The sequence below is a fragment of the Melanerpes formicivorus genome, unplaced genomic scaffold (assembly GCF_026170545.1).
Source record: "Melanerpes formicivorus ecotype bairdi unplaced genomic scaffold, bMelFor1.0.p_v2 SCAF_11, whole genome shotgun sequence".
In the NCBI taxonomy this organism is placed as follows: Eukaryota; Metazoa; Chordata; class Aves; order Piciformes; family Picidae; genus Melanerpes; species Melanerpes formicivorus.
The window spans coordinates 10,771,964-11,322,090 of record NW_027142363.1 but is presented as its reverse complement, the minus strand read 5'-3'; the positions used below and the strand labels follow the sequence as shown (position 1 = coordinate 11,322,090).

The 550,127-nt window shown below is 45.3% G+C and overlaps 4 protein-coding genes and 2 long non-coding RNA genes across 20 annotated transcripts; 2 read left to right on the top strand and 4 right to left on the bottom strand.

Annotated features, from left to right (window-relative positions):
* Positions 1 to 57,666: 57,666 nt before the first annotated feature.
* On the bottom strand, positions 57,667 to 129,533 carry HUNK (hormonally up-regulated Neu-associated kinase). Of its 2 annotated transcripts, none has more exons than XM_068144492.1 (10): positions 129,055 to 129,533; positions 103,519 to 103,811; positions 94,795 to 94,850; positions 89,000 to 89,135; positions 87,053 to 87,180; positions 77,909 to 78,044; positions 71,344 to 71,512; positions 69,542 to 69,625; positions 64,226 to 64,406; positions 57,667 to 61,326 (listed from the first exon to the last, which is right to left on the bottom strand). In XM_068144492.1, exons 1-10 carry the CDS (start codon positions 129,316 to 129,318, stop codon positions 60,680 to 60,682), a joined length of 2,094 nt encoding a protein of 697 aa, XP_068000593.1. In that variant the 5' UTR covers positions 129,319 to 129,533; the 3' UTR covers positions 57,667 to 60,679. The 2 variants fall into 2 exon arrangements, with proteins under 2 accessions (XP_068000593.1, XP_068000594.1); XM_068144493.1 differs by having other exon boundaries at positions 64,226 to 64,289; positions 129,055 to 129,532.
* Positions 129,534 to 135,594: 6,061 nt separating this feature from the next.
* On the bottom strand, positions 135,595 to 149,558 carry LOC137444297 (uncharacterized). 5 transcript variants are annotated; one of them, XR_010988119.1, is made up of 5 exons: positions 145,849 to 148,534; positions 143,657 to 143,753; positions 140,996 to 141,057; positions 139,285 to 139,673; positions 135,595 to 135,777 (listed from the first exon to the last, which is right to left on the bottom strand). It is a non-coding gene; the product is annotated as an uncharacterized lncRNA (long non-coding RNA). The 5 variants fall into 5 exon arrangements; XR_010988118.1 differs by lacking the exon at positions 135,595 to 135,777 and adding an exon at positions 148,563 to 149,558 and having other exon boundaries at positions 139,205 to 139,673; positions 145,849 to 147,071; XR_010988117.1 differs by lacking the exon at positions 135,595 to 135,777 and having other exon boundaries at positions 139,205 to 139,673.
* Positions 149,559 to 153,869: 4,311 nt separating this feature from the next.
* On the bottom strand, positions 153,870 to 160,420 carry LOC137444296 (uncharacterized). The gene is made up of 3 exons (XR_010988116.1): positions 160,339 to 160,420; positions 154,746 to 154,842; positions 153,870 to 154,020 (listed from the first exon to the last, which is right to left on the bottom strand). It is a non-coding gene; the product is annotated as an uncharacterized lncRNA (long non-coding RNA).
* A 156-nt stretch (positions 160,421 to 160,576) lies between these two features.
* SCAF4 (SR-related CTD associated factor 4) lies at positions 160,577 to 211,164 on the top strand. Of its 3 annotated transcripts, none has more exons than XM_068144508.1 (21): positions 160,577 to 160,879; positions 172,970 to 173,053; positions 173,615 to 173,659; positions 174,741 to 174,902; positions 177,151 to 177,286; positions 180,939 to 181,078; positions 181,589 to 181,765; positions 182,128 to 182,228; positions 182,748 to 182,795; positions 183,906 to 184,014; positions 184,353 to 184,520; positions 185,978 to 186,051; positions 187,396 to 187,586; positions 188,808 to 188,908; positions 189,986 to 190,099; positions 191,121 to 191,277; positions 192,774 to 192,925; positions 198,762 to 198,924; positions 199,058 to 199,138; positions 199,249 to 199,437; positions 209,114 to 211,164. In XM_068144508.1, the coding sequence occupies exons 1-21, from the start codon at positions 160,850 to 160,852 to the stop codon at positions 209,953 to 209,955; spliced, it is 3,264 nt and encodes a 1,087-aa protein (XP_068000609.1). In that variant the 5' UTR covers positions 160,577 to 160,849; the 3' UTR covers positions 209,956 to 211,164. The 3 variants fall into 3 exon arrangements, with proteins under 3 accessions (XP_068000609.1, XP_068000608.1, XP_068000610.1); XM_068144507.1 differs by having other exon boundaries at positions 160,578 to 160,879; positions 185,978 to 186,063; XM_068144509.1 differs by lacking the exon at positions 182,748 to 182,795 and having other exon boundaries at positions 160,582 to 160,879; positions 185,978 to 186,063.
* Positions 211,165 to 213,549: 2,385 nt separating this feature from the next.
* On the bottom strand, positions 213,550 to 218,962 carry SOD1 (superoxide dismutase 1). The gene is made up of 5 exons (XM_068144512.1): positions 218,817 to 218,962; positions 217,908 to 218,001; positions 217,190 to 217,259; positions 214,995 to 215,109; positions 213,550 to 214,132 (listed from the first exon to the last, which is right to left on the bottom strand). The coding sequence occupies exons 1-5, from the start codon at positions 218,889 to 218,891 to the stop codon at positions 214,022 to 214,024; spliced, it is 465 nt and encodes a 154-aa protein (XP_068000613.1). The 5' UTR covers positions 218,892 to 218,962; the 3' UTR covers positions 213,550 to 214,021.
* A 35,181-nt stretch (positions 218,963 to 254,143) lies between these two features.
* On the top strand, positions 254,144 to 493,108 carry TIAM1 (TIAM Rac1 associated GEF 1). Of its 8 annotated transcripts, XM_068144501.1 has the most exons (28): positions 254,144 to 254,243; positions 305,517 to 305,739; positions 386,978 to 387,156; positions 392,724 to 393,703; positions 410,807 to 411,254; positions 413,822 to 413,994; positions 417,830 to 418,054; positions 419,473 to 419,658; positions 423,291 to 423,437; positions 425,401 to 425,475; positions 426,490 to 426,660; positions 432,739 to 432,843; positions 438,589 to 438,670; positions 445,388 to 445,474; positions 448,858 to 449,082; positions 465,859 to 465,965; positions 474,328 to 474,507; positions 474,949 to 475,017; positions 475,729 to 475,854; positions 478,446 to 478,554; positions 481,638 to 481,817; positions 481,945 to 482,063; positions 483,479 to 483,587; positions 485,111 to 485,169; positions 486,118 to 486,220; positions 487,487 to 487,574; positions 488,447 to 488,619; positions 490,605 to 493,108. In XM_068144501.1, exons 4-28 carry the CDS (start codon positions 392,735 to 392,737, stop codon positions 491,087 to 491,089), a joined length of 4,800 nt encoding a protein of 1,599 aa, XP_068000602.1. In that variant the 5' UTR covers positions 254,144 to 254,243; positions 305,517 to 305,739; positions 386,978 to 387,156; positions 392,724 to 392,734; the 3' UTR covers positions 491,090 to 493,108. The 8 variants fall into 8 exon arrangements, with proteins under 8 accessions (XP_068000602.1, XP_068000601.1, XP_068000605.1 ...); XM_068144500.1 differs by lacking the exons at positions 254,144 to 254,243; positions 305,517 to 305,739 and adding an exon at positions 356,150 to 356,289; XM_068144504.1 differs by lacking the exons at positions 254,144 to 254,243; positions 305,517 to 305,739; positions 386,978 to 387,156 and adding an exon at positions 356,150 to 356,289 and having other exon boundaries at positions 465,862 to 465,965; positions 474,403 to 474,507.
* Positions 493,109 to 550,127: the final 57,019 nt, after the last annotated feature.

The following is a 550,127-nucleotide window of genomic DNA, read 5'->3' as shown; positions in this document are numbered from 1 at the left end:
GGGGGGTAATTTTACCACAAACGGTTTTCACCATCAGCCTTTCTTGGTATACAAGTTGATCAGTAATGTGGGGGCAAAGGTTTCACTTGTGCAGACAGTCATGCTTGCACTGAGGTGAAGGAGAATTCATAACCCAGGTTCCTCATTCATTTTTGTGTGAACAAGAAATAAAAACTATCCAGAAAGCACCCTGTGTACTCAATATCACAGTTTGATTGTGATCAGGGCAAGAACTGGGGAGTTGAGTGCAAAAGAGAAATTGTTGTTCTAAACTCAAATTGAACTTAAATAGTTCAACAAATGAAAATTACTAAAGCATCCTGGGAATTAAAGTATGGAAGGATTTATCTGTGAAGCAAGCAGTTAGAGCAAACTTTAAAGAAAGGACCCTTGACTTCTTAAAATTTGTGATTTAAAGTGTCTCTTATTGCCTCTAACTCTCTTATCTCTGGAAGCAGAGGTGGTTGCTGGGAAGGAATACATTTTACCAACCCTGTTCTGTGTATGCCTTCCCTAAACCCCTGTGAGCATCCACTCCTGGCAAGGTGAGCTAGCAGAGAGCATGTAGATATGGATGTACAGCTGCCCTTTTGCCCCTTCCCAGAAATATGGATGTGGTGAGTATCAGGACAGTTCTTTGATCACATTGCTTTCTTAGAATAGAATCAACCAGGTTGGAAAAGACCTTTGAGACCATCAAGTCCAACCAATCATCCAACACCATCCAATCCACTAAACCATGGCACTAAGTGCCCCATCTATACACTCACCCTGATAGCTTTTCTCTTGTTCGTTTAATGATCAATTATTCAATGCCTAAGTGCTGATTAGAGTGAAAAACTTCCTCAACTCTTGAAGTATTTAGAGGACACAGTCTCAGGCTGCACCAGGGGAGGTTTAGGCTGGATGTTAGGAAGAAGTTCTATACAGAGAGAGTGATTGCCCATTGGAATGGGCTGCCTGGGGAGGTGGTGGAGTCGCCATCATTGAAGGTGTTCAGAAGGAGACTTGATGGGGTGCTTGGTGCCATGGGTTAGCTGTTTAGGTGGGTTGAATTGGTTGATGGGTTGGACGCAATGATCTTGAAGGTCTCTTCCAACCTGGTCTATCCTATCCTATCCTATCCTATCCTATCCTATCCTATCCTATCCTATCCTATCCTATCCTATCCTATCCTATCCTATCCTATCCTATCCTATCCTATCCTATTTCCCTGTGGTTAGAAATAAAAGAAAGATAGACACCAGTGGTCCATGAAGTCTTTGGAATCAGGTTCCTGTTGATGCATTTGTAACCATCTGTAGAGCATACTGTTCATGTCAGCAACTTCTCATAATACCTACTAATCATTTTAATCCTTTGTAAAATATGCAAGGGAGTATCATGTGCATAATGTATGACCTAGATTGTTTAAGTGTTAGGAACTGTGTTTCCATAGCTTTAAGATCTTAGGAAATCCATTTCCTACAAGCAGAATAAAATAAATCTTTACCCTGACTAATTCCATCTTCCATCATGTCTCTGCCTGTCATGGAAACACTCCTCGCACTGCCTTGGCCTGAGAATTGGAGGTGGTAAATTTCTCACAGCACCCTTCAGTATCTTGTTTAAAGTTCTTCAGCAGTATAGAAACATTCCTTATTGATTTATGCAAGGTAAACATTCTAGGTTGTTTCAGAATAATTCAGAGAATTATTCCACTTTAAAAAAAAACACAAACATTTCTTTTTGAAGTTGAAAAGTTTAATTGTAGCCCCAAGCACAGCAGTTGTGGGAAAGCCTGAGGCTGAAACTGTACTGCCTTTGGATCTTGGATAGCCAATTTTGTGCACATGATGTTTTCCTTTTGCCAAGCTGGGGAGCTAAGGTTATGCAGGTCTATTTTGAAATGAAATAAAATATTGTGCTTCCACATCTTAGCAGTTTATGGACATTTAGGTAAATGCATAGGCAGTGCTTCAGATTAATACCTTGGTTATAAATCTGGGTATTTTAACTTTGAAAAATAGCCTATCTGGAAAAAAAAAATCTCTTTTGGTGAGATGGTCATTGACTAGCCAGTATTTAAAGATGTTGTGGTTCATTTTTCAGTGAGGACAGCATAATCTTACCTGTCTGACCTCCATAACAATCAACCCTGATGTTAAGGGCCCTGAACACTGCTAAGGACTTAATGGTTGCTCTGTTTGCCTACAAAGTCACCGCCCTCAGCACTTTATAAAGTGCCGCAGCCCAGTGAGTCATAAAACTCAGTTTTAGTGGAATTTGGGGTGGGAGGGGGGTTAAGCCTCAAGCACCATCAAGCTGTTGCACTTGGGCTGTACACTGGGGTTCATTGCAGGGAAGGGGCTTCCTTGCAGGGCCAAGGACATCCAGTGGACATTGAGTGCTGGGGAGCTGGCAGCACTCCAGGCTGCAGTGGAAGCCTAGGTATCTACACAGTCACTTGTCTTGCCAGCTGTTTGTAGTCAATGATTTCTCCACTAGGGTGCTTTCTGGAGAGCATTGGATTTGGCCCTTTCTGCTGGTTGTGTACTGCTCGCATGCAGATTTTCTACCTCCTGGAGTCAAGGTATAGCCAGTCAGAGTGAGGCAGCTCCGTGGCACCCAGGACCATGCATCTTCCTGGCCCTCACAGTGGTGACAAACTCATTTCTACCCAGACAGGATCACACAACTTGCACAGTAACTACAAAATTGTGTGCCCAGTGAGCTGGAGGCATTGTTACAGCATTGGGTCCCTGAAGGACACAGTAACAGCAACCTGAAATTACTTACTTTCCTTGGGGACATTTGACATTAAATGTTAGCTACATTCATAATTGATTTAATTTTTGTTTGTTTGTTTGAGGAAGCATTTGTGTCTCCCCTGTTTGTTCGAGACCAAACCCCTGTGTCAGGCTTCCACTCCCTGATAAAGATCCTTCCCAGCTGCCCACAGGGATGCAGTGGCAGGCAGGCTGCCACAGCTCCTTGCCATGCACAACTGGCCTCAGAAAGGTCACAGTTCCCTGCCATGCACAACTGCCCTCACTGGGCAGGCAGAAAAGGTCAGGCAGATTGTGACAGTTCTCGGAAATGCTGTTCCTGAAGCTATCACTGTTTTCCAGGCACTGAACTCATGGACAAAAGGCCAGGAACAGATCATTGCCATGCCTGTGCCACAGTCAAAGGCAGCCTGTGTCTAACATGTTACAAAAAATGAATCCAGAACCAATTTTACACTAACCTGACAGTTAGCTGGCCTTTTGATTTCACAGGAAACCCTGCAATTTGAAAACGAATTTTCATTCCAGATGAATAATCCACTTCAGGTTTCATAACTGCCAGGGAATTTAAATCCTTTAAAGATATTTTTCAAGATTAATTTTGAGACTGTCTGTATAGCACAGTCAATGTTGATTCCTATCATTTATTACCAGGAGGAATCTTGGATGTATTCATTTAATGCTGGACTGTTTGTTTAAAAAGTCACCATCTGACTTTTTTTTTCAGACTTCCATCACATTTCCTCTTCATGCAAAGCTAATGGCATAACATTCTAAAACCCAGGTGTGTAACTCTCTGCAAATGAGAGTTCCTATGTTTCAACGCATAGGTAGCATTTTTGTGTATGGAAAATCAATTGAATCCCTTACAGAAAGTTTCCAGATTTCACATCTACACTTAGGGTCTGTGAAGATAATTCTTTGGGAACCTAGTACTTTGTAATACATTACAGGAATGCAGCCTTAAGTCCTTGCTCAGACAGAACTGCTGCTGATTGCAGAGTCTGGCTCTAGGCAAGCAAAGAGCATAGCACACAGAAACCACATGCTTTAAAATGTGCAAGCAGTTCTACAGGAATTATCAGGATTTACTACACATATTTGCCCATGCTGATAAAGGGCTACATTTTCAAACCCGACTTTCAGTGCCAATATCTTTTGTGTCTATTAATTCACTTTGTGTGTACACACCAACATTTTATAGTGCTGTAGTTTCTCCTGCCTGCTATAAATCTCTCTGGAAGGGATCAGGTTATGCACACTGAGAATACATAAAGCTCATTGAAGTCCTGGCCCTGAAAAAATGAGAGGGAGAGACTTGCCTTTGGCTTCTGGAAGTCCAAGATTTTACCCACAAAGTTTAAAGATCAAAAATATCAGGCATGGTTTTCCTCTCCTTACTGGTATTTAGAGTTACAGTGTACAGTTTTTTTAATTACTGTTTTTAAATAATATTATAGCACATTGCCTCAAGAGAAAGAAAAGACAGTGCTCTGAAGTGAAACAGGATTCCTAGTCTAATGGCTAACTGTAATTATCCTTTTCTTCAACAGAAGTTGCACTTTGCTCTGAGCTTAACGGTTTGCTGATTCTGGGAAGCAGCAGGTTCTGGGCAAATCTTATACATTAGCGGATGTAGAGTGATACCTGTAATGTACACACTAACACACACACACAAAATTACTTTCTAATACCTTTCAGCTAATTCATCTGGCTTTTAGAGCAGTAGAACAAAACTAAAACAAAAGTTGTGGCCATTCAGCATTCCCACAAATGCCTTTCAGTCTACCCATGGAGTATTTTTGTCCAGTTGCCCCTCTTTTCCATGCAGAAGACCAGACATGAATTTTATGGGGTTTTTTTTTGTCAGTCCTCACCTTGGGAAGATGCTAAGATAAGTCCTCAGTCACAAGATCAGACATCTTTATCACCTGTGTACAGCTAAAAAACCTCCAGGCAGATCACTTAACTAACTTCGATGTTATACCCATCCTGGATTCCTGTTATATGTCTAAATTACTGTATTTACTCTAGGAATGCATCTTCAACAGAAAATCAATTGAATTATCACATAATTATGCTGTCTATCTGGGTACAAAAGCCTCTGACTCAAGTTAGCCAGACTTGCAGATTGAAAGAGCTAGCTTATTTTAGATGAGAGGCTGAAACAAGGTCAGATCTTAATTCTGTCAACTTAGAAATCCCTTGGCTTGGCTGTGGTAGTAGAAGCAAGCTCACAAAGTTCTCTTTGGTCTCCATTTCCCTATTATGGGCCAAGTTTTCCCAATGGGCTTGAGGGAAGCACAACTTATTCCCAAGACACTAGACAGCAGCGTAGAGCCACCCAGATCAATGTAGGACCTCATAGCTATGCTCCTGGGGTCTGGTAATACCCAGCAGGGACTCGAGCTCATATTGCATTAGAGATGTATAGCCACACATGAGAGGAAGACATGGGTTCATTTGGGATTGCTAAGACCTATGCTGCTTACTCCAGAGTTGCCTCTGGTCTTTCCTGTTTCAGATGTTTGCATGCCCCTAAATCCCTTCTTCTCTCAGTAGAAATCCCTGGCTGCCCATCCCGACAGGCACACTGCAGCCATAGTTATATTCATTTTGCTGCTAGTCCATCTGTACCTATTGTACTAGACAAAAGGGAATATTTCTGAGACCATAAGCAGCCTCAGAAGCAATTTTCTTGGAGACAGTGGCACTATTGGCTCATTTCAATGACATCTCTATAGTCTTCATTCCTCATAAAAGTGTCTGAAAACATTACTGGGCTGGGATGATCTGCACAGATTTTGAAAGGTTTTGTCTACTTCTGACTATTTGTTAGAGTGGGATGAGAAAGGCCTTGCTGAGCCGGTGAAGATCAGCCCTTTTACCTCCTGGTGGGTGAGTGCTTTCTGTAACAGATACACCACCCATCCACAAAGTAGTGTCCTTCCTATTTTATTCCCTTTGTCCTTGAATTAACTCTCACAGAGAGGCTGCATCTACTTCAAAGACAAGACACTGCAGGACTGTGACTTCCAAGGATGTGTGCTCTGAAACGGAAAGAATTATTCATTTACTTGTTATCAGCCCAGCCTAAATGGGAACTTGATTACTTACTGAGCTCTTAAAATAACCTTCTTTATTTGCATTCCCTTTGCCTGTAGAGATCATTTGGGCCCATGTGTAGCACTGATTGGGTTTAAAATTTCCATTTTGTTTTTAAGAACAAGAGCTCTCGCATGCTTGGAGCTACCTCTCTCCTCTCTCTTTTCCATTAAACCAGCTGACAATTGACATGTTTAACTTTGTCAATATTTTTTAAAATACCATGAAGTTCACAGCAGGTTTATGTGTGGAAAAAAACTTTGCTTTTCTCAGAGAGCCAGCTGAACCGAAGCCACGTCAAAAAACCTCCTGTAAGGAAGACACAATGAGAAAGGAGAGAATAATTTTTCAATGACCTTTGCTGCATTAGAAGCAGCTTCACAGTGCTGCTGGCTCTGGCAGCTTGCTGAGCTGGGCTCTGCAAGGTCAAAGCTGTTAACAGGCTTGAAACAACTTCCACGAGGGTATATCTGTAGGTGTATAGTGCTGGATGCAGCCGTTTTGTGGATAGTGAGCAGGGGCCATTCAGGAGTTACACAGACACTACCGCACCACACATCTGGGTGCATGCGTGTGGTAGTGGATGTGGCTAATGGATAAGATAGTCAGGCTCTCCTATTGGGTGCATTTCTCCCTGATTCACTTCATACACACTCTTTCTCTCCTGTCAGCATGTGTATCAATGATCCACTGAACTGAGGATATGAGCCTGGATTTCATCCCTGCTCCAAACATTGTCTGCTGTGCAGCTGCATCCTACCATGAGGCACTTATGCTGCATGCGGGTTTGCTCCAGAGACTATCACAGCCAATGGGAGACTTTCCAGCAATGTTTATGGACTTTTAATCATCCACAGGGTGAAAAGCAGAACTCATGATCTGAGCTGTTGTATCTTCTGTCCATGGCCATGTCATCACAGGAGAATATACCTTCTTACCTTACTCCAGTGGGTAACTTGCTGAAGGACAATGAAAGATGAGGCCACCGCTTTGTGCAGGACACCTAAACAGTACATTTTGTGCTTTGGCTGGGTCTTACAGCACAGCCACATCTGAAGCACAACACTGGTTTCCAGCTAGCTAAGCAAAAAAGCATATCCTTCCTCTGAATGACCTCCTTGGACTGGTATTTGAATCACACTGGGGGAAAAAGTGCTAGTTAAAACTTGCAGGGAAAAATGAAAATAAAAGTGTGATGTAATGCATGTGCTGACTGGACTTATTCCTCCTTGGGTTTTCCTCACAGGAATCAGCAGCTCAGTGCAGCACACAGCCTAGCAGGGCCTGGAGAGCCTGTATGCTGTGTGTACTATAGGAGCTACCTTTGCAAAAGCAGCAGTACATGGAGACTATGAGTTTCTTGGCTGCCTCCCCACCGTTTTCATCTCTACCCTTGATTATGGTTGTTCCAGCTTTAGTGTGTTACTGTTTCACAGCGCTCCCTGTCACAGACCGTTTTGGACCTCCATGTGTAGATTTTCTATGTAGCATCTGTGCTCCTTCAGCAGAGAGCACATGCTTAGTCTCCCCTGACTCACTTTCCAGGCTTCATTGCTTGTGAGCTGCAAATGAGGTGGAATCCCAGATTTCTTGGAGGGTTTAAATGGGTGATGACCTGCTGGGAAGCAGAATCTTATCAACTTTGGGATGAAGAGACACAAAGCAGGATACACAGTGTGCTCTTATCTGTGTCATGTGGGCACAGCTGATATCACCTTCCTTGGGATGGGATTTAGTCAACCACACTGGGTACCAAGCATTTGGAGAAACCCACTGCAAACCACTACTGAGGTTCAAAGATAATGAGCTAATGGAGATTTATAACTTGAATAAGGGTATGTCCTTGTCTTTCCATTGGTATAAAAGGAAAGGGCAGAGAGTCAGCTAGCCAGCTGGCTTTTCTTCAAGGTACAGGACTGTGGCAACCAGGGACACCCAGAGATGTTAAAGGGCAGCTATACTGCCTGTGCTGCCAGATAAAAATGAGTCATGTGGTGATCAAGAACAGCATGGTGCTGAAAGCTCTGATTTTCAGGAAGGCCAAGGTGACCACAGGACTTAAAGGTTTCATCTGCTTCAAATTGCATCAGGCTGGAATTTAGCAAACAAATATGACAGAACAAAGCATGCACATTTGCAAAGTATTAAGTAGTATCTTCAGAGCAGGTCTTGGCTTTGCTTTTACTCGCCATCACAGCTTTGTTTTATAGGACTCTGAAGCATGAGCGTGGGTTGCTTTTGAGGGTCTAACTTCCCTGGTGTTTGAAATGTCAAAAATTTTCCAGTCTGCAGGCAGCAGTCCCATTCCTCCAGTTCATGATGCATTTGTTTTTAATTCCTCATTGTTGTGTAGCTGCACATCTGGCTGAGCAGAGGGTAAATTTCCACATCAAGACCACACAAAAGCCTGTCATTATATGGCTGTGGAGATGGCACAAGTGCATCATTGCTATCCCAGCACAGTGTCAGTGCAAATACGCAGGGACAGTACTCTGGGCAGGGGGACTTCTTAAAAGACACAGAAAGTTTTTTCAGGGACACAGCAGATAAGGGCATTTCAACTCTGAAATTCAGGCATTGTTGCACTAAAAACAGCATGGGAAGAGATAGAGACTGAAGCAGAAATTCCAGTTACTATTAATTCTGGTCATAGATGAGTGAGAGAAATGGGTTTGCCTTGATTTTAAAGAGATATACTCTGATCCAGAGCAGATGAAGGGACTTTGAGATCCCTCAAGAAAGAGGCAGTGTGGGAGATGCATCAAAGGAGATTTCTCTTGCAGGTCTATGGTTAAGGCCTGCTTAAGCTAATACACAGCTTTTTGTCCTGGACTTTGTTGGGAGTTTCAGTCACTGCACCATAGAAAACAGTGAAGTCTGGTTTAGCCTCAAGTAGTCGGCTTTCAACTCACTGACAGTTTGTGGTGATACCATTTCTTCTCCAGATCAGCTTCCAGGATTGCATTGCTGTTGCTGTTGAAAATGTTATTTTCCCCCAAACCAACAGCAGAGGTCAGAACAGATTTCTTAACATCCAAACCGAGATCCTCAAGTAAATCAAAACTCTGCTGTTTAAAAATCCCAGTTAATCTCACCAAAGGATTTCAGACCAAACTAGTCATCATGGGAGTGAACCTGTTTGTTCATATTAGCTAGAGACAATACTGAGGAAATCTATTTTCTCTCATAAGTAGAAACTAAATCAAAACCACCCAAAACCACCCAAAAGTTTGCACTCCACCTGAATGATAACCTGTTTAGATGTCTGAACAGTGCTTCCCCTGCAATTTCCTTTGCTCTGACAGAAGAACAATTCCAATTCAGACTGGAAATTCCTTGTATGAAGAGGGAAGCATTTTACAGGCTTATTTTGAAGCTCACAGCTTCTCTGTATTTCCCACTTCAGCTTATGACCAATTTACAACTGGAAGGGCTGAGAGCTAAAACCCAGGTAATTCAGCAGGCAATTAAAAACAGCTCAATTCTATGTGCTAAATGACTTGCAAAAGTGGGTTACTGTATCTCCACCGAGTAGTGGATGTAGATTTTTATGCCCAGGGGAACATCACTGAGATAATTGCCTTTCCATTTGCAGTAAGTGTGTTTTATTCTTTGCTGCTTAACTTGGTGGTTTTTAACAAAACCATCCCCGTTAATGTGTGAAAAGAGACACTGCTCTTCAGGCACAAATGCCTGGAAGTACTCCTTAAGCAGGAAGAGAGCATCTGCCACTCATGTTCACTGTTTTGCAGCTGACATTCTGGGGTCTTTTCCACTCTAAGCAGAGTTCACCTGCATAATTTTGAGACTGTGTGCATTGCAGACCAGATATGTGTGTGGCGGGGGGAGTGTTTGTGGGGTTTAGTGTGTTTGTTCTTTGGTTGGTTGGTTTTGTGTGTTGTTGGTGGGGTTTTTTTTTCCCCATTCAGCTAGCTCTGTTAAGCTTCTTTTCAGAATTTTCCACCTAAATCATCATTCACAATCGTGACTGCCACAGCTCATTTTTGTCTCCTGCATATGTTGCCATTTTACGGTGTGCGGGGAGTTTTTAGTCATTCATAATATTGTTTTGATTTGAATTCAATCTTTCTGAGTGTGCATGTTTCTTCTCTTCCAATTACTGAAAGAACAGATTGAGAGAAATACCTCTGTGTTACTAGGCAAGCCTTCCCAGAATGAAAACGTTCTATACAAAGGGATGATGTGGTGCAAGGAGTTAAAAAGGAAGGGGAAGACTTGGGTGTCTCTAGAAGGGCAATAGCAGAGCGATGGAAAGAATTCGAAGAGAAGGCAGTAAAAAACACCAGATGCAGCTTGACTTATCACTGGAGATACACTATCTAGAAACTCCTCTGGGAATATTTTTGGTTTGAGAGTTTGCTGAAAGGAGCCTGAAAAGTGTAAGCAAAGAGGTTGGCTTCTGCTGTAAGATTATCTGCTGGGTCCGGTGCAATGGAGTTTTGTCCATTTTTTGTAAACAAACAGGGTTCTGTCACAGATCTCAAATTACACCATCAGTTTCTCCTCCTAATAGAAAGAGTCAAAGGGGTCCTGCTTGTGGCTGATGGCTCAGATCAGAAGGGCTAACCATATATTGGGGCAAATTCTCAGCTTACTGTGGAAATTATATAGGCTCAACGAGGGCAGGGCTGGAAGGTACCTCAAGAGTTCAATCTCACAGCTTAAATGCAAGATCAGTTGTACTTAACCCCTCCTGCCAGATGTTACTTCAGCTTGTTCTGAAAAACTTTCCCTGATAGAGCTTCTTAAGTTTCCTAAGGCAAGCTGCTCTAGAGCTTTGTCCAAAGCTCGCAAGAAAGCTTTCCTCAGAACAAATCTAAATGTTCCCTTGAGGCCATTAATTCTTTATCTGTGCCTAAGCACATGAAAGAGCAGTTTATTCTTTCCACTGTGCAGCTACCTTCTATGTATTTGAAGATTGCTGGCATCTTTCCCTTCACTTTTCTTTAGTCTAAACATTTTTATTTCCTTCAACATTTCCTCACAGGTCTTGTTTCTTAGATCTGGTTCTCATTGCTTACCTCTGAAATATTCTCCACACCCTTCTTGGAGAATAGTCCATAAAACTAGACAGAGCAGGCCAACCAACATCTTCACAACTAGATCAAACAGAGTGAAACAATTATTTTTGTTCATGCTATGCATGGCATTCCTGTCGATACCTCTCATAACTGAGTGCTTTCTTCTCAGCAGTTTGTCATTACTGATACAAGTTCATCCTCTAATCACTAAATCACTCCACCTTTTTATGCAAACCCACTTCACAGCTGATTGTTCTGTCCTGTATTTGAGTGGATTGTCCCTGTAGAAACATAGAGCAGTGTGGTTGTCTCTGGTGGATCACAACCAGTGTTTTTCCAGACCGAGTCCCCAGATGCACAAGATTAATCTAAATTCCATGGCAGTCCTTGAGATGGTTTACAGTCCTACACAGCTTGATAGGTATCTGCATAGCTGTGAAGTGTTTTATCTGTTTCATTAGCCATTAATGAGATTAGTGTGTAGCACTGGCTCCAGGAGACATCCCTGGGGAACCCAGCTCAGTACAATCTCACAGGCTGATACGGATTGACTGAGAAATATTATCTCACTATCTTCCACTTCCTTTCTCTTTTTTCCAGAGTTGTGAGTAGATGGCAAGGACACTGGCTGAGCCCTGGCCTCAGGTTAAGCTAACTGGACGGGATGTGGGAAACTGCTGGATGGGACATGAGATATTGCTGGACCTGAGAAATAACAATGTGGGAGAAGTCAACAGAAGTTACAGAGAGTATTGTAAGGCATGCATGGATTTTGCAGGTGGTTAAGGAGTTAAGTGAACAGTGGCCAGAAGTCACAGATAACTGGAGGGAAATACTGGGAAACCTTTAGGGGAGTAGGACCATGCAAGACCAACAGTGCATAGATTACCATATCCAGGAACACCATATAAAGACAAAATCACCTAGGTACCAGTATCAGAAATAACAAATTTGATAGAGATGTAGAAAAACTGGGCCAAATTAAGTAGAAGTAATTAGGAGTGGAGTGAAGAAATGGAGCAAAAAGCAGGAAGATTAAGAGATGGGAAAAGGGGTAATAACATACATGAATCATGCAATCAGAACTGCATGCCAGGCAGTCCTGAGCTTGATTACAGCTCATTAAGGGCAACGTAGCAGACGTGTTACCCAGCCCAGCTGTGTGGTCAGAAGGATGGGGAGGAGGAGGAGGGCTTCTTACCCTGGCAAATCCAGGAAATATCCAAAGACAGATCAAGCATCCTGGTGTCACTGGGTCTATGCCTATGCTAGCCTGATGGCATCACTGCCTTTCCAACAGCTCCTTCAGAGCTTTTATTCTTGAACTTTTTTGAGTTACTTAAACCTGTTTACAGCATGAATCCCCAAACAGTTGTATCAATGTAGTAAAGGCATACTGTGGTATAACTCAGGAATGTAAATGAGTGGCCAGGAAAGGCACCTATTTAAGACAGTATTGTCACTAAAGCCTCCATTCCATCAAACTTTGGCCCGACAGCAAAAGAAAATTGTTGCACACTATAACCTTCTCCCAGCCAAAATTCAGCCCCTTCTGAGTTGAAAAGTTCTGTGTTCCTGCCTCTCATTTCCTCTGTCTCCTTTTATTCAGACATTTATTTATCATCAAAACCCAGTACCCTGGGAGTTAACTTATTCTTTACACAGTGTGTTTTCCTCTTCCAGATCTGCTGTACAACTAGGAGAGACTATTTCTCAGCTATTAATTTGTCCCCATTCAATTTCTATTTGCTTGCTTTCTTTGTGTGATAGTTACTTCACTTCACCCTCTGACATTTTATTAGTCCAAAATGGGAAACTCTGGCCCCACTAATGTTGGGAGGAATTCAGCTATTGGTTTCACTGAAAAGGCAGTTTCAAAGAGTGGCCTGACAGACTGCAATAAGCTGTGCCCAGGCTCTCTGCATGCAGGGGGCTGTCATGCTCATCACACATCACTTTCATTTTCCTCTTATCCATCTCAGAAATAGTCATAAGAATCAGTAACAGACTGGAAAGATGTGAGCCTTGATATTAACTATCTGCTTATATAGTTTCTCTGATGTTGGCTTCGGTTACCAATAACTGTGGGTCATGCTTTCCTGCCAAGTCACTGAGCAACTTCCTCTGTTTAAATAGAATACATAAGCCTTACTCTTTTCCAGAGTTCATGACTGGTTTGTAAAGTGTTTTATGATACAGTTGTTAAAGAATCCACCATCACAGTAACAGCTACAGACAAGGCTTCACTGTGGCCCTGGCTTCAAGCCCATTTAATTGAATGGAAGTTTTTCCATTGCTATCAGTGGATACATACATCAGGCTGCACCAAACACGTCGCTGCAATAACCACGCCGCAGCGCTTTGAAGGATATGTCTAGTTAATGTTTTTCTAGGGAAAAAGCAGAGATCATGAACTAACTCTGTGCACAGGATCCACAAAAGGCTTGTGCACCTCTGAGGCCCTTAAAATGCGTGTTGAATGGATTTCCAGTCTTTGCACAGGTACTCAGCACAGGAGCCCTGTTTAATCATTACACACAAATTCACACAAAAGGACCAAACTTCTTCTCTTTCCCTTTCATTCATTGTTTTCAGAGACTCTGTGCATGTGACATTTAACATCAACCATTCACTATTGAAAAGTAAAACAACATGTGTGGTGTCTGCTACATTCTTTTACCACAGTGTTAGGTCAGGTCAGCTAACTAAGTCACGGCTCTGCAGTAATAAAGTAAAGCTGGGCAATACAATCCAATTAGCTGAGGACTGTAGGCACTTCTGCACTTTGGGTTTAGCATGGGGACATGTCCCCATTATCACAGTATCACAGTACATTAGAGGTTGGAAGGGACCTCAAGAGATCATTGAGTCCAACCCCCCTGCCAAAGCAGGATCACCCAGGGTAGTCTGCACAGGAATGCATCCAGGTGGGTTTGGAAAGTCTCCAGAGAAGGAGATTCCACAACCCTTCTGGGCAGTGTTCCATCACCCTCACTGTAAAGAAGTTTTTCCCTCATGTTGCGGTGAAATCTTCTATGTTGAAGTTTCAACCCCTTGTTTCTTGTCTTGTTACTTCACACCACTGAAAAGAGCTTGTCCCCCTCCACTTGCCACCCACCCCTCAGATATTTATACACATTGATGAGACCCCCTTTCAGTCTTCTCAAAGCTAAACAGCCGCAGGGATCTCAGTCTCTCTTCATAGGGGAGATGCTCAAGTCCCATAATCATCCTCATGACTCTCTGTTGGATTCTCTCCAGCAGGTCTCTGTCTCTCTTGAACTGGGGAGCCCAAAACTGGATGCAGTATTCCAGGTGTGGTCTCACTAGAATGGAGTAGAGGGGGAGAAGAACCTCCCTATACCTGCTGGACACACTTTTCTTGATGCACCCCAGAATACCATTGGCTCTCTTGGCCGCAAGGGCACTTTGTTATCCCATGGAGAACTTCCTGTCCACTAGGACTCCAAGGTCTTTCTCCATGGAGCTGCTTTCCAGCAGACGTCTGTATCCTAAGTGCAGCCACACCACAGCTTTAGCAGCTGCCTTAGCAGAGAAAACATTTCACTGTAGTTCATGATGAAAGAAATACCATATTTTTGCCTGTCATTGGTTTGCAGATGTGCTCCATTTCCTTTGAGATTATACTGGGTGGCATTTAACTCAGCAAGTGAAGCACTTACTGTGTAAAAGAGTATTGGAGGCAATTAAGGAAAAGGTTAGATCAGCACATTGTATCATACTGAATAGTGTCACATTAAAATCACAGTACCTTGTGAGGGATGTTAGAATTCAGAGCAGCTTTTTGATGTCATAATTTTAAGTCTCACAGAATGCATTTATTGTTAGGGGAAAGCATAATCTTTGTCTTAGATCCTTGACGTGACTCAGCTGTTGTGTGACTGGATGAATTGAAGTACATTCATGGTGTTCTTGTCCATGCAGTAGAAGCTGAACATCTAGAGGCACTCAGATGAGATTCATATTGCAGTGTGGTGATTGCATGTTTATAGAAACGATGTCACCAAGTCCTCATACAAGCAAAGCTTTTCCCCCCATTCCTTTAGGTTCAAATTTATCCTTTGTAGCCTGACTCCAAGAAGTGACTCCTGCTGGCTGCTGCAGAATAAGGCCTGGACAATTTTAGAGCAGGCTGGAGAAGAGGGAAGCTTTTTCTCAGTACTAGTTTGAAACACCAATTGGCCTAACTTCTGAAACATGTGGAGAAACAAAAGGGGAGAGGCTGCACTTCCATAAATTCCCCTTCATGTAGACCCGACACGATTCTTGTTTCCCATATGAATGCAGAGTTATTTTATCTCCTCTTAAAATTTATCATTAAAAAAATACTTGTAAACCAAAGATTTTAGGTCATTCAAAGGGCAGAAAAATGTCTCTAGAGACTGCTAGGGAGCTGCAGCTAATGCTGAGCAATCAGTGCCCTGCTACCCTGGTCATCTGTTTTCCTAGAGCTTCTCTGGGTGCTCTTTCTAAGGGAGTATCTGGTTTTTCTGTGGTAACTGCTACTGCCAGGGCCCGAGGGAGCTCACTAAATTAATTAAACTGCTCTATTTTATTTGCTGTGTTTCTGTTTTTAAAGCCAAACAGCCTGTATTTCAAAATCCCTTTGTAATGGCTAAAAAAAAATAAAGAGAGTGCCTCAAAGTCCCTATTAGCGTGCCAGTTCAGTTACAGGGTAATTAGCCAGAACTGTTCCTCGTTGAAATCCTGTCAACAAAACTAATGTGCCATTCCCTTTCAGATTACTCCAGCACCTCCATCTACTTGACAAGGATGTTCAAAGACAGATACCATCTTCCCCTCATGCCTTTCAAACTGAAGCCAGGGAATAAAAGAGGGAGATGTTATACTGTTATGAACCCAGGAATGGTGGAAAATAGTGGGAGGGAAAAAAAAGCACAAAGCTGTCCCAAACAACCTACATTTGTTCTCCCAGGGTAGAACAGGACCCTGGAGCAGATTCTGCTTTCTCTGCTGTAACATTGCAGACTGCCACTATCTTCCCTCATTTATGCCAGCCCAGACAGAAGGAGCCCCACTCCAGGGAAGCTTTATCTGCAATTCATTTAGGAAAGAGGCAGGTCCTCTCCTCTGCCCTAATTGAAAACAGGCAACCTCCCTCTAATTGTGTGCTCTGACTGGTTTGCGTGCACTAACAGAGGAAATTGGAGAGGAACAGGGTTCTGAATTGTCACTAATTTCCCATACTTGGGGGTCCATACATTGGGAATGGAGGCTGTTTGTATATATTATTTTTAATGTTCTGTTCCTCTATATAGAAAATGGACCTCAGGCAAAATGCAAGCACTGGGAATTTTTTTCCTGCTCTAATTCTAGGCAGGTATGTAGAAATATACTGGGTTGTTTGGTTGGAGGTTTGTTTGGTTGTTTGTTTAGTTCTGTTTTGTTTGTCTGAAAGGCACATCATAACCTAGTGGGGGTTTTGGGGTTGTTGCTGCTTTTGGTTGGTTTGGGGGTTTTGTTTTTGTTTTTGGTTTTGTTTTGTTGTTATTGTTTTGTTTTATTTTGTTTTAATTAGAATCACAGAATCACCAAATGTTAGGGACTGGAAGAGACCTCAAGAGATCATCCAGTCCAACCCCCCTGCTGGAGCAGGATCACCTATACCAGGTCACACAGGAACTCATCCAGGCAGGTCTTGAATATCTCCAGAGAGGGAGACTCCACAATCCACCTGGGCAGCCTGTTACAGTGTTCTGTCACCCTCACAGTGAAATAATTCTTCCTCCTGTTTCCATGAAACTTCCTATGCCTCAACTTCCACCCACTGCCCCTTGTCCTGTCATTGGGCATCACTGAGAAGAGCCTGGCTCCATCCTCTTGGCACTCACCCTTTACACATTTATAAACATGAATGAGGTGACCCCTTAGCCTCCTCTTCTCCAAGCTGAAAAGCCCCAGCTCCCTCAGTCTCTCCTCTTAAGGGAGATGTTCTACTCCCTTAATCATTTTTGTGTCTCTGTGCTGGACTCTCTCAAGCAGCTCCCTGTCCTTCTTGAATTGAGGGGCCCAGAACTGGACACAATATTTCAGATGTGGCCTCACCAGGGCAGAGTAGGGAGGGAGGAGAACCTCTACTGACCATACCCCTTCTAATACACCCCAGAATGGTATTGGCCTTCTGGGCCACAAGAGCACGCTGCTGGCTCATGGTAAACCTAATGACTGCAAAGTTAATATTGCTCATAATTTTGCTCCTTTTCCTCAAAATACCCTTTTCATGTTTGGTTCTGTCCACCTGCAAGGAATCCTATTTTGATTAAAATGTTTCAAAGAGGTTGCTTGAGAGCACCACTTTCTGTTGGTAGGTGTGGCCAAGAGCACCCAGATACCCAGCAAAGTGTTGTAAGAAAGCCCTGCAGACATGGCTGCTCTCTTGCTGCAGAGGTCTTGCAGTCTCAGAGGGGAGCAGAGTGTCTCACAGAGCCTGGAGAGCATTTAGCAAGTTATAAAAGTCAGATGGTGGGAGCAGCAGAGGGTCTAACTCCTCCAGTCACCAACCCTTGTCTGGGAAAGGTGTCAGGCACTGGCAACTGTCCCTAAACCCCGGTAAGCAGATGGTCTCAGTGTCTCACCATATCCCAGCAAGTAAATGTTTTAGTGTTGCTTCTGCCTTTGTATCTGTTGGTGGGACCACCATTCACATGTCTTCTGCCCTCCACCAAGGTGTTCCTCAGGCAGGAGCTGCTCTGGCCCCATGGCAGCTCTCTTGGAAAAAACCCTGTTGTTTCTGTAGATGGTTCACTTCAAAGCACCTTTAGGAAGTTGACGGATTTATTGTCCCTGCACTGTGAAGATACCATCACAACTTCTTTGTTTTTTTCTCCTTTCTTCCTCCTTCCTCTTCTCCTGTTACTCTTCTCCATTTTTTTCAAATATGGGCATCTCTGCCCGCTTGAATAGGTGTGTAAAATGCTGCTCTTCTTAATTTGTCCTATAGCTCCTTTAAAACCACCCCCCTCTCAGTTTAAGCCTGCAAGGGGTCTTGAACATTGATAAGTTTGAACTTGAACCCTACAGCGTTGGTCAGCTGGCTCCATTCAACCCAAAGCCATCAGAAATTTCAGTGTACAGCCAGTCTGGATAGGCCCGGGGGGAGCTGAGCCCCCGCAGCTCCTGTGCACAGCCTCGCGTCACAGAGTCTGCTGTATGGGGTCCATATGTGGTCTGCCATTGTCCCTCCCAGCAGCCTGTGGGCCCCTCTGTTACATTTCCCAGTTTTCCACCATGGAAGGCACAGGAGGTGGGTGCAGCATATGGACCTAAGCTGTGTTTGTTTATATACCTACGCAATAAAAACTGTGATTTGGAGCCCAGCTGCCTTTATGATTTCCTCATGCCACTAATGAGAAAGGCTTCCTTAACAGTGTGCTATTAATTATTATCAAGCCTGAGTGAAAAATAAATTCACAGCTCGTAGATAGGTGTTACATGCACTTGATTTAGAGGGTTGACAACATGTCCTGTCCTTTGGACCCAAACTCACATCTGGATAAAGAGACAGGGCTTTACCAAATTCCTCCTAGCCGCTGTTGTGCAGGAAAACAAGGAGGTTGAAGGAGAAGAGGCTGGACTGGCAAGGAAAGCTTTCTGCAGTAACTCTAGCCTGAACTTGTATATGCTTATTTCTGGAAATGAATATGCAGTAGAAAAGCTGATTTCCCCTCCAAACTATTTTTAAATACCTTTGGTCCAAATCTCTTCCATCTCCAGCTCAAAACCTTCAACAAATGAGCAGCAGCATGATGATGAGAAATCCCCTCTCCTGTCAGCAGCTTCAGGAGGTTTAGATCCTACAAAGTCCTAAGTGTTCTGAATACAAATTACACTGAAACAGTACAAAACAGCAACAAAACTTCTGCTTGGCATTTGTAACTCCAGTGTTTCTGTATCTAGACAGTTCCCTGTCCTGGGAGCTTTCACACAGTCAGATAACTTAGAGCTATTTGAAAGTCACCCTAGGACTTGGAATCTTGATTCAATATATTGAATGTGCTTAAGCAGAAATAGAAATGGCTTTTAATTGCAATCAGGCAATTGTACATACTAAAGTCAGCGCAGTATGCTAAGGAATATGCTAATGTCCCCCTGCATGTGCTGATGCAGTGACACCAAGATGGAGAGAAAGACAGAGAGAGATTTTTGGGGCAGGAGGTAAAACACAAAAGAAGAGATTCTGAACTTCACTGAAGGTAGCAGAAGTTTGCTTCAGCCTGTAGTAGTCAGGCCTCAGGAACTGTGGCTCCACTGAGGCTTTCTTCTGGCTCTCTGCCGTAAGTGGTGCAGGGGCTCCCATCTACACAAAAGCTCTGCTGCAACGATAGAAGGCATTTCACAGCTCCTCTCACAGCCTTTGGTGTAGTGTCTCTTCTAGGATTCTATTCACCAAATAGAGTGGTTTTGCAATGCACATAACCAAGGTAGAATCTTGTGGAAAACTGCTGCTTACCAGCTGGCGTTTCTGGAAGCCAGTGAAACTGGGACCCTCCTTTCAGGGTTGCCATGGACCACCGAAATGGATGACGCTTGAATTACTACCTGTGCTGTTTCCAGGTCTGTGAAAGCACGTGGAAAAGAAACGTGCCTTCTCTGTTATGGTTAACTGCAGAGTTATTGATGGGAATTTGAGAGCAATTTGTCAGGTGGGGATTTGGGGAACCAAAAGAGGCAAAAGATTTAAAGCAAGTCTGCTGGATGCTGGCCAGTCATGTAGACCAAGAGTTCAAAGTGGGTGGTCTTGGTAAATAGCCAGGGGAAACAGGGCCAGGAGATGGTGTCATCCTTGATTCCAACAAACTGGTATCTTGGCTTTCTAGTAAGGGTTATTTTTTTTTCTCTTTATTATTCTCTTTATTCTCTTTTTATTCTGCAATTCAGCACAAATCTCTCTCTCATGTTCTAAAATCCTTGAGATGATCTGTTCCACCCACCAGGTGCAACACAATTGACCAGAAAAAGAAGAGCAAATTACTAGAAATGGTAGACAAAAACCAGGTAAAAAAAAATAAAGCATTGCACTTGCCCAGTTGTGCAACTAGGAGAACTCTCAGAAAGGTGTGTAAGACATTCTTGAAAATCACAAAATAAAACAGCTTCACCTCAGTGGGACCTGCCCTCACACTGAGCCTCTAAAACATACCTTAAAACATTTGCAGGACTGGGGTAAGGTGGGTGTCACCTAAGTTTTAAGCCAAGCAGCTTGACATTTCCCTAGCAGTAAGAGGGATTCTTCCAAGTTTAAAATGTCATTTATTATTCTTGTTTTCAGTAGGGGTTGGGTTAAGTGCACACCAATTTCGTAGCAGTTTTGAAGAATTGCCACAATCTGGTTCCAGTTGAGTTGAGCTGTGCTCTTCATTGTGGTGTTGGAACTGCAGGGCTCTTCCCAACCACAGAGTCCAAGGTGTGCCTCCCACTAGAATAGAATATTAGAATAGGATAAACCAGGTTGGAAGAGACCTTCAAGATCATTGTGTCCAACCTATCATCCAACACCACCCAACCAACTAAACCATGCAAGCAAGCACCCTGTCAAGTCTCCTCCTGAACACCTCCAGCGATGGTGACTCCACCACCTCCTCAGGCAGCCCATTCCAATGGGCAATCACTCTCTCTGTGTAAAACTTCCTCCTGACCTCCAGCCTGAACTTCCCCTGGCACAGCCTGAGACTGTGTCCTCTTGTTCTGGTACTGGCTGCCTGAGAGAAGAGACCAACCTCTGCCTGTCTACAGCCTCCCTTCAGGTAGTTGTAGACAGCAATAAGGTCACCCCTGAGTATCCTCCTCTCCAGGCTAAGCAACCCCAGCTCCCTCAGCCTCTCCTCATAGGGCTTGTGTTCCAAACCCCTCACCAACTTTGTTGCCCTTCTCTGGACACGCTCCAGCAAGTCAACCTCCTTCCTAAACTGAGGGGCCCAGAACTGGACACAGGACTCGAGGTGTGGCCTAACCAGTGCAGTGTACAGGGGCAGAACGACCTCCCTGCTCCTGCTGGCCACACTGTTCCTGATGCACTATTCAATTTTGACCTAGGTTACAAAGGCATTTTAAAGATATTCAATTATAAAGCCAGGCTAGGCAACATTGTGGTCCTCATAAGCATGGTCACTTGCTCTGCCTTGCTTGACTTCACTTGCAACTCAGTGTTTCCCATGTCTGGATTATGATTAACTGACCAAAGGGGCAAGAATTTGGGTCTGAACTTGCATTTATTTCATAAATAGTTTCATTCTTAACATATGTCACCTTGAAAGCCTCAGGGTTTCACATATGTTTGAGCACATTGGAAGTTTGTGTTTGTTCCTGTAACTGATGGTACTCTGTTTTCTTGTCAGTTTACTACTATGACATCATGAGGATTTTGGGGGTAGACACGTAGGTGAATTGTAGTGGTAATTTGGGTTCCATATTATCTTCTTCAGGAAAAACATTGCACAGTATATTCAATGTTCTCCTAATACTTTCCAGATGGGTGCAGCTACAGCTGTAGCAGCTACAAATAGGCAGAGCTGTCGAAGGCAGAAGATTTGCAATTAAAGTGTAAATACAATTGGAAAAGAAAAATGTTCTTTTTCACGCAGTCACAGGCTGCATCAGGTTGGAAGGCACCATCAAATGTCATTTTGTCCAACCCCTCTGAAGTCAGCAGGGACACCTTCAACTACATCAGGCTGCCCAAGGCTACAACAAGTCTGATCATGAATGTCTCCACGGGGCCTCAGCCACATCCCTGGGCAAGTTCTTCCAATATTTTACCACTCTCATTGTAAAGAACTTTCTCCTTACATCTAACCTAAATCTACCCTGCTTCAGTTTAACACCATTGCCCCTCACCCTATTGCCACAAGCCCTTCTAAACAGTCCTTCCCCAGCCTTCCAGTAGGTCCCCTTCAGACACTGAAATGTATGTATAGTGTCTCTCTGGAGCCTTCTCTTCTCCAGGCTGAACAGCCCAAATTTTTCAGCCTGTCTTCATAGGAGAGGTGCTCAGCCCTCTGATCATGTTCGTGGTCCTTCTCTGGAAGCTCTCCACCAAATTCATGTCTCCTTTTTGTTAGGGGACACAGTGATGTATGTGAGGTCTCACCAGAGCAGAGGAGAGTGGAAGAAACACTTCTCTTGACTTGCTGGTCACACTTCACAGAATCACAGAATCACCAAGGTTGGAAGAGAACTCAAAGACCATCAAGACCAACCTGTCACCACAGACCTCATGACTAAACCATGGCACCGAGTGCCACATTCAGTTCCCTCTTGAACTCCTCCAGGGAAGGTGACTCTACCACCTTCCTGGGCAGCACATTCCAATGACAAATGACTCTCTCAGTGAAGAACTTTCTCCTCACCTCGAACCTAAACTTCCCCTGGTGCAGCTTGAGACTCCTCTGTTGAGTTCCCATTCTCCTTGAATGTAAAACCACTCTAGATTTCAGAGGCTGAAAGTGTGTGGCTTTGCCAGAGGAAACTGAAATACCTGTAGCCTGTGTTGCAGAGTAAACATCCAAAAGCAAAGTCAAGTCACTTTGTGGAACTTCTTTTTACAGAATAGAATTTGAAATCCTCAAGAAAATTTAACCACTGATATCTGTCCATCCACCCAACCATCCATCCATCCATCCATCCATCCATCCATCCATCCATCCATCCATCCATCCATCCATCCACATGTGATCCATTACAGCTTCCAGGAGAATCTGTTCTGTGATCTTCCCAGGCACAGAGGTGAGGCTGAGAGGTTGGTAATTTCTAGGGTCATCTTTTTTACCCTTTTTAAAAATGGGCTTAATGTTTCTCTTCTTCCACTCTCCAAGGACTTCACCTGACTGCCAGGACTTTTCAAATATCATGGAGAGTGGCTATGCAACTACATCAGCCAATTCCTTTGGAACTCTGGGATGCATCTCATCAGGTCCCATAGACGTATGTATGTGGAGGTTCCCCAGGTGGTCCTGAACTTGATCTCCCCTTACGGCGGGAGGGGCTTTACCCCACTGGTCCACACCTAGTGGTCCACTTTAGTTCTGCACATTCACCCTTAAATTTCAAGACTAGAAACACAGCATTTCAGATAAGATTACTGGGTGCTGCTTAGGGCTAAGAAAATAGAAGTGAATTTTCACTGCATCAGCCGAACAAAGAAAATCAGCTCAAAATCCCTTGGGAGTGAGCGAAGTGATGAAAGATTTCAACTTCATTTCTTCTGAGAGGGAAGGAAAAAAAAGCCAAACCCCAAAAGAAGACATTCTTTTCTGCACAAAAATAACCCCTCCAACCTGAAAAAACCACTGATTTCTGCACTTGTGGAAGAAAAACCAAATAAGAAGGAAATCTAAGGCATTATAAACTGTGAGAAGAAATGTCTCCATTTTCTAGCTATTTCAGGGCTGAAAGAACTCACTGGCATGTGGGTAAATTTGGTTCTTTTCTTTCCCCTGCTTGAGGAGAGTAGACTCCCACCTCTAGGTGGTTTTATCAGTCTCTTCCCCAAATAAATGTATTTCCAGCTCAGACAATTCTAAAGCCACTAGATGAATCCAGAAAGACCAAGAACACTTTTTTTTTCTGATGCATTTACTATTTACCAAAATACATACACAACTCTGCCCCAGTCTAGCACAGAGCCTTATAAATATCACTCATCCAATGTGCTAAATGTCTATTTTTATGCTACTTTCCCATATTCCAAACAATGAAAGCAAGTCCCACTGAACTGCTGTTTGTGAAGGTGGGTTTAAAATGTCTCTTTAACCATGGAGGCTTTCAATGGGACTGGATTGGTCACAGAATCACAGAATCACTAAGGTTGGAAGAGACCTCAAAGATCATCGAGTCCAACCTGTCACCACAGACCTCATGACTAGACCATGGCACCAAGTGCCACATCCAATTTGCTCTCGAACACCTCCAGGGACGGTGACTCCACCACTTCCCTGGGCAGCCAATTCCAATAGCAAATGACTCTCTCAGTGAAGAACTTTCTCCTCACCTCGAGCCTAAACTTCCCCTGGTGCAGCTTGAGACTGTGTCCTCTTGTTCTGGTGCTGGTTGCCTGGGAGAAGAGACCAACCCCCACCTGGCTACAACCTCCCTTCAGGTAGTTGTAGACAGCAATAAGGTCTCCCCTGAGCCTCCTCTTCTCCAGGCTAAACAATCCCAGCTCCTGGTCAGATGAAGGTAGGAAACCTGGCTGCCTCATGAATTCATCCAAAAGGGGATCAGACGTCCTGAGACCACAAAGCATGGAGTCTTCCTCACTGCAGTGTGTTGGGGGAAGGGGAAAAGCTCTCCCATTTCCTTTGTTGTTTTTTTTTGCTTGAGGTTTTCATTACTTTTGTACAGAATGGAAAGCAAGAGAGAGGGCATTTGGTAGTCATTCTGCTTTAAACACCAAGATGTCTTCCTGTGCCACTGAATTTCCAGAAAAGAAACCCCACAAACTTCTTGATACCACTGCTGACAAGGTGGAGCTGTTGCTGCCTACGCCTGAGCCCAGCAAGCTGGTGCATCTGGGCATGTGGAGCTGGGGCTGAGCAGCACCCCGGGCACTGGAACCAAACCAAACACACTCTGCAACATCATCAGGGGATAACATTCCAAGGCAGCTGAATCCTAGATGTTGAGCAAGGCAGTGAATCCTAGATGGTCTGCAATCTCTTTGAAAATCTTTTCCAACGTAGCAGTGACTATTTTGCGCATCTGACCATTTGGATACTCATGGCAAAACTTTCACCTCAGTCATAGTCATGTCACAGTGTATATTAATGGGAAAGTATTTCCTTTTGTTAGCTTTAAAGCTGTGAGATCTTTGTCCTGTGGTCTCTTGTTCTTCTGTCACTGAGAACAACCCTCTCAGGAAGGTGTGTTGTCTTGTGTTGTGCTACACCCTCATTTCGTGTATGTCACTGCACATCAAATGGAAGAGCTGAGGGACTGAAGCCAGGAGCTGACCTCAATGAGGAGAACAGAGCCAAGTACATGTGAAGGAACATAGGCTGGATGGGGGAAATCTTTGATCTCCATCTTCATTTACCTTGGAGGATGCCACCTTGGAAGAGCATGGCTAGGTCTACAAATAAAAATATTCAGCCTCTGGTGACACCCAGCAAATGCCAGCCAAAGAGGTCCAACATTTATGGGCTTCTAGATGCAAAACACAGACATAAAGAGAATCTCCTTTAGCAGAAGACAAAGCAAAGGCCAGTCTGTGTGAAAAGCTAATTTTAGCTATCAGCAGCTAAACTGTTCCTTTGATGTTGCTGAGGTACTTACAGAGGTTCTGGAAAGGGATTTGAAAATATGCTATAATTAAACATTTGAACTGGAATATTGTTATGATAAATGATCATATGGAGGTCCCAAACACGTTAAATAGTCACTCTGTGCTCCTAAAGCAGAATGTTATTGGCTCTGATCTTGATTTAATGTCCTCAAAAGGGGCTTTAAAAGCAAACACAGGACAGAGAAGTCAAGCATCAAGTTTTTACTGTAGAATTCAAAAGCCTAATGAGGTAAAGGAAGCTACCAAGAGAATTATAAAAAGGAAGGCAAAGGGTTGAAGAGTCAACAAAGTTAAATAGGAGGTGGCTGCAGATGTTCATGATATACAACACACGGCAGCAGCTAAATTTTGAGTTGAATGTTAATCAAATCCTTCCAAAATAGAGGCAAGAAAATAAAGGATAATTCCTTTTCCTGTACTTCAGTTTGCAGTTCAAGAGCCCATCAGCTATAAAGAGACAGATAGCTGAGTGGTGCTTGCCTTCTGTTTTGGTAATAAGGTTTTGATGAAGGGTGTGCTTTCTGGCACAGTAATTATATTACTATGGTCTCTGACACTGATGTAGCTGAATGGGCATACAGGTATCTTTCACCACTGATACATAGAATCATAGAATGGTTTGGGTTGGAAAGGATGTTCTAACTTCCCCACCATGAGCAGGGAGATTTTCCACTAGGCCAAGTTGCTCAAAGCCCTCTCCAACCTGTCCTTGAACACTTTCAAGCAGGGGGCATCCACAACTTCTCCGGGCAACCTGTTCCAGTGTCATACCACCCTCAGTACAGAATGTCTTCCTAATATCTCAACTCTTCCTACCTTATTTCAGTTTAAAACCATTACTCCTTGTCCTATCACTGCACTCCCTGACATAGTCCTTCCTCATCTGTCCTGTAAACCCCTTTAAGTACTGGAAGTCTGCTGTAAAGCCTCCCCAGACTTTCTCTTCTCCAGGGAGAGCAATCCCAACTCTCACAGCCCATCCTCATAGGGCAAATGCTCCAGCCCTATGATCATCCCTGGACCCACTTGAGCAGGTCCATATCTTTCTTACACTGGGGCCCCCAGAGCTGAATATCAGTCCTTAATGATAATTATTTAGTAGCTGTAAAGTATTCTAAAGAGACCATGCCAGTATCCAGCCATCTCAGACCTTAGTTAAACTGAAAGGGCTTTATTAGTACAAAGAACCCTTGCAAGATACAGCAAAGATCACTCTCCAAAAGCACAGGATGAGAACGGTTTTATGGAGGTTTCTCCAAACTCCATTTGGATCCGATGGCAGAACAGCAGAAATTTCTGGCATGTGTCATGCCCTTGAAAATTTCAAAATGCAGAGAGTAGAGGCAGTCATGCTTTTTCATCTCCAATAATACAACAGTGGTAAGGGGAAACAGAACCCTCAACATGAGCTGGCAATGTGCACTTGCAGCCCAGAAGGCCAACTGTGTCCTGGGCTACATCAAAAGAAGTGTGACTAGCAGGATGCTGGTGAGATGCCCCTGGAGTACTGCATCCATTTCTGGTGCCCCCAGAATAAGAGGGACATTGAACTGCCAAAATGGGTGCAGAGGAGGGTCCTGAAGATGATCAGAGGGCTGAAGCACCTTCCCTATGAGGACAGGCTATGAGAGTTGGTGCTGCTCAGCCTGGAGAAGCCTCCAGGGACAGACCTTAGAGAAGCCTCCAGTACCTGAAAGGGGCCTACAAGAAGGTTGGCAATGGACTTTTTACAAGGGCTTGTAGCAATAAGATGAGAGGGAATTGATTGAAGCTTGAGGAGCATAGATTTAGGCTAGGTATTAGGAAGGAATGCTTTACAGTGAGGGTGGTGAGGCACTGAAACAGGATGCCCAAGGAGGTCATGAATGCCCCCTCCCTGGAGGTGTTCAAAGCCAGGTTGGAGAAGGCCTTGAGCAACTTAGTCTAGTGGAAGGTGTCCCTGCCCAGTGTGGGAGAGGGATGAAACTTAGGTTTTAAGGTCTTCTCCAACCCAAAGCATTCTATGAATCTACGAATTACTGGGCAAACTTTGGAAGAGCAAAGAACCCCAACTGCAAGTGGCAATGGGCATACAAATCTTTAACATTTTGGTACATTCTCACTTGATGTAGCTGTTCATCAATGCTGAAGGAACTATAACAACTTATATCTCCAGAGAGACTTCACAGATATTCCTTCATTACTGTACAAATATAAATAACACAACATCTTGACTTAAACTGGTGCTTTTTTGTGGGGGATAGCTGCGGGACTTCTGGAATCAAATACAATAGTGGCAATGAATGCCGTGGTGAAAATAGCAGTGAATTTTCCATGGACAGTCTTGTCTCTCATCTTGTCTGTTGGCTTTTCTGACAAATTCAGGACACTATTCTTTAAATGTCTATATAATTGCCACTTGCCTCTCTCTGTAATGAAGGCTGGAGCTCAGGCAGGTTTCCTTGTCTTCCAAAGAGCCACTCAGCAAAAGAATTGGGGAATCCAAACCATTCTAATAGCAAGGTATGAGCAATCTGTCTTCCTTCAATACACATGCCAAACAAATGCCCTGACATCATTCCCATTCACCACACAGAATCTATATTGAGTGTAAATACCCTTTTCCTTCCTTTCAGTTCAGCTTTAACTAGGCAAAAACTAACCCTCACTCACCATAGCAGAGATGGTCTGTGTATGTTTTCCTTGTCCTGTTCTTCTATTAATAAGATGAGTTTTGCATCATTGTCTGCTCTACCAACACTGTTTTCCTTAATCCCTTTGCTAGATAAACTGGATGCAGTGTAGCATATGATCATGAGATGAGTCTGTGCTGCTGTTATTTACAGTAACTCTGCAAGCAAAGTTTTGTTGACTTCAGAGAGCTCAATCCTGGCATGAAGCCTTGGGTGGAGCAAATGAGGATATCAAAGTGTGGATCCTAAGGAGATGCAGACCTCAAGAATACTGAGTGTTGTGAAAGTATTAAATCAGTATTCCCCTGACTTCTGTGTATAGAGATAATCTTTACATTCATGGTGTTTTTATGCTGTCATTAAGGTGCATAAACCAAACATACCAGCACTCACACACAAATGCTAAGAGCATTTTAAGTTCCTCTAACATTTTGTAAGCATGGGGGATAAAGCTAAATGGAACAACTATTCTAGCCTAGTATTATATACAGTTACATCCTGAATAATTCCAGATGTGTGGTGTCTCAAAGAAGTGAAATCAATCAGTCAAAAGCAATTGGTCCAGTGAAATTATGAACATGTGTGTGGAAATAATAAGACATGAGGGCCTTTGACCGCTTCTGTGATTTTTTAAGAGCTGCTGCTAGAGGTTCTTTGTTTGGGGTGGGTTGTTCAGTCAGCATCCTGGCTTTGCTTAGACAGAAGTATTTCACATGTGAACTAACATCTTTCTGCAAGCAGCTAACACAGCATATTTTCATTTCCCCTTACTATGTCTCTGTGTGTGTGTGTATATATATATATGTACATGTATGCATGTGTGTGTGTATATATATGTGTATCAAACATATGCATGTCAAAATGAATCTCACTGTAAAATGCCTTCTTGTACAGAGTCCTGACTAGGTGTCAAAGCCTAGCAGGGCCTTAATCCTACCTCCAGCACAGCAATAACAGGATATGCCCTGATCTGTGGCTGAACACAGCTCTGCAGCTCTTCCCCCTGGTACAGAGGGAGAAAAATTAATGACCTGTGTTTCTTAATGGAGTCAGTTAAAAGAGAGTTATGTCCAGCTGAGGCCCTCGCCTCGTCTCTCTGATGGATGGAAAAGCTGTGAGCTCAGGTCTGGCTTGGATGTAGCTGTTGCTTTACTGTTTCTTTTCTTCTCTCTCCTCAAGGCAAAGCAGACTACAGCTCCACTGGAGGACTACTCTTTCCTCCACCCCGATAGCTGCTTCACAAATGGCAGTTCAACTCTGCCCACCTGCATATGATCTCCGTGCAGCACTTCAGGGGACACAAGTGCCTCCTTCCCTCCCTTGCCTTCTTATGCCTCCACATGCATGGGGCCTTTATCCCAGTCCTTTATCTCTGCAAGGGACACCAGCCCACTTGATGATGCAGCCAAATGCCAGCAATTGCTCATCCCTTGATTTTCTGCCTTGGCAGCATGTCGCCCCAGGAAGAAGCTTACAGCCCCCTGACAATTGCTTCTCAGAGTTTGAAGTGTCTTTTTTTGTGGATCTGAGTTCACACCCTCATCCTGAACAGGAAAGTGTATGAGGAGAGCTTGAGCACAGACTCAAAATGTATGTCTTGTTCTTGCTTATGTACAGCAAAGGCAAGAGCATGATTGCATCTGTGCATACGAATACACTCAGACTCCAGGGAAATTTGGGGTTCAGACGTGATGCTGGCCCCTTGCTCCTGCTGTGAACTGAAGGAAAAACCACACAGCTCACAGAGCAGCGTTGGGGCTGGATCTGGATCTCGCAGCTGGCTGCATTTATAACACTCTTAGGAGTAACAAAACCCAGTTCTACAACTAAGATGATCGTGACGACAACAGGAACGTGCTTCACGTTTCCTGGGCAGTCCATGGATCTATGTGTCAAGAAGCAGTTCCATGGGAGAAAATACAGTTTATGGGCTGGATGTTTTTTGTCTACAAGGGTAAGGCTTCATAAATAATTTTAATAATTTAAATCAACAGAATCATGACTTTTCCTTTCTAGAGTGAGTTGCTACTTCTTCCGATGGCAATAAACACCCCCTGCACAGTAGATATTAGTAATTAGATGAAGGAGACCCTCAGAGAGTGTCACCAGCACTGGGAAAATCCTCTTGGGTTTAACTACCAAGGTCTCCATTTTATGGATAATCCTAATGTCAGCCACTAAAAATTAGCTGGTGAATGAAAACCTTAGCCATCATGAGTGTAATAAGGAAAATAATAAAAGTAATAACACATTTTTAAAAGTAATGAGGAACTGAATTAATCAGGACCGTGTTCAGCTTCCTACTCCTCTTGCTGGCTTCCCACGAGACCTGTTTCATGTCCTTGCCCTGCACTGGACATGGAACAACCAGAGGGCAGTGAGGCAGCCACTGAAATCAGCAGAAGCTTTCTTTTGGCCTTTGGCAGAGCAAGGCACTTGGGAATTCACCTGGACTTGGCAATAAAAAATATCATAGAGCTACAGACCAGACCTTGGTATAAAATATTGAAGTGGCTTTGTTAAACAAGGGAGCAAAGAGCCACGTTGCAAATTCACCAGGTTTGCTCAGGGCATTTCTAGGGCTGACATGATCTCTTTAAAGCTGTGCAGTAGCCACAGGCAAATCTGAACTATCAGCTTGCTGTAGGAAAGCTGGGGCAGCACCTCCCCAGCACTCACCCTCACTCCCTCACTTCTCCACTTCTCATATGAGAGCTGCCTCGCCAAGCTGGTCAGCCCTCCACAAAACACAGCGTGGCTCCAGGCCCCCATGCTGTATCTTGGCTATGTTTTGTGCTGCCAAAAGGCACTGGAGAGGATCCAGCTGCCTCACAAGCTCTCTTCCCTGCAAATTGCCACAGCGCAGAGTTTGCAGTGATGCAGCTGGGTGGACAGTATGTTGCTTCTCATTTTTGGAAGACGAGCAAAGGACTTGACTGACTTCCAGCTAGCACTGCAATACATAAATTATGTTAGTGTGTGGAGTATTTGGCAGAAGGAATACCCCATAGCAAGAGTACAAATGCACTGGCCCAAAGCCCCAGTGTTAATCAGAACCAGAGGAGCTGTTCAGCACAGGCAGGAGCGCCTGCAAGGCCATACTTGCTGGAGGAAGCTCAGCCTCCAGCCTTGGTGGAAGGGCAGCCCTGAGTGGGGCTAGGGGGAAGCTTATCCTGCCTGACAGTTTCTAGAAAGACTTGTACAGTTTCAGTAGCCTTCAGTCACAGGCGTTACAGGAACAGGAGGGGAATGCTGCTTCAGCTGATTAAGGAGATTCTACTGCACTTATAAAACTATCAGGAGTATGTTTGTCTCTAGCTTTTGTAACATTCTGGGGGGGAGCTGGGCTTCTGGGTGAGGAAACAGACACTTTGTGGAATTGCACTCACATCTACAGCACTTGGGATGCTGTTGAGCAAGAGTCATGTTCTGCCAGAAGGAATGGTGATGATGGGGTGAAGGCCAGTGGCAATTTTGGCAGTTGCTGTACCATTCATCATAGAGATAAGTGAATTTGAAACACACTGAAAGTTTCCTCTGTATTCATCAAGGGTTATGGCTGAGCTGGCCACTAGATGAGTGACAGACACTCTCCATTAACCCCACTTCCTTCCCAAATGAGAAAAGAATGGGAATAATGGAGAGAGACTTATGGATTGGAAAAGAACACTAAACCAGCTTTAATGCAAGTAATAACAATGACATTAAATATTCACAAATCTATTAAAAACCAATATTGAATCCAACTCCCCACCCATGGCAATTACATCACTGCCACCACTGATGCTGTGGGCAAGCACTGGGGAAGTCCCAGACCAGACACAGTGGCAGGTGGAAACCTGCTTCACGTGCTGGATTTTGGAACTGGATTCAGGAACAAATGGACAGGGATTGAAGGCAGAATGGACAGATACCTACCTCAGATGCTGGCTGTTGAAGAAGAGAGCTTAACCTTCATGATCATTCAGCTTTATATAGAATATGCCATATATGGAACAGAATTCCTCGTTGGTCAGTTCAGGGTCATCTGTCCTTCCCATAGATACACCCCAATGTGGTACACAAGTTTCAGCAGTGACCTTGATTTCTGTAGCAGTAAGTACAAGCAAGAGCTTTTCTGCCTACCAGTACTTAAGCAGTGACTATAAACACCAGAAGTTATCACCTCTAGAAGCAGAGACTGTCTGTGAAAATAAATTAACTTCAGAAAGTGCCATGATGAAAAGTAAAACTACTGAACAAAAATCCTTCTGTTCTACCTCAAACCAGGAGAGTCCTACCCATCCTGTTACACAGCATCCTCTACCAGTAACAGTGAGATGATAAAGAGCAACTTTGCTTATTCACTAGGTTAGATATTCTAACCTGGGAGTAACTTTTCTATCCTCTTCAGTGACAGATTTGGGAAAGCAAAAGCACTTTTGTAAGGGAATGAACAGAAGGAAAGAAAAACTGAAAAGATGAAAGCCACCTCTCCCAACAAGATTTTCAGTATCATACTAAATGGGATAAAATATGAAATAATTCTCTTTTTGTCCATTCAGGTTGATCAGTCAGGATGGGAAGAACAGGACTGGGCACAAGTGACCTGCAAGGCAGCATGAGACAGGACTTGGGGTAGGCCAGAGAAGGGTAACGAAGCTGGTGAGGGGTTTGGAGCACAAGCCCTATGAGGAGAGGCTAAGAGAGTTGGGGTTGCTTAGCCTGGAGAAGAGGATGCTCAAGGGAGACCTCATTGCCCTCTACAACTACCTGAAGGGAGGTTGTAGCCAGGTGGGGGTTGGTCTCTTCTCCCAGGCACCCAGCACCACAACAAGAGGACACAGTCTCAAGCTGCGCCAGGGGAGGTTTAGGCTGGATGTTAGGAAGAAGTTCTTCACAGAAAGAGTGATTTGCCATTGGAATGTGCTGCCCAGGGAGGTGGTGGATTCACCATCACTGGAGGTGTTTAGGAAGAGACTGGATGGGGTGCTTGGTGCCATGCTTTAGTTGATTAGATAGTGTTGGGTGATAGGTTGGACTCGATGATCTCAAAGGTCTTTTCCAACCTGATTAATTCTATTCTATTCTATTCTATTCTATTCTATTCTATTCTATTCTATTCTATTCTATTCTATTCTATTCTATTCTATTCTATTCTATCTCTCAGCAACAGGGGTGTCCATGGGAGTCCTGAGCAAGACTGCTTAGGGCCATCCAGGACTGCATACTCAGGGCCCCAGTTATGGCTGAGTTGGCTTTTGTAACAAGGAGAGTCAAAGGCTAGGAGACCATGGAAGACATTGCAAACATGCAGCCTGAGCCTCCAAAGGGATATGTGTATCCCTGGGGAGCCTAAGACACTTGGGCTGGACCTGGAGGTGAGAAAAAAACATCTTTTAGTTCAAACATATGCTTCAGGAGTCAAAAGGCAGAGACTTTTCTGCCTTGTGCTTAGTCTCTAGTGGCATTGGGCATGCCTTCGTGAAGGCTTCAGCAGCTGCCTCTTTGCCAGCAGCCCAGGAAGCAGCAGGGGCAGCTCATGAGGTTAGCTGGGTGGCTGTGATGGCCACAGAAAGGCAGCTCACCTTTCTATATGGTGTGGTGGCCAGGGAAAGGCAGCTCACCTTTCTAGATGGCAAGATCTCTTACAGTGACACGTGAGGACCGACATCCGTGTGGGCATGCTGTACAGCTGAGTATTTTTGTGTGCCTGTCTTCATGACCAGATCAAGCTGAGTTTAAGGCATTTTCAAAGCAGTAACCACGGGGTATTTTTAACTGACTTGTGTTTGCAGGAAAAATATAGTCACTTTTATTTAGATACAACCTGAGATTACTCAGCCCACATTCACAGGGCATGTCAAGTGGGATGTTTAATGCCAATATGTCCTACAATCACCGTGACATAGCTATATATGGTATAAAAATCTCTGTGCTAAGCACCGAGTGAACGGCTTTTCCACACCTGACGCTTAGAAGGGGAACGCCGTAAGATCAGCTGCTAAGGAAGCTTCTATCCATTTTGCTGCCATATTGTGCTGCCTAAAATAACATTCTCCCTCTTCAAGCAGCAGTTTAACGTCTCCTTGTCGTGAAGGTCACACCTTGCAGAACACAGAGGGTCTTCTGCACAGAGGCTTTGGGAAAGAAACCTTTATCAGCATTAACTCTCGTTAGACAGGGCTGCCTCTGGCCAGGCCCTAGTGATTTGCACTGAAGCTATCTAAAAGTTTATTGCTCTTGGTCTGGCTCTTGCTGGAAGTTGTTGCTCCCTTTGCAGGGTAACTGAAGAGGTCATGTGCCATTGGGTCTGATGGCACACCACCCAGCTCACCACCTTTGCTCTGAGAGGTTTGGTAGGCAAACAAGCCTGCAAGATGAGGCAGTAAATTAATTTAGCCTGGCTCATGGGAGATCTGCCAGACACATCTCTGCAGCCAGACCCCCTCATGGTTATACATACATTTGCTTGCAGAGAGAAACCTGCTCTCATGGGCCAAATGGGAAGTATGGAACACCCACAGGCTCAACAGATAAGCATCTTGCAGACTGAGAGTCTTCCTAGGGCCACCTGGCACTTGAGACATGTTCTTACTTGATGTCAACCACATTGACTCTGCTGAGGAGGTTTCTATCTGTCTTGGGTCTGGTTCTCAGTCTTTGCACAAGCCTCATAGTGATTTTAATCTGACCATGGCACATTGCAGGTTTCTCCATCAAGATTTCCCATTATCCACTGTTGCCAGATCAGGAAAGCTTCAGTGAGTTTAAACATGTCATTAGTGTGAGGCTGCTCCACAGGCAAAACTGCAAATTATTAGGAACTTGGCCTCTGAAAGTAGGATGGTATAGTATCAGAACAACCACACACCCCACCCCACCCCACCCCCTTCATTTATGGCTTCTAAAAAAGCAAACAACAAGAATGATAGCAAGTCATTGGAACTGCCCCCCTTCTTTTTCCAAGGAAAGAGTTACCATCACAAAACAAACAAACAAACCCAACACAGAGTAATGTTGCAAGTTCTTGTCAAGTGCTGAATTCACAGAAGATACAATTATGCCTCTATTATACCTGTCAAACTCCAGGAAAACATGAGGACCTGAAGCAGAAATAATAAACAGATAGGAGAAATCACCCAGAGGCACATACAGACGTGATGCACCATGGAGGGATTTTTCAGGCTCTGGTGACAGAAGGCATTTGGATTCAGAAACATTTGCTGGGGGCTATCGCTGGGCTGGAAAAGCTGAGGCCATGAAGCCTTTCAGTTTGCTTTCAAGGCAGCCTGGTGCGTGTGGCTGTGCATGGCAAGCTAATGAAACAAGTGGCAGCAGTTTATAGTCATGGCAAACACTAAAATGATTTTCCTAGCAGATCCTTTGTTGCTATATTATTGTTGCAGACTCTTTTGCACTAGGATGGATCTGGACCTACTGCATCATCATCTACAAACCCAGTACATTCATCTGATCTCAGGAATTTTTTAGTGTATGGATTACTGTTTCATAAATGAACATTTGTTGATAAAGAACAAAAACTAAGGAGATGAGGAGGAAGAATGGCTCAGCCTTTCATCTGCTGTGAAGGTTATTGTGGGACAGCCGAGGAGCCAAGGGTGCCAAACCATGTGATGCGACAGCCTGCAGAGACTCTGACAAATGGACTTTGACAAGAGCAGTAGACAAAAGCAAGAGCCAGTGCCTGAATTTTAAGGAGACTCTGCTTTTTTCCCCCCCCTTGCTTTCAGGAAGGCAGTTGTCAGACAGCTGTTTGATGCAAAGCAGACTGATATATTACACAGTCCCTGTGGGGATCTAAGAGAGATGAAAACACTGTCTAGCCCACCCTCTGGCTGCCCATCTTCACCATGTCACATGCAAGGTGCCCAGCAGCCCTTACCTAGTGTCCCACCTCACTTCAGCGATGGTAGGTCATCTCCCACCTCTGAGGGGCCTCTGATGAAAGCTATATGAACTGCATTAGCAAATAGGGCCTGTGTGATTTCCCCACGGTACCTAAGGTGAAACTCCCTTTAAGCATCTGTAAAACTAATTTAGACTTTTCCTCTTACCCCCCACAGGAATGATCCTCTTTGTGGGCCTTCAAATTATAGACACAACTACAGAAGACAGTTTATGACACTAACCAAAATTAACTCCTTGTTACCCTATCCTTTTCCATTTGCCTGCTGCAGGCTGCAGTATCCTTGGAAGGACCCATATCCATCATGGGTATTTGTATAGTACTTAGCATAAATTCACAGAATTGTCAGGGTTGGAAGGGACCCCAAGGATCATCCAGTTCCAACCCCCCTGCCGTTGGCAGTGACACCCTCCACTAGATCAGGTTGCCCAGAACTGCATCTAGCCTGGCTTTAAAAACCTCCAGGGATGGGGCTTCCATACCTCCCTGGGCAACCTGTCCCAGTGTCTCACCACCCTTATAGTGAAGAATTTCCTCCTAATGTCTAATCAAAATCTACCCTCCTCTAGCTTGGATTCATTCCTCCCAGTCCTATCACTACACAACACCCTAAAAAGTCCCTCACCAGCTCTCTTGTAGGCCCCCAGCTCTCTTGGAAGGCCACAGTAAGGTTTCCTTGGAGCCTTCTCTTCTCCAAACTGAACAATCTCAACTTTCTCAGCCTGCCCTCACAGGAGAGGTGCTCCAGCCCTTACTGGTCTTGACAAAGTCTTTCAGGCAATCCAGTTACCCACATACGGGACGCATCCACGAGTGCTGAGAGAGCTGGCTGACACTGCTGCTGAACCTCTCTCCATCGTTTTTGAAAGGTCATGGAGAACAGGAGAGGTGCCTGATGACTGGAAGAAAGTAAATATCATTCCAGTCTTCAAAAAAGGCAAGAAGGAGGACCCAGACAACTACAGACCAGTCAGCCTCACCTCCATCCCTGGAAAGATAATGGAGCAGCTCATCGCGGTGGTCATCTCTAACCATATGGAAGACAAGAAGGTTATCGGGAGTAGCCAACACGCATTTACCAAGGGGACATCCTGTCTGACTAATCTGATAACCTTCTATGAAATTTTGACCAAATAGGTAGATAAGGGAAGAGCAGTGGATGTCACATATCTTGACTTCGGTAAGGCTTTTGATACTGTCTCCCATAACATCATCATAGAAAAGCTTAGGAGATGTGGTATAGATGGCTGGTCCGTGAGGTGGATTGAAAACTGGCTCAACAACAGAGTTCAGAGCGTCATCATCAGTGGCACAGAGTCACCTTGGAGGCCTGTGTCCAGTGGTGTTCCCCAGGGATCAGTATTGGGTCCAGTTTTGTTCAACATCTTTATCAACGACCTGGACGAGGGGATTGAGAGTACCCTCAGCAAGTTTGCCAATGAAACAAAACTGGGGGGGTTGGCTGACACCCCATCAGGCTATGCAGCCATCCAATGTGACCTGGACAGTTTGGAGAGCTGGGTTCAGGCAAGCTTCATGAACTTTAATAAGGACAAGTGCAGAGTCCTGCATCTGGGGAGGAATAACAACATACACCAGTACAGGTTAGGGGCTGCCCTGCTCAAAAGCAGCTCCACGGTGAAAGACTTTGGAGTGCTGGTGGTCAAGTTCTCCATGGAACAACAATGTGCCCTTGCAGCCAAGAAAGCCAATGGTATCCTGGGATGCATCAAGAAGGGTGTGTTCAGCAGGTCTGGGGAAGTTCTTCTACCTCTCTACTCTGCCCTGCTGAGACCACACCTGGAATACTGCATCCAGTTTTGGGCTCCCCAGTTCAAGAAAGACAGAAAACTGCCAGAGAGAATCCAACAGGGATCCATGAGGATGATTAGGGGACTTGAGCATCTCCCCTATGAAGAGAAACTGAGATCCCTGAGATCCTTTCAGTTCAGCAATTTCACCTTACAATTTATATCTTTGCCTTGGAAAATTATAGCACAAAACTTCATGGGCACCTGGTGGTTGATACACGTTTCAGACAAAAGAATGGAAACACAGGATGGGAAAGGATGGGCTGGGCCAAGGTGTCCAGATCCTCAGTGGTATAGAACACCAAACTCTACCTGAGGGTTCAGAAGGGCAAGCAGAGGGTTTAATCTTCCTGTGAGACAGTGCTCAATATCTAAAAAATGAATGTGAGGAGTAAAAGTTCCCAAAGCCATCACTGCAGTATGCTGTACAGAGAAAGCAAGAGGGGTCAGGGAGTAAATCAAGCATACTAAAGGTGGAGAGACAAAGAAAGCCTGGAAGTGCAGTTGGTGAGAAAGGAAGGGAAACCTGGGCTGCAAAGAGAGCTTGGGCTATGTGTGCAGTCCCTTGCACAAAGGCTGTCTGCCAATTAGCACTAGAGTTAGGGTAGGGTTTTGGGTTTAGAGAGGCTGACAAAGACTGGAGGTACAGTTAGGACATGGATGGAAAGGAAAGTGTGGGTTGACCGAAGGAGTTGACTGTGAGATACATTTCATTCGGGGCAAACCCCTTGTCTAGAGTTTGTCAGTTGGGACTACATTGAGAGAGGAAGAAATCTAAGACTTGCAGTTGGAATTAGAATGGAAAGAGGCTGGCCTGTGTTCAAAGGCCTCAAGCAAAAGTTTAGGGGTAGAGCTAAGGTTGAAGAAGGCAGCCTGGAGTTGCAGCTGACTTGGGGATGGAAAGGGACTGCCCAGGAAGGAGTGTGCCAAGAGAGCTTGGCTGTGAGGCTTTTTTCAGTTTGGGCAATGTCTATAACACCTTGTCCAAACATTGATCCTTGGTTAGTGCTAGGTTTGGCATTTGGGTTTGGGTTAAGAAAGGGAGATGGCTGGAGTTGCTATTGTCTTGGGGTAGGGAAGGTATCCATGAAAGAGAAGTGTGGTCTGTCAAGAAAGCTTGAATGCAAGGTACAATGCCTGGATCTCTGTGCCCATAAGGCAATTGTCAGTCAGCATTAGTGCTAGGGCTGGGTTTGACATAAGGATGGAAAAGGAAGTGCTGGTTGCTGAGACAGTTTGGCAGTGAGTCATATTTTGTCTGGCTGCCCCCTCCAAAGGTCTGCCATCCACTGTTGTATAGGTGAGGTTAGCATTAGGCTTAGGGTTCAGAGAGCTTGGGGTTGCTGCTTAAGAGAGACTCTAAGAGAAATGTCAAAGGGAAGGGTGGGTTGTGGAGTGAACTTGTCTGTGAAATAGATTTACCTGGGATCTATCTGCAGGAACTTGTGTAGCAGCCTGCCTTCCACCAGGGCTGTAGCTGAGAGAAAGCCTAGTGCTGCGTTTTGAGAAGAAGACATATGAGGAAAGTCTTGGCTGCAAGTCAAAGGTGCATATTTCAGGTCCTCCTATTCAGGTGCACCTTTCTTGTCTGCAGCATAGTCCAGACCCACACTGAGCAACTGAGGTAAACCTGAAGCAGTTTTGGGCCAATTTGAGTCTACTGTCATTTGTCCATATGTGGAGAAAATGGTAGTGCAATCTTGAGGTTATTTTTCCTGCTTGACCTCCCCCTAGTGCCCCAAATATAAATTTGTTTCTGTGCATTGCACAGAGCCCTTATCTGGATTGCTGGGCTGGCTTGACATAAACATTCTTTCTCTTGGCTATGATTTGGGAGTGAAGTTGTGGGAGTTTTATTAACACAGAATGGCCCAGCTGCCAAGGTTTAAACAACTCTGTCTAAGATCAGATCATTCTGCCTCCCTCCTGCTATTCCCTGTCCCTGCATCCAGCTCCTTTGCAGGGCTATTTGGCCCTGTGCCTTCTGAGAGCTCACGGGAGTGCTCAGGGTCTGGGCATGGCCCATGAAACATGGTCATGGGGTCCCAGCACAGCACTGCTGCTGGGAGCACAAGCCTTTCTGGAGACAGTGCTAGAGGAACCTTACAAGAAGTTGTTTTTTCTCCCAGCTTGGTTTGAGAAGTGACTTCTTTCTCACCGCACTCTCTGGGCCCGAGTGGATTTTGAGATGCAGTGGTGTGCAACAGAAATGGAAACTCAAGAGTCAAGAGAGCTGCTGGGAGAAATTGCCAAATTCATTGATTACAGCACTGCCTACTTATGCCTTACTGTCAGCATCCTGTCCATGGGCACAAGTGCCTGAAGCTTAGAGGAGAAAGAGAGAATGCAGCTCACCACAGCTGTTTGCAGCTGCTCTCTGCAGAATGTTGCTGTCTCCTGCAGAAAAACAGCACAGGGGACATTCCAGAGTACTACCTTAACCAATCCACCCAGCATCTCCACTTTTTGGAAGGAGTTAACCATGTGCAGAGCTTCCTGCAAGCCATCATGACATGAAGTTTAAGAGCAGTGCTTACAGTGTAAGTGCTGTGAGGCTGCCAGCAGGGTTTTCCTTGGCTGGCTTTACCTCACTCCACTGCTCCTAGCAGCCTTGCTTGCCCAGGGTGTGCATTTACCTAAAAAGGTGCCAGCTCACATTTTTTGGGTTTTGGGCTTGCTTACTTTTTTATTCCCCATGGAAAGGGAAAACAGTCTGAATGCAGCAAAACACTTGCTAACCTTAAATTCGTGTCTCTAACACATGTTTTGAAGGATCAGGGCTAAACCAGACATTTTCTTAGTAAGAAGCAGCCTTACTTCAGTTAGGAGGATGTAGCAGTCCATAGATTCACCTTGTTCAACCTCCCTGCAGTCAGCAGGGACATGTCCAACTACATCAGGCTGCCCAGGGCAACATCAAGTCTGATCTTGAAAATCTCAAGGAATGGGGCCTCAACCACATCCCTCAGCAACCTGTTCTGGTATTTTACCACTCTCATTGTAAAGAACTTCCTTCTTATGTCCAGCCTAAATCTAACCTGCTCCAGTTTAAAGCCTTGCCCCTCATCGAATAGAGTAGAGTAGAGTAGAGTAGAGTAGAGTAGAGTAGAGTAGAGTAGAATAGAATAGAATAGAATAGAATAGAATAGAATAGAATAGAATAGAATAGAATAGAATAGAATAGAATAGAATAGAATAGACAGTCTTTCCTCAGCTTTCTTGTAGGTCCCCTTCAGATATTGAAATGCAGGTGTATGGTCTCTTTGGATCCGTCTCTTCTCCAGGCTGAACAGCCCCAATTCTTTCAGCCTGTCTTTGTAGAATGGATGCTCCAGCCCTCCTCTTTGTGGCCTTCCTCTGGACCTGCTCTATCAGTCTATGTATCTCTTCTACTGGGGATCCCATAGCAGGACACAATACTCCAAGTGAGGTCTCATCAGAGCAGAATAGAGTGATAGATGTAGGATCCAATTTGCAGACTTGTACATAATTTTAACAAAATCAACGAAGCTGCTGTATGGCTTCTGAACCTAAGTTATTTTGGGGATGTGTGCCCTGCACTGAAAACATGAGGCTGAGGAAACTTGCCAAGACTGAGAGGTAGGAAAAACAGGAGAGAAGAGTCATTAAAACACTTAGCACCCACCACAAATGTAATTTTCCTCTCTGCTGCGTTATAGAAAAACTAGCTCCATTTTCACAGTAACCCTCAGGTATAACTGACACATGTCCCCTTTTTACACATAAAAACCAGGAAATAAAGATTGTAAAAGCCCAGTTTTCATACCTATGAGGGGCCCTGCACTCCCCTTAGAGATAGCAGGAGCTGCAGGGTTTCTGCCTTTGGAAGCTCCATAGGAAACACCTGGTGGGATATACATCCAGCCCAGACCCCTGAGGGAACAGTGACTCAGAGCAAAACCTCTCACATAGGCATTCCCGCTGTGTTCCCATCCTGCTGTCCTCGCTAGACTACATCAGCTCATCAAGAAATTGCAGGCTGCTCCTCGTCATCATGGAAACTGTTCTTCCAGCGGAAATCAGAAGTGCTATTTTCCGACAAGCTAGAATTTAGGCTCGCTTTTGTTTCCCTCACGATCTCCAACGGGAAACAATGACAGCAAAAATTACGCCTGACTCATGCCTTTACTGATTCATGCCCGAGGAACTCCAGGATTGGGAAGAGCCATGCAGATAGTCAGGGAGGGCTGTTATGCAGTGGGTTGAAAAGTATTTACATTTCTTTTCATGCAGCTGCTCGGTGTTTCATGGGTTGTGTTTAACATGAAGCGATAGGTGATAACCAAGAAACTTCTCACCATGAAGCCACACAGCTGCTGACAGTGAGGAGGCCCTTGGATTTTCCTTGTCAGAGTATCTGGGATTAATAAGTGCTTAGCACAGTGTTTTTTGTCATAGGTCAAGCAATCAAGGACCAAAAAGCTGGCATCATCTTACATGAATCTTTCAGGCCTATCACGTTCCTGCTTCCAAGTGCAAGTTGGCAGGAAAGTGCCAGGTGCAAAGGACTCCTCACCCTATATCCCAAGCAAAAGCAATCACGTTCTTGAGGCAGCTCAACATCTTGGCAAATACCAGACCTACAACCAGCAGATGCCAATTCATGCATTACAAGGAAAGATCATAACAGACTAGGGACTTAGGTAGCCTATTAGCCCACAAAGCCAATCAGATCCTGGGCTGCATCAGGAGAAGTGTGGCCAGCAGGTCAAGAGAGGTGATCCTCCCCCTCTACTCAGCTCTGGTGAGACCCCACCTGGAGTACTGCCTCCAGTTCTGGAGCCCCTATTACAAGAGGGATATGGAGGTGCTGGAACGTGTCCAGAGAAGGGCCAGGAGGATAATCAGAGGGCTGGAGCACCTCTCCTATGAGGACAGACTGAAGGAGTTGGGGCTGTTCAGTCTGCAGAAGAGAAGGCTCCAAGGTGACCTCATTGTGGCCTTCCAGTATGTGAAGGGGGCCTACAGGAAGGCTGGGGAGGGACTTCTCAGGATCTCAGGTAGTGATAGGACTAGGGGGAATGGAATGAAGCTGGAGGTGGGGAGATTCAGGCTGGAGGTGAGGAGGAAGTTCTTCACCATGAGAGTGGTGAAGCCCTGGAATGGGTTGTCCAGGGAGGTGGTTGAGGCCCCGTCCCTGGAGATGTTTAAGCCCAGGCTGGACGAGGCTCTGGCCAGCCTGATCTAGTGTGGGGTGTCCCTGCCCATGGCAGGGGGGTTGGAACTAGATGATCCTGGTGGTCCCTTCCAACCCTGACTGACTGATACTATGATACTATGCCCCAGGCTTCTGCTGAAGGAGCCACAGCCCACTTACAGCCACACTGGGGTTCATAATGATACCCCATCCTATACTGCACACCTGTTTGTTGTGTCCAGCTGAGCATTGTACCTTCCTCTTGTTCATGCAGTCCCAAAACAGCACAGCTTGGTCCACGTATTTGTTCTGCCCTTCACAATCCCTTGTAAACTACATTCTGAGGGCAGAAGATCTTGTAATCTAAACAGGATAAGAAAAAAAACATGAAGACAGGAATATGTCCTCTCAGGAGCGAGGGACAGGGGGGTGATTTATGGGGTGGGTAGGGTCTTATTGCAAAGAAATGTTTTATGGCAATCATTGGCCTAATAGAACAAAAATAGGACAATTACTTATTCTGAAATCTGTCAGTGCTGCTTTAAGTGACCTTTGGTGAAGCAATTCATCCCTGTCTGTGCCTCTGGTAAATGGGAATAATACAGTCTTGATGTCTGGAGAACGCTTGGTAATTCTCGGATGAAAGATGCTTTATTGGTACCAATATCATCCTTCATTGTCATTAGCACGATAACAGATCTATCACCTAGCAACAGAGCAGCAGCTCTCCCTGCTCTGGTTGCACATGTATTTTCGTTGAATTTTGGCTTTCTAGCAGCCTGCTTTTCATTTGGAGAGACCTTACAACCTGTGGCTGTTCTTCCCTTAAGAAGAAGGGAGTTGCCTGCTACAGACAAACACAGCTGCTATGTCCCAGGTTGGCTCCTGCCACCTTTCACAGCCCACTGTTACCTCTTCCTGAACCCTGCTGTACATGTGAGTGGTGAAAAGCATCACCATCAGCTACACAACAACCATTTTTCTCCTCTTAGCTAATGCACCCCAGCAGAAGTTTTGAGCTTTAAAATGTAAGTATAAATATAAACTTTATGTAACCTTTACCATACAAGTATTTATCAGGTTTGCACAAATTTCAGGGGGAAAAGTGGTGATCAGGAAAGCTAAAATTTTGCAGAAGCCTCACAGACATTCCAGGCATCAGTTTCAAGGATAATGACACATGTACATAAATAACACCACTCACTGAAGATCAGGAGTCCTGCCAAGTCCTGTGATGCCTTTAGATGTGTGACAGGAGCAGTCCTTCCACTCTCAAGTGATATGTAGACCAGCCTAAACCACTAAAACCATTAGCAGCAAATTGGAGAGAGGATCAAAGGGAGAAAGAAGAATAGAAAAAGTCCTTCTTTATCCAGAAAAGCCATTCCTAGTACTTACTATTTGTGTAAGCTAGCTTTTGTGTCATCACCTAAGGGAAGTAGGGTTTAAAAGAAAACCCACAACCAAGACCTCCAGTGCTTGAGTCTGGGGCAGAACCTGAAGCCAAGACCAGGTCTGTTGGTTCGTTACTGTGAAGGGTTAAGTTACCTCCGCTGAATTAAATGAAGCATCAATGACATCCTTCAACTGGGGATGTTGGCTAAAATGATTTTTGGCTATCTTGCAGCTCTCACTTTTAAAAAATGTCCATCTCTCTGATTTGAGAGCCAAAAACTTGAAGAGGCACCAGTTCTGCTTTTACTGCAAGATACTTCAAGGACTGGTACCCCACTGACCTTTGAGGGTGAGAGATCTGGTAGATTTGGCTTCTCCCCTTGGGAATGACTGCTATAAACCCAGTCTGACACTTCACAGGAGGACAATGTGCCAGCAGGACGTTTATTACCCAGTAATCCCCATGCTGTTCCCTTAGGTTGTTTCTTTAAGGAAGAGTGATTGTGGGCATTCAGTGCATATGCAGTTCCTTTCTAGGGCTAGGGACAGGACAGAACAGAGTCTGAGTTTCAGATGTTTCTGGGCACCAGTGTGTGGGAGAAACCCACCCTTTCTGCCTGAGAAAATGTCTATCAGGAGGAACACAGATGTTCACTCATGGGGCTGACACATCCATCATCATTAGGTTTCCTTTTAAAGAGAACTCATTAGGACCATTGCTTTTTCCATAGTGTTTGTGCATCCGAGTGAGTTTTTTTGTGTGTGTTTCTTTCTTAAAGGTACTCTGGTTTCAAACACATGAAAAGAAATAGTGAGTTTGGTGTCTCAGTTGGCTTTCTCCAAACTCTGCAAGTTGCTTCTCACAGCAGCTTTTCCAAGCCCTGGAAACTTTCTCCCCTTTCTCAGTTCCAAAAGAAGTGAGGGAAAAAAATACAACACAGGAAGAAAAGTAAATGTGAAATAAACAACTTCTTCCTTCCACTCCTTCCCATTGCCCTTTGTTCTAGCATGCCAGCTTTGGACAGGCTCCTCATTGGAAGACGAGCTATTTTCATACTGCTTATGCAGCAGAACACTCAGAAATAAAGGAGGACTAGAACCACAGGAGATCAGGCCTTTTGAATGGAAGCCTGAGAGCACAGATTTCACTAGAAGCTGCAACTTCTCCGAAGGTATAGATACAGAGCTAATCAGACACTGCCCTCAGGCAGCAGAGGCAGAGTGGCTCCTTCTCGGGGCAAACACAGATCATTCAGTTGCTCTCCGCTGGCTGACTCAGAGCAGCAGCCTGGCTCTCCCCATTGTCTGGGAAGGAAGCTTCCCTGCCTAATTGTAGGAGGGCCTCAGTTGCAGGAGTTATGAATGTCTCCCACAGCCTGTGCTGGTCAACATCAGCATATGCATTTCAGTTACAGACCGATGAGCAATAGAGGAGGCATTAGTTAGATTTGTCCTTATCTCCCTTTCCTTGGCTGTCAGAAGCACGGCTCTCCCTCACTGGAAAAAACACCTCCCTAGTATGTATTTTATAGCCTCACAGCTTATAAAATTAATGTAGAGTAGGAAGAAATATGGGGAAGTTGTACACAAGGGGTTTTAGAGCCTAAATTAAAAACAAAACAAACCAAACAAATCAACCAACCAAAAAACCCAAACACACCCAAACAAAACCAACTCAACCAGACACCACCACCAAAAAAAAAAGGCAACCCAAAACCCAAACAACCCTCCCCCCCCCAAAAAAAAACAGGCCCAAAAAAAAAAACAAAAACACCACTCCTTTGTGCTTGCTGGGGATTTGAGAAGGTTTGAGGTGACAAACTTTAGGCTCGAGGTGAGGAGAAAGTTCTTCACAGAGAGAGTAATTCGTCATTAGAATGGGCTGCCCAGGGAGGTGGTGGAGTCACTGTCCCTGAAGGTATCATAGTATCAGTCAGGGTTGGAAGGGACCACAAGGATCATCTAGTTCCAACCCCCCTGCCATGGGCAGGGACACCCCACACTAGATCAGGCTGGACAGAGCCTCGTCCAGCCTGGTCTTAAACACCTCCAGGGACGGGACCCCAACCACCTCCCTGGACAACCCATTCCAGGGTTTCACCCCTCTCATGGTGAAGAACCTCCTCCTCACATCTTCTGTCCCCTGAGTGGTAGAGGGGTGACAGGGAACTGGGGGGGTTGCAGTCAGTATATAGCAGCTCCTCCCTGACACTCCTTCCTCCACATATTTTTGCCCTGATCCAGTATGGGTCCTCTCCATGAGCTGCAGTTTTCCAGGACAAATCTGCTCCAGCATGGGCTCTGCAGGGGCCACAGCTCCTTCGGGGCATGTCCACCTGCTCCAGTGTGAGATAGTCTCTCCAGCTGCAGTGTGGGTATGTGCTCCACCATATCTCTTCTGGGGCTGGAGGAGACTCCTACTCAGGCACCTGGAACACCTTCTCCCCTCATCTTAGTGCTCACAGGGCTGTTTCTCATACTTTTCTCCTCACCCCTCACTGCCAGGCAGTGTTTTGTACTTGTTTCTGGGAGCAGTTTCATTAAGTCATAAGCATCATTGCTGAAGTATTTGGGTTTTTTCCTGCAGTGTTCAAGAGGGGATTGGATGTGGCACTTGGTGCCATGGTCTAGTCATGAGGTCTGTGGTGACAGGTTGGACTCGATGATCTTTGAGGTCTCTTCCAACCTTGGTGATACTGTGATACTGTAACTCAATAGCCAGTTGGAAATAGCAGGTACCATTTTAACAGAGGAGGGAGTCAGGCACCACTGCATGACGAAAAAGAGGAGTTGCATTAAGCAGAGGGAGTAATTAAGCTAAACATCACACGGATCATTCCCATGTCTGAGGTTCGTGGAGGACACAGACTTTGACTGAAACTTTTTCATGGCTGTGGTGGTCACAGCAGCTACATCCTGTGCAGGTACCCTGGCTTTTGTTTGAGCTCAGCGTAATCTGCAACCCATCTTCTGCGAGGAAACGTGCAATGGTTTCTTTCTCTGCTTCCCCATGTATTTTCATGAAGCTCAGAGAAACAATGAGATTTCTGACAGGGTTGCATCCCTGTGAACTGCAGCTGAGCTTGGCCAACAGTGCAGAAATGACCAGGGAAGACAGATACACAGAGAGACAGAAAACAACTGATAATGTCGCAAGCCTGCCTGCTCCTATTTACTTTGTGTGTGAATCTGGGAACACTCCCTTGTGAGTTACATGTTCATATACAATAACATTCATGGATAGTAAAAATGCATGAATACGTGACTGTAACCTCAGATCATACTATTAGCTATTAAAAATATTGTATAGTCAGTATCTCTTTAAAACTCTGAAGGCACAGCAGCAACTCTAATGCTGTGATCACTTTTTCTTTCAAAGATGAAAAAGCTCTGTCATGTTTCCAGGTCAGTACCTGGGCCTAAGCAGAGCCATCACCTTGGTGCTGCTTGGCACTTGAGACTGGGACTGACAAGGGTAATTGCCAGCAGTTTGCCTTTCTTGTCCCTAACCACCTGAGTACAAAATACAAATCACAATGGTTTTAAGAAACTGGCTTTTAGGATTTCATTTAACATGCCTGAAAGGATTTTTAAGTAAGGATACTCAGTGTAAAAAAATGTTTCCAAGATGTCAGCATCCCTTTAGATAGGCTGAGTCTGATCTTCTGCAATTGCCACATAATTCTATCCTTCTAACATGGGATGCCCAGGTAGCTAATCAGTTTTCTAATTTGGCTGTGAGATAGGGATTTGGTGTCTTTATTAAAAGAGGATTGAAGGTAACTGAATAAAGATGAGACAGGACTCCCTGAAGATGACACTGTCCATGCAAACTGCTCTCTTGGCAACCACAATTTGAGAGGCAGAAAATATTCAGAGAAAAGGGTGGGCTGGAAAGAGGAGCAGTTGCCTGAGTACACAGATGCTAGGTTCTCTAGAGGCAGAAAACGTGGAAGTTATTTGTTTTATAACATCCTTTCTTCCGTGTAAGGTTTGGCCATCCTTAAATCATTCTCATCAGAATTCCACCCAAGTATCCCACAGAACAGGCAATGAATGGGCTCAGGTGGATGCCACATCCCCATGTCCTGGAAGAATTGTTCAGCACATGCATCAGTGAGCACCACCAGAATTTTCATCCTCCAGTGCTGTCAGCCTGCTCCTTCTCATCTCTTATGGTGCAGTAGGCAAGGAAATGCCTTCTTCCATGAAATCACTCGTTTGGGTTACAGAAAGAATTCTTCATCTCCATCTCAGCTCCTTGCTGCCACCTGAGCACCTTCCACAGACCCAGAGAGGCTGAGGAGCAGCAGCAGTAACACAGAGTAGGTCCACTGAATCAAGCATGTCGCTCTTCAGCTTATTACAAACAAGGGGAGGCCTTCTGCTTCTGCATCCGATTTCCCCTGCCAAGTCACGATACCCTATCTGTGAAGGTACAATTAATCACTATGGAGACTGTTGCAAAGTCACCAGTTTGAGCTTAGTGTTTCAGCTGAGCACTAGACAAGAGGTGCTGGGCAGCTTTTTAGAAGGATCTTTTTTTCATGCTGGTGTGCAGTGCCTGAAGGCAAAGGGAGGTTTTTCCTTCCCAGCTAACATAAGTGCACAGGCAGGCGCGTAGGAGGGATTTCCCGAAGCATAGGAGTCTATGTGACATGGATCAAGCCCCTGTCACTGATGGAGGTGGTTAGAGTCAGGGCTCATTCATCAAAGGAATGGTTGGATTTGGAATTGTTTGGAGGATCCCCCATTTTTCATGCTATAGAGGATTTTAACCCCACAGAAAACTCTGCACTGTATGCCAATCCTCACAATGGCTTGTTCAGGGAGTGAGTACACAGAGTTCCGAGGTAGGTCTGTGGGGGTAGGTGCTGGCAGATCTCAAGTTTCCATGTCAGGGCTGCCAGTCAGGCCTGGACCAGAGGCTGGACAGCTGTAATAGCCCAGAAAGACAAACCCTGCTGAATGAAACACTGTGTCTTTCAGCAGCTACAGCATGTCTGGGTGTGCAGCCCCTAGGAAGCAGCGAGTCCTCCGTGGTGCCAGCGCACAATCTGAAATGCAAGACCATGATTGAAGAAAAAACTGGGGTGGGAGCATTTAGTTGTCACTTACAGACACAGTAAGCGAGTTACACGCTCTAATCACAGCCCCAGGGCATGTGCCAGGCCAGCTCCTCACTCAGAGGCTGGAGCACCAGCATCTCTCATCCCTCTACATATCACTGTGGGTGGGAGCAGTATGACAGTCAGACATCACTCTGCTAAGCCCTGCATGAACACATCTTGAAGCTGGGGCTACCACATACCTTAGACACGTGAGTCCTTTGCTGGTGCCTCAGTACACTGAGAGACTGCACTCAGCTGTAGGTAAAGTGTCCTTCTGGAGGGCAGACCTAAATATGTCATCCTGTCCATTTGGAAAAGAGAGCACAGCTCTGTGTAAAAAGAAAAAATCAAAAGGAAATTTGCAGCATCCATGAGATTTGCCAGAACAGAAACAAACTGCACCAAAGCACTGGCAGCTCCTTGCTGAACTCAACAGACGACTCTGCCCCATTCCTGCCCCCTCAGCAAGTCAGCAGAGAAGGGGAGTGACAATTGTGGTTATCAACTGCACAGATTTGTGCATGGAATGCTCTGTGCATTTCAGCAGGCTTGGTGGGGCTGAGTCTAGAACCTGACAGGCACACTGTGGAATGGCAGTGCTGAGTATCTGCATCCAGAGGCATTCCAGGAGGGCAAAGCAAGAATTTTTTAACCAGGTGCTGCTGATGCAAAGTCAGCAGTGCAGCTCCATGTGAATCTCCCAGCACAGCTGAAGCTTCACATCCTCACCCAGTCACTGGGAAAGGACAGAGGGGTCACATCCAGATGCATCCATGGATGAAATTTTTAAATGAAATGCAGTGAAAGGGGCCCTTGGGGCATGATCATACACAGGTTTTGTAACACACAATACAATCCACCCTATTCTAGGGCTGTACTTTGTCCCTGTTCTATTACTGTAGATGTAAAGACACCTGATGTAGACCCTGAATAATTGCCTCCCTTCCATTGGTCACCTCCATTCCACTGGTTTCCTGATAGGACAGAGATGCTGAAATAGCTGTCCACAATGCCACAGTGCAGTTTTGGCTATGAAATGTACCATATTTGAAGAATATCTCCCAGAGGAGATGCTGCAGAGCCCACCCTCTCCTTGTATCCAGAGGCACATAAGCTCTTAAGGACACACATGTCTACATGTGATTTAAAGCAGCTCTGCAGCTGCACTGCCTGGGCTAGGCCTGAGCCAGTCTCTAGGCAGTCCTACTTGGCAAGGACCTTCCACTTCTGCTCACTGTCTACCCTTCAGATGTTGCATCACCTCCTGAAACTGCAACGGGGATATTCCAGCTGAACTGAGCGTGGTGAAGCAGCCTCTCAAAGTTTTGCTGGTTCAGCAGAGAAACTCAAAACACAGCTGCTGGGAAGGATATGGCATGCTCTTAAAAGCATCAGTTCTAGCTATTTTCCAAGCTCCGGAAGAGGCGAGGTTATAAGTAGCTTCAGCTTTAGGAAAAGTACCAGGCATATTCTCATATTATCTAAACCCATGCTCTCAGACTTGGGCCATCTGTCACCAGTGTTGTGGTTGTCCCAGAAGACCATGGTGGTTTTGCCTTGTTACATGTCCCTTGAAAATAAAAGAGTTATGCACCTATCAAAACTGGCCTAACAGAGGTCTGGGACAGCACGAGCCACTGGGGAAGCAGGAATCGTCTGTCTTTAATGCTGCAATCAGGAAATCCCCTCTGATTTTCTTATTTCTGAGCAGTTTCTAATCATTAAAAAAATAATAAAATATTTTTTAGGTTGCACTGCTTATTAGGAGATAAAAATAAACTCAAATTATTTAGTCCTGGTTTTGCACGTGATGTTCTCCAGAGAAGGGCAACAAAGTTGGTGAGGGGTTTGGAACACAAGCCCTATGAAGAGAGGCTGAGGGAGCTGGGGTTGCTTAGTCTGGAGAAGAGGAGGGTCAGGGGAGACCTTATTGCTCTCTACAGCTACATGAAGGGAGGTTGTAGACAGGCAGATGATGGTCTCTTCTCCCAGGCAGCCAGCACCAGAACAAGAGGACACAGTCTCAAGCTGCACCAGGGGAAGTTCAGGCTGGATGTTAGGAAGAAGTTCTTCATAGAAAGAGTGGTTGGCCATTGGAATGTGCCACCTGGGGAGGTGGTGGAGTCACCATCACTGGAGGTGTTTAGGAGGAGACTTGATAGGGTGCTTGGTTCAGTTGATTAGGTGGTGTTGGATGACGGGTTGGACACAATGATCTTGAAGGTCTCTTCCAACCTGGTTGTATTCTATTCTAGAAGGCATCATGCTGGACACATTGTTTAGGCAGCTTTAAACACTTTCTCTGCTTCAGCATCAGTCTTTTCACCCGAGGCTTTGCACCCAGCTGTCTAGCCTAGGTGCCGCACAGCCTCTGGCAGAGTCTCCAGGCCACAGAAATGTAAACAGCAGATTAAATTCGTCCAGATTAATTTGTGGGAGGTTCGTTGTCTTGTCACACTTCTGATCATGTGCTGAGGGAGCATGGCCCCATTCCTGACAACTGTAATGACACCTTAGCACAAACTTGCCGTGTCCTCCTTCTCTCACACAGAAGAAACAGAGATTTTCCTGCCTCTGAAGTCGTGGATGTGAAAAGTTGTGTATGTATTACTGTGACGGTGGAGGCAGGCCCTTTGTGGAAGCCAGCACATGCAGCTTGGTGCTCTTTCACATCTGAAATCTGCCTTCACATTTAAAGAATGAAACAGGCCTTTGATTTCTGCTTATGAGCTGTCAGAAATGGTCCCACCTGGGAGCAGAGCACCTGAACATGCAGTTCTGTAGGGTCTTGGACTGGTCACAGGAGCTGCTCTGGCTTGCTGCATGACAGAAACCCTCAACCCTATGCATGTGCTCCTGCCCCCTCTCTGATGAACGAAAGTATGTGGGCTCAGGGGACCTGAAAATTACCCCAGTAAATAAGTTAATTATTTTTCAGTTGAGTCACCTTCTGAAGTCACTCCTTGGGAAGGGTCAATAAACAAGCCCCATGGTGCAAAAGGGCAGAAAGAGGTCAGCAGAGCTGGAGGAGGGTGGTTGTGAGAAGAAAGGGATAGATGGCCCAGCCACAGCCTTGGTTTTGCAAGGTTTGAGATGTGGGAGAGCTGACTCTCATCTACTCCTTTGTCTGCCCTCTGTCTGCTCTCTGGTTTTGCTTTTCTGAGTTAATAATTAGTGTGTTGACTCCTGGAGAAAGCAAAACATGGCCATCTCTTGCTGAGATGGTTTCCGCCATGCTGTTGCCGCACACGACCGCAAGCAGAAGCATAGGGTTTACCCATGAATGTACATAGCAGAGTACAGGGTAAAGTTGTATTTCCCAATCCAACATAAAAAACAAGCCCAAATGAAGGAAGCATCCAGCAGTACATTCAGAGCCATAGATTTTATCCTGAGATGTTTTATGCTCAGCAATCTTTCCTCCTTCCCACTTAAGACACCCATCTCACTTAGCAACTTTTCCCTCAGCATTACCTGGGCTCCGTTTACCTCCAGTTACCCCAGGGGCAGCCCAAAGTAGCTCCACACCTCAGTTAAGCCCAGCTAAACATTTCACACACCCTGTGCACAGCCCAGCTAGCCACCATGCACCACCCATCACCCTCAACATCAGCTGGCAGCAGCAGCTCCTTCCCACCAAGGGGATACCCTCCTTTGCATATCCCAAGTCATACCAACCTCAATGGTCTAAGCAGCTGCTGTGTTTTATTCCCATTGAACCTGCAAATTACATTTGCTGAAGCATATCTGATGTGTCCTCTTGCTTGTGGGCTCACACCAGTAACTGGGAGAAGGAAAACCTCTATAGGTAAGGCATGAGGGAAGGGGAAGCTTCATGGAGCTCACATTAACTTCTCCACAAGAACAATGTGGTTTGGTGTCCTGTGGCAATGACAAGCTGCCAATGGTGGGGGGAAATGGTAAATATTGCCCCATGGAAGTTGCAGAAAAACGTGCCAGAAACCTGCTTGCTCCAACTATTTCAGCTGTGGCAAAGAGCAGGAGAGTCCCATTGAAGAACTGCCCTCCTAGGCTTGTGCTGTCAGTCTGCTCCTCAACGTCCCCCAACCCCTGCCAGTCAAGTCTCCTCCACCTTCCCTCTCATACTCAGCCAGTTCCCAGAGCTGACACCTGAAAGATCCATCCCAAAAGCCACCTTTCCCTGCAGCAACTGCCTGATGTGGCAGGACAGAGGCTTGCTCTCTTTCCTTTCTCTCCTCTTCAAAGATGTTTGTCAAAACAGCTGTGCACATTAAAATGTTGGTTGCAACACCCACTTCACTGCTGTTTTCATACATAAAAGCTGGTTTTATAACTTGTGATTTTGCCATGTGCTTAAGTAACTAAATAAGAAGGTTTGCATTGTGCATGGGTGTTAAGAAGGTAAGCCTTAAACCCATAAGTAAAAGCCTGATTTTTTTCACTAATAGTCCTTGGATTCAAAGCAGAATGTAATTAATCCATAAACCATCACAAATTGGTGGCCTCCACAGAGACTGGAGAGTTAAGCACTGATTTAAGACATTTTTCTCTTGGGATAGCTAACTCCTCCATTTAGAAGGCATGCTGTGAAAATGGACTTTTACACCCCTCTGAAATTGTTTTGCACTAACATTTTACTTTTTTGCTCTTTGGAAAGTCATAATCAGTAAATGTGTGAGAGACATTTTTACTGGGGGAGTCACAGCCAATGCCCCAACTGAAATATTAGGGCAAGAGATCCTCCCAGTTTTACAAACAAACACCTTTGGGGGAGAGGAGGACACAACACAACTTCTGCTCTGTATTACCGTTGAGGATAGCTTCCAATTTCCTCCCAAACTGCAGTGGTGGCTTCAGTGCTTGCAGGTGCTGCTTGGAGGACTTCCCACTGCTGGGTGATGATTACATGCAGACAGATAATGTCAAAAACTTATCTTACCCTTCAAAACCTTTAGCAGGTCCAAACGCCACCCTCAGCTTTTGCTAAGCCATTTTGGGAGGGGTGTCTCTGCCACTTGTCAAACAGAATTCCTTGTTTCTGCAGCACCAGAGCCCTCAGGGCAGAGTCTTAGGGGAACTGAGCTATTAAAACAACCCAGCCTCCTCTTAAAAATCTGCCTGCTGCAGTTTTTCAAAGACTTATGGTCTGGTCCAATGTGGGTGGCTCCCACCAGGATGAACAGACCACTTTCCAGCACAAAGACCACCTGCAGGTGCTTTGAAGACTTTCTGGGGGTTTGTACTCAAGAGAGCTGCTCAAAGGCAGAAGCTGTAAGAACTTGTGAACCTGTCAATTACAAATCAGTACTACACCCTCAAGCCCTGTCCACATAAGTGACAGAAACCTTTGAGCTGCATTAAAACACTGCATTAGAAGTGGAGCTTGGCAACAGGCACCAAACCCCAGCCCATAATTTCCAGCGGCTAGCACGCCTGTGTGGTTGACTGAGCAATCTCAGTGTCAGGCCTGCCCAGAAGCTTGGCACGTGGAAGGGAGCTTTGCTGCACAAGCAACCATGTAATTTCTGGGCTCTATGCCCTACATATATACTGCCCTGCAATAACATACATGTGGGGTGAGAAAGATCTTTCTGCTGTGGATCCAAGGTCAATCTGCCCATCCATCTGCCAGTCTCATGAACAATGTGTGAGCCCTTCTGGCTGCTTTCAACCAAAGAGGTCTCTGAAATCTGAAATCTTCACAGATTTTCTGATGATCAGTGACCAGGCAGAAGAAACTCAGATGACTTCAGGAAACACAGGTCCAAGTCCACATGTGGGCAAGTCAGAAATTAATTGATTAGGGGAAGGTAGAGATGAGAGGAAACCCTCCCATTTTATCTAACAGCCTTCCCTATCCTATAAGCACTGGATAATCCTTCTGTTTCCTTCTGTGAAACAGAAAGAGGAAAGCTGTTTTGATATAAAGCCTCTGGTGGCCTTTCCTTTGTTGTAGATTGAGTGTGTGGGTTGTAGGAGATACAAGGAATTGGGGAATTTTTACCTTTCTAGGTAGAAGACTGCTATTCATACACACACTAATAAATACATTACTTTAGTTCTGTATCTCAGCAATGCAGGAGTTTTCATTTTGGATATTAACCATCTCATCCTTAATCTGTAAACCTCTTCTTACTTTTTCTCTCTCAAGCCCTGGTATCATCAAGCAGATGCCAGTGCATGTGGCTTAGGAATCCAATGGTAAAGCAGCTTCCTTGGCAGAAAACCTGCTGCATATAAGACACTCGCTCACTTCTGCACATTTCTCTCAGTGAAAAGGGATGTCTTGAAGTTGAACCCAGTTCTGGTATTCCCCATGCTATTCCTGCTTGAGACCACCTCTGATGCAAACAAGTCACATAAGCAGGAGGCATGGAGCTTGCTGAAAGGCTGTAGGAGTCACACTTAATAATGAATTTTCCACAGGGCTGCGTTTCTGCACCTGAGTGATTTGTAGCGCTCAGTTCACAGAGCTATGATAACTTTTTAATAGGAAAACCAGGCCCCAATGCTGTATCCAGCAGTTTTCTTATGCTCCAGGGAAGCTATGTGAAGGGAGAAGCAAAAAAAGAAACCTGACCACCAAACATTAAAAAAAAACCAGGGGAAAGGCAGGCAAACTTAAAACTACTGCACACAGCAGTACTGTCCCTCCATTTTCTGCTTGCTTCTTGATAAGCAAGGCTGTTATGAGCTCGGGGTGCTTCAGACAGTAAAGTTTAATTACAAATGAGCAAATAATGGGTCACTTTTCTCTTGGATTGGAGCTGTTCCTCACACCAGTTGTGGAGGGGGTGTTTCTGTACCACCCTAAAACTCTCTTACTACAAGAAGCAGCCCTAGACCCAACAATGCACTGAAAGTTTACCCACCAACATCACACTCTGCCATTGACACAGTCTACTTGGCAGATGTACAGCAAAGCTATAATGACCACTGAGTCGTCCATCCTCGTCTTTCCTTTCTTCCATACATTAACCACAGCCATATTGCTGGCCTGGGCAGATTTGTGCTGGGCTGTCTCCAGGGAGTGGTCGATAAACCATCTTACTGGTACACTGTGGACTCGAAAGCCTCCTGCAAATGTGACCCAACCTTCTTGTAGCTACACACCAAAGGATTTTGCTGCAAAGATCAACTGATGTTAAGCATGAAATCAACTACTACTTTTAGGATTTGTAAACCTGGATATTTAGTATTTATCAGCATATTTACAAGACAAGTAAAACAACCAACACCTTTAACAACAGAAGCTGGTATGTGGTCCTTGTCTTGCTAAATAAATTTGGCACCTATTCTTTTACACTTTTACTTTATCACTGTGGATCCAGAACTGAGGTCCAGTGACCACTTCATTTGCTAAACCCTCTTTAAGTGCTTCACAGTTCCGCCGCTGACTGCACTCCTCCAGGCTCTGGGATGTGCTGCCCAGGGAGGTGGTGGAGTCACCATCCCTGGAGGTGTTCAAGAGGGGATTGGATGTGGCATTTGGTGCCATGGTCTAGTCATGAGGCCTGTGGTGACAGGTTGGACTCTTTGAAGTCTCTTCCAACCTTGGTGATACTGTGATAAACAGTAGCTCAGAAAGGCCCCATAGAGCCATGGTGCTTCCCTCCTGCACCCAAAGCACAGCAGTACTTTTTCTTCAGTACCCAATCCGAAGCATAAGGTCTATTTTCAAATCAAAGAGGTTCATTATAGGCTTAATGCCAAGACTACTGCAAACTCCAGAAAAAGGCATCAGCTGATTTTAGAGGCCTCTGGATCAGCTGCTCTAGGAAACACCTTTAGACAAAGGCAAGAGGAAGAAGGAACTGTACTTACAAGACTGGGATCACCAAGAATGGTCCGACTGAAGCTGCAAGGCTGATTAGGAGTTTGCATGGCAGTGCTAAGCTTAGCAAAGGTAAGATTAGTCCCTGCAAGTCCCTGCAACTTGAAGACATTAACTCCAGAGATGCAGAAAGCTGATCAGCAAACGCTTTTGTTTGTATCAGGCTGACTTCCTATGGCTGCCTGAAAGCTGGGTTCTCATCTAAACCAGCCAACCCTATTCCCTCCCTTGTATCTGGATACAGCTATGCCTTGCTGAGGAGCAATTATTATCCTCATTTTGGACCTCTCTTTTAAGGAGGGATAAACTGGAGATCCCTATCAGCCTTCACAGGTGCCAAACAGAGGTTGGATAACAACCAGAGACTAGAGGCACAACTTGCAGGCTAATATTAAGCAAGGGAAATCCCACCTTCTGCTTTTTAGCTCACTCAGAGTTTATAGGCAAAGTCAGCAGCCAGATTCAAAGGGATAATCTTTAATGGGTACAGGTGAAGGTGCTGGTAATTCTCTTGTCACCTCACCATTTTGCTGGTTGCTTTTGTACTTAGATAATCCTTGCTACACAGAGACCTGGCAAAGTCAGCAATTCACGGCAATCTTGTTCAAAAAGTACATGTATTTAATAATTATAACAAACACAACCTTTTTCACCCCAGAATTGTTGCCACTGTGTTTCAGAAAGTCCCTTTTATGGTCATTGCAGTTTGTACATAGCTACTGTCTAAGCTGGGCACATGTTTATGTTTTAGCATTGCTGTACTGATATATCCTCTATAACTATAATAAGATTTAACCAACATTTCTGTTTCCATTCTGATCCTTACACATATTTATTGGGTTTTCACAAAAAAAAAAAACCCAAAACATGTCTCTTTCCTGCCTCCTCCAACTTTTTATTGGGTTCCAAGTAAACCTGGGTTTGTAATTCAAGTCGGTATCTGCCATCTGTTCAGGTACACAAGTCCTGTGCACGCAAAGATGAGATTTCAGCGGTCCCCGTTCCCTACCGTTGCAGTGCAGACATGTTCTTAGCATGAAGAAAGAGAAAAGGCTTCACTGTTTCTAAACAAAAGGAAGAGCTAAAATGGGCCCCTGGGATGCACAGCTGCTCTATACAGACAAGAGATGATGTTTTTCAATCCACAAATGAGTACAACTATTCCAAGGCTATCTTTCTTATAATATTGGGATTTTTATGTATATTATTTTACAGGTAGCTTAACTACCCCAGAGGGAGGGGTCCTCAATAAACTGAAGAGATGCATTAAGAACTCCTCTGTACTTGAATGTGTCCAGAGAAGGGCAACAAGGCTGGGGAGAGGCCTTGAGCACAAGCCCTATGAGGAGAGGCTGAGGGAGCTGGGATTGTTTATCCTGGAGAAGAGGAGGCTCAGGGGAGACCTCATTGCTCTCTACAACTACCTGAAGGGTGGTCGTAGCCAGGAAGGAGTCAGTCTCTTCTCCCAGGCAACCAGCACCAGAACAAGGGGACACAGTCTCAAGCTGCACCAGAGGAAGTTTAGGCTTGAGGTGAGGAGAAGGTTCTTCACCAAGAGAGTCATTGGAATGGGCTGCCCAGGGATGTGGTGGAATCACCATCCCTGGAGGTGTTCAAGAGGAGATTGGACGTGGCACTTGGTGCCATGGTCTAGTCATGAGGTCTGTGGTGACAGGTTGGACTCAATGATCCTCGAGGTCTCTTCCAACCTTAGCGATACTGTGACACTGAACTGATGGGCAGCTTCAGTGCTGAGGTGAAGGTCCTGTCTTCAAGGATGAGAAGGGCACTCTGGGCATTCACACTCTGTTGGTTTTGCCTGCAAATATTCAAAATACTGGACAGCCCAGTTACCTGTTCTGTCAGTATTTGGATTAATGTTCAATTTCTGATGTAAGGTCTGTGCCGTGCTGAGAATCAGCAACATGCATCCAGCTAAGGGCTCTGATGGAGGCCTTCTCTCCTGCCTCTGCTGGCTCACCTCCCCACATCCCTGTGTACATCTCTCAAGAAAGTGGAAGGAAAGCTTCTAAAACAGGGGTAACTCTCAACATCTCCACAGACACCAAATCAATGGGGCCACAAAACTGTTTGCAAAAACATTGACGAGAATAGGGCTCAGATTCTTACTGATGGTTTTGAGGCACAATACCCATCTTGTGACAAGAAGAAGATGACAGTGTTTCTGCTGCCTGGATTTTGAAATGACATGAAGTAGCAGTGAGGCACACAGGGGTCAGGGCTGCCTGCTTTGGAGCCAGACTGGAAGAAGCTTTGTTGAGATGCCCCATACACACAAACACGCACGCAAGCGCCATCCAGACAAAAAGGAAAAGAGAGGCCTTTAGATAAACATTCTAATTTATAGGAAATAGTTTGAACTCAAAAACAGAACCAAAAAGATGTTGCCAACACCTCTCAGATGTGTCATTTACATAGAAAAACAAAACAGGTATGCTGAACATGGTGCCTTTTAAGAAAGTTAATCTTTACCCCTCATACCAATACTGAGTTTTTGGTAACCCCTGCATTACCAATCTTGCAGTATAAAACGGCACTGGTACAGGTTCATGTGTCCTTTAGTGTTTTCTTTTAATTCACTGCAGTCTTTTAAATTCACTGTAGTCTCTCAGAAAAGCCTTCAGGTGCATCCAGTGCTGCCTAGCTGTAACAGGTGAACGCCATCCTGCCCGTAGGTGCGCCACGAAACTGGTATGGCTGCAAACATCACCGGCAACTGGATTGTTTAAACATGGCATGTTGCAGTCTGGATCAGTGTTTGAAGCATCTGCTTGCAGATCTATCATATGAAAGGAACAGGCCTCGAGTGCAGTGAATTTCCACGTGATGAAACTTGCTTTTAAATAATCGTGTTTCTTCTGAGTGACATCATTAAATCATAATTTTCTTTAGGAAAGAAAAAATTCCATTATTAGCTACTTTATGTAATTAACTGTAAAATCTGCTTTGACTTCCAATCCTCCCACTTTTTCTGAATGTTTAGAACCCTCATGTCTTTGTTCAAGCTTCTGCCAGCTTCATCTCCTTGGCAGTACTTCTTAGCAAGTAGACTTTGGAGGCAGTATCTTGAATTTTTCCACTTGTCTAGCCACGTGAACAATGCCTGCAGCACCACCACAGAGCCGTGTGGCAGAGGCAGATGGAGCACAGGCAGTCTTACCACAGATCCTGGATGAGATTGGCATCCACGGCACCACACAGGTTACCTTGATGAATCAAGCCATTAATGCCCACTGCTCTCCCAATCAACCTTACTGCAATACTAGATGAGAACAGTGAAAATACATATTCACATAGCTCTGCCAAGACATGTTTTAGTGTACAGTTAAGATGCCGGATGCTAGTGTTTCTTAAAAGCACAAGTAGAGCCCTTCCCTTTCTACTGTAGTATGTAGGACAATGCCTTCCTTACAAGCAGACCTCTGACTTTCTATGTTGGACGATTGTAGCATATTACATTGTGACAGTAACATGCCTGTGGCTTTCCCTTTTTGTTAGAAGTAAAAAGGTCAGGTTCGAGAGTACAGCACTGCAAATCCCAGGACATCAGACTAACACTGGCCGCTGACAGCATCTGCTGCATTGAAGGAAATCTGCGTGGGGCTCATCTGCTGCAGCTGAGGCATCCTGGCTTCCAGCGGCTTGTCACTCGCCGACTGCATTGTCTGGTTCCTCTTCCGCAGCATCTGTCCGATCCCCATCATGGGGAATCTGCCTCTGCTTTTAACACAGTTAGGGCTGCCCAAGGGGTTGTTGGAAACCAGCTGAGTAGGGGACACTGCTTCCTCTTTTGCCGGATATGCTTTCTCTTCGTATGTGAAAGAGACTTGGTTGGGGTGGACGGGGGACGCACTTCCTGGCTGAAAAAGTGGGGACAGTGTCCTTTCACTTGAGCTTTTGTAAGGGAAATTCATTGGTGAGCCTAAAATTCTGTACTGATGAGAGGGGGAAACCTGGTCTATCTGGTCCTCTCTGTCAACCGACTCGAAGGAGTGCACAATATTCAGGATGAGAGGAGAGTCCTTTCCCCGGCCCCCAATCCGGGCTGGCTCCTGCTGCGGAGACTCCTGCCTCTTGAGGAGCCGAGGGGTTCTAGGGGGCGGCTGTTGGACTTCAAGGTACTCCAGGGAGCTGGAAGTGACGCAACCCGTCTTGGTCGCCAGGGGTTCATGGAAAGGGCTTACCCCACCGCTGGAGTCTGCAAAGCAATCAGAAAAGGAACCAGAAGAGCAGACTGCAGTTAATAGCACCGTAAGCCCTCTCTGGCTTACAGCAGACAACCTCCAACATCACCTTTAAAAATTTTAGAAGACCATAATAAATGCACTAAGTAAAGCAAATGGCTTTGGAGGTACACTCAGAACCTAATTCCCTGACACTCATTTGATACTTACATTGCTGTTTCATGGGTAATTCATCTGCCACTTTCACCAAAGGCAGGAAGAGTCCTTAAAGTGAGTTAGACAGTACATGAAATGGAAAACCATAGATGTCTTCAGCTGTTTGTATTAATTATATCCTCTAAGGCCATATCTGAGAATCTCACATCCCTCCTTTCCTAGCACAACTTTGCATGGTTTTACCTGGGTTTGTGTACTGTATACACTGACATACCTAGAGATGCAGGGGACAACAGTGAGCTAGTCCCTAATAGCTTTACTTGCATTTTGGAACAAAACCCATTCTTGGTTTCACACAAGTAAATAAGGAGTAGCTGCACCAGCCAGATTCAGGCTGTTACAGTTGGACTGACTTTGGTGAGCATCTTCCCTCCCCACCAGAACCAAATATAAATGGAACAATCTTTGAAGGATTTGTCCCAGTAACCAAAACAGCTTGTTCCTTTGATTTCTGCAGGATGCTGGCACTTGCTTATACCAAGCTAGTCTCAGGAAAACATGCTTTGCTGCCTTTATGGAAAGCCTTCTTTGCTAGGTTCTCCTTAATTGAAAGCGTAGCAGACCAGCAGTTAATCACCGTCCCCGAGTCCCCTCAGCCTCAAACCATCTGAAAGGGATGTAAAATAATTTAGGTCTGCCAGCTTTCGGGTCACAGCTACAAATCTCACACGGGCTTCTTTTGAAAGGGGTGGTCTCAGCAGGGGTTGAAAGCTGAAAGGATATACAAGATAAACTCACTTGCATTCAGAGTGAAAAGGGAAAAGGAGACCAGGTTTAATCTGAGTAGTATCTTTCTAACACTGGTCAAAATCACGTGAGCACTTCCTTTAAGAAGTGTCCAAACATGGTTTCCATCAGCAGAGAAATGCTTTCGCTGAGACGTGAATTACTTTCAGATTTCTGCTCAAAAAAGCAGGGAGAAACCTAAACAGGAAAAAAAAAACCTAACTAGGTTTCATCCCCCTTGTGCCTCCCTCCCCAAAGGAACAACAAATCTGAACAAAATGAGCATTTAAAAATATTTTTTGCCAAAAACTATGTCCCATTTCTGACCAGCTTTGTAGACTACTGCTACGTTGCAGCAGAGGTGCCTGTGCTGCCACTTGACATCTTTGGACACCATTTTGACATTTGTTTTAAAGTAGAAAACATCAAATGATAAATTATCAAGTCACAAGAAAGAGCACAGAACCACATTCTGAACAACTCCCTCACATCTGTCAGAAAACAGCAAACATTTGACATTACCACATTTCCTCCCCCCTGCTCCGTAATCATCTCCTCTCATTTACTTCCTGCATTTAACAGCTGGTTGCATCGTCTTCCTGCTCCTCAGTATATTCTGTCTTCTTGTGCACCACTGATGCCCTATTTTCCCCACTGACTCCCCTTTTCCTCCACTCCTTTCCTCTGCCTCCTTTTGAGAGCACCTCTCTCCCATTCCTCCCAGGCTGCCTCCTGCTCTGCTCTCCTCTAGCTGTTCTGTCTTTTCCTTTCCCTGTTAATGCTCTTCCTCCTCCTTTTGCTGCCTGTAATTTATTGAGGTTGGTAGTCCTACCTGCATTTCCCTCTTGGTTGCCTACTTCCCCTTACTCCCTGTGGCAGTTTTAGGCTGATGCCTAGGAAATTGTCCATAGATCTTGAGTAGAAAGTGGTAGAATGTAAATAAACTACCACTGGATGCAAAAGAAAAATAACTGTAAGATCTACATAATCACATCAGGCTGATAACTAACATAAAGTTAGTTGTATGAACTATTTCTGTCTGCTTTTCAGCTCTTTGCTCTAGCTGATACTAGCTGGTGCCTTCTGCTTGGCTGTTGCCGACCTTGGCTGCATTCTTCTTGTGGCTAAGATCTAACAAGTAACTCTCTTCTCTTTGTCTTTTCCCTTGTATGGGGCAGATGTCAGGGGGAGGAGGAAGTTGTTGGCAAACCCCTGGTTTTGTGCAGGGGGGTTCTTGTGTTGTTTATAAAATGTAAAGATTGTGTATTTTGTACATATTCATTGCATTTCATATTTCTAGATTGTAGTTTTGCTTGCAAATATAGCTTCGTTTGCTTCCACCCCACCGAGCCAGTCTGGCAATTTTATTTTGGGGGGTAATTCTTTCAAATCAGTTGGGGGGTAATTACAACCCACCACACTCCCTCATCAGTTGCTGCCCACTGCTCCTCCCAGGGATGCCACCATTACCAGCACTCTCCTCAGGGTCAGGGATTTCTTCCCGTGCTGCCCCTTAGTCCCCTCCTAGGAAAACACATTCATTCGCAGATCACAGAGCTGTTGGTAGGAAGAAGCTTGTCTACTACCAGCTTTGGTTTGTCAGTGATCTGGGGTGGGTGTTGATGCTTTCAAAGCACCAGTGTGAAGTGCAGATGATTTTGTATAAGTACATATAAATAGGGAAAGAAAGCTTTTTTTAAAACAGTGGGGATTCTGTCAAATAGAAAGCGAAGTAGAAGTGAGGCTTCATGACTGCTGAACATCATCATGGTTTCCTCACAACGTTTCATTCAGTGTTTGACTACATTACCCAGTCCTCTTTCACACGCCCCCTCCAGAGCAGACACTGAATGCAAGCCCACGACTATTTACCAACACACACAAAACACAGCAGACGTTCTCATTAACACTGCACATGCCCAAGCATGCACATGCACACAGGACACACCACTGGTAATTTCTCCCACTGACCTTTCTCTGGACCTCCAGCCTTGGTGACTTTCCGGTCTTTCAGCAGAGCCTTGGTGTTCTGTATCTGTGAGATAAGACAGGAAGAAGGCTGTCTATATGAAACTGGACTTTTCTCAGTTTTCTTTGGGAGCTGACGGTGAAGAATCTCCCCTTTCTTTTCTTGCTCTTTGAGTTTTTTGTCCTTTAAGTTGTAAAACAAACAAGAACAATTTGGTTTACTTAAGGGAGGTTTAAATGACCCCCAGACTTAAAAGCACACCACTTACCGGAGCCAAATTAAAAGCTATACATTTACAAGGAATAAAAAGTAACTAAATCTTCCATGTCTCATTTTCCCCTGCTCTGTCTGACATGATTTCATGGCTCCCATCTGCTTTGACACTCAGGCAGTGTGAAAGTTGGTTCTGGAAAATTTAGGAAAAAGGAAAGCTCCCTCCTCTGAGGCCATTTGCGCTGGGAGACCTCGCTGGAGCAAGTAGATGCAGGTTCATGTTACTTCATATCTGAAACTTGCCTCCCCATTTAGACATTGAAAAAAGGTCTTTGATTTCCTTTTATTACAATTCCTCTGGCATTTGGGAAAGAAAGAAAAAAAAGGATTTAAAGAAGTTTAAGCTCTTTGAGTCATTCCTGCTCTGTCCAAACAAGATCTGGAGGAATATGCCTCTCACTTTTATGGCATCTCTGCAACGGCACAAGTTGTGGAGGGTGAGAACTCAATCCTTCACTGAACCCAAATTCCTTTCTGTGACAGGGAAGGCAGCTGAAGGTGGGATTGCAAGTACATACATCCTAAGAGACAGGCTGGATCTCCAGTGAGGACAGAGGTAAAACAGAACCTGGGAGTGGTATCTAAGAGAGGATACCCAATTTTCAAAGCACCATTTCACACTGGAAATTCATGGTGTCTTTTTTCTACATGAATCACTAGATTCTTCAAGCTTCCTAACACTCTTCACCTGCCACAGATTTCAGGGGCAGCCAAAAGTCTTATTTTTTCCAGGTCTCAGACTTGTGACCCATGTTTTGCTATCCCTCAGAGACTTCAAGAATCTCTCACCTTTCTGGAACTAACCTGCATTGCCTAGTTTTAGATGTCAGTCTCAAAGAAGAGAGTCTTCTGTTTTGGTTGCTTTAGGGCAGTTTCTTGAGAGGGGCATATATGTGACATTCTGTGTGTGGTTTTAATTCTCATTTAAGCAACATGTTTCACTGTGTCTCACGCTGCAAGTCTTTTAAATGCAGGGAGGTTTCTTTCATCCAGTTATGTGCTGAGGCCCCTATTTTGTCTGATTATGCATTGCCAAAGGGCAATGTCAAAGGACACAATTTTGATGATTTTCTATTAATAGTTAATTGACATGAAGTCTAGCAAATCCCTAGAGGGCAAAGTAACATGCATATATATGAGAAGGGGAGAGAAAGACGGGAGATAACTTGGGTTCTCTTGGGCCACTACACAGCTCTGGAAACATAAGACACCTGAGAGGAAAATAACTGGATCACACTTGCTATGATCACTCCCAGCTCAGACAGAATCCAGCCCCCCACACAGAGGGTGTGTGGGCAGTGCTAGGCTCATTAAACTTTTGACTTTTCAGAAGTTATGGAGTTGGAAGGAAGAGCTCCAGTGAGTTGTGAACTAGGATTTTTAGTTCTATTACAGAAGTGATTAGGTGACGTGGAAGAGTGAGAAGCAAAGACCCTCTCTGAGCTTTTCACCTCATGTTCACCTCAGTCTCCCTTTGGCCTTGTCTCCATCCATACCTTAGCCCCTCCAGTCCCCTCCTTCAGCTGGCTTTAGCTAGCTTCCATAGAAACAAACTAATGCATTAAGAAGCCCTCATCACTTTGCTTGGGTGATACCTCTTTGTCCACCTGATGTCTTTGGCTTTAGAGGCTGTAAATACCACAGGAACTGAGCATTTATTCCTCCCTGCCCTGCTGTACTTGGAACAACAGAACATCTGATCAGTACCAGGCACTGTCTTGGTGAGCAGTCACTACCGATAATGAGGAAGAAGAGTAACAGCAACAATAGCAGTGGTGATGCTGCTGATGATGATAATAATGCTGTGTGAATAACATCCTGTGACAAGAGTCATTGGAGCTGCAGTTAATTTTGGTCCTACCACACTACATTTCTTCTCAAGGCTCTGAAACTCTGCTGCCAAGTTCAGCAGAGATTGGGCTCTACCGAGTATCTTATTTTAAAGGTACTTGTGAGGATGAGACTCAGTGGTGACTATATTAAGCCTAAAGGAGCTGATCAAGATTGTTAGCAGCTTTCTGCTATTTTGGATAGGTGAGGAAAGACTTTGCATGTCGGCTGCTGCAGCATCTGTCAGAATGCAGGACGTTCCAACACTGCAATATTTTTAGCCTAATGGTCAAGCCAGAGCTCCTCACCTGTCAGGTGCCCCTGACTTTGCCTTCATACTGCTGTTATGTTTTCTAAGAAACAGTAACACAGTCATTCTATATAATTAAAGCACCCATGAAAAAGAAAGATTACATATCCAGTGTTAGCAATTAATTAGTTTACCCTGGATCAACATTGCAAATAGTCTCCTAAGTACTTTTAAAACCTATTAACATTGTGTCTCGTTGGCTATGGCTATGGCTGCAAGGGGGGAAATGACTAAAATCCTAACTCCCAACAGGGAGTTTTAAAAGTTTGCTCTTCAGTGTACCATGTACAGCCATGTAATGGCATGCTGTCACACAATGCTGGACTTGTACCAGTACGTTACACTTGAATAGGTTTGGCATTACATCATCATCTGCTATTTCCTGTCCTGACCTCAACTCTAAAACCTACTCTGAGTCCCAGACGTGGATCTGAAAGGAAGATAAAGGATATTTGCCTTGGCCATGTCTGAAATGGTGGTAGGACAACGACACAAGTTCCTAAAAATTGCAAATTCCCTGAGTTTCAGCTCACTAGCTGCCCTGTGGGAGGAACATATCACCAGTGCTGGCTCTCTGCATTAGCTGGAGACACAGCTATTCATCACCTGAGGCCTCTTCACAAAAACAGAGGGATGGAGAGAGAGATAGACTGTTGCCTCTGTCCCTCCTCCCTGCACTGCCAATCCACCCCGAGCTCTAAAATGAAATCAGTCTGCAAAACAGCCTGCAAACAGCAGCCCCTGGCACCCTCAGCCTTGGCACACTGATCCCACCATCTCAGATTAGGAAACTTAATGAAGAAGGGCTGGGCATGACCACTGCTCATGTGCCCCACTGCCAGTCCCAGCAGCAGGCAGTGCTGCAGGCAAGCAGCCCCAGCATGAGGCAGTCCTTATTTCACATAGCTGTAGTGAGGTGGAAGAAATTCATCTGGCTGCTGTAGCTGAAGCTGACCAGCTCTCTCCTTGCTATTCCCATGGCAACACACAGCTACATTCTCCATGTAGTGTCCGCCTAGGAATCAGTGCTGCCCAGTTTCCCCTTGGAAATGGGATGTGAAAAAGGGACTCTATCCACAGTTCATGAATCTGCCTGAGATTATGAAGCCTGCATTCCTGAGTCCTGGTGGTACTCCATGACTCCAGCAGCACAAGCTATATACTACCAGGGCTGTGTTTCTGTCCACACAAAGGCATTTTAGGAGAGATGTCTATCACAGTTACAAACAGCAGCATCCATGGGGCTGTATTCACCCATGTGTGCTGCTGTAACTGTCCTGGTACACTGAGGGCAATGCAATCCCATTGTGTAAATGCAGATAAAGTGATATAAAACATGCTTTATACTCAGCTATGCCTGTGCAGCAAGAGAACATACTGTATCATAGTTGCAGTGTCTGAACTGTGACTGCAGCAAGGTAACTATTTCGAGAAAAAAATGACACCCCCTCATCCTCTAAATAGCTACACTGGGCCTGACTCTGAGTGCAAGAAAGGCTTTGGAGGGAGCCTTTATCCCTAAGCATGTGTACAAATTGAAGTTGGGTCACCTAGTGGACCTACTACTAGTTTTCAATTATCTTTAGGGAAGTCAAACACTGGTTTCCCTCTAGGGGTGCAGAAACTTCAGGACCCACAACCAAACCAGACCAGGCATTTCTCTCTCAACTACCTGCCCTGTACGGGGCAGGTACACAGAAGCTGTAAGATAATGCTTTGATGGCAGGCAAAGCTATCTGTGGCTTTCTGTATCTGCACAGAGAAGTGACACCAGCAGCTGGTGTAAGCTGGCCCAGAGAGCATGAGGATGCACCATACAACATCTGCAGCATTCAGCTCCAAGTACTTGCCTGTGGTTCCAGGGGAAGGGTGCCCTGCAACAGCTTGAAGTAAGCTGTCAAAGAGCATTTTGAAATATTATATTAATTTAGTCTACCCACTTCTGATGCAGTTTAAGGAAGGTGCTGCTTCTTGACTTATGTCAGTAAAGAATGGTGAGTACTTTGCCCTGATATTTGCATCTGTCTTACAGTTCAACTTGTCTTGCAGACAGCCTTTAAAATAAACAAACCCAGCCATGATATAAATTGGTTCTGCAATTAGATCACCAATCCAGTGCTGAAGAATAGCATTTGAAATAGGTAGACTCATCCAGAATATTGTCTTTTGTGTTGGTAGGTAAGACTTAGCTTGTATTATTACTCTTCTAATTCAAGAGCTTGCAAAGAATCAGCCAGGGAAGAAAAATCCACCTGTGAGAAGGCTCTTAGTACCCTACGGATATTCTTTTAATACAAACTACCCTCTCTGTTTGCAGACAAAAAGACTGGAGACCAACAGATCAAAAGGTAACCTGGTTATATCTTTCCTCTGACCAAGGAAAGTCCAGTGGGTTAGCTCTGCACCATTTCTGCTAAGAAGCACAAAAATCCCAACCTGGACAGAGTTTTGTGCTAATACAGTTTCACTGTTTCTGGTAGTCAAGCCAGGGTTAGGCCAGCACACCAGCAGTGCCAGGTGACTGGAGAGGGTCACACTGAGCAGAGAGCTGTCTTGTACCACCAAGGTCTTGAGAGTTAAGGCAACACAGTCATGGTCATTTTACACCACCAGCAACTCACACCCCAGAATGAAACTACGGAGTCCATGGAAGAAGTTTGCATTCTTTTGGCAAATAGAACATTTAAACCTTTCGTTTTCTTCATGAAAACTGAAAGTCACTTTTACACTTCCACTGTAGGGACCTGCTGTTTGCTCTTTCAAAAGGAAATTGAAAGTATTACTTGTCCTGCACAGGCAAGACCACAGCTCTTTTTTTGACTCCGCAGGTCCAGCAACCCACTGCCAAAGATCCTCAAATGCAGTCTGCTTTCAAAGCACCTTAATGAGCTTTAATGAGCTTTACCTCATAGGAGTCTTTATTTGCCTTGTATTTTTCTATCTGGTATATCTGGTTCTTGTGGCAAATACTGTCCTGGCCTTCAGACTTCTGTGAAGAGATAAGCACAGCAAAATAATGCAAGATAGTTAGAGAAAACTATTTTTCAGTTACTGTTTACTGGACCATATCCACTTGGCATTCAGTGCAGCAGCATCACCTCACAGAGATGGTGGATTTTATTGACGGCATCATCACTAACACAAGATTGCTAAAAGAACCCAGAAAAGAACAAAACCTAAGCAGTTGTTGTCAGGTTGGAAGGCTGTTTGGGGTAATTTCTTTAAGAAGCAAACACCTTAAGAAGAAAACTCCACACAACCCACCCTCCTGCCTGTGCAGTCACATAGAGGCCTGCACATCCCATCCTCGCCAGACCACACACAGCTGTGCGGAGAGGCCAAGGGCAGAGAGAATAGAATAGAATAGAATAGAATAGAATAGAATAGAATAGAATAGAATAGAATAGAATAGAATAGAATAGAATAGAATAGAATAGAATAGAATAGAATAGAATAGAATAGAATAGAATAGAATAGACCAGACCAGACCAGACCAGACCAGACCAGACCAGACCAGACCAGACCAGACCGGAAGAGACCTGCAAGATCATCGTGTCCAACCCATCAACCAATCCAACCCACCTAAACAACTAACCCATGGCACCAAGTACCCCATCAAGTCTCCTCCTGAACACCTCCAATGATGGTGACTCCACCACCTCCCCAGGCAGCCCATTCCAATGGGCAATCACTCTCTCTGTATAGAACTTCCTCCTAACATCCAACCTAAACCTCCCCTGGTGCAGCCTGAGACTGTGTCCTCTTGTTCTGGTGCTGGCTGCCTGGAAGACACCATCATCCGCCTGTCTACAACCTCCCTTCAGGTAGTTGTAGAGAGAAATAAGGTCACCCCTGAGTCTCCTCTTCTCCACAGCTGAACCCAAAATGAACTGAAGAACAGCCAGCAGTGTCTCTTCACTTTTCCTCAACATTAGTTTAAAAAGTAACAAAGGTTAATGTTGAAATATTGTGATCTACAATTCTCTAGTTTTTGAGCACATGAACCACAGACTACAGCACCACCACAGTCAGCTTGTAGCTTGTCTCTGTGTGCCCCACCCAGACTAGCAGTTCAGCAAATAACACACAAAATGTGACCTGAGAGCTCAGCTCCCCAGGATGTAGGGTGATGTGTAGCAGCAGCAAACTGCTGTGCAAAACCCAGCAGCAGTTTGACCCCCAAGCCATAGTCCGGAGCCAGGAAGGTTGGCAGGAGGAGACTTTATATTCATGTTCTCTCTCAGGTAAAACCTTCAGCTATGTTTTCACTTAAAAACTAAATACAATCTTAATAGCTGTTAAGATTCCCTGAATCAAATTACACTGTCTTATTCATATCTGAAGTGGCAGAATTATCTCAACATACGGACACAGTACACCACAAGTCACAATTAAGGTTCTGCATAGCAACAGTTTGCTGTCTACAGGATAACTGCCTAGCTGGAGGGGATCTCCATTGGGAAAAGGGACTCATGAGACATAAAGCCTACCAGCAACTATTTCTGCAACCTAGGGAATTCTTAACTGAAATGATATTAGTTTGCAAGGAATACTTGCCCTTCATGGTTACTGCTTACACATTTAGAAAGAGAAAACCCCCTCAGGTAAAGCCTTGAGATCAAACACCAGCAATCAGGGAAACTTTGAGCACTTTTTTCACCCTCCTCACCCACTTGTCCAAAGAATCAGCATCAAAGCAGTACTTACCCTAAGGCTTGCCAAGTAGCGCTCCAGCTTCTTATTAAGTAGAAAGTAGATTGCAAGTGTGTGACTTGCCCTGTTGGAGAGCACGGTGTTGATGACATCGCTGTTCTTGTAGCCAAGCTTCTCAGTCATATGGAGCAGCACGCTTTGGCTGAGGTCCTCAAGGTGAATCCTGTACAAAGGGAGAGGCAGAGCATGCCATTTGCACTGTCCTCCCAGCAGCAGAGCCTTGCCAGCCACAAGGGACATGGCAGAGTGTAAAGAGGAGACCTGAAAGGCTCAGTAGGATGGGAGTGATTATCTCATTCCCCCCAGGAGGAGGCATGAAAGGGGTAGGCTATTCAGAAACCAGGAATGGGAAGTTGTGATAGCTAAACAAATAGCACTTGTCCCACCATGTCCTACCCTGACATGAAATGGAACCATGATGCTCAGGATACTGCTGTTTGTTACCCTACTTCTGACCAGTGCAGACTGTCAAGATCATCCTGCTGGTTTTGAAGGAAAAGAGGCAAAATCCAACTCAGGTAGCTACACCTGACTTTCTAAAATGTCCCTTGTAATCACACACCACTGCATCCAGTTTCAGCCCTTACCTGTCACACAATACACATGCACTAAGTAGCTAGGGCATTTACATGCTGCAGAAAGGGGACATACAGGGATGCTTATCACAGCAGCTCTCAAAATGGTAACACTGCTGCTACACTCATGTCAGTTAGGAGCCGAAACACAATGAGTAATAGACTCATCCAAAGCAAGAAAGGGAGTACAGCAGCCCTTGTGGAAATGGCAAAGCATCTTCTCAGGCTAAGTCAAAAACAGATTTTCAAAGAACTCTGCTCCTGTTTAGACCTCTGAATGTGCTGGCCAGCTTCCCAGATGTACCCATCAGCTCCTATCCATCTCCAAAGAAATGCTGGGTTTCATTTGGTCTCTAAATGATATTCCTTGCTCCTTGTCTTTAGCTGTAAAAGAGAACAGGAAATGCTTCTACAAATATATTAGCAATAAAAGGAGGACTGAGCAGAACCTCTCTCTTTTGTTGGATTCAACAGGGAACATAGTGGTCAAGAATGAAGAAAAGGCTGAGATACTCAATACCTTCTATGACTCAGTCTTCAGTATTAAGACCAGTTGTTCACTGGATACCCAGTCCTCTGAGCTGGAAAATAGGGATGGGGAGCAAAATGAAACCCCCACAATTCAAGAGGAGATGGTTAGTGCCCCGCTGCACCACTAAGACATATGTGAGTCTATGGGGCCAGATGGCATACACCTGAGGATACTGAGGGAGCTGATGGAAGTGCTCACCAAGCCACTTTCCATTGTTTACCATCAGTCCTGACAATTTGGGGAAGTCCCAGCTGGTTGGAGACTGACAAATGTGACACCCATCTAGGAGAACGGCCAGAAGGAGGACCTGGAGAATTACAGACCTGTCAGTCTGATCTCTGTGCTGGGGAAAGTCATGGAGCAGAACATCTTAAGTGCCATTATGCAGCATGTGCAAGACAACCTGGTGATCAGGCCCAGTCAGCATGGGTTCATGAAGGGCAGGTCCTGCTTGACAAACCTGATCTCTTTCTACGACAAGGCTACCTGCTTAGTGGATGAGGGAAAGGCCCAAGGAGTGGTGGTGAAAGGAGTTAAATTAGTATTTGGGCCAGTTTTCTTTAATATCTGTATCAATGATCTGGATGAGAGAATTGAGTGCACCCTCAGTAAGTTTGTAGATTACACTAAAGTGGGTGGGAGTCTTGATCTGCTTGAAGGTAGAAAGGCTCTGCAGAGGTATCTGGACAGAGTGGATCAATGAGCAGAGGTCAGTTGTATGAGGTTTAACAAGGCCAAATGCTAGGTCATGCACTTGGGTCACAACAACCCCATGCAGTGCTACAGGTTTGGGGAAGAATGGCTGAGGGAACTGGGGTGGTTTAGTCTCAAAAAGAGGAGACTGAAGGGAGACATTACTGCTCTCTACAACTGCCTCAAAGGAGGTTGTAGTGAGGCAGGGGTTGGTCTCTTCTCCCTAGTATCAAGTGATAAAATTAGATGAAACAGACTGAAATTGTGCCAAAGGAGGTTTAGATTGGACATTAGGAAAGATTTCTTTAGTGAAAGAGGGGTCAGACATCGTAATGGGCTGCCCAGGGAGATGGTGGAGTCATCATCCGTGGGGATGCTCAAAGAACACGTGGACATGACACTTTGGGACATGGCTTAATGGCAATGGTGGTGTTGGGTTGATGGTAGGACTTCAAGATCTTGGAGCTTTTCTCCAACCAGAACAATTCTACGATTCTATAATATCAAGCCTAATATCTGGCTAAGGCAACTTGAGGGAGCTTAGGTTATGAGCTTTGTTATAACCTGCTTTTCTCCTTCAGAAAGACCATTCTCCACCTGCTGTACCACTCCTGCCCTGCTGGCCCTCTGTGCTGTGCACCTATGATGCGAGAAATGCCCAGACCGCAGGTTGGGTCTGACGTAAAGGACTTAGACAAGATACAAAACATAGTCTGGAAAATCTCAGATAACTCTTCTCCTTTCTTCAGCATGCTTATTAACATTCATCTGCAGCTAAGGAATCCTTGGGGTTGGAGGGTTTTTTTAAGTTCAAAAGCAAAACTCATCTTGGCCGTTGCACATGAAAGCATCTGGACAGCAAAAGAAATTCAGGCAATTTCCACCTGAAGTGCTCAACAAAATGGGAAAATTGTGCTTGCCTTTGGGGAATTTATTTAATAAAATCAAGTATATAAAAAGCCTGGGAGAATATGTTCCTGGAAATGCAGTTTTTGCTATTCCTCCAACTTATCTCTGTGCTCTCCCTTTTCCTAACATGATCCTATTTTGGGAACAACGTGTGTTCCCCTCAAAATGGTGGAAGAGCACTGCAAGAACACAGCACAGCTGCTTGCCTGAGTTGATTAAGAGAGGAAATGATTCCCTGAAAATTCAGCAGCAGACTTTTCAGAACTATTTCAATACACCTTACCCACATCTGCACACTAACAAAAACTTGGAAGAAACTCTGTCAAAGCTAACTCCATTGGCACTTTCTGAGGCAAGCTCAAAATGAGTCAGGCCACGTCTGCAAATATTTCAAATTTTATGGAGTACTTTCCCTACAAGGCTCCAGGATGACAGAGCCTAGGTCAGTCATGCTTGGAGTACCAACTAATTAAACTAAAGAAATATTATACAAACACTGATGTGAATGAGAGAATCTGTATGGCTTTAATCTTTTACAGCTTCACATAAAATCTGGGTTCAGATAGAAGGACTATCTACATTGGTTTTGATCTCTGATGGAGTGACGCAAAGAGCAGAACAATGAGGAAGGAAGGAGGGAAAGGAAGGGAAGGGAGGGGAGCAGGGAGGAAGAATAGAATAGAATAGAATAGAATAGAATAGAATAGAATAGAATAGAATAGAATAGAATAGACCAGACCAGACCAGACCAGACCAAACCAAACCAGGTTGGAAGAGACCTTCAAGATCATCGTGTCCAACCTATCATCCAACACCACCTAATCAACTAAACCATGTAACCAAGCACCCTGTCAAGTCTCCTCATAAACACCTCCAGTTATGGCGATTCCACCACCTCCCCAGGCAGCCCATTCCAATGGGCAATCACTCTCTCTGTGTAAAACTTCCTCCTGACCTCCAGCCTGAACCTCCCCTGGCGCAACCTGAGACTGTGTCCTCTTGTTCTGGTGCTGGCTGCCTGGGAGAAGACACCAACCTCTGCCTGTCTACAACCCCCCTTCAGGTAGTTGTAGAGAGCGATAATAAGGAAGGAATTGCAAGGGAATTCAGAAGGAAGGAAGGAATTCATAAAGGAGGAAGGAATTCAAAGAAAGGAATTCAGAAGGGAGGAAGGGAGGGAGGGAGGAAGCAAACTAACTTGTTTTTTTCAGTAGCAAAGCATAGCATTCTACATTGACGTTCCCTTGAAAAGTGCTTATAATAGGAAAAGATTATTCTCATCACCATATACACAATCAAACACATGCCCTCCCTATAGTTCAGCACTGCATTTTTTTCTGTTCTTCCATTTGATTTGTTTGCCTTTAGAAGGGAATGATTAATGGGCATTCCATAAATAAAACCCATTGCATAGCTATTTTATCTAATAGAGGCTGGCCTCTTCTGTAAGTCACCTACCTAACTGCAGCTAATGGGCAAACCCTAGAAGGGATGCTTCCACCAAACCCTGAGTAAAGCCTGACAACTGCAAGCTAGAAATTGAAAAATAGAGGCATGAAAATGTACCTACAAATGCAAAAGAATTGTGAAAGCACATTCAAGCCCTATTTCTGTCTTTTTTTCCTCCACTTTTCTGTAGATAAAATCACACACAGAAGAGAATTAAATTATCCATATAGCTCTCAGTTATACTTACATTCCCTTAACAGATGTCATATTCTGTAGATTCATTAGGCTCATTATGCCAGTAATTTCGTTAGCTTAACGGCTCATTCAGTTTGCACTTTGTCTTCCCTTTCTTTACCACACAGTCTGCCTATGTGCCATGCTTCAGTACAGTCCAATGCACCACACTGAGATTCCCTTTTGCTGGACAGCAACTCAACTGCCCTTAAATTTGAGGCAGTAATGTTGAGATACTGAGTCTGCCTGTTCTCATTCTTATTCCTTGTGAAACAATTGTTCATAGGGACCATCTTCATACTCTGTCCACCGTCTGGGGATTGCAGGCAGCCAGCCTCACATTTGTCCCCCTTGTTTCAATAGATGGCTCCAGGCATCCAAGCTGCATCACATCTATCCAACAATATTTTGAATGCAGGAGACCTGTTTTCCTCCTCAGATCAATGAATGACATAGCCACAGTGATTCTTCGTGATGCAGTACTTGAAAGTTAAGACACTACCCCTAGAAGGGAAATGCTTGCTGCTAAATCAGGGCACCTCCGTTCCCCTATCGATTCAGAGGTAAAAGGCAAGTGACTCAGGTAGGAGCTTGCACTGTGCAGGCTGCAATTTGTTAGTCAACAGCAATGTTAAAGGGAAAAGTCTCCAAAAATTCCTAAAGGCCGTCCTGAGATTCAGGGCTCAAACAGATATTCTGTGCCCAGGTCTCAGCATGATCAGTGGCAGCACTTGTTACCTGCTTCAGCAGTAAGAGAGGGCTGTGCAGGCGCCTCTTAGCCCCACAGGGGTTGGACCCATGGCTCTGAAAACATGCCCTGTTCACCTGGATGAACAGAAGGTGGAGCAGAGGTAAAAATGGGTGGGAGGCACTCTTACCAGCAAAGCTGGGCTGAATGCTGAAGGCTGACTATGCATGGCTTGAGCACGCCTACTGGACCGAGTCCATCAGGGCACTGACACAGAGAGATGTCTTGGTTGGTGAAAAAAAATTAGTTTTGGGGTGGAGGACAGTTGCTCAGATGCTCAGACAAAACCAAGCTGCCATGCCCTTAGGCATATATTGTATCTGGTACCAGGCAACCGCATAAACTGCAGGGGGAGAAGCTACAATTTTCACTTAGGGACTCTCCTCTTGGCAAGTCAGGACAGAAATTTTGGGGCACCATCAAATTTTAAGCACTAAAATTAGGCTTGAAGCTGCTGTCTATCTCAGTGTTACTTAGTATCCTGGCCTGCAAGGTAGCAACTCCTGCAGTGAATCCTCTGCAGATACCAGATTTTGTAAGAGACACAGCTGGAGGGCTTTGACACAGGAAGGAGGTTTTACACGAATAAAGATAGATGTGTACTTGTAAGTGAGTTGCCTGTAGTCACTGGAGAGGAACTTGGATCTCCTGGGCACAAAGTCATCCTACTGCAGAATCAAGAATCCAAACAGATCATTCTGTGAAAAGTGCCCTTACTTCTCTCCACTGACTGCAACAAAGCTAGTTGGCCCACGTGTCAACTCTACACCTCAGACATTTAAAGTCAAGTAAGACTATTTGGAACCAAAGTGGACCCCAAGTTATCTTTCTTACTTTTTCTTTTTTCCCCTGGATGGATGTATGACTGGCCACAACATTTGCTCTCTGTTTGTATTTAGTTCCATATTCAGCACTAGACAGGCAGTCACAAGATCAACAGCAACAGAACAGTATCATTTACCTCTGGTCTTTCTCACCAGTTTCCATATTTACCTAATCCACAGAGCCTCACAGAGGCATCACAAATCAGCATAGCCTCTACTGAAAAAAGTACCTTGACTTGAATAGCCTCTACTGGAAAAGTAGCTTGGTTTTCACTGACAAGCAAGAAGATCAGAACTACCTGTCTCACTTATCCATTCCAAGGCCAGGAGTCATAAGCCCTTCACCTCAGACCATCCTGCAAATTATGCATTGTATGCCAGCTTCTGATTTCAGATGTGGGTTTTGAGCATTTCAAGCAATGCCTGTTCAACAGCCAATCCTAACAGCTTTCAGGATGGAGTCACAACAGCACTCCCAGATAATGCACTGGGATCATGTCACAGGAGAGGAGCTGGAACACCAGAGTTGATGACATTTTAACATATATAATGTACATACACCCTGCCAGGCTTTCTTTACGCTTTCACACAGTACCTGTTGGGGTATGTGACATTAGGTGGGGCTCGTCCAGGGTAATTCTCGTTAAGCCATCGGTTTGCAAGTGCCTGCTGGATGTTTGGTCTCTTTGCGGGATCTGGCTCCAGTAGAGACCGCAGAAAGTTCACAGCCGCTGTGAAGAAAGCAAGAATGAGAAAGAAAAAAGCTCTATCATCAGCTTTATGACTTAATACAGAAGTTAACTACAGGTGTGTAGCCCGACCCAAGAGTATACCACAAAAGACTGTTTCCCGTACGGTATGCTCTAATGGCCTTGAGAAAGAGGGAAAACTGATAAGGGATTAGTAAGTGAAATAAACAATGACTTCCAGTACCAATGATTTATAGAGTCATAAAGGAGTGGAGAAAAAGCACCTTTTGTTTCAGGGCTTGTTTGAAGTTTCCAAGCAGGCTAGCCAAAACTTAATTTTTGTATGAGGACAAGAGGCTGGAGGCAGGTCAGAGGCAAATTACTCAGTTTTGTTTAAAGCAGAAGGAGATGGACTGGGAGTGAGTGGAGGGGAGGGATGCAGAGCTAGGAGGGAAGACAAGGAGAGTCTGGGTTCCACTGACATTATAAGGACAAATTCTCTCCCGGCTTCCATCCAACCTACAATCAGTTGCAGGAGGTTTTAGCCAAATTGGAAGACTACAGTCAAATTAACAAGCTTCATTCTGTTCTCAGATACTGAACCTGCAAATTTCAGTGACATTCAACCATCCCTCGGGAGTTTCTTGCAAAAACCCTCAAAAGTTCTTTGCTGATATTTTTAAGTCATGCACCTCTTATATGGTTAGAAGCAACAGAATCAAGTGATCTGCTTGAAGACTCACAAGATGTGCCTGAGCTGAAAATAAATCCTGTTTTAATTAGATGTGGTCTTTCCTCCACAAGTTATCACGGCTAGATTCAGTTTGTCGGCTACAAGATAGTGAAGAGTTAACTACATTCTCTACAATTCCTTGCACAGAAGATAGAAGAAATCTATTTCTGGGAAAACCATGATTGGAATGACTTTGTAGAGGTGATACAGTCCAGCAAGATGATGCCAAATGAGTCCTAAATGAAGTAAATGGCCATCAAGAGGCAAAAGTGATAGCTGTGGCACAATTTTCCCTGGGTCAGATGGCTAGGAGGACCCTGGGGGCTTTTTTTCTACCTTCCTCTACAGCAGGTCTGCAGATTCCCTCCTATGCTCACCTCAGTGTGTTGTGTCTACTCAGCTCCTTACTAGTGCAGGCACCCTTAGCAGTGACAGCAGAGGACCACTGTGGCATGGGATGATGTCCTCTGTGATGTGCCTTGTGTGTAAGTCTTGCCCACATAGCACAGGCAAACCAAACCCCATAAAAGCCTTGTGCTAGAAAGTAGATCAAAATAGATATACTAATACCTCATTGCTAGAAAACTGCAACCTTTTGAGTCAGTCTTCCATTTGGCTTTACAGGTGTTTGGTCTCACTGCCACAGCATGCTCACTTGGCACCACACTACCCCCTACTCTGAAGCAGAGCATTCATGATGTGTCTTTTCCATCAGCAATACACAGAAACTGTGTCATGGGTTGAGCTGAATATGCTGAGGTATATACTCAATGCCATGCTCCCATCATGCCATGAAAGTGCTGGCTAAGGATGAGGATGAATCAAGGTCATCATGGAAACAAGAGGAACAGCCAGGGATAGAATAGAATAGAATAAACCAGGTTGGAAGAGACCTTCAAGATCATCGCGTCCAACCTATCATCCAACACCACCCAATCAACTAACCCATGTAACCAAGCACCCTGTCAAGTCTCCTCCTGAACACCTCCAGTGACGGCGACTCCACCACCTCCCCAGGCAGCTCATTCCAATGGGCAATCACTCTCTCTGTGTAAAACTTCCTCCTGACCTCCAGCCTGAACCTCCCCTGGCGCAGCCTGAGACTGTGTCCTCTTGTTCTGGTGCTGGCTGCCTGGGAGAAGAGACCAACCTCTGCCTGTTTACAACCTCCCTTCAGGTAGTTGTAGAGAGCAATAAGGTCACCCCTGAGTCTCCTCCTCTCCAGGCTAAGCAACCCCAGCTCCCTCAGCCTCTCCTCATAGGGCTTGTGTTCCAAGTCCCTCACTAACTTCGTTGCCCTTCTCTGGACTCGTTCCAGCAAGTCAACCTCCTTCCTAAACTGAGGGGCCCAGAACTGGACACAGTACTCGAGGTGTGGCCTAACCAGTGCAGTGTACAGGGGCAGAATGACCTCCCTGCTCCTGCTGGCCACACTGTTCTTAATGCAGGCCAGGATGCCATCGGCCCTCTTGGCTGCCTGGGCACACTGCAGGCTCATGTTCAGCCTACCATCAACCAGCACCCCCAGGTCCCTCTCTGCCTGGCTGCTCTCCAGCCACTCTGACCCCAGCCTGTAGCACTGCATGGGGTTGTTGTGGCCAATGTGCAGAACCCGGCACTTGGATGTGTTCAATCTCATGCCGTTGGACTCTGCCCATCTGTCCAGCCTGTCGAGGTCTCTCTGCAAAGCCTCTCTACCCTCTAGCAGATCAACTCCTGTCCCCAGCTTGGTGTCATCAGCAAATTTACTGATGATAGACTCAATGCCCTCATCCAGATCATCAATAAAGATGTTAAAGAGCATGGGGCCCAGCACTGATCCCTGGGGGACTCCGCTACTGACTGGCTGCCAGCTGGATGTGGCACCATTCACCACCACTCTCTGGGTTCGGCCATCCAGCCAGTTCCTAACCCAGCTCAGAGTGCTGCTGTCCAAGCCATGGGCTGACAGCTTGGCCAGGAGTTTGCTATGGGGGACGGTGTCAAAGGCCTTGCTAATGGTTGGTCATACAGGCTTTATCTCTGGCCAAGGACAAGCTCTGGCAATACGAGGGAAGTCTCTCTCCCTCTGTACAGACCTGTGTTTCATCTGTGAAGGATTTGTCCCAGAAGATCAAGAGAATCCAAGGGAACATGTTCCATTCCCCACCTGTATGGTCCTGTGTTTCAGCCATAAGGAGCAGGCACTTCCCTCTCCATGGAACCCCAAGTTTTTTCTTACATGACCATGGGGAGGATGCAAGAAAGTGGGACGGAAAACTCACTTCAGTCTTAGCTGCAAGAGTCTGAGAGTTACAAGGGAATTTTCCCCTGAAGAATGCTGCCACAGTTTCCAGTGGAAAAGCACCCAAAAAGAGCAGACTGATACGGCTTCTGACTCTTCTGAAGAGGCTCTCGAAGCATCTTCACAAGTGATTCCAGTCAGAATCTGAGTGGCCCTGCCTCCAACCAGATGGAGGAGAGGGACAGCTGGGTTTATTGGACTGTATAGATCTAATGGCTTGTCAAGTTAAACCCACAGGAGTATAAAACTTTAGTAGATGCAGGTGCACAGTGTGCTCTGATGTCATCAAAACTATGAGGGGTGGAACCCCTCTGTATTTCTGGTGTGACAGAGGGATCTCAACAGCTGGATGTGTTGGAAGCAGAGCATCAAATGCAAGCCACAATTTGCTTCCACTTGGAGGGGCAGAAGGACTCATTTGAATTGACTGCCCCAGGGGTGGAAACACAGCCCCACCATTTGGACTGATAGTGGACTGATCCAGACTGCACTGGATGAGGGTGGAGCTCCAGAGCATCAACAGTGAGAAGTCTTCTGCATACTGCAAGGCAATCTCATTTTGAGTGAGAAAGGACAGTGGATGAGGTATAATATTGTATGATGTGAATTGCTGCTGGGCACAATGTAGGTGGCATAGAATAAGGGGTGGATAATGTCTGCTGATGAATATATACAATACCATGCTGCTGTCAAGCCATCTTCAAAATGAAAGTACCAGCTGGAGCAAAGTATCATGGGACTTGAAGTTCAGATTGTAACATGAGAGGCTTCCTGTTCTAGTTCTTCCTTCTGGTTTTGGGGTGTTGATCTTTTCCACTGGGCTGGCTGCTGTATGCTTGAGTGGGAGGAACAGTTTTATCACTGGCTTCTGCTGCTGCTTTTGCTAAGGTAATTGTATAGTGTACGCTCTCATTAAACTCCTCATGTCAACCCACAGGGTTTTCTTGGTTACTTTCCCTCCTGTCTGTCTGGGGAAGGGAGCATGTGAGATCTGGCTGTGTTAACCCAGGACACCCTCATGAATCCCTGTTCCCATAGGCAATTTAAGGAGAATTATATGCCTGCTGGTAAGGCCACAATGACCTCATCTGAAAAATACATAAACATTATTCAAGGCACACTGCTGCTGCCCTTCACAAGTTGTCCTCTGTAAGACTGCTGCTCTCCTCCATGCTTGTCTAGCTGTCCTCACAAGGAGCATGCTTACCTCTCTGAGCCCACCCATGCCATCCCTCCATCCACAGTATAGGACAGGATGTCTGGGCTGACACACCAGGGCAAGGCAGATGAAGGGAGGATTTTTCCTCAAACAAATCAGGGATGGACCAGATAGGTGCCAACTCCTAACAGCTTGGGTAATCTCAATTTTCAACATCCTGCAAACATTAAGTAGCAGCTGGAGAGGGTCCTGGGAAGCTATCCATTTCAACACAGACCTAAGGGCTGTATGTGGAAGAGAAAGGGTTACAATTTACTAGTTCAGCTGGGCATTGTCTGGGCTTTTTCTAAGCTTTCTCTTCACCAGCTGTTTATGTGAGATACTTTACTTATTTTTCTCCCACTATCTTTGTTATTTTTCTGCAACAGCAATATTGCAGAAGCAGCAGGAAAAGGCTACATAAAAGTTCATAAACCTGGTGGAAGGTGATGCTGTGGTTACTCTCCATGTGCCCTGAGTGCCCCCCATTATGGCAAACAACAAACCCCTTCTTCTATTTCACCTCATCTTTATCCAGAACTTCCCCCATCTCTGTTCTAGAAACCACATGCATCCCATGGGTACAAGGAAAAATAAATAAGCCCTCCCCAAACTGGCACCCTCCTGGCTCCATCACCAAATCAGCTAATGTCTCCCTAAAAATCTTACTAATTTTTCCCCCTTGTCAAAAGGCAGACTTGTTAAATGAAGCTTATGAAGCACCAAAGAGATCAACAGAGTCAGACCAAGAGAAACTAATCCTAGAGAGAAGATCCACCCTAGGGGCCTCCGTGGCTAGCCAGACCTGGGTGACACAGAGGAGATGAGTAACAACAGCTTGGTTGAAGCCTTTTCCAGTTAGCCATGTGGCTGTGGAACAGGAAAATTAGTCCCCCAGGGAACAAATATGATGCTGCCCAATCTATTTTTGGACCCATTTTTTCTGCTGCAACAAGTAGGCTGATGAACAAAGCACGCTGTGAACAACTCCACCAGGGCCTAATTACGTGAGATGTTTACAGTTCAGGTGGGGACTGGAAGACCTCTCCTGTCTTCATGTGCCCTGCCATGAATGAAATCAGCACAGTGCCTTGTTCACACTGTGAGGGTGTGCCTGGCTGTAATTAGGCGTACAGGTATCACTTATGAAACTGGCCAGAGAAAATGCAGCGAGGTCATTTTGCAAGCCACAAGCCAATTACACGTAATAAAATCCTTCCTTCAAACTACAGGCATGGATATTATGATGGCTTTTCTACTCATCTCCACTTCATTTCTGTTCCAGAAGAAAGACCATCAGCTTGCAGAAGTGGAGAATGGAACAAAATAAGAAGAAAAAAGAATGTGTGCAAAGTGAATACCAACTTCCTGTACAACTGAACTCTGCTCACCTAAAATCAATAACCAGCTGTGTTGCTGAAGAAGCTTAATGAAAAACAGTTTCCTAAATGGGAAAACCAAACACTAACTCCACATTTCCCCTGTTGCTACAGAGTTGCTCTGGGATCTCATAACCAGCCAATATTTTAACTAACACAAATAAAACATACTCTTGTTTAGTGATAAGAATGGCTACTTTTACAATGGGACTGTGTGTTCAGTAGCTATGAAACTAAATATTGAAAAACAACATGCTGAACAAGCAGAACAGACTCCTCCAAAAAGTCTCAATATGGGAATTTACAGAAAAGGAAAATCCAACTAAAGAAAAAAGATCCATAAACCTAACAGGTTAAAGTGGACCTAAGCAGGTTAATCAGCCTTTTCCCTACAACACCAAAGTGAGGGGAAAGTAACAGACACAAAAATTCTGGGTTGAGATAAAGAGTTGAGATAAGGTAAGAGTTTACTGAATAAATGAGACTATAATAAATAATAATAATAATAATAATAATAATAATAATAATAATAATAATAATAATAATAATAATAATAATAATAATCACAATTACCTTAGCTTATTTGCAGAAAAAGCACAGCAGAAAGGAGCAGCAAGCAGAAGCAAATGAGCTAAAAGCCCAAGCCCAGAACTACAGGGCAACAAGGCTGGTGAGAGGCCTTGAACACAAGCCTTATGAGGAGAGGCTGAGGGAGCTGGGATTGTTTAGCCTGGAGAAGAGGAGGCTCAGGGGTGACCTCATTGCCCTCTACAACTACCTGAAAGGTGGTTGTAGCCAGGAAGGGGTTGGCCTCTTCTGCCAGGCAACCAGCACCAGAACAAGGGGACACAGTCTCAAGCTGCGCCAGGGGAGGTTTAGACTCGAGGTGAGGAGGAAGTTCTCCACCGAGCGAGTCATTCGTCATTGGAACTGGTTGCCCAGGGAGGTGGTTGAGTCATAGACCCTGGAGGCATTCAAAGTGAGATTGGACGTGGCACTTGGTGCCATGGTCTAGTCATGGGGTCTGTGTTGATAGGTTGGACTTGATGATCCTCGAGGTCCTTTCCAACCTAAGTGATACTGTGATACTGTGATACTCCCTCATCCCTCTTTGTCCCACTGTCATCTCAGTGGAACAGAGCCAACACCCAAAACCCCAGAACCCAAAAGCAGCAACCCCTCATGTTGCCATCTGAACTTCAAGCCCGCTAATACTTTGCTCCATCCAGCACTTTCATTTTGAAGCTGGCATGATGGCAGCATGGTATGAATAACAGCAGCAAATATTCAACCTGACCCATGACACCTAAGAAGTTAACAAGCATGGTAATTTCCAGACCAGAGGTGCAAAGTCTCTACCTACTGACCCAAAGCCTAACTGTGGCAAGAACAAATGTCATCTTAAATCAGTTTGCCATGTCAGTGAATGTGCAAGGCTGCTAGCAAAGATGAAGAACCAATACATTTCTTTGCTTGCACTGAGTAAAGGTTAATACATTTAAATCTAGTCCATTAATTTGCCATCATCTCTGAAAGTTCAAGTTGCTGTTGTTCTCACAGGATAAACAAAACACTATTTACAGTGGAGATCATAGTGTCAGTAAGCTGCAAATGCCAGAGAGATGCACTTGCAAGAAAATTTGATCTCCACGATAAAATGGTACAGTGAATGAAATAGTAAAATGAAACCTGTCAAAAGAAATGTTCTTTGTTACCCAAGGTCTGGTCCTTTTGCAGATGATTCAGCCTTTTAACATACAAGCTGTCCCAGTGAAGTTGGTGAAATATTCCACTTAAAGAAAACAATGATCAGGCAAACAGTCCTTTGGTTTGGAAACACTGCACAGCCATCATAAAGCTGCTCACTACTGGGAAAAGCCTCGCTATGGGAGGTCAGTTTGGTACATGTTTTTGCCAAACCTGGAAAATGTTTACCACAACATGCAAGTCCCTCAATTCAAGAACAATTTTGCAGCTGATGAAGGCTTTGGCATCTAGCTCAGTACAGCAAGAAGCAGCCAGTTTAATCTTTCTTTTAATTTACTCAGTGGGGCTTTAGAGCGTGTGCTAGAGCATTAAAATAGCCATTTCATGCAACTGAATCCTAATGGGAAGTCTCCAGAATGGAAATACCAAACACACCAATACGGTCAAATAGACAGCAAGGCTTGCAGCATCCCAACTCACTCATCAACCTACCACTTTACCACATGCCAGCAACATGAACTGCTGGCAGGAAAAGCATACTTCAAACACATGCTGAGTGAAAAAGGAACAATACACTCCACTTGGTTCATGCATAATCTGTGTGAGAAAACCTTAACTGCCTGTCTCTTCCCTCTGCAGGTAAATCTGTACTTGGAGAATTCACCCTGTGACACAACTTCCAAGGGCTTTTTCTTACACCCTGTACCAATGGTTGCCATCCTCAGTGTACTGTGTGAAAATGTCTGCTCTGCTACTTTTTTTCTACTTGCCATCTTCTGATTTTATTGAATGTCCCTTGCAAACTGGCTGCCAAATCAGGAGAACAGAAGTTGTCCGTGAACAACAAATTTAGCATACAGAAATAAAACTACAAAACAGAGTTTGCTCCAAACATTGACTGACTCTGTTGCCTAGTGACATGGCTTTGAAGCAGGAATTAATATTTCTAGCATTAATACACCAACAATTTTGCATTTAGTGAACACGGAAAGGTTATCACAAGTCGCTGTCCCAAAACAACCTTCTGTGCGCATGTCATTATTCCATAATTAATGTGAGGTCATTCAAGGTAGCTTATCACTCAATCCTGGCCATGATAATGCCCAGGAATCTGCTGTTCTAAACAAATGTGTTCACTGGGATGAAAGGAAGTGGCCTCAAGTTGCACAGGGGAAGGTTTAGATTGGATATTAGAAGAAACCTTTTCATTGAAGGGGTTATCAAAGACTGGAACAGGCTCCCCAGGGAGGTGGTTAAGTCACCATGCTTGGAGGTGTCTAAAGAGGCACAGATGTGGTGCTAAGTGACATGGTTTAGCATCAGACTTGGTACAGCTAGATAATGTGTGAACTTGATGATCTTGAAGGCCTTTCCCCACCAAAACAATTCTGTGTATCCCTACCCTAAGCTAAAGTTCTATGAATGTGCAAAACTGACCAACTACTCTATAAAAGCAATGTCACAGAATTTCACAGGTTCGTTCCCCTCACCTATTCAGCACCACAACCTGGCATTTCTCCAGCTTGCACAGGAAAGTTAAAGCAAAAGGAATTATAATGCAGAAACTCCTGCAGATCTTTTGCAGGCTAAAATGGAAAGAAATAAAAAAGAAAGAAAGGAAGAAAAAAGAAATAGAGTATTTCTCACAATCAGCTTGCCATGTCGGTAGCATGACTCACAATCCAGAATCCAGTACAGCGGTTCTGACTGACTGGATCTGAACAGGTCTCACCACACCCCCTTGATTACCTGTAGAGAGCTGGGTGGGAAAAGGGTTCATTTCTTTGTCCACCATTTTCTGGTATAAAGCTCTCAAGCTGAATGGCTCCACAGTAAAAGGTAATGTTCCAGTCAACATTGCATACATGTTCACCCCACTAAAATAAAACAGAAAAAGAAACCAAAATTATTGGGAAGAAGGAGAAACTTAGGCTTAGGGTTTTGTGACTATACTTCATTTTTAGTATCTGACAGCTATTTGAAAAGACCCCCCCAAAAAAAAAGCTCCCCTGTTGCACAGAATGATTCAAGCAAGAATTCCCATGGAGGGTCACACAATGTGTAGGACACAAGCTGAGAGCCACAGAACTGAACCTAGCTCTTAGGCAGCTCCTTAGCTAAACGGCACACCACAATTAAGTCTCTCCTCAGGTTGCATAAAGATGCTGGGTTTGGAGGTCTTGTCCTGGTGCTGCCCTAAGTATGGAACGATTGTCTGCACCAAAGGGGCCATTGCAGGTCTTGGTTTAGCACCCAAAAGTGACCTCCATGGTCTCTGGTGCTGCCCTTAAGATCAGGTGTGAACAATTACATTTTTCAGGACAGAAAACTTACTGCTTGCTTATGCCCAGCAAAAGTCAGCAATAAAAAAACCAGGCTGGGCACTCTTGTTCTTCTTCCTCTTAAAAGGACTTCAAACTCAAGTGGAATTCCTCCCTTTTGGGAATTTGTTTTCCAGTCTGTCAAATACATATATGGGAGCAGAAAGAAACTAAACTGGTGTGATATCACCAGCTGTGATGACAGACACCATTTGTTCTGCTGTGAGGAAGGGTAGGAGTTAACCATGTCATTTTGTTGTATTAAAAAGAGCAGGACATTGTTACTGGAGAATTTTAAATAGCTTACAAGAATGACTGTGCTCTGTGTGCCTGCATTCCTCAGGGCTGGTAATCTCAACCATGATGTGGACAGATGGCCCACTGCTGGAGTGAGAAATTCAGTAGTCATACAATCACTTACCTGTGGATCTCCTTGGAGGACAGAGTGCAAATTAAGTTTCAGCAGGGGAAGTTCTAAAGAGCCTTGAGGAGCAAGAGTGTACATGCTGGATCAAACTGAGAGATGAATTTGACCTAGGTCCTAGTCTCATGTATGAACTATGCCAATCTTTCTTAGCAGCAGAAGCACTTACATTGTACTTTACATTTTCCAAGCATTCCAAATATTTCAGCTTGGAAATTGTCCTAATTCTGTTATTTCATTTTAATGTATTCAAATGTTATTATGACAGCTCAGTGAGGGAAAATCCATTGATGCTAAAGAAAAAGCTAAAACTCAACTGACTTCAACTAATTTCTCTCCAGGACTGACACGGAGAGCCAACACCATATCCATGGCCAGCACGAGGGTAGTGGGCGCTGTACAGTTTAAAACAGTACTGCAGACTAATTTGCTGACTCCAAAGCATTCTTCTGGCTTCCTCTAGCACCAGGGGCTTCTTTCTGCTCTTTTGTCTGAACACTAATAGTAAGCTCATGAAGGCTCTCAAGATTTTTGGACGTTTTTAAAGCTTTTTTAACAACCGTCCTTTCAAAGCAGTGATCTGACCCTATTTCATAGTTCTTGTCAGACTTGACCATGGATAATGCATGAATGCTGGAGGATCCTTTGGGGAAAAGAAGAAAAGCTGTTGGTCCTCTTGTGCCATAAACATGTCTTCTACTAGGTCTGAACATCCAAAAAAACCCAGTTGTGCTTTACCACACAACTCTCCATGCTGTGCATTCCAGCGATCTATATACAAGTACACAAAGATCTATTCTGAAACAAGACAACTGTTCAATTTAGTTCACAGAGTCACACTCATTAAACAGATCTTCTTGCTCAGAGTAGCCAAATATATGCATAATGTTTCTCATTTGAGCAATGGGTAGCGATGACAGTAAGAACAATTATAAACCAGAAGTAACTCACATGGACCAAACATCTATTTTGGGGCCGTATTTTTTCCTTGCCAGAAGTTCAGGGGCTGCATATGCTGGGCTCCCACACTGGGTGCTGAATGGATCAGAATAACCCAAGATGCCTGCGCAGTTGCTCAATCCAAAGTCTGTGAAAGGCACAGAGACAGTTATGAAAGAGACAGATACAGTAAAACCACACTAGAACACAAGGAGGAAAAAAAAACCCACTTTCTCCCAAAAGCTAAGAAATGAACTGCCTAAGTATCACCCACATGCAAACATTTTATATATTCTTTTTCTCTGAGGTGTTCAATAAACAGAGATTCCTACAAACAATAAAAAAATCATGGAATGTGCACAATTATCAGTTTTATACACACAGCAACTACATTTCACTGGGAACTGGATGACGGCAACCAGAACTGAGCTTGTCCCAGGCACCACGGGATGAGCATGAGGCAGAAAGCCACTCAGGGCTGTCATGGATTCCATACTGCTGCAGTATGTTATGTGAGGTCAAGTTTAAGAGGGACTTCTTCAACATTTCCCTCTAAATTGTGTAAATGAGCCATCAGATGCAAGGCAGCAGGGGTTGCTGCCTGGGACTGCTGTCAGGATGCACAAATGCACAGAGTTGCAGAGTCAGCATTTCAGCTTGGAAATAGCACAGGGAGATCTTGGAGCAAGAAGAAGAATGTGTTGATTTGGCTTCTCTCTCCCAGACTTCTGCCTGGAATTACTGTACTTCTAGTCCCTGAGTGTAGCTTGATGCTCTTTTGCTGGCAGTAATAACATGGGACCAGCAAAGGCTGGCACCATGAGCTGACTGGAGACAAGAGGCAGCCTCTCCTCACCAAAAGGAAGCTGCAGTTTCCCAAGGGCTCTCAGTCATCACAAGCCCAGGCTGGTGCTGATGAGTGTTCCTGCAGTCTCCCTTGTGTGCTCCAGGTGTGCTGGGTTTAAGAAAGGGTCTTAAAAATTAAACCACTAAGCAAGGAAAGAAAAGCAGAGTTGCACCAGGAGCTGAGGGTAACATGAAAACCCATCCTGCCCAGTGAGAGTCCGTTGCCTGGCTTAGGAGAAAGTGATTATGAAATCACAGCCTAATAGACAACACGAGAATGCAAGAAGTTGCAGAGTCTTGGAAGTGAAGTCAAAGAATTTGATGTGATAGGGGGAGGAAGACAAGATTGCAAGGAGGTGAATGATGTGGGCAAAGCTGACAGGCTGGGAGTACAGCCTTTGCTGCAGGGCAACATATCAAGGAGCAGAGGATCTAGAGAGGTCACGATCAAAGAAAGAGGTTCACATTTATTAATAACTTGTTACCGATGACAGCTGCAACCACAAAAATACTGCTGTTAAGGAGGCTGGCATGTGTTTTGTTCCTTTGGGTTTCTTTCATCCAGTCTTCTTAAAAATTCCCAGAATGCATCTGTGTTCTAAATGAAAACTGCCTTATAGATAAAACGAGGCCACCAGGAGAAGCAGACTGCTGAATCCTCTTCCTATAAATTTGTGTCTTGCATCCACATCTTGTAAGCCAGCAGCTTTCTAGGTGTGCCACCCACCTCTCTGTCTGAGCTAAAAGCATTATCTTATCTTTTCCAGGCCAGGGGCAGTGGCATGCACTCTGGCCAAGAAAAGGAAGAGACAGAATGACACTGGAGAAAGGAATGTGAGGGATATATTGCTATGGTAGTCTCACATCTGACCAATGACATTCTGGACACCGTCCTGCACATCCATATCTTTCTTGCAACAAGGGCTCCAGAACTGGACACAGTACTCCAGGTGGAGTCTCAGCAGAGCAGAGCAGAGGGGTTATGCCAGCTATAAAGGACTTTTTAAAGTTCTGAGAGTGGAGAGATACTATTAAATCTCTAACAGTATTACCTGTGGTCTCTCACAGACTGCGTCACACCAGCTCAAAATTACCTCACTGTAATACAATGTTTTACAACTCTGGGGTGCATCAAGAAAAGTATGTCCAGCAGGTCTAGGGAGGTTCTTCTACTTCTCCACTCTGCCCCATCAAGACCACACCTGGAATACTGTGTCCAGTTTTGGGCTCCCCAGTTTGAAAGAGAGAGACCTGCTGAAGAGATCCCCGGGGCTGCTTCGTCTTGAGAAAAGAAGACTGAGAGGGAATCTCATCAATGTGTATAAATATCTGAGGGGTGGGTGGCAAGTGGAGGGGGCCAAGCTTTTTTCGGTAGTGTGCAGTAACAAGACCAGAAACAGTGGGTTGAAACTTGAACATCAAAGATTTCACCTCAACATGAGGAGAAACTTCTTTATGGTGAGGGTGACGGAGCACTGCAACAGGCTGCCCAGAAGGGTTATGGAGTCTCCTTCTCTGGAGACTTTCCAAACCCACCTGGATGCATTCCTGTGTGGACTACCCTAAATGATCCTGCTTTGGCAGTGAGGTTGGATCTGATGATTTCTTGAGGTCCCTTCCAACCTCTAATGTACTGTGATACTGTAACTCAAACATATTAGGGCTATATGCTGATAGTGCCAATCAGCACCCCTTTATCATTATCAATGTAGGTACACTTCACTGGATGCTTTCATTATCTTATTGGCTTAAAACATAACCACCTTAGGTACTTTGTTCAGCTCACTCATTAATCAAGGGTGGTATACTCCTTTTTCTAGGGCCTGTTGAAATTCAGAATGCAGGCTAACATAGTGAGGGCAGGGATTTCATCACAGAAGAAACAGGAATATTGTTATTAACACTGTGACAGCACAATGTGATTGCAGTGTGATTTTTATTAAGGATGCACTGCTGATCTTGATAATAAGAGTATTACCACCAGCACTGATAAGTTCACTGTCATTCCTGACTCTTTCTTGGGCTTCCTTTCAACAAGCTGAGCTTGTTACAGCATTCAGATCAAAGGCCATGTGGGTTTTTTTAAAGTAAATATTATGACATGGGAGCTCCACCACCTCTGCTGTTTGTACTATCAAAGTATCGCATTGCACTACCAGTCTTTAACACCTTCAGGAAATCAACATTAAGCTATGGATATATAGCTATCTCTGAAGCTGTGACAGTTGGAATAGGAGTTACTAAATGCCAGAAGCCTTAGCACCAAGCTGGTGGACAAGTTTGACCAGCAGAGCTCCACAGAGCTCAGCAAAAATACATAGTGGCAGGGTCTGTTTGCTGCCATAGGTCCTTGAGCAGGACATCAAGGACTTCATAGGGCCTGTGAGCGGCTTTTCATGGCATCTTGGTCAGACATCTACCATCATGGACTGATGGATGAAGAGAAGTGAATTATTTTCTGTGTGTTCAATCTCAATGATTCCAGATTTGAGGCTTAAGAGACAGCTAAAACTAAGTCCACTTAACAGAGCCAAGGAATTTTTTCTAATAATGGTATAAGAACATATGACAAGTCTCCTTGTCATGGAACTAAGAAAAGCAAGGTGGCATGAAGCAGCTAGGTGAAGAGAGGGGCTCAAGGGATTCAGTTCTCACTGAAATGCAGGAACAAGCAGGGACAGTCAATGTAGCTTCCTGGTACATTTTTAACCTTATTTTCACCTTTTCTGTCTCCTTTATGGTGAGTTTTCTTCATTTCACAGTTATTACAAGAGCAACACTTTTATTAGGTACTAGTGTGTTTGCTGCTGCACAAGACACGATGACCAAGCTCCCACCTCAAAGCAGTTAATGTGAGCTGGTTGTGTAAAGTCTCTTCAATCAAGCATGAAAAGCACCACATGATACCTCAAAACACATTCTTCACTCCTGACAAACCTTCCTGATGACTTCTTGGGCAGAACTATAGAATAACACAACGGATCCAGACACAGTCCTAGAAAGGCAGACTACACAAAACACTGTACTACGCACCAAATGAGGTAAGTGAGGGAACAGGCATGGAGGAGGAAGAGTAGTAAATTATTTGGTCTATAAATTATCTGTTTATTTTGTCAGCCACAGATGGGCGCTGGAAATTTTTCCTTGTCCTGGAAAAACCTGGTGGCAATGGAAAGCTGTGCAGCAGCTCAAGCACTACTTCTGCTACCACCTGGAAGAGGGGTGTTGGTAAGGAGAGGTTGCCCAGGGACACAAAGCTAGTTTCTGCAACTTCCACTCCAGCTTTCCCCACAAGCACAGAAGACAGAGCATGAAGAACAGAGGCACTGCTTCTTCAAGGTCAACAATAGAGAGCACCAGCATAGTGATCAAGATACAGCATGACCTTAACTGTGGTATTAAATCTCGTTTTACTTACAGCAAAATGAGTACTAATAAAACAACTTGCTTTTTTCTGCAACACACCCAGCTGGACAGTGGGACTTAATTGTTTTGTTTTAAAGTTCATACTGTGTACAATCTGCTTTGCTTAAAACATCAGGCTGCAGACCTGAGGACAATTCATTTCAATGCTAGTGAGGCTACAAAGATCGAACTCTTCTCTATTCTTCCCCCCACCACCCACTGTGAGGAGGCCTTTCTATGTAACCAAAACAAATGCAACTGCAGAACAGTTCTGAAGTAATTTTTGGCATGTAAGTATTAATTGAACATGTATCATCTGATTAGGTCTAGGATTGAATGTCAAGTTCATGTACTATTGTGTAATCAAACACCCCAAACCAGGGATGTCATAGAAATTCTTTCAATCTATCACATGTTCATGCAGCACTGTTGCAAACCATCTGGTCTTACTTATCTACTAAATCAAGATAATGGGTGGTTTCTATCATTACTGATGAATGATTCATGGTAACGTATCACTATCCTCTTGACCTGTAGGCTGAGGTAATGCAGAGCTCTCTTTTGCTATTATTTTCCCAGAGTCAGTTGATTCACTACAGAGTAAGGACTAGAAGCCTTGGTTGTGTTTCCAAAGACTAAACTCCCTAAGTAAATTTCTAGTATTTCAGATTGCAGCAACCATCTTTCTCTTGTTTGTTTGGAGATGACGTGCTTTGTACGTTACAGTGAACATCGCTCTGACCTGAGTGCTAAGTGTTTTGCATCACTGTTCAGATCATGAAAGCTTTTGAAGAAAGAAAGTCAGTCAAATTTTTAAGCCTGAGACCACAGACATTGCTGTTGGCAAAAGGGTAGGCGTGGAGATAAATACAAACAGATGTTTGGGGCTTATTTTATGAAGGGATTTTTTTTTCCCCCCTCTCCAGTGCCCACGTTAATATTAATGGGAGTTATGCAAAGGCAGTGAGGGACTATACCCATTAATCTAAAATGTCTGCACAACTTGAATGAATCAAGTGCTGCATACAACTAATAACTGAATATAATCAAGGCTCTATCATTGATCTTTTTTTTTTGTTCTATTTTTAAACAGCCCTCCAAACCAAACTCACATTGGGTGCTGGAAGCAAATTTAACATACATAAATATAGGATCGAATTTTGCCAGCTGCTAAAAATGTGTGGAACTCCCACTGACTTCAAAGGAAGCATATGCATATGGGGGCAGAACCCAGTCCTCAGTAAATAGAAAATGATAAAGATAATAAAATAAATTACTTCTGTGGTGTCGATTCTTTAATTCTTTACCAAAATCCCGATTTGAGTATGAAAGCTGTTGGTTAAAAGATGTAGGATTATTCCCATACCCAGTTAAAGCTGAATTATTTGGAACATTTTTTTCACAAGACATAGTCAGGAACAGCTTGATTGCTATCTATACTCTCCCAGCTCCTCTCTTGCAGCCACATAAGTAGTTGCCACATGGAGGATTATGAAGTCTCAAAAACTCTCGTTATAAAACTATCAATTACTGGAATTGCCAAACTGGTTTCATACCAATAAGCTTGATATTGTTGTCTTCATCTAGCAACAGATTTTCTATCTTCAAGTCCCTGAAAGAAATAAAACATTTTGAGTGAGCATCCAAAATAATGAAGCAGCTTCCCATTTCTCTCATCAAGTGATTCATATACAAGAAGTGTACAGTTGCATCAGTGCACACAGTTCCACCTTTAAAGCAGAAAACTCCATCCATTGTCTCCTTTCTAAAATTACCAGCGCTTTCACACACAGTTTAACACCTTTCCTACAGGTAAAAGGTTACTTTGTCATTTATAACCATCCGTAATGAATCAGGTTCTTCACATTTCTCACCTACTTAAGAGTTTGCATCAATCTTACACACGGGGAATGCTTCACATACATGTTTCGGGAGCTGGAAGTCACTTTCCCATTACTCTTCACAACCAAAGGCTTTTCATTAGTCACAGCTGAAGAGTCAACCTTCTGCAGAGATTTGAGGAGTCAAACACCTGTCCTATGCTACTGTCCACAGGGGAGATCAATCAACCTTCCCTGGGCTCGAAGCCATCAAAACTCATTACAGAGGTGGTCAGCACTGGTACTCCCGTATGCTAGAGATGAAAACTGAGACAGAGATTGAAATGACTTGCCCAATGCCATACAGAAAACCAGTAACAAAACAAAGAGAAGAAGCCACACAGGGTTTCTGAGTGCCACATTAGTGCTTTCTTCACCATGCCACCTTGCACAGGTCAGGGCCTAGAGCAGTTTTGGGAGAGAGGATGAAATGAAAGTGGTCTCCTTCTGTTCTTTTCATACACGTCAGCACACTGCTGATTTTATGTGCCCTTCCATCATTTAAGAATGTGGTTGCACTTTCCTAAGCCATATGCAACTTAGGAAAAAAGTATTCCCAAAAGCATCCCAAACCCCCAAACTGTACAGACTAAGCATTAAATAGAACATGAAAAAAGTACTGAGGTTGCTAGATAATTTGTCCACAACTTCTAATAGGTGGTTGTGTTTTCATCCAAAAAAAAAAATTCCCCCCACTGAGACATAAAATACTAAATCCTTCTAACATTCAGCATGCCAGGATGCATAGATGGGCAGTGATGCTTCTCCCAGCATGCTTCAGAAAAATCTGGATAATAAAGCCATCAGCTGTAATTATGGGAAGTCAGTGACATGCATGGTATTTTGCCTTTGTAAGGCAAAGGGAGTAATGAAGGAAGGATGCCTCTATTACAGATGAAGATACAAGGCTTAATAACAGAAGACAAGTAAACCAACCAAACCAAACAAAGCACTTCCACAAGAAAGGATGTGGAAAAGAAAGAGAATTAGCTGTGACCAACTCCAAGCCTTTTAAAAAATGCACCCCTCCATTTCATGTTAGGCCCATGTGGTGTTTCAAATAAACCTGAGGGAGAAAAGTACTTGCAAGTAGGATGCCACTCACTTCATCAATACAACCACGAGGGCTTTCTCCAAACAGATGTTTCTACATCCCAGTGAGCACTTCTTGCAGATTTTCCTTGCTTCACGTGTGAAAAGCAAGAGACATACTAGATGAATTGACAGGAGGAGAGTATTTCAGGTGTTCAGGGGCAACATCCAGGCTTTTCTAGTGTGTACAGATGAACACTTTGTAAGGAGTGGACTGCCCTCTGCATCAGTCCTTCTCTTGGAGAAGCAACGTAACAACTGAGTCAATAAAGCACCAGTCTGACAGAGGCCAAGAGGATCATGTTCCCTCCTCTGGCAGTTACCCAGCATGTTAACTTCAGGAAACCAGCTATGTCAAAAGTGACAGGTCATTTCAAACACTGTCACAGAGATGCAGCCACACTTGTTTTAAGCAAGATCCAGCCCTGCTCCCACTCCAAGAGTGAGCACCAGCTCCAAGCTATATACCACATAATCCCAGATGGCATCCACAGCATCCCTCTCCTCATCCTCGGGAGACTCCACGTGCTGTGACAGTGCTGCAGAACCACTGCCCTGCGTCCTCCAAGTAGGGCAGCTGCTGTTGCTGAGAAATTACTTGATACAAGGGGAACATGCCCTGCCAGATGGATATGGAACAACCCAGTTCTGCTTTCCTCTACTGCCAAAAAGGGGCTTATTTCTTCAAGTCTCACATCTTTATTGCTTGCAGGTGCAGGTTTCCATAGACTGTGTGATTAACCTCTAGAAAGATATCAGGGCTGGGAATTTAACAGGAAAGACTGAAAAAAAGGGGAAAAAAAACCCCAAACAGTATTGGAAAGAGGAAAAAAGGAAACCCAAACCCAAACCAAAAAACCCCAAAGCAAACAAAAAAACCCAAAGCAAGGAAAAAAACTACACTGAAATCAACAGAAGCACACAGAGCTTTGGGTCATACACTGCAATGCTCAAAGCAAGCAGAAAGACCATTTGGCAACTCTTGAGTGTATGAAAGCTTAGCTAAGAAGAGGCAAAGCTTTAAGAATAATGGTTAAGTGAACAGAAAGATGAAAGCTGTAAGTTGAGAAGAAAAGGCACACAGGCAATTAGAATAACAAACGAGCGACAGGAAGACTATAAACAAACACAAGAAAATGTATTTTAAATTATTAAAAGCTAAAAAACTAAAGGTAACTGTTACAGGGCATTTTAATGCTATCAGAGGAAAAAAAAAATTAATTAAATACAGCCTCAATATAGAGTGCCATCAGATGTGGCTAATTAAAGATGTTTACCCATATGTCTGTTCTCAGATTTGCTGGTAAGTGGTGACTGATGTAACAGTCCATATGCAACACACTTTTGTCAACTCTTGTCAATATGAAAGCACATTTTTTTTGGTGTGACACTGAGAGCTAGTACAACAGGTTTTTACTCCTTGATACAAGGGCCACGAGGATGATCAGAGGGCTGGAGCACCTCTCCTATGAGGACAGACTGAAGGAGTTGGGGCTGTTCAGTCTGCAGAAGAGAAGGCTCCCAGGTGACCTCATTGTGGCCTTCCAGTATCTGAAGGGGGTCTACAGGAAGGCTGGGGAGGGACTTCTCAGGATGTCAGGTAGTGATAGGACTAGGGGGAATGGAATGAAGCTGGAGGTGGGGAGATTCAGGCTGGATGTAAGGAGGAGGTTCTTCCCCATGAGAGTGGTGAAGCCCTGGAATGGGTTGTCCAGGGAGGTGGTCGAGGCCCCGTCCCTGGAGGTGTTTAAGCCCAGGCTGGATGAGGCTCTGGCCAGCCTGATCTAGTGTGGGGTGTCCCTGCCCATGGCAGGGGGATTGGAACTAGATGATCCTTGTGGTCCCTTCCAACCCTGACTGATACTATGATACAACCCAATGAGAAGATCCAGTGCAAAGCAGCCTGAGAAACATGAAGCAAAAGCTGTACAAAACCAAACTAAAAATCCCCAGACTAAGCAATCTAGAGGAGAAGGCAAACATATCACCTTATTTATTTCAGTCAGCAGAGTTTCAAAACCAGGCAGCATGTTTTTAATAGCTGCACACTGCAAGGGAGAACGTGAGCTACCACCTATGACACACACAGCAATTGCAGTCCTCACTGAAGTCAGTGGGAACACCCAGAACACTGATCATCAGGAACACATGCTAGTTTCTGCAGACTCAAAGGTCCTCAACAGTTTTGCATGGGGCTTGCACTTCTTGGTGGGTTCCTAGAGCTGGACACACCTGCTTTGCTATAGGAAGGGCCAGGCAAGCACTTTCTTATGCCAGCAGCAAGTGCCATGCTGTGCAGGGTTGAAGTGGGGAGGAGAAATGCTGCTGCTGAAGACCTTCAGTTTCCTTCCCTGAAGTAAATTCAGTATTGTTTCTTACTGTTACAGCTGCTCAAAAAATACAACTAAGGCATTTATTTCCCCCTCAACAAATTTGCAGCATTCACTGCTGAAAAACTTCAAAATACCCTCAGTGATTAAATACTAAAGGATCAAAAATGTTTACTTTTTTTCCTGAGATGTTAGCTCTATCACGTGTCTAACTATGGTGCAAGTTAGCCAAACCCATGAAGACTGAAGACACTCAGGAAAGACCAAGCTGCACTACAACAGTGTGGATAATCAGCATATATTTATGTGCTCCTTGTATTTGAAAATATGCCTTCTTCACGGAATGGTTTGTTTGGGAGTTTGTTCTGCTGTTGATTTATCTCCGGAGTTGCTCAGAGCTTCAGCTGTCAGCTCAGCCTGCTTTTGAAAGAAGCTTATTCAGTGCTATTGCAGGCATCAGACAAGAAAATTAAAGTTTTTTGCATTTCACACTTTATTTCTTGTCTGGGGGATGAGAAGGAAGGTTTTACCAGCAAGCAGCTGCAAAGCAAGCAGTGGTTGGCTGCTGTCTCCTGCATCTTATTTTTAACCAGAACAGCACCATGAAAAATCTGTCCTTAACTACCACACCACAAAACCACTTTCTAGCCCCATGCAAGGGCTGGAGATGAGCTGGAAAAGTTGCAGCCAGTTTGATTCATCATCATGTCAATATACATTTCAAAGGCTCTGTAATCAAAATCTTCTATCAGTCACAATGCCAGGGAATTCAATGCGTTCACCTCTGCAAAAGAGGAATTCAGTCTCTTGTCTTCACTAAAACAATATTGAGTTTGTTTACAGCAGAGTATTTCAAGAAAGCAAGCCCAGAGGTAATTTTGAATCTGACAGAAAATAGACAAACCAGCTTTGCATTTCAAAATGAGACTTTGGTCTGTAGTGCAGGATTCATCATAAATATTGCATCAGCAACCAGACTACTGGCACTTAAAATTAACAGCATGGAAGTTATCAAAGCCAAACCGTCAAATTAATGGGCGCCAAGGCAGGAATCCCGTAGCACCCTGAGCAACTGGATCACGCAGCACCACCTTACTCTAAGGAAAGAGATACAGAAACAATCTCTGCTCAAGAACACAGGGGCTTTTTTGCATGTGCCATTCAAAATGCTGCTTTTAATTACAGAATGGCAGCGGAAGGTACAAATACGCTGCTTTGAAGACAGAAAAAGGGAGAATACAGAAAGCTATCTGCCACCAATACATTAATACATTTTTTTTTTGACATCCTGACAGTAATTGCACTGAATGGGCTTGAATTTTGTTAAAATTACTTTAAAAGGGTTGCTGAGAATTTCCTGTGGGATGCAGTGGCAAGCAGCAAAGCTTTCACTTCATTTTTCTGTTGTCCTTACACTCCCAAGAGATGTAAGTATTCATCTTGCTTTTTGACAGCATGAAGGCCTATGTAAACACCCTCTGAAAAAAGAAAGCTTCACCAGATACTGCCAGTTGGGTTTGTTTTCCAATGTCAGAGGGAAAGATAAATATGCCTACCTGATTCACAGCTGAGCTTGCTGCTAGCTTATTTTTAGCAACCAACCACCTCTTCTGATAGAAGGAACGAAACACAGATGACTGCATGAAATTATATTTAGAACAGCATCATTTCTTTTTCAGCCAACAACTTTGAACCTTGGATACCCCTCGCTGAAGACACAGCTCCTGCACTCAGGGCCTTGAAGTCTTCATCCATCATAGTAGATGAAATAGTCAAAATTTAATACACATCTATACAATCAGGAGGTTTTGCTTGGGTTTTTTGTAACCTCTCTAAATAAAATTATGTTTCTTGAAGGTTTTCAGGTTCAGGCAGTTTGCACATCAGTGCCTCTTAACAGAAGTATTTCCATTGAGTTCTGGGTGCCAGCTCTTGTCCAAAGACCAGAGTGGTTTTCTGCCAGGCCAAGTCTTGATTCTAAGTCATGAAGCTTACTGAATACCATTCCTCAAACAGCGCAAGCGCATTTCATGCAAATCGAAACATTTCCTGCGGCTTTTTCTTATCCTGAGTTATAGAACAGTGTAAATCATCTATAATAGTCTCTGAATAATGCAGACAAAACCAATTATTTGTCATAATAAAATAGTCAATGAACACTTTTCAATGTCATGCCCCTTTCAGTGTGAAGGATGAAAGCATTTGGAGAGAGCGGACCGCTTTCTGGCCTAGGATGCCATGTTTTGTTTCACATGCAGTGAATGAGAACGCCCACAGTTCACCACGCAGATGAAAGTGCTGTTATTTTTACCTGCTTTAAAAATAACAACAACAGAACACTGCCATTGCATCCAGGGTGAGCATGAATCAGCCTTCTGCACTATTTTTTCCCCCTCTTCAGTTACCAATTGAGTAGTCTGTTTTTAGTGTTGTCACGGTCAAAGTCCCAGGATGCTGAAGGACAACTATTGTTCTTTCTCCTTCTCTTGCTTGAAGACAGCCAGGAGAATAAAACTGGATCATGTCACTAGTGTTTTTCTTGCATCTCCACACTGCTCTACATACTCTGTTTGCAGAAGAGGTCAAGACAATGGTTAAGCTACAGACAACACTTGCTAATACACTGCCTGTGATTCTGTCAGAATTTATCAGTTTAAGCAGAGTTGGACCTGCTCATTACCCAGGAGGCAGACTCCCTAGAACAAGCTCTGTGCCATGCTATGATTTGAGAAATAGAGTGGCTGGAGTATGATGCCTTTGGGGTAAGGATTAATCCAATGTTACAGGGATGGACAGACAGAGCTCAGCTGCCAGATGCAGCAGAGCATGTCAGTATTTCCAGGACTGCTTCTGCCTTCCACTCACAAAGGTCCCTCACACTCCTGTCTTAATGGGCTATGCTTACTTATGTGGAGAAAGCAGAGACAAAGAAGGGGTGAGGGAAAAAAATTATGCTAGCAAGCAGCATCCAAATGGGAACTTGGGATCCTTGGCTTCTGTCCCCTCTGGACCCCAGAGCCTTGTCTTCGTCCCACCACAGTAGCCTGTTGATCCTAGGTTGTACCTAGTGAATAAGCTTTTTTTAAACAAAATCTGGGTTTGAATCCTCTCTGAAAAACACACCAGCCAAAGCCAAGCCTACTAAGTCCTCCTAAGTGCTCTGGCCATTATGCAGAAGGTAAATTTTTCAGGCAGAGGAACTGCTGCTGCTGGACTCAATACTGCTGTTGAAAGCTAAACATATTCATCTGTTCCTGCTGGGTTTTCTTCTGCTCATCTCAGATAACTTTGACCTTTTTCATTCCCCTCTCTCTGTACATACCACATATTAATTAATCCCTTAAAGCAATAAGCAGACTTCTTTTTCCATGCCCCAAATTGTGGGGTTAATAATTTAAAGAGGTTAGCAGTACAGCTGCTAATACAGAACCTGCAGAATAGACCTAGTGGCTCCTCAAGTATTTATGTTAGCAAATTTAGCTCATGCTAAGACCTCAGTACACCCTAGGTTTAATGTGCACATAGCACCTATCACTTATGAATCACAGGGAACACAAAGATTCAAGACAAAAATAAAAGCAGTTTTCAGAGCACATGGAGTTCCACCAAGCCAAATGCACCCAACAGCACTGCACAGCGGTAGGCATCTCAGCATATAGCTGAGCTGTGGGCTGCCCTCAGGCAGTTTGCTAGCTGCCTGCACAGCAACCCAGTGGACAACAGCTCTCTATCCTCTACAGAGTCAGTTCAGCCAAGGAAGTTGAGCCTCAGATCCTCAAAAGTACTCAGGTGTCTAGCTTTAATGACAGGCACACATAACCTATGAGGATGAAGCCTACACAACTTGCTCAGTATCACAGGGGAAGTACGTGGGAGTCTGGACTTAACACCAGTTATCCCAAAGTTAGAAAGCAGAGCCTCCTTCTTAGACAATACCCTATAAATACACACACCTAAGAACAGAAGAGGAAACATACTGCCTCAGACCAAAAGTCCACCCAGCCCACCATCCCCCTGTCTCCATAGCAGCCAAGATTACACAAGCAGAGAAAGGTACAGGCACAGGCAATCACATGTATTACCTCCACCTGCAATCTCCCAGCCTCTACCATTTGCTGCTCAGGGACTTCAGGCAGAGGCAGCTACTCCTTAAACAGCAAACCTAGACAGACTTCACTCTGATGAACTTAACCTGAAGCCCAGGTAAACTTTTAATGCCACAGCATACTCCTGCAAGCATATCCACGTCCTGCTTATGCACTGATTGAATAAAGGTCCTACAGAAATAACATCATGTATTGCAACAGCTCTGGATCTTTTCTAAGACACGTGAGACAAACTGAATGGATGCATACTCTGCATTACACTTCACATGTTCAAACTTTTGAGGTTCTGTTGAGGCAATATTACAAATGGAAAGAGCAGAAATGAGAAGCAAGCAAATTTTATGGTCCCATTCAGGTTTGGTCCCAGCTGTGTCACTGTGAGGCTTTGGGCAAATCAGTTCATCTCCCAGTACTACTGTATTGCTACTAGTAAAATAACAAACACAACCACCTCTTCAAAGAAATAATGAAAAGATTCATTAAGTGATGTTGGTACAGAGCTTTGAAAAGGCAAAGTAGTGCCCCTTGCATCCAGCACCAGAACGAGAGGACACAGTCTCAAGCTGCACCAGGGGAGGTTTAGGCTGGATATTAGGAAGTTCTTCCCAGAACGAGTGATTGGGCATTGGAATGTGCTGCCCAGGGAGATGGTGGAATCACCATCATTGGAGGTGTTTAGGAAGAGACTGGATGGGGTGCTTGGTGCCACGGTTTAGTTGATTAGATGGTGTTGGATGATAGGTTGGCCTCGATGACCTCAAAGGTCTTTTCCAACCTGGTTAATTCAATTCTATTCTATTCTACAAATAAATACCAAAATACCACTTAGAGGGTCTGAGGTAAATTTTACCAGAGAGGGTTTTTAAGCTTACCTGTGAACTACTCCTGCCCGGTGAAGGTGTTCAACTGCCAGGATAAGCTGACGGATATATTTGCGCGCTTCATGCTCCTCCAGTCTTTTTTTCTCATAGATCTTGTGCATCAAGTTGCCACCAGGGCACAGCTCCATGACAAGGTAGTAGCTGTTTTCAGTTTCTAGTATATCCAGCAGCTGAGCAATGTTTGGGTGGCGAATCATTTGCTGGATCTGCCCTTCCCGTCGCAGATTCTTGGTGACGTAGGTGTCCTTTTTGGCTCTTTTCTTGTCAATTACTTTCACTGCCACCTAAAGAAAAAAACAAGAGGTTGTTAGCAGTCACACCAATTATTCACTATCTTATATTAAAGAAAAAGAAAGTGTTTACAAAATGAGAAAAGAAAAAGCATGTCAGCCTCAGCTGATGCACAACCACCCAGGTCAGAGAGAGAGCTGTTTTTCCAACCCCACTGACAATTTCTGTGTTTCCTTGTACGATGACAGACAAAAGGTATTGCAAGGAACAAGGCAGCAAAGGAGAGGAGACAATCTCATTAACCACATCCAAACACTCAGCACACTTAATGATGGGCATTTATGTTCTCTTTTCCCACAGTCTTCAGGCTGGTGTTGACAAGCTTTAAGTGTCATTTTTGGCTTTCCCTGGCTTTGGATATAGGACTTCAGATGACATGTTCCCATCACAAGTTATTAAACTATAACCAAGTGGTAGTTTTGCATGATTAAACAGAATAAAAACATGCTATGAAAACCAAAATAATTTGGGACCTGCTCTCTTGGCACTTTCCTTTTTTTCCTCTTTTAAAGTATGTATGAAAGATGGTTGTCTTGTGACTCCTGGAAACAAGCAACCCTGCAAAATCCAAGAGGGCAAACTGTGACTTTTCAGTGACACACCTGCTCACAGATGTCCAAGTCCATCATGAAAGCACATAATAAAACCACAGAGACTCTATACCACAATCTATGGCATGGAAACTTACAGCACCTATCCAAGTGCTCTCCTTCTCATTGCTGGTTCAGAACACCACATGAGAACAAAAGGATGAGACTGGCTAGGATATCTAGGATATTGCTCTGTTCTACACAGGGAGAATTTGCTTCCTTTTGTTGTCATAATGGAGTCACTAAATAGCTGCAATAAAAGTATCTGCCTTTTTTCTGCCTGAAATTTAGAGACACTTATTTATTGACATTTCTTATTTAGATTGGGTGCTGCAGACTTCCAGGTCATCTGCACCAGACAAAGATTTAACAGCTTGTGCCAAGCTGAGCAACAAAAGGCACCACAAAATCCTCCTCCTGGGCATTTTCTCAGAGCTCAGCAACAAAGGAAGCTCTTCACCACACGCCCCCGGGCCCTGCACTTTGCCCATCATTACCCAAGTGACAGCTGCTTGTTTGTGAGGATGAGAACGGAGAAACACAGTACTTGGTATTCCTGTGTGACAACAAATTTTACAGGATGTTAAAGAGCCTTGTTTGCATGGGTACAGGTCCAACAAAACACAGAAAATGCCACATCTGCCCTGCCAGATGGAAGCACAAAGGTGCTGCATCCGCATCTTCACTGTCTGCCCTGATTTGTCCTTATAGGATCTCCTGCATAACCTTGCTTCCACAATGAGAAGGAACAACAAATGTGGGGAAAACCTTAGAGTTTTATTTATCCTAGCCTTGACACCCAGACACAAGCCCAAACAGCTTCCCTCCATCTCCAGTTTGTACAAAACATCCCTCATCAGGGCTGACAAAACTACTCACTGCAAACTCACTCTCAACTACGGCAAACTACATTGTGACAATCCACAGTGCCGAGGGGTAGCGCGCTTCAGCACCAGTGCCCTCCTGGCTTGAGAAAGTGCCAAGCACACAAGCACATGACAGCTCTCAGTCTGACCAACTTTACCTTTAGTTTTGCTGCAAGTGAAGGAAAGGATAAATTAGCTAACATTTTGGTTTTCCTTGCAAGAACAAAAGCTGCAAAACAATATGGTCTGGCAACATGACAACAAAAACAGATCCAAACCTTTTGACATCAACACCTAGAACCTAAGTCAAGTTTTATCAGAAGAGGAATAGAAGAATAAATCTACAGGAATGGGGGCTTTATAGTCTGTCCTAAGAGCCAGAAGTCAGTATCATTCAGTATGTTATTGTCTGATAACTTTATCCAGAGGCACAAAGAGGGGAAAAAACTTGAAATGGAATTCTGCATGTCTGATTTTTAGTGGCATGAATTCACCACAGCCTGAATTTGTTATAAGCAATAGTAATTATTAGTAGAAGAAGTCTGCATACCTTTCTACTGCTAAAAGATCATTCTGATGAAATGCCATTGATAAAGAGGTAAGGCTGAATGCCACACAAGACAGCTGCCTGGGTGAAGCCCAGAGCAGCATCAGGACCATAAACAACTGGAAGCTACATTCCTGACCAGCCACATTAAAGTTCATTTAGTTGCAAGATAAAACAACAGTAAATCAGAGCTTAACTTCACCATTTTTTAAAGCCTTAGGTGATTCACCAAGGAAACAGTCTTAAATTAGTACATTCTCCCATATAATGAGATAGAGCACAGAAAGACTTGCATGGATTATGTAGACAGCAAACCACAGAAATTATTCTGGTAAGGACAAACAAATCCACGGGTTATAGAAACACGAAATGCCAGATTGTTGGCTGGCAGCACAACACAATCTCTGCATACATGTTTAAAAAAAGAAAAAAAAAAGGTGGTATTTTCCACAGCTGCAGGACACAAACCATGGAGTATGAATAGTATACAGCAGTGATCTGTTACTTGCATTGGTAAGTTATCCCCATTTCACTGACTCAAAAAAGCACATTACTCCACGTGTGCACATCTGCTGTCCAGGCTGAGCATGGCTGTGGAGACAGGGACAACCACCAGAACCCAGGAGGCAGAGCCAGATCTGTGACTACTTGATGACTATTTCGCTGTCACAAAGAATCAGCTTTCTGGGCCTTAAGGGTAAATTTTGTCTTCGGTTTTGACAGATACTTGCTCAGCTACTCTACCTATCCCAGCAGGCAAGCAAAGCTGCTTTCAGATCCACCCTCGATTCCAAGATGCCTTTCTCCCTTCAAGGTTTCTTGCACCATGAACAGAGCAGATGGAGCTGACAAAGGTGGAAACAACAGTTTTGCTTTGGCAAAGCCTTGCAGAGGGGAAAGAGAAAAGTAAAATACCAGGAAAGGCTATGGCTGACTTGCATCTCCCACAGCAGGCAGAAAACCAGCTGTGGTGCGATACTGCTTGCTCTTAGGATAGACATGAGACCTTGCATCCTCTCCTAGGTCTGTCTTGCAGCACAGGATGCCCCAAAAATACATCAGATTCACCCCCTCTTAGTCTCAGGGACTATTCAAAAGCCAGGGTCTTTAAAGAAACCTCTATATATCTGAATTAAAAACTATGTAGTTGACTCAAACACACAAGCAGTCTGTTAACTTTCATCTGGATGTTCTGCACAATAGCTTCTAGCTTTTGTGCCTCTCTGTTACACCTGGGTCTTCTTCCTTGCTACCCCTTTCACTCGTTTTTCTGTCCTCCTAAGTCAATGCTCTTTCCCTTGCACTGCAGTTCTATTTCCTTTGGTCTCTTGTAGTACCACTTTGCTATGCTAAATGAAATGCATTCCATTGCACAAGGCTTGTGCAAAGGGGTCAGCAGTGTCAGGCAGAGCTCCTATGGATTTTTTTCTTGTTTGGGTTTCTTGGATTTTTGTCTGATTTACGATTAACTTTGAAGCATGCAGAGGAATTCTAGGGATCAAACTCTGTACTCAGTTACTCCAGGGCTGACTTAGCTAAGCATCCCCAATTCTGAGTTCATTCAGAGTTAATTCAAGATAAAGTTAAGGTTAAGTTAATCTTAAAAGTTAAGCTTAACCAAAGTTAAAGTTAAGACCAAATGTGCCATGGCACATTTAATTTTCACACTCTCCTGGTACAGTGTAGATTGCATGCATGTATACCTGAAAATATCAATTCATGCAGGAGGAAAACAGCATTCAGTAAAGAGAATACTGTAGATGTTAGATAACCATAATAAATACATTCAAGTTTTCCCAGCCCACCCAAGACATGCCAATTACTCAGTTTTCCTCTCCCAAGTTTCAAGTAAGAGCTCTTTGTTCCCTGCCTCATGCCTATCTCCTGACTTGAATTCTTGACTGGGATTTGCACAGAAATAATAACAATAAAATTCATTATAAAGCAAGTAGTTAGTCTGAATATGTAGCAACAGTGGCTCTTGCCATTCAGTACTTTGCTTTTGGTTAAACCTTTGTGGTGTAAATACAGAAATGGTTTATGTTATGGTAACAGGCTGTAGTTTTGGTTCCTAGGTCCTGAAATTGCACTGTTGGAATGAATTAATTCCCTGAAGCTTATGGTGTGACACATCATATGAGCAATTGCTGCTTATCTCAGTCTTCTCACTAAAATAGTTCAGGTTGGGCTAAAGCATTCTGAAGCGGAGGTGAGGGGGAAGTGCAAGCACTTCCACAGCTCCTCGGAGGAGTCGGTGATACTGCTTACAGAGCCAAGCAGCTAAAGCACCATCAGCAAATACAGGCACGTGTCATCACCCAAACAAAGGCACATGTTCGACACACATGGGCGGAAGATTTTTGCCAGCTAGTGTTTTAGGACAGTTTGGGAATCTGCAAGAGTGCGGAGGTGGGGTGGAGCTGACTGGCACTAAACTGCACAAAAACAGTCACAGCAAGGCCCTGAAAAAAAGCAAGAGGCAGTTTAAAGGACCAAATGTTGCCTAGAGAAATCTGGGAGCCAGAGTATCCGTACACCCACGCAAGAGGCACATTTCGCATTGAGCAGCACCCCATTATTTGTGGCCTGACAGCACTCTGAGCCTGCAGAGTCAGTGATGGACCTGCTTTGCCAGGCAGGAGAAGCATCCAGGTGCTCAGTGGGCAGAAGTTAAAGCCATCTTTCCCTGTTCCCTTCTGCCAGCTATTTCTAACCCCCATGCAACACCTGGAAAAATCACAGGTCAGGAAGCAGTACTTCTGTTGGTGAGGGAACAATGTCTGCTTACTCAGTGGACGTGCAAAGGTTTATTTAGATCAGTGCCTGACTGCTCTGCAGCAGTGTTTGTTTTGTCAAACTGCAGCACAGTCTTACTGAGACATTTTTTTCCCCTTCAGACTAGCTCTTCACTAATACTTCATGGGAGGTGAAGCCTGCTTTGAAAGCTTCCTATTTTTCAACTTCTGGGGTGCTTCAATAAGAATTTCAAGGCATAGGATGCCAGCAATCTACCGCTGATGGGAAACCAAATGCTGTATAACGAGAGGAAGTTGAACACAAAACCAATAATACTGGGGATGAAGGTGCATCCAAGTCTGCCATACAATCTATTTTCAACTACACATAAAATTGAGGTGGTTGGTTGTTCCCCACCACTTCATGCTGCAAAGCCACAGTTTTACAGTAAAGACATCTATCCCTCTACCTAGCTTCCCCTGGTGAATCTGAGCTTGGATCAGCTAGGATGTATTCCACCTGAACAAAAAGCAAGTAACCATATGGCTGGCAGTGACTTCAGTCACACAGTACATTAGCACTCGGGGAACCCAGGTCTGAGTTCAGCCTTGGGTTTCTTGCTTGCCAGATCAGATGTGTTTGCACAGGCTGCCTCTTGGCAGAAGGATGTGCCTCATGAGCAGCAAGCCTTCCTCTCTGCTGGAAAATGGGTTTTCTCAATGGCCTGTTGACTGAGTTTAAAGTCAAGCGGCCCTGAACAATACTCACGTCAGATGCTTTCAATAACAACTAGAAGAACAGTTTCATAATAATGGCCTCAGCTTAGCAAACAATGTTATAACATGTTTAACTTTACAGAGAACAGAAAATGCCATGTGACCTTGCAAATTCAGGGTATGGCATTATGAGGACCTTTTTGCTGCACTTACCCAACTATTTGAATTGTTTACTTCTGCAAATTCTGTTCTAACTTTAAATGAGAGGAAGGCAGCTCCTGCAGACCTCTGCCAAAGGGAGATCCAGGCTGAATTGAGAGGAAACTGGTTTGAATAAGAATCCAGCAAGCACTGTGGGATTTGGCCAGGAGACCAACACAGCACAAGAGAAGCAACTTCAACTATCAGAGAGACTATTCAACTACTGGAACAACCCCGTTGCCTTTTTTCATTCCCCCCTCCTCTTTTTTTGGAGTCTGCTCTGGCAGATCTGATGGAGACGATGCCAAGCCAGGCTGCAGTCCTGACTCTCAGCACAGCTCTGGGCCATGGGAGGTCTGGTGCACCCTGACCATTCAGATGAAGTTCAGAGCTGCAGAATACAGGGTGGAGGGAATTCTGAAGAGACAGTCAAAATGAAAACCTGAGATTTTGACTTCCACGCCTAAACCTGGGCTCCCTCCAGATCTGTGTCAGTGTAGCTGAAGTCTGTTTTATGGACTGGATGTGAATCCCATCAAACTGTCTAATGACTACCTGAATGTCAGTGAAGCTGACAAAACTTCTGTTGGAAACCCCCTGTGGGCTCTGAAATGGGCTTGGCATGAACTATTTGTCACAGCTAACAGAACACTAATCCCCTCCTACCATAATGCAGGTTTAGGAGAGGACAGCTCCCTGAAGGGAGGTTGTAGACAGGTGGGGGTTGGTCTCTTCTCCCAAGCAACCAGCACCAGAACAAGAGGACACAGTCTCAAGCTGTGCCAGGGGAAGTTTAGGCTGGAGATGAGGAGAAAGTTCTTCACACAAAGAGTAATTAGCCATTGGAATGAGCTGCCCAGGGAGGTGGTGGAGTCAGTGTCCCTGGAGGTGTTCAAAAAAGGATTGGATGCAGCACTTGAAGCCATGGTTTAGTTGTCAGGAGGTGTTAGAGGTAATAGGTTGGACTTGATGATCTCTGAGGTCTCTTCCAACCCGGTTGATTCTATGATTCTATAGCCCATAAACCTTTTACTGTCTGGTTAAGCTTAGTCTGGATAATGAGACAAATAGCCAGACCCTGTACGTGTTTAACATGATTGTTAGTGCAAGCCCATCTCCAGCTCTATTTTTGAAGTGCCCAAGAAGGCTTATGCAATTAATTAATTTTGTTTTCTTCCTTCCTTTCAGTGATAGATGTCTGGGCATCACTTGCAGCTTGCCTTGTATTTACCACTGTTCTCATCCCAAAAAAGTTTAGCTTTGTTTTCAAAACCAGCTAGTGATTTTGGGTGGTCAATTCAAATCATATTAAAGAGACCTAACTTTGAAGCCTGCACAGTTGTCAACACAGTCCTGAAGACAATCTCTTCAAGGAGATCTCAGTTAGGGCTTTATACAACTGAATCCAAGGATTAGAAAATGCCAGCTTCATTCACTGGACAGTATTTATTCTTTCCTTTAGCTGTTACAGCTTAGCTAGTTTTGCAGTACAGCAAAGCAATTTTTTTGTTTGTTTGGGTTTTTTTACAGAGTAAGTTCCAATATCTTAAGAAGTAAAGCACTGAAGAAAAGGATCATCCAGGCAAGTGTGTACCAGAAATCAATGAACTGTAAACCTTCAGAAAGAGTCACACATCTCTTTCATGACAGACAGAAAGCACAGCTCTTCTCTTAGGACTGTCAGACACATCTAAGTCCAGACACCACCACAAAACTACAAACTTAACTTTCACCTTGGGACTAAACACAATAAAACTACAAAAGATAACATACTTGACGTCAAGCTTTTGCCAAACTACCCTACAGCCTGTACCTCCCAATTCAGAGAAACTGCATGAGGAGGTGTCCAGGGCGGCACTTTTGGTGATGGGACTCTCTTTGGCTATCCTGCTTGACTTTCCAATTCCTTAACAAACATTAGCATCCTACTGAACTCCTAAGAACTGCTTTCAAGGAAAACCACAGAGCATTCCTGCAAGTGTCACATGAAGGTAACCACCTGCTAACCATTCAGCTTACATCTTAGCCATTCACTTCAAAGAAGCCAGGAATTGTCCAAATCCACAGCAATGTGTAAAGGCAGACTCTTCAGTAATAGTAAGAGCTCAATGACCTCTGAAGTTCCCTTCAGCCTCTAACACTCTGTGAAGCTTGCAACCAAGAGTTGCTCTCACAAATGCTTGAAAAGCACTTTCTTAGGCTTTAAAATGTGAGTTTTCAGGAAAGGCTTTAACAGTCAAAACCACCAAGTTCAGGTCTTCAACATTAGGTTTACATTTGAATAGCCACAGTCTTGACCCATACTGGGAAGGGAAGCTGTCCCTGGTTATAAATCTTCTCTCACCCTTGGTTGAGCAGAACAGAAACACTGCTAAGTGAGGTGGGGGTCTGTGCTCAGCCACTAACCAAGGTTTAATGCATTTAAAACCTTATATATCTGGAACGGTATTGGCCAAAGCCTCCTTTTTTCAGAGCTGATTATTGTTCCTCATGTGATATTCTGGGTACTTTGAGAAAGCATTGTGGGTTCATGTGGGGTGGGGGGCTTTTCATGCTTGTAAACTATTGGCAGATGTCTCCTTTCCCTGAGACATCAAGAAACTGGCAGCTTTGGTAGTGAAGAAAACAAAAACAAAACAAAAAGCAAGCAAGCATTCTGTGTTGTTAGGGTAGCTCCCTGTTAAACTCATGGTTTTGTAGTATGTGGGGTTTTAGCTTTGCCTGTCAGGAATCTGCCCTGTTGATGTCAAGCTCTAGTTTGAAAGCAAAGATTAGAAAAGCCATCTCTGTCTAATCCAGGGTTTGAAACCCTGACCTATCCTCACAGCAGGCTTCACTAGCCTAGTGCCCACCCCTACAGAAATCCTTGCTCATTATCAGAGCTGTTCTCTAATTGCCACCAGCAATCCCTCAGCCCTGTAGATGCAGCCAGCCACTGCCTTTTTACCAGCTGAAAAGAGGCCTGAAGGTGATGTTTCTTGTTCCAGATTTCATTCCTGGTCTCCTCTCCCCCCCCTTTAACCACATTAACCACAGCTGGCTGGAAGAGGTGACAGTGATAAGCCAGACCTTTGTAGCTCTGTTAGAGCTACATTTTGCTCATTTTAATTTGCTCTGTTTCATGTTTTTATTCCATCTGGACACAGGTGTAACCCTTCAGAAATAAACTGATGTAGCATCATGTTCTAACTTGCACAGAGCCAGCCTGAAATACCAACTTGCTGCTCTTGTTTGCACCAAACAGGCAGCTGTCACTGAGCCACAGAGAACACCAAACCGTTGTTAGATGATTTGCCTTGGAGCAGTTCAGCCCAGCCATAGAACAAAACTGGTCCAGCATCCACACACTCAATGCTTCTTTCAAGCTGGTACATTCTGTGCTTCCTTCAAGAACATCCCCTGCAGTGTCCATTGGTTGTGCTGGAAGCAGGGGCTTTGGGATGTGGCACAAACTTGCAGTCATCTCCTTGGGGCTGTCTTGCTGGAGGAGGAAGGTTGTATTTGCAAGCCTGCATCAGAAACCTAGGCAAAAAGATCCATGCTAGAGAAAACACAGCTTCAAGCAAAATGAACTCCCTGGTGTCAGAATCTCTGTCAGTTGCCTGACAACATTGTTTGTACTCTTTTCTGGGAAGCCGAGAGTTTTAACCAATTATTTAGTGCTTCCTGCCTCTTCACCAGGGCTGCTCAAATCAGCTCATCAGGGCTACCTGTTCTTCTGCTCTGTTAGACAAAATCCTATTTAGAGTCACCAAAATAAAGGGAAGCAGAAACAAACAAAAATGAACAATCTGTTACAAATTGATTGCCTCCCCCACCCTTTTTGCAGCCATCCCAGAGCCAGGGGCAAGGCTCTCAACCAGCCAAGATACCACACAGAGAAGCTCAGCCTCAGTAAGGACAGCCAACACCCATGGATGATATTGGAGTAGTAATCAATCATAGCCCTACCTAACCGGGGGGCCACCAGGCCCCCCGGCCTTTGTTGTCACCACCACCATCACCCAGTGTGCACCATGGGCACTCACCAGCGATGAGAGGAGGATCCTCCAGCCCCGAGGGGCTCAGCTTGAGGCTTCTGCCTTTCTTGGTGGGGATTAAATAGGAGAGTGGGTGGGGAGGGCCAAGTGGCCACACCTGGGGTGGGAGGAGACTCCAACAGAGCCCAGGTGCTCTGAGATTTGAGGGGAAAAGGGGGGGGGGGGGGGGGGGGGGGCGGTGAAAAAGGGACAGATATGGTGGGAAAGGAGAGGTGGTGGTGAAAGAAGGGGATTTTAAAATCACTTTATTTTCCATAAATCTTCCATGATGCACAACTGCAGTTCCTGGTTGGCTTTGCCTCCATGCAAAAAACCCAAACCCATCAGTACTTCATAAAACAAAGCACCGTGGTGGCTATGACAATGAAACCTTTCCATATTTATCATTTTGCTTGGTGGGAAAATCTGTGCTTTACAGACCAAAATAACAAAGTTTAACAACAACAACAAAAAGTTCTCCAAGAGCGAATTTTGTCCCTGGATACCAGCAGACACCACCAGGATTATGAAGGGACTGGAGCACTGCCCTATGAGGAGAGGCAGAGCCCTGGGGCTTTTTGGTCTGGAGAGGAGAGGACTGAGAGGGGATTGAGTGAATGTCTGTAAATACTTGAGGGCTGGGTGTCAAGAGGGAGGGGACAGGCTCTGCTTTGTTGCACCTTGTGATGGAACAAGGGGTGATGGATGTAGACTACAGCACAGGAGGTTCCACCTCAGCATGGGGGAGAACTTCTTCACTGTGAGGGTCACAGAGCACTGGAACAGGCTTCCCAGAGAAGTTGTGGAGGCTCCTTCTCTGGAGACTTTCAAGGCCCATCTGGATGTGTTCCTGTGTGACCTGTGCTGGATTCTTTGCTCTGGCAAGGGGGGTGGACTTGATGATCTTCAAAGGTCCCTTCCAACCCCTAACATCCTGTGAGCCTGTGAACCTACCTGATGAAGGGTAAAAAATTATAGTCATGCCATGATAGTCATCTGATACCTCTTATGTTTGCCTTGTACACTTGCTACAAATGGAATATGGAGAATAGAGGCTGAGTTAATCATGTGTATGATGTGCACATATATGCACTGTGAAAAGACTGCTTAGTATCTACACAGTTGAGAGATGCATTCAGGTTTTACATTAAACAAGCAATATCATCTCTGCTTCACACTTGAGTGACAACATTCAGTCTTTGACAGATGAGTATATAGCTTTTCTTTTGTATTTGCCCTGATATTAGTAAAATCAGCAACCAAAAAAGGTAGAGTCACTTCTGTTTAAGTATTCTGTTTTCTTCTGAGTCTCTGACAGCATAAGCCAAGAGTTTTGAGCTTAGCAATACATAAAACCAGCTGCTATAGAGACAAGTATAGGCTAAATGTACTATTCTAGGCAGGAGGCTACTCTCTGTGTTGGCAGACTAGATACAGTCAGGAAAGCCTGAAATCGGCCCCTGAAGAAATATAAACTCTTCCAAATAAGAAAGTGGTTCTGAGTGTGCTCACTCATACACTTTGGATTCAAGGTGGCTCTAACAGAAAGGATCAAATTGCTGGAGAATAAAAAGAAAACTCCCTACAACTCAGAGACAACAGTATCCAGCAATGCAGAAAAGGATTCAGGATACTTTAGATAAGCAAATGAACATAAGCCCTCTTGATGCCACAGCCAACTTAAGCATAATCCCTAAAAGCATAAGCAGGATATGCTTATTAAAGTAAGAAAAGGTATTAATTACACCTGTTCAAGGCACTGAAGACTCTCAGATTACTGTATCCAGTTCTGGTGCCAGTCATTTTAAAATGGTAAAAATTTGGACAGAGTTCTGAAAAAGAGCTTCAGGAACAGTCTGAGGTCCAAGAGCTGTTTGCCACAGCAAGTAAGTGAAGCTCAAAGTATTTAATTAGGAGAGTGTTAAACACCGACTTGATGATTTTCCTTCAAGTACCTACATGAGGAAAAGATTTCTGATAACAGAAAGCTCTTTAATAAAATAAGAATTAACTTCCTAAAAGGTAAATTGGACAAACTTGGGCTATAAACATGATCCCTTTTTTTTTTTAAGACACAGTGAAGTAATGACAGAAACATCTTATCTTACAGACATTAACATAGATCTTAATTGCCCTCCTTCCCCCTCCCCTTAAAAGTATGCAACAGCTCAACAAAACATTGATACAGATACTCCTGAAGAGAATACTAAGGCTTGTCTTCTACAGGAAGTCAGGCTGTATAACTGCTGTGATCCCAGAGGGCTTCAGTGCCTGTGAAGTCTCTGGTCAGTGCAGAGAGTGTCAGGGACAAGGCATGACACAGAAGGATGAGGGCTGACTCAGGCAAGACAGTCTGGGAGCCGTCAGCAGACACATCAAGCGATGCACATTTTGCAAGCTCTCTCTGACATCCTTGCTGGAGCTCCCCAGAGCAGAAGACATGAAGTGTCGTGAGGAGTCATGCAAATATTGATGCTGCTGCAGACAGCCCAATTCACCCACAGCTCTGCTGCTGATTGAATCAGCACAGTCAGATGAATATTTCCACAGGTAGATGGAGTCTTGCTGTGTTGAGGCACTGCTGTTTGTAAGGATCTACCACACAGTTGCTCCTGCTATGCTAAGAGCAAGGACAGACTACATGAAGGCTTTAGGACTGTCAATATGCCAAGGCTGCGTGCATGAACTCCTCAGGGTTTCCTCATGCTCTACCTTAGTGCCCTTCCACACAGGACAGCAACCCCTGTACTTCTGCAGCTCTTCCTTGCTTTTCCTCTTGCTTCAGTCAGTCAAGAAGGAAACAGAGCAGAGGCAACTGCTGATTTAACACATGACTACTGCCATGTCTGATACCATCCATTTCCACAGAGCAGCTCAACTTCAACATGCAGAGCCATTCTAAGCCACATTTCTCTTCAATGTGCTTTTTACTTCATGTCATACTTGTGCCATACTTCATGGACAGCTATTCCTATCCTCTCCTGGACCTGTTTCTGCACCACTGCTTCCATATAGCCAGCAGTCCCCTTCCCTCTCATCTTCTGCTTCACTCCCTTTTCAAACAAGTGAAAGAAAGACATATTTGTAGCATTTCTGTCACCTTAAGTGGCCAGACCTTCAGCGCACAGCAGCCTGCAGGAGGTGGTCTCAAGGCAAGGAGGATGCCATAAGTCTGCCCCTAGCCAGCTGCTCTGAGCAGAAACTTCCATGAATTACGTTTTTATTTGGTGCTGCCAAGTCCAAAGAAGCAGAATTTATACAGCACACAAATGCAACCAGGTCAGCACAGTTCAGGAGCCTGGGAAGCAGGAATCTGTGGCTACAGCACAGAAGGAACACATGACTTCACAGGAAGGAACACATGACTTGTCTTGAGTGGGTCATGGAGGGGTTCTATCTCGCCTCTGGCAGACAGAAACCAATTCCAGTGACCTTTCACCGCTCTCCTGCTCAACTAATTAATGGGGTAGCCATAACTGCATCCCCTGAGGGAAAGCAGCACATTTTTACCTCCCTGGCCTCTAAAGCTATCTAGACAAGTCAAGAGAGATTACACAGAGACTGACAGAAGTACTGGTGGCAGAATGCCAGACCCAGAGATACATAAGGATGCACTAAAGAGGTTCCAAAAAAAATCCTTGGGAGCTTGTCAAAACCAGCCTCGAGGACAGAGACATCCCCTACAAGGAGAAAGCACATCTCTGCTTTGCCTGGGACAGCTAATTTTGCCATGCCATTGACAAGTAAAGTATTCATCAAGTATCACTTTCCAAATATTAGCTGCTTTTCAGAAAGTTTTTTTGACCTTCATTCATAAGGTAAGACTGACATGCTGAAACACCACCCAGCACTTCATGTGAAAACTCTTTGAGCCCAAAGTATGATCAGCTAATGGGAAAGACATTCTTCAGGGCCCGCCGCACAAACGCAAAGGGAGCCTAACATGCAGTCACTGCAGCAGATGGAAAACATGTTCAGACCAGCAAGGTCCTTATTTCATATCAACAGAAGCTGATGGCTACTCACAGAGGAGGCCAGCATGACAACTGCTGAAAAAGAGAGGTCCTGTCAAGACAGGTGTGGCTGTCAGGACAAGAAGCAGCCTCCAGAGCTGAGGCACAGCAAAGCACAGTTGATGCCTTGATCACAAGCAAACTGTATCCCATGCAGCTGTTTCTGATAAACCGTAACTTGCCTTTCTAAGGCTGAAAACTTCTTTCACAGTGAGATGGATGGTGATCTCAAGTTACATGTGGGGAAACAAAAGCAGAGGAGTGAAAGAGTGATACCAAACTGCATTCCTCCAACACAGATCCTTACAGAAGAAACCTTGCTGCTCATGCCATTTCCCATTCTCCTGATCATGGAGTCATAATGTATGCCACAGTAAATAGTTCCTGTTTCACATTTTAGTGATCAAATGCATAACTGGACTAATGGAAGACTAAGTGTCGCTGATTTCAAGCACTTTAAAAGCAATATAGCTTTTAGGAGAGAAAAAAACAGCCAACAAATAACAACCCAAGAGCCACAGCTTTTGAGGTCCAGGTAACAACTTCCTTTGTAGTGATTTCAACCACAGCAGATAAAACATTTACAACTGCTGGGTGCCAAGAAAAAGGTGTCTTCAATAAAGTTTTTACACATGAATAATGTGTGCTCATGCTTAACTCTGCGGACATTATTCACAGAAAACAAATTTATTCTCTATAAAAAAAAATGTTTCCATGACAATCTTCCACAACAGGCAGAGAGCAAAGGAATTTTATTATATATAACTTATCTTTTTTTAGTTCTCTTTGTGGCAATGATTCTTCTCATAGCACTAGCAGCACTGATCTAGCACTGCAAATGAGAAGAGCCTTGCTGGGCCTAGTGTTAAAGGTGTTGGACTCAGCTCAGCAGTGCAATAGTAGAGCAAATCACTGACAGAAAACTGTTCAGGGTAGCACCAGCTTTCTGTTCGCTTTTTGTAGGTGGTCTCCCAGGGGGACCATGGTAACTCCTCCCAAACTCTTTCCATAAAGATGAGGTTTGATCCTGCTCATCAATCCAGATCAACACACTGTAGGGAGTCACCATATCAGTTTAGAAATAGGTACCTCTGCCCTAGTGTGGGCCCCACAGCCAAGCTCTTGATGGTGACTTCTCTCTTACTTCAGTAAAGCTTACTGGAAAAACCTACCCAGTTCTCTTCATTAGCATGACATCCATCAGTCCACCACAATCACTGGCACCACCAAGTTCACCACCAAACTGAGAAGATCAGCCACCAGACAACACACTGGGAAAGCACAGCACAAGCCACAGAATCAAGAGGCTGGGGTTCTTCGCTCTTCAGCTTATCCGAAAATAACAGCTGAGATAATCTGGAGCTGAAGTAATTAAATGTGTGGCCTTATAGTAAGCAGAAGAGTACTCAAGATGATCTGAATTTAGCCAGTACAGGCTTGCTCTGGTTCGGTTGTATCCTATCCTGCTAGATGAGCACCAACGTAACAATCCCTGCAGTTCTTCTTCTGGGTGATACCTCCCCAGCTTTGGACAGTTTTAGATGCTTCTCCAATAAACTTGAAGAATAGCAAAGTCAGCAAGTAAACTCTCAGCTCATTTTATATCATTGTTCATACAACACAACAGCCTGGGTTTCAGACAGGCTATTACAATTCAGTCGCCAGAAAGTCTGCTGCACCATCTCACAACTGCTTTCCTTCTAGGGTTATATCCTTGTGAAAAATGCTGCTCCTTAATGACCTCCATTTTCCCAACTGCAGGCAGACAACTCAGGAGGGCAGAGGAGCAAAGATGCCTAGTGTGTTATATGCACTGAATTGCATGAAGCTACAGTAGCATGCTCCACTTCATTGCTGTAAAAGGAGAAACAGCAAACTGCAAGCTGTAGAAAGCAAGATGCAGCTACCAAGACATTTACAGGTAACACAGGCCTACAGAAACAGGCACACAACTTTACACATTATTACATATGTTAAAAATACAAGACTTGCAAGAACAAATAGAAGGATCCAGACATGTCCAGCGCAAGTAGGGAGGTGACTGTCCCCTCGTACTCAGGGCTCGTGAAGCCACACCTCGAGTATTGTGTCATTTTGGGCACATCAATATAGGAGAGATGTGGAGGTGCTGGAGCAAGTGCAGAGGAGGGCAACTAAGATGGTGAAGGGCCTGGAGAATAAATCTTATGAGGAATGACTGAGGGAGCTGGGGCTGTTTAGTCTGGAGAAGAGGAGGCTAGGGGGAGACCTCATTGCTCTCTACAACTACCTGAAAGGATATTGTGGAGAGGCTGGTGCTGGTGTCTTTGCGTAAGTGATTAGTGATAGAACAAGAGGGAATGGCCTCAAGCTACGACTGGGTAGGTTTAGACTGGACATTAGGAAGAAGTTTTTCACAGCAAGAGTGGTCAGACATTGGAATGTGCTGCCCAGGGAGGTGGTTGAGTCACCAACCCTGGATGTGTTTAAAGCTTGTTTGGATGCGGTGCTTGGGGCTATGGTTTAGGGGTGAGCTTTGTAGAGTAGGGTTATCAGTTGGACTTGTTGATCCTGAGGGTCTTTTCCAACCTGACTGTTTCTGTGATTCTGTAAGCATCACATAAGAACTACACCTTGTGTCAATTCATCCTAAACACTTGGCTTCCCAATACTGCATACATTACTAAAATCATAACAGTATACACAAAAAGCAGCACATTGCTGACATGCACTGCTAGTGACATCCTTAAAACTGCTGAATATAAACTTGAAAGCAGATTACCTCAAGAGGATAAGCAATTGCCACATATGCATCAGTTCAGTTCACTGCAGTGCAAGTCGCAAGCTACTGCTGACAAATATTAAAGCAATCTTCCTGGAAGACAGACTGCACTAATGAACAGGCTCTCTAGCCTATTAAAGCCTATTCCTGCTTATGTCAAGTATACAACATAGAGAAGCATTAGAGGGAAGAGTGTGGCTTTGTAACAAGTGCCTGACGCATCTAGCTGTCCTCCAGGTGAATAAACTCTTAGCAGATGATCATATAACAAACTGAGCAGGTAGATGCACATCAGCTGTTTGGGTTTATTCTGTTATAGTCCATTGCTGACACAGCAACCAACTGTCTGGTCCTGCTTCCAGCCAAGTTCATACTGATGTGAGTCCTCAGCTGGGCCTGCCCTTGGCCAGCAGCTCCAGTGTCCTCCTCTTCTCCTGACTGAAGGGCAGCTCAAGAGATCTCCTGCAGAGAGGAGAGGGAGAGCTATAGTGGAAACCTGCCCCGCCCCGGTTGGTGGTCAGGCGCATCAGCACCGCGTGTTGGTGCCACGTGCCATGAGCAGCCAGGCTGAAAGGGACCTAGGGGGACAGAACATGAGCCAGCAGTGTGCCCAGGTGGCCAAGGAGGCCAGTGGCATCCTGGCCTGGATCAGGAATAGTGTGGCCAGCAGGAGCAGGGAGGTGATTCTGCTCTGTGCTCAGCACTGGTTAGGCCACACCTTGAGTCCTGTGTCCAGTTCTGGGCTCCTCAGTTTGAGAAGGTCATTAAGAGACTTGAAGATGTCCACAGAAGGGCAACGAGGCTGGGGAGAGGCCTTGAGCACAGCCCTGTGAGGAGAGGCTGAGGGAGCTGGGGTTGCTTAGCCTGGAGAAGAGGAGGCTCAGGGGAGACCTTCTTGCTCTCTACAACTCCCTGCAGGGAGGTTGTAGCCAGGTGGGGGTTGGTCTCTTCTCCCAGGCAACCAGCACCAGAACAAGAGGACACAGTCTCAAGCTGTGCCAGGGGAGGTTCAGGCTGGATGTTAGGAAGAAGTTCTTCCCAGCAAGAAAGATTGGCCATTGGGATGTGCTGCCCGGGGAGGTGGTGGAGTCCCCATCTCTGGAGGTGTTTAAGAGGAGCCTGGATGAGGCCCTTGGTGCCATGGTCTAGTTGATCAGATGGTGCTGGATGAGAGGTTGGACTTGATGATCTCTGAGGTCTTTTCCAACCTTATTGATTCTATGATTCTATGATGCCACTGCAACCATGGCACTGCCCTTCACATAATTTTCTGAAGTATCATATGTTAACAAAAGAAAATGTTTAGGAGTTTCAACACAAATTATGCATCTGCACACAAACACATACACCCTCTGAGAAGAATAGTGTCAAAGCTGTGACAGCAAACACTTAGATGCAAGCAAATGGCAAAATCCAGGCTGCAGAAACAACTTCATTTCATTCCCTGAAGTGCATATAATTAAGAGCAGCCTATCATCCAGGCGCAACAGTTGGCAGCTGTTAATAAAAGTGAACAGCATCCTGGGAGAAAGCTACTGTGGAGATTCTCACTAAGCAATTTCCAAAAGAAACTTTTTTGGATAGACATAAATTTTAAAAATATGTAGAGAAGCCAGCAAGAAGAGAACTACTAATTACTTTGAGAGAACAAATGCATCCAGGAAACTGCTATCAAAGCCTCTTTCAAGGAAGAATGTAAAATAACAGATCAAATTTCAAATTAAGATCCTGTGGCTTTGCCCTCTGAAAGCAATGAAGCCATCCTAAGTTTCACAGCTTTACCTACAGCTTCACAATATTTGGAGGAGAGAGAAAAAGGAAAGGCTTGAACTGAATGATGAGTGATCACCTCAGAAACTCGTGCTCGCAATGAATTAACTTCCTGGCTTACTTGGTTGGCAAGATGGTTTGAAAGTGCCCACACACACGCAGAGCTCCCAAAACTCTGAAATCAGACAAAAGCAAAGATCCTAGAACTATATTGAGTGCATAACAAATTTTCCACATTTTAAGACAGTACTACTACTTGGGCAACCCTGGATTGTGAGATACAGACATGGCTGACAATGACAGGTCCTAGAGCAGAAGCCCTCCATCAGTGCTGGTGTCCCTGATGAAGAGTGTCAACGCTGCAGGGGGAGACACAGTTATGAAGGGCATTAACAGGGCAAAATGTCACTTTCCAACACACCCAAAAGCCATTGGCCACCAAGTCAAGTCTCCATTCCCTGAAGTCTGTGGTGGAAGACACAAGAAAGCTAAGGGCAAATTAAACACCATGACATGTGAATCTGCACATGGTATCATGACAACTGCTGCTGTCTACTGGCACCATTTTTGTCCATTCTTCTCTGCATCCACCTGCCTATATACTCTTAAATGCTTGCTAGATGACAGAACTGTGTGAAAATAGTCATTCCAGCCTTTGCCTCAGGTTAAGAGCTCCTGACCAACTCAGATGAGAGCTGCCTTCTCTGTCCCAACTAAGAAGAGGACAAAGAGGTCTTCAGAAGGAAGGGGTTGCAGTGGGAAAGGTGAGGTGCAGGGTCAGGGACAGATATCACCATACAGAGACTTCTCTATACTCTCATTTATGTAAATGCTGCTTGTGCCTAGTCATGGGGAGCATTTTAGAAGACGGCTACTTGGCTGATACAGAGCAGTCATGTAACCTGCATGGTTTGCTTCTCAGAAGGACTCCCTGGCAGGCAGCCCCACTCTACACCTACCAAAAAGGCCAGGAGCTGCACTGCTCTCACTGCGCCCATCGAATAGCACTTTGGACAGTGAAGGCAGAGCGCAAGATGCACACAAATGAGCCTGCTAAAACAGCATATAATTTTGGTTAACACACATGGCATAACATGCTGCTAGCAAGGGAGAGCTGTGCAGGTGCCCTTTGGAAACACCTCTCTCTTTTGAGGAGGGCCAGCTGGAGTGAAAGAGGCATTTCCAGCTCTCTGCAGGGAGGCTGTTCAGCCCACCCACCCCAGCACCTCCAGGGTGCCCAAACACACTTTTGTATTTTTACCCTTTTCATACAGAAAAGCATTCTGAACATGAACCCTCATGTGAAAAGGCTGGGTTTAATATTAATTGCTTTGCCCTCACAGAAGAAGCTGGTAAACTGTATTTTTAGCAGCTGCTTCCCACTAAATAACATTGTTGCTGAAAGCCACTTGACTAACTGCAACTAAAAATGTACCTTTTTTGAGATTAATAATAGCACTGAGGAAAACAACAAACAGCTTTTTTGGTGGATGAGAAATCAACTGATTCTTTTTTGTAGTGCCAAAGACTACACCTAAAAGCAGTTCAATGTTATCTCAGTTCAAGTTTGTTTGTAGGAACTTTGGCTCGACATATTGTCACTCTGCAACAGTATATGGAGTTATTTGAGCACTTCCTTGGAGTCCACAGCAGACAGCACAACCTATTTGGTCTACTAACAGGGCCTCATACCACCCCCACTGCAGTGATGGCAATGCATTCTCAGCTGTCTGAAAAGGTAAAAAGTCATTATCATGAGATATCTGCCTTTGCCTAACTTCTGTTAGCCAGGGATTGACCCTTCTGAGCCCCAAGCAGAAGACTTGAAACAATCGGCAAGTATATTGGGCACAGGCTCCCAAAGTTAGCTGAATACAGCTAACTCAGTGGGGTTTCAGAGCCACAATTTAAAGCTAGATTGGCTTGCTCTTCATAGAGGGACTATGTTTTCTGAACATTAGCAATAAAGACTGCCTGAGCTGATCTGACAAACCAGCCTTTTACCAAAAAAATGCCAGATTATAGACTGCGATAATTTTACTCAAAAGCAATGGAAAGAATAATCTGTTCAACATTCTCCTGCACTCAGCTAAAATACATGTAATTGCATCAAGCACTACCAAACATTTTTCAAGCCCAGAAAATACTAAAATGCCTGACATTATGGCAACATAAACCACAAGAAGTACCATAAGGAGACTTGACTTCGAGTCCAATGCTAAAGACATTCATAGCGAAGGTTTTAAAGTCTCACCTTAGCTCACCCCCTCATGCATAGCTGCTCATGGGAGCTGCTGATTCCCATGTCCCACAAAGGTCACTCAAAAGGCATCATCCATCAAGCTGCCCCCAAACCAGCTGGTAAAGTAACTAGCATTTGGCCCAAAGCATATAACATCTCATGCTCTCTTGAAGACCTCTTTAGCTTCTAGCAATTTCAGGGTGAGGTAATGGCAGATTTTTGGCACACGCTTCGCATTGCCTTGATGCTGTACAATGCATTGTGTCAGCACGATGGATCCAAGCCTAGCTGGGGACTCATTAATCCACAGATTTCATTTCTAAACACACCATTTTCTGAAACAACAATGCACATTAACTCCTCTCCAGTTGCTAAAGCCCGCTGCAAATCAAAACCTGTTCGGGCCCCCGTTACTGAAGTCAGGTATCTCAGTGGCCATAAGGACCCGGGCTCAACCAAAAGAGCTCCCAGATGTTAGCAACGCCCTTACTTTACACTCTCATGGCAATGTTATTGAAAATTAGGCAATGCCTTTGCTCAACAGCAGGTTTACAAGACCAAAATCAGCTGTCTTTTCATTGTTGTTGTTTGTTTTATTCAAAATACATGGAGGCACTAATCCTGGAATAATAGGCTCATAAAACATCATCTTGGAAAAATGCAGTAATTGCACCGATCCAGCGAGCTGTCCACAGGAGATGGCTTTGTTTCCACAGTTTGCTTTCCTGAACTCCACTTGCGAGCAGATTAAGTGCACACTCCTGCAGATTAACTTTTCCTCTGCAAGTAAGCAGACTGGAAGACGATACACAGCCAATTTCTGCGTCACCCCGTGGATGGAGAAACAGCATCGGGCCCTAACAGAGAACTATCTTCTCTTCCAGCCTCTAGAAGAGCATTTTGGGGGGATTTTCCCACAAGAGAAGTAAAGTTTAAGGAGGGAGGTTGTGGTGGTTTTAGGCTATGCCTTTAAAATTTAGTTACGGATTTTGAGCAGAAAAGTAGAAAAAAATGTAAATAAATCACTATTGGGTGTCAAAAGGAAAACTAAAGATTATTCTAAACAAATTCATTGGAGGACTATCTGCCATAAACCAGGCTATACCAAAGCAATTCTTTCTCTTTTCTGATCTCTCTCCGCTTGCTTCACCTGGGAAAGATTAATCTGCTTCTGGCTGACCTTGGCTTGGCTGTGTTGTTTAGTTAAGTCTAACCCATTGCTTTCTCTCTGCTCCTTTCTCTCTTGGGATAGGGGGTTGGTGGGGGGGGGCAGTGGAAGGGCTTCCCTGGTCTCTGGCCAGGGGGATTTTCATGTTGTTTGCTAATTGTAAGTATCTGTATAATGTTGTAAATATTGTATATTTTGTACATGTTCATTGCATTCCATTGTGGAGTGCAGTTTTTGCTTGTAAATACAGCTTTCATTTGCTTCTAACTTAGTTGGTCTCACAAAGCTAATGCTGGGGGGGAAATTTCAACCCACCACAGAGGTAGGCAGAGCTAGATGAGAAAAGGTAACTGTGACATGCAGCTACTGATGCCATGTTTTAGACAACTCCATTAACTCCAGCCAGACTTTGGCCATCCGATGTCTGGAGGGGGAAGTCTGTGCTAAGCATTTAGTGTCAACGGGACTCAGACACTGGCACTGTCATACCTAACCCTCCAGCACCTGATCTGCTGTTTACCAAGATTTGGGGGCATGTGTTGATCTGCTGAGAGTAGAAGGGCTTTGCAGAGGGACACTGACAGGCTGGACAGATGGGCAGAATCCAACAGCATAAGATTGAACACATCCAAGTGCCGGGTTCTGCACATTGGCCACAACAACCCCATGCAGTGCTACAGGCTGGGGTCAGAGTGGCTGGAGAGCGGCCAGGCAGAGAGGGACCTGGGGGTGCTGGTGGACGGTAGGATGAACATGAGCCTGCAGTGTGCCCAGGTGGCCACGAGGGCCAATGGCATCCTGACCTGCATCAGGAACAGTGTGGCCAGCAGGAGCAGGGAGGTCATTCTGCCCCTGTACACTGCACTGGTTAGGCCTCACCTCGAGTACTGTGTCCAGTTCTGGGCCCCTCAGTTTAGGAAGGATGTTGACTTGCTGGAACGAGTCCAGAGAAGGGCAACAAAGTTGGTGAGGGGCTTGGAACACAAGCCCTATGAGGAGAGGCTGAGGGAGCTGGGGTTGCTTATCCTGGAGAAGGCTCGGGGGAGACCTTATTGCTCTCTACAACTACCTGAAGGGAGGTTGTAGCCAGGTGGGGGTTGGTCTCTTCTCCCAGGCAGCCAGTACCAGAACAAGAGGACACAGTCTCAAGCTGCACGAGGGGAGGTTTAGGCTGGAGGTTAGGAAGAAATTCTACACAGAAAGAGTGATTGCCCATTGGAATGGGCTGCCCGGGGAGGTGGTGGAGTCACCATCATTGGAGGTGTTTAGGAGACTTGATAGGGTGCTTGGTTTAGTTGATTAGGTGGGTTGAATGATGGGTTGGACATGATGATCTTGAAGGTCTCTTCCAACCTGGTTTATTCTATTCTATTCTATTCTAAAAAACCAATTCTATTCTCAGAGGGTACACATATAGCTTAATCAACAAAATCTGGTCCTTCATGTGCCAGGATGCTCTTCTGGAGGTATTCTGCTATGGAGATAAACTATTTCTTATGTAAAATGTCATCTTCTCACACAACCTCCTTCCATGAGCTGCTGCCACTGGTCCCCACTCTCACATTGCCTTTGCTTTTGCTCTCAATTCCATTCCCACCCTTGCCAGCCTAAGCCTCCTCTCCAACACAGCCTTACACTCCAGAAGAAAGGAGCCTGGGTAAGCAGATGTTTTTCTTCTCTTCTTATCACAGGCAGAGCTCAGTCACCCATGGTGGGCTCCATGTAGGCAGAGCTAGCAGCAGCTGTGAGGCAGAGCCAGTTTGGGCACATTTCAGCTGCCTTTGGCTGCAGGCCACACAAAAGCTCAGCAGAGGAATATGCCCAGAATATGCTGAGTGTCCATCAGCTTTCTACTCGAGGTGAAATTCTGATGTGGGGTCATGTATAGGGTAGAAAGCATTCACCCTCTGGTTAGAGGGAAGAACCTCACTGAGATAGGACATAACCTGAAGCAAATCATTAATTATTCTTATCTCGTAACTAAAATTGCTTATCCATAAATACCCAGAATTAAATAGATGGATTTTCTGGGAAGATGTACCTTTGATTAGTCAATTTCAAACGACATAACTGATCTTTCACCTACTGAAGTAGACAACAAGAGGTTCCTTTAATCTCATGGTGCAAGATCAGGTCAGAAGGAGCTCAGAGATCATCATGCCTGTCCACAAAGATGGACACGGTGGGTCAGCTGGAAGGCAGTGTGATTCTCCAAGAGTTTCCACTTGCCACTTGGTCTCAGTATGTGTTATTCAAGACAATAAGGGAGAAGACAGGAAAAAAAAAGAGGAGGAAAAAAAAGGCAGACCTGGCATCTGAGAAGAAGTCCGTGTGGTGGGTCTTTTTTTTTTTTCCACCCCTCTTAACAGACTGAGATAAATGTAGCAATCCAAAAATCTGGAGGTGGGAAGGACGTGTGTGTGCATGTGCATGTGCTTTTTATCAACTGGAGAATCATTGGATGTATCTGTTACCAAGGAGAAGCACATGCTTGGTAACAGAAGAGAGCAACATTTATTTATTTATTTATTTTGCATTCCTGTATGCTAATAATCACTAACCTTATCCATTTTTCTCATGATGAAATTCAGAGCCCCTACGTTAAATTTTATTCCATGACATATTTACTGGAATAAAAAAAAAAAAAGAAAAAAAGGGGAAAAAAAATCAAAGCCTGCAGGAATGCAAGCTACCAAGATGCAACTGTAACAGCAGCACACATCCAGCGCCGCTGGAGCTGGAGGAAATCACAGCGCACTTGGCTCCACCGGTCCAAGGAGCTTTCAGGAACAAGGTTTCCTGCTTTGGGGTAGCCCTCTGTCAAGCTCCTGATAAAAACAGAGGCAGAAGTCAGACAGCTCAAATAACTCTTCATCAGGGAGCTCTAGGTGAGTTATCCTTGCTCTGTTTACCACCCAGTCAAACCCCTACCACTCTTCATAACGTTGTGACAAGTCCTGATTGATGAGTAAAAGCCGCCACTGAGGGGTTCTGGACAATAAATAATAAGCTGAGACCCTCCGCGGACTTTTATCAGCACCCTGGGGAAAGAAACCAAACATCCAGGCTACAGCTCGTGTCTCTTGCCGCGCAGCGACATCAACAACTACCCGCCGAAATGTATCCCGTCCCCAGACACGCACAGTATCTCCCATCGCTTTGATGAACGGGAAGTACCTGTATGTACCTACACTCCGAACTGTCGCGACTAGGCTGCAACACCGTGATCCGTGGTCAGCAATACAATTCTCACCATTAAAGATACATTCCAGACCAAGAAAATATGCAACAAGGGAAATAACAAAAGAGCCAGATCAAGGCAACCTAAGTATTTCAAAGCATGTAGCTTTGCAGCCACAGAACGCCCCGTACGAAGAGGGAAACCGCTTTCAAGCCTGAGGCGTGCAGCGGTATCGCGGATGAGCTGGGGGCCCCGCACCGCCCCCTCCAGAGGGTCTCCTTCAGGGAGTCTTATTCCCCTGGCCGGCAGGGACCCACCAAGCTCATCTCACACCCCGCCAACCCACACCTCCCTCGGCCCCAGCAACTCCCCCGGGTACCGGCAGCCACTCGAGGGGTGCCCGGCACCCCCGGTCCCGTGCGGTACCTTCTCTCCGGTGAGCACATGCAGCCCTTCCCGGACCTTGGCGAAAGACCCCTCTCCCAGCTTCCTGCCGATCAGATAGTTGCCGACCCGTTTGGTGTGCTGGAAGTCGCGGAGTCGCTCCCGCGGCGCCGCCGCCGCCGCGCTTAACCAGGCGGCCAGGAAACTGCACTCCGCGCCCGCCGCCGCCCTCCGCGCCTCCCCGCTGCCGCTTCCCGCCACCGCCGGTGGCTCGCTCAGCAGCCCGTCGCCCGCCGCCGCCGGCATGACTAGTCCTGGCTCTGCCGCTGCCCCTGCCGCGCCGTCTGCCCCCGGCCCGCGGGGCGGTCACCGGGCGTGCGAGAAAGTTGCTGCAGGGAGAGCGCCGCCGGCCAGGCTGGAGCGGAGGGGCCGGGGGGCGGAGCGGGAATGGAAGGGGGCCGGGGCTGGGGCGAGCCGGCGGCGCGGTGCCCCGGGCTGCCGCCCCTCATTGGATCCGGCGCCTCCCCTCCTCCCTCCTGCCCGCCCGTCGCGGCTCTGCCCCGCGCCGGCAGAGGCTCCAGGCGTGAGGCTGCCGCGCCGAGCGGGGAGGAGGGGACCGGGGAAGGGAGGGACCGGCGGAGGGAGGGAGAGAGGACTCATTCAGTTTGAATTTGCGGTAATTTAAGCCGCTCGCACGCGGCGGGAGCAGATGCGAGCCGAACTCCGCAGCCTGAGTGTTTTCAAATCCGACTGGCCCCTCCTCCTCCCCGCAATCCCGGCACCCTAAACCGGGGGTGGCAGCTCATCCTTCTCTGGAATTGAAACAAGGGACCTGGCAGGGCCGTGACTGTCTGCGTGTGACTGTTTTATTGTTGCCCGGGAATATCTTTTGTGCTGCTTTTCCCCACCTTCCTTCCCAAGCACGCCCCGAGTCCTCCTCATCCCCGTGTCGGGAAAACGTGCTACCGGTGACACGGTCGTGACAGCCCCGCCCGTCGCTCCCGAGGCGCCGGCGGGCTCCGCTTCTGCCACACACACTGCCACCAACCCCCCCACACACAACCCTTCCACCCCACCCCCCGCCTCTCCCCGTTCACCACCCGCTTCTCCATTTTATGCCTCCCGGCCCTCTGCTCTCCTCTGCCGGCGGCGTCCTCCTCCTTCTGTTTGGTATCGAGCACAGCCCTCCCCGCCACGCGTCCCCCCCAAACGCCCTCCGATGTCTGGTGGACCAGGAGAAAGGGGGTGACTTAGGCACTCATCTGCCGCCGGCTGCGTTCAGGGGACTGTCATTTTCTTACTGAGCCTCCCCACCTCGTGGGAAGGAGGAAGAAACGGGTTTATTGCCATTTTCACTGCCCAGCCCCCTTCCACCTAGCTGGAGGTTGCAGTGGCCAAAGGGAGGCTCACGGAGAGGGAGAGCAGCAATAGGAGATGAGAAAGAGCTGGCACATCTGCCCTGCTTTGGGCTTCCGATGGTCAGTGATGCCAGCAACCTTCAGCTCATGCTGTGAATGATGTCATAAAACAGTTAATTCTTAGAAATGCCTCACGACATGAAAGACTTCTAACTTAAAACCTATCATTAGCGTGGTATCAGCAAGAAAGTATTCAAGGAGCCCTGATTTATCTTTAAGCTTAATCTATGCTTTCAAGTTTTTCCCGTGTAGTTGTGTGAGCTAATACTTGGGGGAAAAAAGAACTCACAGGCACCCTAGCAGATGCAAGCTATGTCAGCGAAACCTCCTGGAAAGATGCAGCTGTACCTGATAAAAATCGGCTTAGAGCTTTGCTGCAAACACACTCCCACCCCATGTGAAACTGCTGTTCCCACTAGAGGGCTGGCTGGCACAACTCTACCTTCACACACTCCGATGCCATTTTTTGAGCCCTTTTACTCCTTAAAAATGTCAGGCCAATTTTACACCATGCTGCTGTCCATCAGCTTTTGCTTTTGTTTTGGCTCTGTTTCCATCCATTCACTGTGAGACCCATACTCCTCTCTGGTCCCTTCTGCTGGAGTAAGTCTGGCTGCATCACTAATCGGATTTTGGCTGGCATGTGCTGCTTCCACACCACCTTTCCTTGACATCACTGCTTTTGTAAAACTTGCCTATTTAAGCCAGAGCTGAGCAATGTCATCATTTTACCACATTAGTCATAATGGATAGCAGTTTGTAGTCTCCTCCTGTATCAGTCCAGGCTTCCCAAGCTGCGTTTGATCAGATTAAAACATACTCTGGTCTGGCTTTAGGGCTGGTCAGGATGCAGTTGGGGTATGAGCCCTCTCCACCCAGCACACAGCAGCAAGCCAAACACTCTTTGTCAGCCATTTTGGCCCAGCCATGTCAGGAGTCATGCCAATCTTGTCTCACACTTAGGAGTATTCCTTACCCAGATCCCTTCTCTTTCCTTGTAGGGGTAAGTGTCTAATCTGTTGGGAAGAGAGAAGTGGCAATAGAGGGAGCAGGTGCCCACACTGCATGGAGGTGGTGGCTGACAGCTGTGCGGGCTGAAGGCCCTTACTGCAAGGCAGAATGTGGGGAAGGAGAACTAGAGAAGCAGATTTGCACTACAGATTTCTGGAGCCCAGCTGGCCATCTTCCATTATCCCTCTCTGGGTTCCCTGAAACTTTTAGTGACCCCTCCAAAATGTGTTCCCCAAGGCTAAATACTGCATGTTTCCATTGCTGAGAACAAAAGAGAAATCCAGCACTGCTCCAGTAGGCAGAAACTGGAGAAGCAAAAGCTCCAAAGACAATAAATAATATTTTGGTTTTAAAATACACACTCATCCTGTGCTCTGGATACATTTATAACTATTATACTACACAGTCACTTAAGCAAAAAATCTGCACATTTTCTGACCTAACACTATCCTGGGAGAAGTTTGGTGCCCTGTGGGAAGGTGCAGGGACACAGGACCATGACACTCTGGCTGAACTGTGCTGAAGTTGTGCTCCTTGTAGCCAGGGTGCCCTTTGATGTGACACACGCCTAACGGCAACTGGTCTGCCCCAGCTCTCCCCCATGGTGCAAGGCTGTGGCAGCATGCTTGTGCTGCTGTGCAATAAAACAGGGTTGATGAGACAATTCAGGCTTTGTAAAAGTGCCAAAAAGTTTAAGACAACTCCTCTACTGACCTGGCCACCAGAGAAATGTAAGTTGAAGTGCACAATGAGGCACTGCGGGGAGCCTTGTACCACACTGTGCCATGACAATGTCATCCTCAGACAAATTACCCCTGTTATCAGACCTCCCTCACATTCCTGAATCAACTGGGATTGATAAATCTGGCTCCCAACAAATGTGAGTGGCCCAGGAGAGAACTTAAGCTGGAAGTGGGAAGCTGCCAGTCACATACCTTACCAGTCTGTAAGGTAGATGACTCAATCCTTGCACAGGTTAGGACAGTGGCAGGGCAGGATAGTTCAGTGGTGAGCCTGAGTGTACGTCACAGGTTTCTCTGGTCAGCATGACATGGGAAGGGAAGGGAAGGGAAGGGAAGGGAAGGGAAGGGAAGGGAAGGGAAGGGAAGGGAAGGGAAGGGAAGGGAAGGGAAGGGAAGGGAAGGGAAGGGAAGGGAAGGGAAGGGAAGGGAAGGGAAGGGAAGGGAAGGGAAGGGAAGGGAAGGGAAGGGAAGGGAAGGGAAGGGAAGGGAAGGGAAGGGAAGGGAAGGGAAGGGAAGGGAAGGGAAGGGAAGGGAAGGGAAGGGAAGGGAAGGGAAGGGAAGGGAAGGGAAGGGAAGGGAAGGGAAGGGAAGGGAAGGGAAGGGAAGGGAAGGCCATACTGCAGCTACATTGGAAGAATAAAAAGTATGTATTACTTTCTAGTTGTGGAGAAGTTATAGTCTATATTATTTAAAGATATAATTATGCTAACAAGAGTTTGCAACTGTATTTATTGTGTAGCTGTTCTTGTAATGGACAAACTACATGTTTCAGAGAGACAATGCAAGAATTCCCATGTGTGTCTTATGCAGGGAACTGAAACAAGGAAATAGGAAACATGGCTGCCCAATAGAATGCTGTAAGACACGCCTGGATGCAGCTTCTGGCTAATCCTTATATGCAGCGCTGGAGCGCAGAGGAAAGGCGTAGCCCTTCTCAACAGTGACAGCGTGCACTTGGGCAGGAAGAGATGTAAGGTAAAGCACATGTTCATTGACAACAGGAGGCCAGCTCATAGCTTAAATGGCAAGATGTGCTGCACAGCAAGCAATGCTTAGTGTACACAGACCCACATCCTCCACTCCCTGTCTATAGAAGTCACCTCAGCCACCCCATGCTGGCCTCAGTGTCTGTAAGTATGGCTGCCTGAAAAGGGGTGCACTTCAGTGTCAGTAAATCCTTACTGGCATAGGAGAGGTGAGCTAAGACCATGTGCCTTGTTTGCTTCCCTGGTAGTGCCACCTGAGGAAGGGAGGAACCTCACCCACTGCTAAACAAACTGGACCCTTCCTTCCCTTCCCCAAAGGAATACACTTTCAGACAGACAGAGGTATGTGCCTTTGTTTAGGCTCACAGCTCCCACTCAGCTAACAGAAACATGGTTTTGGCCACTGTGATGGTTAAACAGATGTTAATGGTATGTTTTTCAGTCAAACACCTGAAAATCAACATCTTGTAAAAATAAAACTGGCAAGAAATGGCCATTGCAGCAAACATTAGGAGAGCTCTGAAAGAACCCAGTGAAGATTTTGTTTTTAATTGACTCAACTTTAGGACTTAATGAGTTGACAGTATCCTTTTAAACAGGCGAGACTGCTGCCTTCTCACAATTTCTATCCTGTCCAGCTGTGCCCATCAGGGTGCAGTCTGGATGGAAAGGGGATCAAAGGCTGCATTCATTTCTGTCCATGCTTTAATTTAAATTTAACTCCAGTGTGCTTTATTTTGAGCTGCAGTCTTTTTAGGTAATGACATTTTCTGATTAACTGTTGAAATTACTAATGAATTAAAGGCAGTGGTCTGTCTTCAGGTTGCAAAAGCTGTAATAACAAGCTACTAAAAATAATTTAGAGCTTGATTTAAACCCATGAAAGCAAAGAAATTCAGAGTTACCCTGACAGTATTGTCCTTTGATGTCTTCAGCATTTTAAAATATTGTAGTAAAACCTATTATCAGCTTTCAGACTGGGAGCTTTACAGCCACATAGAAAGAACACTGAGCCTTCTGAGCCCAGCTCCCAGTGTCTACCTTGGCTGAATCTTTCAAGGGGTCAAATGCTACAGCCAAGTCTCCTGGCTACAGTACTATGTCCGAGGAGGATGTGGCTGGTGACAGAACTGGAAAATGCTGGTCCGGTGGCAGAACACGGCACTGCAAAGGAAACGATTGTAAGCCTGAGAGCCCATCAGACAAGTGCTTCACCTTGCCATGATATTGCCTCTTCTGGCACAGCTGGTTGGTGGCAGCTTTGCAAGCACTTTTGGAGGAAGGATAGGGCTGTTACCTAGAATGCTCAAATCCTCCTTACAGCTCACTTGCATATGCAATTCATGTTAATTGCTTTCACTCATCCTTCTGAAAAGATCAGAGGTCCTTGAACGAAAGAACAATGAAATCACAGATCAACAGATTGCACTGGGTTGGAAGGGACCCTCAAAGGTCATCTTGTCCAACCCCCCTGCAGTGAGCAGGGACACCTCCAACTAGATCAGGCTACCCAAGGTCACACTGAGTCTGATCTTGAATGCAGTATTTGGATTTCAGATATTACAGGGATATTAATTTAAACCACTTGGATTTTTTTAAAAGCAAGAATGTATTTGTATTTGTTCTTAAAGAATTTATAAGACATGTTTTCATACAGTGTTTAAATCTCTGTCTGAGTTCAGACCGGTAAGAACCTAAGTTCACTTGCACTTCCACAATAACATACTATGCACCTGGCTCAGAAAAAGTGCCCTTTCTCCCTTATGCTCAACATGAGTAGTAGCGAAGAAAACACTTTCAGCAGGGCTGGTGAGAGGCCTTGAGCACAAGCTCTATGAGGAGAGGCTGAGGGAGCTGGCATTGTTTAGCCTGGAGAAGAGGAGGCTCAGGGGTGACCTCATTGCCCTCTACAACTACCTGAAAGGTGGTTGTAGCCAGGAAAGGGTTGGTCTCTTCTCCCAGGCAACCAGCACCTGAACAAGGGGACACAGTCTTGAGCTGTGCCAGGAGAAGTTTAAGCTCGAGGTAAGGAGAAAGTTATTCACCAAGAGAGTCATTCATCATTGGAATGGGCTGCCTGGGGAGGTGATGGAGTCACCATCCCTGGAGGTGTTCAAGAGGGGATTGGACATGGTCTAGTCATGATGTCTGTGGTGACAGGTTGGACTCCATGATCTTTGAGGTCTCTTCCAGCCTTAGTGATACTGTGATACTGTGACAATGATGTGCAGCAACAAGTGATATTGTTATGACCTGTGTGCCTACGTATGGCTAGTGCAGATATCGTTCAGCCGACAGTGACAGTGGCATAGAGAATGAATGCAGTTCACTTGTCAATGGCTGCAGAAAGAAGACATCTACAGTTAAGCTTTCCTAAGCTTAAAACTTACATTTGAAAAATGTTGCACAAATATTGTCCTGAAAAATCTCCAGAATATACACACATGGAAAAGTATGTAAGTAAGCATTAAAAAGAGTTGCTGACTCACAGAAATCCATTGGCAATGGTGGGGTGTCACTGTTGAGTATCAAAAGCTCCACTTCTCCTGGGCTTCCATCAAAATCTTCAGATTGCTCTCTGTCTTGGGGCTTCTGTAACATAGTTCTCTACAGCCAATATAAAAACTGAGTGTGTGTGATGACTCAGAGTTACCATAAACCAAGGTGAATTTAATATCAAAGTAAACAGCAGGGAGATGCTGTATCGATGTTGTTCTCTTTTTCACATTTCATTAACTAAGAAGTTAAAAATCTGAACTGAAATTGAACTGCTGTGAAACCTTCCTCACAGTGCATGCTGTCATAAAATTTAGGACCTTGAATTTCACTTTTATTTACATAAAAGAGAACACAAGAGTATTGTATAACTATGCCTGTGAAATACTTTGTGTCTTCAAAGGCTTTTAGATATCAGTGACGGATGACGTGAAGGAGGAGGAAACCAGACTTCTATGCACCTCTGGGATTGGTGTACCATGCAGAAAAGCATGTGAGGTATTACAAATGCTGACAAAATCCCTTTAGTGGACTTCCTGGTTGACTCTATGGCATTACACTGGCACACTGTTTTTCTGCTCCAAGACTGATTTAAATGCATAATGGGAGTGAAAATAAGTACGTATCAGAAAGCAAGCCTTACATTTGAGATGGGACTGGTGCAAGTCTAAACATTTTGCCAACGTCATGCCAGACAACATTCAGGCAAGTAACATCCCACAATGGAAATTCAGAATGTCCTCAAGCCCTAAGATTATACCTCTTCTCCTTTTACTTGGCAGTAAATCAGCATCCCAGTACCACAGAGTAAACCACAGGACTGATGAGTTTCCCTTTGTTGCTGCAGTCTGAGCACCATCCGCTCTTGTTTGGGGTGTACTTGCACCTAAAGTAATCGCTGTTTTTTCAGTTGAAGAAAGTCAGATGTTCAAATGCTTTCTTGCAAGAAAGGTTTCATACACCTTGTTTACATCCATTCTAAAATGTGAACAAACCAGTGATTCACTCCTGAACTAAGATTTCTGTGTTTTGTTTAAGCCTGAAATGTTTTTTCTTCAATGACTGAATGAATTGTTGGAAAACAGTTTGACAGCAGTAAAAGTATACATTACACCAGCACAAAACTGTCATGGATACATATGGGCTAGGGAAGGCTGCCTACTTAAGGACAGAATCTGAAGTGCTTGGGTCAAACCATTCATGGCCTTTGCTAGCTCTGCTGTAGCCCTGCTGCAGACTTCCTCTCCAAGGACAAGAGCAGCAAGATCTCTGTGCTCACCAGCCAGATAGGTGCAGGGACTAAGTCAGTTGTGTTCTTTCCTGCCTGACAAGCTGAGTTCCTTTAAGGTATGTAAGAACTACTGTGCAGAGGTGTGGAAACACAGGTCACAGCCAGTGACACGTGGTTGAATACCTGCTTACAGTTCAAGCCCAGGCTGGCTTTAGCTTGAGATACTTGGCCGTTACATACAGCAGGTCCACACATCTCAGCTTGGGCCTAGACTTCCTTGGTGCTTAACAGATGCAGAGTAACAAGTGCACTTCAGACTGTCTATAAACAGGTTCCCATAGGCTCATAATATAGTAGCTGTTAACTTGGGGAACATTTCACCCATGAAAAGAATGAAAGGAGTGATTCACCTTCCCAGTTGCAAGGTGTGGCAGAGAAAAACAATAAAAAAGTTGAGCCAGCTGTCATTCTGACTGTGGCATGCAAATCCTGTTACAGAACTGCTAAATACAAGTTTTGTTAGGATAATTAGCATTAATTAGAATTTTGGAACCCTCATACATTTAATCAGATTAAAAATTTGGAAATTAGTGCAGTCCTCTACCAAGCTACAAAAGAAAAAAAATCAGCTTGGCACTTTGCAGCTGACAGCATTAATTTTTCCAAGTGTCTTATTTTGTATATGGATAGAGTTGCTACATGATAATTGCAAATCTCATTTACAAATCATGCTTAACTTGCTGCAGTCATGTCTCTGTACACAACTTCCCTAACTTGGGAAACCACATCAAAAAATCAGAGCTGGGAAAGCCAAATATGAAGTGCACATTTTTTTTTTACAGGTGAATGGCACACATTCAGGACCTGGCCTAGCCCTGAAACATTTCCCAAGTGATATTAGCTTAATGATAAGCTAGTTCACAGAATCACCAAGGTTGGAAAAGACCCCAAAGATGATCAAGTCCAACCTGTCACCACAGACCTCATGACTAAACCATGGCACCAAGTGCCACATCCCCTCTTGAACACCTCCAGGGATGGTGACTCCACCACCTCCCTGGGCAGCACATTCCAGTGGCTAGCAACTCTCTCGGTGAAGAACTTTCTCCTCACCTCCAGCCTAAACTTCCCCTGGTGCAGCTTGAGACTGTGTCCTCTCGTTCTGGTGCTGGTTGCTTGGGAGAAGAGACCAACCCCCACCTGGCTACAACCTCCCTTCAGGGAGTTACATACATATATACATAGTTATATACATTCTGCTCATATGATCTTACCTAAATGGGACTCAGTGTCTGAAATCTCTAAACATTCACAATTATCATAAAAATCTGTATGGGATTATTCTTAACTTGCAAAAAGAAGGGGGTAGCACAGCAGTCTGCAAGTGTGGGAATGAGTCTGCAACCAGTTCCCAGTTTGTTTATTTATGAGATCCATGTTCTAATAGAAGCGCATGTGCAAGTAAGCAGGCAGCGATGTGACTTCTGATCTTTGCTTCTAGAGCTTTGCAAACACTGAAAAGCTGAAGCAGGTGCAGAGGATGAGTAGTGGAAGCAGAAACAACATAAGGAAGGATGTGATGCTGCTGTGGAGGAAGCAGGCAGCCGTGCTGAGTGTAGGTATACAGAGGCATGACTTAGAGGAATGCATCCAATTTCAAATGGAAACAGATGATTATGCAGAGTCAGAACTTTTTGGTTAAGACACAGTATGATGCCTTTGTGATCTAGGTACCTTCTAACAGGTTTTTTGACATCTTCTGATTCCCACCAGACTTTACCTCTATGGCAAAAGCCTCCAAGAGTTAATTAGTACCTGTTTACTTTACAGCCCTTCCCTTAGTCTATAGATATTTCAGTCAACAGGTATCTCAGCCTGATGCCAGCCTTGCATTTTCTTCCTTTGCATACTTTAAAGGAAGACTAACTGGACTGAGTTTGAAAAAAACAAAAACAAGAGAGAAGTGTTCCTTCATTACTTTGAAATTCTTTTGCTATTAATAAGGACTGTTAAATGGGCTTTTTCTATTCAATGATTCAGTGTTGGTTTAATCCTGAACTCTAGTCATGAGGTCAGTGGTGACAGGTTGGACTCGGTGATCTGAGGTCTCTTCCAACCTTAGTGATACTGATATAGTATGTGCCAGCCTGTTGTCATGGGGGTAGTTGTGATGCACCTTCTTTGCAGGATCAAGAACAGCTGGCCTGGGAGAGAAAACTTTCTCAGTGAAGCATTAAAAACCTTCATAGCACAGTTAAAATCTGAGATGTTTATTCATTTCAATAAATGTATTGTAAAATGCTTGTAAGGTGAAATGATTGTTTAATTTCCTTTTAAAAGTCTGCACACATAGACATTGGTTAAAAACCAAAAGAACAGATACACACCAGGCTGGTCACTGTTCATCTTGCACACGCTCCCACAGGACAAGTTAACCATAACTCTCCTTGCCAGACCCTTAGGCAAAAACCCTGAAAAAACAGATGGGCCTTACATTGTGCCCTGAAGGTCAATGGACATGGGCTCTACTAGGCCACTGGGAGAAGTAAATTCCTGAGCTGAGGATGTTTCATAAGGAAAGCAAAGCTTACGCTCTCCAGATGTTCATATTCAGGGTGTGTCAGTGAAAGCTCTCTGGCTGGTCTCAGCTGTCAAGATAGCACTTAGAGAAGAAGAGGAAATTCCTCAGGCATCTGCAGTCCAAGCTATGCTGTTTCACTGGTCCAAACTGGTGGTCTCTAATTCACAGCATCAGAATCATTGCAGGAACCAATGCCTGGAAACAAATACAGTATGCAGGGACTGTGTTATTTCATCAGGAACCTCTACCTCAACAGCATAACTCACACATGATATTCTTCTGTAATCATTTCATATATTACCTCAAAGTCTCCTGCAGCATGAGTTTATTTCTTTTGTTCTATCATCCTGTTTTGGTTTCCCTTTCACTCACTGTGCAAAGCCTCCCTTCCAAAGTTCATTTGCCACCTACCTTTGTTTTAGTCCACATCTGAATCTCTCCATGTTGTATGGTTCCCTGTCTGCACAGCTACACATCACCCTCAAAGCCATGGCAGCAAGCAGCAACTCCTCCAGAAGACACCCCCAACTCTCTCTCAGTGAACCTGGCCAAAGCCTGCTTATCTGAACCATGCTTGCTCCCATGTATTATCTGGTTCCCCCCAGGTTGTTATTTTGTTGCTTATTTTTCAGTCTTAGAAGTATTATCAACAACCCCAAGTGTGCTGTGGCATTTGTTCAAAGGGCACAAACCAGTATGAGCTCTGGGAAGACTCCTGGGTTAGACCATTTACCCATATCTCCAGTTATCAAACAGAATCACAAAATGGCAGGGGTTGGAAGGGACCTCTCAAGATCTAGTCTAAAACCCTAGCTAAAGCAGGTTCACCTAGAGAAGGTTGCACAGCAGCATGGTTGGGCAGATTTTGGGTATCTCCAGAGAAGGAGACTCTGCAACCTCTCTAGGCAGCCTGTCCCAGTGCTCTGTCACCCTCAAAGTAAGTTACTTTTTCCTCATGTTGAGAAGGAACTTACTGTGTTCCAGTTTGTGCTCACTGATCCCTGCCCCATCACTGAAATAAGACTGTACCCATCCTCTTGTCACCTCACCCAATAAGCATTGAGAAGATCCCCTGTCTTCTCCTCTTCAGGACTAAATAGAACTGGCCCTTCTTTATAATAGAGATGCTCCCATCACCTAATCATGGAATCATAGCTCTCTCCACTATTTTGTTGAATCTCTTGAAACAGGGAGCCCAGATCAGGGCACAATACTACAGATGTGGCCTCACTAGAGCAGAGCAGAGGGGGAAGAGAACCTCCCTTGACCTGCTGACCACACTTTTCTTAAGGCACCTGACGATACCATTGGCTTTCTTGGCCACAAGGGCACATTGTTGGCTTGTGGTTAACTTGTCCACAAGGACTCCCATGTCCTCCCCTTCAACAGGGATGGGGTAGGAGAGGCAAAGAAAGAATTGTTGGTGAATTTATCTTTCTCACAAGATCTTCTTGCCCTTTCTCTCACTGATGTCCTCAGTGCAAAGACAGGTTTCTTGCCCCCCGGTCTCAACTTGCCTGCTGCTGTGGCACACAGTCTCTTGGTCCTGCTGATGCTAGGGAAGTATCTGCATCAAATTCTTAGGGAGAGAGAAGATAGGAGTCAGCCAGCGTTAGCAGAAGGAAAGTCATGCAGACTGTTAAAGTGGCTGGCAGGCTACTAAGCCTCAGAGAAACCAGCAGCTTCTTCAACAGTGCCCTTCCTGGCAGCCATAACCACAGGCAGGTTACCACAGTTCAGCAGGACACAGTGCTCAGCAGCTGGCACTGCACTTCCTTGCTGCAACTCGGTGAGCTGGATGAAGTGTCCAGACATCCTAGATCTGGCACTACCACCAGATGCACCTTTTCAAACCTCAGACAACAGGCAGCTGACTTCACCACCAGACAAGTGATGTCCAAACCATCTTCATAATCCTGGGCACTCCTGCTGTAGTCCTGAACTCCTGAACCTCAAGTACACTGAGAGAATATTTTTGGAGTGAGTTTTGTTTGGCTTCAGCCATGACTCCACATGAATATCCTGAAGCTGCAGACTCAAACCCACCTCCTAACCCCACCGGCAGGGGGGCAGCTGGCTTTTTGCACTCCTGTCTGATTCCTGGGCCAGCTCACCTGCAGAGCCAGCACTAAGGAGGCCCCCATTCAGTAACACTCATCTGAGCACCTAAAAATCATTACTCATGCCTCCAAAAATCAGGAAGCTGGCTTGAAAATAACTCTTAGCTTTTTTTTGGTCTTTCCCTTCTGGTTTCTGACTTCTTTTGATTAGTGCTGTAGGGGTCATTTAGTCTAGCCCTAAAGCATATGTGAGCTCTGAAACATTTGTTTACATAGGTAATCCGTGCTCAAATGAACACTCCTGTTCAACAAACTCAGACTAGTCCTAGTGAGGATGTTTTACAAGTTTGGCCCTAAATTCATATGGAATAATCAAATCCATTTTGGGTGTAGAAAGTGCTATTTACAAATTTGCCTTCAGAGAGGCTCCAGTGAATATATCCTTGCAAGTCCTCCAAGGGAAAAGTGGAAAGCAGCTCCTGCTAGGCCCAAATAAAGCTTTTATGTTTTTTTACTGGTAGACTGTTAGAAAAATGGAGAGAAAAATTACAGATTAAGAAAAAAACAAACAACCAAAGAGCCCCCAAACCCCAACCCCCCCCAAAAAGCCCTCCCAAAACACAAAATACCCCAGAGATGGTTCTGGGTTTGTATATTTGCATGATTACAGCATACTCAGAGATGTGGTTGAATATGTCAGGATATCAGGTTGATTATTACAAAACCCAGTAGGCTATTAATTTCTGCACCTGTTTATATAGCAAGCATACTTTCTCCCTTGATTCAGCACTGATTTATTCACCTTGCTGATGAATGAATGGGAGAGATTGGGCCAGGAAGGGGAATTAATCATGAAAACTTTGGCTTTGGTATCAGTTTCAGACCCTGCTACTTCCTGTCTGGTCTTAAATGACCAGAAGAAATAACATGACTGAGGCATTGGGTGGGTATTCTGCCTATCAAAAGTAACAGCTTACTCCACCTTAGAAACAGCCCAACAGTACATGCACAAAGGAAAAACTAGGACTAAACAACTAAACTACTAAATGATCAGTGTTCTGTGGTCCTGCAAACCCATCTGGAAAACTGCATCTGTTTCTGCTCTCCACAATTCAAGGAGTAAACAAGAAAATTTAGAAAAGAGCTATGAGACTGAAGAAAGACCTAAATAAAACAGTTTACAGTGGAAGAACTTGGTCCTTGTAAGATTAGCAAAGGGAGGGTGTGAAGGCTCCGAGTCTGTATGCCTAAGTATGAACACAGGCTCACAGACAACACTGTAATGAGATCCAGCAGTTGGGAGCTGAATCTAGACAAATTCAAGCTATAAAATAAGACACATTTTTAACAGTAAGGGTAATTAACCACCACAGCAACCAACCCAGCAAGGCATTACAGCAAAGTCCCCCTCTTTGGAATCCTTTAAATCGAAATCAGATGTTTTCTTCTAAAAGACATTGTATTTCAAACAGGAAGAAGCCTGATGATGTGTGTCAAACAGGAAGGCAGGCTAGAGCATCACAGTAGCCCATCTGGCATTACAAACTATAAACTAGAATTATATTTTTGTAATGAATCAGATTCTCCACGGGAGAGTCAAGAGAAAGTTTTGCCATCGGAATTGGAAGTGAATGCTGTTGGAATCTTTTATTCGATCAGTAGATAGAGTTCGATCAGCTTTTGCTAGCTTGTCTGGAGTTTTTTTCCAGCTACACCCATTCATCTAATAAAATATTTCTATCTTCTGACAAACCTAGCTTCACTTGTCATCAAAGATCACAAGTCTGTTGTTAGGAAAAGAAAGGGAGAGAGAAGCAGACTTACAGCGAAGATGATCCGCTGCAAAATGTGGAAGGGTGAAGGACAAATGGGACAAAGGTGTGCTTGTGTGATGAACCTAGAGATGTATTTAAATATCTAGTGATTAGGCAGGCAGTCAAAATGCAGAAACTTCCTGTTTACTCATTACAAGGGTGCATGGAATTTGGCACAAAACATTGGAAAAGTGACAAGGGCTCAATTGCTTCAGCTGCCTTTCAGTTAGGGACATCCATCTCATCTATGGAAAATAAGACGTCTAACTTCTGACGACCTTGTGCTGCTCTTCTCATTACTTACATATGTTTTGTATGGCATCAGGAGGAGCCTGGCAATCAGCTGCTTACCCTCTTAATCAAGTAATTGAAATTTCACAAATCCTTGGGTGCAGTGACTTCTGTAAAACAAACCATCAGAGCATGGAAAGACATTAGCTGAATATGCAGCAGAGAGATAAATGATTTACAAAGACAAAACTACGGATAGCTTCATACAACATAAGGCACATCCTATTTTTCCTGAGGCAGACCTTTCCTGTACCCTTGTTATATTATGTGCAATTCCTGACCCTTCAGAATGGAGATGATCACAGCTTAAAATTGCTGCTCTGGTATGAGCCATCAGTAACAAGCTTGATTTTGCAGGAGCATTCAATTGCAGGACCCAGGGCACTTTCGGCTGCTTGTTGGCCCCTGAAGGGCCAGAGATGGATCAGAAATAACAAGTGTGATTGACTGTCCAATCATTCTTCTCATCAGCTTGCTTCTGATGCCAATAATCCTGCAAGCCCCTCACATAAATAGCAGTTTTACTGTGCCAGCCAGTCAAAGTGGATATGAAAAAACCCAATCAAGTGACTGACAGAGAAGATTACGTAGCAAGATGAGAATGAAGCACGTAGTTAAGGGCACTGCAGCATTCTGAATCACTTATGGTTATGACATAATTACTCCTTTAGTCTGTCCCCTAAAATATGGTAATATAGGATAAGGAAAAAAAGATGGATTTAAAAGCTAGATCTTTATCTTTGAACAAATAGAATGAGTAGTTTTAAGAGGATTGAAGCCATACATAAATATATTTAAAGCACAATATAGAATAGAATAAACCAGGTTGGAAGAGACCTTCAAGATCATCGTGTCCAACCTATCATCCAACACCACCTAATCAACTAAACCATGCAACCAAGCACCCTATCAAGTCTCCTCCTGAACACCTCCAGGGATGGTGACTCCACTACCTCCCCAGGCAGCCCATTCCAATGGGCAATCACTCTCCCTGTGTAAAACTTCCTCCTAACCTCCAGCCAAAACCTCCCCTGGTGCAGCCTGAGACTGTGTCCTCTTGTTCTGGTGCTGGCTGCCTGGGAGAAGAGACCAACCTCTGCTTGTCTACAACCCCCCCTTAAGGTAGTTGTAGAGAGCAATAAGGTCACCCCTGAGTCTCCTTTTCTCCAGGCTAAGCAACCCCAGCTCCCTCAGCCTCTCCTCATAGGGCTTGTGTTCCAAGCCCCTCACCAACTTTGTTGCCCTTCTCTGGACACGCTCCAGCAAGTCAACATCCCTCACAAAACTCCTTTCTTACAAAAGGGTCTTTTCAGAAGTAACGTTATTGATGTAACAGGATGATTTTTGTATATAAGGCTTTCTTCTTGAGCAAGTTAAAGGTTTTGACTTCCAATAGCTGAGGTTTTACCCAGTTGGTTAAGCAGTAACAACAAATATAAATGTCATCCTGTGCCAGATTACAGCCAGGCTTCTCAGAGATGCAAAAATGGGCACAAAAAGCAAAATCACACAAGCTTCACTTTCCTAGTATTCTAAATAAAATGTTAACAAACCTCAAGGCCATTAAAAGCAGAATGTGCACATCCTCATCATACCTGCCAAACGTATCTCATTTCTAGCTGGCTGATCTCCAAACAATGAAGTATCAAAAATACAGAACAGTTCTAAGACCCTTTCCAAAATATCAGACAATGAATTCTGAAGTATGCCTCACTCACTACCTTGGTGTCAAATATCTAAATTAAAATCTTATTTGGAACTACATGTATTCAACATTAATGCACATTTCCAACTATACTTATGATAAGATTTTTTTCCCCCCTAGAACCCACTAAAACTTAATTATATTTTAAAAACATATTTCATATTTGTGGGTATAATTACAGGAAAACAGAATAAAGTCATGAATATATCCAAAAGCATCTTTGCAATGTGTGCTTCTCATCACACACAAATCCCCAGGCATGTAACACATACACACATGCAGGACAAGGTACATGAAGGTACTGTGGCTGCAGGTAACTTATTAGTAAAGACCTTGAAAATACATTAAAAGACAGAGTCCTCAATTCATCCTGTTTTATCTTCAGGATAGCATAGTTTATATAGTATGTTTTATTTCTATTCTCATTCACATGGTATGTCAACAGAAAACAATGCACTGATACAATATATTAAGAATGCTGCTTACCAAAACCCCCTTACCTCAAGGGAGGTTGTAGCCAGGTCTCAAGCTCAGTCTCAGGCTGTGCCAGGGGAGGTTTAGGTTGGATGTTTGGAAGAAGTTCTATACAGAGAGAGTGATTGCCCATTGGAATGGGCTGCCTGGGGAGGTGGTGGAGTTGCCATCATTGGAGGTTTTCAGGAGGAGACTTGATGGGGTGCTTGGTGCCATGGGTTAGTTGTTTAGGTGGGTTGGATTGGTTGATGGGTTGGACGCGATGTTCTTGAAGGTCTCTTCCAATCTGGTCTATTCTATTCTATGTAACAGGTGGGGGTTGGTCTCTTCTCCCAGGCAATCAGCACCAGAACAAGAGGACACAGTCTCAAGCTGCACCAGGGGAGATTTAGGCTGGAGGTTAGGAAGAAGTTCTTCCCAGAAAGAGTGATTGGCCATTGGAATGGGCTGCCCAGGGAGGTAGTGGAGTCACCATCACTGGAGGTGTTTAAGAAGAGACTGAATGGGGTGCTTGGTGCCATGGTTTAGTTGATTAGACAGTGCTGGGTGATAGGTTGGACTTGGTGATCACGAAGGTCTTTGTCAAACTGGTTAGTTCTATTCTATTCTATTGATCCTCCAGAATACAAATCACACCTCTGGAAGTGTAAAGGATATTGAGGATGTGTAATAAAATGTCATTTTTTATATATTTTGTATTGAATATTTCCTGGTGCCAAGCACTGCCATAACTTATTTACAAAGTATATTTACAGGTGCTGTTATTTGGCTGGGGTTATTACGTTTCACATATGGAGACAGTTAAACAATTTAAGCACAGATCTAAGAATTTCCAAAACAGCAATTCAAATTGGAAATAAAGGTGCCACAATCTGTGGCTTCTCACAAATGGGATTCTGTAGCAAATTAGCTGGGGACTCACAGCTTGCTCCTCTGTCCAGTATCCTCCCAGATGCTGTAGCTATAATTCGGGCGGCCCTTGGCTCGGAGGGGTCTAGAGGGCCTCTCTCCTCTTGTGTCCAGTTCACGATCTGGAGCTTTTCCTTGGCTCAGAGAGTGCTAGGGGTCCTCTCTCTCTTTTGTGCTCTGTTGCTGGGCTGTAGTCTTTTTGGGGCTCTTCTGGGAATCAGTTCTCTTGGAGCTTTTCCCCTTTCTGCCTTGGTCCCGGTGCAAGGCCCAGGTGTAGTTGTTGCCTGTTAGGACAAGCTCTTCAGCTGCTACTCTGGCAGCATTCAGCTCTTGTTGCTGTCTGGGTGAGAACAAAGCAACTTGCCTACCTTTTTATCTGCTTTAAATACCGTCCCAAGACAATTAATGCCCTTTAGGAGTAGAGAAACCTGATAACTGAACCTATAGGATGGGGCATATCCAACCATGGCCAGGGGCACACACAGTTCACAGGTGTGTTACAAAGTCAATTACACATGCTACATTTTTATCTGGACCCCAGGAAGTGTCCAGGTTTGCACACTCACAGGTGCTTAACCCATTGTCTGGGTTAGGGCATGTTTTGGGGTTTGACCTTTCAGGACAGGATGGCCTGAAGAAAGATGACCCAGGCCAGAGGCCACAAGGAAATGGCATCCCAGACACTTTGCTGAAGGAGACGTGTGGCAGCGCTGGGGAAGGGAGAGCGCACTACAATTCCAACCAGTGCTTTCCAATGACACTGCTCCAATTCAGAAAAACATACACACAGGAAAAGCAGCTCCTCTGCTGTGAAAGAGACTTTTCAAGGGCACCTACTGCCATCAGGTACTAAATTGCCATTGACAGACAACAGAAATCAAATACCTAAGTGCTACTTCTACCTCTGAAAATCCACCTTGAGGACTGTGCTATTACCCAAAGGATGATCAGAGTTTAACCTTTCCATAGAAAGGCTTCCTTACAAGCCACAAAACCACAGTTAGATTTCACAAGCATCTGAACTGCCCATCCAGCTTCCTGAAGATTGGGTTTTTTTGGATTTGTTTGTTTTGTGGTGGTTGTTTTAATGTGGCCTTCTAACTTTCAGTTGTGTATAAGGGCTTGTCACAGAGACCTTTGGCAAACTGTTATTTTCTGACCATGTTTTCATAGTTTCAGATGACCTCATGGCACTTAGGCTCTGTTTCTGTCAGTATTCAATCCTTACCTGCTGCCCAACAGGAAACAAGATACAATAATTCACTTCAAGCAATACCAGAGGAAAGAGGCAGGCAAGGGGGAGAAGACTGGTTGTAAATGGCCACATCACCAACTACAGCTGGCACCAATTCCTCCTTATTAATACCATCCAATAAAGGGTCATGCAAATGGCTGGTGGTGGCTGGTCACATAGCAACAGCAGAGCAAGTGCAGAAACCCAAATATTGTCCAACTATAGAGCCACAGCAAACTCTCAGAAGGTAAGACAGTACAAATGTATAATGAGTCTGCAGAGGACTAGGACAAGGAACAAGGCAAAACAGAGGAACACTGCTTTTTTTTAAACAAGAAATTAAAATACTGAAAAACCCAAATGACTTCTCTGCTTCCATGAGAAGTGGGAAGGTCTGGGGCTAAACACTACATGCACCCACGACCATGGGATGGGTCAGCCTGCAATGGGTGCACTGGCCACGAGGGTGATGGAGGGACCTGCAGCTGCTCTCCCACTTCCCTGCTGCACATGGAGCTGCTGGTGGAATTTGCAGGTGGCTGTATTCTGACAGAAGTCCCTCCCCTGGACACTCATCTTGCCTCCCCATATACAAACCTGGGCACAGACACAAGGGCATAACTTGTGCCTTTGGACTTCTGTGGGACAGTCTTCTGAGTGCTTTCACAGCTCTGGGAAATTACTTTTTCATTTCCAACCCCGTGTTGTTTTTCGATGAGAACTTTAGAACTGCCACAAAAGTGAAGCTTCCCATATCTGTGAACAGCAAGCAGAGCTGAAGGACATTCTCCAGTTTCCTGCACCCTGCAGGGCATTATCATGTTTGAGAGCTTAATGTGCTACTACTCAGGCCTGGGCCAGCTGCCTGCAGTACCTTCACTAACTAACCAAGGATAACTCTACATTCACAGTAGGATTTTAAGAGCTTCAGCAACAATGACAACAACAAAAAAGGCAAAACCAACAGCACCTCCCTAGCTAGAACATTCTGGTTGTCCCAGTAAAGTACACAGGCAGCACTTCCTCCTCAGCCATGGTGACAGGACACTTAGGTGTGCTATGTGACACACAGGAAAGAATTTATGCTGACACCCAACAGTCTACAGCTTTTCTGCAGAAAAACACAGGGCTTCCACCTCCAGACCTGACTGATGAGCACGCAGCATGAGTGAATGCTACCTTCAAATGCACACACCAGGATTTTTTGTGTGAGTTAAAACAACCCACATATGCTTTGTAGGCAGCTAAGCAATTAGCTGGAAATTTCACCTCAAGAGTATATTGCTATTTTGATAGACTCAATTTCAGTTAATGGGTTCAAAAGCTGTTTTTCTCTACCCAATGAAATGTAAACATATCTCATGATCTATTAAGCAGTCAAATACAAACTGATATGCATTGAGGTTTCATGTCCTCTTATTTTGCAACAGACTGTGTCAAGTCCTTTACTTGCTTCATAAAAGCTAATCTGCCTGGGACTTCAAAGTGAGCAATGACTTCTTCTGTCAGATGTGGGTGATGGCCCCTCTCAGAAAAGGTGCCACAGCCAAGTGGCTGAGAAGCAGCAGAAGGATGCTGTAGGACAAACAAACAGAAGCCAGGTCTCCCAACTCTCACAGTACCTTACATTCACATCTCAGTTATATGTAACTCAGGCTCTCACAACACCCCTCCCGTCTTAGTAATGATGTTTTAAGAGCAGCATATGCAACAATGTAGCCATCACATAACTTGTTTTCTCTAAGCAATGGAAGATTCACAAATGCAGAATAACATTTATCTTGGCAGAGTGTGTTTTGATAATTATTTATATTAGAAGTGACTGTATTTCTGCTTTGCCAAAACACCAAGTGAGTTCTGCAGATGAAGCCTGCAATAGTTCAGCTAATGGTCCATGGTCAAAGAAGGCACAGCTAGATGTGTTTAGTAGCAGGTATGCTCACGCTGCCAAGAGCTGCTTGAAGCCTATGGCCCAAGCAGTCAAACATTACACAGCAGCAGAAGGCTCACACCCAACGGCCAAGCACCTGCAGCTATCCAATCAATGAACTGCTGAGACCTGGGGAAAAAAAAAAGCAAGCATGCAGTGTGGATAACAACTCTGTCTTCCTGTAGCCAACACCCTGCTCTGGACCTGGCAAGGCAGGACTCCAGCACATACACTGCAGCCTGCCTAAGGCCAGTTTGGATGCAGCTAGCCAGGCCACCCCGGGTGCTCCTTGCAGTCCTTCCTTTCACAGCTCATAGTCTTTTATCTCCTGCTAGTGGTGAGCTATTTGACACTGGCATACAATTGACACCAGAGGTATTGTCCAACTGGTTTTGCTTCCCAGACTGTTGATTGCAGTCACAAAGCCCAGGAGTCCTTTTGATTGTTTAGCAACTTAGCACTTGGATATGGATCTTAAAAGACTGGGTTTGATATGGCTTAATTTTGCCTTGAATCTCAAAAACTACCACCAGAGCCAGGGGATGAACCATCCTCTGCAAGAATCCTTCTGCATGCAATGTAGAAAATCTGGTTGTTAGTGGCCATTGTGCAGTATGAATGTGTGTATATATAAATATAATGATTTTCTTACCAAAAGACATCTAGATACTGTGATACTGTAATGAAAATACAAATGAAACAGGTTTTCAAGTTGTTTTCACACTTATTTTTCTGACTGAAACAACTCATGAGCTGGGAAAGTTTGTATGCAAGCTTGCACTCTCCACTACAATGCTTATGGCTTTTAGAGAGTGCAAAGTAAAAGGTCTACAAGTAAATCCCCCAAAATAAATCAGTGATAAAAAGTGGTAGTGGGAAGAAGGCGATGGGGAACAGCAGGTTAAAGGGGGAGGTCGTGGGAGGTCAGTCTCTGTGGCTGTTAGTGTGATGAACAGACAACTGGTGTCATCAAAACTCTTGTCAGTCCCTGGATCCTGACCTTTGTGAGAACACCAGAGGCAACACTACCCCATGCACACCAGGCCAGACAAACCACTCTTGTTTCTGCTCCGATTTAGATGGGCCCCATGATCTGCAAGAAAACATGCTGACAGCCTTGGGAAACTGCTTAGATGAATTGCAGCCACTTTATATTCTCCTTCCCTGCATCCTCTTATGTGCAAATTCAGAACTCCATCCCTTCAAACTTGGGTGCACAGAAGAGCTGTGTTGGTTTATTTGTTGTACTGTTTAACAAGCCTAGTTTAGAGCAATGCTCCTGACGTTTGACAATGTTATACTGACATAAAACAGTTCAGGTTGGGATGGTTTATGACAAATGGGTATGGAAGTTAGTTATGATGGAGAAAACTACAACTTGGTATCCATGCAGGATATAAGTAACATAGGTTTGGGAAGGAAGGCAAGTAGAAGTACAAAAAACCATAGGTGATAAAGCTGTATCAGTGGAAAATCATCTTTAGACCAGGCCTTAATGTGTAGCACAAAATCTCATCTGGAATGGAAGAAGGGGAAAAAAAGGTGCTAGAAACTGCTTTTACATTATTCTCCTTACAAAAAAAACCCACAAACAAAGACACAATAAAAAACCCAAACAGACAGGATTTTTGTTTGATTGTTGTCTTCTGAACTCAGGGGCATATCAGATCTTTATTACTGAATAAGGAATATTAAAGGAGTTTCTATGTGGAGTAACAAGTTCCTGGACTTTGTTCTTGAATCTGTGCCCTTCACGTGCTACAAGATCAAAGTGATCTTTTATGCTGTGAGTTATCATTTACCCAGGATATTTACTGCCATTCTACACAGTATCAGCAGGGATAAAACTAGCTTCATTGACTCTTTCTTAGTGCATACATAAGTGCCATCTTCTGGCTACGGCAGGAACTGTAAAGCAGTAAAACAAAACAAAACACCCCCCAACTAAAGCACGTTTTAAAACCTAAAGAGTAAAAACTGTGCAGACTTATTCGCTCTAGAGACAGTAGCAAACAAAATCCAAGTGCCTATGCATTTAATGTGAAGAAATTTCATCTGGAAGGTGAAACCTGCTTCCTAAACTTCAGAGCCATCACAACTGTTAACACCCTTTTAATGCTGGCAAAGTGGGGAAGGACAGACACAAAGCTATACTTCAAGACGCATTTTAACCAGATAAAGTCATTCACCTCAGTTGGAAGCAGCTGCAGCCAGTGGTCCAGGAAGTCCTCCTTATCCTGTGTTCCCAAGCTCAGCATGATGAAATCTGGAAAGCTAAATACATGCCACAAAGGAGGATTGTGCCACTGGTACTTACCTAACAATATCAAAGAAAATGTTCAAACCTTTCTTAGTGCACTTCAATAGAATCACAGAGAATCTGACATGTGTACTGTTGGGCTGATGCAGCAACACAGAAACCTATTGAAAACACGCTCCTGAATCAAGTGAACCTCAGCAATCTGTTCACACACCTACACAGACAGACAGACAGCGACCTATTGCCACATAAACTTAGCTCTAGGAATCGTTGTTGCTTGCACAGAATTTCTTTGTCCCCCCTCAAGTGTAATCTGACTAGAAATTTTTACCACTACATTGCAAATCAAAAAATGCTTAAACTTTTATTAGTTAGATTCCCTCTGGGTTTTAAATACTCTGTGGTCACACCCCATGGTAAATCAAGTATCCCTGCTAGTACACAGGATTTTATTGCACCCCATGACTTTCAGTTGCCTTAAAGTCCCATCTTCTGAAGTAGTGCCCACATGACCACACAAATACCTTGATGTTAAAAATATTCTAACTTTCTCATCAGCATGAGGAAGAAATAACAATAACAACAAAGGGCAACTTCCAAAAGCTAAAAAGCAAATAATTACAAAACAAGTCTACTGTTCTGGCTGGTTAAACCTCTCTCTCATTACAGAGGAAGAAAAAAAGACTGAACACATTTTTGAATGCTTGACAGAGAAAATATAAAATAAGGCACTTGAGCACAGGTTCAAGGACAGTAGCACAGAATGAGTTACAGTAAACACAGACTATACTATATACTGCAAATAGATTATCCTCACACAGAAATCACTTTAAAATCCAAAACCCCTTTTACCCTAGAAAACATGGAAGAGGGATTCTAACAACAGTAGGCAGCTATTTGTTGGTTCCCTGCAAGATGTTTGGCACAAACTCTTTTAAGACCTAAAGTGACCTTGATGGGTCTAATGATAATCACAAAGGATAAAGCCCCTGGTTCTTTGGAATTAGAATTAACCAGGATGGAAAAGACCTTTGAGATCATCGAGTCCAACCTATCATCCAACACCATCTAATCGACTAACCCATGGCACCAAGCACCCCATCAAGTCTCTTCCTAAACACCTCCAGCGATGGTGACTCCACCACCTCCCTGGCAGCCCATTCCAATGGCCAATCACTCTTTCTGTGAAGAACTTCTTCCTAACATCCAGCCTGAACCTCCCCTGGCACAGCTTCAGACTGTGTCCTCTTGATTCTTTCAGTAGGAGGCTAAGACAGAGTAAAGGAACAGAGTACAAACGAACTGTGATAATGTATGCATCACCAAAACCCACTGGAACCTGCCAGAGCTTTATCTCAGTGAAATTCAGAAGCACAGAACTGAAATAAGGACATCAGGGTTTGATCTTATTTAGAACTGATTTAGCAAGATGGATACTAGCACTGGAAAACGTGAATATTCCAGGCTTTACTCCCAACAAACAGTAAGCAGAAGGCTGGTTTCATAAACACAGTATTTTCTGCTTCTATTGACTGTGTAATTTGATTTTTCTTCTAACTAAGCAAACAAGACAAGAAGCAGAATCCCTATGCAGCTCATCAGGAGCAGTGTTTTGCTTCATACTCCATTATGGAGGGGTTGGGAAAAAACCCACTGGAAGTAAAGCTTCATTGAATTCAGCATTAAATACCGTTGTTATGAAGTGCCTAACATGAAAGGGGATAAAGAACAAAGTTCCACAAAGTGATCAGAACGAGACAGAGGTTATACAAGATGCTGCTATTGGCTTACATGTGTAGAAATTGAGTCAAACTCAGAATGGGCACTGCCTTGGCACTGTAGGGTTTTTTCAAATACATGACTCACTGAAAAAAAATAAAAGGAAGAACAAAAGAGTACTTTGTGATTCCTTATTATAAAAACTAACAACTTCCTTCCTATTGTGCACCGAGTTGTCAAGTGAGAATGAGAACGCATGTGTTGCAGTTGTTCTTATACGCTACATAATGTCCTAGACAATTAGCCATCACATACAACATCTTTTCTCTATCAGTTTCCTTGCTCTGTGTCCTAAATTCCACATGTTCACAGACTCCCTTAGGTCACAGCTGAATACTGAATATTTTTTAAAAGCTATTTTTCACTCCTGCTTGTTCCTGTTAGCAGGAACAGCGGTGCTATAGTATTGCCAGAGAAGGAAGCAATTGCTAACATACTTTGATCTCAGTCTTGCATTTAGAAGAAAAGCCTTAACTAGTCTTGTAATCTTGCCAGCCTCACATCAGACCAGAAGAGGCTGGTGAAATAACTATGGAGGAGCAAAGTGGGAAGAGTGCTCTCATGCAAAAGCAAATCTAGACTGCACAGAAAACCTAAATAGCAGTTTGTCTTCTACCAAGTTAATATTCTATCCCATAAACTTTCAAGTCTAAAACCTTCATTCACTTAATAAGAAGATGTAGAGAAATCTTGCAAATTGATCTCTTTTTTTATTATCTTGCAAATTGATCTCTTTTTTTTAATCATCTTGCAAATTGATCTTTTTTTTTTATTATCTTGCTATAGCATGCTTTGGAATCTCTGTAAATACCAGGGTAATAGTCAAGATCCACTGGAGGCAGGGGATTAGTGCACAATCCCATTTCCATATAGCTGTCCAAGTATTAAAGGCAGAGGATTCCTCCTGTCTGGAAAATATCAAAATAAGTGGTTACACTAAGCATCAGACATAGACAAGCCACACATTCAGTGGTTAGATAACAATCAATCAACAACAGCTTTTGATATTGTTTCACCAGTATCAGAAAAAAAAAGTTTGTGTTTTGGGGTTTTTTGTTTCTTTCTTTCCAACACCAAGGCCAAGTCTACAGTAGTGACATTATGGCAGAGCATAAAAATCTAAATGCTTGCAACAGACAAAATCCACGAATTCCCCCTGCTCCAACTTGCCTCAGTAAGTAGTTCAAAACCCTCTGGCCAGAAAAAGAGTACTTTACAGCAGGCTAAAATCTTGGCATTCATTAATAACACAAAAGGCAGCCGCACAACTTGAACATCTGATAGCAAACATCAGATCCAGCTGTCTGCATCAGAAGGCTGCCTGCAGATTCACCTTGCTTTACTTTGGTCACATCTAATACAATAGAATAGAATTTAATAGAATAAACCAGGTTGGAAGAGACCTTCAAGATCATCGCATCCAACCCATCAACCAATCCAACCCACCTAAACAACTAACATCTATCACATGAGAGACAGGAAGAGAGACAACCTTTATGGTGACCTGCCATTAAACTTTACAAAGCTTTTAAGATTAGAACCTAGAACCTACAACTATGCCTGCATACTTGCAGTGGATGTAAAAATCAAACTGAAAGCCAGCTCTGCCCAAAGCTTCTGTACACTGACTGACTCCACTAAGCAGGCAGGTAAAACACTCCCCATCTTACGAAGGTTCCAAAAGACTTTCCAGGCACAGTTTCACTATGGCCTGCCTGTAATTACTGAGTATACAAAAAGTAGAAGAACAAATCAGAATCCCTAAGCAGCAATTTAACTCTCAAGTACAGAACACGGTGTGAGGCATACAAGTTTAATCCTGCTACAGTACAAACAGTGAATGAAAGGCAAACTTCCTTCAAAGATCTGTTGATGTCAGGGGTCTGATTTTGGTGTCCCTTCAGAGAACAATAAGTAAATCCCTCCTCTTGATGTGAGGAAGAGCTACCCAGAGTGCCAATTACAATCCAAATAATCCTGGTAAACATATGCAGTATTATTTTACCAAAGAACATAAAGTCACAGCCACATACTGTACTTCAGTATTACTAAGGTTGGAAGAGACCTCAAAGATCATCGAGTCCAACCTGTCACCACAGACCTCATGACTAGAGTAGGGAGGACACTACTGCCCACTGCAGGCTTGAACTCACGACCTTCCCATTAAGGGTCTTATGCACTACCAACTGACATTGCAGGAAAACCAGTTTTGCTTTCCATAGACACAGGATTCCAGGAAATTCTAGTTAAAGAAAGTCACCCCATAAGTTAAATTACACCAGTAAATTAGAGAGTCATAATGTGCAAGTGATAACTAATCCTTACTGAATGAGTCAGAGAAACATGATAGGCTGTCACAGATAATCAAAGAACAGGGACTATGACATTGTTATGGATCATTGTTAGAAATCACAATGCACTGTGCTAATAATAACCTAGGAGAGTGACTGAAATTTAGGATTTTTAACAAAGATCAAGACTTACTACAAGAAAAAAATGACAGATAAACCATTATGTAAAACTTCTTGAAGTTGCTTAAGCTCACATAACATTCAGTTAAACTCATATTTCATTATGTATAAAGTGACAACGACTGTCCTGAATTAAAAAGCATTTCAGATTTCAACAAACTTGAGTAAGACTTGCACATGTATTTCATCAGCAGCTACAAAGACAAAAGAAATCATTACATCAAGTAACCATCATTTGAGGCTGTTCAGTCTGGAGAATAGAAGGCTCTGAGGTGACCTCATTGTGGCCTTCCAGTATCTGAAGGGGGCCTACAGGAAGGCTGGGGAAGGACTTCTCAGGATCTCAGGTAGTGATAGGACTAGGGGGAATGGAATGAAGCTGGAGGTGGGGAGATTCAGGCTGGATGTGAGGAGGAAGTTCTTCACCATGAGAGTGGTGAAGCCCTGGAATGGGTTGTCCAGGGAGGTAGTTGAGGCCCCGTCCCTGGAGGTGTTTAAGACCAGGCTGGATGAGGCTCTGGCCAGCCTGATCTAGTGTGGGGTGTCCCTGCCCATGGCAGGGGGGTTGGAACTAGATGATCCTTGTGGTCCTTTCCAACCCTGACTGATACTATGATACTCAACAGCAATTTCCATTCACTGGTGTGCCCAAGCATTGCCCCTCTGTCAGAAACAAAAGCAAGCAAGCTGAAAGACTAAAGTCACGTAGCAACTGAAGTCAGAACTGTTAAACATAAGACATATGAAATAATATGAAACTGTATTTTAAAATACATATTGCATGAACAATAAGAATGGTATTAAATGCTCCATGAGCCACACTGAAGGGCATGGTCTTTGAGACAAGGACCATCCTTGATACAAATATGTAAGAATGCTGGACATTGTACACCATAGATTTATCAAAGAATAGCTTGAATTGGAAAGGAGTTTAAGGATCATCTAGTTTCAACCCCTTTACCATGGGTAGAGGCATCTCCTACTAGACCAGGTTGCTCAAAGCTTCATCTAGCCTGCTCTTAAACACTTCCAGGGATGAGGCATCCACAATTTCTCTTGGCAACCTGTTCCAGAGCCTCACCACCCCCATAGTGAAGAGCTTCTTCCTTATGTCTAAATCTACATCTACTTTGCTTTAGTTTAAAACCATTGCTCCTTGCCCTATTCCTACCTACCTTTGTAAACAGTTCCTCTCCAGCTTTCTTATAGCCCCCCTTGATACTCGAAGGCCATTGTAAGGTCTTCCTGAAGCCTTCTCTTCTCCAGGCTAAACAATACTTGTAAGGAGAGTTGCTCCAAACCTCTGATCATCTCCAAAGCAGCTTTAATAATAAACCAGCTGCAAGCTCAAGTACATTCTTATCATTAAATGAGGGAACAGGCTGCCCAGGGGGTTGTGGAGTTTCCTTCTCTGGAGACTCTCAAAGCCCACCTGGATCCATTCCTGTGCTAGACTACCCTAGGTGATCCTGCTTTTCACAGGAGAGTTGGACTTGATCTCTGGAGGTCACTTCCAATCTCTATCATTCTGTGATTCTATGGTTAAGAAGCTATATGACTGCCTCTTCTCTCTATAGGTTGTCACCACGCAATACAAGTGGTGGCGAACTTTACTTCACAGTAACTGAGCATACTGTCTTGATAAAGCAGGCTGGCTTTGAATAGCAAAGCCATAGCCTAGTAAAAAATAGACTTAGGTCTAAAGCTGCAATAATTAATCTACTTCACCCTTTCCCACCCCCAAATCCTAAGATTCAGTCCATGAGGAATCTGAATTTAGTTCTTAATGAACAAATGTTTGCAGGGATGTTTCTACAGACCCTAATGACATCTACACTGCAGGTAAACCCAGGACCATATTATAACAGAGACAACCACACCAGGCTTTAGTTTGGTAGGTCAGTGGGCAAGGGGCTTCATACAGCAAAGGAAGCTCTAATACAGAATTTCCAAGGCACTGCAGCTACCAGCACTTGTACTAGACAAAGCACAGTGGGATACACCTACAGGTCACATAAAATCCGGTTCTTCACAATGCCTCATCACAAGTATGCTACAAAGTCTAATAAAGCAGTATTGAATATATAAACAGCAAAGAGGAAAACTGAGAGCATTTAACACTCAATTTGCAGATGAGTCATCTCCAGAATCTGTAGTGACATGCTAGAAAGGTAAATATATAGTACAAATAAAAGTTTTCATAGGCAACAACACCCAAGTTTAACAACAATTTCCACAATTACTGGCAGCCTTCCCTGCCCTGGGAAGGCATTTTTGTGCACTCTGTATAGATTATGAACGGTTCCCTGAGAGGTGCATTTGTATTATCAAGTATATACCAAAAGGATCATGTCAGGTATTCAACATCCATAGAAACAGCTGTCACGATTTCACACCTAGGTTTCAAACACGAAAATTAAATCACCAATGCAGGAAGTCCATGCTAACTCACATTACCACACTAAGCCAAGAGCCCTCAAAGACATAATTTTTGCTTCTCAGGAGGCTTCATAGCTGATGCAAGAAGCAGATAATTTGCATTTTTTCACCACTCATCCTCTTTTTGCTATTAATATTTTTCAGATGGCTGAACAAACTACCCTTTTGCTAATGTTTTTGACAGTTGCATGAAAAAGAACAGTAGTAAAAGCTATAAATTAAGTCCTTCACCGTCTTGAAACTGGGGGGTGGGGTGGGGGTGGAAGCCAAAACACTGGCACTAGATAGAGACATATTCTCTCTTTCCCTTCTCTAGCTTAACAGCTTTCTTTAAAGCAAATTGTGAAAGGTAGACGTTTGGGGGTTCTGTGTGTATGGTTTTCTTAGGGGTTTTTTTTTGGTGGGTGTGATTTTTGTTGGGTTTTCAGTTTTGTTCTGTTTCTGATCAAACATTAACCTATAGGAAAGAAGGCTATCTGGAAAATTTCCTTTTGCCACCAGAACTTATTTTAACAATGCCTTTAAAACCCAGCCATATAACTGCACACAAACTCATCCTTCCATGTTTCCTAAGAGTGGCACAAGAGTTCTTGTTACTCTTTAAACATTCTTTTAACGCAGGTCTATCACTGGACAGCCATATATTGATGGCAGGGAGAAGAGACTCCTGAAGTAATCCGTACTTAGTTTACTCAAACACGAGGAACATTTTAATAGCTAAACATGAAATAAAACCAAATACACTTTCCGGGAGATTTCTTTAACATTGAGACTTCTGATTTTTCACCCTTGCTGCTGCACCGGGCTAAAAAATGTCACATCGTGCAATAGCCTGCGAACCTCTAACCGCCACAATCTAACACCAATGCCAACACATTATTACAGCACTTAACAGCGTACTCGACAAATGTGCCCTTAAACAGTCGCCAAGAGCTAGCTAGTATCTTTGAAATGACACTTTGCATGCCGTTTTCTCATGACCATTAGCCCCTATTGTTAGCACGAATGCAGTCACTGATTAACTATCTTCTTCACGGGTGGAAAACTCTTGACTTTGAGAAGAGTTTTGCAGCTTTAAGGAAACAGTGGGGGTGCATCCCCCATGAATGTATTGGTCACTGTTAGGGATCAAACGCGCCCGACTGCCAGTCTTTTGCTCTACTGAGCTGGGCTCAGCGTGTGCCCTGTGCCACCCGCGACACGATTAGGGGGTACCGAAAAAAGAAAGGCGATTTTTAAGTGTGAAGATGGAAGCGGGCATGGCTTTCACCCCAGTCCGCGGCAACTCCCGGGCTCAGGCACCTTTCCTCGCCCGCTGCCTCCAGGTAGCCCACTCAGGCCCACACAACCCCAGCCACCACAGTACTAGAAAAACTCCAGCCTCCTGTGAGGGGACAAACCGCGGACTTCCCGGCCCTGGCCCTATCCAAACGGCCGCAGCAGCGGCGCCGCCACCACCACCGCCCGGCGGATGAGGGAAGACCCTTCCAACACCTCAACGCCGGCGACTCCAGCACCAAATGGCAGCTGCGCGGGCGGGCAAGGAGGAAGGCTGCTTCCTCCCCGCCATTTCCCCACCCCGGGGGCGGGGCCGGCGCTGACATGGCGGGGCGCGGGGAGTAGCCAAGCCACAGGTCACGTGGTGCATGGCGCGCGCACTCCCCCCCGCCCCCCTCCCCCCCCTTCTCCTCCCCCTGTTCTCTTTCCCCCTCCTCTCCCTTCTCTCTCCTGTGGGTGGCGCGGGGCCGGGAGGCCTGCGCGATCCCAGGGTGCTGTGCGCGGCGTGGGCTCCGCCATCCCACTGGGAGAGACCGTCTGTACCGGGGCCCTGCCAGAGAGACTCCGCACCGAGCACGCTAGTGAGGGCGAGGGGAGAACGCGGGGCCCGCCGCCGCCAAACGGCCATGTCCGTGCGTAGCCCCTGAGCGGGACCGAGCTGCTCCTCCTCGCCCTCCCCTCTTACCCTCCCCCGCGCGGGCGCCCGCCCGCATCAGCCGCCGCCAACATGGAGGCCGTGAACGCCTTTAACCAGGAGGTGGGAGCCAGGGAAGGTGGGGGTTGGGGGGAGAGAGGATGGGAGAGCGGGTCTGGGAACAGCGGTGGTGCAGGGAGGGTCACGGTAGCCGCCATCGCTCTCCCTAAACCGCACTCGGCTTCCGGCTCTGGGCCGCGCGGGCCCGGTGCGGCGCCTCCAGAGGCCTGTGCTGGAGAGGGCCTGGGCAGCACTCGTCCTGGCTTGGTCCAGGGCCTCCCGCCAGCCTGAGGGGCAAAGGGTAGGGGAGATCGGTCTCCTGAGAAAAATGGAGGCGAGCGTTAGGCCCGCCGCGACAGTTGCAACGGCCTGGAGCGTTCCCTCAGCAACGCCGCAGACCGGATTCCCGCACGGGCCCGGGCGCAGGAGGGGTATCTGAGGAAATCTTCGGGCCTCCCTCTGTGCTTTTCTCCCCGTCAGTGTCCTCCTCACCCCACTGTAGAGCGTCTGAGCAGAGATCCTTGCTACAAGGCGTTCCCACCGCATGCACGTTGTTGAGGGGGAAGAAGCCGCGTTTGGGGGCGCGAAGCAGTTCTATTTCCTCGCAGTGGTTTGGTGAGAGACCTGCCATGTGAACAGGCAGCAAGCAGGACAGGCTGGAGGTTGAAGCGAGAAAGGGAAAAACTGCGAGGGAGCTTATCTTTGTATAGAAACAACTCTTTGGGGATGTGACTAAGATATACCCCAGCGTTAAGGAGATGATAGTTAGGTTAGAAAGGCTAAGGCTTTCAGTCGCCTTTCATACTACACAGAAGGTCCCTTTCGTCTTCTCTTTCTTGTTTTGTTTTAATTCTTTAATAAACCGATAGGAATCGGAACCAAAATGGATCGTGATTGTTTTTTGCGTAATACACAAGATACGTTAGCCTCTACTTAACAAAGTTTTCCACCCATGACTTAAAATGATTCTTGCATTAGGTAACACTTTTGCCTCAGTTCGACTTTTGCAGATCCTGCATGAACTATAGAACATGCATATTCTTGTTGCAGATGATCTGCTGAAGCTAAACCAGAACCTGTTCCAGAACGTTTAATACTTTCTGAAGGTTAGGTTGCTGTGCATGTTTGCTGAACAGAAACAGGAAAAATGGCAGACTTACTCTCATGTGATGAAGTCATGCTGTGTAAAGTTCACTCTGCCACTGCTTGTCTTACATACACGCACACCTGAAAACCGATTCAATAGAATTCTGGAAGAGCAAAGGGGAAAAGTAGGTAGCATGCACCTCTCGTTAATGGTTTTACTGGGTTTATTTACTTGCTTATGTTTTGGGTGTGTTTTGCTGGTTTGAACCAGTGATATGGAAGGATACAGAGCAACGTTCTCCCATGTGTTAAAATAGAATGGCACACATGCAGCATTTTCAGTTTTCCTGTAAACAGAGAACGGAATTATTCTTGCATGCTGAAATATCAACAGAAGTTCTAGTAGATGATTGCTTTCACTTCATTCATTCCATCATGTTGCTACCTGATAAAACCTGTACAGACAGTGCTTAGTGTTTCTCAAACAATAAAACTCACTTCTTTTGCTGATCTGGTGGTAAAAGTATGTGAGACTTTAGAGTGAAAACAGTGGTTTTAGGTATTTAGTGACTAAACAGTTTTAGAGGTGTGGATGTTTTGTTTCATATGTCTTCATCTAAGATACAGAAGTGTGGTACTGTTGTTTGGTGCAATGAGAAATACTGACTGAAATTCTAATGGCCAGCTGTTCAAAGATTGTGAAACACTGGGTTTCATTGGAACATCAGTAATGGGGAAGAAGACTATACTTGCTAAAATCCTTATTCTGCATCAGTTCCTATGTATGACTGTTTCTATACTTAGTATAAAGCTTGCATGATAATAAATGCAAAGGTTATGTAATTTACTGTCCTGTTCTCAGGAGGCATTTATGATACTGGCTAAGAATGTAAGCTCAGTTCTTAAACTGTTCTCCTAACTTACCAGCACATGTTGTCTGAAGCTGTGCATGGAAAATAATACATATTAAAGTATAAAACATTTCAAACTTTCTTGAGGACAGTAAGATTTACAGTCAGATGTTGTTCCATTTCTGGGCTTTCTCAATGAATGTGGAGAAAGTGAAAGAGCTGTTTTACAAAAGATCTCAACGTTGTGCACAGAATGGTGGGAATAGAGGAGGGTAGTGAGTGTGAGAGCTCACTTTGTAAAACTTGGAGTGGATAGGTGTTGTGGGAACTACAGCAGTACCTGTCTCTGTTCACCGAATAATTACTGAGCATGGAATAGCTTCAGCGGTGAAGATCAAGGTATCTACAGAATACTCTGTAGGTCAAGAATTCCTCAACTTGCTGGCTGCAACTACTACTGTAGGCAGAATTTGTAACTGCAGCTGCCTTGAATTTTTTTGCTGGACTGCCCATATATGCTAGAGGTGATGTGCTTCAGGCTTACTGTCTCTTCTGTGGAGGTTGTAGCTGTCAGCTCCTTTGTCAGCCTACGTGAAGGAGGAGATGCCACTTACTCCTTCAGGTGATGTGATCATTAGGGATTTTTTTGGGGTGGGTTTGGCAGTTATAGCAGTTTCTTGAATGGTGGGAGGTCCAAGTTTGAATCATGGCTGTAAGTAAGGCATCCTTGAATCTGTTAGGTTGGTATCCTCTTCTTGGTCAAAAGATCTTGGCGAGGATGAGAAAAGCACTAGTAACACTTATGCAGTTTAAACTGTTTTGTTTTGGCTGGAGCTATTCCTCCAGCCCTGTAGAAATGATTAGTAGTTTTTGTTGACTTAGATTCCAGTTCTACTTGTAAGGTCATTTTCTGCCCTTTGGGTTATAGGCTTCTGACAGTGTATATGGTTATGTTGCTGTGAAGTAACCTGTTTCTGCCTGCCAACTAATTGTGATGAGGGTGTGATCGTAACTGCCCATTGGAATTGTAAGGTAAAACTTAAATATAGAGGTTTGAGCTGGCATATTGCACTTAGCAATTGTGGCAGGCTAGGAAAGGATGCTTAAGAGTCAATTAGTTTGACTTTGTCAGTGGGTGGTAACTTACACAGGTTATGTAATTTGATCATGTTTGATTGTTTTGCCCATTCCCTGGGTCCTGTTCTTTGCACCTATACTTTGAATGCAATTCTTTCCATAAAGGTGCCTCTTTAAAATTCTCACTTTTCTGCAGGAGCAAACGCATCTTTTGTGTTGACTTGACATGTTTGTCAGTCTATCCAACTGCATTCTGAGCAGGTATTTCCAGCTGAATAGGTGGGATTTGACAGTTATGTAGCATATTGTATTTTGCCTGTGGTAACTAGTTCAAAGTGTATCCTGGAAGAATGAGTTAGAATTTGTGTACTATTAGGTGCGTATGTTGTGTTAAATTAACAGTGCAGTGTAAGTAAATCACAAAAGGTAACTTCATGATGATACAAAACTTTGGTTTTAAGAAAACAGGAAGGAGTTTTCATAAACCCAACCCAAACCCATACATCTGCCACGGTTTATAAAAGTTTTAGTCCTTGTCATATTGTGACTTAAAAGATACATGTTTCCTTTTCTTTAATCTGGAAAATTTGGGGATAGTTTACTGGTTAGAAAAGTTAGAGATTTCTTCACAGTTTTGTTTCTGGAAGGAGAACAAAGTCAAGTTTCCTATTTTACAATCTTGTGTTTGTATTGAGTAATGCAATATATTCAATTAATTGTATGTCTCAGGTTGGTAATTGTTAATCTGTACCACTGAAACAACTGGTATCATGCTGAAGTGTGCCTGAATCACTAGCAGGATAGGTATTTCGTGGGATGTTTCTTTATAGTTGCAGTTTTACTATTTATCCATATTCAGTAAACCAGAGAGTTGTCATTTGGATCTAGTGCAGCTATCTTACGCTACTGGCAAGACTTCATTTTGCATGTTCTATTACAATCTGTTGCTCCCTGTTCTTCCTCTCCCCCCATCCTATAAATAGAGGTTAGCAGGATATCCTTTGCAGTGGTTCTTCAGCAGTTCCTGGAACTCATGAACCCCAGTTAGATTCCCTCTGCTGTATGACAAGGACACAGTTGCCAGTACCTGTGGTTGGAGGAAAGACTAACATAGTATATTTGTGGATTTTGGCACTCTTTTATCCTTGAGGAAAACAGTGAAAGCTGCTACCTGTTGTAGCTGCCTAAAATTCCAGTAGGTACAGTAGGCTGTATTTTTAAGTCAGTGCTGGCTTCTGTATGCTCTGTGAGAGTGCTTAAGCAGCAGTTCAAATGCATTTGGATGGGATAGAGGGAGAGAATATAGGCAAATGCTACTAGTGTTTCAGATAGAATTTAGTACTTTTTTTAGGTTGCCAGGCCCAGACAAGTTATAGAAGTAGTGTGCAGCTCTTTGGGGATGAAAGCTTGTTTGTTTTTTTATGACTGTATCATGGTAACTGAAGTGTGATTATCACTGTGATCCTGAAAGAGCTGTGTCTGTTGCTTCTTAAGTGAACTGTTTCCGGGAATACCGAAAGCTGTGGCATTAGGTTTAGGGTAGTAGTAGGGTTAGTAGAGAATCTTGATGGAGAAGAAATGAGATGAACAGCTTTTCAGGAGACATGCTGGACTGCATCAGGAGAATTGTGGCCAGCAGGTCGAGGAAGGTGATTCTCCCCCTCTACTCAGCTCTGGTGAGATCCTACCTGGAGTACTGTGTCCAGTTCTGGAGCCCCTATTACGAGAGGGATCTGGAGGTGCTGGAACATGTCCAGAGAAGGGCCACAAGGATGATCAGAAGGCTGGAGCACCTCTCCTATGAGGACAGACTGAAGGAGTTGGGGCTGTTCAGTCTGGAGAAGAGAAGGCTCCCAGGTGACCTAATTGTGGCCTTCCAGTATCTGAAGGGGGCCTACAAGAAGGCTGGGGAGGGACTTCTCAGGATCTCAGGTAGTGATAGGACTAGGGGGAATGGAATGAAGCTGGAGGTGGGGAGATTCAGGCTGGATGTGAGGAGGAGGTTCTTCACCATGGGAGTGGTGAAGCCCTGGAATGGGTTGTCCAGGGAGGTGGTTGAGGCCCCATCCCTGGAGGTGTTTAAGACCAGGCTGGATGAGGCTCTGGCCAGCCTGCTCTAGTGTGGGGTGTCCCTGCCCATGGCAGGGAGGTTGGAACTAGATGATGCTTGTGGTCCCTTCCAACCCCGAATGATACTATGATACTATGAGCTCAGCACTGTTCCAGAGAGGCAGTTAAGTTTCAAAACTCTGTGTAGAAAACAATCTGTTCTGTGTACATAATGATGTCATTTGCATATGAGTGTCCTTTGTAAAGGTGTTTCTTCCCAGTGATTCAGAATTTGTGAATGTTCTTCCTAGGCCACAGAAATAGCTTAGTTGATAAAGTACTATTTAACTTCATTGCCTGAGGTTCATATCGGGTCAAATTTAAATCTCACTTTATTTTCCAAAGAATGTAGCTTGACAGCAAGGAAATTTCTGGTCTTCTCTTGCCTTTAGCAGCACCTAAATCTTGGTTTGCTTCACAGCTGACGGTCAAGAATTTAAAACTTACATTGATCCTGTGAGACATAGCTTAATGACAGTTTTAGTAGACATCGTTGTCTTTCTCCTTAGTTACTCAAGGCAGAATAGGAACCTCAAAGGGGAAGGGAATCAGTTTTATAGGGGAAGGAAAATGTATGTTGCTAACAAATTTTCTGAGGACCTGTGTGTACTTTTTAAAACATTTGGCCTTTTAAAGATATGATCACACATTGGTGCTTTGTTAACAGAATAGTGTGCTATCTGTGCTTCTTGGTCATGTCTTCCAGCATGGTTTTATTCTGTAGACACATGAACAAATACGCAAAAGAATGCTTAGAGTACTGACTGTGGGGGGTGTGTGTAGCCTGCTTAGAAGAATGTTCTTGGACCTGTAAGACTTGATAAAATTGTTGGGGGCGTGTTAGATTGCTCTGTGAAAATTAGAGAAGGGAGGATTGAAGGAGAATAGTGTAACAATGACCCGAGTGGCTGATAACCACTAATGACTAAACACTCTGTTTCATTCAGGAGATCATGTTGCTATCTGTGGTGCTGCTTTTCTGTGGGTCTTATTTACTAAGTATGTAAAATGGAGCACTCACTACCTCTTTATTTTGTAAATAAAGAGACCTTCTTATGTCAAACAAACTTCAGCCAGTGAGCAAAGCCAGGGGAGTTAGTTCAAGCCTTAAAAGATATTTTTTACCAACCTGCTAGCTCATGCTTAAAACAGATAAATAGATTTAAGATTGTACATCGAGCTCAAGACACCCCAAAGGATATAAGCCTGGAATTTTTCTTCTGTGTGAACGGGATAAGTCTCACTGGGTGACATCACTTCTTTCCTAGTAGTTTCAGGTTTGCAATGTGTATAGGCTGCCTTTTTTCTCTGACTGTGTTTTATGTTTTTCTCTTGGCACCCCTGTTCCTTCTCTACTGATGTGCATGCATCACTTTCTGGGTTTGCTTCTCTTGCAATGGATTCAGTAAAGTAGAGAAGCTCATAGCATTCCTGCATTTCAATTTGCTCTTGTTCTGAAGACATACTGTGCCCAAACATAATGTCTTTATAGGAGTCTAAGACCAGGTTTTGCATAAATTTGAAGTGATTTTTCCCTTTTGAATAAATAAACCATTAGAATAAACCTTTATTAGAATAAACCAAACCAGGTTGGAAGAGACCTTCAAGATCATCATGTCCAACCCATCAACCAATCCAACCCACCCAAACAGCTAACCCATGGCACCAAGCACCCCATCGAGTCTCCTTCTGAACACCTTCAATGACGGCGACTCCACCACCTCCCCAGGCAGCCCATTCCATAGCGCAATCACTCTTTCTGTATAGAACTTCTTCCTAACATCCAACCTGAACCTCCCCTGGCACAGCCTGAGACTGTGTCCTCTTGTTCTGGTACTGGGTGCCTGGGAGAAGATACCATCATCCACCTGTCTACAACCTCCCTTCAGGTAGTTGTAGAGAGTGATAAGGTCACCCCTGAGTCTCCTCTTCTCCAGGCTAAGCAACCCCAGCTCCCTCAGCCTCTCCTCATAGGGCTTGTGTTCCAAACCCCTCACCAGCTTTGTTGCTCTTCTCTGGACTCGTTCCAGCAAGTCAACATCCTTCCTAAACTGAGGGGCCCAGAACTGGACACAGTACTCGAGGTTCAAAAAAGCACAGTTCTTGGGTTTCTGTGTAAGATGGCCCCTCAACAGGCGTTTGCTGCTTGAAAGACGGGAAACTGAAGGCCATCATCCTATTCACTCTCCTGTTGCCCACCCCTCCTTGTACACTTCACCCAGGGCTTATGAACTGGAGCAAGTTCTAGTTTGAATTGGAAGGCCTTCTTAGTTGACTTCTGCCATGTGTTTTCTGTAGTACTTTTGTAATTTACATTAAATTTAAATTGAGGTGGTTACTAGCTTCCTCTTAAATGCAGACAATAACATCAATATCCCTTTTCCCATCTACTATGGTTCAATGAACGGCTCATCGTTGTTATTTACTTGCATTTATCAGCCTGAAAACACACAGGTGACTTTTCTGCCTTTTAGATTCTTGACTTTATAGATACTTTATTCTGTACTTCCATACTGCCGTGAAAAGTATGCAAAACTCTTGATATTTTGTATTATGTCTTGATTTTAGTTGGCTCTTTAATGGTTTTGGAGCATGCGGGTTGATATGGACCAACAAAGAAATGACTCCTTTTAAAAACATGATGCTTGTAAAAATATGTGCAGCTAGAGTGCACAGATTTCTGAAACCTCTTTCCCTATGTTTGAAAGTATTTAGACATTGTATCCTAAGATGCAGTTTGTGTAAAACAGAAGTGTGTTCTTTTTTAATACTGCTTTGAGCAGGCGAGACTATTATAACGGGAATAAGAAAGTGTTTTTTCTCGTGTTTAAAAGAATCCACACCAGACAGCAGGAAATAATTCTTCTTAAAGTCTTGAAATTATCAAAACTCCATTAAGATACAAGCCTTGAATGGTCCTTGAATTAATTAGATCTTATATAAAAATAAAGCTTCATTTAATTTCTTTTACCCTGCTGTCTCTTGCCCTGTGGTGCTCTCCCCCAACCCATTGCAGCCAACTGGATACTCTGGTTGGTTTTCTTTGCCAGATTAATGGGTTTGGGACAGTGATACTAGAAGTAGAGATAAAGCTAACTCCTGCTGCCTCTTTAGCCACTGGTGTCACTGCATGGGGAAGGAAGGTAGGGAAAAAACCCAGGAGCAGGGATTTTTTTCTCCAAACATCCAGTTGTGGTCAGTAAAATCAGAAAGCAATTTCTCGCAAGTCAAGCTTTGCAGGACAGAGCATTCCAATGACAGGATCCTTTATAAAGCATCTGAGGTTTTTTTTTTTAGCTGATCATGGTGTCTTTGAGAAATTAGATGTATTATTGGAAGCATGGTCCTCTGAATGTAGAGGGTTTTTTTCTCATACATTGTTTTGGTAAATGTGTGTGAAAGATGTTCCAAGTCTAATTAAACTTACAGAAATGTACACACATGCCTTAATGAACAGCTTCCTCTTCTAACACAATCCACAAGGAACTAGTAAGGTAGTTAAATTTTAGATTTACCCATCTTTAAAACATGCTTTTGACACCTGTAGCTATGATACTGCAAATTAAATAAAAGTCAGATTTAAAATAGTTGTTTGGGTATTCTGAAATTGAAAAAGGCAACAAAATCTTGATGTGCTATTCCAAGAGATAGCGTGTGTGTGTGTGTCTGAGGAGAAGGCAGAATACACATGCATAAATAGGCACAGACATGTGTATGCATATACATATATGTGTGTGTGTGCAGGTATATTTATATACACACGTGTGTTTGCATCTCAGTTTGATGCATGTGTCAGCTGTAGTTCATCCTGAGCTGGAAGTATCTGTGTGTACTGACTTCATTGCTTTTACTGCATTTTTGTTGCTGTTGCCCAGAGTGCTGTCTATAACAGCAAAGGAACAATTTGCAGTGCTGTGCTCAATATTATTCTTCCAAAGATCTTTTTTATTCCAACCTTATTAGCCTAAGTTTTCAGTTTCTCATAGTTTTTAGTGACTTCTTCAAGCTGCCATATTCTTTATTGTGTTCTCCCTGGCTGCTTCCATGCATCCAGCTGATTTCTCATTTTCCTGCCCTCTGGCAGTTTTTCTCCTTGGATTTTTATTCTTCTTTTTCCCCTGGTTGCAACGTCATCTTTTTGGATTTCTTTTAAGATACTTAAGTTTATCTGTCTCTGTGTTTCTGAAGTACAAATGCTGAAGTGCTGCTTTCACACTGGCTTCTTGGTTATTGTCGTATGGGACTGGCTAGTTTTTCTGCAGGAGCAGTTGCTGCCACGTGTGAAGGAAACGATATGGAGTGCCTGTCTTAATGTTGGCTCCTCTAACTAATTTTTTTGAACTTCTGCTGGTGGTTTGTGGATGTTTTAGAGTTTTTTTTTGTGTGTTTTGTTTTCTTTTGTTACCTCTTGAAACACATTTTCCTGAGGTTTAATAATGTCGCTGACTTGTTCCTCAGAAGTCATCTTTGCACTTAACGCTGAAGAAATATAATTCAAAACCTAACAAGCCTTTTTAAAAAAAAGAAAGAAAAATAGAAAAAAAGTAACCAAGCCAACACACAGATTTTCCTCTTCTATTTTCTGACAGCTTTTGTTCATACTGTGACTTCTCAGCAGTCAGGGATGTTAGCTGAAGTATCTCTTACAGCTTGAATGGCTTTAAAAATCAAACATCCTGGCAGTAGAACTTGCCTTTTATGAAGATTAATAATGAAAAGTCATAGTCCTGCCTTGGTGTTGGAAAAGGTATCTGCCTGCCACTGTCCTGAAGGGTAATTTTTCTTCTTTCATACCTTCTGGAATAGGAATTGAATTAAGCAAGAGAATGCCTTCTTGCCTACTCTTCATGTTTTATTGATGTAAGGCTTTCATTTTGTATTACTATGTCTTGTTATTACTTGCTTTTAAATATTTGGACAGACTTTTTTTACCTTCTCCATTGTTATATTCCATAACTGACACAGTGGATAAATCTGTGTTAGTAGGTAACTTCACAAGAATCTTGGACCTTTACATTAATAGAAAAATAAGAGATAAGTTTTTAAATGGCATCTTACTTTCCATTATGCTATCAAATAAAGATACTTTATTCTCTTATTTTGCTTTGTGCTAAATAATTGGTCACATTTTTGGCTAATGTTCATGGGCTCTATTTTTTCTTTATTGTGAAGGGCAAAAGGAAATTATGTAATGCAATACCATTTTATTTGTGATTCGTGGGGAATACGTTAGAGGTAAAAAAACCCATGACAATATAATGATTCTACCTTTAGTAAGCCACAGCTCAACTAGGAAGTTAAGTTTATGGTAAGAATAAAAAATATTTAATGAAGCAGAACCACCTAACCATGAGCTGTGATGTAACAGGAGAAATTAATAGTAGTACTGGAATACCCTTGCAAGATGAGAGAAGAGTGGTTCTGACAAGTCGATTATGCTTCCGGGTCTAATGACCAGTAGAACAAAAGTGTGCAAGGTAGGCCATAAAAAACATAGTGTAGCATACTGTGTAGATTTTGCAACTGGTTATTTTATGATGTGGAATTACAGCAACAGCTTATGGAGCATATAGAATTCACTGTAGATCCAGAGTAGGCAAAGTGGTCTGGAAAGTGGTGAGATGTGCATTGGGTTTTGGTGTCTTCTAAGTGTGTGCCTGCATGCTTACGAGTGTAAGATTGTTGTATTAGAAAACAACACAAAACCCCAAAACAGTAAAAAACAAAACAAAAACAAAACCAACTCCCCATATCCTTCATTTCCCTATCCTCTTAAAATGCTCTACAGGAAGCAGAATACAGTAAGAATGTCATGCTGTTCATGTGGTATTGGTGTCTTGAGGAAAATGTATCACTGTCCCCTCAGCTTTCTATAGTCCACCCTTCACTGATGTTTCATCAGCTCTGATAGTCCTGTGGGCAAGTTTTAGTTTCTCAGTTTCTGCAGTGTGAAACTAATTCTTCTTCTCAGAATTATGGTCAATACTAGAAGACAGCAGTGTCTTCTCTGAATGCATAGGCTCAAGACATTTTGAAAATGTTTTGTAATCAATTTCCTCAGGCATGAGATGTAAGTCATGGTGATGCTGTTTGTGCAAAGAAGGGATTTTTTGCTTGGAGTCACACTTTCAGATTTGAAGAGCTGAACTAGAGTATGTGTTCTGTGAATTCAGACTTGAAAAGCAAAAAAAAGTGTTTAGTAATGCAGAATCCCTTTTTGTGCTTATTGCTTGTAACAGAATAGCATTCTTCTTAATGTCTGATTACAGCTCTTTGAAATAATATGCCTGGACTATGTTTATAGGAATAAGATAAGAATTATTCTGTAATTTGGGTTCACAGAATGAATGCCTCAAAACATCACATATAAAAAATTATATTTTCCACTGGGTGGTATTCATATGGAGAATAATGCAGAGGAGTCTCCAAAACAGTCAGTGCAGTTCATTTTGGTAATAATACAGCATGGTCATAGCAAGTGAAACGGTAAACATCTCCATAAAAGATATTTGCAATGCCTGTGTATAACAGGATCATTTGAAAAGTTAGTATTGATTTGATCAGCTCAATAGATGAAAGTTGTCATACTTTTGGATTATGTTAGCCTAGCTGTCTGTAGTGCCACCCTCAATATTTCTATTTGGTAAGCAGACCCTCCAGACTAACGTAAATGAAGCTGCAGTTATGTCTGGTGTCTATTGGTTTTGTAAAGTCTCAGGGTCCCATGCCATAAATTAGCAGCACCTGTACCATAAGGTAACCGATACTGATTGTTAGACACAAACAGGACTTTGAGAGCAGCCTCATCAGAATCTGGTAATTTGGTGAATATGGGTTAGTTCACAAGCAAGACAACTTTGAACATTGCCTAGAAAGATCTGCTCCTTAGTCTTTTTGTTTCCTGGGACAGCCAGCATTGTGAGGATACCTAGAGTGGAATGTCAATAGTTAGTCAATTGTCTGAAATGTCTTTTTTGTTAACTGCTTAAACTTCAGAATGTATTTTTAAATACTTGTTTTCTCTCCTTAGCTCTTTTCATTGATGGAGATGAAACCTCCTATTTCCCGAGCAAAAATGATTCTCATCACAAAAGCTGCCATTAAAGCTATTAAGGTAAGGCACAGCAGAACAAACACAGAACTGTAACAGTAGCAATGTTTTGTTATTTTACTTCAAAGTAAATTCATCTCTGGATTTCCTGGTGTTGGTTTCATGGATGTTTCACTCTAGCTGGTGTTAAGAATGTTATCCACAAACAAGTGGGTGGTGAATATCATCTCTTGGTTTTAGACTAATTAGTAGTATACTGCCAGCTGGATTTTTTGAGTAATTGCTTTTTAATGCTAAACTCACTAGGGTGTTATTATTTCAATGTAATGAAATTTTCAGTGTTTCAGGATGCAACTAGCACATAGGTGTCTTGCTTTGAAGCAATAATTACTTTAGAAAGTAAATCCAGAAAGCTCTCACTAGTAACTGTAGTAGCAGTATGTCTTTTTGTGTGTATACTGGCACACTTTGGACAGAAAGGATGACTTAATTAGCTCAAGTGCAGTGAGTGTAGTGTTTTGTAGTTTCTCCTAAATGGTAGTAAGCACAAAGAGTTAAAATACTTGTGAAATGATGTGCCGCTGTTGAGTAGATGATACATTAATTTCTAAATTTATCTTCCAGCTCTACAAGCATGTTGTCCAGATTGTAGAGAAGTTTATTAAAAAGGTAAGAATAAAAAAGAATCTACTGATACTGCCTGCATCTGTTGCTAGATGTTATTAATAACGCTCGTAAACAGCCAAAAAGCCTCGTGTTATTCAGGGACCAAGAAAAGAAATTCTCTTTTGTTAGGACTTTATACATTTTAATACCTCTTTTTGTATGTAATCTCCCAATTTGAGTTTTCAATAGTGCATTAAGAAGCAGAGGAAAAAATTGTCAATTTCCTCCTTTCTTCTCTACCTAGCAGCTGGGGAGGAAGCTGGAGGAATTGAACTTCAAATGAATTTTCACGGGCTAAGATAATTCATAGTTTGAGAAAATAGTTTTCATGCTTGCCTAGGCATGTAGAACAACAGACTAGAATGTAATGCTTGCTAGAACCAAACTGTGAGTGAACAGGAAAAATACTCTTTTTTGTTCAGAGTCCTTCAGAGACCTCCAAAGAGAAGGGCTTGCCATTAAATTCTGGAGAACAGAGTTGGTTGGATGCATTTCGGTCCGTTGAGTGTTGCATAATTCAATAGCAGAATTGTGACAGGCTGTACTGTAATCTAGTAGACCTGTTGTTGAGATTACAAATTGTGAACCCAAAGGTACTTCACAAGCAGTGATTGAGAAGGTAACAGCTTCTTCAGGGCTGTGCCAGGGGAGGTTTAGGCTGGATGTTAGGAAGAAATTCTTCACAGAAAGAGTGATTGGCCACTGGAATGGGCTGCCCAGGGAGGTGGTGGAGTCACCATCACTGGACATGTTGAAGAGGAGACTGGATGAAGCACTTGGTGCCATGGTTTAGTTGATAAGATGGTATTGGGTGATGGGTTGGACTTGATGATCTTAGAGGTCTTTTCCAACCTCGTTAATTCTGTTCTCTTCTACTCTGTCCCAAATGTGAAAGCACACTTTTTCTACTTTATTTTCCATTGCTGTAAAGAAAGCCAAAGCACGAAGAGTATTCTACATAAAACAAATGAACATTTTTTTCTACCCACACATACCAAGTATAAGTTTCTTGTAAAGGTATAAGGGAATGTGTACTGCCTTGTTAGCATCATTGTTTAATGGAAAACTATTTTTATGTTTCTAGTGCAAACCGGAATATAAAGTCCCTGGATTGTACGTTATTGACTCCATTGTTCGTCAGTCTCGTCACCAGTTTGGAACAGACAAAGATGTTTTTGGGCCAAGATTCTCTAAGAATATTACTGCCACATTCCAGTATTTGTATCTCTGTCCATCTGAAGACAAGGTACAAGTATAATTTTTCAAGTGTTGTTGTGAATTGCTACCAGTGCTACCTTCCGCTTACAGGAAAGCTGAGTTAGTGATTCTCGTGACCATGGTAGTGAATGTTACTATATTAAGTGGTAAAATATGCTGAGAAAGATTGTACAAGGTGAAAGTTAAATGAAAGTTCTAGTTAAGATATTTATTTTGCCTAACTTAATCACTTCTGGTTTGCCTATGCAAGCATTTCACCAGTGTGACTATGCTAAACCTTGTTTTTCTTGATGCTCCTTCAGGACAACTTACAATTGAAGGTGTAAAGTGTTACAGAAGCAGCTGTGGTATTGTAGGCAGTGAAGGTTCTTCTCTCACACAGTTAAAAAAAAATCAATTTAAAAATCACCATACTGATTTCTTCAGTCTTTAAAAATTCCACACTTGAATTTCATTTGCCAGACTGGTTTAAAGCCTCATTTTTCTTACTTTTGGTGTACTTCCTGATAGAACAGAGGTTCTGAAAGTATTGTGAATTCATGATGGCCCAGGCTGCCATCAACAGAAGGTAGCTTGCGTGTCCTCTATGAGAACACTTTCAAAAGGCTTCCCAGATAAGTGTGTTTGAGAAGTTGCCAGTTGGTTTCCATGAAATCACCTAGTTGCTCTTTTCCTGAATTGTACTCTGTGAGAGTAACATACTGTTTTTTACCTAATCTGACTTTATACCTAATCTTCTGACTAAGCTTTTTGAAAAGCTTTAATGCTCTTTGGTTTTCCAGTGTGGAACATTGAGACCTTTAGGCTCTGAATCTGATACTCTGGAGCTTCCAGGTTAATACACTGGTGAAATAATGCAGCCCCTTCCTTCTGAATTTGTAGTTAACATTTTGTTTATCTACATTAATTAGACTATCCATCTCATTCATGGAACTACCTGATTACCTCACTGCTAAAATAGTTAAGATTTCTGCTAGGGAGGGTAACACTGTTTGTAATCTGCTTGCTTTATGAATTTTCAGTGTGCAAACATGCCTGATCTGCAGTACCTAGCAGCTAGGGTTGATACCCAAAGAGAATGATACCATTTTTTTCTAATAGCCTTTCTGTAAGATTAATAATGTGACTGAAAACAAAAGTATTACTTTTGTTCATTTTTCTGACTTCCATATTATTTTCAGGTTTTCTGGAGAGATAGTGTACCCAATGCCAAATAATGCTGCTGGTTTTAAGTTGTTGCTCAGACTAAAATCTTGTTTTAAAAATAGCCATTTTGGCTTTCTCTCTAATTTATCTTACTGTAGAAAGTACTCTTGGAAATTTTTAATCACTTAGTGTGTGGAAGTCTAGGTGGATTTGCATGGGTATATATAACATGGTTTGGTTTGATTAGGTGGTGTTGGATGATAGGTTGGACACGATGATCTTGAAGGTCTCTTCCAACCTGGTTTATTCTATTCTATTCTAACTGAGTCACAGTAAGGCATTTTATTGTTAAAACAAGAAAGAACAGAAGCAGTTCATTCTTAGCCAGCTACAGTAGAAGTACTTAAAATGTATGGGTATGCAAGTCAGGTGAATTAAGTATGCAGAAAAGAGAGGTATGTCTGTATTGCCATGTACTCTGACTTTTACTTCCTTACATCGTTTTCCAACTGAAACAGCACATCTGATTGGATATTATTGTTCAATACTAGGCTATGAAGGAAAGACTGATTTCCAGCTTGTTCCTGAAAGCTTCATTGTTCTTAATGTTAAAAAAAGAAGTGAGCTTAAAATAACAGCTGACAATCAGAGGGTTTGATTTAATCTTTCTGTAGTGATCAGTTGGAATGTTTTTCACTTGCTTTGCTGATCTTTTGATTCATCATTGAGATGAGTTTTCCAGCTCCCTTTCATTTTCTCTCTCTCGTTTGTCACATTTGTTGTACGTTTCACACCTTTATGACCATCTGTGAATCAATGATGGGGTTGATGTGACTTCCTCTATTGTCTGTCAAATCTGCATTTTCTGACTGGCCAGAACAGTTTTAGAAGAGTGGCACAAGTCTGTTTTTACAAGAGTGGGTAGTAAAATAAGTCATCAGTTTCTATCATGCCATGTAAAAGATCTTTCTGACCTATGTGACAGCATAGGGTGTTGTTAAATAGGTATGCCAAATTATGTTGGAGTCCTGCTCTGTTCAAACCTTCCTTCTCAACATATGGAAGATAAATATGGAGTTTGTGGACTTGGAAAGCTATATTTGGTGTTAATGTTTGCCTTGTTTTAACAGAGTAAAATAGTCCGTGTCCTGAACCTGTGGCAGAAAAACGGAGTTTTTAAAATAGAAATAATTCAGCCTCTTTTGGATATGGCAGCAGGAACTACTGCCACTGCACCAGTGACAGAAAATGCTACTAATAATGAAGGTATGACTTACATTATAGCTTCTTTTAAAAGGATGAGCTCTAAGAGCTTGTTTGCTTTAACTTTAAAGTGCCTACTACTAGTGTCAGCATTGATAAATTTGCTAAAAGCATACTGCAGATTGAATACTGTGTTTGGTTTTCAACCCTTCACTACAAGAAAGATTTGGGTTACTGGGGTATGTCCAGAGAAGGGCAGTGAGGCTGGTGAAGGGCCTAGAGAACAAGTCTTACAAGGAGTCGCTGAGTGAACTGGCATTGTTTAATCTGGAGAAGAGTAGGCTGAGGGGAGACAACTACCTGAACGGAGGTTGTAGTGAGGTGGGGGTTGGTCTCTTCTCCTGAGGAGCTAGGGATAGAGCAAGAGTAAGTGGCCTCAGGTTTCAGTAGGGGAAGTTCAGTTTAGGTATCAAGGGGAAATTACTAAGAGTGGTCAGGCATTGGAATGGGCTGGCCAGAGGGAGTCACCGTTCCCTGGAGGTGTTCAAAAAACATGTGGAGTTGGCAGTATTGGGTCGATGGTTGTACTAGGTCTTAGAGGCTTTTTCCAACTTTAATGATTGTGTGGTTCTATGCAGCTGAACTTCATTGTCACAATTGTGTGCCGTGGCTGAACTCAGAATTCCAAATAAATCCTGGTTCTATACTTCAGTTACCAGGATGTGAACACTTGTATGGAAAACATCTGAAATGACATGATGTATGCATATATGTTCATTCAATTTTTGGTGTGAAGTATTTTTTTATTCTCAATGTTATAATTCTAATCTTTTTAATGTTAACTTCTGGATAAGTGTGATCTTGCATATTAAGAGCTACATCTATTCTTTGAATCAGCTTTTCTCTGAAAGCAGCAGCTGTCAGTCTCTTTCAGGATGCAGCTCTGAAACATTGTAACTGGTGTTCAAAATGCAAATTCTTGAACAGTAAATGTATGCCTGGCAGTAGGCTTTTACATGGGCTACTGGTTGAAAACTGCTGACCTAAAGACTAAAATAATGACATCCTGCCCACGGTATTTTCACTGACCCATTTTATGCCACATAAAAAAGCTGGTAATGAGGTTACCAAATTGTGGATGAGAATATGCATACCACAATTCTCTTTTCTTGAGAGGGCTGCCTTTCTGAGTTTGTACTCTGTATTTCAGACTTAGCTTTGGTAACCTCCTTACATAGAGCACTCAAATATGTTGGGAGTAGGATTGGTAAAAAAATTAAATGGAGTGGGTGCAGTGTGGTGGCAGACAACAAAATAATGATGCACAGTAGCATAAGTGAAATAATTTCCAGTGGTGTTAGGGAAAGCCTATTCTATTGAGATCCTTTATAAACATGGCAGGGCAGAGGGAGAGAATGTCTTAGCATTTGAGGAGACTGGTGGCTATACTATTTCATTCTGACATGACAGATGAGCAGCACTATTTTGTCCATCTTTGTCTCATCACTAGTAGCTAGAAGGTTGGATACCTTCTGCCTAGATTTTCATCTACAGAAATACTGATTTCAAGGAAATTATTTGGATGCACCAGAGGGGATAATTTGTCTCTGAAATAAATATGGTAATGAATAATAATAAATACATTAATGTATTATGTGAAGTAGAATCTATCTAGCTCTAATGCTACAGAGTCTGCTTAGCCAAAAGAAAAGAAAAGAGAGAGAAATGCAAATTTTCCCCCTTGAGTAAGCAAATATCCTTGTGAATGTATACAGGGAATAATCTGGGGATTCATTTATATTTAAAGGCAGTCATGTATGCTTTTGCAGGATTTTTACATAGCATCTGACTTTTGGGAAAATACTGTGTTTGGTTTCGCTTGCTGCATGTCAACAGTGCAGTTACTGAAACTGCAGACAGGTGAATACCTTTAAAGCAATTGGCATTGTGAGGCAAACAGTGTCTCAAACTCAAAACAATGGTTCTGTTAATGGCTTTATTTTTTAGCTTTCAGTTTTCTGGTAGTCCATTACAATATGTCCATCTAGATAAAGCTAATAGCACGTCTTCAAATGTGATCATCGTTTTACTAAAGCTCAGTGGAAATGCGAGTCTTTCCCTGAAAGAACAGCAAACATTATTTTTGTGGTAGGAAGATTTCATAGTATCATAGTATCATTCAGGGTTGGAAGGGACCACAAGGATCATGTAGCTCCAACCCCCCTGCCATGGGCAGGGACACCCCACACTAGATCAGGCTGGCCAGAGCCTCATCCAGCCTGCTCTTAAACACCTCCAGGGATGGGGCCTCAACCACCTCCCTGGACAACCCATTCCAGGGTTTCACCACTCTCATGGTGAAGAACCTCCTCCTCACATCTAGCCTGAATCTCCCCACCTCCAGCTTCATTCCATTCCCCCTAGTCCTATCACTACCTGAGATCCTGAGAAGTCCTTCCCCAGCCTTCCTGTAGGCCCCCTTCAGATACTGGAAGGCCACAATTAGGTCACCTCGGAGCCTTCTCTTCTGCAGACTGAACAGCCCCAACTCCTTCAGTCTGTCCTCATAGGAGAGGTGCTCCAGCCCTCTGATCATCCTTGTGGCCCTTCTCTGGACATGTTCCAGCACCTCCACATCCCTCTTGTAATAGGGGCTCCAGAACTGGACACAGTACTCCAGGTGGGGTCTCACCAGAGCTGAGTAGAGGGGGAGGATCACCTCCCTCTACCTGCTAGCCACACTTCTCCTGATGCAGCCCAGGTTCTGATTGGCTTTGTGGGCTGCAAGTGCACACTGAGAGCTCATGTTGAGCTTTTTGTCCACCAGCACCCCCAGGTCTCTCTCCTCAGGGCTGCTTTCCAGCCAGTTACTGCCCAGCCTGTATTTGTGCCTGGGATTGCCTCGACCCAGATGCAGGACCCTGCACTTGCTCTTATTTATCCATCAGATCCAGGTTTGGCATGGGAATATGCAAAGTGGCATGTGAACAATGATGTTAAGGTGATAAGATGTTGTTAACAAAGAAAGAGAATTGTTTATGAGAGCTGATTACAAATTACTAAAAAAATCCTGTGTTACCAGATAGGTCAGAAAAAAATCTAGCAGAAAGTGTTTAGACTGGACATGAGGAAAAAATTTTTCACAGAAAGAGTGGTCAGGATGTGTTTAAAGGTCATTTAGACATGGTGCTTGGGAATATGGCTTAGGGGTGAGCTTTGTAGAGTAGGGTTATCGGTTGGACTTGGTGATCCTGAGGGTCTTTTCCAACCTGAATGCTTCTGTGATTAAGAGAAACTCAGTTGCTCTTAAAACATTAGATGATCTGAAATGTGCATCTGAAAGAATGAGCCCAGAACTTCGTAACCAGAACTAATATCTTAAGTAGATTGATGCTTGTTGTTTTTCTCCTTTCTAAAATTGTACAATTATAAATATAGACTTGTGATCTAAAGCACCATGCTGGGCTGCTTTTAGATAGGCCATTTATCTCTGTGTTCTTTCTTAATGTATATGATGTGCAGATGTGAGCAGTAAATGGAGCAGATGAAGGGAAAATGAATAGAATATGCAATTGGGGTAGCTTAAATAAGACTTGTTGGGTTAACCAGAGTTTAGTAGGTTGACACTTGTTTTGAGGAGGTAGACGTGCACTGAAGAGCAAGATGAATGTTTTGGAGTAACGTAGCTCGTTCTTAATTCTTCTGAAACTCTCAGGTTCGCCACCCCCTCCAGCAAAAGTTCCTTCGGAGCCCCCTCAGGTTACTGCTAACTCAGTACCTACTGTGCCACAGTTGCCCAGTTCTGATGCCTTTGCAGCAGTAGCTCAGTTGTTTCAAACAACGCAAGGACAACAGGTACCCTCTTTTTATTTGGTTCCTTTTGAACTCCAGGTTTTATGTTGAATGAGGGGGAGGAGCAAAAAAAAAGTCTCCTTAACATTTTCAGTGGCAAACCTGTAAGGGTTAAAGGCAGTGTTTGAATGATCTGTGACCCTTCTATCCATCAATTAATGGTGCTTGTGAAAAAATCAGTTAACATAATTCCTAAGTAGTTTGTTCTGGATGTAGTTACAAAGTTTGAAGCGCAGGCAGAATATATCAAGTGAAATGTTGAGGTCTGTTGTTCAGTCCACTGAACCATTTGCAGTGGTGACAGGCCTGAATACTGAAATCTTGGGATATGCTGAATTTTGCCACTGAAATACTTAAAAAGTGACTTTTGGTTTTGCTGCAAGTTCTTTGATAGTTCAGTCAGGTTTTCGATGGAGTCCATCCTGTGCCATAGTCCGGTTTGATGTTGTATCCTACCACTGTTTCAATACTATGTGCTTAAGGATGTACCTAATACTGTATATGTTTTTGAAGCTTCAGCAAATTCTTCAGACTTTTCAACAGCCTCAAAAACCCCAGTCACCAGTCATAGATAACACTGTGATGGCTCAGGTTCAAGCTATTACTGCTCAGTTGAAAACTACAGCAGCACAACCACCAGAACAAAAAGCTACTTTCCCAGCACCTGAGCAAAAAACATCATTTGACAAAGTAAGTCTTCATTTGCTCTTTGTGTTTAACTTTTTAAGGTCAGCACAAGACTGACGGATGCTGCAGCGTCCTTCATTTGTTAGGAGAAAAATGCTTCAAGTTTTGTTTCTTCTCTTTCAGTTTGGAGGTCAGCTTTGCTGGTTTTGTAGCCTTTGCATTTTCTAAAGCTGACTAAACTAGTTTTGGACAGTTTCTGATTCTGTATTAGAATATGGAGTTTATTACTTGTATTTCTGATTTAGTCCTTGTCTTCAATTCCTGAGCTGTTTGGTGTGTAGAAAAGCTTCATTAATGAAGCTATTTTGGCTGCCAATTATGTGTAAGATACAGAAAAATAGTTGGCTCGATCTAATTTCTTACAGAAGCTGCTAGATCGGTTTGACTATGATGATGAACCAGAAGCAGCAGAAGATTCAAAGAAAGAAGATTCAGCTCCTTCTCCCTCAGTTTCTCAGCCAGCTTTGTAAGTTTTGTGTCATAATTAAGTTGACAAATCTTTGTTCCAAAAAAAAATGTAATCTTTACTTTAGAATGGTAATTAAACTTCCAAGTTAATTCCATGCTTAACTGTTCTAGTCCAAGGTTAGAATGGTGCTAACAACTTCTGGTGGGTTGGCTTTTTTAGTCTTTTTACTTCAGTCATCCCATGTAGGCATGTTGCATCATTGACTGAGGAATGTGTTCTGTAGAGGAAAACTCAGTTTTGGTTTCAAGGTGAATTCTGTGTTATTTATTGCACAACCAAGTGTGTCAGGGCACTGTTAATGATCAGCTGGATTGTTTTGCTGGCTGGGGAAAGGGTGCTGTTCCAAACATTTTAACTTGGTAGTTTTAGCTACTAAAAAAACTAAAATTGGCTTTGCAGCTGTACATTCTCAAACACTAAGTACCCATGCAAACTAACACAGACTCCTGTTTCCCTTTTGATATGCATTATGATAAAGTCTTAAATTACATGATCACATACTAGTTTTTTCCACAGGACCTCTCTCTCATTCAGTGCACAGGCTGGATGGTGCTCAATACCTGGGTTAGTCAATATTTCTTTTTTCCCTGCTTCAGTATGTGGCCCCATGTCTTACTTGCTGTATATGCCATCTGACCCCTGCTCTCAGAAGCAAACTCACTAACTCTGTCATTAGCTTTCTTACTGTGTTTGTTGCCTTGAGGACTTCAGTGTTCCACAAACATTAGTTAATTAGAATGCCTTTTAAGTAAATTGGTAGTATTTTCCCTGTAATACAGATGGAACTGTAGAGTGCAGAAAGGTGAGGTAGGTCAAACATAAGCACTGCTTGTTTATGCCCAACTAGAGATCATTGGAATAAGCTTTTCAGCATGTTTATGTTCTGTTTGCAGCACTTCAAAGCCTCTGTCCTTATTGCCATATAGTTGTGTAAGATGCCTCTGAAGATTAGATTCCAATAGTCTCATTTTGAGCACACAGAATCAGTAATACTCTATATGAGAAACTGATCTGTACAGAATCATGTAAGAATTGCATGGAACCTGTGTTTTAAAATACTACAAAATTCCATTTCCCCTCTCCATGAAATTATTTTACCCTCCTAAAGTCCTGTTCAGGTTCTTGCCCAAACTGCATCTTGCATACAGGTTGTATTAGCTGCACAGACCTCATTACTTGCCTGAGCACTGTCCATTCTGTGTGTTGAATCGGGAAGTGAATGGCATTACCATAATCCTTGTCTGATATATCCCTTTCTCTTCTGGCCTGTGTTCCTCCCAATCTAAAGCATTTTTTGCCAGAAAATATGGCCAGTTTATTTTTCTTGAGGAAAAGGCTCCCAAAAGAAGGAGCTGGAAAGGAAGAAAATTGTCCTAAGCCAGACAACCTTCACGAAAAATTTCCACAGAATGAGATCATATACATACAGGGGGAAGAGAGGCTTAAACCTTTATGTAGCATTTCTTTAAAAGGTAATCTCTTAGAGTGGAGAAAAGATAAGCAAGGTGTCTTTTCTGGTTTTGTTTGAACTTTTTAGGGAAGAAACAGGACCGTAATAAAGATAACTTTCTGTCTAAATTTGAAGCAAGAGTGTGTAAATATACATAGAAGTTTGTAAAATAAAGGCAGACAATTTATGTATGTACTGACTTAGCCAAATATTCTTGGTTTTAGTGGATTTCCAGGAGAAGGTGTCCAACAGCCAGTATTTCCTCAAATCCCAAATATGGATCCCTTCCAGCAGCGCATGATGGGAATACAACAGGATCCAATGCGCCACCAGGTAACTTCAGGGGTTTCCCTTGTCCCTCTGTTGTGTTACTTGCATTTTCTATGTTTTGTTGTTGTCTTTGGTGCAGAAGTAAGTGGTGTTCCTGTTAGTGCAGAGTGAACATGGCTTAGCCCTCCAGCTTTCTCAGGAAACATGTTTTTGTGCTCTGTTCTGGTGAAGCTTTGAAGAACAAGATTTGTATTTTTCTGTACTTGCAATACTTGACCTACTTGATGTTTTTTGGGCTTCTGATCTTTGTGACTGGAGCAGAAGTACTTTTTACTTTGGGAAAGCTAAGGTAATTTTTTATCTCCTTAACTGAAAGTTTTTTATTGTGTTCTTCCCCAAAGGTTCCACTTCCTCCTAATGGGCAAATGCCAGGTTTTGGTCTCCTGCCTACCCCGCAGTTTCCCCCCATGGCTCAGCCTGTGATTCCACCAGCAGCACCTGTGCAGCAAACTTTTCAGTCTCCTTTTCCAGTACAGAGTGAATCACACATGCAAAAACCACATCAGCAGGTGAGGACTTGTTGCCGTAAACAGGCGAAATTAAATGATTTAATACTTGTCTTTTTCCAATGTGCATAGTTTGTTCAGGAGAGGAAATTTCATGATAACCAGGGACAGAAATGATTGGGAGGGTAGCTCATGTGAGAGAAAGTTGGACAGCTACAATACTACATGAAGAGTCTGGTATTTCAGAAGTTGAGCAAAACCAGCATATATGTGCTTCGTGCCTCCTTGTTTGAAAGACATTGGATTGCATTTTACCCTTCTCACTTTAACTCCTCTTCCCTTACCCGTCCCCATCATGCTTCAGGAATATGCATGGAATTCTAACAGTACACTTGCACTCTGGAGAGAATTTATTTGGAGAAGTCATAAATAGCTATTAGAGTGGAAATGAACTCTGAAGTCTGTAAAAGTTATAAAAAATAATCTTGTTCCTTAGATTTTGGAGGATATTATTGGTTCAGTAAATGGCCGCTACTAAGAAGAAATCAAAGAGCAAGTCTGTTTATGAGGCCATATTTTAGGGGAACAAACACACACTTGAATACATTTTTCCTCTTTTGTTCCAAGAAAAGGAAATCCTCAAAAGAGGACTAGAGATTATACCAAGCTGTCCTTGTGTGGTGACCTGTGATGTTAAAGAATCCAGAAAAACGTTCTTGCTTTTCACTTGGAAGAAAGGGTCAATTCTCAAGTGTATCTTTCTAGTTAGTTCTTTAGGTTTGAATTCTGGTGAATCAGTACATTCTGAGGGAATGCTTGTTTGGGTGTTCCCTGCCAGGGGTGCATCATGGAGACTATGTAAGTTTTGTGCAGTACACAGTGTGTTCTAGAGTGGGAAGCCATAGAAGACCTTTAAAGGTCCCTTCCAATCCACTACATTCTATGGTTGATTCTATGATTTGTAGTGGGAAGGTAGAGCTGTGTTGAACTTACTTGGTTGTGGGTTTTTAAAGCAGATTCTTGGCAGTTTATGTGTCGTTTCGATGACTTACTGGCTTGCTCTTCCAATTTATTGCATTAATTGGCTTAAACTAGTTTTTTATAATGTCTTGGAGAGAAGTTTTATAGCAGACCTTCCTACTCTTCCTACTTTTGCCTGTGATTTTCATGGCAGAGCCAGATCCACTGTCTTTGAGGAATATCATTACTCTGTGGGGATTGAAATGGTCCTGAGATTGACTAAGATAGGGAAAACCAGTCATTTGCAAACTGCAAAAGAGAATTTTGTGTAAATTATGATATTATTGCAGTGTTTTTTTAAAGTTCATGCAGTACTGAACTAACTCCTTATTAGTGACTACAAAGTAATGGTGAAGCTTCTGAGGAGAGTTTTGTTACATTCTATATTACATATGTGAATATCTGATACCATTTTAGTGTTATGCAGTTTAGTCAAAGCATACAATGAAGTAAAATGCCTGTGCTACTCACCTGTAACATCAGTCAACTTAATATTTTAGGATATGGAAGTGGAGCAGCCACCTGTTCAAGAGGGAAAACGGCATGCTTCTGACAGCAGAAAGTCACGATCCAGGTCTGCATCAAGGTAAATTAATGAAAGTTCATATAGTGAGGGGGTAAGTATTGAGTTTTAATGTGAGGAAATTTAGTGTTACTTAAGGAATTAAAGACCTGAAAACACTTTACTAATTCTGCATGGGTACTGAGGAGAGTTATGCTGATTATCTGGAGCTCAGAGAATCTGATGTGTGTGGCTAAGCTACTGTGGGGCTGGTAACTTCTGAGAAGTGAGCCAAGTTCTTGAACTATTGGTGATGCTCATTTTTGCCATCTTAGGACATAGATAATGCTACCTGTACTTTGTGCCCTGCCCAGTAATCCTTGGAGGTTGTTTCTTGTAAGTGCTCATTTGTGCTGTGCAATTTGGATTCTATGACTAAATTCCGGAAGACACATTTAGCAAAACAAAATCCATTTCAATTGAACCGAATGATTAGTTACAATAAATCACTGTTGGCTTACCTTCTTCCTAGGAACAGCACTAGTGAAATTTATTGGTATAGTCAAAACTGTCAAAGTTTTTATTTCAGTTCCTTTTATGGAAGAGAGATAGAAAGAGACCCATATGATTTCTTACCTCTGAGGGCAGTTGTGTATAAACATAGATAAATGTTGGATGTGCTTCAGTGCAGTGGCAATGAGAAAGATTAGTGACTCCTAAGACATGCAAACCTCTTGAAAGTCATCTGCCTTCTAAGGAGAATTGGGTATCTATACAATTCTCTTTTACTGGTAGCAACTAACTTCCATGTCTACCAAAACTGAGTACATTTTAGGGAAGCAGAGTATTTTGTCTGTGTTCTGATGAAGAAATCTGTGATCTGGTGTACTATATGACTTTGCCTGTCACAAATCTAGCTCCAGCATTAAAGCTGGTTACTTGGGATACTTCGTCTCTGCCAAGCATTATGTGACTTCTTTGAAGGTTTTCTTTGCCTTCCAGACCTTGAATGGTTTAAAACTTGAACATGATGTAAAGTGCAATTTCACTGGCAGGATTTTTAGGTGTTTTTTTTTTTTTTTTGGCTATTCTTTTGTAAAAGCAATAAACATTTTCCTCATTGAATGAGATATAATTCTTTCCTATGTTAATGTGGACATAGTTTGAAAGTCAAATTTGATATAAAATTAATGGAAGACAAATTGAAAAATAATCATCTTCATCTGGAGTGAATTAATAACCTCCTGTAATAATTTATTCTCGTTCAAAATGCATGTTAATGAACGTGGATTTTCTTTTTTGCGTGCTACTGACTGAACTCTTGATGATCATTTAAATAGGTATCTGGAATAGTTGTCTGCCTTTCATTGTCTGGGTCAGGAGGATTGCTCATAAATGTTTGTTGGCTTAAACTAGGTCACCTAAAAGGAGACGTTCGAGATCAGGCTCCCGATCTCGAAGGTCACGTCATCGCCGGTCTCGATCTCGGTCCAGGGATAGACGCCGACACTCTCCTAAGTCTCGGTCACAAGAAAGACGTGAACGTGAGAGGGAGAGAGAGCGCAGGTCAAAAGGCCTTCCTCAGATCAAGTCAGAAACTGTTAGTGGTAAGTTTGCTCTTTCTTGTTGATGTAACTCTGCAAATTCTTTTCAGATGCACAGCATCTTCCCGCTTTGATATATGGTTTCTTTTCCTTCCTTCAAGACATGTAAGGTAAAACAAAGTGAACAACAGGAAGTTGAATGCATCATTATGAGTTTTTTTTCTAATGGTTCAGTGTTGGGTGTTTCTCCAATTTGTAGGGAAGCTTTGCCCTGGAAAACACACAAGCTAATGTTAGGATAGAATAGGATAGAATAGGATAAATAGAATAGTTTGGAAGAGACCTTCAAGATCATGTCCAACCTATCATCCAACACCACCTAATCAACTAACCCATGCAACCAAGCACCCTGTCAAGTCTCCTTCTGAACACCTCCAGTGATGGTGACTCCACCACCTCCTCGGGCAGCCCATTCCAATAGGCAATCACTCTCTCTGTGTAAAACTTCCTCCTAATGTTCACATTTCTGAAACAATCCTGGCTTTTTTAGACAAAATTTTATAGACAAAATTTAGTAGTTGTTTTCTGAATGTTCCTGGGGAGTGCAGAACGTTCTCTGGAGTCATGGAATAAAATTAGAGCATTCTTTTTTATGTAAGGCGGACAAAAATTAGAGTTTTAATTAGGCAAAACCTTTGAAATGACAATGCCATTCATTTAAAAGGATGCAAAGACTTACTAGCTCACTAGCAGTGGTTTTAAGATGTACTTTTGCCAACATCTCTCCTAGATTCTGTCACATAATGCTTTTTTAGGTTTGAAGTTTTATATCCCTTAGTGGGGAAAACAAAGATGAGGTGCAAATGTTGCCATAGTAGTCTTCAGCAAATGTGGTACTTTGATCTCATCTGATGTTTTATTAAAGCATGAAGGGAGATGAGCATGTTGTTTGCTCTTTCCTGAAAGAATAAGCTTGTATCAATCATTTTGCACTTGACTGTAGAAAGAAATGGCATTGAATAGGTCACTGAAGAGGTTAAAAGTTTGGTTGCTCTTAGTAGTTGAATTATCACCTTGTTCTGGTGAAAAGTCTTGCTAGTAGTGGGTGTATCACCATAAACTTTGTAGTTACCATCTTGCCAGATTAAAATATATATTTTAATATTAGTTGGTTTTGTTTTCAGTTTTGAATAACTGATTATTGTAAAAGTGCTGTTTTAGTGTTCTGTCGTGTGAAATGGGTATTTTCACCTGCTCTTACAATCTGTGTGTAACTCTTCATAGTGTGTAGTACTACGCTATGGGTAGGACAGCTTGACAAAAGGACAACTCAGCAGGATGTTGGAAGTCTTTTGGAGGAGTTTGGCCCAATTGAATCAATAAATGTAAGTATAAATGGTGCAGTCTGAACTCTTTTTTTCTATGCTTTGGTTACAGAAAGGCTTTTCAGACTTTTTAGAGTCAGCTTGACTTGGGATGCATTTAAAAAAGTCAAGAGCTCTAATTTCCTGGGGTTGTGGGTTTTATGTAAAGTAAAAGTTGGGCTGCTCTGTAGAAAGCTGAGAGGCCAGTTGCTTTGGATTCTTGCAATTTCAAATTACTCTTCAGCTTATGGAGAAGATCCCATTTTCATAAAAAGCATGCTTTTTCTGGGGAGAAGTCATTGAAAAAGGGCTGTTGAAGAGATGGGTACTTGTCTGCTCCATTTTGTTTGATTGCAGAACTCTGGACAGCCAGCTGGTTTTCTTGTTTTTTACTTGTTTCTCTTCTGTCATTTTAACTCACAAGCACAGGGAATGATAGAGTGGCTTAGGTTGGAAGTGACCTCCAACCCCCCTACCACAGGCAGGGACATCTCTCAACTAGACTTGGTTGCCCAGGGCCTCACTGTATTTAAGGATGTTTTTGTGTTTAAACGGCAGTTGTTCTGGTAGCTGTAAAAATGTCTCTTAAACAAACAAAGAAAAAGAAATTGCTGTAATTTTCTGTTCTCAAGTTTTGTGAAGTAGCATGAAAGTGGTGGGTTTGGTTTGGTTTTGGTTTTTAATGCAGTGAAAATAATGAAAATAATTACAAAACTGGAGATACAAAAGAATGTGGAGGTGCAGCTGGCAGCTTGTGGTAGACAGAACGCAGTGGGGTATTCGAGTGTCTTCTTTCTTCTCACAAAGTAACTAATTGCCACACCACAGCATTTACATGAATGCTCCTGTTTAACAGTTTTAAAGGATTAAATATGCAACAGGCATCCTTATTCTCACATGGAGCAGAGTTGAGCACTTTCCCCAGATGTTGTTTTTAATTTGCTAGAGATTTGTATTTCCAGAATATTAGGCTGGTTATCTGCCTCCTAAGCTACCATTTCCTTTCTTAAATCCATAATCCTTTTTTAAACACCTGCTGATGTTCCAGTTTACTTCAATGTGCCAACAAACCCTTTTTTGCCCTTAAAACCCAAACAGATGATACCGCCTAGAGGATGTGCCTATATTGTCATGGTCCACAGACAAGATGCTTACCGTGCCCTGCAAAAGCTGAGCCGAGGAAACTTCAAAGTCAATCAGAAATCTATAAAGGTACTTCTTGGAAAATATTAAGCTGCCCTAAAGTTACTGTAATTATTGCAATCCTTTTTCATCTGTTATAGACTTTGGGCTATTTTAGCCTTTTATGTATTCTGATGCAGCATTCTGTAGATTTCTGTGAATGGACCACTTTCTTCAGTAATTTTGTTCTGTGACTGCTGGAGCTTGAAAGACTGCCAGTAACTGTCCATTTAAACCAACAAAAACTACGTTCTTTTAGTCATGACTGTGGACTGTAACTACATTTTTCTTATTGCTGGTTGGTTGTCTTACAACTGAGTGTGATTATATATGATAATCCTACAAAGAGTACTAATAAACAGTTCCTTTTGTGGTGCTTTCTATTAGAAAGTGACACTGCCTTTTGACTGGAAATAGAATTAACCTTTGTGACTGGGGAACAGTAGTATTTTTGCTTTTTAGCTGCAAATGATAATGCTATTCTGTGAAAACTACATTTTAAATCCTCAAGTGAGCTTAAGTGAGGAGGAGAATCTCGGGATGCTTGAACGTGTCCAGAGAAGGGCAGCGAGGCTAGTGGGAGGCCTTGAGCACAAGCCCTATGAGGAGAGGCTGAGGGAGCTGGGATTCTTTAGCCTGGAGAGGAGGCGGCTCAGGGGAGACCTCATTGCTCTCTACAACTACCTGAAGGGTGATTGTAGCCAAGAAGGGGTTGGTCTCTTCTCTCAAGCAGCCAGCACCAGAACAAGAGGACACAGTCTCAAGCTGCACCAGGGGAAGTTTAAGCTTGAGGTGAGGAGAAAGTTCTTCACAGAAAGAGTTACTGGCCATTGGAATGTGCTGCCCAGGGAGGTGGTGGAGTCACTGTCCTTGGAGGTGTTCAAAAAGGGATCAGATGTGGCACTTGAAGCCATGGTTTAGTTAGTCATGAGGTGCTGGGTGACAGGTTGGACTTGATGATCTTTGAGGTCTTTTCCAACCTTATTGATTCTATGATTCTATGAAAATGGAAACATCTCACTGAGTGCATGTATTTTTTTCCCTCCCCAAGATTGCCTGGGCTTTGAATAAAGGAATAAAGCCGGATTACAAGCAGTATTGGGATGTAGAATTAGGTGTTACTTACATACCGTGGGACAAAGTGAAACCGGAAGATCTCGAAAGCTTCTGTGAAGGAGGAATGTTGGACAACGAAACTCTTAGTCCAGGTAAAGTAACTCTACATTCAAATGCTGTTTGTAAAATGTCCTTTGTGCTGATGTACTGAAGTTGGTGTGAGGTGCGGATGAAATCCTTAAAATGGCTAAGAAGTGTGGCACACACAACCCCTATGTTGGAGAGTTTGTAAAGCAGTTAATGACAGCCTGACAGTTGCTCCTCGGGAGCTGTGCAGCTGTGTTAAGAGAGCTAAGAATGCACGTGGATGCCAGATGACCTGTCAGCTGTGCTGGTGTTTGCCCTTCACTGTAGTGCACCATTCAAGAGTGCTGTACTTAGTCTCGCAGCCAGCTTGGTGTCCTCCCACAGAGTTTCTGTGAGACACCCTTTGGCAAAGGAGCTTGCAAGCCTTTGTAGCTCCTGAGGTGACAGCAACTTTGTGATTTCTAAAGTGCCTATAGTTTTCACAGTTGACCTTCAGTTCCCTTAGCAAGCCTCATATTAATAGGAACCTAATAGATTGCTTGTTATGCTGTATGCAAGCAGTGAAAATATCAGGTGTCTATGGTTGTACTGAGAAAACAACATCTTTATCAGCAGCTGCTTCAAAGCAATTGCAGACTCCAAACTACTAGTGTCACTAGTGTGCTGTCTGGTGCAACTGAATCAGGAGTATTAAGTGGATGCAGTACTTAAAAACTGAAACTGCATTAAGTTCTTTGAGTTGGTACTCAGGTGGCTGTCGATCAGCACCCCCAGGTCCTTATCTGTTTGGGAGCTCTCCAGCCATTCCGACCCCAGCCTGTAGCTCTGCATGGGATTGCCGTAGCCAAAGTGCAGCACTCAGCACTTGGACTTGTTAAATGACATCCCATAACATAACTCAGTATGTTCCAGTCTTCTCAATACTGTTCTCTTTCCCATAATGCTTCTTCAGTGATCCCATTTTTCTGCTTAGCTGTTTTTCCCAGAATGTTCTGACAGACAGCAGAAGCCACATTTCTTCTGCAAAAAGAGTTGAAGCTTTATGTACTGTTTCCATTTTGCTACAACTCTTTACTGTTGTATTCTCCCTTTCCTTGTTCAGAACTAGAAAAGGCTGGGTTTTTTTTTCAGAAATGGCTTCTCAAATTAATGAAAAAGCTGCTGCCTGCTTGCTTGAGAGCAACAGAATGAATCTGTTGAAAGCTTGTCCCAAAATAGCCTTGCTGGTTTTGTTACAGATAATGTGGTTCAGAGTCCTAGGCATGTATAAATGCTGTCAGTGCAAAGAATTGTTGAGTGACTGAAGGGAAGAATAAAATTACTTGCTGTCTTCCAGTGATTTGCTGTGGTGTGTTTAAAGTCATTTGGAATTCTTCCTGTCAGAAATGCATTGAAATGCATCTTGGTTCTGTGCTTCTTACTACCTGAATATTTTCAATTATGTCATTTTTGTAAACCTCACAAGTGTGATAGTTTTACATGCCAGTTCTTAACTGCCTGTCAACTTCTTACTAAGCTGTTTTGTTTGGGGTTTTTGGTTTTGGTTGTGTTTTTAATGTAGAATGGAAGGGGATTCCCAAGAAATCTGAAAATGAAGTCGCTCAAAACGGAGCAGAAGCTGCACATAATGAGCCAGTGTCACCTATACCTAAAGCTTTACCTGTTCCAATTCCCGTTCCCATGCCTGCACCGATAACAGTACCTCCTCCACAGGTGAGAGTTGCTTCCCATGTGCTCTGGATATCTAAAAACCTTATTTTAAATAATAGTTCAGTATGACAGTAGTTAAGTTAAAGACAGGGAAGAAATACAATGAACAGTAACTAGATGATTTTGTGTGCGTGTTTGTTACTGTTGTCCCTGGTTAAAAATGCTCTTGTTGGCAGACTGCTGTGCTTTCCATTGACGAAGGTAACTTTTCTGTGCCATGAATCCTAAAATCCATTATTCATCCAAACAGCAATACAGCCTCATAGAATCATAGCCCTTTCCTTTTAAGTCACAGTGGCAGTGAAAGATGTGGGGAAAAAAGCCCCGAACCTCTTAGGGTTCAGATCATGTTTTGTGCCCAGCCAGAGCTGAGCATCTGGTTTGATTTCACAGAAAAGTGATAAAGTTTGTATGTACCAGAACAGCCCTGGGAACTGAGTCACTATGTGGTTACTGAGAGTAATGGAGGATTTGCTCCAAAACCTTGTTGCTGCTCTGCTGCTGATGTAGACAGAGTGTATGTGTGCCTGCCAAATCTTTATTTGTTAGGACTGTGCTTCTAGTATCTGTTCTCTCAGATCTCTTTTTATTAATGGGCTGACTTACATCATTTTGGTTTTATGATTGCATATTTATTTCCTGTTTTCCCAGTTCATTTTCTTCACTGTTAGCTTAAGCTGTAGACTTTTTAAAGTATGCACATTGCTTTCATGTTTGTTGGTACTGTGTATGCTGTCTTTCAACAGCCCATGGGCATTGAATGTGAACATTTTCATACTCTGTTATAATGGTTCTTCAGTCAAAACTGACAGTGTCTGTTCATTCATTGAAAGCCCACTTTGAACATGTACCATTAGTTTAATATCATGTAATAATGATTACTCCCTCCAGTGTTTTATAATCCATTTCTTCTAGCTCAACTTACTTGTCACTGTTAAAGTAGAAGCATGCTTTCTCCCAGATGCGAGAAAGCGTGAGTAAAACCCCTTTGCACCTTGTGAAAATATGATTTAGAGACTACAACATGGTAGACACTCAGAAAAGGTCAAGAAGTCAACTTATTTGAAAACATACATAATTTAACCAATTATGTGATCTGAGAACATAGTATATTGAATTTTGTGTTGTTTTGGCACAGAATTCCTTAAATGCTCTAAGTTATTATTAATAAGTCAGAGTTCTAAATTCAGAGTTTTGGTAGTCATTAGCTGTGTTAGATAGTAGTGCTTTTGTTTATTTTCTGTAAACCCGTACTCAAAAGGAAGTGTAAAGACAAAAACCCAAGCAGTTACAGGATATATTGAGTGTGCTGGTGGCTTGTCTCAGCCTCATCAGCTTCAGTTTTTTACTATGTCAGAGAAACTTTTGTTGTGACAGATTCAGGCTAGGATCAGAGAATTGTATTTAGTCTTCATCCTTGGTTTTGCTATGAACTTTTGAGTGTTGTCTTACTTCACCAATTCAGTTGTCTTCTCTGGCCATAAACTTAAAATTGTTTAATTTGTCAGTACTTTAGCTCTGATGATGCAGTGGTTTAAGTAGTGAAAGTAACATGTTCTGTAATTTGCAAATATGACCTAATACCTGAGGGAAAAAGCTCATTACATTCTGCTTTCTTTTGTTTCACTTTGTGAGGTACTGTTGCATTTTAATTAGCTGATGTGTTTTTTTGTCCTCTGATACTAGCAGAACTGCTTTCGTTTGTATTTGGCTTCAGTGTTTGTGACTGTAAGAGGTGGAGAGGTTGTTAGGAGCGCAGTATAGGCTGGACAGCATCAGCAGCTGGAATGTGCATCAGTACAGTGATATCAGATTTGTCAGTCTTTTCTCTTGACCTTCCCACTCTGGTCCCTCTGACTGGAGAAGCAGATGGGATGTGTGTGGTATGTCAGAACAGGCTTTGTCCTGATTCAAGCTGCAATGAACAGGCATAAGGCTGCCTGACAGATGACCTTAGACAGATTTGACTGCATGATTCCCATTACTCTCTGTTTTCTGACTTTTTGACCTTGGGTTTTGTTGTGCGTTCTCCTCTTTTCCACGCCAGTCTCCTCACAAGTTAACAACTCTCTCTTCATTATTTTTTTCCCTGCTGGTCCCTACCAAGCCCCTGCCAAGATTTACTGTTTATTACAGCATTACCTAATTAGTACTTGTATGGTATTCCTGGAATATGGTGCTGTATACACACTGTTGAACTCACAAGGAAGATCCTTTTCCCCATAAGATCCCCAGTCTGCCTTTCTGGTTATCTGTGAAGTTTGGCTGTTGATCATGAAAGCATACTGTTAACTACCTGCAAAATCCAGCCATCCCTTATGCCACTATCTAACTTGTCAACTTCTCACATTGTTCTCTCTTGACTGGCAGTTTCTCATGTTGTGCCTAGTAGCTTTTCGTGCCCTTAATGTCCTTTATCATGAAGCTTAACTTCAGGCCAGGACGTATTCAGACACTTTGTGATCTGCCTACAGTCCTAAAGTTCCACACTTAAAGGTATGATGGGAAGGAGCTGCACCACTGCTTTCTGCAAGAGAGCCTTAATGGGCCTTCTGTGCTACCCTGCTGTATGGGCTGGACACGTAGGGGTGGAGCCCTGCTCTGCTGGACATTACCTGTGAGTTAGTTACCTGTAACTAACTGTGGACTGAGCTCCTGTTACTGCCAGTATCACCTTGGCCCATGAATGCAACCTCTGTGTAATAAAGCACTTACTAATATCCTTGTAAGAGTGGTAGACTGTGTAGGTAAGTGATTCTTCGGCCTCAATGGTGCACACAGCATCTCCTCAGCCACAGGGTTCGGGGTTGTTGGTAAGATAGGTGAAGTACCTCTGTTGTGTCGTGCTGCTGGAGTGAGCCCTTTTCTTGCCTATAGATTCAGATCTCTGAGCTGTTGCTGAATCTGGTCCTACTCCTGCAGGTCTGAGTAATCCATCTCTGTGGTCCTCTCTGAGGGTAGGTCTGTGTTTAAGTTACATTGCAGTGTCAAAGATCAACTTCAGTCTATTACTTGGTTATTGAGAGTCAGTTTCAGTTAGTAGCACTTGTGATACCACTTGTGTTGTGCGTTCATTGACAAAGTTTTGGGCAATTGGTGTTATTCTACCAAAACTGCCATTCTTTTACAGTGAACCATGGCTCAGGCTTTGCCAGGGTTATACATTGAAGTCCAAGGGGTTTGCTGTGGCCACCCTTTCCGTAAGTTTTCCCCATCCAACCCAATGTTCCTTTTCTTCATTTAATGAGTTTTCAGCCAGAAAACCAAGGTTCCAGTTGAGTGTATGCCTCTCAAATTTCCTGATGTATTTTTCAATCCTATGTGCTCCTTCTCCCTGTAAATAGATGTGGGAGTGGTGCATTGGTATGATACCCATCCCATCCCCTTCTTATGGAAACTAGCAGACTCCTGCTTTCCAGTCTTCCCGCTGGAGACTCCAGGTGCACTTAAATACGTATTTACTTGTCTTGGAGCACCATAGGTAAACTGTGCTCCTTTAGTTCACAGGGCCAGTGATTCTCCTTCGAGTCTCAGTCTGAGGTGTGCAGTAAGAAATAGTTGTACCTGGACAGAGGCCAGACCTCAAGACATGTTCATTGAGATGCACCTGGCAGTTTGCATTACAGTTATTGAGAGGTTAGTTATTCCAATTTCCAATATTACTAGTAAAATAACCAGGTGGTTTGCCCAGTATTTGTCTCCCTATTAAAAAAGGGTATCTCCTGTAGCTTTTTTGTTACTTTGTTTTATCCAGTTCATTAGCTGTTTTTCTGAAACTGTTCACCAGTCCTCTGTGTTTGTTATCTGTCAATGTTTATTAGCCATTGGTTCCATCTCTTTAACAGAGAAACTTCACACTTCAAATTGTATTTGAAATTAGATACTGTGAGACAGTATCTTTGTACACAGATTTTTATGGCCTTCCTTTTTTCTTTCTGCTTAATGGAAAGGATTTAACATGTTACATATTAGTGGGTTCACTTTTTAGAGAAAAAACAGCAGGTTCTTAGGAAAAAAAGGTACAGCAGTTAAACTTGGATAATTAGGCAATGAATATCCTCTAATACCGTTCTAAACTAGCTTCCCTTGAGGTTACTTGTATGCTGGTTCCGTCATGATACTTCACTGTTCATTGTAACTTCCCAAGACCTTGCATACACATGCTTCATGCAGTTTTCTCAGCTTTTAACTACCTGGGGACTGACAGCACTTAGCAAGTTTTCACTCTTCCTTTTGTTAAAAAAACCCTTTTACCTTCTTCATAGCCCTCCTCAATTCCTTCTGCTGCATACATACTCAGTACCTGAGTGCTTGCTTCACAGCACGTTACTGTGACCACAGATCTGTCAGTATGTCTAGCTGCTGGTTTTTGAATGAGTGACCTGTAAAACAAAAAAAACCCTCCCAAGACCATTAGTTTGCTGTGGTTTTGGAGCACTTTTTCTAAAGCTTTAACTACACTTAACAGCAACACCACTGGGGCTACTGAAAGTTAATGTTGATCCAGGTAGTCTTGGCTTTAAATGGTACTCCTAGATGCGCTTACCGGTGCATTGCTGGCTTTGCAAGGGCCCTGATCCCCACAGGGTCCACAGTGTGCCTTTCTACTCCTGTCTGAAGTTTGGCTGTTGTTCACCTAACACCTCCCTAACCACCTGCAGAATCCAGCTATCCCCCATGGTGCCTTCTGTAACTTTTTTCCCTTTCTCACATTGATACCTGTCCTATCTGGCAGTTTCTTGTGCCACATCCATTAGTTTCTCACGTCCTGCTCAGTTAGCTTCAGTTTAACCAGGGCCTAATCAGCAGATTATTGGAAACCAAAAAAGCAATCAATTTTTAAAAGTCAAAATGAAAAGTGTTGGTCTACACTAAAGTCTAATGAATTAAAGTCTGTTGTAATGAATTGCTTTTAAAATTCAAATAGTGTGAGCTTTCATGTGCCTCATCTCCCTAGCCATTAGTGGAGAACTTTGAAGGGGTGTTAGGTGCTTGGCAGCTTTCATGTCTTCTCCAGCTTTAAGGAGGCTATTTTTCTGACTTTGGTTTACTGCCAGTTCTTTCAGTTTTGAGAATAAAATAAATAGTAAAAGCTTTTCCTTTACTCTAGAAACAAAAATTTGGTTATGAAATAGCATAGTAGTTCTGAAATGTAACAGCCAGGGATGCGAGTTAGTCATGATCGCTTGAGTACGCAGCTCTCCTTTGCTATAACAGATCAATTTTTAATGTAGAACATACTCTGATTAAACTTTTCCTTTTGACTCCCACACATTCAATGCAGTTTTGGTAGTAAGCTCATAAATGTGAGGCTAAGGACCAGCTTAATGTAAATAAGTTTTCATTCAAAGCCTAATATAAATAAGAATTAAAAGAAGAAGAGCAGCAAAGAAGCAAACAAAAAAGGCAAGGAAACAGTAGTCACTGTAACATAATCTACAAACTCAAGTAGTGAAAAAGGAAAATAGGAACAGTTTGTAATTGCTCTAAACTTGTGTGCATTACAGTGCATCATGCTGGATGCTAAAATGAATTCCAGCTACTGTGTGAAGGGTGTATTTAGGTGAGTTACCAGCATAAGTTAATATTGATTTACCCCAGAGAAGGATTTTTTTGCTTTAAGAACAGCAGTGAACAAGATCAGTGTTGATAGATTTTAAGTTGTAGGAGTTTTTTGACTGTTGATTAGATGAGTTATGTAAGCCATTTTGTTGCAGAGTAATTTAAGGGAGCTTCTTGTTTTGGTGGACAAAGCGCAGAAGACAGCAGTCCACTACCAAACAACAAATAATCCATTCAGTCTTCAAGTAACAGTTCTTTCCCCTTCTTTTTCTCTTAGGTTCCACCACATCCCTCAGGTCCTCCTGTGGTTGGCGCACTCCAACCACCTGCTTTCACAGCACCTTTAGGAATCCCACCTCCTGGATTTGCTCCTGGAGTGCCGCCACCACCACCACCTCCATTTTTACGCCCTGGTTTCAACCCAATGCATTTACCACCAGGTATAATTATATATATCTTAGGACTATTAATTCCTTTCTCTGACTCTGTAGCAAATAAAAGCATCTGCCATATAAGCTGTACAAATGCATTTTGGTGAAGTGATAATGACTGTTAATATGTACTCCTTTATAGGCTTTCTTCCTCCTGGACCACCGCCACCTATAACTCCTCCAGTATCTGTTCCTCACACTCCAGCAGTAAACATCCCAAATTGTAAGTGTTTAGCTCTCGGGCAGGCAGCAGCAGGAGGAAAGTCTCATGCCAGCTAAAACACTGACTTACTTTTTGTTTTCCTTTTAATATGTCAATGCATTGTTTCTTAGCTACAGCAACTGGTGTGAATGAAGACACTACAAAAGATTCATCTGTAGGCAATCCCATCCCAACAGTGGTTTCTGGAGCCAGAGGGACTGGTGAAACTACCGATAGTTCCAAAATCTATGGGACTGTTCCACCTCCTGTAGCACCTGCTAACGTACCTGCTCCTGTCACCCAAGCTATCCCACTTCTCGGTAAGTTCATGTCTGTATATATTCTTCAGTTTGTTGTTCCCTGAAGTGAAAACACAATTTTGAGTTTGCTACTGGCTTAGGAATTTGTGGGAAAGTAAAGCAGATTTTTCTTAACATAGTGAAATTTCTGCTCTTTCAGGGGGGCTTAAATAATTTTAAAGAGGTTTGATTTCTGCACAGAAGCAGCAGTAATATTTTTTCTTTCAATCACTGAAGATTTGTTCTCTCAGGCACAAAAACCCCGTAACAACTTAAGTCACAAAATTAAGACAGAACAAAATGCTGTCTTATGAAAATTGTAGATTGTGTCCTATAGAAAACTTAACTTGCAACAAAACACCTACATGGCACACAAACTATGTGTTAGGCTCAACTGTCACGTGTATAAAATTAACTTCCAGAAATCCCACGTTTTTTAGTGTATTTTTTAAACCAGTGAAAATACAGTATACTACTTACACTGAGTGTAATGAGTGCATTTTAAGCAATTCTGCTGACACCAAGCTGTGTGGTGTGGCTGACGTGCTGGACAGAAGGGATGCCATCCAGAGGGACCTTGACAGGCTGGAGAGGTGGGCCCAGGACAACCTCATGAAGTTTAACATTACCAAGTGCAAGGTCCCTGCATCTGCACTGGGGCAATCCCAGGCACTGATAGGGGCTGGGCAGTGACTGGATTGAGAGCAGCCCTCAAGAAAAGGACTTGGGGGGTGCCGGTGGATGAGAAGCTCAACATGAGCCACCAGTGTGCACTTGCAGCCCAGAAAGCCAATCACATCCTGGGCTGCATCATGAGAAGTGTGGCCAGCAGGTCGAGGGAAGTGATTCTTCCCTTCTACTCCACTCTGGTGAGACCCCACCTGGAGTATTGTGTCCAGTTCTGGAGCCCTTACTGCAAAAAAAATATGGATGTGCAGGAAGGTGTCCACAGAAGGGTCATGAGGATGATCAGAGGGCTGGAGCACCTCTCCTGTGGAGACTGTCTATTCACTCTGGAGAGGAGAAGGCTCTGAGGATATCTTATTACGGCCTTCCGGTATCCCAAGGGGCCTACAAGAAAGCTGGTGAGGGACTTTCTAGTGTGTTGGGTGGTGATAGGACTAGGGGGAATGGAGCAAAACTGGAAGTGGGTAGATTTAGATTGGATGTTAGGAAGAAAATCTTTACCATGAGGGTGGTGAGACACTGGAACAGGTTGCCCAAGGAGGTGGTAGAAGCCTCATCCCTGGAAGTTTTCAAGGCCAGGCTGGATGTGGCTCTGAGCAACCTGATCAAGTGTGAGGTGTCTCTGTCCATGGCAGTGGGGTTGGAACTAGGTGGTAGTTGTGGTCCCTTTCACCCCTGACAATTCTATGATTATCTATGACACACATTATTTTAATAAAATGAAAACAAATACTTCCATTTATCCATGCAGTATTACAGGGTTTTAATCCTTTTCCACAATGTGTTTATTTCAATATTACAAATGGATATTTTGATTAGCAAAACCAGGCAAACTTCAGCTATTTACATAAATTATCTTTCACAATATGATGTGAACTTGGTTAGACTTGTAAGGAGAGTGTATGCTGTTTAATATTGCAGAGGTCAGCTAAATACATATTTATCACAGTATAACTAAGGTTGGAAGAGACCTCGGGGATCAAGTCCAACCTATCAACACAGACCCCATGACTAGACCATGGCACCAAGTGCCACGTCCAATCCCCTCTTGAACTCCTCCAGGGATGGTGACTCCACCACCTCCCTGGGCAGCACATTCCAATGATGAACGACTCGCTCGGTGAAGAACTTTCTCCTCACCTCAAGTCTAAACCTCCCCTGGTGCAGCTTGAGACTGTGTCCCCTTGTTCTGGTGCTGGTTGCCTGGCCTGTTAGAGGTCAGTGTCATGAATATACTCAAGAGAATTGTTTCATACACATCCCACAAAAATTATGCCAATTTTAATGAGATTATTACGTTTGTGGATTTCAGACCTCTGAATGAGTGTCTAATAAGTGAATGAAAAAGATAATTTTGCTTTAGCGTGATTCTGCCCAGAACTTCAGAGCACACACTAAATAAACCCCAACAATTTGTCTCTGTGAGAGCTCAGTGCTTTGTGGGATTTGGTGGCTAAATTTTTCAGCCATGATGAGTGGTTTTTGGATCCTTCATGTTGGAAACTTATCATAGAATCAATAAGGTTGGGAAAGGTCCAACCTGTCACCCAACACCTCATGACTACTAAACCATGGCTTCAAGTGCCACATCCAGTCCCCTTTTGAACACCTCCAGGGATGGTAACTCTACCACCTCCCTGGGCAGCCCATTCCAATGGCTAACAACTCTCTCTGTGAGGAGCTTTGTCCTCGCCTTGAGCCTGAACTTCCCCTGGTGCAGCTTGAGACTGTGTCCTCTTGTTCTGGTGCTGGTTGCCTGGGAGAAGAGACCAGCCCCCACCTGGCTACAACCTCCCTTCAGGTAGTTGTAGAGAGCAATGAGGTCTCCCCTGAGCCTCCTCTTCTCCAGGCTAAACAATCCCAGCTCCCTCAGCCTCTCCTCACAGGGCTTGTGCTCAAGACCTCTCCCCAGCCTCATGGTAAGGCACGTTTCAAAATGTGAAGAGCTGCTTGTCTCCAAAAGTCAGGCTGCTTTGTTAAAATCTATCAAAGAGAGTATGCCAAACCAGTAACTAATTGTTTTAGAGAATCATGGACACCTGGCAAAGACAGAAAAGCTTAAAAACTAGATCCACAGTGACACCATGGATTGAGAGACTTCTGTAGTGATAAGAATTACTGGACTACACATTTAAGACATTCACATCTTAATTAATAACTTCCTGTAACACAGTATTACCAGGTTTTTCTTGAAGTTTCATGACACTGCATCTTGTGAGGCATTCCAAGACACTGGACTGTATTGTGTTGCTCTGCAGTTGGCTATATCACTCTCACATCAGAAAAATGGTTTCCAAAATGAAGACTGGGGTGAAGTCCATTATCTGCCCATATTAGTTACTTGCACAGTAGCTTTTTTCAAGTCTTCCAAATTCAAGGAAGCTGACTTCGATAAATTTGAAGATCAGGAACTTGCCTTTGTTTTATTAACTTGTTTACAAAGTAGTTGAGGCAGATGTGTGGTCAGAGTGACTTCTCTCAACCTTCAGTCTCATCCACAAGGGCATAGAAGGGATTTTTCTTTCCATGAAATTGCATGTGTGAGCTTACACAGCAGTCCTTAGAGATCTCTGTGTTTACCTAAGTAATAAATTCTTAGTTTGAGCTTCTTATTTCAAGGAGTAATGTATAATCAAGGAGTTAGGTAAAACCCTTCCAATCCTGACTTTTGGAGTTAAAGGGGGGCTGTTTACAAACTCTCTTACCAGGTACAAGAAAACTAGAGGAAGGTTGGAATATTTTACATGCTTAAAGATAAAAGGCTAGTCTCTATTAGCTTTGCTTTTAAAATGTGTGGTAAGTTAACACAAATGAAACTGTCTTCTTAAAACTACTTGGATTCACTTATCAAGTGAGCTTAGCCCTGCATGTGAGAGTTGAGACCTGCGCTCTCTTTGAGCTGGAAGAAAACCATGAAAGCAGTGATGTTTTCCACCACTCAGATCTAGATAGCAGAGAAGTGATATGCTGATCTAGGTAGCAGAGAAGTGTCCCTTGATGTCTTGCCCTTCCCATCCTCTGAGTTCAAGAGCTGGCCAGGGTTGCATCATCATTCAGTCCTTTCATTGTGTGTGTCAGGTTTCACTGCTAGGGAAATCAAAGCATGGGAAATGGAGTGTGTCAGAGTTTCAGCACGTGTACGGACATGAGATGTGATCTGCTTGTGCATCCCAGACCTGGAGCCCCGAAGCGCTTGCTGGTTGGACAATGTAAATGTAGCCTTAGTGTCTGATCTACAGTCTTGAACAGGTCAGAGGCAAATCAACTGGACTAAGCAAATGAGTAGGCACAGCATCACCCTCAGTTAGCCATGGGGAAGTGCAGACAAGGGACATCAAAGGCTTCAGACTAAAGGACCTGATGTTCACGAGTATATGATTTAGCAATGTGAATAGATGACTGATTGTGTGACTGATTTCTCACAAAGTCTTCCAACTGCTTGCTAAACATTCCCATGATGTGGCGCTCCAAGCTGAGATACGAAGGTGGAAGAAAGATGTGCTTAACAGCATCGTGAGGACTCTGCTTGGGGAAATAGGGATGAAGGGGCTTGAGCAGTGTAACATGAAGAAGGAAGAAATGTTATTTGGATATTTGGGCAGGATAGAAGAACTTCAGCAGGCTGAAGTCAAGGAATGAAGATTGCTCTGAAGAGACTGTTTAGAAATCTAAACTTAACCTTGCTTGAACCTTATGTAACCTGTATAAACACAGGAACTCTCTTCTAATTTTTGTAACTTCAAAATGAAGCTTATCTATCTGTCCAGTTTTTATATGGAAGATACATTACAAAGTAATTCACAATGGATTATTGTAAGAGTTCACATGCATTCTTGGTAATGTAACTTACCTTGTTCCACCACCACTAGTTTCATTGGATCCTCCAATGTAATTCTTTCATCACTACCAACAGAGACATGTTTGTGCTTCAGAGGAGTGATCCCTTGTGGACATGGTGTCTGAATTTTCTTGTGCTTATTTCTGAAAACCACCCTTGGGTTGTTTTGATTTAGCTATAGTCTTGATCATACTCATTGCTGTTGCAGCTTGTTCTTAGTTTGAACAAGATTATCCAGACTGTAACAGGTTTCGTGAGTGTGTGCTCATATGTGATTTTTAAGTGATCTGCAAAGCAGATATTTTCAGACTCCTTTTACATGTGCATACTGCAGAAAGTGAGAGGCTTTTAAATCATTTTTTTATTTGCCTACTTGTTCTTAGTGTTGAGCAAATGCCGTGATTTGGACCAGTAATAAACTGCTGTTGTGAGTCTTGTGTCTTGAATATTCAGATTCTGTGATCTGTTACCTTGATTAAATGCACTATTGCAGTTTGGAGGTCCTGGTCTAGTGCTCTTTTTACCAGACATCTTAAAATGACCATTACATATTCTCAAAGCTGAATTATGCTGTAGTTCTCATTGAACTTGGTGTTCATTTCCTGTTACTGCACCCTGAATTATTCTTTCCTTACTGCTTTGTTTTTAAGTAACTATGTGGTCTAACTGCATTGAATTATAAAAAGACACACAATTTTCTCTGAGCTCATCAGACTATGACTGTGTCATAGGGTGGATGCTTCCTCCTTCTCAGGGAGGATGAGCTTTTTTATTCATGCTGGAATAAAACAAAAATCTCCTTGTGATAGCCCTCTTTAAAAGCATAACAAGACTGTGTGTTTGCTAATCATATACGTGACTGTTGCTGTCATAATGCTACTGCGTGAGAATTCAGAGGGAAGGGAGTATGAACTCCGAAGCACCATTCGTGGAATCCAGTTTTGGCTTGATGGTTCCCTTGACCAGGATCAGTTCAGTATTTGTTTTATAAAGCAGGATCTTTAGAACTCTTAGTGTGGGTAACTAACACTGCACACATAATGTGTTTTGACTTTCATGTCCTGTGTAAGCATCTTATCCTAATTAGGAGCAAGCTCCTACTGGCTTCAGTGATGGACATTAACTACTCTGAAAAAAGATAGTGGTATTCATGGCAAGTTACTGTGCTTAGGTGGCTTTCTTTACAATCTTGGCCTTGCCTAAAGGATTCTGTGCCAAATTGCAGGAAAACACACAAGACTTGCAACATTGTCTCACAATCAAGAATTTCCAGATAGCATTTAAAAATGTTCTCATTTTAAGATGCCATATTCCCCACTGGAGAGCAACAGGAGACTTAATGTGACGTGCTCCTTCTTGCAGAACAGCAGCATCAAACTCCAAGTGTAAACCCTTAGCCTATTCTGTTGGAATCGTAAAGCTCTTGTTCTGGTATTTCCATCAGATTTGAAAAGGAGGTTTGCTGTGTCAGGTGCAGAAAACACCATTCCTCTGGTTGCTGTAACAGCACAGCTGGGACATAATTTAACAGAGGGTAAGAGACACTGAGCAGAGGTCAGTTACAAAAAGAATAAATTAAAAACTCAGATGCTGCATTTCTCTGTTGTTGTCAGCATTTGTAACACTGAGAGTTGTCACAAGGGAGCATGGGCTTTGTCCAGCCAGGAGAGAAGAGAATCAGAAATGGGATTACAGTGACTCAGCAATCTGGCTTTTTACCTTACTTGTCAAAACAGTAAGGATGACGCTCCTGTGACCTCTGTGGATAGAAGACTTCCTCGGGACAGCTGTAACATTTGGGACTATGCCTTATGAGTAAAGTGAAATGATGAAACTTTTGGCATAGGGTGGTTGTACTTGCACCTCTGAAACCACACTTGTGCTTGGCAGTGTTTTTGCCTAGTACACTTGCACCTGTGTTCCTCATCCTAAACACTCTTTGCAAGTTCTGAGGACCTTTCACTGTTCATCACCGGTAAAGGCTGCAAATAAAAATAAGTTGTGAAAGTGGTCTGTGTTTACACATTTGAACAGAATAATGTATTGTGTGCAAGGCCTGAGGGGTGTCTCTCCAGCACTAAAAGCCATGTCAGAGCCAAGTTATGCAGAATAAGCAGCTGGTGCAAGGGATGGTTGTATTTCATATCCATAAGCAAGAAGGCAAGGTTAGTTACTACAAAAAGGCTTAGAGTTATGAAAACAAGAGGAATACAGGCTGGGGCATACGATTTCCCTCACTTGTCTGAGAGAGTCATTAAATCCCTTTCTAGTTTGAGGAAACTCTCCAAGTTTTATATGCTGTCTTCCTCTGTCATCAGACAACAAAGGGCTCTTAATTTTCCTAGCTGTTGCAGTCTGTACCACACATTTTACTGAGTGTTTTCAGTAAACTGGGATGTGGCTTTGGATGGCTCTTTGAGAGTAAACTGTGATTGGGTGCCTGATGTGTCAGCACGAGGAAATGAATCGTTCTTTCTACAGCCTGCTTCAGCCTCACAGTTTGAGTGGCCTGACAAAGTAAAATGCATTCAACTACCCCGCTGAAAGAGGAGCTTCAGCTACTGTTTACACTGCTGCTGCACTGCATGTTGCGTAGAAATCAGGTTAAGAAACTAAATTGCTTCTGCTTGTTAAACTTAACCAAACTTATGCATGCTTCCCGCTTGCTGGTGTTGCTGTGATGTACATCTGCTGCTATGGAGCAGAAGCATGAACATGCTTACTCTCTTCAGCTCGTTAATTTCAGTTACTCTTTTCTGCCTTATTTTGAACTTTCCATGGAAGAATTCACTCATCAGTGAAAATATCCAAAACTTTGGAATTGAGCAAAATGATAATCTTGAAAGCTGTCGATAGCCGTCTGTCTGTCTTGTTAGATCTGTATTGCGAAGTCAGGAGAGGAGTTTAGGTGACATACAACCCTTGCTATGGAAAAAAGGAGAGGGGAGGGCTGTGCATTTCAAAATCAAAAGGGAAACAAACAAATCCAAACAAAAATGCACTGTTAATGCTGGAACATTGCTTTCAAGGAGTGTGGCCTGTCCAGCCATGTCTTAAAAGTGACCACTTGGAGGGGAAGGTAAGGTGACACCATGGACTGGAAGAATATTCACATCGTTCTTGCCCAAGTTAGAATAGAATGGAATTAGCCAGGTTGGAAAAGACCTTCAAGATCATCAAGTTCTCCTGATCAGCATAATGTAATTCCCATCTAATATGAATATAATGAGCACTCCAGTAAAAGGGGCTTCTGTTAGAGATGTTCTTAAGCATAAGAAGTGTCATGGTGAAAGGATGATGTGTGTCCTTCAGAAGGCTCAGCCATATTTGGGAGGGAAATGCTAAACAAATCCTGTGGAGGGAGAGGGAAGCTACACTAGCTGAGGGGAAGGTTATTGGGGTGCTGGCTCCATTGTGCTCATTAATCTCAAAGTGCAGTGTAGTTTGCACCAGTGACAGTGCCAAGTATTTAGTTCTGTACTCACAGGATCACAGCTCACCCAGGATCACAGGATGTTAGGGGAAGGTGGCACCTCAAGTACTGATTTTGGAATCGGAGCCCCTCGCTGTAGGAAGGATATTGAGGTGATGGAGCATGTCCAGTGGAGGACAACAAAGCTAGTGAGGGGTCATGAACACAAGTCCTGTGAAGAGTGGGTAGGGGAGCTGGGGGGAAGAGCTGGAGAAGAGGAGGCTGAGGGAAGACCTTATTGCTCTCTACAGCTATGTGAAAGGTGGTTGTAGTATGGTTGGGGCTGGTCACTCAATAACAAGTGACTGGAGGAGAGGAAGTGGCCTGAAGTTGTACCCGGGGAGGTTGAGACTGGATATTAGGAAAAACACATTTACTGAAAGGGTCATTGGGCACTGGAACTTGCTGCCTGGGGAACTGGTACAATCACCATCCCTGGAGGTATTTTAAGAGACATTAGGACAAAGTGTTTAGGGACATGACCTAACAGTTGTGTACAGGGAGATGTTAGGTTATGGTTGGACTTGATAGGTTACTCTATGATTCTAGTTATTTCACATTCCAGTTCACCCAGAGAAACTTCCATTCTTTGTGGAAATAAAACATTATAGTCTCACCAGAGATAAAGGAATGCAGGATGGGTTAGGAGAGATTTGTGCTTGACCTGCTGGCAAATTTTGATTCCTTTAAATTTCAAATGGGGAGTTTAAAAACACCATGTGCTTCCACAGGGAATCAGCTTGTTTGCAGGTAAATAGCTGCTAGTGAGCAGAAAGAGCAGCAGAAAGACTACAGAGAGCATGAGACAACACTTAATAGCCCAGTCAAAAGGAGGCACAGGAGATAAGCTGCCACATGCTTATCAGAAGTCTTTGTCTGGAGCTCAGTAGTCCTTGTTCATGTTGATACCAACTGTCTTTGGGATGAGTTTTCTCAAACAGTATGTTTTGAGAGTTCAATTTTTTTTCCCCCTCCTGTGACAACCACGCTAAAAACAAAGTCCAGGAATAAAACTGCCAAATAGTTGGGTGTTGGGTTAGGTGCTATAGAGGATGGAAAATGGTATATTCAAAAATAAAACCAAACAAACCCACAAGTTACTTTGGTGCACCTCCTTTTAGTTTACATTGCAAGGTTTATTCTGCTGAAATTAAACTTTGTTGTATCCCTTTTCTCTGGAACAGCGAATTGATCTTCTCTGTGATTTCAGGGCTCCTACCTCAGCCTTGTTCTGGCCTTACCCCTCCCTTTGCAGCTTGCTGTACCTATCACCTCTTCTGTGTGTTGAAAATCTTGTTGATGACCAGTTCAAGTATTTTAACTAGAGATGATTTTGCTGGTTTGTGAGAGAAGAGAACGGTTTAAAAGCTAACTGAAGGAGCAGATCTGTCTCTAATTAGAAGCCTGGGAAGCATAACCTATTAGGAAGGTGTTTTGTTAGCAGTCAGTTGAGGAGGCAAGACACAGAGCTGCTGGAGATGAGGAAGAGCTCTGACCTGCAAAACAGCGATGGCTTCTAGCGTGACACACTTTTGTTTCAAGACTATGCTCTACAGTATGTAAGCTGTCACAGGAAGGTTTGCTCTCCTGCCCCACCCTCAGTTCATCAAATAATTTCAGAATGGTTTTGTAATTAAGCAAATTCTTTATGCTCTTACCAGCCTCTGATTTTACTTTGTGTGTGTTCTTGTTTCTTTCAGGCACTCAAGGAGTTGCGCCACCCCCACCAGCCCCTGTTGTTGGCTTGCAGACTCCATCCACTGGCCTCTTGGGTGCCCGGCCTGGTTTGATACCTCTCCAGCGTCCGCCAGGAATGCCACCACCTCCTCTGCAGCGGTTTCCCTTGATGCCCCCTCGACACATGCCTCCCCACATGATGCACAGAGGGCCCCCGCCGGGGCCAGGGGGCTTTGGCATGCCTCCCCCCCATGGAATGAAAACCCCCTTCCCACCACCAGGTCACTTTGTGAGACCTGGGGGAATGCCAGGAAGTGGGGGGCCGGGCGGACCCGAGGAGAACAGAGACGGGAGGCAGTTTAGGAATGACAGGCAGACGTTCACGCCTAACAGAGACCAGGAAAGGTTTGGAAGGAGATCTTTTGGGAATCGGGTAGAAAATGATCGTGACCGCTACGGTAACCGCAACGATGACAGAGATCACGAGCGACTCAGTAATCGTGACAGGCGAGACTGGGGACGGAGGAGCCCTGATCGGGAGAGACACAGAGACTTGGAGGACAGAAACAGGCGGTCCAGCAGCCACCGAGACAGGGAGAGAGATTCGAGAGACAGGGAGTCTCGCAGAGACAAGGAAGAGAACCGAGGCAAGGAAAAACCAGAGGTGACAGACAGGGCAGACGGTGACAAAAACCACGAATCTCATAGCAGCAAAACAGAAGACGCAGACATTGTTTCAGAACTTGCTGCGGGAGAGTCTGAACCTGCAAGCGTAAAACCTGTTGAAGAGTTAACACCCGAGGCTACCTCATCTGCGGAACAGGCAGACAAGGATACGGGCTCCGTGGCGGAGGCTCCTCGTTAGCGACTGGAACGTGCTGAAAGCTGACAGTGACATTTGTGGGGAGTGTAGAGCTTTAGAGTTGTACAGTCTGCTGTATTATATTTGCTTCTGCTTATATCGCAGCCCCTCGGTAGCTGGTGGGGGAACTGTAAGCAATCTGATTGCTTTATCCCTTCTCTATTTAAAATAGCCACAACCATAACGTGACCTATTGCAGAGATGATTTGAAACTATTCCCCGTTTTTGCTGTAACGTTTTTAAAGTTTTGACTTTAAAAAAGTTGACAAAAAAAAAAAAATCAGAGGTAGAAGTGCTTTCTATTTTTTTTTTTCCCCCCCTTCTTTTAAGTTTAATTTTTCCCCCCCCCCCCTTTTTTTTTTTTAAATCTTTTTTTTTTTGTTTTGTTTTTTGGTTTTAATTTAAGAAAAGGTTAAAGGGTGAAAGCTCCTCGAAACAATAGGGATGTGTTTTTAATAAACTCTATTTTCGTAACAAAAACCTTTTAACGTGTGCTATTCTTCCTACCCTGCGCTGAAGGAGAGAAGAGCGTTCCGACGTCTTCACGGAGCTCGAGCTGCGGAGGCGACGCCGTACCCCGGCGGTCTGAGGCAGACCGCTCTCTGCGGAGCCGCGGGAAGGAATACGCCTTTTGTCTTTGTCTGTAGCTGTTCACAAGAAGCAGCTTTTTATTTGTGATAGTCATCTTGATTTATTATTATTTCATTTAAGGTTGCTGCGTTTTAAATGGATCTACTTGACCATACTAGGTAAAAGCTTAGTGGTTTTAAACTGTTCACTGAAGAGTTAACTGTTTAGTGTTTGCGATGCAATGGGTTGGTTTTCCTTTTTTTTCTTCATTTTTTATTTTCCCCTCTCCTGTTTTTATTTGTTTTGCCTCCCTCCCAACTGGGTCTGTGGTAGATGTTGCCCTGATTTGCCTTTTTAAAGAAGCGGACACTTTTCGGGGCACGCTTTTAAGTCTGCTCTGCTTGTGACGTTACACAAGCGCTGCGCACGGCGGGCTCGGAAGCGCACCCGGTGCAGCATCTTTTATACCCGGTATCGATGCTTTTTGGAAAGAGGAATCAAAGACACCAAAACACAGCTATAAAATGCTAACCTATTTTTTTTAACCAGGGCTGGGGAAAGGGAGGGAGGCGGGAGGGTGTGCGAGGAGTCTGAAACGCTGCCTCTTGCTCCTCCACGTGAATCTGGGGTTGCTGCCCTTGTCTGTGTGTTAACGATGCGATGTCTACCTCCTGTAACCCTGCAAGAGGTAGGTTTGAAATGTTTACCCACCGAGTGTTGTACCTAATCAGACTGATGGACAAAGGGTGCATACTCTTGCATTTGTGTTAAGTTTTACCATCTCCTCTCCATCTCAGTCAAGTAATGCTGTCAGGTTTGAAGAGGGCAGATGCTCTTATCTTGGTGGGCTCTTCAGGCTCAGTTGTGACACAGTCAGAGCCCGGGCAGTTCTGCCCTCGCACGTAGCGGCCCCGTTGCTCAGCCAGCACCAGGCCTTCCCTCAAAGCTTGTTTTAACTCTGGAAGTGTAGAGGAAAAATTGTACAAATCCTGTGCATATTTAATTTTTTTTTCTCCTTGATCCAGGTGTGTTCTACTTTTAAAGTTGGGGTTTTTAGCCCTTAAGCGAAGGGCAGCTGTTTTCTTACACCAGTACTTTTTGACAGCTGCTCTGTGGCCGAGGAATTTTTTCTGGGGGGGGAGGGGAGTGGGAAAGCAAATGTGGAGTTATGGACTGGGGAGAGGACATATATTTTTATGTTCTTGCAATAGCAGAATAAAGAGAGAAAAAAAAACCTGTTTACATACTTGTAGTGAACTCAACTTCCATGTGTTAACATTTTGTGTCCTTAATGTTTGTTTCATGCTGGGCCAGTGGAACTAACTTTTTCTCACGCAAAGCCAGACACTTGTCTTATGTTTAAGACTTGTCTTAGTAAAAGTTGCCCTCATTCTGTAAGGAGGTAGATTTTTTTTACAAACAAATACACTTTATTAAAAGATTTGAAGAATGAGAGAGACAGAAGGCTTTATCTGTTCACACAAATGCAACCTTGCTCTTTCCCTGACTAGGAACTTGAAAACAAAGCCCACTAAAAGCATGGCTCTCCTTTGTGGAACAATTTCTTGCTGCCTTCTGAAGCAGTGACTCTGTAATAAACCTACTAGCAATACATCATCTTTACAGCATCACCAGTGTAACTGCCCCACCCCTTCTACAGCTACCACAGTGCTGGCTTTAAAGTAAGACACACCAGGAATCTATAGGTAAAGGTTAATTATCTCAGTGCAAGCATCCAGCGCTGATAAACACTGTTAGCAATTTAACACCTTGGTTATTAGGCCTATGGGAGCCAGTTACAGTGACCTGTACATGAACCAAGCATTACTCCTGTGCCCTTCAATACAGCCTTGACATCTAGGCTAACATGCCATCAGGCATCTAACAGGTTTGGGAGGAAAGATCTGCATATACCAGGCTTTCAGAGCAGCAGGGGTCAGCACTGAGACTTGCAAGGGAGAAGCAGCAAGCAAGAGTGCCCAGAGCTCTCGTTGCACTATAGGTCAACCTACCATTGTCACATCACTTGTTTCCCACCCTCAGGGGAAAGTGAAGACCGTGTAACCATCCTCTGAACTTCTGAAACGCAAAGAGGTGAAGGTGGTATCTGTGGGTGTTTAGTATTTGGCATGCCCAGACTTAAGGAGCTGGAAGGTGCAGCTGCTATCTTTATTTTGCTGCAGGAGAAGCAGCAGAGCATAGACTAATGCATGGGAAGAGGTACAGGTGGGTAGAGAGTGCACACCCCATTGTTTGCCACCCGCAATGAATGTAAGTTTGAAGTGGTTTTCTACAGTATTCTTGCTCTACTACCAAAAGCCATTTGTAACATGCTACACTGGAATCTTGAGTGTCTAGATCAACCACCAACTACTTCCATGAGTATCTTTTCTGTACAAGATAAAGGAATGTTGATACAAGTCTTCATTAAAATTAATAATACCTATTAAAAGACCTGGAGATCTGTGTTTAAGAGGTACACACAAGGAACTAATGAAAGCTGGCACCAGCATGCAGTGATTACACTGCTGGAAAGCTTTATGAAATTCAGTATGGAACTTCTGGCTCTCCTTTATCAAGGAAAGACCCACTGCACGTCCAGGCTTTCACTGCACAACCCTGCAGCCAGAGGTGCAGATGAGGCACAAGGACACACATTAGCCAGACCATTTTGTGTTCAATGCTTCCCCAGCTGCAATCACACCTCTCACACACTCCCATTACCTTTCACAGCAAGAAAGCATTTCTGCAAAGCACCAAGTGCCCTTATGTAGAGAAAGCCACTGGCTGTAACATGCAGAGGATGTCAGGTTGGTGCCTCAGGAGATGGTGTTCTAGCACAAGCAAACATGACTAGGCAAATAGCCTGACTGAGCTCAGGTCTTAAGTATTCCAGGATGACTGTCTGGAAGCAGCTTGGATGCCACTGGTGTCCAGCAAGTTAGCTATTGACATAAGTACATGCCTACTTCATTCAACCAAGTCAGCAGGTAGGTTTATTCTGATATAGACAGCAAGTCCAAGACATTTGCCCAGCAAGTTTATTACACAAGTTTGAAACCTACAAGTGCTGCAACTTTGCCAGGAGGAAGCCCTGATACATACAGTGCCTACTGCTCTTTGGTGAGTAGTCTTGCCAAAGCTTCTAAGGCTAAACCTCCAAATCACAGGGTGTACTAGAAGTTCTGCTGCTCAGGTGGTGATCTACTACACATCTTCCATTACACAGAACAGGAGTCCAGTCAGTGAATTTATACTTAATGGTTACAACAGATGCTTTAGCAGAAGGCTACAGAGACATTCCATCAGGGTCACTTTAATTGCAACATACATCATACAAAATTAAGTCAGTCTTCACCAGTTTAAGTGATACCCAGAATGCAGAGTAGTAATGAGATTAAGTGATAAATCTTGTTTGCACAAGGAAGGGCAAGTGCAACATCTGCAATGAAATACAGACCACTCTTCACTGTCATTTTAAGCATTTCAGGTGCAATACTTAGCTCTTTGCTATCCCAATCACACCACAAGCTAAACGAGGACCAGCATTTCCAGTTAACTTGCTCTCATTATCTCCCCCTCTACCCAGGTCATCAGATTTTTCATGGACCTAGAAGAGAAGTGAAGATTTCTTAAGTCATGTTATTGCATAGCTACTTCATTTTTCACTACTCACCTTACTAGCAGCAGTGGCAAGCAGTACTGCCAGGTATCAGCAGGGTGTTACACAACAGCACCTCTCGTAACTGTACTCAGTTTGGCTGAATGCCAAACTGACACTGGCTGAAGTGCTTAGAACTAGGCTTGTCCAAAAAGACATTCAGCTGAAAGCAACTTGTTTGAACTGGAGTCATTACACTCCCATATCTCAAGTTCCTACTAGTCCAAAAGCAAGCCTGGACTTAAGGTCACCCATAACACAAGGTTAACTGCTCTACTGCAGGCACAGTGCCTTGGCTGCACCAAAGCACTCCACTACACATCTTCCTGCTCCCTGTTTCATGCACAAGCACAGTGGCCTCAGCACAGAGTCCTGAGGAAAACAAGACTGACAACTCTCACATGGCTGAATCCACTCCAGCTTCTCTTCCCTCCTTCCCACAGCAGCCATGGCAAGTTATGCCACCAGCTACCAGCCCAGCACTAGCTAACAGTGTCCTGAAGAGCCCATTACCATGCCTTTTTAGTGACAACTTTTGAGCCAGACTGCCAGTTCCCTCCTCAAATCAGACTGCTTTAGTCACTCAGCTGGAAGCAAAGTTAAATGGAGAGGAACATCTTTGAAGGCAGACAGAAGAGTAAAAGATCCCATGACACTGAAGTGCCACACTATTACAGAGGACTTCCAATCTTGCACTGTAAGTTCTACAACACACATCAGGGACTGGCCTCCAGGATCAAAAAGTCTCCATGCACAGTCAAAACTGCTCTAGAGTTCTTTAAAGCATCCAAGCAGGCACCAAGACACTTACCACCATGGTACGTCCGATGATGCAGTGCGGCCCGCTCAGAGAAATGACCGAATCTTCTATTGCCACTTCTGCCACTCCTCCTTTAGCAGTCACATTGCCAAGGTCTCCCACATGCCTACACAGAGATGCAGAGAAACTCACAGAAAACTTGTTTGAATTGAAAGCTCCAAGTGATGGCCTGCACAGCACCACAGTCAAGTCCTCTACCACCTTAAACAGCACATATGTTTTACCACCCCTAGTTAACCTTGAACCCTTTCACTATTTTAACTCCTTAATTCAAGGGATGGTTGAAATTCAGGCCTAGTCAGAACTTGAAACTACAAGGCCAATCAGCTCTGGGGAAAGGCAGGCCACTCCAACAAGTCAAACCAACATTGTACAACTCTCACAGTCAAGAATTCCCTCACACTCAGGGAGTCTCCCTCTGAGCAAAGAGCATCTCTCAGATTAGGCAAAACTGCTTTCCTGCACATACAAGGTTTGGTGTAACCACCATTGCTGTTCTTAAGAGCATTTAATGTCTATCACAAATCAGATATTCTGCAAGCAGCTGCAGGCTTTAGGTTTAAACAGGATTAGTAAAAGCAGTCTATCAAGTGACAGGTCAAAAGTGGCTGCATCAAGTGCTAGCTAAGTTCTCTTCTGTACCAGGGGTGACTACTCAAGGTTGTATGGCTTTTTCCCCACCCTACCACAGTGCTTCAGAACTAATCTTTATTAGGATCATTATAGTATACTGTCCCTACACATCCAGCCCAAAGAAACTGTTCAAACAAGTCCATGATCTGCAAGACTTCTATGCATACTCAGAATCTGGAATACCAGCTAGTTTCTAGAGCTATCCATGCATGCAGGGTGACCAGCTCAGCTCACTGAATGCTGACTACCAGCTTCTTTGACAGCTATTTCCTATTTCTAACAAAGTTCCACATGGTCTGGTCAAGGGCAGTCTTCCCTTCAGAAGTTTCTTGATTTAAGCTTTCAGGAAGTTTTAGTCTAATTGTTTCAACCCTACACCAATAGTTCTTATATCCTCCCTAAGGGTACAGCAGCCTAGAGCTGCCTGAGCAGGCAGGCTGCATCAGGAGCAGGATTTGGTAGAGCAGAAGAGACAAAAGCCATGATGGTTCATGCAATTTCAACCTTTAGCACAGGAGCAGTTTGCTGCCAGTGAAGCCTGTCAGCACACCATTTCATGTTGCTGTCATCCAGACAGGTGGCTAAAGCCAGCTTGCTTGGTCCAGCATGCAACTGATCCCTCAGGTATGAATTTGTCAGTCACAGAAGGTATAGTTATGAACACCAATGTGATCATCTGAAGGCTAATCACAATGCAAAGTTGGTTCCAATGCTAGTCCAGACCCTACCCATGTGAGACCAGCCTGTCTTCTGCACTTGCTCCTAGCTCCACTCACTACCATACTGGCAGCATTCAGTGCTTGCACAGCCCCCTCCCACTCTCCAAACCAAGTCAGCATACTCTTTAAACCAGTTGCTCAGACCTCAGGTCTCAAAAGATGCAAGGGTTCCTTGAAGGTAATGGGACAATGCAAACTGCTTCCAGGGGAAGAGCTAGCTCTCAGCTCCCACAGAAGCAGGCAATCAGCATAAGCACCAGACCCTGTGCTGACATAGCACACAGTCCCCAAGGAGCACACACTACACTGGCTATCACAGTACCTATGCAAACAGGCTAAGAACATCCAAGCACACACAACAAAGAGCCACCATGCCCAGGCACACAGTCTCCCATGAAGCCTCAGCAACTTCCACTTGATCCTGACTTGTGGAGTGACAAGTATGCATACAGCTCAAAAATTGACACTCTAGGGTCCCAGTTGTCAGAAATAGGTCCTGAAACAGCTGCTTATCAACAATGACCAAATAAAGCTTTAACACATGAATCCCACACACATCCTGAAGAACCTTCACTCAGTAGGAGCCTTGCCTTCTCTCCAAGCTATGATAATCAAGAATATGACCCAAACCCTGTATTCCACCCATATGCCTGGAGTCAAGATGTCCAACAAGTCATCTAAGCTGCTAAGTAACCCTTGAAGTCCTGCAGGAATTACCAGTTTTCTTTTGATGTTGTCCTGGCACTGTTCATGACCTTCCAAGCATAAAGTAGCACTGAGATGGCTGCTCCTTTGAGTAGCTAGCCAGTAAAAGGCCAGGCACATTAAACTCACCTTTCAGCATCACTTGGTCCACCATGCTGCTTGCCTTCAGGATTGAAGTGAGGACCTGCACTGGTACACCCTGAAACACAACACAGCCATAGGAAGTTTGGGTTTGGAGTTGTTTTGGGGTTTGGGGGGGGTCTTTTTTTTCAGTAGCCAGTTTAAATTTGTTGCTTATGCAGTACACCAAGGTAACCCTCCTATAAAGTCACTAATGATGAAGCAGCTACTCTCCTGTTAGATGTTCTACTAATCCTCTGGAGGCCTTGAGGTGGCTCAGTTGGTAGTGCATGAGACCCTTAATGGGTAGGTTGTGAGTTCAAGCCTGCAGTGGGCAGTAGTGGCCTCCCTGCTCTAGTCATGAGGTCTGTGGTGACAGGTTGGACTCGATGGTCTTTGAGGTCTCTTCCAACCTTAGTGATACTGAGTAAGGAATCTACAAATTCAATAAAATCAGGAGTACTCACCCTAGAACACTGTGCTCAGTTGAAAGCTTTCTGGGTTTTATTAAACACATTTTCCTAGTATTTAGGTTGGTGCTTAATATATCAGACCTTGAACCAATCAAAACATGTTTCAAGTATAAAAGGGGAAGACATTCCTCACACAAGGTTTGTTGCCATGAGACCCAAAGTACACTTAAAGCAGTTGCTGCTGCAACACTAAAAGATCTTTAAAACTGAGCAATCACACAGCTGTAACTTGAAAAGGTGGATAGCCATCTTACCATTTGTGTTGTCACCAAATTCATGGACATGGAAGCCGTGCTGTCCATCAGCCAAGCCACTGATTTTCCCAGTAATTTTTACTGGTCCATTACCCTTTAACAGAAATAATTTATCATCAAAATGACCACAGCATTAAGTGGTGGTGTCAAATCAAGCTCCCTAGCCGACGGGAAGCACAGACGTTTCACTACATGAACGATTAACTCACATTAGCTTAGTTCTATATGCCAATAGAATGCAGAACGCTTGCAGTTATTTGGCCACCATCTAAAATACACTAACTGTCACGCGGCAAGAAACAAATGGAATGCCTTTTATCAGAACGCTTGCTTTTGGGATGATCATGTACCTCCATCTGGAAGCACAAGTAACCCTGAAGTCATCCCTCTTCCACAGACACAACGTTGCCTGTACACAGCTCCTTCTTTACGGAGTAAAAATGAGTATGAAGGGGGCTCTGGCCATTTCGCAATGCAAGCTCAGCTAAGTGCTGCTTGTTTACCGCTGTAAACAAGCTCCGCAGGAACACTAAGGCCGCCTCCAGCACTGAGTTCGGCGGGACGCCCCCAGGCAGGGCAAAAGCTGCCAGCCCCGCTCCGCGCTGCCAAGGCTCCCAGGCCGCCACACAGTGTCCTGGGCGCCCCGACGCTCCCAGCGCCAGGCGTGCCCAGCCTCAGGGCCCCGGCAGCACCTAGATGTGCATCCCCACCCCCTCCCGCCAGCGCTGCGCGGGGCCGCGGCCAAGGGAAAGCCCGCCCAGCGCTGCTCCCGCTGCCCTCCGCAGCCGCCAGGCAGGAGGGGAAAGGTGAATCGCGCCGCCCGCCCCGCGTAATGACTCAGCACCGCGGCTAGGCAAGCCCCCGGGGGAAGAGCAGAGCCATAGCGCTGCGCCCGCCGCCGGCCCTTGCCTGCTGCTGGAAGTGGATGACGCCCTGCACGGGGCCATCCCCCTTCATCACGCATACGGCCTTCAGCGTCGCCATGTTCCCGCAATGGCCGGAGAGCTGCACTCGGCACAAGCCCCAAACACCAGCTCCCGAAGACTAAGGGTCCGCCCCTCCCGCAGCCCATATATAGGAGTGCTGCCAGCGCCGCGGCCAATCGCTGAGCGCTCGCGGGTTACGGTGCAATTATTACACGGGGTTCGGCCAATCGAGGGGAAGGAGTCGCGGCAGCGAGCGGACGTGCGCCAATCGGCGGCACCCGCTTCTGAGCCAATGGGTTCTCTCGGCGGCGGCGCGGGTTGTGTAACGCCGGCGGCTGAAGCCGCCACGAGCGGTGCTATCGCCGCGGGCGACACGGCCGGGGCGGGACCCACGGCGTGACGGTAAAGGGGGAGCAGGGCCTGCGCCTCATCTGGTGGCCCGGTGGTGCCCGTCATTGGCAAGCTGAGGAGTGGGGCAGAAGTAGTTAGACCTCCGTACTTTGGTCTGCTCTGCGTTGTCTTCCGAGAGCTTGAGGAAATTCGTGCCCGTGTTTCACATGGTGGGCCGAAGGAGATGGTGTGCTTTAAAGCAGGCTCAGGCTTCCAACGTCATGGGTTTCACCCAGACACACGCGTTTTCATTCAGGCATGCCCTCAAGTAGAGACATGGGGAGAAGCAGCTGCCATGTTGTTTTCTGCATGTGTTTCTTACAGTATCTTTGCATCTTTCTCTTGTTTCCCAGTATTACTGTGACTGAGGTGTGTCACATCCCATCAGGAGCTCCCATCTCAAATGGGAGTGGGCTTTGGAAGCTGCCTTCCCTTTGCAGAGGAGGTTTTGTACAGAAACCATCAAAGTTACCATCTGAAGCCTGCATTGCTCAGCTGCTGACCTTTTTTACACCTTTGCATATAGGCTGCCCTCGGGGTACATGTATGCATGATATGCCTGGGTACGTAGTATGCAGCTTAGGGCTCTGTTTAAAGTGGAAAACATCTTAAGTGGGGTTGACAAAATAGGGAAGGGATGACAAAATAGATTCCCTCTATGGTGGTAGCAGTGACAAATGTTAGTATCCCAGGGGAAGCTAGCACCTGAACTGAGGAGCATATGCCTCTCCAGTTCTCTTTGATGATCTGCAACCTTCAAGCATTTTGAGAATGACAGATTACATTTAATTAATTCCTTTGGCAAACTCCTGTTGCTTGTTTTTCTGCTGTGTTATTGATAGATGTGTTAAATCAGAGGCACAAAATGATTTCACAGTTGCTGGGACTTCAGGTAGCTTGTGTATGTGACTGAGGTATAAATGACTTGTAGCTCAGGTGGTTTACGTGTTGGAAACAGAGGGTTTGTTTCAGACATCAGACTCAGCCATGACACCTGGGTAATGGCTCAGGTGATATGACTGAAACAAACAGGAATATGTCTGCTTGCATGGCATATTTTTCTGCTTGACAAAGAAGCAGCAGGGGAAAAATAAAAACCATGTTAAAGATCTGAAGGCTATTTGTCTGAGAAATAGATAGAAATCTGTAGTTTAATCCTGGAAAGAATCTGAGAGAATGAAAGCTGGACAGCTTCCTATCTCAGAAGCATCTTGGCACCGTGAGTTAGACTCCCTAGAATTTCATTCCTGGTGTGCCTGGAGAGAAGAGACTCTCTGAGTTACTTGTGAGCAAACAGGTTTGTGCTCATGGCACAACACACACACAGCATCCTGAGTGCTTATTAGATCAAGAGCAAAGATTCCAGTGCCCTTGAGGCAAATCTTAACTTGATTTTAAATAGTTTGTAGACTTCAAGGGATAGCAGTGACTCATTCTGCTTTCAGTCACCTTCGGCTTCCCATAGCACTGTCTTGACTTGTCTGTGCCCTTTCATAAAGAGGGGCATCTTGGAGTGCTGAGCTGCAGTGCTTTCTCTTACTTTTATCCCTGTCTTCAAATCTGCCTGTGTTTTCATTGGGCAGGTTTATTCCTTCCTTCCTGGAAGTAAGTTTTCGACATCTGCCCTTCTTCATTCCTCTAGATGAATGTAGGATAAGCAGCTGGACAAGAGACAGACATGTCAGCTTCTTGAGAGGTGACATGAAATTATCTGAAGTAATGATGTCAGAGATCTATCACATTAGGCATCTAAGCCAGGTTACCTGTGAAGGTGCCCAGTGCCTAGATCAGGCAGAATGCAGCTAACAAAGCTGATCCTGCTAAGAGACACAATGTTGAAGAGACCAGCAGTAGGAGGCCAAAGGAGACATGAATTTCAAGGCCTTAACATGCAAGAGTTTGAGTGGTGCATGCAGAAGGAGATCAGTAATTTTAGTAGGTTATGGCCTTACAATTTAGAATGGTTCCCATTATTCTTTTCTTTTGTACTATTTAATACAAAAGTATTAATTTACATGTGTACCCTTTGACATAACGCTCACACAAGAAGCCAGGGAAAGGCTTTGGTTTTGTTTTCTCCCACGTACTTCCTTTTGACTAGCTTTCTTAAATTTCACCAGTAGATGAAAAACTCCACCCTGAAAAAACTGAACAGGGTGTTTGGTAGCAATACATTATTGTGCTCTTTGATGTATCCCCCTATTACAAGAGGCATATCCCCCTATTTGAGGTATCCCTCTATTACAAGAGGGATATGGACAGGCTGGAAGGTGTCCAGAGAAGGGCCACGAGGATGATCAGAGGGCTGGAGCTCCTCTCCTATGAGGACAGACTGAAGGAGTTGGGGCTGTTCAGTCTGGAGAAGAGAAGGCTCAGAAGTGACCTAATTGTGGCCTTCCAGTATCTGAAGGGGGCCTACAGGAAGGCTGGGGAGGGACTTCTCAGGATGTCAGGCAGTGATAGGACTATGTGGTGGGTGGAAGGGCAAGGCCAAGAAGCCTCCTCCCTTCCCCCTTTGTAAAGTAAAAGGGAAAAAAAATTGAAGGGAAAGGAAAAAAAACTCGCAAGCTGAATTAGCAAAGCAGTGGAGCTATATTTACAAAGCGATGTAGGGTTTGCAGGGGATTATTTACAAATTTACAATATCTACAATATATACAAAGATATACAACAGAGTAACACAGAAATGAGAGTGCCCCCCCTCGGCAGAGAGGGGTCCCCCACCTCCGCTCTCCCCTCTCTTCCCCCCCTTTCCCCAGAATGGGATAGAAAGAGAAAGAGAAGAGAGGAAAAAAAAGTTAGAAGCAGTTCGTGTTAATTGGAAGGGAGTTAGTATACAGGCCTGTTATCTAGTTTTCAAGGCCGAGGCGTTGGCAGAAAGCCCAGCACAGGCAAAGCTGCTGCACGAAGCAAAGACGGAAGCAAGACTGACTGAGAAGTGCTGGAAATGTCCACTTCACTCCCACTCGTCCAATGAAATTAGTTTAGACTATTCCTTCCGTTTACCAACTTCCGTCCACCATATCCCCTTTCTTAAGGGGGCAACGTCAACCGGCCACAGTCCACCCCTTCTAAACAATTTCATTGGCTGTTCATACTGTCCATCCAATCCAAAACGATATTTACAGTTCGTGAGTAAAGTTCATAGTCTGTTCCGGCTATGCTCAGATGTAGATGATTCAAAAGTCCAAGAAAATCAGAAAATGAGAAAAAAGGAAAACAGTTCATTTCTTCACCGATGAAGCGAAGAAAAGGGAAACAGGGAAATCTCAGGGTCTCTTAGTTGACTCAGGGCTCTCAGGGATCTCAGGGTTCGTGCACCGTAGACTCCTCGTTGATTCTTCCTTTGGACGCGATGTAGCTATACAATAGTTTGAAATTGACCTCTTTCAGCTAAAGTTAAATTTCTTTGTGGAATACACTGAATTTCACCATTCTCTTGCATTACCCAGTAAGTGTGACCCGGACCTTCAGCTGAAACCACCCCTCGGACAGGTTTAGCCTCTCCTGAGGGTGAAAATACCCAAACAGTTTTACCTAACAGATTCTTTTCTCTAACAACAGGAACTCTATCACCTTCTACTTTCCGTAGCAAATCTGAATGTGCAGGTCCAGCTCGGTTCACTGAACCTCTACTATTTACCAGCCAGGTTGCTTGTGCTAAATGTTTTTCCCAGTTTTTCAAAGATCCACCCCCCATGGCTTTGAGAGTGGTCTTCAACAAACCATTGTAGCGTTCAATCTTCCCTGAAGCTGGTGCATAGTAGGGAATATGGAATATCCACTCAATACCGTGCTCTTTTGCCCAGCTCTTTACAAGGTTGTTCTTGAAATGAGTTCCGTTGTCTGACTCAATCCTCTCTGGAGTTCCGTGTCTCCACAGGATCTGTCTCTCCAGACCGAGAATGGTGTTGCGTGCAGTTGCATGCGGAACTGGATAAGTTTCCAACCATCCAGTGTTTGCCTCTACCATAGTAAGCACGTATTGCTTACCAGAACGAGAACGTGGTAGAGTGATGTAGTCAATCTGCCAAGCTTCACCATACTTGTACTTGGACCATCTGTCACCATACCACAAGGGCTTAAGTCGTTTTGCCTGCTTAATAGCAGCACAAATGTCACAGTCATGGATGACTTGCGTGATAGCATCCATGGAAATGTCTATGGATCTGTCACGAGCCCATTGGTATGTTGCATCTCTGCCTTGATGTCCTGACGAATCGTGAGCCCACCGAGCTAAGAATATCTCACCTCGGTGTTTCCAGTCGAGATCAAGATTAGAGTCCATGTCTACTTGAGAAACTCTTGCAGCTAGATCTGCCTGATGGTTGTGTTGCTGTTCCTCAGTAGCTTTGCTCTTAGGAATGTGAGCATCGATGTGTCTCACTTTCACTGGAATTCTCTCGATTCGATCAGCAATGTCCTGCCACAGGTCGGCTGCCCAAATGGGTTTTCCTTTTCTCTGCCAACCACTCTTCTTCCAGTTCTTTAGCCAACCCCATAGAGCATTGGCTACCATCCATGAGTCGGTGTAGAGATAAAGCTTTGGCCATCTCTCACGTTCAGCTACGTCGAGAGCTAGCTGGACAGCTTTTACCTCTGCGAACTGACTGGATTCTCCTTCTCCATCTTTCGCCTCTGCAACTCGGCGTGTTGGACTCCACACTGCAGACTTCCACCTTCGCTTGTTCCCAACAAGATGACAGGAACCGTCTGTGAACAAAGCATATTTCTTTTCATCATCAGAAAGGTCATTGTAAGGAGGAGCTTCCTCAGCACGAGTCACTTTCTCCTCTGGAGGTTTGGCACAGTTGGTACCTTCAGGCCAACTTGAGATCACCTCCACTAGACCAGGTCTTTCAAGATTTCCCATTCGAGCTCTCTGTGTTATCAGAGCCATCCACTTGGACCATGTTGAGTCTGTGGCATGATGTGGTGTGGATCCTTTGCCTTTGAACATCCAATTCAAAACTGGTAATCTGGGAGCTAAGAGAAGTTGTGATTCAGTTCCAATCACTTCAGAAGATGCTTTTACTCCTTCATAGGCAGCTAAAATTTCTTTCTCTGTTGGAGTATAGTTAGCCTCTGAACCTCTGTAACCTCGACTCCAGAAACCAAGAGGTCGTCCACGTGTCTCACCTGGAGCTTTTTGCCACAAGCACCAGGTTGGACCATTGTCACTTGCAGCCGTGTACAAAATGTTCTTAATGTCTGGACCATCTCGGACAGGTCCCAGACCCATTGCTTGAATCACCTCTTGCTTTATCTGGTCAAAGGCTGCTTGCTGTTCAGGTCCCCAGTGGAAATGGTTTCTCTTTCGAGTCACATCATACAGAGGTTTCACAATCTGACTGTATCCAGGAATGTGTAGTCTCCAAAATCCCACTATCCCCAAGAAACGTAGGGTCTCTTGCTTGTTTGTGGGACTTGCCATGGTGGAGACTCTGTTTACTACATCCACTGGAATGTGTCGGCGTCCATCCTGCCACCGCACTCCCAGAAACTGAATCTCTGTGGTAGGTCCTTTCACCTTGTCTCGCTTGATGGCAAAACCTGCATTCAGAAGAATGTCAATGATTTTGTTACCTTTCTTGAAGACTTCCTCAGCAGTTTTACCCCAGACGATGATATCATCGATGAACTGGATGTGTTCTGGAGCACCGCCTTTCTCCAGAGCATCGTGGATCACTGCATGACAGATGCTTGAGCTGTGGATCCAGCCCATTGGCAATCTGTTGAAAGTGTACTGGATTCCTCTCCAGGTGAAAGCAAACTGAGGCCTACATTCCTCTGCTATGGGAATAGAGAAAAATGCATTAGCAATGTCTATGGTAGCATACCATTTGGCCTCTTTGGATTCCAGCTCATACTGTAGTTCCATCATGTCTGGTACTGCTGCACTCATAGGTGGTGTCACTTCATTTAGGGCTCGGTAGTCTACCGTCAGACGCCAGTCTCCATTCTGCTTTCGCACAGGCCACACTGGACTGTTGAAAGGCAAATGAGTTTTGCTGACGACTTTCTGACTTTCCAACTGACGAATCAGATTCTGAATGGGCAACAAAGAGTCACGGTTGGTTCTGTATTGTCTGTGATGCACAGTCTGAGAAGCAACCGGCAATTTAATGTCCTGTATCTTATGTTGTCCCACAACTGCAGATTCATCAGAAAGTTCAGGTCTGGCAGATAGCTTCAATTTTTGTCCATCAATTTCTATAGAAGCTACTCCGAAAGCCCATTTGTAACCTCTAGGGTCTTTGAAACGCCCTTCTCTCAGAAAATCAATTCCCAAAATACAAGGTGCGTCAGGTCCGGTCACAACTGTATGCTTCCTCCATTGTTTACCAGTTAGACTTATATTAACCTCTACCTTACTTAACTCTTGAGATCCACCAGTGACTCCCAGAATAGTTATAGACTCTGATCCCTGATAATTTGATGGTATTATGGTGCACTGAGCTCCTGTGTCAACCAAGGCCCTGTACTTCTGAAATTGTGAAGTGCCAGGCCACTGGATGTACACATCCCAATAGATTCTGTTATCTCTGTTATCCCTCTCCTCCCCCTGGCGGGAGGCAGGGCACCCCTAGTTATGGGGAACATGCGCACATGTGCATTGCACATATTGTGCAGGGTTATAACTTTGCATGTTATAACTGGAGCCACTGTTGGAGCCATAAGAGTCGTTCTGGGGAACTGTGGAAGTAACAGCTACCCTTCTGGTATTGCTACCTCGGGTTCTGCCACTTTGCAATTCCCTCAGTCTCCTGAAAAGATTAGAAGTTGGTTGGCCATCCCAGCGGTTCATGTTCTCACCAAACTGATCACGCAGAGTTATCCAAATAGTTCTACGTGATTGCCTTGGTGGTCTGTTTTGGAATGACCTGTTTTGGAATGTCCTGTTTTGGAATGACCTCCTTGGAGGACGTGTATTCCTCACAGATGAAACTTGTACCCACCTGGAGGAAGAATTGAAATTATCCTTCTGTGCCAATTGGTATATGGAATCTTTTAGATCCTTCATGCAATTTTCAATTTTTCCAGACAGAGTTTCAATGGCTGAAACCAAAGAACCACGTGTCATGCTATCCTCCAATTGTCTCATTTGATCACTGAATTGGCCAACCGTGGGAGAAGCTCCACCATAACTTCTTGACACAATTCTGCTTGCCAGAATGTTTGCATAATTGGAAGGAGCAAGTTTGATGATCTTTTTAGCAAGACCAATACCTACAGGAATGTCATCAGGATTCAGAGTTTCATGTTCACCATAGAGTAGCTCTCTAACAGCAAATTCTCTCAAGCGCTTAATTCCCTCATCTATGGTAGTCCAGGGTTTAGGATTCCAGGGAAGATCATCTCGGGAAGGGTATCTCAGGGCAACCGCTATTAAAAGGCGTATCCACAGATTAACCTTACCGAGAGCTTCGCCTAGATGTCTATCTATTCCATTGTCCCTTGAGAGAGTTCCTAACTGAGCTGCTGACTTGTCTCCAACTGTTAGAGCTGAAGCACCTGTATCATAACACCTACTAAGCCAAGCTAGAACTGGCTCCTTATCTGCCCTGGTGAAATCTTTACGGACATTTCGCAATTCTTCCCGTGGTGACGAACAGTCCGTAATATCATCTTCATCTTCATCTCCCTGAATTCTTTGCCCGTAAAATCCTGCTGTCATTCTCCTAAGGATCTCTTTAAGCTGAGAACCACCTTTGCCAGCTGCTTTCCTAGCTTCATCTCTATCCTGCTTTGATCTCACTAGGTTAGCTAGATCTTTAAAACAAACCTTCTCTTCCTCCTGAGCAGGATCTTTTAGAGTAGAGGGCCCCTCACCAGGATCAGTCTCCTCCTCTTCTTCTCCATCTTTGCCCTTTCCAGCTCTAGTCTTTAAAGGAGCCACCTTAACTGGAGCTGTGTTTGAATTTACAGCCACCTTAATGGAAGCTGACAGGTCCTGAGATAAATCAGCTGCTGGGGCAATGACTTCCGGTCCCACCGAGGGAGTGGGTGGAAGTGACGTTGCTCCGTTAATGGCCGATGGAGAAGAAGAAGGAGGAGAAGGAGTGGGAGAAGGAGTAGGTGCCATGTTGATACCAGCCGATGCCCTTGGCTGCTTGCCAGAGTCAGCAAAGTCATTTAGAGCTGCCTTACCAATTAACTTTTTAGCCTTCTTTTTAACTGACACAGGTTCTCCACAGTCCTCATCACTAGATGACTCTGGGACTGATCGAGAGCCACGGCGTTTTCTTTTTGATCTAGTTTTAATAACAAAACAAGCTCTGGACACCTTTCTCTCTCGCCGCAAAGAAATCAGGAGATACACGATAATTATCACCAGCAGCAGAATTATAGACACCAAATAAATCACCTTTGGATCCCAGGCATCACCTAAAGTTACTGTCTCCTCAGGTGGAATCTTAAAACCCTTTATCTCAATTGGGAGAGTGGTGGAGGTAACATTCCTGTATCTCACTGGCCATAATAAATTAATACATTTTCCATACCATAATTTAACTTTATACATAACCCACATATAAATTGTCCGCACCAAATATTTACCCAGGTAATCCAAAATCAAACCCAAACAATACCTGTAAACCAGAGCTCCAAAAATTGAAAAGAATAATCGCTCCACAAACCACAATACCTTCATGTTTGCTAATTCAGCTGGAAAACACTAAATCAATCAAGTAATAAATTAAACTAATTATCTGCCCCACGTTGGGCGCCAATAAAAAAAATGTGGTGGGTGGAAGGGCAAGGCCAAGAAGCCTCCTCCCTTCCCCCTTTGTAAAGTAAAAGGGAAAAAAAATTGAAGGGAAAGGAAAAAAAACTCGCAAGCTGAATTAGCAAAGCAGTGGAGCTATATTTACAAAGCGATGTAGGGTTTGCAGGGGATTATTTACAAATTTACAATATCTACAATATATACAAAGATATACAACAGAGTAACACAGAAATGAGAGTGCCCCCCCTCGGCAGAGAGGGGTCCCCCACCTCCGCTCTCCCCTCTCTTCCCCCCCTTTCCCCAGAATGGGATAGAAAGAGAAAGAGAAGAGAGGAAAAAAAAGTTAGAAGCAGTTCGTGTTAATTGGAAGGGAGTTAGTATACAGGCCTGTTATCTAGTTTTCAAGGCCGAGGCGTTGGCAGAAAGCCCAGCACAGGCAAAGCTGCTGCACGAAGCAAAGACGGAAGCAAGACTGACTGAGAAGTGCTGGAAATGTCCACTTCACTCCCACTCGTCCAATGAAATTAGTTTAGACTATTCCTTCCGTTTACCAACTTCCGTCCACCATATCCCCTTTCTTAAGGGGGCAACGTCAACCGGCCACAGACTAGGGGGAATGGAATGAAGCTGGAGGTGGGGAGATTCAGACTGGACATGAGGAAGACCCCCCTGCCATGGGCAGGGACACCCCACACTAGAGCAGGCTGGCCAGAGCCTCATCCAGCCTGGTCTTAAACACCTCCAGGGACAGGGCTTCAACCACCTCCCTGGACAACCCATTCCAGTGCTTCACCACTCTCATGGTGAAGAGCTTCCTCCTCACATCCAGCCTGAATCTCCCCACCTCCAGCTTCATTCCATTCCCCCTAGTCCTAGCACTACCTGACATCCTGAGAAGTCCCTCCCCAGCCTTCCTGTAGGCCCTTTTCAGATACTGAATGAAGTATGAATCTGAAGCATGTGTTTCTCTGCTGATGTCACCTGAGGGATGCATAGGAGGGAGATCCTTGTGGTCCCTTCCAACCCTGACTGATACTATGGTACTATGGTATCGGTGTCAAAGCAGAGAGGAAAGAAGAAAAAAAAAAGCAAGATGGGGTTACAAACTTTGGTAGTAGGACAGAGAATCTCCCAGGCATGAGAAAGAGTGGCATCTCTTGCAACTCTGGCACCTCTTTCTTTGCCATCACCCTCTCTTTGCCCCATAACCTGGTTCTGCCCTCTGAGCTTGGAAGAAGCCCAAGTCTTGGGCGTAGCCACACTTTTGTAGGCAAACTGCTGATAAAGTGACCTGATCTGGAGCCCAGAGGCTTGAAGTGAATACAGGAGGGAGAGATGTAGGGCTGGGAGGACAGACAGCTTTGTCTATTCACCCTGCAATACATACCCATTGTAGCCTGGGAGCAAAGGTTTGAGGTCCCTTCCAACCTTAGGAATACTGAATACAAAGCAGGTTTTAGTGACTATCAAAACTGTTGCTGTCACCGTGTAAGGGTAGGCACATATGGATCTCTGAACAGCTAGGATTCAAGACAGTCTTTGTTGTTTTCCTAATTTGCCAGTTTAAAGGGCAAATAAAATAATTACTGTGTGATGTAGGTTAACAGAAGTCTCATCTGTGTAGATAGAAGCTAATAAACCTTCTAAGCAAAATCTGCAAAAGTAATGGAAAATCCCAAATCCTGATGTGCTGCAGAAGTATGGCACAGTGACATGATTTCTGACTGAGATTTTATAGGGATTAAACAATTAGTGGGAATTTTGAGGCTTGCAGTTCCTATGGCAACCATATCCCTGGTGCCATGTTTTCCACTCCTGATTACTCTTCTGGAATAACTGCGAGTGAAACTAAGATTGCAGTGCTAAACATCACTGCAAATTGCCTGAGCTTATGTTCATAGGGGCTTACTCAGGAAAATCACTCTCCACACATTGCTTTTCTGTCATTTCTAATGCTTATTCTCACACTAGTAAAGACAAACAGGTAAAAAAAGAAACCCCCTGTGCATTTTGGGCACTAATCCTTCCTGTAGGCCCATTACATCCTTGGGTGTCTGTCTCTGGAGGGGAGACTGCTGGTGAGATAAGAATAGGTGTGCTAATTCCAGCAAGCAGGAAAGCAGACAACTGTCTCTTCTCCACAACCTTGTGCTCTAGCAGCTGGGCATCCCAGTGGGGCTGGATTCTCCTGCTCCTGGAGCTGATCTTTGGCTATTCTTAACTCATTTTTTCTAGCTCAGCAGGTGAATAACTCCTCATACGTGAAGGTGATGAGCGGTAGCTCCCCAGTGCAGTAATGGACAGGTGCACAGTCTTGTCATCTAGAATTTCTCTGTGGAAAGATGGATGCTACATTTCCAATGTTACTGTGACCTTGTGCTGTGGCACCATGGAAGACTTGCTGCATTTGAGAGCCACCTAATGCACAGAGGACACAACAGGTGTGTTTATACAGGCTTGCTCAGTAAGGAGAGTGCTGCATCACATGTGGATCATTATTCTGTATTCTGAATGGGCTAGAAGAGGCTTGTAGGTTTGTTTGGGTTTTGTTTGTTTCTTTCTTCTCTTTGGTACCCCACAGTCTAGATGCTGGAATCTCCTCCTAGCCAAAGCTTTGTCTCTGGACTCAGCTGTCTACACATCAGTGTCTAGCACCATCTGGGATACTCCAGGCTTTCTCCTCTGGCCTCTGTCTGCTACCAAAGGGGTCCTGGAGCTGCTGTTCTCTATCTGCCAGCCCTGAAGACACTCTGCAGTGTCACAAAGAGCACTAGATGCTTATGCTGAGAAACCTAAACAAGCCCCAAGGCTTTGTGTTGTCCTGGAGAAGACATCATGTGTCACTGAAGCCTTTCCCTTTGATTACACGTGGGTAACGGCACTTCCCTGCCGCTAAGGGATGCTGGGAGAGGTAATTAACTGAGTGTATGCTTGTAGAGCGTTTTGAAGATGAAATGTGCTGTGGAAATTACTTAAGTGTTATTTACCTAGAAAATTTGTGATGGTGGCTCCCTAGTGGAAAGCCTGCTGTTCCAATTAAGGGGCAGTGGTGCTGATAACCAAAGCATTATTCATGCAATTAAAGCAGTGTCAGCTGGAAAGCCTTTACATGGAACATGCAACATTAAAAGTAACATTCACTTTTAACAGCTGAACTGTGCTAATCTGTCTGCTGCAAGGCCCTCATCTTCCACTGCTTGACAAACTGAGTTAACCTGAAACATGAGACTCAAAGGAGAGGTTGTGTAAATGTTGATGGAGACCTTTGTACCCAGCTCAGGGCTTGCAGCCTCAGATTACTACAACCCTCCTAGGGCACTGGTGCTATTCAAGATCTATCCACTGATTTGTAATTTCTTTTTTTTCCCTGCTTGTTAATATTCACCAAGGGTTGGACTTGAACTATTTCATGCACCACTGAAGCCTGTGCATGTTTTTCCAGTCTGTATTTCCAGTGGATCCAATGGATCGTACCAGTCCCCTGCTGAACGATATATGGAGGTCGGCAGCAGATGCTCTGTGAGAGCAGTGCAAAAACGATGCTCAGCATCCCCTCGTGAGGGCGTGCTCTGGACGAACTGGGTGATAGGTGCCTGAGCAGAGCAGGAGCAAACACAGGAGAGGGTACACCACTACACTCTGTGCTGGGTTAGGAACTGGCTGGAGGGCCGAGCCCAGAGAGTGGTGGTGAATGGTGCCACATGCAGCTGGCGGCCAGGCACTAGTGGAACCCCCCAGGGATCAGTGCTGGGCCCCATCCTCTTTTACTTCTTTATTGATGATCTGGATGAGGGCATTGAGTCGATCATCAGTAAATTTGCTGATGACACCAAGCTGGGGACAGGCTGGACAGATGGGCAGAGTCCAAGGGCATGAGACTTAACACATCCAAGTGCCAGGTTCTGCACATTGGCCACAACAACCCCATGCAGTGCTACAGGCTGGGGTCAGAGTGGCTGGAGAGCAGCCAGGCAGAGAGGGACCTGGGGGTGCTGGTTGATGGTAAGCTGAACATGAGCCTGCAGTGTGCCCAGGCGGCCAGGAGGGCCAATGGCATCCTGGCCTGTATCAGGAACAGTGTGGCCAGCAGGAGCAGGGAGGTCATTCTGCCCCTGTACACTGCACTGGTTAGGCCACACCTCGAGTCCTGTGTCCAGTTCTGGGCCCCTCAGTTTAGGAAGGAGGTTGACTTGCTGGAGCGTGTCCAGAGAAGGGCAACAACGTTGGTGAGGGGCTTGGAACACAAGCCCTATGAGGAGAGACTGAGGGAGCTGGGGTTGCTTAGCCTGGAGGAGACTCAGGGCTGACCTTATTGCTCTCTACAACTACCTGAAGGGGAATTGTAGACAGGCAGAGGTTGGTCTCTTCTCCCAGGCAGCCAGCACCAGAACAAGAGGACACAGTCTCAGGCTGTGCCAGGGGAGGTTCAGGCTGGAGGTCAGGAGGAAGTTTTACCCAGAGAGAGTGATTGCCCATTGGAATGGGCTGCCCAGGGAGGTGGTGGAGTCACCATCACTGGAGGTGTTCAGGAGGAGACTTGACAGGGTGCTTGGTGCCATGGGTTAGTTGATTATGTGGTGTTGGATGATAGGTTGGACGTGATGATCTTGAAGGTCTCTTCCAACCTGGTCTGGTCTGGTCTGGTCTATTCTATTCTATTCTATAACATGTCTTAAAGAGAGGCAAAAAAAAAATGGAACCTATATTTCTCTTTCTTCATTGAGCAAGAGTTAGGCACAAAGATTTGTGGCCAGGCAAATAAATTGGTGTTTATCCTTCACTTTTCAGCAAGTCCAACCACTGCAGCCCAGATGAGCCTGTCAAATGCAGCCACGCTGCGGACTCACCGCCTGTCCAGCGCAGTGGTCCCTATGACCCCTACAGCCACACAGGCTTCAGGAGCAGCTCCATGGCCCTGGATGAGAAGGGCAGGACCGTGAGCCGCTCCGGCTCCTTCCACGATGGCTTCGAGGGAGGTCAGTGAAATCCCTGCTGGTGCTGGAATCCATCAGGGGAAGGCCTTCTCAGGTAAACCAGCACCAGAACAAGAGGATGCAGCCTCAAACTGCGCCAGGGGAAGCCTAGGCTGGAGGTGAGGAGAAAGTTCCTCACAGAAAGAGGAGTTGGCCATTGGGATGTACTGCCCAGGGAGGTGGTGGAGTCGCTGTCCCTGGAGATGTTCAAAAAGGGATTGGACGTGGCACTTGAAGCCATGATTTAGTAGTCATGAGGTGTTGGGTGGCAGGTTGGACTTGATGATCTCTGAGGTCTTTTCCAACCTTATTGATTCTAGGATTCTAATAAAGATTCCATTCACAGCATAGGGGGAAAAAAAAAGCCAACAACAACAAAACCCAAACCCACCTTATCCTTGGATTTTTTTACCTAGGATATTATCTGTAAAATCCTTATAAGTGTCACTAAACTCTTAATGTCACTTGATATATCAGCAGCTTTGCAAATCCCAGCCCACACAAGCATATGCCAGAGGTAACCTCCCCATGCAGTTTCTTTTGGACATGTTTTTTCAGCACTCCCTGACACAAACTGTTCCCTGCTCACCCTTCAGCATTTACTACATTTACACTTTAGTAGTACAGCAGGTGTCAGGACACCAAAGGATGAGGTAGTTTGGGTTTGTTTGGGTTTTTTTTGTTTGTTTGGGTTTTTTTCGTTTGTTCATTTCTTTTTGTGTTTGGTGTTTTTTAGAGACACTTGAACATGTCCAGAGAAGGACAACGAGGCTGGGGAGAGGCCTTGAGCACAAGCCCTATGAGGAGAGGCTGAGGGAGCTGGGGTTGTTTAGCCTGGAGAAGAGGAGGCTCAGGGGTGACCTCATTGCCCTCTACAACTACCTGAAAGGTGGTTGTAGCCAGGAAGGGGTTGGTCTCTTCTCTCTGGCAACCGGCACCAGAACAAGAGAACACAGTCTCAAGCTGCACCAGGGGAAGTTTAGACTGGAGGTGAGGAGAAAGTTCTTCACCAAGAGAGTTGTTAGCCATTGGAATGTGCTGTCCAGGGAGGTGGTGGAGTCACTATCCCTGGAGGCGTTCAAGAGGGGATTGGACGTGGCACTTGGTGCCATGGTCTCGTCATGAGGTCTGTGGTGACAGGTTGGACTCCATGATCTTTGAGATCTCTTCCAACCTTGGTGATTCTGTGATACTGTGATACTGTGTTGGGTGATCCTGGAGATGCAATCATTTGATTCAATACAAACCCACAGTGAAAATGCTAATTAGTAAGCAATTAGGAAATACCTAAGTGGTACAAGAGGGTAAAATGTCCCCTTTCTGCACTGAGAAATGAAGACTGCCACACAAAATACATCTAGGCAGGCCTGCAGAATAAGTAGGGTGTGTTTCTATGTGCATTTTAAAACATGTGATATCTTCTCTGGGGACCCTGGCTGGCTGGGGAGGGGCTGGGTTCTTGCATGACCTCAGCTTGGCCTTGTGCACCTGTCAGTGAAATGAGGCTTCTGGGTGCTGTTTTAATACAAGCCATTAATAAATGGCTATGCAGCTGCACAATGCATTAGCCAGGTATTGTAATGCAATGTTCACAGTACTGTGTTGTGACCACTTGGCATCTGTTGGGAATCTTCCCGCCACAGAGCAGCAGATATCTGCAGCCTTGCCAAAAGGGCAAAGGGCACCAGAGGAGAAAGCCTGCAGACTTTGCACCCCGTGTGCATGCCAGCAACCCTTGTCCCCTCAGGGTTTATGTGATCTTGAATGCCTTCATAAAGTGTGTCCAGAGCAGATGTGGAAGTTCTCAGTGGGGACTTGGGCACTGTGACTGTTTGTTTTGGTGGACAGAAGAGAAAAATCTCTTTCGATGTTCACTTGTAAGCATTGAGAGACTCTTAAAAGCCTTCCTGTATGTCTCTGCTAGGGCCAAGCTTTGTTGCTGTCCTGGAGCAGGCTGCAGCATCCACTGAAACTTGTGTCTGCATTGAATGGTCTCCAGCCCTGCTGGCACACTCACGAGTGTGCTGGCACCAGGGACTGTGAATGGACATGTGCACCTGGCGGGACAGTCCTCGTGCCCTTCCAGAACAGGAGTAATTTAAACCTCCTAACGTCCTCTGGCAGGCAGCCACATCACATGCCTGCACACGGTTTGGCTATACCTTCCTGTCCATGGCTGTGGAGGAAGACAGGTTATTGCACCCAGCTACTAGAGAGCAGCACCACTTCCTTGCTTCATGCATAGTTACTCCTTAATCTGGTCCTGTCACTACAACTCAGGCTGATTTGCACACTTCACAGCAAGGATTTTCTGGCTGGGATCACTCTGACATAACATGGTTATGAAGCAGTTCCATGTGCAGTTATGACAGGAGATCTGAGGGACGATGGCAACCTTTGCTCAGAGCAGACTGATGGAGCTGTTCAGCACAGGTGGATGCAGTGCATCCCTTTCTGCATAGTGTCAGACAACTCTCCAGACCCAGTCCTCACCATGAATGTTCACTGCAGCCTCAGCTGGCACCCCACTGCTGAACAACTGGTCCAGGCAGTTTCCACAAAGTAGTTCTTGTGTCTTGCAGGAACAGGCTATCCTGAGAAGTGTAATGACCAAGAACAGTCCATTTGCTTCAGGATATGGAGTGCTGCTTCTCTGGCACTACCTCTGGATGTTCAATTTTCATTCTCTCTGGGCCCCTCTCTCTTTCAGCAATGGGTAGGCATTGACCTCAGCAGCCCTGCTTTCTGACACTGCCTGACACCCACTGACTGGGGTTACTGCAGCTCAGAGCTGGAGAGCAGCTTGAAGCAGCTGCTGTTGGGAGGCATGCAAAGCCATCTGCTGCCTAGTTTCCCCTGGAGCTGCTGCGGGTTTTGTGACATCATGAGCATCATGACTGTATTCTGGAGAAACAGCAATTGCAGCAGCCATTCCTGGGTCACTGTGGGGACACTTGTCTTCAGCCTGCCACCTGAGGGAGGAGCAATCATTGCCGCTGTGGTAAGTTTCCTCTACTACATTGTGGGAACTTGTAGAGAGGCAGTTCTGTGCAGCCGTGTCAGCGGCATCATCTATGTGCACCACGCTGTCCCATTGCTGATCAACGTCTCTGTTGTGGGCTTGGTTATGACTTATCTCTGTGATGGAGGCAGCACTTGGGTAGTTTTCAAGTCCTCTGAGGGCCCCTAGGTGGTACCTCTGAGCTGGTTTGTTGCTAGCACGAAAGATTTGGATGTCCAGGCTGTGTTGTATGCCTGGAAATAGCAAAGGAGCCATTAGCCTACCTGTTCAGATCCATATGTAGACCTCAGCCTTAGCCCACAAGAGCTCCTGTCACAGAGTGATTACCTCTGTGCCAGTCAGTGAGTCATGCCCCCTTTTTCTCCAGACACTATCCCTGGTTTGGTTTGACTGTGGGACTTTCGGCTCCTCTTTCTTTGAAGCCACTACTTTGCTTCTTTGCAGTTTTCTCATTGATTTCACTTCAGCAACCTCTGCACATCAAACTCCTCTGTGCCTAGGAGAGCAGGCAGCATCCTGCATGTCCAGGCAGCCTAGGCTGGGACTCCTCATAAAAACAAGAAAAGAAAGAAATGTTTTCTGTCTGAAAACAGAAGAGTTCCCCACAGGGGACTACCTTTCTGCTTTCTTCCCTCTCTGTGGAAGCAGAGGACTCCTCTAGGGCTCTGCTAGGAGTGCACTGCACAAATGCTTGAGCAGGAACTTGTTCTATTCATGTTTTGTCAACCTGCAGCTCTGCCTGCTCTCACTCAGCAGACATGGGAGAGGAGCAGAACAGAACAGGATGCAGATGACTCTGTTGGTTGTTGGCTGTGGTGGTTGTTGGCTCATTTTTTTTGAGGATGTAGCAGTAGGTGCTGGGCTACTCTCTCTAGTACTTGCCATTGTAACTTTGGCTCCTGCCAGCTGAAGGTTCCTGTTGCACCTAGCTGTTTTACAGGGGCTTGGTGAACTATGTAGGGGCACCACTATGTGACTGTGTAACATCCTGTCACACAAACAAAGTCACTTGTGCTCTGTACCCCACATTTACTTTACACAGAATACATAGAATAAACCAGGTTGGAAGAGACCTTCAAGATCATCGTGTCCAACCCATCAACCAATCCAACCTACCTAAACAGCTAACCCATGGCACCAAGCACCCCATCAAGTCTCCTCCTGAACACCTCCAGCAATGGCGACTCCACCACCTCCCCAGGCAGCCCATTCCAATGGGCAATCACTCTCTCTGTATAGAACTTCTTCCTAACATCCAACCTAAACCTCCCCTGGTACAGCCTGAGGCTGTGTCCTGTTGTTCTGGGCCTGGCTGCCTGGGAGAAGAGACCAACCTCTGCCTGTCTACAACCTCCCTTCAGGTAGTTGTAGAGAGTGATAAGGTCACCCCTGAGTCTCTTCCAGGCTAAGCAGCCCCAGCTCCCTCAGTCTCTCCTCATAGGGCTTGTGTTCCAAACCCCTCACCAACTTTGTTGCCCTTCTCTGGACTCGTTCCAGCAGCTCAACCTCCTTCCTAAACTGAGGGGCCCAGAACTGGACACAGGACTCGAGGTGTGGCCTAACCAGTGCAGTGTACAGGGGCAGAATGACCTCCCTGCTCCTGCTGGCCACACTGTTCCTGATGCAGGCCAGGATGCCATTGGCCCTCTTGGCTGCCTGGGCACACTTTAATGCATCCTTGGCTGAAGGTGCTCACTCCAAAAGGGCAGGGCAGCTTACTGCATCAGGTACATCAAGAAAGATCAGCTACAAACTCAGCAGCATGTAGAGCATTTGTGGGGATTGCTTCCCAGAGACTAAGCTCTGGATGATACTTTGTGAAGAAAACAGCAGTGTGAAAGGAAGAATTACTTAACACAAGCATGTGTGGTTTCTGACACTTTTTTCAGTATAAGCCTAGGCTCTGATGGGACCAAATGCAAAAAGCCTGTGTGAATGATTGTAAGCAGTGTAGGGGGAAGAGGTTGGAGTTTGCTTCAGTCAGTTCAGGGCTTATTAGCAACGGCAAATGTGTTATTGCGTGCCAGCCACTGGGTGGCATTAGTGGTCCAGGTTTTGTTTGACAGACTCTACCTTCCACACTACTACTCTTCATTGGCTAAAATACTGCAGAATTTGTAGTAGCTAGAAAAAGAAGTAAGCTAAGCAGGGCATGTTGGTTATTTTATACACGTGCATGCCTGTCCCTGCCTTTTCCTTTCACCATTCTTTAGGAAACCCGGAGCAGAGGATAGGTGATGGTTTTCTGGATGTGAGAAACTGTAGCATGAGGGTTGAAAACATCTAGTCTGAACAGACAGCAGGAAGCCTTCACATTTGTACAAATGACTGCTCTAATTCTGCTGTGGACACAGAGGAGATCTTTATATGGCATCTCACACCAGCCTGAATAAAAACCAGGTGCAAAGGCTCCCATCCCCTGCAGAACACGGAACCGTTCTGTCGTGTTCAGCTGATCTGTCTGAGGAAAAAGGGTGAATAGCACAGAGGTATTTTGTGTGTGTCTAATACTGCAGTAAGCACTTAACATCAAGAGCTTCAGCAGAAATGGCAGGATGTGATCTCTTGGCCTTTGGCAACATGTAGGACCTTGCCAGGACAGAGAGAAGAGAGGAATGTAGCAACCTGGGGTAACAGAACCCCCTTTGTGTGCATGAGATGGCAATACCAATTTAGGCAACACCTGGCTCCTCCAATCTACCATTTCTTGATTATACAGACCACTAAACAATCCACTCTGCCTCAAAATGAAAGCAAAATGCCTAGGACACAGATGAGCTAATCCCATAAAAGGATTTAGTGAGGCCAGTACTGCTCCTGCAGCCACTTAACATTGCAGCAGCTGCATTCCATGAGAAGTCTCTAAGGGTTTTTCCTCTCCCCTTGCTCAGTCAAACCCTGCAAAAGCAGTGCCTATGGCTGGTCGTACATACTGTGCTTGGAACAGAGCCATTTTACTCCCCCTGCTTCCAGCACAGACACAGACTGTAGTTTGACTGTAGGCAGCAAACAGATGCCCACCATGGAGAGACCATTTGCTGGAATCAGAAGGTAGAGTGACTTATTACCTGCATCAGCCTGACAGGGCTGAGTTGTGGGAGGACAGCAAAAGCGTTTGTGTAAATAGATGTAATGGAACTAGTAAACACAACTCAATAGGCACAAGCATTCAACAACACCTAACGCCCTCTGGTCCCCTCTGGGCTTGAGGATCTAACATCCATCACAGCAGGTGAGGGCAAGATGGATGGGTATGCTCTCAGCCCAGCCAGTTCTGAACTCTTGGGCTAGCCAAGACTGCCTTGGCAAATTGCCTGCAGCAAAGCTTCTCAGAGCTTTGGAGTCCAAACAGAAAACTTCATAAAAGCCTGGATTCACAAAAGCTGTGTGGTTATTTAAAATGTCCTGGGGGACACCTCTCCAGAGAAGCTAACCTGGGGCCTGGTTTTGCCTGTTTTCTGCCTTTCCCCCCCATATCTTACAGCACATATTCCGGCTTGCAGGGTAGCACTTCCCTCCCTAGTCCCTCAAGAAGGTGGAAGGTATGGCTACACTTGCTGATTATGGGAGGAGCAGGGAGTAAATTCAAATGCCTAATTATCTGCACTAAGTAATTATTAGGTTAATGCTTTCAAAGATTCACAGATTGTATTGGGTTGGAAGGGACCCTCAAAGGTCATCTTGTTCAGTGCCCCCTGCAGTGAGCAGGGACACCTCCAAACAGATCAGGCTACTCAGGCTGCCTGGGGAGGTGGTGGAGTCACCATCATTGGAGGTGTTCAGGAGGAGAGAGGATGGGGTGCTTGGTTGCAGGGTTTAGTTGATTAGGTGGTGTTGGACGATAGGTTGGACGTGATGATCTTGGAGGTCTCTTCCAACCTGGTTTGTTCCATATTCTATATCCATCCACTGCTCAGGCTGTAAGGGAAAATTCAGTTCTGTAGCACAATCCAACATTAATTTCTCTGTTCTCCAACATTCAGCTGTGTCTGCTGCTCACATAGTAAGAGTGTGAATACTACTTTCACTGAGGACTGTGAAATCTGTGATCTGCATAAATCCACACAACTCCCCAGAGCGGTTCAGTGATATGTTTGGCCCCTGCTAAGCCTCTGCCAAGGCACAAGTTTCACACAATATCAGCTGTGGGACCAGCAGTCTTTCAGAGTTGCCTGAACCAACTACTCTAGGGGGAATAACTTATTTAGAGGAGAAGAAGGAGTGGTAAGGAGAAGAAAAAGAGGCAGGGAGGTCATGAGGCACTACATTAATGGAGGATACAGAAATGAGAGGTACTGGAGGAGTTATTTTTCCCTGCTGCTACCACCAGATGATGCTGCAAAGCAAGCCATCAGATGCATTGAAGGTTCCACCTGTAGGAGCCCACAGGCTTACAAACTGAGTAACACCATTTTCAAGATAAAACTACTTTAAAACATGCATTCCTGTTACTCATACAGATACTTCTTAGACATCATCTCTGCAGAACATCAGTGCCTCTTCTGAATTACTCAGCTGAGCTCTTTCCTAGGTCTCCCTGTAACGGGTATCACTGCCCAGCACCAGATGCAAAGCTTACCATCAACAAAGGCAGGGATGCAGCATGCATGTGCACACACCAGGATGTCCACACCACTCACTGCACTGCTGCCCTTGAAGAGATAACATAGGAAGATTCTCCTTTCATTTTTGCTTGTACCAGCAGCCACCTGTCTGTCCTTTCAGCCTGTTCAGCCTACTCAGGGCGATAGACCAAGACAAAGTTGATGCCTAGGTTTTGGAAAGTTAATTTTTAGGGTGACTGAGTTTGCTCATAGCAGGGGCAAATTGTGCAATTGAGTGGAACTAAACTGTCCCTTTGCATTGTCATTTGCTGTCAAGGGTGGCTTGGATTTAATGTCAAGCTGCATTCCAAGAGAAGTGAGACTGGTTAACCACTGTCTTTTCAGCCTGTAGGTCCTGGTGGCAGAGCCCGCTGTATCTGGTGGGCTCTCTCTTGTTCTGCTATTTATAAGGGGTGTCTTTCATGTAGGCACTCCCCTTGCCTCTACCTTTCAAAATGTTTGTTATTTCTATCCTCTAAATGTCCACCCTGGGCATTTCAGACAGCACTGGTGCTCCTTATGAAATTGTCACTCATGCACTCAACACACTGGTCTCTTGCTGGCTTTCCCCCACACCTCTGTGTTAGTGTATGTGCAGACAGAAGGGTAGAAGAGGAAATTGCTGCCACAAAGTGTGCCATCCGTCTCCTCTCCTCTGTCAACCTTTTTGAGTTCCCTGTAGTTCCTTTCACAAAGGCAAAAGCCAGACCAAAGCCTGCTGGGTTCATAGTGAGGTGGTTGCAAGGGCAAATGTCCCCTTTGGGATTTAGTTAAGGACAGTAAGTTATTTTCTGTCTGTGACTTACCTTAGGGCTGAGGCCAGGTTTACAGCAGTAAAAGGTTAATGCAGTAATAGGTTTGGCTTAAGTTTATATGCTTGGGTTGACCTAATCCAACAAGAGACAAATATTTTCAACTATGGTCCCTGCTCATAGAGCCTTTTCAGTAATGCATTCATTATGTGTAAATTGACATCACTGATCAGCAGAATCCTGGTCTACTGAGGGCTGATGGGGTCCATCTGTCAGAGAAGAGGGATAGCATCTTTGATCATAGGCTTGCCAAAGTGGTGAAGAGGGCTCCAGCCACACCAACCAAGTCACAGAAGGCAAAAAGGAGAGACTGGGAGCATGAACCTGCCTGCTGCAGGAGAAGATCAGCTTTGAGACTATCTAAGGAACCTGAAGGTGCCTAAGTCCATGGGACCTGAGGAGATGCATCCACAGATCCTGAGAGAGTTGTAGAATTAAGTGGCTAAGACATTATCCATCATGTTTGAGAAGCTGCATCAGTCTAGTGAAGTTCTCACTGACTGGACAAGGGGAAACATAACTCCCACTTTTAAAAGGGGAAGAAAGGAAGGGTGAGGTACTGCAGACCAGTCAATCTCATCTGTGTGTTTGGCAAGATCATGGAAGCTGTGTTAATGCACACAGAAAATAAGGAGGTGATTGGTGGCAATCAGTGTGGTTCCACTAAAGGTAAGTCATGGGTGGTGGTTGGTGAGACACTGGAACAGGTTGTCCAGAGAAGTCATTACTGAGGGAAAGCTCAGTTTTAGTCTTTATCCAAGGTACTCTGGTTTTAAATATTACTTCACTTGCAATCAGCAGTGAACACAGATAACAGTGTTCTTCAAAAGAGAGGCTAGGGTGGACAATAATTCATCAAATGCATCTTCTCCTTTACATAATCCTAGAAGGGTGAGGATGTGATCCTACTGTAAGCCTTGCTGCAGCCTAAAGATCATTCCAATACCATCTGAAAGGAACAGAAATGTTGTTGTTATAGTTTTTGAAGCATGTAAAGGCCTGGGAGAACTTCTCCAAGGTACTATAAGGGGTAGTTAAGACTTTTGCACTCATGGAAGCAGACCATTCTTGCTAAAGAGGTTAGTAAGCAGAGGTAGTAACGTTCTGTGTATGGAGAGGCTGAGGGAGCTGGGATTGTTTAGCCTGCAGAAGAGAAGGCTCAGGGGAGACCTCGTTGCTCTCTACAACTACCTGAAAGGTGGTTGTAGCTGGGAGGGGGTTGGTCTCTTCTCCCAGGCAACCAGCACCAGAACAAGGGGACACAGTCTCAAGCTGTGCCAGGGGAGGTTTAGACTCGAGGTGAGGAGAAAGTTCTTCACCGAGCGAGTCGTTCGTCATTGGAATGTGCTGCCCAGGGAGGTGGTGGAGTCACCGTCCCTGGAGGCGTTCAAGAGGGGATTGGACGTGGCACTTGGTGCCATGGTCTAGTCATGGGGTCTGTGTTGATAGGTTGGACTTGATGATCCTCGAGGTCTCTTCCAACCTTAGTTAGTTATACTGTGATACTGAGTTCAAGGTCTTGGAACCAGACTGAGTTACTTAAAAGCCAGAAAGCAACTCCCATTATTGCCTTGCTGTTCACGTTTCCAGAGATAAAAAGAAGACAACAGCTTCTAGGTTGTGGTGAACATTTTTTCTAAGCTACAGGCAAAACTGACAGGAAAATAAGTGGAAGGCATGATGTTCAGCAGAGTCCTAATTCAGTCCAGTTTTGATGGCCTGGTTAGGACTTTGGCAGGAAGCAATCCTTCTATGAACTGCGTGCAGGACATAAAATGTCAGCTCACGCCCGTGCAGCAGCACGTCCTTGAAAGGGTTTACTGATAAAAGTCAACAACTATTTTTCAAAGAACAATTTCACTGATTTTTTTTTTTTGTTGGTTTGTTTTTTTTTTTTACCCCCCTTTCCCAGTTTTTCAACTTGAAATGTCCTCTGCCATTCCTGTTGCTCAGGTACCCGAGTGCACTGCTCGGGAATACAAACGCTCGTCTGCGGAGCGGAGCAATAACAGAGCACGCATCACAAAGAGAAAGAAAATGCTTTATGTACAGATAATGAATTGTACAAATGGACAGGGAGTGTCTGGAGCAGAGACACAGCTTTGCTTTGGAGCTTTGCTTTGGAGCTTTGCTTATCCCTCTTTTTTTGTGTTTTTTGTTTTCTCCTTAAATAAGGAAATGGTGTTTTGTGTTTTCAGGCACGGAATAACTGCCCTTGCAAGAAGTTATCCTCTGTTCATTCTGCATTGCCAAATATCACACACAGTATCACAGTATAACTAAGGTTGGAAAGGACCTCGAGGGTCATCGAGTCCAACCTGTCAACACAGACCCCATGACTAGACCATGGCACCAAGTGCCACGTCCAATCCCCTCTTGAACACCTCCAGGGATGGTGACTCCACCACCTCCCTGGGCAGCACATTCCAATGACGAATGACTCGCTCGGTGAAGAACTTTCTCCTCACCTCAAGTCTAAACCTCCCCTGGCACAGCTTGAGACTGTGTCCCCTTGTTCTGGTGCTGGTTGCCTGGCAGAAGAGGCCAACCCCTTCCTGGCTACAACCACCTTTCAGGTAGTTGTAGAAGGCAATGAGGTCACCCCTGAGCCTCCTCTTCTCCAGGCTAAACAATCCCAGCTCTCTCAGCCTCTCCTCATAGGGCTTGTGTTCAAGGCCTCTCCCCAGCCTCGTTGCCCTTCTCTGGACACCTTCAAGTGTTTCAATGTCCTTCTTAAACTGAGGGGCCCAGAACTGGACACAGGACTCAAGGTGCGGCCTAACCAGAGCAGAGTACAGGGGCACAATGACTTCTCTGCTCCTGCTGGCCACACTATTCCTAATGCAGGCCAGGATGCCATTGGCCTTCTTGGCCACCTGGGCACACTGCTGGCTCAAGTAGCTAATCCTTTGTGCCCTTGTCAAAACCGACAGCTCTTGGCAACTCAATCATTCATAAAATCAGACAGAATCTTCCGTAGGAAGCTGCTTTACTTCTGCTTTATTACCTGAAAGCAAGGTTTGCTGGTGCTGGCCAAGGGGAATTTTCTGCTCAGCTCCATGTTCTGCTTCCTTTTAAAATCTTTTGGAGGAAACCAAACTTTTTATGCACACAATCAGTGCCAGCCAAAAATAACAACCCTTAAATTAGCACTGAGTAGGTGGAGGGGCACAACGAGCACACCAGCCTGCCGTAACAGTCTGGGTGTATAAATGAAGAGATAGGACTTGACATGCAGAATAACTAGAACTGTCAGATGACTAATGGATTTCACTCATTATATGCTGGGGCTCTAGAAAAGTAGCTAATAAAGTGGGATTACTTAAAAATATGCCTACATTAGCTGGAATAAGCCTCAGCTGCACAGTCAGGTCTGTCCAGATGCAGTTGCCTGCCCACAGCGCATGACCATAGGAGCCACGTCCTGTGTGTGTGGGGCCACAGCAGGGAAGGGGTACAGCAGCATAGAGGGAGCTGGAGGCTTCTTTTGTGTTACTGTTTGATGTGTGCCCAAGCCTGCACTGTGGCAAAGAAAAGCAGTACCTGCAGGGGTTTCAGCCTCTGGACCCTTTCTGCCCCACTGGTGCTGAGCATCTGTAGAGTGGCGAGGTGAACAGGATGCAGGGGCTGGTCAGGGCAGGGGCCAGTTCCTTGCTTCCTCAGACACCTGGAGCTTTCTATGGAAACAAAAATATTCCCTGATTCTGTTTGATGGTTCACCCCTGTTCTGGGGCAGCTGCTGGAAACTGCACCAGTGTTTAAGCAGGACCATGCCAGTGTTGGCACTGTGTTAGCAGGAGGCAGCAGCACCTCTCTAGCATCTGACGCTTGTACATCACAGGATGTGTCTTGCTACTATTTTGCTTTACAAGCTGCTGGAAAATGTCCTGGCCTTTCTTCACCATTGTGGCTTCCTCACCACTCTTCTCCACATACCACAGAGGATCTGTAGGACAGGGTTAGTTCTGGGTGTGAGAGGAGCCTGAAGGACTACATGGTACTGTGTTGTACAATGCTCTGTAGGAGACGTAGACTGAGAAATGGAGGAGACAGGTTGTAACAGGACCTGCCAGATGATTGCCTGATTTATTGCCTTGTGTTTGTCTCAAACCATGCTGACAGCTGTGGGATTTCTCCTTTGGACAGGTTTGAAATCCCCCATACCACAGACTGGCAGACTGGAGTGTATCCAGTGGAAGGACACTGAGGAAGGGGCTGGAACTCATGGTATGCAAGGAACATAGGCTGCCCAGAAGCTGTGAAACCTCCAGCCTTGAGATATTCAAGCCCTGATGAGGCAAGTCAGTGCACAGCCTCCCTGATTGAAATTAGCCTTGCTTTCAGTGAGAGATTTGTCTAGAGTCTCACAGACATCCCTTCTGGCTTCACTTTCCTGTGGTTTAGTCCCATTGGTGCTCCATGTAGAACTTCTGCACCACATTGCCTTCCTCAGTGCTCCTTAAAATACCTCAGCTCTCCTCTCTGCTTTTCTTCCTTCCCCATGACTCATTTCAGTAAAACTCTCTGAATTGCTTTACTTGCCATGTGGGGTGGTAGCAGCTTGGTAGTCACATCTATAATGCATGGACAATGGAGTGTGCTCAGTTTAATCCAGAACCACATGAAGTGGGAGCATGGGGCTCCTTGTCCTGATTTTGCTCTTTGAGGACAGCTCATCATCAAAGCAGTCCACTGCTGGATAGTACTGGGCAAACTTAGGAAGTGATGCAGCATTCCTCAGCAACTGCTTGGGCAAAGGAGCTGTGCTATGTGGAGGATCTTCTGCTGATTTTGGTAGCTTCATCTTGCTTGAGAGTTGCAATGATGTACTTTTTTTTTCATGCCTTTTCCCTTCATTTTAACTAGAGGTTTTCCAAAATGGCAAATCAAATCAGAGTTATAAGCTCATTAACCATATGACTAATAGCCAGGCTGTGAGACCTCGACAGGCTGGACAGATGGGCAGAGTCTAAGGGCATGAGATTTAACACATCCAAGTGCCGGGTTCTGCACATTGGCCACAACAACCCCATGCAGTGCTACAGGCTGGGGTCAGAGTGGCTGGAGAGCAGCCAGGCAGAGAGGGACCTAGGGGTGCTGGTTGATGGTAGGCTGAACATGAGCCTGCAGTGTGCCCAGGCAGCCAAGAGGGCCAATGGCATCCTGGCCTGTATCAGGAACAGTGTGGCCAGCAGGAACAGGGAGGTCATTCTGCCCCTGTACACTGCACTGGTTAGGCCACACCTTGAGTCCTGTGTCCAGTTCTGGGCCCCTCAGTTTAGGAAGGAGGTTGACTTGCTGGAACGAGTCCAGAGAAGGGCAATGAAGCTGGTGAGGGGTTTGGAACACAAGCCCTATGAGGAAAGGCTGAGGGAGCTGGGGTTGCTTAGCCTGGAGAAGAGGAGACTCAGGGGTGACCTTATCACTCTCTACAACTCTCTACAACCAGAACTCCCAGGGCTATCAAAGATGACTTCAGGGCCCTGGGAGACCTGGTTGAGGGGTCAGGGGCACAAATAATTTTTTCATCAATACCTTTAACTGCAGGAGGGAATACAGTAAGGAACAGGTCAGCAGCTATAGTTAACAAGTGGCTTAGAGGCTGGTGCAGTCAAAAGAATTTTGGGTTTTTTGATATTGGGAAACTTTCCACTGCACCAGGCCAGCTGGCAACAGATAGAGTACATCTGTCCCAGAGAAGGGGAAAGATCACTGTATATGAGAACGGACTGTCCCCCAAAGATAAAAAAATCCTGGGTAGGGAATTGGCGGGTCTCATAGACAGGGCTTTAAACTAGTTTCGAAGGGGGAAGGGGCTGAAGAGAGTCCTCTCAGACAAGAGTCTGGGGGCGACAAGCTAGAGTTGGAGGTGAAACCAGCAGCCCAGCTGAAGTGCATGTACACTAATGCACGAAGCATGGGTAACAAACAGGAGGAGCTGGAAGCCTTGATGCAGCAGGAAAATTATGATATAGTTGCCATCACAGAGACGTGGTGGGACGACTCACACGACTGGAGCGCTGCAATTGACGGTTACAAGCTCTTCAGGAGAGACAGGCGAGGAAGAAGGGGTGGAGGGGTGGCCCTGTACATCAGAAAGACACTAGATGCCATTGAGATGGAGATTAGGGATGATCGGGTTGAATGCTTGTGGATAAGAATTAGAGGGAAGACCAGCAGGGCAGACACCCTGGTTGGAGTCTGTTATAGACCACCCAACCAGGAGGAAGATGTTGACGAAGCATTCTATAGGCAGCTTAGGGCTGTCTCAAGATCTCCAGACCTTGTTCTCATGGGTGACTTCAACCTGCCTGACATCTGCTGGGAACTCAACACGGCAGAGAGGAGACAGTCTAGAAGGTTTTTAGAATGCATGGAGGACAGCTTCTTATCCCAGGTGCTGCGAGAGCCTACCAGGGGCAAGGCTATGCTTGACCTCCTCTTCACCAACAGGGAAGGACTGGTGGGTGATGTGGTGGTTGGAGGGTGTTTGGGGTCCAGTGACCACGAGATAATTGAATTCTCGGTTTTTGGTCAAGCCAAGAGGGGCGGCAAGAAGACCTCCACTCTGGACTTCCGGAGGGCAGACTTTGGGTTACTCAAGGAACTAATTCAGAGGGTTCCTTGGGATAAAGTCCTTAAAAACAAAGGGGTCCAGGAGAGCTGGACCTACTTCAATGAAGAATTGTTGAAGGCTCAGGGACAGGCTGTGCCAATGTGCCAGAAGATGAGCCGCCGGGGCAGACGGCCAGCCTGGATGGTTCATGAACTTTTAATGGAACTGAGGGAAAAAAAGAGGGTGTATCACCTTTGGAAGCGAGGGGAGGCAACCCACAGAATGTTTAAGGATGTTGCTAGGTCTTGTAGGAAGAGAATTAGGGAGGCAAAAGCACACTTGGAACTTAAACTGGCCTCTACTGTGAAGGACAACAAAAAGTCCTTCTATAAATACATTAATAGTAAGAGGAAGGGGAAGGAAAACCTCCACTCCTTGGTGGATACGGAGGGGAACATTGTAACCAAGGATAAGGAAAAGGCAGAGATACTTAACACCTTCTTTGCCTCAATTTTTACTAGAAGGGCAGAACGTCTTCCTGACAGCTGGTCTGCAGAGCTAGCAGAAGGAGCCAGGGAGCTGCACAGTTTCCCTATGTTCCATGAGGCGGTAGTTGGAACTCTCCTTAGCAGCTTGGATCCCCACAAGTCCATGGGACCAGATGGGATTCATCCTAGGGTGCTGAGAGAGCTGGCAGATGAGCTGGCCAAGCCACTCTCCATAATTTTCCAGCAGTCCTGGCTCACTGGCGAGGTCCCAGAGGACTGGAAGCTGGCCAACATGGTGCCCATCCACAAGAAGGGCCGGTTGGATGAGCCAGGGAATTACAGGCCTGTCAGCCTGACCTCAGTGCCAGGCAAGATCATGGAACAGGTCATCCTGAGTTCAATAACACAACACTTACAGGATGGCCAAGGGATCAGGCCTAGCCAGCATGGATTTAGGAAGGGCAGGTCCTGCCTGACCAACCTGATCTCCTTCTATGATCAGGTGACCCGCCTGGTGGATGTGGGGAGGCCTGTTGATGTAGTTTACCTGGACCTCAGCAAGGCCTTTGACACCGTCCCCCGTAGCAAACTGCTGGCCAAGCTGTCAGCCCATGGCTTGGACGGGAGCACACTGCGATGGGTTAGGAACTGGCTGGAGGGCCGAGCCCAGAGAGTGGTGGTGAATGGTGCCACATCCAGCTGGCAACCAGTCACTAGTGGTGTGCCCCAAGGATCAGTGCTGGGCCCTGTGCTCTTTAACATCTTTATTGATGATCTGGATGAGGGCATTGAGTCCATCATCAGTAAATTTGCTGACGACACCAAGCTGGGGGCAAGAGTTGATCTGCTGGAGGGTAGAGAGGCTCTGCAGAGAGACCTGGACAGGCTGGACAGATGGGCAGAATCCAACGGCATGAGATTTAACACATCCAAATGCCGGGTTCTGCACATTGGCCACAACAACCCCATGCAGTGCTACAGGCTGGGGTCAGAGTGGCTAGAGAGCAGCCAGGCAGAGAGGGATCTGGGGGTGCTGGTTGATGGTAGGCTTAACATGAGCCTGCAGTGTGCCCAGGCAGCCAAGAGGGCCAATGGCATCCTGGCCTGCATCAAGAACAGTGTGGCCAGCAGGAGCAGGGAGGTCATTCTGCCCCTGTACACTGCACTGGTTAGGCCACACCTCGAGTACTGTGTCCAGTTCTGGGCCCCTCAGTTTAGGAAGGAGGTTGACTTGCTGGAACGAGTCCAGAGAAGAGCAACAAAGTTGGTGAGGGGTTTGGAACACAAGCCCTATGAGGAGAGGCTGAGGGAGCTGGGGCTGCTTAGCCTGGAGAAGAGGAGACTTAGGGGTGACCTTATCACTCTCTACAACTACCTGAAGGGAGGTTGTAGACAGGCTGATGATGGTCTCTTCTCCCAGGCACCCAGTACCAGAACAAGAGGACACAGTCTCAAGCTGCGCCAGGGGAGGTTCAGGTTGGATGTTAGGAAGAAGTTCTATACAGAAAGAGTGATTGCGCTATGGAATGGGTTGCCCGGGGAGGTGGTGGAGTCGCCGTCATTGAAGGTGTTCAGAAGGAGACTTGACGGGGTGCTTGGTGCCATGGGTTAGCTGTTTGGGTGGGTTGGATTGGTTGATGGGTTGGACACGATGATCTTGAAGGTCTCTTCCAACCTGGTTTGGTTTATTCTAATAAAGGTTTATTCTAATAAAGGTTATTCTAACTACCTGAAGGGGAGTTGTAGACAGGTGGGGATTGGTCTCTTCTCCCAGGCAGCCAGCGCCAGAACAAGAGGACACAGTCTCAGGCTGCACCAGGAGAGGTTTAGGTTGGATGTTAGGAAGAAGTTCTATACAGAGAGAGTGATTGCCCATTGGAATGGGCTGCCTGGGGAGGTGGTGGAGTCACCATCATTGGAGGTGTTCAGGAGGAGACTTGATGGGGTGCTTGGTGCCATGGGTTAGTTGTTTAGGTGGGTTGGATTGGTTGATGGGTTGGACATGATGATCTTGAAGGTCTCTTCCAACCTGGTTTGGTTTATTCCAAAATAAAGTTATTCAAAAGTAAAGACTCACAAGTTGTTGTTATAAAAGAATGTGTTTATCAAGTGTGCCCTGATGTTGGCTGAGCAGCCAAGTGTAGCATGCTAACAAAGGGGACAGATTTTCACTGGCTCGTGGAGGTGCCTGCAACATGGAAAAAAGCTGATTCTGGGTTGTAGGATATAGAGACATAAATCAGTGTGGTGCTAGGCACACCTGCCTGGTGGAACAGCATACTGCCAGGCTCAGCTGACACATGATGACAAAGTAACGTTGCCTGGCTCCACTTGGCCAAGCCAGTGACTTGCGCCTGCTCAGTGGCCAGGTTGCACTTGTGACTAAAGGTGCTGGTGATGCTAATGAGGCATATGTCACATAAAAAGAGCCCAAAGTGGAAGAAGTGCATGTAAGTGCAGGAGGGGAGGGAGGCCAGGGTACATAGGATTTGCAACAGAATCACAGAATGGGAGGAAGGGAGCTCTGGAGGGCATCTGGTCCAATCCCCCTGCTCAAGCAGGGCCACCTAGAGCTGGTTTCTCAGACAGATTCTGAACATGTCCCATATGGGGCACTCCATAGCCTCTCTGGGCAAGCTGTCCCTGTTAGTCTCCCTCACAGACAAAAAGTGTTTCCTAATGTTCAGAGGGAAGCTCCTTTGTTTCACTGTGCTCATTGCCTCTAATCTTGTCACTGGGCATCACTGAGCAGAGCCTGGCTCCATCCTCCTTGCACAGCCCCTTCAAGTATTTATGTCCACTGGTAAGGTCCCCCTGATCCTTCTACTCTACAGGCTGAACAGTCTCAGTTCTCTTAGCCTTTCCTCATAGGAAGGATGCCTCAGTCCCTTCATCACCTTCATGGCCCTTCACTGGACTCTCTGTAGAGTGCCCACATCTCTCTTTTATTGAAGAGTCCAGAACTGGATACAGTGCTCCAGGAGTGGCCTCACCAGCACTGAATAAAGGGGAAGGATTTTCAGCCTTCACCTGCTGGCAGTGCTTTGCCTAATTCAGCCCAGGGTACCATATGCTGCTTTTGCTGCAAGGGCACAAGGTCCTTTACTGCCAAGCCACTTCCCAGTTGGGTGGCCCCCTGCATTTACTGGTGCATAGGATTGTTCTTCCCTAGGTGGGGGAGTTTACACTTCCCCTTGCTGAACTTCATTAAGTTCTTGTCAGGTCATTTCTCCAGTCTGTTTAGGTCTCTCTGGATGGTACCACAGCTCTCCATTTTATGTCACTCTGCAGTTTTGTGTCACCTTCAGAGTTGCAGGCTATGCCCTTCCCCATCATCCAGATCAGTAATGAAGATGTTGAACAGGAATGAACCCAGTATTAAGTTCTGGAGAAGGGAAGGCTCTGAGGAGACCTTATTTGAAGGGGGCCCACAAGAAAGCTGGTGAGGGACTTTTTAGGGTGTCAGGTACTGATAGGAATAGGGGGAATGGAACAAAAAGAGAAATGGTTAGATTCAGATTGTATGTTAGGAAGAAGTTCTTCCCCATGAGGGTGGTGAGATGCTGGAACAGGTTGTCCAGGGAGATGGTGGAAGCCTCATCCCTGGAGGTTTTTAAGGCCAGGCTGGATGTGGCTCTGAGCAATCTGATCTAGTGTGAGGTGTCCCTACCCATGGCAGTGGGGTTGGAACTGGATGATCCTTGAGGTCCCTTCCAACCCTAACAATTCTATGATTCTATGATTGTATGACTGTGGAAGGTTATCAGGTCAGTCAAGAGTGACTTTTCATTGTGATTGAAGGGCTAAGGTGGCTGAAGGCCAGGGCTGTCCTTTTGGTCTGAGGCATTGCAGGAGGTGCAGCAGCCCTACATGGGGCTAGGGCGGCTCTTGGGTACATGGAGACTTAGACATGCAGCCCATAGCCTGATGAGCTGATGTTTGTAAGCTGATGGACACCTTGAAGATCTGGTTTTAAGTTATGCTACAGATAGCATCTATAAAACAAACTGCACATCTGGGGTAGTTGTTATTTGCTTGGGTTTTTATAATTGCTGTGAGTGGCTACTTGACCAGCTGATCTTTCCTAAGCCAGGGCCATAGCACACTATCAAACTTCCTAAGGCCTTTTGGCTGAAGCAGTGGGGAATTTTGCCTAATAATCAATGTCAAGAAAGGACCTGCATTTTATCTTGCTTATTGTTAAATGCTTTGATGAAAATGCTTGGTGTGATAATGCCACTTAAAACCTGCCATTAATGATCAAGGGCTTGATGAGATAAACAGATGTTTTATATCTGGATTTGATTTGCAAGCAACGTGGTGATTAAGTAGATAGTTGAGATTTTGTACTTGATTTTTACAGGTAGAGCCAATATGCAGTATTTGAAAAGAAATATTCTTTATTTGATACACAGCCAAGCATTAAGATTAAAAAAGGACAACTGATTTGAATTTCTCCATCTTGACCTTCAAAAGTTGATGGGGAAGCGCGTTCACCCTTTTGTCTTTAAAAACCAACTTGTGTAGTTTGGCAGGTTGTGTAAAACACTTTCAGTTAAGACATAATTCATGTTTATTTATTAATGCTTTATAGAATGTACTTTTCCGGATTTGAGCTGAGTCATTACCTCAAAAAACCACCAAGCACCACTTTGGCAGCCTGAGCGCTGCTTGTGACAAGATGCTCTCCCTGGCTTCCCTACATCCTGTTGAACTGAGCCTGTGCGTGTGATGCACAGCTAAATCACTGGCTTAAATCCCCGCAAAATCTTCAGATGCAGAAATAGCTCAAGAGCCACCGGCACGGGGAAAAGCTTTTGCGGCTTGTTTGCCTCTCTGAGCCATGCAGGCAGCTGTTGGTGCTTTGGGAGAAAAAGGGTAATGTGCCTGCAGTGAGTGAAGCAAGTGTGGGACAAGGCTTGGGCGAAAGATCTGGGGTCACCAACGTGTGCTGGGCAACGGCTTCTTGTGCCTGCTGGTGAATGTGAAGGAGAGACAGGGAATAGCTCAGCACTGCTCCAGCGGACTTTGAGGTGGCTGGCAGCCATAACCCTCGCTTTCACAGCTCCTGAGCCCCTGGAAGTAAAGCCCACCTCTGAGGCGGTCAGGTCCCCTCCTTTCGCGGCTCCTGACCCCCTCAACACCTCTCACGGCTCCCAAACCCTCGCAACGGTTAGGAACCTTCTACCCCAGCAGGGGCGGTGCAGCCGAGGATGGAGCGGCGAAAGCGCAGCTGCCGAGGGGCTCAGGAGCCGGCCTGGCTTCGAAGCCAAGCTCTCCCCGCACGCAGCCAATCATGTTCGCCGGCGCAGTGCGCGCGCCAACTTCGCCCTTCGCCCCCCGCTCCCCGCAGTCTTCCCCCCCCCCCCCCGCCCCGAATTGGCCGCGCTAGCCGACGCGGCGGGCGGCCCGCGCGCCCTGCTGCGCGCTTTCATTGCGGGCTCCGCGATGCGGAGGGGCGCGGGGAGCGGCTCGCACGTGGCACCGCCCACCCCCGCTGCCCCGGGGAGCTGCCCCTCCCCTCCCGCCTGGGCGCCGCGTGGGCCATTGTCACACAACATTCCAACTCCGAACGCCCCGCTGTTCGCCGCCGCTGCTGCCCATTGGCTCGTCCGGCCCGGAGTGACTCATCGGGCAGCCAATGGCCACCGGTTTCCAAGGCGGCCGCCGGCGCCGCCCCTCGCAGCGCCGGCAGTAACAATATGGCAGCGGCGCCTATTGGTGGCGGTGCGCTCTGAGCGGCGGCGGCCGCGGGCGCCCGGCGGCGGCGACGGGGAGCAGCTCCCTGGGCGGGCGACAGTGGTGGCGACCCCCGGTGCCGAGCCCAGCCGCGGCAGGTCAGTGGATCGCGTCCCCGTCCCCCGCGCACGGTATCCCCTCTCATGCCGATGCGCTCTGGCGGAGCGCCCCGCGCCGCGGGCGTTGTGCGGCGCCGCGGCCCGGCTCGCAGCCCCTCTGCCGCCGCCCGCACCGGTGGGGCCGGGCAGGATGTGTGTGGAGGTGCGGCCGCTCCGCTCCGCTGAGGGTGGGTGGGCTCCCGGCACGCCGGGGCCCGCTTTATTGTTCGCGGTGTCGGCTGTCGGCAGCCGGCCCCGCTACCCCCGCCGGTGCAGCGGCGCGGGAGGGGGCTCGCCGGGATGCCGGGGTCTTTGCCGCGGTCTGACCCCATAAGTGCACGTCTCCGGAGCCGGCCCTGCGGCAGACGGCCTCCGAGAGCGCGCCTAAAATGTCACCGTAGCCCCCCAGCGAGGCTGCGCGGGGTGTGTGCGTGGGCTGTCGGGCCCCCTCGGAGACTCCCCGCAGCCGGCGCTGCCCGTTGCGGGCCCCGTGCAGAGGGCGTCCGCCGGGTCCCTTCTTCGCCGGGTGATGCTGCTGCTGTTGGGGAGCCGCGCCGGCCACGGTGCGGGGCCGCAGACGGAGTGTCACTTGGGGAGCGCACACCGCTTAATGAGCGTGTAGCAGGTACAGCTGGTGTGGTTAGGACGGCGGGTCACTGAGGGCAAGGCATAGCCTGCCCTTGCTGCCCTGGCTGGAGCTGGGGACACTTGGGGGCTGATCTTCGCTGTCCTAGGCTCGAGGGGCAGCGCTGCCACAAATGTGGTCTTAGAGTTGCGGGAGCGAGTGTGTAACTCCAGCGCGCAGCTCTCTCCTACCACGTTGGATTGGGAAGCGCTGGGAGAAATTGGGTTTCCGTTCCTCGTTGGTCCTTCATTCCCACTTTCTCCTCTTCGGGGCAGCCAGAAAGGGAGTCTGGGGTGGTGAAAGCTAGCTAGAATTAGGAAATGGGTAGTATTTGTGACTTGTTAATCATTATTCTGTGTATGAAATTCTGATTAAAACCGGTATTGGAATAAATTAGGGAAGGCTGAGATGTTTGGAGTGATTACTTGGGTGCCTAATTTGTGATTAGAGCGTCTTTCCCCCTTCTTGTATTATTGAAATCCTTGTGTCAATTTCAATGACGCTTCAGTGTTGTGATATAAATTGTTGAACAAGGGCAAACAAGACCTCCTTCACCTTAGCTGTGAGGGCATCGTTCCACAAAGAGAAGCATCCTTCCATCTCTCCTGGTTTGGCAGCTGTGGGATACACTCTTCTGAGTCCTTGCTCCTGTCCTGCAAACCTGGGCTGCCCTTCCCCTGGTGAAAGCTGCCTTGTGTTGCATATTGGATTGCATGTAAAGGTTGTTCTTGCTGCTTTCTGATGAGTCCACAGGGATGGGGCAGTCCTGTGGGATTTTGAATGTGTGACTGACCTTGGAAAGTGCTTTGGTTTTCTCTCTTGGCTTTTGCTTTAATTGCCTTTGTGTGCCACAAGCACTCTGATTTGGGGATTGATGCGTGCACAGGTCCTGAGAAGTGTCTTAAAATCTGATCATCATCCCTGGTAGTGGCAATGAACATGTTATTGTAGCACTTCCAGAGGTAAAACGTGATTTAGGAGCGGGTGGGGAATGGGACTGTTCCTTCCCGCCTGGGCTCTGGAATGGTGGAGGTGGAAGAGGAATGTGCCGTACCCGTGGGGACTTGGCTCACCTTCGCTTCGGTTACAGGCAGATTTATCCTACTCCTGCTTAGGCTGCAGGAACATTTACCATTCCAGAATCATGTTTCCCGTGGAGGAAAAAGCTTTTTCTTTCTTGAACAGCAGAACAACTTGAAAATGAAATGTTTTTAAAGGGCTTCTCCTAAGAGGAGTTTAATCTATAGCCTTTTGGTTGTTGTTATTCTTGTATTAATGATCCACTTGTGCTTTCCGCATAATCTTTAGGCATAATCTTTAATGATTACTGACTTTGGGATCTGACTCTCCATAACCTCAAGCAATGCTGAATAATTTGCCTGGAGGGAAACAAGATACACTGCTGTATTAAATGCCCTTTTCTGGCTTCTCTGGTTGCTCTTGACAGAAGTAGAATTCAGTGAATCCTGTCCAGTGTTTGTCTAGTGATTCACCTGGTGTTGCTTGGAAGAGGAAAGATGTGGTTGTTTTGGTTTGTGTTTTTTGTATCAGGAGTGATTATGCTGTGTAGTCATTCAGTGGCTGGGGACATAGACAAAAAACAAACCCTATGAGTCATCATTTGAAAGGATCACTGCATGTCACAGGGGAACAAAACTACGTTTGGCTGGTACTAGAGCTCTCTGTTCCTCAGATGAAGTTCTAGTACGGTAGCGAGGAGCATGGTATAAATAGCAGTGCTAGGGTTTAGCCACTGAATTCAAAGTTATGGTTTCCACAGCAACCAGCACTCAGGCTGTGGTTTATATATGTACTACTTCCCCCTTTTTTAAAACTAAAAGATGTATCTAGCTTTTGGTGTGGTGTTGTGTCCAGTCCTCCTCAGCGAACATCTTCTGCTTATTCCTCCTGCTCTGGTTTTGAGCGTCCCCCTCTGCTTTCCTTGGTCCTATGGCTGTAATCTTGCTCCATTCCCAGCTCCAGGCTTCCTGCTGCCTTCTTCTGGGCCAGTGGCTGGGGGCTCTGTGTACCAGATCCCAGCCTGTCTGCTGTCTTCGTCTTCTAAATCTTCCTTTTGTTACCAGCATTTGCTTCTAGCTGTGCCTGTGGTGTGATAGGTAGCACAGCTGTGGGAAGAAACAGCCCTGCTTTGGATCCACGGCATATCCCTCAAATAGTATCATAGTATCAGTCAGGTTTGGAAGGGACCACAAGGATCATCTAGTTCCAACCCCCCTGCCATGGGCAGGGACACCCCACACTAGATCAGGCTGGACAGAGCCTCATCCAGCCTGGGCTTAAACACCTCCAGGGATGGGGCCTCAACCACCTCCCTGGACAACCCATTCCAGGGCTCCACCACTCTCACGATGAAGAACCTCCTCCTCACGTCCAGCCTGAATCTCCCCACCTCCAGCTTCATTCCATTCCCCCTAGTCCTATCACTCCCTGACATCCTGAGAAGTCCCTCCCCAGCCTTCTTGTAGGCCTCCAGATACTGGAAGGCCACAATTGGGTCACATAGCTGCCTATGTTTCCTATCTTTCCCTTGTCTGGAAGGCTGGTGTCTTGATGGTAGGTCCGCATGCTTTCCTGGCTCAGGCTCAGTCATTTCTCTGTGGATTGAAGGAAATGCAAACAGAGAGCTGTGCCCCGTGCGGAGGGCTGCAGGATGTGCCCTTCCTATATGAAGATCAGGATGCAATGCTTGTTTAAAAAAACCATTTGTCACACGAGAGTGCAGTGCTGCTAAAGTGTTTTGATATATAGCCAGGGGGTTGATGAATCTCCATGGTTGTGTCCAAGTTACAGTTTCCAGAGCAACTGGAGCTTTGTATCTTGGAAGACTGTTAACTAAAGCATGAAATATCACATCAAATTTTCCTTCTTAAATTCTGTAATTTTAGCTGCTATTAAAAATGCAGCTGTGCTTATCTGAGAACTTAAATGACCACATAGGTCTTGAAAACTTAAATGACCACATAGGTCTTCTTCAGATACGTACCTGTGTAATAAGAACAAGCGTGGGAAATTGCAGCCCCCAACGTAATTATCCTTAGAATGGCAACAAAAAGCACTTTAGAAAGAACAAACCAAACCAAAAAACCAAGAATGAAATGGAAGTGTCATCTCATCTGTATCTCTAACCAGAAGTAATGATGAAAGTGTAGTCTGACAAAATTGAGTAAAAGGAGTGATAGAATATAACAGAATAGACCAGGGTGGAAGAGACCTTCAAGATCACCGTGTCCAACCTATTATCCAACACCACCTAATCAACTAACCCATGCAACCAAGCACCCTATTAAGTCTCCTCCTGAACACCTCCAGTGATGGTGATTCCACCACCTCCCCGGGCAGCCCATTCCAATGGGCAATCACTCTCTCTGTGTAGAGCTTCCTCCTCTCCTCCAGCCTAAACCTCTCCTGGCACAGCCTGAGACTGTGTCCTCTTGTTCTGGTGCTGGTTGTCTGGGGGAAGAGACCAACCTCTGTCTGTCTACAACCTCCCTTAAGGTAGTTGTAGAGATGTTGGTAGAAAGCAAGTATCAAATGAAGCATTCTCATGTCTGGGGAACTGATCCTAACATGGGAAGGGACTCAGGATCCCTGCCCATGGCAGAGGGGTTGGAACTAGATGATCCTTGTGGTCCCTTCCAACCCTGACTGATACTATGATACTACTTGGAAGCAGTTGGGCAGGCCAGGGTGACAGAGACCAATCTGATATTAAATGTTTTCTTTTTCTTTCTTTCTCTTCCCCCTTGGCTGCTGGTCCTTGTGAAATTTGGTCCCTTTTGCAGTGTCTCCCAGACACTGAGCACTACGGACAAGGACCTTTGGTCTCTTTCCCATTATGATTATATTTGAGCCAGTGTTACTTTCAGTGTATCTGCACTGTAGGTTTTCTCCTTGCTCTGTGAAGAACTCTGTCAATAACAGGCATGTCATTTGCTTATAAGCTGCCCTTCTGGATACTCAGATTGGTGTGCACACTGATCTTGTAAAATGGTTTGTAGGTTACCTGGGGAATCTCAGCCAGTTGATAGCATTGGCTGTAAGCATGGGCTTATGTGAAAAGAAACTGCAAGGACAACGTCTCAGGGGTCTGCCTTTCTATTTTTGTTAGTAACCTTCCAGCTCAATGTTTTTATTTTTGATATGTTATATAGTGTTTCACTGATGTTGCTGCCTACAGTAGCATTACCAGCAGCCTATGGTTTTTGCTTAATAAAATGGAGGAATGATTCCACTCCTATGAGATGGTTTCTAAATGCAACTTAAACCCAAACCTTGTGATCTTTGGTGTGCTGCCCAGGTTACAGAAACAAAATGATTGAAACAGCAGCTGCCAGTGGCTTGAAGTGAATTGAAATACCTTGAGCTTCTCTCTGGGTCTCTGAGCAAAGGTAGGAATTTTGTTTTCTCTGTAGTCAGCCCAAACTTGATGATATGGCACAGACCAAAAGAATGATTTTAGCTTGTTCACACAGGAGCAGGCTGTTGCTCAGTAGTCATAGCCCACTACCAGTAGTCATAGCCCACCACTGTGGTAGGCAATGTTGAATGCTTGGTGGTAATACCAAGGCAAAGAAAGCTGGTAACAAGCTGGGAGAAGGGCCAGATTGTTTGCTGGAATAAGGACTGCCTGTTGACTTTCCTGCATGATCAGAAAGTGCCAGTGTCTTCTGTGCTATCAGCTTAATTAGCTAAGTCTGTCTAAGTGAAGGTAGTGATGCTACCTTCACCATCATATAGATGCATCTCTCTTGGCAGCAGGATGCCTAGTTTTGCTTTTCTTCAGTGCATGGTATAAATACTCCACTTTCTTGACCTTCTGTTTTAATTTCAGCAGATAAAGCCAAGTCATTTGAGAGCTGGAACAAAATACCCAATCCATTAACATTAAAGCAGACTTAAAAGAATTTCTTCCCTTGGAAGAGCAGGTAGTAGGGGCGGTGGGAAGGTCTTGTACTCTTAGCCAAGTGTCCCGATGTGTCACCACAGCTATTCAGTCCAGTGGGGGACCTATGGTTTTAGTGCCTGGGGAAGTGCTCTAACAAGGCTGCAGTGGGCTGGAGTGTTGTTCCCAACCTGTATACCTTCCAGCTGGGAGGCTTCCTCTGCAGCTTGGGTACATCCTTGGGTTTGAAAAGTAAGATAGAAGAGGAGAAGAGTGAGATAAAGAAGAAAGGCAGGAGGTTAATTGCTTTGTGTAAGTGATGAGTAATCCTAGAGTCGTTCAGGTTGGAAAAGACCTTTAACATTATTGAGTCCAACTGCTCACTTAGCACTGCCACTAAATCACGTCCTGAAGCACCACATGGACGTGTCTTTTCACACACAGAATCAACCAGGTTGGAAGAGACCTCCAAGATCACCAAGTCCAACTGATCACCCAACCCTATCAACTAGACCATGGCACTAAGTGCCTCATCCAGGCTCTTCTTAAACACCTCCAGGGATGCTGACCCCATCCCCTCCCTGGGCAGCACATCCCAGTCTCTCTTGCTGTGAAGAACTTCTTCCTAACATCCAGCCTAAACTTCCCCTGGTGCAGCTTGAGACTGTGTCCTCTTGTTCTGGTGCTGCTTGCCTGGGAGAAGACCAATCCCCACCTGGCTACAACCTCCCTTCAGGTAGTTGTAGAGAGCAAGAAGGTCTCCCCTGAGCCTCCTCTTCTCCAGGCTAAGCAACCCCAGCTCCCTCAGCCTCTCCTCACAGGGCTGTGCTCCAGGCCCCTAATATCCAACTTAAAGCTCACGCCACTCACAGCCCATGGAGCTTCCAATCACAGGAATATCCCATGAGGACCCCCAGAAGCTGCCCTGGGGGTGTCTGGGGTGGGAATTAGGAGCTGCCAGGGGAAAGCAAGGCATTCAGGGATGGCAACTCAACCATTTACCTAGGTAGCCTGTTCCAATGCCCCACAACCCTTTTGGTGAGGAACATTTTCCTACTATCCAATCAAAACCTCTTGTGATGCAACTTGATGCTGTTTCTTCTTGTCCCATTGCTTTTTACCTTGGAGAAGATAATGGAACCCACCTAGTTTCAACCTCCTTTTGAGAAGTTGTAGAGTGAGATAAGGTCTCCCTTTCCTTTTCTTCAAACTAAACATCTCCAGTTCACTCAGCTGCTCCACATAGGACGTGCCCTAGAGCCTTCAGCAGTTCTGTTGCCCTTCTTTGGGCACACTGCAGCACTTGCATGTCCTTCTTGTGAGGGGCCCAAAAGTGTACATGGTATTCCAGCTGCAGCCTCACCAGTGCTGAGTAGAGTGGGGCAGTCTCTTCCCTGGTCTTGCTGGTCATGCTGTTTCTGATATGGGCCAGGATGCTGCTGGCCTTCTTGACCACCTGGGCACACCACTGGCTGTTGACCAGCACCCCCAGGTCCTTTTCCACTGGACAGCTTTCCAGCCATTTTTCCCCAGGCCTGTAGTGATGTACAGGGTTGCTATGACACAAGTGCAGAACCCTACAGTTGGCCTTGTTGAACCTCACAGCACTGGTCTTGTCCCATTGATCCAGCTTGTCCTGATCTCTCTGCAGAGCCTGCCTGCCCTCCAGGAGATCAACACTCCAACCCAGCTTGGTGTTGCTCGCAATGTTGCTGAAGATGCACTTGATCTCCTTGTGCAGATCATTTATTGTCTTTGATAGAGATGTTACAGAGAACAGGCCCCACTACTGAGCCCTGGGGAGCACAACTTGTGACCAGCTGCCAACTGAATTTAGTTATTCCCCACTACTCTTTGGGCCCAGGCATCCAGCCAGTTTTTTATCCAGTGAAGTGTTCTTCCATCCAAGCCACAAGCAGCCAGTTTCTCCAGGAGGATGCTGTGGGAAGCTCTCAAAATAGCTTTACTAAAGTCCAGGTGGACACATCCACAACCTTTCCCTTGCTCAGGGAGGGGGTCACCTTGTTATAGGAGGAGATCAGGTTAGTCAAGCAAGACCTGCCTTTCATGAACCTATGCTGACTAGGCCTGATCCTCTGGTTTTCCTGTACATGCTGTGTGATGTCACTCAAGATTATCTGCTCCATCATCTTTCCTGGCACCCAGGTCAGACTGACAGGCCTGCAGTTCCTTGTATGCTCCTTCTGGCCCATCTTGTAGATGCACATCTCGTTTGCTGACCTCTGATCAACTGGGATGGCCCCAGTTAGTCAAAACTGCTGATACATGATGGAAAGTGCCTTGGCAAACACTTCCACCAGCTCCTTTAGTATCCTTGGGTGGGTTCCAATCTGGCCCATAGACCTGTGTGTGTCTAAGTCGTGCAGCAGGTCACTAACCATCACCTCTTGGATTCTGAGAGCTTCATTTTGCTCCCTCTCCATGTTTCCCAGCTCAGGGGGCTGGGCACTGCAAAGAAAGCCTTTAGTACCTCAGTCTTTTCCTCACTGTGTTTCCCCCTTGCATTCAATAAAGGATGGAGTTTCTCCTTAGTCCTCTTTTTGTTGCTAATGTATTCACAGAAACATTTGCTGTTGTCTTAGAATAAAATAGAATCAACCAGGTTGGAAGAGACCTTCAAGATCATCGTGTCCAACCCACCTAAACAACTAACCCATGGCACCAAGCACCCCATCAAGTCTCCTCCTGAACACCTCCAATGACGGTGACTCCACCACCTCCTTGGGCAGCCCATTCCAATGGGCAATCACTCTCTCTGTATAGAACTTCCTCCTAACATCCAGCCTGCTGTCTTTCATGACAGTAGCCAGCTTAAGTTCTAATTGGGCTTTGGACCTTCTAATTTTCTCCTTGTATAAGCTCATGATGTCCTTGCAGTCCTCCCGAGCTGCCTGATGCCTTCTTGCAAAGGTAATAAACTCTTCTTCAGCCGCTCTGTTCCCATCGAAGCTCCTCCTTCCGGCAGGCTGCTCTGCCTCCCCTCCTGCTCCCCTTTTTGCCAGGTGGGAATAGCCTGCTCTTCTACCTTTAAGATTTTCCTTTTTTGAAGACTATCCAGCCTTTCTGGACTCCTTTGCCCTTCAGGAGAGACTGTCTGGTCCTGCCCACTGGGAGTCACACTTCCAGAAGAGCAGTTTATGAATTATTCTGTTTTTTCCTCGTTACTGCTTTTGGTTTTGAAGAAATACTTTAAAAGGTCTGATCTTGCAGGCTAGGGAGAGTGACAGCCTTTGGCTGGGGCTTTGTCCTGGCTGAAAACAATCATTTTGCCTTGTGGTTGGGAAACAGCAACTCTCTGTGTTTTGAGTTTTGCAGCCTGAATTGCAGTAACATTAAATACTTGGAACCCTTGGTCACAGGCATCTGGTTCATGAGAGAGTTCTCTACTGCTTCACATTATTTAGCATGTCTTTATGTCTTAATTGTTTTTTTTTTTTCCTTCATATGCCATGTTCCTAAGATTAGTGCAGCTCTCCTCTTCATGGCTAAATAATTCAAACACCTGGTCTGATGCTTCTGAGCTCAGAACAACCGTGACTACTTTTGTTTGGTTTTAATTGCCTGGCTTTTCTGAGGGGGATTCAAAGCAACTGAAAATAGCTGCATCACAGAAACATCAAGCATAACTTGAACATTATTGCTATCATCTCATGGGTTCTGGCAGTGTACATTTGCCTTCCCATTAGTTATGTCTCATTGAACAATCAAGGGTTTATTGACAACTCGTTTACTTTGCCTAATTGTACGACTTACTGGAGGGCAGGCCTGTCCTTCCTTTGGCAGGGTGCTGGCAAAGACGTCGATGCAAAGTGGGTCTGTCTTGCACAGTAACTTGATTGCTCTGTTGGAGGCTGTTTCCTGAGGACAAAACTGACTGCAGATGTTTGGAAGCAACCCCCAATGTTGGTTTTGGCCATGCATTGCACCTCTTGCCTGGCGTGGTGTGGGAGGATATTAGTGTCCTTTGGGCCAGATGTGATGCTCTGGTGAAGTGGCAGAGCTCATGGTGGGTGGGTGGCTGCTTCACAAGGTCTGGCATTGGCTTGGTGGTGCTAGGAGCCGCTGCTCAGGGCTGGCAACGGTGGGTGAAGGTAGGAAGAGAGTTGTTGGACAGATTTAGGAGCCAAGACCTGTCAAATTCCCCCTCTGTTGTTGCCGTTCCCACTGGTGTGGGCTCATCTAAGGGTTCATACAGAACCCTTGTGCTGGTGGGGGCAGATGTACATCTTGCCAAGGAGGGTGGAGGGGCTGCAGCAGTGCCTCCCTATCTGGAAAGAATGTCCTGCTAACTTCCTTTCCCAAATGTCTTTTCAAAGAGGAGCAGCTCTCCTGTTTTCCCCATGTAAAGCCACATGTGCTCCACAGCCTGCTGTGGAGGACTGCAGCCCAAACCAAGTACCTAAGGGAAGACATAGTTTTTTCCTGATGTGAGAGAGCCATCTCATCCTGCATCACTATCAGTCAGTGCTCTGCTGTTTCATCTCAGTCTGGCTGACAGTAGCACTATCAGATGACTGGAGTTTCCTCTCCCTTTGTTGTAAGAAATACTCTGAGGAACTACCTCTGTAGAGCAACTGTGTGTCTATAGGCTAAAGTTAAACCACAGCTGGAAAACATCTCTCATCTCTCACTCAAAACATCTTACCTCTAGGGATTTAAAACCTCCTGCCGGAGAGCTGTGCCCTAATACTTTGCCCACAGTTTCCTGCTTATACTAGTGCTCCTCTACAAGATCATGAATACCTTGGTTGCCTGCATCTTGTCTGCCTTACTCGCAGAGAAGGGCATGGAGAGCAGTAGTGAGGTTGTGAAAATGTCACTTTGCATTTTGATTCTTCCCCTGACTCCTCCCCTTTTTCATTTATTTTTTCAGTAATCCAACTGATTCATCATCACATTAACCCTCTGTCCATCTGACTTTCTACCCTCTCTGAAAAGCACTGTTCAGTCAGCCACTAGGTTTTCATCAAGCCAGGGCAGTTCCTGCTTGGATCCAGTTACTGCTTGTCTGACAGACCTATCCATTATCACAGCAGCAGGCATTTTCTGTTGTTTCAAATGATCTCTTACCCTAGTCCTTCACAGGTAAGTTCCCTTTGCTTCTTCTGAAGCAAATTCTATGCTTGCTTTTCTCTCTTGGCACGGTCTGGGGGGAGATGTGGGTCTCCTCATTAACCCCAGGCAGGCTTTCTGACTGTTTCCCATCTGACTTCAGCTCTTGCCATCCACATCTCTAAACAAGCCCCTCTCTTGACTGTATGCCACCTCCTCCCACTCCAGCACTGTTTTGATCTTCCAGGCCATGAAAATCCCGAGTTCTGACAGCTTACTGACCTGCTGCCAGCCATTCCTTCACAATGACTGGCCCTGAGAATGGCACTGTTTGTGCTCTATCCCACCACTCTCTGCTCTGCTTTCCCTAGGACTTGCTGCCCTCAGTCACCAGTGAAGCCTTGGGCAAAAAGCATCTTCCTCCCTGTGCCAGCAAATGGCATCTCCCTCTGTGTCTCAGCCTCAGCAGGGCTCTGTTCAGTTGCATCAGCTCCTCAGCTCAGTTTGCTTATTAAAAGCATGTCTTAAAACTTTAAGAGTCCTGCTTCCTAGCCACCTTACTAGCTCCTGCAGAGACCTGGTGCTGTCTGAAACTTTTATGAACACTGTAATTCATGCCCCATCTGCATTTCTGTCCACAGCTGCATAACTTGCAGGAGGCCTCCTCCTGGAGCTTGTTCCTTCATCATGGACCTTCCCTAGAGTTTGGGTAGCTGCCTGTGTCACACATGATTGCAGAGGCGCTTTAAAAGCTGCTCTCCACTGGCTGTGTGACAGGTGATCTGAAGAGCCACAGTAAAGAAAAACATGCAGAGAGGGCTGGTTAAATCAAATTTTTCTGCTTCCTATCACATTCTGTTGTCATCATGCTTCTTTGAGACAACAGTGAGTTTTGATCCAGAGGGTTTGATATAGAATAGAATAAACCAGGTTGGAAGAGACCTTCGAGATCACTGTGTCCAACCTGTCATCCAACACCACCTAATCAACTAACCCATGGCACCAAGCACCCCATCAAGTCTCCTTCTAAACACCTCCAGTGATGGTGACTCCACCACCTCCCAGGGCAGCACATTCCAATGGGCAATCACTCTCTCTATGAAGAATTTCTTCCTAACCTCCAGCCTAAACCTCCCCTGGCACAGCTTGAGACTGTGTCCTCTTGTTCTGGTGCTGGTTGCCTGAGAGAAGAGACCAGCTTCTGCCTAGCTACAGCCTCCCTTCAGGTAGTTGTAGAGAGCAATGAGGTCACCCCTGACTCTCCTCTTCTCCAGGCTAAGCAACCCCAGCTCCCTCAGCCTCTCCTCACAGGGCTGTGCTCCAAACCCCTCACCAACTTCGTTGCCCTTCTCTGCTGTGCTGGGAGACCAAGAGCTGTTGCAGTGACAAAGTAGCATGACAGTTAGCAATACTTGTTCCAACTTGGGAGTGGAAAAAAGTTGAACATCTTCCCTGGAGAGACTTGGCTTCCCTGCAGTATTAGCCAAGACCAAGTGAGGGAGGAAAAATGCAAAACAATGCAGAAAGTGCAGAATTAGATGTGAAAAACACTCAGCTGAGGATGTAGGTGTCCCCGCTTGGTTAGTTGTTTTGTGTAAGTCACTTCTTGGCTGCTCAGTTACAGCTGAAGCATAAGAGCCTCAAAAGGATCTCTGCCACCATTGCTGCCTCTCATACCTGAGCTGTCTCTTTCAGATGAAACAAAGGTTTTCAGCCTGGCAGTGTCCTACATTGTGTATCTCCTGTGTCTGTGATTTCAGAGGCAGGAAGAAAGCAGAGGAGCTTGGCAGCTGTGCTTGTTTAGCTCCTGGGAAGGTGTCCCTAGAGTTGTACTGGTACTGATGCCTGCTCGTACGTGGGGTGAGGGGTGCAGGATGCTCAAAGGACTGCTTGATTTGGGCCATGCAGGTCCAAGTTGCTTATCATTTTTGAGAGCTGTTTTGTCAGGATTTTTGTCCTAAAGCTAAGCAGGAAGAAAGACTGTCATCATGAAGTGACTTTTGGGCTTTCCCCCCTCCCCCCAGCACATACCTGTCATGTTTTGCTTGTAGACATTAATGGACTTGTGTAAAAAAACATTCAAGACTTGTTAATGGGGTGGTGGTTGATGAGGTACAGTGTGGTGATAGGGAGTGCAGTGCTGGGTTCTGCACATTGGCCACAACAACCCCATGCAGAGCTACAGGCTGGGGTCAGAGTGGCTGGAGAGCAGTCAAGCGGAGAGGGACCTGGGGGTACTGGTCGATGGTAGGCTGAAGATGAGCCTGCAGTGTGCCCAGGCAGCCAGGAGGGCCAATGGTATCCTGGCCTGTATCAGGAACAGTGTGGCCAGCAGGAGCAGGGAGGTCATTCTGCCCCTGTACACTGCACTGGTTAGGCCACACCTCGAGTCCTGTGTCCAGTTCTGGGCCCCTCAGTTTAGGAAGGAGGTTGACTTGCTGGAACGAGTCCAGAGAAGGGCAACGAAGTTAGTGAGGGGCTTGGAACACAGGCCCTATGAGGAGAGGCTGAGGGAGCTGGGGTTGCTTAGCCCGGAGAAGAGGAGACTCAGGGGTGACCTTATTGCCCTCTACAACTACCTGAAGGGAGGTTATAGACAGGCGGATGTTGGTCTCTTCTCTCAGGCAGCCAGTACCAGAACAAGAGGACACAGTCTCAGGCTGCACCAGGGGAGGTTTAGGTTGGATGTTAGGAAGAAGTTCTATACAGAGAGAGTGATTGCCCATTGGAATGGGCTGCCCGGGGAGGTGGTGGAGTCGCTGTCATTGGAGGTGTTCAGGAGGAGACTTGATGGGGTGCTTGGTGCCATGGGTTAGCTGTTTGGGTGGGTTGGATTGGTTGATGGGTTGGACACGATGATCTTGAAGGTCTCTTCCAACCTGGTTTGGTTTATTCTAAATAAAGGTTTATTCTAAATAAATGGATCTTCCACTGACTCTGGGCTATCTGTGTGACTATCTTGTGTTTAAGGAAAACTGAACATAAACTGTGCTACGTTTGTTTGCTGCTAGTAAAATAGATTTCCTCACTCAGTCCCCATTGTCTCCTGGGAAAGCCACGCCAGTTGTACCAGCTTGCTGGCAGATCTGCTTCATGCAGCCAGTGGGTTTGGGATTTCACCCCCCGACACAGAAGGCTGTTTATTCTGTTGCTATAGGCTGTGGGGTTATAAAATTGTGATTGCTTCGTGCTGTCAGCTTGCAAAAGGATAGTTGTGAAGAAGGAAACTTGAGCTGACAGAATTACCTGCCAAAATAATTAAGTGCATAGTTAAATGGCTATAAAAAGACCAGACAAGTAAATTGCTTTTGTACAAATAGCCTTTTTGCTTCATTCCTTCTTTCTGGTTTTTTTTTAACCTTCTTTTTCCTGTTGAAGCTTGCTGTAGTGCAAAGACCCCCCTGTGAAAATAAGGTGAGCAGTTAGTATTAATGGATTTGGTTTTTCATATTGGTTGGAATGAACTTGGTGCCGATTAGTGTGCAAATGTAGGCAATTGCGGGAGAAATTGATTGCGTTTCGTCTCTCCCATTTGTAGCTTTCCCTTAAACTGCTGATGGAAGTTCAATAACTAAAGAACAGAATGTTTCATTAAATGTGCTCAGCTCAGAATGGTTACCAAGTGGCTTTTGGGGATCCCTTTTCCTTTCTAGGCCCTTTGTTTGCTGGAGCGTGTCCAGAGAAGGGCAGCAAAGTTGGTGAGGGGTTTGGAGCACAGCCTGGTGAGGAGAGGCTGAGGGAGCTGGGGTTGCTTAGCCTGGAGAAGAGGAGGCTCAGGGGTGACCTCATTGCTCTCTACAACTACCTGAAGGCAGGTTGTAGACAGGCAGAGGTTGGTCTCTTCTCCCAGGCAACCAGCACCGGAACAAGAGGACACAGTCTCAAGCTGCGCCAGGGGAGGTTTAGGTTGGATGTTAGGAAGAAGTTCTATGCAGAGAGAGTGATTGCCCATTGGAATGGGCTGCCTGGGGAGGTGGTGGAGTCACCATCATTGGGGGTGTTCAGGAGGAGACTTGATGGGGTGCTTGGTTGCATGGGTTAGTTGATTAGGTGGTGTTGGATGATAGGTTGGATGCAATGATCTCGAAGGTCTCTTCCAACCTGGTCTATTCTATTCTGTCCTATTCTATTCTTATAGAGCCTTTTGATATATTTTTCTTTTCTTTGCCTTTTAAAGATCTAAGTGGAGACAGTAAGACTTTGTGTCCATTCCTACATTTTGGATAAAAAGGCTGTTTGTTTTTTTTTTGTATGTTTTGCCTGTGGTAGCAATTACTGCTGCTTGCAATTGTGGCTTCCAGTCCAGAGCAAAGCTCTTTTGTGAGCCTGGGCAGTAATCATTGTTGACAGTTGATAAGGTCGAAGACCTCTCATTGTGGTTAGGATCTGAATGATACCAACTTCTACTGAACCCCAATCACAGGTTTTTAATTCTGACTTCAATATTCCCATACTGGAATATTCTCTTTCCTCTGGTAATAAACAAATCAACACCAGTGTTGGTGTTAGTGGTGTTTTCTAAGCTGTCCAGTGCTGGGCCCCATCCTCTTTAACATCTTTATTGATGATCTGGATGAGGGCATTGAGTTGATCATCAGTAAATTTGCTAATGACACCAAGGTGGGGACAGGAGTTGATCTGCTGGAGGGTAGAGAGGCTCTGCAGAGGGACCTCAACAGGCTGGACAGATGGGCAGAGTCCAACAGCATGAGATTGAACACAGCCAAGTGCCGGGTTCTGCACATCGGCCACAACAACCCCATGCAGTGCTACAGGCTGGGGTCAGAGTGTCTGGAGAGCAGCCAGGCAGAGAGGGACCTGGGGGTGCTGGTTGATGGTAGGATGAACATGAGCCTGCAGTGTGCCCAGGAGGCCAGGAGGGCCAATGGCATCCTGGCCTGCATCAGGAACAGTGTGGCCAGCAGGAGCAGGGAGGTCATTCTGCCCCTGTACACTGCACTGGTTAGGCCACACCTCGAGTCCTGTGTCCAGTTCTGGGCCCCTCAGTTTAGAAAGGAGGTTGACTTGCTGGAGCGTGTCCAGAGAAGGGCAACAATGTTGGTGAGGGGTTTGGAACACAAGCCCTATGAAGAGAGGCTGAGGGAGCTGGGGTTGCTTAGCCTGGAGAAGAGGAGACTCAGGGGTGACCTCATTGCTCTCTACAACTACCTGAAGGGAGGTTGTAGACAGGCAGAGGTTGGTCTCTTCTCCCAGGTAGCCAGTACCAGAACAAGAGGACACAGTCTCAGGCTGCACCAGGGGAGGTTCAGGCTGGAGGTCAGGAGGGGGTTTTACACAGAGAGAGTGATTGCCCATTGGAATGGGCTGCCCGGGGAGGTAGTGGAGTCACCATCACTGGAGGTGTTCAGGAGGAGACTTGACAGGGTGCTTGGTGCCATGGGTTAGTTGATTAGGTGGTGTTGGATGATAGGTTGGACGTGATGATCTTGAAGGTCTCTTCCAACCTGGTCTGGTCTGGTCTGGTCTGGTCTATTCTATTCTATTGGTGAGACACAGAACTGAAGTGTTGCAAAGACTGCCTATGTTCCTATTCTTACCCTTGTCTGCTCTGTCAGACTTTCCTGCTAACATCTAGTTGTTGCATCTCATGGCTTGGTTAAACTTGTTCCCTCTGTGTTTCAATCTGCAATATGTATGTGAGGTGCAATATGTATGTGAGGTGCAATATGTATGTGAGGTGCAATATGTATGTGAGGTGCAATATATTGAGCAAGAGAGGAATTGCTGTGGGATTTCACATATCCAGTTCCTAATGCAGCGTACGGACCACAAGCCACTTAAAAGCCAGCCAGAGCAGCTGAAGAGCAGGGTATCCACTGCAGTGCTCAAGGGTGGCTTGACCACGAGAACCCTGGAGCGGGGGAGCTCTTGGTGCCTGCACCAGCCACAGTGAGTTGCTACTGTAGATGAGGCCTTGGTTGTGAATCTTTCCTGCTTCTAGCTTTGAATGAGATAGCTGGCATTTTCCAATTGATTGTTTTAGCTACATCTTCGAGGGTCGAGGCAATCCCAGGCACAAATCCAGGCTGGGCAGTGACTGGCTGGAAAGCAGACCTGAGGAGAGAGACTTGGGGGTGCTGGTGGACAAAAAGCTCAACAGAAGCTCCCAGTGTGCACTTGCAGCCTGCAAAGCCAATCAGGTCCTGGGCTGCATCAGCAGAAGTGTGGCCAGCAGGTCGAGGGAGGTGATCCTCCCCCTCTGCTCAGCTCTGCTGAGACCCCACCTGGAGTACTGCCTCCAGTTCTGGAGCCCCTATTACAAGAGTGATATGGAGGTGCTGGAAGGTGCCCAGAGAAGGGTCAGGAGGATGATCAGAGGGCTGGAGCACCTCTCCTATGAGGGCAGACTGAAGGAGTTGGGGCTGTTCAGTCTGGAGAAGAGAAGGCTCCGAGGTGACCTAACTGTGGCCTTCCAGTATCTGAAGGGGGCCTACAGGAAGGCTGGGGAGGGACTGCTCAGGATATCAGGCAGTGATAGGACTAGGGGGAATGGAATGAAGCTGGAGGTGGGGAGATTCAGGCTGGATGTGAGGAGGAGGTTCTTCACCATGAGAGTGGTGAAGCACTGGAATGGGTTGTCCAGGGAGGTGGTTGGGGTGCCATCCCCGGAGGTGTTTAAGCCCAGGCTGGATGAGGCTCTGTCCAGCCTGCTCTAGTGTGGGGTGTCCCTGCCCATGGCAGGGGGGGTTGGAACTAGATGATCCTGGTGGTCCCTTCCAACCCTGACTGATACTATGATACTAAGTAGGATGGCATGAAAATGAATGTGTCCTTACCAAATGTCCAGGAATGCTGTTTGCTCAGAAGTGATTAGGAGATTAAGTAATGGATTAACTGTAATTATTCTGCCAGGACCCTCCTAATGTGCATAGACACAAGGCATGTGTCCTCTCTGAAGGAAGGGGCTGTGTCTGGAGCTTGCTCATGTGGGGATGTGAGAGGGGGTTGTGTTACTTTGGGGAATTCTTTATTGACAATGTCCATTTTCATCCTTGTTTCCCAAATTAAAATGGTTTAGCTTTCACCTTAGAATTGGTCTGAAATGTTTACTTTCTGATGCATGTAGAAATGGATTGTTGGCAAGGCAAAATGTGACTCCAGGAAAATGTTCTTTTTGCATTGTGGGAAGGCTTAAGAGGCTTCTGAGAATAAAACAGTTTTTCTTTAGTCACTTGTGAGTTTCCTGAGCTACCTTCTTGGTCATGATATGAAGGACTCAATGCTCATTCCTCAAACTCTGACATCATGTTTGACTTTTTCTTTCCCCCCCTTCTCCTCTGTAAAATATGCCTGTGGAAGGCTACTAAGTAGTGCCAGACTCTTCTGTCACAGGCATAAGACCAGGGCAGGTACAACTGACACTTCTCTGAAGTGCTTTCCCAGCGCTGTGCAATTGGAGGATTTCACAGGCCAGCAGCAACCTTTGTGTTGAAGAGCATTTTTCCCAAGTGAGCCAAGCAGTGTGATGTTTTGCCCTTCCTGTGAGTGGCAGTGGCCATGACACCTTTGATGGGTGTGAGTCCCTAAGGTGCCCTGACTGGCATGACTGTGGAGCTCACCTAGGTGCACCATCGGTCAGGTTGATCCATCTCCAGTCCAGCCACAGTGCAAGAATGGGTAAAAAATTATGCTTTAGACATGAATGAAAGTTTACTTGTCAACCACCTTGGATTTTTATGTTTCAACTAGCTGTGTGAGCAGTGATGCTTGGGTTAAGCATCTGCATATCAGCTTAGAATCAGAGTCGTTTTGGTTGGAGGAGACCTTTAAGATCCCAAAGTCCACTCATTAACCTAGCACTGCCAAGTCCCCCCATAACCCATCTCTACGTGTCTTTCAAGCACCTCCAGGAACTGTGACTCAGTCACTTCCAGTTTTACACAACCTTTTGGTGGTGCTGTCATCATGTGTGCCATCCATATCAGGTAAAGGTTATGTGCACGTCATATAATGGGCCAAGGAAGGGCCTGGATGGCCCTGGCCATCAGTCATCAGTTTATTTGATGACCAAATCCATGGTGTGGGTGGGGTTATTGTTGTGCCTCAGGTCAAGGATGGATTAATTTCAATGTTAAAAGCTCAAGCATAGCTGTGGTGGGCCATTCACGGCCTTCTGAGGGCAGTCACTGAAGCATGTGACTGTGGAGATACTTAGTGGTTCACTAATTGCATTACTCACTTCAGCTTGCTTGGGCCATCTGTGGTTGGTGCACTGCTGGCTCTATAGCACAGTGTTAAATGGCATAGATGCTGCTTATGCAGTTCTCCCGTGGCAGTGCTCAGAAGAAGAGCTGGGTTTCAACTGTCTCCTGCTCCCCACAAACTGACATCCTTTGACAGGGAGGTGTGGGACAAGTCTGAACAGAAGATACTCCAACCTTCTAGGAAGAAACAAAGTATGAAAGAAATCTGCTAAATGCTTCTGAAATATGAATACTTTAAACAAAGGCTGTTGGTTTACTGGGGAAACTCTGTATCTTTCCTGTGTTTATTTGTCTGCCCACAAACAATCCCTCTGTCTCCTATGCAAGTGTGCCTGGATGGGGCCAGCTGTGAAAAAGGGGAGGGACTGAATCATAGTATCATAGTATCATTCAGGGTTGGAAGGGACCACAAGGATCATCTAGTTCCACCCCCCCCTGCCATGGGCAGGGACACCCCACACTAGATCAGGCTGGACAGAGCCTCATCCAGCCTGGGCTTAAACACCTCCAGGGACGGGGCCTCAACCACCTCCCTGGACAACCCATTCCAGGGCTTCACCACTCTCATGGTGAAGAACCTCCTCCTCACATCCAGCCTGAATCTCCCCACCTCCAGCTTCATTCCATTCCCTCTAGTCCTGTCACTGCCTGAGATCCTGAGCAGTCCCTCCCCAGCCTTCTTGAAGGTCCCCTTCAGATACTGGAAGGCCACAATTAGGTCACCTCGGAGCCTTCTCTTCTCCAGACTGAACAGCCCCAACTCCTTCAGTCTCTCCTCACAGGAGAGGTGCTCCAGCCCTCTGATCGTCCTCCTGGCCCTTCTCTGGACACCTTCCAGTACCTCCACATCCCTCTTGTAATAGGGGCTCCAGAACTGGAGGCAGTACTCCAGGTGGGGTCTCACCAGAGCTGAGTAGAGGGGGAGGATCACCTCCCTTGCCCTGCTGGCCACACTTCTGCTGATGCAGCCCAGGATCTGATTGGTTTTCTGGGCTGCAAGTGCACACTGGGAGCTCATGTTGAGCTTCTCCTCCACCACCACCCCTAAGCCTCTGAAGGACAGTCCCTTCACAGGGGACAGGTGAAAAGAGCCCCAAGCAAGTGCAATTAGTGGCAGTTGGGGCATGTGTGTCTGGTAGGTGAATTGGGAGTCATGGATGTATATTATATAAATAAGGTATTCTGTCAGGGTTCAATTAGAAAGTACACTTTTTAACAAAGCAGATCTTGTTGGAAGTGCTGAGTATGGGCAGCCTTGAGTTAATACAGAAAGAAAAAGTTACCTGTTGGGTGGTGTTTGGATACAGCTGTGAAGCCAAGTGCTTGACTTAACTGAGGGATCTCCCACACCGCCCCTTTCCCTCGCCTTTTCTTCCCATTGCAGGGTGTAATCACCCCTGATGTCCTTCACCTCAGTCCTTGACTGGAGGATGAAAGAGCCTGGGGGACAGGGAGGAGGCATCTAGAGAATGTGATGAATCAAGGCTGTGCGGAAAAAAGCACTTCTGGGTTTGGCCAACAGTGAGTAGGGCTCGGCGTTTATGTATGTATTTATTTGACTAAGAGTGGCAAAAAGACCTTCCACCTTCCTTTCCCTTCCTGGGAAGCAAGGAAAAAACAGCCTTCAGAAGGTAACTCTCCCAGGTACGATAAATGAGCTGTCTGCATTTTTGTGGTAGGGAGAGATCACCTTCCTTGAGCCCCTACCTCGTGTAGGCCCTTATCTGTCCCCCATCTGAGTCCGTGTGCTCTCTGGTTTTACTGTCGTTTTTAAGGAGAACTAGGCTGTTGGCCAAGCCCCACAAAGCCCTCTCATGCAGATGGATGTGACTGTGGCAGCTGCCATTGGGGTCCCAAAATGCTTGAAGGCCTCTCCTGTCTTCTCTGGTTTTGTGTAGAACTGTGTTGGGCAGGTGTGTGACGAATACAGACTGCTACTGGAATGAAAAGCAAGTCCTTTGCAACTGTTTTCCTCCTTGCTGGACATCTGAAACACCAGATAGGTGAGCTTGTGCTCTTGATTACTTGTGGCTGACCTTTGGTGGCTGTTTCTGGCTCTGGCCCTTCTAGTTTGTTTTCTTGATCTGGCCTTCTTTTTCTGTGGAGCTCAGACATTGAATACAGGCTTGCCAGGGGAGTATCTACTCTCTTTGCCTAGGATTGTTCCGTTCAAATGGAAGAGTCTTACAAGTTTAATGACTTTTTTTTCTCCAGCACTTGGCCTGTTGTTCCTTTTGTCCTGCAGTGGGAGCAGCAGCACCAACAAAGATGTTTTTAACCTTATAGTTAAAAACAGTCTTTCAGCTTGGTGTGGCTGTAGAAGTAGATTCATACTTTTCCTGCAGTGTAATTAAATCATCTTGAAATATGAGAGGAAAGGAAGAGAAATTGTGCTTCAGGTTGCTCCTTGGGTTGAAAGTGTGGGAGGACATTGTAGAATCATCATAGAGTGGCTTGAGTTAGAAGGGACTTTAAAGATCATTTAGTTCCATCCCTTTGCCATGGGAAGGCACACCTCCCACTAGACCAGGTTGCTCAAAGCCTCATTGAGCCTGGTCTTAACCACTTCCAGGGATGAGGTGTCCACAGCTGCTCTGGGCAACCCATTCCAGTGTCTCACCACCCCTAAAGAACTTCCTCCAAATGTCTGATCTGAATCTACCCTACTCTAATTTAAAACCATTGCCCCTTGTCTTATCACCATATGCCCTTATAAAGAGTCCCTCTCTAGCTTTCCTGTAGGCCCCCTTCGAGTCCTGGAAGGCTGCTATTAGGTCTCCCTGGAGCCTTTTCTTCTCCACACTGAATAGACCTAACTCGCTCAGCCTGTCGGTGTGGGAGATGTGCTCCAGCCCTATGATCATCTTGGTGGCCCTCCTCTGGACCCTCTCCCACAGATCCAACATGCCCTTAGGCCTGGATCTTGCCTGACCTGTTTGTGCCATCCTGGGTTGAGGATGCAAAAAACCCCAAAGGCATTAAGAGAGTTCTAAGCCAGAAACAAAACAAGACTGTTTTTCTAGAGTGGTTTGAGCTGTGCCCTGTTGGCGTGCCGTAAGGATCAGTAGCAGTGGTGGAAGCGGGCTCTCAGGATCCATGCCAGCTTAAATCCTAGTTGAGGTTTGTGGAGGAGGTGGAGGCACCCTGTTGGGAATCATCATGTGGCAGAATTGGGAATGGCAGCACATGAAATGCCTTGGGAGATTTGCCAGCTGCAGATGCCTGAGGTCTCTGGAATCAGCGAACAACCCAGTCTCAATCCACTGAGAGGTAATTTATTCCTGCTTTTGATGGACAGGAGGGGGAAGAGCTTATGCATGGTCCCTGCTGGCAAGCGCAAGAGGGAGTGAGCAGCAGTGTCTTGTGCTGTGGATCCTGCTCAGCAACTTGCACAGCCCAAGGGCTGTGCTCTGCCACAGCTAGCAAAAGCAGCAGCCCTGAGGGGAGCTCCCAGGGCTCAGATTGACGCTGGGAGCCGTGGCCGGCAATGCGCAGCAGGCATGCCCATGTAAGCCCAGGTGAGGGAACAGCACTGGCCCAGGTGGATTGTGGGGTGTGGGTGAGAGGGAAGGAGGCTGCTTTGGGAAGTGTACAGACCTGCTCTAGGGTGAGATGTCCTGAGCTTGTCAACTGGACAGGTAAAAAGGACTGACAGCAAAGTGAGGCTGCTGGTACAGACAGAGCTGGGTGAGGGGTGGAAGATCAGAGGGATGCCTGGTCTCTGAGCTATGCAGCCCTTAGGCCAAGGGCAGGCTTGTTTATGTCAGCAGAGTCCAACACATCTTCAGGGGCTTTCACTCATGACCGATAGTAGTAAATGTTTCTCTTGGATCTCCCCAATCCTTGTTGACAGAAGGAATGTGCTGGATTCTTGCCTCATGCTGCTTCTGTTCCAGTACACCCTGTATGCACACACAGATGAGGACCTGTTTATCCACCTTTCCTCTGGGCCACCAATAACCTTTAGGTTTTGGGGCTGGGAAGCCTCCTGCTGCTCTCTTGAACAGGAAAGGCTCATTTGAAGAGGTATCACAGAATGTTAGGGGTTGGAAGAGGCCTCTAAAGATAATCTAGTCCAAGCCCGCTTGCCAGAGCAGGATCACCTAGAATTGCTTACACAGGAACGCATCCAGGCAGGCTTTGGATATCTCCAGAGTAGGAGACTGCACAACCCCCCTGGGCAGCCTGTTCCAGTGTTCCATCACCCTCCCAGTGAAAAATTTTTGCCTCATATTTACATAGAACTTCCTGTGCCTCAACTTCCACCCATTGCCCCTTGTCCTGTCATTGGGCATCACCAAGGAGAGCCTGGCTCCATCCTCTTGGCACTCACACTTTGCATATTTATAAACATGAATGAGGTCACCCCCTCAGTCTCCTCTAAGCTAAAGAGCTCCAGGTCCCTCAGTCTCTCCTCATAAGAAAGATGTTCTACTCCCTTAATCATCTTTGTGGCTCAGTGCTGGACTCTTTCAAGCAGTTCCCTGTCGTTCTTGAACTGAGGTGACCAGAACTGGATACAATATTCCAGATGTGGCCTTACCAGGGCAGAGTAGAGGGGGAGGAGAACCTTGCTCAATCTACTAACCACACCCCTTCCAATCTACCCCAGAACAGCATTGATCTTCTTGGCCACAAGAGCACTAGGTCTACTAGGTCCCCCAGGTCCTTTTCCTCTTCACTGCTCTCCAATAGCATAGAGCTGCAAACATGGGGAGTCTTGCAGTGTTGTTGCTGAGCAAGGGTCTTTTGAAGATACCTGTGCTATGTAGCTTCAGATATTTGTACACAGATATGTTTTTTGCCTGCAAGGATGCTGTGTATTGAAGCTGCTGAGAGCACACCCTGTGTTGGAAGGGGGGAAAAAATGATGGGACAGATGAGGATTCAACATGTCTGTGATGGACAGAAGTCTCTCTTAAAGGCTGGTGACTATCCTTAAAAGGATGCATACTTTCTCTCAAGCTGAAGCTAGAAATTGCTTTTTATACTTCTGAAAGGCTTCCAAGGAAGCAACAGGAGTTGTCAAGCATGTTGAAAATTACCTGAGAGTGTTGCCCTGCCTAAAATCTACATACGACTTTTCCAGCACCAATTAGCTGATCTGCTAAGCTAGGCATCTCTCTATGCCACTTGATTAGTTTTTTGGTCTTGGCTGTCAGTTATATCTCAGTGGTAAAATTGCTTCCTTTAGAGATGTGCTCAGGATTGCTTGGAGCTGAATCTGCTGTAAGAGAGGACTAGCCATAGTCCGTAGGAGTTAGTGAAAGAACACCAGTGCCTTAACTGGGCAGTTACAGCAGGTGACAAACAACAGGCCAAGAGTAAGATTGGTAACCCCAAACTGCATGAAAGAAGTCAGCCAAGGCCAGCAGGCTGCAATGTGGACAAATGTGGAGGCCTTCAAGGATCACTACTGAGACCAGTCTTGTTCAGCATTTTTGTTGGTGACATGGACAGTGGCATTGAGTGCACCCTCAGCAGGTTTGCTGATGACACCAAGCTGTGTGGTGCAGCTGACACACTGGAGGGAAGGGACCTTGACAGGCTGGAGAAGTGGGCCCAAGACAACCTCATGAAGTTCAAGGTGACCAAGTGCAAAGTCCTGCATCTGGGTCAGGGCAATCCCAAGCACTGATATAGGCTGGGCAGGGACTGGCTTGAGAACAGCCCTGAAGAAAAGGGCTTTGGGGTGCTGGTGGATGAGAAGTTCAATATGAGCCACCAGTGCGCACTTACAGCCCAGAAAGCCAATCAGATCCTGGGCTGGATCAAGAGAAGTGTGGCCAGAAGGTTGAGGGAGGTGATTTTCCCCCTCTATTCTACTCTGGTAAGACTCTACCTGGAGTACTGTGTCCAGTTCTGGAGCCCCTCTTACAAGAAAGGTATGGACATGCTGGAGTGTGTCCAGAGAGGGGCCACGAGGATATCAGAGGGCTGGAGCTCCTCTCCTGTGGAGACAGACTGAGGGAGTTGGGGCTATTCAGTCTGGAGAGCAGGTGCTCCAAGGAGACCTTATTGTGGCCTTCCAGTGTCTTAAGGGGCCTACAAGAAAGCTGGGGAGGAACTTTTTGGGGTGTCAGGTAGTGATGGGACTAGGGGGAATGGAAAAAAAAATAGAAATGAGTAGATTCAGATTGGATGTTAGGAAGAAGTTCTTCACCATGAGGGTGGTGAGACACTGGAAGAGGTTGCCTAGGGAGGTGGTATAAGCCCCATCCCTGGAGGTTTTTAAGGCCAGGCTGGATGTGGCTCTGAGCAACCTGATCTGGTGTGAGAGGGCCCTGCCTATGGCTGTGGGGCTGGAACTAGATGATCCTTGAGGTCCCTTCCAACCCTGACAATTCTATGATTCTATGTGTGTTTCTGAGATGGGGAGAAAATCTATTCTTGATTTTCTTTGTTTCTAGGCTTGCCTTAGTCTTTGTGAAAAGGAATAATTTAATTACCATGACCTTCCTGTTAGCTTTAAATGTATTGTTAGTGTAGTTCTCAGGTGTCAAGATGGCCTTTGTTTCTGAAGTGACTGAAAAATGCATAAGCTCTTGGGGAGACAAGATGTTTGAAGTGCCTTTACCCAGCTGGGCCTGGAAGCTCTGGATTTCTCCTCGTTGTGGATAGAATGAACAGGTTGTGCCAAGGTGATGGCTGAGTCTCAGGTTTTGCAGAAAAGAAAACACTTGTAACCATTTTTTCTTCTGTGCACTTAAACTTCAATAAATACCTTGGTAACATGAAGTGTGTAATATCAGAGAGGGGTGTTTCACTATGTTTCTGTATGCCAGCTTCCCTTTTGTCTTTCTCTTCCTGCCCCTGCATTTGCCATGGTCAACACCTACCATCGTTGCTACATATGTGATGCTGTAAAAGACCTTGCCTTACCCAGGAGCTCCAGCATCCTGAGTTGTTCTCCACTGTTCATATTGCATGCTGTGTTTAGTGAGGCCTGTGGTCTGTTTTCCCTCATGCATGGCAGCCATAGTCATCTCTTTAATAAATGTGGATATATAGAAGTGTTTATATCATCAAAGTGTTTGGGCAAATATGCAGTCTTCTCCTGGCACATCCTTCCTTCCCCCGAGTGCTTTAAAGCCTCCTGGAGATGGTGGGAGGAGCTGAATGTGAAATGCTCTATATCTTTCTAAGAGATGATGTCTGAACCTGTTTGTACTTCAGGGGCAGGTACTATACCTCCTTCTTTTATCCTCGTGAAAGACCAGCTTTTCTTCTTTTGCCTGCAGGATGGTTTGGGCTTTCCCTTTGCTTGGTGGTGTCACAAGCCACACAAGATAGGGCAATGCCATAAATGCAGGAAAGGAGAGGCAATTGTGTGTTGGGGGTGGTTGTTTTCTTCTTCCTTGCATCTGATTGTGGCAGGTAAATTGATCTCTGATCTGTAGCTATATCTGGCCACTAAATGCTTGCCTGATGGATTTAAACCAGCCAGAAATTTGAAGATAACAGGTGTTGAGAAACATCACTTGCGTCTTACCCTGCTATCTGGTGGGGTAAGGGTGGGGGTTACCTTAGGGTGTCCCTGGAGCATGGGTGAAGCACTATGCACTCAGCTTTGGCAAAGGTTGTGGAGCACCCTGACCTACTGCTTGCCTGTTGTGCAAGCTGACACTTTAAGAAGAAAGCACCAAGACAGGGCAGATTTTGTTGAGAAAGGGGGATGTGTTTGCTGAAATTCACCTCTATGCCATTTCCAGCCTTGTATTTGGGGGAAGCACTCTATTTATTTAGAATAACCTTTATTTGGAATAAACCAAACCAGGTTGGAAGAGACCTTCAAGATCATCGTATCCAACCCACCTAAACAACTAACCCATGGCACCAAGCACCCCATCAAGTCTCCTCCTGAACACCTCCAGTGATAGCGACTCCACCACCTCCCTGGGCAGCCCATTCCAATGGGCAATCACTCTCTCTGTGTAAAATTCCCTCCTGACCTCCAGCCTGAACCTCCCCTGGTACAGCCTGAGACTGTGTCCTCTTGTTCTGGTGCTGGCTGCCTGGGAGAAGAGACCAACCTCTGCCTGTCTACAACCTCCCTTCAGGTAGTTGTAGAGAGCAATGAGGTCACCCCTGAGTCTCCTCTTCTCCAGGCTAAGCAACCCCAGCTCCCTCAGTCTCTCCTCATAGGGCTTGTGTTCCAAACCCCTCACCAACTTTGTTGCCCTTCTCTGGACTCGTTCCAGCAAGTCAACCTCCTTCCTAAACTGAGGGGCCCAGAGCTGGACACAGGACTCGATGTGTGGCCTAACCAGTGCAGTGTACAGGGGCAGAATGACCTCCCTGCTCCTGCTGGCCACACTGTTCCTTATGCAGGCCAGGATGCCATTGGCCCTCTGCACTGTGCCCTGTTTGCTAATTGCTTGCTTTCCAGGGATTCTTGGTGCATGTTCCCTTCCCTCCCAATGTTTAGATACCTGTTGAAGAAAATACTTCTTTTTCTTCTGTCTTACCAAGTGCTGGCAGCTGGATGCAGCTGGAATGGCCTCTTTTCTGAGGCATTTAAAGTGTCTGCCTTTCTGAAGGAATTAAATGCCAGGTTCTGACTTGTCTCTCAGATCAAGTTGATCATATTTCGTTCATGTGCATATTTCAAGGCTAGGATGATAATTGTTGCTGGTTTGCCTTGGTGGCATATTGAGATGGAAGATTTGGCTGAGTCCATAGGCTGTAGTGCTTCAGTGGGACACACTGTTCCTACCTAACGCAAGCTCAAAACTCAGCTCACTTTGTGCAGTGCCGTAAAACTGGCCCTGGCTTTGTGTGAGTGAGTAGACAGTTGATATTGATGGAGTTCCTCCAGCTTGGCAACAAAACTTAATCTAGCCTTAAATCTTGTCTTTGAATTTAGGCATAGCAGTGTCACTTGCCAGTGGCTGCTTTCCTTTAAAATTGCTTGGTGGAAGAAGAGAATTTCTGCTCTAAGCTTTTGAAGAGATTGAATCAATTTATCTTTCATTAACCCATGCCAATGTTTTCTGTATTTGGAACACTATTTCTCCTAGCTGATGTTAAAATCATAGAATCAATAAGGTTGGAAAAGACCTCAAAGATCATAAAGTCCAACCTGTCACCCAACACCTCATGACTACTAAACCATGGCACCGAGTGCCACATCCAATCCCCTCTTGAACACCTCCAGGGACGGTGACTCCACCACCTCCCTAGGCAGCCCATTCCAATGGCTAACAACTCTCTCTGTGAAGAAGTTTCTCCTCACCTTGAGCCTAAACTTCCCCTGGTGCAGCTTGAGACTGTGTCCTCTGTTGAATTCCCATTCTCCTTGAATGTAAAACCACTCTAGATTTCAGAGGCTGAAAGTGTGTGGCTTTGCCAGAGGAGACTGAAATACCTGTAGCCTTTGCTGCAGAGTAAACATCCAAAAGCAAAGTCAAGTCACTTTGTGGAACTTCTTTTTACAGAATAAAATTTGAAATCCTCAAGAGAATTTAACCACTGATATCTGTCCATCCATCCACCCACAGCTACAGTGATGTCAAAGTGATTGTCAGAGCTTGTGTTTCCCCTTTTAGATTCCTCAAAGGTTTGTACTAATAGATGAGTCTCTTTTAATCTCCCTGTCTCATTATCAAGAGTCCTGTTGCCACTTAAGACTCTGTACTTGGGTTGTAATACCTGCTCCCACTTCAGATGCCTGAAGTAAACCCTCTCCTTTTGCTCAAGTAGTCTCTTTAGATGTTGTTTTGGAGATGAATATAACCTGACATACTCTCAGTACTTATTTGTACTGAAGCGGTGTCAGGCTGGCGACCCAAAGGCCCAGCGTGCTTAAACATTTCACATAAGGCAGCTAAAGAAAACACTAATAAATAAAACACATCAAAACCTAGCCCTGAGGTTGTGTGGATCACAATATGCTGCTGCCCCATGGTTCAGTTTCACTGCTTGTGTACTAGGTAACAAGCCTGACAGGGGTTGCAAGGTCACAGTTCTGTACAAGGAGAATAAGGGAGTCAGGAGAATATGGGAGTTGAGTACTGTGTCCAGTTCTGGGCCCCTCAGTTTAGGAAGGATGTTGACTTGCTGGAACGAGTCCAGAGAAGGGCAACGAAGTTGGTGAGGGGTTTGGAACACAAGCCCTATGGGGAAAGACTGAGGGAGCTGGGATTGCTTAGCCTGGAGAAGAGGAGACTCAGGGGTGACCTTATCACTCTCTACAACTACCTGAAGGGAGGTTGTAGACAGGCAGGGGCTGGTCTCTTCTCCCAGGCAGCCAGTGCCAGAACAAGAGGACACAGTCTCAGGCTGCGCCAGGGGAGGTTCAGGTTGGATGTTAGGAAGAAGTTCTATACAGAGAGAGTGATTGCCCATTGGAATGGGCTGCCTGGGGAGGTGGTGGAGTTGCTGTCATTGGAGGTGTTCAGGAGGAGACTTGATGGGGTGCTTGGTGCCATGGGTTAGTTGTTTAGGTGGGTTGGATTGGTTGATGGGTTGGACACGATGATCTTGAAGGTCTCTTCCAACCTGGTTTGGTTTGTACTAAATAAAGAATGTCATTATTTATTCTAAATAAAGCTGCTCATGCTGGGTACTTTTGTTATCTGCCACGGTGAGTGAAACTTCTCATAGTGCCTGGAATGTGGCTGCTGCTCCAGGTGTTACAGCCAGCCCCAGCAAGGGTACAGGAGAGAGTTGCCGTGCCTGCAGCTGGTGTGGGTTTACATGACCCCGTGGCTGTCATGGGAGTTTGGTGTAGATGAGAGTCTATGTGCCCTGCAGTGTCGGTAGGGCCTCATCTACAAAAGGAAATGCGATTTGTTTTCCCCACTTTCTCACTGTCTTTTGAAAATGCAACTGGTGGTTCCTTCAGTTCTGGAAAGCTGGTCTGAGAAAGAGACTGCTGAACTTTCTTAAAATAGCTAATTAAGTATGAATTTAAGCTTGTCTGTGTAAGAAACTACCCAGCATAGCTGTAATAGGATTGTTCTGGCTCATTTTAATTGGGGTGATCTAACTTGCGTGGATGTTTTAATACAGGGTAACATTAGGCAGCAGACTTCTCTCTGAAACCTGCAGTCAAACCATCCTACCTTGACAGTTTGAACCCTTCTTGGATGCCTGGTAGCTTTGAGACCTACCAGCAGCTCTGAGTGATCCAGGTAGCATAAAATAACTTCTGACATTCGTTCTTGCTAGTTGAGCTGGGGATCTGAGTGTCTTTGCCCTGCAGATGACCGGAGTCAGGGGTAATGATAATAGTCTTCCATAAATGTTTAAAGTCAGGAGTTACTCATGCATACACTATTCACTTTTATTCATTTATTGTATTCTGTGTGAAGAGCAGAAGGGTTGAACACCCAGAAGTTCAGAGGAAACCCTGCCTGAAGACTGCTTGTGTGTATTCCTCACAGTGGCCTTAGACAGGTGATATGCAGTTGTGTAATGAAGTTATTGATTTCTTCTTGCTGGGACTTTCATTCAGGATGTTTCCTTTTAGCAAAGAAGTATTATTATTACTTTTTTAATTAAAAGCCATACAAACTCCTTATATAACCTCCACAGAGTATTTTAAGCAGTAGTGTTTTGTGGTGTGTTTGTTTGTTTCCTCCCCCCACCCCCTCCTTTTTATTTCTAAGAGTAGTTTGTCCAGAAATAGCAAGATGCATCCTGAAGGGAGGTTGTAGCCAGGTGGGAGTTGGTCTCATCTCCCAGGCAACCAGCACCAGAACAAGAGGACACAGTCTCAAGCTGTGCCAGGGGAGGTTTAGGCTGGATGTTAGGAAGAAGTTCTTCACAGGAAGAGTGATTTGCTATTGGAATGTGCTGCCCAGGGAGGTGGTGGAGTCACCATCACTGGAGATGCTTGGGAAGAGACTGGCTGGGGTGCTTGATGCCATGGTTTAGTTGATTAGATAGTGTTGGATGAGAGGTTGGACTTGATGATCTCAAAGGTCTTTTCCAACCTATCCTATCCTATCCTATCCTATCCTATCCTATCCTATCCTATCCTATCCTATCCTATCCTATCCTATCCTATCCTATCTTTGCTGAATTGTGGTTGCTCTCTTTTGGATCTCCTTCATGCCTTATGGAATTGCTGTTGCTCTCCCTTACTCAGCTTTAAGAGTTCCATTTAGAAATGATTTAGATCATGTGAGAGTTTGGGCTGTACTTCATGTCAGAGTTTGGGCTGTACTTCATGTCAGGTCTTTGCTGGCCTAGAGGGAAGGCTGTCTGTCTATCTGTTAAATTCCTGCAAGGAGATCAGTACTAACTCCTAGGCCTTAAAGCAAGGAGGACATCTCGCTGAAAGAAGTTTTCAGCTTCTTCCCTGGGGAAAGAGCCTGGCTCTGTGGCTGGGACTGCTGCGTGATGGAGGGGTCAAAATTATTCTTCTGGAGCTTAAACAGGACCTCTGTTGGTATTTTTCCCTTTGGGATTTAGATCAAGCTTTTGATAAAACACTGTCACCAACCGGAGAGAATTAAAACAAACGAAAGAGTAAAAGCCTCAGAACACTACCTCTTAACACTTCACTGCAGAAGTATTTTACTTTAATGTCTTGTTTTAAAACTTGGCTTCTGAGCTCCTTTCAGTTCAGATGTAATGCTGAAACCAGTTTGCAATATTTATAGAGCTTTGCCACCGAGTTTGCTGCGTGTGAGAGGGAGTACCTTTATTATTCTGCTGTGAATGAATTGCTAGCAAGTCAGTTCTCTTTCTTCATGGAAGAAGGTTTGCTTCACAAGACTAAAAATACAAATTCTCTCTCTCTTACTTGACTTGAGTGGGTAGAACTGCTAAAAAATTAATGGACTGTAATAGCCTGGATGATGATTTCTCTTCTGATGTGAAGAAGTTTTATATCCTTCTCTTTCTAATTGCTCAGTGAGGTTTCTTCTTAACTATCCATATATCTAGTTTTTCCTTTGCATCCAACTTCCTTTGATTCTTGTGCTTGTAGTGTGGTTAGCAAGTTAGTCTGCCAGCACTGGCATTGCTTCCAGAGATCTGACTGGGCCAGCTGCTGATGTGTTTAATATGGCTCTGTACGTTTGATGTTTGTATTGATAACCCCAGGCAGTTTGGGATGCTTCAACTGTATAGAAATGGAGCTGAAATAAAAGTTTTTATACTTGAAGACAATTTTCTGCACTGGATGTAATAGTGATTTCCAGTCTTTGTTTTTTCCCCTGCTATATTGGCTGCCCCTTGGTTACCCACTGTCACACCATGAGCAGCTGTGTTGGCTTTGTTGTTGTTCCTGTGGGGATGTCTGAAAGCCATCCAAGGTGGCCCTAGGGGTACCTCTGTGACAGGTGGCGTGAGCTAGACTGGCCACAGCATTGCTTCTGCCTCCAGCCACACCCCTGGGTGCCCTGGCATGAAGGATGGCAGGCTCCCATAGGGAGCAAAAGGCAGTGTGGCCCCTCGTGTCTGCATTGGGTAGGCTGCAACTTGAGTACTGTGTCCAGTTCTGGGCCCCTCAGTTTAAGAAGGACATCGAGACACTGGAAGGTGTCCAGAGAAGGGCAACAAGGCTGGGGAGAGGCCTTGAGCACAAGCCCTATGAGGAGAGGCTGAGGGAGCTGGAATTGTTTAGCCTGGAGAAGAGGAGGCTCAGGGGTGACCTCATTGCTCTCTACAACTACCTGAAGGGTGGTTGTAGCCAGGAAGGGGTTGGTCTCTTCTCCCAGGCAACCAGCACCAGAACAAGGGGACACAATCTCAAGCAGTGCCAGGGAAAGTTTAGGCTCGAGGTGAGGAGAAAGTTCTTCACTGAGAGAATAATTTACCATTGGAATGTGCTGCCCAGGGAGGTGGTGGAGTCACCATCCCTGGAGGTGTTTGAGAGGGGATTGGACGTGGCACTTGGTGCCATGGTCTAGTCATGAGGTCTGTGCTGACAGGTTGGACTTGGTGATCTTTGAGGTCTCTTCCAACCTTAGTGATACTGTGATACTGTATTCTGGAGAAAGGTGGTACTTGGCCTGGGAAAAGGAGATGGGTCATCATCTCTGCCTGTGTGAGGTTACCCACTGTTCATGTGCACATAGATTTTACAGTCTTTTTCCAGGGAGTAAGCAGGACAGGGCAGAGACAGATTTTACACTGAAACAAGTGTTTTATGTCGCTTTGCAACATCTGTTTCTCATGCATAACTACCTGGTAGATTGCAAAGAAATGTTAATTTCTGTGATAGATGACTCCAGGTAAAAGTTTAGTGCACTCTGAATTTTTATACTTTCAACACAAATCACCAGTATCTTCACCACAATTTCTGTAACATATTTGTCTCTGGCCCAACTCTTGCCATTTTAAAAGCCTTGAAATGGCATTTTCCATAGCGTGGATTTCTTTGTTTGTGAAGCCAGAGTTATGCAATTAAACCAAACACATTTTCCCCTTAAATAAGTACTGTGCATAGCTGGGTAAAAATAAGTAATCTCCATTGAAGTTATTTTTCTTCTTTGAAGTTTTTTTTGGTTTATATATTGTCCCCAATTAGCCATTTTCAATCCTGCTCTTTGCAGTTGTTTTGTGGCCATTGTCTGCTCTGGTCTGAAAAGGCTTATTAAGAAGAAAAGCACTTGGTCCCCAGCTGAAGAGTGGTATTTATGATGTGTTATGTGCTCTTAACTTGGTGAGGGTAGTTTGCAGAAGGTATTTTTGCTGCTTTGGGTCCCATCACTAACAAAAGCAGTACTGATGAGGAAATTGGGTTTTTTCCTCTCTGCTGTGCTGCTTCGAAATGGCAAACTGTCCTGGGTCTGGGCTTCCTGACTTGGAAGGCAAGCAGTTCTGCTGCATGCAGTCCCTTGCTTCTGGAGGACCTGACCAGGGTGGCAGTGCTATTGGTGCATTCAGGCTGAACAGGGAGCTCAGTGGGCTGCTGAGCAAATGGGAGTTCACATGGTTGGGATTATTGTCAGGTATTAAATGAAACAGCAACCATGCCAATGACATCTGAGTGTTTGGCATTCTTGCACATCTCAAAGGCTTATGCTGTGCCATGGCAGGCCTGAGGTCTGTATGGCGTGTCCATGTGAGGCTTGTAAGTAGCCTCATTAGGTGGTTATGTTTGTGCACCAGGAATGGGAGTTGAGGATGTGTCTTGCAGGAGCAGGACCTGTTTTAAACCAGGCTTCACAAAACAGTGTTTTGCAGAAAAGGCTATGTTGGCAGGGGAGTGTGGAAACATCTTTCTTTCCTGTTGCTTCCTAGGAGGATACAGATACACCAGCAAGCAGACTGGTTTGGTGTCCCTGGCTGAGGGAGTACCTGTGGAAGGAATAGAATAGAATAGAATAGAATAGAATAGAATTAACCAGGTTGGAAAAGAGCTTTGAGATGATCAAGTCCAACCTTGATGCTGGTATCCATCTGAGCCACCTCTTGTATGAAATTTTGTCATTCATTCCAGCTGGAAGCCGAGAGCTTCATTCACCTCCACTGTGGTAACCAAGCTCACTAGAACCATACTGTATTTGAGATAAAGAGATAAGCTCCTTTGGATGTGGTATTAAAATACCAACTGCTGTCCTGCTAAGATTTAGGCATCTGCTTAACTCTGAAGCTTATGGTATGTAAACACAGACCAGGCATAACCATGTAAAGCCAAACACATCTTGGCCTCTACAGGACTTAAACCATCAAATGCAGTAGGTCAGCCTGAACTGAAATGGAAAAAGGAGCTATGCTTGCATTACATCTAATGGATATGCATCAAGAAACAAACTGCAGGTCTTAAAATCTGACTGTTCCACAGTGGTTGCATTTCTGTTGGTGCAGTTATACACCTCTGCATGTGTGTCTGCAGGCGTTACGGAAGTGCTAGCCTCTGAATTGTGTTTATGGAGCAGCAACCCATCAGGAAGTGACCTGGGGTCCTACAGAGCTGAAGGCATGAATTACGACAGCCTGTGAGATATGGATCCTTAATTGAGGATTTGCATCCTTTGTGCTCCAGCAGCAGAAGGGGACTTAGCAGTTGGCTGGATTCACAAAGACAGCGAGTTCATGGAGATAGGCACAGGAGGAAGAGAGACCAGACGGAGCAGTTCTTCTTGTTCCTGCTATCCACATTCTCCATCTTTTCAGAGCCTGCATTTTCAGCAACAAACATGCCTGTGCTGTTACTTGGCTGGGTGGTTTATGTCTTGTCAAGTGAAGAACTGATCCTGAAAGGCTTCTGTAGGGTACTGTGAGGAGTGTTCCCCTGCTCCTTCTGTAAGGAAAAGTTCTGCAGAGTGTTAGCACAGGCATCAACTGAGACTCTGCTGTCATCAGTGAGACATGAGGGTGTTCAGGGTGGGGCAGGGAGGAGGGCTGAAATCTAGCCCTAAAACTTTCCTCTGGTTTGTGCATTGTTATTTTTGGCTGTGCAGAATCAGAAAGGTGTATTAACCTTTTCTTCTTTGCCTCAGTTCAACATGGCTGTTACACTTTTGGCTGTCTGGCTGAGTATGCTAACATCTTGGGACGCATCTGTTTCCTGATCTCTTTGAGTAAACATATACAGACCATCTTCCTACTATCATCTCAGCCTAAATAGCTATTTGCAGCTGGACAAACTGGTAGCTGAATGTAAGGGTAAAAGATACTTTTGCTCTCTTATTTTATTGATTGCCCATTGGAATGGGCTGCCCGAGGAGGTGGTGGAGTCACCATCACTGGAGGTGTTCAGGAGGAGACTTGACAGGGTGCTTGGTTGCATGGTTTAGTTGATTAGGTGGTGTTAGATGATAGGTTGGACATGATGGTCTTGAAGGTCTCTTCCGGTCTGGTCTGGTCTGGTCTGGTCTGGTCTGGTCTGGTCTATTCTATTCTATTCTATTCTATTCTATTCTATTCTATTCTATTCTATTCTATTCTTCCAGTACTAACTGCATCAGAGGGCTGTCGGGGATGGAGGACTTTGCCTTTGAAACTGTCATCATCATCATCCCAATCACTGATTTCAGATGCTTTTTGCCATTGAAACAGGAAGCAAAAGAGCCACTTTCCAGAATCTTTCCCTTCTGAGTTGAGAAAACGTTCCTAGCTGTAGTATGTGTCCCAGTGTTGTTGTTCTTTTTACAGCAGAGCTGTGCCGTAGATGCGAGTCTGAATTCCATGGTAGCGCTGATCTGCTGCTCGCTCATCCCATCTCCCTCCCTGACGCTCAGGCCCTCGAGTGAAATGTGCCTTGTGTTCAGTGCAGGGCCATCTGTTTCCCTGTATGTTCTCCCTTTTGCTGTAGCCTGATTTGAATCGAAAGGTGAGTTTAAATGCACATGATGAGGAGCAGCTCTGTTGTGCCTCAGACAGCTTGTTTTCCAGCAGAGGAGGCAAGCAATGAAAGAAACGTTGTGTTTTCAGCTGTCCTGCAAATGCACTCCTAATGCAAGAGCCCAGGCAACTACTGGGAGTAGACCTTAGGGGCACCTGAATGTGGGCATTGATTTGGCACCTCAGAAATAAATGTCTCTCGTGGTTGAAAACCTGCTCAGGCCCAAAGATGCTGAAATCTGTAGGATGACCTAAAGCTACTGCCAGATAGCCCCCACCCCCACATGTCCTACTAATTCATGCAGATGAGAGAGTTGTTGCTGCTTTTTAGGGTTTTCTTTGCTCTCTGCTTTTGCACTGTGAATGATAATTTAATTTCCACATTTAGACACCTTAATTAATTGTGAGCAAAATAATTGGTATGAATTTTAGAGCTGAAAGGTGATAGATGAACTGCTTCCTGGAAACATGAAGGCACTTTACCAGAAGGGATTCAGCACAGGAATAGCTGCACCAGCTTTGCCCTGTTCTGCCCAATGGGACATGGAGTGGGGGGAGAAGGAGGAGGATTGCTATCCCCTGACATCCTGGAGAGGCTGGAGCAAGGGGGAAGACAAGAAAAATGTTAGTGACCATAGGGTAAGGTGTTCAGGGAGCCAATTCCTTGAAACCATACTTGGTAGAGTTAATTTTCATCAAGGGCTCATTTCCACCTGCACACCCTGAGCTATGTGGGTGTTGCATCCAGGACTGCAGAAGGCAGAGTCCAGCACATGAGGTACAGATGGGAGGACTTGTCATCTCTGGCAGGAGTGTGGGCTTTGAGCAGCCCAAGACACCTAGAGTAGCAAGCATCTCCGTCTCTGCTGTGCTATGGAAGTGGTCTTGTGCACTCATCATTTTCTACTTTCTCCTGTGGATGCCCCTGCCTGTCTACTCCGATGTACCATGCAGTCTGATAGACTCCATGGCCCAGTGCTTGCTTGTTTTTAGTAGGTTGAGGCTTCCCTTGATGGTTGGTTTTAATAGGTGTGATGAAGTAGGCATTTGGCTCCAAATGCATATCGTATTTTATGCATGGTTGGATTTGCTTCCTGCACTTTTCAGCACCGTGTAGATCAGCTCTAGTTGTCTCTTTCTGTGCCTCTCCTTTTTTTCTTTCTTTCTTTCTTCTTTCTTTAGGGATCATGGAGTTCATTGAAACTTTTAGGCTTGGTCCTGAGGTCTTGGTACAGGCAAAACTTCCAATGACCTCAGCAGTCACCTCTGATTTTGATGCGAGGCTGGTTGCTTGCTTGATGCCTGCAGGCATCAATCATTTCACAGCTGCAGTATTTATCATGTGCTGCTTGAATACCTCTCTTCCTCCAAGAAGTGTTTTGTATTGTGGAGATCTTTACAGTTCCCTTTTTCTTTTGTTACTGTTCTGTAGAAGCCAGTGGGCCTAAAATTACTTCTGCCGTCTGTCTGCTGGCTTCTGAGCATCAGTGCCTGTTTGATGCCTGTGTGCACACACATATTGCGCTGTCCTTCTGCCCTCCCTTCCTGGTCCTTTTGTTCTCAGGGACAGGCAGGGTACAGAGCTTAGTCCAGGTTTTGTAGTCCAGGCACTTCTAGGACCAAAAAGGGTTTGTTTTCTTTTCCTAGAAGCTTTGCTTGCAAAAGTGATCAGTGAGCCATCCAGCTCCCAGCAGTTTTACTTGGCAAAGTTTCCTTCTCTGGGTTGTCTTCAGCTCTTCCTCTGCAGAACCGGTAGAAATGTTATTGTTTAATCTCAGCAGCCTTCCCAAAGTCAGTGTTTTGTGTTCCTGGCTCATCACCTTCCCATGTGCTGCGAGTGTTTATCTCCAGTTAGCTGTCCTGCTGGGCGATGCCTTGGCTTTGGCTGTGGGTCAGGTGTTGTGCAAGGTCTGTCTTGTCTGGAGGGCAGATTGCCATCAACAGGCTGCAGTATTTTTTCATGAAACAATACTTAATTTCCAGGGGTCAGCCGGAGGCGAAGCTATTGTGTTGCTTGGAGTGACTGACAAGGCAGTGACAAAGCCTTATGCTGCACAACTTGTTTTAGCATCACCAAGTGTGACAAACGGCTCATTTGGACCCAGTGTCGACAAGCTGCGTTAAGATTTTCAGCTTTTTGTTGTAAACCATCAAAAAAATAGTCTGAAGAGCAACATCCAAATTACTCATGGGGCCCCCTGGTTCTATATTACAGCTTCATACTTCTTCATTTCTTTTCCAAGGTAATAATTTCTTTCACAAGATTTTGAAGCAGTGGCTAAGTGAAACAAACGCCAAGTGTTTGCCGAGATCTTAGATGAATGCAGGGGCATAGGTGCTGCACGTCTGTGCCTGAAGTCTTCAGCTGGTGCTCAGGGGACTGAAAATTCACCTTTGGTGAAGTTGAGGCCAACTCTTAGGGGTTCTCCATCAGTTTTGTCATTGCCCTGGCTTACCCATCAGGGAACACTGGTCAGGGAGAAGTCTCAGCAATGAGGAGCCTGTTGTGTGTCTGGCTGGAGCCCCTTGTCCTGTTCTGTGTCTGGCTGGAGCCCCACCAGGTGATGGCCACCAGCTCCATTAAGTGTTATACTCTTTTGACCTCTTGATCCTCATACTTCAGTGCTTTTTTTGCACTTTGTCCCTGGATATCACCTGACTGCCCAAATCTTTTTCACCCTCTTTACAAAACCAGCTTACATTGTTCTTTAACACATCTCACTCCCAGACCGTTGGAATTGTCACCCAGGCTACTTTGGGTGAAAGAAGATTCCTGACAATGAAGGTGAGGCACAAAGTGGAAGGCTTTACTGGGTTTGTGTGTATTCACCCCAGTTATTGTTGGGCTAGGCTGTTCTTAAAGTTCTCTTGAAGGTTTAAAGGCAAAACAATCAAACAAACAAACAAAACCCCTTCAAAACCCCAGGACATGCTTGCATGAGAGTATTGAACTGATAAGCAGCCTGTTCTGAAAAGAAGAAAACAAGACATGTTCAGCTACTGGAGTATCTACTCTGACATACAGCCATGGCCTCTCTTACTGAATTATTTAGCTGCTTTGTGAACCTGATGCTAAAGGTCTAATTTACACTAGTTACACTAGTAACTGTAACTACTGCTATAACCTACACTAGCAGGTTATACTAGCAACAATGACAAAGTCAGAAAAAGCTGAGCCTTGAAGCTTTCCTGTTCCTCTCAAATCCTGCAGCTTTTCCAGTTACTTCTTGACAATTAGGGTGGTTGCTCAGTCTTGTTTCTATTTAAATCTGTAACATTTTAACCACTGGTTTCCACAGGACGAACCCCAAGTTTCTGTGACTAACAATAACTTGCCATCATGGTTAATGAGACAGTGATACATGAGTAAAATCCCAAGATGAGAATCACAGAATCGTCAGGGTTCAAAGGGACCTCAAGCATCGCCTAGTTCCAACCCCCCTGCCATGGACAGGGTCACCTCACACTAGATCAGGTTGCTCAGAGCCACGTTCAGCCTGCCCTTAGAAACTTCCAGGGATGGGGCTTCTACTCCCTCCCTGGGCAACCTGTTCCAGTGTCTCACCACCCTCATGGTGAAGAACTTCTTCCTAGCATCCAGTCTGAATCTACCCATCTGTATTTTTTTTCCATTCCCCCTAGTCCTGTCATTACCTGACACCCCAAAAAGTCCCTCCCCAGCTTCCTTGTAGGCCCCTTAAGATACTGGAAGGCCATAATAAAGTCATCTCAGAGCCTTCTCTCCAGACTGAATAGCCCCAACTCTCTCAGTCTGTCTCCCCAGGAGAGATGCTCCAGCCCTCTGATTATCCTCGTGTCCCTTCTCTAGACACATTCCAGCACATCCGTGTCCTTCTTGTAATAGGGGCTCCAGAGCTGGATGCAGTACTCCAGGTGAGGTCTCACCAGAATGGACAGAGAAGGACATGCTTCTCTGAGGTGATACAGCACAGGAAGTATGGCTCCTCTTTTTTCAGGGTATTTTTTCAAAACAGACAAAAAGAAGAAGAAATGGAGGCAGTGTTCACGGCCCTCTCTAGCTATCTCTTGTGCACATGATGTAGTTCCCTAGAAGACTGAAAATCCCAGAGTTTTGAGGTCACTCCCTGCAGGCCCTGAGGAGCACAGCAAACTCATGAGTATTCAGGCTCCAGCCTGTTGAAGGGAGCAGCAAAAATAGTTTGGCTGCATAGTGGGCCACTTGTTTGGCCCCGAGTTGGGTGCTGGCAGGACGTGCTTGCCAGCATAGCTGCTGACAGGGTTGCTGGGAAGGGAGGGCCGTGGGCTGACATGGAGGCAGAAGCACAGGCCAGACCATTTATACCCTCTACTTGATTGACTCCACCTGATGATTTCTAATCATTGGTCTGTAGAAAGTGCCTGCACTCCTGGCTGGAAGAGTAGTTATATTCCCATTAGCTTTCAAGGAACAGTGTGGCTTTCCCTAATAAACCCCTGTGCGTGTTTCTGAAGGCTCTTCTTGTTTGGTGTGGTCCTTTGTGTGCTCACGAGCATTGGTCTGGAGGACATCTCCTGTCACCTATGGGCTCTGTTTTAGCTGAAGGTGTTTGGGCTCATCACCCATGTGGGTGCAGAGGGGTATCTGCCTCCTTAAACCTGCTAGACATGGGTGTGACTCCCTGGTAGGGTGACCACCAAGGTCTGGTTCCTCATCTGAAAGGTGGTTGTAGCCGGGAAGGGGTTGGTCTCTTCTCCCAGGCAGCCAGCACCAGAACAAGGGGGCGCAGTCTCAAGCTGCGCCAGGGGAAGTTTAGGCTCAAGGTGAGGAGAAAGTTCTTCACTGAGAGAGTCATTTGTCATTGGAATGTGCTGCCCAGCGAGGTGGTGGAGTCACCATCCCTGGAGGTGCTCAAGAGGGGATTGGACGTGGCACTTGGTGCCATGGTCTAGCGTGAGGTCTGTGGTGACAGGTTGGACTCGGTGATCTTTGGGGTCTCTTCCAACCTTAGTGATACTGTGATCTCTTATCTTGTGTCGGCAGTTCCGCAGGAGTTAGCTCAGAAGCAGGAGGCAATTAATTTTGCAGTTCAGGAGATGTGTGAGCTGTGTTGAGGCTGCAGCAAGACTTCTTTAAACAGTGTTCATATGTAGCAAAGTGGCACTGAATATTACTACTCTTCTCATAAAAGTGTGGATTAGTCTCACATGCTTCCTCTCCTTGCACTTCCACCTCAGATCTGTCTGCAATAGTCTCAGTATTCACTTTCTTGACTTAAAAACTGACTTTAAAAAGTATCTGGAGCAAACCCAGGTTGCTTAGCAACCTGCTGTGGCCAAGGGCTGCTGGAGAATGGGTCAGTGACTAACAATTATGTACAGTCGAGGTTAAAAATGCAGGACGGTCTGCAACATTGCTGCTGTGAGGGCTGGAGGTTTTCAGCATTACAATGCTGGGATTTATGGTGGTGGTAAGAAAATTTATACCAGTTGCAGTTCTGACCTCATGAACAGGATGATTCGAGACTTTGGTGTTATGAAATTGGGCTGAAGTCTTTTCTTCACCAGCATATTACAAAAGAGAAGTGTTAAATAACCCTTGTGTGAGTAACAGGCATGGTCTATGGTTTACATACATGTTCTTTTCTTCCCCCAAGGCTCTGGGCTTTCCCCATGCTGTGTGACTTCTCACATAAACAGAAATGGGTCTGCATGAGAGAGTGAAAAAGGCAGAGTCTATAGAGCAGAAATGTGGAGGGGAGGTGGGTTTCTGGTTTTGGTCACCCACCTGAAGGTTGATGCATTCTTCCTCCCAAGCAAGGAGACAATAAATGCCACGTAAGCTTGATGAATACATTTTGATGAGCCTTATTTTGGCAACCTGCTAATTTTCTTAAGTCCTTTGCTGGTGCTTTTGGTTTTGGGTGAAGAGATCCTTTGCAGTTTTTCCTCCTTTCACAGAGAGAAAAAGAGGTTGGCTCGGTTGTGATTTCATTTACCCCAATAAATGTCCCAGTACTTAACCTTTCTATGGGAACATACAGTGAGAGTATCAATCACTAAAATGACACTCCATCTCTTAGATGTTGTTATAACTCTGGCAGTGGAATCAAGATTGTTTTGCCAAGTCCTTCACTTTGTCTAATCAATTTCTAAAGGCTGTTGCCCGTGTCTTTGTTTAATTAACCCTTCTTTTCAGCCTTACACCCTGCCAGTCCTCATCTCAAAGTTGAGAAATAAGGATCAGCTGACAGTGCCTCTTAAGCAGTCATGGGAAGTGCTGAATTCCAGCACTCCTGACTGGAGGTGATTTATATTCCTAAGGACTAATCTTCCATCAGTGTCTGAAGCTGACAATGTCACGAGCAAGTGGGCAGCTCTTTCCTTTCACTCCCTTGATCTTTCTTTTTATTTCCTTTCTTTTTTTCCCCTCTTTCTTCTTCTCCCACTGAATAGGTTTGTTCCCTGCCAACTTAAAAGAGACATAGTTATTTCTAAATGGTTCCTTTCAGGGTAATATTATTAATACCTTACTTGCTTGCCATCAAATCACAGCAATGCCCCTTTCCCCAGGAGTGAGAGGATGTCTTAATGAATGCTTTCCTTTATTCATTTTGGTCATTGAACATCTTTACCATTATTGGCTCCTTGTGGCTTTGGACTAAGTGGTAAAATCCATACTTGAAACTTTGCAGATGCTTTTAGGTGTCATTAAGGATCATTAATATGCAGAACAATGCCACACCACAGAGGCTGCTGGGGTAGGGAATGAGATCCATTGTCTACTGTTAGAACTGCAGGAGGACTTGAGGTCAGCAGAAATCAGTTACTTGGACTAGATTTGGGCAAGGATTCCTCATTAGTATACTAAGAGAGGATGGGGATGGAAGTAGGCAAACCTGAGGAGCTTTGGGGTTCTTTTTATCCTTCGTACAGCAATGCTGATCCTAAGCATATTTTGAATCTCATAGCTCTTGCAGTCACTCCAGTGTCTCCTGACTACAGAAAGACTGTGCCTAAACTTGATGGCTTGGACTACATTTGTATAAATTGAATTAATATCCAGTTCCAGGCTGTCTGCTGCCTGCTTCCACAGGCCAAAGACTTTTTTTTTCCCTTCCTGGCTTCTTGATTAATGTCTTAATTTCAGTCTTCTGAGGCTTTTCCTGGTTTTGCTTGTTTGTTTGCCACCAGAGATTGATTTCTACACCCACTTACCCAAGGCAGATGGTTGCATGGGGAGGGCTTGCACATGTTTGTGGTGGTGCTGAGCTATTTGTGTAATTTCACTGTCAGATCAAGTTGGCAGCGACCACTGCTCACTTCCCCATGCCTGCCAGCCAGTTGTTTGCTCACCTTCCTGGGATGAAACAGAAGTTTCAACCCAAAAAACTCTTTCTTTATTGAAAAGAAATCGATGCTGCTGCTGCCTGCTGTGTTTCCAGCTTGCTTTCAGTAGTGCATCATAGTTCATTGAGGCTTTCCATCTCCTGCAGCACAGGCCTAGTTTTCTGTTGGGCAAGCACGCTGTGGCTTGTAAGCGTAGTGTGGAGCGGGTGCTCAGGATGAAGAGTCTGCTGCCTGTTAACCTGTGGCTTGCTCAGTAGTTGATGTGAGCTTTAAGTCTTTCTTCCCTTGCTCTGAAAGGACTGGGAGTACTGGGGCTGGAGGTGGGAGGGAGCAGAAGCATTTCCTGCAGTCTCTCATGGGTCAGCAAGGAGGGGAGAGTGGCTGAGCAATGAATGATTTATCTCCTCTTTATTTACTTTGTGAGCACTTCTCTACCTTGCAAAGTTCAAAAGATTTTTCTGTGTGCTGGTTTCTGATACTGAACAAGCTGGAAATGTTAGTGGTTATGTTAATGCTGCTTCTTGGTGCTTGGCATGGGAGCTTTGCTTTGAAATGAATACTGTCAGCCATTATTAAAAAGAAGATAAATTACACTGAAAATCATAGAATCATAGAATTGTTGGGGTTGGAAGGGACCTCAAGGATCATCTAGTTCCAACCCTCCTGCCATGGGCAGGGACACCTCACACTAGATAAGGCTGCTCAGAGCCACATCCAGCCTGGCCTTCAAAACCTCCAAGGATGGGGCTTATACCACCTCCCTGGGCAACCTGTTCCAGTGTCTCACCACCCTCACAGGGAAGAACTTCTTCCTAACATCCAATCTGAATCTACTCATTTCTATTTTTTTTTTCCATTCCCCCTAGTCCCATCACTACCTGACACCCCAAAAAGTTCCTCCCCAGCTTTCTTGTAGGCCACTTAAGATACTGGAAGGCCACAGTAAGGTCTCCTTGGAGCACCTGCTCTCCAGACTGAATAGCCCCAACTCCCTCAGTCTGTCTCCACAGGAGAGGAGCTCCAGCCCTCTGATATCCTCGTGGCCCCTCTCTGGACACACTCCAGCATGTCCATATCTTTCTTGTAATAGGGGCTCCAGAAGTGGACACAGTACTCCAGGTAGAGTCTTACCAGAGTGGAGTAGAGGGGGAGAATCACCTCCCTCAACCTTCTGGCCACACTTCTCTTGATGCAGCCCAGGATGTGATTGGCTTTCTGGGCTGTAAGTGCACACTGGTGACTCGTCTTGAACTTCCCATCCACCAGCACCCCCAGGGCCTTTTCTTGAGGGCTGCTCTCAATCCAGTCCCTGCCCAGCCTATATTGGTGCTTGGGGTTGCCCTGACCCAGATGCAGGACTTTGCACTTGGTCACCTTGAACTTCATGAGGTTGTCTTGGGCCCACCTCTCCAGCCTGTCAAGGTCCCTCTGGATGGGACCTTGTGCTCATTTGTAGAAGCAGCACATGTAGAATAAAAGAAGAATCATTTAAAATGCAGGTGTTGGCTCTTACCATGCTGTGCTGCACTGTGTTGTCCCATGGTTGCTTTTTGCTGGTGGCAAAGCCACCACCCTGTGTGATGTCTCCTAGTCATGTGGGGCACTGGGCATGGCTGGCAGCAGGGGTTGCCATGTTATCCCTTGTGGCCTTTCCCCAGGCTTCCTTCTCTCTTCTGTGCTGTGAGGGTTTCTGCAGGCACCCTCAGCATGTGAGCTCCCTTGGTGTTGTCATGTTGGATTTGGCTTTGCACTGTCATGGGTTGAGTTGAATCTTCTCATTATCTCAACTCTCTTGTTTCCTGCCAAAATAGACTGTCTTGGTTAAGCCAGCCTGCTTTTCAAGCCCCATATTGGGTGCCAGATGGACTGTCCTGGGTTAACACAGCCTGCTCTAAAAAGCCAGAACCCCTCCCCCACACAGGCAGGAGGGAAATTACCACAAAAAAGCCCTCTGGCTTGAGATAAGGAATTTAATGAGATCACACACTGTACAATTACCTTAGCCAGTGATAAAACAGTTCCCCCCACCCAAGCACACAGAAGCCAGCCCAGTGGAAAAGACCAGCTCCCCAAACTGGAAACTGGAAGCAGCAAGCAGAACAGGAAGCCTTTCCTGTTACAGTCTGAACTGCAAGCCCCATGGTGCTTTGCTTTAGCCAGCACTTTCATTTTGAGGCTGGCATGTTGGCAGCATGGTGTTGAGTATACATAAGCAGATTTAACTTCACCCATAACATACTGGTGGTGGCAAAAGCTCTGTCACCAGACAGAGAGATGCCTATGACAGGGCTGCACCTGGGCTGCACCTGGGCTGCTCCCCTGGAGTCCTGCTCTTTGGGCTGTTTCTGCCTGTTGCTGGTTGCTTTATGTGCTCATTGAAAGCAGTGGGAATTCATAGGTGAAAGGGAAGATAGCAAATGTAACCCAAAGTAAGCTGTAATGGACTTGTTGAGGAAATCCAACTTGAGATATTTCTGTGTTTGAGATTTATAATCTAATCATTCCTTCAGCTGCACAGCAGGGACTGAAACAGCATGTAGTTATTTACATATAGGGAACATTAAACAGCCATGTCTTTAGACCATATGTGAGCATAAAATCCAGCAGCCACTGCTGAGTAATGAGTATCTGCAAAAATGGGAACAAAAATAAAGCAGAAGAGCATAATGGAAAGGTGTTATTGCAAGAACTAGCTGTGACAGCAGCATTATTGTATCCCAGTGCTGCAGTGAAAATATGACTGTGTAAATCTGTATCCACTTGCCTCTCGCATTAACACACCAAACACATGCAGGTGATTGGCTTTGTATTCCTTTCCAACTGTAGGGAGCTGGTGGGGGTTTTGTGATGGATGGCATGCCACATTGGTCCAGACTGCTCCAGTCTTCTTGTCATTGCTCCTTTGGGGCAGTTGTGACCCCTCAGGAACCTGAAACCTTTTTTTAAACCTAGCATCAGCTAACCTCGGGGCTGGGCAGAGGTTGGTCTCTTCTCCCAGGCAGCCAGCACCAGAACAAGAGGACACAGTCTCAGGCTGCGCCAGGGGAGATTTAGGCTGGATGTTAGGAAGAAGTTCTTCACAGCAAGAGAGATTGGGATGTGCTGCCCAGGGAGGGGATGGGGTCAGCATCCCTGGAGGTGTTTAAGAAGAGCCTGGATGAGGCACTTAGTGCCATGGTCTAGTTGATAGGGTTGGGTGATCAGTTGGACTTGGTGATCTTGGAGGTCTCTTCTCCCAGGCAGCCAGCACCAGAACAAGAGGACACAGTCTCAGGCTGCGCCAGGGGAGGTTCAGGCTGGAGGTCAGGAGGAAGTTTTACACAGAGAGAGTGATTGCCCATTGGAATGGGCTGCCTGGGGAGGTGGTGGGGTCGCCATCCCTGGAGGTGTTCAGGAGGAGACTTGATGGGGTGCTTGGTGCCATGGGTTAGTTGGTTGGGTGGTGTTGGATGATAGGTTGGACATGATGATTTTGAAGGTCTCTTTCAACCTGGTCTGGTCTATTCTATTCTATTCTATTCTATTCTATTCTATTCTATTCTATTCTATTCTATTCTATTCTATTCTAACCTCCCAACCAGTTTAATGTCTGCCTGTCCTTAGAGATACAGTACGAGGTAGCTGGCTCCTGAAGCAGCTCTGGACCTTCAGGGATTAGGATTAATTTGTCCAGGTGCTGAGACACACTCCTGTGAGTGTGATGCTGCCCACAGTGCTGGCATGGACACCTTGGCTTTGCCATAGTTACTGTGGATACTTGATGACTGCCATGGCTATCACCAGGCTGCTCCAATATAAGGGTACATGCTTCAGATGCTTTAGTTTTGAGATTGGACTGAGGGTTGTTAGTGATTCTTCCTTCCTCTTTCAGGAGAGAAACATACAGAGGGGCACTCTTGGAGAAATCACTACTCTCTCTCTGTCATATTAAGTAAATACATGTAGGGGCTTTCCTTAAAATATTATGGTTTAGGTGTTCTTCACATTTGCTGCTTAGTCTCTTGAAACCTGCGCTCTAGTTTCTTGAAACCTATTCTCCTGTCCTTTCCCATTTCTAACACTAATTATGAACAGGAACTTGGGAATAATTCCCTCATAAAGGGTAGGCATCCCTAGAGGAATGCAACTGCATCCTCTGGAAATGGTGCTTATCCCGTGGGCATGTTTTGATGGTAGGTCTGGATACTGGGGTCCGAGCATGAAGGTTAGATTAGAAAGCCATTGTGGGGAATGCATTCTCTCCTAATCAATGCACATCTGAATCTCCTCATTGCTGGAGTCCTCTATGGCACTGGTAATGGTGAGCCTGAGAGGAGTTACCTTTTGTTGGGTTTTAGGATAAAAGCAGAAGCTAATTTCTGTGCTACAGGGGGATCAGACGGTGAGTTTCTGTCACAGAACTAGCTCCCTGCTTTCTCCTGCTAAAACACTGCTGCTGCTGCAATTCATCAACATACTGCCCTCTGTACTTCTCTCATCTTTTAACCCTCTGCCTTCCTATGCCCTGAAGGGAGAGTGACTGAGAATGTGGATGAGGGTAGGCTTAGGGAATTTCTTGTTCTTAAGTCCCCACTGCTTTTAAGTAGGGTTTTGGAAATCTCACCGGGGTTTGAATTTGGTTTGTCAAAGTATAATTACCGTGACTGAGGTAAGAGACTAATTTAAACACAGCAAGTGTGGTGAGGAATCCAATTTTCAGAAATCAGTGGAAATATAATTGGAGTCATTAAGTGCTGACTTCAGTAATTAAGAGTCAAGTTTTGACGTTTCAGGCTTGCGCTGCTAATCATCAACAGAGAAGGTGGAAAACTGTTTTGTTCCCTGTGAACCTGGACTTTCCCTAGACCTGTGTAGCTGACAGCCTGGACACTGCCTCGAGGCCTGGGTGAACCTGCAGCATTCAGTATTTGCCTGCTCGTATTCTAAGCAACTTGTCCCTCCCTGCCTGCCGCTGGCTACAGCAGGGAACACCTGGGAGCACTTTTTGGGGCTTCCCCGTGTGCCAGAGCCTGTGTTCCCTATGGTATGGGAGGCTAATGCTGCCTCTGCTCCTGCTGGGCAACAGGAGGGCAGAGAGGAGTTGCTGCACCCAATGTTGGGGCATCTTTGGGGTGGAAAAACCTGTCTGTGGCTGGGCAGGCATGGGCTTCAGCTGCCTTATGTCTGATCTCGGCCGGTGAAGGCAATTTGTCTATGCCATGGGTCTTCTCTGGTGCAGAGTAGCCTCTGGCATGGGACCTGGACAAGTTGCAGGAGCTAATCTGTCTCAAAACTCCCAGGCAGCCAGTACCAGAACAAGAGGACACAGTCTCAGGCTGCACCAGGGGAGGTTTAGGCTGGATGTTAGGAAGAAGTTCTATACAGAGAGAGTGATTGCCCATTGGAATGGGCTGCCTGGGGAGGTGGTGGAGTCACCATCACTGGAGGTGTTCAGGAGGAGACTTGATGGGGTGCTTGGTGCCATGGGTTAGTTGTTTAGGTGGGTTGGATTGGTTGATGGGTTGGACACGATGATCTTGAAGGTCTCTTCCAACCTGTTCTGTTCTGTTCTATTCTGTTCTGTTCTGTTCTGTTCTATTCTATTCTATTCTATTCTATAAAACAGGGCCTGGCCACACTCAGCTGAAGTTCTAGAATAGAATAGAATAGACCAGACCAGGTTGGAAGAGAGCTTCAAGATCATTGTGTCCAACCTATCATCCAACACCACCCAGCCAACTAAACTATGCAACCAAGCACCCTGTCAAGTCTCCTCCTGAACACCTCCAGCGATGGCAAACAGCTACTAAGAGGTGGCTTCGTTGATAGATGGCACCATGCAGTGCCATGTCACACAGACTATAGAGCAAAAGTGAATCCTTTATGACAATACTCAGGAGAAGGATGTTTCTAAGCCAGGGATGGATGCCCAGCTCCTTAAGCTAGCTTGCTTTCAAACTTTGATTTTGGATTGCAGTCCCAACTCAAAGTACTATCAAAGTTATTAATTTCAGAACTCAGTGGTGGAAGGGCATTCTTGTTGCTCTTTGTTTGCAAAATGATCTCCAAGAAGTCTGGGTGCCATGCATGTTTAACTCCTGCTGTTCAACCGAGATGCTCAGCAGGCTTTTGTTATGATAATGGAGAAACCATAAAGAAACCCAACCCTGACATGCTGATAGTTATCAGCACATAAAACAAGCCTTATGTTTACTTTCCTATTAAAAATGCTAATTTTCCAAAGCAATGGCATTTATAAGGCTTTTCCCCCCCCCCCCTTTCTTTTCATTCCCTCCCCCCCAAACCCTCAGATAATGCTGCTGTTTGGGCCTCCAGCATGGAAGCTGAGCCAATAGGCTTTTTTGTGCTTTTGAGCTTTCACACCCACAAACAAATTCATTGGCAGCTGAGATCTCTTGCTCTGTGTCTCAGTTTGTAATTACTTTAGGGCCCAGAGGAAGTCGAAGCTCAGATAGGAAGATGCTTAAAACGTGTTTTAAAAAGCTTTGGCTGTGTTCATGTCTTGGGTGTGTGAAAACTGCTGGCAATGTAAACATTTGTTTTAACCAGAAACCCTCTTTTTGCAGTTGTAGTGTTTTCCCAGTGCCTTAAAATGTTGTGTTTCCTTTTTTTTTCCCCAGGGGTTCTGACCTTTGAAACTGAATGGGTGGTTTCACATGCACTCATTCACGGTTTTGCTAGGTATGGGGCATCCTCCCAGCAGCACTGGAATCCTTTCTGAGGTTGGGCAGTTGGGTTGGGCACCCTGAGGAAATGCTCATGGGAGCAGCCTCTGCCACCCTTCTATGTTTAAAAGAAGTAGTCTTGGTGTCACTCCTCTGTCCCTTTGCAACCACATGATTTTCTGGGTAACACACCTGGCAGTGGCTCAACATGATACAATAAAAGCCAGGGATGCACTTTGAACAGCTAGGTTGGAGAAATCAGGACATGTTTTACTGACCAGGCTGGCTGGAAAGGACTGATTTCACTGCCTGCTCTTCCATACACACAATGAGCAGCAGTTGTGTTTGGTGACTGGGGTTTCCAGGCTGGAGGTCAGGCTGTGCTTTCTTTAGCACGTTGTCTCCCTCTCCCAGGGACTGGGTACCCAGCTAAGCTCCTCCTTGCAGCTGCAGATTAGAGGAGTAATGAGGATATGCTTTGCTTTAGGCATAATTTCTTTCTTGTTACTTTTCCCTTTCCTGTTTCCTTTTGTTTTATTTCTTTAGCAGGCTGTGTTGCTGCCTAATTGGATTACTAGGTCACTTACCAACTGACTGTGGGCTCTACAGGACCAGGACCGGTCCCTGAGGCTTAGCAGTTTGGGGGACTGATGTAGGCTGGCAGCCTGCTGAGCCTGCTAGAATCCTGTGGGGCCTCAGTGGGAAATGGCATTTCCTGCTGAACCCTCCCATGGCCCCATGTAGGAGCTGATCGATTCTCTTTCACCTGGCTGTTTATCGTTAAGGAGGCCAAACTGGAAAGTTCTTTGTTTTAAAGTGCACCACACAGTGCACAGCCTCCAAGTAGGGCTGGCTGTCTTCTGGGAGACAGATCTAAATGTAAAACCTTGAATGCAGTTCAAATGTTTGCCCATTAGAGATGAACAGCTCTTACTTAAAAAGCATGTAGTGTATCTTAAACAAAATACCTCCTTGCAGTTTCCATGGAAAGCTCTCCTTCATAATTGAATAACAGTCATGAATGGTTACATAAAACAGGAGCAAAATGTCTCACTGCAGCTGAAAGCTGCACTTGTCTCAGCAATGTGTTTGCTGTTTGTGCAGGGGAGTGTGGTGGTACCTGAAGGCTAGGCTTGACTCAGAGTGCAGCCATTTGGTGCATCAGTCCTGCACCCCTGATTGCCAGAGCCCAGCTCCACTGAGAGGTCTCTTGTGTTTATCTCACAGCTGCCCCACAACTTGTCTCCAGATCCTTCTGCCAAGAAGCAGCCAACTGGAGGACCTGTGAAGGCCAAAATCTGTTAATGGGACTACACAGAGGAAAAACTCAGAGCCTCTTCTTTCAAGATCTCTCTCTCTGCAGATAGCACTATCAAACTCTCCCTTCCTGGAGCTGCTACATTCATCTAGAAGCTGTCAGACCTTTGAAAAATAAGAGAGTCTTGTCAAGGTGAGTAAAAATGTGTCAGACTGTGTTTTTGAAGCTGTTTTTTTGTGGGGTTTTATAAGTGACTGAGGTGTTTTCAAGAAAGGGAAAAATAAAGCTTTGCTGCTTCTAGGAGATGAACTTGTGTGCTATTCTGCCTCTTAGAGTTTTACAGTTTAAGTGTGTGGGTGCCTGACATGTCATGGTGTGTTCCCTGTGTTTCCTTGCCACTTTAGTTATGAGGATTGGAGTTTTGCATACCTCAAATTTGCCACAAGACCCAGCAGCTGTTAACCCCCCCCAACAAACATCCCCCCAAAACCCCTGGGAAAACCTTTGGAAAAGTAGACCTCAAGGTTGTGGTACCTGAGGCTTGGCAGTGCTGCATTCCCACTGATGAATCTCATAGAATCATTTTGGTTGGAAGAGACACTTAAGATCTTCGAGTTCAACCCTTAACCCAGCACTGCCAGGGCACCACCAAACCCTGGCCCTCAGCACCACGTCTCCATGGCTTTGAAATCCTTCCAGGGATGGAGACTCCACCACTGCCCTGGGCAGCCTGGGACAAGCCTTGACAACCCTTTAGGGAAGAAATTGTTCCTTATTTCCAACTCCCCTGGTGCAACCTGATGCTGTTTCCTCTTGTCCTTAGGAGTAGAGACCAACCTCACCTGGGTCCCCTTTCAGGGTGTTGTAGAGATCCAAAAGGTCTCCCCTCAGCCTCCTCTTCTCCAAGCTGAACATCCCCAGCTCCTTCAACTTCTCTTCCCTAGTCCTGTTCTCCAGACCCTCCCCCAGATTCGTTGCCCTTCTCTGGAGCTGCTCCATCAGGGAGGAGCAGGACAAGTAAAGCCAGGTGCTTCAGAAAGCTCATCACAGCTACAGAGACAGACAGAAAAACTCCCTCCTCTCCCAGGGTTTTTAGAAGTCAAGGAAGAAGGGAACCCAAAGACTGAACAGGAGCAGTTTGCTGTGGCCATTTAACCATCCCCAACCAAACCTGCAGCTGTGGGAACTGCTTAGCCTAGTGAAAGATGAAGTGAAATTACCATCCCCAGAGGCAACAGAGGGACAGCCCAGAGCCACACCAGCTACAGAGTGCAAATGATCAAGGGGATGATATAAACCAGACCAATACTGACTGCTTTAGCCCCAAAGCATTCCTTTAAAACCTGCTCCAGTCCCATTCCTAGGACACCTTCTGGAAAAACAGGACTGGAAACTAGGAGAGAAGCTTTGCTCTAGTGTAGTGTCTCCAGTAGGTTGATGTGGCCACAGCACCTTCTCTGATTGCATAAGCAAGCCCTGGCAGGGGAAACACTTCACAGGTGGGCCCCTGCCAAAAATGACCATGGTCCCACTTTGGTACAGAGAGTGCAGCCCAGGCAGAGGGAGATGTAGCAGCAAGGGCAGGAGAGTGGTAAGATGAGCCATGGTAAAGCAGAGTTCAAACCAAGCACTGACAGAGAAAAGGACCTTGGGGGTATCACCCTGTCTGATGAACAGGGTTAAGAGTTCCCTTTATGCAAGGCAGGCTCCTTCCTTCCAGTGCTGGGAGTTGAAAGAGTTGAAGCTGTGGAGAGGAGCTCCACTGGCACATGGGTGACGGCAGCCTTCACAAACCTCAACCATGACCCCTTAATGATTTTTCAGGTAGTAATGTCTACCCTGGAGGGCTTGACTTGGTTTACAGGTCTTGTAGTGATGCTCTGGCTCCACCAGGGAGTCAGGGCTGGGGGAAGAAGCCTGACTGCCTGGTGCATCAAGACACTGTAGGGCTCTTCCAGCCCAGCTGACTCCTCTTGGATCTTCCCAACACACCCACATGGGCTTCTCCCCACTTCCCTTTGGTCCTAGGGGAAACCTGCCCCCCCCCCTTCCCAGCATCACCATCAGTCCAGTCTGGAAGAGGGGAGGAGTCGTCAAGCTGTGAGGTCCACAAAGATGGCATTGGCAGTGGTCTGTCCAAAACTGAAGGCTCCAAGGGTAACCACAAACACCCTGTAGCTGATGTAGGCCCACCAGCTGGTGCCCTTAAAAGGGAGAGATTTCTTGTCCTAGGCTAGAGGATGCTCAATGCACTTCCTGTGTGCATTGCTGACTGCTGCTGAGAGCTTCTTCTGCTGGCACCCTGCTCTCCTGCCTGGAGCAGGTCCCTGTCAGCAGCAATCCTGGAAACGTGCCAGTGCGTTTCCCAGACAGAGGTCCTGGTGGTATCGCTGTAGGCTGGGGGGACAGAGCCACTGTGCTCAGCTGGGCATGGGATACAACCATCAATGTGTACAGTGCCCTTGGGTCTGCTGGCCAGACCTTGCCTGTCGCCGTGTGGGCTGCTGGACCCTGTGGGCTGCGTGGTGGTGGATGCTGTGTTCTAGGTTTATCACTGCCAGTAGTGCAGCAGGTACAAGTGGGTGATGCTAATATGTGCCCTTTGTCCATGTGCCTTTCATACTGGGCTGGGACCACGTCTGGGGCTGTTCTGTTACCTTGGAAAGACTGTGTGTGCCAGGTTTCTTGTGGAGGATGTTTTGCTGCTTCTCCTTCCCCGTAGCAGCACTGATCTGCAGGCAGAGGCTGCCGCTCTAGCCCCGCGCTCTTGGCGCTTGCCGGTTGTCGCGCATATGGCGTGTGAAATTACCCAGCGCTCGGCGGCCCGCGCGGCACCCGCCACCGCCACGCCGACCAGCAGCAGAGTGGCAGACTGAGCTCTGAGAGGTGAGAGGTTTTGTTCTTTTGTTCATCTGAGTTTGTATCACAAAGCGTGTGGGAAATAAGCCTACTGCCTGTGTGTGGAGGGGAGAGGAAGGGATGCAGGGAGGGTGGCAACAAAGGCGTTGTCCCGCTTTGCTCCGTCCAGGGAGCAAGATGTGGTAGGATTTCCTAGTTTCCACTTCAGCAGTGGGTGCAAATTGCTCTGTGCTGATGGGCTGGGTGACATCGGTAACATCTCTGTGCAGTGAGTCCCAGTGTTTGGGGCCAGTGGTGGGCTTGCCCTCTGACCTAGGACTTGGGATTTTCCCATGGCTGTCACTAGCACTCAAGTAAGGTGAAGATGGCTCTTGACAGTCCCCACTTTTTAAGGTCCCTACTTGTGGCACCAGGGGCTGGGTGAGGTGTGGGATTCAAAGCAGGAGTGCTGCAGCTTGGAAGTTTTTGTGTAACCCTTACTTCTCCTTTTTTTGGAGGGCATTAAGAGGAGGGAAGCGAGGAAGGAGGATGGATGGTGTTGCCTCCATCCATCTTGTGGGCGTTGTGTTCCCTCCACAGTGCTGCATGCCTCCAGGACACCAGCCTTGCTCGGGGGGACTTCCCTCTGTCAGCTCCCACCCCTGACATGTTCTGCACAGCCTGAAAGTGTGGAAAGCTGAAGCCCTGCTGGAAAGGGAGCATTCTCTGAGAACGCTTCCTGGCCTCGGACGTATCTGAGAGGGGCTGCTGACCCCTCCTTGCCCCCGTCCTTCTTTTTTTTTCCCCTCGGGTTTTTGCTAACTGCAAAGCTGCTAATTTAAAATGAAGGCATGGAAATTTCATATTGTAGCAATTAATCAGCCCTCCCTAATACTTTCCAGTTGTAAATTGCCAGCACTAACAGATGCGTGCTGTTGCAGCCGAGCGGCTGATCCTGCCAGGAGCCCATGGTGGGTTGTGTTTGCTTGGTTACGGTGTCCTAGGAAGCCCCTACCCAGGTATAGTGCTCTGATTAGTTTAACAGAAAGTTTCCAGTTATTGGTTATATACATTTTTACTGATTTATTGATTTTTTCCCTCCTGTGCTGAAGTGAAGCTAAAAGATAAAAGGTGTTATATTGTCACAGGACAGCCGCTCTAAGTTTCTAGGCTTTGGGTCCCTGCAGCGCACGAGAGCTGCTCAGGAAATTCCTGTTTGATTTTGGTAGGTGTAGGATTATTTCTGCTGTGGACTGTACACACACAGATCTCCTTGTCAAGGATTTAGAGGAAAGAAAAAAAACCTGAGGAATTTTCCCTTTAACAATGTCTTGTTGCACAGAAGCAGGATTCCTTGCCCTCTGGCATCCTCAAGTCAGAGACCTCTGAGTAGCAGAGGTCAGGATTTGGGGAAGAAGGGGGTTGTCGGTTGAGGCTGCACCCCGCTGATGTGACTTGTCCAGTGCAATCTGTGCCAAGTGGTGCTGCTCCCATCTGCCCCTCTGTCTGCTGGATGTGGCTGGCTGGTTTGTTTTGATTAAAACGTTGCAGGGAGGGGAAAATGAAGCATCTAAGCGCATTTCCTACCTTAGGTTTTAAGGAGACGCTTAAGGGAGTACACTTGGGTGAATAAGGGCAGAGGCAAATTGCAGAAAGCACTTACTAAACTTGTCTGGGGATTTCAGCCCTGTAGTTTGCAGTGTGAAAGCTGGGCTTTTCTTTAAGAAATGGCAATAAAAGCTGACAAGCCTGAAGACCCAGATTAATTTAGAAACTCTGCAGCGGAGGGAGAAGGGGTGGAACCAGAAGTGCAGAGAGACAGACTGACCTTTCCATCACCTCCACTACTCTTCTAAAAGCTCATGCGGCATCCAAGCTGTGCTTGAACTGCAGGGTCCCCTGGGCAGCACAGGGCAGGCTGTAGCTTGGACACTGGGGTACCTCCTTGCTCCCCACATGGTATTGAGCCTCCATATGCAAGGCACTGTGGCTAGTGTGGCTGAGGCTGGCTGTCAGTCTGAATGGTACAGCGCTGCTGAAGCTGTTTTGCAGTACCTAGCAGCTCTTTTGTACAACTTGGAGCAGTTGGCTGGCAGTTGTACGTGCTGGCTGATGTGGATTGGTGGTTGTGATAAAGGATGTAATGATCCTGCTGACCCAAAAGCAACAGGCCTCTTCACATCAAGATGTGATGCTGAGTGTGGTTACTTTACTTCCCTCTTTCCCTCTCCCTCCTCTCCAACATAAAGTTACCAGGTGAAAGATGATACCAGTATTGCTCTTTCCTGGGCTGCTCTATACAACTGTTTCTGTGCTCTTTGTTGACATAGATTTAAGGTAGACTAAAGCACTGTTGAAAATCAGAGTGCTTGTCAAGACCCTGGGTATGCCTGTGTATGTATCTCACTGAAAATACCTCAGACCTTCTGGTACCTTCCATCCTCCTTCCCTAATCTTACATTTGTGCAGCTGTGCATTTTGTGTCCTCCTCACAAGCTTCCTGCTGCTCTAGGAAAATTTTAATCAGTTATGCAATCCATTAAAACTGCAGGCAGATTGCCTCTCAATATTTATTAAGCCATATTCCCTTCAGTGGGGAGGAGAGAAGCCAGCTTATCTGTCTGTGGGGCCCTTTGGAGGGAGAAGAGAACCTTAGTGCAGGTAAAGCTTATACCCCTGGCAAAGATGAGCCCTTTCCATAAATAAGCTGCCAGCCTGCCTGTAAGGATGACTGCAGGACTGGCAGAGGCTTGGGGGGCTGTAGAGGGGTTGCCCAGAAGGCAGAATCACAGAAATGTTCAGGTTGGAAAAGACCCTTGGGGTCACCAAGTCCAACTGATAACCTTACTCTACAAGGTTCAGTGCTGCAGGAAATAAAAAGTGAAACTCCTCATTTCCTGTCTGATCTTTATCAATAGGTTAGGTCTCCTGTCTGTGATAGATTTCCCTTGGACTGGAGGTTGTCTTCCCCTTCAGTTTTTTCTGTGCAGGTACATAGAATACATAGAATAAACCAGGTTGGAAGAGACCTTCAAGATCATCGCGTCCAACCCATCAACCAATCCAACCCACCTAAACAGCTAACCCATGGCACCAAGCACCCCATCAAGTCTCCTCCTGAACACCTCCAATGATGGTGACTCCACCACCTCCCCAGGCAACCCATTCCAATGGACAATCACTACCTCTGTAGAGAGTGTAGAGAGAGTGTAGGTAGATCATCCTGGGGCCAAACTCTCTGCTGGAGGTGTTTAAGAAAAGCTATACATTGTGCTGCATGCATATGTTCATATGGAAATGTCACTTGGGCATATATAATGTAATCTATAATGGCATTTTTTCATCATTTAATCCTCTTTTATCATCCTATTGTTCTTTTTGAGCCAGTGTTTGAACAGTAAACCAGGAGTTTTTACTGACAGATTGCTTGAAGTCTTCTGCTCTTCAGTTGATGATTTGAATAAAAGAAAGCTTTCTTTAGGAGCATGCCAGAGAAATCCTGTTTTGAAAAGCTTCTTGGTTTCTTAGGAGCATGTGCACATGTGTTTTTTCTCTTTGTGATCTTAGGTTTTAATGGTATTTAGGTCCTGTTTAAAGAAAATAGTTATTTAGAAGCATTTAGCCTCTTTAATAGTGCCTAAGGTGCAAAAGACCACTTTTTAAACTGCTACATGCGTGTGCCCATGTGCACAGTATGGTCCTTACAGGGCCTGAGTAGCTCTGGTGAGACCCCACCTGGAGTACTGCCTCCAGTTCTGGAGCCCCTATTACAAGAGGGATATGGAGGTGCTGGAAGGTGTCCAGAGAAGGGCCAGGAGGATGATCAGAGGGCTGGAGCACCTCTTCTATGAGGACAGACTGAAGGAGTTGGGGCTGTTCAGTCTGCAGAAGAGAAGGCTCTGAGGTGACCTAATTGTGGCCTTCCAGTTCCTGAAGGGGGCCTACAGGAAGGCTGGGGAAGGACTTCTCAGGATGTCAGGTAGTGATAGGACTAGGGGGAATGGAATGAAGCTGGAGGTGGGGAGATTCAGGCTGGATGTGAGGAGGAAGTTCTTCACTATGAGAGTGGTGAAGCCCTGGAATGGGTTGTCCAGGGAGGTGGTTGAGGCCCCGTCCCTGGGGGTGTTTAAGCCAAGGCTGGATGAGGCTCTGGCCAGCCTGATCTAGCGTGAGGTGTCCCTGCCCATGGCAGGGGGGTTGGAACTAGATGATCCTTGTGGTCCCTTCCAACCCTGACTGATACTATGACACTATAATCTTTACATATCTACAGAGACTCAGCAGCACCTTATTCTTGCTTGTGCTTTGCCTTCAAGTAGTGCAGGTGACTGACTGGAGCTCACACAGCAGAATGCGGTCTGGGTATGGAGGATTGCCAGGGTTTTGTGACTGGCTAGGGAAATTCCACATATAAAGCAGTCCCATTTGAAGAGGTTTTTGGGAGGCAGCTGGAAGAGCACAAAACCTTGTGATGGTATTACACTTGGTAAGGGTTTGAAGGCAGCTGCAGTTTGAGCTCTGAATAGTAAGAGGTGATTTGTTTTCTGAGCAGAGGGGCAAAAGGAGGGCTGCTGCTCCAGCTTTGAGTGGCATTGAAGCTCTGCATATTCCAGGCAGCCAGCACCAGAACAAGAGGACACAGTCTCAGGCTGTGCCAGGGGAGGTTCAGGCTGGAGATCAGGAGGAAATTTTACAGGGAGAGAGTGATTGCCCATTGGAATGGGCTGCCCGGGGAGGTGGTGGAGTCACCATCACTGGAGGTGTTCAGGAGGAGACTTGACAGGGTGCTTGGTTGCATGGTTTAGTTGGTTGGGTGGTGTTGGATGATAGGTTAGACATGATGATCTTGAAGGTCTCTTCCAACCTGGTTTCTTCTCCCCCCTCTTCCCCCTCGAAATACTTGCTGCTTGATTTTGGTGTGCTGATCTGTCCCTTGGAGACCTGTATCTGTACCTTCTGGCAGGGCTGTGCCACTCTGGGCAGGGATGAGCCTTGCAGGTGGTCTCTGTCACACGTGTGCAAGGAATGTGCAGCCCAAAGGTAAATGAGTCAGATGGACCTTCATCTGCAAACTGCTCTTTCATAAAAGCAGGCAGCTGCAGGTATGCTGTGTTGGCACAGGAGAATGAATTGGTGTCTCTTATGTTGCTGTTTCATGGTTATTCCTGTGAAGAGGGTTGCAAACCCTGTTGACCAGAGGCATGTGAAATGTGCCCAGGACTGCTGCAGAGGTGTTTGTCCTGCTGGATGTCTCTATGCATCGACTGTGGCTGAGGTTTCTGCTTCAGACTTGGTGGTCATTCTGCTCTCAGCACCATTCCTCCAGATTACAGCAGTAACCTTTTAAGTCTGGTGGCTCTATGAATTCCACTTAGTTCATGGTCTCTGCAGTGTTTAAATGTCTCATCAGTTTGAATTTTTTGTTGTTTCAGAAGTTAAAATGGAGGGAAAGAGCACAATAATTCAGTGCTAATGCTATGTTGTGTTGGGAGTACTATCTGTTACCACTGAGGCATGCTTAAATTTGATTCACTCTTGGTAGACACTGTTCATTTGACTGTGAGGTCTAAGTGACATTATTATACAAGTCTCTCCTCAGCAGCTTATAGCCTAATTAAATATTCTCTATTCTCAATTGTAAGGGAGATACTAATTTAATTACAGAGCCTTTATTCTGACACAGAAAGTGCTCAGCTACCAAGCAGAGTACTGGAGTACTGCGTCCAGTGCTGGAGCCCCTATTACAAGAGGGATATGGAGGTGCTGGAAGGTGTCCAGAGAAGGGCCACAAGGATGATCAGAGTCTCCTATGAGAACAGACTGAAGGAGTTGGGGCTGTTCAGTCTGGAGAAGAGAGGGCTCCGAGGTGACCTCATTGTGGCCTTCCAGTATCTGAAGGGGGCCTACAGGAAGGCTGGGGAGGGACTTCTCAGGATCTCAGGGAGTGATAGGACTAGGGGGAATGGAATGAAGCTGGAGGTGGGGAGATTCAGGCTGGATGTGAAGAGGAGGTTCTTCCCCATGAGAGTGGTGAAGCCCTGGAATGGGTTGTCCAGGGAGGTGGTTGAGGCCCCGTCCCTGGAGGTGTTTAAGCCCAGGCTGGATGAGGCTCTGGCCAGGCTGATGTAGTGTGGGGTGTCCCTGCCCATGGCAGGGGGCTTGGAACTAGCTGATCCTTATGGTCCCTTCCAACCCTGGCTGATACTATGATAAGAGTGTGGTGTTTCCTAAAGCTGATCTGACGCTTTCTAATCACCTCAGCTAATTTCAGTGTGAAGCATCCCAGAGGATTGGCCAGGAAGGTATAAACTATACAACTTTTTTGACTTTGCATGGTCCAAAGCTGCTGTTCTTTAGCATTAGCATGTAAATTTCCACTCTTCACTGTTCATGGAGAACATGGAAAATAGTTTATAATCCCCTCCCTCCTCCATTTGTAGTTTTTTTACCATCTTTGCCCTGCTGACATTCAAAAGAGACTTTTTGAGCTGGAAGTTTGGAATTTAGATAGAAAAGCTGCCATGGTCTCTTACAAAATCCATGAGACTATCCAGGTGTGGAGCAGGTTGGTGTGAACTGAGGCCCCAATGAGTTTGGAAATGAGAAGATATCCATGCATATGGCTCCTACAAAAGTGATCCATCCTTTACTTGTGGCTTTTTGAGCATCCCAAATGATGTCCTAATTTTGCAGGAGACTTACTGTGCAACTGAGGCCTAACTGCTTCACTTCTGTCTGCCTCGTTTGCTCCTTTGTGTCCAAGACAAATCATATTGATACAAGGGAGCTGTATGAACAAATGCTTGTGATTCAGTAGGGGTATGCCCTGCATAAGGTACTGCTTAGACATAGTTAATCCTGCCTTGGGGGCAGCAGGATGCCTTGTACAACCTTTTGAAATGTCTTTCAAGCCTGTGATCCAGGCTCTGGGTTTTCTTGGCTCAAAACAACCAGGCGTGTTTCACGTAGGAGTTGAGCTCAGTCTCGATGGGAGCTGTAGCCACGTTTCTGTACAGCATGGCATTTCTTCTGGTTTCTCTTGTTACCATGGATAGCCATCTCTCATCTTAATTTTTCTTCCTCTCCTGACTTGCTAACCAGATTCTGCTTGGTGGATGGTGTCTTGTATTGTTGGAAGAATTTGCCCTAGCAACCAGTCAGATTTCCAAAAATAGCTCATTCCATCCTTGCAGAGCCTCTCTGAACCTCAGGATGTTGTAGTGCAGTCTCTGAGTGGTTAGAGGCTGTTGTTTTGTTTGTGATGGTCAAACAAAACTGAACCATGCCATGAGTGGGCTTGACTTTGGGCACAGAGAAATGCTATTTGAGATGGGAGAGAAATTCCTGCAGTGTTTATGTGTTGAGGAGAAATGCTTTTGAAGCCAAAGTATTTCTTCTGTGTATCCATGTCTGTGATTTTGTTTACAGCTTATCTGAACAGTCATATGCTCAGTGAGCACCTGATCTTGAAAGATGTGTGGTGCCTTGGCTGCCATGCCAGGTTTGAAGTTACCTGCTTAAGTGGCTGCTCTTGGAACGTTTGCCTGTGGAGCAGCCATGCAGGGCACTTCTTAGACTGAGGAGTGGGATGGCAAATTAATGAGGGTCTCCCTTTATGAGAACATGGGCCATCCAGAGGGACCTTGACAGGCTGGAGGGGTGGGCACAGGCCAACCTCATGAAGTTCAACAACAGCAAGTGCAGGGTCCTGCATCTGGGTCGAGGCAATCTCAGGCACAAATCCAGGCTGGGCAGTGACTGGCTGGAAAGCAGCACTGAGGAGAGAGACTTGGGGGTGCTGGTGGACAAGAAGCTCAACATGAGCTCTCAGTGTGCACTTGCAGCCTGCAAAGCCAATCAGATCCTGGGCTGCATCAGGAGAAGTGTGGCCAGCAGGGCAAGGGAGGTGATCCTCCCCCTCTACTCAGCTCTGGTGAGACCTCACCAGGAATACTGCATGCAGTTCTGGAGCCCCTATTACAAGAGGGATATGGAGGTGCTGGAAGGTGCCCAGAGAAGGGCCACAAGGATGATCAGAGGGCTGGAGCACCTCTCCTATGAGGACAGACTGAAGGAGTTGGGGCTGTTCAGTCTGGAGAAGAGAAGGCTCCGAGGTGACCTCATTGTGGCCTTCCAGTTCCTGAAGGGGGCCTACAGGAAGGCTGGGGAGGGACTTCTCAGGATGTCAGGTAGTGATAGGACTAGAGGGAATGGAAAGAAGCTGGAGGTGGGGAGATTCAGGCTGGATGTGAGGAGGAGGTTCTTCCCCATGAGAGTGGTGAAGCCCTGGAATGGGTTGTCCAGGGAGGTGGTCGAGGCCCCGTCCCTGGAGGTGTTTAAGCTGGATGAGGCTCTGGCCAGCCTGCTGTAGTGTGGGGTGTCCCTGCCCATGGCAGGGGGGGTTGGAACTAGATGATCCTTCCAACCCTGACTGATACTATGATACTATGATGTAGGTCTCTACTCCTGTTTGGTTTTTTTCTGCTAGTTAACACAGGAAGTATTTCACAGTGTGGCCATTTTCCTTGGCTCTCCAGCCTAAGCAAGCTCCATTATCTGGGATATCATTGCATCTCCATAGCACTGCAGGAGCACAAGAATTTATGGAGATGTGTTTAACTGCTGATAATCTTCAGCTGTGGCAATGCTTTTTGCAATGATTATCTTTTCATTGCTTTTGGAGGACATTCTGCAGTCTGGCATGTTGTTATGTTCCCCTTTCCTGATTACCAGCTTCACTTCTCATCCAAATCCTTTCCTCTAGCCATCTCCTTTCTCGCTATATTTAAAACTATCCCTTACAGCTCATACATTTTAAAACCCCTCTTTCCCTAGATGTTTTCCCTTTTAATGCAAACTCAAAATGAGGAATTTTAAATAACTTGACATTATCCCTGTGTTTTATGCATAACTTTTAAGTGCAGTTGCATTGACAATGTAAATGGTCTCCTATAAAACTTGAAGAAATCAGAAATGTTCTCACTGTGCTTGGATTTCAAACTGGGTTTGAAGCACAGAGGGAGTAAAAAAGCTGCTCTGGACTTAATAATAATAAACCAGGTTGGAAGAGACCTTCAAGATCATTGTGTCCAACCCATCAACCAATCCAACACCACCGAAACAACTAACCCATGGCACCAAGCACCCTATCAAGTCTCCTCTTGAACACTTCCAATGATGGTGACTCCACCACCTCCTTGGGTAGCCCATTCCAATGGGCAATCACTCTCTCTGTGTAAAACTTCCTCCTAAAGTCCAGCCTAAACCTCCCCTGGTGCAGCCTGAGACTGTGTCTTCTTGTTCTGGTGTTGGTTGCCTGGAAGAAGAGACCAACCTCTGCCTGTCTACAACCTCCCTTCAGGTAGTTGTAGAGAGCAATAAGGTCACCCCTGAGTCTTCTCCTCTCCAGGCTAAGCAGCCCCAGCTCCCTCAGCCTCTCCTCACAGGGCTGTGTTCCAGGCCCCTCACCAACTTCGTTGCCCTTCTCTGGACTCGTTCCAGCAAGTCAACCTCCTTCCTAAACTGAGGGGCCCAGATCTGGACACAGTACTCGAGGTGAGGCCTAACCAGTGCAGTGTACAGGGGCAGAATGACTTGAATGATGAGCATTGTCTTGGCTGGAAAGTGGGAGCCTTGGATCTAGGTTCCTGCTCTAGTTCCCGAGGCATGTCTGATCCCAAGTGAATGAGCACAGGGTGGATAGATCTCTTGAGATTTCTCTTCTTTAAGAAGAAACTTTCATCCCTCAGCTGAAAGACTTTTCATATTAAAAAAGTGAAAATAAAAAATGTAGCTCTTGTTTTCTGGTGTTGTTTTTGAGAGTCTCTTTCTTCTGATGCCAGCTAGTTTGCCTGGAGGGGTGGAGGAGTGCAGAAACTTCAGCCTTCAGGTGCAACTCAGTCTGTAAGCAAAAAAAGCCAAATTGATGAGGGTTTGATGGTAGAACCTATTGTGACATGCATTTCAGAGAGGGTGGAGGAGAAAGGCAGTCATGGAATATACTGTGCTGAAATGCCAAGTGGGAGGCCCTTTGTGCAATCACAAAGCATATTTACTCTACACATTATGCCCTGCAGTTTCTAGGTAGAAGCCATATTTTGAAGGGATGGTTTCTCTTGTCTGGGCTTGCTTATATGCTAAGGGAAGTAGCTTGCCAAGTAACTTGACTGTTTAAACAGCTTGAATGAGAAGTGCATTCAATGAGCCCTATGAGGAGAGGCTGAGGGAGCTGGGATTGTTCAGCCTGGAGAAGAGGAGGCTCAGGGGTGACCTCATTGCTCTCTACAACTACCTGAAAGGTGGTTGTAGCCAGGAAGGGGTTGGTCTCTTCTCCCAGGCAACCAGTGCTAGAACAAGGGGACACAGTCTCAAGCTGCACCAGGGGAGGTTTAGACTCGAGGTGAGGAGAAAGTTCTTCACCGAGCGAGTCATTCGTCATTGGAATGTGCTGCCCAGGGAGGTGGTGGAGTCACCATCCCTGGAGGTGTTCAAGAGGGGACTGGATGTGGCACTTGGTGCCATGGTCTAGTCGTGAGGTCTGTGGTGACAGGTTGGACTTGATGATCTTTGAGGTCTCTTCCAACATTAGTGATACTGTGAGAAAATAAAGACAAGATGTGCTAGGTACCAGCTTTTATTTAGTATCATATGAACCAGTATTGCACTACCATTTTTGATCATGCCCTTATGTTTTGGGTTTTTTTATGGTAGACTTTGGTGAAGACTGAAGATGGTTCTCTGGACATTTTGCTGAGATCCCTCCTGTGCTTTATCTGATCAGTTGTGAGTTTGAATCTCATGATGCAAAAGGATGTCAGTGAAAAATGACACTGTGGACCCGGGCCAGAGCTCTGTGATGCCCATGGAAAATTCTTAAACTTGTGTTGGTGGGCTCTGTATTTTGTCCCAAATGGCTTAATTTGTTTCACATTGACTACTATAAATAGCTTTTAGACAATACAAAGATTGAAGGATTGAAGGAGACAGGTTGAAGGACTTGACAGACTGAAGGAGCTGGGGCTGTTCAGTCTGGAGAAGAGAAGGCTCCAAGGTGACCTCATTGTGGCCTTCCAGTATCTGAAGGGGGCCTACAGGAAGGCTGGGGAGGGACTTCTCAGGATGTCAGGTAGTGATAGGACTAGGGGGAATGGAATGAAGCTGAAGGTGGGGAGATTCAAGCTGGACGTGAGGAGGAAGTTCTTCCCCATGAGAGTGGTGAAGCCCTGGAATGGGTTGTCCAGGGAGGTGGTTGAGGCCCTGTCCCTGGAGGTGTTTAAGCCCAGGCTGGATGAGGCTCTGTCCAGCCTGATCTAGTGTGAGGTGTCCCTGCCCATGGCAGGGGGGTTGGAACTGGATGATCCTTGTCCCTTCCAACCCTAGCTGATACTATGATACTAAGAATAATGAGTTTGTGCTTGATGTTTTTTCTTCAGTGTGGTAAGTGTGGGTCAGAAGATCATCTGCTGTTAGGAACCAGGGAAGGGAAACAAATGCATAGTACCCGAGGGCTTTGCTTCTGATTTGATCAAGCTGTACCACACAAGCTTTTCTTACTCCTCTCTTTGGAAAATGAAAATGTTCCTTTAATGCCACCTGTATATTTAATTATCTGTCTTCCTTTATTATACAACTGTGATCTGTAACCAAACCAAACCACCCCACACACAAACAAACAAAAACAAATGAACAAAAAAAAATCCCACAACAAAAACCAGCAACAAAACAACCCAGAAGTGATTTGAAAACAGTGGCAAGTAATTCATGTGTGATGACATGCACAGGGTAGGTTCTCAGGGGCTAGAAGTTCTGTAGATTGTTAGTAGAGAATCACACAATATAAGGGGTTGGAAAGAACCTTGAAAGATCATCCAGTCCAACTCCACTGCCAGAGCAGGATCACCTAGAGTAGGTCATGCAGGAATGCATCCAGGGGACTTTTGAATGTCTCCAGAGAAGGAGACCTCTCTGGGTAGCCAATTCTAGTGCTTTGTCACCCTCACAGTGAAAAGTTTTTCCTTATGTTCATGTGAAACAGCCTGTGCTCCAGCTTGCACCCATTGCCCTTTGTCCTATCATTGGACATCACTGAGAGGAGCCTGGCTCTGTCCTCCTGTCACTCATATTTATAAACATGGATGAGGTCACCCCTCAGTCTCCTCTTCTCCAAGCTAGAGAGAGACAGCTCCCTCAGCCTTTCCTCATAAGGGAAATGTTCCACTCCTTTAATCATAGAAGATGGAGGACTGCTCAGATTAAAGTGGGATGCCAAACACTGATGTACTTGTATGCATGTAGGAGAGAAAAGACAATGAGATGTAAAGTCTACACTGAATGACACAGAGAACCCTTCCATTCTGTGCATCCTCTATAGAGTTTTCTATATTCTCTAGCATATTCTTGCCATGTGTGTTTAGTTTCCAGAAGTTTATATACATTATCTGCTTTTTGTTCCAAACAATATAACATTTATTACTAGTTTCATGAGTTGTTATTTCAAAGGGGGGAAAAATCTGTACTGAGTTCTGCTCTGGCACCATACCGTACACAGCTACACCATCTGTGTCGAAGAGGATGATTAGAGAAATGCAGATCAACCAAGTCGCTGTGTGCTTGTCTTAGAGTCATTCAGGGCCATGCAAGTCTCTCTGAGGAGTGTTCCTGATGCTTTGCTATTGGGTGGTAAGGTGGCTTTTAACCCTTAACCCCTCCATGCACTGTAGAGAGAAAATAAAGCTTGTGTTTTCAAAGTGGTTATGCACACATCCCTGCTTTGCAAGTTGAATGGGTGACAGGCAGCCCAGGTCCTGCTTTGGGGATTTGTCCCTCCCTGCCCCCTCTGGGAGGTCCCTGTGCTCAGCTACTCAACAGTCAGTGCCAGAGAGGGGGTTCAGGCCTGGAGAGAATCTACAGAACAAAGGCGGGGTTGTCCCCTAAAGGGCCTGCAGAGCTGCACCATCCCCTCCCTTAGCTCTGTGGCAATGGGTCCCAGGTGAGGAGTGGTGGAGATGGTAGCACTGCCCAGGTCATTTGTCTGCAGAAACAGGGACAGGGGCATGTGTATGTGAAGCACCTCAAGAGTTGCTGGGAGAAGCTGGGGTGTGAGGAGATGGGGGCGAGAATATTGTGTACTGCAGCTTTTATAGGGTCCCTTTTCCAGTCTCCTTCTCTAACATAAGGAGAGAGGACCAAAAGTGAAATGACAAGATGTTCTGGAGCATCAATGCAGATGACACCAAGCTGGGGGCGAGTGTTGATCTGTTAGAGGGTAGAGAGGCTCTGCAGAGGGACCTTGACAGGCTGGACAGATGGGCAGAATCCAAGGGTATGAGATTGAACACATCCAAGTGCCGGGTTCTACACATTGGCCACAACAACCCCATGCAGTGCTACAGGCTGGGGTCAGAGTGGCTGGAGAGCAGCCAGGCAGAGAGGCACCTGGGGGTGCTGGTTGATGGTAGGCTGAACATGAGCCTGCAGTGTGCCCAGGAGGCCTAGAAGGCCAATGGCATCATGGCCTGCATCAGGAACAGTGCGGCCAGCAGGAGCAGGGAGGTGATTTTGCCCCTGTTCCCAGTACTGGTTAGGCTGCACCTCGAGTCCTGTGTCCAGCTCTGGGCCCCTCAGTTTAGGAAGGAGGTTGATTTGCTGGAACGAGTCCAGAGAAGTGCAACAAAGCTGGGGAGGGGTTTGGAGCACAGCCCTATGAGGAGAGACTGAGGGAGCTGGGGTTGCTTAGCCTGGAGAAGAGGAGGCCCAGAGGAGACCTTATTGCTGTCTACAACTACCTGAAGGAAGGTTGTAGCCATGTGGGGGTTGGTCTCTTTTCCCAGGCAACCAGCACCAGAACAAGAGGACACACTCTCAAGCTGTGCCAGGGGAGGTTTAGGCTGGATGCTAGGAAGAAGTTCTTCATAGAAAGAGTGATTTGCCATTGGAATGGGCTGCCCAGGGAGGTGGTGGAGTCACCAACACTGGAGGAGTTCAGGAGGAGACTTAATGGGGTGCTTGGTGCCATGGTTTAGTTGATTAGATAGTGTTGGATGGTGGGTTGGCCTCGATGATCTTAAAGGTCTCTTCCAACCTGGATAATTCTATTGTATTCTACGCTACGCTACACTAGTCTATTCTATCAAAAGGAAGCTTCTTGTTAAGGAATTACGTAGTTTACAGGTTGTGTGCTTGCAGCCTTGTGAGTGATGGATAGAAAGAGTGAAGTGGACATAACTGTAAATAAATAGAGGCAGCACTGCAGGGCTGTAACATTGTTTTTCATGCTCACCTTTTTTTTTCCCTTCTGAATTACTTACGCTTGATTGTTGCAATTGATGCAATTGTGAGAGCTAATTTTAGTGCATAAATTTTCTAGTGGAAGCCTGCCAAGTGTTTGTGTGATGGAGGATAACAACAGCCCAGGCTTTGGTACAGGGTAGGCTTGTCTTCCTTTCTCTACCAACTGTTGGCAACCGTTTCGTGGGCTGATACGTTTGTACAGAGTGAGTTTTCTCAAAGGGGAAGATTCAACCAGCTCCTGCCTGTGAAAACACAAGAACTGACTGGAGAACTGTGATGGGTTTTAAGAACAAGCTGAATCTAGTGCTGACAATAGTGAGCATTGGTTCAGTTTTAGAACAAATAGCACAACCTATTGAGCTCCCTTTTAAACTTTGCCTGGTGGAGCAGAGGGTAAATAATGTTGTTCCAACCTTAAGAATCAAGTCCAGTATGTTTAGCTGATGAAGTTAAAGACCACCATATGGGTATATAGAAAATGTCATGACAGTTTTCTTAGCAGCCTGGTCCAATTTCCATGAAATTCAGTGTCAGGGCTTGCAGCAAGAGGAGATTTAATTAACACACGATAAAAATCAAGGCTTTATTTCCAAGCGAACCGTTAACTTGGGAATACATTTTCTTTCCACATCCACATCTTCCTTTAGGTGCATTTGTCCAAAGAGGAGGAAGGAATTTGAAGAGGTGAAAAAGATGCAATAAATGCAGATGGGTTTGTGGATTTTTTGCTGATTGACAGCTGCCTAAACATGAGCCAGCAGTGTGCCCAGGTGGCCAAGAAGGCCAATGGCATCCTGGCCTGCATTAGGAATAGTGTGGCCAGCAGGAGCAGGGAAGTCATTGTGCCCCTGTACCCTACATTGGGTAGGCCACACCTTGAGTACTGTGTCCAGTTCTGGGCCCCTCAGTTTAAGAAGGACATCGAGGCACTTGAACGTGTCCAGAGAAAGGCAACAAGACTGGGGAGAGGCCTTGAGCACAAGCCCTGTGAGGAGGGGCTGAGGGAGCTGGGGTTGTTTAACCTGGAGAAGAGGAGGCTCAGGGGTGACCTCATTGCTCTCTACAACTACCTGAAGGGTGGTTGTAGCCAGGAAGGGGTTGGTCTCTTCTCTCTAGCAGCCATCACCAGAACAAGGGGACACAGTCTCAAGCTGCGCCAAGGGAAGTTTAGGCTTGAGGTGAGGAGAAAGTTCTTCACTGAGAGTCATTGGTCATTGGAATGTGCTGCCCAGGGAGGTGGTGGAGTCACCGTCCCTGGAGGTGTTCAAGAGGGGATTGGACGTGGCACTTGGTGCCATGGTCTAGTCATGAGGTCTGTGTTGACAGGTTGGACTTGATGATCTTTGAGGTCTCTTCCAACCTTGGTGATACTGTGTTTAAGGGGCAGTTTTTATATGGATTGAAAATGGATACTAAGAAAGAACAGCAGCTCATGTAATAGATTAGCTTTGATACTCAAATTAGGAGGTGAGCTCACTTGTAAGATAAGGTACCCAAAGTAATTGGCACTCATATCCTCTTTCTCCTACAGATTGCTGGTGTCTTCTCTATTTTGTTTTTTCACCCTGTCATTCCAGTTGTGGTTTGTCTTGCATGCTTGTTTATAAACAAGTTACCTTCATTATGCAAACATTTGTCTTGGTCATCCTTCTGTCGTTGTTGATGTGTGTATGTTTTGGCAAAGTCAGGGCCAAGAAAGATGACAGGTGGAGAATCCATGTTCCTGAAATGTTGCTCCCTCTTTTGTGTTGGTTTTGGGAATTTTTAGTTCAGCTCCCTGCCATGTGTGTTTTACTTAAGGAAGTAGTTTGTCCCTGCAAAAAGCAGCTTTAGAAAGGATAGAACAGTTTAAATGTGTTCAGTATAATGGGAATGGGAGCTTGTGGTGGTGGTGTGGTTTTTTCCAGCCCCCCCAAAATAAAGCTCCAGTCTTGTGAAACATTTTGCATCAGTTACAAAGGAGACTTCAGTACATTTTTCTAAAATGAGGGATGAGCCAACTGCATCTGCTGGGTGTGGGAGTGACATTTCAAAATCCCACTGACAGTCACATTATCAAACTAGACTCTCTCTTACTGGTGCTAACCGAAGAACTCCCTATGCTCTGGGGCAAAATTGTCCCTTCACAGAATGCTGGTGGAAGGCATGGGCACCTTCAGGCCTGAAACAGGACAGAGCCTGAAAATCCTACCATGGTTAAATTTTGCTTTCTACAGGAAAGCAAACTTCAGAGCACCTTGAATAGAATAGAATAGAATAGAATAGAATAGAATAGAATAGAATAGACCAGACCAGGTTGGAAGAGACCTTCAAGATCATCGTGTCCAACCTATCATCCAACACCACCTAACCAAATAACCCATGGCACCAAGCACCCCATCAAGTCTCCTCCTGAACACCTCTAGTGTTGGTGACTCCACCACCTCCCCAGGCAGCCCATTCCAATGGGCAATCACTCTCTCTGTGTAAAACTTCCTCCTGACCTCCAGCCTGAACCTCCCCTGGCACAGCCTGAGACTGTGTCCTCTTGTTCTGGTGCTGGCTGCCTGGGAGAAGAGACCAACCTCTGCCTGTCTACAACCCCCCTTCAGGTAGTTGTAGAGAGTAATAAGGTCACCCCTGAGTCTCCTCTTCTCCAGGCTAAGCAACCCCAGCTCCCTCAGTCTCTCCTCACAGGGCTTGTGTTCCAAACCCCTCACCAACTTCATTGCCCTTCTCTGGACACGTTCCAGCAAGTCAACCTCCTTCCTAAACTGAGGGGCCCAGAGCTGGACATAGTACTCGAGGTGTGGCCTAACCAGTGCAGTGTACAGGGGCAGAATGACCTCCCTGCTCCTGCTGGCCATTAACAACACCCCAGCTGGGGCCAAGAGAGTTTTCCGAACTTAGTTTGCTCAGCCTGGTTGGTAACAGCACCTTTGTCTTCCTGGCACCAAAGAGGCAGCTGTGATGCTTGGTACTGCAGTGATGATGGTGGACCTGGTAGCAGGGGAGGTTCAGGCTGGAGGTCAGGAGGAAGTTTTACACAGAGAGAGTGATTGCCCATTGGAATGGGCTGCCTGGGGTGGTGGAGTCACCATCACTGGAGGTGTTCAGGAGGAGACTTGACAGGGTGCTTGGTGCCATGGGTTAGTTGGTTGGGTGGTGTTGGATGATAGGTTGGACACGATGATCTTGAAGGTCTCTTCCAACCTGGTCTGGTCTATCCTATCCTATCCTATCCTATCCTATCCTATCCTATCCTATCCTATCCTATCCTATCCTATCCTATCCTATCCTATCCTATCCTATCCTATCCTATCCTATCCTATCCTATCCTATCCTATCCTATCCTATCCTATCCTATCCTATCCTATCCTATCCTGCTCATGTGACTGGTGGGGTGGGACCAAGGGGCTGAGCCTTCAGCCCACAAGCTCTTCCCCAGTTTGTACGTGTCATGGCCAGCTCCAGTCTCTTCAGGAGAGTATCAAAATGGTTGTCAAACCCACCTCATTTAAATAGCACGTTTATGTAAGTCAGCTCTCCTTGTCCCATCAAGGAGAACCGAAGAAAGGGAAAAGTCTGACATGTTTTTGAGCAGTGAGGAGTTTAACTGTTGGGTTATAGTGTTTTTTTCAGGTGATACAACACTGTCATGTTATACACTAATGATGTTCCCCTGCATAGTTGCAATTATCTGCTTATTTACATCCCGGGTTTAATTGGTAAATTACTAGGTGCATTGCGAAAGAAGATCTTTGATGTCAGGTGTGCATTCATGGGAACGAACTCTGATTTGTTGAGAAGTGAAATGCCACAGCAAAGGTCACGCTGTGGTGGTACAGCAGAGCTGTAAGAAGAAGACCTCTGCTGTATGCTGTCAAGTGAGCAGTGCTGTTTCCATTTCGTCTTTGTTATTTTGCTTGCAAGAAGATGACAGGATTGTAGAATTGTGTAGGTTAGAAGAGCTCTCTCATCCCACCTCCTTCTCAAGAAAACATTTACAAGCATTTCAGTGTGTGCCTGTGTGCATAAATAGTGAACATCATGCATCCTGCCAACGTGTTCGATGCTGTTGCACGTGTTCTGAGAGGATTTATTTGCTACATTGGTCTGCAAGGGATGTACTTAGGCTTGTAAAAACCTCACATCTCACAGCCCTATCATAAAGCAAGCAGGAACATGAACTGGAAGAAGGTGTCTTTGGAGACACTGACACAAAGAGTGAGTTTGAAGGAAGAGAAAAGCTGGGTGGGCACAGAGAAGATAATACTGGCGGTTTCGCAAACAGTGTAATAGAAGGTCAGGGCTGTGGACAGGACCAGGAGACAAAAAGAGCAGTAATGAAAGAGGAGCAGTAACATCAGGGAGGCTGATTTGAAGCAAACCCTGGAAAGGCAAGGAGAGGGTACGTTGTCCTTTGATCTATCAGATGCATAGGTTCATAGAAATTTGAGACCAGAGCAGTGGCAGTGATCATCTGCACCTGTGGCTTTTTGCCCATGAATCTTGTTTGAAGTGGGGCTCTTCCAGAGGTACTTGTGAAAGCAAGCTTATGCTGCTATAAGCATAGATGAGTTCCTCAGCCAGGAGGCGTTTTTGCAAGGTCTGCTCTTGCTCTGGAGAATTCTTGCAGAATAGAAGCCAAAGGTGAAGACCCTGATCCAATCTGGTCTTCTAAGTGGTGTCAATCAGAGTCATCAAATTGTTTCATCTGGCAAAGACCTCCAAGATTGTTGAGTCCAGCTGTCAACCCAACACCATCATGGCCATTAAACCGTGTCCCAGACTGCCCTGTCCACATGTTCCTTGAACATCTCCAGGGACAGTGACTCCACCACCTCCCTGGGCAACCTATTCCAATGCCTGATCACTCTTTCCATGAAGAAAGTTTTGCTGATACCCAATCTAAACCTCCCCTGGCACAATTTCAGGCCATTTCCTTTTCTTCTATCACCTGGTTCTAGGATCTACCCCCACATCACTACAACCTCCTTTCAGATAGTTGTAGAGAGCAGTGAGGTCTCCCCTCAGCCTTCTCTTCTCCAGACTAAACTATCCCAGTTCCCTCAGCAGCTCCTCATAAGTCTTGTTCTCTGGACCCTTCACCAGCTTTGCCCTTCTCTGGACACACTCCAGCAACTCAGTGTCTTTCATGCAGTGAGAGGCCCAAACCTGAGCACAGTATTTGAGGTGCAGCCTCACCAGTGCCGATACAGGGGCACGATCGCTTCTCTGGTCCTGCTGGCCACACTATTCCTGATACAGGCCAGGATACTCTTGGACTTCTTGACCACCTGAGCACACTGCTGGCTCATGTTCAGACAGCTGTAAACCAGCACCCCGAGGTCCTTTTCTGCTGGGCAGCTTTCCAGCCACTCTGTCCCAGTCCTGTAGTGTTGTGACTGAAGTGCAGGATCTGGCATTTGGCTTTGTTAAACCTCCTACAACTGACCTCTGTCTATCAATTTAGAATGTCCAGATCTCTCTGCAAGGCTTTCCTACCCTCCAGCAGATCAACACCCTCTTCCAGTTTAGTCATCTGCAAACTTACTGTGGGTGCACTCAGTTCCCTCATCCAGGTCATTGATAAAGATATTAAACAGAACTGGCCCCAGTGCTGAGCCCTGGAGAACACCACTGGTGACTGGCTGCCAATTGGATTTAATTCCATTCACCACCACTCTTTGGGCCTGGCCATCTTTCCAGTTCTTAACCCAGTGAATTGTCCACCTATCCAAGCCATAAGCAGACAGTTTCTCCAAGAGGATGCTGTGGGAGATGGTCTCAAAGGCCTTACTAAAGTGCAGATGAACAAAATCCACAGCCTTTCCCTCATCCACTAAGCAGGTCACCTTGTTGTAGAAGAAGATCAGGTTTGTCAGGCAGGACCTGCCCTTCATGAACCCGTGCTGACTGTTCCTGATCACCAGGTTGTCCTGCACATGCTGCATGATGGCACTCAGGATAATCTGCTCCATGACCTTCCCCAGCACCGAGCTCAGACTGACAGGTCTGTCATTCCCTGGGTACTCCTTCCAGCCCTGCTTATAGATGGGCATCACATTTGCCAACCTCCAGTCCTCTCCACTTAGCGAGGACAGCTGGTAAATGATGGAAAGTAGCTTGGTGAGCGCTTCCACCAGTTAGTTCCCTCAGTAACTTTGGGTGTATGCCATCCGGCCCCATAGACTTGTGTATATGTAAGTGGTGCAGCAGGGCACTAACCTCATGGACTATGGGGGCTTCATTTTGCTCCCCATCTCTATTTTCCAGCTCAGAGGGCTGGGTATCCAGTGAACAACTGGTCTTACTAATAAAGACTGAGTCAAAGAAGGTATTGAGTAGCTCAGCCATTTCCTCATCCTTGACCACTATGTTCCCTCCCTGAATCCAACAAAAGACAGAGATTCTCCTTAGTCCTCCTTTTGTTGCTGGTATATTTGTAGAAGTATTTCCTGTTCTCTTTAACAGCTGAAGACTAATTGATTTCCTGTTGGGCTTTGGCCCTTCAAATTTTCTCCTTCCACAGTCTCCTGAAAATCTTGTGGTCCTCCTGAGTGGCCTGGCCCTTCTTCCAATGACCACTAGCTCTCCTTTTCTCCATAAGCAGCAACCAAACCTCTCTGTTTAGCCAGGCCAGTCTTCTTCCCTGCCTACTCGTCTTTTGACACTCGGAGGTGGCCTTTAAGAGTTCCCTCTTGAAGGGTGTGCAGCCTTCCTTGCCTCCTTTGCCTCTCAGGATTGCCTCCCAGGGGACTCTGCCCACCAGTCTCCAAAACAGGCCAAAGTCTGTCCGCAGGAAGTCCTGGATGCCAGTTCTGACACCTACTCTTCACTTCTCCAACAACTGAGAACTCTGTCATTTCATGATCATTGTACCCAAGATGGCCCTCAGCTGTTAGATAGCACAAGTCCTTCTCTATTCACAAACAGCAGGTCCAGCAGGGCTCCTTCCCTAGTTGGCTCCATCACCAGCTGTGTCAGGAAGTTATCCTCTGCACACTCTAGGAATCTCTGAGACTCCCAGATATTCCCAGGGGCTCCCTCTCTGCTGTTTTGCATTTCCAGCAGACATCAGAGAAGTGGAAGACCCCAACAAGAACAAGGGCCAGTGATCACAGGACTTATACCAGATGCCTCTTCATTGTGGTTTGGGGTGGTCTATAACAGACTCCCATTGGGATATCCAACATGTTGGCCTGAGTCCTGATTCTTACCCATAAACACTCTTGGCACATCATGGTACATCATGTACTTTCTCCCTCAGGCCAGCAGTGCTGCAGTTCAAGTGGTGGCATATCTCTTAAAATGTTCAGTTATTTTGCCATGGCCTTGTTTGACAACTATCAGCCAGGCTCCTGGGTGAGCCCCTCTGGCACCACGTTGCTGCTTCTGTGCAGGGAACTCTTGCTCAGTTTGGCATGCATGGAGTGGCTGCAATAATGCCAGAGCTGGCCAGAGGAGCTGCCTTTTCAATATGGTAAAAGGCAGGAATGTGTTGAAAGGGTTTATGGCTGCTGCAGTGGCTGTCTTGTTGCCCCGTGCCTGTGCTGTGACCCTCTCACAGCTGGGGCCACGCAGGCGTGTGGCAGCTGCTTGAGGAGTGAAGTCAGAAAGAGTGATGGCTGGTGGGAGCTATGAGGAAGGCAGGCAGCGTGGGGTAAGCCAGGTGATAGGGCAAGCAAATGGTGAACAGCTGGCACCTTGGTGGGGTGTAGAGGAGGGCATGAGTAAAGCAGACATAATAGTCGAGTGTGGCCAGCAGCCAGGTGAGGGGAGAAGAGCTGTATCTGCAATTGCTGGTGTCTGGATTCAGCTGTAAGCTGTGCTTTAGGTAAAACTGCTTGGCACACATTCAACAGCTATTTTCATAGTATCAGTCAGGGTTGGAAGGGACCACAAGGATCATCTAGTTCCAACCCCCCTGCCATGGGCAGGGACACCCCACACTAGAGCAGGCTGGCCAGAGCCTCATCCAGCCTGGGCTTAAACACCTCCAGGAATGAGGCCCCAGTCACCTCCCTGGACAACCCATTCCAGGGCTTCACCACTCTCATGGTGAAGAACTTCCTGCTCACATCCAGCCATTTTACTGTGTATTTTATTTTCTTTTTTAATTGATTTAATGTAATTCTATTTTGTTTTATTCTCTTTTATTTTATTGTATTCCATTTTAGTTTATTCAGTTTTGGTTTATTTCGGTTTGGTTTGTTTTACTTAATTCAGGTTTGGTTTGGTTTGGTTTATTTCATTTAGTTTTATTTTATTTTGTTTTGTTTTATTTTTTCCCCTCCTGAGCCTTTTCTATGTTCCTAAACACTGCAAAGTTTGAATTAACCACAGTGCAGTTAATAGACCTGGGTGACTAAGGGGAGCAGGAGTGAGGAGGGGGCCCAGGGATCAGCGCTGCTCAGAGGAGAAGACAGCGTCTGGGTTTGTAGGCTTGTGGGAATGTACTAAACGAAAGGCAGAGGGACAGGAAGAGGAAGAGGATGACAAATGGGTGTTGGAAGTGGTGGGTCAGGGGTGAGGTGCTGCAAAAGGCGTACCTTGGGGTCCAGCTGCAGGGGCAAAGTGAAACAGCGCAGTCCAAGGAGTTGCTGCTGCTGCAGAAGGGAAACAGGCTGGGATTACAGGCAATGCTATTAGTGAAACTCTGTTTGATTAATGGAAATGGCTCATTGTGGGGTGGGATACTCTGCTCACAGGACAGGATGGGATGTTTGCCACGGGTGCCGAAGCCAAACCAGCAATCTGCCTTAGAGGCTGGTTGAGAGGAACAGAGAAGAAACTGTTCTGAGCAGCATGGGTTGTGTTAAGGGAGCGTGGCTGAGGCCAAGTGCAGCCTGCTCCCTGTTTCTCTTGGCTTTCTTTCCAGGAATAATAAATTATTTTCTTGAGCATTTAGGTGTTAGGGTTTTGTTTGGTTCCCTCCTCACGGTTTTGGATTGAGTTGTTGTTGAAGAGGTTGGTATTATCCCATCTCTTCCTTTGCTGGGCCCTGTTCCTGCTGCCTTGCCTGTGTCAGTACAAGCCATGTGGTTGTAAAATGACCTGGTTGTGGTAGTTTCAGGCCATGCCTTTACAATTTTTCACAGATCTTGAACATTGGCCACAACAACCCCAGGCAGTGCTACAGGCTGGGGTCAGAGTGGCTGGAGAGTGGCCAGGTAGAGAGGGACCTGGGGGTACTGGTTGATGGCAGGGTGAACATGAGCCTGCAGTGTGCCCAGGCAGCCAAGAGGGCCAATGGCATCCTGGCCTGCATCAGGAACAGTGTGGCCAGCAGGAGCAGGGAGGTCATTCTGCCCCTGTACAGTGCACTGGTTAGGCCACACCTCGAGTACTGTGTCCAGTTCTGGGCCCCTCAGTTTAGGAAGGAGGTTGACTTGCTGGAGCGTGTCCAGAGAAGGGCAACAAAGTTGGTGAGGGGTTTGGAACACAAGCCCTATGAGGAGAGACTGAGGGAGCTGGGGTTGCTCAGCCTGGAGAAGAGGAGACTCAGGGGTGACCTTATTGCTGTCTACAACTACCTGAAGGGAGGTTGTAGACAGGCAGATGTTGGCCTCTTCTCCCAGGCAGCCAGCACCAGAACAAGAGGACACAGTCTCAGGCTGCGCCAGGGGAGGTTTAGGTTGGATGTTAGGAAGAAGTTCTATACAGAGAGAGTGATTGCCCATTGGAATGGGCTGCCTGGGGAGGTGGTGGAGTCGCCATCATTGGAGGTATTCAGGAGGAGACTTGATGGGGTGCTTGGTGCCATGGGTTAGTTGCTTCGGTGGGTTGGATTGGTTGATGGGTTGGACACGATAATCTTGAAGGTCTCTTCCAACCTGGTTTGGTTTATTCTAAGTAAATGGTTTATTCTAAAATATGTAAATAAATCACTTTTGGGTGTAAAAAGGAAAATAATCATAGTTCTAAACTCTTCCATTGGAAAAGATAATGGACTTAAACTAGTTGTACCAAAACAATCTCTCTTCTTGCTTCCTTGGGCTGGGAGATACTAACTTGCTTCTGTTTGATTTTGGCTGCATTGTTTTGGCTAAGTCTAATGTCTCTGCTCCTTTCTCTTATTCCTTTTTTTGTGTGTACAGAGGCATAAGGGGGGGCAGGGAAGGGAGAAGCTATTAGCAGCTCCCCTGGTCCTTGGCCAGGGGGGTTCTTATGCTGCTTATTAATTGTAAATATCTGTAAGTATAGTAAGTACTGTATATTTGTACATACTAATTGCATTTCATTGTGGATTGTAGTTTTGCTTGTAAATACAGCTTTCATTTGCTTCCAGCTGAGCTGGTCTTGCAAATGTAGTGTTGGGGGGGATATTTTCAACTCACCACACTAGCTTTATTAGATGCACTTTCAGGCAGCTTGATTTGACTGACACACGACTGCAGCTGTGCTCAGGTGCCAGTGGGAATGTGAAGCTCAGGTTGTGCTGTCCCTGTCATGGTCTTGGTCTGAACTAACAGTGAAAACGTGCTCTGAGTGACATGTCCCGCCCTTCAGTTTCAGTGTTGCTGTAAGTATTAAGCTGATGGGTGATCAGTGCAGACAAACCCACCTTACAGATCCCATTTTTCTTGATCCTTCCTTTCCTCAGTGTATGTTGCAGTTAGTGTTCCTTGAGTGGAGCTGCTGCAATATGAATCAAAAGCATTTCTAAGTACCCCTGTTACTTTAATACTTGTACATAGAGGGCAAGTCTCCTGAGAGTTCTGCCAGCTCCATGGGCTGTTCCTGGGCTGCAGTGTCAGATGTGCTGAGAGCTGCATCTTTAGAAAGCCAGGCTGATGTTCTCACGGAGATAGAGCTGTCTTCCTGGCAACTGTTTCATATAGGAGGTTTAGACTTGCTAATGGTGACTAAACTATGAGTTGTCAAGAATGTGTTGGAAGGATGATATGAGGAAAAAATGAGGTGAGGTAAGAGACAGATCTTGGGCAAGAGGACAGAAACAGGTATTGCAGTGAAAGACAGAGGATATCCCTGGCAGGGGAATGACAAAACAGCATTAAAGCTGAGTTTCAGTAATAGAAGTAGGAAATGATGATTCAAGAAATGTATACATGCATCGTGGGGGATAGGGCTGTAGGGAGAGTGCACTTGGAATGAATGAAGCAGAAGTCTTCTAGCTCTAAAGTATTTTTATGCAAGAGGTGGGTGTGTTGCTGAGACGTGGAGGCAGCTCAGTGGTGGCTCAGTTTGCTAACAAAAGCAGTGAGTTGGCATGAATATGTTGGGCATGGGAAGGGCCACGGGCAGCTGGCAGTGCCCATGATCTAAGAATGTGCATGCAGTTTGGAGGGATCAGAGGCAGAAGGGAGCAGGATGGGATGATTTCCTCCTGCCAGTATCATAGTATGTTGGTGTGGTTTTATCCCACCACCCCAGCCCAAAGTTTTAGGGAAAGTCACTGGAATATGGAAGATGATTTATTTCTATCCATGCATGGGTTTGTGTTTGTTGTTTTCCCTTCATTTTATTGCTTTGCCATCTCTGCTCTTGGGAGCTTCCCTTATGACTATGCTGTCCTAGACAGGCTCTTGTGCCTTCAGCTTGTTAGGCAGGTTCATACTGCCATCACTCCTGAAGCAACCTCAGGCCTTGTGAGCATGGCACAACTTCCCTCTGCCCTGCACTCCTTGGGAGGGGATTGAGCAGACTCCTTGATTAGGCAAGTTGTCTTTCTGATAGCATCACTTAGAGATGGGACTGAAGGGAGAGAGCATAACTGGCTCTTCCCACTGCACTTTGGAGGGGTGGCTGTTGAAAGCTACAGTATGAAGCTTGACAGAGCAGTTCAAGCTACGTGACGGTTGCTTTTTTTCCCCCAGATTTGCAAAGAGACAGCAGAAGCGTTTGGACATGACCTGCCTATAGCCTGGGATAATTTCTGCACTGACAGACATGAAAAGAGATAAAGCAATGGAGAGCTGAGAGCTAAATCTCTTCTGTACAAACACTGGAAGCATATGTAATAGGATTGTTGAATTGGAGTTACATGTTTCCAAGGATAAGTACTGTATGATGATCCCATCCTGCTGCAGCCATTCTGAAACCAGGAAGAAAAAGGACTGGGCATTTACAGGAGTTGCTGGGGATGCCTGGGTTTCACTAAGAGCTTCTAGAATAGTGAAAGAGAAAAGGCCTTTGCAGGCTGGAGCTCTGATTGAGGGGAGTCCTTTGGGGGAGATGACTGGAGCACTCTGACCTCAGTGTAGTCAGGTGTCACAGATTGTCCATAGCCAAAATACAAAGGTGAAGACACCGTCTGGGGAACTGCTAGCCAAGCTGTAGTTAATTTATATGGAAACATTTAACACTTAAAAAGATATTGTCATTTGTTTTTCTGTGGACCTTTCAAAACACACATTAAAAACTGCACATCCTAACCTTTGTGTTAAATACATAGTATTGAAACGGCAGGTTTAGGCAAGTTAAACTTAGGAGACCCCAGAACGGAGGTTTTCTGCCTAATGTTAACTTATCCTTTTACATGTGGGTGTTTCAATGCAGTATTTAACTGCAGGACACCTGATGCCTTGCAGGCAGGTTTGCTTTATGACAGGGCTGGTGGCAGCAGGCACAAAGTGAGGGCTGCCTCCAGCCCCTGGTTTTGTTGCAAGAGGGACAGGAGAATGGGTAAGGAGAGCAGGCTGTTTGTTGCTGTTGCTCTCTAGTTTGGGAAACCCGAGTTCTGCTTCTCCCAGAGACTTGTTGGCCTGGATGGATGAAGATCTGGTCTGGGCACAGTCTGGCCTGGTCAGTGTGTCTGTCACTTGTGCACTTCAGCCCCTAGCCAGTTGAGGGATGGAAATGCCTCATATAAGAGGGAGATTCTTGCGGGGCAGATGTCTGTGGTAAGGCAGGGGCTGGCTTATCTGGGATGGAATAAGGATGCTGGCATACATGTGCCGTGAAGGCTGCCACTGTTTGGTGTGTGTGTGGCCAAGGAGCTGGACTGCACTGAGCACATGGCAGTTGACACTCTCCAAATCCAACACTGACTTGAGTGTTGGAGCAAGACCAGTGCAGCCTCTGGAGGTGGTGGGAAATGGGGGCCTGACCTGGGCATCAATGCAGACTTTTATTGTAGCAGAGTGACTGTTCTGCCTGTCATTAGCATTGACACCAGCATGTTTTAAGACTTCCAAACTGATATCCTCTGTGCATGTGGAGTAACATAGATAAATTTCTCAGAAGGGTTCCTGATCTGCTACTGGTCCTGCCTGAACTCCTTACAGACACAGTTCCTTTTCTGCCGAGTCCTCCTTGCTCTGCTGGGTGTGTGTGGTGAAACAAGGTAAACGAGACTTCTTAGTAAATGGCTGAATGACTTTGTCTTGGCCCAGCAACCAGTGGGAGTGTCTCAGCCAATGTGAAGATGGATCAGGACCTGGGTTAATACTTGAAGCTGCTGCCTCATGCAGGATGAGGGTCCAGCTCCAGCCTCTGCTCCAGCCCCTCTGCCTTTCACCCTGGGTGGCATGGTGACAAGCAGTCTGTGATAAGAAGCCTGCCTGCTTTATTTCTAGTTCAGCTAAGGGGATTGCTATGTTTTTTTGCCTTTTGTTGTTGCAGTTGCTAATTATTCAGCAAGCTGATCATTCTGGTGTGTTCTTGGCTTTTATTTTTGTTTACTTTTTGATGAAAATCTCACACACATGCCCCCTCTTTATGTTCTTGTTGTTTTGGTTTTTTCCTTCCCCACCCCTGCCAGTGCTGGTGTGAATAAATGGGAAGATGCCTTATTTTATCTGCAGCATACTGGAGCATCCCTTTACCTGCTGTATAGTGAAAGGAGACACTTTTGTTTCCATGAGAGGCTTGCAGAGAGAGGGGAGGTGTAGCTGGGCATCTGAGACTTAGATCCAGGCTCCACTCCAAAGCTAACTCTGGGCTGAAGTGGTGTCCCTTCGGGGTTGTTGGTGGAGCTTGTGTGGAGTTTGGTGGATCCTTGCAGAGCAGCCCCAACTCAGAAGTTTTCATCTGAGAGCTGCTGCACGGGCCAGTGCTGCAGTATTTGGGCCATTTGCCCTTGGCAGCTCCCTCCTCTCTTTTTCAGCTGTGTTGCTCTTTGACCGCAGCTGATACATTGTCGGCTAGCAGCACAACTTCCACGTTGAATTTATGGATGCATGAAACAGCGGTGGGCTTTTCACTGGCGGCTATTCAGAAAGCAGGTGCTTCCTCTCAGGGCTTAAGTTACCAAACTCATCAGGGTATTTCAACTTCTTGCATTTTAAATTCTCTGATCCTAAAGAACAAAGTAATTTTCTCAGCTTTGGAGGCTGACATCTGCTTGCATGGATTAAGCATGTTCCCGTAGCAGCGGGCACAGATTTTTCTTTGTGGAAGGGGGTACATGGAAAAGAGTGTTAAACCCTGGTGCAAGTTCCCATGCTGGATGGAAATTGCCGTGCAGGTTTGGAGGGAGGCATGTTGGAGCTTGCTTATTTATTTGGCAGGTGTCTGATGGTGTTACATCATCTGCAGCGCTCGGAGCCTGCAAGGGTTTTGAAAGGGCTCCGCGCATTGTAGTGGGTTGAATGGGAATGGTGAGCTCTTCTCTTCCCCTTTTCTTATTGTAGGAAGACAACCATTTTAAATAATGAGCCATCAGCAAGCTCTCCCTCCCTCAAACGTGTGTTTTAAGGTGATATGAAGACAATAGTTCAGGAAAAAGTGCCATAGAAAATCTCAGTGGGATAATGTTCAGAGCATTGTCAGTCAAGCTCTGTTTCCAATCTTTCTACAGCATGTGGGGATGATACTTGCTGGGCAGAAGTGACCTTTTACCACTTGGACAGGTATTCTAGAGATGCACTTGTAAAAAGCACTCTTGTTTCACTACCTTAAACCTCTGTCAGGTCTTCCTGTTTATTGCTTTGTGAGAACTGGGCTAAACCAAATTTGGCCCCCAAGCGTGATTTTGCTGACAGCATGCAGTCAGGAGCCAGGCTTTTTGTAAACTCAAGGTCGATAGAAATGGTACAATTAGCTAAACCCCAGTCCAGTGGAAAGAGTTGCTTTTAAGCAAATAACTGTCCCCTCCAGGACTGGAAGCCCCAGATACCACAGCCCTGAGCGTCTGGAGCGGACTGCCTGCGGGCAAAATGGAAACCAACTTAGTGTGTTTTGTGGCTCTGGTAAAATATAAACAACAACAAGGAGTGAGAAGCAGTTTGGATTTGAATTACTTCCCCCCTGCACTAATAGGCTGAGGTGATGTTAGTAATAAAAGTCTGGGCAGCACTTTGGCTCTCATAGTTTGGCAGAGGTCTGTTGCAGGCACTGAGCGCCGTGCAGATTAACACCAGCTGTATGCATCTGGCTTGATGTTTGAAGCTGACCTGTTAATCTTTGGCCACAGCAACTCCATGCAGAGCTACAGGCTGGGGTCAGAGTGGCTGGAGAGCTGCCAAACAGAGAGGGACCTGGGGGTACTGATCAACAGCCACCTAAATATGAGCCATCAGTGTGCCCAGGTGGCCAAGGAGGCCAATGGCATCCTGGCCTCTATCAGGAATAGTGTGGCCAGCAGGAGCAGGGAAGTCATTGTGCCCCTGTACTCTGCATTGGTTAGGCCACACCTTGAGTCCTGTGTCCAGTTCTGGGCCCCTCAGTTTAAGAAGGACACTGAGACACTTGAACGTGTCCAGAGAAGGGCAACAAAGCTGGGGAGAGGCCTCGAGCCCAAGCCCTATGAGGAGAGGCTGAGGGAGCTGGGGTTGTTTAACCTGGAGAAGAGGAGGCTCAGGGGAGACCTCATTGCCCTCTACAACTACCAGAAAGGTGGTTGTAGCTGGGAAGGGGTTGGTCTCTTCTCCCAGGCAACCATCACCAGAACAAGAGGACACAGTCTCAAGCTGCACCAGGGGAGGTTTAGACTCGATGTGAGGAGAAAGTTCTTCACCGAGCGAGTCATTCGTCATCGGAATGTGCTGCCCAGGGAGGTGGTGGAGTCACCGTCCCCGGAGGTGTTCAAGAGGAGATTGGACATGGCACTTGGTGCCATGGTCTAGTCATGGGGTCTGTGTTGATAGGTTGGACTCGATGATCCTCGAGGTATCTTCCAACCTTAGTTATACTGTGATACTGTGACCTTTCTCTTCCATTCCAGAAGCTACACAGGACAACAAATGTTTCCTTACCTTCCTGCTTACTTCAGTAACACCTTCATGTGAGTAAGCACCACAGTGGCTTTGGTAAAGACTTTTAGTGTCATATGTGCAGCCCCTGCCCACTCTCCTGCTTTGCTTCTGTGTCCCTTTGTTTCTCTGTCCTAGGGCAATGCTTCACAGCTTGCAGAGGAGAATGAGCAGTCCCTTAGAAATACAAATGTTAAGGCTTCCTTGAGATAAGCAGTGTAATACAGAGCGAAATGTTTATGTGAAGAATCATGTCAGCAGCTGCAAGTTTTATCAGAGACAGTATATTCAGAAATGTTTGTAGAAACATGACAGTACTAAATATGGGTAGTTGGTCACTAATCTTTGCAAAGATAGAAAACTGATTAAATAAAAATATTCCCCTGAGGCACCCTGCAACATACAATGTATGTATGACCCAGGCTTTTAGAGGGCTCCTTTCCTGCCCTTGTTCTTCTCCACACTTCCTCCATGTGGTCACTCCAAATTGCTGCCAGCTGGCGTATTTGTCATGTGTGTTTGTTTGTGCTGCTTCTAATTTTTGACCTTTCAAAGAGACAGACAAAATCAGTGGCTTATGCAAATCGTTGAATTTGCAGCTAGCCTAATAGTGGGAAGGAAAAATACAGGGAGTTTAAACCATAGAAGGGAACAGATTCCGTTCTTTAGTGCCTCACTGTCGACCCTGGACCTAGTGTGTCTATAAATCACAGTATCATAGTAGTATCAGTCAGGGTTGGAAGGGACCACAAGGATCATCTAGTTCCAACCCCCCTGCCATGGGCAGGGGCACCCCACACTAGATCAGACTGGCCAGAGCCTCATCCAGCCTGGTCTTAAACACCTCCAGGGGTGGGGCCCCAATCACCTCCCTGGACAACCCATTCCAGGGCTTCACCACTCCCGTGGTGAAGAACCTCCTCCTCACATCCAGCCTGAATCTCCCCAATTCCAGTTTCATTCCATTCCCCCTGGTCCTTTCACTACCTGATATCCTGAGAAGTCCCTCCCCAGCCTTCCTGTAGGCCCCCTTCAGATACTGGAAGGCCACAATGAGGTCACCTCGGAGCCTTCTCTTCTCCAGGCTGAACAGCCCCCAAATGAGACAGCGCCTTGTCTGTTGTGTCTGAGGTTTTCTTACCTCTGTGTTGCCTTCCACCCTTACTTCAGCTGTCAGGATAGGTTCCTTCTGGTTTGTTTTCAGCTTGACAAATATAATCTCTTTGGTTTGTTCCAGGGTAACTTTTTCTTTTCCAACTGGGTAGTTTCATAGTGTGGTACCTTCACAGAGGCTAAAGCAGAACAAAAATTGGGTTTAAAAATATGTCAGCATTGCAGAGACAGAGGAATGAAACTCAAAGGCTGATCCATCATCAACCCCAACGTGCCAGCCTGTCAATATTTAGAATCTTTATTTAGAATAAACCAAACCAGGTTGGAAGAGACCTTCAAGATCATGGCGTCCAACCCATCAACCAATCCAGCCCACCTAAACAACTAACCCATGGCACCAAGCACCCCATCAAGTCTCCTCCTGAACAGTCAGTTAATAGAAAATGATAGTGAAATTGGGTGACATTACCACTTTCCCTAGAGGGAAAGCACATGCAGCTTACAATGGGTAATGTAATGTTGTGGGTTTTATGTCTAATATGTTAATTCTGCCAGTGCAGTAATCCCCTGCAAGGCTGACATTTATGTTAGAGAGCTGCACAGGCATTTGTTGAGGGTGCAGACTGACAGTGCAGCTGAAAAAAAAGAAAGAAGAGAAAAATGTGAAAGGTCTCCTTCTCATAGGTCTCCTTTTCATTCTCTCTTCCCTTCTCTCCCAGTCCATCATATCAAATATTGACTAATGCCAAAGGGGCTGCTGCTCTGGAGGCTGCATTTCCTTTCCAGGCAAATTGAAATGTTAATTCCTTGTTCTTTCTGTGTGTCAAGGGAATATCATGTGTGAAGTTTTCATGCTTGTGTATAGCTTGGGTTTTGTAAGAGCAAATCTTAAGTGCTTCCAGCGTGGGCTATCCTGCCCTGTGCACTGTTTGAGTGGTGGTAAGTCAGACCAAGGTTCTGATGCAGTATATTGACCAGGTGTTGTTTGCCCAGTTATCTGTAAACTGGCCCCATTTCCCTCCTGTGCATCACTGCTGAGTGGTGGAGATATGGCTCTGAGCTTGAGCTGTGCTTTTAATCAAGGCTGTGTGTTCCTGCTCCCCCCTTGCAGTGGCAACAGTTCTTTCCTTGTTGCACAATAAGCAAGTTCTTGGAGCCAAAATGGCCAGAAAATAAAACTCTTCTTTTTTGACCAACTGTGTTTTGTAAGCCAGGGTGCTAGAAGAGGCAGGACTTGGCGGCCCTGATGTGTGTAAGTTTAATTGGGGCAAAGAAGGGCAGGGATGGGGGTGCAGGTGGCTGCCTAGGAGTGTTGTCCCTTCCATCCCTTCCATCTCTTGGTGGCTGTTCAAGCAAGAATGTGTCTTTACCAGTTATTCCTAGACAGCAAACCTGTAAGCATGATGATCAGCTTTAAGCAGGTACCAGAACTCTGATTAGAATCAAGGGTATTTTTTTAACATGTCCCATGGCTAGGTCTTTTCCTGCGGAGTGATGGGCAGTTCCCAAGGTTGCCTGAAAGGTTTTGCTGTCTTGCTTAACAAGAGTAAAAAGGAGAAGTGGAGATCATGGGCAGCCTATGGAGCACAACTTCAATAGGATTGAAGACCCACTATTTCCTTACTTCACCAGCAGTGTCCCTTGGATGCTTTGACACAGAGGAGGAAACTTTTCTTGCAGCCTGGTGTTTCCTACCACTGTCTGCAATCTCTCTTTGCCAGTGCATTGGAATGGCTTATCCCAGTGCTGAGAACCCAGCCACTTCCCACTGCTATTGGACTCCCCTGAAGGCTGTGAGGGAAGCAGTTCAATGAAACATTATGCAAAACTTGGACCTCAGTGTGCTTTGAACCAACCCTAGCTGCTGCTTCTGGTATGGCCTGGAGGTCTTGGGTGCTGAGCTGCTGTGGGGAAGGCTTCTGCTTGCAAGGAGCCACTACTTGTTTTGCAGCACTTGCATCCTCTTCTCAGAGCACCCTGCTTCTGACACGGGTGTATCTCTGAGTGCTTCAGTGCATCCTGCTTTTGAGCTGTGCATCTGTCTGCTGCCTGCAATGAATAATTTCTCAAGTGTTGTTACTGCATAAATATGTAACCACTTGGAGATCTGCCCCTGCTTTCCTTTGTTCTAGGGCACGTACAGCTGGGGCTTTCTGCTCTTTGCCCTTCTGCATCATCTGGCTTTGTCATTTTTGAGGAGATTTGAGGGGGAAAAGGGTGTGTTGGAACCTGTCTAGCTGTCTCATGGCCTCAGCATGGATCATTCACTCCAAAGCCCAGTGACAGATGGACATCCTTGATTAACCCTTCTTTGCCACCTATGGGGTTCTGCTTTTTTTGCTGTAGATTTTAGAGCTTCTTCCCTTGTGCCTGCAAGACGATGCCCCAGGAGATAGCTGCTTTAAGGACCCTCCAGAGATCCTTGCTAAGAGCGGTGAAGAATGAAAAAGAGGAGGCACCTTCCTGGAGAGGCTCTGGATTACTCATGTTCAGGATCACCTAACGGGAAGTGTGCAGGAGTCCTGAGGCTTTATGTGCTTTTTATTCTGCTTTTGCAGGAGTCTATCCAGGACTTTCATCCATGATGTAGGAGGCTCCCTTTCCTGTAGCTGAGTCAATGAAACGGGTGAGAAGATCAGTGCTCACACCCTGGGTGCTGGCCCAGCTTCAGCTATCCTGACCTTGGCTGGCTTCCAGATATTTCAGGGTTTTGTGAAAAGTAGCTGAGCTGTGGAACGTGGTCATTTAAGTTTGAAGAGTTCCCTTATCTGCTGAGTGCAGCTACAGTGGAGGAAGTGGGCACAGTTATAAAAGTAATTTCTTCAAGTTTCTGAGTGCAACATTCTTGACATAGTTAAGCATACAATCTCTGATGACTGCTTTTGTGCAATTGATGCATCTGGTGGAACATTGCTCTGCAGATGTTTTTCTGTGTTCCCCTTGCAGTTGCCCTATTTGTTGCCCCCTTAGTACATACTCACTGCTATTCATACCGTGCAGCCATCCCACTGCATGTTAATCATGGGGTTTTTTTGGGGATGGGAGGATAGAATAGGGGAGAAATAACTTTGGTCACATGCTGGAAGGTGTCCAGAGAAGGGCCACGAGGATGGGCAGAGGGCTGGAGCACCTCTCCTATGAGAACAGACTGAAGGAGTTGGGGCTGTTCAGTCTGGAGAAGAGAAGGCTCCGAGGTGACCTAATTGTGGCCTTCCAGTATCTGAAGGGGGCCTACAGGAAGGCTGGGGAAGGACTTCTCAGGATCTCAGGTAGTGATAGGACTAGGGGGAATGGAATGAAGCTGGAGGTGGGGAGATTCAGGGTGAATGTGAGGAGGAGGTTCTTCCCCATGAGAGTGGTGAAGCCCTGGAATGGGTTGTCCAGGGAGGTGATTTGGGCCCCATCCCTGGAGGTGTTTAAGCCCAGGCTGGATGAGGCTCTGTCCAGCCTGCTGTAGTGTGGGGTGTCCCTGCCCATGGCAGGGGGGTTGGAACTAGATGATCCTCGTGGTCCTTTCCAACCCTGACTGACACTATGATACTGTTATACAGAGAAGGCTCTACCCTGATACACTGGTACCTCCCAGAGCTTCTTACAGTTGGAATAGTGACAGCAGGCAGCATTGGAGTCTGCCTCCCAAATGTTGTGTTTAATCACAAATCAGGCTTTAAAGTTCAAGTAGCAGACAAATACAGAAAATCCTCCCAAGAAGTAAAGGGAGCAGGCAGGACTTTAAAAGGGTAAAAAGCCCTACAAGTGAGGAAAATTAATCAGCAGTTCTAGGACAGTTGCGACTTTGAGTGTGGGACTTTTGTTAGTAAAAGAGACCAGGTCTTTGCCCTTGAGCTTGCTTAAGCAGTTAATCTGCACATGAACTCGTAGTCTTTAGGGATCATTCAGAGAAATGATGCATCTCTGAGCATTCAAAACCACATTTGTGCAAGTATAAAGACAAAATTCAGTGTTGGTGGCATTAGAAAGCTGCAGGGTCATGTCAGACCTTAAGGCAGGTCTTCCAAAGGTGAATGTGTGCACCACAAATGTGTACTGATGTCTGTGTTGTCTGTAAGTGTTAACACCAGTTTGCAAACACTCAGGAGTAGGCTCAGAGGAGCAGAGCCATTGTTTTGAGTATCACAAACCATGTATTGTTTGTCTGTAAGAAGCTGTGGCCTTCTTCCAAAGAGTAGTTTGAGACAAGATTTGGAGACTGTTTTCTTTTGAATGTGTTGGTATCACAGAAACCAAGGACTTCAGACTGCACTTCAGAGAAGACATTGCTTGTTGCTCCATGCTTTTCTTCTGCTCTTGTTCTGTACCTTCTTTCCTTGCCTGCTAACCATGAAAAAGCCAGCTGAAATGTTGATGCTTTTCAAAGCAAGTTGCACCAGTGGCCTTTCTCAGTAGTATTCTACCTTAGCGTACCTCTGCCACTCTTTGCTCTTGGCCTCCAAGTAATACACAGAAATCACAGAATCCCAGAATGCTAGGGGTTGGAAGGGACCTCAGGAGACCATCTAGTCCAGCCCCGCTGCCAGAGCAGCATCACCTAGAGTAGATGCCAAAGGAATGCATCCAGGAGTTTTCTGAATGTTTCCAGAGAGGAGCCTGGCTCCGTCCTCCCAACACTCCTGCCTCACGTAGCTGGAAACAGGAATGAGCTCACCCCTCAGTCTTCTCTTCTCCAAGCTAGGGACCCAGCCTCCTCAGTCTCTCTGGAGGTTGTAGTCAAGTGGGGGTTGGTCTCTTCTCCCAGTCAACCAGAACAAGAGGACACAGTCTCAAACTGAGCCAGGGGAAGTTTAGGCTGGATGTTAGGAGAAAGTTCTTCACGGAGAGAGTAATTGGCCATTGGAATGTGCTGCCCAGGGAGGTGGTGGAGTCCCCGTCCTTGGAGGTGTTCAAGAAAGGGATTGGATGTGGCACTTGAAGCTATGGATTAGTTAATCATGAGGTGTTGGATGACAGGTTGGACTTGATGATCTTTGAGGTCTTTTCCAACCTTATTGATTCTATGATTCTGTGTTCCACTCCCTTAATCCTTTGTGGCTCTGTGCTGGACTCTTTCAAGCTGTTCCCTGTTCTTCAACAGAGGGGCTCAGAACTGGATACAATGTCATAGAATCATAGAATCAGTCAGGGTTGGAAGGGACCACAAGCATCATCTAGTTCCAACCCCCCTGCCATGGGCAGGGACACCCCACACTAGATCAGGCTGCCCAGAGCCTCATCCAGCCTGTCTTAAACACCTCCAGGGACAGGGCCTCAACCACCTCCCTGGACAACCCATTCCAGGGCTTCACCACTCTCATGGTGAAGAACTTCCTCCTCACATCCAGCCTGAATCTCCCCACCTCCAGCTTCATTCCATTCCCCCTAATCCTATCACTACCTGATATGTCTCCCAGATTTTTTCAGTTGTGGGTTATGCATGAGTGTCTAGATGCAAGTGTGCTCTGCAGAATGTCATGGACTCAGAGAGGTTACTGTTTTCCTGCCACTGGCTAGTACTATAAATCTCTGTTGGAAACCAGTGGCTTTCAGGTTTGCTGGTGGAACCACGTTTGTGAATGCCCCTGGAATTTGATACTTGCTGTTGTCCAGTTTATCAGAGACCTGTTTGTTTCTGTGTGACCTCATCCATGGGTTGCAGGTGCTGTGGCTGTCCCTAGACCTATGTTGGTAGGCATGTTTGATAGCCAGTGTGGAAGGTGGCAGGATGCAGGCTTCATGGTCATAGGTATGGTTTGATTGTATCAAAGCCTTCCACAAAGTGTGAGGAGGCTTCAAAGCAGTGTGACAGAGTAGACCCAACAGTAATGAAAGGCTCATCTCCTCTTAATGTGGAGTTTTGCCCTCTCTGCCAGGCATAGTCTGAGCATTTGACTTATAAGTGTTTGATTAACACCTTCAGGGTGTCCCACAGCCTGAGGTCAGTGCATCAGAGTCACTCAGCTGGGAAGGGACTTGCTGGAGCAGTCTTCAGTCCAATCCCTGCCCAAAGCAGGGCCAGCTCTGGGACCAGGTCTGACTCCTCAGGGCTTTTCTCCAGGCCAGTCTTGGAAAACCTCTAAGAATGAAGCCTGTACAGCCTCTCTGAAAAACATAACCCTACTTTGCTTTTCCCCTTGAGTATCTCTGTGGTGAAGATCTCTCTCTGTCATAACAGAGCTGCCAGTGATTCACTTTGTGTCCAATGTTACACAGTGTACCTAGACTTGGCGTGGGCTCCGCCAGTATTTCAGAGGCTGTAGATGGATACAAAGTATGCCTTGAAATTAAAGGTTTGATGTTTGTGTGGAGTGCAGCATTGGCAAACAAGCAGGCAGAAAGAAAGTTACATGAGATGTGTCACAGCAGTGAACGAGGGTAGTATAAGGAGAAAATGTAGAAAAACAGCCTGTACTTGCTGATAAAACGGTGTTTGTCTTGCAGTTAAGTCACTCAGTGTGGATTTTCAGAAGGGAAGAGGACCTGAAGTAGCTAGAACAAGTTAATGGAAAAGGAGAAAAGTGGAAGGTATTAAGACATAAACCAGAGACCTGTACCCCCATCAGCCTTTGAGACCTCTGATGGTTGGCAAGTCCAGTTGTGCCAGCCATGGCTGCTAGCTGTAGTGTTTATAACCTTGAGTCATCCTGTGAAAGTCAGTGGTGGTAGCCCTTCAGGTAGAACCTGAAGTCAAGATCTTTGCTCACATTGGAGGGCTTGAAGAACATTGAGACACTTGAACGTGTCCAGAGAAGGGCAACGAGGCTGGGGAGAGGCCTTGAGCACAGCCCTATGAGGAGAGGCTGAGGGAGCTGGGATTGTTTAGCCTGGAGAAGAGGAGGCTCAGGGGAGACCTTATTGCTCTCTACAACTACCTGAAGGGAGGTTGTAGCCAGGAGGGGGTTGGTCTCTTCTCCCAGGCAACCAGCACCAGAACAAGGGGACACAGTCTCAAGCTGTGCCAGGGGAAGTTTAGGCTCGAGGTGAGGAGAAAGTTCTTCACCGAGTGAGTTGTTAGGCTTTGGAATGTGCTGCCCAGGGAGGTGGTGGAGTCACCATCCCTGGAGGTATTCAAGAGGGGATTGGACATGGCACTTGGTGCCATGGTCTAGTAGTCATTAAGTGTTTGGTGACAGGTTGGACTTGATGATCTTTGAGGTCTTTTGCAACCTTATTGATTCTATGATGCTATGGCTTTGGATCAGACTGTGAGTGAAGCGTGTCTGGTCAGGGGCCCTTAGAAATATTATTTGAGCAGTGTGCTCTGGTCTGGTTGGGCTGAAACCAGGTTGTGGCTCCTTTTCATTATGCTGACACTGAGGGGAATTTGTTTGCCAGCTGGCAAGAAATTTGAGCTTGTTTTCTGAAAGGAAAAAGACAGAGCCAACCGGCATCTTTTATTTTTATGCAGCACATCTAAAATAGACTCAGGCCTGCCTACTGTCTTAACATGGATCCAGCCTAAAGCAGTAGTAGCAGTGTATGTTTCTTTACTAGCTCTTTCAGTGAGGGTCTCAGAGTACTTCACAGGGAGGACCAGCTGATGGCAAACCATACTTTTAGCCTGGGTCTGCCCAGTCATACAGTCTGCAGCATGCATACCGGTGGAAAGGCAGTGTGAGGGCTTGCAGCAGGAGCTTTCTGGGACAGCCTCATTCCCATAGCCCAGTTTGGGCTGTGCAGACACCTGTGCAAGAGCATCCTTGATGTTGCTGCATAGTTGTGCAGTTTGGAGAAGCAGAGTACATGCATTTTGCCTCCATGGCTCAATTCTCCTGCCTGTTATGTTGGCTAGATTGCTCCCTTCCCTGACTTGCCTGTTCCCAGCACTTGCTGGGGAGCCGTTGAGAAAGTAACATGGCTTAAGATGTGTCAATCACCTTGCACCTTGAGGATGGGGTGGCAGTGCAGTGACATGAGGTGGTGTGTGAATGGCATTGATGTTGCTATAACCTTCTCTTTTGATATAAAGTGTGAGAGCAAGGGAGCAAGGATGCTGGTGGTAGCCTTCCATGAAAGGTGAGATTTGGATGCACAAAGAACTGCTGCCAGAACAGAATTACTAGAAGTGTGCTTTCTGTTGTGCCTGGAGCTGGAATGATAACCAAGGAACACCTGCTTAGTGGCTCAAGTAGAGGTCTAAGGGAGAGGAACACTGTGACTCATGGTCTGATGGGATGGTAGACGTAATGAGCAGGCTCCCAGATCCCTCCTCCTCTTTGATGCCCTATTCCAGTGCTTGAGCAGGCCAAGGCAGGGAACCATTTGCCCAAACTTGGCCTTTTTTTAAAAATTTAATCCATCAGCAGCAGTTTTCACCTCAGGTTGTTCCCTGAACCAGCAAGGCACTGGCCTGCCACAGGCTGCAGTACTAGAGCAGGAAGGAAGATGTTCTTTATAGTGAGAGTGGAAAAAGCTGGAACAGGCTGCCCGGGGATGTGGTTGAGGCCCCATGCCTGGAGACATTCAAGATCAAACTGTCTGTGGCCCTAGGCAGCCTGGTCTAGTTGGATGTGTCCCTGTTCACTGCAAGGGCATTGGACAAAACCTTTGGGGTCCCTTCCAACCCAATGCAATGTGTGGGAGAGGGTATGTGGCTGCAGGGTGAAGTCTCTCCTTAAGGCAGTGGCATGGACTTTGGCAGGTTTAAGCCAGCTGTGCCACCACTGGGCTGTATGCTGAGACAGGTATCTTCTGTCCTCCCATTGTTGTCATCAAAACATAGATGGCAGGTCAGGTTCTCTGGCTAACTTAATATGAGCATGCTTACAAGTCAAGGGACCAGGGTGTCTGCTGACCTCCCTCTGCTCAAGGACTGTGGCTGTGAGCACTCACTCTGTGCTTGGCTGTGCAAGAAGATGGGCATAACGCTTGCCTGGCAGGGGTGTTGTGAAAGTTAATTTGCTAACTATTTATAAAGCACACTGGAGTGCTGCTTCAGTTCTACATGGTGTTAGGATAACATCTAATTAGTTATTCCTTGTGATGCTTCATTTTCTTTCTGCTGTAAACACTGGCTTAACACAGGGACAGCTCTGCCTCCGCTAGTCATCTCAGTGACTCAGAGGGAATAAACAAGGTGAATTTGGTTTGTAAATGGTCTTTTCCCCCACCCTTCTCCCCATCTCCCCCATGCCATCTTACTCATAAAAACAATGTTCCCTTTGGCAACCTGCTTCCTGGCTGGTGTCTCTTGGTGAGTTGCTGCTTGGGGAGAAGTCATCCTTGGAATGGAAATGTCAGCCCTCCAGAAACCTGCTTGTTTTTTCTGGGCTTTTGCATTTCCCTCCAGCATCTTAGCTCTGGGCCCTTCCTTGTTGGGCTGAGACAGGCAAGGAATGGCAGGAGGGAAAGGAGAACCTCCTATGGGAAGATCTTGTCCCTTACAGTGTGATCTGGGCCAAGAGCTGGGATAATAGGATGCAGGATTTTGTCTCTTCTCTCTTTATTTTCTGTCATCCTTTGGATGTGTTTGCATGCCATCCTGGGCTCTTCTATTTCATGTTGTGTGCAATGTCTTGCCTTTGCTTTGGCCAGCGCTGTTAGAAGGTTTCCTGTGGCAGCATGTTATTTTTCCTTCTCAAAGTTAATAATGCTCAGAGACCTTTTGCTGAGCATCATGCATTGCTGGTTTCGCCTGGCTTTGGGCTCTTCTGAAGGTGTAAATATCCTGTGTGTTCAATACTTCAATGTGGTGAATGCAAAAGCTTGTGATAATCTATCTTTGGTGTTGAAAACTGTTGACAGCTAACATAAACTCAGGTTACTCATCGTTTGACAGCATCCTCACCCGCGTGCAGCTTGTCACCCTCCTTTTGAGCTGATTTTTCCAATGAAATTCAAACTGTTGGCAGGGCTGTGGTGGAAGCGTGTCAGAGCACAGCAGGAAAGTGATAGCATCTACCACCTTTCAGAGAAATGGGAAGAGGTATTTAGATTAGAAGTCTTGAATAAGATGTTCCTCCTTGAGCTTTCGCTTAGAAAGAGGAAACAGTCCCTGTTCTGCTCTCTGTTTATCATTGCATCACACAGCAGCTGTGGTAAGGACCAAACAGGCTTGCAGATCACAGGATGTCAGGGCTTGGAAGGCACCCAATGAGATCATCGAGTCCAACCCCCCTGCCAGAGCAGGACCATACAATCTAGCTCAGGTCACAGAGGAGCACATCCAGACAGACCTTGAAAGTCTCCAGAGAAGGAGACTCCACAACCTCTCTGGGGAGCCTGTTCCAGTGCTCTGTGACCCTTACAGTAAAGAAGTTCCCCTTTGTGTTGAGGTGGAATCTCCTGTGCTGCAGCTTACATCCATTGCTCCTTGTCCTATCACAGGGAGCAAGTGAGAAGATCCTGTCCCCTTCCTCCTGACCCCCAGCCCTCAGATATTTATAAACATTTATTAAATCTCCTCTAAGTCTTCTCTTTTCCAGACTAAGAAGCCCCAGGTCACTCAGCCTCTCCTCATAAGGCAGTGCTCCAGTCCCCTGATCATCCTCGTAGCCCTCCACTGGACCCTCTTCAGCAGATCCCTGTCTGTCTTAAACTGGGGAGCCCAAATCTGAACACAGTACTCAACATGAGGTCTCACCAGGGCAGAGTAGAGGGGGAGGAGAACCTCCCTAGATCTGCTGGACACACTTTTCTTAATACACCCCAGGACTCCATTGGCCTTCTTGGCCACCAGGGCACATTGCTTTCCCATGGGTAACTTTTTATCTACCAGGTCTGCCAGATCCCTCTCCATGGGGCTGCTCTCCAGCAGATCACCTCCCAGCCTGTGCTGGTGCAGTTTATTTTTCCTCCCCAGATGCAGGACTCTGCATTTGTCCTTGTTGAACCTCATTTAGTTCCTCTTTGCCCAGCTCATCAGTCTGTCCAAGTCTCACTGGATGGCCACACAGCCTTCAGCTGTATCAGCCAAGCCTCCCAGTTTGGTGTCATTGGCAAACTTGCTGAGCAGACACTCTGTTCCCTCATCAATGTCATTGATGAAAATGTTGAACAGCACCAGACCCAGCACTGATCCCTGGGGGGCTCTACTAGTTACAGCTCTCCAGCTGTGAAGCTTGCTCAGTGCAGGGTGTCACAGTGGTACCCAATTGCATGGCTGGGGGAGCTGGGTTGGAGCCACTGTGTGCAGCCAAACAGCATCAGGCACTTGATAAATTCATCCCAGCGCTGGGGAGGTGCAGGAGCTTGTGGTGACTTTGTCTGTGTGTGTGCTTGTGCATGTCCAGAAGAGCTTCACCATTGCAGGTTATTTCCTTGAGGCTGGGTGACTAGAAGTAAGCTTGTTCTATAGCGATTAATCCTGCATACACAGAGGTGTGTGTTTTCCCAGCGCACACCTGGGCAGTGCCAGTAAAAAGAGAAGGAGCTCTGCCTTTGCCTGTGAAGTTGCCTGTGCTGAGTGTCTGCGAGCAGGGTGCCCACATGCCAACTGCGAAGTCGGTGTGAGAATTGCCAGCCACAAAGCAGCACAACGAAATGCAAACCTTGAATTTCAGCTTGTGCTTGTTCCAGAGGAGCTTCGTGTCTCTTGCCGTTTGTCTTGGTTTCACAGGCAAGGGTGCTGGCTCATCGCCAGCATCCACTCCCTGCAGCTCATTAGAAACCTTTTTTCAACTACCCTTGCAATGCAACAAGGAGGATCAGTTTTCCCATGAGCTGATGTATCTGCTGACCTCTCCAAGGGGGAAAAAAAAGGACCTTGTAGTTCATTACTTTACTTTTGTACAGGCTGAAAGAAAACTATTTGTGCCTGAACAATACCCGCCTTTCACAGCTCCCTTCCAAGTTCCAAATAGAAACATGAAGCTGAGAAAATCTTTCTGATAACAGTGAGCATGGATACATTCAATCTGGTATAATTTTTCATGGTGCTAATGTTCTTTAATTGTTTAGGATTGGTTTGCAGATCTTTGTTGGGCAAAGTGAAGGCAGTCAGCTTTAAATGTCGCTTTGAAGGGATAGAATCGATTCTGATGGCGATGTGGTGGTTTTCCAGCAGTACCTTCTCGTGAGGGCAGAGATCCAGTTTGAAACCCAAGGCTTTAAGAAAATAAAAAGCATGCAAAGTTCACTTTCTTCCTAAATTTATCACTGAATATAAAGTAGCTTGATCCAAACTGTGTCCCCATCTACAGGCACAAGTAGGGTGGGCAATCACAGTATCACAGTATAACTAAGGTTGGAAATGACCTTGAGGATCATCGAGTCCAACCTATCAACACAGACCCCATGACTAGACCATGGCACCAAGTGCCACATCCAATCTCCTCTTGATGCTCCCAGGGGAAGGGGTTAACAGGGTAAAAGCCAGTGCATGACTTGCCCACATCATCCACATCGTTGTGAAAGAACTGACTTGAACTTTGAAGCCCAGGCCATGTTTGTAGGACTGCAGTTTACAGAGTTATGTGAAAAAGGGACCTAATGTTGTAGCAACATGTGCCAGGGTGCTTGCCTGTGCCACCAGATTAGTCTGTGGTTGTGGGATGTTTGGAGTAGTACCAAAGCTGTCATTAGGCTTTAGCACATTGGTGTTCCCTTGGCATCATTCCAGAGCAGATGATAAGTGCCTGGTGGGCACTGGATCATGTCCTGAAATATGCTTGACCAAAGCAGTCAATACTCATGGTAATTGAACCCATTAGAAACTCCACCATGGCTTTAACATCTTGAAGAAGGACCTGTGTGGCTCCAGTTGTCTGGGGGATGGAGACAGGATGCTGCTCCAGAGCCATCTGTTTGTGCAGGTGGAAAATAAGCCAGATGCAATCATGAATTTTTGAAGCACCTTGGCTTTGTAAAGTAAGCTGTAGTTAAAGAGATAAGGTCTGTGCAGCCCTGTGCAAGCAGAACCGATGATCTTCCTATCTTACCTTGCTGCTGTGCTCAGGGTGAGTCACTGTTCTGAAGTGACTCACACTTTTCTACCCAAAGTGATAATCCATTGTTAAAATTATATTAACTGATGTGTGCTAATTAGCAGGTGTGCCAGGGTGTGAGAAGCCTGGGATGTTAATTAGGCTTGATAAATACACCTTTATGCAGGATACAGACTTGGCTTGTGTCTGATGGGAGTCCCTCTCCCTACTTTTTGTCACTGAGAAGGTGCTATCCTGCAGTAGGCTGTGCTACACTGGGAGTACCTTTCTCCTCTGGGCTCTCTGGTGGGGTCTCCATACCTCAGCTGGACAGTTCAGAGAACTTGTGGACTCCTTGGAGGGGTTGCTGGGATTCTTCCTGCTGATGCTGGGAGGCTTTTCCCAGTGGTAATGTCTTTACTTAGCTAAAGGGAGGGTAATGTGTGCCCTTGTTCAGCTGCAGGGGTTAGCTGATAGCCTCTTCTTCGAGTTCCTGGAGGTGATGACCATCTTGTCTTCCAGCTCCGTGGCTGGCCTGATTTGGGCAGAATTGTGCTAGGTTGTCTGAAAACAGGTTTTGGTAGGTCTTTGGTAATTGCTTAGCACAGGAGAGCACTAAGATTCATGTAAGTTGGCTCAGGCACCTTCAGAGGAAGCCTGCATCAAAAGGTGTGTATCCAAATGCATCAGCTGAGCCAGGGTGACGGGCTGGGGCCTGGAAATGCCTGTTCTCCCACAGCGAGCAGGCGTGAACTGACAAGCTGTGGCGCTGCCCGGGAGGACTTTTGGGGAGGCTGTTGTCAGCTGGCCACTCCATGACTTCCTTGAGCAGCCAGGGCCACCTGCTCTCTGCAGCCCTGGCCCTGAAGGCTCATTTGCCCCGGCCAGGCTTGCCTGAAGGCCTGTCATCATGTTTCTCTGCAAAGCTTTGGAATAGGGTGGGTTAGTTGGTTACACGTCTGGAGAAGAGGCTTCCCTTACCTCTCCCTCCAGCCCCTCTTGAGGACTGCAGCCACGAGCAGATCAAGTGCTGTATATACAGAAAATCCAGATCTTGGCTACCTGATGGCTCCTGTAATTCTTCTGTGCATTTCTCTCCATACATCAGCCTTGCTATTTATTATTTGCTGTTTCTTATTCTGGTGCTGTTGGTCACAACTGGAAGGGGAATTCACTGCTTTGCTTTTATGGGTCTGCACTGATTGAAAATCCACTGGTGGCCAGACTGACTTGGGACTTAGGACTTGCTTGGCTGAAACTTTCTGAAAGCAGCTCTTACAGGGAGGGTGGCACACACAGTTCACGTTTTCCTGGGCCCCCTGGCCATGCTGAGGAGGATTTGCTACAGGTAGCAGCGAGTCAGCAGGGAAAGATGTCCCAGACTGCAAATGAAGCCGATGGCGGCGGCAGGAGGGTGTTGCCTCCTTCAGTCCTGAAAAACGCTTCAGACAAAAGCTTGCAATCTGTTGGAGTAAGCATATATGTTCCTCTTTTAGGACTAGAGCATAATTGCTTTGTATCTATGGGAGATGGTGTGCATGCACACCTGTGTGTACGTACACACCGGCTTCTGCGTAATGGTGAAGCCATTTTGATGGGAGCGATTAGGGGTGGGTGGTGGTGGAGCTCTGAACGTGGCTTTGCCTGCCAGGCTGCTGCGATGGGCTGAAGATGGTGAGTGCTGGCCGTGCCCGAGTGAACTTGAAGGCAGGTAGCAGCAGCCCCCATTGCCTTCTGAGTCACTCACTGCTTGCCAAACCTGCTTGCCTGCTTGGGGTTTGCTGGTTACTGGGGCTGAAAACTTCTGGAGGGGATGGTATGCCCCCCTGGGCTTCCTCCTGTTTGTCTGTCCTGCCTGGCTCACAAAGAGGAGCTGTTTGCTTTGCTCATTCTGTGTTTAAATTAACCGTGAGGCTGAGGATTGATCATTTCAGTGCTTTCTAGTCCAAGTGGTCCATCTGATCCGACCCATCCATCAGCCCTTTTATGCTGTCAAGGTGAAGGACTCCAGTGCTTATCAGGAGCGCCTGCGGTCATGGGGGGGACCTGGTGCTTTCTAAGCGTGGGCAGATCTATCAGAAACATTTGATGCTGCAAGTAGTCAGATGTCAAACCTGCTGTTTGAAGTGGGCTAAAACTAACTGCTGTACCAGGAAGCTCAGTCTGCATGCCTGTTTCTGATAACGTGCAAGGGTGCATCAAATCACTTGTGCAACTGCCTCATCTCTAGCTGACCCAAAATAGAGTCGTCTCCTCCCATCCCATTCCTCTAGCATCCGTAGCACCTGGGCGTGTGGAGCCCCACAGTCTCTCTGCAGCTATTTTAGTCACTGCAGTCACACAACAGTCTGTATAGCCCTGGAGAGAACTGGGCTCCTGTACATACCTCTTGCCATTTTATTTTAGTACTGTATTGTATTTTATTCTGAGTGTTCTGTCCTTTCCCCTGTTTGTGGTCACTGCTGGGTTGCAGAGGGCAGAACTGCAGGAATATGATCATTGCTTGATAGTCTGTATTTCTGAAGTATCACACAGAGTTTTAAATGTTAGAACTTAATTAATTTGACTTCTGTTGGTAAAAAAAAAAGTATTTACTGTGTTGTCTGCTTCATTCTGAGAATAGTTTGATTTGTTTTTCTTATGGTGCGGAGTCAAGGTGGGGGAGGTTGGAGGATAAACACAGATGGTTTAGGTTTTGTACTGGTATTTCTTATTTATATCAACAATTAACCAACCCTGATCTTAAGGAGGATGCTGCTCAAATCATAATCCAGAGACAGTTACATGGAAGTAGTGAATTAAGCACAACCAGATCCATGAGTAATTCTTAATTTCCTACAGTTTCCAACTCTGCAAACACTTTTGCACCTGTGGACAGTTTAGAGGCAGGCAACTGCCTTTGCATTTTTGAATGTGTGTCCTCTACTGAAGCACCATCCAGATATGTACCCAGGGAGAAATCCACTGGGATGTAAGGGAGTCGAGGGCAGGGGCAAAAGGCGTGGAGTAGTGCTGGTGAATTGCTCCCTGAAAATGCACTGGAATGCTGGGAATGCTGGAGTTGAGGAGCAGTGTGAGGAAGGGGACCACATGACTGCTTCATGTATAGCTGATGTGTAAGTTGCCTCTGTGGGTTGACAGGGAGTTCTTGGCTCCTCTCACAGCACACCAGGCTGGTGAGTTAAAAGTCACCCCAGAGGAGTGTCCTTAGGAATTCAGATTTCAGGAGCCAGCGGGGCTGAGTGGCAGCTCCTCTGAAGCCTGTGATGGGAGGAATTAATCAGGAGAGGGAGGGAGGAAGGGAGGGAGGGAGGGAATGATGGCAAAACCCCAAACCTTCAAACACACCCAATTGACCCATCTCATGTTAGTATGAAACTTGACGAGTTACACCCACTCTGAAGCAGAAGGGGAATGAAATGCTGGCGCTTCCTCCTTTCTTTTACAGGCAGCTGGGTCTTGGGAAATACAACAGGCAAAGATGTTTGTGCTGTTGATGATGAGTGGTAAGCTACTTCACAACATTAACTTCTGCTTGTGCTGTGTGTGCTGGGCTGGGGGAATGAGAGCATCTGGCGCTTGGGGAAAGTGTGTTCACGGGCTGTAGCATTGTCACGCTGTCTAAGACACAGTGTGCCCAGAAAGCCCTGTAAGGCTTTCCTCTCCTAGCTTCTCTTTTTCCCCAGCGTGGATGGATGTGTTGCTTTCAGGTGGTCAAGTGGTGTTTGCTTTTCTGGAGTTTTACACTGCTCACAGGTAGGAGAAGCACACTGGGTTTCTTGCAGACACTGAGAGCTCGGAGTGATAGCATGGGAGCTGGGGACTTAATAGCTAAATTCCTTAAGAAAGAAAATGTAGTATCATGTTACTTATTAAAGATGCTTCCTTTCTCCAGCTGTCTGGCTTTATTTTCAGTAATTACAGGTTGCCATGCTCTTTAATTGGTGAAAATGAGCCTGTGAAAGGTTTCAACTTGAATTGAGCTCTGTTAGGTGTTTCTGTGAGGTGCAGGAGGCTGAAACACTGTAAAGGGCAATGTTGTCTTGCTTTTCAATGAGCATGGGAAAGCTGGGTTTGGTGGGGTCTCCCTTGCTGAAGATCTGATAATGTTGCAGAACCAGGGGCTGGGGAAAGCTTTTCTCTATCAGGTTGCTCATTTTTCTCCTAGTTACTTGTGATCACTTACAAAGTTATTTCATATACTGGTTACTATCTTTAAATCTAAATTGCCTAATTCTTTGGTTGGTGACAGGAAATGTGAGTACAGAGCCCTGGCCCTGCAATTACTGTGACTAGGCATTAGGGCTAATAACCAAGTGGGCAGCATTGTCTCCTGGCCCTGCTATTTCCCCAGCAGCTAGCTGATGTTGAGGGCCTGACTTGCCATCCTTTTCTGACTTTCTGTCTTCAGGGCTCACGCAGAAATGTCAGAGGAGGCTTCTGCTTCCTGAGGAGCACAGGCTCGCTTTCCAACGGGCAGGGTTCCGACCTGATTCAGAGCTGTGCTGCAACCCATCAGCCATGAGTAATCCTCCTATGCAGAGGCAAAGCAGAACGTGTACCTTTTTGGGGGAATGAAGTCACGCCGTTGCTGTTGGAAATGTGCTTTAATGGTTTCATGTAATACAGCAGGAGCCCATTGTCGAGGCAGCTATTCATGCCTTTGACGGTGCTTTCGTGTTGCGGGAGCGATTTGAGTCTTCACATGGGATCGGTGCAGGGGAACGAAGCGAGCAAGCAGGTTCTGTGGGTGTTGGTGGGTTGCTTGTTTTTCCCCAAATCCTTTTGGAGTTAAAAGTGATCTGTGCCTTACCAAAAACGTGTGGAGAATCGCTGCGTTAATCACAGCAAACACGGCTCAGGAGCCCAGGGCCCAAGTGTGGTGTGCCTGGGGGTGCTTCCTAGGGGAACTTGCTCTTTTAAGAGTGCACGTCTGGTTTTAAGAGGATTCCAACTTGTTTTGATGCAGAAACACTTCGTTTTTCCAGAATGCCTGTTGGAAAAAAATCTACCAAACCGCAGATTTGCATCATTTGAGCGTTTGTGTGAGCTGTGTGCTTTTGCGCTGGGAAATCAGGGATAGGATTCCTGCTGGCTTCCACAGCGTGGAGAGCCACTGATTTTTGCACCATTGCAGCAGTGGAAGCAAGCCTACTAGGTATCAGTCTTTGGAGCAGACTCATTTATCTTTAAACAAAGATAAACATTATAACTTCAGTTGTAGGTAATGGCTGTTTGGAAAGGAATCCAGAGGAAAATACAGAGAGATTCCTGCAGGATCAGTGACCTGCGCTGGCCCAGGGTCCACTGAATGCCCAGGCATCCTGCTGCCAGAAGTTGGGAGCAAGAGGATGGAGGGGCAGAAATGAGAGGGAGCTCCCTGCTTGGAGCAACATACTAGCTCTAGTCTAAATCATGGACTTCACTCTCTGTGTCAAAGCCCCGTGGTGTATAGCAACAGCAAGCCCTCTCTCACTCCCCCTTTCCTTTGGCTCTGATTTAGTTATCTAGTGTTGGTCTTTTGCCATGCTGTGAGGATTAGTAGCACACACACACACAAAAAGAAAAAGTCTTTGATGAGGGAGAAGGGAGGTCACTGGAATAGTATATCAGCTCTTAACTTATTAAAAAAGTCCAATGCAAAAGTAAAGTGGTGGTGTCAGATCTTTAAATGAACTCAGCCAAAGAGAGAACAACTCTACTGATATGTCTTTCTCGGTGCTAGTTTGTGAAATTGGTGATTGTGTGGTGGTTTTGAGTGAGTTTTGTGGCCCAGTAATCCATTGCTGGATGAGAGGAATACATTATTTATAGATTAGAGTGTTTTAACATCCTAGCATGGAGCTGTTTAAGGAGGTCAGCATACAGAGCAGTGGAAATGGGATTAGCCCAGCTGTGCTGCAAACAGTCCAGAAGCAGGGGGGAAAAAGGGAAGTTACCCTTTTTTTGTTGGTGCCTCACAAAGCATGGATCACATCAGATTTAGGAGTTTCTAGAACCAGAATGGTGGGTTTTTTTTGGTCCTCATTGATTGGGACATCTCCAATTTGAATTGAATTGTAAACATCCTTTTTCCCTGGCTCAGCAGTCTTGCTCTCTACTGCTTGTTTGCCTTCTCAGTGGGATGGTGTTGGAGGACTTGAGGAAGGGGGAGCATTTATGGTGACTAACAAACCCGTCTTCCTTCCAGAGGGAAGCTGTTGTTTTTGTACCCATACATGAAGTCTCCCTCTGTGCTCAGCAGCCTGTGCAGGTCGTGGAAGTACATCCCCACGGGCTGCTGCTGTGGCTGGTGCAAGAGGCTTGCAGGCAAAAGGGTAGTTAGTTGATTCACTGCAGAGTGTTTTAAATGTAATTGCTTTTTGAGACTTCCAGTTATGCTTTCAACAAGAGTGTTCTCAGGTAACTTGGAAGGCCCTTGTAAAGCAAAGAGAATAAATGATCCCAGCAGTGGTCAGTGGTGTGCCATCAGGCTGTGCATGTACGTGGGCACACGGCTGGCTGAGGGGTCCCATGTAGCTACCAGCCCGTGAAGGGTCTCTGTGCCCAGCCCTTGTCTGGCCTCAAATGCAGCCTGCTCCCGAGGCTCAGTGCTCTTGCTGCTGCTGACAGGCACAGCAGATTCCACACTCCCTTGCTGCCTGTGGTGGTCTTCCCAGTAGCAAGGTTGGGGATGACAGGTTGGAGGTTAGCTCATAGGACATTAGCATGGGCTTAACTTTCCAGTTTTCTAGCATTGTCTGGCATTGGTCTAAACAATTAAGAGCTCACACTCATGGTGATGTTAATAGAGTTTAACAAATTGCCAAGCACTAGCTGGGCTGCAGGAACCATGTGCATACTGTTAGGAGGAGCAAAGCAAATGTGCTGTGGTGCAACTTCACCAAGAGTGATACAAGATAAATTGCATTACTGTACATTGCTGTAGGTGCACCCGAGCTACAGCTAATGAGCAGTACCTCCATAAGCTGACGTGAGCCTAATCACTCACTGCTGTAGTGGCATGAGTGTTTGCAAGCAGGGACATTTCAGGAGTAGTTTGGGTCTGTCAAAAGATCAGGCATATGGATTACTTGGGGACATAGGAATGTGTCGTCACTGTAGGTATGCTTTTCTCAAGATGCAAGGGGATTGAGGTGATGCTGGTAGGTGACTGTGGTGGTGGGAATGCTTGTATTTGTTGCTGAAGAAGCAGAAACATTTTGTTCTCATGAAGGTTGCTCTGCATTTCTATTTTCCCTTCCAAACAATTTGGAGCTATTAGGTTTGGTTTCATATGACTGCTGCGAGGAAACTCCTCCCTTACTGAGGGAATTTTGCAGTGGAGGATAATGCAGATACAGCACTTGAGTAGTGTTGGCTTTGTGAAACAGCATTTTATCTTCTTTTCCCTATACCAGTTCTTGAAGCACTGGTATTATTGCCTAGATGCACTTCAGCTTATGGGGATGGCTGTGGGGGGCACAGCTGCAGGCAGGACAGGCAAGGACCACAGCAGCCGTCTAGTAGAGGTGAGTGGTTCTGTTGTGCTTCTCTCTTCCTTCATGGAGCCAAAGCATCCTGTGTGTAGAGGGAAATGTCTCTTTCAGGTAGTGTTGTAGTTACTGCAGTAGTTGCCCTGGGCACTGAGGGTGACCCCTCCAAAGCTAAGGCTCTCTGAAGTAGGCAGTGCAGGGCCCCAGTGAGTCACAGCTGCAGATGGATGAGTCAGGGAAGTTGCCAGACCTTGTCTGTAGCACTTTGAAGCCAGAAAGCAGTGTTTGGAAGCCTATAAAATAGCAGAAGTGAGAGTCAAAAAGGGAAGCTTGTAGATTTTGCATTTGTTACCTGCCTCCAACATTTTTGGAGGCTGCACAGAGCTCCTTGTGTTGGTCTCTCCTTCCACACACTACATTACCCTGTGGTTGCTGAAACTATCCTAGCAGCAGTTGGGTTATTGTTGAGAGGGGGCTTCACGGCTTATGGTAGCAACTGCTGTAGCACTTTGAAAGCCTGGTGCATACTTTCCCAGGTGAGCAAACAGCCCTCTGTGGTCCTGTAGCTGAGTCCCTCTAATCCTCAAGTCTAAGGGAAAACAAATAAGCCTTCTGTTTGCTTCCCAGCTGAAAATGGCTTTTTTTATTCATTTACATTAACCTGGGCGGGGAAAGTATATTCAGGGAGTGCTGCAGGCCCTTAGACACTGAAAGGGAGACAAAGACTATTGCGCAAGGCCGCCGCAGGCAAGGGAGGTGGAAAGCTGCTGGGTGCAGCCATCTCCCTGCGCCCAGGAAGGAAAGAGGACCAGATCTTGGCCAGGACAGGGAGGGATTTTGATCGTGGTCTGGATTGTGCAGGTGAAGGTGTGTTTAATGGTTACTGCAAAACACAATTAGTTTGAAGAGCACTGCTTTATGATATAGACACATTTCCTGCAGGTTAACTGACATGCTAAAATGATTTTAGCAGCCCGCAGGGGACTGTGCTGACTCTTGCCCAAGCCCCCAGATTCGGTGCGTCAAAGGTCATCAACTGTGTGGTATAAACTTCCCAACCTGAAATGAGTGAACACTGAGTGATAAATCTGAGTTTCAAAAGATGAAGCTGTATGACTGCTGCTTGCCAGCTCCTGGCTTGCAGCAGCTGAGAAGATGATTTTTTGGTTTATCCCAGTTATGGGAAATCTGCATTTGAGGCTGAAGTCTCATCTCCAAAGGGATCAGACGTGTCCTTGCCTGCACCCAGGTTTTGCATGAGCACTGGCAAAACCTGGAAGACCCAAACCAGAGGCTGTCCACTGCTCCTCGCCTGCAGAAAGGCTGCTAACCTCCCTTTGTGAGTCTCTTTCCACCTTGTCTGGTGAGAAGAGATCCAAGCATGAAGCCAGTCTGCAGCTGGAAGAGCTGGTGTGGCACAACACGTGTGGCTGCAGCCCCAGGGTTGCTGGAGAGAACCTGCTGACCAAGCTCCAAGGGATGTGAAGCATTAACTATTCCCAGGGTTCCTGGGGGGGAGTGTGGGGGTGGTATTATTAAGTAATCATTGCAGGTATATGCAGTGAATTAAAAGGGTTACTGAAAACCTTTGACAAGCCTCTGAGGACTTTTGCTGTACATGATGTGTAGTATATACCAAAGGTTGTTTGGGTTAAAAATGACCAATGTGCTTTTTTTGATCAGTAACAAAGGGGGGGGTGTGTGTCCCCTAACTTCTCCCCCCTCCTTTTTTTCCTCATGTGCATAACTGCAACAATGAAAATTATGAGGGTTTGTTGTTTGGTTATTTGCTCCCTAAAGTGGGAGGAAAATTGCAATTTTATAGACTTTTAGGGCATCCCAGAGTGGAGCTCAGAAAGTGCTGCTGTAAGATGCAAGAATAGAATAGAATAGAATAGAATAGAATAGAATAGAATAGAATAGAATAGAATAGAATAGAATAGAATGGAATGGACCAGACCAGGTTGGAAGAGACCTTCAAGATCATCGTGTCCAACCTATCATCCAACACCACCCAACCAACTAACCCATGGCACCAAGCACCCTGTCAAGTCTCCTCCTGAACACCTCCAGTGATGGCGATTCCACCACCTCCCCGGGCAGTCCATTCCATTGGGCAATCACTCTCTCTGGGTAAAACTTCCTCCTGACCTCCAGCCTAAACCTCCCCTGGCGCAGCCTGAGACTGTGTCCTCTTGTTCTGGTGCTGGCTGCCTGGGAGAAGAGACCAACCTCTGCCTGTCTACAACCCCCCTTCAGGTAGTTATAGAGAGCAATAAGGTCACCCCTGAGTCTCCTCCAGGCTAAGCAGCCCCAGCTCCCTCAGCCTCTCCTCACAGGGCTTGTGTTCCAGGCCCCTCACCAACTTTGTTGCCCTTCTCTGGACACGCTCCAGCGAGTCAACATCATAGGCAGCAGGCACCAGAAGTACACATAGACTTGGTGTAAGACCCCAAAGCAGAATGCAGAAGCCAATTCCCTTGAAGTTGTGGGGTGAAACTTTTGACCAAAAAGCCATTGGGAGTAATTTCCTTGCCATTTCCTTGCCGTTTCCTTGCCATTTCCTTGCCATTTCCTTGCCGTTTCCTTGCCGTTTCCTTGCCATTTCCTTGCCATTTCCTTGCCGTTTCCTTGCCGTTTCCTTGCCGTTTCCTTGCCATTTCCTTGCCGTTTCCTTGCTTTCCTTTTCTTTATTATTATTTTCTTTTAAAGCAAGTTAATCTCAATGCTTCAGTAACATCTGGATGCTTTCTTCTTAATGTTTTTCTGGGAAGCACTATGTTGTGTGTGTGCTTTGTTATGGAATGAAAAATTACTGTAATTTGCTAGCCTGTTTTTGTTGTTTTTTAAGTTTAGAAAGCCACCCTGTTTGATGTCTTCCTTCAGACTGTCATTCCTGAAGGCATATGAATGAATGCATGACATTTCAGCTGCTGTTTACTGGTTAAAACAGTCTTTATGCCTTTTTTTCTTTTGTTTTTTAAGAGCAGTTTAAAGGAGTAGTAGATTTTTGAGGAGAATTAGGTGCAGTCAGTTGTTTTGGGCCACTTGGACTGAGTAAAGCCATGTAAATTCTTTACTGTGAGGGCCCATTGAAAGGGATGTTCAAGGTGAGGCTTGACAGGGCTCTGGGCAACCTGACCTAGTTGAGGATGCCCCTCCTTAACTGCAGAGGGGGTTGGACTAGATGATCTTTGGAGATCCCTTCCAACCCAAACCATTCTATGATACTGTGATAACTATGAAGAGCCACAGGAAGATTTTGGACCTATTGGCAATGTCCCTGGGAGCCCCTTGCCCTTCCTTGCCAGCAGCGCAGGCTGCTCTCCCTGGCTGGAGCCTCTCTGCTGAAGTGTGGCCTCCAGCCTTTGTGCAGCAGAGGAGTGAGGCCAGAAGAGGGCTAAGTTGCACATCCATGTAGGTACTCAAACAGCTGGAGCTTATATTTCAAAATAACATTAAGTAATGTGGGGAATAAGCAGAGCACGGATGTCTGCGAGTGTGAGAAAATCGCAGTACCTACCGCAGTCAGCTTTGGATTGATGCTTCTGGGCAAGCAAAAAGAAATTGAGGGTGTTCTGGGGAGTTTGGTTTTGAGAGTGAAAACATCTGCAGGGCTGGAGGTGCTGGAGCTGTGTCTTTGGGAGATGGGAGCAGGATTATTTGGAAATTGATGCTTTGTGGGGAAGGCCTACCTGAAGCCTCCTCTGGGATCATGGAGCCTCAGAGCCAATGAAGAAATCTCGTGTTTCCAAGGACCTTACAGCTATCCTCATTGAGATCTCCTTTTCCAGGGAAAGATATTTGGTAGGGGGACAGGGAGAAGCTGGCAGCAAACACACTGTGGGAAATGGCAAGGATTTGGGATGGGGCTGGAGAGAGGAGAGAGCTAGAAATAGGGGTCAGCCTCTCCACACTGGGCATACTGACCAGTGCTGCAGTCACTGGTGTCTCATCTGGTGTATGTTGTTTAGTCCTCCTGGAAAACAAGAAGCTGAGCCACTTTACACCTGCTGATAGGCTCACCTCTGTTGTCAACACCATTTGGGTGGCTCCCTCAAAGTATGAGGTGAAAGAGCAGCTAGGACTGCTCCTTTTGCATGAGGCACTGTGTAGCTTCCCCTGCCAGCACCAAACCTGAGTCTGTGACAATGTAGAAAATGGCCACAGTTCTCTGTGAGCTCCTGAAGCAAGGATCACGTATCCTTGTGTGACTGTAAAGCAGCTGGGAGCTCCAGTTTCAGTCCACACTGGAGATTTCAGATGCAAAGACACTCGGTATAAATGCTGTAGGATCCATGAGCACGTCTCAGGGGTAGATGTTGTGGTAGATGGTGTCTCAGAAGAAAAGCATTTCAAAACAAGGTGGCCCTCACCTGTGTAGAACACAGATACAATAACTTGCTAAACGTGTAGGAAGTACATCAGTGGTCAGGCAGGCAAAACTGCAAAGCAGCCTGTTGAGAGGGAGAGAGAGAGTAACATCCTCTGTGCTAAAATGTACAGAGCTACAGAGATGGCATGGTAACAAAAGGTTGAGGACATTGTAGTTGGTTGACATAGAGTAGCAAAGAGCTATGAAGTTGCTATCAAGGGATGGCATCTCATACCTCAGACTCTGGCTTTGCTTCTGGAGACACGGTGGAGGCTGTTGTTTGCTCAAGTCTCAAGGAGGTTGCTTTTCAACTGTAGTGTTATTTGGGGAGGTAGAGCCTTCTGCTCTTGAGCCAAGAACATAAATGTAGTGGGTGACATTATGCAAGTAAATCTTCAGGTTCCTGATCTGCATGCATGGCTTTGCTGGATTCATGGATTCATAGAACACCAGGTTGGAAGGGACCTTAAGAGTCATCTAGTCCAACCTTTCAGGGTAGGGATGCAGTTTAAATGAGATGGTTTAGCACCTTGTCAAGCTGGGCCTTCAAACTGTCTAATGTAGGGGAATCCACCACCTCCCTTGGGAGTTTATTCCCATGTCTAACAGTTCAAATAGTGAAAATATTTTTGGGGGCATTCAGTCTGAATCTCCCCAGCAGCAACTTGTGCCCATTACCCTTTGTCTTTGCCATGGGACTCTTGGTAAAAAGGGAGTCTCCCTTCTCATGGTAGCCACCTTTTATGTACTTCTACATGGTTATGAGGTCTCTCCTAAGCCTTCTCAGTGCTGAATGAACCCAGCCTCAGTGCCTCTGTAAGGGAAGATGGCTCCTCACACATGGCTTTTGAGATTTAAGGAGCATTTACAAAGCTTTTCTGATGTTTCTTGGATATACTTTGCACATTTCCAGTTTACCCTAAATTGTTTTAGCCTAGAGCTGCTGTGTACAAGAGGAACAAGAAGTCTGAGGAATTGCCTTTGGGGACAGATTTTTGTTCAGCTGACCACATGTCCAAGACCTGCCTGCCAGCTTGTGTAAATACATGCACCCTTGCACTGGAATGGGGTCCTGCTCAGAGCTCCAGGGTTTCCTGGGGTCATAGGGGCTGGATCCTGCTTGCCACCAGAATCTGCTCTGACTTTGCTGTGTTTATCACAAGCCTGAGGGTTGATCATTCTATTTTTGAAATGGCTCCCCAGCCTGTGTGGCCTGAGATGGCTGGATATCCCCCATCTGACTGGGATTTTCCTCCACATAGTGGGTTTAGGAGGAGCACAGCTGGCCATCCTTAGCTTGCCTGTAATTTAGACAAGATTAGAGGCAAACTGCAGATAGCTAGCTTTTCAAGAGCAATCTCAAACCTGCTCATCAGAGTGTGCATCTCACTTTAAACTGACTGAGACCAGCCAGCTGTGGAGAGCTATTTCTGTACAGGAATCCCTTTAAAGTTTAATGCACTTTTTTGCTCACTGAACCCCAAAATGAGTCACTTAAGGGAGTGGCATCAGATTTTTAAAACCTTTGCCCACCTGTTGCTTCCATTGACTTTTCTGTAACATGCTTTGGTCCTCTTCTGTAACATACTTATTCAGAGAGAGAAGTAAAACAAATCCAACAGAGGCTAGGTTTTGGCAGCATATAATATTGATGAGGAGGAGTTAAGGATTGAAACCTTTTCAGCAGGTATTTAAAGTTACAAAGTTACCAAATTCTCTTAAACAAAAACCCAAAAGAGCATGCATTTGAATATGGCAAGGTAAAAGCCTTTAGAAGGTTTTCTTCTTCCCAGAGCTACTGATTCATTCTCTAAATTGCCTTGCTGTAATCTGCAGAGAGGTGTTAGTCACGTCTTGGTGTTGCTCAGAATTTGGTACAGCAGGGAGGGACGTCAGCTTCATGCCTTCCCAATAGTGCTTTTTCACTGCTCTCTTCACACCAGAAGGTACCTTCTTGCCTCAGGGACTTTAGCAAAATTCACTGGAGGTCTCTGGGACGATTATGTTTGTGCAGAGGCCTGCCCATCCTCTCTGCTTGCCCGCTTGAAGGGCTTTCAAAAGCCAGAAGGGATAGCTGGCTTGAGCTGGTGGATGCTGAAGGCAGGACCTGCCCCACTGCTGCCTCCACGATGCTGTGGATGCTCCTTAAGGTCACTGAGGCTCCCAGATGGAGCTCTTGAGAGCCAGAGGGTTTTTTTTTATTGCTAAAGCTGGACCAAATTTCACATTTAAAGTCTCAACTGGTAAAACTGATAGAACAATAAGAGGATTATCTGCTTCTGACCTCCCTTTTTAAACCTAATAGATGAATACCAGAGGCCAGAGATTCATATTCCATCATGCCTGACCTACAATTTATTGCAATATTATCTCAAAGTAACTGAGGGAGTCCTACAAGTCTGTATATCAGAATAATTCTGGTCATCTTAAGGAGGTGCATATGATTCCTTTCACTTCATTTTAGAGAGTCTTTTCATGTGAAGTAAAGTGACATTGTGCTTTTTGATGCTCTGATGAAATTATGCAGTGTTGAGCGTAGTCCCTTCTAACCAGATATTTGTCACCACCGTGTCACCTGCTTGAGCAGCTCACTGACATACATGGATTTACTCTTGACTTTATTTCAGTGATGGAAAAAAGCAATTTCTCCATCTGTAAAAGGAGACTTGAGATGCAGAGAAACTTAAGATACTTGCCAGTGGATCTGTGGAACTTGAGAGTGGAGCCCCAATCTGGCTGGAGGCCAGTCACCAGTGGTGTCCCCCAGGGATCAGTGCTGGGCCCTGTCCTCTTCAACATATTCATCGATGATCTGGATGAAGGGGTAGAGTCAGTCATCAGCAAGTTTGCAGATGACACAAAGTTAGGGGCAGATGTTAGTCAGTTAGAGGGTAGAAAGGCTCTGCAGAGGGACCTCGACTGACTGGACAGATGGGCAGAGTCCAATGGGATGGCATTCAACAAGTCCAAGTGCCGAGTGCTGCACTTTGGCTATGGCAATCCCATGCAGAGCTATAGGCTGGAGTTGGAGTGGCTGGAGAGCTCCCAAACAGAGAGGGACCTGGGTGTGCTGATCGACAGCCGCCTGAACGTGAGCCAGCAGTGTGCCCAGGTGGCCAGGAGGGCCAATAGCATCCTGGCCTGCATTAGGAATAGTGTGGCCAGCAGGAGCAGGGAGGTCATAGTGCCCCTATACTCTGCATTGGCTAGGCTGCACCTTGAGTGCTGTGTCCAGTTCTGGGCCCCTCAGTTTAAGAAGGACATTGAAACACTTGAGCGTGTCCAGAGAAGGGCAACAAGGCTGGGGAGAGGCCTTGAACACAGCCCTATGAGGAGAGGCTGAGGGAGCTGGGATTGTTTAGCCTGGAGAAGAGGAGGCTCAGGGGTGACCTCATTGCCCTCTACAACTACCTGAAAGGTGGTTGTAGCCAGGAGGGGGTTGGTCTCTTCTCCCAGGCAGGCAACCAGCACCAGAATAAGGGGACACAGTCTCAAGCTGTGCCAGGGGAGGTTTAGACTCGAGGTGAGGAGGAAGTTCTTCACCGAGCGAGTCATTCGGCATTGGAACGGGTTGCCCAGGGAGGTGGTGGAGTCATCGACCCTGGAGGCGTTCAAGGGGAGATTGGATGTGGCACTTGGGTGCCATGGTCTAGTCATGGGGTCTGTGTTGATAGGTTGGACTCGATGATCCTCGAGGTCCTTTCCAACCTAAGTGATACTGTGATACTGTGATACCTTGGCTGTAAGTTCAGCCTTTGCTCAAGCTTCACAACTGAATAAGCTAACAGACCTGTCAGAATGCCTGGGGGCTGCATGCTGAAGTTCTTGGTTTGTGATTGAGCAGAATCATCTAGAATTTAAAAGTTTAGAAAAAAAAGGGGCTTCAGATCCAAAGGCACATGCCCTTGTTTGAAAAACATCCCCCCCCCCCCCCCACTTAGGTGACTGTTCTGAAATCTTGTTGAATATGTGAACACAGGCAACAGTGCTCAGCGTAAAGAAAACAACAGGAAGGTGAACTGATGCAAGTACTGAAGGTTGTTTCATCAGGCTAATAACAGAAAATAGGTCTCCCCAAGGGGACAGCATTCTATAGCATTATCAAATTTATTCAGCAGTACAGAGTGGGATCTGAAATGCTACCTGTTAGCATTAGCTGTTTCACTGTAAATTGTGGATTTGAGGACTCGAGCTTTCTGGTTGTTTCTGGCTGAATGTGATTAGCTCAACAGCAGCACTTGAAAGCTGTTATTTTATTTTCATTGTGACATTGTAATAGTGCTCAAAAGATTAAAGATAAATGTAGGTGAGAAGCTGGATCTCTAGGAGTGTAAGGCATACAAATCACATGCCTGGGCTGGGTTATCATGATTTTGTAGAGAAACTGAATGAAGTTTTTTGACTAAACAACCATTTATGCTTCCAGCTTCTCACAGACCAGTGGGCTAGTGTCAGGGATGTGAGTCTGTATTGGACTGTGCCATTGGAGTTGGGCAGACAGCTCCTGAAGTTGTGAGGATGCTCAGAGGGCTGAGCCAGTGCTGTGTCCCTGTGGAAATGCCTGGAGAACTGTAGGCTTCCTACGTAAGAGTTTCCCTGCTTAGGGTGAGGTTTCCCTTACCTTCCTCAGCATGATTGTTTTGGTGATACCAAGGACACCAGTAGAGTAAATTTTCCCGTGCAAAGGGGATTCAGGTGAAGTAGTAGAGGTCACCTGTACATTGATACCACTGCATCTGTCTCTCTGCAAAGTCACAGTAGAACTGGCCTTGGATATGTTACCAAAAATGTTGTGAGGGACCAGAGTTTAGGTTTCTTCATGTCTCTAAAGCTCTGACTAGCTGGGGTGTGCACCAGAGCAGCCACAAGGCCATAGGATCTGGCCAAGGCAGCAGCCATACGTGGAGTGCTCAGCTCTGAAAGTGCAGGAGAAAAGGTAGCTAAGAGTGTTGTCTTCTGTAATAGCAGATTAAACTGGGCACTGAGTCAGTGACTGCCCGCAGCTGTCCCTGCTGGTGCTCTACTGGAGGTTACCACCCCTACAGCAGCAGTGGTGAAACACAGCATTAAGCCATTTGGCTCAGCCTGTATGCCCCAGTTAAAATCAGAGCAGTGCACTTGGGTGCACCCACGGGGATGGGCTTAGCCGCTGCACCCTAACCAGCCCTCCTGTTGATCTTTATGATCCCTTGCTAACAGGTGAAAAGATCAAGACAGTGCCATCAAATCAGAAAAAAAGACTGAGGGGAAAGAAAATACTCTATCATCCTAATTTTATACCAGTGAAATTTTATACTTGTAGCATTTTGAAACTCACTTGAATGCTGTGGTGAAGTTCTAGATTACTTAGAGTAGAATAAACCAGGTTGGAAGAGACCTTCAAGAGCATCACATCCAACCCATCAACCAATCCAACCCACCGAAACAACTAACCCATGTGGTTGGAAAATGACCTGGTTGTGGTAGTTTCAGGCTATGCCTTCACAATTTTTCACAGATCTTGAACATTGGCCACAACAACCCCGGGCAGTGCTACAGGCTGGGGTCAGAGTGGCTGGGAGCAGCCAGGAAGAGAGGGACCTGGGGGTACTGGTCGATGGCAGGCTGAACATGAGCCTGCAGTGTGCCCAGGCAGCCAAGAGGGCCAATGGCATCCTGGCCTGCATCAGGAACAGTGTGGCCAGCAGGAGCAGGGAGGTCATTCTGCCCCTGTACACTGCACTGGTTAGGCCACACCTCGAGTACTGTGTCCAGTTCTGGGCCCCTCAGTTTAGGAAGGAGGTTGACTTGCTGGAATGTGTCCAGAGAATGGCAACGAAGTTGGTGAGGGGGTTGGAACACAAGCCCTATGAGGAGAGGCTGAGGGAGCTGGGATTGCTTAGCCTGGAGAAGAGGAGACTCAGGGGTGACCTTATCACTCTCTACAACTACCTGAAGGGAGGTTGTAGACAGGCAGATGTTGGTCTCTTCTCCCAGGCAGCCAGTACCAGAACGAGAGGACACAGTCTCAGGCTGTGCCAGGGGAGGTTCAGGTTGGATGTTAGGAAGAAGTTCTATACTGAAAGAGTGATTGCCCATTGGAATGGGCTGCCCGGGGAGGTGGTGGAGTCGCCATCATTGAAGGTGTTCAGAAGGAGACTTGACGGGGTGCTTGGTGCCATGGGTTAGCTGTTTGGGTGGGTTGGATTGGTTGATGGGTTGGACATGATGATCTTGAAGGTCTCTTCCAACCTGGTTTGGTTTATTCTAAATAAAGATTGTGGTTTATTCTAAATAAAGGTGTGGCTTAAACCAGTGCTGAGTACAGGGGCAGAATGACTTCCCTGCTCCTGCTGGCCACACTGTTTCTGATTCAGGCCAGGATGCCATTGGCCTTCTTGGCCACCTGGGCACACTGCTTTGCCGAGGTCTTGTCTTAGAACATTTACATGTCTTCCTTGTAAGTGGGAATCAGATTGCTGTGGGGAAAAAAAGAGGATAGATTGTGGAAATCTTGCATAAACAAATTAAACTTGGCAAGCAAGATGCTTCTGTGTTTTCCCTGCTTTTTAAAAAATTCCAGTAAAAGGATACAGAAATACTCCAGAAGACAGTCTTGGTCAGAAGAAACTGGGAGCCAAAGCACAGTCACAGTATCACAGTATCACTAAGGTTGGAAGAGACCTCGAGGATCATTGAGTCCAACCTATCAACACAGACCCCATGACTAGACCATGGCACCAAGTGCCACATCCAATCCCCTCTTGAACACCTCCAGGGATGGTGACTCCACCACCTGCCTGCGCAGCACATTCCAATGCCGAACGACTCGCTCGGTGAAGAACTTCCTCCTCACCTCGAGTCTAAACCTCCCCTGGTGCAGCTTGAGACTGTGTCCCCTTGTTCTGGTGCTGGTTGCCTGGGAGCAGGGCACTACCTCTTCCCTGTGAAGAACCATCCCACCTGTGTTTGCATTTTCTGCATTTTTCATGATGTATCCTGACAAAGAAATGTCAGGATAAGTTTCCTGGAAACAAAGGAGGGAATGAATGAAGTCTTTTTCTCTCTTATTCCTCAAACTAATGATGGGCTTTTTTTGTCTCTCTAAGCCTGTTAGGTTGGGCTTTAGAAAACAGAAGTCAAAGCCCAAACAATACAGTAAAACTAAAAGTGCCGGAGCAGGTGTTGCCTGCTTGTTTGGACAAGCACAGGACTCGTTTCCTTTTCAAAAGGTGGTTGGAAGTCAAGATTTAAGGGTGAAGATCAAAATGGAACCATTGAGCATAAACTCACAGAGTTGGCCCTGTGCCCTTGGAGTGTGTATTTACATGCAGCATTGTAAGGAAGGCAGGTTATTAACCTTGGTGAGCTCCTGCAAGAGTGTATAAATCCCCACACAAAACCTTCCTAGAGTTTTCCCAGCCTTTTTGCTCCTTAGGAAGATTAACTGCAATCCCTTTCCCTTTCCTTCCCATTCCAATATTCTAGATCTTGTTAGCTGCCTCATGGTCTGGGTTTTTTCTCAATGCTTCATGCCCCAGATTAGGCACCAGCTTTTATGAATGGCTCCCAAAAGCATGGCTTTCTGCCTGCCCACAGCCAAGCTATTCTCGTGAAGGTTTTTCCCTGCCAGTGTACACAGCTCTGTGTTGTAATGTTTGAGCCATCCAGGTAGACTTTCTGGTGTTTCAGTAGATGTTAAAAAAATGGTTGCAGCAGGTTATGTGTGTGCCTCCTGTGGGTGCTGCAAGAAGTGTTTGACCAAATGCCTGGATCCAGCAGCCTGGGTGTCCAACTGTGAGCCAGGAGCTGCCCAGGGCAAAAGGACAGAAAGGTATTTTACCCCCAAGGGAGTAAGATGAAAGCACTTGCACAGAATCAGGGGTTAAATATGAATGCTATTTACAAATATATACAGAAATACAGCAGGTATTCAGGGGAAAAGAAATAATATATATATATATACACACACCATAGCTGTGCAGCTGGAAAATAGCTTGCCAGCCAAGGCTGCAAGCTCCCCCATGAACCACAAGAGATAGCAGCTGTTGCATGCCTGGAGAGAGGAAAGAGAAAAGAGAGAATTAGCTGCGATGTCTGGTTATAAGGAGATCGAAGGGTGATGGGATGGGATCACAAAAATGGCAATATCCTGTGTCTCCCCCTAGACTGTCTAGTCCTTGGAGGACTTTCTATGGTAGGACACCCAGTCCTAAACCCATAGCACTGGGATGCACTTGAATGTGCATTCAGCCACTTCAGCTGCTAGCATCTCCTGTGTATGCAAACATTTGTATTAATTTGACCTCTGTGCTCAAATTTCCCCACTGCCATGGGAGCCATCAGCAAAGGCCTCTGCCTAAGTTGCCAGTGGTGCTGGAGAAGTTTATCCCCTCGATAGCTCTAGGTGCCCATTGTAACACTGCAGTAGGAAAAGTACATGAAGGGACAGACTCTGCAAGCTGGGGTGGAAAGGTACTCTGCAGAAATTGTTATACATTCCTTTTCATGGGCTTTTTGGTTTGTTTGTTTGGCTTTTTTTTTAAGAGGCAGAAATCTGTTCAGGCATGTTAAAACCTGTGTGTGAAGTGATAATCGAGTGCCTCCCTCCTTTCCCACAGCTGGGCGTAGATACAACGCAGCAGACCTCACGCCTGCCTTCTTTTGTTCACAGCCCTCTCCTGTGGAGACTGCTCCATGGCCTCTGAGATGGAGAGGGGTGAAGTGTTTGCCTCTTTCCCTCTGGCTGTGGCACAGAAACAGCAGGGGTATTCAGGAGCAGCAACAGTGCATACTGCTGTCCCTAACTTGGAGGTCTCATCGTAGTGCTTGCTGTTGACCCCTTAACTGCCAGGCTGGCAATGCACAGGGCCTCTTCCCTGCCCCAACAACCCATCCCAGGGAATGAGATCTGGCCCACAAGCCGCATTTTCACACCCCCTCCTCCTCCCCGCTTCCGTCTGATGAAATCACTCAGACTTTTCAGATTAAAGCAGTGCTCAGAGTGAATGGGGATGGTATAAAACTGGCCTGGAACCATGTTTCCAGCCGTTGCTGTAGTAGTTTATTTGTTTCATTTCAAAACCACCGGAGACACAGCTGGTTTAAATTACCTCTCCCTTGCGACCTGCTGTGCAGTAAGTGGTCAGGCTAAACAATATCCATCCCACATATTAATGGGTGCCATGGGATTTTGGGTGGTGCTTGGAGGAGTGTCACTCTTGTTTGAAACATGAAGTTGCACTTCAAATGTTTTTGTAACCTTTAAAAGGGACTTACTGCCTGTATACATTAATCTAATAATCAAACCTGAAATAAACCCAGAAAGTTGGTGGGTCTGTCTGAAGGGCTGCAGACAAAGGAAGCAAACAAAGGTTTCTGTATCTTTTACAAGTGTAAGCCTCTGGAGCAAAGAAACCAGCAGAAATTCCACAAATGTCACAGTTAATGAACTCACTGTTTGCTGCATTGTATAAGATTACATAAATGCTGGCAGCTAATTGTAACCTTGCAGATGCTGCTGGAAGGCTGGTGCATGGGATGCTGCAGCCTGTGAGATGGGCTGAAAGGAGGGATGATTTTTCTCCAGCCTGTGCTGTGTTAGTTTTGATGCTCAGAAGTTTAAAGCAAGTAACATTTTTGGCAGAGGAGTGAGGGTGTTTGGTTGCTTTTTTGGGTCTCCTGCCTGGATGTAGCTGTGGTGGAAACTTCAGGTATTAAAACAAAAGCAAATATATAAGGTGTTAACAGGGATGCTTTCAAAATACTTGCTGTGAGTTTCTTTTGAAGGACACTTTGCTTTGCTTTGCTTTGCTTTGTTCTGTTTTTTAAATGGAAAAGTGAGTTGTGCTAGTCTGAGACTGCTACTGGGAGCTGGCATCTGGGAGAGCAGCAGCACTGCCTCTCACTGCATTTGCTTCTTTCTCCTCACTGGGGCTGTCTAGTGTCCTGGGCCAGAGCAAGGAGGAGGGGAGGAAGCGAAGGAGTCTTCAGTGTAGTGTGGAGGCAGCTTCCAAGGCTCAGGTGCAGCCCAGATGGTGAGGTGACTGTGGGACAAAGAAAAGGCTGCTAAAAATGGCTGCTGAGGAAATGATTTTTAGAAAAGTTGGAGAAATAATCATCTTGTTCCAGAGATAATTTTTTTCCTTCTGATCTTTGCTCCCTTTTGACTTCTCCACTTTGACATGAAAGTTGTGTGCCCATGGCAAGGAAGAATTTCCTACTGCAATTCAGAAGCTTTTTGGGTTTGTGTGCGGCTCTTCAACCCTCAATACTTCTTTGGGGGCCTGATCCAAAGGCCATTGCATTACTTTTCCGCTGATTTCACTAATGCTTTTGGGCAGGGTGTTCAAGAGAGCTGTTATCCTGCAGGTGGGAGGCTTGCTGGGTTGTTCATGTGGTGACTTGTTCCGAGTGCGGCTGATATGCATAAGCTCGAAAGTATCCTTTTGAAGAAAGGGATGGTGTCAGCACTGCGGAGGGAGACACTTTTCTTCCCTTGACAGACCTGGGGTTTCAGCCCACCCTTGGCACAGCCAGAAGCTGGCAGCCTCACAGATGAGAAACAATCAGCTGCAGTATCGCAAAAAGAGGAGCGTTTCTGTTGCTGTGTGTTGCAACAGCCAGAGGCTGCTAGGAGTAGCCCCAGTTTTGCGCAACAGGGACCAACACAGGAAAGAATTACTTCCCTCTCCTAGCAAACGGAAAGAAACGGGGCTGGTGGAGGAATGAAGAAAGGCATTGCCTTGCTGAGGGCAGGTGCAGGAGCGTGGTGCAGTAAGGTCAGATATGTGTTACCAGCACATCACCAGTGCAGCCTCCTTGCAGCAGTACCAAGCCTTCTGGAGGTGGCTGGCTCTTATGCCATCAAACCAGCACTTTTGCTGGAAGAGCTTATTCTAAGCTTGTCTTTCTCTCTGGAAAAAACCCAACTCATGTCCTATTACAGGTTTAGCCCTAAAACTGTATTTCAGTGGCCTTTGCAGGTATAATCAGAGGTTGTGCTCCATCAAATTTGTGACTGACATAGCTGTGCAGGTAAATAATTGTAATGTAGGTCTGGCCTCAGTTTTAAGACTGCTCTTAGATTCTTGCACTTCACAGAGTTCTTTTAACCTTTTTGAGCAAGATTTTATAGGAGTTGGTTGAAAACTGTAAATGATGAAGTACAAAATACTGGATTTTTTTTCTCCCCCACCTTTTTATGTAGATGAGACAGCTCTGAAAAGTAGTGGAAAAAAAACCGAAGTAAACAAGTGGAAGGGAGAATTGCAACTGAACTATTTGTATTTCTCTCTTGAGTGACTTGAAGGGATGTAGGGCCCAACAGTGCTGAGTGATAAGGTGATCTTTTAAGGTGGCAAGACTGTCTCTGATGGCAAAACATCCAGAGATCACCAGAGCATCAGTAGGGCAAAGTCAGTACTACCAATCTGGAAACTTGAACAGTGAAGACCTCTGAAGCAGCACAAAGAACATTGCCTTCTCAAAAGCAGTGCAAAGGCTGGTACAGCACAGCAAAACCATGGAGTCTTTGTTTAGCTCATTTGTAAAGGTGTCCTTTGTGTTTCCCTTTTGGTCCCTCTTTAAAGGTCTTTCCTTTAAAATTCTTCTTTAAAATGACAATAGTCTTTTCTTTGTCTTTGAGATATATACACTTCCTGCCAAAATAAGTTACTCATTCTGCTCTGGGTCTGTAGGATCAGCCTGGATCAGGCTGTGAAAAGCACAGTAGTGTCACCTCTCCTGGTGGCTTTCAAGAGGCCTGAGTTTAACGTTCCCTGATAGTATTTTTAACTCCTATTTGAGTAAAAATTGCTTCAGCTGGTAACAGTGAGGACTACACATACAGACAAAAAGAGTCCTGGGAATTTGTTGGGAAATTATGATCTTTCCTGAAGCTTGGAGATCACTCCATCCGTTGGACAGATGCCAGTCACATGAATTCAGGAACTGTTACGAGCTCAGGTGGGCTGAATAATTCACTTGTAACGTGGGCATAGGTGAATGTGGTCAGTGTGTCTGCAAACACACTGTGTACACATTGACTGCAACTTTTATTTTCATTTGGGCTGGGAATGACGCCACAGAAAATACCAGTAGCTTTCTCAGCTACTAAAATCATCTACCACTCTTTAAATTTGAAGAGGAAACGGCTTATTTTCCTTCAGGGCTATTTTGGGCCACATACCAGCTTGTAGCACTGAAATGATGGAATGACACTTACTACTGCTGAAAATATCAAGTGCTGTGTGGATTTACTGTGTCTTCATTTGATGGTGTGGCTGCTATTTCACTAGCCTGGCATTATTTAAGAGGTGCAGCTATTGTTTCATGAGAGTTTTGCATGCCTGAAAAAGTCCCACTTAATACTTTAGCACCAGATAATGTTTCACTTATGTGGCTATGCCCTGCAGCAACTCCTACAGGTAAGAAAAGTGTTCTTTTTAGAAATATTAAGGCAGAACATTTTCTTAGTGACCTTCTTTTATAAAAAAGGCATTGAACCAGAGCTGACAGTAAGCAGTTTTTCACCAATGCTCTGGTTGTGCTCCAGTCAAGCAGCATCTGTACCACTCACTCACTCTAATAAATAGATCTGCTGGGTGACCTTCCAGTAATGTTTCACTTCAGGCTAGGCAATCAATTTTTTCTTCTCTGGTGAATGGTTTATTCACTGAAATGTGGTGTGAGAGTTTGGGACAGCTAAGAAATTCTGGAGCTGATTATAAGCTTTGGAGGGCTGCAAATCAGTGATATTGTGTCATTAGAGCTCCCAGGTGGGATTAGACAAAAGCACAAGGTTCCAAGTGATCACTGCAACTGTGGATCTGACTTGAGCTCACTCATTATTTTCAAGTGAAAACTTAATTTTCCAGGCAGACTAATGAAACAGAGAAAGAGGGTAGCTCCTCCACCCTCACTCCTGCACATGTGCATGCTCTTGCATGCTCCTTTCTATCCTATACCTGTGAGGATGTCACTCCTCCAAAACTAGGGAGGTCCATCTGAAAGTCCTCTATTTGGTGAGCCTAAACTCTTCATTTTCTACCTCTCCTGTGGGAGACCCCTTCATGGAAGGCTTTCTTGATTTGCTACATTATTAGATGTTCCTGGAAAAGCTGTCCTCAGTTTGTCTTGTAATGAGTTGCTTCTGCTTTTCATATGATTTTTAAATATTGAGGCAGTAAGCGACAGTGAGAAACTGGTGCTGGAAAATTCCCACCTTGGATTTGGAACACCTCTCCTTGCTCCTTCTCTGGTGATACCTTTTCAGTCCTTTTCAAAAGAAGGAGAAAACTGCAGCTCTTTCTGGCAGTGTACTCTTTGGGATGTTAGGAGCTCGAAGGTTCAAGACCCATAGACTAGCCATCTGGTGATTCTGCCTTTTCACTGACTACAGGTATCTTGTGTGTACCAAGAATAACATTTTGCCTTTATTGACCATAGCTTGCAAAGCCAGAGGAGAACTTGAGCCACTGTGCCTGCCAAACTATGGAGGACTAGTTCAGCAGCATCAATACATTACTTCTTTTGTATTGCTCAGTACTAGCTTGAGTTTCACATCACTGAAAGGATGAACTCTCTCTCTTGATGCATCTGTTACCCATGGATCCCACCAAGATTGGTCAGTTCAGGAAATCCAGAGCAGTAATCATATGAACAAGTGAGCTGTATCCACTGAGGTTGCTTCCTGCATGAAGCTGCCTCCTTGCTGTACACTTGTTTCACATTTGACCACAAGTTTGTTACACTAGAGGCAAGGTTTAATCTGTCTAAGAGAGACCATTTTGCAAATCCTGTGTAGTCTTCGATCCTTCTCCATTGCAGTGTGTCTGAGAGAGATGTCACCCTGGCTTGCACCTGCAGCTCTCAGGGTCAGCACCAGTCATACTGGGATGATGGGGACCTGCCTGCTGTGTGCCTCTTGGCCTGTGAGATCCCATGTGCGTGCTGGGTGCTGGCTGCTTTTTAGGTCAGCTCTCTACTTGAGCTGAGTACCAGGGGCTGCTGCTTGTCTAGAGGTCATTTGCGAAGAGGAGAGGGAAAAAGGCACAATCTATTTTAATCTTGCCTTGCCTCTTTTGTCAGGATGAAATCACTGTAACTATTTGAATTTATGATTTTTTTTTAACCTACCCTTTTCTGCCTGTGGACATAAATCATGTCCATTTGCAGCCTCTTGTTTTGCCATATGAGACGGTCTCATCTTGTTTTTGCTTTGAGAGTGAAGCTCCGTGCTTCATTGTGTCTGCCTTTTTCTTGAAGGTAGCCTGGCCTGCATTAACCTTTGCCATGGATGACAAAGATTGCACATGTTATTCCAGATGAGGTCAATGGCTTTCAGTCCTGTTTCTGCTGGACAAACCATACTTGGTGCATCTTTTGATTGCTTTCGCTGTTTTGTCATTTTTCCCCCCACATCAGGAGCTTACGGTCCTCTGGGATCAATACAAGACGAAAGGACTCCTTGGTAGTGTGATTTCTTCTAGCTTTTTGTCATCAGCACAAGTCACTGATATATTCTTTTTCTTTGCATGTCATCATTGAAAACATTAAAAAAACCTGGTCCCTTGAGCCAGGTAATTTTGCCTTTCAGCACGACCTCTTTGCAAGAATTTTTATGCGTGTCGTAATTACCATGCCAGTTTTCAGGACAGAATAGAATAAACCAGGTTGGAAGAGACCTTCAAGATCATCATGTCCAACCTATCATCCAACACCACCTAATCAACTAAACCATGCAACCAAGCACCCTATCAAGCCTCCTCCTAAACACCTCCAGTGATGGCAACTCCACCACTTCCCTGGGCAGCCCATTCCAATGGGCAATCACTCTCTCTGTGTAGAATTTCTTCTTAACATCCAGTCTGAACCTCCCCTGGTGCAGCTTGAGACTGTGTCCTCTTGTTCTGGTGCTGCTTGCCTGGGAGAAGAGACCAGCCCCTGCCTGTCTACAACCCCCCTTCAGGTAGTTGTAGAGAGCAATAAGGTCTCCCCTGAGCCTCCTCTTCTCCAGGCTAAGCAACCCCAGCTACCTCAGCCTTCAGCTTCACTGGTAGCTTCCTAGAAAGATGTCTGCTGCCCTTTCTTACCCTGGGAAATGGGTCATCTTGTTGGAGAAAGTGATCAGAGTGCCACAATCCATGTTGCATTTTATTCAGTTTCTCATTTCTTTCCCTGTTGTTCCCTGTTCCCTCTCTCAGATGTGCTCTCCAGCCTTGGTGCCGTTGAAGCCAGGCAGACGGGTATGTCATTGCTGGCATCGCTTGTTCCCCAGTCCCAGGCAGGATCCTGATCCACTGGTTTTAATATCAAAATTCTCGTACATACCCCTGTAATTGCTTGCACTGCTTCTCTCATAGTTTTGGGATGCACATTCCAATCTCCTGCTGACTGGCACATTTTAAACTCTTTGAATTTTGCTTCTCCAGAGCCTCAGATGTGGGGATTCACATGCCTCGCTCCCCTGTGCTCTTACTGAAAACGAAGGCAAAGCATCCCTTTTATTTTGAGGCCATGCTCAGAGCTGATGAGTTTCAGCTTTCCATCACAGAGCTACCTTAGCCTGCCTTTTGTAGTTTTGACTTTTTTCTCTGAAAAACATTTACTGATTGGTCCATTTCCCTGCGCCATGGCAAGGCTCAACGCTCCCTGCTGGCTCACCCACTCAGCCCCGAAGGTGTCTTCCCCTGGATTTACCACCCCTCATGGGCTTTGCCCCCTTTTAATTAAAGAAACAACACCCAACCTGCAGCCTTTGGTGTTGTGTGTTCCTCCCTTGGGGAAGAGCTATCAGCAGAGCTATGTCAGAGGTGTGATGTATGAGCTGTGACTAAAACCGGTAAACCCAGCTAAACTTAACTGCGGTGTGGATACATCTCTGTGACGATGTTTGAGTGATCAGGTTCTGTCAGGACGTGCAAGATGAAATCTGAATGCTTAATTGCACTTTGACAGTGCCAAGCTGGTACAGACCAGGTGAGTTTTGCAGGACTCTTTTCTTTCTTTCTGTGTGCTAGAGAAGTAGCGAGGGCTATGATAACGCTAGGCTGAGAAACCTGCTTTGTTACAGCTGATATCATCACAGGAGGTGAAAATGGCAGCCATTGGTCATATGCTTACTTGCCTCTCCTTCTGGACTCTGATTAAACAGTAGTTATAATTCCCAGTGTTGGATTTTGTGAAGCAGGGCTGCCTCTTCACAAGAGGTTCCTTTTTGATTTCTCCCATCCTTTCTGGCAGCCCTGGTGGGAGCCCTCAGTAGACATTGAACCTGATAGTCCTGTCTTTTGGCCTGGACGAGCTGATGTCCCAGGCATCTCCACCTGGCCCAGTTGCACCAGAGCAACTTGACAGTGGAGTTGCCGACACGTCAGGCAAGAGTTGCCAACACACCAGGCAATAACCTTTCTTATTTTCAAGAAGTGTTGGATGTTTAACACGTGCTTTCTGCTGCAACCATCTTGGGTCTTTTTGCAGTTGATGAGAGTGCTGTATTCATGCTTCACAGAGAAGAAAAGAAACTATGGGGCATCTCCCCTGCTTGCTCAGTCTGCAGGAGGCAGACAGGCTGCCAGGCAGGAATTGAGCCCTGCTGTAGCTGCTGGCCTCTCTGTCCTAGCTCTGGCACACTGTCCCTGGCAAACGATTTCAGTGCAGGCTGAATCTTGCTGGTCCTGATTTAAAAGTAGGAGCCCATGGAGAGAGCTGCTGGTACTGAAACTTCATCAAGGCATGCTGTAAACTTAAAAGGACATCCTCTGCTTCAATGCTTTCCTTTATTATGCTTCACTTGTGGCCTCATTGCGGAAGTTGTTGTTACTTTTACATCCTTTCTACTAGTTAACAGAGCATGCCTTGAAATGCTTTGGTGCCTCAGTGAGGTACTTCATTCTTTATCAGACAAAGTGTGTCCAACATATGAAAGCTACTCTGATCGTGCATTTGCCCAAGTTTAATTTGCTGCCTGTTTTTCTGCAGACCTCTGGAATCTCTCCCCGGTACTTAAGTCAGGGTATCTAAAATTAGATACTTCATATCTTAGGCACCATCTTAATGATCTGTGTGAGGTCTTTGGCATTGCTTGAAAATCAGCTTACTTACCTCTGGGCTTAAACAAGGATATAAACTAACTGCTTCCTCTCCAAGTCCCCCTCCCTCAATTATTTGCCTTAATTGTTTTTTGCAACATTTTTACCCTTCACATCCTGTGTCAGTGGCTCCCTGGTCACTCAAGACAAAGGTTTCAGTTTATACTGCTGGAGACTGTAGCACTGAGTGTTTCTTCTGTGCATACACAGTCTGCCGAGTCCTGCTTTGTTTCTCCCTTCTCCATCCTACGGCTGCCCATCCTCAGCTCTGACGGGTCCATTCAGGGCTCTGTCTCCTGGTCTGAACTTCTTTTATCACTTCTTTATAAAGAGTTTGTTTAAAGCATTTGGCATGTCCCATCCTCATTGTGTGCCAGCTGTTCTCTGCTCATTTGGCACAAGCAGAAAGTTGTTTTCAAGCAGAAAGTTGTTTTCTAGTTCAATAATAAGGTGTAACCCAAAGGTAAATAAACAAAACACACCTTGGTTTTATCCCATCTGCATTTCAGCCATTCTTTTTCAAAGAGACACATAAATGCATACACAGTCCTCATAGCTACCTTGCTCACTCCTGTCCTCCATAGAGGCCAGGTGGGCTCCTTCTCCCTGCAGCTCCCTTGTGCCTCAGCGCTGGCTGCAGCTCCACAGAGTGGGATATAAAATCCCTGCGCATCCCAGGCTGCAGTGCGCAAGCTGCTGTTCGTCTGCCCCACAGGCTCCAGGGAGTTGCCCTCGTGGCTTCCCATAGATTTGCTTATGTCTGATGAGCTGAAATGAGAATCCTTTCCCTGCTTTGCCCTTTTCTGTAAACGTGTAAAAACCTTGCAGATTTCCCTTAGGGAAGAAAGGGGGATTTTCCCACCATTAAAAATAAGAGTGAAGGGAAAGAGAAAGACCTAAAACATGTTCAGGTACTTGTGAAAATCACTAAAAACCCAACAAACCTGCAACTCTGTCAGTGGTTCATGTCCCCTTGGATAAATATAGAAACCCTGAAGAAGGGGCTTTCCCTCAGGCTACCTGCTCTTCTCTTCCATTAATTTATTACCAAGGCCCCACAGTGCTGTGTTGCTGGTTTTCTTTCCTGGAGCTGTAGTTTGGGGATGACTGACTGTCAGCTATATGGAGGGTTTAGGTCTCCCGATGGATCTGCCTCTCTCCCTCTCTTTCTGCCTCTTCTTCAGCCCCCTTAAAAATTCTCAGAGGTGTGGTGCTACAAATAGAGGAAAAAGGCTTCCTACATCTTCTCTTTATGACTTCTCCACAAAGGAGGTTTTTTCTTTCTTTCACCTCCTCCTCATCTAGAGTGATCACTCAGCATTGTTCTCCTTACTGTGACAGACACCAAGATTGTGTGGTAGTGAGATGGTTGCAAAGGGGTTTTGCAATTCTAGCTCAGCTGGCCAGTTCTTGCAGATGTGCAGGTATTCCCCCCAGCCTCGTCTGTTGGTCATCATCATTAGACTCCAGTTTCAGGAGCAGCTGTTCCCTTTGGCAGGTAGTGTAAAGCATGATTGCTTTAAAATACATTTTTTTTCACAAATGAAAGGTTTCTATGGCATTTTACGTGTTACAGGAAGAAAACACAAGAAGCAGCATGTTTGTAATATATGCTCACTGGTTTAAAAGTCAACCAGCTTCTGAGTTGGTCCCGGACTTTGGTGTCATATGTAGTTTCAGTGACTGCACTGAGAACAAAGATGCTTGGAGCATTTCTAAATTACACTTCTGAACTCATGTGTGCACCCAGCCCTGTCATGAAAAGCCCCCTCAGACAAAGATCTGGGAATAGAACACTCTTCCTCCTTCTCTTCCTCCCTCTCCATCCCTATCCTGTGAGTTGCTGTGTAGCATTTCATCGAGGGGAGCCCAGGGGTGTTGGATAGGGAAAGCCAGAGCTGTCAGGGCACCAGGACCCTGGAGCATACTAAGAACCTTTCTCAGGGTAGGTAATTTGATAGATTGGTTTCAGCAGCAATTCATATTAACTAGAGGTGGTAACAAAGGCTAACAAAATGTGGCCTCCAGTTACAAAGGGCCTGATTCTCCATTTCAGGAGGCAGGTTTGAACACTAGAGTTACAGTGGTGTGGAACTGGGATCATGGATGGGGAATACAGCCCAGAGGCACTGTTAAATATTAAATAGTTTCTGTGTGAAATGACTACTGTATGAAATATACATCCTGATGGTTTGTGATAGAATTACCAAGGACTTCTCAAAGCTGGATGAACATTTGCTTAATCACCAACTGATCTCACATCTGCAGCTGGATTTGGAATCTGAGAAACACGATGCATCATAAAATCCAAAAATAAAAGTAGAATTTAAAGAGAGCTGTATTTCTTCTAGCCAAATTTTCATGTCCACTGGACAAAGGGCTATACTTGCATACTAAAGGAAGGGTTCTGCTTTGGAAAGGAGGCTTTTAGAAAACAACAACTCCCACCTTTTTCATGCATTACGGTTAAGGTCAGGTGTCTGCAAGCAGAAAGAAAACTGGTGTGCTGACTTTTCCCCCCTAATCTCTTGGGATTGCAAACTGCTCCCACCATGTGAAAGTCCAACCTCTCTTTTCTGTACCTGGAATCACAGGTAGCAGATGTGATGAATAAAAAGGTGCTCCTTTAATATATTCTGCTTCCCTACCATGCCTTCATTTAATCCATTCATGGTGGTATGCTGTGAGCTTCCTCAGTTTGGATTGACTTGAGTTGCTGTGTGATGAGCCCTGTGGGAACTCCTTGGCCTGATTTTTCAAGGCACTGTTTTGTGGCTATGAAATAAATACAGCTGTGCTACTTCCAAAACTTCAAAGAACAAGAAGGGTTGCACTGATGTATGTAGACATTGGCATACATGCATGGATCTGTGGCTGTGTATGTGCATAGTTGTCCGTGTGTGTGCGTGTGTCCATGTCTGCAGGAGTCACCTCTGAGTATTTTGTTGAGAATGGAAGTCAGAACATTTTTACCTGATGTTTATTTTTTAACAAGATGAACTGTTGCATGTGTGAATGTTTACAGCTGTCCCTCTCCCTTAGAACAGTTGCTGGTGAGCTACCAGTGGTCTGAACACGCATGGTCAACTTCTCCCTTGGTCACAGCCTGTGTCCACAGGAGCAAATATGTCCTGTGCAGAGAAGGGCTCTGTGCTGGGAAGCGAGCCATGGGGCTGTGCTCATGTTTTCTTCTGCCTTTCTTCCTGATGGAGGAACACAAGCAACCCTTTTTGTGCAAACCTTGTCAGAGGAAAGTCCTTGTCCCAGCTGCTTCAGCTCTGTGCAGACCCCTAGAATTTCTGCTACGGCAGAGCTGAGGCTGTCAGGGTGAACTGGGAAGCATGGGAGTGAGGACTGTTTCAGCATGTATTAATGGGAGATAAAGAGAAGTATGAAAAAATTATGTTCTTCTTGAAAAGTATGTCTTGGCTTCATTTGGGTAAGCCTCTCCAAGTTGTAAAAGTTAATAGGAACAGACCTTTTCAGGAAAGAATCTGCTGGTAATGATAAATCCTTCTCTTCTGAAGGAGCTGTGTGTGCAAAGTACTCATCTGTTCGTGGCAAAGGATTTTGCTGTCTCCTCTGATGTACTGGAGTGTGGTGAGCATTTGGATAATCCAGTATCCAGCTGTAAACATTCATTTGGATCTTCCTGTCTTTTTAACAAATGACCACAAGGGAAAGAATGATTTTTGTCAGAGGATCACACACAGTGTGTAGAAAGGTGGTGTTGTAGTTGGTTTCTCAAAGAAGCGTAGAGTTTGCTTCAGCCTGGAGCAGCTTTTTCTGAGTTCCAGGCTCCTCAAAAGCCCCTTCAGGGTGGAAAGGTTGATAAAATACTGAGCCATGTCTGGGTTTTTTTCTTCTTTTGGAGGAGTTTTCTGTGGCAGCAGCTGTCGGATCTGAAATAAGATAGTCACAATTCCTTTTTCTTGGGAGGTGAGGAATGCACATTGTAGAGTGCCTTGTTGTGTGGTGCATGCAGGTGGAAAGACTCTTGCCTGTAAGACCTTGTTTGTCAGTGGGATTCCCATCTTGCAAATTATTGGCAGCTGGCATGATAATGAGTCCTTTTCAATATCAATAAGCTTCATTTTATTAATTTCTGTCAGCTCCCAAGCAATTTGTGAACTGCTTTTCAGATCTCAACCAAGAGCTTTGGGAAGGAGGAGGTGGGGAGCAGAACATGGAGAAGATAGCAAATGGAAATGTTTTTCCTTTAGATAGGAGCTGGTGACTTTCATGTCTTTTGAGGATCCCACCAAGAGTGAGAATCACCATTTCCCCACCAAGCAGCTCTAATAACATGAAGGGCATCAGTAATCTCTTTCAGGGATTTTGGTCCTTCAGCCTTTTGAGAAAAATGCATGACTCTGAAAACTCTGTTGTACAAGTTGGGTTGATGTTTCACTGCCAATCTTTGGCTGGGAGAAGGGGGACTTGAGTGACTTGAGAGATTGCTCTTTTGGTGTGTTTGTGGGTTTTGGTATCTTACAGGACTGAACTTTGAGCTGATGCACTTGCAAGGAAGCTTGCCAGTGGTATTGGGCCAAGAAAGGGCTGGGATCTGTTACCCACAAGAGTGCACATTGGTGTGTAACTTGACTATTCTTATGACTTAGGTACAAAGAATTGCAGACAGGCCTCCTGTATCTGTGCCTTAGTGAATGCAATTAAACCCATGATCCTTTCAGTGTGCACAAAAATGCTTGTAAATGCTCTGCCCTACACATCTGATTTGCCCTTGAAAAATGATAATGAAATCCCTGCTTGGATAACCAACCTTTTGTAAATTAGACAGTCTGCACAGTCTCCTCTGAGGTCTTCTCGTTTTGGGCCTGTTCCCTGGGTAGTTGGGTCCTTTCCTGCTGCCAGAAGTTAAACCTTGGTTTATTGGCCGGTGCCATTCCTGGTGTTCGTCTTCAGATGCAGATGGTTTTTGGAGCTGAGGTTTTCTAACACTGCCAGAGCAGACTGTCCTCTGCAGTGGCATGTTCATGTCTGTGGGGAATTTTTATTGTACAAAGTGGTGGAAAGACAACTCTCCATGCTCTGTAGTTCAGGCTGTTGGTGCAGGACCTGGTTTTTCACTTATTCTGCCTTCATCAGATTTCACCATTCAAATTTAAGCACAGCGTTTGCGTGCTATATTGCACGGTGTTTCCTAGGTAAGTGATGATAACAGGACCTGGCAGAAGATGTCTTCCTGTATAGCCATTCCTGCTAAACCTTTGTCTGATTTTTTTTTTTCTTCTCCCCTCTTTCTCCCCAGGTTTTTGGCATATAGTCATAGACTCTGACGGGAGAGTAATGGAGTCGCTGAGTGGCAGGTGCTGACAGCTTCTGCAGTCCCCGTAACTGTTCATTTTGGTATCATTTGCAATTCTATACCTCTAAATGCCACAGCTCTCTTGGGGAAGGTTGCACTGGATACCAGTACTGCCTTGGAAGGTACATGTGTGTCCATATATATATATATATATATATTTATTTTTTTTTGAGGTGTTTACTGTGTTGTGCAATGATTCACAGGAGGGGAGAAAATAAGCTGCATGTGACTAGACTAGACTAGACTAGACTAGAATTAACCATTGCAATGGCCAATCACTCTTTCTATGAAGAACTCGTTCCTAACATCCAGCCTAAACTTCCCTTGGCACAGCTTGAGACTGTGTCCCCTTGTTCTGGTGCTGGCCACCCGGGAGAAGAGACCAACCCCCACCTGGCTACAACCTCCCTTCAGGTAGTTGTAGAGAGCAATAAGGTCTCTGAGCCTCCTCTTCTCCAGGCTAAGCAACCCCAGCTCCCTCAGCCTCTCCTCATAGGGCTTATGCTCCAAACCCCTCACCAGCTTTGTTGCCCTTAACTGGGCACAAGAAGAACTGGCCTCTCAACCCTCTCCAAGCCAGGAGTTGCTTGAATTATAGTCACAGCATCCGGAAAGATCCTGGTCAAAGGAGCAAGCCATGAGTCCCCTGCTCATTTGCTACAGAATCCCCCTGGTGGGAATTTCCAATTTAAATCACCACATTGGAAATTCTCAGATTTGTGCTTAAATTGTTTAACTGTCTTCATTTGGTTACACCTATTTAGCAATACAAAGGCATTTGAATGGCTGTCAAGCAGCTACTGATGACATCCCTTTCTCCCTCCTCTTATGTGGATTGCCTGAAGGGCCTTTTTGGAGTCCATGCCTTGCATTAGAGTAAGGCAGAAATGGTTGGTTAAAAGGTTCTGATTGAAAATAATTGAATATACTGCTGGAGTTTCTGAGAAACTGAAAGGCCTAGTGTAGAATTTCAGCCTCTTTCTTGCCCTTCTGAAAAAAGTACATTTTAATTCTAATAAACTGTGTATGTTCACCCTTGGTTATTAGTCTTGTACGTTTCTCTGTGTGGTTCTTGTGAGTTCAGTAAAAATCTTTGTTGTTGGCTGGCAGATTTGAGCAGAGGTTTATTTCTGTAGGCTCATTGCTCACTGTGGTTTTAGTCATTGTTCAGGTTCTCACAGCCTTCGAGCTCTGCTCCGGGAGAAAAACACAGATTTGTCACCAGGGCCTCCCACTGGAATCTAATTTTACATTTGCAATCTGTTGTCTTGCGAGGTGCTTCAGATTCGGTTGGAAAGTTAATGTGTTTCAGATTTTCTGCTGCGATTCAGTGGCCCAACTTTCTGCAAGTCTGAGAGTTAGCAACTTCCATTGAAATTAGTATTTGGGGTTTGTAATTAATTTAAGGAATAGTTCATATTGGGGGAAAATCGCTGTCTTCAGACAAAAATTAGATGTTCTTCGAGGGGGCTGTGATCAGTGATCATCGAAAATGTGATCGTCTTCATGTGTAACTATTTCGTGTAAGACTCATGCAGCAAAAATGCAGTGGTTCATCTAGAGGTCAGTCTGCCTGTTTAGGGTAGCTGGTGCAGGGAATACTGTTCTTTCCAGCATTTGTGTTCTCCTTCCTAATGCTGGTATCAGACTTAAGTTTTGGCTTTGAAAAACCCCAACGACTCAAGCCCCTGTACCGTCTCTGGACATGCAAGCAGGATAAAAGGTGACTTTCCTGGCCCCTTGAAGACTACCACAATTTTGACATTTTCCCTGTTCTGAACTAGGAAGAAGCAGATCTTCTAGGATAGCCCTTTCCCAGAACAGCCAGGAACTTGATGGTCAGGCTGTCTCTTGAGGATGTGGAAGAACGAGTTGCCGCCCCTTGTTTGCCTGTCTTGGGCTGCAGATTCGAATCTCGATCTTCCGCGTCTTCAGCGAGCAACTGAGTCACTGAGCTGGTGCCTCTTCCAGGAGACGTGCTCGTCTCCCTGCTTCAGTTTTCAAACCTCTCCCTCTTGGAGCAGGGGAGCCTTTTATCAAAAGCAGTCTATTCCCTTGAAAAGTTTGGGCTTTGATGAATCGACATTTTCTGCTGATAAATTTCCAGCTCGTTGTGCTTGCAGTGCATGGTCTGCATGTGCTAATCTCTGCTGGCTCTGGAGAATAATTCAAACCAGATTTTTGACACTTCACAATCCTTGGTTGAGCACGACAGACCTGTTTAAAGCTTCAAGATGTGTCACACTTGATTTATGTTGTATCCTGGTGGTACCTTGGTAGGTCTTTAACGGTCACCTTTGGATTTGGCGAGCGAGCTAACAAGGGGAGCCTTTGTCCTACCAGCATTTCCGTGCAGCTCCCATTAACATTACTCATTTTCTTAATTTGATACAGATTTTTTTTTGTTGAGTGTGCTAAATTCAGTTAAGCTGCAGACAGGCAGCATCTGGCAGTCATAGCTTCAGCAGTTTAAGATGTTTCTGCCCCAGGGTGTCTGCTGCTGCCCCTGGGAGGGGAAGGCTGGATTTTTCCCTCCCCTGCTCAGTGCCTGCTCCTTCTAGCTGGGGATGCCAGTGTGATTTCCCGTTTCAGGGCTGCCTTTCCACTTCTCCTAGCAGCTTACTGCTGCCAAAAAACAGTGGAGGTGCCACTTGCTGTCCCCTCTTCTCTGTGTCCCTTTGTGCTGCCAGTTGAACTCACTATCTCAGCAAAATAATAAAATCTGTTGCCTTTTTCTGTTTGTTTGTTCGTTGGAGTGCTGTTTTAAGTGGACTCAGCTGCATGAGTACCTGAATTGGGTTCAGGGTAACTGGTAGAAATAGCCAGGAATTGGCAGGGGGGGGAGGCAAAGATGAGGATGAGAAGGATGGAGATCCATTCCAGGAGGAGCCACTGGTCTTAGAAATTCCACAGATGGTTACCCTTAGCTTGACGCAGTGCGTTTGACTCTTGTGGGATGGTGACAAGCCATGGGGGTAGGTAGCACTGTCTTGGATAGCTGCAGCTGGATCAGCTGCACCATGCTCGCCTGCTGACCACTTGCACCCCCCACGCGGCATTCGGGCAAAGCGGCAAAGTAATGCCAGGGCAATCAGTTGGATCAGGGCAAGGACTCTTCCTGGATGCAGGAGGGAGGTATGGACTAATGGCAGGATAGATAGCCGTCTGCGGGATTTGCAAATGCCTCCTCGCTGAAAGTGCCGATCCACGGAATTAAAAAGGGACAGCTCTTTACTTTGAAGTCTGACACTTCTTGCCGGTATCTAGCAGATACTTCTCATTGTGTGAACTCACTCAGTAAACATTCCTGCGCCTCTGCAGAGAAAAGGCTTTCCTCCTTCCCTGAGAGTGTCGTTACTTCCTCACGGGATGCCGCCTGAGCTGCTGCTCCTTTCCTTGCCGAGTCACTTGTGGTTCTGTTACTTTTTGGCCGGGTGAAATTTTGCCCAGTGTGCATGGAGACTACGTCGCGGTGGTGGCACGGGGCTGCTTTCCATAGCTGTGTTGCTTGGCGTTTTCATCAGCAGTTGTTCCTCAGAGTGTGGTGTGAGGGGGATCCTCCTGCCCTTCAGCAGCTCTGTTTCTGAAGGTAAAGAGCCACTCTTCATTCATTCAATTTTTCAAGAGGACTTTTAATACTCTATTCTATTCTGTTTCTCCTTAGATACTGAAGTGATGGCTGTGTTCTCTGATGGGCTTTGCAGCCAGTGGAAATCCTACTGAATTAGTGTGTTCAGCAAGATTCTCAGACTTAGCAGTTAAAAACATTACCCTGAGAGAGTTTCTTTTGCAATATGGGGAACATTGAGGTTTGGTTTTAGGCATCAGTGTGGAAGACAAAATGCAGTTTTGTACTTTTGAATGTTTTAGAATCAAAAGCTAGCTGACATTTGTTTTTCAGGGCAGTCCATATCAAAGGGCTGGAGCTTGTAAGGAATAATAAAGCTTCTCTAGGGGTTTATAATGATGCCATGTTTTTTTAGAGTAGAACCCTCTCTTCAGTGCATTTATTGTTACAAACAATGCATGATAACCAAGTTTCATAGGAGGTCAGCCACTAATTTCAGTAGACACAGGGTGTTTCCTGGTATAGTTTACTTTCCTTGTAATTATTTTTATTGTAGGTACAGAAATTCCCAGATATTAATGGAGGTGCCTGTTGCACTGAACAGATCTTTAGCCTCAGACATGACCTACTTTGCTGGGTACAAGACTGTTTTCTACTCAGTATGCTCAGTCCTCTGACTGTGGTCAGAAATACCACTGCAGAAGTTGAGGCCTACTATTGCACTGAGGGCAGCATACGGTAGAAGTGGTGTGCCTGTGTTTCACACAACTAATTCCTCACTTTCTATGTAATTTATATAGGGCTAATTCTGTGCAGCAGCAAGAATGAGTATTTAGATAGTGAGGGAAAATACATGATCACATTAATTCTGCCAGCATCTGGCTCAATACCTGTTGGCACATCATGTTAAAGGAGAGGAAATTGCCCCAAGGAATGAAAACCTCTCAATTTTTTTACTGACAGGGCAGCTTTTCTTTTTCTTCCAACCAAGACTAATAGAAAAAACTCAAAATAAGGAAATTTTGTCTTGGAATTTGTGTTCAAGATTCATGGACTATTTATCTAGGTATAATTGTGTTATGTGTAATTTGGGATCTCCTATTTAATTTGAAGTGGCCATGTACTTTTAACATTTACTTTTGTTGTTCTTCTTGCTCCTTAGCAGAAAGGAGCCAATACTACTGATAAAATACTCCTGACATTTGTTGAGTGAGACCACAGACCTCAGTGTTTTCCAAGGTAGAATCCAGATCATCACTCCCATCTTCTAAAAGGGAAACCTGTTTCACAGCAGCATGTGTGCAGCTGAATAATGCAGGAGGCTAGATAGGAAGATGGGGACTGAAACCCAGTCCTGTGCACCAGCTCAGTTTTACCTTTGCCAGATCAAAGCACTTAAATCTATCTATCTGCTTCAGAGTGAGTAGGAAGGAGAGGTTATTTTTGTACAGTCTGAGTCACTCATGCTAATTTATTTTTCATAATATGGCTTTCTTGTGTGGGGCTCTCTGTACCTGTGCTTAATGTTGTACTGGGTTTTGTTCCAGAAATCAAGCCTATCATTAGCGTGCTGCTGAACAGTTGAATTGGTACTTTGCTATTTGGTGCTTCAATTCACAGTTCCTAGAGGAAAAAATAAAACAAGTGAAATGTCAGATAAAGGTGTATATCCATCTGCTTTTTGGCATCTTGGTACATGCAGATAAACAGTAGCTGTTGATTTTTTTAAGTTGAGAAAGTAATGCTGGAAGTCAAGGGAACGTATACAGAATGGACATTTCCACTTCACAGTTCACACCAAGCTTCACAGTTCGGTCCTTTTCTACACTCTTCATTTACACCAGCATAGCTATAATCTGAATGTTTCCTATGTACTGATTTACCTGCCTTGTATCTGTAAGTTTGCTAATAACAGTCACTGACTCAATTAATTCTGTGGGATAGTTGATGCTGTTTAAAACACATCCTGTGAGACCCAGTGGAAGCTGCGGTGCAGGTGTTAGAGCAAGGTCATTGGAAAAAACCACCCAGTTCTTTTGGGTGCTTGGGGGCATCCATGTGTCTTCTTGCCTTCATTTTTGGTTACTGCATTTAACGGTCTCCCCCTGTCTCCCCTTGCAGACTGTGACGCCATGGGAAACGCAGAGAGCCAGAGTGTAGAGCATGCCTTCTATGGAGACAAGCACACCAGCCTGGGCCGCAAGCACACTTCCCGCTCTCTTCGCCTCTCCAATAAAGCCTCTCGCCGGACGCGACACGCTTCCTCTGGAAAAATTATCCACCGTAACTCAGAAGTGAGCACCCGCTCCAGCAGCACCCCCAGCATCCCCCAGTCCCTGGCAGAGAATGGCCTGGAGCCCTTTGCCCAGGAAGCCAACCTAGAGGACTTTGGAAGCCCAATCTGGGTAGACCGCGTGGACATGGGATTGCGTCCTGTTTCCTACCACACTGATTCCTCCATCACTCCCAGCGTGGACAGCAGCACTGTCCTCACTGCTGCCTCTGTCCAGAGCATGCCTGACTCAGAGGAAAGCAGGCTCTATGGGGACGAGCCACCATTCCTGGTGGAGGGTGACGGGAGGTCACATCGATACGCGGCCAACGGGACAAACTTCATGGAGACAGCTAGCTTCAAGAAGAAGCGCTCCAAATCGGCTGACATCTGGCGTGAGGACAGCCTGGAGTTTTCGCTTTCTGACCTCAGCCAGGAGCATTTAACAAGCAACGAGGAAATCCTGGGCTTGGCCGAGGAGAAGGATGCTGAGGCCACTCGGGGGACAGAGGCCAGCGGCAGCCCCCAGGCACTGGTCACCTGCCAGCGCGCCAACTCTATGAGCGACTTGTATTCCCCCAAGCCCCCCAGCGCTGCCATCAACGGAGGCCCGCGAAATGCCTTTGGAGGGTACTGCCGGAATTTGGTGTCTGACATCCCGGATATCGGAGGCCATAAGATGGCATCGGTGACTGCCGAGGACGCGCCTTCCTACAGCAACTACAATACGCTGCCCTGCAGGAAATCCCACTGCCTTTCCGAAGGGGCCACCAACCCACAAATCAGCCACAGTAACAGCATGCAGGGCAGAAGAGCAAAAACTACTCAGGTAAGGAAGGTGGTTTGCTTCCACCTAAAACAGGAGCACGTGGTATTTACTAAGCTGCGTCTGTAGATAAAGATGTTTTAGGTTCTTCCAGGCCCTGTTTTCCTTTAACGCCCCCTTCCTACAGAGGGGGGCTGTATTCAGGAGAGAGATGAACTAATTGGTCTCTGGAGCTGACTTGATCCCGTCACTGCTCCCTTCCTTATCTGCAGCTCTGGGGCTTTTCTGCTCTTCATTGCCTCTGGAAAAAACAAATCTGCATTTGCCAGCTAAAGATTTTCCTGCGTGTTTTGCAGTGCTGAGAGTGCTTTTTTTTTTCCAGGGTAGCTGCCAAAACTGATCTCTCCACTCAGGGAGCTCGCGCGCGTTGGTTGTGTCTCTCCTCTGCCCTGCCTGCCTTGTCACCCTCCCCTGCCTGCACATGTGTAAGCACTCCTCAGCTCTTGTGGCTCTGAGCAAAGAAGAAACCTGCGAGTGTTTCCTCTCCTCTCTAGGGTAAACATTCTCTGGGCTGAAATTTCACTCTTCTGCTGAGCTGAGCTGATACTCTCATCTATGCAAAATATCGGTGCTGTCCCCTTGCAGGAGACTGCCAGTCCTGCAAGCTACAGTACTCAACCCCCTGTAAATTGCAAAATGATGAGAGATGTAGAGGTATGGAGAAGATGCTGCTTCTCCTAGCCAAGGAGGATGTCATACCCTTCATCCTTCATTCTTTTAATAGAAAACACAGAGCCAAGATGAACTTTTCTGTCTGGTGCCCTTTGAGTACTCCAAACACAAGTCCTGTGATCTTGGCTTTGATGGCTGCTGTTGGGTCTTTATTATGTTTTGCCCTGCTTGTCTTGGCTGTGTTTTGCCTGATCGAGTTACACAGCACTGCCTTGTGCTGCAAACTGCAATTCTGCTTACAGCTGAGTGGCAGACTGCTCTTAGGGAGGGGGAAAAAGGAGCTGCAAGTCCTGTACAAGCCACATGTGGCATACACGTGGTGGGCACATTGCACTCATTTTAAGTTCATTCATGTGGCTTGCTAGGTCTTCTCAGATCAGTGGTCTAGCCATCTAATGGAAGAGGCTAGCTGTGGTGTTTTTTGTATACACTATTTTCTATCTCTGAGCACCAACTTAGAAACATGGCCAGGGGACACAGACAGAACAATCTGATGGCGCAGGTCAGAGCTGTGCACCAGATTGCATGCTTCAGCAGCTCCCCTGATTTTACTGCATGGTTTCTCCTACATACACCATGTAGTGTACACTCTCCATGCTGCCTGACCCAGAAAAAGAAAAAAGCTGCACATTACATCAAGGTCAGAGGCTGTCAGGCTCGTGCCCTGCCGCCAGGCTGAGCTGCTGGCAGGACAGCAGCATTGGAGACACCAGGCTGGGCACAATATCACAGTGTAACTAAGGTTGGAAAGGACCTCGAGGATCATCGAGTCCAACCTATCAACACAGACCCCATGACTAGACCATGGCACCAAGTGCCACGTCCAATCCCCTCTTGAACACCTCCAGGGACGGCGACTCAACCACCTCCCTGGGCAGCCCGTTCCAATGACGAATGACTCGCTCGGTGAAGAACTTTCTCCTCACCTTGAGTCTAAACCTCCCCTGGCACAGCTTGAGACTGTGTCCTCTTGTTCTGGTGCTGGTTGCCTGGGAGAAGAGACCAAGCCCTTCCCGGCTACAACCACCTTTCAGGTAGTTGTAGAGGGCAATGAGGTCACCCCTGAGCCTCCTCTTCTCCAGGCTAAACAATCCCAGCTCCCTCAGCCTCTCCTCATAGGGCTTGTGTTCAAGGCCTCTCCCCAGCCTTGTTGCCCTTCTCTGGACACATTCAAGTGTTTCAATGTCCTTCTTAAACTGAGGGGCCCAGAACTGGACACATGAATCAGGCAGCATGAATCAGGCTGTTTGCAGTGTTCTGCAGCAGAGGTGCAGGGCTGCAGAGGGATTACAGTGCATTAGAGATTGGAAGGGACCTCTAGAGATCACCAAGTCCAGCCCCCACTTGTGGAGGGATGTTAGAGGGTGAAAAGAGCATGTCCCCCTTCTTGGCTGAGCTGGCTTGTGAGAGCTAATGGGAAGGGCCTGCTGAGTGACTTACCGGCTGTGCTTGATCTGTGAAGATAGGCAGCTTCTAAATATAAAACTGACATGCTAAAGCAGATGCTGCAGTGTCCCACAACAGTGGCTTTGTACTTCAAACCCAGCTTTTTATTCTTGGAGGGATTTTTACGGTGCAAACGCAAATCCCCTTTGGTGCTCCATCAAGGCAGCGCAGGATGAAAAAACCGAGAGAACAACAAGAAGCAGAAAGACGAAGCAAAAAAACCAACAACAGGATGTTATTTGGCAGCCTTGAGCGTAACAGCTTTCATGGAGATTGTTAGGTGCAACTGCTGCCTCCAGCCCTCTTTCAAGTGCATTTAAGAAGAAGAGAACAGTGGCACTGGTGAACAGCAAAGCATTTGTTTTTCTTCTTCGTTGCCTATCTTAGCATTAAGATTCCTCTGAGGCACTCAGTGAAAGTCACGAATTTGCTTAGCATTTTGTGAGGCCTCAGCCATACATAAGGAAATCACTCCATGGGGCTGGTTTCACTAGGTGCTTCTCCTCCTGAGCTTGGAGACAGTGGCTATAAGGAGTCTCAGCAGTGATTATCACCACGTATAAATTCAACAAAATTAAAGCTTTGGAAAGGTTAAAATTTCTTCCAAGTCTTTAATCCTAGCAGCATACAGTAAGTATAAGATACTTGTCAGCAATGAAGTCATGTTAGCCCAAGCTTACCTTTAGCAAGCTTAGGGAAATGACTGTTATTAAGTGTTTGATAGATGGGGCAAAAAGGAAATCCAGATTTGCACACAAAGTACTCCCTAGTTCCCTGGTGAACCCAATTAGGTAGCTTTGAATGGGGTGAGAGGAGGGAAGCTATCAACCTGTGTCTGTACCAGGTCTTCAGCCCCACAATGTCTTAGCACTTTGCTCATCTTTACTTGACACCTCTGATGTGAAATAGAGCATGGTGATTACCCTACCTGAGACGGTAGAAACTGAAATGTTGAGCTGATGGCCTTACTGCTTTTTTCATAACATGCTGATTAGCACTGCCTTGGCCTGTGCCAGCTGGTACACGGTCACAAGCTCCCTCTGCCCTTCTCAATCTTTCAACACTGTCTCAATGGGCTTCACACTCTTGATGACCACTTGGAGCATTGCCTGCTGTATACATCCTTATAGAATAGAAGCATAGAATTATTTTGGTTGGAAAAGACCTCTAAGATCATCAGGTCCAGCCATCAACCTGCCACCACTATGGACATTAAACCATTTCCCAAAATGCTGTAAAACATTTTATGCTATAAAAACAATGTAGTAGTCCAAGGCATGTTTTACAGCTTTTTCTGGTGTGTTGAACTGCCTTCACCTATCCTGATCCCACAAAATTACACTTAGGTCTTTGGCCACACCAACACTACACAAAGGTGACCCAGGGCCAAGTGTAATAAAGTGCTGGACATAGTTTTACCTCTTAATCTCCAGGCCAGTGACTTGTCACTGTGTCCTTTAACAGTGCAGCTCCCTTGTTCAAAGTCATCTAATTGAACCTCATAGTCAGGAGTGAGGTCTCTGCCTAGATTACTCTTTCCCATCCTCACAACAATTTGGTTTTGTATTTGTCTTTGAGGGTTTTTTTCCAGCTTTTGCAAAGTCATAACTCTGGGATATTTTCTTGGCTTTTGAGTCTTACCTACCATAATGCTAGAAACACTGAAGAATCCTGATGGCCACTTGTAGGTAACTTTTGAGTAGTCTAGTTCCCAAGGAGGTCCCTAAAAGCAGGAGTCCCTGAGTGCAAGGTGAGACCATAGCCACTGACTTGTGCCCTTGTGTTTGATTCCTAAATCCAGCCATTGTGACATGCATGTTCAACTATAGGTGCATCACCATATTTTCTGTACAGGCTAAACTTAGTAGAAGTTGTCAGCAACTGTAATTGTTTGTGGTGTGCTGACCACTGTTACTGAAGAAAACACATCCTTGATTGTATCACAGGACGGAGATGCCGCAATCACAGCTGTGTGTGTTTTGTTACCTTATCCATGAGTCCTTTACAAGTATGTGGTTTACACTGAAGAAAGGGGGAAAAAAAAGTCCCTTCCAAATTTAAACTTTAAATTGAACTGTGGGAGTCACTTTCCAATAATTGAGAAGGAAAGCTTTTTCATACTGGAGAGACAATTATATTCAGTATGCAGAAGTGATTAATATTCACAGGGTGGCTTTGGGTCACCCACGCAGTGGTGCTGGGGGTTTTTTGTAACATTTTAATATTAAGGGTTCAGATCTGCTGAGGTGAGACCTCCCAGAGAGCTCTGCTGGGATCCTCTTTGGCTTTTTGAGCTAATGTGATGTAGGCAGAAAAAGCTTAATTGGCTGACATTTTCACCCAAAGGGAGACAAGCCCTGGTTGGATACAGCTTGTTCTGACTGTGGGTTGTGGGATCCCCAGGATTCTAGAACCTGCTTGTTGGGATCCAGATTTTGTGAAATGGCCCTGTTGTGTCCTTGCAGCTAAACATCTGCCTGTGGATGACTTTCTCCTCCTCCTGGTGGTAGATGTTCAAAGGCACCACATGCTCCCCTGCTGTTAAGAGCCCTAACTGAAATTTCAGGAGGGGAATGGAAACCTTGAGGTGGGGTTTTGTGCCACTTCCAAGCCTGTCTTACAGCTTTCTTATTCTGTATATCCCCTGTGTGGATGATTTCTGACTGCTGTTTTCACTAAACCATCAAGTGTGAGGATACAGCCTTACACAGAGCATGAACTTCTTTTGACATTTCACACTATAAGGGCAGTCAAGTGAAGACATCTTGCATGTCCAGAAGATGTTCTGGTCACATGGCAAAATCTGCTTGCCCTGCTGTAGTGCCAGCAGTGTGTCTGTTCATGGATATCTGCTGCAAATTAGGATGGGATGAGATGAGATGGGATGGGATGGGATGGAATGGAATGGAATGGAATGGAATGGAATGGAATGGAATGGAATAGAATAGAATAGAATAGAATAGAATAGAATAGAATAGAATAGAATAGAATAGAATAGAATAGAATAGACCAGGTTGGAAGAGATCTTTGAGATCATTGAGTCCAACCTATCATCCACCACTATTTGTCACAAGCTAGCCTGACCTAATGCTAGCTAATGCACTGCAGGTTTCACTCTGCTCTGCTGTTTCTCATAATGGTTGAGGTGGTGGGTGGCTGTGGCCATTGAAGCCAGGGACCTTCACAGGCTTCCAGTCCTGGTATTTGCTTCATGGGGGAAGACATTGGGAGTACTTTCTTGTAGGTGTGAAGCTGTGGGTGGACTGTCTTTTCTAGAGGATTCGTGGTGTTTTACAAGGAGTGTTTAGAGCACAGTGTGGCACCTGTTTGCATTAGAGGCTGTGGCCCAAGCATTTCTGCATGGTTAACCACTCACATACAACAAAAGTGTCTCATTCCTCTCTGAGCTTTGTTTCTGATTTCCTCCAGAAAGCTCGGTTCCATCATTAGCGTTACAGCGGCACAGTCCAGATGTTTTACATAACTTTTGAGAAGGAACAGCAAGAAGATGTCCCTCAACTCCAAAGGAAAAGCAAAGCTTATTTTACAGTGTCTTTGGTTCAGTGTTTGTTGTGAAACTGAGCAGGGGGAGAGTGAACAAACTTCCAGCCCAACTGCCTTGGAAACTGCACTTCCTTCGGCACCAGCCCCAGACTGTCCTAGGTGCATTAAATCCCCTTTTGTCTGATTTCCAAGTTTACTGCTATTTTTAGGCCTCTGTAGGTAGCCTGAAGGAATTTGGGATCTCAACCCTTAAAAAAAAAAGTTCTATATTAAAAATTTGCAGCATATGCAGGAGATGAAACCAAGGTTTTTGTGGGAATTAGATCAAGACTGACTTACAGAGAAACTAGTCTAAAATTAGAATACCTTTCCAGTCCATATTATTGTTTTTTTACTATCTCAGGGAGTTTTATGACAGGTTGTAGTGGTTTATTGCATTCCTTGGGATGGCTAAACTCCAGAGAGCTGATGCTGGGGTTTAGGTTGTGTACAGCTTTTTCACAAATGGATTTATGGCACAGAGAATATAACATCAAAACAGAAACGACCCACAGTGGGTCAAGTCACATGAAAGCTCTATCCAGCCCTATACCTTGTTCCCCAAATACCAAGTGCTCAGAAAAAGAAAGGAAAAATCTGGGGGAGTACAGGGTGAATTTCCCTTCAGGGAATCCTTGATGCCAGAAGGTCAGTGATTTGAGTCTTCCTGAGTGAGGAATGTGTCCAAGACTGTTGGGTTGGCCTGTCCCCTGTGAATTCTCTTTTCAGACATAATTTTCTGCCTTTGGCTTCTCCTGCATCCTGTTCACTCTCCTGCATAACACTTGTGACCTTACAGCCTGCTCTTACAGCTCTCCTTGATCATTGCCTTTAGAGGCAGAGTATCTTCAGCATCTGAAGCTCTGCTCCTGTTAAAGTAATGCTGTACATCTCACTCTATAGTCTGGAAATCATAGCTATTTTCAGCCTCAGTATGATTCTTAATCAGATTGACCCAGATCTTTAATCTTAGTTGTTTGACTCTAGATGAATTGAGGAAAAATAAAGGCTAAGTTGTGTGTCATTAAATTATAATTAAATGACACATAGTTTAGGAAGTACCTAGAAGTGAGATGTTTCTGGTTTGCAGCTGGGGTGTGCATCCCACTGAATCGAGCCCCTCTTCATGTGTCGTCCCATAACATCTTACAGACACAGGTTGGGAGGTTGTTCCCAGGGTCTTCAAATATAGCCTGAGCTGCATGCACTCCAAATCTCCTAAAGCTGGAGGTCTTTGATTTGAGTGGTTTGGCTTGAGTGACTCAAAGGGCTGAATCCTGCTGGATGAGCACTTTGCTGAGCCTCCAGGTAAACAATCCTATTAAAATCAAGAATTTCTGTTTTCAGCTACTAGCCACAGGGCAGCAAGTTGAAGGAAGGGCTGGAAATGGGCTTGGAGAAGACACTTAGTCTAGTCATGAGGTCTGTGGTGACAGGTTGGACTCGATGATCTTTGAGGTCTCTTCCAACCTTAGTGATACTGTGAGATACTTGTTTTGGTTGCTGTCCAATCTTGCACCAGCATAAACTGCTTGCAAATCCACGTATGGTTCCTGCTGGCTGCCGGTGTGGCAGTTTTCTGTGGGTCTAAATGACCAGACCCATATAATGAGCAGACCTAATGAGCTATCTACAGCCTAGCTAACTCGAAGTGGGTTCAGTGTGAGCCTGGAGGAAAGCTCAAATAAATAGAGGGCTCCAGACATAAACTCTGGTTAGGCCACACCTCGAATACTGTGTCCAGTTCTGGGCCTCTCAGTTTAAGAAGGAGGTTGACTTGCTGGAGCGTGTCCAGAGAAGGGCAACAAAGTTGGTGAGGGGCTTGGAACACAAGCCCTATGAGGAGAGGCTGAGGGAGCTGGGGCTGCTTAGCCTGGAGAAGAGGAGACTCAGGGCTGACCTTATTGCTGTCTACAACTACCTGAAGGGAGGTTGCAGACAGGCAGAGGTTGGTCTCTTCTCCCAGGCAGCCAGTACCAGAACAAGAGGACACAGTCTCAGGCCAGGGGAGGTTCAGGCTGGAGGTCAGGAGGAAGTTTTACCCAGAGAGAGTGATTGCCCATTGGAATGGGCTGCCCAGGGAGGTGGTGGAGTCACCATCACTGGAGGTGTTCAGGAGGAGACTTGATGGGGTGCTTGGTGCCATGGGTTAGTTGACTAGGTGGTGTTGGATGATGGGTTGGACGCGATGATCTTGAAGGTCTCTTCCAACCTGGTTTATTCTATTCTGTTCTCAGAAGCCTTTCCTACTCGGTCACCAGGCTGCCCTTCTCAGATGGATGAGATTCAATCAGGTATATTGCTTATTCAGGATATTTTAAAGCAAACAGCAGTCACTCCCTTCAGAAGAGCACCCAACTCTACCCCACTATTTTCAGGAAAAAGAGCAAGTGAAAATGAGTGTTTTGCTCTTTACTGGCAAATATTTTGATACTTTTTCAAGATCCTAAGTTGTTTTTCTTCCTTCGCTCTTGGTCTGAAGCCAATGGAAAGCAAATCAGCAGCCCTGATATCTGATCTACCTCCATGCAGGCATGTTTTTTTAAACAGTAGGACTTTGTAATTTATGTTTCTAAAGTTCTTGTACCTTTGGCAATAATTGTGTTCTCTGTAAAGCTATATACATTGCATGTTTTCAGTTTCAAGTACTTTCCACTTAAAAATCACAGACAGGTTGCTGCAGCTGGTTGTTTGCTGGGCTGTGCTTACTTAGATGGATGCAATTTGCAGTTCCACTTTCCAGTGAAGAGCTCCAGTGAATGTTTCTTTTCAGAGAGCTTCAGCATGTGATCCTGTGACTAGTGGTAATCCCAGATGGCAGACATTTCCCTGCTCCCTTAAGTTAGATGATTGTTCAGGTGAACACCTCCCGGGTGACATTCTGGTTTCAAGCTACTGTTCTAGCAGCTTTCCCCCTCTCTCACTTCTTTCCCCTCTATTATGTTTCTCAGTAAGAATTGTCTCTTCTTGGCACTGAATGAACAAAAAGTAACCTAACCTTGTATTTTACTTCAAGGATTTTGGTTAGGCATGTTGCCATTTGCTTAGCTCGCACACAGTTAGGCTGCTTGCGTTAGCTTATGGTTAGCTCAATCCCTCTACAAACTTCCTTCAGCTGGGTGGTCCATTGGGATGAAAGCAAAACCAATTTTGAGGACTCCTCATCATATCTTTTGAGAAGAGAGGGATTAAACACCTGCATTCAAGCACTGAGACTTCTTCCCACTGCTGCTGATGGAAAGTGGATGTCCACCCCAGATCCGCACAGGTTTCAGAAGCTGTGTGCAGGGACCTCACTGCAGGAAGCTTTATGATGTGCTTTAACACCCCTTAAAAGCCAGGGAAGAGCCAATGGTAGTGCTGTGTGCTGTTTCCTGCTAAGGGTCCTGTTGCCCTTTATGTGTTCCCTCACAGGCTTGGATTTCTCTCATGTTATCAAAAAGCAAAATACCCCCCCCCCCAAGTCCTCCTTCCCATTATCAGATACTTAGCTCTTAAGCTGAACTAACTTGAACTAACTTTCTGAACATGAACAGTTTACAAACTGGTGCCCCAACCTGAGACAGTGAAGAGCTTCACACAGTTCCTTGGAGAGAAGGCTAAAACTGTCCCATGTGTTTCCCTGCAGCTTTATGGGGATAGTTTCATTTTCAGTATTTTCTGTCTCACAGCTGGCAAATCCTTCAGAGCTGTACTTTCCTGAGGGCTGCAGGGAAAAGAAGGGCCCACTTATTATCTGGGAAATATGTGCAGTGTCAGTGAACCAAAAATATTCCCAGCTCCTGCCTTAGAGGCACCAAGCTAATGTGGTAGCTTAACATCAAGTGAGGGTACCAAGTGTAATACTGAGGTAACATCCATGTGTACAATCTGAGTTGCCTGCAAAGGAACAAGGTTGTTAGATGCTTGATCCATTGGGGTTTACTGCCTGCCTGTTCCACAGAAGCAAAGTGGATGCACACACATCTCCTTCCCATATTTGAGTATGTTCTGGGTGCCTGGCACCCAGTGCCTTGTCTGTCTTTCCAAGGTGCCAAATTACATTGTACAGCATTCACTTAGACAAGTTCATAAAGGAATCCTGGAACCGAAATCTGTGCCTTAAGACTTTCCCAGGGATTATTGCCCAGAAACCTGTGACTGTGATTCATCCTTTCATAATAAGAATGAAGCTTACTACTAGGAGAAATACCTAGGGGTTTGGGCTAGTACCTTTTGGTCAAGAGTGAATTTGATTTCAAAAGCCATGGCCAAACCCTGCTTGCTTATTGAACTACTCTTAGCAACGTTAATAGCACATGTGAGGGTTGGGGTTTGTTTTGGATTTTGATTCTTTACAGCCATCAGAGGAACTGCTGCCACAGTATGAGGAGTGTACAGATGTAGGAACCAAAGCTGCTTATACATGTAAGTATCTGATCTCTTGGAGTTCCCAAAGGTAACAAACCAGCATTTCACTATGATATGCACATACAAGTTGGACTTGGCTTGTAACTGTGCCTCACTGGACTTGTGAGCCCTCCTAGGAGACGTGAACAAACCCCATCTAATTCAACAGGAAGCTGTAGTTGGTCCTTGTTGGTTTGTGGCTGTCAGTTTAGTTCTCCAAATCACTGTATTGTGGCTAGTTCTGAGAGATTACTGTCCTGTTGCATGCAGGCCTCTAGATGTCTTCAAAACATTCTTTGATATCAACTACCACTGAGGGGATTTATTCATTGCTGTGGTAGGACATATCCTTCATGTCATTAATACCTTTGAGTCTACAGTGAGTTATGTGAGCATGGTTCTGTATGTTTGTCACAGTCTTTAGAACTATATTCCTCCCAGACAGAGCAAGCTATGAAGTTGCTTTTTTATATCTGCATTGCAGCTTTAAAACCATTTCCCCACTCAGGTTTCAATTGCAATTTATGATTTATCTTTGTTTCTGTAAGTGTTTTGACTCTTTTCAAGACAGATAAATCATTTAAGGCATTAATTACCAGGGGTTCAGGTAACTCTGGAGAAGGGATTTCGGTTTGATTTGGAGTAACTTGGACCTTAACTGACCACCTTGACAATCAAATGATGGTAAAGTCAGTGCTGAAAAGAAAGTAAAAACACTTATCAGGCCAATCTTTTTCTACATAGGAGCTTCAAAGAGACAGCAGGCACATAAAAGCATGCAAACCATCAGGCTTCTTATCCATCTCTTTTAAATATATTCCATGATGCTTGCCTAACTAGCACCCAGACAGGTTATGTGCCATTTCAGGATGCTGCTGAATATGAACATCTTATTCCTCTGTTGCTAAACAGGATGGGGAGCAGAGGATTTGCATTCTCCTGGGAGGAAGCCCCTTCCAAGGAAAAACCCTACTCAGTCACCTTTTACTAACGAGTACTTTTAATCTAATGGTTAATTTAGAAAGAAGTTTTAACCATATAAGTGACTGTTTATATTAGGGAAGTCAGCCTTTTCCAGCTAAGTCAATCCCATGTGCCTAAACTGCCAATGAATCACTGCTGTCAGTCAAGCAGGAGAAAGTGATTCATGAAGCCATTTTAATAGTGTCTGTAACATGACTGTTGGTGGAAAGTTTGGTAAATGCATCATGTGTCGAGTTACAAGCTGGGGAGTTGGGCAAGGTTTATCCCATCCAGTGGCCTCTTGCTAGGAGAGGCCAGTACCAAATATATTCAACAAAGGTGCATAGGCACGTGGAATCTGTACCAAACTCCTCTCCTGATTTTTCTAGCTGAAGGTAGGCATTTCTTCTGAAGCAAAAGGAATTTTTTCTGTGTGTCTTCTAAATCCAGCAAGAGATTTTTAACAAATGCATCTGTGGCATACATATGGATGTGTGAATATCACGTGACAAATACGCAAGACCAACAGCACCAGAGTACATTAGCTGGATGTAGCTTGCATTACAGTTCTATTCCCCTCTGGTTTGCTTTGTGTGAAACACAGCATTCATGTGAGGAAAAAAACCCCATATATTTAAGTGGGTTGCTAATTCTTTCACTAATATTTTACCCAAATGGTTCATCAGTTCAATTGTTCTCTGTATTTGATGGGGCTGTGATAATTCCACTTCATTACGCTCGAATGCTGTTGTAGCTCTCTGGGCACGTGGCCTGCTTGCTGGGCCCCACTGTGTCCTTGTTGGTAACAATGGCACCATTCAGTCTGTCCCTGGCTTCTCATTCTGTGCTGAGTCAATCTAGTGTTGGACATTCCATCTTTCCCTTCTCTTTCTCTCTGCTAGTCTGCTGAATGTCCTTTCATAAACTTTGGATATTTACAAACTGATGTTGTAGCACTGACAGTGCAAGGAATGTCACTGCTCCTCCATTATATTCAACAGCAGCAGGAATCCCAGATACCAGAGGAAACTGTGCTACTACTTACCACCTCTCCATCAAGGCTCACAATGCAACACAGTTGCTACAGGCTGTTTAGTTAGTTCCTTCCTCAGCCGGTGGTCTTTATTCAACTTGCTACCTGCTTTCCACAGAGCAATCTTAAATTGCAGGGACAAAGCCCCCTGTGTATCCTGCTTGCTGTCTCTATGGACTAAAGACCTGTTGAGTTTGCAAAATGCTAAGAACCTCCCCATCTCTCTTAGAGGAAATATGCTTTCTTCTTTGCTACAGGCTCTTTACTTGGTGTGACCAATTTAATGATTTCCACCTCCCTCTTGTGTTGCCCTCTTGTCCACCCAGGCCCAAAGCTAGGTAAACACCGAATGGCTAAGTGCGCAGCACAGATTTTGGTTCCAGTCTTGCATTTTGTTCCTGGGATGGTCTATCCAGGCTAAAATACTCCTCTGTGTGGAGGCAGCTGTTTGTCAGCCTGAAAATAGCAAGCATGAGATCTCTAGTGAGGTGCAAAATATTCATTGCGGTGTCCTAAATCTTACACAAGCTGAATGAAAAATTGGGGGGTATTAACCAATGAAATAAAACACAACCCCATGGTGACAGCAATTACAAGTCCAGAGTAATGTGCTGGTGATTTGTTATTATCTGTGTATAATGTCCAAATCTATGGGCTTCAGAAACATGCATTTTACAATCTTCACCTGTCTCCCAGCTCCTGCAGTGTGCTTGGCACATGCTGGCACTATGGTGGAGAGCCTGCACTCCATAGTGAAGGTGGAGCTCTGCCTGTAGTTCACCCCCAGTCTCAAGAGTCTTTGCCTAGGAACTCCTGACAAGGAGTGAAACACCTGTTTTGTTAGCAAGCCCCTGTGGCACATCCCAACACGGACCTGGGATGATAACATATCTTCCTCAGAGGAGAGAGATGTTGCTGAGACCCATGAGACTCTCTTTGAGAACCTGAGCAGGAAACGTGAGTAAATTTTTATAACTCTCTTGAAAATTACTCAGTGTTCACTTTGCTTCTGCCCAGTAGGCTATGGTGACTATGTCACCAGCAACTTTGAAGCTGGACACCAAAGCTAGGGGCCTGTGTATCCACATTGATCTTATCAGTGGAGAGCCAAGCTGTTGAGATGCTTAATTTTCATCATCCTCATTTGAATATGTTCAGGAGTATTTTTGTGCCCCCAGTGATGCCTTCATCAAAGATAGGGTTTGTTATCTGGCTTGAGAGTGTTACCCCTTTGGCCTTGGCATGTTTCTGCAGAAGCACACATAAAACCTCTGTAGTTTCTGGTGAGCTCCTAATTGAATGCCCTTCAGTCTGCAGACTATAGCACTGTGAGATGGCCAGAGCAGATGCTGGATGCTTCTTGAGACCTTTTTGTACCCTCCGATGAGAACAAGCTGACATTGCAGCAGGAACTCAGAAGTCAGAGACCTGTGCAATGAATGCTCTTAACCCTACTAGCCCCGAGACCAATGGTCTCATACAGCAGACTTCCAAAAGTGCTCAATGCTGCGTTTCATGATTCATGAACATGAACAATATTTGCAGGCCGTAGGTTTTGAGCTGTTCTGATCTTTGTATGTTCAGACCCTGCTCCTACGAAAAGGCTTGAATTGGTTGGCTAGGTTTCGATAGGGCATATTTAAAAGAGAAAAAGGAGTGCAGGGAACAAAGAGAGGTTAGGGGCAGAGCTGCATCATTACACTGAGAAGATCACTTGACCTGTCTAGCCTATCACTTGTGTTGAGGTAAAGATTATATAGATGTTTGCAAAATGTGTGGCCAGCAGGAGCAGGGAAGTCATTGTGCCCCTGTACTCTGCATTGGTTAGGCCGCACCTTGAGTACTGTGTTGAGTTCTGGGCCCCTCAGTTTAAGAAGGACATTGAGACACTTGAATGTGTCCAGAGAAGGGCAACAAAGCTGGTGAGAGGCCTTGAGCACAGCACTGTGAGGAGAGGCTGAGGGAGCTGGGGTTGCTTAGCCTGGAGAAGAGGAGGCTCAGGGGTGACCCCATTGCTCTCTACAACTACCTGAAAGGTGGTTGTAGCCAGGAAGGGGTTGGTCTCTTCTCCCAGGCAACCAGCACCAGAACAAGAGGACACAGTCTCAAGCTGCACCAGGGGAAGTTTAGGCTTGAGGTGAGGACAAAGTTCTTCACTGAGAGAGTAATTCGTCGTTGGAATGTGCTGCCCAGGGAGGTGGTGGAGTCACTGTCCCTGGAGGTGTTCAAGAGGAGATTGGACGTGGCACTTGGTGCCATGGTCTAGTCATGAGGTCTGTGGTGACAGGTTGGACTCAATGATCCTCGAGGTCTCTTCCAACCTTAGTGATACTGTGATACTGTGAAAATGTGTTAAGATTTAAGCTCATGAACATGTGTAACAATCACTCTGAGTTTTCCATCCTTTCAGTTTTTTATCAGTTGCAGAGTATAATCCCCATTTAAGGACAGGGAAACTGAGGCAATGTGACTCATCAAGGTTACAAAAGAAGAAGGGCATGAGGAACCTTGAGAGTCTGCATTGCAGTGTTGGGCTTGAACGTCTCTGTGTACACTTCTGGTTTTGAAAAAAATACTCCAAAAAAACTTCTCTACCAAGAAGGTTTTCTGTGTACACTGGTTGGCCAAATTTCAAATCCTATCTCCCATCAGGCTGGTGGTCTGTTTCAGTAGCTCTTTATTTTTTTTAAACCAACTGATTCTAGTTGAGGCATGAAATATATTTCATAAAAGTTCCATCAGCATAAAATTTTGGAATTGACTCTGCTTTTTGTCTAACATGGATAAAATAGTTGTGAGACATATTTATTAAATGATCAACCTAAAATAAACATCTCAAGGCTTTAATCTCTGAGGCCACCATTATCATAGAATCAATAAGGTTGGAAAAGACCTCAAAGATCATCAAGTCCAACCTGTCACCAAACACCTCATGACTACTAAACCATGGTACCAAGTGCCACGTCTAGTCCTTTTTTGTACACCTCCAGGGATGGTGACTCCACCACCTCCCTGGGCAGCACATTCCAATGGCCAACAACTCTTTCTGTGAAGAACTTTCTCCTCACCTCAAGCCTAAACTTCCCCTGGCGCAGTTTGAGACTGTGTCCTCCCTGCAGAATGCAGATTTGTTTGTAGGGTATGAGTGGCACACTTTTGTCCTTTAAAAAAATTACAGAGGAGGAAGGGCCCAGAAAAAAAACACAGACCCCTGTCATTCTATGGGAATAATTATCCCACTGAACTTGGGGGCTCAGGTTCAGCTCTTTGGTGCTCTGGTTTTACGCTGATGTAGCACTGTTGGAAGAGAGGCGGTGCCTTGGGCCTGTGAGCGTTGAGCAGCCGTGCTAGTCCTGGCTCCCTGATGCACAGGGTTTCGGATGGAGCGCTCTCATCAAAAGCTGCACTAACCAGCTTTTCATGTTGGAGTGCAAGAACTCACTCATGACAGTGTTTTGTAAACACTGGTTTCTGAGCAGCGCCATTTCCACTCTCCAGATATTGCTCCTTTGCAGTGCCATAAGAATGGGAAGGTAATTGGCTTCCAAAAAACAAGTGTATTGGAACAGCAGGAAAAAACCCGTGTGGTTGCCAAAACTGCTCTGTATGGGCAGATGACTGCATTTACAGGAAGCCTTCTCAGCTCTTTCACATGCAGTGGGAATAGAGGGATATTGGCCTGTCCAGAACAGCTTGTCTATCATTGTGTGCTGCATTAAATAACCAGGCTGAGTAGGATAACTGTGCTCATTGAGTGGGGAAGGAAACCGCTTATTCTTCCAACTGGACTCCATGTCTCCCTTGAGAGACAGCATTTATAAAGAGCAAGCCCATCCGTTACAAATTAATGCCTTAAAAGTTAGTGGAATTCACCAACACCCCTCCCCCGAAGCTTTCCTCATCCAGCTCTTGCTCCACAGGAGGGAGGTTTCAAACAGAGCTCAGTGGAGGGTTTCTCGGTTTTCGCAGAGCTGCTTTTGGCTGCATAGAAAACTAATGCTTGAAGCAGTACCTAGAAGCTTGTTTTCTCTCAAAATAAATACCACATTCTGCCACCTCTTCTCAGAGACTTCCCCTTTATTTATTTTTGCTTTTAAACTTGTAAATCAAGCACCAGCTACTCTTGCAGGAGAGACAGAGGTTGAAATTCCTGTTGTTTTGGCCATATTCCCCTTTGCATCTTCTGCCCTGGCTCTGTCTTTCCCCCGTCACCTAAAGGGCTTGGCCTTTTTTTGTCCTCCTTCAAAAACTGCCCCAGATGCCTTTAGATGCTGGAATGGTAGTGGTTAGCCCCTTTTGGACACTAGTTTTGTTGCAGGGGACAGGCTGAGCCTCTAAGCCTTTGAAACCTGAATTCATCACGTTTCCTGTTTTGCTCATAGTCTTGTCTCTCCCGATCCTTCAACTGCAAGCTCTTGGGGTCTGGGAAGGGCCTTCTGTGGCGCTATTTTGGCAAGGTCTGTCACTGTGGGATTCAGCAAGGGATGTCACGTGGCCCATCATTAGTTTTGTGACACAGAGGTGACAGGAAACAGAAGCGATCTCAAATTCATTAACTTCTCAGGAGAAAAGAAAGCGCCTTTTTGGTTACATAATCCGCAAATGACAAACTTCGGATGTCTGAAATGTCTCTTCAGCGGTAGGTGTGAATGTACAACATCAATGTTTTCTTCCCAAAACGCGTAGGTTGATTACTGCTTTTCTTGACACTGCCAATTTTTGCTACCATATGTTCTCCTTTTGCAAAACCTTTCGCGCTGTTCTGTTAGCTTGATGTAAACAGAGGATGCTGGATCTCATGTTTCAAAAATGCTAAGGCTGTGGAGGCACCACCTGAAGTTGTGTGTGGATGGTCTTTCTGAAACTGTGCTCCAAGTTCTGCCTACCATACCTTTTCTTCCAGTTGTTTGTCTTCAGAAGAAGAGGTTTCGAGTGCCAGACAAAATGGGGGGGTGTGAAGAAATGCAGTGCTACCTGGGCGTGTCAGGTTCTGTTGGTGTCCCCAGAAGGCCAGGCACAGCCAGGCTCTTCATCTTGTGCTGTGTCTCTCTTGCAACTAGGATGTCAACGCAGGCGAGGGGAGCGAGTTCACTGACAGTGGCATCGAAGGAGCAGCCACGGATACCGACCTCCTTTCTAGACGATCCAACGCTACCAACTCAAGCTACTCCCCAACGGCCAGTCGGGCTTTCATTGGCAGTGACAGCGGGAGCAGCTCCACGGGCGATGGGATTCGCCAGGGGGTGTATGAGAACTTCCGCCGGGAGCTTGAGATGAGCACCACCAACAGTGAGAACCTGGAGGAGGCCGGCTCTGCACTCAGTGATGAGCAGAGCAGTGGCACCCTTAGCTCCCCAGGGCAGTCAGACATCCTCCTGACGGCTGCTCAGGGCACGGTACGGAAAGCTGGGGCTCTGGCAGTGAAAAACTTCTTGGTGCACAAAAAGAACAAGAAAGTGGAGTCGGCGACGCGCAGGAAATGGAAGCACTACTGGGTTTCCCTGAAAGGTACAGAGCAAGTGTGCAAGGGTTTAGCCAGATGAGTATTCTTAGTGTCCTGTGGGTTGTGTACTGCTGCAGATGAAGGAATCAGTAGTATAGACTCTTAACAAAAGTTGCTGTGAACTTCACTAAAATGAACATCAAGTGTGAGGAGTCCTCTTGATGGATTTTAAAGGTGGCTTTTACTTGATCTTTATTGACACACTAACATTTTGACATGCATGACATGCGTGGTGAAACCCTGGAATGGGTTGTCCAGGGAGGTGGTAGAGGCCCCGTCCCTGGAGGTGTTTAAGACCAGGCTGGACGAGGCTCTGGCCAGCCTGATCTAGTGTGGGGTGTCCTGCCCATGGCAGGGGGGTTGGAACTAGATGATCCTTGTGGTCCCTTCCAACCCTGAATGATACTATGATACTATGATACTATGTAGACCAAGACACGTAACTGCAGCACTGAAGCGGGATCATACTCTGCTTTGAGTCCTGCTGGCACCACCTGGGGTGGCTTCTCCAAGCACTGGGTATTTTCCTTAAAAAACAGGCCTATGATTTGCTGATAAATTGAATACCCAGGTGCAGCCACGGGCTCCTGACAGTGAGAGTTTGCTAGTGATGATGTTGGCTCCTGGCATGCAGGGACTCCATCTATGCATGCATTCTTCTCATGCTTAGAACCTTGGTGTCTCCTTCTCCAAGATGTGCTTCATGAGTTGAAAAGCCCTGAGAGCTGCAAAACAATCATGGTGTGGATGAGAAGCCATGGTTTGGTCATTGATGCTGGCTTTTGACTTGAGAGACATTGGCTGTGGCTGTCACCCATTTTGCAGCATGCAGCCCCTTAGCACCTGGCTGTCCTGCTGGTTGCCTGTGCCACAGACCTTTTTCTCTCTGAATTTTTACAGTTCCTACTAGGAGCATGTTTCAACCCCTTTTTGGGTCTGTGTGCTTATAAATGCACATAAATGTTACCAGAGCAGTGAAACTCAGGAGTTGGCCTCCAAAAGTGACCTCTAACTAATCTTCACGGAGTTGCATTAGCAGCAAAATGGAAAGCAGGGCTTTGGGACTGACCTCGCTCTCTGCCACTGTAACAGGCCCTGCCTGTGAGTCAGAGGAAGCAAAGCCATGTCCCCTGCTGTAGGTTTGGTTACCAAAGTACAGTTACAATCCTATTTGGCCTGCAGAGCACTTTTTCAGAGCACTCTTTTTGAAAACTGTGTGGCACTACTTTAAAACCAACAGCAAAATGAGGTGCCAGCTCTTCCTTGGGGTGATTAGAGAGATTGGGGAAATGAGAGAGAGGGAGGGCTTAGGGGCAGTGGGGAGCCCTAATCTCCTGGAAGGGAGGCCCTGTGGCAGGAAAGTCTTGCTGTGAGGAGCAGGCAAACAAAGGGCCATCTGGGAGGAAAAAGGGGAAGGATGAGCACAGGGACGATGTTATTTTAAAGTGCTGTGACTCAAGTGGAGTGTTTGCTCCTTAGATTGCAGTGCTTTAATAAGGTTAGTGTTTAAACGAGCCTTTGAAGTTAACAGCTGCTATTGTTTGGCTGCAAATAGTTTTCTGAGAGGCTGGGTAACAGGGCATCTCTTTGCACCAGAGGGCTGTTCCCAGTGGCAGAGAAACAATGTGCCAGTTTTAGTCTAAAATAGTTGTAGACAATGTGAGAAGGTGGAAGGGAGAGGAGACCCTTCTTTGAGGGTCTCCCAGATTGCAGGCTTTTCTTTGCAGCCCTAGAGAATTGTCGAGATTATTTGGTAAAACCAAGCAGGTTGTTTGCTCTCCCCAGCTAAGCTGCAGTTTCCATTTTGGCTGTATCACCCTTGAGTCAGAGACGAAATGTTAATAGTGGAGTAAGGATTTAGTTTATGCTCTTTGTTTATTTGTTGGTGTTTTTGTGTACATCAGTCTTTCAGCAAGCACAGCTCATTCCAGGCCGTTTTTCTTTCAGTTACTCATCTGCATTCGGTAATTAAATCACTCGATCTTTGCCTTTCAGGGACTGCAGCAGCTAACAGCTGCAGGAGGCAGAGGAAGGACCATGGAGGTTTTGCCTGGGGGCCTGTCTGCTCTAGAGTGCCAGCTGAGTGGCTCACAGCTGTCTGGGCACAGCCAGAGGAGACATCTATCATACCTGTGTCATCCTTTTGGTCCCCTCAGTGAGACAGGATGGCTTTAAGTCCTCACTTCGGGACTTTAAGTGATATTTCTTATCTGGGGCTGTGTTTTACCACCTGTGACCCCTTCTCTGCTCTTGTCTGCAGCTGTTTCAGCAGTCATAAGGCAAATAAAATGGCCCTGCTAGTGCACAGCTTGGTGCACCATACAGCTTGTGGCATTCCCCCACGGTCTAAAAATCACTGTCTGGTCAGGCCAAGTGGGTCACTGTTGGTGCTCTCTGCTGTGGGGCTGAAAACTTGAACAGGCCCTGGCAAATCCTCCCTCGTCCCTGTGACAGTTTTAGGGATGATTTATGGTCCCAAGTATTAGCGCTGCATAGATGAATAGCATTAGCACTGCACAGAGAATGCTGCATTTAAATGTGTTGCTTGCTAACATACAATCATCTCTTCTAGGATGCACGTTGTTTTTTTATGAGACTGACGGCAGATCTGGCATTGACCACAACAGCATCCCAAAGCATGCAGTCTGGGTGGAAAACAGCATAGTGCAAGCTGTGCCTGAACACCCCAAGAAGGACTTTGTCTTCTGTCTCAGCAACTCCCTTGGGGATGCTTTCCTCTTTCAGGTTGGTTTGATTTGAAGGTTTTACAAAGTGCTTTTTTATTCTCCTTCATCCCACCAGCAAAGGAGGATATGTTAGCTCTGGTTCAGATCAGTGAAGAATCCTGCTGAACTCCAGTAGCTTTGGGATTTTCTTCTGGCAGTGCAAGAGGAAGGATACAATATATCCAGCAGCTGCCACTCAAGAGACCCAGCTCCCCATGTGAATCACTTACAGATCTGCTCCTTTTATTGACTGACTGGTCCCTGTTTGTGTAGATGGTTGGAAAAAAAAAGTAAGAATTAAGAAAGATTGTTACATCCCTGTAAAAACTGAGAGTTTTGCATGGTTTGCCAACATGCTTATCACATACAGCCCAGGCCAGTTACCATACAGCACAAACAATAGTGCATTAAATGTGCTGTAACACAGCCTGTGTCTTGTAAAAGACATATCAAAAATGGGACCTTATGGAGAGGCTCAAGGGGTTTAGAAAACCAGGAGGAGTTTGAAGTGCAAGGGGATACTTTAGACCTCCATATATTCTCCCAATGGTGCTGCAAAACCTAGTTCCCCCTCCAGTACTTGTACAAACCTTAGTCAGCATCTTGCTGTTGCCCAAGAGGAGGCTAAAATTGTGTGTTTCATTTCTTTAGTCAGAAAACAGAAATTTCACAGGGTACATTAAAAAAAAATAAGCATCCAGTATGTTAATCAAAGTCCATACATGAGCTGATGTGTTTCATTGAGAGGGATTTCTGTGTTTTGGTAAACTACTGCTTCCCTGAGTGATTTTTAGGATTTGGCATTCTACTTTCTTACAGCAAGGTGTCACTAATCAAGGTGTCACACGCTTGTAATTGTCAGCCTGTGCTCAAGTGGTGCCATTTCTTCCTCTTTTGATTCAGTTTTATTCACCAGAAGAATTCTTTAATTATTTCCCTTTCCTTTGACAAGGTATTCAGAGTGTTTTGCCTTCTTAAACCAGAAACTGCTCTTTGGTAGGATGAGCACACACACACACACACCCCCCCACCCCCATCATCCCTACCCTGTACTACAGAGCACATCTTTTAAATGGAATTGCCTTATAGGTCCTTGTGGCTGTCCTAAACAAGAGGCTAGATTCTCAAACTAGTGCAAAACAAAGGAAAAAACAGCAAACCATTCTGACTCCAAGGAGGTGGTGTTGGCTTACCTCCTGAAGAGACTGAATGTTCAAGAGGAGATTGGACGTGGCACTTGGTGCCATGGTCTAGTCATGAGGTCTGTGGTGATAGGTTGGACTCGATCCTCGAGGTCTCTTCCAACCTTAGTGATACTGTGATACTGTGAAAAAAACCCAAAACAAACAAGCAACTTTTTTTTTGTCTCAGACTAGCTTCTCTGCCAGCTTAATCTGAATTTTCCTCAGCTGTTAGTGTAAGACTGCACTGCTCCTTTCTGCTTTATGCCTTTCATGGGCAGGGCATACCGTGTTTTGCCACTGGGATAACTTCATCCAGGTGGTAAGTGTGGTGCTTGTGCTTGAAAAGGCTGTGGAGCACCACTTCCTCTTGATCTAACCATCCGAGCTGTAAAGTCTTTCCCATGCAGTTTACTAAGGAAAAACCTTAATTGTCATAAAACTAATGCCAGGGGATGGCTAAATACTGAAAAGTTCACATTCAGTACATGATTTCTTTTGTGGCCACCCAGGGTTATTCATGAGAAGCACTCTGTCATTATGCCAGGGGTAGATTTTCTTGTAACTTTGTGGGAAAAATAAAGAATGAACCTTTTCAATGAAAATAATTTAGATTGCCTTGCAGAAAATTTTCCTTGATATAGCTCTTCTGCCACAGAACCTATACATTGCTAGTGAAGCAGAGGAGAAAGGAGGAATGGGTTTGGGGAGAAGTGAAAGAAACCAGCTGCCCTGGTGGAAGTAATGTGTGAGTGACTGTGCTGTAGGGCTTGCTCTGCTGCGCTCAGAGCAGCTGACCACGTGTTACTTAACTGCTCCTGTCACACACATCCATCCACACATCACACACTGCTGTAGTAGTGACTTTGATGAGAAGAAACCGGGAGACTATTTCCGTCCTATGGAGACTGTGTGCTTGGGGAGAAAAATAGGGTTGCTTTGTAATGTGTACTGATATTGGACATCTTTTAACAAGCCTTCCCACTGCATTGCACCTAGAGACATCACATACCTCCTACACGATGATTCCTTGCTCAGTCAGTTCTTATCATGCCTACACAAATCCATTACTTGCAGATGTCACATGCATTTTCCAGGAGCTTGGAGCAACATGTGACACCGTATACTTATGTATCAGATGTTTGCAGCTTGTTTATGTGGTCCCTTCTGTTGAGAAGTGGAGTGATTCCCCATGCCTACTCATCTATCAGGAGAGCCTTCAGTTCCTGAAATTCTTTCCAGATTCTTTTTTTAAACAAAAAGGGAAGTTGATTCTAATGGTGTACAGTTAATATGTGAAAATTTAATAAGAGAAACCTTTTGCTATGATGGTTTTGCTAAGAATTACCAAAGCATACCATCTTATTGTAAGCCCAGTGCTACTGTCTGCTCTATTGGGGGCTAGGTTTCATGACCTGGCTGTAGGCAGTGGGTCCTCTACCTGCAAACAGTTGTTTTTATCAGAAATGCCTCAGCAAGAGGGCCTCAACATGTCTTCAGCAGTGGCAGTAAGACATTGTAAGACCCTGTCTGTGAATGAGAGCTTGGTAATGTTATTACCATGGCAAAGAACCTGACCAGTTGTGACTGCCAGGACAGTAGTAAGAGTGACCTTCTTTATCTATCCTGGCAACTGGAGAAGTCATACTGTGCTGTCTATGAATAGATTAGGTACCATCAGAAAGTTTAATTAGAACAAGGTGGTTTGGCACCTTGCTGCTTTTTCAGCCACAAGCCAAATGCCAGTGTGGTTCCTGCTAAAAGCTGACACTCAGAGAAACTCTGCTGTGACTCTGAGTTGGCTGTAAATTTAGTTTTACAACCTACAGTAAAAAGGACTAAAGTTTAATAGGACAGCTAAGATTTGCTTTTTATGTTGAAAGTCTGGAAAAGGAACACTGAAATATTCTTTGTTCTTTGTCAAAGACCTCTAATGGGAATGTACTCATGTGCCATGCTCTAGCCTTGATGATTCTCATAGAATTATAAAATCACAGAATGGGTTGCATTGGGAGGAACCTTAACATCATCTGGTTCCAAGATCTAGATCTCCAACAGTTGCTCAAAGCCTCCTCCAACATGGCCTTGAACATTCCTTTTTCCTAAAGTGCTACAAGATGCATAGGCAGGGACAGTACCACAGTTGTGAAAACTATGAAGAGCCTGCCTTTAAGGATAGCAACATTTTTGTTCAGAGTGCTTTGGCACCATCATAAGTGGCAAACTTGCTTGTCAATGCAACATAATAAAGCAACTCATAAGTATCATGGTCACATTTTATGCCATCAGTTTATTACTAACTGATGCATGCTAAAAAAGCTCTCTGTGCTGTGAAGAGCACAGAGGCTGGTATGTTCCTTGACTTAAGGAATGAGAGGATTTAGACAATGTCAGTAAGTCTTGGGCTACACATTCTGGCAATACTACACTGAAAAAGGAAGGTGATTCCTAAGACCTTGCTTGGAAACACAGCACAGGTACAGGTGCAATCCTAAGTGCCGAATGCCCAAGTGCTGACTCAAAAATGGCCTGTGGTTTTTATTACATCTCTCATCAGTCGATTTAAGGCTTTGAATCATAAGATCAAAGGGAAAGGAAACCCCTTTGAGTTGCATTTCTTAATCTCCAATTCATTTTAAAGAGGATGCTGACTTCTTTTTCCCCTCCCTCCAGACCTCCAGCCAAACTGAACTGGAGAACTGGATCACGGCAATCCATTCTGCTTGTGCCACAGCGGTGGCAAGGCAGCACCACAAAGAGGACACTGTCAAGCTTCTGAAAACAGAGATTAAAAAGCTGGAGCAGAAGATTGATATGGATGAGAAGATGAAGAAAATGGGTGAAATGCAACTGTCCTCAGTTACAGATTCCAAAAAGAAGAAGACCATACTGGATCAAGTAATCTCTCTTGCTTGTGTGAAATAAATCCCTAGCAAAAAGTGAAGGCCTTCTTCAGATTGACAGTATCCCCATCTCCTCCCACTATGCTTTGTGTGTGTGCTGGCTGAGCTCCCCAGGGCAGGCAGGACATATTTGCAGGAGAGCTGTGCTGGCTTGCCCTGGCTGCACCATTTCTCCACACAGCATGTACTAAGGTTCAGTGTGGGCTGTCCTGGCCTCCATGCAAGAGATTTGTCTAGCCACTCAGAGGTTGAGTGAGGGCTTTAGGGGCGTGAAGAGGCTGCCAAGCCACAGCAGTAGTATGCCTTAGGGAGGAGCTGGTTGTAGACCAACAAATGCTGCTTTTGCTATTGTCTTAGGTATGGAAGAGGCTGGTTCTTCTGCTGGCAGATGGGATGCAGAAGCCATCACTGTTTTCTGCTTGTTACAATGACCTCATGGCTGCAGCCCTGGCTGCCCCTTGAGATCGCTCCTTCTGACTTCAAGTGGACAACATAGCTGTATTTCAGAAGCAGAGAGCCTAGAGCAGATGTCTCTCCTGCTGCTGCAGCACCACCTTATTTTAAGAAACTAACATATGGCTCCTGTTTCATTAGTTTGTAGCTCTTTACCACGGCTGCCAAATGTGCCTGTAATGCAAACCATAGGGAAGGGCTGGGGCCATCATGCACTAAGCTAAAGAGATTTCCTACCTCGTGGAAGCCCATGAAGAGGGGGTGTAAAAGGGGGAGATACTTGTCTCCATTGAAGGGGCTTCACTCAAAGGCTGTCAGTCAAGAGTGAGGAGGCAGAGCAGTCTCTCTCTTTATATAACTGAGTTTTTCTGAACACTGAAACTGTTTCCTATCAGCAATTTGAATTATTTAAAGCCCTTACATAGGCTGATTATAGCACTCTTCCACTGATAAGATTAATTATCCCCAGTGTACTATGCTTTTTCAAGTATGGCAAGCTCTGTTGATGCTTACAGCAGTGCTGCTGCTGCAGCTGCTGGTCTGGGGTGCTCTGTATGTAGAATTTGGTAGGGTTTGGTCTTCCTGTTTCTCAGACGCCCTTGATGCATGAAGGAAGTCTCTTGAGGGACTGCTTAGAAAAGAATCCTAGAACACAAAGACATTTTAATCCTATTAATTAATGCTGTATCAAAGGAGCAGTTGTCTCAGGAGAAGACTTCTTCCATGAATGTATGAAAAAGTTGTTTTCCATCTAATGAAAACTATTTTACTACTTGTATCCTTTTGGGAGTTGAGAGGGTTGGGGAAAGTGGGAAAGCAGGGGGCTCAAGGGCTCTTGAGTGAGATGAGCATCGGTGACAAATGTGTGCTACTGGAAACACTGGCATTTTTTAAAGGTATTTACCTGCCTTTTTCTCCTTCTTTCCATTTCTCATGTGTCTCAATCCTCACTGTACATAGATCTTTGTTTGGGAACAAAATCTTGAACAGTTCCAGATGGACCTATTTCGGTACCGCTGTTACTTGGCTAGTCTCCAAGGAGGGGAGCTCCCAAACCCTAAAAGACTGCTGGCTTTTGCCAGCCGCCCGACAAAAGTTGCAATGGGCCGCCTTGGAATCTTTTCAGTCTCCTCGTTTCATGCACTGGTAAGTTTGAATAGAGGCCAGGGGTCAGCTTTGCCAACCTGCAAATGGCTTCATGTATCTGATGCAGAGATCATGTTGACAAAACAGCAGTCTGTACCTGGGAAGTGAGCCCTTACCTTAGTGTGCAGAATATTCTGCTTCCCGAAAGAGGCGTGCATCTATAGATTAAGAAGCAGATACTTTGCAAGCTGTAGCCTTATGGAAGTGGAGCACAGTGCTTCTCCTAAACACATGATTTTTCAGAATTTCCAGATCTACAGCAGAAACATTAGTTCTATAAACAGATGTTCTTATTACAAGACCAGGCTCATCTCATCTCTAATGTCTGTGTTCATGGACTTGGTCCAAAAATCCTGTGAAGTCAATGGGAGTTAGTATGATGCCCTCAGCATGTGTTGTTGGCTTACACCTTCTTGAACATGGCTTGCTTTCTACCATATATGTCTGTGTTGATGGGTTGGACTCGATGATCCTCAAGGTCCTTTCCAACCTAAGTGATACTGTGATACTGTGATATGGATTAAACCACTAATAGAATAGAATAGAATGGAATGGAATGGAATGGAATGGAATGGAATGGAATGGAATGGAATGGAATGGAATAGAATAGAATAGAATAGAATAGAATAGAATAGAATAGAATAGAATAGGTTGGAAGAGACCTTCAAGATCATCGCGTCCAATCTATCATCCAACACCACCTAATCAACTAAACCATGCAACCAAGCACCCTATCAAGTCTCCTTCTGAACACCTCCAATGATGGTAACTCCACCACCTCCCCAGGCAGCCCATTCCAATGGCCAATCCCTGTGTAGAACTTCTTCCTAACCTCCAGCCTAAACCTCCCCAGCGCCAGGTCAAGCCTGGGCCAGGGCTTGGCGACGTTCGGCCCTAAACCATCTGCACACAGTTCCTCAGGTGCCAGTTTTAAGCAAGAGGGAGAGCAAAAGTGATGAGATCAGTGGTCTGCTGTCAGGGCAAGCAGCCATTACTACCTAATATCCAGTCTCCTGTTGTCAACATCTGATGTTTTTGAGGGGGGAGGAGGGAAAATGTTCTTCTATGCTACTTACGTGGCAAATAACGTTTAAAAGGATTGCTTAAGTTGGTGTAACAACCCAGTCTGTAAAAATCCGAGGAAATGTCTTGCACAGTGATAGGTTTTTAATGAGTTTAAATCAACTTCCTATAGTTTCTGCTTGGACTCCTGAAGCTTCACAGGAATAGCTGAGCTCCACTGGTGTCTTGTAGATGTCAGCTGTACCCTTCAGTTGAAGCCAGAGCCGTAGTTCAGTCAGGGGCGTTGTTATTCTTTTATGTTTGAAGAGACGAGCATCATCATCCTGATAATTGCTGGTAGATTTATGTGTGTGTTTTTTTTTTAAGTGCCAGGCTGTAATTTGCATTTGTGCTTCTTTTTTTGCATCTAGCAAAGCGCTGAGCGTTGGCCTGAAAAACAGTCTGCTTCTTCATGCTGGTGTCTCTTGAGAGCCAAATGAAAAAAAAACCTGTTTTGAATGCGTTGTGTTTGAAAAGACACGTGCTTTCTTCTCTTCTGGCGTGTCCTCCTTTGCCCTCAGTAGCGTGGAGATGTTGCAGCGAGGCTCAGGCTCGAGCTGGGTGCTGTATGGAGATAGCATGGCATCGCTAGCTCTCCTGAAGATGTTCGCTAGCATGTTAGTCAGAGTATGTGCTAAGTCTCCCAGGTGCCTCTGCACAAATGTCCCAGGTACAACTAGGAAATGTCTCACAAGTCCAGGCTGTGGAAATGGAGGTGCTTGCAGTAGTGTTTATGTTCTCCTTTTCCTTGATTTCTCCATGTTTCTCAAGGAGGACCACCATTACCCCTGTACACTGCACTGGTTAGGCTGCACCTCGAGTACTGTGTCCAGTTCTGGGCCCCTCAGTTTAGGAAGGAGGTTGACTTGCTGGAACAAGTCCAGAGAAGGGCAACAAAGTTGGTGAGGAGTTTGGAACACAAGCCCTATGAGGAGAGGCTGAGGGAGCTGGGGTTGCCTGGAGAAGAGGACACTCAGGGGAGACCTTATCACTCTCTACAACTACCTGAAGGGAGGTTGCAGATAGGTGGATGTTGGTTTCTTCTCCCAGGCAGCCAGTACCAGAACAAGAGGACACAGTCTCAGGCTACACCAGGGGAGGTTTAGGCTGGATGTTAGGAAGAAGTTCTACAGAGAGAGAGTGATTGCCCATTGGAATGGGCTGCCTGGGGAGGTGGTGGAGTCACCATCACTGGAGGAGACTTGATGGGGTGCTTGGTGCCATGGTTTAGTTGTTTAGGTGGGTTGGATTGGTTGATGGGTTGGACACGATGATCTTGAAGGTCTCTTCCAACCTGGTTTATTATATTACTACTACTACTACTACTATTATTATTATTATTATTATTATTATTATTATTATTATTATTATTACTATTATTATTACTATTATTATTACAGCAACAGTTTCCTGGGTACAGCAGCAGCCAGCCTTCTGTTCGTCCTGTCTTTATATGAGTGTTTTTATCTGCTGCACCCAAATAACCAGTTTATCATCTTTATAGCTTGGGGCATCACTCAGAGATTCAGGTGTTCCCACTGGGGTTGCCAAATGACAGTCACACTTAGCTAGTTTCGGTTGTGGGAATCCTGTACAAAGGTGTTCCAGGAAGCGCACAGCCAAGTCGGTAGGGTGGGTCTGTCTGTGTGTCTGTCTAGCTTCACCTGGTGCTGATGTTCATACTTGCCATCTCCTACCACTCCCTTTTTTGCAGGAGAGGAGCTTGCTCTCCTAAGGCTACCTCCACTTGGGAAATCTACTTAAACTACAGCTTAAACACTTCACCTCTGACTAATGTTGCACTAATTTCTACCAGAGGTTCCTCATTTTGGAAACGCTCCCCAAATATTTGGTCTTGGTACAGGCAAATATCTTTAAGTTCCAATGGGTTGGCCACAGGCCATTTTTTAAGTACCCAGGCAGTTAATACTGCTCTTATCAAAAGGGTCATTGAAACTCCCTTATTTTTTTTTCCCCCTTGTGTTTTGCTCTCTCCTTCAAATGTTGCTATCTTTAGGGAAGTGCAGGCTTTAAATACCTTGAGCTATTTGAAAGCCTTTATCCAGCCCTGTAGGAATTACGAGTCAGTTCCAGGATGCCCAGAGTGCTTTCCATGGGAAACAGGAAAGAGAGAAACCAGGCATTTCAGAAGCAACATGCAAGTTTGGAAGTCTCATGTTTTGTGTGTCCAGCTTTGAAACATTGCTAGGAAGGAGATAAAAAACAGAAGAAAATAAAAAGAGCAAAAACCCAAAACTGTTTCTGTTGCTGAGGCTTTACTCTGTGATGATCAGGTTGGTTCAGAATGCCTCAGATTCAATGGCAAAGAATTGGGGGAGTGGTACTATCCATTTAATTGTTGATATTTGATGTTGGCAGAAGTGAGTTAAGTGGCAGTGAGAAGGAGGTAGCCTGGCAACGTCACCATTGTCCCTGTTGTGAAAACATGTCGTTGCTGTAGTGTTTGCCTTTTTTTTTCCAAAGCAGATTCTACTGTTTGTTGGATTATGTAAGCCACGGGGCAGTGGGATGCTGCAACCTTTCATTTTAAAACCATGTGGCTTTGACAGGTGGCGGCTCGCACAGGGGAGTCGGGAGTGAGGAGAAGGACACAGGCCATGTCCAGGTCTGCCAGCAAAAGGAGAAGCAGGTTTTCTTCTCTTTGGGGGCTGGATACTACCTCAAAGAAAAAGCAAGGCAGGCCAAGCATTAATCAGGTAAGTGTGTGGAAGTTTGTGATATTGTTGTTTTCAAGGTCTATTTGTTAGCGTGCAGAAGGCAGCTCATGGATCAGATCATGGATAGCAGCACTTGCATCAGGCTCTTACGCAGCTAACCTTGGCCTTGCCTGTTTAGTCTTTCATGGCCCGTAGTCATCTCATTCCACATCCTCTTCAAAAATCAGTGTCTGTAATTACAGATAAATACACAGCAGCTCCTAGCAAACAAGGTTTGGGATTGGCACCTCCTTTAGCAGAATTGATTTGATTTCTCCTGTTGTTGGGTTTCTGCTGCTACTGCTTTTGTTGGCATTACCTTCCCTAAACTCAGGACTAACAAAGCAGAAATGTAAAATAAATAGGACTTTTGGAAGGGGAAAAAAAAAAAGGTGCAGACTTGTTTGTTTCCTTAACATTAGGAGTTTGTAGAAGATTTAAAATGCAGCTGAGTTAGGGGAAAACTTGCTAAAGTAACAAAAAGCTTTGCATTTAGTAGGAACAGTCCTTGTTTTGCTTCAGATTTCTGAACTGCAAAAGCTGAACTCTTTCCAACAAGTCACTGCCCAGATCTCTCTCTAGAAAATGTGGTTTAATGTGGTGGGAAGGTGCTTCCCTGTTATTCTTTCCAAACATCCCTAATTATGGCTTTCAGTTTTTGAGACTCATACCTCATCTAATTGCAGGAAATGTAGGCTTTTCTTTCTCTTCTTTCACTTTTTGAGGGGAGAAAGGATTGGGATACATGTTGTTCTGTGCCCTGTGATTTTTTCCTGCGTTCTGTTAGAGCAGCAGTGGGTGTTTGTTGTGTTTAGCAGAGGATGAATGCTGAAAATTTGTTTATCTTGTTTCCAATGAGACATTAAAAGCTTTGTACTTATATACCTCCAATCAAGCACAATCCCTCATCCTGAGCTAGGATCCTGCCAGTGCTGTGTCTTCAGACCTGTCTTCTATTCCTGAACTCATTTTTTCCCCCCTCTCTTTTACATTCCCCAACCCCCACCAGTAGCCACCTCACTCCCCAGTAAGCAGAGGCACAAAAAGAGATTTTGTTCCAGTTTAAGGAGAAGTGATACTGGAGAGAGTCAAAGAAAAAGTGAAGTTTTGAGAAAGTAGCAGAATATCTACATGTAGTGCCTGAACACATTTCCCCTGCCCATGCATAGTAGCATGCAAACTATTGCCAAATTGAAGCAGTAAACTGTACATCCTTAAAAGGTCAGTGACCTTCTCCTATCCTGCATTGTCCCTGCTTCATTTTAGGTACAGAATAGTCAACAGCCAAACCCAGCAACTTGATCATCAAGCTGTGCTGATGTGGAACTATAAAACTGAACTTTTCAGTGTCACTTAAAAGCTTGTGCTGCACTAACAACTGTTTGACTGTCTGATGCAGTCCTGTGCACATCTGGGGTAGATACTGTAAATAATCTCAATTCTCACTCTGTCATTCCTCCTGCACAGAGTCCTGTTGATTTTGGCTCTCTGGCTTGTTCTGGGTTACCAGCTCTTATTTCATTAGAGAAGGGTAGCACTGACTTGGGGTACTTGAATGCTTGATAAGTACTTTTTGAAATCTGTTTTATTTCAAAACCAGCCAGAGGTGGAGCCCTTCTGATTTCTCTGCCTTAGGAGAGGTGGAGAAGCCTTCATTTCCCCTACCTTACAGGAGTGGAAACAGCACAAGAGAAGATAAAATTTGTCCAGCTCTACCAAGTCAGTTACAGACCACTAAGAAAAAATTGTCTCTATTTTTTCAGCATGATGCAATGTCACCAGCTTGTCTTTCACCCCCCCTTCCCTTTTAACAAGCTGATATTTTCTTTTTCTGTGTTTGAGATTAATGTTTATAGTTTTTAGCTTGGTTTCCATGCTATGTGTGAGATAGACAGTGTGTGTGCTGCAGGCGGTGCAGAGGTGCTTTCATGTTTTAAAGCAGAGTCACTCTGTTTCTCCTCAGGTATTTGGTGAAGGAGCTGATTCAGTAAAGAAGTCTCTTGAAGGAATCTTTGATGATACAGTCCCAGATGGCAAGGTAAAACAGCAGCTCTCCAGCTGCCTCCTTCACCCTGCCTTGGCAGCCAGCCTAAATGCAGCATCGACTCTGGGATGCAAGGGACGTGGAGCCTCTGGCAGAGGAGAGGCTGTAGCCCCTCTGGAAGGGTTTGAGCTGGTTGCACGTGATCAAAAGGGTTCACTGTATTCTGGCATCTGGGGGTGCCAGCCCCAGAGGGGTATTAGCACTACACACCAGGGAAATGTCTGCCCACAGGAGGACCTGGAGGCTGCTGGTTCTGGAAGATACCTCCTTGTGGCAGCGGTATGGGGTTTTTATAATTGAGGGTTGGCACAGCTATGAAGCAGAGGACTTTCTCTGTTTGTACTGATGTGCTTCTGTGAGCTTTTGCATCTGCAGCCATAATTACAACTGCTTTCTCTTTCCCCAGAGAAAGTTAGCTATGAAACAGCATTAAGACAGTGCTAAGAGACACATTCTTCATGCAGTGAATATGGGGTTTGCTGTGTGAGCTCACTTGGAGCAAACAAGGATTCTGCAGCTCCATCACTTCCTGGGGATATAAAGCTTGGGATGCAACTCAGATGTGTAAAAGCCAGGAAATTCAAATTAAGTGCTAAGATTTGCTATTTTAACATTGCTAGGTATAGGAACTATATCATCTAGGACAGTTTTGTTGGCCTTGGATTAGTTTACCCAGAAACACAGTGCATTTAATGTAAAGTCTTTGTTTTATCACTATTATTTTTCGTTGAATTCCTGGCTTCCCCAACAGCTATAGGATGAAATCCCAGGAAAAGTGCCTTGCACCAGTGTAGCTGTGTGGGTGGCATGGGAAGGCACACTTTATACTGCTCAGGTAAAACTGCAAAGTTTCTTGTCTAGACAAGCCCTCAATCTAGGCTTATGAATAAAATGCCTTTTCTGAAAGAGGGCTTTTTGATACAGCACATAAAGTTCCTCACACTTGTTCCTGATGAAGAGGGAGATTGGTTTTGCCTGGTAGAGTCATAATGGATTTTGTCTGTTTAGAGGGAAAAAGAAGTGGCGCTGAGCAGTGTCCATCAGCACAACCCCGACTGTGATATTTGGGTTCACGAGTACTTCACGCCCTCTTGGTTCTGCCTGCCGAACAACCAGCCTGCCCTGACCGTCATCCGTCCTGGGGACACCACACGAGATGTCCTGGAAATGATTTGCAAGGTAAAAGCTGTGAGCGTGCTCTGGAGCAGGGTAGAAGTGTCTGCAGCCCAGAGCCCTGAAATTTTCATGTTAGCACCACACAAGAAAAGTTCCTAGAGCTGGAGCTAAGTTTGGCATGGTGTAGGGAGAAGAAGGCAGGCTAAGTTTTTCCTTTTCCACTCTGGCCACTGTGCATGAGCCTCTGAAGTGCCTTTACACCCTGACTCTGCCTCTGCTGCCACCTCTCACAAACTGACCCATCCACTTCTCCTCCACTGGAGGCCAAGCTGTGTGCAGGACCTTTCTCCTGCTTCCCAACATCCTGGCTCCCAGCTTGCTTCCTTTCATTGTATGTTCCATAGCATGGTAGTGCAGTCACCCTGTCTGGGCCCGACCTCTGCCAAGTCCTTCCATGGGCCCGTTCCCTCCTCTGCCAGGCAAGTGGGGTGATCTCACCCTTTCCCAGGTGCCAGGTTGTCCTGCTTCCAGGTGCCGTTCCTCCTTCCTTCCCCTTGCTGCTTCCTCCCCTCCAGCTGGTGCGGAGGAGGAAGGCATGGAATAAACAGTGGTATCAGGAGTAGGAGAAGGTGCCTGTGTTTGCTGTCTGTATTGTGTAGTCAGACTCACCTTGTGTAGGTGGCAGGAGGGATGAGAGAGGAAAGCTTTCATGTACATTTGGGGGAGTGGGAGAAAAACCACCTGGATTTCTTTTCAAGATGAAGCATCAAAGACATCTGGCCATTAAAAAGAGCTACATCTCAGCAGTGAAGTTGAAATCTTTGACAAATTAAATACAAGCTTTTGGTTCTGGCAGCTCCATAATGTATGTTTTCTGCTAACTGGCTGACTGCAAGCTAGACCAAACTTGTGTCATGTGCTGTTCTGAAAAGTGAGTCTTTTGTACAACCACCACAAAAGAAAAGAAAACATTTATTACTATTAAACCCTTAACTTCAGGGACTTTTAGAACATGTTGCACATGCTTCCAAAGAGAGAGAAGGTGAGAGAAGAGCATTTGTTTGCAATAATTATACAGTCTGCTCATCTCTCTGCCAGGTGCACTACTAAAGAGCGCTGTAGCTTGTGAAAGCTCTTCATTGTATGTAGGAAAAGATGACATTTCTGTGAGAGAGGCAGAATAAGGAAGCTGGATGATGCATTATTTGTAATGATTTATGTTTAGGCTTTATATTTTCCTTTGGATAACAGTGATTCATTCAGTGGGCCAGATCCTTAGATGGAATAGATTGGTGCAGCTCCCCTGGTTCCAGCAGGTCTCTCACTATGTGATTGTTGTGGGTGGTGGTGTGTAAAGAGCAGGGGAGGTGGGTGAGTGTTTGTTTTTTCAAGAGCTGTTATCTGTTTTCTTTCTGTAAGAATTTTCAGTCTGATCAGTTTCACTGATGGATGTCTTCTTTTCTGTAGCATTTAATAATCAATCTCTTTCTCCTGTCTCTTGCATTCAGCTCATTTTCCCCCCCCTTTAATATCTGATCCACATCATTTCACATCAGTTTGCCATCTGCCATCTGAGAACCAGTCAAGTTCTGGTATAGTAAACATTTCAAGATCTACATTTCATATAAACCTCTTCATGTTTGTAGATGTGGTAAAATCTGTCTGTGCTGTTAAACTGAGCTTGGTTATTATGTTGGGGAACATTAAATGCACTCAAGTCATTGTAGAAAATGTGTTATTTTACTAACATTGTTGCTTGTTAGCATGCAGCAAATTAAGTTTTGGAGGCTGCTTTGTGCCACTTTTTAAGATTGGAGGAAGGGAAGATTAAAGCATATTTTGAAGTGGTTTCTCAACGATTTCTCCTAAGATTTAACTAGTAACATCACTTGGAAGGCAGGAAAAGTCAGAGTATATGCATCAAATTGTTTCCTGCGGACAATACTGATCAGTGTGAACATGGGTGTACACATTGCTAACATTTGCATAATAATTGTATGTCTTAAAATTGAGTAGAAACACACACACTGTATACAGATTTAGGCAGAGCCAGTACGGAGAGAAGAACATCAAAAATCAAGCACAGAAACTACATGGTGGAGAGAGGTGATTCTGCCACTTTGCTCTGGTGAGACCTCACCTGGAGTACTGTGTTCAGCTCTGGAGCCCTCAACACAGGAAGATCATGGGCCTGATGGAGCAGGTCCAGAGGAGTGCCATGGAAGTGATCAGGGGGCTTGAACACCTCTCCTACGAGGACAGGCTGCAGGAGCTGGGGTTGTTCAGCCTGGAGAAGAGAAGGCTCCAGGGACACCTAATAATAACCTTCCAGTACCCAAAGGGGGCCTACAAGAAGTCTGGAAAGGGACTGTTTATGAAGGTCTGTAGTGATAGAATATGGGCCAATGGTTTCAAACTAGAGAAGAGAGATTTAGATTGGATGTTAGGAACAAATTCTTTAGCATGAGGGTGGTGAAACACCAGAACAGGTTTCTCAAGGAGTAGTTGAGGCCCCATCCCTGGAGAAATTCAAAGTCATGCTCAACATTGCTCTGAGCAGCCTGATGTAGTAGAGGATGTCCCTGCTGACTGCAGGGGGTTTGAACTAGATGGCCTTCAGAGGTCTCTTCCAACCCAAACCATTCTGGGATTCTATGATTTTATGAATTTTAAAAGTTTTGTTTTCTTACTATCTGCATTTTTGAAATAGACTTGTGTGAGAGGAAAGAACCTTAGGTCTCTGGATCTGTGCTCAGAGTTTCTGAGGAGTTACTTAAACCTGATGCTCTGTGGGCTTACTTTGATTTTGAGCTGGTATTGACCCTACTGAAAAGTTTGAGCCACACAAATGTGAACCCAGAGTAATAGAGAGTGATGGCTAGCACGTTTCCATGGTGCTGTCATTTTAGCACTAATGATGTTCTCCCCTGCCCAGGTGAAAGAATATGTCTGTCCCTTGCTTTAAGTAGAAAGGGGAACTGAAATGGATGAGTAGTTCGAGTTGTGTGCCAGCTCAGTACACCGTGCAAAGCCTGTTGAATTGGATCACACCCCAGGCTGTAAATTCTTCTTCAAGAGCATGTTGGTTAAGCTGTCACGTTATGCTTTAAAGTGGTTTAGCTGTCTGATTTAGGCCAGACATAGCCAGAGTTATTAGGAAAGAAATAAATAAACCAAGAGGCTTATTTGGACTGCTAAATTTGTTCAAATACCTTTTAGCAAAAAAAGTAATTTGGGTGGGCTTGAAAGGAGGTTAGCATCATTAAAGCTGCCCTGCTTCTGCTTCTGCCTTGCAGCATAGGGATGCAGCTAGACCAGCAAAACAGAAAGGAAAAAAAAGTGGGTTAATGGTATGGCTTTTAAGGCAGGCTGGCTGTGTCCACTTTAAGAGGACCTTTCCTTGCCCCTGTTTGAAACAGTTTAGCCAATGTAAAGTTTTAAGGTAGCAAAGCCATGGTATTGCTCAGGTCCTGAATGGTGATGACTCCCGTCACCTGCCTTGGATGGGACTGTAATGTAGTGGATAAATGGCACTCACCCAATGCCTATGGTGTTTCTCTGAAGAAATTAGTGAGTGGCTAAAAATATATGTGACTTTTATCCAGTGACCTCTTTAGATGATGCTGTGCTCTGGCAAAGTTCAGGGCTTCAGTGCAACATTGGTCGATTTGCATTTGGCTTCTTTCTGCTCTCTGAAATGGCCAGCACACAGGATTTTCTCAGAACTCCCTGCAAAGATGTGTGAAAATGGAGGCATTGGTGGTCACCTCCACACCTGATGCCATGCCCATATCAAAGCAGGCAGAAGCCCTGTCATTGATGGCGGGGGTGGAAGATCAAACTACTGCCTTGGGGAAAAGTTGCTCTTTTAAGATGTTATCAGGGTTCAGGCTGTAGAGTGTGTTGCAGGCAGGTGTGAGTGCACCCTGCCCCTGCCCCAGGGCAGGTGATGGCTCTGAACTGATGGTGGTGGGATGCCCCTGGCTCCACAGGGAGCCCAGTATGGCTGAGCGTGAGCTTCCTGCCCATCACTGCAGCTGAGGCAGCTCTTGGCCTGCTCCCAACAGCTGGAGGCCCCAGACTGGATAATTTGATGTCCTTCTACAATAGGTTGTGATTTCTGTTGACCTGGGGCAGTCTGGAAAGCGTCCCTTTGGGTCTCCTCTGCCAAAGGAGGATTTTCAAAGTCACTGTTGGAAGCAATATGAATTACCAGCTGTGGACAAGGGCTCTCTCCCCATGCCTGGCTTTAGTCAATGACATATAGATTGTCAGTATAGGTCTGGAAGACAAGCATGGCCTCATGTTGCATAAAACACAGCACGTGTATAAGAGCTTTGCCTGAGGAGACCATGAGAACATACATCATGGTGGCAGAAGAAAGCTACCAGGTTGCCTACCCCTTAATGTTTTTTCTACATAGAATTTTTTCCCAACCAACTTTGCTGCAAATGGTTCAAACATTTTCCCTCTGGATGTGGAGCATGCAGCCTGTGTTTTTGTTTAATTGGTGTGCAAGGTGCTCTTTGGTTGTGTCAAGGGACAGTAAAGTAATCTGACCAGAAGCTAATCTAGGACTCCTCTGTATGATTTCTGAGCCATTAAAGCCAGCTCTGCTTCCCTTTAATTTCTGGGATGTTTGTATGTGTCTGCCTTGTGAGAGAGAGATCCAGTGAAAAGAGTCCATAAACAATGAGCAAAGTATGCAAAGGGCTTATCAAAAAATCAAAATGGCGAGAGGGCAAGGACCTTCACCTCTTTTTATTTTGGCCCTTGATAGACTTAAAAGTCTTGATTTAATTTAGTAGGTATTTGACTGGATTATGGAGGTTATTCCATTTCAGATACTCAATTTCATATGAGGGTAATTTGGTCCTTGAATTGGATGTATTTGACCGTAGCACTGATGTAGAGTGCAGCAACAGATTTGTCTTTTTGCTAGCTTCTTCATTCGTGGGCTAATCTAGACTTACAAAAACATTCACTGTTCTCTGAGAATTTGCTGAAGGATTTACTAGGTCAGTGTGTGATCTTTTCCACAGGGCACTCGGTGTACGTTACTCATCATCCGTACTGCGTGATCAGTCAGCTGAGTCTTGGTGTATCATCCTTTTGGCTTGAACTGGATAAGCAAGGCTTTAAAAGAAACATAATAAAAAGGCAGCAATGATATTCTTGCATGAATTTTTCAGATGAGCCATTGTTTTAGGTACAACCTAGGTAATTTTTTTCATATCAAATGGGAAAGCCAATGCATAAAGCATTTAATAATGGGATTTCCAAAGTGGCAGCAGGGAGAATTTACCTCCTGTATTTGTGGAACCACTGGAGTTTTTTCATTAGCTTTAGTCAACAGTTTGAAAGTAACTTCTGAATGACATCCTTTGTGTTTATCATAATTCCAATGCATTTTGATTACACACTATGTTAACCTCTGCTTAAATCAAGCTTTTTAATTGTGCTGAGAAAAGGTCATTAACATCTCCCAGACCAAATGCTGTATCCTCAGCTAATTATAGCTAATTCATTAAAATGGTATGACCTGTCTCTGCTGGGATATAATCCAGTATGCAACTCTTGGCTTCTTTTTAGCCTTATAAAGCAAGTGCATCCTGAGCTGGTTGGAATTTAGAGGACATGCTTTTTGTTCTTTTTTGATATATTAACCTTGCTTGCACTTTATCACCTCATACTTACCCCCTGAGTTGTGAAGTTGCTAAAAACCCCAAAACAAACAGAAAAAAGCTCTCCTGTTACGTTTTCCTCTGCTAGCAGAACCTTTGTTTTCTTTCTTGTGATTTTAAATTTCCCATGATTACAAAAGGTATTCTCTGAGTCTTCTGCTCTAATAGTGTTTGCTGATTTGTGCAATAGCGTGGGAGGGAGCAGAACTGCCAGATATGCAGGACCAAAGAGGCTGCACAGAGTACTAGCACTGCCCCTGGCGTCCTGGTCAGTAGTCGTTAAACGAATGCTTATTCCTGGGAAAGAGGAGGAGATTCAGGTTCTTGCTCAGGTTAGGAGACGATGGGCCTCTTATGTTGGGGCATATTTTTCCTGTGAATATCAGGCTGTTCTGCAATTATAGATGATGTGAGCCATTGCATTTCTGTTCTAAAGCCTCTTCTCCTTTACTTGCAGACACACCAGCTGGATTACTCTGCTCACTACCTGCGTCTTAAATTCCTGATTGAAAACCAGATCCAATTTTATATACCAAAGCCAGAAGAGGATATCTATGAACTGGTAATGCTCCCTACTAAGCAAAATTAAATGACACTTGGTAGGACACTATTAATTAGTGTTTATCTGACATTTGTAATATGCAGAGTTATGCTTTTCAACTTGCAATTAAGATGCTTTGCAAACCAGAACAAATTGGCCTACAGTAAAGTAACCTCTCCAAACATTTCATCTTGATGAGAGTGTTGGTATGTTCAAGAGGGTATTGGATGTGTTTAGTAGTCATGAGGTGGTGGGTGACAGGTTGGACTTGATGATCTTTGAGGTCTTTTCCAACCTTATTGATTCTATGATTCTACTTAGTGTTGTGTTTGTGCACACATGTGCCTGTGTGGAAGAGAGAGAGAGAAGGAACAGCCACAGCTAATGTGTGAAAGTGACCACAGCATGCTTTTAAGCTCAGTTTCTCTCAAGGTTGTCTTTTTTCCTGTTGTTCATATTGTCCTTGGCAGCTTTAAAGACAACCTTGAGGACTTTTTGTTTGGATCACTTTGCCTGACATTCGAAGAGGGGAAAACGCACCAGCAGTTGGCTGGTTTGGTTTGCTGTTCTGTTGGTGGGTTTGTTTGTTTGTTTGTTTGTTTTGCCTGAATGGGAAGGTCAACGTTGAGGTTAAAAAGCTCTGCAGTTATGTGTGAGAATACACTTCCCTAATTGCTCTAGTTGAAATGTCTTTTTTTTTTTCTCAATATCATTCATCTCAAAAGCAGACTTCAAAGTAATTTTGAAATGAGAGATTAAACAAACAAACAAACAAACAAAAAAGACCAAACAGATTTAGTGTCATGCTTTAATTCTGTGATTTTACACAGGCACGCTGGAAAGCTTTTAAAAGTCCTTTTCACTGGTGGCTGTTCTGTTTACACAAAGTAATACTTTGAAAGCTTTGGCTGCTGCTGTTAATTTAGAGAAGAAGTTCTGGGATTTGCCACTAATGATAGCAACCAGAAAAAAAAAGGAAGAAAAAAGGGGGAGAGAGAAAGTGCTAAGGCTGGGAAGTGAAATACAGTTGGGAAAAACTAAACCTCAGAGGAGGCAGATTTTAGCTTTCATCGCCGGGAACGACTGTGGTGACTTGTCTTATAGAATAAACCAGGTTGGAAGAGGCCTTCGAGATCATCGTGTCCAACCTATCATCCAACACCACCTAATCAACTAAACCATGCAACCAAGCACCCTATCAAGTCTCCTCCTAAACACCTCCAGTGATGGTGACTCCACCACCTCCCTGGGCAGCCCATTCCAATGGCCAATCACTCTCTCTGTGTAGAATTTCTCCCTAACCTCCAGCCTAAACCTCCCCTGGTGCAGCTTGAGGCTGTGTCCTCTTGTTCTGGTGCTGGTTGCCTGGCAGAAGAGACCAACCTCTGCCTGTATACAACCTCCCTTCAGGTAGTTGTAGAGAGCGATAAGGTCACCCCTGAGCCTCCTCTTCTCCAGGCTAAGCAACCCCAGCTCCCTCAGCCTCTCCTCACAGGGCTTGTGTTCCAAACCCCTCACCAACTTCGTTGCCCTTCTCTGGATACGTTCCAGCAAGTCAACCTCCTTCCTAAACTGGGGGGCCCAGAACTGGACAAAGGACTCAAGGTGTGGCCTAACCAGTGCAGTGTACAGGGGCAGAATGACCTCCCTGCTCCTGCTGGCCACACTGTTCCTGATGCAGGCCAGGATACCATTGGTCCTCCTGGCCGCCTGGGCACACTGCAGGCTCATGTTCAGCCTACCATCGACCAGTACTCCCAGGTCCCTCTCTTCCTGGCCGCTCTCCAGCCACTCTGACCCCAGCCTGTAGCACTGCATGGGGTTGCTGTTGAAAGGTTATTCAGTTGACATAGTCACCAGTTAGTGTTCATTCTGGAAAAATGAAATTAAACCCAAAACCTCTACTGTAGTCAGTGGGACTATGAGCATGCCAGGAGGTTATACTATAGATAGGTGCTGCACAGGTGTATCTAATGTAGTAAAATTAGAACAACACACATTTGTGTGTTTGCTTGTGTGTGTTGTGTGTGCATGCTTGTTTCTATCCCAGTTTAAAGCTATGCTTAAATTGTAAATAAGATTTAGTTCCTTCCAGAGAATTCGGTTAAGGGGCTGGACAAATTTTTCTAAGAGGCTAAGCAAAGTAAATAGTGATAAATGTATTTAATTTAATTGGCTCTGCAGATTCCTGTAGAGTTTAGGAACACAATGTTTTCATTCTCTTTCTCTTTGCTCCTTCTTGTCTGCTTTGCTTCTGCCTTATCTTTGACCTTGCGAGCTGAACTGTCTTCTGTTTAGACTGTAAGATACGGGGGGGAGGGAGAGGAAGCAAGAGCAGCCTGATTTTGATGTAGACCTCTGGGCTGCCCAGGGGGGGTTGAATCTGTACAAGGGGGTATTTCTGATTGGTTTTGAACTGTAACTCTGTGTGTGTGTGTGTGTGTGTGTGTGTGTATAAACATATATATATATGTACATATATATATGTACATGTTTTATTACCTTCTATAATTTCATCTTTGGTCCATTTTTGTACATATAACTCCACTTTTGCTTCCAAGTTCTGAGTTTGTCTGGTAATTTACTCCAGAGGTAAATTTTCCAGTTTCCAAAATAGAATAGAATAGAATAGAATAGAATAGAATAGAATAGAATAGAATAGAATAGAATAGAATAGAATAGACCAGACCAGGTTGGAAGAGACCTTCAAGATCATCATGTCCAACCTATCATCCAACACCACCTACCCACAACAGTTTCATGAAAAATCTGAGTTACTTTATTTAGTTTGTTTAGTGTTCTGGTTCTGTTCTGGTGCAGTATAACAAAACTGATGCCTGTTTTCCAGACTCCTGAACAGGTCTCTATAATACTATCTGCTGTTGATGTCACTTTGCTAGAGCTGTCTGCCATTTGCTGGAATGCTTTTATAGGCATATGTTACTGAAGAAAAGGAATTTCTGAGGATCATGCTCCTTTTTCTTGCAGAATCTATCAGATATGTTTAAATAAGAGATGGAAATTTATATCAGATACATTTAAATAAGAGAAGGAAATGTAATACCCATGTTCCATTCCTCTCCAAAACATTAGCAGTGACACTTTGTGTACAGACAGTCTCTTGAAAGCACATTAAGAATGTTGCACAGGGTTGTGGGGGCAGTACAAGAGGGATGTGGAGGTGCTGGAACGTGTCCAGAGAAGGGCCACAAGGATGATCAGAGGGCTGGAGCACCTCTCCTATGAGGACAGACTGAAGGAGTTGGGGCTGTTCAGTCTGCAGAAGAGAAGGCTCCGAGGTGACCTAATTGTGGCCTTCCAGCATCTGAAGGGGGCCTACAGGAAGGCTGGGGAGGGACTTCTCAGGATCTCAGGTAGTGATAGGACTAGGGGGAATGGAATGAAGCTGGAGGTGGGGAGATTCAGGCTGGATGTGAGGAGGAAGTTCTTCCCCATGAGAGTGGTGAAGCCCTGGACTGGATTGTCCAGGGAAGCGGTTGGGGTGCCGTCCCTGGAGGTGTTTAAGCCCAGGCTGGATGAGGCTCTGGCCAGCCTGCTGTAGTGTGGGGTGTCCCTGCCCATGGCAGGGGGGTTGGAACTAGATGATCCTCGTGGTCCCTTCCAACCCTGACTGATACTATGATACTATTTAACATTAGGTGCTGTACCAGGCAGCTATACTTTTAAGCACCTTTTGTTGTTTAAGTGTCGGAGTGTTTTGGCTGAAGTTTGATGTGCTAGTCTTTTTTGCTTTGTGTAGGATGGCACTTTTAGGTGGAACCAGGAGACTAGAGGCATCATCAAAAAGTCTTGCAGGTAGAATGAGGTGGGGTTGAAGGCACTTGAGCTGCTGGAAAATGTAGCCCTGCTAAAGGGTGCTTGGATGAGACCAGAAGTGCAAGAGGAAAAAAAGGGCAAGGAAGGGAAAATCTTGAGAAAAAGAAATAAGCCCCCCCCCCCCCCCCCCCTTCCCCCTCATAATAGTAATAATAAATAGAACAATAACATCTCTTTAAATTTGTTTTGGGGTTTTGTAAATAATATTACTAGTATCCAAAAGCTTCTAAAAGAGACACTGTGAGGGATTGAAGTAGCTCAAAGGAGCAATGCTGTTGTCAGGAAGAAATCCTGTCCCCAGGCACTCCCTGGGATGCTGGTATTGCTATCAAATGTCTCTGTGCAGAGACCTGGGCCCCACACTGGGTCCAGAGGGGACTTTCCCCAGGAGCCCATGGCGCCAGCTGGCAGCTTCATGGTGAGAGCTGCCACAGTCCAAATATGCTGCCTGCCTTTGGTGTCAGGATGGCAGATCCACAGGGCACAGAAATGAAAGCAGTACCAGAGGGCTGCTGTCGGACAGACTCCCTGATGTAGGCAGCTCAGCTGAATCCCTGTGACCCAGTTATTTGTCTCCCATTCAACAGAGATTCTGGCTTGAAAACAGCATCTTGGGATGCAAACAGCAAGTGGCTCCTGTTGTATAATACCTAATATTTGCAGTTAAACAGATGTGTAAGTGTTGAAATAAGCAAGAGAAAAAAATTATATATATATATATATATATATTTATGGAAGCCCTTTACTAATAAGTTACTCTCCTCTTTCAAAGAAATGGTTTAAATACTTCAGTCCAAACATTGATGTCACTTAGTTTCAAAATGTTAATTATTGTCAGCTGTTTTTCACACACTCATACCAGCATGTAAACAAAATTCATATTTACCTGTGGGTTCTCATTCACATCTGGGTATGATTTTTTTTCCCCAAACCAAAAGGGTGGTTTGTTACCTAAGTACTAGCCTGTGCTATGAAAAACCAGCTTCAAACCTGTGCTGAGCAAGAAGTTTACAGTGTGCCAAAGCTGCCCCAACACAGGAAATACAAGAAATAGGGCTGACTCAGAGTGACTAAATATGTGACTTTGTGTATAGAAGTGGGATCACCCTGCCTCAGGTGGAATGATAGGCCCCAATACAAGCTCTTTTGTTTGGAGCTCGGGACGGGACTTGGGTTCAGTAGCGAGCCACACAAGGGAGAACATAAGGGATTTAGAAGCACAAACTGTGTGAGCTGTGGTAGAGTGGTGCAGGCCTGCTGAGGGATCACTTGGCTCTTGAAAGGCAGAGTGAATTGCATGAGCATGTGTAGGCTTCTGGGTTGTTACCTAGGTGTGAATTTGTGCTGGTCTCCCAGGAAAGATGTTAATGACCATTTCAAAGACTTGGGGGCTTTTCTTGGTACAGATAAACATAAACACAAACACGTTAAAGGTGACATTTCATGCTAAGAAAGAGCTGCAGATAAAACCTGATAGTCTTCTCACAATCAAGAAATGCATTTAATAGACAAAATCCCTCCTTGTTGTTTGAATGCCAGTGAGTAACAGAATTTTTGCAGCATCTTAAACAAAATCATATAAAAACTTTAAATGCTGTCTACCCATAAAATATGACAATGGGAATAAAAGTTCTGTTTCTTGTGCACTCAAAGTGATATTGACTGAGTGAAATAGATGTGTCCTTGCTTTTGTAATGGTGGCAGTAAAACTCCTTCTTCTTCTCTATCTGTGTTCTACTTGTAAATCTTATTGACATTACCAGTAGGTCTCACACATACAGAGAGAAACTATTTGATAAACAATAACCACAGTCCATTTCTTCTGCCTGTAATGGAAATAAAAGAGAGGGGGGGAAAAAATCCATTCACAATGATTGCAATTAATGTATCCTCTCACAGTAACAGATTTTTGTGGATTTTTGTTTGCAGCTGTACAAAGAAATCGAAGTCTGTCAGAAAATTACGCAGCAGATTCAAATAGAGAAGTCTGATGCATCCTCGGATATTTATGGTGAGTTTCTCCTTGAGTTGTTTTTATTCTTCTACCAAGTCAATTCTGTTGTGAGCAGGTTCTTGCTTGCTATTCATTTGGCCTACCTGAAAGGCCTGTTGGAATCAATAAGAAAAGCACATCTGATTCCTGTGCCATGCACAGAAAGCTCGCTCCCCTGCCCTGAAGCAGGACAGTTCTATTCGTAATGCACTGAACGCTGTTTTTCCTGGTGATTGAGCTGTAGGATGTGCAGCTCTATGATGGGAGCTATGATGGCAGAAAGGACAAATGTTTTCCTGTTCTTGTAGTTTCTCAGAACACCACCTACAGAAGTTGTGCAGCTGAGCATCAGTGAAAACAGGATCCTTTGGCAGTTGTCATATCTTACGTGAACACCTGCATCGTGGCATTTGTGGGGGCCCTGCACTGGGGCTTGGAGAGGGCTGCCACTGTAGCTTGCTGCTGCTAGCAGGCTAGGAGGCTTTCCTTCTCATCACTCTTTCCACCAAACATGATGGTGGGGATGCAGCCAGGCAGCTGACCCAGAAGAGGCTGCTTGATCTGTTTCCCCTCCTCCTGGGGACACACAGGGTGGGTCCCTGTCTCACCTTACCATTTTTGAGGCTAGGGGAACCAGGTCACAGCACACACCCAGCCCTCGAGGATGCCCCTTGGGCTTCTGGAGCTAGAATCTGGTATGTCATAGAGATGTGTGCATAAAACATAACACAGGGGAAGTCCTCCCTGTGTAATTTCAGCAAAATCCCTAATGTTTGCATGGGGGGTGGTCATACTTCTTAGCTTTCAAGTATTTCAAGTTACAGGCCTCCAGCCTGGTGAGTTTGCCCTTTGGTCTGACAATTACAGTTCTGTAGTGTATTTTAAAGTTATTTGTGCAACCTACCCTGCAGGAAGCCAATCTGCATCTTCTCACTGTTTATCTACATATTCTGTTTTAATGACTAGAACAATTCTGAATCCCCTAAGTGCTTATTATACAGCTGCAGGCCATTTGAGTTCTGCTGCAAAGCAGTGGTGGTGTTGACTGCGGTCTGAATATTGAAGGCTTAAGAAAGAAATATTAACCAGCACAGTGATGGCCCTAGGTTCAATAATTATGCTGTGCCTGAAAGCACTGCAAGAGTCAGGAGTATTGTGGCTTTTCCTGTCTATTTATTTTCCTTCTGTTGAAGTGATAGATGGGAAAGGCCATGAAATGCACTGTCATGTCTTGTGAAATGAGATCAGCTGTGAGACGTGGGATGTGTCTGTTTAGTGGCTCTGACCCTGCGAGGAGGGAATGCTAAGTGCACCCCAAAAAAGCTAACCTTGCTCTCATTGAAATGGAATGGCAAAACTTATTTTGACTCTAATTGGTATCAGGATTTCTGTAGCCTGTATGTCTCTTGTATAAACGCCACAATGTGTTCATACAGTGACAAGTGTGTATGAAATACATGTGTATAGGGGAGCGTTGATAGAATCATAGCATGGTTTGGGTTGGAAGGGACCTCTAATGGTCATCTAGTCCAGCCTCCCTTGCAGTAAGCAGGGACCTCCTCTACTCCATCAGGTTGCCCAGAGCCCTGTTGAGCCTCACCTTGAATATCTCCAGGAGTGGGGCCTCAACCACTTCCCTGGGCAACTAGTGTTCCACCACCTTCATGGTAAAGAACTTGTTCCTAACATCCAATCTGAGTAGTTTGAGACCATTACCCCTCATCCTATTTCTACAGGCCTTTGTAAACAGTCCCTCCCCATCCTTCCTGTAGGCTCCCTTCAGGTACTGGAAGGTTATTAGGTCTCCTGGGAGCCTTCTCTTCTTCAGGCTGAACAACCCCAGCTCCCTCAGCCTGTCCTCATAGGAGAGGTCTTGGTGCTGGGGAATGTTAAAGATCCTTTCCTATGTATGTTAGGTACATTTGAGATATTAGTTCTTTTAGTCTCTATAATAGCATCATCAGTATGGACTTTTGCAATCTAGAGAGAAAGCTACAGCAGAACTGCAAGCTACAGCAACACAAAGATCAGAGCTTTAAAGTTTTGACATAGGTTCTTTTTAACAAGGTGGCTTAAGGGTTCTTGCTACTGGTTTTGTTTTGAAAAGAACCTGAATCAATAACATGACCACACACTCTCCATGCATCTAAGCATCAGTGTAAGTCTTTGTGTGAGCAGGGCTGTCTTTGAGAGTGGTTCTCAGTCAGATGGGCAATGCTGGAGGCTGCTCTGCCCCTTACTGACACTTCAAAAAGTGCTGGGAACAGTCAGGAGCAAAAATGAATGCCTAGAGTGCTTAGAGACTTTTTATTCTAATGATGACTTATTTTTCCATGCAGCCTTCTTGCCCATTTAAAACATACATGTCCAAATGCCCTGTGCCTTGATTTCTCCAGAAGAATTAGAGAAGTCTTCATTTTGAAAATGGATGAGATTATGAAATCCATTAGTAACATTACCTGTTGCTGTTGCTCATATTCCAGCTATAGCAATAATAATACTTGTAAACCACCTTGAATTTTCAAGGTACTTCCCAAGCAGCTATTAATTAATCCTGACAAAGTACACTTAGTGTTGTTGACTCCATTGAACAGACATGGTGTCAGAGATAGGGAGATGAAGTACTTTCAGTAAAGGTGCAGTTATGTCAGGCCAGTTCAGCTTACTAGCCTGGCAGAAAGGTAATAAAAGAAGTGAATAGCCATCTACTGTCTTTGCAAGCTGGTTTGGGCAAGCTAAGAGATCCTGGTGCTGGAATGGGGGCAGAGCTGCCCCTTCAGGCATTAGCAGGTCTCTGGAGGAGCTTCATCTTTGTGCCAGAGCACACCATGAATTCAAGCGACATAACAAGGATGAAGGAGAGTGTTTCAGGGAAAGATTACTTGGTGTTTCCACTCCCACCAGCATGCCTCTGGTAAGAGGCACTCCTGGAGTGTCTCCAGTATGCTGGACCTTGGTAAGGTTGAATCTATCAGTGTGATGCTGTTGCTGATCCCTGAGCACATACATTCATGCCTCTCCCACTGGAACCAGCCCCTTGTCAATGTTGGTACGGGCAGAAACCAGGGCACACCAGCAATAATGTTTTTTCCTTCCAGCTTCTGTATGCACTGGGAACATGCTGGCATATTTGTGAGTGGTAGTCTATCTCAGGGGGCTGAGGTCATTTTCTGGAGGTGGATTTTTTCTGATACTCTGCTGGTTTGGTGGGGCCATGTGCGCTCATTGATGCAGACTTTTGTCCTCCTGTCATCAAAGCTTTGCAGTGAAGAAAAGGCTCTGTCAGGTCACCACCCGTCTCTCCACACCTGTGTTTCAGAGTCCATGCAGAGTTTGATAATAATCTTTTTGGCAGTGATGCCATCTTATGCAACTGCTGTTGCTCCCACCCACTCCTGCCCATCCTCTTATGCAGTGCTAGTACACGTGCTTGTGTGCAGCACCTGCAGAGTTCAGCTTGTTGGAAACTCTGCGTTCATACGATGCTTGTGTGTACACAAGCTACACATGCCTTCACCCATATATGCAAATCAGTATGTATATGTGAGTATATATTTATACCTGCATCTGTACACACCCCCACACCCTGACACCCCCACTTGACTGAGGTATTTCCCATCTGGATGAGTTCCCTGCTCTGCATGGCAGTGAAAGCATTTGCACCAGCACAGGGTGGGGCAGAAATACTGCTTCAGATTGTTTACCAGATCACAACCGTGGAGATAAAACTTGGCCTATGGCCACATACCCTGTCTGCCGAGGGGCTAAGTGTGTTTGTGAGGTGACCATTTTGAGGCAGTTGCTAATTGCCCATTTCTCATCTCTTAAAATTGATGGTTAGCATATCCAAGCAGTCCCAAGGTCCCATTCTGCTTTATGAGAAGACCTCTGTCTCCTTCATGCTGTGAGGGCTAAAGGCATGACCAGTTGGTTTTTAATGAACACAGTAATGCTCCTTATACCTGTTCTGTTCTGGATTTCACAGTATCACAGTATAACTAACTAAGGTTGGAAGAGACCTCGAGGATCATCGAGTCCAACCTATCAACACAGACCCCATGACTAGACCATGGCACCAAGTGCCACGTCCAATCTCCTCTTGAACGCCTCCAGGGATGGTGACTCCACCACCTCCCTGGGCAGCACATTCCAATGATGAACGACTCGCTCGGTGAAGAACTTTCTCCTCACCTCAAGCCTAAACCTCCCCTGGCGCAGCTTGAGACTGTGTCCCCTTGTTCTGGTGCTGGTTGCCTGGCAGAAGAGACCAACCCCTTCCCGGCTACAACCACCTTTCAGGTAGTTGTAGAGGGCAATGAGGTCACCCCTGAGCCTCCTCTTCTCCAGGCTGAACAATCCCAGCTCCCTCAGCCTCTCCTCATAGGGCTGTGCTCAAGGCCTCTCCCCAGCTTTGTTGCCCTTCTCTGGACACATTCAAGTGTTTCAATGTCCTTCTTAAACTGAGGAGCCCAGAACTGGACACAGTACTCAAGGTGTGGCCTAACCAATGCAGAGTACAGGGGCGCAATGACCTCCCTGCTCCTGCTGGCCACACTATTCCTAATGCAGGCCAGGATGCCATTGGCCTTCTTGGCCACCTGGGCACACTGCTGGCTCATATTCAGGCAGCTGTCGATCAGTACCCCCAGGTCCCTCTCTGTTTGGGAGCTCTCCAGCCACTCTGACCCCATAAAAGCTGAATTAAAAAACAACTACCCCTGCCCTTAGTCCTCACAGGTTGGAAAAGGTGAGGTCTTCTCATGGAGCAGAATGGGACCTTGGGACTGCTTGCATATGCTAATCTCTTCACAGTTGGCCACAAATAGAACTTGAGGTGCAGCTCAGCCTAGTTTGAACTGTATGGTAGCTGGCTGCAGAACACCATTTCAGTTGCAAAAGTGTGATGATATTAGTAACTGATAATTGTATGGAGTCAAACTACAGTCTTGGACATAGTATCATAGTATCAGTCAGGGTTGGAAGGGACCACAAGGATCAGCTAGTTCCAACCCCCCTGCCATGGGCAGGGACACCCCACACTAGATCAGGCTGGACAGAGCCTCATCCAGCCTGGGCTTAAACACCTCCAGGGACAGGGCCTCGACCACCTCCCTGGACAACCCATTCCAGGGCTTCACCACTCTCATGGAGAAGAACCTCCTCCTCACATCCAGCCTGAATCTCCCCACCTCCAGCTTCATTCCATTCCCCCTAGTCCTATCACTACCTGACATCCTGAGAAGTCCCTCCCCAGCCTTCCTGTAGGCCCCCTTCAGATACTGGAAGGCCACAATTAGGTCACCTCGGAGCCTTCTCTTCTGCAGACTGAACAGCCCCAACTCCTTCAGTCTGTCCTCATAGGAGAGGTGCTCCAGCCCTCTGATCATCCTCGTGGCCCTTCTCTGGACACCTTCCAGCACCTCCAGATCCCTCTTGTAATAAGGGCTCCAGAACTGGACGTGCTCCACTGTGCTTCTGGTTAAGGCTTTTCCAGGTAGGCTTTGCAGTGATGATAGCCAATAGCTACTACTTTCTTACAGCTGAAGTTTTTGTTTAGTCACTTTTTTCAGCGTTGATGTGTTGAATGAGCCTTACAGTTTTCATTTTATTCAGGCTGAGGAGCTCACATATAGATTCCAAGTAGCTCAGTAAGTCATGAAGGGCCATATGCTTCTTGCCTCTAGGCTGCTGCATTCTTTCCCCTCCTTTCTTCTTTTAGTAAATGATTGATGAAAAAATAACTTCTCGTCCATAAGCAGCAACTTGAAGGTAGTCTTAAACTTGGAACAGGCTCCCAGCACATCTGCTTCCTCTTGGCTGGTGGCTGATTCCATTTCAAACAAACATCTCCCCCCAGAGGTTTGTAAATATTTTTTCTAGTCAGGGAAAGGGCAAATGGTTGCCTGCACCCATTTAGGGAGTAATGAAGTTTCAGAAAGGCAAATGTTCTGCTTTAGATAACTCTCAACACTGAATAAATAAACAAACCCCATTTAACTAACCACATTCTATTTGCTTTGCACACTGTTATCTCACACAGTGTCGTACACAAATGGCAGGAAAATCACCAAACCCAAACGTTAACAGCACCATTTGCACTCTTTAAATTACTCTGTAGATTCATCCATGCTAAGGGTAGTCTGTGGGTCTCTAACACAGCTGTAAAATGTGCACTGAGCTGAGACTTAGAAAATAATAGGTCATGCCAGGAAGAGCTGAGAATAGAAAGGGGGGTTTTTACAAACTTGGCCAGTCCAGGAATGAAAAAAACAGTAAAAGCTGGCATTCTCTTTCAGCAGGCACTGTTGTGCCTTGTCTGAGTTCAGGATGTCATATCAGCCATGGCTCTCCATTTCCTGCCTTTTGTCAGTTTGGGTCACAAACCACATGGCTGTGCAGCTTTTGACTGCAAACAGCAAAACTTCTTGAAGTGACCTTTTGTGGCAAGAGAATTGGAAGTCTGTTCCAACGTTTTGCAGCTGTGGTGTCCTCAAATCTGTAGATAATTTATATGTAAACCCAAAAATTCAGTTCAGGGGTTTTGTTAAAGCCAGTGAGGTATTTTTTTAACTTTCCCTTTGCATTGGTAAAGGTTTATGGGAAAGGAGAAGGAAGGAATTCCTGACTGCTTGCTGCCGGGACAACACAGCCTTACCTGGAGTGCATGCAGCGTTTGGGCCACGCTGGAAGTGGTTAGCTCTTTCTAAACCTCTCACTGGGTATCTGTCTCCTCAGGTTTCTCTCTGTCATCTGTGGAAGAAGAAGGGGCTCGTCGTCTGTACGTGAACAGTGTCAAGGAGACAGGCCTGGCTTTCAAGAAAGGTAAAAGGCTTTCCAAAGTGCTTTTGTTATTGTCTGTTTAATCCTGATATATAGTCCTTGAGCTTGTTGGGATAGGAGCTTTATGAACATACCAAAGCAGGGTTCCAGCACAAAAGGCATCATGGTCTTTTGGGAAAGATCTGAGGTACTGAACACATTGCTGTTCTGCTTTTGCAATCAGCTAGGCTATGTAGTCAATCTCTTTTAATTTTGAGTTGCTATATATCTAGCAGGTTCAGCATGTCCCTTGCAGCTGGAAGGAGGAACAGGGGCCCTCTCAAGTTAGTCACTGCGATAAACAGGAACAGTACAAGTTACCATAGTGGTCTCTGTGGCTGGAATGACAAATTACTACCCCTGGTTTTGCTTCCAGCCTTTGCAGGGAGCATGGCAGTACTTGGACGAAAAAACAGCAGAGATGACTAGGATGCTAGGCTTATCCCAGGGCAGAGCAAGTTATGGTTTAACTGCAGTTTGCCCAAGTTGAGGTCAACCTTGACACTGCTGTGCTCCTATTGCTTTTCCCAGTCACTGCCCTTTCCAGTATCCTGGCACTGCTGTTCATGCAGTCATGGGATGGGCTGTGCAGGGAGCTGGTCTCCTGAAGCCTCAATAGATTTTAAACATGGGATGCGTAAAGAGTGAGAAGACTCATCTCTTCATAACTCATCAGAGCTCTTCAAAACACCTTCAGCCTTCTCTTGGCAAGTTTTTATATCATCTAACAGAGCTCACTGAAAGAAATCAGTGAGTGTTGGTCTTCCCCCAAGTGCTGCAGCCCTTTGCCTTGTGCTGACTCTGGCACTCTGCTGTCTGATTCACCTCGCTATTTTGATAGAAAGTTGTCATGGCAGAAGTGTGTGTCTGACCCACCAGCAAATGGAGTTGGCTTGTGAAGCAAGTGCCAGAAGTGGCACAACAGAAGGGCAGGACTGCACAGACAGAAAGTGGGAAGGAAGAAGCAGGGGCAAGGAAGGAGTAACAATTCTGCTGGCAGTGAGCCTGGAGTTCTGCTTAGCTGTAGCCTCTAACCCTAACTTAAGAAAACCACAAGGGTGATTCTGGAGGCTGCTGAGTATGTCAGTTTAGCTTGAAAAGCCCATCTTTCTGTTTCCTGTCCCTCCTCAGTCTTCCTCAGCCTCATACAATTGACAGGATGGGTATTCTTCCAAACACCCTGAACAGGGGCTGTGGGCAGCTCTCTGCCAGTTTGCCACAGGGAAATAGAACCTTCTGATTTCCTGTGAGGAGCAAAGATAAGATGAAGGTGAGAGTGGGAGTGTTTCAGCAGGGCTTCCTTGTTTTGCTTTTAGTTAATTTTTGAGCAACAATTTCAATGAATGCATGAACACAGACTGCCTCCTGTGGTGCTGAAATGCTAAAACATGCTTTCAGTGGTGTGTTGCTCCTACTAACTGATGTGAAAAGCCACTTCTGTAGGAACAGTGCTTGACAAGATATTCTGACAAGATACCCAGAGTTAGCAGAAAGCTGGGGGGGGAGGGGGGAACCCTCTATCTTCCTCCCATTATTTACATGCCTGTTTGCTTTTGACTTCACTTCCTATAGTAAGTCTAACCAGAAGAGATACTGTATTTAATTTTCAGTCTTTTCTCCAATTAGAAAGTTTAGATTTGATTTTCTTCTAATACTGTTTGATTTTTCTTTTCCCCTGTGGGTCTGCCTCAGCTAGTCGGTGGTTGGAATGTAAGGTGCTTGAGACAGAGATGATGTTTCATCCCAAATGATTCAAAACAAGGATTATAAAGAGTAAATGAAGCCCCTGATAGGATGCTTATAGTTGCAGGCACATTAATGTGATCCTATTATGACATGGCATCACTAAGTGGAATACATAAAATAATGTGAAATGCTTGACTTGGTTTGTCCTTGTTTCAAACACGATTTTACAGTCCATTTACTTTGTAGCTATTCCATCTAGTTCATTCCACTCTCTCACCAAAACTGCACGCCACACTACAGTTTCTGGGCACAATTACATGCATTTAGAGAGATCTCAGCTTTCCTAAAGAAGTCTGAAGCTCTTTAGCCTCCACCCTTTCATGCTTGTTTCTTGAATTACCTACCAGGTAATCTTCTCCGGGAGGAGGCATCTGAGCTCTGCTCGCATCTTAGTTTCATCAAGTCAGGTCTTTCATCTGGGCTTTAGGGGTGGGAAGAATGGTCTTTTGCTTGATTGCCCAGCCAGAGGACTGCATGGCATCAGAGCAGGTCAATTCCATAAAGGATCTCTTTTGACCCTGTAAATTCCAGCTTTCATCCCTGTAAATGGCAGGATGGTGACTGGGGTACCATGTCAGTCCTGTTGGTGGGTTGGTGGCCATTACACATTATGTGTTCACACTGGCCATGCCCAGCAGGCTGGCTCCTGGAAAGATGCCTGTGAGGGTCTGCCAACATCAGCCTCAAATGGAGACAAAAGCTGCAGCAGCAGGAGAAGCTTCAATGATCAGGGCTGCCAGCACTGGTGTGCTCTGGCATGCCACTGTCTGCCTGACCCTAAAGGGTATTTGGAATTAAGCCCTAGTCCAGCTTTCTGTTGTTAGCTGGAGAGCAGACCTGACTGGCAGAGGGGAAGGTCAAGTTTCCTGCAGCACCGCAGAGGGCTGCACATCATCTGTCAACATCACTGTGAGGCCCCCTAAGCGAGTGGGAGTCAGATGTTTCCTCTGCAGATCCCCTTATCCCTTGGGCATTGGTGCTATAAATAGCTCCTGAGATCAGATTGAAGAAAATCCATGGCTAACTTACCAAGAGATAAAATTTGCCTTTTGAAGATCTGTGTGACAGGATGTGGTTCAGACAGGGCCAGAGAGGAGACCATCTGAAGTCCTACACCATGTGCCCTGGCTGAGTGGGAAATATTTTCTCTCCTCATAGGTATATGAGTAGGTGATCACTTCCAATAAAAGTCTTCAATGGTATGGGAAGTTAAAAGCAAAAATCAAGCCAGCCCAGCTACTCTGCTCCATCCTTCCTGTGTCCTGTGTGCAGCATCTTGATAATCTGATTCTGCCCGTCAGAATATGTTTATGTACAGGCAGCATGTTGTGTAGCCTGGCTTTCTGTAGAGCTGCTGTTCCCTCACAGTGATGTGAAGAAAAAGGCACTGCCTCATTGCTGGTATGCAGTGAGGGACTCCCTGGGCCCCATGCTCTTCAGAATGGTACTGAAGTACCAGCCTGAGAGCAGATCTCACAGAAGTGCATCAAATTTCAGTATCATTTGCAGTCATAAATGTTTACTTTATGTCTAGACATAACACTGTCTGGCACTTCATAAACACCCACTGAGCTCCTTGATGTCTGTGGGTAACTGAAATGCTACTGCGCAAGTCTTACCTGTTCCTTTCTGTGTTGCAGGCCTGAAAGCCGGTGATGAAATTGTGGAGATCAACAAGAAAGCTGCTGAGGATCTGGATTCAGCTTTGCTGAAAGATGCTCTTGTTCAGCCTGCACTGTGTCTGACCGTGCGCACCTACCCCGAGATAGAGGAAGGGCAGAAACTGACGCAGCCGCCGCCACGGCGCTTGGAAAACCCGTCCGACGCGAGCGACAGCGCGCTGGCATTCGCTGGAAGCAGCCAAGGTATTGGGTTCAGTGTAGAAATTACCAGGAGAGGGATTTGTGCTTAAAATGTAGTAGTCACTGTGTGTAACTTCCATGTTAGGAATGAGAGGAAGCTGGAAAAAAGGACATTGAGACTCTTGAATGTGTCCAGAGAAGGGCAATGAGGCTGGGGAGAGGCTGAGGGAGCTGGGATTGTTTAGCCTGGAGAAGAGGAGGCTCAGGGGAGACCTCATTGCTTTCTACAACTACCTGAAGGGAGGTTGTAGACAGGTGGGGGCTGGTCTCTTCTCCCAGGTAACCAGCTCCAGAACAAGAGGACACAGTCTCAACCAGTGCCAGGGGAAGTTTAGGCTCAAGGTGAGGAGAAAGTTCTTCACAGAGAGCATTGTTAGGCATTGGAATGGGCTGCCCAGGGAGGTGGTAGAATCACCGTCCCTGGAGGCATTTAAGAGGGGATTGGATGTGGCACTTGAAGCCATGGTTTAGTAGTCATGAGGTGTTGGGTGACAAGTTGGACTTGATGATCTTTGAGGTCTTTTCCAACCTTATTGATTCTATGATTCTATGATCTCTGGTATCAATGAAAGGTGACTGTGTACAGTTAGGCTGTGAAACGTGTGCCGTCACCAAGCGCACATCACATCACTTCACTGTGCTGACAGTGCACTGCAGAACTAATTCCACGCTTCTGGGCTGATCAAGAGGTGCCTCTACCTCTGAATTTGCCCACAGGATATATGCGTGGCAAGGAATGAAGAGGGAATAGGCATTCATCCTCCCTGGGATTAGCCAGGAACACAGGATCCCTGTGTGTCTGAGAATACACATAAAAACCTCATGAGGACAATCCAAAACCTCTAAAGGTAGGGACTGACATTATGTTAAGTGTATCTAACCAGTCCTACAGCAGAATGCGGTGAGTAGGAACATTCCTGCCCATCACACTGCCCTGTTCAGAGGGCTGAGCTAGCAGCAAACTACCCCTAGCAAATGTGAATTGTTTGCCAGTAGTTTAGCTTTGTGAACCAGCCTAGGACAAGCATCCATACTGGGATAAGAGAAATGGCTTCAGAAGGGCAGGACCTTGGTGGTTGTTAGCTATTACCTCTGTAAGGCAACGGTGCTGGGAATTGCACTGAGATAGCAGGAAAACTCCTGCCCCATGTCTCCTCTTACTTGCCTACTTAGTCAAGTGTATCTTGCCAGCTTCTAAGTGTCCTTCTGTACTCAAAATGGAAGAGCATACTGGATGTACCTGCTTGCTTGGTTTTTTCAGAATGATATAAATTACAGGAGAAGTTAATATAATGAGGAAAAAAGGAGTGGTTTCTAGATAATCAAAACTGTTCAGAGATGAGGGAAATTTTGACTTTTAGTTGAAAGTAAATGATGTCTGAATATATAAAAAAGCCTTTGTTTTCTCCCCAAAGCAGAGGTTTCAGAAGTGTCAAAACAGTTCTTTTGACAGCTATGAAGTTGTTTTGTTTGGGGCATTTGGAATAAAAAGCTGGAGTAGGAGCAAGGCTGTTAATGCACTTCACTGGTGCTGAAGTCAGCCTTCTCCATGCAATCACGAGGGGCTTCTGGGATGAGTCTGTGCAAACTGGAGCTAATCCAGGAGCACTGTGAGTGCATTAGTGTGATGCTGAGCTGGAGGAAAAGAGGTACAGTGAAAGACAGTTTGCCTGGGCTCAGGACCAAGCTGACTCATGTCTGCCTGCAAAGGGCCAGGGAGGTACACTCTGCCTTTCACCATTTCTGGATGCCACTCAGGCTTTGCTTATAATATATTTTGCAAGTGATCTAGCAAAAATGCCATTGTTCAGGTGATGGGAACACACAGTGGAGAAAGGTGAAGCCAGAGCCCTCCTCTGACTTTGGGGAGGGTGATATTCATGGCAACTAGAATAGCATGACCTTATTGTGGCCTTCCAGTATCTTAATGGGGCCTACAAGAAAGATGGTGAGGGACTTTTCAGGGTGTTAGGTAGTGATAGGGCTAGGGGGAATGGGGCAAAAAAAGAAATGGGTAGATTCAGAGTGGATGTCAGGGAGAAATTCAGTGGCGAGACACTGGAACAGGTTGCCCAGGGACGTGGTAGAAGCCCCATCCCTGGAAGTTTTTAAGGCCAGTCTGGATGTGGCTCTGAGCAACCTGATCTAGTGTGAGGGGTCCCTGCCCATGGCGTGGGGGTTTGAACTAGATGATCCTTGAGGTCCCTTCTAACCCTAACAATTCTATGATTCCATGAACAGGAAAGCTTAAAAACAATTCTTTGCAAATACTTCTGAGGGGAATGATGAAAGCAAACTCATGTATGATATGGGATAAACTCCCAGAAGCAGTTAAAACTAAACATTTTCAGGAGGTACTTCCATTTCCAGGGAACTTTTCACAGACGGGCTTTTGTGCTGCAACATCGAGCTCATCTTGTGCATTTTCATAGCCGGCCACAAGATGCCCCCATTTCCTGCTTAACTCGAGCTCTCCGCAGGCCCCTTCCTTTGTTCCTTGCCTGTGCTTTTTCAGCGAAACCTGCAGTGCTGAGTCTTCGTACCCCAACTTTTCATTGGAATGTGCGCCCTGACTGCAAAAAACTGGGAACTGGGGCTTTTGTATTTATGCAACATAGTGGCTTCTAAGGCAGAGAAGCCACATTGCATAAAACAGAGTCTCAACAAGCTGTTCCTCTGCTGCTGTCAGTTCTCTGCAATGTTATTTTTGAGGATCTTTGAGGGGTCCTTCTCCTTGCTGAGGGTGAGGCAGTGTATGGTTTGCCAGCTGTGAAATGAAGATACAGGACGTGGCTGATGGATTTGTCAAAGCAAAATCAGACCTCCCACCTCTGCTGCTTTGTAGACACAAATTCCTTTGTGTTTCTTTCAACTCGAGTCACATCTGCCCTCCTTTATAACAGAGATGGGGGTTTTGTGGTTATCACAGTGGTGTGGAACAGCTGCTTGATTTTCTATGTCCTGCAGTGAGTATGTGAACTACCGGGGGGGCCAAAGCACCTCCTTCTTAAATAGCTTCCCAGAATGAGGGCTAAGCTTCAGGGCTTCCTTTTCCTTTCAGATTTCTCTTGGTACAGCTGCCCTTCACATTTGGTGTGTTGTAGTCAGCTCCTTCTCTCTCCCTGTCTCAGGCAAGAAGCCTGTCTCTTCACATTTGCTTTCTTTCAAAACAGAGCAAATGTTTGGATGGGAATTGCCTTCATTCCTCCTTGAAGGGCAACAGGAGCAACACAATAGCTCACCAACAGATGTGCAGGTGTCTCTGGCAGCTTCTGAAAGTGCCTGTAGTTGCCATATGAAATACGCCTCTGAAGAACGACGTTAAGACTGTGTTTAAAGCTAAACAATGCTGATGCTCTAATTTGGGATGACTTAGCCTCAGGTGGGAGTGAAATCAAGGATCTGCACCCAAGTGTGTGGTTGGGAGACAAGTTATTTGATATTTCCTGTACATTTTTCTCTATTGAGGTGTTTGTAAAGCACAAAGTGTTACTGAAGCCTTTCTTCTCCTGGCCCTGTGCCTTTCTAGGGTTTTGTTACCTAATGTGGGATCCATATGAAATTTCAAACAGGAGTGCATGCTCTCATTTGGGAGATTGTGGCTGCAGTTTGGATTTCAGCTCCACAGCTTCTTTTAGAAAGCAGTCACATATGAAATACCCACTGACCCATTTATTTGTGTCCTTGTTGATTACTGGCAGTTTGGCTAGCTAGGCAAATCAGCTCAGTGATTTCTGTTTCATGCTGTATTTATAGCATGCAGTTTTTTTTCCTTCAGTCCTGGAGTCGTGTAGCTGCCACTTCTGCAGTGGGGTGAAACGTTGCTGGGCCAGAATGCCAGCAGAAATTCAGGGTCTGGTTGACAGATCATGCTGATGTCCTATCATTATCTTTATCACTAGCAATTCTTCACTGATGGACTGTGAAGGCAGTAAGGATAGATTTTTTGTGTGTGTGAGGCAAATCTTATTGCCTGTTTTCAACAGAAAGATGCTGGGTTACTTATTTTTCTTAAGGGAGCTTTCCTACCACCTTGTTACGCAGTGTGAGGTCTATCAACAGCAAAGCAAGGCTGTGTTTATAGGAGTCCACCTCAAAGTGACTGCCAGTGCTCCTGTTAAATATGACATCTCTCAGAGCTGGCTCAGTATCTGGAACTAACTTGTGTGTACTGAACAAGAGGACACAGTCTCAAGCTGCGCCAGGGGAGGTTCAGACTGGATGTTAGGAAGAAATTCTACACAGAGAGAGTGATTGCCCATTGGAATGGGCTGCCTGGGGAGGTGGTAGGGTCACCATCAATGGAGGTGCTCAGGAGGAGACTTGATAGGGTGCTTGGTGCCATGGTTTAGTTGGTTAGGTGGTGTTGGATGATAGGTTGGATGCGATGATCTTGAAGGTCTCTTCCAACCTGGTTAATGCTATTCTATTCCATTCCATTCTATTCTATTCTATTCTATTCTATTCTATTCTATTCTATTCTATTCTATTCTATTCTATTCTATTCTATTCTATTCTATTCTCCTATCCTATCCTATCCTATCCTATCCTATCCTATCCTATCCTATCCTATCCTATCCTATCCTATCCTATCCTATCCTAGAGTCTGGGGCTAGAGCTGCAAATCAGCTCTCTGGCAGCAGTCACTTCATTGTGTTTACCTAATGAGCTATTCTTAAAATTGACTTGGATTTTGTATCTCTAATTGATGTGGAAAATATAATCTTGGGGATGATATATACTTGCCCCTAGGAATTTGCACTGCATCAGCTACCAGTTTTATTCCTTTTATTTTTTTTTCCTTGTATTTTTTCTGGCTTTCCTCCTTTTTTTCTGGCTTTCCATCTTTTTTTGTCTGGCTTTCCATCTTCTTTCCTGCTAAAGAAGCCTGTATAAATCTGGTTGAAGAGGACTAGCTCTCATTCTGTCTGGAGCCTTGCTGCTTATCTTTCATATTGCCTAAAAGGATCTGTGAGAGCTGTCTCCCTTTCCCCTGAGAGGTGCTTTGTCTCCTCATTCTGCTCCACTCAGCTGGGGAATGAGAAGCTGAAAGCAGGAAACACAGCACTGCATCCCACCAAAATCACAAACAGATATTTTGGTTTTAGAAGGGGATTTGGGTATGGGAGTAGTATCCCTATTTGCTTGTGTTTTCCCCACAACTCACTTACCTTTTTAAATTCTGGGGCAGAGTTTCTGAGGTTTAGGCTTTGCACGCTTCAGTATTTTAGAGACCTCTAGAGTGAGGGCTAGCTTTGCAGGCATAACTGTGAGCCACTTTACTTACCATGCAGAAGGTATAAATGATAAAAAAAACATACCCCTGTTTGGAATGAGTGTATTAATCTTCTAGATACGAAGCAGCTAGCTATTTCTGAGGAGTCTATTATTTTGTCATTTCCTCAGCAGGAGAACTGGAGGCTGAAGTTAGCATGCACTCTATGGCATAAAACTGAAACAAACTTTGACTGCACTAAAAGAATGGCCACTATTTTTTATTCCATTCTCATCTCTCAAGGGTCCCCTTAGGCTAAGTAATTTGTATTTCAGAACAAGCTGAGAAGAGCAGCAACCTTAATTTCTTTGGTGTTACTGAGGCAGACAACTAATCCCATACCTTTTGTACCATGATGAAAGATAGTGTTATCATTCAGTGCTCGGTTTAACAATTCCAGCAGCATTTACTGCAGCAGCAGTCTGAGGGTCTTGTATGCAATTAATAATTGATCAGAGATATGCAGAACTGTGGTTCACAAGATCGATTTTCTGAAAGCTTAAAGGCCAAAGTGCAAGGAGGTGGCCTCAGTCAGAACTGCCTTCAGAGGCCTCGTTCCTGACTTTTCTAAAGGCGGAGGGAGCTGCTGCTGAGGTAGCAGCGTAGCTGCCGGCATCTGTTGGCAGCTTGGTGTTTGCAGAGCGGTGCTGGGTTCCTGCCCCGTCCCACCGAGCAGCGCCCGCAGCGCCCCTGCCTGCTCCCGTGCTCTCTGAGCTCCGCTCTTCCCCTTGCCGCTGGGTTCCTGCCCCGTCCCACCGAGCAGCGCCCGCAGCGCCCCTGCCTGCTCCCGTGCTCTCTGAGCTCCGCTCTTCCCCTTGCCGCTGGGTTCCTGCCCCGTCCCACCGAGCAGCGCCCGCAGCGCCCCTGCCTGCTCCCGTGCTCTCTGAGCTCCGCTCTTCCCCTTGCCGCTGGGTTCCTGCCCCGTCCCACCGAGCAGCGCCCGCAGCGCCCCTGCCTGCTCCCGTGCTCTCTGAGCTCCGCTCTTCCCCTTGCCGCTGGGGTGCCGCGCCCCCTGCCGGCCCCGCCGGCCCACTGCTCGCAGGCTGGCCTCACCGCAGTGTCCCTGGTTTCCACGGTCCCTGAGCTCACACTTTCTTTTTACATTTATGAGAACTCCTTTTTATTTCAAAGGGACTGCTTAAGCTTATTACAATCTGTCGTGGGCCAGCCACTAGACGAGTGGTGGGTGCTCTCTATTAACCCCTTTCCCTTTACAAAGGGAAAGAGAAAAGGAGAGGGACTGCAGGATTGGAAAAGAAATCACAGCTTTAATGAGAATAATAACAAATTAAACATATACAAATGGTAGTAACATCACCACTGAAGCTGTGGGCAGGCACTGGGAAAGTCCCAGACTGGACTCAGAGGCAGTCAGAAACTGGATTCAGGAACTAGATTCAAGAACACATAGGTTGAGATCAAAGGAAAACAGATAAAGTCCTCCTCAGACACTGGCCATTGAAGAACAGAGCTTGACCCTTATGATCCCTCAGTTTTATACTGAATATGACATATAGGGAATGGAATCTCTTGTTGGTCAGTTTAGGGTCTCATAGAATCATTAGGGTTAGAAAAGATTGTTGAGTCCAACCATAACTCAGCTACCATGACCACTAAAAGCATCACATCTACAGGCTTCTTGAACACCTCCAGGCATGGTGTCTCCACCACCTCCGTGGGCAGCCTGTTCCAATGCCTCTCTAGTCTCTCAGTAAATAAGTGTTGCGTCTTGACCTCTCACTAGTTACTTGGGAGAAGAGACCAACATCAGCCTCACTGTGAACTCCTTTCAGGTAGTTGTATGGAGCAATAAGATCTTCTCTTAGCTCTCTCTTCTCCAGGCTAAACAACCCCAGCTCTCTCAGCCACTCCTCGTATGACATGCCCTCCAAACCACTCACCAGCCTCATTGCTCTTCTCTGGACATACTCCAGGATCTCAAGGTCTTTCCTATACTGAGGCACCCAGAACTGAACACAGTACTCAAGCTGTGGCCTCACCAGGGCTGGGTAGAGGGGCACAATCACTTCCCAGCACTAGGTCTTGCTAGACCTCATTCCATTGACCTCAGCCCATTGATTCAACCTCTCCAGATCTCTCTGCAGTGCCTCCCTACCACTGAGCAGATCAATGCTCCTGTTCAATGTGGTGTCATCTGCAAACTTGTTGACAGTGCACTCAATCCCCTCACCCAAATCATTAATAAAGATATTAGACAGAACTGTCCCCAGTACTGAGCCCTGGGGAACACTGCTTGTGACTGGCTGCCAGCTGGATTTAACTCTGTTTATCACAACTCTTTGGGCCTGGCTGACCAGCCAGTTTTTAACCCAGGAAAGAGTCCACCTGGCTATGGCATGGGTTGCAAGTTTCTTACGGAGAATGCTGTGGGAGATGGTGTCAAAGGTTTACTAGAGTCCAGGTAGACAATGTCCACAGCCTTTCCCTGATCCCTTAGGCAGGTTGCCTGGTCATAGAAGGAGATGAGGTTGGTCAAGCAGGACCTGCCTTTCATGGACCCATGCTGGCTGGGCCTGATCTCAGTGTTATCCTTCATTTCCCGTGTACTCAAGATGAACTGCTCCATAATCTTCCCCAGTACTGAAGTCAGGCTGACAGACCTGTGGTTCCCCAGATCCTCCTTTTGGCCCTTTTTGTAGATGGGTGTCACATAGGCAAGCCTCCAGTCATCTGGCACCTTCCCTGTTAGCCAGGACTACTTACAGATGATGGAGAGTGGCTTGGCAAACTCCTCTGCCAGTTCCCTCAGCACACTTAAGTGAATCCCAGCTGGCCTTTAAGGGTTGTGAGTGTCCAGGTCGTTAACTGCTTCCTCCTGCATTATGGGGAGTTGATGTTGCTCTCCATCCCTATCAGGAGGCTGACTACCCTGAGGATAATGGGTCTTAAAGACTAAGACAAAGAAGGCATTTAGTACCTCAGCCTTTTCCTCATCCTCAATAGCAGTGTTTCCTTCCCCCTGCATCTAATAAAGTGTAGACAATTTCCCTTGTCAGTGTATTTGTAAAACCTTTGTTTGTTATCCCTCATGGCAGCAGTCAGGTGAGTTCTAGCTGGGCTTTTGCCTTTCTGATGTTCTCTCTTCATGACCCAACTAGATCCCTGTAGTCTTTTTGAGTTGGCTCCCCCTCATTCCAAAGGTGTTAAGCTCTCCTTTTTTCCTCCTGAGTCCTTGAAGAGCTCCCTGTTCAGCCAGGCCAGTCCTCTTCACTGACAGTTCATTTTACAACACATGGGGACATCCTGCCCCTGCACCTCTAAGGCTTCCTTCTTGAAGAACATCTAACCTTCCCTGACTCCTCTGCTCTTCAGGACTGTCTCCAAGGGACACTCTCAACCAGTGTCCTGAGCAGACCAAAGTCTGCCATCTGGAAGTCCATGGAGAAGGGGGGCAATTTTACTGACCCCCCCTTCTTACTTCACAAAGAATTGAGAATTCTGTCATTTCATGATCACTAAGCCTCTGACCACCACATCACCCACCAGTCCTTCCCTGTTTGTAAGCAGCAGGTCTAGAGATGCACCTCCCCTGGTAGGCTCATTTACCAGCTGTGTCAGGAAGTTGTCTTCCACACACTCCAGGAACCTTTTAGATTGTTTCTTCTCTGCTGTGTTGTATTTCCAGCAGATGTCCAGTAGAATGTTCCTGCCAGAGCAGGATCACCTAGAGTAGATCACACAGGAATGCATCCAGGCAGGTTTTGAATATCTCCAGAGTAGGAGGCTCCACAACCTGCCATGGGCAGCCTGTTTCAGTCTTCTGTCACCCATCTCAGTGAAAAAAACTTCCTATGCCTCAACTTCCACCCACTGCCCCTTGTCCTGTTGTTGGGCATCACCAAGGACAGCCTGGCTCCATCCTCTTGGCACTCACACTTTACATATTTATAAACATTAATGAGGTCACCCTCCAAGCCCAAGAGACCCAGTTCCCTCAGTCTCTGCTCGTAAGGAAGATGTTCCACTCCCTTAATCATTTTTGTGGCTCTGTGCTGGACTCTTTCAAGCAGTTCCCTGTCCTTAAACTGAATAGCTCAGAACTGGACACAAAATTCAAGATGCAGCCTCACCAGGGCAAGAGTAGAGGGGCAGGAGAACCTCTCTCGACCTGTTAACCACACACCTTCTAGTGCACTCCAGAATGGCATTGGCCTTCTTGGCCACAAGAGCACATTGCTGGCTCATGTTCATCCTTCCATCCACTGAGACCCCCCCCTCCAGGTCCCTTTCTGCTTCACTGCTCTCCAACAGGTCTGTCCCCAGTCTATACTGGTACCTGGGGTTGCTCTTTCCCAGGTGCAAGGCTCTGCACTTGCCCTTGTTGAATTTTATTACATTTCTCCCTGCCCAAGTCCCCAGCCTGTCTCAGCCTCACTGAATGGCTGTGCAACCCTCTGATGTGTCACTCACTCCACCCAGTTTTGTGTCATCAGCAGACTTGCTGACAGTGCACTCTCTGCCCTCATCCAGGTCGTTGATGAATGCATTGAACAGTCTCCTGCCTGTGACTGTTAGTCTCCTGCCTGCTCCTCCCTGCAGGTGCGGCCTTTACTTTCTGCACTCACAGCATGGTACACAAGATTTAGCAGTGACCTTAGTCTTCATAGCAGCAAGTATAAGCAAGAGCCTTCCTTCATACCAGTCCTTAGTAGTAACTGTAAAGACCAAGTGTTATCACTTCTAAAAGCAGACACTGTCTGCAAAAATATGCTGTTAACTTCAGAAAGTGCAGTTGCTTAGAGCAGACTGAGCTGAAAATAAAGCCACTGAACAGAATCATTTCTGTTCTAACTCAAACTCAAGTGCTTGACTAGGCTTCTGACCTGGGGAGGGTGAAAAGTCACTGTGGTGCAGGAGGTACAGGGAAAGTTTCACTGAATCTGCATTTGCCCCAAGAGGAGTGAACAAATTGAATGAGTCAGCACAGATTTTTCTATAGTTGCACAATTTATTACCTAGTTGGAATGGAAAGGGAGGTAATAGAGTTCTATCAAAAGGGAAAGAGCAATATGGATCTTGTCCTGTAGCTCTCCAGGAAAGGCAGAATTCCCCAGTGCATTCCTATATGTTCTCTGGTTGCCCAGTTGACTGTAGCTGTGACAGTTGTTGGGTTTTACAGCTCTTTGGAGATGTTATCAACTCTGTGGCTCTTCCCAGTGGGACAGAATGTTTTCTTCTTTTATATTTCAGTGTTTCAAAGCTAACCAGAAGCCTTCTAAAACTAGAAAAAATTCATGCTTACCTTTTTTTATGGTAGATTTATAGGTGCCTGCAAAAAAGAATGAATCTGAGAGACAGGTCCTTATAAAATTGTCCCATGTATGATAGATTCTCTTTTGAAAGGTTCTCTATTGTCATAATGGGGCCATTCCCCAGCAGCATTTAGAACCTACACTTTCTATTTAGGTAAGGTGCTGTTGAGCTGCCCAAGTGATACTCCTTTCTTTAAAGACTACAGTCAAACATGAGCTGCTGAGAGCACCTAGCTACTGAAACATTTGCAGCAGCATTTCTCACAGAAGCACAAATAGGAGTGTGCTGGTCGGGATTCAGCTAGAGTAGTCACATTCTGCCTGGTCCATGCTTCTGCAGTGTTACCTTGGATGGGATCACTTCTTAGTTCCTGATGAAAGTGATTAAGCAGTCACCATATTTGACTTCCAGTATTGATGAGTTTCATGTGGAGAAGCATGACACAGGTTTTGCAGAGAGCAAGTGGTAGCAAGCAGACAGGGTAGGTCATTGAGCTGAGCTTCTTGCTGGTTGCAGCAGTCCTGGATCTTTTTCTCAGTCACACAGCAAGGTGGTGTATGGAGCACTGAGATGTGTAAACCAACCTGCTTGGGAGACTGAAGCATCTTAAAGGTACAAACCCAAGTTTTTAACTGTCCAAGGCTGTTGTTGGTTCTGGTCCACAGCACATTACATTACACTCTGGCAGATGGCTGCCCTTGCCAGCACTTCCCTGTTGCTGCCACTGAGAAGGCTAAATTCAGTATTACCCATTCCACTTAGAATTAAGATGCAGGGTCTTCTGATTTATATGCTGCTTTCTGTGTCAGTAAGGTGCACACTTGTGAGCTTTGCACTGCAGCTGACAAAGCTTGGCTAGGAGTGTTTATTTCCACTTCATTAGGAAAAAAGAAGAATCTGGCACCAAGAAATGGGCTTTAAGAGCAGTGCCAGATATTGTGGAAGTCTCATTAAAATCCTGAGCAACAGCAACTCTGCAAATTGGAAGCAGCAACCATGGAAAATTTTAGCCAAGTGTTGGCATTCTGCTTAAGCTTTATGTGATTGTCCAGGCCTTTAAGGCCCAGCACCTTTGCTTCAGTGATATAAGACTTCCTTTTATTTTGTTAGCTCTAGCCATAAGTAGGAGTTATTTAATGGGCATTAGTCATAATGTCACAGATATTACACTGCTGAGGCAACTTGGAAGCTCTTGTGACCTCCATCTGGCTGGCAGCCATGTGGATTTGACCCCTTTTTCTTGCTGCTTTTCAGATTTCCCTTTCTGCTTGCTTTAATGTCAAGTAAAGCCCATGCTTTAGCACCCCCAGCAAACGGTGGCGGTTGGGTGGTGTTCAGGTGCTGCAGAAGGAAAGGAGCACATTGTCCTCAGAGTTCCTTGCAGAGCTAAATAAAGATTTACAGGGCAAAAATAAAATGATGTAATGAGCCTGACAGAAATGGGACAGTAACTGGGAGGTATTAAAAGGCAGGAACGTGCAGCATTACTGAACTGATTGCCTGCAATTAACAACGAGCAGATAAACCTGCTAAAGTTGACGTTGGCTTTGGCAGCTTAAGACATTTGAAATACCCTGAGCACATGTACTGTGTGACTGCTCATTAAGGCATAAGTGAAAGATTGCTGTCTGCTGGGTAAAAGTGTTTATCCTGCAGGAAACAGATTAAGTGGTGTTTTCATATACAGGAAAAGGAAAAAATGGTAGCTTAAAAGCAAACCCAAAACCCCTAAACAAGCATTGCTTGCCTTGGCTGGGGTGAGAAACAGCTTTAAGTTCTATTTCACACAGCTTGTAATGGGAAATTAACTGCAGTGAAAAAAATGGACTGCCAAAACACACGCAGCATATTTTTTGTCTCTCTTTTGTTACACACAAGCACAAGGGCTTTACATTTGTTACATGCATTAGCAGAGTGACCAAAAAGCTGACAGCCCAAGATGATAAAATCTGGGTGAGGCTCAGGATACCTAACCTCTTACAGCAAAAACACTTCTTCAAATAGAGTTTGTGTCTTTTTAAAAGGTAGACCTTATCTTTTCAGGAGAGCGTTCTATCTTCCAGAAGCTCAGCTGTGAACTTTTGATTTCTTTTGGTGTCCCACCTCAGTATGCAGAATAAGTTCGGAATTTGTTTCCAGATTTCTTTATTCCAAATTTCCCAAATTATTTCCAGACTCCACACAGTGAAAATCTTGTACAGTCCTGCAAATAGTGTTTGGCAATGATGGCTGAAAGCTTGCAAGAACAGCCACTGGAAGCTGGGTACCAAGGAAGCCAGACCCGGATCTGATTTTGACGTAGAGAACCTTACTTAGTTAGGATCTGTTAGAATAGAATAGAATAGAATAGAATAGAATAGAATAGAATAGAATAGAATAGAATAGAATAGAATAGAATAGAATAGAATAGAATAGAATAGAATAGAATAGACCAGACCAGATCAGACCAGACCAGATCAGACCAGACCAGACCAGACCAGGTTGGAAGAGACCTTCAAGATCATCGTGTCCAACCTATCATCCAACACCACCCAACCAACTAACCCATGCAACCAAGCACCCTGTCAAGTCTCTTCCTGAACACCTCCAGCGACGGTGACTCCACCACCTCCCCGGGCAGCCCATTCCAGTGGGCAATCACTCTCTCTGTGTAAAACTTCCTCCTGACCTCCAGCCTGAACCTCCCCTGGTGCATCCTGAGACTGTGTCCTCTTGTTCTGGTGCTGGCTGCCTGGGAGAAGAGACCAATCTCTGCCTGTCTACAAGCCCCCTTCAGGTAGTTGTAGACAGCAATAAGGTCACCCCTGAGTCTCCTCTTCTCCAGGCTAAGCAACCCCAGCTCCCTCAGCCTCTCCTCATAGGGCTTGTTTTCCAAGCCCCTCACCAACTTTGTTGCCCTTCTCTGGACACGCTCCAGCAAGTCAACATCCTTCCTAAACTGAGGGGCCCAGAACTGGACACAGTACTCGAGGTGTGGCCTAACCAGTGCAGTGTACAGGGGCAGAATGACCTCCCTGCTCCTGCTGGCCACACTGTTCTTGATGCAGGCCAGGATGCCATTGGCCCTCTTGGCTGCCTGGGCACACTGCAGGCTCGTGTTCAGCCTACCATCAACCAGCACCCCCAGGTCCCTCTCTTCCTGGCTGCTCTCCAGCCACTCTGACCCCAGCCTGTAGCACTGCATGGGGTTGTTGTGGCTGATATGCAGAACCCGGCACTTGGATGTGTTCAATCTCATGCTGTTGGACTCTGCCCATCTGTCCAGCCTGTAGAGGTCCCTCTGCAGAGCCTCTCTACCCTCCAGCAGATCAACTCCTGTCCCCAGCTTGGTGTCGTCAGCAAATTTACTGATGATGGACTCAATGCCCTCATCCAGATCATCAATAAAGATGTTAAAGAGCACAGGGCCCAGCACTGATCCCTGGGGGACTCCACTGGCCGCCAGCTGGATGTGTTTGTGAACCAACATTGTATGTTACCATAAAACTCCTTGCAAGAAGAGCAGTGGCTTTTCAATTGCAGCAAAGGGGCAGAATACTTTTTGTTATTCCCGTAGGAAATATATTCCTGCAAGGCTGTCATTTCTATGTCATTAAATGTATTTCCAGTATGAGCATAAACATAAAGAAATATACTGGATGTGTGTAATCAGGGTTTCTTCTTTCAAAATCTCTTGATTTTAGTAAGTTATCCATGAGACAACAATGTGCTCTTGTGGCCAGGAAGGCAAATGGTGTCCTGGGGTGCGTTAAGAAGAGTGTGTCCAGGGGGTTGAGGGAGGTTCTCCTCTCACTTTGCTCTGCCCTAGTGGGACCACATCTGGAGTATCATGTATTGTGTTCAGTTATGGCTTCTCTACTTCAAGAAAGGCAGAGAAATACTAGAGAGAGTGCAGTGTAGGGCTCTGAGGATGATTAAGGGACTGAACATCTATCTTATGAGGAAAGACTGAGAGACCTGGGGATGTTTAGTCTGGAAAAGATTTAGAGAAGATCTTGTTAATGTGTGTAAATATTGGAAGGATGGGTGTCAAGAAGAAGGTGCCTGTCTCTTTTCAGTGGTGCCCTGTGATAGGACAAGGGACAGCAGACACAAACTGGAACACAGGTAGTTTCACCTTGACATGAGGAAAAGCTTCTTTACTGTGAGGGTGATGGAGTGCTGGAACATGTTGCCCAGAGTGGTTGTGCAGCCTTCTTCTCTAGAGATCTTCACAACCTGCCCGAACGTGTTCCTGTGTGACTTCTCCTAGGTGATCCTGCTTTGGCAGGGGGGCTGAACTCAGTAATCTCCAGAGATCCCTTCCAACATCTACCATTGTATAATTCTTTGATTCTGTGATTTTAAAGCAGCTTGTCATTTTGTCTGAATTTAAAAGACCCTTCATTCTATTATAGGCTTTTTAGCCAAACCACACAGTGTTTAACTAAAATATGTCCATTTAACAGATGTGTGTTATCATCACCATGGCCTTTTTACTCACAGCATTGCTATCTAGCCAAATACTCCTTATAGACAAATGCATGTGACTTAGCCCTGGAATGGGTTGTCCAGGGAGGTGGTAGAGGCCCCATCCCTGGAGGTGTTTAAGCCCAGGCTGGATGAGGCTCTGGCCAGCCTGATCTAGTGTGGGGTGTCCCTGCCCATGGCAGGGGGCTTGGAACTAGATGATCCTTGTGGTCCCTTCCAACCCTGACTGATACTATGATACTATGACACTATGACTTACACAAATTGAAATGTCTAATTGAAAAATGGCAAGTAACATGAGAGTCAGCATGGGACCAGCATAGAAATGGTGTTGCATCTGATGTGCTAAATCACTGCTAATCTTGGTAAAATGTCCATGTTACTACCTAGTAGTAAATAGGAAGGGATGGCTGCTGGACCACTGGGTACTGACAATACCATAATGTGTTATCAGGCTGCTCCTCTTTGAAAGGGCTAGCAAACAAAAAACCCCAACACGCTTGGAAAAAATATTCTGACCTGCTACAGAAAAGCATCGTTTTCTCCCCAAAATATCTAAATGCTGCATGCTAACAATGCAACCAAAAATTATGCTAATGTAGTCTCTGGAGTCTTAGGTTTTAAAAAGCAGGAATTTGCTTTGTTGCTGCCTCCTTGAATTTTGATTAAGCTTTTCTGCATGACCCGAAGAGAAAATGTGATGGAATTAAAGGTATAATCTCTGGGGGAACATTCATGGTCTTATTGATGCAGGCAGGGAGGCATACTCAGAAACCATCCTTCCCCACCCAGCTCCAGGAGTGGCAGCAAAGAAAACACCTTTCCTTGTGGGGCTGACAGGAGAAGAGGGACAAGGTATAAGTAATTAGTGTCTTGACTCTGCTGCGTAAATTGTCCCTTTTGCGGGCTTGAAGGTCAGTTGAAGCACACAGGAGATTCTTGGCAGAGTTCAGTCCCTCACTGGTCCTTACAGCTTGCTATAGCTGGAAGTTGAATGTATATGAAATCTATTTTTCTGTGAAGACTGGCTAAGGTTTAGTAATAATGTTTCTCACATCTATTTGGATCACAGAGCTCTTAGGCTGGGATTAGCTCCTTCCTTCTTTTTCCACTTGCAGGTGGCATCATTTACTTACAAGAAATCACAAAGAAGTTATTAGCTCTATCAACAGCATAGCCTCCAGAAAAGTGCTCAGGTATAGGGGTGCATAGTTGTGGCCATGTACTGCTGGAAATTTAGTTTTCAGTTAATTTAGTAATCTCCTAAAAACTGCTAAACCTGGGTGTGTTTCCTTAAAAATCAAGATTAAAACTCAGTAGTGAGTGTGTTAGGCCAAAACTGCAAGCAATCTAAAATTGTCTGCTGAGAGGAGGGGCTGACCAGGACTTGCTTATTAGCACAGCCTGTCGTTTCACATGCTGCAGTTTCCATTTGGAACCGCTGAACTATAAAGGTAGGCAATTGCCTGGCAGCCAAGAAATTAACACAACTTATCTCTGAATCAGCTTTCATAGTTTCCAACTAAATAACGTGTCTGGCCATAACCTGTTTATTTTTACAGCTGTAGTTAAACATGGTCACTCCTGTAAACTGAGGTAGTCCTCTGAGGTCATTAAGTGCCTCTGGCATAACGTCTTTCTGGCATGTACTTGTGTGCAGGATGGAGCCTAGCCCTCTATGGGAATTCCACATCTGTTGTGTTCAGCTTTTTGAATTTTGGGGCATTTTGGTTGGGTTTTGACACACATCTTACTTTCAGCAGGGCACTCGCTTTGCGGCGACCCGGACAGCTCTGTCGAGACAGCTCCCGAGGAGGCTGAAGCGCAAGACTTGGAGTCATCAGATGAGGCTGATAAGATGAGCAAGGTGAGAAAGTTATCATTTGCACATGACAAGGAGCGAAAGCACAGGACAGTCACAGCTGATGTGCTGACTTCACAGCTGCACACAACTAGAGCATCTTTCCTGGGAAAGACGTTAATCTTACTTTCTAAGGTGCTTATGGATGATATGAATGTAACCAATTACAGTTTGGATTTTGGCACATCACTACCTTTAGGCATGACTTGTGCCCTGTTTTCCAGGGTTGGTTCACATCTTCAGTATCTTGTGATAGTCTTCCTACATAGCTTTTAAATGGGCTTGTTTGTTGTCTTATTCACCAGGGCAGGTCAACTAAACCAAAAGCTCAGGTGGAGTATTATTATTTCTTGTTCTTTCATGGTTTCTAGGCATAGGAGGAATGCAAGTTAAACAGTAGTTCCTTAAATCAATAGCAGAGCACACATGCTAGTTTTTAAATGCAAACTAATTATAGCTAAATCTACCTTAGATTGAGGAAAAACTCTCCAATTATAGCTAAGAGGTTGTGCAAATGGATTCCTAATTGCCATCTATTAAGGGATGGGTTTCACAGTGGCTGGTAGTTTGCACTTGTTCTGGTGCTGAGGAGCTTTACACAACATTAGGCGTGATGATTAGTGGGTTTCGAGGCAGAATCAAGTGAGGTAATTTTAAAGACACTGATTACTTTTAGGTATTTGATACACAGGTGATGGGGAGAGTTTACAACTATTTTTCTACAGAATTAATGATCTAATGAGAATCAGATCTCACTCAGTTTGTACTTAACATACAGGCATGTTTTTCTCAGCTCTTGTTTTACCTAAAATACGTTATGAGTGAGCTCTGAGCTGGTTCCTGTGCTATTCTACTCATCATTGTAGTGAAAGGAAGGAAAAGACCTTGGCCTCTTGTTTCCTGATCTATTATGTCACACTACCCTGTAGTTTTGCCTTTAATAGCCAGACAATGGAAGTGAGATAAGAGAAAACATTCCTGTGCATGAAATATGCGCAGAGCTTGCATGCAGGGAGGGTGATTACTTGTTAGTTGTTTAGTTTGTTTCCAGGTTTTATGACAGCACTTTTTCGTCTACATACATAGAATCTCTTTTTCAGTAAGTGGAAGTGTTTGTTGGTACTTGGGGATTTTTTAACTGTAAATATGTGGGATTTTCATGTGCTCTGAAAAGAATCTTTTCTGTTAAAACGCTGAGGCTGTGGAAGAGCACCAAGCATAACAGATAGCTGCTTGGGGAATAAATGTTCCTGCTGTATTTTCTGTTGCTTTCTATTTCTGAACCGTGTGACAGGCTGTGGGGTTCCATTTTGCATCTTTCTTCCTGGATCTTCAGAGCCATAATTGCCTGAAGCAAGGCATAAGGATTACATGATTAGCCCTGTGGCTCAGCAGATTGAGTTAAACTGAGAAATGTTCATTAGCAATTCTAATGCTTAATATTTCTATAGTGAAAGAGTAATTGGTAACTCTATCGAGCCCCAGTTTCCAATGAGAAGAGCATCAGTCCTTCTGTAAATGAACTGTTGACACCAGTACCTGTTTTCTTCTCGAATTCAGAAATATGTCTTGATTTCTTTGTGTGATACGGAGGAGAGTGAAACGTTTTACTTGGCATTCTAAGTGGTTTTCAATGAAAAGCAGCATGTACGTAGAGCATATATAGAGCATGCTCAATTGGGCAAATTCATGAATGCCACTGTCCCTTTTTAGGTAGCTGTGTACTAAGTCAGCTTTCTTTGTGGTATTCTGCAGTGCCTAGAGACAATTCCAGTAGATGGAGAGGAGAAGGAAAAAAATCTCAATTAATAGGAGGGTTTTCCTAATCCCTCTGCTTTTCTGTGTGCTTGGAAAAGCGGTGTGGGGAGTAAGGAGTTTGCAACACATGTTTTCCCAAGTCACCACTTGGCTGGTGTGGTGAGATCAAAAATCAAAGGTGTTTTCCTGTCCATGCACTGCCATACCTTTCCATGCTCCTAGGATTATGGCACAGAAGATTAAGCTGATGTCCTCAGCTGTGTTTTACACAGGTTATTTTTGTATGTGGGAAGTGAAACACTTTGCCTTTCTACCACCAGGAGGGGCATGTTCCTTTGTATTGTCATTACTTCCACAGCTTCCAGTCTTGATCGGATGGCAGAGTTGAGGGAAGACTTTATTTCTGCCCTTCTTTGCATAAGCAGGGCAGAAGTATCCTTACCCATTCACCACTGAGCACAGAGGAAATCCATTTTAACTGTGCTGGAGCCTCCCAGCTAAATGCTGAGCTCCTCTTCTTTCAGCACAGACGCAGCATTAGCAGCTGAAGATCTGAAAATAGCGTTTGGGTTGTCTTTTGACTTGTGATAGCACAATCCCGAGGCAAGGCTTAATCCTGCAAACACTGCTGCTCTGCACTCTGGTGCTGGGGGTCTGCTGGTGCTCACAGGGCACTGCAGAGGAGGAAAGCCCTGAGCTTTTCTGAGGAAACTTGTCGGCTCTTCAGCCAGCAAAGTGATCCTAGGGGAGAGTTAATAATTTATGGGAAAAGGAGAGGAACACAGCACTGCAGCTCTTCTTCATCTGCTCTTGTAGCAGAGCCCAGGTAGGCTTTTTATGAAGGTAAGATGTGTAAAATCCTACCAAAAGCTGGGTTTGGGTGCCTTCTGACTGACTTGTAACTTCCTCATGTAGGTGATAGGTGGATGTATAACGTGGGAGATACTTGAATGTGTCTTCCCTTCTCCTCCTCCCTCCCAGCTGTCTTTTTCCCTTCCCCCAGCCTAGCATGTGTGCACGTGGGTGTGTGTTTCCTTAGTAGTGGTGCATTTGTTTCTTAATCTGCCAAAGCCTCCAAGGTGTTGGTGGTGGTGAAGGATTTGGAGGGTATGCCAGTACCTCTGAGGTTTCCTCTCTTTTCTGAAAGTCTTTTCTTCTGTATGTCTGAAAGACCTGATTACATAATGGTTACTTCTCCATCACTATTGTTAAAGGAATCATTATAATAATATGCTAAAATGAGATGCTCATAGGACTATACTGATAAAATACCAGAAATCCATTTCCAAGGTGAGTTGAGGCATTAATAGTGCAGTAGTGTGGGATAGCAGTTGCTGTAAGTGCTTGCTTCCTATCTCCTTTCATTATGCCTTCTCTCTGTCAGCCAGCCTGCTTGGGTTGAAATCTGTGTAAACAGCAGCAACCAGGTATACTTTCTGGATGCAACTCTTTTCCTTTAAGCTGTGCAACTGACAGTGCCCTGAGTTGTGCTCAGGGTGCTGAGTTGCTTCTGTTCCAGGGTGGGCTTTTGTCTTCCATTTCTCTCCATATTTCATGTGGGTGCTGAGAGTAGAAGAGAACTGGAAGGGAGAAGAATGGGGGGAAGCAAAGCTACTCTCTCCCACCTCTTTAGGCTTGTTTTCAGGCTGTTTATGAAACAAATTTCAGGCTCTTTATGAAACCTAGATGATACCCCTCTGCCAGTCCCCAGTTCAATGGAATATCAGGAATATTCCATACCAGAGCAATTTCTTAAATGGTTACTTGCCTCTGTGGTGACCTGACTGTTTTGACCTTTCAAATGTTGTACAAGAAATTGAAGTTCAAAGAAAGTATCCTCAAAACTGAGTATATGTGTGACTTCTTCATGTCACAGGTTACCAAAGGCTGAGATAGGTGCTGTGTTGCAGATGGGTGCTGTTGCACCTCAAGATCAGTCTGTGTGCCTAGTTTTTCCTATGATGGTCCTTTGAGCTTAATTGAAGATGTGTTTTAAAACTGTCATCAGTTCAAATGCTGCAGGGCACTCCTTTGTCCCTGTTTGTAATTAAAGACATCTACCTCTTGAAATGAAGCAGCACTTGTGCTTGGGGGAGTGTGCTGCAATGTGCTGTGCATGTATGTGCTTATACCATTTAGAGGTATTTTTTGAGAGAAAATAGGTCATCTTCTCTCTGTAGCATTATTCAAGACCAGAATTTAGTCTCAAAGCCTTCAACGTGTTGCAGGAGATGTGAAAGGATTAAAGCAGGGATTTGAGGAGTGGGTTTTCCAGGAGTGTAACTGGCTTTTTAAAGTTCTTTTAATTCTGTGCCTCTGTCCCTTCAGACGTTTAATATTCTTCAGCAGTGCCCTCCATAGCCAATCCGCTCCTGCTCAGCCACAGGCAACAGTCATTTATATTCCTGGGCTGCCTTCACCTCCGCTTTGCTGCAGTTCAGCCTCTCTGCTGAAGTTTTCCTCTTCACAAATCTATAAAAAGCAGCATTGAATTCTCAGCTTCGACTGGTAGCAGGCTCTTAATTCCAGCTGAAGTGCTGAGCGAATGAGGCTGGCTGCAAGTGACACACGCAGAAGGGCTTTGCTTAGAGAAATATGGTCACTGCCCTTCCTTACTAAGATGCAGCCATCTTCCATGTTGCGTGCCAAGTAAGCAGCACAGAGTGTCTGTCCGGAGTGGGAAAGCCTTTTGGATCAGCTGAATATGTGGAGATCTGGGATTTTCCTCCTAGATGACTGACAGCTCTGTGCAGTGATGTCTGCTCTTCGGAGGGTTAACCGTAAACTCAAGAACGAAGGTGCTGGGCGAGCCGGCGACTCTCTGTACCGTATGCTGTATTTGGTGAGCAGATCTCCTGTGCAACTTGGCTGCTCTGAGTAGTGAGCAGTCAAACAAATTTTCACTCTGGTTTAATTTTCAGGTTATAAATTCAGTGCTGAGCTGTAATGTATATACTCTGCAGAGGCTTTTCGTTGTGCAATGTTGTTAGCAGTCTTGGCAATGCATGAAAGGATGCAGTCTGCCTGAGTTTTGTTTGGGAGAGCAAAACTACTTTAGAGCTTGCCGTCCATGGTGAAACAGAGGTGCTGCATGCTGTTCAATGAGGTAATTTTCTTAATGCCCAGGTGTCCATATGTCTTTATACAGTAAGTGCAAGAGGAAATGGCACTCTGCTTTCAAAACAATAAGGCAGGCAGCCAAAACTCCCCACCGTGGGCAGCATTAACATGCTTGATGAGTTTAAGGGCTTGCTCCTTGTGCATAGGAAGGATGTGAGCTTAGCTCCTGTGCTGAGCCCCCTACAGAGGAGGGTTTAATGTACTTGCAGTGTAAACTTTGCAGCCCAGTTGTGCCAGCTCTTCATCTCATTTTAAGGTTGCTACATAGGACTGCTCACAGAATTGTGCCTGAACAGTGATGCCATAATTCTCTTAGAGAAATCCTGATTCAGTGCCATCAGTGTCACAGCCGGTGAACAGATCTGGTACTGAGAGATAAAATGATCTGTTTAACTTTCAGATCTTCCATTCTCTATTCACTTTCTCTTGGAAAAACAGGAACAGAGGTGTGTTTGTTAATACTGTTTGAGGGTTTTCAGCAAAACAGCCGTGTGCTGACCTTCCTTGGGTGCAGTGTGCGTCAGCTTTCTGTCTAGAAATTGATTTTGTGAAGTAAATAGAAAGGAGACAGAGTTATGTTCATTGAACAGTTTGTTCAATGAACAAGCAAGAGAAAAGGTTTGTGAACACTATTGTGCTTGAGACTTTTTGTTTGTTCAAGGAATATTGAGCGAGTGATACTTGGGAAATGCATGAAAAGATGTGAGGCAGGGAAGTGGCAAGGCAGAGCGTGGCTGCTGCCAGCTGGAGCTGGGCATGGCTGAAGTCAGTAAGGGGTTTACTAAGTGTGCACAAGTAGAGATAAGGCTTCTAAAAGTCTTTTACACTTCCTTTCTGGTCATATGAGTGTAACTATTCCTTCTGGGGCAGGCTGTGTTCCTGTATGACAGTTATCCAATTTTCAGCTACTTGTTAGTGTTTAGCTGGTGTTCATGGTGTAAGTGGATTGTTGCTCTTTCTCAGCGACCCATCTTTTCCTGCAACTTATTGCAAGTGCATGCACAGGATGGAGAGCTGTCTGCAGAGTATCGAGAAGAAACTGCTTAAAACACTTGGTTTGTTTTTTGGAGCTTGACTCCATGCTGTCATTTTATACATTATAACTGTTTTAAGGCTCTTGTAACAAAATGCCACTGAATAATGTCTTCCTCAAATACGGAATGGAATGGAATGGAATGGAATGGAATGGAATGGAATGGAATGGAATGGAATGGAATGGAATGGAATGGAATGGAATGGAATGGAATGGAATAGAATAGACCAGACCAGGTTGGAAGAGACCTTTGAGATCAAGTCCAACCTTTCAACCACCACTATCTAATCAACTAAACCATAGCACCAAGCACCCCATCCAGTCTCTTCCTAAACACCTCCAGTGATGGTGACTCCACCACCTCCCTGGGCAGCCCATTCCAATGGCCAATCTCTCTCTCTCTATGAAGAACTTCTTCTTAACATCCAGCCTAAACCTCCCCTGGCACAGCTTGAGACTGTGTCCTCTTGTTCTGGTGCTGGTTGCCTGGGAGAAGAGACCAGCCCCTTAACTAAATACTTCTGAGCAAACCCCTGTGTACCCTGGGTCTCTTCAGGCACAGATTAACATATTGATTACCAGTTCTTTCTCCTTTTTCTGCAGTGCAGGTAACTTGGGCAGGTTTGTTATTGTTGGGTTGTTTTGATTTTGGTTTTGTTATTTTCCTACACTGAAGCCAGGCTTCCACCTACTGTGCTTTATGGATTTGGGGCTGTTGGGATCAAGAATGCATCTATTGAAATCTTAATGCAAACTTAAACAAAAAAGTTTGGGTGTGCTTTATACTTTATACAGTATACTTTATACAGTAAGTATAGATGGAACCTTACTGAGAAATAAAAGGAATTTCTTTGTCTAATGAACTCAGTGACATGTGTCATTACCAGAAGCTTAGTTCAACTCACTGCTTCCTTCTGAGCCCAGCTTAACAGTTTTTCCTTTTTTCCTCCTCAGAGTTAAACCTCAGGTACTGAAGATGAGTATTTTTCCTTTAATAAACTAAGAGACATTTTTGTATAGGCAGTCAGTTACAATTAATTCATTGCTTACACTTGTGTCCTGACAAAAATAATCCTTTGCATAACAGGCATCTTAAGTAATATGCCTTGCAGTGGTACCCTCAGGAGAGCATCTCCAGCTATAAGATACCTTTAAGGAAAACCACATTATGGCAGGAAATCTCTTACTTGTCACTAGCGTGGGTGATGCTCTTTTTAGGCTTTATGGCGTTGTAGCTGCACTGAGAGGGAAAAATAACTCTCTTGAGCAGACTGCTTGGCTTAAAATACACATATATTCTTCAGCATGGGGTCATCTTGAAGGTGTGGAGCAGTGCAGGGTCTGGATGGGGTTGTTGCTACCAGCTGGTGGGAGAGATTTCCCTGTGGCAGGGCTTTGTCTCCAAAGTGCAAGGTGGTGATGTGCTTTTCTCTCTCTCTTTTTTTTTTTTAATGAATTTTTTTCCCCTTCTCTTTGCATATTGTCTGTTTGAACAGGTTAATTTTGGGTCAGTTGTTTTAATTTCAACTGGAGAGCTATAGAGGTAGTACTGGGAAGCGACTAAATCTGGATTAAGATACCATGGCAGGATTAGACACAGAAGGTTAAAGGTGTGATCAAGTGCAGCAGCTTTTTTCCCTCCCATGCCTCCTCCAGGACTCTGGGAGGGATGGAGAGAGAGCATGCTGCTGCTTTGGTAACCCTAGAAGCCTTGGGCTGTCATCACTTACACCAGAGACAATACCTGCTCCAAACTTTTCAATGTAACAACACAAGAGGTGATCCAGCATGAGGAGGGGAAGAGTGTATAACTGTATTTGCATAGAGGCAGTGGAGAAAACAATAAAGAATCCAGCTAGATGTAGCAGCTTTGAAAAACCTGAGTTATGAGGAAGAAATTCACTTTGCAAGGCAGGTTTCCAGGCACAGACATACAGTTAACTTCCCCAAAGAGCTTGTATTTGAAGCCTTGAGAGGCTTTGTTCCCCTGAAAAACAGCTTAAGCAGTTTCTGTCTCCATATTGTCTCCTTGGTTGTGTTGACACAGCTATTCACAGGGCTGCAATCTAGGTTAGGGAATTGGCAGAGAGTTGGGGGTGTCTCTTATGTTTGTGCAATCACTCTTGGTTCCTGATTTGTGGGCCTTTTTGTTTCTTTGTTTTTTAATCTTAAGCACTGGACGAGCCTATTTAATTAACGTTGGTGCTTACTGAAACCAGGAAACTTCACTGCACAGCAACTTCAATTAACTTGAATTGTGCAAATGTTTTTTTGTTTCCCTCAGTAAAGTGAGAGGCAGACAGATTTATGAAATAATGTGTGCACTTCTGGTAGCTGGTGCCTGTTAAAAAGTCTCCCAGTTACAACAGCTTAACCACAAGAGCTTCTCAGCTGCATCATTCTTAGAGCTCTCTGAAAATATTACCGCTGGTCTTTCCTCTTCCCTTCTTTTTAAAGAGTACAGAGCAGGTTGCTGCTTTCTGTCGCAGTCTGCATGAAATGAATCCTTCTGATTCAAGTGCTCATCCTCAGGAATTCACAGGACCCCAGCTGGCCACCATGAGACAACTCACAGATGCAGATAAACTGCGAAAGGTTATCTGTGAACTTCTTGAGACGGAGCGCACCTACGTCAAGGTAAGGGTCTTGATGTGTTGTTTCAGTCTACAGATATTTCTCCTACTGCTGGAAAAATTTGCTAGTTTCTTCACCAATACTTCAAATGATGTCTCCTGCAGGTCTCTCTTAGTTGACTTACATTCAAGTCTACAATCTGTCCCTAGAATACTAACTTCAACCTCTGAAATAAGTAGGCTTTCCAAACTCTTGTGCTGTCATTTTGAAGTTACTTAGCTGGTGTGCAGAGGAGCATGGCTTGATGAGATCTGGTATTGATTTTGTAAGTGTGACTGTGTAAATGTTTCCTTTTATTCTCTAATATTCTGTAAATCCAACTATTTTGTCCTATGTGTGAAAGGGAAAAATTCACAGAGTGAGTGAATGGTGATCATCACCACCTCAGTAAATATTCAGAGGCTGTTTGAGGAACCAACATGTGCTCCCTTTCTGAATTTTTAGGACTTAAATTGTTTAATGGAGAGATACCTGAAGCCTCTACAAAAAGAAACATTCCTCACACCAGATGAGGTATGTTAACTCTTATCTTTTTTGCTAAATAGCTCAGGAACACTCCTCCTCTCTGCCCTCCCCAACCTACCCCATCCCACCCCTCCTGAACTTCTTTGTCTGGGTAAGAGCTGTGATTTTGAATTCCATGTCTTTAATGGATCAAGTAGATTATAAAGGTATGACTCAGTATCACAGTATCACTAAGGTTGGAAGAGACCTTGAGGATCATTGAGTCCAACCTATCAACACAGACCTCATGACTAGACCATGGCACCAAGTGCCACATCCAATCCCCTCTTGAACACCTCCAGGGGCGGTGACTCCACCACCTCCCTGGGCAGCACATTCCAATGACGAACGACTCGCTCGGTGAAGAACTTTCTCCTCACCTCGAGTCTAAACCTTCCCTGGCACAGCTTGAGACTGTGTCCCCTTGTTCTGGTGCTGGTTGCCTGGCAGAAGAGACCAACCCCTTCCTGGCTACAACCACCTTTCAGGTAGTTGTAGAGGGCAATGAGGTCACCCCTGAGCCTCCTCTTCTCCAGGCTAAACAATCCCAGCTCCCTCAGCCTCTCCTCATAGGGCTTGTGTTCAAGGCCTCTCCCCAGCCTTGTTGCCCTTCTCTGGACACTCAATAACATATATATTACTGATGTTCTAGAGAAGGTGAGCTAGCTGCAAAGCAGTATTTTCAATGTCTTGGTTTGTTGTTTTTTTTTCTCTTACTAGCTGGATGTTCTCTTTGGGAATCTGACCGAAATGGTAGCATTCCAGGTAGAGTTCCTGAAAACTCTTGAAGATGGAGTAAGGCTGGTTCCAGACCTGGAAAAGCTTGAAAAGGTTGAGCAATTTAAGGTAATGTCATCACTTTACATTCTGAGTAGTCACAGAATCACAGAATGCTAGAGGTTGGAAGGGGCCTTGAAAGATCATCTAGTTCAACCCCCCTGCCAGAGCAGGATCACCTAGAGTAGGTCACACAGGAATGTGTCCAGGTGGGTTTAGAATGTCTCCAGAGAAGGAGCATATACAACCTCTCTGGGCATCCTGTTCCAGTGTTTTGTCACTCTCACAGTGAAAAAGGATTTCCTTATGATCCTTATGATCCCTATGCTCCAGCTTGCACCTATTGTACCTTGTTCCATCACTGGACATCACTGGCTCCATACTCCTGACACTTGCCTTTAACATATTTATAAACATTAATGAGGTCACCCTTCAGTCTCCTCTTCTCCAAGCTAAAGAGACCCTGCTCCTCCAACCTATCCTCATAAGGGAGGTGTTCTACTCCCTTAATCATCTTTGTAGCTCTGTGCTGGACTCTTTCAAGCAGTTCCCTGTCCTTTAACACTCTTTATCACATTTGTCAATGTTCATGAAAAATCCTACATCTACTTAAACCTGAGATTAATTTTTAGGTAGTACTGGAGGTGTTTGAAAGCCATCCTTCTGTGGTTGTATTTCATGCTACATTTAGCCATATAGAGCGCTGTAGATCTGTAATGCCACGTTCTCTTAGATGCTATTCTTGCACTTCTGCCAGATTTGTTGTTTCAGGCTGTTGGGAAAAGCCAGAAATGGAAAGTTACATAAAATCTTTGTTCTGACAAACCTGATGTAGTAGTTCAGAAGCCCACTAGGGCTACAGATTAAAACTGTACATTAAATTCTGTGTTTGGGCTTTTGCTGCTCAGCAGAACTATATGGAGAATACACCCAGCTATCAACAGATGTGTGTTGAAGGCAGAAATGTAAACTGAAAATATAAAAGCTTCATTAAAAAGATAAGAAAGGGAAAAGGGTGGAAACAAATTCTGGTTTATTTCAAATGCAGTCATTGCATATGTGGCAAGTAACTAATATAATAGTATCATAGTATCAGTCAGGGTTGGAAGGGACCACAAGGATCATCTAGTTCCAACCCCCCTGCCATGGGCAGGGACACCCCACACTAGATCAGGCTGGCCAGAGCCTCATCCAGCCTGGGCTTAAACCCCTCCAGGGACAGGGCCCCAACCACCTCCCTGGACAACCCATTCCAGGGTTTCACCACTCTCATGGTGAAGAACCTCCTCCTCACATCCAGCCTGAATCTCCCCACCTCCTGCTTCATTCCATTCCCCCTAGTCCTATTACTACCTGACATCCTGAGAAGTCCTTCCCCAGCCTTCCTGTAGGCCCCCTTCAGATACTGGAAGGCCACAATGAGGTCACCTTGGAGCCTTCTCTTCTCCAGACTGAACAGCCCCAACTCCTTCAGTCTGTCCTCATAGCAGAGGTGCTCCAGCCCTCTGATCATCCTCGTGGCCCTTCTCTGGACACCTTCCAGCACCTCCATATCCATAATGTTTTGTCTTTGGGGAATTTTACTTTTACTTTGAGCACTCACCTTGGTAGAGGACAGGATGTCTTGGTGCATAATAATTCCACTGGGATTTCTCTTCAGCTAACACACAGCCCTGGGAGAACTCCTCAAAGAATTTGTCTTTTTGTGCATACATGGCTCTGCCATCAGGTGCTGATTTAGAGTAAGTGTCAGTTGTGAACACTGCCTTCACACAACTAGAACACAGGTTTTGTTTTGTAGGAAATGTGCCCTAAATGGAAAGCACAAAGACACTTTTTGAGTGGAGGAAGCCTCTGTGACCACTCTGTGCTCTGAGCTTTAAGAGTGGAGTCCAGAAGAAATTTTCTTATGGAGAGAACTTTGTATTCTGAATGCTGATGCTTCCTCCCCTTCCCACAAAAAGTGCATCAGCTTCACTTTCAGTTCTGTCCTACAGGCATAATTTGAAAGCAGTGTGCAAAATGGGACTTCAGCACTTCTTTTCTGCTTCAGGGTTTCAGTTCTGCAGTTTGCTTCCCTCTGCTGGGTGTAGAGCTGCCTTTGTGTTGTCTTACCTACCTCCCCTCTCCCACTCTGTGTTGTCTTGCTCCTAAGTGGGTAGGAAAGCAAATGCTTGACCATGGTGTAGACATCTTAGGGAAAGTTTGGCCCTTAGCACAAACTCATTTTCTAGAGAATGAAGACCTTGGTGTGTCTGTGCAGAGGGATAATAGTCTTGCTTTCAGCTCCTTAGTGTCTTGATCCATTACAAAGTCAGATACACCCTGTCCTTCCTGTGGCTTTTGGACATTACTTAGATCAATAAGGTTTTAAACTCAGGCATGTAAATACATTTCTGGAGCTGTGAAGCTAGTTCTCTGTATGGCCAGTCATGTGTCCAGATCATCCTAATCAGATTTTGGCTAATTGTGTTAATCACATCCTGAATCCAAGCACCAAAGCTGGACATGTTTCTTGCTAGACGGTGTGAATGCATTCAAAATGTGTGTCCTGTTAACTAAAAGCTAAATGGGCAGTTCAGACAGAAGGGAAACTAACTAACTGGCTTTCATGTGCCTTCTTTTTCTAACACCGTATTTTTCTTTGTATTGAACCCTAGAAAGTGTTGTTTTCCTTGGGTGGATCCTTTCTTTACTATGCTGATCGGTTCAAGCTGTACAGTGCCTTCTGTGCCAGCCACACAAAAGTCCCCAAAGTACTGGTGAAAGGTAAGAACCATGTGCTGGGCAAACAAACCTGGGCATGCAGGAAGAGAAATGTTGCAGCAATACATGGTTTGGGCTGGCTCAGGATGTCCTTGTGAATGGTGAGGGGTGATCCCTGCTGTCATAGTGTCATAGTATCAGACCCTGGAGGTCTTAAACACTTCCAGGGACAGGACCCCAACCACCTCCCTGGACAACCCATTCCAGGGCTTCACCACTCTCATGGGGAAGAACCTCCTCCTCACATCCAGCCTGAATCTCCCCACCTCCAGCTTCATTCCATTCCCCCTAGTCATATCACTACCTGAGATCCTGCGAAGTCCCTCCCCAGCCTTCCTGTAGGCCCCCTTCAGATACTGGAAGGCCACAATTAGGTCACCTCGGAGCCTTCTCTTCCCCAGACTGAACAGCCCCAACTCCTTCAGTCTGTCCTCACAGGAGAGGTGCTCCAGCCCTCTGATCATCCTTGTGGCCCTTCTCTGGACACCTTCCAGCACCTCCATATGCCTCTTGTAATAGGGGCTCCAGAACTGGAGGCAGTACTCCAGGTGGGGTCTCACCAGGGCTGAGTAGAGGGGGAGGATCACCTCCCTTGACCTGCTGGCCACACTGTCCAAACCATGCAGGGTAAGCTGTGATGGAGTAATAGAGGCATACATGCCTGGTGGCTTTGCAGGAGCATTCACAGGAGGAAAGTATGCTTGCCTGACCTGAGAGGCTCACAGGCAGCTCTGCCATGGGTATTTTTGGACCACCATCAATGTAATGATACCCAAGTAGCGCATTACAAGCAGTTGTTAACCTCCCATGAGGTTCCCACACACACGCTCAATTTATTCTCCCTGACGTGCTGAGTTTCTTTGCAGCCACGTGGGGAATGGAAAGGTTTCATAATTGGGCAATGTGATGTGTGCTGATGGATCACTGTATACTTTGGAAATAGTGGTGATGCTTTTAATGACTTCTGAATCCTTCTAGAGTTTGTGCTGTGAATCCTTCCTAGAGTCAGTCCCACTGAAGCTCTGGCCAATGCGGTTGAACGCTGACAGCCGCTAGGAAAGGATCAAGCCTGGCAGAATGTTTTATGGAAGCTGTCTAAATATTTTCACTTCACTGTGCCGTTTGTCGCCTCTCTCCTTCTTCTCACCTTCATTCCAGTTTGCCTGAGAAGTTTCCATGTGTGAATTCCTAGTCAGCTTTGGCTTGCTGAGATGGAGATAAATGAGCTGTGGTGTAGCTTATAAATGCTCATGGGCCTCCTTGCCTTGGAGTGATGATTTTTGCCCTGCGAAAGTGTTAATCTCTTTAGAATTAGCAGTGCCTCATCCAATTCATTTTTGGCCAAGGCATTAAATAAACAAATGGTTCCAGTTGTAGGAGCAATGCCACTGAGGGAGGAGCTCTTATTTTCCAGAGAATATCTGGATGCCTGACAATCAGAAGTTTTCTGTTTCTTGGTCGATTTGTTGGGTTTTGGAGGTTTGTTTTGGGGGGGGTTTGGTTGGTTGGGTTGGAGTTTTTTGTTGGGTTTGTTTGGTTGGTTTTGTTTGTTTGTTTGTTTTCTTCCCTTTGTACATTTTTATGCATTTCTGCTTGTAAATTCTTATTTGCCATGCTGCAAAAAATACTTGGCAGCTCTGTGGAATACATGAATAAAGAGCTGGCTGGTAGTCACATTTGTGCTATCTTTTGGTACCATTTTGCTTGACCTTAATATTAAGGCTAGAGGCTAGGTAGATCTGATTGGGCTTTTTTGCTTTATTCATTGATGACTGCATTTATAAATGAGAAGTGGTTGTCCTTGAGCTATGACACAGACAGAATTGGAAATTTTATTCCTGTGATAAGTCTCTTTAAACCCCTAGGACTATAGTTCAAAAGTAGTTTGGCCTTTCCCTTTCTAGGAGACCTTATTGCTGTCTACAACTACCTGAAGGGAGGTTGTAGCCGGGAAGGGGTTGGTCTCTTCTCCCAGGCAACCAGCACCAGAACAAGAGGACACAGTCTCAAGCTGTGCCAGGGGAGGTTTAGGCTGGATGTTAGGAAGAAGTTCCTCACAGGAGGAGTGATTTGCCATTGGAATGGGCTGCCCAGGGAGGTGATGGAGTCACCATCACTGGAGGTGTTTAGGAAGAGACTGGATGGAATGCTTGGTGCCATGGTTTAGTTGGTTAGATAGTGTTGGATGATAGGTTGGACTCAATGATCTCAAAGGTCTCTTCTGGCCTGGTCTGGTCTGGTCTGGTCTATTCTGTTCTGTTCTGTTCTGTTCTGTTCTACCCTCAGCTGAGGTGTAGGTGGCTTTTGGATTTGAAACTGAAGTTGCTTTATTGAAATCAAGTCACTGTCTGCAAAGAACCCACCCAACCTTGGCGAGGGACATGACTCTAATAAAAGCAATTCTGTGGAAATGTGGAATTGTTCCTGCACTGAAAAACTTCTACCTCTAAAAATGCCATCTTCCCCATACATCCCTCCCTGTAACAAGTTTATGTTCTAGCAGCAGTGAAAATGGTAACTTTACAAATTCAGTAGCAGTCAGATAGAAAAGATGATAGCAGTCACGTGTCCAGTCTGCCTGCACTCTCAAAAGGTGGTTTACAGGTTCCTGCCTCCTTACTAGGTCTTAATTGTTGTTGTTGAGTACTGGATTTTAAAGTTTAATGAGTTAATGATAACCAGACTCACCAATAGTACAGGTGTGCCTGTCAGACCAGACTCATGAATAGGAGCTTCTTACAAATAGCCAGACTGAGCCTTTCCTTAAGGAAACAGCTGATTACAGCAATGTATGCTGCTCTAAATGAGTTGCAAGGCCAGAAATACTGTGGGCAGTGAAATCAAAACCTGCATGTATCGGTGTGGTAGGTGGATGGCAGTTATTGAATCATAAATAGCGCATCTGGGGTAAAAGGAGTCAATGACCCAAGATTTGCAGTGCCTAAGTCTAATACTGTGGACCTGATGAATATGCATTTTCTTGCAAAATGGCTCTGGATAAATGAATTTCAATCTGGAAAAGTCACTTTATCAGGGCAGCTGTTCTGATTTTAATTTCACCCAATTGCCTCATTTCAATTTCCCAGCCAAGACAGACACTGCTTTCAAGGCATTTCTGGATGCTCAGAATCCCCGGCGGCAGCACTCCTCCACACTGGAGTCGTACCTCATCAAACCTATCCAGCGGATACTGAAATACCCTCTCCTGCTGAAGGAGCTCTTTGCTCTGACTGATGTAGACAGTGAGGAACATTATCACCTAGATGGTAAGGAGCTGACCTACATTACTCTTTCCTGTTTAACCTCTGATCTGGAATCCTCTTCCTCCTCTTTCTGCTCAGAGGCTTAAAAATACCAATTGTCTCTTCCCCTATCTCTCTGTCTTTCTTATAGTGGCCATAAAAACAATGAACAAAGTTGCCAGCCACATTAATGAAATGCAGAAAATCCATGAAGAATACGGGGCAGTGTTTGACCAGCTCATAGCAGAACAAACAGGGGAGAAAAAAGAGGTAACAGATGATCAAACATAAGAGAAAAAGGCTGCTATTGTGGTGTTCATACCAAATATTTACCTTGCATGTAGTGTCATCAGGTGGATCCTAGTGAAAACAGATAAACCCCAATCCAAGAACCACTTTTTCCATGTGTGGCTCAATGAGTGGGACCAACATAAAGAAGAGGTGGGTTAACTCACCTTCACTGTTGTGCTTGGGTCACAATCATATCCCAACCTGCAGTTCACAATTTACATGTCCATATAAATAATCTTGGCCCACCAGTCTGAGTGGACTAGCAGGCTGATGCAAGATTGTTAGCTCTTTAATTGCTTATAAAAGATCAAAATATGAGCTGCACTGTGTGAGAAACACCACTTTCTCTTTTAGAAGGTGTAGTAGTGGGCTTGATAATGTGGGAGACCCTTGGGCTTTGGTCCAGGTATCTCATGTGGTGCATATATAAACATGTGATGATCCAGTGTGGCTCAGTCCTGGCTACCATGTCAGAAACCTGTAGAAGGTATCCTGAAGTTTCAGACTGAGACCTGGGCTCTCCATTTACCAGTAGAATCATAGAATGATTTGGGTTGGACCTCCACAGGTCATCTAGTCCAACCCCCCCGCAGTGAGCAGGGACATCCTCCACTAGATCAGATTGCACAGAGCAAACATCTTAGTACTGCTTTCGTTCTCAGGGAGACTTCAGGTTGTTGTTCTAATGGTATCCATGCTGTCCTTTGGAAAAAGCCAGACTTCACAGAGGGGAGGGTGGAGGAATGGGATAACATGGCCCCCAGACTGGGGATAGACCTTGGATTTGTCACTCTGGAACACCACAAGTCAAAGATCCGATCTTGCACATTCTACTAACACTGCTTCTGAAGATGCAACATTAGTAAGCATCTCCAACAGTTGTTATGAACTCCTTTTATGAGTCCATTTCCAGAACTGTGGTTTCCACAGATCAGCCTTTGGGTGAAATCAAGAGCCATAGCAGCCACGGGGAGGAAGTGCTTTGACTGCTTGGCATGATGCAGTGTCTAAGCTTTACTCCAGACGGTGTGTCTGATGGGGGCTATGCTTAAATGTTCAAACAAAACAGAAAATAAATGGCAGGGAGAAAGATGGACACAGGAGGAGAAAAAAAAGGCAAGAAAATCATCTGTGTTTTGCCCTGACTTCCCATCAAGTTACAGTAGCTGGGCTCTGAGTTTGACTTGGAATTTATGCTCACCAATTAATAATTTAATCTCTTCTATTGCTGTCACAATCTGTTTGTCCATGCTTGCAGTCATCTGATGAAATCTTGCAAAAGTTTACCTGGGGGGCAGTTTGTGTTTGTTTAGGAATCAACTTCCAGCAAGTATTCTTGAACTGAAACCTGAAGTAATAATCTTTCTCGAACTGATTACACATTGTGTTGGCAGGTTGCAGACCTATCAATGGGGGACTTGCTTTTGCATAACACAGTGATATGGCTGAATCCTCCTGCTTCACTGGGGAAATGGAAGAAGGAACCTGAGCTGGCAGCATTTGGTTTGTACCTAGCGATTTTATTTTGGAAGCCTAAAAGACTGTCGGCTATGCCTTGACAAATGTTTTGTTGAAGCATTGCCTTCTGCAAGGTTGGATGGAACTTAAAACTCTACTTGTCTGTGCTGCAGTGGTCATATTCTGTTCTCTGTTGATCTAAAACTGGTGAAGAATTTGGAAATGACTGCTGTAACAGTGCAAAAGTTTGATAAAGCCATATCCAAGGCTGTGAATTGAGAGCTATGTAGAAAAATGGTTCTCTCATTTCAATTGTCTGATCTATGCCAACTCTACTTCACATCTTCTAGAAGGGGTTGGGGGCTCGCAGAAGTTTTGCCTTATTTCTCTGTGCCTTTTGTCAAAAGTAACTTCTACACCTAAGCTTTTAAAACATGCTTAAAAGCTGAGGCAAGACTTCCAGCACATTGCTCTGGAGTGGTCTTTCTCCCACCGAGGAGTCTGTCTTGGGCTGCCAAACTAGAAACTGTAACTGCTCTTGGCATAGATCTGAAGATCTTTCTGCTGCATTGAAGTGGAAAGGAACCTTTGGAAAGGTACCTGATCACTACGTCACATCTCTTCTACTGTCAGAATTCTATCAAGTAATGAAGACTGTACTCAGTTCTCTTTATTTGTTCCTAATTTTTGGATCTCTTTACGCACAACAGACTTTTTCTGGGCTGTTTCCAGAAAGTGACGCTGGTTAGGAAGGCAATGAGTTTTCCTTTTGGTTTTGAGTTTTATACCAAACAGATTATGAATGAAAACTCTCTCATTTATATACTCTGGAAGAGCATATATAAACAGACTGTTTTCCTTTAAGGTGGAAAAGCACCCTGAAGATTCACGGCCACATGAAAGCTGCTAGGAATATGCATAAACTCTTATTTACACCAAAAATCTTTGAGTTGCCTTCATCAAATGTCCAAAATCAAGTGTCTGTGCAATTCAGCCTGAAAACAAAAAGTGCATTAGAGTCTTGAAGAAAGGGATCACAGGGGAAAGTGGTCTTGAAAGACAAACTCCATCTCCATGTTATCTGGCAAAAGAGTAATCAGCTGACACCTCTGCTTGCCAGTGGTGCCAACTTTTTAATTCAGTGTAGACCACTGTCCCAGCTGGGAGGGGTGGACATTCTCTCCAGGCACAGTCTCATCTGCAGACTGGCCACTTGTAGCTGAATGCTGCTCATTTGTTTGAGGTGAAATTAGCCAAGGAGACTGAAGTTGGGGGGGGTTTATATATAGGATTGTTGCTATTTGAATAGTTGATGTGATAACTGGTAACTTAAACTCTCAAGTTCCAAGTGACTTGGAAGTCACCTGGTTTTGTATGGTAAAAGCTGTTGAGTTTGGGTTTTGGGGGAAGAATAATGCAAGAGGGCTGGTAGATTTGCTCCTACCCTCCCTCCCTGACTCTGGTGAGGGCTGGCAGAGGAGTTTAAAGGTCTGTGTGCTTGGGCATAGAGGAGACCCATTCCCAACCTTACTGACTACATGGCTTTTGTTTCTAACTTTCTTCTGTAGTGTTCAAAACTGCTGTGGTCCTTGTGTACAAAGATGGTTCCAAACAGAAGAAAAAACTTGTAAGTTGCATAGACTCTTTCAGTGATGCTATTTGCATCTGTGGTGCTATGATCCAGATTTGCTCTCCATAGAGCTGTGGTGCTAGAGTGTGCTTTTGCATATATGATCCTTGTTCTCTGCCACACAGCTGAGGTTCTGGGCAGTGCAGAGTGGCTTGCTGTTCAGCCTGGGTGCAGTGGACCGCAAGCATTCATTTAATTTACCCTTTGCTGTCTGCTGGACTAGTCAGTCATGTTACCTGTCACATCCATTCCATTCTGTGGAGTGGGCTGTCATGAAACAAGGTGTCACCTTGAGCATCTCTCTTGTGTTTGACACTTCAGTCAGTGTAAGAACATGTAGTGAAATGTGGGAGTTGCTGTCAACTTTCTTAGTGAAACACAATGCCCTGAGCAAGTGCTGGCTGCTTGTGACTAAATTTGGTGTGCCTGAAGTATGTATCAGGGGATCCTACTGGAATTTGGGATTAAAAGTTAAAGTTAAGATTGACAATAAACACATGTCTTGCTACACTGTTTATAGTGATAAAGAAAACTTTTTGATTCCCATGTATGGCATAAACTGAAGTGTGATTTGAAATGTTAGTAAGGTTGAAGTCAACTGGCCACAACATAACTTCAGAGTGACTAAAGCAAAACGAATGCATGTTTCTGAGTGTATGTGTGCTTGGAAAAGAGGATGCAGCATTAGTCTCAAATGGCATTTGAAGGCATTGATAAGAATTGATTAGCCTGCTGGTTGCTTTTGTCTAGGTTTTAACAAGATCTTCACAGATAAATCTGTGACTGTTTTAGGCACTTCAGTGACACAGGTTACTAAGATGTAGTGAGAAAAGAAGAACTGCAGCAAGTCTCTAGCTGGACATTCTCAGTGCAAAGCACAGGAGACTTTTGACTGTTAGGAAATGAGGTGTCTTATTTCCTAACAGTATTTTGAAATCCTTCCAGGGAGGATCACATAGAGCTTCAATTTATGAAGACTGGGATCCGTTCCGCTTTCGCCACATGATACCTTTAGAAGCACTACAGGTTCGAGCGCTGGCAAGTGCAGGTAGTGTTCCTGCTGCATGAATTTGGCAGAGTTCTTAACGTTTGGTTGGGGTGCAGATGGGGAATTCACTGAACAGCATTTGTGCTTAATATGTGTGTATGTACTTTTGGGGTCCCAAAAGAGGAACCCACAACCTCAACATCCACAACAGCCCTGGAGAGAGACGAAGGGGCAGCATGTCCAGTTGTCTCCAGCTTGTCAGTAAATTTCTGAAGCCAGGTTTGGTTGTGGAAGAACAAAGTAAAGTTGTTGCTTGGTTGAGAACTTCGTGTGAAGCTTCTGTTATTAAAAAATTCAAAATGTTAAATAATTTCTTCCTTTTCTAATGCATAAGTGGAAAGAACATAGGAGGTAGCTGTAAAATGTTAATAATGCTCTATGGGACCAAGTGAGTGCATATAAAATACTGTGAGATTTTGGCAAGTTTAAGAGTGTTGTTTCATTCCTCTTTGCCCTCTACAACTACCTGAAAGGCTGTTGTAGCCAGGAAGGGGTTGGTCTCTTCTCCCAGGCAACCAGCACCAGAACAAGGGAACACAGTCTCAAACTGAGCCAGGGGAAGTTTAGGCTCGAGGTGAGGAGAAAGTTCTTCACCAAGAGAGTCATTAGTCATTGGAATGTGCTGCCCGGGGAGGTGGTGGAGTCACTGTCCCTGGAGGTGTTCAAGAAGGGATTGGACGTGGCACTTGGTGCCGTGGTCTAGTCATGGGTCTGTGGTGACAGGTTGGGCTCGATGATCCTCGAGGTCTCTTCCAGCCTTGGCGATACTGTGATTAGTTACTTGCCCACTGCTGCCTTTCAGCCATGAGGTAATACTATTTCCAGTGTGTTATCTGTTGTCCTGGATGGTCTTAAACTGTTTCTTCAGGATGACAGCATAAATACTCCACACCTGTTTGAATGGAGGTTGTAGCGAGATGGCTGTCAGTCTCTTCTTCCAAGTACCAAGTGGTAGGACAAGAGGAAATGGTCTCAGGTTGCACCAGCAGAGGTTTGGGTTGGATATTAGGAGAAATTTCTTCACCAAAAGTGGTGTCAAGCACTGGAACAGGCTGCCTGTGGAAGTGGTGGAATGACTGTCCCTGGAGGTATTCAAAAGATGTGTAGATGTGGTGCTTAGAGATGTGGTTTATTGGTGAATTTGGTAGTGCTGGGTTAATGAATGAACTTCACGATCTTAAAGGTCTCTTCCAACCAAACCAATTCTCTAATTGAGGTTAAATATGAGAAAGTGTTACATGCAGTTCTGCTTGTTTTTCACTTTAGATGCAGAGACCAATTCTGTATGTGAGATTGTCCATGTTAAATCTGAGTCTGAAGGCAGGCCAGAAAGAACTTTTCATCTTTGCTGTAGGTAAGTGTGTTTCTGTATTTTCAATGGCAGCTGCATCCCTGGATCCCAGCCTGCTTGTGTCTTTCCCTTAGAGCAGTCTGCGAACAAGCCAATAGGGAAAGTGGGGAAAGGGTGTTTAAAACCTTACAAGAGTCTGCCTTTCAGGAGTCAAATGGATTAAAAGAAAGGCATATATTTGATCTGCCTTGCACCTTGATGGGAATGTCCTTATTACAAATTTTCTTTCACAAATTACATCCGGTGAAGTTCCAGCCTGGGATCTTTATGCCAGATAGCTGCTAACACGCCATGTTCAGCTGGTACTTTTCATGCCACCAAGTTCCAACTTCTGCTGTTAGGGCACTGACTTTTCCTTAAGTAGACCATGTCTGTCTTCATTGTGATGGTTGCCCTGTTGTGGTTTAGAGCTCAAATAAAAGTTTAGTACACAAATTCATCAGGGTCCAACAAAGCTCGTACTATGCCAAGTACTACTATGAGGTAGTAGAGTTGCAGGACTTCTGCTTGCTGTGTGTTTATAGGAGATAACCTGAGATTTAATTAGGCACCATAGATCAGCTTAATGTGTGTCAGACAAAGTGAAGTGCATTGTTGCTGTTGGAAGAGAAGGAAGCCTCAAGAGGGGTGAATGGCTAAATGTGTAGTTAATGAACCATGTATTTATTTCCTTGGATGTCCGTTGCAACCACTCTAGTTTTAGCTTTGCTTTGAAAATACTGTATCAAATTGAGTCTTCTCTGGGGGGAAATGCATGCCAGTTGTTTTGCACTGACTTAAACTGCAGAACTGGTCATTATTTGTCTCATATGCAGTGATCTTTGACTAATTCCTGGGAGGTGACACCAGCTTTTGTATTCTTGCCTATTTTTCAGTTCACCAGAGCACAGGAAGGACTTTCTGAAGGCAGTGCACTCAATCCTGCGGGATAAACACAGAAGACAGCTTCTTAAAACCGAAAGTTTGCCCTCATCCCAGCAATATGTTCCTTTTGGTGGAAAAAGATTGTGTGCTCTAAAAGGTGCAAGGCCAGCCATGAACAGGGCAGGTACTGTAGGGCTACAGACTTTCAAGATCCCAGTAACCCCAGCACCATTTTAGGACCTGTGGTGGTGTCTGTTACTTGTATATTAGGATTAGCATTCTCTCCTGTGTATGTAAAAACTGCTGGTTTTCCATGCTTTTACTTCCTTGAGAGCCTTAAATTGCCTCTATTTACCTTGCTTTGCACTCAAGGCTCAGCTTCAGAGTGGTCCTTCTGGTATGGAAGGAAGAAATGGGATTCCCATCAATACCGATTGGCTGTGCACTTTTACCTGGAAATGGGTTTCAGCTGAACAAAGCAGAAGCCTGCTGCATATCTCTTAAAAGCCTGTGCAGAATTCTGAGCTAACCCTAGCACTTTTAAAACTAAAATGCACAAGAAAAATCAACTCCCCCAAGCGAGTGGCTTAGGTTGAAGAGATAGCTTTGTATGTCCTTCCTTTTTAGCCTTTTCAGCTCTGTTGTTAAATAATGGACACTACTTCTACTTCTCACATTATGAGAGGCGTGTGCTTGATACTGTTATTTTTGTAATGGCCTGTCCTAAACCTTGGATTTTTATTTTCAGTTGGCTTCAGGCAAAAAAAAGAATGAGAACATGGTCAGGGAAAGGCAGGTTTTCATTTTCAGAACAATAGATGATGGAGCAAAGAGCCTTTTGCTTCCAACTTCAAAGCACACAGCATTGCTGCGTGTTTTGTTCTGGTCTGGTTTTCTCTCTTTTTGGTGTGTTTTTTTTCTGCTCATTAGATCCAGCAATGTAGACAACCAGGCTTTCTGTTCCTCTTTTGTACTGGGCAGGCCAGACCAATAACATTCGCAGCATGGCTTCTCACTCAGGGTGTTGCTAGCCATCTGCTTCAGAGACACTTAAAATCATAGGGGAAAAGAGTCAAAGGAGGGCCAAAACACAACTCTCTTACCGTAGGGCTGCTTCAGTCAGCCTGTGGGGCTAACCTGCTGTAGGTGTGCCAAACCTTTCAGTTTGGCTCGCTGATGAATTTGCATGGTGAATTCTGCAGGGATGGAAATTTCCTCCTAGAGTCCAGACCTCTCACTACTGTTGAAATTTGCATTACTGCTGAGCTCTTTCTACCTAATGCATGTTTTGAGGCTCAGGGATGTTAAAATGTAACCCTGCCCCCGAGACCAAGTTTAATAAAATCATACTGCAAGTGCTAAGGTCCTGTTTAGTAGAGGGGGACAAAGTGTAACCTCGGAGTTCACCTGCTTGCCACGGACCTACATGTGTGCACATAAAGCGCTGGAATGCCTGCAGATCCTTCAGCTGCAGGATTCGTCCCATGCTTTGCCTCACAAGCCTCTTATGAAGATGTTCCAACAGAGAAGATGTGAATTTGCTAATTGGGCCAGTTGCAAAAGCTAGTAGACCAGCTGATGATGAGTAAGGAACTTCTGAAAGTTTGTCTGGTTTGGGGATTTTCTTTTTGCCTCCAGTAGTGTGGGAGTGGGGAAGGGAGTAGCAAAACCTAGACAGGGAACTTACTCCCCCATAAATAACACAACAGTTGCAACATCTTCAGCACCAAGGTAGCTATCTGGAAATCTGTAGTTTTGCTCTTCCCTGAGACAGAGTAATTTCCCATACTGAGGTGTAAGGCTAGCTGGTTTTCATGGTGTGCTGACAGCAGGTCACTGCCTGTGAGAAGCTGAGCTGAACAGATGCACTTTGTGCTGGCTGGCTGCCTGCCTACCGCTTAGGAGGAACAGTAATTGTGGGCCATTATTCCAACTGCGGATCTTAGTAGCAGAAAGTCCTTTTTCAGCTGGAGAGAGACTTGTGCTGAGGAGCTGAGTGAAGTGTGACTTGCCAGCAGGGAGGATACGGAATGACCAGGTCATTTGTGGGAGTCTGTCTGCTTTGTGCCTAGCAGTGTTAAATAAAGGGCCTCTGGAAGACTTAACTTTTAAAAGAGAGTTGTACCATGTGTAAAAAGCCTGTGGGATTTTATCTTTGTGTGTGTGCAGTGTCAGCCCCAAGCAAGTCTCTTGGGAGGAGGAGGCGGCGGCTGGCCCGAAACAGGTTTACCATTGACTCAGATGCCGTCTACACAAGCAGCCCTGAAAAAGAGCCCCAGCAGCCCACGCACAGTGGGGACACTGACCGCTGGGTAGAGGAACAGTTTGACCTTGCTCAGTATGAGGAGCAGGAGGACATCAAGGAAACGGACATCCTCAGCGATGATGATGAGTACTGCGAGGCCATGAGAGGTGCCATGGCTGACCAAGATCTCCGGGAGCGACTGCAGGCGGCCTCCATCACAAGCAGCCAGCCGTGCCGAGGAGACCGCTCGCGCCCAGCCACGGACACGCATGCCTCCAGGATGACCCAGCTGAAGAAGCAGGCAGCCTTCTCTGGCATCAACGGCGACGTGGAGGGCCATGGCGAGGAGGTCATCTGGGTTAGACGGGAAGACTTTGTCCCCAGCAGGAAACTGAACACAGAGCTCTAAACCGGTCCCCTTCCCCACCTGGATGCGTAGGTCTCCCCGTCCCACCCTCCACCCCTCCCCCCTGGCCCCGCACACTGCGGAGAGCTGATACGGATAGATTGCACACTTGCACACACCATTTCGGCAGCTGAATTGGTCCAAAGCCATGCCGCCACACTTTAGGCAACTGTAAAACGCTCAAACCCTGAAACAGAATAAGCTTAAGGTCCTGTCTTACGTTACCAAGGGCTTTCACACTATTTTATTTATTCTAAAACAATCAGGGGCTGAAGTTAAGTATGGGGAAAATATCATCACTGGAAAACAAATTACTCTGGATGTCTTAACCTACGTGCAGCCAACTAGCTTGAACAATAGCACAACGAACAGAGGGTTTTATAGCCGTAAGACATCAGTCGTAGGTTCATCTCCTTACTGAGGAAAACTGCCTTTTTAACATGTACAGTTGCAGTATTCTTATTACTTTTCTCTCTTTAAATGTAAGAGAATATACATGTATTTTAGGAATGCGTGAGGAAAGGTTTGGGATTTCTGTTGTGTTAAGTCCTTTTGGTCTGTGGCTGGTCTAACTTAATGTCAACGTTGGAAGCTCTAGTTTTACATACTGCTATAAAGATGCCAAACTCTCCTCAAAGAGATCCAAATTTAACACTTGAAGAGATATTTTTTTGTATTTTACCTGAGATGCAGGGGGCACAAAGGGATAAGGATTTTACAGCATTAGCGTAGCTCCACGGCTAGGATACGAGGCTAGCTTTTTTTTTTGCAGAGGGTTAGGAATGGTGGTTTTATATTAAAATATGAACTGGAAACTCTTATTTAGGTATAACGTTCTTCAGGCAAAGGATTATTGTATATGTTTGAGACCGGGGTTTAGTTAGGTAATAAAAACAATAAAATGAAATGAGATGGCTGAATTGGAGTGGACCAAACCGAGGCGTGGTGTAACCTCGCCGGAGCCAGAGTAGCAACCTCACGGGATCCCTTCGGTCCGCTCTGTCTGGCAAAGTTTGGGCTTAGGGAGACAGGAAAGTCATGGCCAAAAAACTGACCTCATCCACTCTCCTACTGTGGGTGAAACTAGTGTATTTTAATTCCTTTATAAAAGCTTTTCCACTGCAATAGAGTACGAGCAAGCTCTACACAAGCAAACCTCTTTAACACTTAAAGTCTTTTATTTAAACGCCTAAAACAGGGTAAGATGTGACTAAAACTTTGTCATTTTTAAGTAGACTTCCAAACCCAAAACACAGCACTTTTTTTGGTGGTTTTTTTTTTTTTTAATTTTAAATTTATGTTGCTTTTCCCATTTCAATTTCTTCTATAAGAAAAAAAGGAAAATAATATGAAATGTTCCTTTTTTTTCCCCCCCCTCCCACCCCCGGTTGGTTTGTTGGTATCTATTGATGTTTGACACATTGGTAGGTACTGTGAAAACCTGACATTTTATAATAGCTTTAGGATTATATTTTATAAAAGCCACTCTGACTCTATTTTAAAACATGACAAAAATTATTCCCTCCCACCCCCCTACCCCCCCCAAAAAATCCATCACTGTCTTTGTGTCCCAGCTAACATTCTCTCCTTGCCCCCCTACCCCACCCCTTTCTGGTTTCTGGTGCACTATACTTGATCTTATGAAAGCTTTCTCTATTAACCTTTTGCTATCTTCTGATTTCTTTTCCTACAAGCTCTAGAAAGGTTTCTATACCCTTTGTATTATCACATCATTGTTTTGTATCACCTACTTGTCAGTTGTGTCCCAGCGTATTAGAGAAGTGGAGGTTTTAGCTGTCCTATGCTGTACCCAGCGGAATACAGTCAGCGCTGAAATACTGGAAGGCTGGTACTGGGAAGGTACCATTGTTCTTGTACATAATGTCATGACATGTCTATGTCAAAGGTTCTTATATATTTCTTTTATAAGCTGAAAGAAGGTCTATTTTTATGTTTTTAGTTCTATGAATGGAACGTTGTAAATGCCTGTCAGAAATAAAATACTGGGAAAAGAAAAGGCAAGAGACTGGTGTGTGTGTATGTGAGTGCTCCAATAGAGGTACCTCAATCAGCAGAGGGAAGCAAGGAAGCAAGTACTGCAGTAGATGAAGTCGTTGGAATCGCTCTCCTAGCTTTAATAGCCTGTAGGCAGACTCCAGTTAGCAAGGTTCCCACCCTTAGCAGTGTCTGCCTTGTTACTGTGTGCAGATACTCCCTCAGAATGGGTTCAGTTGTCTTGGCTCTGCTTTTCAGTGAGGTGTGAGGTTTGAGCTCTGAGGTAATTGATGTCTCCCTTGGCCAGCACATGCTGATCTTCAGCCTGTCCCACATGAGAGGCTGGAGCAAGATTGTTGGCTTCCCCTCCCTCCTATTGAAACCTCACTTTTAGGCCTAAGCCTGGAGCCTTGCCTGTTACAGAATGAAAACCAAGACAGACAGGAGATCAAACACTAGGTGCAAGCATTTGCCCAGTGTGCCTGTTTGGCATGCACTGTGGCACAAACTGAAGCTTTCCCTTGGTGGGACCACTAACTTCAATGTGGCATGGTGAAGTCTGTAACCAGCAACATGTTCCCCAGATTCCTGAAATTGCACCAACCCCTACTGAAACATGAGTACAAAGCATGTTAATACTTGCTTGTGTGCTCAGCAGAGAACAAATTAGAACAAGTAAAACTTCTACTTTAAATGCCACAGTCTTTCTTTAGATGGGTGAATGTGTTTATCTTCTCCACAGTTTAGTTTTCACTAGCTACTGCAGTGTTTCAGGCAACTGACTTCAGTTTGCAGGTTGTCTGAAGCTGCTTGAAGAGCTTGTCCTACTGTAATAACATCATGCCGTGCATTAAAAAATGATATTATGTAGCTCATTTATCACATATCAAGCCTTACACAGAAGGTGTGACAGCTGCAAAGTGTAATGCTATGGGGGAGTTCTTTTATTCTCACCTAGCAGTCGCTGTGGCTTAGGAAAAAGCCCTCAGGGTAGGGCTCAGCTCATATTTTGCAGAAGTGAGAGTTGCCATTATCCTTACTACATCCATAATTAGGATTGCCTGTTTCTCTTTTTTCTGTGGTGGTCACATGGAACCTTAAGTGTGTATATTAAAAAAGAGAAAGAAAAAAAAATAGCAAATACCAGAAGAATTTGGCCCTGTACATCAGGGAGGCTCTAGATGCCCTGGAACTAGAGATGAAGGATGATTGTGTTGAGTGTCTGCGGGTGAGAATCAGAGGGAAGGCCAACAAGGCTGACATCCTGATTGGAGTCTGTTACAGACCACCCAACCAGGATGAAGAGGTGGATGAATTATTCTATAGGCAGCTAGAGGCTGTCTTCAGATCACCAGACCTTGTTCTTATGGGCAATTTTAACCTGCCTGATATCTGCTGGGAGCTTAACACAGCAGAGAGGAGGCAGTCTAGAAAGTTCTTATAGTGTATGATGGATAGCTTCTTATCACAGCTGCTGTGTGAGCCTACCAGGGTGAGGCTTCGCTTGACCTTTTTACAAGCAGAGAAGGGCTGGTGGGAGATGTGGTGGTTGGAGGCTGGCTGGGGTCCAGTGACTATGAGATTAGAGTTTTCAATATGCAGTCAAGCTAAGAGGAGCAGCAACAAAACCTCCATTCTGGACTTCCGGAGGGTGGACTTCAGGTTACTTGAGGAACTAACTCAGAAGGTACCTGGGGAAACAGCCCTTAAAAACAAAGGGGTCCAGGAGGGCTGGGCCTACTTCAAGAAAGAAATCTGGAAGGTGCAGGAACAAGTTGTCCCAGTGTGCCAGAAGATGAGCCAATGGGGTAGATGTCCAGCCTGGATGGGCTATGAGCTTTTGAATGAATAAAGGGGAAAAAGGAGGGGGTATCACCTTTGGTAAAAAGGAGAGGTATCCCATGAAATGTTTAAGGATGCTGCTAGGTCATGTAGACATCGAGACACTTGAAGGGCAGCAAGGCTGGGGAGAGGTCTCAAGCACAAGCCCTATGAGGAGAGGCTGAGGGAACTGGGAATGTTTAGCCTAGAGAAGAGGAGGCTCAGAGGAGACCTTATTGCTCTCTATGACTACCTGAAGGGAGGTTGTAGACAGGTAGGGGTTGGTCTCTTCTCCCAAGCAACCTGTGACAGAACCAGAGGACACAGTCTCAAGCTGCGCCAGGGGAGGTTTAGGATGGATGTTAGGAAGAAATTCTTCACAGAAAGAGTGACTTGCCATTGGAATGGGCTGCCCAGGGAGGTGGTGGAGTCACCATTACTGGAAGTGTTTAAAATAAGACTGAATGAGGCACTTGGTGCCATGGTTTAGTTGATTAGATGGTGTTGGGTGATAGGTTGGACTCAATGATCTTGAAGGTCTTTTCCAACCTGGTTAATTCTGTATTCCAACATTGGAAGAGCTGTCTGGTCTTGCCATGGCTGGATATTAGTCCAAAGCCCTCCCTTGGTGGTACTGAATTTTAGACTGAGTGTAAGGAGTATGAGCTGGTGTTTTGCAGCCCAAGCAGGAGCTTTCCTGGCAAGCGCATTGAGACTCTACCACTTTTGTTTAGTGGAACTAGGAGTAGTGATGCTGGGACTAGTGATGTAGAGGCAGTTGGATTCTATGTATGGATTTTGGCAGATTGTCCCTAAAAGGTGAGCTGGTGGATATGAGTGAACCATTGGAAAACAAGGTTGTTACTGCCAGAGCTGTGAGAAGAGCGTTACGCAGCCCCCTTGGTCTTGCCTGCAGTGGAACAGCAGTTGTCTCCTGCAGGGAGAGCACAGGAGCCCTGTAGCACTCAGGCTTGTAAAGTGCTTTTCTTAACTCTTGTTCTACCAGCAAATTGTTGTGTTTGTGTTTTCTCTAGCAGACCTGCTTTGCTTGCACCAGCTTCAGGACAACACAGGAAATGCTTTGTTCTTGAGGCAATTGTCTCTGCAAATAAGAAGTCAAGAATGTGACCCCACTCCCTCTGTGCAGCTATTTTGAATGTGGCCAGATAATCGTGGAGACAGCAAATGGTGTTTCCCACAGCTCATGTTCCCCCTCCTGGTGTTTTCAGCAACTTGCTTTCCTCTTCATTTTACTCTCAACAGTTGCTGAGGCACTGCTGCTGAGCACTGGACTTTAAAAAACCCTTCCAGTCACAAGACCTGTCATGTGTGTTGATTGAAGACCGTCAGCGTGTCAGCTTTACTCAATGAATCCAGTCCAGCACTTTGGAGGCTTGCTGTGCCTCTGCCTTATTTTGGGGGCAAGTGAGGGGAAAGAGAGCCTTTGAAAATTTCTCTTCTTTCCTTCAGCCACATCTTGTTAGTTCCATATAGTGCCTCTGTGTTGTACATGGGCATGAGCTTGAGTAGATTTCTGCAATAGTGAAATCTCCTAACAGCCTCAGGGCCTGAGTAAATGGTTCCCATTTTAAGCTTGATAAATGAAGGCAGGTGGAGGAGTACACGCCAAGGTCATGCAGTGAGCCTGTGGTACTGGTGAAAGGCTTGCAGAAAGCTGTTTAGCCATTAGTCTGGACAATGTTTCCTTTTTGCTAATGTAAAGAAGTAATTAGCTGTGGTAAGGAATCCTTTCTTGTGGCAGGGTAATAAAGTGATCAGAGAAATCACACAGACTGCCTGGGCACTGGGGGTTTGTTTGCCCATTACGTGCAGCTGTGCTAGCCAGTTTGCTTTCTCCTCTCAATTCTGTGTTTACAATCAATTTAATAAGAGAAGTGGGGATAATGATGAGTCAGGGAGTAAGAGAACCAATGAGAGTTGGGGTTGTTAGCTTGCAGAAGAGAAGGCTCCAGGGAGACCATTTCAATATGTGAAGGGGACCTGCAGGAAGGCTGGGGAGGGCCTGTTCGGATGGGTATGTAGTGATAGGCTGAGGGGCAGTGGTTTTAAACTGGGGCAGGATAGATTTAATTGGACATTAGGAGGAAGTTCTTCATAATGAGGGTAGTGAAATACTGGAACAAGTTGCCCAGAGAGGTGGTGGAGACCCCATCACCGGAGACATTCAAGGTCAAACTTGATGAGACCCTGAGCAACCTGATGTAGTTAAAGACATCCCTGCTTACTGCAGGGGGATTGGACCCTTCGAGGGTCCCTTCCAACCCTATGCATTCTATGATCCTAAGTATTTTCCATGTGACCTTCCAAATAAAGCCATGGTTTATGTAGCTGTTCCCCTCTATGCACTGATGTTACAGGTAATGTTGACTCCACACATCCTCAGTGGAATACACCTTAGTGTGCCTGCAAGAACAGCTTGTTTAGGCATCATCCCATTCCAGAAACCATGTGGAGAAAGTCCTGAGCAGCCTGGTCTGAATCTGCAACTGGCCTTGCTTAGGGCAGGAGGTTGTACCAGAGACCTTACTGAGGGGCCTTCACATCTGTGTTATCCTGTGGTGCTGTGACTCCTCCTCGGCACCCCTCCATGCCTGGTCACAAAGGGTAAATGTCAGTTTAGTATGGGGGTTTTGGGTTATGGTGGTGGTGGGTTTTGTGTGGGTTTTTTGTTGTTGTTGTTGTTGTTTCCCCAGCCAGGAACAAACTGTAAAATTTATCCTGAATTTTTATATCAAAAGATGAAAATATCACAATGGAGCCACAGAGGAAAACTCCCAGGAGATAAAGCTTGGTGACAATCTTCCAAAGGAAATTGCAGGAGCACAGATTTCCTGGGGCAGTAGGATGACTGAAGAGGCCATAAGTCACCTTCACCTGATCCTCTCATTCCCAAGAGAAGTGTTTGGTGCAGATGTAGATAATTTCCTGCCCTAGGTCTGCTAAACACAGTAAATGGCCAAAGTGCCAGGTTGGCACTAATCCTTGGGTCCTTGCTGTAAAAATGGCACTGGACTTTTATCCAAACTGTGTCTTCTCCCAGCTGAAGAAAAATATTTGAAACAAGAAACTCTCCCCTTAAGACACTGTTTTGGCACATCAAAGCTCTTCTTCCAGAGCTCAGCAAGTGTTTGATGTCAGCATTCTACTCAAAATGAGGCTATTCTGAAGAAGGATCTCTGGGAAAGGTTGACTGCAAGGGGCAGTGGAGATTAAAGTATACCTCAGGGCTCCCTTGCAGCCATGCTCAGTGCTCTGCCTCGAACAGCACCCACAGACATATGTCTAAGAAAGAAGAATAGTTCAAACATTTGTGATACTTTGACTTCTGTGCTCCCAGCTCCTAAACACAGGTGCCTAGTGCTGTTTCATGCTGTAGTATCTTAAGGCACTTCAGAAGATCCCAAGATCAGTTCAGCTGCCCAGATGTAGTTGGTAGTAACACTTCAGAGGTGGTCTAAGAGGTCCAGGACATCTGTCTGTGTAGGGGTGTGAGAGTACAGAGGTGTTTCTGGTGAGCTATGCTGTTCTGGAGGGGCTGCTGGAGTATGGTAGGTAATGCTGGGACAGCTCAGTTGTCATTAGAGGTCACTGACTCTCACACTGTGAGTTTAGTAGCTTTTTCTTGACTTCTGCTCCAGGAGGCTGTCCAATGTGCCCTGAATCCAGGTAAGCTTTATGCATCCAGACATTCTTAAACACAGAGTCTCAGAGGTTAGGTAGCCAGACAGGGATGTGCCACCTTGTTTGGCTCATTCTGAATTTTGTTCCCATTAGTTTCATTTGGCACCTGCTAATTTTTCTACATTGGAAGAAACTATGGAGAGTCAATCTCAACTGACTTTCTCCCCACACCCATAACCTTAGAAACCACTGTCACATTCCTCATAGCCAGATGGTTTTTCATCAGACTGAGCACTTTCAGCTGGTCAAAGAGCCATTCATCCAGCTCACTGGTGCCACAGGACTTCTTTCCCATCCTCAAGAGATAATAGAAATAATGAGCATCCAACAAGAAAAGGAAGTAGAAATTAAACTCGTTGAATGTAGCCAGCAAGCCTGGCAGGGATTGCCAGAGTGATTAAATTTTGCAGAGCTCCATGTTCCTCTAGAGGATGGCAATAAAAAGCACAGAAAGGAAACGGCATGGAAATGGGGCAAGGTATGTGCAGCAGCTCCTACGGCAGTGGAAGCTCTTGCAGCAAGTTAAATTTTGCTATGTAAGGCAGGGTTATTTTCAGCACATAGTACTGCCAGGCTAATCCAAAACTTTGAGGAAGTCTGAGGTAGCAAAATGAAGACAGACAGACAGGGTACCAAGCAGAAAGCAAGACATATGTAGAAGAGCATGCAGACAAGTGGTGACAAGTGGCTCATGCATGCCAGCCTGCTGTGCGCTTCAGCACACCAAGTCTGAAACCCTTCCCACTGCTCTGGCTTGAAAGCTCTGTTCTGCTGCGAGCCAGCCAGCTCTGTGTGGCACAGAAGATGGAGGGAAACTTCCTCCTGCAGCTCCTTGCAGAGTTTGGAGATGTGAATAGCAATGGTGGGTTTGAGTGCTAGGACAGCCTCCAGCAGACAGTGCTAGAGAGGGGTGCTGGGTGCCTACATCACATCTACACAATTTGCTGGTGACCCATAGGCATTGCACACTGCTACAACAGCCAAGGAACCTGCTCTTAGGGAAAAAACTCTTTGAAATGAAATAGGTAACCTGAGGAAATAAGAAATAATTAGAAATAGCATATTTTAAAAGAGGGGAGATTAATTAATGTTGCAGGAACTGGATCAAAGCCAGGAGCTGCGATTCATAAAGCTGCAGACTGGCATGAATAGAATATTAAATATGTGTTACAAGTGAAAGCCTAGCACCATGCCCAAGGGCCAGCATGCAACTCTGGTTTTAAAGCAGCACTGAATGAAACTTTGCACTCACTGTACTTACAAGACTGGCTCTAGGTACCATCTTGCACCACATGAACCATAGAGTGGCTTGGGTTGGAAGGGACCTCCAAAGGTCATCTAGTCAACCCCCCTGTGCAGTAAGCAGGGACATCCTCTACTAGGTCAGGTTGCCCAGAGCCCTGTCGAGCCTCACTTTGAACATCTACAGGAATGAGGCCTCGACTACCTCCCTGGGCAACCTGTTCCAGTGTTCCACTACCCTCATGGTAAAGAACTTATTCCTAACATCCAGTATTAATCTGCTCTTCTCTAGTTTGAAAACACTGACTCTCATTCTATCACTACAGGCCTTTGTAAACAGTCTGTCTGCATTCCTTCTTGTAGGCACCCTTCAGGTACTGGAAGGTCATTATAAGGTCTCCCTGGAGCCTTCTCTTCTCTAGCCTGAACAACCCCAGCTCACTCGTCCTCATAGCAGAGGTGCTCTAACACCCTGATCATTTTCGTGGCTCTCCTCTGGACCTGCTCCATCAGGTCCATGTCCTTCCTTTATTGAGGGCTCCAGACCTGGATGCAGTACTCCAGGTGAGGTCTCACCAGAGCAAAGTGGCAGAATCACCTCACTTGATCTGCTGGCAATGTATGTTTTGTTGCAGCCCAGGATGTGATTTGCCTTCTGGGCTGCAAGTGCACACTGCCTGCTCATGTCCAGCTTCTTGTCCATCAGCACCCCCAAGTCCTTTGCTCTCCTGTTTCTCATGTTGATTCATTCACAGGGTAGCACATGGCCACAGGAACATTTCACCTGTGGCCATGATGCTGGGGAAAATCAGATAGCTCCACAGCACGGAAGTAGGCTCTTCTGGAACAGCTGTTGTCAGTAGCAGAGAGTAGGCTCTGGTGCTATGTTTAAAATCTAATTGCACAATTCCAATTCCTAGTAAAAAAATCCTTGTACATTTGCTGGGTTAGTCCATCAGGGAGCCATTACTCCTCAGGTTTCTCCATGGAAATTCAGTGAGCTTGGAGTTTCTCCTTCCACTGCATGGAGCCAGTCCTTTGTGGTTTCTCCAGGCTTGCTAAAAAGGCTGTGCCCCACTCACCTGAGGCCATACAGATCTGCTTGGTCCTCCAGGGTGTTTTTTTTTAGCTTAGATACATCTGCCATGCCTCACATGCTTGTTATAGAAGGGTCCAAGAAGATCCTCCTGTCAAGTCATGAGGTTCAGAATGGACACTCTTGCTTTCCAAACGTCCTCTCAAAGTAGAGTCTAGGTGCAGCTGGATCCCAGTCTTATCACTCAACTGCAAAGATGAGTTCAGATCCTAGGTCCTTCATAAGAGCCAGTTTATTTCAGCTCAACCCCTGGGGAAATCCTTTCTCTGCCTCCAGGCTGGTAATTCTTTCTCTTATCTTGAGGATACAGCTTCTGCTGAAAATGTGGCTACCTTATTTTTCACAGGATGCAGCCTCTGCTGATGGATGGGCTACCTCATTCTTCACAGGATGTAGGTTCTCAGGACCTCCCAGTGTGTAAGTTCAGTGTAAGTTTACTGCTTGTGTCCTAAGGCTTCAGTAAATCTCAGTGCTAATCAAAGTAAACCAAGTTTCAATTCAAACTGATGTTAAGTGATTGCAAAATTAAATCTAATGTTCTACAAGTGAATAGTTTAGTCTCCAACAGTGCTTCAAATGTTTCATGATAGGCAGCTTGTGAGAAGCTAGGCTGACAGTTATAGAATCATAGAGCGGTTGATGGAATGAAGCTGGAGGTGGGGAGATTCAGGCTGGATGTGAGGAGGAGGTTCTTCACCATGAGAGTGGTGAAACCCTGGGATGGGTTGTCCAGGGAGGTGGTCGAGGCCCCGGCCCTGGAGGTGTTTAAGCCCAGGCTGGATGAGGCTCTGTCCAGCCTGATCTAGTGTGGGGTGTCCCTGCCCATGGCAGGGGGTTGGAACTAGATGATCCCTGTGGTCCCTTCCAACCCTGAATGATACTATGCTACTATGATACTATGATCAAGTTACTCACGTGGAGCTCACAGTCCTACCCCTACTGCTAAGCTACTACCACTACCCTCAGCACCACACAGCGACTGAGCAGGAGCCCATGGTCTGCTTGTTGGAGTGACTGCTGCAGTTGGGACCTTGTCTGTCGCTGATGGTCAGAGCTAAGCAACCGGGGGCAGTTCGCTCCCACATCAGCTCCAGTGGAGCTGGAGCCCGGCGCAGCGTGGGCCGGCTGCTTGCTGACCGCCGGGCTGCTCGGGCTCCGCAGGGAAGGGCAGGGACTGGAGAGGAGCTCCGGCGGACGGCGCAAAGGTAACAAACACCCAGCGCTTTCCCAGGGTACAACTCCTGGGCTCACTCTACTGCTGAAAGACCCTGGGCCCCCCGCCCCGGGGTGAGGCAGTTCCGTCGGGGGAACGATGGGGTCACCGCGCAGAGGCACGAACGGCAACGAGCCCGGAGGCTGTAGGGGAGTGGGAGGAGAGGGTAGAGGAGCCTCTGCTATGCCACACGAGCCTTTTCCTCCTCATCCTCCTTCGCACAGCTTGTGATTGGGCTGAGCCGCCCCGGGAGCGGAGCCCGGCGGGGCATGAGCTCCTTTCGGGCGGTGGCCAGCGGGGGTCACCCTTCCTCCGCGAATGCGGCAGCGCCTCCCTCCCTAGAGCCCAGCTTGTTCCGCTCCTGGAAAACCCGGGGCATGTCTGCTTTAATCAAGCAAATAAACAAGAGATCGATTAGAGGCAGGCGATTAGAGCAGGCGGGCACGCACCGTCTCCTTCGCTCGCCTTACAGGAGGCATCCCGCGCTGTTGCAGAGCGGCCATCGCCCGGGTGTGGGGTGCCGCCTAGTTTTTATGTCATTTCATCAGGGAAAGTAATTTCCAGGGATAGATTCTGATTCACTTCTCAGTGGAGATTAAACCCCTCTAATTAACATCTCAGTGGGTATTAGAGTGTTTGGTATCTTTGTGGTTATTCAAGCACTACTAATGCCGGGACCGGTGCTCCTGGCCAGTGGGCACGTTCTCCCTGAATCACATCTGGTATTTTGTATTTACTCTCCAAAGTGACCCAAAGTGTCCTGTCAGGAATTTAGGAAGGAGGGAAGGGATGGGATGGGCATAACAGCTCCCAACAGGCAAAAGCATGTAACATGGAGAGCTGCTCAGCACCATCACGAGGCTTATGTTGGTGCTATAGGTGTTACAAAAATACTGTGTAAAGGAGAAACAGATCTTGTGCTTGCAAACCTGCAAAGTGTATGTCCCACCTCTCCTGTTGCTTTTGCAGGATCTGCAGGGCAGCTTGGGAGCCAGCAGCCATTCACCAAGACTATTTGTAGGGGAGTCTTCCTGGCATGCCCTGGCTGGGTGGGTCAAGATGACAGCCTAGTATCAAAAAACTTTGCTCTGACAGCTTCTGCACAGTGCTTAAAAATGGCAGGTGAAGAACATTCAAGAGTTGTCTATGATACTAGAAAGTTTTGGAGAAAACCCTGCTGTTGGAGATGGGAGAGGATGTGGAAACAAGCTATGGTAGAAAAGCAGTTCAGAAGAATTTACTCAATCTTCTCCCTCAAAAGGCCCTTTAGATCTCCAGTAAGAAACTCAAAGACTCAACTAGAGGAAGAGTGTCAGCTTTCTTCGAGGTCACTGCAATAGCAAGCTATTAGCTGAATTATATAATGGAATACTTCAGGAAAAGAAGATAAAGACAGCAAAAAAAAAAAATTAGTAACTTAAAAGGATAAGAAAATCCATTCCTCTGGCCCCTCACAACCTCACAAAGCATGAGAAAATGAGCAGCTGGTAATTAAGCAATCTTTTTCAAATGACCCTTTCCCCGCTTCTGCCTTTCTTTTAAGAAGTAAGTGTTGTTAAAAGTAAAATAAAACTGAGGGTGCTGGGATAAAAACCACACAGCAAACATTCTTTGGAAACACTGCCTGGGTCAGGCAAGCTTTACCTCACCATGGTGCAGGTAAGTGGGAGCTGTGGGGCTCAGCTCTCTCCATTTCCCCAGGAAGCTGAAGAGCCTATGTCAAGGATATACAGGGGCAGGCCCTGAGCAGTGAGATACAACTGACATTATTTTTGTAGGTGGCCCAAGTAGCTGTTTCCATATGTTGGAGCAATACCAGGGGTTTGGAAGGTCATAAAGATTGGTGTGGAGAATTAAGATGAAGGGTGGGAGCGAAGGCAGTGAGACAATGTTGTTGGGAACTGAAGAGAGAAACAAAGAGAGAATTTCAAGAAACAGGAAGCAACATGCCACTATGTAATTCAACTGTGGGACAGTTACTAGAGGGAAAGACATTTTTGTTGGAGCTGAATATTCAGACTGAATATTCACCTGCAGAGTGCTCTGCTTGTCTTTGATGAGGGCTGTGGGACATGGCAGCACAGACACACACCCTGTACAGAGTCTTTGTTGGCAAGGGAGTTCATTGTCTCCAGAGAGGCTTTCCAATTTTCCACTTGCCATACCAGGTTCTCAGAATCTCGTGTTTTAACCCTGTGTGAGGCTGAGGTCTGCAGCACAAGGTAAGATCTCTGCTTGTTCAAATGTTAAAGATCTGCAAGGACACTTCTGCTTTCATCTGGCTAGTTCTACGACAGGGCTTTAAAATAACACATTGTGGTAGTGCTTAGGTAGCAGTTCCTTTCCTCTACACCTCTACCTGCTTTTAAAAACTGGGCATACTTTGAAATGCTGCTTTTTATGACTTTACACTAATAAGCAAGTATAAAATACAAAGCAGAGTAGGTACCACAGATTTAAGCTGACTGGCTCCACTAGAAGGGACAAGGGGTGGAGGACAGAGCTATCCTCCCACCTCTGGCAGCGGTGCAGTGCAAGCTGGATTGCCATTCTACACCATGCTAACAGCATGCTCACTGCATGACAGGAAGGGTTTGGCTGGGACTTATGGGTCTTGAAGTATATTCTATGGCTTGTAAAGTTCGCTGTTCTGTTTTTGTTGGTTTGTGTTTCACCCTCAGCCTGCAGGCAGGGGGGCGTCCCTCTTTCTGGTCCTTCGGAACCACGGGCAGTTCACGGTTTGCCTGCTCCCCAACTGATGCACACACTGGTACCTCTGTTGTCTTCTGTGTAATCGGATATCCCTGCAACAGCAAATTGTCCTAACAGCTCTGCCTCCTCGGTCCTTTTTCTCCTTGCCTGTCTGGAGTAGGGTGGTCTAGCGAGAGTAGGGGAAGGAGAAACCCTTATGTCATGAGAGGACTGCCTGGGCTTGGCTGCCGGCTGAATTAACACCACGGCAGTCCAGATTTGGAACCCAACATGGGGCCTGAGCCTGAGTGTCAAGTTGAGATAACTATAATTCAGTTCTGCTAGAGTAAATTTGTTCACCCTGTATTTGCTTTAGTATGCTTCCCTTCATGTTAAGGCGTTCACTTTGCTGGTTGTGGCACCTTTTCTGGTTACTCTACCTAAGATCTGATGCATTTTATGCACTGGTATTCTCATTGAGACCAGCTGCACTGTAGGTAAATCCACACGGGAGAGGGAATTGTGTTGAAAAGGGTGAAGAAGGAGCTCTCTGGGGGGCTTTTTGGAGTCAGACAAGTGGCATGTCTGTGCTAAGGGCTGGCAGCTTGTGGGCAGGCTGCTCAGGTGGTCTGGTGGAGCCAGCACCGCCCCACCACCTCACACCCTCCCTCTCCCCCCACCCGCTTTCTCTCCCCCACCACCTACAGCACATCTAAATGAGGTGTGGGAGGGCAACAAGGGGTCACTGCCCACTGAGCACAGAGGTGAGCTCAGTTGATTGTAACTTAGCAGAAGAAGGCCCAGAATGGAGACCACATAGGTAAAAGCCATTGCCAGGAGGAATATGGGCACCTAAATGGAGTTCCCCCCCCCAAACATGTCCAAGTGTCCAGTTGCAGGGAGTATCTGAGCCTGGCACTGGTACCAGAAGACAGCAGAGAGGATCCCTGTGTGCAGGTCAGTGAGCTGAGAGCTGGAAAAGAAATTGGAAAGGGAGGACTTCAATTTACTGGACATCTGCTGGAAATACAACACAGCAGATGAGAAACAATCTAAGAGGTTCCTGGGGTGTGTGGAAGATAAGTTTCTGACACAGCTGGTAAATGAGCCTACCAGGGAAGATGCCTCACTTAGCCTAGTGTTTACAAATGGAAGGACTGGTGGGTGATGTGGTGGTCAGAGGCTTAGTGATCATGAAATGACAGAATTCTCAATTCTTTGTGAAGTAAGGAGGGGGTGGTCAGTAAAACCTCTACCATGGACTTCTAGAGGTCAGACTGTTCAGGACACTGGTTGAGAATGTCCCTTGGGAGACAGTCCTGAAGAGCAGGCGAGTCAGGGAATGTTAAATGTTCTTCAAGAAGGAAGCCTTTAGAGGTGCAGGGGCAGGCTGTCCCCATGTGTTGTAAAATGAACTGTCAGTGAAGAGGACTGGCCTGGCTGAACAGGGAGCTCTTCAAGGACTCAGGAGAAAACAGAGAGTTTAACACTTTTGGAAAGAGAGGCAAGCATCCCAAGAAGACTACAGGGATCTAGTTAGGTCATGCAAAAGCTCAGCTGGAACTCAACCTGGCAACTGCCACGAGGGATGACAAAAATGGTTTGTACAAATACATTAACCACAAAAAGAAAGGCAAAGGAAATATCCACCCTTTATTGGAGTCAGGGGGAAACATTGCTATAGAGGATGCATTTCCAACAAATATCCCCTCTCTTCAGTGTGGTAGGGGCATTCCAGTCTTCTGTCTGATTTGGTACTTATGGAAATGACTAATTTCTCATAGTACAGGTTTGTGCTTCCTGATACTATGTTTAACTTTCCCTTCTAGCAGAGGAACATCAGTGGACACCAAAGAATTAGCTATGGCTTAGTTGCATTGCTGAACGAATGTGACTCAGTCCACAGTGATATGATAAGCTCTGAAGTTCTAGGGAAGCCTTGTTATGCCTGCAGATAAAATGAGACTTGGATTGTATTTGTCTCCTGTAATAGCTTATTAAGAGGCATAGATGTACCTGCTGGACAGTGAGATCTGTGCCCCTTGAATCTGGTCCTATCCTGCTAATGAAGGCGGTTCCACATCAGTTCTCCTGGTGGCACCACAGCTCTTAGGGTTGCTAATGCAAGAGGAACAAGGGAGAAAAAGTCTTGTTATCACAACAGTGCCGATGTCTGAGCTTTTAAATGCTGAGCACAAAGCTCTGCAGCTCCTGGCACAGCGTACCACAATGCTGTGAGGCTCGTGATGTCACATTAGTGGGCTTTAGCATTTCCATCTAACTGTTAGCACTGTGCTATGGCATTGCACTGAGTATTAAGTGCAATAGGATGACGAATCTTGCAGTTTTCATCTGTCAAAGTTTTGAGAGAATGATTGGTGACTGCTGGCTGTGATGTCTGACAATAGATTTCACAGTCAAATATCAAGCATTCATCTCTGAAAGGCCTGTCTTCAAATGACAAACATGTGAAAGTTGTAAAAAACTCTTTTATTTTCCATTTTCCCTCTGGACTTCAGCTCTGAGTTTCAAACTGTGTGAAAAAAGACCCTACACTGCCCTGATGGATTCCACAAGCAAGTATCTTTTGATGACTGGTGCTTTTAGTGAGTGTATAAGTCCAGTTTCATTTCAAAGCTGATTGACTCCACCAGTGCAGAGAGAAAGAGGTGCAGAGCAGAGTCCTCAGTGCACATTTGCATTAGCGTTTCAGCTGGCTCTGGGGTGTGCTTTCCAAGACAATGTCCCAGCCATCTGCTGTGACCCTGCCTTGGTTCACATCACAGGATCTGCTTCAAGGATTCATGCACTCTGGCCTCAAACGGGGACATGAGAGTCCAAACCAATGACTTAGTCATGCAGCTGCTGAGACCTCCAGGACTTGCTGTGGGTGCATGTGGAGGCTCAGGAAACACCAAGGGGCCACAGAGTGCTCTGAAGTGCTTCTCATGCAATATAAAGGTCAAATAGAACTTCAAGTTTGATTTAAGCTTCCTACATCATAGACAGGAGGAGGGATGGAAAAGGTGCCCTGCCTCTAAGACTAGACCATTCCCTCTTGACTCTGCTGCATCCCTGGGCCTCAATAATGGTCCTTAGGTCTCCACATCACCTACAGGCTCTGGCTCTTTTTGACTACGAGATAAGCCCCATGCCTTCTGCCTCAGTTAGATTCTGTGGCCAGGTTTTATTACTGCTGGTCCCCACTGGGGTGTGCCAATCCACTGAGTGATGCTGGTGCTGTTCTGGTTTGACCTCTTTCCTCCTTGCCAGCTTTCCAGAACGGTATTGCCTTGTCCCCAAAGGCCTTGGGTGTCCCCACCAGCCCTGCTCATCTTTTTAACATGTAGGGGCCATATTTGCCCTTCTGTGGAGTATGGGTTTGTAATTGTGACCATATTGGCTTCCCTGTAGCTGTGGCTTTCTCACTCCCCCGAGTTGTTCATCCATCTTCTCTTATCCACAGTCCCCAAGTCTCCCACCTTCATCCTGGGAAATGGGCAGAAAGCAACCCCCTGAACTTCCCTCCTGCCATACTCTGTGCAACTGCTTGTAAGGTGTGATTTTACCCATTCATCTACCCACTGTATGAGGTCTCTTGGGGGTAGTGAAGGCCATGCCTGTGGGCATACCATGGTGTTTGGGAAGGGGCAGAGAGGGCCACAGGGACATGTGAGCAAAGAAAGACATCATGACCAAATGCTGCTGGGGAGCAAGAAAAGAGGGTGAAAATATAAACCTGATAAGCCATGTGGTGCTTTTCAGTCATCTCACATTTCCCACCCTGCAGAAGTATGTGTGTCCTCATGCAGCCCATCCATCTGTGTGCAACCAGCGTGGCCATGCTCCCATCCTGTGGCAGCCAGGGTGTGGGTGGCCTGTTTGTACACTGTGGGGATGGAAAGCAGGGCATGTAGCTGCCAAAAATACCCAGTGCTTGCTGCCCTGATCACAGTGGAAAAGCTCATAGGGGCTGCACAGAACAGTGTTGGCAGTGCTGCTTCCAGCTCCTGTGTCCTCAGTAAGAGGATTGGACACGCTCTGCCAAACACCTGCTGTAGGACCAGTGGGATCAATGCTACATGGCCCATGTAGTAATAGCTAATTTGGGTTTGGGAACCTCTGGGAAGTGGTAGCTCAGGTGATTTCATTGTCACCTTCTTGTCACCTTGTCCAAAGTTCAAAGTTTGGAGGAAGGCTCTGGAGAGCTCTGTCAGGCACTTTGTGGATGTGCCCATCACAACATGGTCATCTACCGACTGGTGAGCATAGGGAAGTCACCAGTCTTCAGAGTGCAATACCTACCTTCCTGAATGCAAGTATGGGCTCCCAAAACTCCATCTAGCAATGACAAAGTTGCAGCAGCATCTTGTGCCTTGTTTGTGTCCCTCCCTCCACATCCAAAGGCTAATGGGGTCTCCTGTTCCTCATGACTTACCAAAGACAATGGAGAGTGTCTTAGCAATGACTTCCACCAGCTCCCTCAGTACCCACAGGTGCATCCCATGAGAACCCATGGATTTATGGATGTCCAGACTGCTTAACTGGCCCCTAACCCAGGCTTCATCAACCAATGCAAATTCCTCTTTTATCCCAACTGCAGGAGCAGTGCAAAGACCCAGGGAAAAAAACAACCTTGCTCTGCTTTCCTTCTCAGTCATCAAACACCCATGAAAGACAGTGATAGGCTATCTGATAGACTGTCCTGATATGCCTGCCCCATCCATGTGCAAACCACTAAGCCTGCCATATACCTCAAAGAGATATGTATGGGGCTGGTGACCAAAACAGGAGTTGAAAGGGTGTTCAGGAACTTGGCACTGCAGCAGCAATTTTCCTTTCCATTTACCCTGAGATCATCCATTTGTACAGAGCAGCACCTCTTGCCAACCCCAAACTTTTACTTCACAAGTGCTCTGCCAATTCTTATCTTACATGTGGCCTACAGAGACTACACTGTGTAGTCTTTCATCTGTGAATGCCATTTTAAAATATGGGAGTTGACAGGCAAGCCCTGGTCATATTTGCTAAATGGTTTCAAAATATAACTGGCTGTCACCCCTTTGGTCTTCCTGCCTGTGAGCAGTTGCATTTACCAATAGAGAGTCAGCAGTGGGGAGTACTTGCCTGCTGCCCATTCCTCCACTCATCCTAGCATAAGCTACATGGGAGCACCTTTACTTACTGATGGGATTTTTGCCAGACCAGGTCTGCCAAAGCCTGGGACAACAAAGCTGGGATTGCTTAGCCTGGAGAAGAGGAGACTCAGGGGTGACCTTATTGCTCTCTACAACTACCTGAAGGGAGGTTGTAGGCAGGCGGAGGTTGGTCTCTTCTCCCAGGCAGCCAGCACCAGAACAAGAGGACACAGTCTCAGGCTGCGCCAGGGGAGGTTTAGGTTGGATATTAGGAAGAAGTTCTATACAGAGAGAGTGATTGCCCATTGGAATGGGCTGCCCAGGGAGGTGGTGGAGTCACCATCATTGGAAGCGTTCAGGAGGAGACTTGATGGGGTGCTTGGTGCCATGGGTTAGCTGTTTGGGTGGGTTGGATTGGTTGATGGGTTGGACGCGATGATCTTGAAGGTCTCTTCCAACCTGGTTTGGTTTATTCTAAAACCTGAGGCAGGACCATGCATTAATCCTAAGGCAATAGTTTGTTTCTGTGGTTGTGCTTAGCTGTGTCAAAAGAACCATTGCCACCTTCTTCTTTCACTATAATTTTGGGTGTCTTTCACTCTGATGTCAGAGTGTCACCCTTTTTTGACATTGCAGTTGTGACTTGCTGGTGGCCCAAGAACAATTCTGACTGCCCTCTGTGAAAGACTGCAGCTGGGTATTTTCCCAGTGTACATGTACAGTATTCTCTTTAGAAAATAGGAAGATTCTTTTTCTGCTTTAAGGTTGATTGATACTGGAACTGGTTGCCCAGAAAGTTTGTGTAGTTTCCATCCTTGGAGGTATGGAGTTCTGTAATGGCTGGATTCAACAACCTTAAAGGTCTATTCCAATTGAAATGATTCTATGAATCTATGATTCTATATCCAAAAACCAGATGGACACAGTGCTGGGCAATCTGCTGTGTGTGACCTTGCTCTGAGCAGGAGAGGTCCCTTCCAGCCTCATCAATTCTCCTGTGACGTAATGAATATTCTCCCAGCAGCACACATAGACAGGAGCTCCAAACTCTTAAGTATTTGCACACTTTTGTGTTATGCTCTTTTATTTGCTACAAAGCAAGAAGTCTTTCTCTGTTTGGAAGGGAAATGTATTCTGTGTTGAAAGTTTAACTTAATGTTCCTGTTTAGGAAGAGTGTTTGTGTACAGCAGATTTAATACACTGGGCAAATAAAAGGAACAACCTAACAGAGCAGCAATATGCAATTCAGACTATTTGTTTTTAAGGAACCTCTATACAGATGCTATCTAAAATATTATGACAGCCCATTAGACAGATTGACTTTGACCATGAAATGATCTTGAGTAATGTTTTAGTAAGACTTCTCAGCTGATTTCAGTAAGCACAGCTTAGGAAACACAGCAGAACCCCAGAGACTGTGTATTGAGGCATGAGGAATTACATCAGAAAAGTTTAAAACTAGAGACAGGCAATCCCTAGCCAATTATCTTAGTTCAGCTAGGTAAAACAGGATGCCTTCCCAGTGGCATCTGCAAGTATGCTGACCAGAATGTTTCCTGAATTGTGTTTCCAGAGATCTAGTTTCCTCTCTGTGCCTGTGTGTAGGCAACATCTGTCTCACGCTGGGAAAGCATCTCATTAATCACATCAGAAAAACAGCTATCATGTATTTGATCCTCCTGGTAACTACTGAACTACCTGTGATGTTCAGAGAGCAGACTACCTTAGCTGCCACAACAGATGAGGTATGTGGGAACATTGCAATGATCACTCAAAAAACACCATCACAGCAAATATGCTTAGGGGGCAGTGGCTACCTAACAAATGAAAAAGGAAAAAAACACCTTGGCTGTTAAATGAAAAGTGTAACAAATCTGAAGATTACAGCACTCATCCACCAGGAATTCAGCACTGTGGATTCTGAACACTTCGGTCTCAGTCCAGCAAAGCCCCTAAGCATGTACTTAAACACAGCATTATTGATCTTGCAGGGATCACTTGTCAGCTTAAAGGTAAGCATATGCATAAGTACATCAGAAATTCAGCTCACAACTGTGACTCATAAGCTGCTCTAAAATGATGTATGACCATAGCAGAGGGCCAAATCACAGATCAACTGAAACATTATTTCCCAGCAGAACAGAAAGAAAATAAGAAAAAAAGTTCTCTTAAAAAGTGGAAGCAGGAGCTGGGTGTTTCTCAATCACTGCAGGCACATGTGGAAGAAAACCAATTATAAATTGCTAATCAGGAATCCATTGATAACCACATTTACCAATTGATACCTGGCTGCCAGTCACCAGTGGTGTCCCCCAGGGATCAGTGCTGGGTCCCATCCTCTTTAATATCTTCATTGATGATCTGGATGAGGGGATTGAGGCAGTCATCAGCAAGTTTGCAGATGACACCAAGTTAGGAGCAGATGTTAGTCAGTTAGAGGGTAGAAATGCTCTGCAGAGGGACCTCGACCGACTGGACAGATGGGCAGAGTCCAATGGGATGGCATTCAACAAGTCCAAGTGCCGAGTGCTGCACTTTGGCTACGGCAATCCCATGCAGAGCTACAGGCTGGGGTCAGAGTGGCTGGAGAGCTCCCAAACAGAGAGGGACCTGGGGGTGCTGATCGACAGCTGCCTAAACATGAGCCAGCAGTGTGCCCAGGTGGCCAAGAAGGCCAATGGCATCCTGGCCTGCATTAGTAATAGTGTGGCCAGCAGGAGCAGGGAAGTCATTGTGCCCCTGGACTCTGCATTGGTTAGGATGCACCTTGAGTCCTGTGTCCAGTTCTGGGCCCCTCAGTTTAAGAAGCACATCAAAACACTTGAACTTGAAGGCAACAAGGCTGGGGAGAGGCCTTGAGCACAAGCCCTATGAGGAGAGGCTGAGAGAGCTGGGATTGTTTAGCCTGGAGAAGAGGTGGCTCAGGGGAGACCTTATTGCTGTCTACAATTACCTGAAAGGTGGTTGTAGCCAGGAAGAGGTTGGTCTCTTCTCCCAGGCAACCAGCAGCAGAACAAGAGGACACAGTCTCAAGCTGCACCAGGGGAGGTTTAGACTCGAGGTGAGGAGAAAGTTCTTGACTGAGAGAGTCATTCGTCATTGGAATGTGCTGCCCAGGCAGGTGGTGGAGTCACCATCCCTGGAGGTATTCAAGAGGGGATTGGACGTGGTACTTGGTGCCATGGTCTAGTCATGAGGTCTGTGGTGACAGGTTGGACTCGATGATCCTTGGAGTCTCTTCCAACCTTAGTTATACTGTGATACTGTGATACCATTGATAACCAATTTACAATCATTCTATCTGCCTTCCAGAAAATGTAAAGAAGGAGACCTAGCTCCTGGGAGTTTGCAAAAGAAAAGTAGATAAGTCATCTGAAAGGGGTTTAGATATGGTAGGCAGCCCTGGGCAGCCCATTCCAATGGGCAATCACTCTTTCTGTGAAGAACTTCTTCCTAAATTCCAGCCTCAACCTCCCCTGGTGCAGTTTGAGACTGTGTCCTCTTGTTCTGGTGCTGGTTGCCTGGGAGAAGAGACCAACCCCCACCTGTCTACAACCTCCCTTCAGGTAGTTGTAGAGAGCAGTAAGTTCACCCCTGAGCCTCATCTTCTCCAGGCATGATGATATGATGGTATGTTGACAAGGACTTTACCTGCTGTAAACCACAATGACATCACAGACTCTGAACTAATTTGGTTTTTGTCAACTAGATAAAGATATCAGGTTAATGCTTTTTGTTCCCTGACAGAATGTTTTAGTCAGTGGACAGAATTAATTGTCTTGACATAATGGATTTATTGTTTAAAAAACCATGCCTGTCTATTTTCATGCAGTGGATAAGGGATGTGACAAAACTAATGCTGATACCAGGGGATTCATACAGAGCTGAATTATCAAGCTGATATAAGGCCACTAGTGTAAAAGAGAACATAAAGGAGATCAAAGAGTCAATAGCCCAGAGGCATCAGTGCTCATAAGAAGTACACAAAAAATGCATTAAGTTTTACAGTTCCTGTGGCTTTTTATGATGAGCAAAGTCCTACTGATAGAGACCATATGCTCCCACAGACCCCTGCTTGCAAAGGTGAAATCCCTTTTCCCAGAAACCTGTCAGACCTTCCTACAGTTAGGATTTATGAGCAGAGAAGCTCTTAGCCTGGGCGAACAGCAGACCTGCTGCTGCAGGCCACCTTTCTGCATGTCCCTGGTGCAGTGAACAATAGGCTTCAGTGGTGGTGGATAGCCTTCAAAATCCAGCTGAGAAGCACAATGTGTACAGTGAGGAGGATTTCTTCAGAGGCAGGACATGAAAACTGATTATACAAAAGGCTGTAGCCTTTCAGACAGCACTCCTCAGACTTTTTCACTTGTGTCCAAGAAGAGGATGAGTTGTGTTTATGAGCTAAGCAATGCCTGTCCATGCCAGCTTTCCCCTGCACTGAACTCTTCTGTCCCAGTTCTGAGCTTCTGTCAGCCCTAGGCTGGAGGGAGGCATTGATGATATGCAGGACCAAGGCAGGGGAGGACACAAAGGGAAGAAAAGATTAGAAAAAGACAGAGAGGTAAGGATGAGAGAAAGAAAAAAATACTAAAAGGTGAAGAAGCAGAAAGCCACTGCCATCTGATTTCTTTGATCAAATCTAAGTTAAGGTCTTGAAAAGCTAAGAAAATGAGTTTCTTATTTTTCTTTATGCATAGAACTTGTTAGAGCTGAGCTTCCTTTAAAGGAAGCTAGGTTCTGCAGAAGAGGTTTTTCTGTAGTCCCTAAACACCTCATGTACATACAAAGTCAGTAGGTGCAGGTGCATAGGAGGCCAGCTGACCTGTTGTTGGCACCTCCTGAACTAGTTCAGACTAGGTGTTGAGGAACATCATTGCTGGAGAGCATGTTGTATGTATGCAAACAAACCTTGTCCAGTGGGTGCATTGTCTCAGAAGCAGAACATTCAAAGCAGAATAGAATAGAATTAACCAGGTTGAGATCATCAAGTCCAACCTATCACCCAACACTATCTAATCAACCAAGCACCCCATCCAGTCTCTTCCTAAACACCTCCAGTGATGGTGACTCCACCACCTCCCTGGGCAGCACATTCCAATGGCCAATCTCTCTTTCTATGAAGAACTTCTTCCTAACATCCATCCTAAACCTCCCCTGGTGTAGCTTGAGACTGTGTCCTCTTGTTCTGGTGCTGGCTGCCCAGGAGAAGAGACCAGCCCCCGCCTGGCTACAACCTCTCTTTAGGTAGTTGTAGACAGTTGTAAGGTCTCCCCTGAGCCTCCTTTTCTCCAGGATAAGCAACCCCAGCTCCCTCAGCCTCTCCTCATAGGGCTTGTGCTCCAAACCCCTCCCCAGCTTTGTTGCCCTTCTGGACAGGTTCCAGCAAGTCTTTCCTAAACTGAGGGACCCAGAACTGGACACAGGACTCAAGGTGTGGCCTAACCAGTGCTGAGTACAGGGGCAGAATGACCTCCCTGCTCCTGCTGGCCACACTGTTCCTGATACAGCTGCCCAAATCAGGTAAACAATAAGTCATTAATTTGGGCAGGCCCGAAGAATCACACATGTTGGGATGTATGAAGAGATGAGAGTTCCACAAATACTGTGAAATGGAGAAATTGTTCTTTCTGGTGAGCATGGGGTTTCTGACATAGCAGCAGTGCTTCAATCCTGCAGTAGTTGGATCAGCTGCCAGATAGATCACCAAGGCTGATAATAGGCTGACCTGCATTAACTGAATGTATTTTCTGGGGGGACTCTTATCTTTGCCATTCAGCGTAGATTGCCACAAAACGTCACCTTGTTAATTGGGAAACAAACCACAGAACATTACACTGGATAAATGCAACAGCAAAACATAGTTTTGCAGCCAAAAGTGAGTGGTGGGAACTCCTATTTCTCTTTTTTCCCACTGTATTGGCTGTCTTTTTCTGTTAAACACTCTGTTCAGAATAACCCATACGTGCGTGAATCGTGTTCCTTCTCTTTTCCAGTCGGTCTCATTTGTGCTGTTGCTCAGGGGAGAGGAATTGTCAGAAATAAACAGAGCTCATTTACTAATCTGCCCTTCAGAAGAAGAAACACTTGGCTGCAGCACTGACACTGGTGGTAAGTATTGCTACGGGTACTGGGCCGCGCAGCGCTGGGAATTTGATAACTGACAGCAAAGGGTTTCTGTGAAAAGAAATAATTGCAGCAGCTGATAGAATGAATTGAAGGAAATTAAGTCAAAGTAACCACATGTAGATGAAAGAGCTCTTCATTTTCACCCACATAAAGAGCCTGCAAATAGTTTTGGCAGAAACTGTGAATATGACCAGGATATGGAATTTTCTTCTTCCTTAAAAAGAGTCCTCTGGCATGATGCCACTTTATGACTTGATGTAGACAATGCTCCTCCTTAGCAGAGAGGATTAGGGCAAGGATATCTCAACATTGTTCTCATTTGTCTTTATTTGTGGATAGGAATAGAATGGAATGGAATGGAATGGAATGGAATGGAATGGAATGGAATGGAATGGAATGGAATGGAATGGAATGGAGTGGAATGGAATGGAATGGAATGGAATGGAATGGAATGGAATGGAATGGAATGGAATAGACCAGATTGGAAGAGACGTTCGAGATCATCGTGTCCAACCCATCTTCCAACACCATCTAATCAACTAACCCATGGCACCAAGCACCCCATCCAGTCTCCTCCTAAACACCTCCAGTGATGGTGACTCCACCACCTCCCCAGGCAGCCCATTCCAATAGCCAATCATTCTCTCTACGAAGAATTTCTTTCTAACATCCAGCCTAAACCTCCCCTGGCACAGTTTGAGACTGTGTCTTCTTGTTCTGGTGCTGGTTGCCTGGGAGAAGAGACCAACCTCTGCCTGTCTACAAGCTCCCTTCAGATAGTTGTAGACAGCAAGAAGGTCTGCCCTGAGTCTCCTCTTCTCCAGGCTAAGCAACCCCAGCTCCCTCAGCCTCTTCTCACAGGGCTGTGCTCCAAACCCCCCTCCAATTTTGTTGCCCTTCTCTGGACATGTTCCAGCAACTCAACATCTTTCCTAAACTGAGAGGCCCAGAACTGGACACAGTGCTCAAGGTGTGGCCTAAGCAGTGCTGTGGAGAAAGGGGATTAATGCTACCTTGTGTAAAACTGGAATTTTATATTCCTGCATGGTTTTTTGTCTGAAAACTATGCTGACATGGAGCACTGAAACTCCCTTCTCACCACCCCACGTGATTTCCTGAACTGCCCAGAGAACAGAAAATGGAGGTAGAAAAATTAAAACAAACCAGCAAGAAAACACTTTTGGGGAAATTCCATTCTTTGACTGAGAGAAGATTAGTCTGTGTAATTGAAAACCCTGTAACCATTGGATTTGGAGATGATTTTCTGTGATTTTATACTGAAGAATCTGAGAGGACCCAACTTTCATGACCTTAATTTTATTCATGCAAAACACAGCTTTCCTTACCCAGTGACTTTTGTTGTTGCTAAGTTCTTTGAAATTGGTTGATATTTCTTGTCATAAACAGCTGAAGGTATCCAACAGTGAGCTGCTGTACTCCTTCAAACTTGGTTTCCAGCACTTTACCCACAGCCTTTTGTGGTTTTTAGTGCCTGTTTGGCTTCCTCTCTCATGCAAAAGTCATGTTCCTCTTTCATGCACAGAAGTCATGCAGGAGGGGACCTGTGTTATACAGGTCACCTTTAGCTTGTGAGGTGCTTTGGAGAGAGAAATCTGCCCAGCACAACCTAACAAGGGATTTTTGTTATCCCTGGGAGTCTCTCTTGGCACAGACAGGGCAGGGCTGGAGGCAGAAACAGCATCAGGCTGACTTTCAGGGGAAGTATGATTAAGTTCAGGGAGGTGAAAAATTTGCCATGCTTGGATGACCATCTGGGATTTTGTAGCCTGGGTGGAGGTAAGTCATGGAGAAGGCACTCTTCTGGTTCCCCTGTGCTTCACAAGGCACAGGGGGGAATCAGAAGAGTTCTGGGGAAGATTTTGAGTTGGCAAAGTACTTTGCTGCTCCCTGGTTTATTTGGAATTGTGCAGTCCACTGATTTTTTGAGACACTGCATTATGTTTATTTTTGCTTCCCCCACGTTTCCTCAGATAAAAGGTACTTTTCTTGTCAAAAGCTCTTAGTGTCCATGAGAGAGAGGGCAAGTCATGCCTACTAAGGTGACAGGACAGATTTATTTTCATTTACTGGAGCCAGAAATAGACCAAGTGTGATAAAAGCTACCCATTCTATTTTATGTTATAATGGGTTGGAGCATGCATATGGTCAGTTCACTCACCTTACATCTACAAGGAGGGAACTTTTGGCTGCGGGAACAATAAATTCAGTCACTCACATTGGATCAGGAGCTGCGTGAGCCCCAAACATAGATTTCACTTTATTTCACAGAACTGAGCAGCTGCACAGAATCACAGCATGTTAGGAGCTGGAAGGGACCTAGGAAAATCATCTAGTCCAGAGAAGGTTCATCTATAGCAGATCACACAGGAATGCATCCAGGCAGGTTTTGAACACCTCCAGAAAAGGAGACTCCACAACCTCCCTGGGTAGCCTTTTCCAGTGCTTTGTCACCCCCAGAGTGAAAAAAACTTTTCCTCTTATTTACATGGAACTTCCTTTGCATCAGCTTCCACCCATTGCCCCTTGTCCTGTCACTGGGCATCACCAATAAGAACCTGCCTCCATCCTCTTGGCACTCACCCTTTACATATTTATAAACATGAATGAGGTTACCCCTCAGTCTCCTCCTCTCCAAACCAAAGACCCCCAGCTGCCTCAGTCTCTCCTTGTAAGGAAGAAGTTCCTCTCCCTTAAACACAGCAGAAATCAGGCCCTCTGACAGGTAGCAGCAGCAATATGCACAGCGAGGATGCAAAATAAATCTATCAGCATGTCTAAATTTACTAATCCTACTCAAGACTTCACACTAGCAACAGTTTGGCTGCATTACATATTCTTAATATGCATTTCTCCTGTCACTTTATATTGCCTGCATTCCACAGCTTGTTGTCTTTATCTTTGCAGGTTTTTGTTTGGACACACAATCAAGAGAGAGAAAGTGCCTTAAGAATGACTAAAGATTTGGCAGGAAGAAGGAGAGACTCTCTTTGTATCCTCTGTATGTACAGAGCTGAGAAAATTGGGGTCTACTACAGAAAAGGGACTTGTAGGAACATATGGTGGAATCTCTTGACTTTTTACTTTGCAAACAGGAGCAAGAATATTGTAGGGCAAATGCTCAAGAAGTGAATTAACAGGAATATGCTTTGTCACAGTAAGTTCTTCACTCAGAGGTAAACAAAAGAAATCTGTAACACTGACTATGTAGCAAAGCGTTAAATTCTGCCTCAAGTGTCCTAAACTCTTCTCTCAGTTACATCCTGGAGATCTGATTAACCTTGCAAGATGCTGACAGGAAGAATCTGACCTAGGTTATTTGATCCAACAAATTGTATGGATTTCTCTGCTATAGATAGCAGGGAGGTGAGATAGGAAAGATTTACAAATGCTACTGGTTTTGAATAGTTTCCCAAAACAATTTCTGAGGGGAGGAAAGTCATGAAGGAACACTCAATGCTTCCACTATTTTCTGCACACTTTGTAGAGTCAACACAATGTCACTTCCAAACTCTGAAGTATAACTAGAGAGAGACTTCTTTAAAACACCAACTGAATCAAAGGTAAAATTCCAAGCAGACACTGTGTTCTGAGGAAATTTATGCAGCCAGCCTCCTTTTACTAGGTATTAATGCATCAGCAGAAGGAAAGAGTTTCCACTGTGCTGGAACCATGAAGGAGCTTCAATTGCCTCTTGATTCAGTTGACTCCTGTTGGCACACATCTCCAGAAAATGTTACCTGGCTTGAGCTGAAATGTGATGATTCTTCAGGAATCAGTGATTTTTCTTATTGCTGTCCATACCCTCAGTACACAAAGAAGGGAAAATCAGCGTTCAAATAGGGAACAAGAGCGCTGTTAAGAGCTCAGCTCACTGCACTGCTTCCCTTGTGCAACACAGTTATAAAACAGGACAAGAGACAGAGCCAACACATTCTGAAGCAGTTCCTGCTGTAGCTAAGGATAAATAGAAAGATTTATCTCAGACTTTAACAGCTAATAAAATGTCTGTTTTCTGTACTCTCACATCAACACATTTACTGAGGGGTTTTTAAGTGAAATTTGCTTGATGAAATCTGATTTAACATCTGATGATACATCTTTTGATTTATTGCCCATTTACATTTTTCAGGGTGCAGCCTTTCCCCTAACAGTCTATTGTGGCTGCAATCTACCTGTAGCAAAAAAAGAGTCAAGTCTTCTTGAAATTAACCTGGACAGGTATTGCAGAACCTTATTTACCACTAGCCTACTCATCCAGTTCCAATCTGTTGCTTTAAAAAGCTAGTATGTGTAACATGTATAAGTCATAAACTTCCTTAAACTATTTTTCTTTTAAACAGTGTTCTTGAAATCCAGGTAGGTTTCATTCTTTATGGTCAAAAAGTGACTTGGAGAGGCTGAGGGAGCTGGGATTGTTTAGCTTGGAGAAGAGGAGGCTCAGGGGAGACCTTATTGCTGCATACAACTACTTGAAGGGTGGGTGTAGCCAGGAAGGGGTTGGTCTATTCTATTCTATCCCATTCTATTCTTCCCTGGAGATGTTCAAGGCCAGGTTGGACGAGGCCTCAAGGAGCCTGGGCTAGTGGGATAGAATAGAATAGAATAGAATAGAATAGAATAGAATAGAATAGAATAGAATAGAATAGAATAGAATAGAATAAACCAGGTTGGAAGAGACCTTCAAGATCATCGTGTCCAACCTATCACCCAACACCACCTAATCAACTAACCCATGTAACCAAGCACCCTGTCAAGTCTCCTCCTGAACACCTCCAGTGATGGCGACTCCACCACCTCCCCAGGCAGTCCATTCCAATGGGCAATCACTCTCTCTGGGTAAAACTTCCTCCTGACCTCCAGCTTGAACTTCCCCTGGTGCAGCCTGAGACTGTGTCCTCTTGTTCTGGTGCTGGCTGCCTGGGAGAAGAGACCAACATCTGCCTGGCTACAACCCCCCTTCAGGTAGTTGTAGAGAGTATCCCTAGAGGGATGTATCCCTAGAGGATGTATCCCTGCCCATGGCAGGGGGGGTTGGAACTACCTTGATGATCCTTAAGGTCCCTTCCAACCCAAACTATTCTAAGATAAAAGCAGGAACAAAAGAATTTGCTTGAAGAACAGGGTATCTGTGAGGAGATCCATAGACTCATCAGTCAGGTGTGTGCCTAAGTGTCCTCATTTTTGTTTTGCTATCACCATACTCAGGTCAGCATTAGTGGCAAGCAAACATTTTTAAAAGGATGAAATATAGGCTGGAATCTAGGTTTGAAAGGCTGGAATCTAGGTTTGAAAGGCTGGAATCTAGGTTTGAAAGGATGAAATCTAGGTTTGAAAGGATGAAATCTAGGTTTGAAAGGATGAAATCTAGGTTGGACTCGATGATCCTCGAGGTCTCTTCCAACCTTAGTTATACTGTGACACTGTGATACTGTGGTCTCTTCCCCCAAGCAACCAGCACCAGAACAAGAGGACACAGTCTCAAGCTGTGCCAGGGGAGGTTTAGACTCGAGGTGAGGAGAAAGTTCTTCACTGAGTCGTTCGCTATTGGAATGCCCAGGGAGGTGGTGGAGTCACCATCCCTGGAGGTGTTCAAGAGGGGATTTGATGCGGCACTTGGTGCCATGGTTTAGTCATGAGGTCTGTGGTGACAGGTTGGACTTGATGATCTTTGAGGTCTCTTCCAACCTTGGTGATCCTGTTATTCTCTTAAAGAGTATTTTTTCCATCTACCTGCAGAAACAATTTTATATCTTCTCCTGAAGGGTGTGAGGTCACTGGAATGATGGCTTTCCCATGCCATAATAGGATCCTGATTGCATGTGATGGCCTTTTTTATTTTTACCCTTAATAAAGTTGCATTTGGCAGCAGTGATTTGATGGAAGTCCTCAAAATTTCAAAGCTGTGACTTTTATGGCTCATACTAGCAGTGAATGTACAGACCGAAATGGCTTTCTAGCATGGCCTTTTACTCATTTAGAGGGAAAACTCTCTACAGGCAGAGTTCACTACAGTTCAGTATTCAATCCCAGTTCTGGAAGCAGGTTGAACTTCCTTTGGACATATTGCTTCCCATGAGCAGAATGTTCTTGTGCTTGAGAGAGAGTTTAACATCTCTCAGAACTTAAACATGTAGCAGTGGTACTAAGAAACAGAAGGGAAAACTTGGTTTGGAGAGAGGAGGAGACTACTGTGTTGGAAGCAGATCCACAAACTGATAAACACAAATCTTAAAAATCCTTGCTCACCTTTTGAGAGGAGAGATACATTTCTGTGTACCAGATCTTTCCCAGTGGTCACTGGGGTGTTTAGGAGAAAGATAGTGTAAAATGACTATCTATTTCCCATCTCTCTGCTCGTGATGATGAGTAAAGGTGACCATGTAGGAAAGAGCTCAGAGTTTCTGAATCTTAGAGGGAGGCTAACAGCCCTGAACAACTTGAATTATCATGCTGGTGCTTTTGTTTACACCAGTGAGTATTGTGGTCCAGTGGAAACAGATGTGCAATTGAAAACACTTGGTGCTGGGAACTTGATATCCCTACTGTGCATTTTTGGAAGGGCTACATCAGATTAATATGATTCAGGCCCCATGAACTGAATAACATTAGCTATCAAGCACATTAGTTGCAGTCCTGGAGTGCATCCTTGTGTTAAGTCTGACCCTTTGTTAGGAAGCAGGTCTGCAGATCCAAGTGCAATATATGTACTTCTTTCCCTGAGACTGAATATGAGGATGCTCACATGACTCATTCTGAGTTGTGAGCTCATTGACGGAGGCAGACACCTGCGAGACCAGGTCAGCCACGGCAGAATAGTTTCACCAACATCCTTCAGTTGGTCCAGTCCTCTCTTAACAACCGTGAACTGAAAGGGTTCCCTGGGTCATGGAAGAATCTTCACATCCCAATGGTTGGTTTAGCTCAGAAGATAGGTCCTAGAACAATTATTTTCTCAGCATAAAGTGCAGAAAACAAAGCAATGCATCAGTGTGACAACCAAGCTGAGCAGCTGCAAGAGTGATTTCTCAGTGGGATAAGAGAAAGGACATAGGACAACCAGCTGCATCAGGCTGGTACTACTAGAATCTGCCATTTGCATCTCTGTCTAAAACCACAAGAAGCTGATGCTAAATTAACTTGCCATTTCTATGAGTGGCTGTGCTGTGCAGTGGCTTCTAATGCGCTTTGTGTCTCAGTGCTACTTGTTACCATGCATAAGCAAACAGGAAGAAAAATGTATGCCTGTAGAAAGTTGCCTTTTAAATATGTATTACATGGCATTAAATTTCTTTAGACCGTCTTCCATTATCACAATATACTGATTGGGGGTTTTGTTTTCTTTTCTTTTTTGGGGAGCTCTCATCTCCCAAGTCTCATCTCATCGCCTTTGAGTTAGGATTTCGTATTTTTGTAGCACCAAGAAAGAAAGTGCAGGAGAATTCACATAAGCTACTCAAAAGAAAAGGGCAGAGCAAATAACCCATCATTAGTGGCTCATGGAGAAAACAACTTCAGAAACCCACAACCATAATCTTTTCTTAGCTGATTCAAAACCAGAAGTGAATGCAACTGAGGCGTGCTCTGAACCACAGAAAATTTTAGGCTAGGTCTCTGAAGACTGCTAAAAATCACTGGTTCCTGCCTACCAATACTGTGTGCCAGTCAGGGTTTGAGAGAAGCAGCATTTCTGTGCAGGTGTACACATATGAGAGAATAATTTGTGTTCTTGCCACGTCCTTTGCCTCAATTTAACCTGCAACAAGCAGTTGGAACCATCCTCAACATGTTCTGGCTTCACACCTTTAATGAATGCCTGGCTGTCTTCCTGTGCGATCTGCTAGAGGTGATCCTGCTCTGGCATGGGGGTTGGACTAGATTTTTTTGAGGTCCTTGCCAGCCCCTAACATTCTGTGATTCTGTGATATATTAAATTTGCTTCCTGACAAGTGAAAAAACCCAAAACCAAACTCTCAACAAACAATCTTCCTCTAATCCAACTAAAACACAGTGACATTTATTGTGATCAGTGTAGCAGGGATTCAAAGAACTTGAACAAGGCACTGTTTTGAATGTACCTAGCAGAAATGGTACTTCAGAAATGATTGCCCATTGGAATGGGCTGCCTGGAGAGGTGGTGGAGTCACCATCATTGGAGGTGTTCAGGAGGAGACTTGATAGGGTGCTTGGTGCCATGGGTTAGTTGTTTAGGTGGGTTGGATTGGTTGATGGGTTGGACACGATGATCTTGAAGGTCTCTTCCAACCTGGTCTGGTCTATTCTATTCTACTATTCTATTCTTCTATTCTATTCTATTCTATTCTATTCTATTCTATTCTATTCTATTCTATTCTATTCTATTCTATTCTATTCTATTCTATTCTATTCTATTCTATTCTATTCTATTCTATTCTATTCTATTCTATTCTACACCAGAGGCATAAACTGTACCATGAGCATAACTGAACTGGTGCATTGCACCACATGCACAGAAGACAACCAAAAGCTACACGTAATTCAGGCACAAATTCATGGCTTGGAATGGATAGGACAGCAAGAAAAGGGACCAATTTTGCTGATAGGATTTAGCCTGCTCTGCTACAAACTGAGATTGTGCTGCCTGGGGAAAAAAAACCCAAACCCCTAGCATTGCATTCCTGAGTGAGTGCAGGTTTTGTGCATGAGGACACCCGTGATTTGAAAAGGGCCACACTGACAACTGACCACTCTTTTGGATCTGGCTTAGAAAATCAAAGGTCACTGACAAAACATCTCTCACACACACTTCCTAAAATAGCAGCCATTCAAATGCCTTCATGATGCTGGTAGAAATTTCACAAACAAGAAGTGTAAAAAGTAATTGCCATAGGCAGGATGATCTCCTGCCTCAGCACTAGATAAACAGGTGTGAGCAGCATATTCCTATTCTAGCCTTAACCAGGTGTGAGAGGCTCTAGATCAAGTTATGGGATGACTGCACAAATAGTCTGTTGCCTCTGAGGAAAGCAGTGCAGCTGGTGGAGGAAGGTTGGACAAGGGATGCAGTGAACCTGCGCTGCGGAGATTCATGCAGTTGTAGCCCCTGGCAGAGTGCAAGGGATGAATGCATAGACCTGCCATGTGGGTAGGGGGCTACTGAACCTCTCACAATTGATGTGGGTGTATGCCAGAAAAGACATTTATTCTAGCTGGGATGTAACTTCTGCTGTTTACAGCTATCCGGGGTTAATACAAACAAACAAACAAACACACATACATTTCAAACAGTAAGTCATTACTAGATAGATGTACAGTTAACAGAAATATACAGCTGTCTAGTGTGAAATGTACTTTCTACTTCAAAAGTGTTTCATTATGTGTATCTAAACATAATTTAACTGCTTGACAGTGTAGATGCATTGCAGGAAATCTTTATGATATACAGTCCCATTTGAAAACTACATGCAGGGTTGTAAGTACTTTAAAGATATCTCTTTGTTCTTTTCTGCAGATAGTGCTCAGCAAAAAAAATTCAGTGCCTGTATCAAGCCATCAGGTCCCAAAGTTCTTCCAGTTCAGTGAGTTAAAATCTGAACTGTGAAAGTCAACAGCATGGTTTGAAAAAATCAGCAGTTAATGGAAGTCCTAAGAGTGCAAATCCTTTGTGTAAGTTCATAGGCAATTTGCTTCTCTAGTCATCTGGCTAGATGCTGTGTTGCTGTTTCTACTTTTAGAAGAAACTGACAGAGAAACAAAAACCTTAGATAATAATTTTTAGGTAAGTTGGATACAGAAAGAAATATATCCATTGTCAGTGACAGACTTACAAAGTTAAAAGTCCACAGAAGCTGGTATAAACTGGGGCATCATAGCATCGAGCAGATCATGAAGAATTATGCTTTATAATGTTCTTGTACACACTTTATGTATGGGGAAAAGCGGATTTTGGTGCAGTAAATTCCCTCAAACCTAGGAACTATGTTATAGTCTTGCAAAGCTAAAGTAGATTTGCCTGCATCACATAAAAACTCTTAACATTAATCCTTAGCCAAAACCAAAGCTTTTCTGTGGATAGCTAATGTAGGTTCTGTATAGCTTGGTAATCAATACAGTAAATGATTTATCAAGAAATAGGCAGTTTAATGTTATACAGGGCTGTTTTATTAGGGTTTAGGCTGTTTTCTGCTCAGGATTCATGAGATGACAAGTTTGGTGTGTATAATACTGTCACTGACTTTTAAGGTATGGTTTAGACCAGGTGTTTAAGCCCAGGCTGGATGAGGCTCTGGCCAGCCTGATCTAGTGTGGGGTGTCCCTGCTCATGGCAGAGGGGTTGGAACTAGATGATCCTTGTGGTCCCTTCCAACCCTGAATGATACTATGATACTATGAAACAGGTATCTGGTATATATTGATATGTATGTGTGCATAGGTATATAGATTTTAACACCCCCCCACCCCCAGCTCTTCCGAAGTTGATTCTTTCACTGTTTCCTCGTGAAGACCTATAGCCTCTGTGCTCTGTCACTCCTATGACACTCCTAAGCAATGCTTCCCATACGGCCAGCTACTCTCAATTTTCTGCTGGGTGTTTAATCTCTCCTTTCCAATCCATATACATACCAACTACATGGGTTTCAGGTATGCAAGTCGGTGATTCAACAGGTCCCGATGATTCATATGAAGGAATGTGGTATGTTTTGTTTACATGCTTTTCGAACTGCTTTTATAAAGAGAGCAACAAGAGGGGGGATAAAAGGGCAAATTTCCTTGCCCTTGTAATTTGGAGGGAAACTCCCCTCCTCATTTTTTTCTAGAACAGGAGCAGAAACTAATACTGCATTTGTCAGACTCGGATTTGTCCAAAGGAGAGCCATGAAGATGATTAGGGGACTTGAGCATTTCCTCTATGAAGAGAGACTGAGAAACCTGGGGATATTTAATCTTGACAAGACTGAGAGGGGAATCTGATCAATGTCTATAAATGTCTGAGGGGTGGGTGGCAAGTGGAGGGAGCCAAGCTCTTTTCAGTGGTGTGCAGTAATGAGACAAGGAACAATGGATATGAAGTTGAACACAGAAGGTTTCACCTCAACATGAGGAGAAGCTTCTTTACAGTGAGGCTGATGGAGCACTGGAAAGGCTGCCCAGAGAGGTTGTGGAGTCTCCTTCTCTGGACGCATTCAAAACCCACCTGGATGCATTCCAGTGTGGACTACCCTAAGTGATCCTGCTTTGGCAAGGTGGTTTGGACTTGATCTCTGGAGATCCCTTCCAGCCTCCAACATTCTATGATTCTATTTTTCAGGCCACATGTGCATCTTGGAAAGAGTCATTCACTAGTTGCAATAATATTTAGTTTTGCTGTTCATGCTTAAACAGAAAGCTTCAGCTCTTTTAGTAAACCTATGTAAATCTGCTTTCTTAGCAGCATATGCTGTGCAGTTACATCTTATTAATGCTTTGAGACAGAAGAGCTGCACTGCCATGTTGAAAGTGCATTCAATGTTACGTGAGTAATAGGTCTAGTTTTTCTGTTACTGTAATAGAAATAAAGCTTCTTCATTCCTGTTGCTTAGATATCACAAAGTTACATAATTGTTTTTATCTCCTCTGGATACTTAAGAATTATGTTAGCTGGGGTGCTGTGGGTAGAAATCAAAGAGAAAATGTTGCTGTTGTGAATAATCACTGGAAACACGTTAAGTGAATGGAATTTTCCATTTAGTAAACCATTTTTTCTTTCTCCTTTGGAACAATAGAAGCCTTCCAAGAGCCCTGGTGTGCTCGACCCTGTGGACTTCAGCTAGGACTACATCCCAATGGTGGCTGTACCCAACAGTGAGAGCAGGTGGCGCAGGCAACACGAGGCTGTTGGAAGACACATCTTTGCATAATAGCTGCCCTTGTCTTGCAGGGTCAGGCCAGCTCTTGGCAGTAAAAACAACCATATGAACACTACAAATTCTTTCATTTGTCTTAATAGACTTCTACCAGCTGCTGTGGCCTCTCTTTTGACCTTGTAGGACACAGTTTCTGGAGGTGCAGTAAAATTAAATGTACCATATGCACACCTTTTCTTTGCTTTATATTTGGTCTCTTTAAACAGGGCCTAGGTGAGCAAATGTGGTTGCTAATGACAAGGCATAGCTTGATTAATCACAGTCATAACACAACAGACATGACACTGTTTTTCTTAGGTCTAAATGGTTCATCATCTTTCCTTACATTTTTAGAAGAAGAAACAATGACTGTGCCTCTGATTCTGGAGTACTATGGCTGTCACATAAGCATTGTCCAAAAGTGCTCCTCTCCCTCTCCCTCTCCCTCTCCCTCTCCCTCTCCCTCTCCCTCTCCCTCTCCCTCTCCCTCTCCCTCTCCCTCTCCCTCTCCCTCTCCCTCTCCCTCTCCCTCTCCCTCTCCCTCTCCCTCTCCCTCTCCCTCTCCCTCTCCCTCTCCCTCTCCCTCTCCCTCTCCCTCTCCTCTCCTTTCTCTTTATTTCTTCCTTTCCACCTCTCTTTTCTTTCTTTTGATGAATCATTGCATGTTTCCCAAGTTACCTTGGAGCACCCTCCCTGATCATATTAGAATTAAATTAAAGGCTTTTCCTTAAAGGAAGCCCACTTTATTATTCTGAACAAAACTTTTCACCTTACTGGAAGTCACTGGAACTGCAGAGGAATATTAAGATCTAATCCTTTTTCATTTCAGCTGACAGGATGAAACCTCACCAGGATAATAGTAATAATACAGGTTTCTGAAGTGCTTGGGATGGCTTGTGTTTTTTTCCTCTCTCTTCTCACATTTATAATTTGGTTTGCTTTTTGGTTCCCTTTGGGCCATGCACTTCATATTAAGTGAGCATTATCCTGGCCCATGCTTACTTTGGGATTTATCTGAAGGCAAACTGTGTTAAATTATGGTGCTGCATTATTAACAGGCCATATGGGCATGAGGCTTGAGAGAGAGGAGCTTAACAAGAACACAGGAAAACAATCTTCCAGAGCTTTCCTTCCTTTTCCTAATACATAATCTTGAGTGCAGGAAAGAGATAAAATATTTAAATACCATGGTGGAGGACCACAGGGGACAGTGTGTTGTTAAACTTACCTGAGAACACTCCATGGTCAGTCATCACCTCTGCCAGTCCTGCCCAACACTCATTTAAAGTAAGAATATTTTTAAGTATTCTCTGGCCTGAAATAAACAGTGAAAAACAAAATTCTCTGCTTTCTCTTAAGTTTATACACTTTGCTACTGCTTAGTGCATCAGTTTTATCCCTGTTTCACGGGGCATAGTAAGAGCCTTAACAGCAGGAGTGATAGAGGCTAATACCCTCTTAATGCATGTGAGCCCACCCTACTGGTGTCTGGGGGACCTTGTAGTGTTGTAACCCTGTCCCTCAACCACCTGTACTATGGTGGCAGCCATAGGGTCAAACTTGCTGCCAAGCTATTTGTGTGGAGGGGAAGAGATACTTTGTTTAGCCAAATCACATTAGAATGGAATGGAATGGAATGGAATGGAATGGAATGGAATAGAATAGAATGGAATGGAATGGAATGGAATGGAATGGAATGGAATGGAATGGAATAGAATAGAATAGAATAGAATAGAATAGAATAGAATAGAATAGAATAGAATAGAATAGAATAGAATAGAACAAAACAAACCAGTTTGGAAAAGACCATCAAGATCATCAAGTCCAACCTACCACACAACACCATCTAATCAACTAAACCATGGCACCAAGTGTCTCATCCAGTCCTATCTTAAAAGCCTCCAGTGATGGTGACTCCACCACTTCCCTGGGCAGCCCATTCCAATGGCCAATCTCTCTTTCTGGGAAGAACTTCTTCCTAACCTCCAGCCTAAACTTCCCCTGGCACAGCTTGAGACTGTGTCCTCTTGTTCTGGTGCTGGTTGCCTGGGAGAACACTCTCTGTGATATTTCATCCCCGGATGGCAGTCCTGGTGACACAGATCTATCATGGCATCAGAGGTGGCTGTTTTGCAATGGATGAATTAAAAAAGCCTTTCTAGCTCCTTTGCCCTCTTGTTTTGCAAACATCTTCCATACCCCTGAAATGTTCCCCACACAATTACAAGGTTTATCCACTCAGCATGCCGCATTAGAGATTTCGCAGTAGATGTGGTTTGATGCCTACTGCAGAAACTGATTCCTTAAATTCAACTGTTTCTTTCTTTGAGATACAGCTGAAAAATCAATAGCAAGGTAAAGTTTAAGGAACATCTTTAAAAATGATTTCACAATGTCAGCCTTGATTATAAGGTAATAATGTAAAGCAGCCTATTTTTGATGCCAGTGTTCTAACCGAAAGGCTGACTGCTGCTCTGGTGTATAGGTACTGACTCGCTGAGGTGCCAAATAAATACTGACAAGAGTAGTCTTTTCTGACAGCAGAGGGATTATTTTTTCATTTCAGTTTATTCAGCTCATTGAGGTCAATGCCTGGTTCACGCACAACATTGCAGCCAGTTGGTACTGGAAGAAGCAGAAAAGCTTGTTTTCCACTCTTCTAAGTAATGGGCAGAATCCGAGCCCTAGAGTGTGTGAGCTTTAAAATCCTCAAAGTGCTGGGTCTACAAATCACCAGTTCAGATCCTTTTCTTATGTACTTTAGAAAAGTTGTATTATTTCCACTTATGATTCACCTGAACTCGTATAAAAAGAGGTAGTTGACTAAAATACATGACCGCAGACTTTGTGATGGTTTTACTGAGCCTATAGAAATAATCAGCTAATTAAGAAAGCAAGTGAACTACTCCCAGTGCAGTAAGAAGGCTGTGATAAATGTAGAATAGAATAGAATAGAATAGAATAGAATAGAATAGAATAGAATAGAATAGAATAGAATAGAATAGAATGGAATGGAATGGAATGGAATGGAATGGAATGGAATGGAATGGAATAGAATAGAATAGAATAGAATAGAATAGAATAGAATAGAATAGACCAGGTTGGAAGAGACCTTCAAGATCATCACGTCCAACCCATCAACCAATCCAACCCACCTAAACAACTAACCCATGGCATCAAGCACCCCATCAAGTCTCCTCCTGAACACCTCCAATGATGGTGACTCCACCACCTCCCTGGGCAGCCCATTCCAATGGGATTGTAATTGGGATGTGGCTTTACATGCCAAAAGGCTAAATAAACCACAGCTACTTACACGTTTTTATTTGCAAATACATCATTAAGGGTAATTCTTTTAACTGATAACTTCCTAATGTTTTCAGCACTGAACAGCCATGGGTAAAGTGAAAGGCCTGCACGTGGGTAATTAAAAGGAAACTAAAAGCAAAAATTAATGGTCATTTTTCACAGTGGAAGAAAGTCATGAGTGGAGTCCTGTGGGAATTTGTGCAGGGTGCTCATCCTGTTCAGTGTGTTCCTAAATGATGCCAAAATGGGAAAATAAGGTGAGGATATTCATAGATCATACTAAGTTGTTCAGAGCAGTGAATGTAAGGCTGATTGTGAGAATTACAGCAGGACATTGTAAGAGTGAATGATGAGCTGATGAAGTGGTCAGTGAAATTCATTGTAGGGGAACATGAAGTGGTGTACATGGGAAAAACAGCTCTAATTTCATATATAAAATGATGGCCTTCAAGGAGATTGCTACTTCTCAAGAATGAGCTCTTAAGTTCTTAATATTTTGTTGTGTGAAAACATCAACACAGTGCTTGTAATTGATCACCCTAGCACAGTGGAAATTAGAGATGGTTAGGAAGGGCAGAAAGATCAAAACAGAAAACAGCATGTCACCATCACACAAACTCATGCTGTGCCTGCATCCTAAATGTGAATTCACATCTGGCCCTCTCAGTTTGGAGGGGGTGCAGCTGACACAGAAATAATACCAAGAAGGACAACAAGGATAATCAGACATATGGAGTAGTTTCTGTGTGAGCAATGACTCTCCAGATTGAGAAAGAAATGACAACAGAGGGATATGGGAGAGGTGTATTAAATCACTAGTGACAAGGAGAGGGTGAACAGGGAATGGTTGTTTACATATTCTTCCAACAAAAGAGCTAGGAGAGGTCAAACCAGGCAGCCATCTCTGGAGCTCCTTCAGAAGGAGACAATCCAGAAGGAGACAATCCTTCATACAGGGTAGAGTTCAGATGTACGACTGAGCTGCACAGCATTGTAGCTGGTTACGTTGGCTCAAAGCGTTATTAGATGAAAGCAAAATCCATTGAGGGCTATAAAGCACAAAATACTGAAAAGACTCTAATCTGAAAATTGCACAAAGGGGATTTCTGGGAATATTCTGGGGAAGGATATCACTTGGCACACTGTTACAAAACTGTATCGCTTAGCCACCAGTTGCTTTGGAAACAGGACTCTTTACTAGATGGACCATGCCTGTATTTATGTATGCAGAAGAATGTAATGCATCTGAAGAGGGCCTTTAGAAGACAGACAGAAGAGAAATGCCTCCCTAGCAAGCTACTTTCCCTTCTCCATTTTCTCCTGCAGGGGCCCCGGAAGGAAACTGCAGCAAAAATCAGAGTTAAACTTTGAAATCTGCAGCCAGTTATTTTGTGTGTGGAGCAGCTGGTGGCACTAAAAGAAAATCAGATCAACTCACAATGAAAGAGATGAGAGATTAAAAACGCTTGGGGGAAACTCAGTGAAATATCTCGATGAAAGTGTGAGTTCTGCTGCTGCCCACGTCTCAGCTGCAAGAGGGGAAGTCAGTCTTCCTCATCAGCAGTTCCTGCGTAAATGATATTGCAGTGGGCCTTGAACTGCAAAGATGTTCCTTTCCAGTTGAGGGGTGGCTTTTAATGCCCTCTTTCCTTGCATGTGATCCAGTTTGCAATAACCCCTCAGGTGGCTCAGTTGGTAATGCATCTGACCCTTAATGGGAAAGTTGTGAGTTCAAGCCTGCAGTGGGCAGTAGTGTCCTCTCTAGTTATGAGGTCTGGGGTGACAGGTTGGACTCGATGATCTTTGCGGCCTCTTCCAACCTTAGGAATACTGAATACTGGTGCAATAGCCCTATGTCACATACCCCTGGTTCCTCAACAACATTCCCCTCTCCTCTTTGGTGCTTCACCTCAGCCAGACTGTTACTCCTTCACTAAGTCTTATCTTTACCTTTATATATTACATCATATATATTATATATTTATATATTATATCAGCTTGAAGAGGGCTCCAGGGAGACCTTGGAGTAGCTTTCCAGTGCCTGGGGTGGCCTATGGGGGGAGATGGGGAGGGACTTTTTACAGGGGCTTGTAGTGATAGGATGAGGGACAAGGGCTTTGTGCTGGAGGAAGGGAGATTTAGACTGGAGATTAGGAAGAAATTTTTTTATAAAGAGGCCGGTTTGACTTGATGATCTTGGAGGTCTCTTCCAACCTGGTTGATTCTGTGATATTAGAAAGGCTGATCCCTTTTCCTTAGTGTCATGGGTTTAGCCAATTGAAACTACTGGTGAGAATTTGATACCATGCTGAAATCACTTTAGAACAAAAATGCTGGCTGGAGCAAAGTAGTACAGGGTTTGAAGTTCAGACTCTAACATGAGAGACATTCTGTTTACGGTTGCTGCTCCTGGTTTTTGAGGTGTTGCTTCTTTTCTGCTGGGCTGGCTGTGGGCTTGGGGGTGTGGGGTCATTTTTTGCCTGGCTTCTGCTGTTGCTTTTGCTGTGCTTTTCTGTGAAACAAGCTAAGGTAATTGTACATTTTATTACTTTCATTAAACTCCTTATCTCAGCCACAGGCCTTTCTGTGTTACTTTCCCTTCCAGTGCTTGCTTCTTAGAGTAGGCTGCATTTCACCAGCACACATGGCTATTAATTACAACTTTGCTCTACACATCAGTTTATGCTGAGAAGATAGAGGAGGAAGTATGGCTTGTTCATATTGGGAGAAAGGGTACAGAAACCCCCTAGCATCTCCTAACATGAATTAAAACACCACTTGACACTTTGTTTAGATACAGTCTCATTGCTCATCTTTCTGCTGTCTACAGATCTAGCTGAGAAGACTGGTGGTAGGATTAATGTTTCTGCAGGTGCCTGAAGACAATATGTAGCTGATAAGCACTAAGAGACAGATGGATTGAATCCAAAAATCTCAGGGCAAGGCTATTTCACATTGTCAAAATGCTGGAATATTTGAAAGAAACACCACCCTACTCCTCCCCCTCTGTGGGGCTCTGGTTTGTGCAAATTTCTTCATTGTTCTGCTCTTCCCCTGAAGATTTAACCCCCTCCTCCCTTTCTGCAAAGTCTTGCCTACTTCCTGGCCATATTCTGGCCTCCTCTCACTGCCAGTTTTCCTCTGCTTTCCTTACAAATTCCTGCATTTCTAAGTTTTCTCAAGTGGTGATTTTTTTTTCTTTCCTTTCCATTTGTTCTTTTCTGTTGAAGAAAAAGAATCTGCATTCTGTGTTGCTCCCACTCCCCAGCATGGAGTCCCTGGAAGGCTGGGCAATTTTGGGAGGCAGTCATCCATGTGGAGGACTTCAAGTCTCCCTGTATTTCCAGCATATGGACATAGCATTTACTTTCATTCTGACTTCCCAGATGAGTGGAATGAATAGGTTTTGATTTGGTGGCACCATGCAGTCTGGAGAAATACATGGTGGCTGACTCTTAACCTGTATTTTGAATGGCTTCATTGTTTCCTTTATTGATATTTTAATAGATGTTTTATGCTTCACCATGCCGACTGGAGCTGACCACGTCCTCTTATACCCCTTGGGCTGATTAAATTGCTCCCTGTACAACTGCTCCACAGTTTCCTATTCATTACAAACTCACATTAGCTTCTGGAGTCAGGTGTCTTCAGTAAGTGCTATTTGTTATGAAAGACATTTCCATTTCCATTTTGTGCTAATTATTACATTTAAGCTAGATCTTTCCATAATTCAGAGAACCACTTCTCCATCTTTTATGACAGCAGTGGCATTTCTTCCCAACTGTGCTGTCATTCTTTCCCTCTCTTGCACAGTAAACTGGAGAACAGTGTAGTCTCAGATCAGCCTTTCTTCTTTTAACCACAGCTTGGCAACAGCTTATAGTTCTGTAATGCCTTACCCTCCAATGTCAACTGGCTACACAAAAGCAAAAAAAAAAAACACCAAAGAAAAAAAAGAGTTGGAAATGGATTATACTTCCCCAGGGAGATGTGGAGTTTCCCTCTTTGTTGTTCCTGCTTTGAAAGGGACTCACAGTAAGGAACATCTTGTCTGTAGGCCCACGATTGAAATTAGAGAGAGGTGCAACATCTCTCTTGTAAATTTTGTTTCACATTTCTTGTTAACAACAAGAAGTGGAATTATTTGTTTGGCTGATGTGGTGTTTGAGACTGCAGCAGAGTGTAACTGTCTTTTTAATTTGCTTCATTTTAAACAATGGATGGTAATAAACCAGAAGTTGCATCCAATGTGCTTTTCCTACTTTTGTGTAGGCTTTAGGTCGCTACCAAAACAGACTTGGAGTTGTTTTTAGCTTCCCAACATACACACACCTTTATTCCACCCTACAACTGCTCCTAGCAAGACAGCCTCTCCTGGCAGCTTTTCTGAGTATGATTTGGCACACAGTGGTCCATGCAGCCTGGGCCCATGCACCGTTTCTAAGGAGGGAGGTATTTTGCTTCTTACAGCTTCAGCCTTTAAAGCTGTCTTGATCCAGAGGTTAAGAAGGAGATGTGGTTCTTTTTTGAACATTCCTGTGAGTAAAATTAAGGTACAAATGAAGTCATGTATCATGATAAGACTGTCTATTAAAGAGAGAGAATGTAGCCAGCAAAACAGAGAAAGAAAAAAAAGAGAAAGAGAGGGGGAGAGACAAAATTAAGAAAGGGAGAGCAGGAGATACAGTTACCACCCCATGGTCCTTCTTTGGTGGTGGGGACAGGTGGGAGAGATGTTCCTGGGCTTCTGCTTCCAGCCTGAGATGTTTCTGGTGACCTTCCCCCTGGTAAGATGGCATAGTCCAGGGCTTTTATTATTCCTGGTCCATTCATTTTAACTCTTCCTCGCCCACATCCCAGGAGGTCTTTCCTGTGTGCTTTCAGGGGTCTGCACCGAGCAGCCTCCACCCCTCTTTGCAATCCACTGTCCACCACACCCCCTGGGCAGCTGCTGTCTCGGTGGGCAGAGATGACACACCAGGCAGGTCATTCAGGATGATCTTATCTTTGTTGAGACACTTCTCAGTTATTAATGTAATCATCACATCACCAGGTGATTTGCATGTTCAAGAGAGGATTCTCTCAACAGCCTAAAATAGAATCTAAACAGCCTAAAATAGAATTCTAAAATAGAATCAGTCTGATGCTCTCTCTGTTCTGCTATGCTGGATGCTCATGGAATAGCATCTCAGGATCTCAGGTAGTGATAGGACTAGGGGGAATGGAATGAAGCTGGAGGTGGGGAGATTCAGGCTGGATGTGAGGAGGAGGTTCTTCACCATGAGAGTGGTGAAGCCCTGGAATGGGTTGTCCAGGGAGGTGGTTGAGGCCCCGTCCCTGGAGGTGTTTAAGCCCAGGCTGGATGAGGCTCTGGCCAGCCTGATCTAGTGTGAGGTGTCCCTGCCCATGGCAGGGGGGTTGGAACTAGATGATCCTTGTGGTCCCTTCCAACCCTGACTGATTCTATGATACTATGATTACAATGATAATAGATGCAGCCTGATGCCTTTGGTTGGCTTTGGTTGAAACCCCTTTGGAGAGATAAGGTTTTCCAGGAAGATGGGAAGTAGTCTCAAGTTCTCTCAAGTACTACTGATCCTGCAGGTTTAGGAAGCATGAGGCTGGAGAAAGGACCATCCTGCCTCTCTTCCTGCCTCCAAGGCCTGTATTAGTCTTCAGTCACCAAGGACCTTCAGCCTGGTGGTGTCAAGAGAAAGAGGCTGTTTTCAAAGGAGCTGCTATGCCTGCTATCCCCCTGTCTAGCTGCAGAACTCTTCTTTTCCAAAGTGGCTGTGAAAAGATTAGAGAACAGACTGATGTGCAGTTGGCAGAGGTAGTTATGAATGCCCCATATGAAAAGCACTGGAATATAAATCTTGAAATAATGATTAGTTTGTTGCTGGCATCAATTAATCAGAACAAACTTTATTTGAAACAAATCACAGCCCTGACCCAAAGATCAGTGATCATTTTGTGCTCACTCTACATCAATAAAAATTCAATGATTTCACTGAAGCAATTCTGGCAATAGCTCGTGTGATGTAGTGCATTGTCATGTATCATCCTTTAATGAGGGTCTGCATTAAGATTTTTGACACTCACAGATAGGAATTTGCCTCAAATTCTTGAGCTACCTTTCACATAGAGATCATTTTGTCAGTTTATACCCCAGGGCTGAAATCTAGCAACTCCTGAGTATGCAGCTTTGTAAGTAATTCTTTCCAACCTTTGGCTGGGCTGAAAAAACAAAACCAACCAACTTTTCTCAAGTCAGAACTATTTGAAAGAAAAAGCATAACAAACAATCATTAAAAAAGATATATAGTAAGCACAGAAAGTATTAGGGTGAGAATAGCAATAAGAGGTGTCATTATGGATGCTGGAGGCAAGAGTTTCCAGTGCAGCTCCCTCATGGTCCATGTGGGAATTTCTCTTTCCATGCACTGAACCTTTATAGAAAACAAACTAGGGACTAGGTGGTGCTACCCAAAGCAGCAGAGAGAGAATAAATAGAGCATTTGACAGACAGCATTGTAATCAGGAGACAGTGGGATTCCCAAGAGCTACCAGTCTGGAAACAGGTTATCTGAGGAACCAAGCTAGGAGAAGCCCAAAAATTAAACAAAGCAGCATGTCTTCTTTTGAGAGAGATTATGGGAGTCTTCTTTTCTGGGAAAGGACAGCTTCCAGACAGTTTACCACAGCAGCAGCCTTTACACTCCATGGCTCCAACCCAAGGCACTGTTGGGAGTAACAGGGCAACAAAGCACTCAGGACTGCAGGGCGACACAGGGGAATTTGAGGCTGTTTTGTAGAAAAAAGAGAGCAAGGCCATCAGCACAAAGGATTCCTGGACGTAGGCTGTCCTGCATGGGCTGGCTTCAGGAAGAACAATGCTGTGGGAATAACTCATTTTGTCTTTTCTATACTAGACAATGGTGCAAGATTGAATCATACTCATGAGTATTGCATTCCTGCCCTGAACCAATACGTGACCAAGTGTTCTAAGTACAGACTGGTACAAACAACCATACTGTTAAATCTAAAGAAGAGACTAAGTCCTAGGAGCCACGTGTGACAAGATGAAGTCTGGCTTATTAAAAGAGACTATTCAAGCAGTGTCACTATGTTTGAGAGTTTTGTATTAACTTTTCTCTTTCAAGAAAGGAAGACAGAGGCAGCTGTTAACTGAGTTTGCTAAGATATTGCATATTTTTTCTTAAAAAGCAGCCAAAAAACCAATGTGAGACACAGCTTCACCTTGAGTTTGTTCAGTGCTTACTTCTACTGTAGCTCCATGTTTGTGCTTCTCTTCAGGAGTGCAACACCTCAGCAAGAACAGTGTGGCCAGCAGGAGCAGGGAGGTCATTCTGCCCCTGTGCACTGCACTGGTTAGGTCACACCTCAAGTACTGTGTCCAGTTCTGGGCCCCTCAGTTTAGGAAGGAGGTTGACTTGCTGGAACGAGTCCAGAGACGAGCAATGAAGTTGGTGAGGGGTTTGGAACACAAGCCCTATGAGGAGAGACTGAGGGAGCTGGGATTGCTTAGCCTGGAGAAGAAGAGACTCAGGGGTGACCTTTTGTTCTCTACAGCTACCTGAAGGGGGGTTGTAGACAGGCAGATGTTGGTCTCTTCTCCCAGGCAGCCAGCACCAGAACAAGAGGACACAGTCCCAGGCTGCACCAGGGGAGGTTTAGGCTGGATGTTAGGAAGAAGTTCTATACAGAGAGAGTGATTGCCCATTGGAAGGTGCTGCCTGGGGCGGTGGTGGAGTCGCTGTCATTGGAGGTTTTCAGGAGGAGACTTGATGGGGTGCTTGGTACTATGGGTTAGTTGTTTAGGTGGGTTGGATTGGTTGATGGGTTGGACGCGATGATCTTGAAGGTCTCTTCCAACCTGGTCTATTCTATTCTGTTCTAAAAAGACCTTAGGATATCGATGACAATTTTTATCACACTTACGAAAAAAACCAAACAAGAAATTTGCCAATGTTATGACCTGAACTCAGGTGTTTACCATTTCACTTTGGCATAACTGGATAACCTGTGGCCGTCTCTCTCTGCTTTAAAACCTGGGTATGACCACAGTACTGCAGACTCAGCAGGGCTCAATTTGTGGAGCTTTTAGCTAATTAAACCCCACAGTCTGCCCTGGTTGAAAGCAAACACTCTGTGGGTTTGTTTGGGTGTTTAACAAGAGAAAAAATAATAAATAATGAGGCTGGATTCATCAGAGCAGATTCCCCCCTCCCCCCCCCCCCCCCCCAATCTATGCCTGATGTTGATGTTTTCATTTGCTATCTGGATTCAGAAAAATTCAGGCAGCATGATGTGAGGGTGGCTAAGTGGGAGGAGGTTTCTATTATAATTATGAAGCCAGTAAACCCAAGGCCAAGTTCCTAGAAACATAAGCCTAAGCACTCATCATTCACTGTAAATATTTTGCACAGCTTTTGCAGATGATTCTGCAAAATAGACATTGCCATGTCTACTCAAATAGAAGTGTGATTGAAGCACAAGGACACATCCTGAGTTTTTACTTAGCTAGCAAAAGTAATGTCAGTAATGTCCTGTCAGTGGCTTGCACTTCAACAAGAGCTCTTAGACTGAATACAGAATCATAGAATGGTCCTGGTTGGAAGTGACCTTCACAGGTCATGAAGCCCAACCCCCTCTGCAGCAAGCAGGGACATCCTCTACTAGATCAGGCTGCCCAGAGCCCTGTCAAGCCTCACTTTGCATATCTCTAGGGATGGGACCCCAGCCACTTCCCTGGGGAACCTGTTCCAGTGTTCCACCACCCTCATGGTAAAGAACTTGTTCCTAATATCAAAGCTAAATCTGCTCTTCTCTAGTTTGAAAGCATTGCCCCTTATCCTATGACTACAGGCCTTTGTAAACAGTCTCTCTCCATCCTCCCCTGCTCCCTGATGACTGTGGGGAGGTTGGACTGGATGTGCTTTGGAGATCCCTTCTGGTCTGGGCCATTCTATGATTCTATGATTCTGTGATTCTTGTAGGCCCCCTTCAGGTACTGGAAGGCTGCTATTAGGTCTCCCTGGAGACTCCTCTTTTTCAGGCTGAACAACCTCAGCTCCCTCAACCTGTCTTTGTAGCAGATGTGCTCCAACCCCCTGATCATTTTTGTGGCCCTCTTCTGGATCCACTCCATCTGCTCTGTGTAGTTCCAACTTGACCAGCAGGTCATGACTCATCCACGGTGGTCTCTTGCCTTCCTTGCCCAATCTCTTACATGTGGGGACTGAGATCTCTTGTGCTTTATATACAGCCGGTCAAAACCGGCCAGAACTGGAAAAAAACGGCCAGAACTGGAAAAAAACGGTCAAAACTGGCCAGAACCAGAAAAAAAACGGCCACAACCGGCCAAAACCGGCCAAAACCGGAAAAAAACCTGTCACAACTGGCCAAAACCAGCCAAAACCGGCCCAGACCGGAAAAAAACAGCCAAAAAAAGCCAGAACCGGAAAAAAACGACCAGAACCGGAAAGAACCGGCCCAAACCGGAAAAAAATGGCCAAAACCAGAAAGAACTGGCCAGAACCAGCCCAAACCAGAAAAAAACGGCCCAAACTGGAAAAAAACAGTCAAAACCGGCCAGAACCGGAAAAACCTGGTCAAAACCGGCCAGAACCGGAAAAAAAACAGCCAGAACCTGCCCAAACTGGAAAAAAACGGCCAAAACCAGTCAAAACCGGAAAAAAAAACGGCCAGAACTGGCCAAAACTGGAAAAAACTGGTCAAAACCGGAAAGAACCAGAAAGAACTGTCCCAAACCGGAAAAATACGGCCAGAACCGGCCAAAACCGGTCAAAACTGGCCAGAACCGGAAAAAACCGGTTAGAACTGGAAAAAAACCGGTCAAAACCGGCCTGAACCTGCCCAAACCGGAAAAAAACGGCCAAAACCGGAAAAGACCGGCCAGAACTGGAAAAAAAACGGCCAGAACCAGCCCAAACCGGAAAAAAACGGCCCAAACCAGCCAGAACCAGAAAAATCCGACCAGAATCGGCCCAAACCGGAAAAAAACGGCCAGAACCTGCCCAAACCGGAAAAAAACGGTCAAAACCGGAAAGAACTGGCCAGAACCAGAAAAAAACTGGTCAAAACCAGCCAGAACCGGAAAAAAAACGGCCAGAACCGGCCAAAACTGGAAAAAAAACAGTCAAAACAGGAAAGAACCGGCCAAAACTGGAAAAAAAACCGGTCAAAACCGTCCAGAACCGGAAAAAAAAACGGCCAGAACTGGCCAAAACTGGAAAAAACTGGTCAAAACCGGAAAGAACCAGAAAGAACTGTCCCAAACCGGAAAAATACGGCCAGAACCGGCCAAAACCGGTCAAAACTGGCCAGAAACCGGAAAAAAACCGGTTAGAACTGGAAAAAAACCGGTCAAAACCGGCCTGAACCTGCCCAAACCGGAAAAAAAACGGCCAAAACCGGAAAAGACCGGCCAGAACTGGAAAAAAACGGCCAGAACCAGCCCAAACCGGAAAAAAAACGGTCAAAACCGGAAAGAACTGGCCAGAACCGGAAAAAAACTGGTCAAAACCAGCCAGAACTGGAAAAAAACGGCCAGAACCGGCCAAAACTGGAAAAAAAACAGTCAAAACAGGAAAGAACCGGCCAAAACTGGAAAAAAAACTGGTCAAAACCGTCCAGAACTGGAAAAAAAACGGCCAGAACTGGCCAAAACTGGAAAAAACTGGTCAAAACCGGAAAGAACCAGAAAGAACTGTCCCAAACCGGAAAAATACGGCCAGAACCGGCCAAAACCGGTCAAAACTGGCCAGAACTGGAAAAAAAACGGTCAAAACCGGCCTGAACCTGCCCAAACCGGAAAAAAAAGGGCCAAAACCGGAAAAGACCGGCCAGAACTGGAAAAAACCGGCCAGAACCAGCCCAAACCGGAAAAAAACGGCCCAAACCAGCCAGAACCGGAAAAATCCGACCAGAATCAGCCCAAACCGGAAAAAAACGGCCAGAACCTGCCCAAACCGGAAAAAAACGGTCAAAAACCGGAAAGAACTGGCCAGAACCAGAAAAAAAACTGGTCAAAACCAGCCAGAACCGGAAAAAAAACGGCCAGAACCGGCCAAAACTGGAAAAAAACAGTCAAAACAGGAAAGAACCGGCCAAAACTGGAAAAAAACTGGTCAAAACCGTCCAGAACCGGAAAAAAAAACGGCCAGAACTGGCCAAAACTGGAAAAAACTGGTCAAAACCGGAAAGAACCAGAAAGAACTGTCCCAAACCGGAAAAATACGGCCAGAACCGGCCAAAACCGGTCAAAACTGGCCAGAACCGGAAAAAAACCGGTTAGAACTGGAAAAAACTGGTCAAAACCGGCCTGAACCGGCCCAAACCGGAAAAAAAACAGCCCAAACCGGAAAGAACTGGCCAGAACTGGCCCAAACCAGAAAAAAATGGCCAGAACTGGAAAAAAACGCCCCAAACTAGAAAAAACTGGCCAGAACTGGAAAAAAACTGCCCAAAATGGAAAAAAAGGTCCAAAACCAGGAAAAACGGCAAAAAAACGGAAAAAAAAGGCCAAAACCAGAAAAAAAACGGAAAAAAACTGGCCAGAACCGGAAAAATTCTGGCCAGAACCGGCCCAAACCAGAAAAAAATGGGAAAAACCAGCCAAAACCGGAAAAAACCTGGAAAAAACGGACAGAACCGGAAAAAATAAGGCTTTAACCTAGATTTGAAGGGGGAAGGGGTTAATAGTCTCCTGCTGTCCGGTGACAAACAGAGGGGCAGCTCACCAGCAGTAGAGAGAAGGAGAGCTGGTAAGGGCTCTCAACTTGCTGCCCTGAGGCAAGCCACGAATGATCCGCCAGGACATTCTGTGGAAACCGAGGGGATTTGGCACAAGAGGAGGACAGGGCCAGCCCAGCTGAAGTGCTTCTATGAGAATGCGCGCAGCTTGGGCAACAAACAGGATGAGTTAAGGGCCACTGTGCTGCTGGGATGACACGACATAGTGGCTGTTACTGAAACTTGGTGGGATGAATCCCATGACTGGGATGTAGGGATAGATGGGTATAAACTCTTTAGGAAGGATAGGCAGGGAAGGAGAGGAGGAGGTGTTGCCCTCTATGTCAATAGCCAGTTGGAATCAGTGGAGCTCCATCTGGGGAGGGATGATGAGCTGGTTGAGAGTGTATGGGTTAAAATTAAAGGCAGGACAGGGGAAGGAGATATTACTGTGGGGGTCTCCTACAGGCCACCTGACCAGCAGATCCAAGCAGATGAGGCCCTCCACAGGCAAATAGAAGTGGCTTCCAGGTCACAAGCCCTGGTCCTCATGGGTGATTTCAACCACCCAGACATCTGCTGGAGGGACAACACAGCAAGGCACTAGCAATCCAGGCTGTTCCTGGACTGCATAGAAGACAACTTCCTCCTTCAAATGGTGGAGGAACCAACAAGAAATGGTGCTATGCTGGACCTTGTTCTCACCAACAGGGAAGGGCTGGTAAGCAATGTATCTGAAGGGGGCCTACAGGAAGGCTGGGGAAGGACTTCTCAGGATCTCGGGTAGTGATAGGACTAGGGGGAATGGAATGAAGCTGGAGGTGGGGAGATTCAGGCTGGATGTGGAGAGGAAGTTCTTCCTCATGAGAGTGGTGAAACCCTGGAATGGGTTGTCCAGGGAGGTGGTCGAGGCCCCATCCCTGGAGGTGTTTAAGCCCAGGCTGGATGAGGCTCTGTCCAGCCTGATCTAGTGTGGGGTGTCCCTGCCCATGGCAGGGGGGTTGGAACTAGATGATCCTTGTGGTCCCTTCGAACCCTGAATGATACTAGAGAATCCTTAAATATCTGCCAGCTCTGTTCCACTCCCTTGTCTCTGGGGGCCATTTCCCATGGGGTCCTATTTACTAACTCACTGAAGAGCTGGAAGTTTGCTTTCCTAAAATATGAGATCCCTGCTGAGCCTACATATCCCATACTAAAGTCTATGCTTGTATTTCTGTTATTTTGTGGCATCCAGGGTGAAAGTAGCACAGCTTTGCCTACATGCTCTACAGTTGCAGGGGAGCTGTATTCCAAGTGCAGCTTTTTTGTATATCATGATAAGGTCAGAGTAAATATGCAGCATTTATTTTTAGTGCTTACATTTATTGAACCCACACCCTGCTTGCTCTGAAATATGTAAGTAAAAAGAAAGCTGGTTGGGTATGCAGGGCCCTCTTGGCAATGACCTTACAGCACAGAAGGCCCACCACAAAACCCAGTATTTTGATTCTGTCTTAAAAGGCACAGTGGTGAATTACATTGGAATGGGCTGCCTGGGGAGGTGGTGGAGTCACCATCATTGGAGGTGTTCAGGAGGAGACTTGATGGGGTGCTTGGTGCCATGGGTTAGTTGGTTGGGTGGTGTTGGATGATAGGTTGGGCACGACGATCTTGAAGGTCTCTTCCAACCTGGTCTGGTCCATTCTATTCTATTCTATTCTATTCTATTCTATTCTATTCTATTCTATTCTATTCTATTCTATTCTATTCTATTCTACCTCCAGCATTCAGACTTGAGCCGAAAAGGAGTCCCTCATCCACCAGAAGAAACTCAAGTGGAAAGAGAAAACATGAAGCCTCGAGGAATTTATGACTGAATGAACATTCTGTTATTTTGTGATAATGAGAATGAATATTCATCAATACTCTGACATGAGAATTCATAGCAACAACCAAAAAAAAAAAGGGGAAGAAAAAAAAAGAGTGTTTGAGAACTGTAATGATAATGTTCTTCCACAGCTGCTTTTGTGAAGGGGGAATAATTTAGCAGCGCTACAGCTGATGTCGACTTTCTAGTTTGTGGTGAAATGATAAAGTAAATGCTGCCTCCAAAGAACTCCAGGGTTGTTTGTGGGAGCTGGAGGCACACTCCTGAGACAGCAAGCTGGGATCTGATGCACTGCAACACTGTAAATGTGTGTAATTTCCCTGCGCTGCCTTCAGCCTTCCTTCATCTTGTGGAAAATATCACTGTAAGAAAAAAAAATAATAATAATGTGTGTGGCTTGTTTTTAACTTTTAGGAAAATGAATTCATTTTAAAATGTCCCCATCTCTCTCCCTCCCCTCACATAACATTGGATTCTGCGTGCTTATTTACCCACAGAAACGGTCACGGATTTTTTTTTTCCTACTCCCAATGGGAAAAATTCTGCAGAAAGGAAAGCCTTAAATGTGAGGAGGCCAGGGGCTGGCACGTGCTAAAGAGAAGAAGATTAAGATCAAATAATAAAAGCATGGTGTAAAAGATAAGAGACAACACAGTTTCAGCATAAAATATTTAGATAAGGATTATTTGGAGCACTGCAGAGGGGGGAAGAGAAGGGATTAGAACTAGAGAAGTCTGCTTTTCATCACGTTGAATTCTTCCCCGTGTTTTTCATTCCCCTTCATCCACCTACCTCATGTTTATTTGTTTAATAAATGCGGCTCTCACGTAGTAAGGACTGCTCTGCAGAAAGCACTGCTGCAAAGAATTCTGACCTGGCTCATGTTTCACAGAGTCATAATTGTGCAATTGTTTCCTGCAGAGGGCAAGTTCTGACGGACTGACCGACACGTGCTTGAAGTATTTATTGTAGGAATACAAACCCCGAGACAAAGGAGATTTTGCCATCAGTGCCACTGGGAAAAGGCAAATTTGTAGCATGTTTTGCAGGCATTACCTATTTAATGTTTAATTTCTATCACAGTATCACTAAAGTTGGAAGAGACCTCAAAGATCACTGAGTCCAACCTGTCACCACAGACCCCATGACTAGACCATGGCACCAAGTGCCACGTCCAATCCCCTCTTGAACACCTCCAGGGACGGTGACTCCACCACCTCCCTGGGCAGCACATTCCAATGATGAACGACTCGCTTGGTGAATAACTTTCTCCTCACCTCTAGTCTAAACCTCCCCTGGCACAGCTTGAGGACTGTGTGCCCTTGTTCTGGTGCTGGTTGCCTTGGAGAAGAGACCAACCCCTTCCCTCCTACAACCTCCCCTTCAGGTAGTTGTAGAGAGCAATGAGGTCACCCCTGAGCCTCCTCTTCTCAAGGTTAAACACCAGCTCCCTCAGCCTCTCCTCATAGGGCTTATGCTCAAGGCCTCTCCCCAGCCTTGTTGCCCTTCTCTGGACACGTTCAAGTGTTTCAACGTCCTTCTTAAACTGAGTGGCTCAGAACTGGACACAGTACTCAAGGTGCAGCCTAACCAATGCAGAGTACAGGGGCACAATGACTTCCCTGCTCTTGCTGGCCACACTATTCCTAATGCAGGCCAGGATGTCGTTGGCCTTCTTGGCCACCTGGGCACACTGCTGGCTCATGTTTAGGCAGCTGCCAATCAGCAATCCCAGGTCCCTCTCTGTTTGGCAGCTCTCCAGCCACTCCGACCCCATCCTGTAGCTCTGCATGGGGTTGCTGCGGCCAAAGTGCAGCACCTGGCACTTGGACTTGTTGAATGCCAAAGTGCCAAAGAAAGAAGAAAAGACAGCTGCAGAATTCTCTAGCTGAACATTTAGGTGTCAAAAGGAAGACAAAGATTAATTCTAAACAAATTTCATTGGTCAGATGTGAGATGTACCACGGCAAATATTCACTAACATTCTTTCACTCACTCACTCCAGCTCCAGCTTCAGTCTGTCTGACTTTTCGTTTCTTGGCCAGCCTACATGCATACCGACCCTGGAATGAAACTGATAAGATAAGAATAACTAACTTTCTTAACAACTGCTTTGAGTTAAAGAATTTCCCTTAATATCCTTTTTTCTCTCTTTCTCCTTTTTCACCTAATTAACTACTAGGGGAAAGGGGAGGAGGGGAAGGGAGGCTTGAGGGGAACCCAAGCGGGGATTCTCCTTGGGAGGACGGGTGTTTGTGTTATTTCCTGTAAATTCTTGTATAATATTGTAAATACTGTATATATTCATTGCATTTCATTATTGCTTGTAAAACACAGCTTTCCATTCGCTTCTCCAGCTGAGTTTAGCTGTGCTTTATTGTCAGTGCCTGTGGGCTAAAGCATCACACCACTACATTCGGTAATCTGAACAGAATTCGTTAGTCATTGTTGGTAGAAGAGGTAATCTTATTGTTGTTTGATAATCCATTGTGATAGTAACATTTAAAGATGTCATGAGTTTAGCAATACTGATGATGTAATGCCAGGTTTAAAATGAAAGTGCTGACTGAAGCAAAGTAGTATGGGGTTTGTAGTTCAGATTGTAACATGAAAGGATTGCTGTTACTGGTTGCTGCTTCCAGTATCTGGTTGGAGGATATCAGTCTTTTCTGCTGGGATGGCTGTGGGCTTGGTGGTGAGGGGGGTCATATTTTGGCTGGCTTGCTTTTGCTTCTGCTTCTCTGTAAAATAGATAAGGTAATTGTATATTGCATTATTCCCATTAAACTCCTTATCTCAACCACAGGGCTTCTTGTAATACTTTCCCTCCTTATTTTGGAGGGGTGAGGGAAAGCTTGTTTGTGAAAGCCAACTGTGTTAAACCAGGACAGGCTCCCAATGTAGGGCCCAAGAAATGTTTGAAATAATAATAAGTGAGATAAAGAGAAAAACCAGTTAAGATTTGGTAAAAGATTTTTGTAAAAGATTTTTTGTTTGTTTGTTTTTTTCTTCTCCATGTTGATGCTTTTGCTTTCTAGGGGTGGCTGGGGCTGATGCTCCTGGCCCTGGTTATGTTACCTAAGATCTTATGTGCTTGTACTGTATGTGCTCTTTCTGGTGGTTCTTATCACTTCAGGGACATGGGTCAGTGCTATCATGTGGCTGCACTGGATACTGTCATATGGTTGCTCCTCTAGCTACTTGGTTTAGATGTAATCTCACCCAGCTGATGGACCAGGTTTTGTCCAAAGTAATACAGGTCTTTCCCAAGTATACCACCTGAAGATCTGCCCCAAGGCCAGATGATTATGAGTGGCAAGGTGAGTGGGAGAGTATGGGCAAGTGCCTAGGACAGTGGTCACCTCTGATTTCCTGGATTTCACCCCGAACAACTGCAAAATCCCCCCAACAAATTGGTAAAATATTTGGGAAAAAAGTATGCTGTCAGCCCAGAAGGTCCCAAGAACAGAAATCACTGTGATGTGTCAGGGCCTGGCCCATACCTATTGAACCCTCCTCATCACTGTTCAGTGTGCTCAGGGACAAAAGAAGGTCTCCAGACCTACAGGCAGACCAGCAGGCTCTGTGGCTACTCACACCCCAACAGCAGGCATGGCAGCTGCACCAGAGAACCAGCCTCTGCCAGTATCAGTCACCCATGTATGAAAAAAGAAATATTCAAGGGAAAGCAGCTCATCTTGCAAAGGATGATGGTGAACCAGGGTCATTAAGGGAAGAAGAGGAAGAGCCAGAAGTGGTCACTTAGTGTTTAATCCCTTGCTTTGAAAGATGGCCAAGGGACAAACAGTGGATTAAATAAGTAGCAGGCTCTGGTAATACGAAGGAAGTATCTCTCCCTCTGTACAGACCTGTGTTTCACCTGTGAAGGAACTGTACCAGAAGACTGAGAGTATCCAAGAGAACATTTCCCATTCCCCACCTGTATGATCCTATGTTTCAGTCATGAGGAACAGGCTCTTCCTTGTCCAATGGAGAGAATCTGGGAAGCACACACCACAGCATACCCCTGTGGTTTTATTTACATGACCATGGGGAGGACATAATGAGGTGGGATGGAAAATCCACTTCAGTCCTAGATTCATGAGTATGTGAATTACAAGGAGGCTCTTCCCAGACTGCTGCCCCAGTTTCCAGTGGAAAAATCTCTCAAAACCAGCAGAAGAACTGATACTGCTTCTGATCCTCCTGAAGGAACCTCCAAACCTTCACAAGATTCAAGTGATTCCAGTCAGAATTAGGGGAGCCCTGAGTACAAACCAGATGGAGGAGAGGGACAGATGGGTTTATTGGGCTTCATGGATGTGGTGGCTTGGCAAGTTGGACCCACAAGAATAAAAAGATTCAGTAGATACAGCTGCACTCTGTACTCTGATATGATCAAACTGCAAGGGCTGGAACCCATCTCTATTTCTGGTGTGACAGGGGGATCCCAACAGCTGAGTGTGTTGGAAGCTGGGCATGGAATGCAGGCCACATTTTCTTTGTTCTCTTGGAGGGCTGGAAGGAGTCACTGGAATCAACTGCCTCAGAGGTGGAAACACAGCCCCACCATATGGACTGATCCAGGCTGTACTGGAACAGGGTGGGTCTCCAGACCATCTGCAGTAAGAAACTCTGTTGTGTACTGCAAGGCAATCTCATTTGGAACGAGAATGGACAGTGAATGATGTATGATGTGTGTTGTTTGATGTTAATTGCTGCAGGACATGATGTAGATGGTATAGAATAAGGAGTGGAGAATGTCATGAGTGTAGTCAGTTGAATATACCTGATGAGTACTCAATCCCATGCTGACATCATGCCAGCCTTAAAATGAAAGTGCTGGCTGTGGCAAACTACCATGGAGCTTGTGGTGCATATTGTAAAACGAGAGGCTTCCTGGTTCCAGTTGCTGCTTCTGGTTTCTGGTTTTGGGGTCTTGGGCTGCTGGGCTGGTTGCAGGATTGGCAAGTGAGGGGGCAATTTTTTTGGTTGGCTTCTGCTGCTTCTGCTGCTGCTTTTGCTTTTCTGTGAAATAGGGTAAAGAAATTGTCCATTGTATTATTTTCATTAAACTCCTTGTCTCAACCACCGGCCTTCTCCTGTTACTTTCCCTCCCAATCTTTATGTGGGGAGCCTGCCTGTGAGAGTGAGCTGTCTTAAACCAGGACAAAAGCAAA

What these genes read in the sequence shown, in the direction of transcription:
- HUNK (XM_068144492.1), bottom strand. Translation starts at nt 129,318, where the DNA reads ATGCCGGCGGCGGCGGGCGACGGGCTGCTGAGCGAGCCACCGGCGGTG. An exon ending in CGGGCAGGAGTAGTTCACAG is followed by an intron (nt 94,851 to 103,518) that starts GTAAGCTTAAAA and finishes TATTTCTTTCAG; the next exon opens with GGACTTGAAGATAGAAAATC. An exon ending in TCCCACCCAGCTCTCTACAG is followed by an intron (nt 78,045 to 87,052) that starts GTAATCAAGGGG and finishes CTTTCTTCACAG; the next exon opens with CGGCTGTGAACTTTCTGCGG.
- SCAF4 (XM_068144507.1), top strand. Translation starts at nt 160,850, where the DNA reads ATGGAGGCCGTGAACGCCTTTAACCAGGAG. An exon ending in TGCAAAAACCACATCAGCAG is followed by an intron (nt 184,521 to 185,977) that starts GTGAGGACTTGT and finishes TTAATATTTTAG; the next exon opens with GATATGGAAGTGGAGCAGCC. An exon ending in CAAGTCAGAAACTGTTAGTG is followed by an intron (nt 187,587 to 188,807) that starts GTAAGTTTGCTC and finishes AACTCTTCATAG; the next exon opens with TGTGTAGTACTACGCTATGG.
- SOD1 (XM_068144512.1), bottom strand. Translation starts at nt 218,891, where the DNA reads ATGGCGACGCTGAAGGCCGTATGCGTGATGAAGGGGGATGGCCCCGTG. An exon ending in ATTTGGTGACAACACAAATG is followed by an intron (nt 217,260 to 217,907) that starts GTAAGATGGCTA and finishes GTTGTGTTTCAG; the next exon opens with GGTGTACCAGTGCAGGTCCT. An exon ending in TCATCGGACGTACCATGGTG is followed by an intron (nt 214,133 to 214,994) that starts GTAAGTGTCTTG and finishes CTTCTCTTCTAG; the next exon opens with GTCCATGAAAAATCTGATGA.
- TIAM1 (XM_068144498.1), top strand. Translation starts at nt 356,265, where the DNA reads ATGTTTGTGCTGTTGATGATGAGTG. An exon ending in GGGATGCTTTCCTCTTTCAG is followed by an intron (nt 413,995 to 417,829) that starts GTTGGTTTGATT and finishes CCCTCCCTCCAG; the next exon opens with ACCTCCAGCCAAACTGAACT. An exon ending in AGAAGACCATACTGGATCAA is followed by an intron (nt 418,055 to 419,472) that starts GTAATCTCTCTT and finishes CACTGTACATAG; the next exon opens with ATCTTTGTTTGGGAACAAAA.